Source organism: Nicotiana tabacum, chromosome 22, assembly GCF_000715075.1.
Source record: "Nicotiana tabacum cultivar K326 chromosome 22, ASM71507v2, whole genome shotgun sequence".
Taxonomy (NCBI): domain Eukaryota; kingdom Viridiplantae; phylum Streptophyta; class Magnoliopsida; order Solanales; family Solanaceae; genus Nicotiana; species Nicotiana tabacum.
Window position 1 is genome coordinate 45,530,355 of NC_134101.1, and position 576,716 is coordinate 46,107,070.

The following is a 576,716-nucleotide window of genomic DNA, read 5'->3' on the forward strand; positions in this document are numbered from 1 at the left end:
AATTCTGCCCTGATTCTCATGTTTGCGTGTGCTTTAGACCATCCCTTCTGAGTGGGCCCGGTCTCCCCGGATCTAGATCGCCTAAAATTTTCACGGTCCATCAAATATGACCTAAGGAACCATAGTCACCACCCCGCCATAACCGTTCCACATTGTTTTCCGTTTTACGGCCAAAAAGCTAGAAACCCGCCTAACTCCCATATTTTCGTGTGCTATAGCCCACTCCTTCCTTGTTGGCCCAGGCCGCCCGGACCTCGATCGCCTAAAACATTTTCGGGGCATGAAATACAACCTAAGAAACCATAGTTACCTCCCCACCATGACAGTTCCTTGTATATTTGCGTTTTACGGCCAAAAAACTAGAATTCCGCCCGATTCCCATATTTTCGTGTGCTATAGCCTACTCCTTCCATGCGGGCCCGGGCCGCCCAGACCCCGATCGCCTAAAACTTTTTTGGGCCATGAAATACGACCAAAGAAACCATAGTTACCTCCCTACCATGACAATTCCTCGATGTTTTGCGTTATACGGCGTTTTATGCATTTTACGGCCAAAACACTAGCATTCTGCCGGATTCCCTATTTTTGTATGCTATAGCCAATGCCATCCAAGTGGGCTAGGCCCCCCCGGACTCGGATTGCCTAAAACTTTTTTGGGCCATCAAATACGACCTAAGGAACCATAGTCACTGCCCCGCCATGACCTTTCCTCATCGTTTGCGTTATACGGCCAAATATCTAGAATTTCGCCCGATTCCCATATTTTCGTGACTACGCCTTCCGAGTGGGCTTGGTCCCCCCGGATCCGGATCGCCTAAAATTTTCCGGGACATCGAATACGACCAAAGGAACCATAGTCACCACCCCGCCATGACCTTTCCTCGTTTGTTTACATTTTAGGTTCGAAAATCTAGAATTCCGCATGTTTCCCATATTTTCGTATGCTAGAGCCCACGTCTTTCGGGTGGGCCCGGGCTCCCCGGACCCGGATAGCCAAAAATATTTTTGGGCCATCCATTACGACTTAAGGAACCATAGTCACCGCCCTGCCATGACCGTTCCTTTTTTTGTTTTGCGTTTTACAGCCAAAAAACTAGAATTTCTCCCGATTACCATATTTTCGTGTGCCGCCTTTTGAGTGGGCCTGCTACTCCAGACCCGGATCGCCTAAAAATTTTTCGGGCCATCAAATACGACCTAAGGAACCATAGTCACCACCATGCCATGACCTTTCCTCGTATATTTGCGTTTTACAGCGAAAAAACTAGAATTCAGCCCGATTCCCATATTTGCGTGTGTTATATCCCACGCCTTCCGAGTGGGCTGGGGCCTCCCGGACCCGTATCGCCTAAAATTTTTCAGGACATTGAATATGACCTAAGGAACCATAGTCACCACCTCGCCATGACCTTTCCTCGTTTGTTTGAGATTTAGGGCCAAAAAACTAGAATTTTGCATGATTCCCATATTTGCGTGAGATATAACCCACACCTTTCAAGTGGGCCCGGGTCCCCCGGACCAGTATAACCTAAAAATTTTCTGGGCCATCAATTACGACCTAAGGAACTATAATCACCGCCTTGCCTGACCGTTCCTCATTTGTTTTGCATTTTACGGCCATAAAACTAGAATTCCTCTCGATTACCATATTTTCGTGTGCCACCTTCCGAGTGGGCCAGACCCTCTAGACCCGGATCGCCTAAAAATTTTACGGCCTGTCAAATACGACCTAAGGAACCATAGTCATTGCCCCACCATGACCGTTCCTCGTATATTTGCGTTTTATGGCCAAAAAACTAGAATTCCGCCTGATTCCCATATTTTCGTGTGCTATAATAGCCCACGCCTTCCGCGTGGGCCAGGCTCCCCAAACCCGGATCGCCTAAAATTTCTTTGGGCCATCAAATACGACCTAAGTAACCATAGTCTCTTCTCTTCCATGACCGTTACTTGTATTTTTGCGTTTTACTTCCAAAACACTAGAATTCTGCCCTGATTCTCATGTTTGCGTGTGCTTTAGACCATGCCTTCTGAGTGGGCCCGGTCTCCCCGGATCTAGATCGCCTAAAATCTTTACGGTCCATCAAATATGAACTAAGGAACCATAGTCACCACCCCGTCATAACCGTTCCACATTGTTTTCCGTTTTACGGCCAAAAAGCTAGAAACCCGCCTAACTCCCATATTTTCGTGTGCTATAGCCCACTCCTTCCTTGTTGGCCCAGGCCGCCCAGACCTCGATCACCTAAAACATTTTCGGGGCATGAAATACAACCTAAGAAACCATAGTTACCTCCCCACCATGACAGTTCCTTCTATATTTGCGTTTTACGGCCAAAAAACTCGAATTCCGCCCGATTTTCATATTTTTGTGTGCTATAGCCCATCCTTCCGTGTGGGCCCGGGCCGCCCAGACCCCGATCGCCTAAAACACTTTTGGGCTATGAAATACGACCAAAGAAACCATAGTTACCTCCCTACCATGACAATTCCTCGATGTTTTGCGTTATACGGCGTTTTATGCATTTTACGGCCAAAACACTAGCATTCTGCCGGATTCCCTATTTTTGTATGCTATAGCCAATGCCATCCAAGTGGGCTAGGCCCCCCGGACTCGGATTGCCTAAAACTTTTTCGGGCCATCAAATACGACCTAAGGAACCATAGTCACTGCCCCGCCATGACCTTTCCTCGTCGTTTGCGTTATAAGGCCAAATATCTAGAATTTCGCCCGATTCCCATATTTTCGTGACTATAGACTACGCCTTCCGAGTGGGCTTGGTCCCCCTGGACCCGGATCGCCTAAAACTTTCTGAAACATCGAATACTACCAAAGGAATCATAGTCACCACCCCGCCATGACCTTTCCTCGTTTGTTTACATTTTAGGTCCGAAAATCTAGAATTCCGCATAATTCCCATTTTTCGTATGCTAGAGCCCACGTTTTTCGGGTGGGCTCGGTATCCCCGGACCCGGATAGCCAAAAATATTTCTGGGCCATCCATTACGACCTAAGGAACCATAGTCACCGCCCTGCCATGACCGTTCCTTTTTTTGTTTTGCGTTTTACAGCCAAAAACTACTAGAATTTCTCCCGATTACCATATTTTCGTGTGCCGCCTTTCGAGTGGGTCGGCTACTCCAGATCCGGATCGCCTAAAAATTTTTCGGGCCATCAAATACGACCTAAGGAACCATAGTCACCACCATGCCATGACCTTTCCTCGTATATTTGCATTTTACGGCGAAAACACTAGAATTCAGCTCGATTCCCATATTTTCGTGTGTTATATCCCACGCCTTCCGAGTGGGCTGGGGCCTCCCGGACCCGTATCGCCTAAAATTTTTCGGGACATTGAATATGACCTAAGGAACCATAGTCACCACCTCGCCATGACCTTTCCTCGTTTGTTTGAGATTTACGGCCAAAAAACTAGAATTCCGCATGATTCCCATATTTGCGTGTGATATAACCCACACCTTTCAAGTGGGCCCGGGTCCCCCGGACTAGTATAGCCTAAAAATTTTTTGGGCTATCAATTACGACCTAAGGAACCATAGTCACCGCCTTGCCTGACCGTTTCTCATTTGTTTTGCGTTTTACGGCCATAAAACTAGAATTTCTCTCGATTACCATATTTTCGTGTGCCACCTTCCGAGTGGGCCGGACCCTCTTAACCTGGATCGCCTAAAAATTTTACGGCCTATCAAATACGACCTAAGGAACCATAGTTACCTCCCCGCCATGACCGTTCCTCATTTTTTTGTCTTACAACCAAAGAGTTAGAATTCCGATTGATTCCCATATTTTCGTGTGCTATAGCCCACGCCTTCCGAGTGGACCCTGGCCCCCGGACCCCTATCGCCTAAAAACTTTTCGGGCCATCAAATACAACCAAAGGAATCCTAGTCATCGCCCCGCTATGATCGTTCCTCGTTTGTTTGTGGTTTACGGACAAAAAACTAGAATTCCGCCTGATTCCCATATTTTCTTGTGTTATAGCCCACGCCTTCCGAGAGGGCCCGAGCTCTCCGATTCGGATCTCCTAAAAAAAATTCGGGCCATCAAATACGACCTATGGAACCATAGTCACCACCCCGCCATGACCGTTCCACGCAGTTTTCGCAATTTACGGCCAAAAATCTATTCTCATATTTTCGTGTGTTATAGCCCACGCCTTCCAAGTAGGCCGGACACCAGACCCCGAACCCGGATCGCATAAAAAAAATTCGGGCCTTCAAATACGACCTAAGGAACCATAGTCACCTCCTCGCCATGACCGTTCCTCGTTTTTTTGTTTTACAACCAAAGAGTTAGAATTCCGATTGATTCCCATATTTACGTGTGCTATAGCCCACGCCTTCCGAGTGGACCCTGGCCCCCGGACCCCTATCGCCTAAAAACTTTTCGGGCCATCAAATACAACAAAAGGAATCCTAGTCATCGCCCACTATGATCGTTCCTCGTTTGTTTGTGGTTTACGGACAAAAAACTAGAATTCCTCCCAATTCCCATATTTTCTTGTGCTATAGCCCACGCCTTCCGAGAGGGCCCGAGCTCTCCGATTCGGATCGCCTAAAAAAATTTCGGGCCATCAAATACGACCTAAGGAACCATAGTCACCACCCCGCCATGACCGTTCCACGCAGTTTTCGCAATTTACGGCCAAAAAACTATTCTCATATTTTCGTGTGTTATAGCCCACGCCTTCCAAGTAGGCCGGACCCCGGACCCGGATTGCATAAAAAAAATTCGGGCCTTCAAATATGACCTAAGGAACCATAGTCACCGCCCCGCCATGACCGTTCCTCATTTTGTTTGTTTTACAACCAAAGAGTTAGAATTCCGATTGATTCTCATATTTTCGTGGGCTATAGCCCACGCCTTCCGAGTGGGCCCGGGGCCTCGGAATCCGGATCGCCTAAAATTTTTTTGGGCCATCAAATACGACCAAAGGAACCATAGTCACCTTCCGCCATGACCGTTCCTAGTTCTTTTGCATTTTATAGCCCAAAACCTAGAATTCCGCTCGATTCCCATATTTTAGTGTGCTATAGCCCAAGCCTTTCGAGTGGGACCGGACACCCGGACCCCGATCGCCTAATAATTTTCCGAGACATCAAATAAGATATAAGGAACCATAGTCACCTCCCCGCCATGACCATTCCTCGTTGTTTTGCGTTTTACTGCCAAAAAACTAGAATTCCGCCTTATTTCCATATTTTCGTGTTCTATAGCCCACGCCTTATCATTGGGCCCGAGCCCCCAGACTCAGATCGCCTAAAATTTTTCCAGGCCATCAAATACGACCTAAGGAACCATAGTCACCGCCCCTCCATGACCGTTCCTCATATATTTTGTGGTTTACGGACAAAAAAGTAAAATTCCGCTCGATTCCCATATTTTTGTGAGCTATAATAGCCCACGCATTCCGAGTGGGCCAGACCACCGAACCCGGATAGCCTAAAAAAATTTAGGGCCATCAAATATGACCTAAGGAACCATAGTCACCACCCCGCCATGACCGTTCCACGTTGTTTTTGCGTTTTACGGGCCAAAAAGCTAGAATTCCGCCCGATTCCCATATTTCCGTGTGTTATATCCCAAGCCTTCCGAGTGGGCCGGGCCCCCGGACCAAGATAGCATAAAAAATTTCAAGACAATCAAATATGACCTAAGGAACCATATTCACCGCCCCTCCATGACCGTTCCTCGTTTGTTTGCGTTTTACGGCCAAAAAACTAGAATTTTGCCTCATTCTCATATTTTTGTGTGTTATAGCCCACGCCTTCCGAGAGGGCCCGGACCCCCAGATCTGGATCGCCTAAATTTTTTCCGGGCCATCAAATACGACCTAAGGAACCATAGTCACCATCCCGCCATGACCATTCCACGTTGTTTTTGCGTTTTACTACCAAAAAGCTAAAATTCCGCCCGATTCCCATATTTTCTGGGCCATCAAATACGGCCTAAGGAACCATAGTCACTGCCCCGCCATGACCGTTCCTCATTTGTTGGCATTTTACGGCCAAAAAACTTGAATTACGCCCGATTCCCATATTTTCGTGTGATATAGCCCATGCCTTCCGATTCATCCGGGCCCCCCGGATCGTCTAAACATTTTCCGGGCCATCAAATATAACCTAACGAACCATAGTCACTATCCCTCCATGACCGTTCCTCATTTCTTTTGCGTTTTACGGCCAAAGACCTAGAATTCCGCTCGATTCCTTTCTTTTTCGTGTGTTATAGCCCACACCTTCCGAGTGGGGCCGCCCCCCCGGACCCTGATCGCCTACAATTTATCTGGTCCATCAAATACAATCTAGGGAACCATCGTTACTACCCCACCATGACCGTTCCTCATTGTTTTGCATTTTACGGCCAAAAAATTAGAATTCCTCCCGATTCCCATATTTTCGTGTGCTATCCCATGCCTTCCGAGTGGGTCGGGCCCCCGGATCTTCTAAAAAATTTCCGGGCCATCAAATACGACCTAAGGAACATAGTCACCACCGCTCCATGACCGTTCCTCATTTATTTTGTGTTTTCTGGCCAAAAAACAAGATATCCGCTCGATTCCTATATTTTCGGGTGCTATAGGCCATGCCTTCCGAGTGGGCCCGGGACCCCCCGAACCTCGATCGCCTAAACATTTTCCAGGCCATAAAATACGACCTAATGATAAATAGTCACCACCTCGCCATGACCATTCCTCGTATTTTTGCGTTTTATGGCCAAAAAACTAGAATTCCGCATGATTCCCATATTTTCGTGTGCTATAATAGCCCACACCTTCCGCGTGGGCCGGGCTCCCCAAACCCAGATCGCCTAAAATTTCTCTGCGCCATCAAATACGACCTAAGTAACCATAATCACTTCTATGCCATGACCGTTACTCGTATTTTTGCGTTTTACTATCAAAAAACTAGAATTCTACCGTGATTCTCATATTTGCGTGTGCCCTGGACCATGCCTTCTGAGTGGGCCCGGGCTCCCCAGATCTAGATTGCCTAAAAACTTTCCGGTCCATCAAATATGACCTAAGGAACCATAGTCACCGCCCCGCCATGACCGTTCCATATTTTTTTCCGTTTTACGGCCAAAAAGATAGAAACCCGCCTAACTCCCATATTTTCGTGTGCTATAGCCCACGCCTTCCGTTTGGGCCCGGGGCCCCACAGACCCGGATCGCCTAAAATATTTCTAGACCACCAAATACGACCAAAGAACCATAGTCACTTCCTCACCATCACCGTTCCTCATTTTTTTGCGTTTTACGGAAAACAAAAACTAGACTTTCACGTGATTCCCATATTTTTGTGTGCTACGCCTTCCGAGTGGGCCCGGGACCTCGGACCCCGATTGCCTAAAATTTTTCCAGGCAATCAAATACGACCTAAGGAACCATAGTTACAGCCCTGCCATGACCATTCCTCGTTGTTTTGCATTTTACGGCCAAAAAACTAGAATTTCGCTTGATTCCCATATTTTCATATGCTATAACCCACGCTTTCCGAGTGGGCCCGGGACCCCCGGACCTGGATAACCTAAATTTTTTCGGGCCATCAAATACGACCTAAGGATCAATAGTCAACACCTCACCATGACTATTCCTGCTTTTTTGCATTTTACGGCCAAAAAAATAGAATTCCGCCCGATTCCCATATTTTCGTGAGCTATCATAGCCCACGCCTTCCGAGTGGGCCCAAGATCTTGATTATTCATGATTAGGGAGGGTTTATTAAGCCTTATCCAAGATCTTGATTATTCACTAATTTATTATTTAATTAATTAATCTCCCATTAACCAATAATCCATCAATTACCCACATAATTAAGAATTATCTCAAAATACTTAAAATACTACTCACTTTTAACACACCTTATACACCTTACTATCATGGGCATGTGGTACCTGTATGGTACTAGTCCATAAATATTCGGTATTATATACAATCAATACATACACTATTATTTCATTAAATATCCATGTAAAAATATATATATATTTTTCAACTCCTAATTTTCATAATCTCATATAAAGAGTACAAATTTTCGTACGCTTACTTCTTAAAATGGTAAAAAGATAATCTTCTTTTCTAGTGAGAAAATAATTTCTATCTTTACAATAAAGAAAATCTCATAAACTTTCTCATATTATGTGTATAATTTAAAGCATATTCGAAAGTAGTAATATTAATAACTATATAAAATCATATTTTTCAAACCTTCTTTTACAAAAATATTGCACTCAAAATATCATATCAAATGTATATAATGGTATCAAGGTTGTTAAACTTACGGGGTCTTACAATAACATAATCACAAATCCTCTATAACCTCGTGAATGGTTTTAATCCCTTCAAGCTCATATGGATTACTACGACTCATCCTAGTATTAAAGCACATGATGTAACATCCTTCCCCCCTTTAGAAACATTCGTCCTCGAATGTTAACTCTTAGAGATTTATAAAACTTTCGCTAGGGTCTCCTCTGTAAACTAAACTAAAACTCATACTATATCTGAAGTCTCGACTATTCACAACCTTTTGTACTTGAGTATCTCGTATCTTCTTCACATTTACCTTACTTACCTTTCAATATCGCATCATATCTTCTGTCGCTTTCATAACCTCCCTTCCCCATAGGTAGAAATTATATCTACGCCTTAAAGCTCTATTGTGATAGCATCTCTGGTGCATACAAAATTTGGTGGAAGCTTTATACTGAATTCTTACGACTTAACTCTATGGCACGATCTGGAAGAAAAAGAAGGTTAACATTTCCTAAATTCCCTATAGCCTCTCAGTTATAAATGTGGCGCGCAACACACCCATAAGTGAGACTATACTAGGCACGGCTTTGTAGACTCCCTAGGACACGACCTGCTCTAATACCACTTTGTCACACCCCAAACCTGGGGAGGCGTAGCTGGCACCCGGTGCCGTACTGGCCCGAACGAACCACTCTGTAACTCATTTTTTTCCCTTTAAATATCATGGGACAACATGGCCACTACTTGTAACGATAACTATAAGTGGGCAAACGCTGTATCAATGAACCAACATTCTTAAAATATGAATACATATGGGCCGTCAAGGCCTCTGACATACTGTACAAAATGAACCTCTGTCTACAAAGCCTCTTAGATTATTTGACATCAAATGGGACGGGGTACCGGCCTACCCATAAGTCTGTAGCAAAACTCTAACATGATGACTTATAGACTCGGTTGTACTTCGAATGAGGTGGAGTCTTACCGATCCTGCACAGATTGCTGACATCGTCTACTATGAGGGCTTGTCAAACTGATTATCTATACCTGCAGGCATGAATGCAGTGTTCCCAACAAAAGGACGTCAGTACGAATAATGTACTGAGTATGTAACGCAGAACTGAAACATATCCATAAGTCAACATTAATTAAAGACATATAAGAATCAACCTGAATCTCTGAAGTGCCACCGTATATGCATACTTATTATACTTATATATATAATACTTCTCTTTGAGGCTATTATCTGTATCGTATGATGCATGACTGTCAAACTAATCAGTGGTAACTGGCCGACCGGCCGTAGCGCGGTGGTAAATGCATGACTGCTCGACCGGCCATAGCTCAATGGTAAATGTATAACTGCCCGACTGGCAGTAGATCGGTGGTAAATGCATGACTGCCCGACCGGCCGTAGCTCGATGATAAATGTGTAACTGCCCAACCGGCCGTAACTTGGTATTAAATGCATGACTGCCCGACCGGCCGTACCACGGTGGTAAATAAATATGCATGTCTGCCCAACCGGCTGTAGCACGATGGTAAATGAATATGCATGACTGCCCAACCGGTCATAGCACTGTGGTAAATGAATATGCATGACTGCCCAACCGGCCATAGTACGGTGGTAAATGCATGAAGATGCATGTATCACTATATTATAAACATTAACATCTTTACCAAATACCTCAATAGGGAACTAGATACATACTTAGACATGCTTGAATATAACTTTATCGTAATGAATAACATAGACATCCTTAACTGCTAAGAGTGGAACCATTTATGGAATAACATTACGTTTACGTATCGTTACTTGGATCATGCCAAACAGAAAGAAGGGATAGCCTTAACATACCTGAATCGATTTTCTTGACAATCCCTCTGACACTCGTTGATTGCGACAACATGTAACGACAGATCAAAGTAGGAAAAAATTCGTATGATATTCTTGAGAAAGATTGCACCGTATTCCTTAAAATTGCAAAATCACACACTATATTGTGTTATGAAATTTCCAATGAGCTCTGGAGCTCCATCCGTAGCATGGCCTTCATGCATAACGTTGGTGAGATTTTTCTTAGAAATGGTTAGCTTTTTTCCAACAATCATGTGATGAAATTTCTATAAATTGTTGGTCTTTATGTGGGCCCTACATGTTTCCCAAAGTGTACCACCTAGCAATGTGACTAAAGAGTCACTTAAATCAATATTCTTGGGCTACCACATTTGGGAGGGTTTATTAAGCTTTATCCAAGATCTTGATTATTCACTAATTCATCATTTAACTAATTAATCTCCAATTAACCAATAATCTACTAATTACCCACATAATTAAGAATTATCTCTAATTACTTAAAATACTACTTACTTTTAACACACCTTACTATCATGGCCATGTGGTACCTTGTATGATACTAGTCCATAAATACCGGGTATTATATAAAATCAATACATACACTATTATTTTATTAAAATATCCATGTAAATTTTTTTTTTCAACTCCTAATTTTCCTAATATCATATAAAGAGTACAAATTTTCTTACGCTTAATTCTAAAAATGGTAAAAAGATAACCTTCTTTTCTAGTGAGAAAATAATTTCTATCTTTACAATAAAGAAAATCTTATAAACTTTCTCATATATGTCTATAATTTAAAAAATATTCGAAAGTAGTAATATTAATAACTATATAAAATCATATTTTTCAAACCTTCTTTTACAAAAATGTTCCACTCAAAATATAATATCAAATGTATATAACGGTATCAAGGTTGTTAAACTTACGGGGTCTTACAATAACATAATCACAAATCCTCTATAACCTCGTGAATGGTCTTAATCTTTTCAAGCTCATATGGATTACTACGACTCATTCTAGTATTAAAGTACAGGATGTAACAGCCTAAAATGTTTTCGGGCCATCAAATACGACCTAAGGAACCATAGTCACCGCCCCACCATGACCGTTCCTCTTTTTTGCATTTTACGGCCAAAATATTAGAATTCTGCTTGATTCTCATATTTTCGTGTGCTATAGACCACACCTTCCGAGTGGGTCGTGAACTCATCAACAAGACATGCGAATCTAATATGTTCCACAAATAACCAACATGAAAGATTCCCTCAACACACCAATAACTCGAGCCAATACGTCAAGTCAAGACAGAAATCAAACACCCAATAGCCCTCTCTACACCTCAAGCATACTCTTCTCGTCACATTCAAACCGTATGAAACATCTCGTAGTCACATCATACTCATCATGTAGCCATCCCGCCACTCGTACAGTCACAAATTCCACTCATAGGGACGCTACCGGTCATATAAGCCCAAAAGCACGAGCTCACACAACCAAAATCCTCGTGCTCAAGCTAGAGTCAAAACCCGGCCTCAAGTCCTCCAGACTAGCCCATCATTAGCACACCAAAATCACATCTCGCACCTCATCCATGGAATTACAAGTCAGAGATGCACAGCTGATACCAAGCGCTCACATAAGCATAGGAATGCGTGGAAGGAATTCAAAGAATTATGCTTCAAGCTGAATCAATGCCGCACGATAAGGAAAGAAAGATGGGAAGTATATCCTAAATGTCTTGTAGCCTCTCGAAGATAGGTATGGACGTCATCATACCGATCCGCAAGACTCTACTAGACACTTTCTCATGACTTGTAGAACCTATGAACCTAGAGCTCTGATACCAACTTGTCACAACCCAAAATCTAACTAGCCGTGATGGCACCTAACCCAACCCACTAGGTAAACGAATTAACAATTAACCAATTCCAATAACAATTAATAAAGCCATTAAGTAAAGAAATATCTGAATCTGACACATTTCCCAAGGACTGGTAGTACAAATCATGAGCTTCTAAGAATAGAGTTTACAAAGATGGTACGAAGTAAATACACCATATGTCTGAAAAGTACATAAACAGAGTTTTATGAATCTAAAGCTATCATGAACAAGAGGTAGCTACAACCGAAACGCAGGTACATCTTCAAATCCAACTCCCACCGGACACAGCAACATCAACAGCCAATATCTGCACGCAAGGTGCAGAAGTGTAGTATGAGTACAACCGACCCCATTTACTCAATAAGTAACAAACCTAACCTTAGGTTGAAAGTAGTAACAAGCAGGAACATAGGTCGGGTCCAACACCAATAACCGACAACAATTCATAACAATGTAAAGCAAGTAATAAAAGAAGTAACTCGGAATTTAAAATGCTCAGCTTTTCATAATTCCCAAAAATAGTCCCGCTTTTCAAGTATATCAGTGAAAACCCAAATCCTTTACCGAAATCGTCGAAAAATATGAGATAGTTTGAAAACTGTAATTTTTTCAAAAATCCTTTCCACAATAAATAAGATGTTTTATTTTATTTTCCGATAGCAAGTGTGAAATACCTCTCTATGCCCACATATCAATATGTGTGAAAGTCATGAATGACGTGATACTGTACAACATGAGGAAAATGCATCTTTATGCATGTATGTCATGTGTGCATGCCAATGCCATCTATCTCAGAGATGAATCATCTACTCACACTCTCAGAGTACGCAATCTCACTGTCTCACACTTTCCGTTCATCATGCTCAACCACTACGTACTGTATATGGCCAATCCGGTCCAGGGAAGATCCATCCCATAATATATATATCAACTGACCAACAGTCACTCAGTACTGAGTAGGGGCAAATTTAGCCCGTGGAGAAGATCCATCTCCAAGTATATAATATTTCGGACAAGATCCATGTACAGGGAAAATCCATCCCTCACTATAATCAACCGTGCTCACTAGGGGTGTGTACAGACTCCAGAGAGGCTCTTTCAGTCCAAGCGCTATCATAAATTAGTATAACCGCTGCGGCGTGCAGCCGGATCCCATAACTATCACTCATAATCAGAAAGATGGCAGTAAGAAACGATCACTATGGGTCCTAAAAGCACCAACATAAAGCCTAAACATGATATCTAGCATGGATCACAGCTCAATAGCTCGAATACGTAGAAATTTCATGGTTATAGGTAAGATCAGGTAACTACACAGTACCACAGAAAAAACGGAGTCAAAAACCACACGGTGCACCTCCACACGCCTGTCACCTAGCATGTGCGTCACCTCAAAAGCAATCACATAACACGTAATTCGGGGTTTTATAGCCTCAACACTAAGTTTAGAAGTGTTACTTACCTCGAACAAGGCGAATCAATTCCGAGCAAGCTAAACAATGCTCAAGAAATTCCATTCCGCGCGTATCAATCTCCGAACACCTTCCTATCTCCTCAATCCCAACCAACGATCCGAAACTAGTTCAAACAGCGTGCAAACTAATCAAAATATACTCCAATTCTTATAATTTAACAATTTATGAAAATTCCCAACTCCGCTCAAAAAGTCGACAATGGGGCTCACATCTCGAAATCCGACGAAACTCACAAAATTCGACAATCCATTCAATTACGAGTCTAATCATAGTAATTTCATTCAAATCCGATGCCGAATCGGTATTCAAAACTCGAAATTTCGTTTTATGAAATTATTGAAATTTCCTTCAATTTCTCTTGAAAAATCGATAATCTAACGTCGAAAACGAAGATTAATTCATGAAATATAATCACAAGTAAGTCAAGAATACTAACCCCAAGTTTGCTCCGAACCTCGTCCGAAACTCAGCCGAGCCACTCGGGACGTCGTCCAAATATACCGATAAGTCCAATAACATAACACGAACCTACTCGAGGCCTCAAAATACATATAACAACATCAAAACGACAAATCACACCTCAATTTAAAATCAATAAACTTTGAAACTTCAAACTTACACAGCCGATGCCGAAACCTATCAATTCATGTCCGATTGACCTCAAATTTTGCACACAAGTCATATTTGAGATTACAGACCTACTCCCACTTTCGAAATCGAAATCTGACCCCGATATCAAAAAGTCCACTCCAGGTCAAACTTTCCAAAATTCCAACTTTCGCCATTTCATGCCTAATTCTACTACGAACCTCCAAATCAAAAATACGAACGCGCTCCTAAGTTCAAAGTCACCCAACGGAGCTAACATAACCATCAAAACTCCAATCCCATGTCAAATACTAAAAAGTCAAACTTGGTCAATTGTACCAATTTAAAGCTTCCTAAGTGAGAATCATTCTTCCAAATCAATTCCGAATAACCTGAAAATCAAAATTGACGATTAACATAAGTCATAATACATCATACAGAGCTACTCATGCTCGTAAACTACCGAGCGAAGTGCAAATGCTCAAAACGACCGGTCGGATCGTTACAGAGTGATAAGTGGTGAAAGAATGGCTACATTTTATCCAATTCTCTTATCTCTTAATATAAATTTACAATACTTCTTGTTCCGTTTTTTCCACTTTTTTTCCCTCAAAGATCTAGCAAATAAATACTTTAACGAAGTCAAAAGAAATTCTCCTTACAACAAGGTCAAGATAACAAACTTATCAAATTAACCTCCAAAATTTTGAAGTAAATGTCGATACTTTCAACTAAGACAAACACATTGTCTTTAGGAGAGTAACATTTCGCCAACATCAACCTAGTCATTTCTATAACCTATTTTGAAATCTCTGAGGTACAACTCCAAATCCAATTCATATTTTAATCATGTAGTCTTATACTTCACACATGATGTCTTTTCTCTCTCCACAGTTGCAGCAGTTCATCAATAAATAAATAAATAAATAAATATGATTTGCAGAGATAACGTTATAAGTTGTATTTCAAGTTTCAACATTTCAAAAGAAGAACGATTTAAAATCTGAACAGTGACATCAAATTGAGCCAATCTATAAGTTAAAAATATATTCGCATGTTTTTTTCTAGTATTGAAATCTTCAAAGTTCCTACTTGCCCTAAAGCTGTCACGACCCAAAATCCAATTGGTCGTGATGGCACCTAACTCAACCCGCTAGGTAAGCCAGTTATCAACTATTCAATTCCAATGAAATTTAACAAGACAATTAAGTAAAAGAAATTATATAAATCTTATACATTCCCAAATGACTGGTAGTATAAATCATGAGCGTCTAAGATTTAGAATTTACAAAAAAGCTGAAAAGAAATAAAGGACTTCATCTGTTTGAAATATACATGAACAAATCTATATATTCTAAGGCTACCATGAACAAGAGGCAGCTACCATCGGAACATAGGTACGTCTTCAATTCCAGCTCTCGTCAATCATAGTAACAACAACAGTCAACATTTGCACGCAAGGTGCAGATCAATGTAGTATGAGTACAACCGAACCTATGTACTCAATAAGTAACAAACTTAACCTTATGTTGAAAGTAGTGACGAGCTGGAACAAAGGTCGGGTCCAATACCAATAGCCAACAACAGTCCATAACAACGTAAAACAAGTAATAAAAGAAGTAACTCAGAGATAAAATGCTCAGCTTAATCATAATTTCTGAAAATAGTTCTGCCTTTCAAGTATATCAGTGAAAACCCAAGTCGTTTACCGAAGTTGCCAAAATAATATCAGTAAGTTTGAAAATAGTAATTTTCCCAAAAATCCTTTCAACAACAAATAAGATGTTTCATTTTCTTTCCAGATAGCCAGTGTAAAATGCATCACTATGCCCATATGCCGATACGTGTGAGAAGTCATGAATGACATGATATCGTACAACATGAGGAAAACTACATCTTTATGCTTGTATGTCATGCGTGCATGTCGAATTCAAGGTATCTCAGAAATGAACTCATGTACTCACACTCTTAGACTACTCAATTTCAATGTCTCATACTTTCCACTCGGCATGCTCAATCACTTGACACACTCAGTCACTCAGTACAGAACAGGGCAGATCCAGCCCAAACATAACAATCGCTAGCGACTGCGCTCACTGGGGTGTACAGACTCCGGAGGGGCTCATTCAGCCCAAGCGCTATAATTCGCACGGACAACTTACGTGATTTAGTATCAATATCTGAATTAGTACTAGGATCCGTATCCCCGAATCTTAGAATTTACATCTCAAAGGATCTGACCTCTAGATACGCACCCGTGTCGGATACCCACACCTATGTCCGAGCAACTTAAGTTTTGATTTCCATCAGAATCCTTCGATGTAAAGGTTATATTTTTTAGATTTTAGCTATTTACACGAACACTACACTGTAGTGAATTTTTTACACCAGGAACAATGAAATTTAACATGTTATAGCGGGTTATTTACCATTTACTCTAGGTTACTCTTTTGTCATTCTTTTCTTCTTGTTGTTTGCTTATTGCCTAATTGGTGTTAAAATTTATATCTTTTTAATAAGCTTACAAAAATTTATCTTATACTATGGAATTGCTCAAGTTTTGTTTATTTAAAATTTTGGTTCATTCGTACCCTTTGCGTTAATGTATGTTTCGTCCACTACTTTTGCCTTAATTAGGGTTAGATCCCTATTGGCATTGTGATTGAGAGCTCAAGTTTGCAGTGATATTGTAAATTGATGTTTTCTACTGTTGTGAATGTGACTTAATTTCGTTTGTTCAGTTACCTGTTTACCTATTATATTCATTGGGTTGATTTGCTTTAATTTTCCTTTACATTCGAATTATACAAAATCAAAGATAAAGAGTATATGAGTATCTGAAACATACAAACATAAGATCTTAATCGTTCATGCAAACTTAATTAATTACTTATTCCTAAGCAATTTTTGGATAAAGGTACACCCTCTGCTAACCTTCCTTCTTATTTGGCCTCCCCCTTCTTTTTTATAACTACTAAACTAGAAAATAAGAACATATTAAAACACACTGATAAAATACTGTAAAATGTGTGCATATAAGTTAAACTCCTATCTTGAAGTCTAAGTCTTCACAACTGTATGAATATTAGAGTAAAAGGTCATAAGCATTACTTTGAAATTGAAAAAGGAGGTTTAAATTAATATATAAAACAATAAAACGGGAAAAGAATTGAAATTAAACATGAACAAGAACATGAAGAGGCTAGGCCATAGAGGTCTAAGCTCTTTCTTAAGACTTCTGCCCGAGAAATGCTTATCGGAGGCTCAAACTTCTTATTATTTATGGATTACAATCACTTATTAGTAAAGTAGATGAATAACCATTTGTGAAACAATCTTAACCAAAATAAAAATTCTTTTTTTAAACATTGAGGGACAAATCAGAACGAATCGTGACAACAAAACATCTTAGTATTGATAAAGCGTAGGAGGCATGCGAAGTGTAATTAGCACCTCAACATCTGTCATCTTAGGTAAAGTTATACCCACGCCTTGTTTCATATCCAAAGGCTCGTTAGTCGTAGTTGCAAAATTAAAACCCTGGATCAAATGAGCAATTGAAAGGTGTTCCACGTGCAATGAGTAATTCATCGCGGGACAAGCTAACGAGATCAACTCATAGTGCTGCTCGTGATAGTCAATTGCAGCATGAGTCGTCAAGAATCTCTCTCGATCGAATGCATTAGGATCTAGCCATATTTGAGGATCTCGTTGTAGTTTCATAATATTTGTAAGTAGTGCAGTCCCCTTAGGAATATGGTATCCGTTGACAACAGAATCTTTTACAGATAGGTGTTGTACTGACAAAGGTGCAGGTGGATGTAATCGTAATACTTCTTTAACAATTGCTTGAAGATACACCAAATTCTTGATATCACTCTCTTCTACCCATCTATCTCTACCAACAATGGTGTCCATCTCTTCTTGTGCTTTCTTCATGACATTCTTATTGTTTATCATTAACGCCATTACCCACTTTATATGAAGTGCAAGTGTGTCTGTTGCATCCAAGACCAAAGTCTATACATATGGACAAAGAACAGTTAAAAAGATGACTTACAAAGAAGAAACTAAAGAGATGAAGATGCATGATTGTTCATATCCTAGTATGCATGAGTTGGTTAAGAAAAAAATGAAAATACTCCAGTCAAATTGAAGATATGTTATAAAGGTACAAAAGCCTCTTTTTTTCTTTAATTGAAATCCATTGCTACAATAGGTTAAAATATACCAAAAATATAAAAATTCATTACCTACGGTGATAGAGTTTATCAACTGAATCCATAAATTAAAGTTTTAATTACTTCGAAATACTGAAAGTTTAGAAGAATCTATACATTGCTAAGCCATTTAAAAAATAACAATATATATGTAACTGTCTATAAAAATTAAAGTGATATTATATACGAATATAGTAACCTAAAATATAAGATAAATTGACTCCTACAACATGTTAAAATAGAAGCAGAGATTAATTTACTTACGAATACGTTGCTTTGATGGTGGTGTCACGAGAGTAACCATCCCAAGATGTTCGTTGCTCTTCTTGGAAAGCACAACATCAATAAAATCTTGTTCATTTTCACCTCCAACATCCTTTGTTTCTTCTCTCTTCTTAATGTGCTCATCTAACCAACCTTGGATAATATTATCAATGTCTTTGAAAGTTTGTTTCATAGCCTTAATATTCCCTGTAAGATCCAACCACTTGAAAAATGGAATGTGAAAAACATCATAGAGCTCAATCTCCATAGCTTGAACCATGAACTTCTGAAAAGCTGCTTTGAGTATTTCTCCATGTCCATTATTATAGCTCTTCCCAACAACCATTTTCAAAATGATGTCGAATGTCAATTTATCTATCCAATCACTAAGGTTTATCTTCACCATTGGTGAATCACAATTATACAACTGTTTAATATTTTTCTGAACTATAGAAAATCTAACATGTTTGAATTTTTAGAGCCGACTAACGGAGAGAAGTTCTTGATTGACTAGCTTTCGATTTTTTTTCCAGTAAGGGCCATATTTGGCAACAGCAAGCATGGCATTGTTATAGCAAAGGCATTCTCGGTAAAGTAAAGCTGGCCGATCGGCGAAATGGATATCATTGGTAGAGAAGCATTCTTTCATAGCTTCATAACTACTCACAGCCAAGAAACGGCGAAACCCTAACCGGAATGTAAAGACGGGACCATATTTGTCAGCTAAATCTCCGAGTTTTTGAGAAAAATGGCGGTCATCATCGCCATTGTTATTGAAATAAAAGAGATGGCCGATTACTGGCCATCCACCTGGGATTTTTGGAGGCAGTGGGTTTAAGATTTTTGATTGTTTTTTTGTCCATAGGAAGTAGAGTAGAAATGCATAGGTTACAAGTCCTACAATGGCTTCTATGGGAGAAAGAAGTTGATACACTATTTGAAAATTTCAAGAGTATATGAAATTTAGGATTTTTCAAGAGTACGTACTATATATGTAGGCGACATCTTCTTTTACAGTGATATATATATTTACAAATATTGGTTTTGTTGCAAGTGTTAACCAATATAATTGCCAATGTTGACCACTTGACATCTCTACAAACATGCATGGTTGCAGCCACAACATTCTTGGATATATAGCAGCCCAACTGTTATTGTGCAATTTTGACTCTATACCTGCCAAATCCATCACGCCAACAAATTGTTGAAATTTGTCATTATATTACTAGAGCGGTCTGCCCATGCTTAAGCACGGGTCCAATATTGAGGTCTTTTCCGAACTTTCTTGTGCTGAATGGTAAATTCCATTATTAATCTTCTATGACGAAACTTTGATCTATACATAGTTCAAAATGCTAATAACTGGAGGAATAGGAAAACCAAAGTAAAAAGAAACTAAGTAGTGGAAGCAAAGCGCACTACACCCAACACAAATAACGCATTCCTACTTGGTAAAAGCACAAAGTCTATTTAAACTCTTTTAAATATTAAAATCAAAATTTCTCGAATCATCAATTACTTGTCACCAAAGGGAAATGTCTCTGCTGGTCATTATTTGAACTATACAAAAAAGTACCCAAAAAGAAAAGCTTTCTAAATAAAATCATATTTCGCGTTCTTTCATGTTTCGCGTTCTTTCTCCCAACAAATAAAGAACTTCGAGTTTGCCAATGGAAACTTAATATATTATAGCTATCAATATTTCAGATGGACCCCTCTGAATTCAGAAAAATGAAAAAGAACTATCAAGGTAGAACCAAGAATAATAGAGATAAAATAAAGAAGGATAAGTATTTTCTTCATTACGGTCTACTAAGAGAAGACTTTCACCGTCTCAGATAGACTCAGTAAAATCAGAATAGTGCAGATTTAGAGGTTTTCCTAATAGACATTTTATCGAACATTTTATGGGCATCACTAATCTTCCAAGCGGATTTAGAAAGAGAAATGTCAAAAAAATCACAAAAGTTAGAGCGTGCATCTGAAAATTAGGTACAAATATTAATTTATGATATGCATGCATAAAATCCAACAAGTAACTATCCAAAGAACACAAAAAGTAGCAGATATTTACCAAAGTCCCATTAGCAATAACTCGGCGCGTTAAACAAAGAAAAGAATGAAGAAAAACTTAACGAATTGATCCATTTTAAATCCACAATTTTGGTGTAGCCCTTGCCAGATGAATAAATGCGATGACCCGGTAGGTTATTTGTAGTTTTAACCCTTAATTCTGTATTTCGAAACCCCGAATAGCTCTGTTTAGCCTTCCTCGGTTTGCGTATGCAAGTATCTTTTTCCGAAAGGTTTTGAGGCGAAAAATTAATTAAAATATGAAATCGTGCTTTAGAATTCATTTGAGTTACGGTCAATATTTTGAGCAAACGGACCCGGATATGCATTTTGATGATCCTGGTGGGTCCGCATCGTAATTTGTGACTTGGGCGTGTGCCCGGAATCGAATTTGGAAGTCTCTAGCTTGATTTATCGTAATTTATTGAAAATTAGATGTTTAAAAGTTTAAAGAAATTTCAAGTTTGACCGAAGTTTGACTTTGTTGCTACCGGGTGCGGATCCTGGTTTCGGAACTTGTATAAGTTTATTACAGTATTTATGACTTGTCTGCAAAATTTGGTACAAAATGGAGTTGATTTGACGTGATTCAGATGTCCGGTTGAAAAGTTGCATGTTTTTAAGTTTCATTAAAAATTTCATTCGTTTTGGTGTCTGATTCGTAGTTCTTGGTATTATTTTGGTGTTTTGATAACGCGAGCGAGTTCGTATGATATTTTTGGACTTTTGTGCATATTTGGTTTGAAGCCCCGAGGGCTCGGGTGAGTTTTCGGATAGGTTTCGGAGTGGTTTTTGACTTAGAATCATAGCTGGTGCAAGTTTCATCTGGTGCTAGACTGCAAACTTCGCAAATGCGAGTCTCGCTTTTGCGAAGGATACTTCGCTTTTGTGATCATGGGCTGGGGCTGGGGTTCTCGTATTTGCGAGATATCTGTCGCATTTTGCAATAGTATCATGTTCGCAATTGCGAACAAGTTGTTCGCATTTGCAATGGCAACAGAGGTGTGAAACCTTCGTATTTGCGAAGACCTTTTCGCATTTACGAACCCCAGGTCGCAATTGCTACTACATCTCTGCCTTGTCAAAAACTGAGAAAGACGAGATTTTAGCTCATTCTTTTAAATTCTCAACCCTAAACACTTTAGAGGCGATTTTCCCAAGAGCTTTTCTTCCTAAATTCATTGGTAAGTGACTCTAATCTACTTTCTTTCAATTACCCATTACCTTCCATAAGATTTCTACCCTAAATTTAGAATTTTTATGGTAGAAACTAGGGATTTGGGTAGAATTAGAAAGTTTTGTAAAATTGGGATTTAGACCTCGAATTGAGGTCGGATTTCGAATTGAATTATATAACCGGACTCGGGGGTAAACGGGTAATTGGGTTTTGGTCCGAACCTCAGGTTTTGATCAAGCGGGCCCTGGATTGACTTTTGTTGACTTTTTCAATAATGATCTAAATTGAACCTCTTTCATTTGTGAGTAGTTTCTAAAGTTTATTTTGAATCGCTTGATCAATAATTTGTTAGATTTGGTTGGTTTGGAGGCTTGTTTGAAAGGCAAGGCTATGGTTGAACTTTGAATTGATTGCGGAGTGAGTTAAGTGTTGGGTCTAACCTTGATTTGAGGGAATATGAACCTTTGAGCTATGAGCTATGAGCTATGTGCTATGCGAATTTCATGTATAGCGGCGTATATGCAAGGTGACGAGTGTATATATACCGTCCATTACTTGTTTCTATGTCTACCCGTATTTCATCAATTATACTATTCCATGTCTTGATTGTTACATGCCTTAATGTTTTCCTATGACTTAACTTGCTACTTGTCATTTATTATTCTTGCGTTAAAAATGTTAATTCCTTCCATGCATCTATGCTTAATTGATATTTGCCTTAATTGTCTTACTTGTATCCTTTAACTGTCATATATTTGGCTTGCCTTATTACTCAGTATTAATTGTAGCTCTTCATAATTTGGTACGAAACTCCTTCTAAATTTGTAGCTTTCACATTCGTTAATCGTAAAGATTCTTGTGATTCGAGTTGTTAAATTGATTGCACTTATTGACTTATTTATATTGATATGGCTGGATCGGGTTACGTGCCGCAACATGTAAGAAGAATTATAAAGAAATTCACACTTTACAAGCTATACGTAAGTATTCCACAAAACTTCTCATAATTTAGAGATATTTTTATATTTTTGAATTATTTTTAGATTGATCCTCGCACCCGTATCCGTACTAGGATCCATATCCCCGAATCTTAGAATTTACAATTTGAACGATCCGACCTCTAGATACGCACCCGTATCGGACACCCGCACCCATGTCCGAGCAACTTAGGTTTTGATTTCCATCAGAATCCTTGGGTGTAAAGGTTATATTTTTGTAACGATCCGACCGGTTGTTTTGAGCAATTACACTTCCATTCAGATATTTGAAATGCTGAGTAGCTTTGTTATGTCATTTTATGACTTGTGTGCAAAATTTGAGGTTAATCGGACTTTATTTGATAGGTTTCAGCGTCGTTTCTTTTGGAATAAAGGGTACCATGCAGACACATTTTGAAAATGACCCTTGATTTGTGATTCGATTAAAATATCAGATCCGTACTGTAATTATGGAGCCATAGAAAAAAGAATCGTCGAATTCAGACATCGTATGAGAGAGTTATGCCCATTTTCATGCCGGTAAAGACTATTATTTTTCTGGGGCAGAGGCAAATCGCAGGTGTCAAATGCAATTTATAAGTCTTAGGTGTCAAATGCGATTTATAGGTCTCAGTTGTCAAATGCAATTTATAAGTCTCACGTGTCAAATGCGACTTACTTGGACAGATTCTAAAAACGGGGTTTTGGCCATTTTAACACATTTGGAGCTATGGAGCTCGGATTGTGGCGATTTTCACCATATGGATTGGTGTAAGTGATAACTAGGTTTTGGTTAAATTAAATGAATCTATTATTATTATTATTTTTATCAACAAATTAGTGTTATGGGTTGGAAATGGTAGAACATTTTATAGACCTTAATTGAGAATTTGAAGGCCGAGTTGTGGTCGAATTTGCGTAATTTTGGTGTGGTTGGACTCGTGGTAGAATGGGGGCTCGGATTTTAGAATTTTTGTCGGATTCCGATACATGGGCCCCACCCATTGACTTTTCGAGCAGAGTTGGAAATTTTTATAAATTGTAAGCATTGGAGTATATTTTGATTAATTTGCACGTTGTTTGACTAGTTTCAGATCGTTTGGCTTGGAATTGAGGAGATAGGAAGGCGTTCGGAGGTTGATACGCGTAGAATGAAATTTTTGGAGTATTATTTAGCTTGCTCGGCATTGGATTCGGCTTGTTCGAGGTAAGTAACACTTCTAAACTTGGAGCTGAGTGTATAAACCCTAAAAATACGTGTTATATGATTTTCTTGGAGGTGACGCACACGCTAGGTGACGACTGTGTGAGCGTGCACCATAGAAATTATGGATTAATTGATTCTGTTAGTGGCGAAACTAGGAATTTTCCCAAGGTTGTTCAAATTTAAAAGAAGTGAAAAATAATTTTGACAAAGGGTGTTCAATATGTGTTATATACCTCTAAAACATAATATTTTACATGTATGCACAGTACAATTTTTCGACGAAGGCAGGGGCGGCTCAACAACATCCAAGACCTAAAGCAAAGCCTTAATAAGAGGCCTTATATATTATTTAATGCGCATCATTTTTTGAAAAATTAGATAAGTGGGTATGTGAAATGAAAAAATGAGAATTTGATTTTATAAAGTATAAAAAATTGAATGAAATGTTGATTGCATCGCAACTAAAATGAGAAAACTCATAAAACATATTTCCTCCGTCCCAACTTATGTGACTCCTTTTTTTAGTCAGTCCCTTTCTATATTTGGTAATAATTCAACTTTAGATTTTCCTTTTTTTTTTACCCTTAATGAGATGATTTCGAATCACACAAGTTTCTATGATTTATTTTAGATCACAAGTTTCAAAAATCTTCCTTTATTTCTTAAACTTCATGTCTAGTCAAACACTTTCATATAAATTGGGACGGAGAGAGTATAATTTATGTGAGAAAAATAAATGATAAGTTAGATTATTAGACATAGTTTGGTGAGTAACTAATGAATAGAGATATATAATTCAGTTAAAACGTAAAATAAAATTGACAGAAAAATATTTTTGTTATATAATTAAAGGAAGAAATTGAGTTATTAAAAATTAATATGACAATAAAGAAATAAATTTATTAATAATAAGAAATAATTATATAAATAATATACTACTCCTATATATAAAGAAACAGTAATTTTGGGGCCTTTAAATTTTTGGAGCCTTCACTTGCTTTAGGGTCTGGCCGCCCCTGGACTACCCTTATTACCATGTGACTTCGCCACTGCTTATAGGAGAGGGACATTGTTCTGATAAGGAACTTCTCTATTCAAAAGATGTACAGGAAGATTAGAGGAGAGTTCCCAAGGTGTTCCCAAGGTGTTCTTGGAGAAGACTGATATGCAATAACTATGGCACTCCTAAATGGGTGTTCATATTGTACCTAAACTTATAAGGGAGACTGCAAATCAGAGATAGAATTGCCAAATGGAGTCCAATAGAAGATATGGCACATGCCCACTGTGTGCAAGTGAGCCTGAAACAGCTGACCACTTATTTTTTAAATGTGCAGTGGCATCACAAGTTTGGGAGATGATCTTGAAACGGCAGGGTATTATAAGGAGGGCTCAGGGATGGTCTGATGAGGTCCTATGGGCATTGGATCAAAAGGCCATTCAGCTGCGACAAATGTGTATAGTATGTGCATGTCTGCTAATGTTTATCACATATGGATGGAAAGAAATTTGAGGGTCTTCCAAGGAATGTCCAGGCCAATGGATAGCATTATATATACGAATGATAGCACAGGATCAGGTCCATAGTCGTGATAATATGAACAGAAAAATAGCTGGAAAACTACAAGACATGAACTGGTATCCTAGAGGATGTGTATATCCATACTTGTAATCCATTAAGAGTTTACTGGTAGTATAGGATGATGTTCTTTTTTGAATCAAGGACTTGGGGCATGATGTCCAAGTTCTTAGAAATAGTTACGCTGTAATGATTATGCTGAAATGATATATATATATATATATATATATATATATATATATATATATATATATATATATATATATATATATATTTTAAAAAATATGTCTTACATTGATATAATAAAACTTAATTTTACCAATGTCTTTTATACTCCCGGATCTCTTTTGACTATCAACCAATATGCACCAAAAGTATTACATTGATTTTGCAATATACACAGAAGAAATGAGTCTCATTCTATTTTACATAATTTTTACACTTATATGCAAACGTGTGCAGGCATCTATATAGCAATAATATTGTTGTTAGGAGAAAGGTTCGAATAAAATAAAGCACTACGAAGACTATAAGGGGTCTAGTTTGGCCCAAACCCAAATGACCCACCCAACCCGTCCAAGGTTGGGCTGGTTATTGACCCGCCCATTTATTGAAGAGGAATTTTCAGAAACCATTATTGTTTAGTGGCTATTAACTTCCTATAGTTATCATATACATAATTACTTTCTATAGCTACTATTCAGTTGTTACGGTAGTGTATTCACATGTATTCGCGCTACTGTATTCATGAATACAGCAGCAAAAAGCGCCTAAAATCAAGGCAGTCCAGCTGTACGCGCATGTATTCACACCATGTATTCATGAATACAACAGTAAAAAACGCCTAAAATCAGGGCAGTCCAGTTGTACGCACATGTATTCGCGATGCTGTATTCATGAATACAACAGTAAAAATGTCTAAAATCAGGGAAGTCCAGTTGTACGCGCATGTATTCACATGTATTCACGCCATGTATTGATGAATACAGCAGCAAAAAGCGCTTAAAATTAGGGCAGTCCAGCTATACGCGCATGTATTCACATGTATTCGTGCTGCTGTATTCATGAATACAGTTTTACGCGCATGTATTCACATGTATTCGCGCCATGTATTCATGAATACAGTAACAACAATCCCTTAAAAATAGGTTTGTCCAGCTGTCTAAGAGAGAGGAAAAATATAAATAGCGTATTTCATGCCTTATTTCATACTTCAATGGTAGTATATACCATATAATACTTATTTTTCTATAAAATATAAAATGTAGCTATAAAAAATAATATTTTAAAATGAGTTTGGTTTATAATAAATAGGGTGTATACCTTTGTTATAGGAGGTAAATTTTTCTTTATTGAACTTAGCCTATCTTGACCCAATCCATCTCAACCAATTTAAAGTTTGGCTAATTTTTAGCCCAAATTGATCCATGAGTAACTTTGTCAAAATATCTTAGAAATAATTTTATTTTTTGTTTAATATTTTATATATGACCATAACAAAAGAAAATAAAGCCTTATTTAGTAATTATACAATTTATAAGAAAACAACACATATTAATTAAAGCTTAATAAGAGTTGGGCGGGTTGGGTTATGACCCGAATTTTAACCCATCTTGACCCAACCTATCTTAGCCCAAGTAACTTTTGGGCGGGTCATTTGACTCAACCCATTTTGACCCGTCCAAAATTGACTCAACCCGCCCATTTGACACCCCTAATTATTAGTTATCCCGTGATTGTTATTTCACCTTTTTATAGGGATAAAAATAATAATACATCTTGGAATTAGTTACATTACAATTTTAAGACAATCAAACGTATGGTAAACTTCATCTTAAATTTAATTTTGGAATTAATTATCCCATATCTCTCGTACAAGAGGGTTAAAAGGAGAACACATTGGTACAAAATATCACGAGAAAAGAAAATGAAAAGGAAATAAGGATTGCTTGGCGGTCAAGCCAATAAATGTCCAATCGCAGAAACCAGAAAATTCCAATAATTGTATTGTAGTGGTCCAGCTGTCCAGCTTAATTTTTTTTGAATTTATCGTTTCTATGGATTTGATAATAAATATTGAGTGTGCTTAGTAGTTTCTTTAAATTCGTTTATAATTGTAATAACTATTCTATTCCGATTTAAGCAACTTCCAATAATTTGAAATTTTCTTTAAATATTTTCATAAACACATTAAAAATTCCTCTTTTTCAAATCTATAATCAAATAATGAATTAACTTCATTACTTATATAGTAATAAAATTTAAATTGCATCTAAAAAAATACCTGGCCGCAACGCTTTTAAAAAATAAATTACTAAGATTTTAAAAAGAAATACGTACTCGTCCAGCTGTCCAAAAGGACAAAACTTGAAACGGATATATAGTTGTTTACCCGAAAAATTCGATAGAGTTGAATTTGTATGTAGTTCTAAGGATACGTGATATAACTTGACACAAATCGTAAAGGGGAAATAGAAATATCCAATCTTGACTATGTAGAATGAAAGATAAACATAGTTGAAAGGAGAAAAATGAGTAGATGAACAAAATGGGATGAGATAATGGAGCTCAAGAGGTTAATCTTTCGATGTGAGAAAATAAAATTCTTGTTACAATGTGTGAAGGACTTGATGGCCTTTAGAAACAATAATCACCCCCTCTTAGAGTGGAAAGGTCCTACTTTAGATATAATAAAAAATATATAATGGGATCAGTGATAAATCACATTTTCCCTAATTCCCGCCAAGATTCTCTTCTCTAGTGCGGTTGCAACAGCTCTTGTCTAGGAGCTCGATATTGGCTCGAGCTCTCGATCTTGATTCGAGCTCGATTCTGACTCAGAGCCCGGTATTGGTTCGGGGTTGGTGCCGGTCGGTTTATGACTCTTTAAGCTCGATAATTTCGCTTCGCCTCATAGTTTGATTTGGATTCGAGCTCGATAATGATATCGAGCTTGACGTTGATCGGTCCTAGAACTCGAAGCTTGGTGACCTGACTTTGGATCTTAACCTGATATTATGAAGACGCTATTCGATCGATGTATTATCATACCGACCAGTCTGTACGACGGACTAATCGATTTTATCCGTATACAGATAGTCCCCTCGTTTCTCGGGAAGAATGTACGAGAAACGACATAACTTTTCCAACGGTACGATTAGATATACTGACGCTTGCATCGAGTCCGATCGTGACGTACGTGATAGGTGTCCCACCGGTTCAGTTTACCGAGGCATTTAATGTGTGCCAGACGATGGTCGGCCATTACCGATATTGAACCGCCACTGCTCAACCTATAAATATCCCCTTTTTCACCATTAATTACTTTTACATCTTCTAATCTCAAAATTTCCTACCCATTTTCTCATACCTTCTGAATTCGTCTGTAAGTGTGAAATTTTTCTTCTGTGGGTTTTACTGCAAAATCTTTTTTTCAAACACCATATCTTCTTTATTTCATTCTTCTAAATTCAAAAATGGTGAAAACATCAAAACCCGTCCCTCAAAAAGAAGAGGCTTCTTCTTCACAGCCCGCCACCAATAAAACACCAGTGGAGCCACGGCCTGAGGAGTTCATTCTCGGAACGTGTCTTCTCACCTATGATTTTAAGGTCGACAAAGGCTCATTGGTTCCCGGTCGGTGTGAGCTGGTATCGAGGTATTTATGCTCGATAACCCAAAAGCAACATGCACAGTTAAAGACAGATTTCAATCGGGATAAAAAGGAAGTGGTAATTCCGGCTCCCGACGAAGATATTACCACCCACATGGAAGGGTTCTTAAGTGTGTATACTTACCCTTTTACGTTAGGACCTTTAGACCCTGTTATCATCGATTTCTGTCATCGATACCAAATAACTCTAGGCCAGATTCATCCTTTCTTTTGGCGGATCGTTATTCTGATCCGTTTCTTTGCAATCAAGAATGGGGAGATGTCGTTCACCCTCGACCATCTTATTAGATTGTATAGTCCCCACCTCTTTCGAGGTGGATTAATAAAACTTCAACATAGGGCTACCAAGGTACTGTTATCGAGCATAGACGAGGACAGGGATCGAGGTTGGATGAGCAGGTTCATTCGAGTGAAAACCTCGGACCTAATCCCAGCCGAAAAAATGCCATTCCCCGAAGAATGGAATATGGAGCGTAAATGTAATTCTGTTGTTCTATTCCCTATCGTATTGTTTCTTTGTTTCTTTCTTGCTGATATCTCTTTTGTAATGCAGCGGTTCCTTGGATGCTCGGTGTCGTTCCCGAAAGTTCGTGGTATGATTTGGCAAAGGGCCGATGGGAGGCTAAAAATCATGGTAAGCATATTTCTCACATCTTTGAGAGTTCAAACGAAATATTTTCCACATACTCAATCGATTTTATTATGTGTAGGCCTGGGTAGAGATGCGGTTTTGAGGCCCCTGTCCGGCGAGGAAGAAGCCTCAGCCCCGATTTCTAAACCGGCGAAGGGTAATAAGAGAAAAAGGGCCTCTAGTTCCGAAAATCCAAAACCGAAGGCAAGGTCGACCCGTAAGTCGATGAAGAATACCATCCTTTTAACCTTAGAATCAGTTCAGAGGAAGAAGAAGACGACGGGTCCATACTAGTGGCCCGACTAAAGAAGACCACCGATGCTCCACAGGCAACTAGAACGGTGGTGGTTTATAAGGCTCTGCCTCGAACTGAGGATATATCAGAGAAATATTCGGATAGAGTCCCCGAGTCGTTGGAGATCAAGGATGCTTCCCATCGAATCCAACACATGGGGAATACATCTGAAGGGGTTGTCCCCGAATCTCTTCGAACCCGCGAGAATGCTTCAGGTGACTCACTTGGGGAAGTAGCAATCGAAGACTCGCCCATCTTCCCTACTTTTTCCGAAGGGGCAATTCGGGAAGCCCAAGATTTGGGGGCCCTCGAACTAGACATGCCTCATTGGGAGAGGACCTTTTTTGTGATATGTTTACCGGTGTCGAGGACGTTGCTGGCACTAGTGATGCATCAGATCTTTTTCACGGAGTGCAGCAGGCTTTGAATCAGGTAAGCCTTAAATTACTTTGTTGGTTTTATGTTTGTTTTTATTTTCTTGCTTCATTTCTTCTTTCTTCGTAGGCCGTGGGAGCTCATCGAGAAGCATGTTCTCAAAGCTGAGTTGCGTCGATACGAGGCCGACATCTAATGGGTCACGGAGGGGAGGGATGCCCTTAAATTTCTCTTAGGGAAAAGGGGATAGGACATCAAGGGCCTTCGAGCTGAGTTGGCCAAAGCTCACCAAGATCAGACTGATCTGACTGAGCAGGTAATGATACTATTAAAAGCCTATGGGCTCGATACTGGAACAATGGCTAATCTTTCAGTCTCACAGCTGCAGCAGATGATTGAGATGATCGGAAACTTCGTGAGGAGGTCGATGAGATAAAGGCGGAGTCTTTGAAGTGGAAAGAAGGTATGGACCGCTTTGCTGCACACAGAGAGGCTGCTCGAGCCCAATTATCATCTGCTGAAGGTCAGATTCAAAGTCTCAAGGAGAAAATCTTGGTTCAAGCAAGAAAAATAGAGGAGCTTGAAGCTCGGTTGACTTCTGAACTTGCCAAGGCCGATGCAGATGCATTTATGGTTGTTTAACGGGCCGATGCTGAAGCCGCTCAATTACATGCGAGAGAGGAAGCTGAGACCGCTCGAACTTGAGCACATTGGATTTCTGAACTTGCCAAATGCCAATCTCGAAGGGAAACCCTCGAGGAGATCCATGCTCGAGGATTCTATCTTACTGAAGAGATAACAAAGTCAAAAGAGCTTGAAGTCGATGCTGGGGCCTTGGCCTCTGATGACGATGATGATGATGACGGGAGCAAGAGCGGGTCTCAGAGTGAGGAGGAGCCTGATGGAAAAAAGACTGCCCCCGAAAATAGTTAGGGCTTTTCTTATTTTGATCTTTCGTGTAAGGTTCCTGATCGAACGTTTTGTAAACATTATCATATATATAAAGGTCTCTTTCTTTCTCAATTTATCTCTGTTTTCTTCCCTGTGAAGATTTTGTTTTACTCATGCCTTATGGAAATGTTCATAAGTTTGAGGCTTTAGGCAATTTTTTGATTGAATTCAGACTTTGTAGTCTTTATAGCTGAGCGAGTACTTGCTTGAACTCAAAGTACGAGTGGCCTTTAGGCTTTATGGTCGAGTGAGTGATTTGGTCGAACTCGAAGTAAGGTAGCCCGTAGGCTTTAAGTGAGTGACTTTCTCGAACTCGAAGTAAAGTAGCCCGTAGGCTTTATGATAGAGTGAGTGACTTGCTCGAACTCGAAGTAAAGTAGCCTGTAGGATTTATGGTCGAGTAAGTGACTTGCTCGAACTCGAAGTAAGGTAGCCCGTAGGCTTTATGGTCGAGTGAGTGATTTGCTCAAACTCGAAGTAAGATAGCCCTTAGGCTTTATGGTCAAGTGAATGACTTACTCGAACTCGAAGTAAGATAGCCCTTAGGATTTATGGTCGAGTGAGTGATTTGCTCGAACTCGAAGTAAGATCGCCCTTAGGCTTTATGGTCGAGTGAGTGACTTCTCGAACTCGAAGTAATATAGCCCTTAGTCTTAATAGTCGAGTGAGTGATTTATCGAACTCACTCAACTTAGTGTAGCCTATAGGCTTTATGGTCGAGTGAGTGACTTGCTCGAACTCGAAGTAAGGTAGCTCGTAGGCTTTATGGTCGAGTGAGTGACTTTCTCGAACTCGAAGTAAGGTAGCCCGTAGGCTTTATGGTCGAGTGAGTGATTTTATCGAACTCGATGTAAGATAGCCCTTCAGCTTTGTGATCGAGTTTTTCAAAACTCCTTCGATAGTGGTCGGCCCTTAAGCCTGTTTGAATCATGAAGTAGAAAGAAATTTTCAAAGTATGAGATATTGGTAAGTTTTCCTTTATAAGTTATTATACATGTGTTCGTATTTTGCACTAGGCCTCGAGCAAAACTATGCGGGCATGGTTCGTTTTGACCATTTGGCCCTTACACTTTTCTCTATCGAGACCCTGTCTGACATGAATTTGATATGAAATAACTTTCTTGTAAGGCTTGATTTATTCGATGGTAAAGCCCCCCGTATTCGAGGTTGACTATAAAGAATCCTTGGATACTATTGAATTGTCCTCAGGTAGCACATAGTTGTCGCCTCGTTAAAAACCCCTTGCCGAAAAAACCCGGTTGGGATAAAAGCCGATCTAAGGGAAAAATAGTGCAACGCGTGCTTTAAAACATGAGGTCTTCATGTCTTTGGTCGAACTCCTGCAATGAGTTAGCGTCAAAAATATATATATAGACGAAAGAAAGGAGAAAATCATACCTTAAGAATAATATCGTTTGAGAAGTGATATGTTCCAATTGTTCGGTAATGGTTCGCTATCCATCGTTCTGAGTTTATAAGACCCTTTTCCGACTATATCGACGACATTGGTTAACCATTCGAGATATTCTACTTCCCGAATCGACGCTATTTTGAGAAGTTTAGTTACCTCGTCCTTTACAAATGCGTGCTTTATCTCGGACTGAGGTCTTCTTTTTTTCTTCATCGGTTTGAACCTAGGGTCCAAGCTCAGTCGATGCGTTGTTATACGACGATGGGATCACTGCCATGTCTAAATAGGACCAAGCAAAACAATCTATGTTATCAATAAGAAATTTAATAAGTTTTTTTCCTGAGTTCAGGGGTCAATCCTGTTCCCATGTATACCTTTCTCTCGGGCAGATGTTCGATCAATATAACCTGTTCTAATTCTTCGATCGTTGATTTGGTGGCGTCAGAATCTTTGGGGATGATAAATGTTCGAGGGGTCAGAAAATCCTCCTCCTCTTCTTCTATTTCCTACTTCCCCAATTCAGTCGAGACTGGCGGTTGTGATTGCTATTTGACTTCTCATTTACCTTTAATGCTCGATCTTTCCGAGGTTGATAGTGTTGGTATCGGTGCTACCTCATCGACCACAAACATTTCCTTCGCAGCATGCTGCTCCCCCGATATTGTTTTCACGTCGTCCGACATCGGAAATTTCATTACTTGGTGGAGAGTCGAAAGTACTGCCCTCATATTGTGGATCCAAGGCCTTCTGAGTAGGGCATTGTACCTCATGTCGCCCTCGATTACGTGGAACTTGGTATTTTAGATGGTCCCAACCACGTTCACCGGTAGAATAATCTCCCATTTAGTCATATCACTGGCCATATTGAAGCCGTTTAAGACCCGAGCTGCTGGCACGACTTGATTCACAGACCGAGCTACTCCACGACCCTCGATAAGATGATATTCGTAGAGCTACCTGAATCCACTAAAACACGCTTTACTTGAACTTTATTTAATAGGATAGAAATTACCAGAGCGTCATTGTGGGGATGTGAAATGCCTTCTGCTTCTTCGTTGTCGAATGATAAAGTGCCTTCGGGCATATAATCTCGGGTTCATTTTTTCCCAGTGGTCGGTACCTTAGTGCGCTTGAGTACGGGTCCTTGTGGAGTGTCGACCCCACCGATAATCATATGAATGATATATTGAGGTTTTTCTTGTTCATTTTCTCTGTTGGCGTCCCTTTCTCTGAAGTGATTCTTGGCTCGATCGCTGAGGAACTCTCAAAGGTGGCCCTCATTGAATAGAAGGGATACCTCCTCCCTTAATTGTCTGCAATCCTCGATCTTGTGGCCATGCATGCCATGATATTTGCACATCGAATTTGGGTTTCTTTGGGAAGGATCAGTTTGTATGGGTCTGGGTCACCTAGTATCTTTGATTCTTCCGATTGCCGATACAATGATCGATGCTTAAGTTATATTTCGATAACTGAGGTGCCTCTATAGGATCATAATATTTGTCAAAACCACTCTTGCTCATAAGTTCCTGAGAATTTTGTCCTCGATCACTTCTTTGATTTCCGGGCGAAATTGCATCCCAGACCATTGTTCCTTCGATCTGCGATGTATGATTGATAACGGTCTCTGTTCGACCTTGGTTCTCTGTCAATGTCCCTTTGATTTTTAATAGCCGACCTGTTTGGATGTACTGATCCGGAAGGAGCTCCTAATTGATCGTCTTTGACCCTGATTTTTGATTGGTATCGATTGTGTACATTTGCCCAAGTTATTACTCGATACTCGATCAAATTTTGTTTTAACCATCGTGATGTTATCGAACTTCGCTCGTTCAACCCTTGGGTGAAAGCTTGAACGGCCCAATCGTCTGTGACCGATGGCAATTCCATGCGTTCCATTTGAAATCGGGACACGAACTCCCTCAGCATTTCTTTATCCCTTTGTTTTACTTTGAAATGGTCCAATTTTCTTGTTGCAACTTTTATGGCACCGGCGTGTGCCTTTATAAAAGAATCTGCTAACATGGCAAATGAGTCGATGTTCGGTGGCAGGTTGTAATATCAAATTATTACTCCCTTCGAGAGGGTCTCTCCGAATTTTTTTAACAACACAAATTCGATTTCATTGTCTTCTAAATCGTTACCATTGATGGCACACGTGTAATAGGTGACGTGTTCGTTGGGGTCGGTTGTTCCTTTATATTTGGGAATTTTGGACATACGAAAATTTTTAGAGATTGGTTTTGGGGCTGCACTAGAAGGAAAAGGCTTTTGTACGATTTTTTTGGAATCCAACCTTTTTATCATTGGTGGAGCCCCTGGGATCTGATCGACCTTGGAGTTATATGTTTCTACTTTTTTGTCGTTGGCTTCGATCCGCTTTGTAAGCTCCTCGAGTATTTTAGCAATTTCGGGAGTAGTCCCCGATTCTTGCTCATTTGACCTTACTATTGCTGGTTCCATTCAGTGGGCAATTTCACGAGGTGGACTAGGCTCCGGCCTCCTCGGTAGCTGGGTTTGGATCTGCAACTGAGCTATCGCTACCTGTTGGGCTTGCAACATTTCAAAAATCATACGCAAGCTGACACCATTTTCCTCAACGTTATGGGTGTCTCGAGCTGCAGATCGAGTACCACCATGAAAGCTATTTGCAGGTTCAGAACGTTGATTTGCCTCAAGGGCCACATGCGAATTAACGTCTAGAGTTGAATTTGTATGTAGTTCTAAGGATACGTGATATAACTTAACACAAATCGTAAAGAAAAAATAGAAATATCCAATCTTGACTACGTAGAATGAAAGATAAACACAGTTGAAAGGAGAAAAATGAATAGATGAACAAAATATGATTAGATAATGGAGCTCAAGAGGTTAATCTTTCGATGTGAGAAAATAAAATTCTTGTTACAATGTGTGAATGACTTGATGGCCTTTAGAAACAATAATCATCCCCTCTTATAGTGGAGAGGTGTTACTTTAGATATAATAAAAAATACATAGTGGGGAACCCATAATAAATTAGATTTCTCCTAATTCCCGTTAGAATTCTCTCCCCTAGTGTGGTTGCAACGACTCTTGTCTAGGAGCTCGATATTGGCTCGAGCTCGGTATCGACTCGAGCTCTCGATCTCGATTCTGACTCGGAGCCCGGTATCGGTTCGGGGTCGGTACCGGTCGGTCTATGACTCTTTAATCTCGATAATTTCGCTTCGCCTCATAGTTTAATTTGGATTCAAGCTCGATAATGATAACGAGCTTGACGTTGATCGGTCCTGGAACTCGAAGCTTGGTGACCTGACTTCGGACCTTAACATGATATTACGAAGACGCTCTTCGATCGATGTATTATCATACCGATCAGTCCGTACGACGGACTAATCGGTTTTATCCGTATACAATAGCTTCGGTATATCCAGTACGAAAATCATTTCTTTTCTACTACTAAGAACAAATTTAAAACCCTAGGTCCACACTCTACTCCCAGCTGCGGCGACTGAAAACGTTAGCTTTCTCATTTTCTACTCCATTTTTGTTTTCGAAATACGTACAATAGAAAAATGAGATTAGAGCAAAAGATATGGGCGATTTTCTCATTGCTTTTCTTTCTTCTGGCAATGGCTGCCATTGGCAGCTACGCGTTCTTGTTTGTTTCTACCATTGCAGCACCAGAACTGCTGCGCGGAGTTGTATTAGTCCTCCGCGGTTTGCATCCATTTTCGGCACTGATGATGTTTCCTCACTATATTTCTGCCTTCGATAATTTAGGACCTCTGCTCGCTTTCTTAATATTGAAGCTTTTCAACCTATTGAAGGAAGACATTAATATTCCTACAGTATCTCTGTTCCTATCTGTTTCTGCAACAGCTGTGGGTTTTTTGTGCTTGCTGATGTTGTTCAGGCCTGTTACTAATGATTTCGGGATACTGTCCGGATTCTGTATCCTTTCTTTTTGTCTGTGCGTACATGAGTTCGATTTTGGATGGCCTACTTGGCTAGCGCTCAGCCTTTCCTGTTTAATCGTACTTCTTCGAGTTTATTTGGAGACGCGGGCTGAGAATCATGCTATACGTGTTGCTGCTGCATGTGCTGCTGTTCATGCTGTTGATGCTGCACGTGATATTGATGATGCACATGCTGCTGATACTGCACGTGCTGCAGCTGCTGGACTTGATGATTAATAGTCAAGGGAAAATTCAAGCTTTTCTAATAGTAGTAGTTATAGACTTATTGTCAATGACCGATCTAGTCTTTTTGACGTTGGTTTAATTAAACTCATAATTTTTGATACGAAACATCAATTTATATATATAAATTTATTAAATTTATAAAAAATAATAGACATGAACTTATAATTTTAAAAATACAATGGGTTCAATGGTGAGAACCAATAATTATTTTATTTGTAGTTGTAACTTGTCACTTAATTAAATTTCTTGATTCGAATTGACGACAAAGTTAATCATATTATAAGGCTAGCTAGTAGCTGAAGTAAGAAATAAATAAAAAGATACTACAACAAGCTAAGTATTACAAAAATCATAAAAACCTATAGCAAGCTTAAAGTTTACTGGTTTTGGTTTGTTGATTAGATAAAGTAATAAAGTTGAACAGAAAAAAAATGAATGAAATAAGGTATTTTGAGTAATTGGACAGTGTTTGAACAATTAATTGTTTAACTATGAAGGGTTTGGGTCATAACCATTTATTGAGGCAGCTTTTTGCAGGTGCCAAATGAAGAAAAAGCAAACTGCCAGTTTATTTATTGCTAGTTTTGTAAAATGCAAAACTATACCATGTTTAAGTTTATCTGGTTTGGTAAATGAATAAGGAACTTATATATAACGTACAGTCAAATTTCTCTATAACAACCTCGTTTATTTTGATAATTTTTAAATGTTATAGTGAAGTGCTGTTATAAAGGAAATATATTATAACATAATATAAAAATCGGTTCCGATAAAACTTAATTTTTATAGTTAAGAACTATTATATAGAGATACTTTTATAGAGAATTCTGATAGTACATCTTCTGCTCCAAATAAAATGGTGTAAATTCATAAAAGACCTTATCATGAATTTCTCTCTTAATTGAGACCGTGGACCTTAAGCAACTAAGAGGTTCATTCTGGAAAGTTTGCTTTTCTTAAATTTCAAGGCCCAGGCCGTACGCGCTGGTCTGATTAATTCGAAATCGCGAGGTAAAACACTCGCTATCAAGATATTTTTTAATTCAAGGATAATATATTCCATAGTAGTAGCAATACTTGCTCTTAGTTAACTCGCTTTTGAATCTTATCACAACTTTAATCACATAGTAGTATCATTATAACTTATGTAGCTCGGATCCTTCAAAATATCGGGTGTGTATTAATATTGGATCCTCCAAATAGAATTTATATATTTTTGGAGGATCCGATATCGATGCAGTAATAATTTTGGAAGATTTAAGCAACATAGATAATAATTATCCTATTGGTAATAAGAGAGAAAAAAGTTTTTTTTTTAAAAAAGGACATTGTATTTGTAGGTGGATATACTCTTTGAAGTTCCATTGTTCCACTCTCTCCCCATTATTTGAAACATTTAAGGGTCGTTTGGCAGGATATATTAGAGAAAATAATGTATGTAGTAGTTTTGACATTATTAATCCTTTATTTAGTACACTTTTTCAACATATGTATAACTAATACAAGTATTAGTTATACACCTTATTTGGTATTATACTATGTAGGAGTGCCAATGGTTCGGTTCAGCCGGTTATTTTATAAAATTGGTACTATACCAATTTTATAATTATTCTATTATGTATAACCAAAATTAGACTTTTCGAAACCGTCCCAATCATGTCGGGTTCTCTTCGGTATCGGTGCGTTGTGGTTAATTTTCGGTATTTTTTTTAATATCATGTAAAATTCACCAGTAGAAGTAGAATGCAATAATATATGTTCTTTTATAGGACTTAGCAAAACTCTCTAGACATTTTTACTGTTTAAAGAGTGATGAATTAAAAAAAATGAAAGATGGCTAGAATATAGATCCATCAACTATTCTACAACAACGTAAAAGAAACCAAGCAAAGGCAAAGAAAATATAAATCACACGAGTGGAAAGATATTAACCAAGCCGGGACTCAAGAATAAAGTATATAGAAGATTAAATATTCAAAAAGATAAATCTAAATTATATGAAAGAAAACATATTCAATACATAGCAGTTTGCTACTAATTATCGCTAGAATACTTTGTGTCTTGCTAATAAAGATACTTGAAATAACTTAGTTTAAGTAGATGTAGCATAATATGTTTTAGGAATTAGTATTTTGAGTTTAATTACTTGTTGGCTTGTAATAGTTTGCATAATTTCAAGGCCCAAAGAAAACTTTAATGCATTATTTTTTTAAACTTACTAGATAAATATATTTTTTACATGTAAAATTTATTTGGTACGGTTCGATATTTTTTCGGTTTATTTTTCTAAAATAAAAAATTACCCTAATTATTGGTGTGGTTATAGATTTATATAAAAGCCTACGGTTTCTTTAAAAGAAACATAAAAATCGGTTCGGTGCGGTACAGTTCGATCGGTTTAGTCGGTTTTCGAATATCCATTGACACTCCTAATACTATGTATAACTATTACATAGCAAACCCATGGTATTAGCAATACCAATCCTATTAATATATGGATAAGCATGGTTATAGATAAAATTGTCCTTGAAGTTTCTCAAAGTTAAATAATGAGGAGTGTATTTTTGTAAACAAATATTTTCTATAGAAATTATACAATGCATGTCATTTTTAATACACCACACCAAACAGTCATAAGAAATAATCTTAGCTAACTTATACCAGCATATCTAATCTCTGCATTATTAATATTCGCATTACTAATACACCATATATATTCAGTACTATTATACATCCTACCAAACGACCCCTTAAGTTTACAAGTGAGTGCATATGTAATAGAAAAATTGAATTTCCATTTCCATAGTTGTATAAATTTATTCGAAACATAAAATTAGTTGGACTAAAAAATAAAATAAGACTAGACACAACAAAACTGAAGAAACTATGAAACTTCTATGTAAAGTACGTTATTGAAGTGAAATCAAAGACTCAAAAACTAGTTACATTCTTTTATGTGTCTTCAGATAATCTTTCCATTCCTTTTGCTCCATTTGTCCAATGTTTTCCATTTTGACTTCCTTCAACTTATTTCTCGATTCCATTTCTACAATTCTTCAACTTAAGCTTCCAAATACATTTCAAAACATGAGGTGCACAACAAGTTTTCTCATCTTCATAATATATAAACTTGAGAGTACTCTTTAAGTTTTGATATCGCGATCGGCCAAAAGATAGGGTGTCCAGTTGAGGATAAATTTAACGATAACTTTCAAGTAATTCGCCAACTAAGTAGATATAATCGTTTGGAATTTCAAATTCTTGAAGCTTTAATCAGTTTGAATGTTGGCAATCTAGAACAAGTATATGAGAACCTTGTTAAATTAGGAGTATCTAGCTTAACAACAATAAGATTAATGCACCCCGTTATTACAAGACACTCGAGCCTGTCACTTTGAAATCTTCAATTTTTTCAATTCTTTGCAACTTAGTGTCACGATCCCAAATTCTCTCCGTAGGATGTCGTGATGGCACCTAGTATTTAAGATTATGTAAGCGGAATAATAATAAATATCTGAAATAAATAAACTACAATTCAAACAATCTCAACTCCCAAAAACCCGGTAGAAATAAGTCACAAGCTTCTAAGAATTTATTCTCAATGTCTCTATATATCAAGGTCTACAGAAAAATAAGAAAAGCAACACAAAAATGATAGAAGGGGACTCCGGAGTCTGCGGACGCTGGCAGATATACCTCGAAGTCTCCGTGCGCAGGTATCTCACTAACGTCTAGGCTGGTAAGATGTACCTGGATCTGCACAAAAAGATGTGCAGAAGCGTAGTATGAGTACACTACAGCGGTACCCAGTAAGTGCCAAGCCTAACCTCGGTAGAGTAGTGACGAGGTCAGGTCAGGCCCTACTGGAGAATAAATAATGACATGGTAAAATGTTTAAACAATATAATGAGATAAAATGATAATGGAAATGAATCAAGTAGTATGTCACATTTAATTATACCAAATAATGGAAAATAAATACTTCGTGGAAACAAAACATAATTTCTTTTCAACTTTAAGAAAAATCGCAACAAAATCAAAGGCAATTGCGGCCATAAATCAATATCAATAAGGGCACTCCCGAGGTACCACCTCGTAGTCCCAAATCATAAATAAAATCACAATATCTCATTTCCTTATCTCACTGCGGGAGCCTTCACAATTTATTTTAAAGAAAATATTTTTCCCGAAATAACATCCCGCGTTTTAGCCATCCTTATCACACCGCATGACTTCTAGTAGTTCTCCCTACTAGCCGCGCGTATCAAGCCATACTTATCTCACCGCATGCGTTTCAATACCCAAACCTTATACCACCACATGCGTATCAATATCACAATATATCACAATTTGCACCTCAAGTGCTCAAATAATTTAACTTGCCAAAATAATTCAACAACATTATTTTTCCACAATAAAGAGCTCACGGCTCATGCCAAAATAAATCATCAATAATATTTTTCCACAATAAAGAGCTCACGGTTCCATCACAATGAGTACGAAAATCTAACAAAAATATTCAGGAATAAATAATTCAGGAAAAATAATATATCAAAATCTTTAATATGTTGCTTCAATATCGAATTTAAAAATGTAAAATACTTCATATTAATAATATTTAATTTAAAGAAAATTAACCTTCAAATAATGCACAGAATAAAAGAAACCAAGTTTTAACTAAACAGGTTAAACAATTAGTAAGAAAAGGTCAAGCAAATTTAAAATATAAACATTAAATCAATAATGAAGAATATAGTAAAATAAAATAATTCAATTAATGCGCAACAATGATCTACACAATTTAAAGCATAATCTTTCACATTTGGCCCGTGTACACACTCGTCACCTAGTGTACATAATTTTCCACACATTACAATTACCAATCCTAGGGGAATTTTCCCCCACACAAAGTTAGACAAGTCACTTACCTCGACTTGCTCTAATTTAATCACGTAGTATGTCTTTTTCTTGGTTTTCGACTCCAATCGACTCGAATAGATTCATAATTAATTCGATACACTCAACAAAAATTATAGAATCAATTCCATAAGAAAATACTATATTTTTCAATAAAAATCCAAAATTAACTCAAAGATTACCCGTGGGGCCCACGTCTCGAATCCGACGAAAGTTACAAAATATGAACGCCCAATCAACCATGAGTCTAACCATACCAATATGGCTAAATTCCGATAACAATTCGACTCTCAAATCCTCAAATTTATCCAAAAAGGTTTTCAAACTTTTCCAACTTAAATCACCAATTAATTGTTAAAAACGGTGATGGATTCGAGTAATCTAACCAAGATTGAGTTAAGAACACTTACCCCGATGGTTTCTCTGAAAATCTCCCAAAAATTGCCTCAATCCGAGCTCCAATTTGTTAAAGATAGATAATGGGACAAAGTCCCATTTTTAGAACTTAAACATTATGTCCAATGATATCTTCTATGCAATCGCGTCCAAAGGCACGCAATCGTGAAGAACAAAATAAGGTTGCCCAGAATTAAGCTTATGCGATCGCAAACAATGCCACGCGATCGCAATGTGAAAGATTCCAACTCTACGTGATCGCATCCCTCTTCACGCGATTGCATAGAGCAAACGCGTGGCCCAGCTTCCTCTCAGGTTTCCTCTTCGCGAACACGGTCTTAGCCACGCGTTCGCATAGCACAGAATTTCAGCTATCCAATTAACCCTACGCGATCGCATCCCTTGTCACGTGATCGCGTACAAGGAAACCAGAACTTCAGTTATCAAGCCAAGCCTAAAAATGATCCGTTAAGCATCCGAAACTCACCCGAGCCCCTCGGGACCTCAATCAAATATACCAACAAGTCCTAATACATCATACAGACTTAGTCGACTCTTCAAATCACATCCAACAACACTAAAAACACGAATCACACATAGATTCAAGCCTAATGAACTTTGAACTTTCAATTCTACAAACGACGCCGGAATTTATCAAATCAAGTCTGATTGACCTCAAATTTTGCACACAAGTCATAAATGACATAATGGAGCTGTGAAAATTTTTAGAACTGGATTCCGACCTCGATATCAAAAAGTCAACTCCCCGGTCAAACTTCCAAACTTTAAATTCCTATTTTAGCCATTTCAAGCCTAATTTCACTACGGACTTCCAAATAAAATTCCGATCATGCTCCTAAATCCAAAATTACCATACGGAGCTGTTAGAATCATCAAAATTCTATTCCGGGGTTGTTTGCACATAATTCGACATCTGATCACTATTTGAACTTAAATTTCTAATTTTTCATCAAAATTCCATAACTCGGGTTAGGGACCTCAGAATTTGATTCCGGCCATACGCCCAAGTCCCAAATCACGATACGGACCTATCGGAACTATCAGAATACTGATCCGAGTCCGTTTGCTCTAAATGTTGACCAAAGTCAACTCAGTTGAGATTTAAAGCTCTAATTCACATTTTAATCCATTTTTCACATAAAAACTTTCTAGAAAATTTACGGACTGCGCACGCAAGTCGAGGAATGATAAATAGTGCTTTCGAGGTCTTAGAACACAAAATTAATTATTAAATTTATAGATGATATTTTGGGTCATCACATTCTCCACCTCTAAAACAAACGTTCGTCCTCGAACGGGGTTAGAAAAAGTACTTGAGCTAGTGAATAAGTGTGGATAACAGCTGCGCATGTCAAGCTCTGTCTCCCAAGTTGACTCCTCGACCGGATGACCCCTCCACTGAACCTTCACGGAAGTAATGTTCTTTGACCTCAGCTTTCGAACCTGTCTATCTAAAATAGCCACTGGTTCCTCAACATAAGATAGATCATTGTCTAGCTGAACCGAACTGAAGTCCAACACATGAGACGGATCACCATGATATTTCTGAAGCATAGAAACATGGAATACCGAATGAACCGCAGAGAGGCTAGGTGGTAGTGAAAGTTTGTAAGCCACATCTCCAACTCTCTCAAGAATCTCTAAAGGCCCAATATGCCTAGGGCTCAACTTGCCCTTCTTCCCGAACCTCATCACGCCCTTCATAGGCAAAACCCGAAGAAATACCCTCTCACCAACCATGAATGCAACATCGCGAACCTTCTGATCCGAATAACTCTTCTGTCTAGATTGGGCTGTATGAAGTCGATCCTGAATCAACTTAATCTTTTCCAATGCATCCTGAACCAAGTCTGTACCCAATAGTCTAGCCTCGCCTGGTTCGAACCAACCCACTGGAGACCGACACTGCCTACTATACAAGGCCTCATACGGAGCCATCTGAATGCTTGACTGGTAACTGTTGTTGTAAGCAAACTCCGCAAGTGGTAAGAACTGATCCCAAGCACCCCTAAAATCTATCACACACACACGAAGCATATCCTCCAGTATCTGAATAGTGCGTTCGGACTGCCCATCCATCTGAGGGTGAAATGTTGTACTCAACTCTACCTGAGTACCAAACTCATGTTGTACTACCTTCCAGAACTGTGATGAAAACTGCGTACCCCGATCAGAGATGATAGATACTAGTACGCCATAGAGTCTGACAATCTCGCGAATATAAACTTGAGCCAGCTACTCCGAAGAGTAAGTAGTAACCACAAGAATGAAATGAGCTGACTTGGTCAATCTATCCACAATCACCCAAGCTGCATCAAACTTTCTCTAAGTCTGTGGGAGCCCAACAACGAAATCCATAGTGATCTGCTCCCATTTCCATTTTGGAATTTCCAACTTCTGAAGCAATCCACCCCGGTTGTTGATGCTCATACTTCACCTGCAGACAATTTAGGCACTGAGCTACATATTCCACTATGTATTTCTTCATCCGCCTCCACTAATAGTGCTTTCTCAAGTCCTAATACATCTTTGCAGCACCCAGATGAATGGAGTACCGCGAACTGTGAGCTTCCTGAAGAATCAATTCACGCAAACCATCTACATTAGGCACACATAGCCTGTCCTGCATCCGTAACACACCATCATCTCCAATTGCAACTTCCTTGGCATCAACGTGCTGAATTGTGTCCTTAAGGACAAGCAGATGGGAGTTATCATACTAACGTTCCCTGATATGATCATAAAGAGAAGACTGAGAAACCACACAAGCCAACACTCAGCTCGGCTCGAAAATATCCAATCTGACAAACTGGTTGGCTAAGGCCTGAACATCCAAGGCTAAAGGCCTCTCTACTACCGATAAATATGCTAAGCTGCCCAAACTCTCCGCCTTACGACTCAAGGCATCGGCCACTGCATTGGCCTTCCCAGGATGATAGAGAATGGTGATATCATAATCCTTAAGCAACTCCAACCACCTCCGTTGACACAAATTAAGATCCTTCTGTTTAAACAGATGTTGTAGACTCATGTGATCGGTGTAGACCTCATAATGGACACCGTACAAATAATGCCGCCAAATCCTTAAGGAATGAACAATAGCCGCTAACTTAAGGTCGTGTACATGATAATTCTTCTCATGCACCTTTAACTGTCTAGACGCATACGCAATCACCCTACCGTCTGGCATCAACACTGCGCCGAGACCAATACGCGATGCATCACAATACACAGTATATGACCCTGAACCTGTAGGTAATACCAATATTGTGGCTGTAGTCAAAGCTGTCTTGACCTTTTGGAAGCTCTCCTCCCATTATTTGGTCCACCTAAACGGAGCACCCTTCTGGGTCAATTTGGTCATAGATGCAACAATAGAAGAGAAACCCTTTACAAATCGGTGCTAAATACCCTGCCAAACCAAGGAAACTCCGGATTTCTGTAACTGAGGACGGTCTGGACCAACTCTGCACTGCTTCAATCTTCTTCGGATCTACCTTGATCCCCTCGCACGAAACTATATGACCCAAAAATCCCACTGAATCAAGCCAGAATTCACACGTAGAAAATTTTGCATATAACTTCTTTTCTTTCAAAGTCTGAAGCACAGTCCTTAGGTGTTGTTCATGATCTTCATGACTCCGAGAATACACTAGAATATCATCAATAAGCACAATGATGAAAGAATCAAGATAGGGCTGAAATACACTATTCATTAAGTGCATAAATGTTGCTGGGGCATTGGTCAGCCCAAAAGACATCACAAGAAACTCGTAATGACCGTACCGACTCCTGAAAGCATTCTTCAGGATATCTGGCTCCTGAATCTTCAACTGATGATAGCCTAAACATAAGTCGATCTTAGAGAAAACTCTGGCACCCTGAAGCTGATCAAATAGATCATCAATACGTGGCAATGGATAACTGTTCTTCAATGTAGCCTTGTTTAGCTGGCAGTAATCAATACACATCCGCATAGAACTATCCTTCTTTTTCACAAATAAGACAGGAGCACCCCAAGGTGATACACTGGGATGAATGAAACCCTTATCAAGCAACTCATGTAACTATTCTTTTAATTCTTTCAACTCTGCTGGGGCCATATGATATGGTGGAATAGAAATGGGCTGAGTGCCCGGTAACAAATCAATGCCAAAGTCAACATCCCTGTCGGGCGGTATACCCGGAAGATCCACTGGAAATACATCAGGAAAATCCATTACTACAGGAACTGACTCCACAGTAGGAGTATCAATACTAATATCTCTCATATAGGCCAGATACGCATTACACCCCTTCTCAACCATTCATTGAGCTTTAAGAAATGAAACAACCTTGCTAGGAATATGATCCAAGGTACCTCTCCACTCTAACAGCGGTAGACCTGGCATAGCCAATGTTACCATCTTGGCGTAACAAATAAGAATAGCATGATAGGGCGACAACAGTCCATGCCTAAATTAATATCAAAATCCACCATACTGAGCAATAATAAATCAGCTATGGTCTTAAAACCACTGATAACAATTAAACACGACTAATACATACAGTCCACAATAATAGATTCACCTACGGGTGTAGATACATTAACAGAAAAACTCAAGGAATCAGGTGATACCCCCATATACGGGGCAAAATAAGATGACACATAAGAATAAGTGGAGCCTGGATCAAATAAGACGGATGCACCCCTATGACAGACCGGAATAATACCTGTGATAACAGAATCAGATGCAACGGCATTTGTCCTAGCAGGAAAGGCATAATATCTGGCCTGGTCTCCCCCTTTAGGGCGACCTCTACCTGTCCGACCTCCACCTCTAGCTCGCTCTGCAGGTGGAGTGGCAACTGGTGATGTAATCATGGCCCGAGAAGCCTGAGGGCCCTGTGGAATAGGTGGGGCTTGAGAAATCTGTGGAGGTGCACCCCTCCTAAATCTAGGGTAATCTCTCATAATATGACGAGTGTCACCACACTCAAAATAAGCCCTCGAAGGACGTGGATACTGGGACTGGCTCGGGCCTAATCGACTAGACTGCCCGCTGAAAGCACCCCGTACAGGAGGTACATAAGACACTGGCGGTGCATAATATGGAACCTGAGGTCTGGGAGTAGCCGGAATACCACCAGAAGCTGGAAATGCTAAATGAATAGGACGAATCACATAACCTCTACCATGACGGGCTGCAACTGGGGCACGAGAATCATTATATGTGCTAGAATCTCGGGGTCGCTTAGCTTCCCTCTCTTCCCTCTCCCGGATCCGCATACTTTCCAATATCCTAACAATTGAAACTACCTGTTGATATGTGATGTCCATATCTAGCTCCCGGGCCATACTGTATTTGATATTTTGGTGGAGACCCTCAATAAATTTGTGAACCCGATCTCGAACAGTAGCAACTAAGGCTGGTGTATGCCTCGCCAAATCACTGAATCGGACCGCATACTCTGACACAATCATAGAACCCTGGCGCAGCTGCTCAAACTCTGCGCCCCATGAATCTCTAAGACTCTGAGGAACATACTCCCTTAAGAACATATCTGAAAAATGAGTCCAAGTGAGTGAAGCTGCCTCAGCCGGACTAGAATTCCGCCCAATTCCTATATTTTCGTGTGCTATTGTCCACGCCTTCCGAGTGGGCCCAGGTCCTCTCGACCCCGAGCGCCTAAAGTTTTTCCGGGATATAAAAAATGACCTAACGAACCATAATTATCTCCCCGCCATGACCGTTCCTCATGTTTTTGCGTATTACGGCCAATAAACTAGAATTCTACCCGATGCCCATATTTTCGTGTGTTTATAGCCCACGCATTCAGAGTGGGCCCAAGCCCCCGGACCTGGATCGTCTAAAATATTTTCGTGCCATAGACTACGACCCAAGGAACCATACTCACCAGCCCGCAATGACCGTTCCTTGTTTTTTTGCGTTTTACGGCCAAAAAACTAGAATTCCGCCCGATTCCCATATTATCGTGTTCTTTTGCCCACGCCTTCCGAGTAGGCCCGGAACCCCCAGACCCCGATCGCCTAAAAATATTTTAGGCCATGAAATACAACCTAAGGAACCATAGTTAGTGCTCTGCCATGACCGCTCCTAGTGTTTTTGCATTTTACAGCCAAAAAACTAGAATTCCTCCTAATTCCTATATTTTCGTGTGCTATAGAACACGCTTTCAAAGTGGGCCCAAGCCCCCGGACCCGGATCGTCTAAAAGTTTTTCGGGCCATAGAATACGACCCAAGGAACCATAGTCGCCACCCCGCAATGACCGTTCCTCGTGTTTTTGCGTTTTACGGCCAAAAACCTAGAATTCCGCCCAATTCCCATATTTTCGTGTGCTATTGTGTACGCCTTCCGAGTGGGCCCGGGTCCTCCGGACCCCGAGCGCCTAAAGTTTTTCCGGGATATGAAAAATGACCTAACGAACCATATTTACCTCCTCGCCATGACCGTTCTTCATGTTTTTGCGTATTACGGCCAATAAACTAGAATTCTGCCTAATTTCCATATTTTCGTGTGCTTATAGCCCATGCATTCAGAGTGGGCCCGAGCCCCCGGACCCAGATCGTATAAAATATTTTCGTGCCATAGAATACGACCCAAGGAACCATAGTCGCTAGTCTGCAATAACCTTTCCTCGTTTTTTTGCGTTTTACGGCCCAAAAACTAGAATTCCGCCCGATTCCCATATTATCGTATTCTTTAGCCCACGCCTTCTGAGTGGGCCCGGAACCCTCGGACCCCGATCGCCTAAAAACTTTTCGGGCCATGAAATACAACCTAAGGAACCATAGTTAGCGCTTAGCCATGACCGCTCCTCGTATTTTTGCGTTTTACGGCCAAAAAACTAGAATTTCTCCTAATTACCATATTTTCGTGTGCTATAGCCCACGCGTTCAAAGTGAGCCCAAGCCCCCGGACCCGGATCGTCTAAAAGTTTTTAGGGCCATAGAATACGACCCAAGGAACCATAGTCGCCACCCCGCATCACCGTTCCTCGTGTTTTTGCGTTTTACGGCCAAAAAACTAGAATTCCGCCTGATTCCCATATTTTCGTGTGCTATAGCACACGCGTTCAGAGTGGGCCCAAGCCCCCGGACCCAGATCATCTAAAAGTTTTTCGGGCCATAGAATACGACCTAAGGAACCATAGTCACCGCCCCACCATGAACATTCCTCATTTGTTTGCGTTTTATGGCAAAAAAACTAGAATTTCGCCCGATTCCCATATTTTCGTGTGTTATAGCCCACGTCTTCCGAATGGGCCCGAGCCTCCGAACCCGGATCGCCTAAAAAAATTTTGGGTCATGGAATACGACCTAGGAAACCATAGCCATCGCCCCGCCATGACCGTTCCTCGTGTTTTTACATTTTACGGCCAAAAAACTAGAATTCTGGTTGATTCCCATATTTTCGTGTGCTTATAGCCCACGCCTTTCGAGTGGGCCCGAGCCCCCGGACCCGGATCACATAAAAAGAATTTGGGCCATACATTACGACCCAAGGAACCATAGTCGCCGCCCCGCCATGACCTTTCCTCGTTTTCTTGCCTGTTAAGGCCAAAAACATAGAATTCTGCCTGATTCCCATATTTTCGTGTGCTATAGCCCACGCCTTCCGAGTGGGCCCGATCCCCCGAACCCCGAACGCCTAAAAATATTTCGGGTCATAGAATACGACCTAAGGAACCATAGTCGCCACCCCGCCATGACCGTTCCTCGCTTTTTTGTGTTTTACGGCCAAAAAACTAGAATTCCGCCCAATTCCCATATTTTCGTGTGCTATTGTCCACGCCTTCCGAATTGGCCCGGGCCCTCCGGACCCCGAGCGCCTAAAGTTTTTCCGGGATATGAAAAATGACCTAACGAACCATAGTTACCTCCCCGCCATGACCGTTCCTCATGTTTTTGCGTATTACGGCTAATAAACTAGAGTTGTGCCCGATTCCCATATTTTCGTGTGCTTATAGCCCACGCATTCAGAGTGGGCCCGAGCCCCCGGACCCGGATCGTCTAAAATATTTTCGTGCCATAAAATACGACCCAAGGAACCATAGTCGCTAGTCTGCAATGACCGTTCCTCATTTTTTTGCGTTTTACGACCAAAAAACTAGAATTCCGTCTGATTCCCATATTATCGTATTCTTTAGCCCACGCCTTCCGAGTGGGCCCGGAACCCCCGGACCTTGATAGCCTAAAACAATTTCGGGCCATGAAATACAACCTAAGAAACCTATGTTAGCACTCTGCCATGACCGCTCCTCGTGTTTTTGCGTTTTACGGCTAAAAAACTAGAATTCCTCCTAATTCCCATATTTTCGTGTGCTATACCCACCCCTTCAGGGTGGGCCCAAGCCCCCGGACCCGGATCGTCTAAAAGTTTTTAGGGCCATAGAATACAACCCAAGGAACCATAGTCGCCACCCCGCATCACCGTTCCTCGTGCTTTTGCATTTTACGGCCAAAAAACTAGAATTCCTCCTGATTCCCATATTTTCGTGTGCTATAGCACACGTGTTTAGAGTGGGCCCAAGCCCCCGGACCCGGATCATCTAAAAGTTTTTTGGGCCATAGAATACGACCTAAGGAACCATAGTCACCGCCCCACCGTGAACGTTCCTCATTTGTTTGTGTTTTACGGCCAAAAACTAGAATTTTGCCCGATTCCCATATTTTCGTGTGTTATAGCCCACGTCTTCCGAGTGGGCCCGAGACCCCGAACCCGGATCGCCTAAAAATATTTTGGGTCATAGAATACGACCTAGGGAACCATAGTCATCGCCCCTCCATGACCGTTCCTCGTGTTTTTATGTTTTATGGCCAAAAAACTAGAATTCCGCCAAATTCCCATATTTTCGTGTGCTATTGTCCACGCCTTCTGAGTGGGCCCGGGCCCTCCGGACCTCGAGCGCCTAAAGTTTTTCCGGGATATGAAAAATGACCTAACGAACCATAGTTACCTCCCCGCCATAACCGTTCCTCATGTTTTTGCATAGTACGGCCAATAAACTGGAGTTCTGCCCGATTCCCATATTTTCGTGTGCTTATAGCCCACGCATTCAGAGTGGGCCAGAGCCCCCGGACCCGGATCGTCTAAAATATTTTCGTGCCATATAATACGACCCAAGGAACCATAGTCGTCAGTCCGCAATGATCGTTCCTCATTTTTTTGCGTTTTACGGCCAAAAAACTAGAATTCCGTTTGATTCCCATATTATCGTGTAAAGCCCACGCCTTCCGAGTGGACCCGGAACCCCCGAACCCCGATCGCCTAAAAATATTTCGGGCCATGAAATACAACCTAAGGAACCTATGTTAGCGCTCTGCCATGACCGCTCCTCATGTTTTTGTATTTTACGGCCAGAAAACTAGAATTCCTCCTAATTCCCATATTTTCGTGTGCTATAGCCCACGCCTTCAGAGTGGGCCAAGCCCCCGGACCCGGATCGTCTAAAAGTTTTTAGGGCCATAGAATACGACCCAAGGAACCATAGTCGCCACCCCGCATCACCGTTCCTCGTGTTTTTGCGTTTTACGGCCAAAAAACTAGAATTCCGCCTGATTCCCATATTTTCGTGTGCTATAGCACACGCGTTCAGAGTGGGCCCAAGCCCAAGGACCCGGATCATCTAAAGTTTTTCGGTCCATAGAATACGACCTAAGTAACCATAGTCACCGCCCCACCGCGAACGTTCCTCATTTGTTTGCGTTTTATGGCCAAAAATGAGAATTTTGCCCGATTCCCATATTTTCGTGTGTTATAGCCCACGTCTTCCGACTGGGCCCGAGCCCCCGTACCCGGATCGCCTAAAAAAATTTTGGGTCATAGAATACGACCTAGGGAACATAGTCATCGCCCATCCATGACCATTCCTCGTGTTTTTATGTTTTACGGCCAAAAAACTAGAATTCCGCCCAATTCCCATATTTTCATGTGCTATTGTCCACGCCTTCTGAGTGGGCCCGGGCGCTCTGGACCCCGAGCGCCTAAAGTTTTCCCGGGATATGAAAAATGACCTAACGAACCATAGTTACCTCCCCGCCATGACCGTTCCTCATGTTTTTGCATAGTACGACCAATAAACTGGAGTTCTGCCCGATTCCCATATTTTCGTGTGCTTATAGCCCACGCATTCAGAGTGGGCCAGAGCCCCCGGACCCGGATCGTCTAAAATATTTTCGTGCCATATAATACGACCCAAGGAACCATAGTCGCCAGTCCGCAATGACCGTTCCTCGTTTTTTTGCGTTTTACGGCCAAAAAACTAGTATTCCGTCCGAGTCCCATATTATCGTGTTCTTTAGCCCACGCCTTCCGAGTGGGCCCGGAACCCCCGAATCCCGATCGCCTAAAAATATTTCGGGCCATGAAATACAACCTAAGGAAGCATAGTTAGCGCTCTACCATGACCGCTCCTCGTGTTTTTGCGTTTTACGGTCGAAAAACTAGAATTCCTCCTAATTCCCATATTTTCGTGTACTATAGCCCACGCCTTCAGAGTGGGCCCAAGCCCCCAGACCCGGATCGTCTAAAAGTTTTTAGGGCCATAGAATACGACCCAAGGAACCATAGTCGCCACCTGGCAATGACCGTTCCTCGTGTTTTTGCATTTTACGGCCAAAAAACTAGAATTCCGCCTGATTGCCATATTTTCGTGTGCTATAGCCCACGCCTTCAGAGTGGGACCAAGCCCCTGGACCTGGATCATCTAAAAGTTTTTCGGGCCATAGAATACGACCTAAGGAACCATAGTCACCGCCCCACCATGAACGTTCCTCATTTGTTTGCGTTTTACGGCCAAAAAATTAGAATTTCACCTAATTCCCATATTTTCGTGTGTTTTAGCCCACGTCTTACGAGTGGGCCCGAGCCCCCGAACCCGGATCGCCTAAAAAGAATTCGGGTCATAGAATATGACCTAGGGAACCATAGTCATCGCCCCGCCATGACCGTTCCCCGTGTTTTTACGTTTTACGGGCAAAAAACTAGAATTCCGGTTGATTCCCATATTTTCGTATGCTAAGCCCACCCCTTTCGAGTAAGCCCGAGCCCCCGGACCCGGATCACAGAAAAAGAAGTTGGGCCATAAATTACGACCCAAGGAACCATAATCGCCGGCCCGCTATGACCTTTCCTGGTTTCATGCCTATTACGGCCAAAAACATAGAATTCCGCCTGATTCCCATATTTTCGTGTGCTATAGCCCACGCCTTCCGAGTGGGCCCGATCCCCCGAACCCCGAGTGTCTAAAAATATTTTGGGTCATAGAATACGACCTAAGGTACCATAGTCCCCACCCTGCCATGACCGTTCCTCTTTTTTTTGCGTTTTACGGCCAAAAAACTAGAATTCCTCCCAATTTCCATATTTTCGTGTGCAATTGTCCACGCCTTCTGAGTGGGCCTGGGCCCTCCGGACCCCAAGCGCCTAAAGTTTTTCCGGGATATGAAAAACGACCTAACGAACCATAGTTACCTCCCCGCCATGACCGTTCCTCATGTTTTTGCGTATTACGGCCAATAAACTAGAGTTCTATCTGATTCCCATATTTTCGTGTGCTTATAGCCCATGCATTAAGAGTGGGCCCGAGCCCCCGGACCCGGATCGTCTAAAATATTTTCGTGCCATAGAATACGACCCAAGGAACCATAGTCGCCAGTCTTCAATGACCGTTCCTCATTGTTTTGCGTTTTACAGCCAAAAAACTAGAATTCCGCCCGATTCCCATATTATCGTGTTCTTTAGCCCACGCCTTCCGAGTGGGCCCGGAACCCCCGGACCCTGATCGCCTAAAACATTTTCGGGACATGAAAAACAACCTAATGAACCATAGATAGCGCTCTGCCATGACCGCTCCTCGTGTTTTTGTGTTTTACGGCCAAAAAACTAGAATTCCTCCTAATTCCCATAGTTTCGTGTGTTATAGCCCACGCCTTCAGAGTGGGCCCAAGCCCCCGGACCCGGATCATCTAAAAGTTTTTAGTGCCATAGAATACGACCCATGGAACCATAGTCGCCACCCCGCATCACCGTTCCTCATGTTTTTGCGTTTTACGGCCAAAAACTAGAATTTCGTCTAATTCCCATATTTTCGTGTGCTATAGCCCACGCCTTCAGAGTGGGCCTAAGCCCCTGGACCCGGATAATCCAAAAGTTTTTCGGGCCATAGAATACGACCGAAGGAACCATAGTCACCGCCCCACCATGAACGTTCCTCATTTGTTTGCGTTTTACGGCCAAAAAACTAGAATTTCGCCCGATTCCCATATTTCGTGTGTTATAGTCCATGTCTTCCGAGTGGGCCCGACCCCGGATCGCCTAAAAATATTTCGGGTCATAGAATACGACCTAGGGAACCATAGTCATCGCCCTGCCATGACCGTTCCTCGTGTTTTTACATTTTTCGGCCAAAAAACTAGAATTCCGGTTGATTCCCATATTTTCGTGTGCTTATAGCCCACACCTTTCGAGTGGGCCCGAGCCCCCGAGCCCCAAGTGTCTAAAAAAATTTCGGGTCATAGAATACAACCTAAGGAACCATAGTCGCCGCCCTGCCATGAGCGTTCCTCGCTTTTTTGCATTTTACGGCCAAAACACTTGAATTCCGCCCAATTCCCATATTTTCATGTGCAATTGTCCACGCCTTCCGAGTGGGCCGGGACCTCCGGACCCCGAGCGCCTAAAGTTTTTCCGGGATATGAAAAATAACCTAACGAACCATAGTTACCTCCCCGCCATGATCGTTCCTCATGTTTTTGCGTATTACGGCCAATAAACTAGAGTTCTATCTGATTCCCATATTTTCGTGTGCTTATAGCCCACGCATTCATAGTGGGCCCGAGCCCCCGGACCCGGATCGTCTAAAATATTTTCGTGCCATAGAATACGACCCAAGGAACCATAGTCGCCACCCCGCATCACCGTTCCTTGTGTTTTTGCGTTTTACGGCCAAAAAACTATAATTCTGCCTGATTCCCATATTTTTGTGTGCTATAGCCCATGCCTTCAGAGTGGGACCAAGCCCCCGCACCCGGATCATCTAAAAGTTTTTCGGGCCATAGAATACGACCTAAGGAACCATAGTCACCGCCCCACCATGAACGTTCCTCATTTGTTTGCGTTTTACGGCAAAAAAACTAGAATTTCGTTCGATTCCCATATTTTCGTGTGTTATAGCCCACGTCTTCCGAGTGGGCCCGAGCCCCCAAACCCGGATCGCCTAAAAGAATTTTGGGTCATAGAATATGACCTAGGGAACCATAGTCATCGCCCCGCCATGAACGTTCCTCGTGTTTTTACGTTTTACGGCCAAAAACTAGAATTCCGGTTGATTCCCATATTTTCGTGTACTTATAGCCCACGCCTTTCGAGTGGGCCCGAGCCCCCGAACCCCGAGTGTCTAAAAACATTTCCGGTCATAGAATACGACCTAAGGCACCATAGTCGCAGCCCTGCCATGACCGTTCCTCGCTTTTTTGCATTTTACTGCCAAAAAGCTAGAATTCAGCCCAATTCCCATATTTTCGTGTGCTATTATCCACGCCTTCCGAGTGGACCCGGGCCCTCCGGACCCCGAGCGACTAAAGTTTTTACGGGATATGAAAAATGACCTAACGAACCATAGTTACCTCCCCTCCATGACCGTTCCTCATGTTTTTGCGTATTACGGCCAATAAACTAGAGTTTTGCCCGATTCCGATATTTTCGTGTGCTTATAGCCCACGCATTCAGAGTGGGCCCGAGCTCCCGGACACTGATCGTCTAAAATATTCTCGTGCCATAGAATACGACCCAAGGAACCATAGTCGCCAGTCTGCAATGACCGTTCCTCATTTTTTTTGCGTTTTACGACCAAAAAACTAAAATTCCGCCTGATTCCCATATTATTGTGTTCTTTTGCCCACGCCTTCCGAGTGGGCCCGGAACCCCCGAACCCCGATCGCCTAAAAAATTTCGGGCCATGAAATACATGCTAAGGAACCATAGTTAGCGCTCTGCCATGACCGCTCCTCGTGTTTTTGCGTTATACGGCCAAAAAACTAAAATTCCTCCTAATTTCCTTATTTTCGTGTGCTATAGCCCACGCCTTCCAAGTGGTCCTACGACCCCCGGACCCGGATCTTCTAAAAGTTTTTTTTAGGGCCATAGAATACGACCCAAGGAACCATAAACGCCACCCCGCATCACCGTTCCTCGTATTTTTGCGTTTTACGACCAAAAAACTAGAATTCTGCCTGATTCCCATATTTTCGTGTGCTATAGCCCACACCTTCAGAGTGGGCCCAAGCCCCCGGACCAGGATCATCTAAAAATTTTTCGGGCCATAGAATACGACCTAAGGAACCATAGTCACCGCCCCACCATGAACGTTCCTCATTTGTTTGCGTTTTACGGCCAAAAAACAAGAATTTCGCTCGATTCCCATATTTTCGTGTGTTATAGCCCACGTCTTCCGAGTGGGTCCAAGACCTCGAACCCGGATCGCCTAAAAGAATTTTGGGTCATAGAATATGACCTAGGGAACCATAGTCATTGCCCCGCCATGACCGTTCCTTGTGTATTTACGTTTTACGGCCAAAAAACTAGAATTCTGGTTGATTCCGATATTTTCGTGTGCTTATAGCCCACGCCTTTCGAGTGGGACCGAGCCCCCGAACCTGGATCGCCTCAAAGAATTTCGGGCCATAGAATACGACCTAAAGAACCATAGTCACCGTCCCACCATGAACGTTCCTCATTTGTTTGCGTTTTACGTCCAAAAAACTAGAATTTCGCCCGATTCCCATATTTTCGTGTGTTATAGCCCACGTCTTCCGAGTGGGCCCGAGCCCCCGAACCCGGATCGCCTAAAATTTTTTTGGGTCATAGAATATGACGTAGGGAACCATAGTCATCGCCCCACCATGACCGTTCCTTGTGTTTTTATGTTTTACGGCCAAAAGACTAGAATTCCAGTTGATTCCCATATTTTCGTGTGCTTATAGCCCACACCTTTCGAGTGGGCCCGAGCCCCCGGATCCGGATCACATAAAAATATTTTGGGCCATAGATTACGACCCAAGGAACCATAGTCGTTGCCCCACCATGATCTTTACCCGTTTTCTTGCCTTTTACGGCCAAAAATATGAATTCCACCTGATTCCCATATTTTCGTATGCTATAGCACACGCCTTCCGGGTGGGCCCGATCCCCCGAACCCCGAGCGCCTAAAGTTTTTTCAGGATATGAAAAATGACCTAACGAACCATATTTACCTCCCCGCCATGACCGTTCCTCATGTTTTTGCATATTACGGCCAATAAACTAGAGTTCTGCCCGATTCCCATATTTTCGTGTGCTTATAGCCCACACATTTAGAGTGGGCTCGAGCCCCCGGACCCGGATCGTCTAAAATATTTTTGTGCCATACAATACGACCCAAGGAACCATAGTAGCCAGTCCGCAATGACCGTTCCTCATTTTTTTGCGTTTTACGGCCAAAAAACTAAAATTTCGCCCGATTCCCATATTATCGTGTTCTTTAGCCCACGCCTTCCGAGTGGGCCCGGAACCCCCGGACCCCGATCGCCTAAAAACATTTCGGGCCATGAAATACAACCTAAGGAACCATAGTTAGCTCTCTGCCATGATCGCTCCCCGTGTTTTTGCGTTTATGGCCAAAAAATAAGAATTCCTCCTAATTCCCATATTTTCGTGTGCTATAGACCACGCCTTCAGAGTGGACCCAAGCCCCCGGACTCGATTCGTCTAAAAGTTTTTCGGGCCATACAATACGACCCAAGGAACCATAGTCTCCACCCCGCATCACCGTTCCTCGTGTTTTTACGTTTTACGGCCAAAAAACTAGAATTCCGCCTGATTCCCATATTTTCGTGTGCTATAGCCTACGCCTTCAGAGTGGGCCCAAGCCCCCGGACCCGGATCATCTAAAAGCTTTTCGAGCCATAGAATACGACCTAAGGAACCATAGTCACCGCCCCACCATGAACGTTCCTCATTTGTTTGTGTTTTACGGCCAAAACACTAGAATTTTGCCCGATTCCCATATTTACGTGTGTTAATAGCCCACGTCTTCTGAGTGGGCCCGAGCCCCCAAACCCGGATCGCCTAAAAAGATTTCGGGTCATAGAATACGACCTAGGGAACCATAGTCATTGCCCCGCCATGACCGTTCCTCGTGTTTTTATGTTTTACGGCTACAAAACTAGAATTCCGGTTGATTCCCATATTTTCGTGTGCTTATAGCCCACACCTTTCGAGTGGGCCCGAGCCCCCGGACCCGTATAACATAAAAATAATTTGGGCCATAGATTACGACGCAAGGAACCATAGTCGCCGCCCCGCCATGACCTTTCCTCGTTTTCTTGCCTTTTACGGCCAAAAACATAGAATTCCGCCTGATTCTCATATATTCGTGTGCTATAGCCCACAACTTTCGAGTGGGCCCGATCCCCTAAACCCCGAGCGTCTAAAAAACTTCCGGGTCATAGAATACGACCTAAGGAACCATAGTCGCCGCCCTGCCATGACCGTTCCTCGTTTTTTGCGTTTTACGGCCAAAAAACTAAAATTCCGCCCAATTCTCATATTTTCGTGTGCTATTGTCCATGCCTTCCGAGTGGGCCCGAGCCCTCCGGACCCCGAGCGCCTAAAGTTTTTCCGGGATATGAAAAACGACCTAACGAACCATAGTTACCTCCCCGCCATGACCGTTCCTCATGTTTTGGCGTATTACGGCCAATAAACTAGAATTCTGCCCGATTCCCATATTTTCGTGTGCTTATATAGCCCACGCATTCAAAATGGGCCCGAGCCCCCGGACCCGGATAGTCTAAAATATTTTCGTGCCATAGAATACGACCCAAGGAACCATAGTAGCCAGTCCGCAATGACCGTTCCTCATTTTTTTGCGTTTTACGGCCAAAAAACTAAAATTTCGCCCGATTCCCATATTATCGTGTTCTTTAGCCCACGCCTTCCGAGTGGGCCCGAAACCCCCGGACCCCGATCGCCTAAAAACATTTCGGGCCATGAAATACAACCTAAGGAACCATAGTTAGCTCTCTGCCATGATCGCTCCCCGTGTTTTTGCGTTTATGGCCAAAAAATAAGAATTCCTCCTAATTCCCATATTTTCGTGTGCTATAGACCACGCCTTCAGAGTGGACCCAAGCCCCCGGACCCGGTTCGTCTAAAAGTTTTTCGGGCCATAAAATACGACCCAGGAACCATAGTCGCCACCCCGCATCACCGTTCCTCGTGTTTTTACGTTTTACGGCCAAAAAACTAGAATTCCGCCTGATTCCCATATTTTCGTGTGCTATAGCCAACGCATTCAGAGTGGGCCCAAACCCCCGGACCCGGATCATCTAAAAGTTTTTCGGGCCATAGAATACGACCTAAGGAACCATAGTCACCGCCCCACCATGAACGTTCCTCATTTGTTTGCGTTTTACAGTCAAAAAACTAGAATTTCGCGCGATTCCCATATTTTCGTGTGTTATAGCCCACGTCTTCTGAGTGGGCCCGAGCCCCCAAACCCGGATCGCCTAAAAAAATTTTGGGTCATAGAATACGACCTAGGGAACCATAGTCATTGCCTCGCCATGACCATTCCTCGTGTTTTTACGTTTTACGGCTAAAAAACTAGAATTCCGGTTGATTCCCATATTTTCGTGTGCTTATTATCCACACCTTTCGAGTGGGCGTGAGCCCCCGGACCCGGATCATATAAAAAAAAATTGGGCCATAGATTACGATGCAAGGAACCATAGTCGTCGCCCCGCCATGACCTTTCCTCGTTTTCTTGCCTTTTACGGCCAAAAACATAGAATTTTGCCTAATTCCCATATATTTGTGTGCTATAGCCCACAACTTCCGAGTGGACCCGATCCCCTGAACCCCGAGCGTCTAAACAACTTTCGGGTCACAGAATACGACCTAAGGAACCATAGTCTCCGCCCTGCCATGACCGTTCCTCGCTCTTTTGCGTTTTACGGCCAAAAAACTAAAATTCCGCCCAATTCTCATATTTTCGTGTGCTATTGTCCATGCCTTCCGAATGGGCCCGGGCCCTCCGGACCCCGAGCGCCTAAAGTTTTTCCGGGATATGAAAAACAACCTAACGAACCATAGTTACCTCCCCGCCATGACCGTTCCTCATGTTTTGGCGTATTATGGCCAATAAACTAGAATTCTGCCCGATTCCCATATTTTCGTGTGCTTATATAGCCCACGCATTCAGAGTGAGCCCGAGCCCCCGGACCCGGATCATCTAAAATATTTTCGTGCCATAGAATACGACCCAAGGAACCATAGTCGCCAGTCCGCAATGACCGTTCCTCATTTTTTTGCATTTTACGGCGAAAAAACTAGAATTCCGCCTGATTCCCATATTATTGTGTTTTTTGGCCCACGCCTTCCGAGTGGGCCCGGAAACCTTGGACCCTGATCGCCTAAAAAGTTTTCGGGCCATGAAATACAACCTAATGAACCATAGTTAGCGCTCTGCCATGACCGCTCCTCGTGTTTTTGTATTTTACGGCCAAAAAACTAGAATTCCTCCTAATTCCCATATTTTCGTGTGTTATAGCCCACTTTCAGAGTGGGCCAAAGCCCCCGGACCCGGATCGTCTAAAAGTTTTTCGGGCCATAGAATACGACCCAAGGAACCATAGTCGCCACCCCGCAATGACCGTTCCTCGTGGTTTTGTGTTTTACGGCCAAAAAACTAGAATTTCGCCTGATTCCCATATTTTCGTGTGCTATAGCCCACACCTTCAGAGTGGGCCAAAGCCCCCGGACACGGATCATCTAAAAGTTTTTCGGGCCATAGAATACGACCTAAGGAACCATAGTCACAGCCCCACCATGAACGTTCCTCATTTGTTTGCGTTTTACGGCAAAAAAACTAGAATTTCGCCCGATTCCCATATTCTCGTGTGTTATAGCCCACGTCTTCCGAGTGGGCCCGAGCCCCCGGACCCGGATCGCCTAAAATATTTTCGGGTCATAGAATACGACCTAGGGAACCATAGTCATCACCCCGCCATGACCGTTCCTCGTGTTTGTACGTTATACGGCCAAAAAACTAGAATTGCTGTTGATTCCCATATTTTCGTGTGCTTATAGCCCTCGCCTTTCGAGTGGGCCTGAGCCCCCGGACCCGGACACATTAAAAAAAATTGGGCCATAGATTATGACCCAAGGAACCATAGTCGCTGCCCCGCCATGACCTCTCCTCGTTTTCTTTCCATTTACGGCAAAAACCATAGAATTTCGCCTGATTCCCATATTTTCGTGTGCTATAGCCCATGCCTTCCGAGTGGGCCCGATCCCCCGAACCCCGAGCGCCTAAAGTTTTTCCAGGATATGAAAAATGACCTAACGAACCATAGTTACCTCCCCGCCATGACTGTTACTCATGTTTTTGCGTATTACAGCCAATAAACTAGAGTTCTGCCTGATTCCCATATTTTCGTGTGCATAAGCCCACGCATTCAGAGTGGGCCCGAGCCCCCGGACCTGGATCAGCTAAAATATTTTTGTGCCATAGAATACGACCCAAGGAACCATAGTCGCCAGTCCTCAATGACCGTTCCTCGTTTATTTGCATTTTATGGCCAAAAAACTAGAATTCCGCCCGATTCCCATATTATCATGTTCTTTAGCCCACGCCTTCCGTGTGGGCCCGGAACCCCCGGACCTCGATCGCCTAAAAAAACTAGAATTCCTCCTAATTCCCATATTTTCGTGTGCTATAGCCCACGCCTTCAGAGTGGGCCCAAGCCCCCGGACCCGGATCGTCTAAAAGTTTTTAGGGCCATAGAATACGACCTGAGGAACCATAGTCGACACCCCGCATCACCATTCCTCGTGTTTTTGCGTTGTACGGCCAAAAAACTAGAATTCCTCCTAATTCCCATATTTTCGTGTGCTATAGCCTACACCTTCAAAGTGGGCCCAAGCCCCCGTACCCGGATCGTCTAAAAGTTTTTCGGGCAATAGAATACGACCCAAGGAACCATAGTCGCCACCCCGCATCACCGTTCTTCGTGTTTTTGCGTTTTACGGACAAAAAACTAGAATTCTGCCTGATTCCTATATTTTCGTGTGCTATAGCCCACGCCTTCAGAGTGGGCCCAAGCCCCCGGACCCGGATCATCTAAAAGTTTTTCTGGCCATAGCATACGACCTAAGGAACCATTGTCACCGCCCCACTATGAACGTTCCTCATTTGTTTGCGTTTTACGGCAAAAAAACTAGAATTTCGCCCTATTCAAATATTTTCGTGTGTTATAGCCCGCGTCTTCCGAGTGGGCCCGAGCCCCCGAACCCGGATCGCCTAAAAAAAATTCGGGTCATAGAATACGACCTAGGGAACCATAGTCATCACCCCGCCATGATCGTTCCTCGTGTTTTTACGTTTTACGGCCAAAAAACTAGAATTCCGGTTGATTCCCATATTTTCGTGTGCTTATAGCCCGCACCTTTCGAGTGGGCCCGAGCCCCCGGACCCGGATCACATAAAAAGTATTATGGCCATAGATTACGACGCAAGGAACCATAGTCGCCGCCCCGCCATGACCTTTCCTCGTTTTCTTGCCTTTTACGGCCAAAAATAGAGAATTCCGCCTGATTCCCATATTTTCGTGTGCTATAGCCCACCCCTTCTGAGTGGGCCCGATCCCCCGAACCCCGAGCACCTAAAGTTTTTCCGGGATATGAAAATCGACCTAACTAACCATAGTTACCTCCCCCCCATGACCGTTCCTCATGTTTTTGCGTATTATGCCCAATAAACTAGAATTCTGCCCCATTCCCATATTTTTCGTGTGCTTATAGCCCAAGCAATCACAGTGGGCACGAGCCCCCGGACCCAGATCGTCTAAAATATTTTCGTGCCATAGAATACGACCCAAGGAACCATAATCGCCAGCCCGCAATGACCTTTTCTCATTTTTTTGCGTTTTACGGCCAAAAAACTAGAATTCCGCCTGATTCCCATATTTTCGTGTGCTATAGCCCACACCTTCAGAGTGGGCCCAAGCCCCCGAACCCAGATCATCTAAAAGTTTTTCGGGCAATATAATACGACCTAAGGAACCATAGCCACCGCCCCACCATGAACGTTCCTCATTTTTTTTGCGTTTTACGTCCATAAAACTAGAATTTTGTCTTATTCCCATATTTTTCATGTGTTATAGCCCACGTCTTCCGAGTGGGCCTGAGCCCCCGAACCCGGATCGCCTAAAAACTTTTCTGGTCATAGAATATGACCTAGGGATCCTTAGTCATCGCCCCGCCATGACCGTTCCTCGTGTTTTTAGGTTTTACGGCCAAAAAACTAGAATTCCGCTCGATTCTCATATTTTCATGTGCTATAGCATGCCTTTCGAGTGGGCCCGAGCCCCCGAACCCGGATCGCCTAAATTTTTTTCGGGCCATAGAATACGACATAAGGAACCATAGCTATCGCCCCGCCATGACCTTTCCTCATTTTCTTGCCTTTTACAGCCAAAAATATAGAATTGCGCCTGATTCCCAAATTTTTGTGTGCTATAGCCCACTCCTTCCGAGTGGGCCCGATCCCCCGAACCCCGAGCGCCTAAAATTTTTCCGGAATATGAAAAACGACCTAAGGAACCATAGTTACCGCCCCGCCATGACCGTTCCTCGTTTGTTTTGCGTTTTACGGCAAAAAAACTAGAATTCTGCCCGATTCCCATATTTTCGTGTGCTTATAGCCCACGCATTTAGATTGGGCCCGAGCCCCCGGACCCGGATCGTTTAAAATATTTTCGTGCCATAGAATATGACCCAAGGAACCATAGTCGCCAGTCCGCAATGACCATTCCTCGTTTTTTTGCGTTTTACGGCCAAAAAACTAGAATTCCGCCCGATTCCCATATTATCGTGTTCGCCCACGCCTTCCGAGTGGTCCCACGCCCCCTTAGACCCCGATCGCTTAAAATTTTTCCAGGCCATGAAATACAACCTAAGGAACCATTGTTACCGCCCCTCCATGACCATTCCTCATTTTTTTTGCATTTTACGGCAAAAAAACTAGAATTCTGCCCGATTCCCATATTTTCGTGTACTTATAGCACACACATTCAGAGTGGGCCCGAGCCCCCAGACCCGGATCGTCTAAAAAATTTTCTGGCCATAGAATACAACCCAAGGAACCATAGTCACCGCCCCGCAATGACCGTTCCTTATTTTTTTGCGTTTTCCGGCCAAAAAACTAGAATTCCGCCCGATTCCCATATTTTCGTGTGCTTATAGCCCACAAATTCAGAGTGGGCCCAAGCCCCTGGACCCGGATTGCCTAAAAATATTTCGGGCCATAGAATACGACCTAAGGAACCACAGTCACCGCCCCACCATGACCATTCCTCGTTATTTTGCGTTTTACAACCAAAAAACTAGAATTCCGCCCGATTCCCATATTTTCGTGTGCTTTAGCTCACGTCTTCCGAGTGGGCCCGATCCCCCAAACCCGTATCGCCTAAAACAATTTTGGGTCGTAGAATACGACCTAAGGAATCATAGTCTCCACCTCGCCATGACCATTCCTCGTTCTTCTTCCTTTTACGTCCAAAAAACTAGAATTCCGTCCGATTCCCATACTTTCGTGTGCTTATATCCCAAGCCTTCTGAGTGGGCCCGAGCCCCCGGACTCGAATAACCTAAAAATTATTCGGGCCATAGATTACGACCCAAGGAACCATAGTCGCCGCCCCGCCATGACCTTTCCTCATTTTTTTGCGTTTTACGGACAAAAACCTAGAATTTTGCCTGATTCCCATATTTTTGTGTGTTATAGCCCATGCCTTCCGAGTAGGCCTGAGCCCCAATACCCGGATGGCGTAAATTTGTTCGGATCATAGAATACGATCTATGGAACCATAGTCGCCGCCCCGCCATGACCTTTCCTCATTTATTTGCGTTTTACAGCCAAATAACTAGAATTCTGCCTAATTCTCATATTTTCGAGTGCTATAGCCCACGCCTTCCGAGTGGGCGCGTGCCCCCTGGACCCCGAGCGCCTAAAGATTTTCCGGGATATGAAATATGAACTAACGAACCATAGGTACCGCCCTTCCATGACCGTTCCTTGTGTTTTTGCGTTTTACGCAAAAAAACTAGAATTTCGCACGATTGCCATATTTTCGTGTGCTTATAGCCCACACATTAAGAGTGGGCCCGATCCCCCGGTCCCGGATCGTCTAAAAACTTTTCGGGCCATAGAATATGACCCAAGGAACCATAGTCGCCGCCCCGGAATGAACGTTCCTCATTTTTTTGTGTTTTACGGCCAAAAAACTAGAATTCTGCCCGATTCCCATATTTACGTGTGCTATAGTCCACGCCTCCGAGTGGGCCCAAGCCCCCGAACCCGGATCGCCAAAAAACTTTTAGGGTCATAGAATACAACCTAAAGAATCATAGTTACCACCCCTCCATGACCGTTCCTTGTGTTTTTACGTTTTACGGCCAAAACCCTAGAATCCGCCCGATTCCCATATTTTTGTGTGCTTATAGCCCACGCATTCAGAGTAGGCCAGAGCCGCGGACCCGGATCGTCTAAAAAATTTTCGAACATAGAATACGACCCAAGGGACCATAGTTGCCGCCCCTTCATGACCGTTCCTCGTTTGTTTTGCATTTTACGGCAAAACAACTAGAATTTCGACCGATTCCCATATTTTTGTGTGCTATAGCCCACGTCTTCCGAGTGGGCCCGAGCCCCCAAACCCGGATCGCATAAAAAGAATTTGGGTCATAGAATACGACCTATGGAACCATAGTTTCCACCTCACCATGACCATTCCTCGTGTTTTTGCGTTTTACGGCAGAAAAACTAGAATTGCGCCGGAATCCCATATTTTCGTGTGCTTATAGCCCACGCATTCAAAGTGGGCCCGAGCCCCTGGACCCGATTCGTGTAAAAATATTTCGGGCCATAAAATATGACACAGGGAACCATAGTCGCCGCCCCGCCATGACTGTTCCTCCTTCTTTTGTGTTTTACGGCAAAAAAACTAGAATTCTGCCTAATTCCCATATTTTCGTGTTCTATACCCCACGCATTCAGAGTGGGCCCGAGCCCCCAGACCCGGATCGTTTAAAATATTTTTGTGCCATAGAATACGATCCAAGGAACCATAGTCGTCAGTCCTCAATGACCGTTCCTCCTTTTTTGCGTTTTACGGCCAAAAAACTAGAATTCCGCCCGATTCCCATATTATCGTATTTTTTAGCCCACGCCTTCCGAGTGGGCCCGGAACCCCCGGACCCCGATCGCCTAAAAATATTTCGGGCCATAAAATACAACCTAAGGAACCATAGTTAGGGCTCTTCCATGACCGCTCCTCGTGTTTATTCTATTTACGGCCAAAAAACTAGAGTTCCTCCTAATTCCCATATTTTCGTGTGCTATATCCCACGCCTTCAGAGTGGTCCCAAGCCCGCGGACCCGAATCATCTAAAAGTTTTTCGAACCATAGAATACGACCTAAGGAACCATAGTCACCGCCCCACCATGAACGTTCTTCATTTGTTTGCGTTTTACGGCCAAAAAACTAGAATTTCGCCTGATTCCCATATTTTCGTGTGTTATAGCCCACGTCTTCCGAGTGGGCCCGAGCCCCCGAACCCGGATCACCTAAAAATATTTCGGGTCATAGAATACGACCTAGGGAACCATAGTCATCGCCCCGCCATGAACGTTCCTCGTGTTTTTACGTTTTACGGCCAAAAAACTAGAATCCCGGTTGATTCCCATATTTTTGTGTTCTTATAGCCCACGCCTTTTGAGTGGGACCTAGCCCCCGGTCCCAGATCACATAAAAAAATTGGGCCATAGATTATGACCCAAGGAACCATAGTCGCCGCCCCGCCATGACCTTTCCTCGATTTCTTGCCTTTTTCGGCCAAAAACATAAAATTTTGCCTGATTCCCATATTTTCGTGTGCTATAGCCCACGCCTTCCGAGTGGGCCCGATCCCCCGAACCTGGATCGCCTAAAAATATTTCGGGTCATAGAATACGACCTAAGGAACCATAGTCACCCCTCCCCCCCGCCATGACCATTCCTCGTTTGTTTTGCGTTTTACGGCAAAAAAACTAGAATTCTGCCTGATTCCCATATTTTCGTGTGCTTATAGCCCATGCATTTAGAGTGGGCCCGAGCCCCCGATCCCGGATCATCTAAAAGTTTTTTGGACCATAGAATACAACCCAAGGAACCATAGTCGCCGCCCCGCCATGATCGTTCCTCGTTTTTTACATTTTACGACCAAAAAATTAGAATTCCACCCGATTCCCATATTTTCATGTTCGCCCACGCCTTCCGAGTGGTCCCAGGACCCCGGACCCCGATCGCCTAAAAATTATCCAGGCCATGAAATACAACCTAAGGAACCATAGTTACCGCCCCTCTATGACCATTCCTCATTTTTTTGCGTTTTACGGCAAAAAACTAGAATTCTGCCCGATTCCCATATTTTCGTGTACTTATATCCCACGCATTCAGAGTGGGCCCGAGCCCCCGGACTCGGATCGTCTAAATTTTTTTCAGGCCATAGAATACAATCCAAGGAACCATAGTCACCGCCCCGCAATGACCGTTCCTAATATTTTTGCGTTTTACGGCCAAAAATCTAGAATTTCGCCCGATTACCATATTTTCGTGTTCTACAGCCCACGGCTTCCGAGTGGGCCCGGGCCCCCCGGACCCTAATCGCCTAAAAAACTTTCGGGACATAGATTACGACCCAAGGAACCATAGTCACTGCCCCGCCATGACCTTTCATCGGTCTTTTGCGTTTCACGGCCAAAAACCTAGAATGTCGCCGGATTCCCATATTTTCGTGTGCTATAGCCCACGCCTTCCGAGTGGGCGTGGGCCCCTCTGACCCCGAGCGCCCAAAGATTATCCGGGATATGAAATTCGACCTAACGAGCCATAGTTACCGCCCCGCCATGACCGTTCCTCGTGTTTTTGCGTATTACAGCCAAAACAACTAGAATTCTGCCCGATTCCCAGAACCCGGATCAACTAAAAAGTTTTCGGGTCAAAGTATACGACCTTAGGAACCATAGTTACCCCCCCGCCATGACCGTTCCTTTTTTTTTTTTTGCGTTTTACGACTAAAAAACTAGAATTCCGTCTGATTCCCATATTTTCGTGTGCTTATAGCCCACGCCTTCCGAGTGGGCTCGAGTCCCCGGACCCGAATCACCTAAAAGTTATTCGGGCCATAGATTACGACCCAAGGAATCATAGTCATCGCCCCGCCATGACCTTTCCTCGGTTCTTTGCGTTTCACGGCCAAAAACCTAGAGTGCCGCCCGATTCCCATATTTTCGTATGCTATAGCCCACGGCTTGTGAGTGGGTGCGGGCCCCCCGGACCCCGAGCGCCGAAAGATTATCCGGGATATGAAGTATGAAATAATGAACCATAGTTACCGCCCCGCCATGACCGTTCCTCGTGTTTTTGCGTTTTACGGCCAAAACAACTAAAATTTCGCCCGATTCCCATATTATTTTGTGCTTATAGCCCACGCATTCAGAGTGGGCCCGATTCCTCACACCCGGATCGTCTAAAAGTTTTTCGGGCCATAGAATACGACCCAAGGAACGATAGTCGCCACCCCGCAATGATCGTTCCTCATTTTTTTACGTTTTACGGCCAAAAACCTAGAATTCCACCCGATTCCCATATTTTCGTGTTCTATACCCCACGCTTTCTGAGTGGTCCCGTGTCCTAGAGACCCCGATCGCCTAAAATTTTTTAGGGCCCTGAAAGATGACCTAAGGAACCATAGTTACCTCCCCGCCATGACCGTTCCTCGTGTTTTTGCGTTTCACGGCCAAAAAACTAGAATCCGCCTGATTCCCATATTTTCGTGTGCTATATAGCCCACACCTTCAGAGTGGGCCCGAGCCCCCCGAACAAACATTTTCGAGCCATAGAATACGACCTAAGGAACCATAGTCGCCGCCCCACCATGACCGTTCCTCGTGTTTTTGCGTTTTACGGCCAAAAAACTAGAATTCCGCTTGATTCCCATATTTTCATGTTCTATAGCCCACGCCTTACGAGTGGGCCCGAGTCACCGGACCCGGATCACTAGAAAATTCTTTCGAGTCATAGAATATGACCTAAGGAACCATAGTCGCCGCCCCGCCATCACCGTTCCTCTTTTTTTTTGCGTTTTACGGCAAAAAAACTAGAATTCTGCCCGATTCCCATATTTTCGTGTGCTATAGCCCACGTCTACCGAGTGGGCCAGAGCCCTGGAGCCCGGATCGCCAAAAATATTTTCGGGCCATAGATTACGACCCCAGGAACCATAGTCACCGCCCCGCCATGACCTTTACTTGGTGTTTTGAGTTTCACGGCCAAAAACCTAAAATGCCACTCGATTCCCATATTTTCGTGTGCTATAGCCCACGCTTTCCGAGTGGGCGCCGGCCCCCCGGACTCGGAGCGCCTAAATATTATCCGGGATATGGAATATGACCTAACGAACCATAGTTACCGCCCCGCCATGACCGTTCCTCGTGTTTTTGCATTTTACGGCCAAAACAACTAGAATTCCGCCCGATTCTCATATTTTCGTGTGCCTTAGCCCACGCCTTCCAAGTGGTCCCGGGATTGTCGGACCCCGATCGCCTAAAAAATTTTCGGGCCATCAAATAAGACCTAAGGAACCATAGTCACCTCCCAGCCATGATCGTTCCTCAGTTTTTGCATTTTACGGCTAAAAAACTAGAATTCCGCCCGATTCCTATATTTTCATGTGCTTATAGCCCACGCCTTCCGAGCGGGCCTGAGTCCCCGGACCCGAATCACCTAAAAGTTTTTCGGGCCATAGAATACGACCCAAGGAACCATAGTCACCGCCCCTCCATGACCTTTCCTTGATTTTTTGCGTTTCACGGCCAAAAACCTAGAATGCCGCCCGATTCCCATATTTTCGTGTTATAGCCCACGCCTTGTGAGTGGGCACGGGCCCCCGGACCCCGAGCGCCTAAAGATTATCCGGAATATTAAATACGACCTAACAAACCATAGTTACCGCACCGCCATGACCGTTCCTTTTTTTTTTTTGCGTTTTACGGCAAAAAAAAAACTAGTATTCTGCCCGATTCTCATATTTTCGTGTGCTATACGCCTTCCAAGTGGGTCCGAGCCCCCAAACCCGGATCAACTAATAAATTTTTGGGTCATAGAATACGACCTAAGGAACCATAGTTACGCCCCCTCCATGACCGTTCTTCGTGTTTTTGTGTTTTACGGCCAAAAAACTAGAATCCACCTGATTCCCATATTTGTGTGCTATAGCCCACGCCTTCAGAGTGGCCCCGAGCCCCTGGACCCAGATTGCCTAAAAATATTTTGGGTCATAGAATACGACCTAACGAACCATAGTTGCCGCCCACCATGACCGTTCCTCGTGTTTTTGCGTTTAACGGCCAAAAAACTAGAATTTCGCATGATTCCCATATTTTCATGTTCTATAGCCCACGCCTTACGAGTGGGCCCGAGTCACCGAACCCGGATCACCAGAAAATTCTTTCGGGTCATAGAATACGACCAAAGGAACCATAGTCGCCGCCCCGCCATCACCGTTCCTTTTTTTTTTGCGTTTTACGGCAAAAAAAACTAGAATTCTGCCCGATTCCCATATTTTTGTGTGCTATAGCCCACGCCTTCTGAGTGGGCCCGAGCCCCCGAACCAGGATAGCCTAAAAAAATTTCGGGTCAAAAAATACGACCTTAGGAATCATAGTTACCGCCCCACCATGACCGTTCCTCATGTTTTTGCGTTTTACGGCCAAAAAATTAGAATCCGCCCAATTCCAATATTTTCGTGTGCTATTGCCCTCGCCTTCAGAGTGGGCCCGATCCCCTGGACCCGAATTGCCTAAAAACTTTTCGTGCCATAGAATATAACCTAATGAACCATAGTTGCCACTCCACCATGACCGTTCCTCGTTATTTTGCGTTTTACGGCCAAAAAACTAGAATTCCACCTGATTCCCATATTTTCGTGTGCTATAGCCCACGTCTACTGAGTGGGCCCGAGCCCTGGAGCCCAAATCGCCTGAAATATTTTCGGGCCATAGATTACGACCCAAGGAACCATAGTCACCACCCCGCCATGACCTTTCCTTGGTGTTTTGCGTTTCACAGCCAAAAACCTAGAATGCCACCCGATTCCCATATTTTCGTGTGCTATAGCCCACGCTTTCCGAGTGGGCACGGGCCCCCGGACCCGGAGCGCCTAAATATTATCCTGGATATGAAATATGACCTAACGAACCATAGTTACCGCCCCGCCATGACCGTTCCTCGTGTTTTGCATTTTACTGCCAAAACAAATAGAATTCCGCCCGATTCACATATTTTCGTGTGCAACGCCTTCTGAGTGGACCCGAGCCCCCGAACCCGGATCAACTAAAAAGATTTCGGGTCATAAAAACGCAAAAAAATGAGGAACGGTCATGGTGGGGCGGCGACTTTTGTTCGTTAGGTCATATTCTATGATCCAAAATATTTTTAGGCAATCTGGGTCCAGGGGCTCGGGGCCACTCTGAAGGCGTGGGCTATAGCCCACGAAAATATGGGAATCAGGTGGATTCTAGTTTTTTGGCCGTAAAACGCAAAAACACGAGGAACGGTCATAGAGGGGGCGTAACTATGGTTCCTTAGGTTGTATTCTATGATCCATAAATTTTTTAGTTGATCCGGGTTCGGGGGCTCGGGCCCACTCAGAAGGCGTAGCACACGGAAATATGGGAATCGTGCGAAATTCTAGTTGTTTTGGCCGTAAAACGCAAAAACACGAGGAACGATCATGGCGGGGCGGTAACTATGGTTCGTTAGGTCGTATTTCATATCCTGGATAATCTTTAGGCGCTCGGGGTCCGGGGGGGCCGTTCCCACTCACAAGGCGTGGGCTATAGCACACGAAAATATGGTAATCGGGGGGCATTATAGGTTTTTGGCGGTGAAACGCAAAAAACTGAGGAACAGTCATGGCGGGGCTGTAACTATGGTTCGTTAGGTCATATTTCATATCCCAGATAATATTTAGGCGCTCGTGATCTGGGTGGGCCGCGCCCACTCGGAAGGCATGGGCTATAGCACACGAAAATATGGGAATCGAGCGAAATACTAGGTTTGTGCCGTAAAACGCAAAAACAAAAGAGGAACGGTCACACGAGAAACGGTCATGACGGGGCAGCGACTATGGTTCTTTAGGTCGTATTCTATAACCCAAATTTTTTTTAGGCGATCCGGGTTCGGGGGCTCGGGCCGACTCGGAAAACATGGGCTATAGCACATGAAAATATGGGAATCGGGCAGAATTCTAGTATTTTGGCCGTAAAACGCAAATAATGAGGAACGGTCATGGTGGGGCGGCGACTATGGTTCCTTAGGTCGTATTCTCTGGCCCAAAAAGTTTTTAGGCGATCCGGGTCCTGGGGCTCGGGCCCACTTTGAAGGCGTGGGATATAGTACACGAAAATATGGGAATCGGGCGGATTCTAGTTTTTTGGCCGGAAAACGCAAAAACACGAAGAAACGGTCATGGCGGGGCGGTAACTATGGTTTATTAGAACGTATTTCATGGCCCGAATTATTTTTAGGCGATCGGGGTCCTGGGGCCCGGGCCCACTCGGAGGCGTGGGTAATAGAACACGAAAATATGGGAATTGGGCGGAATTCTAGTTTTTTTGCCGTAAAACGCAAACCAACGATTAACGGTCATTGCGGGGCGGCGACTATGGTTCCTTGGGTCGTATTCTATGGCCCGAAATTTTTTTACACGATCTGGGTCCGGGGGCTAGGGCCCACTCTGAATGCGTGGGCTATAAACACACGAAAATATGGGAATCGGGCGGAATTCTATTTTTTGGACGTAAAATGCAAAAACACGAGGAACAATCATGGAGGGGCGGTTACTATGGTTTGTTAGGTCGTATTTCATATCCCGGAACATCTTTAGGCGTTCGGGGTCTGGGGGCCCGGGCACACTCATAAGGTATGGGCGATAGCACACGAAAATATGGGAATCGGGCGAAATTCTAGTTTTTTGGCCGTAAAACGTCACATATTGAGGAAAGATCAAGCCAGGGCGGCAACTATGGTTCCTTGGGTCGTAATCTATGGCCCGAAATATTTTTAGGTGATCCGGGTCCAGGGGCTTGGGCCCACTCTGAAGGCGTGAGTTATAGCATACGAAAATATGGAATCGGGCGGATTCTTGTTTTTTGGCCGTAAAATGCATAAACAGAGGAACGGTTATGGTGGGGTGGTAACTATAGTTTCTTAGGTCGTATTTCTTGGCCCGGAAAATTTTTAGGCGATCGGGTTCCGGGAGGCACGGGCCCACTCAGAAGGCGTGGGCTATAGAACACGAAAATATGGGAATTGGGCGGAATTCTAGTTTTTTGGCAGTAAAACGGAAAGAACGAGGAACTGTCATGGCGGGACGGCGACTATGGTTCCATAGGTCGTATTTCTATATCCCAGAAAATGTTTAGGCGATCGGGGTTGAGGAGGGCCCGAGACCATTCTGAAGGTGTGGGCTATAGAACACAAAAATATGGGAATCGGGCAAAATTCTAGTTTTCGGCCGTAAAACGCAATACAACGAGGAACGGTCATGGCGGGGAGGCGACTATGGTTCCTTAGGTCATATTCCATGAAGCCAAAAAAAATTTAGGCGATCCGGGTTCGGGCCCACTCGGAAGGCGTGGGCTATTACACCATAAAATATGGGAATCGGGAGGAATTCTAGGTTTTTGGCCGTAAAATGGAAGAAAACGAGGAAAGGTCATGGATGGGCGGTGACTATGGTTCCTTGGGTCGTAATCTATGGCCTGAAAATTTTTTGGTGATCCGGGTCCGGGGGATCGGGCCCACTCGGAAGACGTGGGCTATAGCACACGTAAATATGGGAATCAGGCGCAATTCTAGTTTTTTGGCCGTAAAATGCAAACAAATGAGGAACGGTCATGGTGGGGTGGGGACTATGGTTCCTTAGGTCGTATTCTATGGCCCGAAAACATTTTAGGTAATCCGGGTCCAGGGGCTTAGGCCCACTCTGAAGGCGTAGGTTATAGCACGCGAAAATATGGGAATCGGGCGGATTCTAATTTTTTGGCCGTAAAATGCAAAAACACAAAGAACGATCATGGCGGAGCGGTAACTATGGTTCCTTACGTTATATTTCTTGCCCTGGAAAATTTTTAGGCGAACTGGGTCCGGGGGCCTGGGACCACTCGAAAGGCATGGGCTATAGAACAAGAAAATATGGGAATCGGGCGGAATTCAAATTCTTTGGTCGCAAAACACAAAAAACCGATGAACGATTTTGAAGGGGTTGTGACTATGGTTCCTTAGGTCGTATTCTATAACCCGAAAAATTTTCAGGCGATCCGGGTTCGGTGGCACGGACCCACTCGGAAGGCATGGGTATAGCACACGAAAATATGGGAATCATGCGGAATTCTAGTAATTTGGCCGTAAAACGCAAATAAACGAGGAACGGTCATGGTAGGGCGGCGACTATGGTTACTTAGGTTGTATTATACGGCCCGAACATTTTTTAGGCGATCAGGGTCCGGGAGCTCGGGCCCACTCTGAAGGCGTGGGATATAGCACACAAAAATAAAGGAATTGGGCGGAATTCTAATATTTTGGCCGTAAAATGCAAAATAATGAGGAACGGTCATGATGGGGTGGTGACTATCGTTCCTTAGGTCGTATTCTATGGCCCGAAAATATTTTAGGCGATTCGGGTCTCGGGGCTCGGGCCCACTCTGAAAGCGTGGGCTATAGCACACGAAAATATGGGAATCGGGCGGATTCTAGTTTTTTGGCCGTAAATGCAAAAACACGAGGAATGGTCATGGCGGGGTGGTGACTATGGTTCCTTGGGTCATAATATATGGCCCAAAATGTTTTTAGGTGATCCGGGTCCGGCGGCTCGGTCCCACTCGGAAGGCGTGGGCTATAAGCACACAAAAATATGGGAATCGAGCGGAATTCTAGTTTTTTCGCCGTAAAACGCAAAACAATGAGGAACGGTCATGGTGGGGCGGCGACTATGGTTCCATAGGTCGTATTCTATAGCCCGAAATTTTTTTTGGCAATCCAGGTCTAGGAGCTCGGGCCCACTCTGAAGGCATGGGCTATAGCACACCAAAATATGGGAATCGGGCAGAATTCTAGTTTTTTGCAGTAAAACGCAAAGAAATTGAGAAACAGTCATGGCGAGGCGGTGACTATGGTTCCTTAGGTCGTATTCTATGACCCGAAAATTTTTTAGACGATCCGAGTTCGGGGGCTCGGGACCACTCGGAAGGCGTGGGCTATAAGCACACGCAAATATGGGAATCAGGCGAAATTCTTGTTTTTTTGCCGTAAAATGCAAAAACAACAAGGAATGGCCATGGCAGGGCGGTAACTATGGTTCCTTAGGTCGTATTTCATGGCCCGGAAAATTTTTAGGCGATCCGGGTCAGGGGGCCCGGGACCACTCGGAAGGCGTGGGCTATAGAACACGAAAATATGGGAATCGGGAGGAATTATAATTCTTTGGTCGTAAAACACAAAAATAACGAGGAACGGACATGGCGGGGCGGCGACTATGGTTCCTTAGGTCATTTTCTATAACCCGAAAAACATTTAGGCGATCCGGGTTTGGGGGTTCAGGCCCACTCGGAAGGCGTGGGCTATAGCATACAAAAATATGGGAATGTGGAGGAATTCTAGGTTCTTGGCCGTAAAACGCAAGAAAATGAGGAAAGTTCATGGCGGGGTAGCGACTATGGTTCCTTGTGTCGTAATATATGGCCCAAAAATTTTTTAGGTGATCCGGGTCCGGGGGCTCGGGCCCACTCGGAAGGCATGGGCTATAAGCACACGAAAATATGGGAATCGGGCGAAATTCTAGTTTTTTGGCCATAAAATGCAAACACACGAGAAACGGTCATGGCGGGGCAGCGACTATGGTTCTTTAGGTCGTATTCTATAACCCAAATTGTTTTAGGCGATCCGGGTTCGGGGGCTCGGGCCGACTCGAAAAACATGGGCTATAGCACATGAAAATATGGGAATCGGGCAGAATTCTAGTATTTTGGCCGTAAAACGCAAATAATGAGGAACGGTCATGGTGGGGCGGCAACTATGGTTCCTTAGGTCGTATTCTCTGGCCCGAAAAGTTTTAAGGCGATCCGGGTCCTGGGGCTCGGGCCCACTTTGAAGGCGTGGGCTATAGTACACGAAAATATGGGAATCGGGCGGATTCTAGTTTTTTGGCCGGACAACGTAAAAACACGAAGAAACGGTCATGGCGGGGCGGTAACTATGGTTTCTTAGAACGTATTTCATGGCCCGAATTTTTTTTAGGCGATCGGGGTCCTGGGGCCGTGGCCCACTCGGAGGCGTGGGTAATAGAACACGAAAATATGGCAATTGGGCGGAATTCTAGTTTTTTGGCCGTAAAACGCAAACCAACGATTAACGGTCATTGCGGAGCGGCGACTATGGTTCCTTGGGTCGTATTTTATGGCCCGAATTATTTTTAGACGATCTGGGTCCGGGGCTAGGGCCCACTCTGAATGCGTGGGCTATAAACACACGAAAATATGGGAATCGGGGGGGAATTTTATTTTTTGGCCGTAAAATGCAAAAACACGAGGAACGATCATGGCGGGGCGGTTACTATGGTTTGTTAGGTCGTATTTCATATCCCGAAACATCTTTAGGCGTTCGGGGTCTGGGGGGCCCGGGCCCACTCATAAGGTATGGGCGATAGCACACAAAAATATGGGAATCGGGCGGAATTCTAGTTTTTTGGCCGTTAAACGCAAAATATTGAGGAAAGATCAAGCCATGGCGGCAACTATTGTTCCTTGGGTCGTAATCTATGGCCCGAAATATTTTTAGCTGATCCGGGTCTAGGGGATTGGGCCCACTCTGAAGGCGTGAGTTATAGCATACGAAAATATGGAATCGGGCGGATTCTAGTTTTTTGGCCATAAAATGCAAAAATAGAGGAACGGTCATGGCGGGGTGGTAACTATAGTTCCTTAGGTCGTATTTCATGGCCCGGAAAATTTTTAGGTGATCGGGGTCCGGGAGGCACAGGCCCACTTAGAAGGCGTGGGCTATAGAACACGAAAATATGGGAATTGGGCGGAATTCTAGTTTTTTGGCAGTAAAACGGAAAAAACGAGGAACTGTCATGGCGGGACGGCGACTATGGTTCCATAGGGCGTATTTCTATATCCCGGAAAATGTTTAGGCGATCGGGGTCGGGGAGGGCCCGAGACCATTCTGAAGGTGTGGGCTATAGAACACAAAAATATGGGAATCGGGCAAAATTCTAGTTTTTGGCCGTAAAACGCAATACAACGAGGAACGGTCATGGCGGGGAGGCGACTATGGTTCCTTAGGTCGTATTCCATGAAGCCAAAAAAATTTAGGCGATCCGGGTTCGGGCCCACTCGGAAGGCGTGGGCTATTACACCATAAAATATGGGAATCGGGAGGAATTCTAGGTTTTTGGCTGTAAAATGCAAGAAAACGAGGAAAGGTCATGGATGGGCGGTGACTATGGTTCCTTGGGTCGTAATCTATGGCCTGAAAATTTTTTGGTGATCCGGGTCCGGGGGATCGGGCCCACTCGGAAGACGTGGGCTATAGCACACGTAAATATGGGAATCGGGCGCAATTCTAGTTTTTTGGCCGTAAAATGCAAACAAATGAGGAACGGTCATGGTGGGGTGGGGACTATGGTTCCTTAGGTCATATTCTATGGCCCGAAAACATTTTAGGTAATCCGGGTCCAGGGGCTTATGCCCACTCTGAAGGCGTGGGTTATAGCATGCGAAAATATGGGAATCGGGCGGATTCTAATTTTTTGGCCGTAAAACGCAAAAACACAAAGAACGATCATGGCAGAGCGGTAACTATGGTTCCTTACGTTGTATTTCTTGGCCTGGAAAATTTTTAGGCGAACTGGGTCCGGGGGCCTGGGACCACTCGAAAGGCATGGGCTATAGAACAAGAAAATATGGGAATCGGACGGAATTCAAATTCTTTGGTCGCAAAACACAAAAAAACGATGAACGATTTTGGAGGGGTTGCGACTATGGTTCCTTAGGTCGTATTCTATAACCCGAAAATTTTTCAGGCGATCCGGGTTCGGTGGCACGGACCCACTCGGAGGCGTGGGTATAGCACACGAAAATATGGGAATCACGCGGAATTCTAGTAATTTGGCCGTAAAACGCAAATAAACGAGGAACGGTCATGGTAGGGCGGCGACTATGGTTACTTAGGTCGTATTCTACGGCCCGAAAATTTTTTAGGCGATCAGGGTCCGGGGGCTCGGGCCCACTCTGAAGGCGTGGGATATAGCACACAAAAATAAAGGAATTGGGCGGAATTCTAATATTTTGGCCGTAAAATGCAAAATAATGAGGAACGGTCATGATGGGGTGGTGACTATGGTTCCTTAGGTCGTATTCTATGGCTCGAAAATATTTTAGGCGATTCGGGTCTGGGGGCTCGGGCCCACTCTGAAAGCGTGGGCTATAGCACATGAAAATATGGGAATCGGGCGGATTCTAGTTTTTTGGCCGTAAATGCAAAAACACGAGGAATGGTCATGGCGGGGTGGTGACTATGGTTCCTTGGGTCGTAATATATGGCCCAAAATGTTTTTAGGTGATCCGGGTCCGGGGGCTAGGTCCCACTCGGAAGGCGTGGGCTATAAGCACACAAAAATATGGGAATCGAGCGGAATTCTAGTTTTTTGGCCGTAAAACGCAAAACAATGAGGAACGGTCATGGTGGGGCGGCGACTATGGTTCCTTAGGTCGTATTCTATGGCCCGAAATGTTTTTTGGCAATCCGGGTCTAGGGGATCGGGCCCACTCTGAAGGCGTGGGCTATTGCACACGAAAATATGGGAATCGGGCAGAATTCTAGTTTTTTGCAGTAAAACGCAAAAAAATTGAGAAACAGTCACGGCGAGGCGGTGACTATGGTTCCTTAGGTCGTATTCTATGACCCGAAAATTTTTTAGACGATCCGAGTTCGGGGGCTCGGGACCACTCGGAAGGCGTGGGCTATAAGCACATGCAAATATGGGAATCGGGCGAAATTCTTGTTTTTTTTGCCGTAAAATGCAAAAACAACAAGGAATGGCCATGGCAGGGCGGTAACTATGGTTCCTTAGGTCGTATTTCATGGCCCGGAAAATTTTTAGGCGATCCGGGTCAGGGGGCCCGGGACCACTCGGAAGGCGTGGGCTATAGAACACGAAAATATGGGAATCGAGAGGAATTATAATTCTTTGGTCGTAAAACACAAAAATAACGAGGAACGGACATGGCGGGGCGGCGACTATGGTTCCTTAGGTCATTTTCTATAACCCGAAAAACATTTAGGCGATCCGGGTTTGGGGGTTCAGGCCCACTCGGAAGGCGTGGGCTATAGCATACAAAAATATGTGAATTTGGAGGAATTCTAGGTTCTTGGCCGTAAAACGCAAGAAAATGAGGAAAGTTCATGGCGGGGTAGCGACTATGGTTCCTTGTGTCGTAATATATGGCCCGAAAATTTTTTAGGTGATCCGGGTCCGGGGGCTCGGGCCCACTCGGAAGGCATGGGCTATAAGCACACGAAAATATGGGAATCGGGCAAAATTCAAGTTTTTTGGCCATAAAATGCAAACACACGAGAAACGGTCATGGCGGGGCAGCGACTATGGTTCTTTAGGTCGTATTCTATAACCCAAATTATTTTAGGCGATCCGGGTTCGGGGGCTCGGGCCGACTCGGAAAACATGGGCTATAGCACATGAAAATATGGGAATCGGGTAGAATTCTAGTATTTTGGTCGTAAAACGCAAATAATGAGGAACGGTCATGGTGGGGCGGCAACTATGGTTCCTTAGGTCGTATTCTCTGGCCCGTAAAGTTTTAAGGCGATCCGGGTCCTGGGGCTCGAGCCCACTTTGAAGGCGTGGGCTATAGTACACGAAAATATGGGAATCGGGCGGATTCTAGTTTTTTGGCCGGACAACGTAAAAACACGAAGAAACGGTCATGGCGGGGCGGTAACTATGGTTTCTTAGAACGTATTTCATGGCCCGAATTTTTTTTAGGCGATCGGGGTCCTGGGGCCCTGGCCCACTCGGAGGCGTGGGTAATAGAACACGAAAATATGGGAATTGGGCGGAATTCTAGTTTTTTGGCCATAAAACGCAAACCAATGATTAACGGTCATTGCGGGGCGGCGACTATGGTTCCTTGGGTCGTATTTTATGGCCCGAAATTTTTTTAGACGATCTGGGTCCGGGGCTATTGCCCACTCTGAATGCGTGGGCTATAAATACACGAAAATATGGGAATCGGGCGAAATTCTATTTTTTTAGCCGTAAAACGCAAAAACACGAGGAACGGTCATGGCGGGGCGGTAACTATGGTTCGTTAGGTCCTATTTCATATCCCGGAAAATCTTTAAGCGCTCAGGGTCCGGGGGGCTGGGCCCACTTATAAGGTGTGGGTGATAGCACACAAAAATATGGGAATCGGGCGGAATTCTAGTTTTTTGGCCGTAAAACACAAAAACAAAGAACGGTCATGGCGTGGAGGCGACTATGGTTCCTTAGGTCGTAATCTACGATCCGAAATTTTTTTAGGCGATCTGTGTTCGGGGACTCGTGCTCCCTCGGAAGGCGTGGGCTATAGCACACGAAAATATGGGAATCGGGCGAAATTCTAGTTTTTTGGTCGTAAAATGCAAAAAACAAGGAACGGTCATGGTGGGGCGGGGACTATGGTTCCTTAGGTCGTATTCTCTGGCACGAAAATATCTTAGGCAACCCTGGTTTGGGGGATCGAGCTCACTCGGAAGGCGTGGGCTATAGCACACGAAAATATGGGAATCGTGTGGAATTCTATTTTTTTGGCCATAAAACGCAAAAACAAATGATGAACAGTCATGGCGGGGCGGTAACTATGGTTCAGTAGGTCCTATTTCATATCCCGGAAAATCTTTAGGTGCTCGAGGTCCGGGGGTCCCGGGCCCACTCGGAAGACATGGGCCATAGCACACGAAAATATGGGAATCGGGCGGAATTCTAGTATTTTGGCCGTAAAATGTAAAAAACAAGGAACGGTCATGGTGGGGCGGGGACTATGGTTCCTTAGGTCGTATTCTATGGCACGAAAACATCTTAGGCAACCCGGGTTTGGGGGATCGGGCCCACTCAGAAGGCGTGGGCTATAGCACACGAAAATATGGGAATCGGGAGAAATTCTAGTTTTTTGTTCGTAAAACAAAAAACAACGAGGAACGGTCATGGCGGGGCTGCGAATATGATTCCTTAGGTCGTATTCTATGACCCGATTCTTTTAGGCGATCTGGGTCCGTGGGCTCGGGCCCACTCGGAAGGCGTGTAGCACACGAAAATATGAGAATCGGGCGAAATTCTAGTTTTTTGGCCGTAAAATGCAAAAACACGAGGAACGGTCATGGCGGGGCAGTAACTATGGTTTCTTAGGTCGTATTGCATGAACCGAAAACCTTTTAGGCGATCGAGGTCCGGGGGGCCTGGGCACACTCAGAAGGCATGGGTTATAGAACACGAAAATATGGGAATCGAGTGGAATTCTTGTTTGTTGGCCGTAAAACGCAGAAAAACGAGGAACGGTCATTGTGGGGCGGTGACTATGGTTCCTTGGGTCGTATTCTATGTCCCGAAAAAATCTTAGGCGATCGGGGTCCGGGGGCTCGGGCCCACTTTGAAAGTGTGGGCTATAGCACATGAAAATATGAGAATCAGACGGATTCTAGTTTTTTGGCTGTAAAACGCAAAACCACGAGGAATGGTCATGGAGGGGCGGTAACTATGGTTCCTTAGGTCGTATTTGATGGCCCGAAATTTTTTTGGCGATCGGTGTCCGTGGTGCCCGGGCCCACTCGGAAGGCGTGGGCTATATAACATGAAAATATGGGAATCAGGCGGATTCTAGTTTTTTTGCCGTAAAACGCAAACCAACAAGGAACGGTCATTGTAGGGCGGTGACAATGGTTCCTTGGGTCGTATTCTATGGCTCGAAATATTTTTAGGCGATCCAGGTTCGGGGGCTCGGGCCCACTCTGAATGCGTGGGCTATAAGTACACGAAAATATGGGAATCGGGTGGAATTCAAATTTTTTGGCTGCAAAACGCAAAATAAAACAAGGAACAGTCATGGTGGGGCGACGAATACGGTTCTTTAGGTCGTATTCTTTGGCCCGAAATTTTTTTAGGCGATCCGGGTCCGGGGGCTCGGGCCCTCTCTGAAGGCGTGGGCTAACACGAAAATATGGGAATCGGGTGGATTCTAGTTTTTTGGCCGTAAAACGCAAAAACTCGAGGAACGGTCATGGCTGGGTCGTATTGCATGGCCCAAAAACCTTTTAGGCGATCGGGGTTCGGGGGCCAGGGCCCACTCGTAAGGCATGGGCTATAGAACACGAAAATAAGGGAATCAGATAGAATTCTATTTTTTAGCCGTAAAATGCAAAAGAACAAGGAACGGTCATTGTGGGGCGGTGACTATGGTTCCTTGGGTCGTATTTTATGGCCCGAAATTTTTTTAGACGATCCGGGTCCTGAGGCTCGGCCCCACTCTGAATGCATGGGCTATAAGCACACGAAAATATGGGAATCGGGCGGAAGTCTATTTATTTGGCCGTAAAACGCAAAAACACGAGGAACGGTCATGGTGGGGCGGTAACTATGGTTCGTTAGGTCCTATTTCATATCCTAGAAAATCGTTAGGCGCTCGGGGTCCGGGGGTACTGGGCCCACAGGGAAGGTGTGGACTACACGAAAATATGGGAATCATGCGGAATTCTATGTTTTTGACCGTAAAACGCAAGAAAACGAGGAAAGGTCATGGCGGGGCGGAGACTATGGTTCCTTGGGTCGAAATTTATGGCCCAAATTTTTTTTAGGTGATCCGGGTCCTGGGGCTCGGGCCCACTCGGAAGGCGTGGGCTATAAGCACATGAATATATGGGAATCGGGCAGAATTCTAGTTTTTTAGCCGTAAAACGCAAATATGCAAGGAACGATCATGGCGGGGCAGTGACTATGGTTCCTTAGGTCGTATTCTATGACCCGAAAACTTTTTAGGCGATCTGGGTTAGGGGGCTCGGGCCCACTCGGAAGACGTGGGCTATAGCACACGAAAATATGGGAATCGAGCGGAATTCTAGTTTTTTGGCCGTAAAATGAAAAAAAACAAGGTACTTTCATAGTGGGGCGGGGACTATGGTTCCTTAGGTTGTATTCTATGGCCCGAAAACATCTTAGGCAACCCGGGTTCGGGGGATCGGGCCCACTCAGAAGGCGTGGGCAATAGCACACGAAAATATGGGAATGAGGAGAAATTGTAGTTTTTTGGTCGTAAAACGCAAAAAACGAGGAACGGTCATGGCGGGGCGGCGACTATGGTTCCTTAGGTCATTTTCTATGACCCGAAATATTTTTAGGTGATCCGGGTTCGTGGGCTCGGGCCCACTCGGAAGGCGTGTAGCACACGAAAATATGGGAATCGGGCGGAATTTTAGTTGTTTGGCCGTAAAACGCAAAAACACAAGGAACGGTCATGGCGGGGCGGTAAATATGTTTTCTTAGAACTTATTTCATGGCCCGAAATATTTTTAGGCGATCGGGGTCCGGGAACCCGGGCCCTCTCAGAGGCGTGGCTAATAGAACACGAAAATATGGGAATCGGGCGGAATTCTAGTTTTTTGGCCATAAAACGCAAACCAACGGGGAACGGTCATTGCGGGGCAGCGACTATGGTTCCTTGGGTTGTATTCTATGGCCTGAAAATTTTTTAGACGATCCGGGTCCTGGGGCTCGCGCCCACTCTGAATGCGTGGGCTATAAATACACGAAAATATGGGAATCGGACGAAATTCTATTTTTTTAGCCGTAAAACACAAAAACACGATGAACGGTCATGGCGGGCGGTAAATATGGTTCGTTAAGTCCTATTTCATATCCCGGAACATCTTTAGGCGCTCAGGGTCCGGGGGGGCCGGGCCCACTCATAAGGTGTGGGCGATAGCACACAAAAATATGGGAATCGGGCGGAATTCTAGTTTTTTGGCCGTAAAACACAAAAAAAAGAACGGTCATGGCGTGGAGGAGACTATGGTTCCTTAGGTCGTAATCTACGATCCGAAATTTTTTTAGGCGATCCGTGTTCGGGGGCTCGGGCCCCCTCGGAAGGCGTAGGCTATAGCACACGAAAATATGGGAATCGGGCGAAATTCTAGTTTTTTGGCCGTAAAATGCATAAAACAAGGAACGGTCATGGTGGGGCGGGGACTATGGTTCCTTAGGTCGTATTCTCTGGCACAAAAATATCTTAGGCAACCCTGGTTTGGGGGATCGATCCCACTCGGAAGGCGTGGGCTATAGCACACGAAAATATGGGAATCGGGTGGAATTCTATTTTTTTGGCCGTAAAACGCAAAAACAAATGATGAACAGTCATGGCGGGGCGGTAACTATGGTTCAGTAGGTCCTATTTCATATCCCGGAAAATCTTTAGGTGCTCGAGGTCCGGGGGTCCCGGGCCCACTCGGAAGACATGGGCCATAGCACACGAAAATATGGGAATCGGGCGGAATTCTAGTATTTTGGCCGTAAAATGTAAAAAACAAGGAACGGTCATGGTGGGGCGGGGACTATGGTTCCTTAGGTCGTATTCTATGGCACGAAAACATCTTAGGCAACCCGGGTTTGGGGGATCGGGCCCACTCAGAAGGCGTGGGCTATAGCACACGAAAATATGGGAATCGGGAGAAATTCTAGTTTTTTGTTCGTAAAACAAAAAACAACGAGGAACGGTCATGGCGGGGCTGCGAATATGATTCCTTAGGTCGTATTCTATGACCCGATTCTTTTAGGCGATCTGGGTCCGTGGGCTCGGGCCCACTCGGAAGGCGTGTAGCACACGAAAATATGGGAATCGGGCGAAATTCTAGTTTTTTGGCCGTAAAACGCAAAAACACGAGGAACGGTCATGACGGGGCAGTAACTACGGTTCCTTAGGTCTTATTGCATGGACCGATAACGTTTTAGGCGATCGGGGTTCGGGGGGCCCGGGCCCACTCAGAAGGCATGGGTTATAGAACACGGAAATAAGGGAATCGGGTGGAATTCTTGTTTGTTGGCCGTAAAACGCAGAAAAACGAGGAACGGTCATTGTGGGGCGGTGACTATGGTTCCTTGGGTCGTATTCTATGTCCCGAAAAAATCTTAGGCGATCGGGGTCCGGGGGCTCGGGCCCACTTTGAAAGTGTGGGCTATAGCACATGAAAATATGAGAATCAGACGGATTCTAGTTTTTTGGCTGTAAAACGCAAAACCACGAGGAACGGTCATGGAGGGGCGGTAACTATGGTTCCTTAGGTCGTATTTCATGGCCCGAATTATTTTTCGGCGATCGGGGATCGGGGCGCCTGGGCCCACTCGGAAGGCGTGGGCTATATAACACGAAAATATGGGAATCGGGCGGATTCTAGTTTTTTGGCCGTAAAACGCAAACCAACAAGGAACGATCATTGTAGGGCGGCGACAATGGTTCCTTGGGTCGTATTCTATGGCTCGAAATTTTTTTAGACGATCCGGGATCGGGGGCTCGGGACCACTCTGAATGCGTGGGCTATAAGCACACGAAAATATGGGAATCGGATGGAATTCAAATTTTTGGGCTGTAAAACGCAAAAAAAAAACAAGGAACGATCATGGTGGGGCGACGAATATGGTTCTTTAGGTCGTATTCTTTGGCCCGAAAAGTGTTTAGGCGATCCGGGTCCGGGGGCTCGGACCCACTCTGAAGGCGTGGGTTAACACAAAAAATATGGGAATCGGGCGGATTCTAGATTTTTGGCCGTAAAACGCAAAAACACGAGGAACGGTCATGGCTGGGCAGTAACTATGGTTCCTTAGGTCGTATTGCATGGCCCGAAAACCTTTTAGGCGATCGGGGTTCGGGGGCCAGGGCCCACTCGTAAGGCATGGGCTATAGAACACGAAAATAAGGGAATCAGATAGAATTCTATTTTTTTAGCCGTAAAACGCAAAAGAACAAGGAACGGTCATTGTGGGGTGGTGACTATGGTTCCTTGGATCGTATTCTATGGCCCGAAATGTTTTTAGACGATCCGGGTCCTGAGGCTCGGGCCCACTCTAAATGCATGGGCTATAAGCACACGAAAATATGGGAATCAAACGGAAGTCTATTTATTTGGCCGTAAAACGCAAAAACACGAGGAACGGTCATGGCGGGGCGGTAACTATGGTTCGTTAGGTCCTATTTCATATCCTAGAAAATCGTTAGGCGCTCGGGGTCCGGGGGTCCCGGGCCCACAGGGAAGGTGTGTGCTACACGAAAATATGGGAATCAGGTGAAATTCTATGTTTTGACCGTAAAACGCAAGAAAACGAGGAAAGGTCATGGCGGGGCGGAGACTATGGTTCCTTGGGTCGTAATATATGGCCCGAAATTTTTTTAGGTGATCCGGGTCCTAGGGCTCGGGCCCCCTCGGAAGGCGTGGGCTATAAGCACATGAAAATATGAGAATCGGGCAGAATTCTAGTTTTTTAGCCGTAAAACGCAAAAATGCAAGGAACGATCATGGCGGGGCAGTGACTATGGTTCCTTAGGCCGTATTCTATGACCCAAAAACTTTTTAGGCGATCCGGGTTAGGGGGCTCGGGCCTACTCGGAAGACGTGGGCTATAACACACGAAAATATGGGAATCGAGCGGAATTCTAGTTTTTTGGCCGTAAAATGAAAAAAACAAGGTACTGTCATGGTGGGGCGGGGACTATGGTTCCTTAGGTAGTATTCTATGGCCCAAAAACATCTTAGGCAACCCGGGTTCGGGGGATCGGGCCCACTTAGAAGGCGTGGGCAATACGCAAAGAAACGAGGAATGGTCATGGTGGGGCGATGACTATGGTTCCTTAGGTCGTATTCTATGGCCCAAATTGTTTTTAGGCAATCCGGGTCCGGGGGCCCGGGACCACTCGGAAGGCGTGGGCTATAGAACACGAAAATATGTAAATTGGGCGGAATTCTAGTTTTTTTTCCGTAAAACACAAAACCGCAAGGAACAATCATGGTGGGGCGGTAACTATGGTTCCTTAGGTCGTAATTCATGGACCAAAAAATTTTTAGGCGATCCGGGTCCGGGGGCCCGGGACCACTCGGAAGGCGTGGGCTATAGAACACGAAAATATGTAAATTGGGCGGAATTCTAATGGTCTTATAACACAAAAAAACGAGGAACGGTCATGGCGGGGCAGCGACTATGGTTCCTTAGGTCGTATTCTATAACCTGAAAAAATTTTAGGCGATCCGGGTTCGGTGTCTCATGCCCACTTAGAAGGCATGGGCTATAGCACACGAAAATATGAGAATCGGGCGGAATTCTAGGTTTTTGGCCGTAAAACGCAAGAAAATGAGGAAAGGTCATGGCGGGGTAGTGACTATGGTTCCTTGGGTCGTAATCTATGGCCCTAAAAAATTTTAGGTGATCCGTGTCCGGGTGCTCGGGCCCACTCGGAAGGCGTGGGCTATAAACACACTAAAATATGGGAATCGGGCGAAATTCTAGTTTTTTAGCTGTAAAACGTAAAAACGCGAGGAACGATCATGCCGGAGCGGCGACTATGGTTCCTTAGGTCGTATTCTATAACCCGAAATGTTTTTAGGCGATCCGGGTTAGGGGGCTCGGGCCGACTCCGAAGACGTGGGCTATAGCACACGAAAATATGGGAATCCGGCGGAATTCTAGTTTTTTGGCCAAAAAACGCAAAGAAACGAGGAACGGTCATGGTGGAGCGATGACTATAGTTCCATAGGTCGTATTCTATGGCCCGAAATATTTTTAGGCAATCCGGGTCCAGGTGCTTGGGCCCACTCTGAAGGTGTGGGGTATAGCACATGAACATATGGGAATCAGGCAGATTCTAGTTTTTGGCGTAAAACACAAAGAAACAAGGAACGATCATGGTGGGGCGGAGACTATGGTTACTTAGGTCATATTCTATTGCCCAAAATATTTTTAGGCAATTCGGGTCAGGGGGCTCGGGCCCACTCTGAAGGTGTGGGCTATAACACACAAAAATATGGGAATCGGGCGGAATTCTAGGTTTTCGTCGTAAAATGCAAAAACAGGAGGAACGGTCATGGCGGGGTGGTAACTATGGTTTCTTAGGTCATATTTCATGGCCCAAAAACGTTTTAGGCGATCGGGGTCCGGGGGGTGGGTCCACTCGGAAGGCGTGGGTAATAGAACACGAAAATATGGGAATCAGGCGAAATTCTAGTATTTTGGCCGTAAAACGCAAACCAACGAGGAACGGTCATTGCGGGGTTGCGACTATGGTTCCTTGGGTCATATTCTATGGCCCGAAATATTTTTAGACGATCTGGGTCCGGGAGCTCGGTCCCACTCTAAATGTGTGGGCTATAAGCACACGAAAATAAGGGAATCAGGCGAATTCTAATTTTTTGGCAGTAAATCGCAAAAACATGAGGAACGGTCATTGAGAGGTGGTAACTATGGTTCGTTAGGTCCTATTTCATATCTCGGAAAATCTTTAGGCGCTCGGGGTCCGGGGGTCCCGGGCCCACTCGGAAGGCGTGGGCTATAGCACACGAAAATATGGCAAACGGGCGAAATTCTATTTTTTTTGCCGTAAAACGCAAACAAAAAAAGGAACGGTCATAGAGGGGAGGCGACAATGGTTCCTTAGGACGTATTCTATGGCCCGAAAATATTTTAGGCGATCCGGGTACGGGGGCTCGGGCCCACTCGGAAGGCGTAGGTAATAGAACACGAAAATATGAGAAACAGGCGGAATTCTAGTAGGGCGATGACTATGGTTCCTTAGGTCATATGCTATGGCCCGAAAAAGTTTTAGGCGATCCGGGTCTGGTGGATCGGGACCACTATGAAGGTATGGGCTATAGCACACGAAAATATAGGAATGTGGCGGATTCTAGTTTTTTGGCCGTAAAACGCAAAAACATGAGGAACGGTCATGGAGGTGCGGTAACTATGGTTCCTTAGGTCGGATTTCATGGCCTTAAAAATTTTTAGGCGATCAGGGTCCGTGGTGCCCGGGCCCACTCGGAAGGCGTGGGCTATAGAACACGAAAATATGGGAATCGGGGGGCATTCTAGTTTTTTAGCCGTAAAACGCAATAAAACGAGGAACGATGATTACGGAGCGACGACTATGGTTCCTTGGGTCGTCTTCTATGGCCTGGAAAACGTTTCGACGATCCGGGGCGGGCGGAATTCTAATAGTTTGGACGTAAAACACAAAAACACGAGGCACGGTCATGGCGGGGCAGTAACTATGGTTCGTTAGGTCATATTTCATTTCCTAGAAGATCTTTAGGCGCTCGGGGTCCGGGGGGTTCCCGCCCACTCGGAAGGCGAGGGCTATAGCACACGAAAATATGAGAATTGGGCGGAATTCTAGTTTTTTGGCCGTAAAATGCAAAAACAAATGAGGAACGGTCATGGCAGGGCGGCGACTATGGTTCCTTAGGTTGTGTTCTATGACAAAAATTTTTTTATGCGATCCGGGTTCGGGGGCTCGGGCCCACTCGGAAGGCATGGGCTATAGCACACGAAAATATGGGAATCGAGCCGAATTCTACGTTTTTGGCCGTAAAGCGCAAAAATTAAAAGAGGAAAGGTCATGTCGGGGCGGCGACTATGGTTCCTTGGGTCGTAATCTATGGCCCGAAATCTTTTTAGGTGATTCGGGTCTGGGGACTCGGGCCCACTCGGAGGCGTGGGCTATAAGCACACGAAAATATGGGAATGGGGCGGAGTTTTAATTTTTTGGCCGTAAAATGCAAAAACACGAGGGATGGTCATGGAGAGTTGGCGACTATGGTTCCTTAGGTCGTATTCTATGACCCAAAATATTTTTAGGCGATCTGGGCTCGGGGGCTCGGGCCAACTCGGAAAGGTCATGGCGGGGCGGTTACTATGGTTCCTTGGGTCGTAATCTATGGCCCGAAATTATTTTAGGTGATTCGGGTCCGGGGACTCGGGCCCACTCTCAAGGCGTGGGCTATCAGCACACGAAAATATGGGAATCAGGCGGAATTCTAGTTTTTTGGCCGTAAACTGCAAACACACGAGGAACGGTAATAGAGAGTTGGCGACTATGGTTCCTTAGATCATATTCTATGACCAGAAAAATTTATAGGCAATCCAGGATCGAGGGATCGGGCCCACTTGGTAGACGTGGGCTATAACACACGAAAATATGGGAATCGGGTGGAATTCTAGTTTTTTGACCGAAAAACGCAAACAATGAAGAACGCTCATGGTGGGGTGGCGACTAGGGTTCCATAGGTTGAATTCTATGGCCCGAATTTTTTTTAGGCAATCCAGGTCCAAGGGCTCGGGCCCACTCTGAAGGCGTGGGCACAGGAAAATATGGGAATTGGGCGAATTCTAGTTTTTTGGCCGTAAAATGCAAAAACACGAGGAACAGTCATGGCGGGGAGGTAACTATGGTTCCTTAGGTCGTATTCTTTGACCCGAATTCTTTTTAGGCGATCCAGGTTCGGGTGCTCGGGCACACTCGGAAGGCGTAGTACACGGAAATATGGGAATCGTGCGGAATTCTAGTTGTTTTGGCCGTAAAATGCAAAAACACGAGGAACGATCATGGCGGGGTGGTAACTATGGTTCGTTAGGTCATATTTCATATCCTGGATAATCTTTAGGTGCTCAGGGTCTGGGGACTCGGGCCCACTCAGAAGGCGTGGGCTATAAGCACACAAAAATATGGGAATCAGGCGGAATTCTAGTTTTTTGGCCGTAAAATGCAATAACACGAGGAACGGTCATGGCGAGGCGTCAACTATGATTCCTTAGGTCGTATTCAATGACTCGAAAATTTTTTAGGCGATCCGGGCTCGGAGGCTCGGGCCCACTCGTAAGACGTGGTCTATGGCACACAAAAATATGGGAATCAGGAGGAATTCTAGGTTTTTTGGCTGTAAAACGCAAAAACAAAAATGAGGAACAGTCATGGTGGGGCGACGACTATGGTTCGTTAGGTTGTATTCTATGACCCAAATTTGTTTTAGGCAATCTGGGTCCAGGGGCTCGGGACCACTCTGAAGGCTTGGGCGATAACACACGAAAATATGAGAATCGGGCGGATTCTAGTTTTTTGGTCGTAAAACGCATATACACGTGGAACGGTAATGGCGGGGCAGGGGGGGTAACTATGGTTCCTTAGGTCGTATTCTATGACCCAAAATTTTTTTAGTTGATCCGGGTTCGGGAGCTCGGGCCCACTCAGAAGGCGTAGCACACGAAAATATGTGAATAGGGCGGAATTCTAGTTGTTTTGGCCGTAAAATGCAAAAACACGAGGAACGGTCATGGCGGGGCGGTAACTGTGGTTCGTTAGGTCATATTTCATATCCCGGATAATCTTTAGGCGCTCGGGGTCCAGGGGGGCCGCACCCACTCGGTAGGCTTGGGCTATAACACACGAAAATATGGGAATCGGGCGGCAATCTAGGTTTTTGGCAGTGAAACGCAAAAAACCGAGGAAAGGTCATGGCGGGGTGGTGATTATGGTTCCTTGGGTCATAATCTATGGCCCAAAATCTTTTTAGGTGATTCGGGTCCGGGGACTCTGGCCCACTCGGAAGGCGTGGGCTATAAGCACACAAAAATATGGGAATCAGGCGGAATTCTAGTTTTTTGGCCATAAAATGCAATAACACGAGGAACGGTCATGGTGAGGTGGCGACTATGGTTCCTTAGGTCGTATTCTATGACCCGAAATATTTTTAGCGATCCGGGCTCTGGGGATCGGGCCCACTCGGAAGACGTGGGATATAGCACACAAAAATATGGAAATCGGGCGGAATTTTAGTTTTTTGGATGTAAAACGCAAAAAAACGAGGAACGGTCATGGTGGGGCGGCGACTTTGGTTTGTTTGGTCGTATTCTATGACCCGAAAAGTTATTAGGCAATCTGGGTCCAGAGGCTCGGGCCCACTCTAAAGGCGTGGGCTATAACACACGAAAATATGGGAATCAGGCGGATTCTAGTTTTTTGGCCGTAAAACGCAAAAACACGAGGAACGGTCATAGAGGGGGCGTAACTATGGTTCCTTAGGTTGTATTCTATGACTCGTAAAATTTTTAGTTGATCCGGGTTCGAGGGCTCGGGCCCACTCAGAAGGCATAGAATACGAAAATATAGGAATCGTGCGGAATTCTAGTTGTTTTGGCCGTAAAACGCAAAAACATGAGGAACGATCATGGCGGGGCGGTAACTATGGTTCGTTAGGGCGTATTTCATATCCTGGATAATCTTTAGGCGCTCGGGGTCCGGGGGGCTCGTGCCTACTCACAAGGCGTGGGCTATAGCACACGAAAATATGGGAATCGGGCGGCATTATAGGTTTTTGGCTGTGAAACTCAAAAAACCGAGGAACGGACATGGCGGGGCTGTAACTATGGTTCGTTAGGTCATATTTCATATCCCAGATAATATTTAGGCGCTTGGGGTCTGGGGGGCCGCACCCACTCGGAAGGCGTGGGCTATAGCACACGAAAATATGGAAATCGAGCGGAATTCTAGGTTTGTGCGGTAAAACGCAAAAAAAAGAAGAGGAAAGGTCATGACGGGGCGGCGATTATGGTTCCTTGGGTCGTAATCTATGGCCCGAATTTTTTTTAGGTGATCCGGGTCCGGGGACTCGGGCCCACTTGGAAGGCGTGGGCTAGCACACAAAAATATGGAAATCAGGCGGAATTCTAGTTTTTTTGCCATAAAATGCAATAACACGAGGAACGGTCATGGAGAGGCAGCGACTATTGTTCCTTAGGTCATATTCTATGACCCGAAAAAGTTTTAGGCGATCTGGGCTCGGGGGTTCAGTCCCACTCGGAAGACGTGGGCTATAGCACACAAAAATCTGGGAATCGGTCGGAATTCTAGTTTTTTGGCTGTAAAACGCAAAACAAAAAACGAGGAACAGTCATGATGAGGGGGCGACTATGGTTCGTTAGGTTTTGTTCTATGACCCAAAAAGTTTATAGGCAATCCAGGATCGAGTCCCGGGTCCACTTGGAAGGCGTGGGTTATAACACACGAAAATATGGGAATCGGGTGGAATTCTAGTTTTTTGGCCGAAAAACGCAAATAAATGAAGAACTATCATGGTGGGGTGGAAACTAGGGTTCCTTAGGTTGAATTCTATGACCCGAATAATTTTTAGGCAATCCGGGTCCAGGGGCTCGGGCCCACTCTGAAGGCGTGGGCACATGAAAATATGGGAATTGGGCGGATTCTAGTTTTTTTGCCGTAAAATGCAAAAACACGAGGAACGGTCATGGCGGGGAGGTAACTATGGTTCCTTAGGTCGTATTCTTTGACCTGAAATTTTTTTAGGCGATCCGGGTTCGGGGGCTTGGGCACACTCGGAAGGCGTAGCACACGGAAATATGGGAATCGTGCGGAATTCTAGTTGTTTTGGCCGTAAAACGCCAAAACACGAGGAATGATCATGGCGGGGCGGTAACTATGGTTCGTTAGGTCGTATTTCATATCCTAGATAATCTTTAGGCGCTCGGGGTCTGGGGACTCGGGCCCACTCAGAAGGCGTGGGCTATAAGCACACAAAAATATGGGAATCAGGCGGAATTCTAGTTTTTTGGCCGTAAAATGCAATAACACGAGGAACGGTCAGGGCAAGGCGGCGACTATGGTTCCTTAGGTCGTATTCTATGACCCGAAAAATTTTTAGGTGATCCGGGCTCGGGGGCTCGGGCCCACTCGCAAGACGTGGTCTATAGCACACAAAAATATGGGAATCGGGCGGAATTCTAATTTTTTGGGTGTAAAACGCAAAAAAAAACGAGGAACAGTCATGGTGGGGCGGCGACTATGGTTCGTTAGGTTGTATTCTATGGCCCGAAATATTTTTATGCGATCCGGGTTCGGGGGCTCGGGCCCACTCGGAAGGCGTGGGCTATAGCACACGAAACTATGAGAATCGGGCGGATTCTAGTTTTTTGGTCGTAAAACGCAATAACACGAAACTATGAGAATCGGGCGGATTCTAGTTCCTTAGGTCGTATTTCGTGGCCCGAAATATTTGACCCTAAATATTTTTAGTTGATCCGGGTTCGGGAGCTCGAGCCCACTCAGAAGGCGTAGCACACGAAAATATGGGAATCGGGCGGAATTCTAGTTGTTTTGGCCGTAAAACGCAAAAACACCAGGAACGGTCATGGGGGGGCGATAACTATGGTTCGTTTGGTCGTATTTCATATCCCGGATAATCTTTAGGCGCTCGGGGTCCGGGGGGCCCGCACCCACTCGGTAGGCTTGGGCTATAACACACGAAAATATTGGAATCGGGCTGCAATCTAGGTTTTTGGCAGTGAAACGCAAAAAACCGAGGAAAGGTCATGGCGGGTGGTGACTATGGTTCCTTGGGTCGTAATCTATGGCCCGAATTCTTTTTAGGTGATTCGGGTCCGGGGAATCTGGCCCACTCGGAAAGCATGGGCAATAAGCACAAGAAAATATGGGAATTAGTCGGAATTCTAGTTTTTTGGCCGTAAAATGCAATACCACGAGGAACGGTCATGGCTAGGCGGCGACTATGGTTCCTTAGGTCGTATTCTATTACCCGAAAAAAGTTTAGGCAATCCGGGCTCGGGGGATCGGGTCCACTCGGAAGAGGTGGGATATAGCACACAAATATATGGGAATCAGGCGGAATTTTAGTTTTTAGGCATGTTTGCATTTTATGGCCAAAAAACTAGAATTTTGCCCGATTCCCATATTTTCGTGTGCTTATAGCCCATGCCTTCCGAGAGGGCCCGAGCCCCCGGACCCGGATCACCTAAAAAATTTTCAGGCCATATATTACGACACAAGGAACCATAGTCGCTACCCCGCCATGAACTTTCCTCATTTTCTTGCGTTTTACGGCCAAGAACCTAGAATTCCTCCATATTCCCATATTTTTGTATGCTATAGCCCACGCCTTCCGAGTGGGCCTGAACCCCCAAACCCGGATCGCCTAAATGTTTTTCGGGTTATAGAAAATGACCTAAGGAACCATAGTCGCCGCCCCGCCATGTCCGTTCCTCGTTATTTTTGCGTTTTACGACCAAAGAATTATAATTCCTCCCGATTCCCATATTTTCGTGTTCTATAGCCCACGCCTTCCGAGTGGTCCCGGGCCCCCTGACCGGATCGCCTAAAAATTTTTCGGCCCATGAAATACGACCTAAGGAACCATAGTTACCGCCCTGCCATGGCCATTCCTTGTTGTTTTTGCATTTTACGGCAAAAAAACAAGAATTCCGCCCGATTCCCATATTTTCGTGTGCTTATAGCCCACGCCTTCCTTGTGGTCCCGAGCCCCCGAACCCGGATCGTCTAAAAACATTTCGGGTCATGAAATACGACCTAAGGAACCATAGTCACCGCCTCGCCATGACTGTTTCTCATTGTTTTTGCGTTTTACTGCAAAAAAACTAGAATTCTGCCCGATATCCATATTTTCGTGTGCTATAGCCCACGCCTTCAGAGTGGGCCCGAGCCCCTAGACCCGGATTGCCAAACAAAAATTTGGGCCATAGAATACGACCTAAGGAACCATAGTCGCCGCCCCACCATGACCGTTCCTCATTGTTTTGCGTTTTACGGCCAAAAAACTAGAATTCCGCTCGATTCCCATATTTTTATGTGCTTATAGCCCACGCCTTCCGAGTGGGACCGAGCCCACGGACCCGGATCACCTAAAAAAAATTTGGGCCATATATTACTACCCAAGGAACCATAGTCACCACCCCGCCATGACCATTCCTCGTGTTTTTGCATTTACGGCCATAAAACTAGAATCCGCTCGATTTCCATATTTTCTTGTTCTATAGCCCATGCCTTTCGAGTGGTCCCAGGCCCCCGGACCCAGTTCGCCTAAAAATTTTCCAGGCCAAGAAATACAACCTAAGGAACCATAGTTACCGCTCCGCCATGACCGTTCTTTGTGTTTTTACGTTTTACGACCAAAAAACTAGAATCCGCCCGATTCCCATATTTTCGTGTGCTATAACCCACACCTTCAGAGTGGGCCCAAACCCCTGCAGCCGGATTACCTAAAATGTTTTCGGGCCATAGAATACGACATAAGGAACCATAGTCCCCGCCCCACCATGACCGTTCCTCATTTGTTTGCATTTTACGGCCAAAAAACTAGAATTACGCCCGATTCCCATATTTACGTGTGCTATAGCCCACGTATTCCGAGTGGGCCCGATCCCCCGGACCCGGATCACCAAAAAAATTTTCAGGCCATAGATTACGACCCAAGGAACCATAGTCACCGCCCTGCCATGACCTTTCCTCGTTTTTTTGCATTTTACGGCCAAAAACCTAGAATTCCTCCCGATTCCCATATTTTATGGTGTAATAGCCCACGCCTTCCGAGTGGGCCTGAACCCGGATCGCCTAAATTTTTTTTGGCTTCATGGAATACGACCTAAGGAACCATAGTCGCCTCCCCGCTATGACCGTTCCTCGTTATATTGGGTTTTACGGCCAAAAACAAGAATTTTGCCCGATTCCCATATTTTTGTGTTCTATAGCCCACACCTTCAGAATGGTCTCGGGCCCTCCCCGACCCCGATAGCCTAAACATTTTCCGGGATATAGAAATACGACCTATGGAACCATAGTCGCCATTCCGCCATGACAGTTCCTCGTTTCTTTCCGTTTTACTGCCAAAAAACTAGAATTCCGCCCAATACCCTTATTTTCGTGTTCTATAGCCCATGCCTTCTGAGTGGGCCCGTGCCTCCTGGACCCCGATCGCCTAAAACTTTTCCGGGCCATGAAATACGACCTAAGGAACTATAGTTACCACCCCGCCATGACCGTTCCTCTGTTTTTGCATTTTACGGCGAAAAAACTAGAATCCGCCCGATTCCATATTTTCGTATGCTATAACTCACGCCTTCAGAGTGGGCCCAAGCCCCTGGACCCGGATCACCTAAAAATATTTCGGGCCATAGCTTACGACCCAAGGAACCATAATTGCCGTCCTAGCTTGATCTTTCCTTAATATTTTGCGTTTTACGGCCAAAAAACTAGAATTCCGCCCGATTCCCATATTTTCGTGTGATATGGCCCATACCTTACCAGACCCCGAACGCCTAAAGATGTTCCGGGATATGAAATACGACCTAACAAACCATAGTAACCGCCCTGCCATGATCGTTCCTCGTGGTTTTGCATTTTACGGCCAAAAAATAGAATTCCGCCCGATTCCCATATTTTCGTGTGTTTATAGCCCACGCATTCATAGTGGGCCCTAGCCCCCGAACCCAGATCGTCTAAAAAAATTTCGGGCCATAAAATACGACCCAAGGAACCATAGTCGCCGCCCCGCAATGACCGTTAATCGTTGGTTTGCGTTTTATGGCCAAAAAACTAGAATTCTGCCCAATTCCCATATTTTCGTGTTCTATATTACCCACGCCTCCAAGTGGGCCCGGGCCCCAGGACCCCGATCATCTAAAAACAATTCGGGCCATGAAATACGTTCTAAGAAATCATATTTACCGCCCCGCCATGACCGTTTCTTCGTGTTTTTGCGTTTTCCGGCCAAACAACTAGAATCCGCCTGATTCCCATATTTTCGTGTACTATAGCCCACGCTTTCAAAGTGGGCCCGAGCCCCAGGACCCGGATCGCCTAAAAACTTTTCGGGCCATAGAATACGACCTAAGGAACCATAGTCGCCGCCCCACCATGACCATTCCTCATTATTTGCGTTTTACGGCCAAAATACTAAAATTCTGCCAGATTCCCATATTTTCGTGTGCTTATGGCCCATGCATTCAGAGTGGGCCCGAGCCTCAGGACCCGGATCGTCTAAAAATATTTTGGGCCATAAAATACGACCCAAGGAACCATAGTCACTACCCCACAATGACCGTTCCTTGTTCTTTTGCGTTTTACGGATAAAAAACTAGAATTCTATCTAATTCCCTTATTTTCGTGTTCTATAGCCCATGCCTTACGAGTGGGCCCTGGCCCCCGAACCCCGATCGCCTAAAAGGTATTTGGGCCATGAAATACGACCTAAGGAACCATAGTTACCGCCCAGCCATGACCGTTCCTTGTTTTTTTACGTTTTACGGCCAAACAACTAGAATTCCGCATGATTCCTATATTTTTGTGTTCTATAGCCCACGCCTTCCGAGTGGGCCCGAGACCCCGAACCCGAATCGCCTAAAAATTTTCCGGTCATAGAATACGATCTAAGGAACCATAGTCGCTGCCCCGCCATGACCGTTCCTCGTGTTTTTGCGTTTTACGGCCAAAAAACTAGAATTCTGCCCGATTCCCATATTTTCGTGTGCTATAGCCCACGCCTTTTGAGTGTGCCCGATCCCCCAAACCCGGATGCCTAAAAAATTTTTGGGTCATAGAATACTACCTAAGGAACCATAGTCGCCGCCCCGCCATGACCGTTCCTCATTTCTTTCTATTTTACGGAAAAAAATTAGAATCTACCTGATTCCCATACTTTCGTGTGCTATTTCCCACGCCTTACGTGTGGGCCCAAGCCCCTAGAACCCTGATCGCCTAAAAACAATTCAGGTCATAGAATACGACCCAAGGAACCATAGTCGCCACCCCGCCATGACCTTTCCTCGTTTTCTTGCATTTTACGGCTAAAACCCTTGAATTCAGCTTGATTCCCATATTTTCGTGTGCAATAGCGCACGCCTTCCGGGTGGGCCTGAGCCCCCGAACCAAGATAACCTAAAATGTTTTCGGGCCATAGAAGTTGACCTAAGGAACCATAGTCCCCGCTCCACCGTGATCGTTCCTCGTTCTTTGCATTTTACGGCCAAAAAACTAGAATTCTGGCCGATTTTCATATTTTTCGTGTGCTATAGCCCACGACGTTTGAGTGGGCCCGAGCCCCCGGACCCGGATCACCTTAAAGTTTTTCGGGCCATAGATTATGACCCAAGGAACCATAGTCGCCACCCCGCCATGGCCTTTCCTCGTTTTCTTGCGTTTTACGGCAAAAAACCTAGAATTCCGCCCGATTCCCATATTTTCGTCTGCTATAGCCCACGCCTTTCAAGTGGGCCCCATCCCCCAAACCCAGATTGCCTAAAATGTTTTCGGGACGTAGAATACGACCTAAGGAACCGTAGTTGCCACACCACCATGTCCGTTCCTCATTTTTTTGTGTTTTACGGCCATAAAACTAGAATTCCGCACCATTCACAAGAAATACAACCTATAGAACCATATTTACCGCCTCGCCTTGACAGTTCCTCGTTGTTTTGCGTTTTGTGGCAAAAAAACAAGAATCCCACCCGATTTCCATATTTTCGTGTGCTATTGCCCACACCTTCCGAATGGGTCCGAGCCCCCGAATCCGGATCGCCAAAAAAAAATTCGGGTCATAGAATACGACCTAAGAAACCATAGTTACCACCCTGCCATGACCGTTCCTTGTTTTTTTGCGTTTTATGGCCAAAAAACTAGAATTCCTCCCGATTCCCATATTTTTCGTGTGCTATAGCCCACGTCGTTTGAGTGGGCCCGAGCCCCCGGACCCCGGATAACTTTAAAGTTTTTCGGGACATAGATTATGACCCAAGGAACCATAGTCACCACCCCTCCATGGCCTTTCTTCGTTTTCTTGCATTTTATGGCCAAAAACCTGGAATTCCGCCCGATTCCCATATTTATGTGTGCTATAGCCCGCGCCTCCAAGTGGGCACGAGCCCCCGAACCCGAATTGCCTAAAATATTTTTGGGACGTAGAATACGACCTAAGGAACCGTAGTCGCCACCTCACCAAAGCCGTACCTCATTTTGTTGTGTTTTACGACAAAAAAATAGAATTTCGTACCATTCCCAAGAAATACGACCTATGGAACCATATTTACCGCCTCGCCATGACAGTTCCTCGTTGTTTTGCGTTTTGCGGCAAAAAAACAAGAATTCCACCCGATTCCCATATTTTCGTGTGCTATTGCCCACGCCTTCCGAATGGGTCCGAGCCCCCGAATCCGGATCGCCAAAAAAAAATTCGGGTCATAGAATACGACCTAAGAAACCATAGTTACCCTCCTGCCATGACCGTTCCTCGCTTTTTTGCGTTTTATGGCCAAAAAAGTAGAATTCCTCCCGATTCCCATATTTTTCGTGTGCTATAGCCCACGTCGTTTGAGTGGGCCCGAGCCCCCGGACCCGGATAACCTTAAAGTTTTTCGGGCCATAGATTATGACCCAAGGAACCATAGTCGCCACCCCTCCATGGCCTTTCTTCGTTTTCTTGCGTTTTATGGCCAAAAACCTGGAATTCCGCCTGATTCCCATATTTATGTGTGCTATAGCCCACGCCTCCAAGTGGGACCGAGCCCCCGAACCCGAATTGCCTAAAATATTTTCGGGACGTAGAATACGACCTAAGGAACCGTAGTCGCCACCCCACCAAATCCGTTCCTCATTTTGTTGTGTTTTACGACCAAAAAACTAGAATTTCGTACCATTCCCAAGAAATACGACCTATGGAACCATATTTACCGCCTCGCCATGACAGTTCCTCGTTGTTTTGCGTTTTGCGGCAAAAAAACAAGAATTCCACCCGATTCCCATATTTTCGTGTGCTATTGCCCACGCCTTCCGAATGGGTCCGAGCCCCCGAATCCGGATCGCCAAAAAAAAATTCGGGTCATAGAATACGACCTAAGAAACCATAGTTACCACCCTGCCATGACCGTTCCTTGTTTTTTTGCGTTTTATGGCCAAAAAACTAGAATTCCTCCCGATTCCCATATTTTTCATGTGCTATAGCCCACGTCGTTTGAGTGGGCCCGAGCCCCCGGATCCGGATAACCTTAAAGTTTTTCGGGCCATAGATTATGACCCAAGGAACCATAGTCGCCACCCCTCCATGGCCTTTCTTCGTTTTCTTGCGTTTTATGGCCAAAAACCTGGAATTCCGCCCGATTCCAATATTTATGTGTGCTATAGCCCATGCCTCCAAGTGGGACCGAGCCCCCGAACCCGAATTGCCTAAAATGTTTTCGGGACGTAGAATACGACCTAAGGAACCGTAGTCGCCACCCCACCAAATCCGTTCCTCATTTTGTTGTGTTTTACGACCAAAAAACTAGAATTTCGTACCATTCCCAAGAAATACGACCTATGGACCCATATTTACCGCCTCGCCATGACAGTTCCTCGTTGTTTTGCGTTTTGCGGCAAAAAAATAAGAATTCCACCCGATTCCCATATTTTCGTGTGCTATTGCCCACGCCTTCCGAATGCGTCCGAGCCCCCGAATCCGGATCGCCAAAAAAAATTTCAGGTCATAGAATACGACCTAAGATACCATAGTTACCACCCTTCCATGACCGTTCCTCGTTATTTTGCGTTTTATGGCCAAAAAACTAGAATTCCTCCCGATTCCCTTATTTTTGTGTGCTGCCCACGCCTTCCAAGTGGGCCCGAGCCCCCGAACCCGGATTGCCTAAAATGTTTTCGAGACGTAGAATACGACCTAAGGAACCGTAGTCGCCACCCCACCAAGTCCGTTCCTCATTGTTTTGTGTTTTACGGCCAAAAACAAGAATTCCGCACCATTCACAAGAAATACGACCTATGGAACCATATTTATCGCCTCGCCTTGACAGTTCCTCGTTGTTTTGCATTTTGCGGCAAAAAAACAAGAATTCCGCCCGATTCCCATATTTTCGTGTGCTATTGCCCATGCCTTCCGAATGGGTTCGAGCACCCGAACCCGGATCGCCAAAAAAAATTTGGGTCATAGAATACGACCTAAGAAATCATAGTTACCACCCTGCCATGACCGTTCCTCGTTTTTTTGCGTTTTATGGCCAAAAAACTAGAATTCCTCCCGATTCCCTTATTTTCGTGTGCTATAGCCCATGCCTTCCGAGTGGGCCCGAGCCCCCAAACCCGGATCATCTAAAAAAATTTCGGGTCATAGAATACGACCTAAGGAACCATAGTCGCCGACCCGCCATGACTGTTCCTCATTTTTTTGGGTTTTACGGACAAAAAACTAGAATTCTATCTGATTCCCATATTTTCGGGCTCTATAGCCCACGCCTTACAAGTGGGCCCGAGCCCCCGAACCCGGATTGCCTAAAATGTTTTCAGGCCATAGAATACGACCTAAGGAACCATAGTCCCTGCCCCACCATGATTGTTCCACATTTATTTGTGTTTTACGGCCAAAAAACTAGAATTTCGCCTGATTCCCATATTTTCATGTGCTATAGCCCACGTCTTCCGAGTAGGCCAGAGCCCCCGAACTTGGATCGCCTAAAAGATTTTCGGGTCATAGAATACGACCTAAGGAACCAAAGTCGTCGACCCGCCATGATCGTTCCTCGCGTTTTTACATTTTACGGCTAAAAAACTAGAATTCCCCCCAATTCCCATATTTTCGTGTGCTATAGCCCACGCCTTCCGAGTGGGGCCGAGCCCCCAATCCCGGATGCCTAAAAAAATTTTGGGTCATAGAATACTACCTAAGGAACCATAGTCGCCGCCCCACCATGACCGTTCCTCATTTCTATCTATTTTACGGCAAAAAAACTAGAATCCGCCCGATTCCCATACTTTCGTGTGCTATAGCCCACACCTTACGTGTGGGCCTAATTCCCCCGAACCCGGATTGCCTAAAAAATTTTCGGGTCATAGAATACGACCCAAGGAACCATAGTCGCCGCCCCGCCATGACCTGTCCTCGTTTTCTTGCATTTTACGGCTAAAACCCTTGAATTCAGCTTGATTCCCATATTTTCGTATGCTATAGCCCACGCCATCCGAGTGGGCCTTAGCCCCCGAACCAGGATAACCTAAAATGTTTTCGGGCCATAGAATTGGACCTAAGGAACCATAGTCCCCGCTCCACCATGACCGTTCTTCCTTCTTTGCGTTTTACGGCCAAAAAACTATAATTCCGTCCGATTCCCATATTTTTCGTGTGCTATAGCCCACGTCGTTTGAGTGGGCCCGACCCCACGAACCCGGATCACCTTAAAGTTTTTCGGGCCATAGATTATGACCCAAGGAACCATAGTCGCCACCCCGCCATGGCCTTTCCTCGTTTTCTTGCGTTTTACAGCCAAAAACATGGAATTCCGCCCGATTCCCATATTTTCATGTGCTATAGCCCACGCCTTCCAATTGGGCCCTATCCCCCAAACCCGGATTGCCTAAAATGTTTTCGAGACGTAGAATACGACCTAAGGAACCGTAGTCGCCACCCCACCAAGTCCGTTCCTCATTTTTTTGCGTTTTACGGCCAAAAAACTTGAATTCCGTACCATTCCCAAGAAATACGACCTATGGAACCATATTTACCGCCTCGCCATGACTGTTCCTCGTTGTTTTGCATTTTGCGGCAAAAAAATAAGAATTCCACCCGATTCCCATACTTTCGTGTGCTATTGCTCACGCCTTCCGAATGGGTCCGAGCCCCCGAACCCGGATCGCCAAAAAAAAATTCGAGTCATAGAATACGACCTAAGAAACCATAGTTACCACCCTGCCATGACCGTTCCTCATTTTTTTGCATTTTACGGCCAAAAAACTAGAATTCCGCCCGATTTTCATATTTTTCGTGTGCTATAGCCCACGTCGTTTGAGTGGGCCCGATCCCCCGAACCCGGATCACCTAAAAAGTTTTTGGGTCTTAGAATATGACCTAAGGAACCCTAGTCGCCGCCCCGCCATGACTGTTCCTCGTTTTGTTGTATTTTACGGCCAAAAAACTAGAATTCTACCCGATTCCTATATTTTCGGGTGCTATAGCCCACGCCTTCCAAGTGGGCCCGAGCCCCCGAACCCAGATTGCCTAAAATGTTTTTGGGACGAAGAATACGACCTAAGGAACCATAGTCGCCACCCCACCAAGTCCGTTCCTCATTTTTTTGTCTTTTACGGCCAAAAAATTAGAATTCCGCACCATTCACAAGAAATTCGACCTATGGAACCATATTTACCGCCTCGCCTTGACAGTTCCTCGTTGTTTTGCATTTTGCGGCAATAAAAAAGTATTCCACCCGATTCCCATATTTTCGTGTGCTATTGCCCACGCCTTCCGAATGGGTCCGAGCCCCCGAACCTGGATCGCCAAAAAATAATTCGGGTCATAGAATACGACCTAAGAAACCATAGTTACCACCCTGCCATGACCGTTCCTCATTTTTTTGCGTTTTATGACCAAAAAACTAGAATTCCTCCCGATTCCATTATTTTTGTGTGCTATAGCCCACGCCTTCCGAGTGGGCCCGAGCCCTCGAACCCGGACCGCCTAAAAAATTTTCGGGTCATAGAATACGACCTAAGGAACCATAGTCGCTGCCCAGCCATGACTGTTCCTCATTGTTTTGTGTTTTACGGCCAAAAAACTAGAATTCTATCCGATTCCCATATTTTCGGGTGATATAGCCCACGCCTTCCGAGTGGGCCCGAGCCCCCGAACCCGGATTGCATAAAATGTTTTCGGGACGTAGAATACGACCTAAGGAACCGTAGTCGCCACCCCACCAAGTCCGTTCCTCATTTTTTTGCGTTTTACGGCCAAAAAACTAGAATTCCACCCGATTCCCATATTTTCATGTGCTATAGCCCGCGTCTTCCGAGTAGGCCAGAGCCCCCGAACTCAGATCGCCTAAAAACAACTCGGGTCATAGAATATGACCTAAGGAACCAAAGTCGTCGCCCCGCTATGATCGTTCCTCGCGTTTTTACATTTTACGGCTAAAAAACTAGAATTTCCCCCGATTCCCATATTTTTGTGTGCTATAGCCCACGCCTTCCGAGTGGGGCCGAGCCCCCAATCCCGGATGCCTAAAAAAATTTTGGGTCATAGAATACTACCTAAGGAACCATAGTCGCCGCCCCACCATGACCGTTCCTCATTTCTTTTTATTTTACGGCAAAAAAACTAGAATCCGCCCGATTCCCATACTTTCGTGTGCTATAGCCCACACCTTACGTGTGGGCCTAATTCCCCCGAACCCGGATCGCCTAAAATATTTTTGGGTCATAGAATATGACCCAAGGAACCATAGTTGCCGCCCCGCCATGACCTGTCCTCATTTTCTTGCATTTTACGGCTAAAACCCTTGAATTCAACTTGATTCCCATATTTTCGTATGCTATAGCCCACGCCATCCGAGTGGGCCTTAGCCCCCGAACCAGGATAACCTAAAATGTTTTCGGGCCATAGAATTTGACCTAAGGAACCATAGTCCCCGCTCCACCATGACCGTTCCTCCTTCTTTGCGTTTTATGGCCAAAAAACTATAATTCCGTCCGATTCCTATATTTTTCGTGTGCTATAGCCTACGTCGTTTGAGTGGGCCCGACCCCACGGACCCGGATCACCTTAAAGTTTTTCGGGCCATAGATTATGACCCAAGGAACCATAGTCGCCACCCCGCCATGGCCTTTCCTCGTTTTCTTGCGTTTTACAGCCAAAAACATGGAATTCCGCCCGATTCCCATATTTTCATGTGCTATAGCCCACGCCTTCCAATTGGGCCCTATCCCCCAAACCCGGATTGCCTAAAATATTTTCGGGACGTAGAATACGACCTAAGGAACCGTAGTCGCCACCCCACCAAGTCCGTTCCTCATTTTTTTGCGTTTTACGGCCAAAAAACTTGAATTCCGTACCATTCCCAAGAAATACGACCTATGGAACCATATTTACCGCCTCGCCATGACTGTTCCTCGTTGTTTTGCATTTTGCGGAAAAAAATAAGAATTCCACCAGATTCCCATACTTTCGTGTGCTATATCCCACGCCATCCGAATGGGTCCGAGCCCCCGAACCCGGATCGCCAAAAAAAAATTCGAGTCATAGAATACGACCTAAGAAACCATAGTTACCACCCTGCCATGACCGTTCCTCATTTTTTGCATTTTACGGCCAAAAACCTAGAATTCCGCCCGATTTTCATATTTTTCGTGTGCTATAGCCCACGTCGTTTGGGTGGGCCCGATCCCCCGAACCCGGATCACCTAAAAAGTTTTTGGGTCTTAGAATACGACCTAAAGAACCATAGTCGCCGCCCCGCCATGACTGTTCCTCATTTTTTTGTATTTTATGGCCAAAAAACTAGAATTTTACCCGATTCCCATATTTTCGGGTGCTATAGCCCACGCCTTCCAAGTGGGCCCGAGCCCCCAAACCCGGATTGCCTAAAATATTTTCGGGACGAAGAATACGACCTAAGGAACCGTAGTCGCCACCCCACCAAGTCCGTTCCTCATTGTTTTGTGTTTTACGGCCAAAAAATTAGAATTCCGCACCATTCACAAGAAATTCGACCTATGGAACCATATTTACCGCCTAGCCTTGACAGTTCCTCGTTGTTTTGCATTTTGGGGCATAAAAAAAGTATTCCACCCGATTCCCATATTTTCGTGTGCTACTGCCCACGCCTTCCGAATGGGTCCGAGCCCCCAAACCCGGATCGCCAATAAACAATTCGGGTCATAGAATACGACGTAAGAAACCATAGTTACCACCCTGCCATGACTGTTCCTCATTTTTTTGCATTTTATGACCAAAAAACTAGAATTCCTCCCGATTCCCTTATTTTCGTATGCTATAGCCGACGCCTTGCGAGTGGGCCCGAGCCCCCGAACCCGGACCGCCTAAAAATTTTTTGGGTCATAGAATACGACCTAAGGAACCATAGTCGCTGCCCCGCCATGACTGTTCCTCATTGTTTTGTGTTTTACGGCCAAAAAACTAGAATTCTACCCGATTCCCATATTTTTGGGTGCTATAGCCCACGCCTTCCGAGTGGGCCCGAGCCCCCGAACCCGGATTGCATAAAATGTTTTCGGGACGTAGAATACGACCTAAGGAACCGTAGTCGCCACCCCACCAAGTCCGTTCCTCATTTTTTTGCGTTTTACGGCCAAAAAACTAGAATTCCACCCGATTCCCATATTTTCATGTGCTATAGCCCGCGTCTTCCGAGTAGGCCAGAGCCCCCGAACTCAGATCGCCTAAAAACAACTCGGGTCATAGAATATGACCTAAGGAAGCATAGTCGTCGCCCCGCCATGATCGTTCCTCGCGTTTTTACGTTTTACGGCTAAAAAACTAGAATTCCGCCCGATTCCCATATTTTCGTGTGCTATAGCCCACGCCTTCCGAGTGGGGCCGAGCCCCCATACCCGGATGCCTAAAAAAATTTCGGGTCATAGAGTACTACCTAAGGAACCATAGTCGCCGCCCCGCCATGACCGTTCATCGATTTTTATTATTTTACGGCAAAAAAACTAGAATCCGCCTGATTCCCATACTTTCGTGTGCTATAGCCCACTCCTTACGTGTGGGCCCAATCCCCCCGAACCCGGATCGCCTAAAAACTTTTCGGGTCATAGAATACGACCCAAGGAACCATTGTCGTCGCCCCGCCATGACCTTTCCTCGTTTTCTTGCAATTTACAACTAAAACCCTTGAATTCAGCTTGATTCCCATATTTTCGTGTGCTATAGCCCACGCCTTCCCGGTGGGCCTGAGCCCCCAAACCAGGATAACCTAAAATGTTTTCGGGCCATAGAATTTGTCCTAAGGAACCATAAACCCCGCTCCACCATGACCGTTCCTCGTTCTTTGCATTTTACGGCCAAAAAACTATAATTCCTCCCGATTCCCATATTTTTCGTGTGCTATAGCCCACGTCGTTTGAGTGGGCTCGAGCCCCCGGACCCGGATCACCTTAAAGTTTTTCGGGCCATAGATTATGACCCAAGGAACCATAGTCGCCACCCCGCCATGGCCTTTCCTCGTTTTCTTGCGTTTTACGGCCAAAAACCTGGAATTCCGCCTGATTTCCATATTTTCGTGTGCTATAGCCCACGCCTTCCATGTGGGCCCTAGCCCCCAAACCCGGATTGCCTAAAATGTTTTCGGGACGTAGAATACGACCTAAGGAACCATAGTCGCCACCCCACCAAGTCCGTTCCTCATTTTTTTGTGTTTTACGGCAAACAAACTAGTATTTCGTACCATTCCCAAGAAATACGACCAATGGAACCATATTTACCGCCTCGCCATGACAGTTCCTCGTTGTTTTGCGTTTTGCGGTAAAAAAATAAGAATTCCACCCGATTCACATATTTTCGTGTGCTATTGCCCATGCCTTCTGAATGGGTCCGAGCCCCCGAACATGGATCGCCAAAAAAAAATTCGGGTCATAGAATACGACCTAAGAAACCATAGTTACCACCCTGCCATGACCGTTCCTTGTTTTTTTGCGTTTTATGGCCAAAAAACTAGAATTCCTCCTAATTCCCTTTATTTCGTGTGCTATAGCCCACGCCTTCCGAGTGGGCCCGAGCACCCGAACCCAGATCACCTAAAAATATTTTGGGTCATAGAATACGACCTAAGGAACCATAGTCGCCGACCCGCCATGACTGTTCCTCATTTTTTTGTGTTTTACGGACGAAAAACTAGAATTCTATCTGATTCCCATATTTTTGGGCTCTATAGCCCACGCCTTACAAGTGGGCCCGAGCCCCCGAACGCGGATTGCCTAAAATGTTTTCGGGACAAAGAATACGACCTAAGGAACCTTAGTCGCCACCCCACCAAAGTCGGTTCCTCATTTTTTTGTGTTTTACGGCCAAAAAACTAGAATTCCGCACCATTCACAAGAAATACGCGCTATGGAACTATGTTTACCGCCTCGCCTTGACAGTTCCTCGTTGTTTTGCATTTTGCGGCAAAAAAACAAGAATTCCACCCGATTCCCATATTTTCGTGTGCTATTGTCCACGCCTTCCGAATGGGTCCGAGCCCCCGAACCCAGATCGCCAAAAAAAAATTTGGGTCATAGAATACGACCTAAGGAACCATAGTCGCCGCCCCGCCATGACAGTTCCTCATTGTTTTGTGTTTTACGGCCAAAAAACTAGAATTCTACCCGATTCCCAAATTTTCGGGTGCTATAGCCCACGTCTTCCGAGTGGGCCCGATCCCCCGAACCCGTGTTGCCTAAAATGTTTTCGGGCAATAGAATACGACCTAAGGAACCATAGTCCACGCCCCACAATGATTGTTCCTCATTTATTTGCGTTTTACGGCCAAAAAACTAGAATTCCGCCCGATTCCCATATTTTTCGGGCCATAGATTATGACCCAAGGAACCATAGTCGCCACCCCGCCATGGCCTTTCCTCGTTTTCTTGCGTTTTACAGCCAAAAACTTGGAATTCCGCCCGATTCCCATATTTTCGTGTGCTATAGCCCACGCCTTCCAAGTGGGCCCTAGCCCCCGAACCCGGATTGCCTAAAATATTTTCGGGATGTAGAATACGACCTAAGGAACCGTAGTCTCCACCCCACCAAGTCTGTTCCTCATTTCTTTGCGTTTTACGGCAAAAAAATAGAATTTCATACCATTCCCAAGAAATACGACCTATGGAACCATATTTACCGCCTCGCCATGACAGTTCCTCGTTGTTTTGCGTTTTGCGGCAATAAAACAAGAATTCCACCCGATTCCCATATTTTCGTGTGCTATTGCCCATGCCTTCCAAATGGGTCCGAGCCCCCGAACCCGGATTGCCTAAAATATTTTCGGGATGAAGAATACGACCTAAGGAACCGTAGTCTCCACCCCACCAAGTCCGTTCCTCATTTCTTTGCGTTTTACGGAAAAAAAAAATTAGAATTTTGTACCATTCCCAAGAAATACGACCTATGGAACCATATTTACCGCCTCGCCATGACAGTTCCTCGTTGTTTTGCGTTTTGCGGCAATAAAATAAGAATTCCACCCGATTCCCATATTTTTGTGTGCTATTGCCCTTGCCTTCCGAATGGGTCCGAGCCCCTGAACCCGGATCGCCAAAAAAAATTCGGGTCATAGAATACGACCTAAGAAACCATAGTTACCACCCTGCCATGACCGTTCCTTATTTTTTTGCATTTTATGGCCAAAAAACTAGAATCCCTCCTAATTCCCTTTATTTCGTGTGCTATAGCCCACGCCTTCCGAGTGGTCCCGAGCCCCCGAACCCGGATCGCCTAAAAATATTTGGGTCACAGAATATGACCTAAGGAATCATAGTCGCCGACTCGCCATGACTGTTACTAAATTTTTTGTGTTTTATGGCCAAAAAACTAGAATTCTATCCGATTCCCATATTTTCGGGTTCTATAGCCCACGCCTTCCAAGTGGGCCCGAGCCCCCAAACCCGGATTGCCTAAAATGTTTTCGGGACGTAGAATACGACCTAAGGAACCGTAGTCGTCACCCCACCAAGTTCGTTCCTCATTTTGTTTGTGTTTTACGGCCAAAAAACTAGAATTTCATACCATTCCCATGAAATACGACCTATGGAACCATAGTCCACGCCCCACCATGATTGTTCCTCATTTATTTCCGTTTTACGGCCAAAATACTAGAATTCTGCCCGATTCCCATATTTTCATGTGCTATAGCCCACGTTTTCCGAGTAGGCTAGAGCCCCCGAACTCGGATCGCCTTAAAACTTTTCGGGTCATAGAATACGACCTAAGGAACCATAGTCGTCTCCCCGCCATGATCGTTCCTCGCGTTTATACATTTTACGGCTAAAAAACTAGAATTTCCCCCGATTCCCATATTTTCGTGTGCTATAGCCCACGCCTTCCGGGTGGGCCCGAGCCCCCAATCCCGGATTACTAAAAATATTTCGGGTCATAGAATACTACTTAAGGAACCATAGTCGCCGCCCCGCCATGACCGTTCCTCGTTGTTTTCTATTTTACGGCAAAAAAACTAGAATCCGCCCGATTCCCAGACTTTCATGTGCTATAGCCCACGCCTTACGTGTGGGCCCAATCCCCCGAACCCGGATCGCCTATAAAAAATTTTGGTCATAGAATACAACCCAAGGAACCATAGTCGCCGCCCCGCTATGACCTTTCCTCGTTTTCTTGCATTTTACGGCTAAAACCCTTGAATTTAGCCTGATTTTGTGTGGTATAGCCCACGTCTTCCGGGTGGGCCTAAGCCCCCGAACCAGGATAACCTAAAATGTTTTCGGGCCATAGAATTTGACCTAAGGAACCATAGTCCCCGCTCCACCATGACCGTTCCTCGTTCTTTGCATTTTACGGCCAAAAAACTATAATTCCGCATGATTCCCATATTTTTCTTGTACTATAGCCCACGTCGTTTGAGTGGGCCCGAGACCCCGGACCCGGATCACCTTAAAGTTTTTCGGGCCATAGATTATGACCCATGGAACCATAGTCGCCACCCCGCCATGGCCTTTCCTCGTTTTCTTGCATTTTACGGCCAAAAACCTGGAATTCCGCCCGATTCCCATATTTTCGTGTACTATAGCCCACTCCTCCAAGTGGGCCCGAGCCCCCAAACCCGGATTGCCTAAAATATTTTCGGGACGTAGAATATGACCTAAGGAAATGTAGTCGCCACCCAACGAAGTCCGTTCCTCATTTCTTTGCGTTTTACGGCCAAATAACTAGAATTTCTTACCATTCCCAAGAAATACGACCTATGGAACCATATTTACCGCCTCGCCATGAAAGTTCCTCGTTGTTTTGCGTTTTGCGGCAAAAAAACCAGAATTCCACCCGATTCCCATATTTTCGTGTGCTATTGCCCACGCCTTCCGAATGGGTCCGAGCCCCCGAACCCGGATCGCCAAAAATAAATTCGGGTCATAGAATACGACCTAAGAAACCATAGTTACCACCCTGCCATGACCGTTCCTCGTTTTTTTGCGTTTAATGGCCAAAAAACTAGAATTCCTCCTAATTCCCTTTATTTCGTGTGCTATAGCCTACGCCTTCCGAGTGGTCCCGAGCCCCCGAACCCGGATCGCCTAAAAAAATTTGGGTCACAGAATACGACCTAAGGAATCATAGTCGCCGACTCGCCATGACTGTTACTAAATTTTTTGTGTTTTATGGCCAAAAAACTAGAATTCTATCCGATTCCCATATTTTCGGGTTCTATAGCCCACGCCTTCCAAGTGGGCCCGAGCCCCCAAACCCGGATTGCCTAAAATGTTTTCGGGACGTAGAATACGACCTAAGGAACCGTAGTCGTCACCCCACCAAGTTCGTTCCTCATTTTGTTTGTGTTTTACGGCCAAAAAACTAGAATTTCATACCATTCCCATGAAATACGACCTATGGAACCATAGTCCACGCCCCACCATGATTGCTCCTCATTTATTTCCGTTTTACGGCCAAAATACTAGAATTCTGCCCGATTCCCATATTTTCATGTGCTATAGCCCACGTTTTCCGAGTAGGCTAGAGCCCCCGAACTCGGATCGCCTTAAAACTTTTCGGGTCATAGAATACGACCTAAGGAACCATAGTCGTCTCCCCGCCATGATCGTTCCTCGCGTTTATACATTTTACGGCTAAAAAACTAGAATTTCCCCCGATTCCCATATTTTCGTGTGCTATAGCCCACGCCTTCCGGGTGGGCCCGAGCCCCCAATCCCGGATTACTAAAAATATTTCGGGTCATAGAATACTACTTAAGGAACCATAGTCGCCGCCCCGCCATGACCGTTCCTCGTTGTTTTCTATTTTACGGCAAAAAAACTATAATCCGCCCGATTCCCAGACTTTCATGTGCTATAGCCCACGCCTTACGTGTGGGCCCAATCCCCCGAACCCGGATCGCCTATAAAAAATTTTGGTCATAGAATACAACCCAAGGAACCATAGTCGCCGCCCCGCTATGACCTTTCCTTGTTTTCTTGCATTTTACGGCTAAAACCCTTGAATTTAGCCTGATTCACATATTTTTGTGTGGTATAGCCCACGTCTTCCGGGTGGGCCTAAGCCCCCGAACCAGGATAACCTAAAATGTTTTCGGGCCATAGAATTTGACCTAAGGAACCATAGTCCCCGCTCCACCATGACCGTTCCTCGTTCTTTGCATTTTACGGCCAAAAAACTATAATTCCGCATGATTCCCATATTTTTCTTGTACTATAGCCCACGTCGTTTGAGTGGGCCCGAGACCCCGGACCCGGATCACCTTAAAGTTTTTCGGGCCATAGATTATGACCCATGGAACCATAGTCGCCACCCCGCCATGGCCTTTCCTCGTTTTCTTGCATTTTACGGCCAAAAACCTGGAATTCCGCCCGATTCCCATATTTTCGTGTACTATAGCCCACTCCTCCAAGTGGGCCCGAGCCCCCAAACCCGGATTGCCTAAAATATTTTCGGGACGTAGAATATGACCTAAGGAAATGTAGTCGCCACCCAACGAAGTCCGTTCCTCATTTCTTTGCGTTTTACGGCCAAATAACTAGAATTTCTTACCATTCCCAAGAAATACGACCTATGGAACCATATTTACCGCCTCGCCATGAAAGTTCCTCGTTGTTTTGCGTTTTGCGGCAAAAAAACCAGAATTCCACCCGATTCCCATATTTTCGTGTGCTACTGCCCACGCCTTCCGAATGGGTCCGAGCCCCCGAACCCGGATCGCCAAAAATAAATTCGGGTCATAGAATACGACCTAAGAAACCATAGTTACCACCCTGCCATGACCGTTCCTCGTTTTTTTGCGTTTAATGGCCAAAAAACTAGAATTCCTCCTAATTCCCTTTATTTCGTGTGCTATAGCCTACGCCTTCCGAGTGGTCCCGAGCCCCCGAACCCGGATCGCCTAAAAAAATTTGGGTCACAGAATACGACCTAAGGAATCATAGTCGCCGACTCGCCATGACTGTTACTAAATTTTTTGTGTTTTATGGCCAAAAAACTAGAATTCTATCCGATTCCCATATTTTCGGGTTCTATAGCCCACGCCTTCCAAGTGGGCCCGAGCCCCCAAACCCGGATTGCCTAAAATGTTTTCGGGACGTAGAATACGACCTAAGGAACCGTAGTCGCCACCCCACCAAGTTCGTTCCTCATTTGCTTTTGTGTTTTACGGCCAAAAAACTAGAATTTCATACCATTCCCAAGAAATACGACCTATGGAACCATACTCCACGCCCCACCATGATTGTTCCTCATTTATTTGCGTTTTACAGCCAAAATACTAGAATTTATCCCGATTCCCATATTTTCATGTGCTATAGCCCACGTTTTCCGAGTAGGCTAGAGCCCCCGAACTCGGATCGCCTTAAAACTTTTCGGGTCATAGAATACGACCTAAGGAACCATAGTCGTCTCCCCGCCATGATCGTTCCTCGCGTTTATACATTTTACGGCTAAAAAACTAGAATTTCCCCCGATTCCCATATTTTCGTGTGCTATAGCCCACGCCTTCCGGGTGGGCCCGAGCCCCCAAACCCGGATTACTAAAAATATTTTGGGTCATAGAATACGACCCAAGGAACCATTGTCGTCGCCCCGCCATGACCTTTCCTCGTTTTCTTGCAATTTACGACTAAAACCCTTGAATTCAGCTTGATTCCCATATTTTCGTGTGTTATAGCCCACGCCTTCCCGGTGGGCCTGAGCCCCCAAATCAGGATAACCTAAAATGTTTTCGGGCCATAGAATTTGTCCTAAGGAACCATAAACCCCGCTCCACCATGACCGTTCCTCGTTCTTTGCATTTTACGGCCAAAAAACTATAATTCCTCCCGATTCCCATATTTTTCGTGTGCTATAGCCCACGTCGTTTGAGTGGGCTCGAGCCCCCGGACCCGGATCACCTTAAAGTTTTTCGGGCCATAGATTATGACCCAAGGAACCATAGTCGCCACCCCGCCATGGCCTTTCCTCGTTTTCTTGCGTTTTACGGCCAAAAACCTGGAATTCCGCCTGATTTCCATATTTTCGTGTGCTATAGCCCACGCCTTCCATGTGGGCCCTAGCCCCCAAACCCGGATTGCCTAAAATGTTTTCGGGACGTAGAATACGACCTAAGGAACCATAGTCGCCACCCCACCAAGTCCGTTCCTCATTTTTTTGTGTTTTACGGCAAACAAACTAGTATTTCGTACCATTCCCAAGAAATACGACCAATGGAACCATATTTACCGCCTCGCCATGACAGTTCCTCGTTGTTTTGCGTTTTGCGGCAAAAAAACAAGAATTCCACCCGATTCCCATATTTTCGTGTGCTATTGCCCATGCCTTCCGAATGGGTCCGAGCCCCCGAACATGGATCGGAAAAAAAAAATTCGGGTCATAGAATATGACCTAAGAAACAATAGTTACCACCCTGCCATGACCGTTCCTTGTTTTTTTGCGTTTTATGGCCAAAAAACTAGAATTCCTCCTGATTTCCTTTATTTCGTGTGCTATAGCCCACGCCTTCCGAGTGGGCCCGAGCACCCGAACCCAGATCACCTAAAAATATTTTGGGTCATAGAATACGACCTAAGGAACCATAGTCGCCGACCCGCCATGACTGTTCCTCAATTTTTTTGTGTTTTACGAACGAAAAACTAGAATTCTATCTGATTCCCATATTTTTAGGCTCTATAGCCCACGCCTTACAAGTGGGCCCGAGCCCCCGAACCCGGATTGCCTAAAATGTTTTCGGGACGTAGAATACGACCCAAGGAACCTTAGTCGCCACCCCACCAAAGTCGGTTCCTTATTTCTTTTGTGTTTTACGGCCAAAAAACTAGAATTCCGCACCATTCACAAGAAATACGCCCTATGGAACCATGTTTACCGCCTCGCCTTGACAGTTCCTCGTTGTTTTGCATTTTGCGGCAAAAAAACAAGAATTCCACCCGATTCCCATATTTTCGTGTGCTATTGTCCACGCCTTCCGAATGGGTCCGAGCCCCCGAACCCAGATCGCCAAAAAAAAATTTGGGTCATAGAATACGACCTAAGGAACCATAGTCGCCACCCCGCCATGACTGTTCCTCATTGTTTTGTGTTTTACGACCAAAAAACTAGAATTCTACCCGATTCCCATATTTTCGGGTGCTATAGCCCACCTCTTCCGAGTGGGCCCGATCCCCCGAACCCGTGTTGCCTAAAATGTTTTCGGGCAATAGAATACGACCTAAGGAACCATAGTCCATGCCCCAAAATGATTGTTCCTCATTTAATTGCGTTTTACGGCCAAAAAACTAGAATTCCGCCCGATTCCCATATTTTTCGGGCCATAGATTATGACCCAAGGAACCATAGTCGCCACCCCGCCATGGCCTTTCCTCGTTTTCTTGCATTTTATAGCCAAAAACCTGGAATTCCGCCCGATTCCCATATTTTCGTATGCTATAGCCCACGCCTTCCAAGTGGGCCCTAGCCCCCGAACCCGGATTGCCTAAAATGTTTTCGGGATGTAGAATACGACCTAAGGAACCGTAGTCTCCACCCCACCAAGTCTGTTCCTCATTTCTTTGCGTTTTACGGCAAAAAAATTAGAATTTCATACCATTCCCAAGAAATACGACCTATGGAACCATATTTACCGCCTCGCCATGACAGTTCCTCGTTGTTTTGCGTTTTGCGGCAATAAAACAAGAATTCCACCCGATTCCCATATTTTCGTGTGATATTGCCCATGCCTTCCGAATGGGTCCGAGCCCCCGAACCCGGATTGCCTAAAATGTTTTCGGGATGTAGAATACGACCTAAGGAACCGTAGTCTCCACCCTACCAAGTTCGTTCCTCATTTCTTTGCGTTTTACGGCAAAAAAATTAGAATTTCGTATTTACCGCCTCACCATGACAGTTCCTCGTTGTTTTGCGTTTTGCGGCAATAAAACAAGAATACCACCCGATTCCCATATTTTCGTGTGCTATAGCCCACTCCTCCAAGTGGGCCCGAGCCCCCAAACCCGGATTGCCTAAAATGTTTTCGGGACGTAGAATATGACCTAAGGAAATGTAGTCGCCACCCAACGAAGTCCGTTCCTCATTTTTTTGCGTTTTACGGCCAAATAACTAGAATTTCTTACCATTCCCAAGAAACACGACCTATGGAACCATATTTACCGCCTCGCCATGAAAGTTCCTCGTTGTTTTGCATTTTGCGGCAAAAAAACCAGAATTCCACCCGATTCCCATATTTTCATGTGCTATTGCCCACGCCTTCCGAATGGGTCCGAGCCCCCGAACCCGGATCGCCAAAAATAAATTCGGGTCATAGAATACGACCTAAGAAACCATAGTTACCACCCTGCCATGACCGTTCCTCATTTTTTTGCGTTTAATGGCCAAAAAACTAGAATTCCTCCTAATTCCCTTTATTTCGTGTGCTATAGCCCACGCCTTCCGAGTGGTCCCGAGCCCCCGAACCCGGATCGCCTAAAAAAATTTGGGTCATAGAATACGACCTAAGGAATCATAGTCGCCGACTCGCCATGACTGTTACTAAATTTTTTGTGTTTTATGGCCAAAAAACTAGAATTCTATCCGATTCCCATATTTTCGGGTTCTATAGCCCACGCCTTCCAAGTGGGCCCGAGCCCCCAAACCCGGATTGCCTAAAATGTTTTCGGGATGTAGAATACGACCTAAGGAACCGTAGTCGCCACCCCACCAAGTTCGTTCCTCATTTTTTTTGTGTTTTACGGCCAAAAAACTAGAATTTCATACCATTCCCAAGAAATACGACCTATGGAACCATAGTCCACGCCCCACAATGATTGTTCCTCATTTATTTGCGTTTTACGGCCAAAATACTAGAATTCTGCCCGATTCCCATATTTTCATGTGCTATAGCCCACGTTTTCCGAGTAGGCTAGAGCCCCCGAACTCGGATCGCCTTAAAACTTTTCGGGTCATAGAATACGACCTAAGGAACCATAGTCGTCTCCCCGCCATGATCGTTCCTCGCGTTTATACATTTTACGGCTAAAAAACTAGAATTCCCCCCGATTCCCATATTTTCGTGTGCTATAGCCCACGCCTTCCGGGTGGGCCCGAGCCCCCAATCCCGGATTACTAAAAATATTTCGGGTCATAGAATACTACTTAAGGAACCATAGTCGCCGCCCCGCCATGACCGTTCCTCGTTGTTTTCTATTTTACGGCAAAAAAACTAGAATCCGCCCGATTCCCAGACTTTCATGTGCTATAGCCCACGCCTTACGTGTGGGCCCAATCCCCCGAACCCGGATCGCCTATAAAAAATTTTGGTCATAGAATACAACCCAAGGAACCATAGTCGCCGCCCCGCTATGACCTTTCCTCGTTTTCTTGCATTTTACGGCTAAAACCCTTGAATTTAGCCTGATTCACATATTTTTGTGTGGTATAGCCCACGTCTTCCGGGTGGGCCTAAGCCCCCGAACCAGGATAACCTAAAATGTTTTCGGGCCATAGAATTTGACCTAAGGAACCATAGTCTCCGCTCCACCATGACCGTTCCTCGTTCTTTGCATTTTACGGCCAAAAAACTATAATTCCGCATGATTCCCATATTTTTCTTGTACTATAGCCCACGTCGTTTGAGTGGGCCCGAGACCCCGGACCCGGATCACCTTAAAGTTTTTCGGGCCATAGATTATGACCCATGGAACCATAGTCGCCACCCCGCCATGGCCTTTCCTCGTTTTCTTGCATTTTACGGCCAAAAACCTGGAATTCTGCCCGATTCCCAAATTTTCGTGTACTATAGCCCACTCCTCCAAGTGGGCCCGAGCCCCCAAACCCGGATTTCCTAAAATTTTTTCGGGACGTAGAATATGACCTAAGGAAATGTAGTCGCCACCCAACGAAGTCCGTTCCTCATTTTTTTGCGTTTTACGGCCAAATAACTAGAATTTCTTACCATTCCCAAGAAATACGACCTATGGAACCATATTTACCGCCTTACCATGAAAGTTCCTCGTTGTTTTGCGTTTTGCGGCAAAAAAACCAGAATTCCACCCGATTCCCATATTTTCGTGTGCTATTGCCCACGCCTTCCGAATGGGTCCGAGCCCCCGAACCCGGATCGCCAAAAATAAATTCGGGTCATAGAATACGACCTAAGAAACCATAGTTACCACCCTGCCATGACCGTTCCTCATTTTTTTGCGTTTAATGGCCAAAAAACTAGAATTCCTCCTAATTCCCTTTATTTCGTGTGCTATAGCCCACGCCTTCCGAGTGGTCCCGAGCCCCCGAACCCGGATCGCCTAAAAAAATTTGGGTCACAGAATACGACCTAAGGAATCATAGTCGCCGACTCGCCATGACTGTTACTAAATGTTTTGTGTTTTATGGCCAAAAAACTAGAATTCTATCCGATTCCCATATTTTCGGGTTCTATAGCCCACGCCTTCCAAGTGGGCCCGAGCCCCCAAACCCGGATTGCCTAAAATGTTTTCGGGATGTAGAATACGACCTAAGGAACCGTAGTCACCACCCCACCAAGTTCGTTCCTCATTTTTTTTGTGTTTTACGGCCAAAAAACTAGAATTTCATACCATTCCCAAGAAATACGACCTATGGAACCATACTCCACGCCCCACCATGATTGTTCCTCATTTATTTGCGTTTTACAGCCAAAATACTAGAATTTATCCCGATTCCCATATTTTCATGTGCTATAGCCCACGTTTTCCGAGTAGGCTAGAGCCCCCGAACTCGGATCGCCTTAAAACTTTTCGGGTCATAGAATACGACCTAAGGAACCATAGTCGTCTCCCCGCCATGATCGTTCCTCGCGTTTATACATTTTACGGCTAAAAAACTAGAATTCCCCTCGATTCCCATATTTTCGTGTGCTATAGCCCACGCCTTCCGGGTGGGCCCGAGCCCCCAAACCCGGATTACTAAAAATATTTCGGGTCATAGAATACTACTTAAGGAACCATAGTCGCCGCCCCGCCATGACCGTTCCTCGTTGTTTTCTATTTTACGGCAAAAAAACTAGAATCCGCCCGATTCCCACACTTTCGTGTGCTATAGCCCACGCCTTACGTGTGGTCCCAATCCCCCCGAACCCGGATCGCCTAAAAATATTTTGGGTCATAGAATACAACCCAAGGAACCATAGTCGCTGCGCCGCTATGACCTTTCCTCGTTTTCTTGCATTTTACGGCTAAAACCCTTGAATTTACCCTGATTCACGTATTTTTGTGTGGTATAGCCCACGTCTTCCGGGTGGGCCTGAGCCACCGAACCAGGATAACCTAAAATGTTTTCGGGCCATAGAATTTGACCTAAGGAACCATAGTCCCCGCTCCACCATGACCGTTCCTCGTTCTTTGCGTTTTACGGCCAAAAAACTATAATTCCGCATGATTCCCATATTTTTCTTGTACTATAGCCCACGTCGTTTGAGTGGGCCCGAGCCCCCGGACCCGGATCACCATAACATTTTTCGGGCCATAGATTATGACCCATGGAACCATAGTCGCCACCCCGCCATGGCCTTTCCTCGTTTTCTTGCATTTTACGACCAAAAACCTGGAATTCCGCCCGATTCCCATATTTTCGTGTACTATAGCCCACTCCTCCAAGTGGGCCCGAGCCCCCAAACCCGGATTGCCTAAAATGTTTTCGGGACATAGAATATGACCTAAGGAAATGTAGTCGCCACCCAACGAAGTCCGTTCCTCATTTTTTTGCGTTTTACGGCCAAATAACTAGAATTTCTTACCATTCCCAAGAAATACGACCTATGGAACCATATTTACCGCCTCGCCATGAAAGTTCCTCGTTGTTTTGCGTTTTGCGGCAAAAAAACCAGAATTCCACCCGATTCCCATATTTTCGTGTGCTATTGCCCACGCCTTCCGAATGGGTCCGAGCCCCCGAACCCGGATCGCCAAAAATAAATTCGGGTCATAGAATACGACCTAAGAAACCATAGTTACCACCCTGCCATGACCGTTCCTCATTTTTTTGCGTTTAATGGCCAAAAAGCTAGAATTTCTCCCGATTCCCTTATTTTCGTGTGCTATAGCCCACGCCTTCCGAGCGGGCCCGAGCCCCCGATCCCGGATTGCATAAAAAAATTTCGGGTCATAGAATACGACCTAAGGAACAATAGTCGCTTCCCCGCCATGACTGTTCCTCATTGTTTTGTGTTTTACTGCCAAAAAACTAGAATTCTACCCGATTCCCATATTTTCGGGTGCTATAGCCCACGCCTTCCGAGTGGGCCCGATCCCCCGAACCCGGGTTGCCTAAAATGTTTTCGGGCCATAGAATACGACCTAAGGAACAATAGTCCCCACTCCACCATGATTGTTCCTCATTTATTTGCGTTTTACGGCCAAAAAACTAGAATTCCGCCCGATTCCCATATTTTCATGTGCTATAGCCCACGTTTTCCGAGTAGGCCAGAGCCCCAGAACTCGGATCGCCTAAAAAATTTTCGGGTCATAGAATACGACCTAAGGAACCATAGTCGTCGCCCCGCCATTATCGTTCCTCGCGTTTATACAATTTACGGCTAAAAAACTAGAATTCCCCCCGATTCCCATATTTTCGTGTGCTATAGCCCACACCTTCCGAGTGGGCCCGAGCCCCCAAACCCGGATTCCTAAAAAAAATTCGGGTCATAGAATACTACCTAAGGAACCATAGTCGCCGCCCCGCCATGACCGTTCCTCGTTGTTTTCTATTTTATGGCAAAAAAACTAGAATCCGCCCGATTCCCATACTTTCGTGTGCTATAGCACACGCCTTACGTGTGGGCCCAATCCCCCCGAACCCAGATCGCCTAAAAAAATATTGGGTCATAGAATACAACCCAAGGAACCATAGTCGCCTCCCCGCTATGACCTTTCCTCGTTTTCTTGCATTTTACGGCTAAAACCCTTGAATTTTGCCTGATTCACATATTTTTGTGTGGTATAGCCCACGTCTTCCGGGTGGGCCTGAGCCCCCGAACCAGGATAACCTAAAATGTTTTCGGGGCATAGAATTTGACCTAAGGAACCATAGTCCCTGCTCCACCATGAACGTTCCTCGTTCTTTGCTTTTTACGGCCAAAAAACTATAATTACGCATGATTCCCATATTTTTCTTGCACTATAGCCCACGTCGTTTGAGTGGGCCCGAGGCCCCGGACCCGGATCACCTTAAAGTTTTTCGGGCCATAGATTATGACCCTATGGAACCATATTTACCACCTCGCCATGAAAGTTCCTCGTTGTTTAGCGTTTTGCGGCAAAAAAACAAGAATTCCACCCGATTCCCATATTTTCGTATGCTATTGCCCACGCCTTCCGAATGGGCCCGAGCCCCCGAACCCGGATTGCCTAAAATGTTTTCGGGACGTAGAATATGACCTAAGGAACTGTAGTCGCCACCCCACGAAGTCCGTTCCTCATTTGTTTGCGTTTTACGGCCAAAAAACTAGAATTTCATACCATTCCCAAGAAATACGACCTATGGAACCATATTTACCGCCTCGCCATGAAAGTTCCTCGTTGTTTAGCTTTTTGCGGCAAAAAAATAAGAATTCCACCCGATTCCCATATTTTCGTATGCTATTGCCCACGCCTTCCGAATGGGTCCGAGCCCCCGAACCCGGATCGCCAAAAAAAAATTCGGGTCATAGAATACGACCTAAGAAACCATAGTTACCACTCTGCCATGACCGTTCCTCGTTTGTTTGCGTTTTATGGCCAAAAAACTAGAATTCCTCCCGATTCCCTTATTTTCGTGTGCTATAGCCCACGCCTTCCGAGTGGGACCGAGCCCCCGATCCCGGATCGCATAAAAAATTTTCGGGTCATAGAATACGACCTAAGGAACAATAGTCGCTTCCCCGCCATGACTGTTCCTCATTGTTTTGTGTTTTACTGCCAAAAAACTAGAATTCTACCCGATTCCCATATTTTCGGGTGCTATAGCCCACGCCTTCCGAGTGGGCCCGATCCCCCGAACCCGGGTTGCCTGAAATGTTTTCGAGCCATAGAATACGACCTAAGGAACCATAGTCCCCACCCCACCATGATTGTTCCTCATTTATTTGCGATTTACGGCCAAAAAACTGGAATTATGCCCGATTCCCATATTTTCATGTGCTATAGCCCACGTCTTCCGGGTAGGCTACAGCCCCGAACTCGGATTGCCTAAAAATATTTCGGGTCATAGAATACGACCTAAGGAACCATAGTCGTCGCCCCTCCATGATCGTTCCTCGCATTTTTACATTTTACGGCTAAAAAACTAGAATTCCCCCCGATTCCCATATTTTCGTGTGCCATAGCCCACGCCTTCCGAGTGGGCCCGAGCCCCCAAACCCGGATTCCTAAAAAACATTCGGGTAATAGAATACTATCTAAGGAACCATAGTCGCCGCCCCGCCATGACCGTTCCTCGTTGTTTTCTATTTTACGGCAAAAAAACTAGAATCCGCCCGATTCCCACACTTTCGTGTGCTATAGCCCACGCCTTACGTGTGGTCCCAATCCCCCCGAACCCGGATCGCCTAAAAATATTTTGGGTCATAGAATACAACCCAAGGAACCATAGTCGCTGCGCCGCTATGACCTTTCCTCGTTTTCTTGCATTTTACGGCTAAAACCCTTGAATTTACCCTGATTCACGTATTTTTGTGTGGTATAGCCCACGTCTTCCGGGTGGGCCTGAGCCACCGAACCAGGATAACCTAAAATGTTTTCGGGCCATAGAATTTGACCTAAGGAACCATAGTCCCCGCTCCACCATGACCGTTCCTCGTTCTTTGCGTTTTACGGCCAAAAAACTATAATTCCGCATGATTCCCATATTTTTCTTGTACTATAGCCCACGTCGTTTGAGTGGGCCCGAGCCCCCGGACCCGGATCACCATAACATTTTTCGGGCCATAGATTATGACCCATGGAACCATAGTCACCACCCCGCCATGGCCTTTCCTCTTTTTCTTGCATTTTACGGCCAAAAATCTGGAATTCCGCCCAATTCCCATATTTTCGTGTTCTATAGCCCACTCCTCCAAGTGGGCCCGAGCCCCCGAACCCGGATTGCCTAAAATGTTTTCGGGACGTAGAATATGACCTAAGGAACTGTAGTCGCCACCCAACGAAGTCCGTTCCTCATTTTTTTTTGCGTTTTACGGCCAAATAACTATAATTTCTTACCATTCCCAAGAAATACGACCTATGGAACCATATTTACCGCCTCGCCATGAAAGTTCCTCGTTGTTTTGCGTTTTGCGGCAAAAAAACCAGAATTCCACCCGATTCCTATATTTTCGTGTGCTATTGCCCACGCCTTCCGAATGGGTCCGAGCCCCCGAACCCGGATCGCCAAAAAAAAATTCGGGTCATAGAATACGACCTAAGAAACCATAGTTACCACCCTGCCATGACCGTTCCTCGTTTTTTTGCGTTTAATGGACAAAAAACTAGAATTTCTCCCGATTCCCTTATTTTCGTGTGCTATAGCCCACGCCTTCCGAGCGGGCCCGAGCCCCCGATCCCGGATTGCATAAAAAAATTTCGGGTCATAGAATACGACCTAAGGAACAATAGTCGCTTCCCCGCCATGACTGTTCCTCATTGTTTTGTGTTTTACTGCCAAAAAACTAGAATTCTACCCGATTCCCATATTTTCGGGTGCTATAGCCCACGCCTTCCCAGTGGGCCCGATCCCCCGAACCCGGGTTGCCTAAAATATTTTCGGGCCATAGAATACGACCTAAGGAACCATAGTCCCCACTCCACCATGATTGTTCCTCATTTATTTGCGTTTTACGGCCAAAAACTAGAATTCCGCCCGATTCCCATATTTTCATGTGCTATAGCCAACGTTTTCCAAGTAGGCCAGAGCCCCCGAACTCGGATCGCCTAAAAAATTTTCGGGTCATAGAATACGACCTAAGGAACCATAGTCGTCGCCCCGCCATGATCGTTCCTCGCGTTTATACATTTTACGGCTAAAAAACTAGAATTCCCCCCGATTCCCATATTTTCGTGTGCTATAGCCCACGCCTTCCGAGTGGGCCCGAGCCCCCAAACCCGGATTCCTAAAAAATATTCGGGTCATAGAATACTACCTAAGGAACCATAGTCGCCGCCCCGCCATTACCGTTCCTCGTTGTTTTCTATTTTACGGCAAAAAAACTAGAATCCGCCCGATTCGCATACTTTTGTGAGCTATAGCACACGCCTTACGTGTGGGCCCATCCCCCCGAACCCGGATCGCCTAAAAAAATATTGGGTCATAGAATACAACCCAAGGAACCATAGTCGCCGCCCCGCTATGACCTTTCCTCGTTTTCTTGCATTTTACGGCTAAAACCCTTGAATTTAGCCTGATTCACATATTTTTGTGTGGTATAGCCCACGTCTTCCGGATGGGCCTGAGCCCCCGAAGCAGGATAACCTAAAATGTTTTCGGGGCATAGAATTTGACCTAAGGAACCATAGTCCCCGCTCCACCATGAAAGTTCCTCGTTCTTTGCATTTTACGGCCAAAAAACTATAATTCCGCATGATTCCCATATTTTTCTTGTTCTAAAGCCCACGTCGTTTGAGTGGGCCCGAGCCCCCAGACCCAGATCACTTTAAAGTTTTTCGGGCCATAGATTATGACCCATGGAACCATAGTCACCACCCTGCCATGGCCTTTCCTCGTTTTCTTGCATTTTACGGCCAAAAACCTGGAATTCCGCCCGATTCCCATATTTTCGTGTACTATAGCCCACTGCTCCAAGTGGGCCCGAGCCCCCGAACCCGGATTGCCTAAAATGTTTTCGGGACGTAGAATATGACCTAAGGAACTGTAGTCGCCACCCTACGAAGTCCGTTCCTCATTTGTTTGCGTTTTACGGCCAAAAAACTAGAATTTCATACCATTCCCAAGAAATACGACCTATGGAACCATATTTACCACCTCGCCATGAAAGTTCCTCGTTGTTTAGCGTTTTGCGGCAAAAAAACAAGAATTCCACCCGATTCCCATATTTTCGTATGCTATTGCCCACGCCTTCCGAATGGGCCCGAGCCCCCGAACCCGGATTGCCTAAAATGTTTTCGGGACGTAGAATATGACCTAAGGAACTGTAGTCGCCACCCCACGAAGTCCGTTCCTCATTTGTTTGCGTTTTACGGCCAAAAAACTAGAATTTCATACCATTCCCAAGAAATACGACCTATGGAACCATATTTACCACCTCGCCATGAAAGTTCCTCGTTGTTTAGCGTTTTGCGGCAAAAAAACAAGAATTCCACCCGATTCCCATATTTTCGTATGCTATTGCCCACGCCTTCCGAATGGGCCCGAGCCCCCGAACCCGGATTGCCTAAAATGTTTTCGGGACGTAGAATATGACCTAAGGAACTGTAGTCGCCACCCCACGAAGTCCGTTCCTCATTTGTTTGCGTTTTACGGCCAAAAAACTAGAATTTCATACCATTCCCAAGAAATACGACCTATGGAACCATATTTACCGCCTCGCCATGAAAGTTCCTCGTTGTTTAGCATTTTGCGGCAAAAAAACAAGAATTCCACCCGATTCCCATATTTTCGTGTGCTATTGCCCACGCCTTCCGAATGGGTCCGAGTCCCCGAACCCGGATCGCCAAAAAAAAATTCGGGTCATAGAATACGACCTAAGAAACCATAGTTACCACCCTGCCATGACCGTTCCTCGTTTGTTTGCGTTTTATGGCCAAAAAACTAGAATTCCTCCCGATTCCCTTATTTTCGTGTGCTATAGCCCACGCCTTCCGAGTGGGACCGAGCCCCCGATCCCGGATCGCATAAAAAATTTTCGGGTCATAGAATACGACCTAAAGAACAATAGTCGCTTCCCCGCCATGACTGTTCCTCATTGTTTTGTGTTTTACTGCCAAAAAACTAGAATTCTACCCGATTCCCATATTTTCCGGTGCTATAGCCCACGCCTTCCGAGTGGGCCCGATCCCCAGAACCTGGGTTGCCTAAAATGTTTTCGGGCCATAGAATACGACCTAAGGAACCATAATCCCCACTCCACCATGATTGTTCCTCATTTATTTGCGTTTTACGGCCAAAAAACTAGAATTCCGCCCGATTCCCATATATTCATGTGCTATAGCCCACGTTTTCCGAGTAGGCCAGAGCCCCCGAACTCGGATCGCCTAAAAAATTTTCGGGTCATAGAATACGACCTAAGGAACCACAGTCGTCGCCCCGCCATGATCGTTCCTCGCGTTTATACAATTTACGGCTAAAAAACTAGAATTCCCCCCGATTCCCATATTTTCGTGTGCTATAGCCCACGCCTTCCGAGTGGGACCGAGCCCCCAAACCCAGATTCCTAAAAATATTTCGGGTCATAGAATACTACCTAAGGAACCATAGTCGCCGCCCCGCCATGACCGTTCCTCGTTGTTTTCTATTTTACGGCAAAAAAACTAGAATCCGCCTGATTCCCATTCTTTCGTGTGCTATAGCCCACGCCTTACGTGTGGGCCCAATCCCCCCGAACCCGGATCGCCTAGAAAAATATTGGGTCATAGAATACAACCCAAGGAACCATAGTCGCCGCCCCGCTATGACCTTTCCTCGTTTTCTTGCATTTTACGGCTAAAACCCTTGAATTTAGCCTGATTCACATATTTTTGTGTGGTATATCCCACGTCTTCCGGGTGGGCCTGAGCCCCCGAACCAGGATAACCTAAAATGTTTTTGGGCCATAGAATTTGACCTAAGGAACCATATTCCCCGCTCCACCATGAACGTTCCTTGTTCTTTGCGTTTTACGGCCAAAAAACTATAATTCCGCATGATTCCCATATTTTTCTTGTACTATAGCCCACGTCGTTTGAGTGGGCCCGAGCCCCCGGACCCGGATCACCTTAAAGTTTTTCAGGCCATAGATTAGGACCCATGGAACCATAGTCGCCACCCCTCCATGGCCTTTCCTCGTTTTCTTGCATTTTAAGGCCAAAAATCTGGAATTCCGCCCGATTCCCATATTTTCGTGTACTATAGCCCAATCCTCCAAGTGGGCCCGAGCCCCCGAACCCGGATTGCCTAAAATGTTTTCGGGACGTAGAATATGACCTAAGGAACTGTAGTCGCCACCCCACGAAGTCCGTTCCTCATTTTTTTGCATTTTACGGCCAAAAAACTAGAATTTCATACCATTCCCAAGAAATACAACCTATGGAACCATATTTACCGCCTCGCCATGAAAGTTCCTCGTTGTTTAGCGTTTTGCGGCAAAAAAACAAGAATTCCACCTGATTCCAATATTTTCGTGTGCTATTGCCCACGCCTTCCGAATGGGTCCGAGCCCTCGAACCCGGATCACCAAAAAAAAATTTGGGTCATAGAATACGACCTAAGAAACCTTAGTTACCACCCTGCCATGACCGTTCCTCGTTTGTTTGCGTTTTATGGCCAAAAAACTAGAATTCCTCCCGATTCCCTTATTTTCGTGTGCTATAGCCCACGCCTTCCGAGTGGGACCGAGCCCCCGATCCCGGATCGCATAAAAAATATTTGGGTCATAGAATACGACCTAAGGAACAATAGTCGCTTCCCCGCCGTGACTGTTCCTCATTGTTCTGTGTTTTACGGCCAAAAAACTAGAATTCTACCCGATTCCCATATTTTCGGGTGCTATAGCCCACGCCTTCCGAGTGGGCCCGATCCCCTGAACCTGGGTTGCCTAAAATGTTTTCGGGCCATAGAATACGACCTAAGGAACCATAATCCCCACTCCACCATGATTGTTCCTCATTTATTTGCGTTTTACGGCCAAAAAACTAGAATTCCGCCCGATTCCCATATATTCATGTGCTATAGCCCACGTTTTCCGAGTAGGCCAGAGCCCCCGAACTCGGATCGCCTAAAAAATTTTCGGGTCATAGAATACGACCTAAGGAACCACAGTCGTCGCCCCGCCATGATCGTTCCTCGCGTTTATACAATTTACGGCTAAAAAACTAGAATTCCCCCCGATTCCCATATTTTCGTGTGCTATAGCCCACGCCTTCCGAGTGGGACCGAGCCCCCAAACCCAGATTCCTAAAAATATTTCGGGTCATAGAATACTACCTAAGGAACCATAGTCGCCGCCCCGCCATGACCGTTCCTCGTTGTTTTCTATTTTACGGCAAAAAAACTAGAATCCGCCTGATTCCCATTCTTTCGTGTGCTATAGCCCACGCCTTACGTGTGGGCCCAATCCCCCCGAACCCGGATCGCCTAGAAAAATATTGGGTCATAGAATACAACCCAAGGAACCATAGTCGCCGCCCCGCTATGACCTTTCCTCGTTTTCTTGCATTTTACGGCTAAAACCCTTGAATTTAGCCTGATTCACATATTTTTGTGTGGTATATCCCACGTCTTCCGGGTGGGCCTGAGCCCCCGAACCAGGATAACCTAAAATGTTTTTGGGCCATAGAATTTGACCTAAGGAACCATATTCCCCGCTCCACCATGAACGTTCCTTGTTCTTTGCGTTTTACGGCCAAAAAACTATAATTCCGCATGATTCCCATATTTTTCTTGTACTATAGCCCACGTCGTTTGAGTGGGCCCGAGCCCCCGGACCCGGATCACCTTAAAGTTTTTCAGGCCATAGATTAGGACCCATGGAACCATAGTCGCCACCCCTCCATGGCCTTTCCTCGTTTTCTTGCATTTTAAGGCCAAAAATCTGGAATTCCGCCCGATTCCCATATTTTCGTGTACTATAGCCCAATCCTCCAAGTGGGCCCGAGCCCCCGAACCCGGATTGCCTAAAATGTTTTCGGGACGTAGAATATGACCTAAGGAACTGTAGTCGCCACCCCACGAAGTCCGTTCCTCATTTTTTTGCATTTTACGGCCAAAAAACTAGAATTTCATACCATTCCCAAGAAATACAACCTATGGAACCATATTTACCGCCTCGCCATGAAAGTTCCTCGTTGTTTAGCGTTTTGCGGCAAAAAAACAAGAATTCCACCTGATTCCTATATTTTCGTGTGCTATTGCCCACGCCTTCCGAATGGGTCCGAGCCCTCGAACCCGGATCGCCAAAAAAAAATTTGGGTCATAGAATACGACCTAAGAAACCTTAGTTACCACCCTGCCATGACCGTTCCTCGTTTGTTTGCGTTTTATGGCCAAAAAACTAGAATTCCTCCCGATTCCCTTATTTTCGTGTGCTATAGCCCACGCCTTCCGAGTGGGACCGAGCCCCCGATCCCGGATCGCATAAAAAATATTTGGGCCATAGAATACGACCTAAGGAACAATAGTCGCTTCCCCGCCGTGACTGTTCCTCATTGTTCTGTGTTTTACGGCCAAAAAACTAGAATTCTACCCGATTCCCATATTTTCGGGTGCTATAGCCCACGCCTTCCGAGTGGGCCCGATCCCCTGAACCTGGGTTGCCTAAAATGTTTTCGGGCCATAGAATACGACCTAAGGAACCATAATCCCCACTCCACCATGATTGTTCCTCATTTATTTGCGTTTTACGGCCAAAAAACTAGAATTCCGCCCGATTCCCATATATTCATGTGCTATAGCCCACGTTTTCCGAGTAGGCCAGAGCCCCCGAACTCGGATCGCCTAAAAAATTTTCGGGTCATAGAATACGACCTAAGGAACCACAGTCGTCGCCCCGCCATGATCGTTCCTCGCGTTTATACAATTTACGGCTAAAAAACTAGAATTCCCCCCGATTCCCATATTTTCGTGTGCTATAGCCCACGCCTTCCGAGTGGGACCGAGCCCCCAAACCCAGATTCCTAAAAATATTTCGGGTCATAGAATACTACCTAAGGAACCATAGTCGCCGCCCCGCCATGACCGTTCCTCGTTGTTTTCTATTTTACGGCAAAAAAACTAGAATCCGCCTGATTCCCATACTTTCGTGTGCTATAGCCCACGCCTTACGTGTGGGCCCAATCCCCCCGAACCCGGATCGCCTAAAAAAATATTGGGTCATAGAATCGTATTCTATGGCCCGAAAATATTTTAGGCAACCCGGGTTTGGGGGATCGGGCCCACTCGGAAGGCGTGGGCTATAGCACCCGAAAATATGGGAATCGGGTAGAATTCTAGTTTTTTGGCCGTAAAACACAAAAAAATGAGGAACAGTCATGGCGGGGCGGCGACTATGGTTCCTTAGGTCGTATTCTATGACCCAAATTGTTTTTAGGCGATCCGGGTTCGGGGGCTCGGGCCCACTCGAAAGGCGTGGGCTATAGCACACGAAAATAAGGGAATCGAGAGGAATTCTAGTTTTTTGGCCATAAAACGCAAAACAAACGAGGAACGGTCATGGAAGGGTGGTAACTATGGTTTCTTAGGTCGTATTCTATGACCCGAATTGCTTTTTGGCGATCCGGGTTCGGGGGCTAGGACCCATTCGGAAGGCGTGGGCAATGGCACACGAAAATATGATAATCGGGTGGAATTCTTGTTTTTTTGCCGCAAAATGCAAAACAACGAGGAACTGTCATGGCGAGGCTGTAAATATGGTTCCATAGGTCGTATTTCTTGGGAATGGTATGAAATTCTAATTTTTTGGCCGTAAAACGCAAAAAAATAAGGAACGGACTTGGTGGGGTGGCAACTACGGTTCCTTAGGTCGTATTCCACGTCCCAAAAACATTTTAGGCAATCCGGGTTCAGGGGCTCGTGCCCACTTGGAGGCGTGGGCTATAGTATACGAAAATATTGGAATCAGGCGAAATTCGAGGTTTTTAGCCGTAAACCGCAAGAAAACGAGGAATGGCCATGGCGGGGTGGAGACTATGGTTCCTTGTGTTATAATCTATGGCCCGAAAAACTTTTAGGTGATCCGGGTCCGGGGCTCGGGCCCACTCAAACGACGTGGGCTATAGCACAAGAAAAATATGGGAATCGGGCGGTAGTTTTTTGGCCGTAAAATGCAAAGAACGAAGAACGGTTATGGTGGAGCGGGGACTATGATTCCTTAGGTCAAGTTCTATGGCCCAAAAACATTTTAGGTTATCCTGGTTCGGGGGCTCAGGCCCACCCGGAAGGAGTGGGCTATACCACACTAAAATATGGGAATCAAGCTGAATTCAAGGGTTTTAGCCGTAAAATGCAAGAAAACGAGAAAAGGTCATGGCGACTATGGTTCCTTGGGTTGTATTCTATAACCCGAAAATATTTTAGGCGATTTACGGCCAAAAAACTAGAATTCTGCACCATTCACAAGAAATACGACCTATGGAACCATATTTACCGCCTCGCCTTGACAGTTCCTCGTTGATTTGCGTTATGCGTAAAAAAAAATAAGAATTCCACCCGATTCCCATATTTTCGTGTGCTATTGCCCACGCCTTCCGAATGGGTCCGAGCCCCCGAACACGGATCGCCAAAAAAAATTTCGGGTCATAGAATATGACCTAAGAAACCATAGTTACCACCCTGCCATGACCGTTCCTCGTTTTTTGCGTTTTATGGCCAAAAAACTAGAATTCCTCCTGATTCCCTTATTTTCGTGTGCTATAGCCCACGCCTTCCGAGTGGGCCCGAGCCCCCGAACCTGGATCGTATAAAAACATTTCGGGTCATAGAATACGACCTAAGGAACCATAGTCACTTTCCCTCCATGACTGTTCCTCATTTTTGTTGTGTTTTACGGCCAAAAAACTAGAATTCTACCCGATTCCCATATTTTCGGGTGCTATAGCCCACGCCTTCCGAGTGGGCCCGATCCCCCGAACCCGGGTTGCCTAAAATATTTTCAGGCCATAGAATACGACCTAAGGAACCATAGTCCCCACCCCACCATGATTGTTCCTCTTTTATTTGCGTTTTACGGCCAAAAAACTCGAATTTCGCCCGATTCCCATATTTTCATGTGCTATAGTCCACGTCTTCCGAGTAGGCCAGAGCCCCCGTACTCGGATCGCCTAATAAATTTTCGGGTCATAGAATATGACCTAAGGAACCATAGTCGTCGCCCCGCCATGATCGTTCCTCGCGTTTTTACATTTTACGGCTAAAAAACTAGAATTCCGTCCGATTCCCATATTTTCGTGTGCTATAGACCACCCCTTCCGAGTGGGCACAAGCCCCCAAACCCGGATTCCTAAAAAATATTCGGGTCATAGAATACTACCGAAGGAACCATAGTCGCCGCCCCGCCATGACCGTTCCTCGTTGTTTTTTATTTTACGGCAAAAAAACTAGAATTCGCATGATTCCCATACTTTCATGTGCCATAGCCCACGCCTTACGTGTGGGCGTAACCCCCCCGAACCCAGATCGCCTAAAATATTTTCGGGTTATAGAATACAACCCAAGGAACCATAGTCGCCGCCCCGCCATGGCCTTTTCTCGTTTTCTTGCATTTTACGGCTAAAACCCTTGAATTCAGCTTGATTCCCATATTTTAGTGTGGTATAGCCCACTCCATCCGGGTGGGCCTGAGCCCCCGAACAAGGATAACCTAAAATGTTTTCGGGCCATAGAACTTGACCTAAGGAACCATAGTCCCCGCTCCACCATGACCGTTCCTCGTTATTTGAATTTTACGGCCAAAAAACTATAATTCCGCCCGATTCCCATATTTTTCTTGTGCTATAGCCCACGTCGTTTGAGTGGGCCCGAGCCCCGGACCCAGATCACCTTAAAGTTTTTCGGGCCATAGATTATAACACAAGGAACCATAGTCTCCACCCCGCCATGGCCATTCCTCGTTTTCTTGCGGTTTACGGCCAAAAACCTGGAATTCCGCCTGATTCCAATATTTTCGTATGCTATAGCCCACGCCTCCAAGTGGGCACGAGCCCCCGAACCCGGATTGCCTAAAATGTTTTCGGGATGTAGAATACGACCTAAGGAACCGTAGTCGCCATCCCACCAAGTCCGTTCCTTATTTTTTTGCGTTTTACGGCCAAAAAACGAGAATTTCATACCATTCCCAAGAAATACGACCTATGGAACCATATTTACCGCCTCGCCATGACAGTTCCTCGTTGTTTTGCGTTTTACGGCAAAAAAACAAGAATTCCACCCGATTCTCATATTTCCGTGTGCCATTGCCCACGCCTTCCGAATGGGTCCTAGCCCCCGAACCCGGATCGCCAAAAAACAATTCGGGTCATAGAATACGACCTAAGAAACCATAGTTACCACCCTTCCATGACCGTTCCTCATTTGTTTTGCGTTTTATGGCCAAAAAACTAGAATTCCTCCCGATTCCCTTATTTTCGTATGCTATAGCCCACGCCTTCCGAGTGGGCCCGAGCCCCCGAACCCGGATAGCCTAAAAACAATTTGGGTCATAGAATACGACCTAAGGAACCATAGTCGTCGCCCCGCCATGACTGTTCCTCATGTTTTTGTGTTTTACGGCCAAAAAACTAGAATTCTACCCGATTCCCATATTTTCGGGTGCTATAGCCCACGCCTTCCGAGTGGGCCCGATCCCCCGAACCCGGGTTGCCTAAAATATTTTTGGGCCATAAAATACGACCTTAGGAACCGTAGTCCCCACCCCACCATGATTGTTCCTTATTTATTTGCGTTTTACGGCCAAAAAACTAGAATTCCGCACCATTCACAAAAAATACGACCTATGGAACCATATTTACCACTTCGCCTTGACAGTTCCTCGTTGTTTTGCGTTATGCGTCAAAAAAAATAAGAATTCCACCCGATTCCCATATTTTCGTGTGCTATTGCCCACGCCTTCCGAATGGGTCCGAGCCCATGAACCCGGATCGCCAAAAAAAAATTCGGGTCATAGAATACGACCTAAGAAACCATAGTTACCACCCTGCCATGACCGTTCCTCGTTTTTTTGCGTTTTATGGCCAAAAAACTAGAATTCCTCCCGATTCCCTTATTTTCGTGTGCTATAGCCCACGCCTTCCGAGTGGGCCCGAGCCCCCGAACCCGGATCGCATAAAAACATTTCCGGTCATAGAATACGACCTAAGGAACCATAGTCGCTTCCCCGCCATGACTGTTCCTCATTTTTGTTGTGTTTTACGGCCAAAAAACTCGAATTCTACCCGATTCCCATATTTTCGGGTGCTATAGCCCACGCCTTCCGAGTCGGCCCGATCCCCCGATCCCGGGTTGCCTAAAATATTTTCGGGCCATAGAATACGACCTAAGGAACCATAGTCCCCACCCCACCATGATTGTTCCTCTTTTATTTGTGTTTTACGGCCAAAAAACTAGAATTTCGCCCGATTCCCATATTTTCATGTGCTATAGCCCACGTCTTCCGAGTAGGCCAGAGTCCCCGAACTCGGATCGCCTAACAAATTTTCGGGTCATAGAATACGACCTAAGGAACCATAGTCGTCGCCCCGCCATGATCGTTCCTCGCATTTTTACATTTTACGGCTAAAAAACTAGAATTCCGCCCGATTCCCATATTTTCGTGTGCTATAGCCCACGCCTTCCGAGTGGGCCCAATCCCCCAAACTCGGATTCCTAAAAAATATTCGGGTCATAGAATACTACCGAAGGAACCATAGTCGCCGCCCCGCCATCACCGTTCCTCGTTGTTTTCTATTTTACGGCAAAAAAACTATAATTTGCATGATTCCCATACTTTCGTGTGCCATAGCCCACGCCTTACGTGTGGGCGTAATCCCCCCAAACCTAGATCGCCTAAAATATTTTCGGGTTATAGAATACAACCCAAGGAACCATAGTCGCCATGACCTTTTCTCGTTTTCTTGCATTTTACGGCTAAAACCCTTGAATTCAGCTTGATTCCCATATTTTAGTGTGGTATAGCCCACTCCTTCCGCGTGGGCCTGAGCCCCCGAACCAGGATAACCTAAATTGTTTCCGGGCCATAGAACTTGACCTAAGGAACCATAGTCCCCGCTCCACCATGACCGTTCCTCGTTCTTTGCATTTTACGGCCAAAAAACTATAATTCCGCCCTATTCCCTTATTTTTCTTGTGCTATAGCCCTCGTCGTTTGAGTGGGCCCGAGCCCCGGACCCGGATCACCTTAAAGTTTTTCGGGCCATACATTATAACACAAGGAACCATAGTGTCCACCCCGCCATGGCCATTCCTCGTTTTCTTGCGGTTTACGGCCAAAAACATGGAATTCCGTCTGATTCCAATATTTTCATATGCTATAGCCCACGCCTCCAAGTGGGCACGAGCCCCCAAACCCGGATTGCCTAAAATGTTTTTGTGGCGTAGAATACGACCTAAGGAACCGTAGTCGCCACCCCACCAAGTCCGTTCCTTATTTTTTTGCGTTTTACGGCCAAAAAACTAGAATTTCATACCATTCCCAAGAAATACGACCTATGGAACCATATTTACCGCCTCGCCATGATAGTTCCTCGTTGTTTTGCATTTTGTGGCAAAAAAACACGAATTCCACCCGATTCTCATATTTTCGTGTGCCATTACCCACGCCTTCCGAATGGGTCCAAGCCCCCGAACCCGGATCGCCAAAAAACAATTCAGGTCATAGAATACGACCTAAGAAACCATAGTTACCACCCTTCCATGACCGTTCCTCGTTTGTTTTGCGTTTTATGGCCAAAAAACTAGAATTCCTCCCGATTCCCTTATTTTCGTGTGCTATAGCCCACGCCTTCCGAGTGGGCCCGAGCCCCCGAACCCGGATCGCCTAAATAAAATTTAGGTCATAGAATACGATCTAAGGAACCATAGTCGCCGCCCCGCCATGACTGTTCCTCATTTTTTTGTGTTTTACGGCCAAAAAACTAGAATTCTACCCGATTCCCATATTTTCGGGTGCTATATCCCATGCCTTCCAAGTGGGCCCGAGCCCCCGAACCCGGATTGGCTAAAATATTTTCGGGACGTAGAATACGACCTAAGGAACCATAGTCGCCACCCCACCAAATCCGTTCCTAATATTTTTTTGTTTTACGTCCAAAAAACTAGAATTCCGCACCATTCACAAGAAATACGACCTATGGAACCATATTTACCGCCTCGCCTTGACAGTTCCTCGTTGTTTTGCGTTATGCGTCAAAAAAAAAAAGAATTCCACCCGATTCCAATATTTTCGTGTGCTATTGCCCATGCCTTCCGAATGGGTCCGAGCCCCCGAACCCGGATCGCCAAAAAAAAATCCTGGTCATAGAATACGACCTAAGAAACCATAGTTACCACCCTGCCATGACCGTTCCTCGTTTTTTTGCATTTTATGGCCAAAAAACTAGAATTCCTCCCGATTCCCTTATTTTCGTGTGCTATAGCCCACGCCTTCCGAGTGGGCCCGAGCCCCGAACCCGGATCGCATAAAAATATTTCGGGTCATAGAATACGACCTAAGGAACCATAGTCCCCACCCCACCATGATTGTTCCTCTTTTATTTGCGTTTTACGGCCAAAAAACTAGAATTTCACCCGATTCCCATATTTTCATGTGCTATAGCCCACGTCTTCCGAGTAGGCCAGAGCCCCCGAACTCGGATCGCCTAACAAATTTTCGGGTCATAGAATACGACCTAAGGAACCATAGTCGTCGCCCCGCCATGATCGTTCCTCGCATTTTTACATTTTACGGCTAAAAAACTAGAATTCCGCCCGATTCCCATATTTTCTTGTGCTATAGCCCACGCCTTCCGAGTGGGCCCAAGCCCCCAAACCCGGATTCCTAAAAAAAATTCGGGTCATAGAATACTACCGAAGGAACCATAGTCGCCGCCCCGCCATGACCGTTCCTCGTTGTTTTCTATTTTACGGCAAAAAAACTAGAATTCGCATGATTCCCATACTTTCGTGTGCCATAGCCCACGCCTTACGTGTGGGCGTAATCCCCCCAAACCCAGATCGCCAAAAATATTTTCGGGTTATAGAATACAACCCAAGGAACCATAGTCGCCGCCCCGCCATGACCTTTTCTCGTTTTCTTGCATTTTACGGCTAAAACCCTTGAATTCAGCTTGATTCCCATATTTTAGTGTGGTATAGCCCACTCCTTCCGGGTGGGCCTGAGCCCCCGAACCAGGTTAACCTAAAATGTTTTCGGGCCATTGAACTTGACCTAAGGAACCATAGTCCCCGCTCCACCATGACCGTTCCTCGTTCTTTGCATTTTACGGCCAAAATACTATAATTCCGCCCGATTCCCATATTTTTCTTGTGCTATAGCCCACGTCGTTTGAGTGGGCCCGAGCCCCGGACCCGGATCACCTTAAAGTTTTTCGGGCCATAGATTATAACACAAGGAACCATAGTGTCCACCCCGCCATGGCCATTCCTCATTTTCTTGTGGTTTAGGGCCAAAAACCTGGAATTCCGCCTGATTCCAATATTTTCGTATGCTATAGCCCACGCCTCCAAGTGGGCATGATCCCCCAAACCCGGATTGCCTAAAATGTTTTCGGGACGTAGAATACGACCTAAGGAACCGTAGTCGCCACCCCACCAAGTCCGTTCCTTATTTTTTTGAATTTTACGGCCAAAAAACTAGAATTTCATACCATTCCCAAGAAATACGACCTATGGAACCATATTTACCACCTCGCCATGACAGTTCCTTGTTGTTTTGCGTTTTGCGGCAAAAAAAATAAGAATTCCACCCGATTCCCATATTTTCGTGTGCCATTGCCCACGCCATCCGAATGGGTCCTAGCCCCCGAACCCGGATCGCCAAAAAATAATTCGGGTCATAGAATACGACCTAAGAAACCATAGTTACCACCCTGCCATGACCGTTCCTCGTTTTTTTGCGTTTTATGGCCTAAAAACTAGAATTCCTCCTGATTCCCTTATTTTCATGTGCTATAGCCCACGCCTTCCGAGTGGGAACGGGCCCCCCGTAACCCAGATCGCCTAAAAAAATTTTGGTCATAGAATACGACCTAAGGAACCATAGTCGCCGCCCCGCAATGACTGTTCCTCATTTTTTTGTGTGTTTACGGCCAAAAAACTAGAATTCTACCCGATTCCCATATTTTCGGGTGCTATAGCCCACGCCTTCCAAGTGGGCCCGAGCCCCCAAACCCGGATTGGCTAAAATATTTTTGGGACGTAGAATACGACCTAAGGAACCATAGTCGCCACCCCACCAAATCCGTTCCTAATATTCTTTTTTTGTTTTACGGCCAAAAAACTAGAATTCCGCACCATTCACAAGAAATACGACCTATGGAACCATATTTAATGCCTCATCTTGACAGTTCCTCGTTGTTTTGCGTTATGCGTCAAAAAAATAAGAATTCCACCCGATTCCCATATTTTCGTGTGCTATTGCCCACGCCTTCCGAATGGGTCCGAGCCCCCGAACCCGGATCGCCAAAAAAAAATTCGGGTCATAGAATACGACCTAAGAAACCATAGTTACCACCCTGCCATGACCGTTCCTCATTTTTTTGCGTTTTGTGGCCAAAAAACTAGAATTCCTCCCGATTCCCTTATTTTCATGTGCTATAGCCCACGCCTTCCGAGTGGGCCCGAGCACCTGAACCCGGATCGCATAAAAACATTTCGGGTCATAGAATACGACCTAAGGAACCATAGTCGCTTCCCCTCCATGACTGTTCCTCATTTTTTTGTGTTTTACGGCCAAAAAACTAGAATTCTACCCGATTCCCATATTTTCGGGTGCTATAGCCCACACCTTCCGAGTGGGCCCGATCCCCCAAACCCGGGTTGCCTAAAATATTTTCGGGCCATAGAATACAACCTAAGGAACCATAGTCCCCACCCCACCATGATTGTTCCTCTTTTATTTGCGTTTTACGGCCAAAAAACTAGAATTTCGCCCGATTCCCATATTTTCATGTGCTATAGCCCACGTCTTCCGAGTAGGCCAGAGCCCCCGAACTCGGATCGCCTAACGAATTTTCGGGTCATAGAATACGACCTAAGGAACCATAGTCGTCGCCCCGCCATGATCGTTCCTCGCGTTTTTACATTTTACGGCTAAAAAACTAGAATTCCGCCCGATTCCTATATTTTCGTGTGCTATAGCCCATGCCTTCCGAGTGGGCCCAAGCCCCCAAACCCGGATTCCTAAAAAAAATTCGAGTCATAGAATACTACCGAAGGAACCATAGTCGCCGCCCCGCCATGACCGTTCCTCGTTGTTTTCTATTTTACGGTAAAAAAACTAGAATTCGCATGATTCCCATACTTTCGTGTGCCATAGCCCACGCCTTACGTGTGGGCGTAATCCCCCCGAACCCAGATCGCCAAAAATATTTTTGGGTTATAGAATACAACCCAAGGAACCATAGTCGCCGCCCCGCCATGACCTTTTCTCGTTTTCTTGCATTTTACGGCTAAAACCCTTGAATTCAGCTTGATTCCCATATTTTAGTGTGGTATAGCCCACTCCTTCCGGGTGGGCCTGAGCCCCCAAACCAGGATTAAATTAAATGTTTTCGGGCCATAGAATTTGACCTAAGGAACCACAGTCCCCGCTCCCCCATGACCGTTCCTCGTTCTTTGCATTTTACGGCCAAAAAACTATAATTCCGCCCGATTCCCATATTTTTCTTGTGCTATAGCCCACGTCGTTTGAGTGGGCCCGAGCCCCAGACCCGGATCACCTTAAAGTTTTTCGGGCCATAGATTATAACACAAGGAAGCATAGTCTCCACCCCGCCATGGCCTTTCCTCGTTTTCTTGCGGTTTACGGCCAAAAACCTGGAATTCCGCCTGATTCCAATATTTTCGTATGCTATAGCCCACGCCTCCAAGTGGGCACGAGCCCCCGAACCCGGATTGCCTAAAATGTTTTCGGGACGTAGAATACGACCTAAGGAACCGTAGTCGCCACCCCACCAAGTCCGTTCCTAATTTTTTTTGTTTTACGGCCAAAAAACTAGAATTCCTCACCATTCACAAGAAATACGACCTATGGAACCATATTTACCGCCTCACCATGACAGTTCCTTGTTGTTTTGCGTTTTGCGGCAAAAAAACAAGAATTCCACCAGATTCTAATATTTTCGTGTGCCATTGCCCACGCCTTCCGAATGGGTCCTAGCCCCCGAACCCGAATCGCCAAAAAACAATTCGGGTCATAGAATACGACCTAAGAAACCATAGTTACCACCCTGCCAAGACCGTTCCTCGTTTTTTTGCGTTTTATGGCTAAAAAACTAGAATTCCTCCTGATTCCCTTATTTTCGTGTGCTATAGCCCACGCCTTCCGAGTGGGCCCGAGCCCCCGAACCCGGATCGCCTAAAAACAATTTGGGTCATAGAATACGACCTAAGGAACCATAGTCGCCGCCCCGCCATGACTGTTCCTCATTTTTTGTGTTTTACGGCCAAAAAACTAGAATTCTACCCGATTCCCATATTTTCGGGTGCTATAGCCCACGCCTTCCAAGTGGGCCCGAGCCCCCGAACCCGGATTGGCTAAAATATTTTCGGGGCGTAGAATACGACCTAAGGAACCGTAGTCGCCACCCCACCAAATCCGTTCCTAATTGTTTTTTGTTTTACGGCCAAAAAACTAGAATTCTGCACCATTCACAAGAAATTCGACCTATGGAACCATATTTATCGCCTCGCTTGACAGTTCCTCGTTGTCTTGCGTTTTGCGGCAAAAAAAATAAGAATTCCACCCGATTCCCATATTTTCGTGTGCTATTGCCCATGCCTTCCGAATGGATCCGAGCCTCTGAACCCGGATCGCCAAAAAACAATCCTAGTCATAGAATACGACCTAAGAAACCATAGTTACCACCCTGTCATGACCGTTCCTCATTGTTTTGCGTTTTATGGCCAAAAAACTAGAATTCCTCCCGATTCCCTGAATTTCGTGTGCTATAACCCACGCCTTTCCAGTGGGCCCGAGCCCCCGAACCCGGTTCGCCTAAAAATATATTGGGTCATAGAATACGACCTAAGGAACCATAGTCGCCGCCCCGCCATGACTGTTCCTCATTGTTTTGTGTTTTACGGCCAAAAAACTAGAATTCTACCCGATTCCCATATTTTCGGGTGCTATAGCCCACGCCTTCCAAGTGGAACCGAACCCCCGAACCTGGATTGGCTAAAATATTTTCGGGACGTAGAATACGACCTAAGGAACCGTAGTCGCCACCCCACCAAGTCTGTTCCTAATTCTTTTTTGTTTTACGGCCAAAAAACTAGAATTCCGCACCATTCACAAGAAATACAACCTATGGAACCATATTTACCACCTCGCCTTGACAGTTCCTCGTTGTTTTGCGTTTTGCGGCAAAAAAACAAGATTTCCACCCGATTCTCATATTTTCATGTGCTATTGCCCACGCCTTCCGAATGGGTCCGAGCCCCCGAACCCGGATCGCCAAAAAAAAATCCTGGTCATAGAATACAACCTAAGAAACCATAGTTACCACCCTGCCATGACCGTTCCTCGTTTTTTTGCATTTTATGGCCAAAAAACTAGAATTCTTCCCGATTCCCTTATTTTCGTGTGCTATAGCCCACGCCTTCCGAGTGGGCCCGAGCCCCGAACCCGGATCGCCTAAAAAGATTTTGGGTCATAGAATACGACCTAAGGAACCATAGTCGCTGCCCCGCCATGACTGTTCCTCATTTCTTTTTGTTTTACGGCCAAAAAACTAGAATTCTACCCGATTGCCATATTTTCGGGTGCTATGGCCCACGCCTTCCGAGTGGGCCCGATCCCCCGAACCCGGGTTGCCTAAAATGTTTTCGGGCCATAGAATACGACCTAAGAAACCATAGTTACCACCCTGTCATGACCGTTCCTCGTTGTTTTGCGTTTTATGGCCAAAAAACTAGAATTCCTCCCGATTCCCTGAATTTCGTGTGCTATAACCCACGCCTTTCCAGTGGGCCCGAGCCCCCGAACCCGGTTCGCCTAAAAATATATTGGGTCATAGAATACAACCTAAGGAACCATAGTCGCTGCCCCGCCATGACTGTTCCTCATTGTTTTGTGTTTTACGGCCAAAAAACTAGAATTCTACCCGATTCCCATATTTTCGGGTGCTATAGCCCACGCCTTCCAAGTTGGACCGAACCCCCAAACCTGGATTGGCTAAAATATTTTCGGGACGTAGAATACGACCTAAGGAACCGTAGTCGCCACCCCACCAAGTCTGTTCCTAATTCTTTTTTGTTTTACGGCCAAAAAACTAGAATTCCGCACCATTCACAAGAAATACAACCTATGGAACCATATTTACCACCTCGCCTTGACAGTTCCTCGTTGTTTTGCGTTTTGCGGCAAAAAAACAAGAATTCCACCCGATTCTCATATTTTCATGTGCTATTGCCCACGCCTTCCGAATGGGTCCGAGCCCCCGAACCCGGATCACCAAAAAAGAATTCGGGCCATAGAATACGACCTAAGAAACCATAGTTACCACCCTGCCATGACCGTTCCTCGTTTTTTTGCATTTTGTGGCCAAAAAACTAGAATTCCTCCCGATTCCCTTATTTTCGTGTGCTATAGCCCACGCCTTCCGAGTGGGCCCGAGCACTTGAACCCGGATCGCATAAAAAAATTTCGGGTCATAGAATACGACCTAAGGAACCATAGTCGCTTCCCCTCCATGACTGTTCCTCATTTTTTTGTGTTTTACGGCCAAAAAACTAGAATTCTACCCGATTCCCATATTTTCGGGTGCTATAGCCCACGCCTTCCGAGTGAGCCCGATCCCCCGAACCCGGGTTGCCTAAAATATTTTCAGGCCATAGAATACGACCTAAGGAACCATAGTCCCCACCCCACCATGATTGTTCCTCTTTTATTTGCGTTTTACGGCCAAAAAACTAGAATTTCGCCCGATTCCCATATTTTCATGTGCTATAGCCCACGTCTTCCGAGTAGGCCAGAGCCCCCGAACTCGGATCGCCTAACGAATTTTCGGGTCATAGAATACGACCTAAGGAACCATAGTCGTCGCCCCGCCATGATCGTTCCTCGCGTTTTTACATTTTACGGCTAAAAAACTAGAATTCCGCCCGATTCCTATATTTTCGTGTGCTATAGCCCACGCCTTCCGAGTGGGCCCAAGCCCCCAAACCCGGATTCCTAAAAAAGATTCGGGTCATAGAATACTACCGAAGGAACCATAGTCGCCGCCCCGCCATGACCGTTCCTCGTTGTTTTCTATTTTACGGTAAAAAAACTAGAATTCGCATGATTCCCATACTTTCGTGTGCCATAGCCCACGCCTTACGTGTGGGCGTAATCCCCCCAAACCCAGATCGCCAAAAATATTTTCGGGTTATAGAATACAACCCAAGGAACCATAGTCGCCGCCCCGCCATGACCTTTTCTCGTTTTCTTGCATTTTACGGCTAAAACCCTTGAATTCAGCTTGATTCCCATATTTTAGTGTGGTATAGCCCACTCCTTCCGGGTGGGCCTGAGCCCCCAAACCAGGATTAAATTAAATGTTTTCGGGCCATAGAATTTGACCTAAGGAACCACAGTCCCCGCTCCACCATGACCGTTCCTCGTTCTTTGCATTTTACGGCCAAAAAACTATAATTCCGCCCGATTCCCATATTTTTCTTGTGCTATAGCCCACGTCGTTTGAGTGGGCCCGAGCCCCAGACCCGGATCACCTTAAAGTTTTTCGGGCCATAGATTATAACACAAGGAAGCATAGTCTCCACCCCGCCATGGCCTTTCCTCGTTTTCTTGCGGTTTACGGCCAAAAACCTGGAATTCCGCCTGATTCCAATATTTTCGTATGCTATAGCCCACGCCTCCAAGTGGGCACGAGCCCCCGAACCCGGATTGCCTAAAATGTTTTCGGGACGTAGAATACGACCTAAGGAACCGTAGTCGCCACCCCACCAAGTCCGTTCCTAATTTTTTTTTGTTTTACGGCCAAAAAACTAGAATTCCGCACCATTCACAAGAAATACGACCTATGGAACCATATTTACCGCCTCGCTATGACAGTTCCTTGTTGTTTTGCGTTTTGCGGCAAAAAAACAAGAATTCCACCAGATTCTCATATTTTCGTGTGCCATTGCCCACGCCTTCCGAATGGGTCCTAGCCCCCGAACCCGAATCGCCAAAAAACAATTCGGGTCATAGAATACGACCTAAGAAACCATAGTTACCACCCTGCCAAGACCGTTCCTCGTTTTTTTGCGTTTTATGGCTAAAAAACTAGAATTCCTCCTGATTCCCTTATTTTCGTGTGCTATAGCCCACGCCTTCCGAGTGGGCCCGAGCCCCCGAACCCGGATCGCCTAAAAACAATTTGGGTCATAGAATACGACCTAAGGAACCATAGTCGCCGCCCCGCCATGACTGTTCCTCATTTTTTGTGTTTTACGGCCAAAAAACTAGAATTCTACCCGATTCCCATATTTTCGGGTGCTATAGCCCACGCCTTCCAAGTGGGCCCGAGCCCCCGAACCCGGATTGGCTAAAATATTTTCGGGGCGTAGAATACGACCTAAGGAACCGTAGTCGCCACCCCACCAAATCCGTTCCTAATTGTTTTTTGTTTTACGGCCAAAAAACTAGAATTCTGCACCATTCACAAGAAATTCGACCTATGGAACCATATTTATCGCCTCGCTTGACAGTTCCTCGTTGTCTTGCGTTTTGCGGCAAAAAAAATAAGAATTCCACCCGATTCCCATATTTTCGTGTGCTATTGCCCATGCCTTCCGAATGGATCCGAGCCTCTGAACCCGGATCGCCAAAAAACAATCCTAGTCATAGAATACGACCTAAGAAACCATAGTTACCACCCTGTCATGACCGTTCCTCATTGTTTTGCGTTTTATGGCCAAAAAACTAGAATTCCTCCCGATTCCCTGAATTTCGTGTGCTATAACCCACGCCTTTCCAGTGGGCCCGAGCCCCCGAACCCGGTTCGCCTAAAAATATATTGGGTCATAGAATACGACCTAAGGAACCATAGTCGCCGCCCCGCCATGACTGTTCCTCATTGTTTTGTGTTTTACGGCCAAAAAACTAGAATTCTACCCGATTCCCATATTTTCGGGTGCTATAGCCCACGCCTTCCAAGTGGAACCGAACCCCCGAACCTGGATTGGCTAAAATATTTTCGGGACGTAGAATACGACCTAAGGAACCGTAGTCGCCACCCCACCAAGTCTGTTCCTAATTCTTTTTTGTTTTACGGCCAAAAAACTAGAATTCCGCACCATTCACAAGAAATACAACCTATGGAACCATATTTACCACCTCGCCTTGACAGTTCCTCGTTGTTTTGCGTTTTGCGGCAAAAAAACAAGAATTCCACCCGATTCTCATATTTTCATGTGCTATTGCCCACGCCTTCCGAATGGGTCCGAGCCCCCGAACCCGGATCGCCAAAAAAAATCCTGGTCATAGAATACAACCTAAGAAACCATAGTTACCACCCTGCCATGACCGTTCCTCGTTTTTTTGCATTTTATGGCCAAAAAACTAGAATTCTTCCCGATTCCCTTATTTTCGTGTGCTATAGCCCACGCCTTCCGAGTGGGCCCGAGCCCCGAACCCGGATCGCCTAAAAAGATTTTGGGTCATAGAATACGACCTAAGGAACCATAGTCGCTGCCCCGCCATGACTGTTCCTCATTTCTTTTTGTTTTACGGCCAAAAAACTAGAATTCTACCCGATTGCCATATTTTCGGGTGCTATGGCCCACGCCTTCCGAGTGGGCCCGATCCCCCGAACCCGGGTTGCCTAAAATGTTTTCGGGCCATAGAATACGACCTAAGAAACCATAGTTACCACCCTGTCATGACCGTTCCTCGTTGTTTTGCGTTTTATGGCCAAAAAACTAGAATTCCTCCCGATTCCCTGAATTTCGTGTGCTATAACCCACGCCTTTCCAGTGGGCCCGAGCCCCCGAACCCGGTTCGCCTAAAAATATATTGGGTCATAGAATACAACCTAAGGAACCATAGTCGCTGCCCCGCCATGACTGTTCCTCATTGTTTTGTGTTTTACGGCCAAAAAACTAGAATTCTACCCGATTCCCATATTTTCGGGTGCTATAGCCCACGCCTTCCAAGTGGGACCGAACCCCCAAACCTGGATTGGCTAAAATATTTTCGGGACGTAGAATACGACCTAAGGAACCGTAGTCGCCACCCCACCAAGTCTGTTCCTAATTCTTTTTTGTTTTACGGCCAAAAAACTAGAATTCCGCACCATTCACAAGAAATACAACCTATGGAACCATATTTACCACCTCGCCTTGACAGTTCCTTGTTGTTTTGCGTTTTGCGGCAAAAAAACAAGAATTCCACCCGATTCTCATATTTTCATGTGCTATTGCCCACGCCTTCCGAATGGGTCCGAGCCCCCGAACCCGGATCACCAAAAAAGAATTCGGGCCATAGAATACGACCTAAGAAACCATAGTTACCACCCTGCCATGACCGTTCCTCGTTTTTTTGCATTTTGTGGCCAAAAAACTAGAATTCCTCCCGATTCCCTTATTTTCGTGTGCTATAGCCCACGCCTTCCGAGTGGGCCCGAGCACTTGAACCCGGATCGCATAAAAAAATTTCGGGTCATAGAATACGACCTAAGGAACCATAGTCGCTTCCCCTCCATGACTGTTCCTCATTTTTTTGTGTTTTACGGCCAAAAAACTAGAATTCTACCCGATTCCCATATTTTCGGGTGCTATAGCCCACGCCTTCCGAGTGAGCCCGATCCCCCGAACCCGGGTTGCCTAAAATATTTTCAGGCCATAGAATACGACCTAAGGAACCATAGTCCCCACCCCACCATGATTGTTCCTCTTTTATTTGCGTTTTACGGCCAAAAAACTAGAATTTCGCCCGATTCCCATATTTTCATGTGCTATAGCCCACGTCTTCCGAGTAGGCCAGAGCCCCCGAACTCGGATCGCCTAACGAATTTTCGGGTCATAGAATACGACCTAAGGAACCATAGTCGTCGCCCCGCCATGATCGTTCCTCGCGTTTTTACATTTTACGGCTAAAAAACTAGAATTCCGCCCGATTCCTATATTTTCGTGTGCTATAGCCCACGCCTTCCGAGTGGGCCCAAGCCCCCAAACCCGGATTCCTAAAAAAGATTCGGGTCATAGAATACTACCGAAGGAACCATAGTCGCCGCCCCGCCATGACCGTTCCTCGTTGTTTTCTATTTTACGGTAAAAAAACTAGAATTCGCATGATTCCCATACTTTCGTGTGCCATAGCCCACGCCTTACGTGTGGGCGTAATCCCCCCAAACCCAGATCGCCAAAAATATTTTCGGGTTATAGAATACAACCCAAGGAACCATAGTCGCCGCCCCGCCATGACCTTTTCTCGTTTTCTTGCATTTTACGGCTAAAACCCTTGAATTCAGCTTGATTCCCATATTTTAGTGTGGTATAGCCCACTCCTTCCGGGTGGGCCTGAGCCCCCAAACCAGGATTAAATTAAATGTTTTCGGGCCATAGAATTTGACCTAAGGAACCACAGTCCCCGCTCCACCATGACCGTTCCTCGTTCTTTGCATTTTACGGCCAAAAAACTATAATTCCGCCCGATTCCCATATTTTTCTTGTGCTATAGCCCACGTCGTTTGAGTGGGCCCGAGCCCCAGACCCGGATCACCTTAAAGTTTTTCGGGCCATAGATTATAACACAAGGAAGCATAGTCTCCACCCCGCCATGGCCTTTCCTCGTTTTCTTGCGGTTTACGGCCAAAAACCTGGAATTCCGCCTGATTCCAATATTTTCGTATGCTATAGCCCACGCCTCCAAGTGGGCACGAGCCCCCGAACCCGGATTGCCTAAAATGTTTTCGGGACGTAGAATACGACCTAAGGAACCGTAGTCGCCACCCCACCAAGTCCGTTCCTAATTTTTTTTGTTTTACGGCCAAAAAACTAGAATTCCGCACCATTCACAAGAAATACGACCTATGGAACCATATTTACCGCCTCGCTATGACAGTTCCTTGTTGTTTTGCGTTTTGCGGCAAAAAAACAAGAATTCCACCAGATTCTCATATTTTCGTGTGCCATTGCCCACGCCTTCCGAATGGGTCCTAGCCCCCGAACCCGAATCGCCAAAAAACAATTCGGGTCATAGAATACGACCTAAGAAACCATAGTTACCACCCTGCCAAGACCGTTCCTCGTTTTTTTGCGTTTTATGGCTAAAAAACTAGAATTCCTCCTGATTCCCTTATTTTCGTGTGCTATAGCCCACGCCTTCCGAGTGGGCCCGAGCCCCCGAACCCGGATCGCCTAAAAACAATTTGGGTCATAGAATACGACCTAAGGAACCATAGTCGCCGCCCCGCCATGACTGTTCCTCATTTTTTGTGTTTTACGGCCAAAAAACTAGAATTCTACCCGATTCCCATATTTTCGGGTGCTATAGCCCACGCCTTCCAAGTGGGCCCGAGCCCCCGAACCCGGATTGGCTAAAATATTTTCGGGGCGTAGAATACGACCTAAGGAACCGTAGTCGCCACCCCACCAAATCCGTTCCTAATTGTTTTTTGTTTTACGGCCAAAAAACTAGAATTCTGCACCATTCACAAGAAATTCGACCTATGGAACCATATTTATCGCCTCGCTTGACAGTTCCTCGTTGTCTTGCGTTTTGCGGCAAAAAAAATAAGAATTCCACCCGATTCCCATATTTTCGTGTGCTATTGCCCATGCCTTCCGAATGGATCCGAGCCTCTGAACCCGGATCGCCAAAAAACAATCCTAGTCATAGAATACGACCTAAGAAACCATAGTTACCACCCTGTCATGACCGTTCCTCGTTGTTTTGCGTTTTATGGCCAAAAAACTAGAATTCCTCCCGATTCCCTGAATTTCGTGTGCTATAACCCACGCCTTTCCAGTGGGCCCGAGCCCCCGAACCCGGTTCGCCTAAAAATATATTGGGTCATAGAATACGACCTAAGGAACCATAGTCGCCGCCCCGCCATGACTGTTCCTCATTGTTTTGTGTTTTACGGCCAAAAAACTAGAATTCTACCCGATTCCCATATTTTCGGGTGCTATAGCCCACGCCTTCCAAGTGGAACCGAACCCCCGAACCTGGATTGGCTAAAATATTTTCGGGACGTAGAATACGACCTAAGGAACCGTAGTCGCCACCCCACCAAGTCTGTTCCTAATTCTTTTTTGTTTTACGGCCAAAAAACTAGAATTCCGCACCATTCACAAGAAATACAACCTATGGAACCATATTTACCACCTCGCCTTGACAGTTCCTCGTTGTTTTGCGTTTTGCGGCAAAAAAACAAGAATTCCACCCGATTCTCATATTTTCATGTGCTATTGCCCACGCCTTCCGAATGGGTCCGAGCCCCCGAACCCGGATCGCCAAAAAAAATCCTGGTCATAGAATACGACCTAAGAAACCATAGTTACCACCCTGCCATGACCGTTCCTCGTTTTTTTGCATTTTATGGCCAAAAAACTAGAATTCCTCCCGATTCCCTTATTTTCGTGTGCTATAGCCCACGCCTTCCGAGTGGGCCCGAGCCCCGAACCCGGATCGCCTAAAAAGATTTTGGGTCATAGAATACGACCTAAGGAACCATAGTCGCTGCCCCGCCATGACTGTTCCTCATTTCTTTTTGTTTTACGGCCAAAAAACTAGAATTCTACCCGATTGCCATATTTTCGGGTGCTATGGCCCACGTCTTCCGAGTGGGCCCGATCCCCCGAACCCGGGTTGCCTAAAATGTTTTCGGGCCATAGAATACGACCTAAGGAACCATAGTCCCCGCCCCACCATGATTGTTCCTCATTTATTTGCGTTTTACGGCCAAAAAACTAGAATTCCGCCTGATTCCCATATTTTCATGTGTTATAGCCCACGTCTTCCGAGTAGGCAAGAGCCCCCGAACTCGGATCGCCTAAAAAGATTTTGGGTCATAGAATACGATCTAAGAAATCATAGTCGTCGCCCCGCCATGATCGTTCCTCGCGTTTTTACGTTTTACGGCTAAAAAACTAGAATTCCGCCCGATTCCCATATTTTCGTGTGCTATAGCCCACGCCTTCCGAGTGGGCCCGATCCCCCAAACCCGGATGCCTAAAAATTTTTTGGGTCATAGAATACTACCTAAGGAACCATAGTCTCCGCCCCGCCATGACCGTTCCTCGTTGTTTTCTATTTTACGGCAAAAAAACTAGAATCCGCCTGATTCCCATACTTTCGTATGCTATAGCCCACGCCTTACGTGTGGGCCCAATCCCCCCAAACCCGGATTGCCTAAAAACATTTTGGGTCATAGAATACAACCCAAGGAACCATAGTCGCCGCCCCGCCATGACCTTTCCTCGTTTTCTTGCATTTTACGGCTAAAACCCTTGAATTCAGGTTGATTCCCATATTTTCGTGTGGTATAGCCCACGCCTTCCGGGTGGGCTTGAGCCCCCAAACCAGGATAAAATAAAATGTTTTCGGGCCATAGAATTTGACCTAAGGAACCATAGACCCCGCTCCACCATGACCGTTCCTCGTTCTTTGCGTTTTACGGCCAAAAAACTATAATTCCGCCTAATTCCCATATTTTTCTTGTGCTATAGCCCACGTCATTTGAGTAGGCCCGAGCCCCCGGACCCGGATCACCTTAAAGTTTTTCGGGCCATAGATTATGACCCAAGGAACCATAGTCGCCACCCCACCATGGTCTTTTCTCGTTTTGTTGCGTTTTACTGCCAAAAACCTGGAATTCCGCCAGATTCCCATATTTTCTTGTGCTATAGCCCCCTCCTCCAAGTGGGCCAGAGCCCCCGAACCTGGATTGCCTAAAATGTTTTCGGGACGTAGAATACGACCTAAGGAACTGTAGTCGCCACCCCACCAAGTCCGTTCCTCATTGTTTTGCGTTTTACGGCCAAAAAACTAGAATTTCATACCATTCCCAAGAAATACGACCAATGGAACCATATTTACCACCTCGCCATGACAGTTCCTCGTTGTTTTGCGTTTTGCGGCAAAAAAACAAGAATTCCACCCGATTCCCATATTTTCGTGTGCTATTGCCCACGCCTTCCGAATGGGTCCGAGCCCCCGAACCCGGATTGCCAAAAAACAATTCGGGTCATAGAATACGACCTAAGAAACCATAGTTACCACCATGCCATGACCGTTCCTCGTTTTTTTGCGTTTTATGGCCAAAAAACTAGAATTCCTCCCGATTCCCTTATTTTCGTGTGCGCCCACGCCTTCCGAGTGGGTCCGAGCCCCCGAACCCGGATCGCCTAAAAATATTTTGGGTCATAGAATACGACCTAAGGAACCGTAGTCGCCGCCCCGCCATGACTGTTCCTCATTGTTTTGTGTTTTACGGCCAAAAAACTAGAATTCTACCCGATTCCCATATTTTCGGGTGCTATAGCCCACGCCTTCCAAGTGGGCCCGAGCCCCCGAACCTGGATTGGCTAAAATATTTTCGGGACATAGAATACGACCTAAGGAACCGTAGTCGCCACCCCACCAAGTCCGTTCCTAATTTTTTTTTGTTTTACGGCCAAATAACTAGAATTCCGCACCATTCACAAGAAATACGACATATGGAACCATATTTACCGCCTCGCCTTGACAGTTCCTCGTTGTTTTGCGTTTTGCGGCAAAAAAAACAAGAATTCCACCCGATTCCCATATTTTCGTGTGCTATTGCCCACGCCTTCCGAATGGGTCCGAGCCCCCGAACCCGGATCGCCAAAAAACAATTCGGGTCATTGAATACGACCTAAGAAACCATAGTTACCACCCTGCCATGACCGTTCCTCGTTTTTTTGCATTTTATTGCCAAAAAACTAGAATTCCTCCCGATTCCCTTATTTTCGTGTGCTATAGCCCACGCCTTCCGAGTGGGCCCGAGCCCCCGAACACGGATCGCCTAAAAATATTTTGGGTCATAGAATACGACCTAAGGAACCATAGTCCCCGCCCCGCCATGACCGTTCCTCGTTGTTTTCTATTTTACGGCAAAAAAACTAGAATCCGCCCGATTCCCATACTTTCGTATGCTATAGCCCACGCCTTACGTGTGGGCCCAATCCCCCCAAACCCGGATTGCCTAAAAACATTTTGGGTCATAGAATACAACCCAAGGAACCATAGTCACCGCCCCGCCATGACCTTTCCTCGTTTTCTTGCATTTTACGGCTAAAACCCTTGAATTCAGCTTGATTCCCATATTTTCGTGTGGTATAGCCCACGCCTTCCGGGTGGGCTTGAGCCCCCGAACCAGGATAAAATAAAATGTTTTCGGGCCAGAGAATTTGACCTAAGGAACCATAGTCCCCGCTCCACCATGACCGTTCCTCGTTCTTTGCGTTTTACGGCCAAAAAACTATAATTCCGCCTAATTCCCATATTTTTCTTGTGCTATAGCCCACGTCATTTGAGTAGGCCTGAGCCCCCGGACCCGGATCACCTTAAAGTTTTTCGGGCCATAGATTATGACCCAAGGAACCATAGTCGCCACCCCACCATGGCCTTTCCTCGTTTTGTTGCGTTTTACTGCCAAAAACCTGGAATTCTGCCAGATTCCCATATTTTCTTGTGCTATAGCCCACTCCTCCAAGTGGGCCCGAGCCCCCAAACCTAGATTGCCTAAAATGTTTTCGGGACGTAGAATACGACCTAAGGAACTGTAGTCGCCACCCCACCAAGTCCGTTCCTCATTGTTTTGCGTTTTACGGCCAAAAAACTAGAATTTCATACCATTCCCAAGAAATACGACCAATGGAACCATATTTACCACCTCGCCATGACAGTTCCTCGTTGTTTTGCATTTTGCGGCAAAAAAACAAGAATTCCACCCGATTCCCATATTTTCGTGTGCTATTGCCCACGCCTTCCGAATGGGTCCGAGCCCCCGAACCCGGATTGCCAAAAAACAATTCGGGTCATAGAATACGACCTAAGAAACCATAGTTACCACCGAGCCATGACCGTTCCTCGTTTTTTTGCGTTTTATGGCAAAAAAACTAGAATTCCTCCCGATTCCCTTATTTTCGTGTGCGCCCACGCCTTCCGAGTGGGTCCGAGCCCCCGAACCCGGATCGCCTAAAAATATTTTGGGTCATAGAATACGACCTAAGGAACCGTTGTCGCCGCCCCGCCATGACTGTTCCTCATTGTTTTGTGTTTTACGGCCAAAAAACTAGAATTCTACCCGATTCCCATATTTTCGGGTGCTATAGCCCACGCCTTCCAAGTGGGCCCGAGCCCCCGAACCTGGATTGGCTAAAATATTTTCGGGACGTAGAATACGACCTAAGGAACCGTAGTCGCCACCCCACCAAGTCCGTTCCTAATTTTTTTTTGTTTTACGGCCAAATAACTAGAATTCCGCACCATTCACAAGAAATACGACATATGGAACCATATTTACCGCCTCGCCTTGACAGTTCCTCGTTGTTTTGCGTTTTGCGGCAAAAAAAACAAGAATTCCACCCGATTCCCATATTTTCGTGTGCTATTGCCCACGCCTTCCGAATGGGTCCGAGCCCCCGAACCCGGATCGCCAAAAAACAATTCGGGTCATAGAATATGACCTAAGAAACCATAGTTACCACCATGCCATGACCGTTCCTCTTTTTTTTGCATTTTATTGCCAAAAAACTAGAATTCCTCCCGATTCCCTTATTTTCGTGTGCTATAGCCCACGCCTTCCGAGTGGGCCCGAGCCCCCGAACACGGGTCGCCTAAAAATATTTTGGGTCATAGAATACGACCTAAGGAACCATAGTCCCCGCCCCGCCATGACCGTTCCTCGTTGTTTTCTATTTTACGGCAAAAAAACTAGAATCCACCCGATTCCCATACTTTCGTATGCTATAGCCCACGCCTTACGTGTGGGCCCAATCCTCCCAAACCCGGATCGCCTAAAAACATTTTGGGTCATAGAATACAACCCAAGGAACCATAGTCGCCGCCCCGCCATGACCTTTCCTCGTTTTCTTGCATTTTACGGCTAAAACCCTTGAATTCAGCTTGATTCCCATATTTTCGTGTGGTGTAGCCCACGCCTTCCGGGTGGGCTTGAGCCCCCGAACCAGGATAAAATAAAATGTTTTCGGGCCATAGAATTTGACCTAAGGAACCATAGACCCCGCTCCACCATGACCGTTCCTCGTTCTTTGCGTTTTACGGCCAAAAAACTATAATTCCGCCTAATTCCCATATTTTTCTTGTGCTATAGCCCACGTCATTTGAGTAGGCCCGAGCCCCCGGACCCGGATCACCTTAAAGTTTTTCGGGCCATAGATTATGACCCAAGGAACCATAGTCGCCACCCCACCATGGCCTTTCCTCGTTTTGTTGCGTTTTACTGCCAAAAACCTGGAATTCCGCCAGATTCCCATATTTTCTGGTGCTATAGTCCACTGCTCCAAGTGGGCCCGAGCCCCCGAACCCGGATTGCCTAAAATGTTTTCGGGACGTAGAATACGACCTAAGGAACTGTAGTCGCCACCCCACCAAGTCCGTTCCTCATTGTTTTGCGTTTTACGGCCAAAAAACTAGAATTTCATACCATTCCCAAGAAATACGACCAATGGAACCATATTTACCACCTCGCCATGACAGTTCCTCGTTGTTTTGCGTTTTGCGGCAAAAAAACAAGAATTCCACCCGATTCCCATATTTTCGTGTGCTATTGCCCACGCCTTCCGAATGGGTCCGAGCCCCCGAACCCGGATTGCCAAAAAACAATTCGGGTCATAGAATACGACCTAAGAAACCATAGTTACCACCATGCCATGACCGTTCCTCGTTTTTTTGAGTTTTATGGCCAAAAAACTAGAATTCCTCCCGATTCCCTTATTTTTGTATGCGCCCACGCCTTCCGAGTGGGTCCTAGCCCCCGAACCCGGATCGCCTAAAAATATTTTGGGTCATAGAATAAAACCTAAGGAACCATAGTCGCCGCCCCACCATGACTGTTCCTCATTGTTTTGTGTTTTACGGCCAAAAAACTAGAATTCTACCCGATTCCCATATTTTCGGGTGCTATAGCCCACGCCTTCCAAGTGGGCCCGAGCCCCCGAACCTGGATTGGCTAAAATATTTTCGGGACATAGAATACGACCTAAGGAACAGTAGTCGCCACCCCACCAAGTCCGTTCCTAATTTTTTTTGTTTTACGGCCAAAAAACTAGAATTCCGCACCATTCACAAGAAATACGACTTATGGAACCATATTTACCGCCTCGCCTTGACAGTTCCTCATTGTTTTGCGTTTTGCGGCAAAAAAAACAAGAATTCCACCCGATTCCCATATTTTCGTGTGCTATTGCCCACGCCTTCCGAATGGGTCCGAGCCCCCGAACCCAATCCTGGTCATAGAATATGACCTAAGAAACCATGGTTACCACCCTGCCATGACCGTTCCTCGTTTTTTTGGCATTTTATGGCCAAAAAACTAGAATTCCTCCCGATTCCCTTATTTTCGTGTGCTATAACCCACCCCTTCCGAGTGGGCCCGAGCCCCCGTACCCGGATCGCCTAAAAAGATTTTTGGTCATAGAATATGACCTAAGGAACCATAGTCGCTGCCCCGCCATGACTGTACCTCATTTCTTTTTGTTTTACCGCCAAAAAACTAGAATTCTACCCGATTGCCATATTTTTGGGTGCTATGGCCCACGCCTTCCGAGTGGGCCCGATACCCCGAACCCGGGTTGCCTAAAATGTTTTCGGGCCATAGAATACGACCTAAGGAACTATAGTCACCGCCCCACCATGATTGTTCCTCATTTATTTGCGTTTTACGGCCAAAAAACTAGAATTCCGACCGATTCCCATATTTTCATGTGTTATAGCCCACATCTTGCGAGTAGGCGAGAGCCCCCGAACTCGGATCGCCTAAAAAAATTTTGGGTCATAGAATACGACCTAAGGAATCATAGTCGTCGCCCCGCCATGATCGTTCCTCGCGTTTTTATGTTTTACGGCTAAAAAACTAGAATTCCGCCCGATTCCCATATTTTCGTGTGGTAAAGCCCACGCCTTCCGAGTGGGCCCGATCCCCCAAACCCGGATGCCTAAAAATTTTTTGGGTCATAGAATACTACCTAAGGAACCATAGTCGCCGCCCCGCCATGACCGTTCCTCGCTGTTTTCTATTTTACGGCAAAAAAACTAGAATCCGCCTGATTCCCATACTTTCGTATGCTATAGCCCATGCCTTACGTGTGGGCCCAATCCCCCCGAACCCAGATCGCCTAAAAACATTTTGGGTCATAGAATACAACCCAAGGAACCATAGTCGCCGCCCCGCCATGACCTTTCCTCGTTTTCTTGCATTTTACGGCTAAAACCCTTGAATTCAGCTTGATTCCCATATTTTCGTGTGGTATAGCCCACGCCTTCAGGGTGGGCTTGAGCCCCCGAACCAGGATAAAATAAAATGTTTTCGGGCCATAGAATTTGACCTAAGGAACCATAGTCCCCGCTCCACCATGACCGTTCCTCGTTCTTTGCGTTTTACGGCCAAAAAACTATAATTCCGCCTAATTCCCATATTTTCCTTGTGCTATAGCCCACGTCGTGTGAGTAGGCTCGAGCCCCCGGACCCGGATCACCTTAAAGTTTTTCGGGCCATAGATTATGACCCAAGGAACCATAGTCGCCACCCCACCATGGCCTTTCCTCGTTTTGTTGCGTTTTACTGCCAAAAACCTGGAATTCCGCCAGATTCCCATATTTTCTTGTGCTATAGCCCACTCCTCCAAGTGGGCCCGAGCCCCCGAACCCGGATTGCCTAAAATGTTTTCGGGACGTAGAATACGACCTAAGGAACTGTAGTCGCCACCCCACCAAGTCCGTTCCTCATTGTTTTGCGTTTTACGGCCAAAAAACTAGAATTTCATACCATTCCCAAGAAATACGACCAATGGAACCATATTTACCACCTCGCCATGACAGTTCCTCATTGTTTTGCGTTTTGCGGCAAAAAAACAAGAATTCCACCAGATTCCCATATTTTCGTGTGCTATTGCCCACGCCTTCCGAATGGGTCCGAGCCCCCGAACCCGGATCGCCAAAAAACAATTTGGGTCATAGAATACGACCTAAGAAACCATATTTACCACCATGCCATGATCGTTCCTCGTTTTTTTGCGTTTTATGGCCAAAAAACTAGAATTCCTCCCGATTCCCTTATTTTCGTGTGCGCCCACGCCTTCCGAGTGGGCCCGAGCCACCGAACCCGGATCGCCTAAAAATATTTTGGGTCATAGAATACGACCTAAGGAACCATAGTCGCCGCCCCGTCATGACTGTTCCTCATTGTTTTGTGTTTTACGGCCAAAAAACTAGAATTCTACCCGATTCCCATATTTTCGGGTGCTATAGCCCACGCCTTCCAAGTGGGCCCGAGCCCCCGAACCTGGATTGGCTAAAATATTTTCGGGACGTAGAATACGACCTAAGGAACCGTAGTCGCCACCCCACCAAGTCCGTTCCTAATTTTTTTTTGTTTTACGGCCAAAAAACTAGAATTCCGCACCATTCACAAGAAATACGACTTATGGAACCATATTTACCGCCTCGCCTTGACAGTTCCTCATTGTTTTGCGTTTTGCGGCAAAAAAAACAAGAATTCCACCCGATTCCCATATTTTCGTGTGCTATTGCCCACGCCTTCCGAATGGGTCCGAGCCCCCGAACCCAATCCTGGTCATAGAATATGACCTAAGAAACCATAGTTACCACCCTGCCATGACCGTTCCTCGTTTTTTTGGCATTTTATGGCCAAAAAACTAGAATTCCTCCCGATTCCCTTATTTTCGTGTGCTATAACCCACCCCTTCCGAGTGGGCCCGAGCCCCCGTACCCGGATCGCCTAAAAAGATTTTTGGTCATAGAATACGACCCAAGGAACCATAGTCGCTGCCCCGCCATGACTGTACCTCATTTCTTTTTGTTTTACGGCCAAAAAACTAGAATTCTACCCGATTGCCATATTTTTTGGTGCTATGGCCCACGCCTTCCGAGTGGGCCCGATCCCCCGAACCCGGGTTGCCTAAAATGTTTTCGGGCCATAGAATACGACCTAAGGAACCATAGTCCCCGCCCCACCATGATTGTTCCTCATTTATTTGCGTTTTACGGCCAAAAAACTAGAATTCCGACCGATTCCCATATTTTCATGTGTTATAGCCCACATCTTGCGAGTAGGCCAGAGCCCCCGAACTCGGATCGCCTAAAAAAATTTTGGGTCATAGAATATGACCTAAGGAATCATAGTCGTCGCCCCGCCATGTTCGTTCCTCGCGATTTTACGTTTTACGGCTAAAAAACTAGAATTCCGCCCGATTCTCATATTTTCTTGTGGTATAGCCCACGCCTTCCGAGTGGGCCCGATCCCCCAAACCCGGATGCCTAAAAATTTTTTGGGTCATAGAATACTACCTAAGGAACCATAGTCGCCGCCCCGCCATGACCGTTCCTCGTTGTTTTCTATTGTACGGCAAAAAAAACTAGAATCTGCCCGATTCCCATACTTTCGTATGCTATAGCCCACGCCTTACGTGTGGGCCCAATCCCCCCGAACCCGGATCGCCTAAAAACATTTTGCGTCATAGAATACAACCCAAGGAACCATAGTCGCCGCCCCGCCATGACCTTTCCTCGTTTTCTTGCATTTTACGGCTAAAACCCTTGAATTCAGCTTGATTCCCATATTTTCGTGTGGTATAGCCCACGCCTTCCGGGTGGGCTTGAGCCCCCGAACCAGGATAAAATAAAATGTTTTCGGGCCATAGAATTTGACCTAAGGAACCATAGTCCCCGCTCCACCATGACCGTTCCTCGTTCTTTGCGTTTTACGGCCAAAAAACTATAATTCCGCCTAATTCCCATATTTTTCTTGTACTATAGCCCACGTCGTGTGAGTAGGCCCGAGCCCTCGGACCCGGATTACCTTAAAGTTTTTTGGGCCATAGATTATGACCCAAGGAACCATAGTCGCCACCCCACCATGGCCTTTCCTCATTTTGTTGCGTTTTACTGCCAAAAACCTGGAATTCCGCCAGATTCCCATATTTTCTTCTGCTATAGCCCACTCCTCCAAGTGGGCCCGAGCCCCCGAACCCGGATTGCCTAAAATATTTTCGGGACGTAGAATACAAACTAAGGAACTGTAGTCGCCACCCCACCAAGTCCGTTCCTCATTGTTTTGCATTTTACGGCCAAAAAACTAGAATTTCATACCATTCCCATGAAATACGACCTATGGAACCATATTTACTGCCTCGCCTTGATAGTTCCTCGTTGTTTTGCGTTTTGCGGCAAAAAAAACAAGAATTCCACCCGATTCCCATATTTTCGTGTGCTATTGCCCACGCCTTCCGAATGGGTCCGAGCCCCCGAACCCGGATCGCCAAAAAACAATTCGGGTCATAGAATATGACCTAAGAAACCATAGTTACCACCATGCCATGATCGTTCCTCTTTTTTTGCGTTTTATGGCCAAAAAAAACTAGAATTCCTCCCGATTCCCTTATTTTCGTGTGCGCCCACGCCTTCCGAGTGGGCCCGAGCCCCCGAACCCGGATCGCCTAAAAATATTTTGGGTCACAGAATACGACCTAAGGAACCATAGTCGTCGTCCCGCCATGACTGTTCCTCATTGTTTTGTGTTTTACGGCCAAAAAACTAGAATTCTACCCGATTCCCATATTTTCGGGTGCTATAGCCCACGCCTTCCAAGTGGGCCCGAGCCCCCGAACCTGGATTGGCTAAAATATTTTCGGGACGTAGAATACGACCTAAGGAACCGTAGTCGCCACCCCACCAAGTCCGTTCCTAATTTTTTTTTGTTTTACGGCCAAAAAACTAGAATTCCGCACCATTCACAAGAAATACGACCTATGGAACCATATTTACCGTCTCGCCTTGACAGTTCCTCGTTGTTTTGCGTTTTGCGGCAAAAAAAACAAGAATTCCACCCGATTCCCATATTTTCGTGTGTTATTGCCCACACCTTCCGAATGGGTCCGAACCCCCGAACCCGGATCGCCAAAAAAACTCCTGGTCATAGAATATGACCTAAGAAACCATAGTTACCACCCTGCCATGACCGTTCCTCGTTTTTTTGGCATTTTATGGCCAAAAAACTAGAATTCCTCCCGATTGCCATATTTTCGGGTGCTATGGCCCACGCCTTCCGAGTGGGCCCGATCCCCCGAACCCGGGTTGCCTAAAATGTTTTTGGGCCATAGAATACGACCTAAGGAACCATAGTCCCCGCCCCACCATGATTGTTCCTCATTTATTTGCGTTTTACGGCCAAAAAACTAGAATTCCGCCCGATTCCCATATTTTCATGTGTTATAGCCCACGTCTTCCGAGTAGGCCAGAGCCCCCGAACTCGGATCGCCTAAAAAAATTTTGGGTCATAGAATACGACCTAAGGAATCATAGTCGTCGCCCCGCCACGATCGTTCCTCGCGATTTAACGTTTTACGGCTAAAAAACTAGAATTCCGCCTGATTCTCATATTTTCTTGTGGTATAGCCCACGCCTTCCGAGTGGGCCCGATCCCCCAAATCGGGATGCCTAAAAATTTTTTGGGTCATAGAATACTACCTAAGGAACCATAGTCGCCGCCCCGCCATGACCGTTCCTCGTTGTTTTCTATTTTACGGCAAAAAAACTAGAATCCGCCTGATTCCCATACTTTCGTATGCTATAGCCCACGCCTTACGTGTGGGCCCAATCCCCCCGAACCCGGATCGCCTAAAAACATTTTGGGTCATAGAATACAACCCAAGGAACCATAGTCGCCGCCCCGCCATGACCTTTCCTCGTTTTCTTGCATTTTACTGCTAAAACCCTTGAATTCAGCTTGATTCCCATATTTTCGTGTGGTATAGCCCACGCCTTCCGGGTGGGCTTGAGCCCCCGAACCAGGATAAAATAAAATGTTTTTGGGCCATAGAATTTGACCTAAGGAACCATAGTCCCCGCTCCACCATGACCGTTCCTCGTTCTTTGCGTTTTACGGCCAAAAAACTATAATTCCGCCTGATTCCCATATTTTTCTTGTGGTATAGCCCACGTCGTTTGAGTAGGCCCGAGCCCCCGGACCCGGATCACCTTAAAGTTTTTCGGGCCATAGATTATGACCCAAGGAACCATAGTCGCCACCCCACCATGGCCTTTCCTCGTTTTGTTGCGTTTTACTGCCAAAAACCTGGAATTCCGCCAGATTCCCATATTTTCTTGTGCTATAGCCCACTCCTCCAAGTGGGCCCGAGCCCCCGAACCCGGATTGCCTAAAATGTTTTCGGGATGTAGAATACGACCTAAGGAACTGTAGTCGCCACCCCACCAAGTCCGTTCCTCATTGTTTTGCGTTTTACGGCCAAAAAATTAGAATTTCATACCATTCCCATGAAATACGACCTATGGAACCATATTTACTGCCTCGCCTTGATAGTTCCTCGTTGTTTTGCGTTTTGCGGCAAAAAAAACAAGAATTCCACCCGATTCCCATATTTTCGTGTGCTATTGCCCACGCCTTCCGAATGGGTCCGAGCCCCCGAACCCGGATCGCCAAAAAACAATTCGGGTCATAGAATATGACCTAAGAAACCATAGTTACCACCATGCCATGACCGTTCCTCTTTATTTGCGTTTTATGGCCAAAAAACTAGAATTTCTCCCTATTCCCTTATTTTCGGGTGCGCCCACGCCTTCCGAGTGGGCCCGAGCCCCCGAACCCAGATCGCCTAAAAATATTTTGGGTCATAGAATATGACCTAAGGAACCATAGTCGCCGCCCCGCCATGACTGTTCCTCATTGTTTTGTGTTTTACGGCCAAAAAACTAGAATTCTACCCGATTCCCATATTTTCGGGTGCTATAGCCCACGCCTTCCAAGTGGGCCCGAGACCCCGAACCTGGATTGGCTAAAATATTTTCGGGACGTAGAATACGACCTAAGGAACCATAGTCTCCACCCCACCAAGTCCGTTCCTAATATTTTTTTGTTTTACGGCCAAAAAACTAGAATTCCGCACCATTCACAAGAAATACGACCTATGGAACCATATTTACCGTCTCGCCTTGACAGTTCCTCGTTGTTTTGCGTTTTGCGGCAAAAAAAACAAGAATTCCACCCGATTCCCATATTTTCGTGTGTTATTGCCCACACCTTCCGAATGGGTCCGAACCCCCGAACCCGGATCGCCAAAAAAACTCCTGGTCATAGAATATGACCTAAGAAACCATAGTTACCACCCTGCCATGACCGTTCCTCGTTTTTTTGGCATTTTATGGCCAAAAAACTAGAATTCCTCCCGATTGCCATATTTTCGGGTGCTATGGCCCACGCCTTCCGAGTGGGCCCGATCCCCCGAACCCGGGTTGCCTAAAATGTTTTTGGGCCATAGAATACGACCTAAGGAACCATAGTCCCCGCCCCACCATGATTGTTCCTCATTTATTTGCGTTTTACGGCCAAAAAACTAGAATTCCGCCCGATTCCCATATTTTCATGTGTTATAGCCCACGTCTTCCGAGTAGGCCAGAGCCCCCGAACTCGGATCGCCTAAAAAAATTTTGGGTCATAGAATACGACCTAAGGAATCATAGTCGTCGCCCCGCCACGATCGTTCCTCGCGATTTAACGTTTTACGGCTAAAAAACTAGAATTCCGCCTGATTCTCATATTTTCTTGTGGTATAGCCCACGCCTTCCGAGTGGGCCCGATCCCCCAAATCGGGATGCCTAAAAATTTTTTGGGTCATAGAATACTACCTAAGGAACCATAGTCGCCGCCCCGCCATGACCGTTCCTCGTTGTTTTCTATTTTACGGCAAAAAAACTAGAATCCGCCTGATTCCCATACTTTCGTATGCTATAGCCCACGCCTTACGTGTGGGCCCAATCCCCCCGAACCCGGATCGCCTAAAAACATTTTGGGTCATAGAATACAACCCAAGGAACCATAGTCGCCGCCCCGCCATGACCTTTCCTCGTTTTCTTGCATTTTACTGCTAAAACCCTTGAATTCAGCTTGATTCCCATATTTTCGTGTGGTATAGCCCACGCCTTCCGGGTGGGCTTGAGCCCCCGAACCAGGATAAAATAAAATGTTTTTGGGCCATAGAATTTGACCTAAGGAACCATAGTCCCCGCTCCACCATGACCGTTCCTCGTTCTTTGCGTTTTACGGCCAAAAAACTATAATTCCGCCTGATTCCCATATTTTTCTTGTGGTATAGCCCACGTCGTTTGAGTAGGCCCGAGCCCCCGGACCCGGATCACCTTAAAGTTTTTCGGGCCATAGATTATGACCCAAGGAACCATAGTCGCCACCCCACCATGGCCTTTCCTCGTTTTGTTGCGTTTTACTGCCAAAAACCTGGAATTCCGCCAGATTCCCATATTTTCTTGTGCTATAGCCCACTCCTCCAAGTGGGCCCGAGCCCCCGAACCCGGATTGCCTAAAATGTTTTCGGGATGTAGAATACGACCTAAGGAACTGTAGTCGCCACCCCACCAAGTCCGTTCCTCATTGTTTTGCGTTTTACGGCCAAAAAATTAGAATTTCATACCATTCCCATGAAATACGACCTATGGAACCATATTTACTGCCTCGCCTTGATAGTTCCTCGTTGTTTTGCGTTTTGCGGCAAAAAAAACAAGAATTCCACCCGATTCCCATATTTTCGTGTGCTATTGCCCACGCCTTCCGAATGGGTCCGAGCCCCCGAACCCGGATCGCCAAAAAACAATTCGGGTCATAGAATATGACCTAAGAAACCATAGTTACCACCATGCCATGACCGTTCCTCTTTATTTGCGTTTTATGGCCAAAAAACTAGAATTTCTCCCTATTCCCTTATTTTCGGGTGCGCCCACGCCTTCCGAGTGGGCCCGAGCCCCCGAACCCAGATCGCCTAAAAATATTTTGGGTCATAGAATATGACCTAAGGAACCATAGTCGCCGCCCCGCCATGACTGTTCCTCATTGTTTTGTGTTTTACGGCCAAAAAACTAGAATTCTACCCGATTCCCATATTTTCGGGTGCTATAGCCCACGCCTTCCAAGTGGGCCCGAGACCCCGAACCTGGATTGGCTAAAATATTTTCGGGACGTAGAATACGACCTAAGGAACCATAGTCTCCACCCCACCAAGTCCGTTCCTAATATTTTTTTGTTTTACGGCCAAAAAACTAGAATTCCGCACCATTCACAAGAAATACGACCTATGGAACCATATTTACCGCCTCGCCTTGGCAGTTCCTCGTTGTTTTGCGTTTTGCAGCAAAAAAAACAAGAATTCCACCCGATTCCCATATTTTCGTGTGTTATTGCCCACGCCTTCCGAATGGGTCCGAGCCCCCGAACCCGGATCGCCAAAAAAAAATCCTGGTCATAGAATACGACCTAAGAAACCATAGTTACCACCCTGCCATGACCGTTCCTCGTTTTTTTGCATTTTATGGCCAAAAAACTAGAATTCCTCCCGATTCCCTTATTTTCGTGTGCCATAGCCCACGCCTTCTAAGTGGGCCCGAGCCCCCGAACCCGGATCGCCTAAAAAGATTTTGGGTCATAGAATACGACCTAAGGAACCATAGTCGCTGCCCCGCCATGACTGTTCCTCATTTCTTTTTGTTTTACGGCCAAAAAACTAGAATTCTACCCGATTGCCATATTTTCGGGTGCTATGGCCCACGCCTTCTGAGTGGGCCCGATCCCCCGAACCCGGGTTGCCTAAAATGCTTTCGGGCCATAGAATATGACCTAAGGAACCATAGTCCCCGCCCCACCATGATTGTTCCTCATTTATTTGCGTTTTACGGCCAAAAAACTAAAATTCTGCCCGATTCCCATATTTTCATGTGTTATAGCCCACGTCTTCCGAGTAGGCCAGAGCCCCCGAACTCGGATCGCCTAAAAAAATTTTGGGTCATAGAATACGACCTAAGGAATCATAGTCGTCGCCCCGCCATGATCGTTCCTCGCGTTTTTACGTTTTACGGCTAAAAAACTAGAATTCCGACCGATTCCCATATTTTCGTGTGCTATAGCCCACGCCTTCCGAGTGGGCCCGATCCCCCAAACCCGGATGCTTAAAAATTTTTTGGGTCATAGAATACTACCTAAGGAACCATAGTCGCCGCCCCGCCATGACCGTTCCTCGTTGTTTTCTATTTTACGGCAAAAAAACTAGAATCCGCCCGATTCCCATACTTTCGTATGCTATAGCCCACGCCTTACGTGTGGGCCCAATCCCCCGAACCCGGATCGCCTAAAAACATTTTGGGTCATAGAATACAACCCAAGGAACCATAGTCGCCGCCCCGCCATGACCTTTCCTCATTTTCTTGCATTTTACGGCTAAAACCCTTGAATTCAGCTTGATTCCCATATTTTTGTGTGGTATAGCCCACACCTTCCGGGTGGGCTTGAGCCCTCGAACCAGGATAAAATAAAATATTTCGGGCCATAGAATTTGACCTAAGGAACCATAGTCCCCGCTCCACCATGACCGTTCCTCGTTCTATGCATTTTACGGCCAAAAAACTATAATTCCGCCTAATTCCCATATTTTTCTTGTGCTATAGCCCACGTCGTTTGAGTAGGCCCGAGCCCCCGGACCCGGATCACCTTAAAGATTTTCGGGCCATAGATTATGACCCAAGGAACCATAGTCGCCACCCCACAATGGCCTTTCCTCGTTTTCTTGCGTTTTACTACCAAAAACCTGGAATTCCGCCAGATTCCCATATTTTCTTGTGCTATAGCCCACTCCTCCAAGTGGGCCCGAGCCCCCGAACCCGGATTGCCTAAAATGTTTTCGGGACGTAGAATACGACCTAAGGAACTGTAGTCGCCACCCCACCAAGTCCGTTCCTCATTTATTTGCGTTTTACGGCCAAAAAACTAGAATTTCATACCATTCCCAAGAAATACGACCTATGGAACCATATTTACCGCCTCGCCATGACAGTTCCTCGTTGTTTTGCGTTTTGCGGCAAAAAAACTAGAATTCCACCCGATTCCCTTATTTTCGTGTGCTATAGCCCACGCCTTCCGAGTGGGCCCGAGACCCCGAACCCGGATCGCCTAAAAATAATTTGGGTCATAGAATACGACCTAAGGAACCATAGTCGCCGCCCCGCCATGACTGTTCCTCATTGTTTTGTGGTTTATGGTTAAAAAACTAGAATTCTACCCGATTCCCATATTTTCGGGTGCTATAGCCCACGCCTTCCGAGTGGGCCCGAGCCCCCGAACCTGGATTGGCTAAAATATTTTCGGGACGTAGAATACGACCTAAGGAACCGTAGTCGCCACCCCACCAAGTCTGTTCCTAATTCTTTTTTGTTTTACGGCCAAAAAACTAGAATTCCGCACCATTCACAAGAAATACAACCTATGGAACCATATTTACCACCTCGCCTTGACAGTTCCTCGTTGTTTTGCGTTTTGCGGCAAAAAAACAAGAATTCCACCCGATTCTCATATTTTCATGTGCTATTGCCCACGCCTTCCGAATGGGTCCGAGCCCCCGAACCCGGATCGCCAAAAAAAATCCTGGTCATAGAATACGACCTAAGAAACCATAGTTACCACCCTGCCATGACCGTTCCTCGTTTTTTTGCATTTTATGGCCAAAAAACTAGAATTCCTCCCGATTCCCTTATTTTCGTGTGCTATAGCCCATGCCTTCCGAGTGGGCCCGAGCCCCCGAACCCGGAACGCCTAAAAAGATTTTGGGTCATAGAATACGACCTAAGGAACCATAGTCGCTGCCCCGCCATGACTGTTCCTCATTCCTTTTTCCTTTACGGCCAAAAAACTAGAATTCTACCCGATTGCCATATTTTCGGGTGCTATGGCCCACGCCTTCCGAGTGGGCCCGATCCCCCGAATCCGGGTTGCCTAAAATGTTTTCGGGCCATAGAATATAACCTAAGGAACCATAGTCCCCGCCCCACCATGATTGTTCCTCATTTATTTGCGTTTTACGGCCAAAAAACTAGAATTCCGCCCGATTCCCATATTTTCATGTGTTATAGCCCACGTCTTCCGAGTAGGCCAGAGCCCCCAAACTCGGATCGCCTAAAAATATTTTAGGCCATAGAATTCGACCCAAGGAACCATAGTCGCCGCCCTGCAATGACTGTTCCTCATGTTTTTGCGTTTTACAGCCCAAAAACTAGAATTCCGCTTTATTCCCATATTTTCGTGTTCTATAGCCCACACCTTTCGAGTGGGTTAGGGCCCCCCGGACCTCGATCGCCTAAAAAGTTTTCGGACCATGAAATACGACCAAAGGAACCATAGTTACCGCTCGTCCATGATCGTTCCTCGTGTTTTTGCATTTTACGGTAAAAAAACTAGAATCCGGTCGATTCCAATATTTTATTGGACTATAGCCCACGCCTTCCGCGTGGGCCCGAGCCCCTGAACCCAGATCGCCTAAAAATATTTCTTGTTATATAATAGGACCTAAGGAACCATAGTCGCTGGCCCACCAAGACCGTTCCTCTTTTTTTGCGTTTTACGGCATAAAACTATAATTCCGCCCCATTTCCATATTTTTGTGTGCTATAGCCCATGCTTCCGAGTGGGCCCGAGCCCCCGAACCCGGATCGCCTAGAAATATTTTGGGTCATAGAATACCACCTAAGGAACCATAGTCACCACCCCGCTATGACCGTTCCTCGTAATTTTCTATTTTACGACTAAAAAACTAGAATTCCACCTGATTCCCATATTTTCGTGTGCTTATAGCCCACACATTCAGAGTGAGCCTGAGCCCCCGGACCCGGATCGTCTAAAATATATTTGGGCCATAGAATACGATCCAAGGAACCATAGTCGTCGCCCCACAATAACCGTTCCTCGTCTTTTTACTTTTTACAGCCAAAAACTAGAATTCCGCCTGATTCCCATATTTTCGTGTTCTATAGCCCACGCCTTCCGTGTGGGCCCGAGCCCCCGAACCCGGATCGCCTAATAAGTTGTTCGTGTTCTATAGCCCACGCCTTTCGAGTGGGCTAGGGCCCCCAGGACCCCGATCGCCTAAAAAATTTTCGGGCCATGAAATACGACCTAAGGAACCATAGTTACTGCCCCGCCATGACCGTTCCTCATGTTTTTGCATTTTACGGCAAAAAAAACTAGAATCCGCCCGATTCCCATATTTTCATGGGCTATAGCCCATGCCTTCCGAGTGGGCCCGAGCCCCCGAACCCGGATCGCCTAAAAATAGTTTGGGTCATAGAATGCGACCGAAGGAACCATAGTCGCCGCCCCGCTATGACCGTTCCTCATTTTTTTGCATTTTACGGCCAAAAAACTAGAATTCTGCCCGCTTCCCATATTTTCGTGTGCTTATGGCCCACACATTCAGAGTGGTCCCGAGGCCCCAGACCCGGATCGTTTAAAATATTTTTGGGCCATAGAATACGACCCAACGAACCATAGTCTCCGCCCCACAATGACCGTTCCTCGTTGTTTTGCGTTTTATAGCCAAAAAACTAGAATTCCGCCCGATCCCTAATTTTCGTGTTCTATAGCCCACGCCTTCCGTGTGGGCCCCGCCCAAGAACCCGGATCGCCTAAAAATATTTTTTGTCATAGAATACGACCTAAGGAACCATAGTCGCCGCCCCATCATGACCGTTCCTCTTTTTTTGCGTTTTACGGCCAAAAAACTATAATTCCGCCCGATTCCCATATTTTCGTGTGCTTATAGCCCACATATTCAGAGTGGGCCCGTGTCCCCAGACCCGGATCGTCTAAAATATTTTTGGGCCATAGAATACGACCCAAGGAATCATAGTTACCGCCCCGCTATAACCGTTCCTCGTGTTTTTACATTTTACGGCAAAAAAACTAGAATCCGCCTGATTCCCATATTTTCGTGGGTTATAGCCCACGCCTTCCGAGTGGGCCCGAGCCCCCAAAACCGGATCGCCTAAAAAGAATTCGTGTTATATTATACGACCTAAGGAAACATAATCTCCGCCCCACCATGACCGTTCCTCTATTTTTGCATTTTACGGCTAAAAACTAGAATTCCACCTGATTCCCATATTTTCGTGTTCTATTGCCCACGCCTTCATAGTGGTCCCGGGCCCCCCGGACACCCATGTCCTAAAGAGTTTCCGAGATATAGAAATACGACCTAAGAAACCATAGTTACCGCCCCGCCATGATCGTTCCTCATTTTTTTCTGTTTACGACCAAAAAACTAGAATTCCTCCCAATTCCCATATTTTCGTGTTCTATAGCCCACGACTTCCGAGTGGGCCTGGGCTCCCCAAACCCGGATCGACTAAAAAATTTTCAGGCCAAGAAATACGACCTAAGGAACCATAGTTACTGCCCTGCCATGACCGTTCCTCGAGTTTTTGCGTTTTACGGCAAAAAAACTAGAATCCGCCCGATTCCCATATTTTCGTGTGCTATAGCCCATGCCTATTGTGTGGGCCGGAGCCCCCGGACCTAGATCGCCTAAAAAGTTTTCGGGTCATAGAATATGACCTAAGGAACCATAGTCGCCGCCCCGCCAAGACCGTTTCTCGTTTGTTTGCGTTTTACGGCCAAAAAACTAGAATTTTGCCCTATTCCCATATTTTCATGTTCTATAGCCCACGGCTTCCGAGTGGGCCAGGGTCCCCCAGACCCCGATCGCCTAAAAATTTTTGGGCCATGAAGTACCATCTAAGGAACCATAGTTACCGCCCTGCCATGACCGTTCCTCGTGTTTTTGCATTTTATGGCCAAAAAACTAGAATCCGCCCGATTCTCGGCGACTATGGTTCCTTAGGTCGTATTCTATGACCCAAAAAATTAATAGGCGATCCGGGTTCGGGGGCACACAGAAGGCGTGGGCTATAGAACACGAAACTATGGGAATCGGGCGGAATTCTAGTTTTTGGCCATAAAAAGGAAAAGGACGAGGAACGGTCATTGCGGGGCGGCGACTATGGTTCCTTGGGTCGTATTCTATGGCCCAAAAATATTTTAGATGATCTGGGTCCGGGGTCTCGGGCCCACTCTGAATGTGTGGGCTATAAACACACGAAAATATGTGAATCGGGCAGAATTCTAGTTTTTTCATCGTAAAATAGAAAATAACGAAGAACGGTCATAGCGGGGTTGCGACTATGGTTCCTTAGGTGGTATTCTATGACCTGAAAATTTTCTAGGCGATTCGGGTTCGGGGGCTCGGGCCCACTCGGAAGGCATGGGCTATAGCACACAAAAATATGAAAATCGGGCGGAATTATAGTTTTTTGGCCGTAAAACGCAAAAAAAGAGGAACGGTCATGGTGGGGCGACGACTATGGTTCCTTAGGTCCTATTATATAACTTGAAAAATTTTTAGACGATCCGGTTTCGGGGGCTCGGGCCCACTCGGAAGGCGTGGGCTATAGCCCACGAAAATATGGGAATCGGGTGAAAATCTAGTTTTTTTGCCGTAAAAAGCAAAAACATGAGGAACGGTCATTGCGGGGCGACGATTATGGTTCCTTGTGTCGTATTCAATGGCCCAAAAATATTTTAGATGATCCGAGTCCGGGGGCTCGGGCCCACTCTAAATGTGTGGGCTATAAGCACACGAAAATATTGGAATCGGGTGGAATTGTAGTTTTTTGGCCATCAAAACGCAAAAAAAGAGGAACAGTCATGGTGGGGCAGCGACTATGGTTCCTTAGGTCAAATTCTATGGCCCGAAATATTTTTATGCGATCCGAGTTCGGGGGCTCGGGCCCACTCGGAAGGCGTGGGCTATAGAACACGAAAATATGGGAATCGGGTGGAATTCTAGTTTTTTTGCCGTAAAAAGCAAAAACATGAGGAACGGTCATTGCGGGGCGACGATTATGGTTCCTTGTGTCATATTCAATGGCCCAAAAATAGTTTAGACGATCCGAGTCCGGGGGCTCGGGCCCACTCTAAATGTGTGGGCTATAAGCACACGAAAATATTGGAATCGTGCGGAATTGTAGTTTTTTGGCCATCAAAACACAAAAAAAGAGGAACAGTCATGGTGGGGCAGCGACTATGGTTCCTTAGGTCAAATTCTATGGCCCGAAATATTTTTATGCGATCCGGGTTCGGGGGCTCGGGCCCACTCGGAAGGCGTGGGCTATAGCACACGAAACTATGAGAATCGGGCGGATTCTAGTTTTTTGGTCGTAAAACGCAATAACACGAAACTATGAGAATCGGGCGGATTCTAGTTCCTTAGGTCGTATTTCGTGGCCCGAAATATTTTTAGGTGATCGGGGTCTGGAGGGCCCGGGCCCACTCGGAGGCGTGGGCTATTGTAACTGAAAATATGGGAATTGGGCAGAATTCTAGTTTTTTGGCCGTAAAACAGAAAAAAACGAGGAACGATCATGGCGGGGCGGCGACTATAGATCCTTAGGTAGTATTCTATGACCCGAAATATTTTTAGGCGATTCGGGTTTGGGGGCTCGGTCCCACTCGGAAGGCGTGGGCTATAGCACACGAAAATATGGGAATTAGGCAGATTCTAGTTTTTTAGCCATAAAATGTAAAAACACGAGGAACGGTTATGGCGGGGCTGTAACTATGGTTCCTTGGGCCGTATTCTATGGCCCAAAAATATTTTAGATGATCCGGGTCTGGGGGCTCGGGCCCACCCTGAATGTGTGGGCTATAAGAACACGAAAATATGGGAATCGAGAGGAATTCTTGTTTTTTGGCCGTAAAACGCAAAAAAAGCGGATCGGTCATGGTGGGGCGGCGACTATGGTTCCTTAGGTCGCATTCTATGACCCAAAATATTTTTAGGCGATCCGGGTTTGGGGGCTCAGACCCACACGGTAGGCATGGGCTATAGAACACGAAAATAAGGGAATCGGGCGGAATTCTAGTTCTTTGGCTGTAAAACGCAAAAAAACGAGGAACAGTCATTGTGGGGCGGCGACTATGGCTCGTTGGGTCGTATTCTATGGCCCAAAAATATTTTAGACGATCCGGGTCCGGGGCCTCGGGCCCACTCTGAATGTGTGGGCTATAAGCACACGAAAATATGGGAATCGGGCAGAATTCTAGTTTTTTGGCCGTAAAATGCAAAAAAACGAGGAACGGTCATGGCGGGACGGCGACAATGGTTCCTTAGGTCACATTCTATGACTCAAACTATTTTTAGGCGATCCGGGTTTGGGGGCTCGGACCCACTCGGAAGGCATGGGCTATAGCCCATCAACATATGGGAATCGGGCGGATTCTAGTTTTTGTGCCGTAAAATGCAAAAACATGAGGAACGGTCATGGCGGGGCGGTAACTATGGTTCCTTAGGTCGTATTTCAAGGCCCGAAAAGTTTTTAGGCGATCGGGGTCCTGGGGGCCCTAGCCCACTTGGAAGGCGTGGGCAATAGAACACCAAAAAATTATTAAGCGATACGGGTTCGGGGGCTCGGGCCCACACGAAAGGCATGGGCTATAGAACACGAAAATAAGGGAATCGGGCGGAATTCTAGTTCTTTGGCTGTAAAACGCAAAAAAACGAGGAACAGTCATTGTGGGGCGGCGACTATGGCTCGTTGGGTCGTATTCTATGGCCCAAAAATATTTTAGACGATCCGGGTCGGGGGCCTCGGGCCCACTCTGAATGTGTGGGCTATAAGCACACGAAAATATGGGAATCGGGCAGAATTCTAGTTTTTTGGCCGTAAAATGCAAAAAAACGAGGAACGGTCATGGCGGGACGGCGACAATGGTTCCTTAGGTCACATTCTATGACTCAAACTATTTTTAGGCGATCCGGGTTTGGGGGCTCGGGCCCACTCGGAAGGCATGGGCTATAGCCCATCAAAATATGGGAATCGGGAGGATTCTAGTTTTTGTGCCGTAAAATGCAAAAACATGAGGAACGGTCATGGCGGGGCGGTAACTATGGTTCCTTAGGTCGTATTTCAAGGCCCGAAAAGCTTTTAGGCGATCGGGGTCCTGGGGGCCCTAGCCCACTTGGAAGGCGTGGGCAATAGAACACCAAAAAATTATTAAGCGATACGGGTTCGGGGGCTCGGGCCCACACGAAAGGCGTGGGCTATAGAACACGAAAATATGGGAATCGGCCGGAATTCTAGTGTTTTGCTGTAAAAAGCAAAACGACGAGGAACGGTCATTGCGGGGCGGCGACTATGGTTCCTTGGGTCGTATTCTATGGCCCAAAAATATTTTAGACAATCCGGGTCCGGGGGTTCGGGCCCACTCTGAATGTGTGGGCTATAAGCACACGAAAATATGGGAATCGGGCAGAATTCTAGTTTTTTGGCCGTAAAATGCAAAACAACAAGGAACGGTCATGGCGGGGCGGCAACTATGGTTCCTTAGCTCACATTCTCAGACTTAAACTATTTTTAGGCGATCCGGGTTTGGGGGCTCGGGCCCACTCGGAAGGCATGGGCTATAGCCCATCAAAATATGGGAATCGGGCAGATTCTAGTTTTTTTGCCGTAAAATGCAAAAACACGAGGAACGGTCATGGAGGGGCGGTAACTATGGTTCCTTAGGTCGTATTTCAAGGCCCGAAAAGTTTTTAGGCGATCGAGGTCCTGGGGGCCCTAGCCCACTCGGAAAGCGTGGGCTATAGAACACGAAAAAATTATTAGGCGATCCGGGTTCGGTGTCTCGGGCCCATACGGAAGGCGTGGGCTATAGAACACGAAACTATGGGAATCGGGCGGAATTCTAGTGTTTGGCTGTAAAAAGCAAAAAGACGAGGAACGGTCATTACGGGGCAGTGACTATGGTTCCTTGGGTCGTATTCTATGGCCCAAAAATATTTTAGACGATCCGGGTCCGGGGGTTCGGGCCCACTCTGAATGTGTGGGCTATAAGCACACGAAAATATGGGAATCGGGCAGAATTCTAGTTTTTTGGCCGTAAAATTCAAAAAAACAAGGAACGGTCATGGCGGGGCGGCGACTATTGTTCCTTAGCTCGCATTCTATGACTTAAACTATTTTTAGGCGATCCGGGTTTGGGGGCTCGGGCCCACTCGGAAGGCATGGGCTATAGCCCATCAAAATATGGGAATCGGGCAGATTCTATTTTTTTGCCGTAAAATGCAAAAACACGAGGAACGGTCATGGCGGGGCGGTAACTATGGTTCCTTAGGTCGTATTTCAAGGTCCGAAAAGTTTTTAGGCGATCGAGGTCCTGGGGGCCCTAGCCCACTCGGAAAGCGTGGGCTATAGAACACGAAAAAATTATTAGGCGATCCGGGTTCGGTGGCTCGGGCCCATACGGAAGGCGTGGGCTATAGAACACGAAACTATGGGAATCGGGCGGAATTCTAGTGTTTGGCTGTAAAAAGCAAAAAGACGAGGAACGGTCATTACGGGGCAGTGACTATGGTTCCTTGGGTCGTATTCTATGGCCCAAAAATATTTTAGACGATCCGGGTCCGGGGGTTCGGGCCCACTCTGAATGTGTGGGCTATAAGCACACGAAAATATGGGAATCGGGCAGAATTCTAGTTTTTTGGCCGTAAAATTCAAAAAAACAAGGAACGGTCATGGCGGGGCGGCGACTATTGTTCCTTAGCTCGCATTCAATGACTTAAACTATTTTTAGGCGATCCGGGTTTGGGGGCTCGGGCCCACTCGGAAGGCATGGGCTATAGCCCATCAAAATATGGGAATCGGGCAGATTCTAGTTTTTTTGCCGTAAAATGCTAAAACACGAGGAACGGTCATGGCGGGGCGGTAACTATGGTTCTTTAGGTCGTATTTCATGGCCCGAAATTTTTTAGGCGATCGGTGTCCGGGGGACCTGTGCCCTCTCGTAAGGCATTGGCTATAGAACATGAAAATATGGTAATATGGCGGAATTCTAATTTTTAGGCCGTAAAACGCAAAAGACAAAATAGGAATGGTCATTGCGGGGCGACGACTATGGTTCCTTGGGTCGTATTCTATGGCCCGAAATAATTTAGGCTATTGGTGTCCGGGTGGCCCGGGACCACTCGGAAGGCGTGTGTTATAGAACACAAAAATATGGGAATCAGGCGATAATCTAGTTTTTTGGCCGTAAAATTCAAAGAAAATGAGAAACGGTCATGGCGGGGCAGCGACTATGGTTCCTTAGGTCGTATTTTATGACCCGAAATATTTTTAGGCGATCTGGGTTTGGGGGCTCGTGGCCACACGGAAGGGGTGGGCTATAGCACACGAAAATATGGGAATCAGGCGGATTCTAGTTTTTTGGTCGTAAACCGCAAAAGCACGAGGAACGGTCATGGTAGGGCGGTAACTATGGTTTCTTAGGTCGTATAAATATATAGCGGAAAATATTTTGGCCATCGGGGTCCAGGGGGTCCGGGACCACTCAAAAGGCTTGGGCAATAGAACACGAAAATATGGGAATCGGGTGGAATTCTAGTTTTTTGGCCGTAAAATGCAAAAAAAAGGAACGGTCATGGTGGGGCGGCGACTATAGTTTCTTAGGTCATATTATATGACACGAAAAGTTTTTAGGCGATCCGGGTTCGGGGTCTCAGTCCCACTCGGAAGGCGTGGCCAATAGCCCACGAAAATATGGGAATCTCGCGGATTCTAGTTTTTTGCCGTAAAATGTAAAAACACGAGGAACGGTTATGGCGGTGCGGTAACTATAGTTCCTTAAGTCATATTTCATGGCCCAAATTTTTTTTAGCCGATCGGGGTCCGGGGGGCCCTAGCCTACTCTGAAGGCGTGGGCTATAGAACACGAAAATATGGGAATCAGGTGGAATTCTAGTTTTTTGCCCGTAAAATACAAAAATATAAGGAACGGTCATGGCAGGGCAGCGACGATGCTTCCTTAGGTCGTATTCTATCTCCCGAAATATTTTTAGGCTATCCGAGTGGGGGGCCCTAGCCCACTCCGAAGGCGTGGGCTATAGCACACGAAAATATGGGAATCGGGAGTAATTCTAGTTTTTTACCGTAAAACGCAAAAAAATGAGGAACGGTCATGGCGGCGCGGTAAATATGGTTCCTTAGGTCGTATTTCTATGGCCTGCAAAATTTTTAGGCGATCGGGGTCCGGGGGACCCGGGATCACTCTGAAGGCGTGGGCTATAGACGAGGCGAAATAAACGAGGAACGATCATGGTGGGGAGGCGACTTTGGTTCCTTAGGTCGTATTCTATGATCCGAAATTTTTTTAGACGACCCAGGTTCGGGGGCTCGGGCCCACTCGGAAGGCATGGGCTATAGCCCACGAAAATATGAGCCCCACCATAACTGTTCCTCTTGTTTTGCGTTTTATGGCCAAAAAACTAGAATTCCGCCAGATTCCCATATTTTCGTGTTCTTATAGCCCACACATTCAGAGTGGGCCCAAGCCCCCGGACCTGGATCGTCTAAAATATTTTTGGGCTATAGAATATGACCCAATGAACCATAGTCGCCGCCCCACCATGACCGTTCCTCGTTGTTTTGCGTTTTACAGCCAAAAAACTAGAATTCTACCCGATTCCCATATTTTCGTGTTCTATAGCCCACACCTTCCGAGTAGGCTAGGGCCCCCAGACCCCGATCGCCTAAAAACATTTTGGGCCATAAAATACGACCCACGGAACCATAGTTACCGCCCCGCCATGACCGTTCCTCGTGTATTTGCATTTTACGGCAAAAAAACTAGAATCCGCCTGATTCCCATATTTTCGTGGGCTATAGCCCATGCCTTCCGAGTGGGCCCAAGCCCCCGAACTCGGATCGCCTAAAAATATTTTGGGTCATAGAATACCACCTAAGGAACCATAGTCGCTACCCCGCTATGACCGTTCCTCGTTTTTTTCTAGTTTACAGTCAAAAAACTAGAATTCCGCCCGATTCCCATATTTTCGTATGCTTATAGCCCAAACATTCGGAGTTGGCCCGAGCCCCCGGACCCGGATCGTCTAAAATATTTTTGGGCCATAGAATACTACCCAACGAACCATAGTCGTCGCCCCGCAATGACTGTTCCTCATTTCTTTGCATTTTACAGCCAAAAAACTAGAATTCCACCCGATTCCCATATTTTCGTGTTATATAGCCCACGCCTTCAGAGTGGGCTAGGGCCCCCGGACCCCGATCGCCTAAAAAAATTTCGGACCATGAAATACGACCTAAGGAATCATAGTTCCACCCGATTCCCATATTTTCGTGTTATATAGCCCACGCCATCAGAGTGGGCTAGGGCCCCCCGGACCCCGATCGCCTAAAAATATTTCGGACCATGAAATACGACCTAAGGAACCATAGTTACAGCCCCGCCATAACCGTTCCTTGTGGTTTTACATTTTACGGCAAAAAAACTAGAATCCGCCCGATTCCCATATTTTCGTGGGCTATAGCCCACGCCTTCCGAGTGGGCCCGAGCCCCCATACCCCCATGGCCTAAAATTTTTCTGAGATATAGAAATACGACCTAAGAATCCATAGTTACCGCTCCGCCATGACCGTTCCTCATGTTTTTCTATTTTATGACCAAAACACTAGAATTCCGCCCGATTCCCATATTTTCGTATTCTATAGCCCACACCTTCCGAGTGGGCCTGGGCCCCCCGAACCCGGATCGCTTAAATATTTTTTAGTCCAGGAAATACGACCTAAAGAACCATAATTACCGCCCTGTCATGACCGTTCGTTTTTGCATTATACGGCAAAAAAAAAACTAGAATTCGTCCGATTCCTATATTTTCGTGTGCTATTGCCCAAGCCTTCAGAGTGGGCCCAAGCCCCCAAACCCGGATCGCCTAAAAAAAATTTGGGTCATAGAATACTACCTAAGGAGCTATAGTCGCCGCCCCGCCATGACCGTTCCTCGTTGTTTTCCGTTTTACGGCCAAAAAACTAGAATTCTTCCCAATTCCCATATTTTTCTGTTCAATAGCCCACGCCTTCCGAGTGGGCCTGGGGCCCCCGGACCCCGATCGCCTAAAATTGTTTCGGGTCATGAAATACGACCTAAAGAACGATAGTTACCGCTCTTCCATGACCATTCCTCTTGTTTTTGCGTTTTATGACCAGAAAACTAGAATCCGCCGGATTCCCATATTTTCGTGTGCTATAGCCCATTCCTTCCGAGTGGGCCCGACCCCCCGAACGCGGATCGCCTAAAACTTTTTAGGGTCATAGAATACTACCTAAGGAACCATAGTCGCAGCACCGCCATGACCGTTCCTCGTTTGTTTTCGTTTTACGGCCAAAAAACTAGAATTCCACCCAATTCCCATATTTTCGTGTTCTATTGCCCACGCCTTCCGAGTGGGCCCGGGCCCCCCGGACCCCGATCAACTAAAATAATTTCGGGCCATGAAATACGACCTAAGGAACCATAGTTACCGCCCCGCTATGACCGTTCCTCGTTATTTTCTATTTTACGACCAAAAAATTAGAATTCCGCCCGATTCCCATATTTTCGTGTGCTTATAGCCCACACATTTAGAGTGTGCCCGAGCCCCGGACCCGGATTGTCTAAAATATTTTTGGGCTATAGAATACGACCCAAGGAACCATAGTCGCCGTCCCACCATGACCGTTACTCGTGTTTTTGCGTTTTACAGCCAAAAAACTAGAATTCCGCCCGATTCACATATTTTCGTGTTCTATAGCCCACGCCTTCTATGTTGGCCCGAGCCCCCGAACCCGGATCGCCTAATAATTTTTTGGGTCATAGAATACGACCTAAGGAACCATAGTCACCGCCCCACCATGACCGTTCCTCTTATTTTGCGTTTTACGGCCAAAAAACTAGAATTTCGCCCGATTCCCATATTTTCGTGTTCTTATAGCCCACACATTCAGAGTGGGCCCGAGCCCCCTGACCTGGATCGTCTAAAATATTTTTGGGCTATAGAATACGACCCAAGGAATGATAGTCGCCACCCCACCATAACCGTTCCTCATTGTTTTGCATTTTACAGGCAAAAAACTAGTATTCCGGCCGATTCCAATATTTTCGCGTGTAATAGCCCACGCCTTCGGAGTGGGCCCGAGCCCCCGAACCCGAATCACCTAAAACATTTTTGGATCATAGAATACGACCTAAGGAACCATAGTCGCCGCCCCGCCATGACTGTTCCTCGTTCTTTTGCGTTTTACGGCAAAAAAAGTAGAATTCGCCTCGATTCCCATATTTTCGTGGGCTATTGCCCACGCCTTCCGAGTGGGCATGAGCCCCCGAACCCAGATTGCCTAAAAAATTTCAGGTCATAAAATATGACCTAAGGAACCATAAGCGCTGCCCCGCAATGACCGTTCCTCATTTTTTTGCGTTTTATGGCCAAAAAACTAGAATTTTGCCCTACTTCCATATATTCATGTTCTATAGCCCACGCCTTTCGAGTGGGCCCGGGTGCCCCAGACCCTGATCGTCTAAAAAAATTTCGAGCCATGAAATATGACCTAAGGAACCATAGTTACCGCCCGGCCATGATCGTTCCTCCTGGTTTTGCATTTTACGGCCAAAAAACTAGAATACGCCTGATTCCCAAATTTTCGTGGGTAGCCCACGCCTTCCAGGTGGGCCCGAGACCTCGAACCTGGGTCGCCTAACAAAAATTAGGGTCAGAGAATACGACCTAAAGAATCATAGTCGCTGCCCCACCATGACCGTTCCTCATTTTTTTGCCTTTTACGGCCAAAAAACAAGAATTCCGCTCAATTCCTATATTTTCGTATTCTATAACCCACACCTTCAGAGTGGTCCAGGGGTCCCCGTACCCGGTCCCCTAAAAATTTTCTGTGCCATAGAAATACAACCTAAGGAACGATAGTTACTGTGCCGCCATGACCGTTCCTCATTTTTTTTGCGTATTACAGCAAAAAAACTAGAATTCCGCCCGATTCCAATATTTTTGTGTGTAATAGCCCACGCCTTCGGAGTGTGCCCGAGCCCCCAAACCCGAATCACCTAAAACATTTTCGGATCATAGAATACGACCTAAGGAACCATAGTCGCCGCCCCGCCATGACTGTTCCTCGTTCTTTTGCATTTTACGGCCAAAAAACTAGAATTCCACTCGATTCCCATATTTTCGTGTTCTATAGCCCACGCCTTTAGAGTGGGCTAGGGGCCCCCGGACCCCGATCGCCTAAAAATATTTCGGTTCATGAAATACGACCTAAGAAACCATAGTTACCGCACTGCCATAACCGTTCCTCATGTTTTTACATTTTACGGCAAAAAAAGGAGAATCCGCCTGATTCCCATATTTTCGTGTTCTATAGCCCACGCCTTCCAAGTTACCGCCCTGCCATGACCGTTCCTCGTGTTTTTGCATTTTATGGCCAAAAAACTAGAATCCGCCCGATTCACATATTTTCGTGGGCTATAGGCCACACCTTATGAGTGGGCCCGAGCCCCCGAACCTGGGTCGTCTAAAAAAAATTCGGATCATAGAATACATAAGGAACCAAATTCGTCGCCTCACCATGATCGTTCCTCGTTTATTTGCGTTTTACGGCCAAAGAACAAGAATTCCGCTCGATTCCCATATTTTCGTGTTCTATAGCCCACGTCTTCAGAGTGATCCCGGGCCCCCCGGACCCCGATCGCCTAAAAATTTTCCAGGCCATAGAAATACGACCTAAGGAACCATATTTACCGCGCTGCCATGACCGTTCCTCATTTTTTTTTATTTTACGGTAAAAAACTAGAATTACTCCCGATTCCCATATTTTCGTGTGCTATAGCCCACGCCTTCGGAGTGGGCTAGGGCCCCCCGGACCCCGATCACCTAAAAAAAATTCGGGCCATGAAATACGACTTAAGGAATTATAGTTACCGCACCGCTATAACCGTTCCTCGTGTTTTTTCATTTTACGGCAAAAAACTAGAATCCGCTAGGTTCCCATATTTTCATGGGCTTTTGCCCACGCCTTCCGAGTGGGACTGAGACCCCGAACCCGGATCGCCTAAAAGTTTTTCGGGCCATTGAATACGACATAAGGAACCATAGTCACCGCCCCACCTTGACCGTTCTTCGTTTTTGTTCGTTTTCCTCCCAAAATACTAGAATTCTGCCCGATTCACATATTTTCGTGTGCTATAGCCCACGCCTTCCGAGGGGGCCCGAGCAATTGAACCCGGATCCTTAAAAATATTTTGGGTCATAGAATACGACCTAAGGAACCATAGTCGTCGCCCCGCCATGACCGTTCCTCATTTTATTGCATTTTACGACCAAACAACTAGAATTTCGCCCGATTCTTATATTTTTGTGGGATATTGCCCACACGTTCTGAGTGGGCCTGGCCCCACCGGACCCCGAGCGCCTAAATAATTTCCGGCCCATGGAATACGACCTAACGAACCAAAGTTACCGCCCCGCCATAATCGTTCCTCGTGGTTTTGTGTTTTACGGCCAAAAAACTATAATTCCGCTTGATTCCCATATTTTCGTGTGCTATAGCCCACGCTTACAGAGTGGGCCCGAGCCCCGGACCCGGATCGCCTAAAAACTTTTCGGGCAATATAATACGACCCAAGGAAACATATTCGCCGCCCCGCCATGATCGTTCCTCATTTTTTTACGTTTTACGGCCAAAAAACTAGAATTCCGCCCGATTCTCATATTTTCGTGTTCTATAGCCCACGCCTTCCGAATCGGCCCGGGCCCCCTAACCCTAATCACCTAAAAATATTTCGGGACTTGAAATACGACCTAAGTAACAATAGTTACCGCTCTGCCATGACCGTTCTTAATATTTTTGCGTTTTACGGCCAAAAAACTAGAATTCTGCCTGATTCCAATCATTTCGTGTGCTATAGCCAACGCCTTCCTAGTAGGCCCGATCTCCCAATCCCGGATCGCCTAAGGAACTATAGCTATCACCCCGCCATGACTGTTTCCCGTTTGTTTGCGTTTTATGGCCAAAAAACTAGAATTCTACCTGATTCCCATATTTTCGTGTGCTATAGCCCATGCCTTGCGAGTGGGCCCGAGTCCATGAACCCGGATCACCTAAAAATTTCCCGGGCCATGTAATACGACTTAAGGAACCATAATCGCCACCCCGCCATGACAATTCCTCATTGTTTTGCATTTTACAACCAAAAAACTAGAATTCCGCCCGATTCCCATATTTTCGAGTGCTATAGCCCACGGGCCCGGGTGGTCCCGGGCCTCCCGGACCCCGAGCGCCTAACAATTTTCTGGGCCATGAAATACAACCTAACGAAACATAGTTACCGCCCCGCCATGATCGTTCCTCGTGGTTTTGCGTTTTACGGCCAAAACACTAGAATTCCGCGTGATTCCCATATTTTCGTGTGCTATAGCCCACGCCTTCAGAGTGGGCCCAAGCCCCAGTACCCGAATCGCCTAAAAATATTTTTGGCAATAGAATACGACCCAAGGAAATATAATCGCCGCCCCGCCAAGATCGTTCCTCATTTTTTTGCATTTTATGGCCGAAAAACTAGAATTCCGCCCGATTCTCATATTTTCTTGTTCTATAGCCCACGCCTTCCGAGTGGGCCCGGCCCCCCGGATCCTGATCGATTAAAAATATTCCAGGCCTAGAAATACGACCTAAGTAACTATAGTTACCGCTCTGCCATGACCGTTCCTCATTTTTTTTGCGTTTTACGACCAAAAAACCAAAATTCCGCTTGATTTCCATCTTTTCGTGTGCTATAGCCCCTGCGTTCCTAGTGGGCCCGAGCCCTCGATCCCGGATCGCCTAAAAAAAATTCGGGTTACAGAACACGACCTAAGGAACCATAGTCTCCGCCCCGCCATGACTTTTCCTCGATTATTTGCGTATTACAGCCAAAAAACTAAAATTCTGCCCGATTCCCATATTTTCGTGTTATATAGCCCACGCCTTCCGAGTGGTCCCGAGCCCCCGGACACCGATCGCCTAAAAAATATTTGGGCCATGAAATACGACCTAACGAACCATAGTTACTGCCCCGCCATGACCGTTCCTCATGTTTTTGCGTTTTACGGCCAAAAAACTAGAATTCCGCTCGATTCCCATATTTTCGTGTGCTATAGCCCATGCCTTCAGAGTAGGTCCGAGCACCCGATCCCAGATCGCCTAAAAAAAATTCGGGCTATAGAATACGACCCAAGGAAACATATTCGTCGCCCTGCCATGACCGTTCCTCGGTGTATTTCGTTTTACGGCAAAAAAACTAGAATTCCTCCCTATTCCCATATTTTCGTGTGTTTATAGCCCACGCCTTCCGAGTGGGCCTGAGCCCCCGAACCCGGAAAGCCTAAAAATTTTTTGGGTAGTAGAATACGACCCAAGGAAACATATTCGCCGCCCCGCCATGACCATTTCTCCTTTTTTGCGTTTTACGAGCAAAAAACTAGAATTCCGCCTGATTCCCATATTTTCGAGGGATGTAGCCCACACGTTCCGAGTGGGCTCGGCCCCACCGGAACCCGAGCGCCTAAATATTTTCCGGGCCATGAAATACGACTAAACAAACCATAGTAACTGCCCCGCCATGACCGTTCCTCATGTTTTTGCGTTTTACGGCCAAAAAACTAGAATACGCCCGATTCCCATATTTTTGTGTGCTATAGTCCACGCCTTCCGAGTGGGCCAGAGAACCTAGACCCGGATCGCTTAAAATTTTTTTGGGCCATCGAATACAACCTAAGGAACCATAGTCACTGCCCCGCCATGACCGTTCCTCCTTTTTTTGCATTTTACGGCCAAAAAAATAGAATTACGCCCGATTCCCATATTTTCGTGTGTTACAGCCCACGCCTTCAGAGTGGGCATGGGCCCCCCGGACCCCGAGCTCCTAAAAATTTTATCGGCTATGAAATACAACATAACAAACCATAGTTACCGCCCCCCCTATGACCGTTCCTCATTTTTTTGCGTTTTACGGCGAAAAAACTAGAATTCCGCCCGATTCCCATATTTTCGTGTGCTACAGCCTACGCCTTAAGAGTGGGCCCGAGCCCCAGACCCGGATCGCCTAAAAACTTTTCGGGCCATAGGATACGAACCAAGGAAACATATTCGCCGCCCCACCATGTTCGTTCCTCGATTTTTGCATTTTACGGCCAAAAAACTAGAATTCCGTTAGATTTCCATATTTTCGTGTTTTATAGCCCACCCCTTCAGAGTGGGCACGCCCCCCCGGACCCCGAGTGCCTAAAATTTTTCTAGGCCATAGAATACGACCTAAGGAACCATAGTTATCGCCCCACCATGACCGTTCCACGTTTGTTTGCATTTTACGGATAAAAAACTAGAATTCAGCCCGATTCACATATTTTCGTGTGCTATAGCCCGCGCCTTGCGAGTGGGCCCGAGTCCCCAAACCCGGATCGCCTAAAATTATTTCTAGGCCTTGAAATACAACCTAAGTAACCATAGTTGCCGCCCCACCATGACCGTTCCTTGTTTTTTGCGTTTTACGGCCAAAAAGAAAGAATTCCGCCCGATTCCCATATTTTTGTGTGGTATAGCCCACACCTTCCGAGTGGGCCCGATCGCCTAAAAAGTTTTCGGGACATAGAATATGACCTAAGGAACCATATTCGCCGCCACGCCATAACCGTTCCTCGTTTTATTGCATTTTAAGACCAAAAAATATAATTTCGCCTGATTCCCATATTTTCGTGGGCTATAGCCCACACGTTCCGAGTGGGACCGGCCCCACCGTACCCCGAGCGCCTAAATAATTTTCGGCCCATAAAATATGACCTAATGAACCATATTTACCTCCCCGCCAAGATCGTTCCTCATTTTTTTGCGTTTTACGGCCAAAAAACTAGAATTTTGCCTGATTCTCATATTTTCATGTTCTATAACCCACGCCTTCCGAGTGGGCCCGGGACCCCCAGATCCTGATCGCTTAAAAAAATTTAGGGCCTTGAAATATGACCTAAGTAACCATAGTTACCGCTCTGCCATGACCGTTCCTCATTGTTTTGCATTTTACGGCCAAAAAACAAGAATTCCGCCTGATTCCCATCTTTTTGTGTGTTATAGCCCACGCCTTCCTAGTGGGCCCGGGCCCCCTGACCCTGATCATCTAAAAATTTTCCGGGCCTGGAAATACGACCTAAGTAACAATAGTTACCGCTCTGCCATGACCGTTCCTCATTTTTGTGCGTTTTACAGCCAAAAAACTAGAATTCCGCCCGATTCACATATTTTCGTGTGCTATAGCCCACGCCTTGCGAGTGGGCTCGAGTCCCCGAACCCGCATCGCCTAAAAATTTTCTGGCCTTTAAATACAACCTAAAGAACCATAGTCGCCACCCCGCCATGACCGTTCCTCGTTTTATTGCATTTTACGACCAAACAACTAGAATTTCGCCCGATTCTTATATTTTTGTGGGATATTGCCCACACGTTCTGAGTGGGCCTGGCCCCACCGGACCCCGAGCGCCTAAATAATTTCCGGCCAATGGAATACGACCTAACGAACCAAAGTTGCCGCCCCGCCATGACCGTTCCTTGTGTTTTTTCGTTTTACGGCAAAAAAACTATAATTCAGCCTGATTCCCATATTTTCGTGTGCTATAGCCCACGCCTTCAGAGTGGGCCCTAGCCTCCGAACCTGGATTGCCTAAAAAAAATGGGCCATAGAATACGACCCAAGGAAACATATTTGTCGCCCCGCCATGACAGTTCCTCGTTTTTTTGCGTTTTACGGCCAAAAAACTAGAATTCTGCCAGATTCCCATATTTTCGTGTTTTATAGCCCACGCCTTCCGAGTGGGCCCGGGCTCCCCGGACCCCGAGCGCCTAAATATTTACTAGGCAATAGAATAAGACCTAAGGAACCATAGTTATCGCCCCGCCATGACCGTTCCTCGTTTGTTTGCGTTTTACGGCTAAAAAATAGAATTCCGCCCGATTCACATATTTTTGTGTGCTATAGCCCACGCCATGCGACTCGGCCCGAATCCCCGAACCCGGATCGCCTTAAAATATTCTGGGCCTTGAAATTTGACCTAAGTAACCATATTTACCGCCCCGCCATGACCGTTCCTCATTTTTTGCATTTTACGGCCAAAAAACTAGAATTCCGCCTGATTCCCATATTTTCGTGTGCATAGCCCACGCCTTCCGAGTAGGCCCGATCGCCAAAAAAAAATTCGGGACATAGAATACGACCTAAGGAACCATAGTCGTCGACCCTCCATGACCGTTCCTCATTTTTTTGCTTTTTACGGCCAAAATAGTAGAATTCTGCCGATTCCCATATTTTCATGTTTTATAGCCCACGCCTTCCGAGTGGTCCCGAGCCCCCCGGACCCCGATCGCCTAAAAATTTACCGGGCCATGAAATACAACCTAAGGAACCATAGTTACCACCCCACCATGAGCGTTCCTCTTCTTTTTTTTTCTGTTTTACCGCAAAAAACCTAGAATTCCGCCCGATTCCCATATTTTCGTGTGCTACACATTCGAGTGGGCCACCCGGACCCCGAGCGCCTAAAAATTTTCTTGGCCAAAGAATACGACATAAGGAACCATAGTCATCACCCCGCCATGACTGTTCCTCGTTTGTTTGCGTTTTACAGACAAAAAACAAGAATTTCGCCTGATTCACATATTTTCGTGTGCTATAGCTCACGCCTTGCGAGTGGGCCCGAGTCCCTGAACCCGGATCGCCTAAATGTTTTTCGGGTCATTGAATACGACCTAAGGAACCATAGTCGCCGCTCCGCCTTGACCGTTCCTCGTGTTTTTGCGTTTTACGGCCAAAAAAACTAGAATTACGCCCGATTCCTATATTTTCGTGTGCTATAGCCTACACCTTCCGAGTGGGCCCGAGCCCCCGAACCCGGATCGCCTAGAAACTTTTTGGGTCATAAAATACGACCTAAGGAACCATAGTCGCCGCCCCGCCGTGACCGTTCCTCTTTTTTTGCATTTTAAGACCAAAAAACTAGAATTCTGCCCGATTCCCATATTTTCGTAAGCTATATCCCACACGTTCCGAGTGGTACCGGCCCCACCGGACCCCGAGCGCCTAAAATTTTTTCGATCCATGAAATACGACCTAGCAAACCATTGTTACCGCCCCGCCATGACCGTTCCTCATGTTTTCGCATTTTACGGCCAAAAAACTAGAATTTCGCCTAATTCCCATATTTTCGTGTGCTATAGCCCACGCCTTCCTAGTGGGCCCGAACCACCAAACGCGGATCGCCTAAATTTTTTTTAGGTCATAGAATACAACCTAAGGAACCATAGTTGCCACCCCGCCATGACCGTTCCTCTCTTTTTGCGTTTTACGACCAAAAAACTAGAATTCTGCCCGATTCCCATATTTTCGTATGCAATAGCCCACACGTTCCGAGTGGTCCCGGCCCCACCGGACCCTGATCGCCTAAAAATTTTCCGGGCAATGAAATACGACTAACGAACCATAGTTACCACCCCGCTATGACCGTTCCTCGTGGTTTTACGTTTCACGGCAAAAAAACTAGAATTCTGCATGATTCCCATATTTTCATGTACTATAGCCCACACCTTCAGAGTGGGCCCGAGCCCCCGGACCCGGATCGCCTAAATATTTTTGGGCCATAGAATATGACCCAAGGAAACATATTCGGAGCCCCGCCATGACCGTTCCTCGTTTTTTTGCGTTTTACGGCCAAAATACTAGAATTCCGCTTGATTCCCATATTTTCGTGTTTTATAGCCCACGCCTTCCGAGTGGGCCCGGGCCCCACGGACCCTGATCGCCTAAAAATTTTCGGTCCTTGAAATACGACCTAAGTGACCATAGTTACCGCCCACCACAACCTTTCCTCATTTTTTTGTGTTTTACGGCCAAAAAACTACAATTACGCATGATTCCCATCTTTTCGTGTGCTATAAGCCCACGCCTTTCGAGTGGGCCCGAGCCCCCGAAACCGGATCGCCTAAAAAAAATTTGGGTCGTAGAATACGACCTAAGGAACCATAGTCGCCGCCGCACCATGACCGTTCCTCATTTTTTTTGTGTTACGGCCAAAAAAGTAGAATTCTGCCCGATTCCCATATTTTCGTGTTTTATAGCCCACACCTTCCGAGTGGTCCCGAGACCCCCGGACTTCGATCGCTTAATATTTTTTCGGGCCGTAGAATACGACCCAGGGAAACATATTCGCCTCCCCGCCATGATCGTTCCTCGTTTTTTTGTGTTTTACGGCCAAAAAACTAGAATTCCGCCAGAGTCCCATATTTTCGTGTTTTATTGCCCACGCCTTCCGCATGGGCCCGAGCTCCACGGACCCCGAGCGCCTAAAAAAATTTTGGGCAATAGAATACGACCTAAGCAACCATAATAATTGCCCTGCCATGACCGTTCATCGTTTGTTTGCGTTTTACGACTAAAAAACTAGAATTCCGCCATTTCACATATTTTCGTGTGCTATAGCCCACGCCTTGCGAATGTGCCCGAGTCCCCGAACCCGGATCGCCTAAAAACAATTTGGGCCTTGAAATACGACCTAAGTAACCATAGTTACCACCCCGCCATGACCGTTCATCATTTTTTCCATTTTACGGCCAAAAGACTAGAATTCCGCCTGATTCCCATATTTTCGTGTGCATGACCTACTCCTTTCAAGTGGGCCCGATCGCCTAAAAAATTCGGGTCATAGAATACGACCTAAGGAACCATAGTCGCCGCCCCGCCATGACCGTTCCTCGTTTTATTGCGTTTTACGGCCAAAAAACTAGAATTCCGCATGATTCCCATATTTTCGTGTTCTATAGCCCACGCCTTCCGAGTGGTCCCGAGCCCCCCGGACCCCTAGCGCCTAAAATTTTTCTTGGCCATAGAATACGATCTAAGGAACCATAGTTATCGCCCCCCCCCCCCCATGAGTGTTCCTCATTTGTTTTTGTATTTTACGGCAAAAAAACTAGAATTCCACCCGATTCCCATATTTTCGTGTGCTATAGCCCACGCATTCCGAATGGGCCCGGGCCCCCCGGACCCCTAGCGCCTAAAATTTTTCTTGGCCATAGAATACGATCTAAGGAACCATAGTTATCGCCCCGCCATGACTGTTCCACATTTATTTGCGTTTTACAACCAAAAAACTAGAATTTCACCTGATTCACATATTTTCGTGTGCCACGCCTTGCGAGTGGGCTCGAGTCCCCGAACCCGGATCACCTATCAAAATTTTGGGTCATAGAATACGACCTAAGGAACCATAGTCGCCGCCCCGCCATGACCGTTCCTCATGGTTTTGCGTTTTACGGCCAAAAAACTAGAATTCCGCATGATTCCCATATTTTCGTATGTTATAGCCCACGCCTTCAGAGTGGGCCCGAGCCCCCGGACCAGGATCGCCTAAAAAAATTTGGGCCTTAGAATACGACCCAAGGAAACATATTCGCCGCCCCACCACGACAGTTCCTCGTTTTTTGTGTTTTACGGCCAAAAAACTAGAATTCTGCTAGATTCCCATATTTTCGTGTTTTTATAGCCCACACCTTCCGAGTGGGCCCGGGCTCCCCAGACCCTAAGCGCCTAAAAATTTTCTGGGCAATAGAATGCAACCTAAGGAACCATATTTATCGCCCCCCCATGACCGTTCCTCGTTTGTTTGCGTTTTACGGCTAAAAAACTAGAATTCCGACCAATTCACATATTTTCGTGTGCTACGCATTGCGAGTGGGCCCGAGTCCCCAAATCCGGATCGCCAAAAAAAAATTTGGCCTTGCAATACGACCTATGAAACTATAGTTACCGCCCCGCCATGACCGTTCCTCGTTTTTTGCATTTTACGGCCAAAAAGTAGAATTTCGCCTGATTCCCATATTTTCGTGTGCAGCCCACGCCTTCCGAGTGGGCCCGATCGCCTAAAACTTTTTCGGGACATAGAATACGACCTAAGGAACCATAGTCACCGCCACGCCATGACCGTTCCGCGTTTTACAGCGTTTTACGGCCAAAAAACTAGAATTTCGCTCGATTCCCATATTTTCGTGTTCTATAGCCCACGCCTTCCGAGTGGTCCCGAGCCCCTCGGACCCCGATCGCCTAAAAATTTACCGGGCCATGAAATACAACCTATGGAACCATAGTTACCGCCACACCATGAGCGTTCCTCATTATTTTGTGTTTTACAGCAAAAAAACTAGAATTTTGCCCGATTCCCATATTTTCTTGAGCTATAGCCCACGCATTCCGAGTGGGCCCGGGGCCCCGGACCCCTAGCGCCTAAAACTTTTCTTTGCCAAAGAATACGACCTAAGGAACCATAGTTATCGCCCCGCCATGACTGTTCCTCGTTTGTTTGCGTTTTACAGCCAAAAAAACTAGAATTTCGCCCGATTCACATATTTTCGTGTGCTATTGCCCACGCCATGCGAGTGGGCCCGAGTCCCCAAACCCGGATCGCCTAAAAATATTTTGGGTCATAGAATACGACCTAAGGAACCATAGTCGTTGCCCCGCCGTGACCGTTCCTCATTCTTTTGGGTTTTACGACCAAAAAACTTGAATTCTGCACGATTCCCATATTTTCGTGTGCTATAGCCCACGCTTTCCGAGTGAGCCCGCCCCCCCGGAATCCGAGCGGCTAAAAATTTTCTGGGCCATGAAATACAACCTAACAAACCACAGTTACTACCCCGCCATGACCGTTCCTCATATTTTTGCATATTACGGCCAAAAAACTAGAATTCCGCCCGATTCTTATATTTTCGTGTTCTATAGCCCATGCCTTTCGAGTGGTCCCCGACCACCAGACCCCCGAACACCTAAAAATTTTCCGGGCCATGAAATACGACCTAAAGAACCATAATTACCGCTCTGCCTTGACCATTCCTCGTGTTTTTGCGTTTTACGGTCAAAAAACTAGAATTCCGCCAGATTCCCAAATTTTCGTGTGCTATAGCCCACGCCTTTCGAGTGGGCCCGAGCCCCCAAACCCGTATCACCTAAAAATAATTCAGGTCATAAAATACGACCTAAGGAACCATAGTCGCCGCCCCGCCATGACCGTTCCTCTTTGTTTGTGTTTTACGACCAAAAAACTAGAATTCCGCGAGATTCCCATATTTTCGTGTGCTATAGCCCACACGTTCCGAGTGGTACCGGCCCCACCGGACCCCAAGCGCCTAAAAAGTTTTCGAGCCGTGAAATACGACCTAACGAACCATAGTTACCACCCCGCCATGACCGTTACTCGTGTTTAGGCATTTTACGAACAAAAACTAGAATTCCGCCTTATTCCCATATTTTCGTGTGCTATAGCCCACGTTTTCAGAGTGGGCCCGAGCCCCCGGACCCGGATCACCTAAATATTTTTCGGGCCATAGAATACGACCCAAGGAAACATATTCCCTGCCCCGCCATGACTGTTCCTCATGTTTTTGCGTTTTACGGACAAAATTCTAGAATTTTGCCTAATTCCCATATTTTCGTGTTCTATAGCCCATGCCTTCCCAGTCGGTCCGGGCCCCACGGACCCTGATCGCCTAAAAATCTTCTGGTCCTTGAAATATGACCTAATTGACCATAGTTACCGCCCCGCCATAACCTTTCCTCGTTTGTTTTGCGATTTACGGCCAAAAACTAGAATTCTGCTCGATTCCCATATTTTCGTGTGCTATAGCCCACGCCTTTCGAGTGGGCCCGAGCCCCCGAACCCGAATCGCCTAAAAATACTTCGGTTCGTTGAACACGACCTAAGGAACCATAGTCGTCGCCCCGCCATGATCATTTCTCGTTATTTTTGCGTTTTACGGCCAACAAACTAGAATTCCTTCCGATTCCCATATTTTCGTGTTCTATAGCCCATGCCTTTCGAGTGGTCACGGGTCCCCGGACCACGATCGCCGAAAAATTTTCCGGGCCATTAGATACGACCTAAGGAACCATAGTTACTGCTCCGCCTTAACCGTTCCTCGTGTTTTTTCGTTTTACCACCAAAAAACTAGAATTCCGCCTGATTCCCATATTTTCGTGTGCTATAGCCCACTCCTTCCGAGTGGGCTCGAGCCCCCGAACCCGGATTGCCTAAAAAAAATTCGGTTCATAAAATACGACCTAACGAACCATAGTCGCCGCCCCGCCATGACCGTTCCTCTTTTTTTTGTGTTTTACGACTAAAAAACTAGAATTCCGCCCGATTCCCATATTTTCGTGTGCTATAGCCCACACGTTCCGAGTGGTACCGGCCCCACTGGACCCCGATCGACTAATAAATTTTCGGGCCATGAAATACAACCTAACGAACCATAGTTACCGCCCCGCCATGACCGTTCCTCGTGGTTTTGCATTTTACGGCCAAAAAACTAGAATTCCGCCTGATTCCCATATTTTCGTGTCCCACGCCTTCAGAGTGGGCCCGAGCCCCCGGACCCGGATAGCCTAAAAAATTTTTGGGCCATAGAATATAACCCAAGGAAACATATTCGCCTCCCCGCCATGACCGTTCCTTGTTTTTTGCATTTTACGCCCAAAAAACTAGAATTCCGCCCGATTCCCATCTTTTTGTGTGTTTATGGTCCATGCCTTCCGAGTGAGCCCGAGTCCCCGAACTCGGATCGCCTAAAATTTTTTTGGGTCATAGAACACGACCTAAGGAACCGTAGTCGCCACCCCGCCTTGCCTTTGTCACGCCCCGAACCTAGGAGCGAGACAAGCACCCCGTGCCTCACCAAACCTGGCGTACCAAATTGCGACTAAGGGACTCTGAACACATAATGTCATACTTTGGCCATGGGGCCACCTTGCAAGACAATTTGCGAAGGAAAATATAAAACTGAATGGAAACTAGCACTAACTAAATATCAATATAAAGCTAGGCCGACAAGGCCGTCATAGCTACTACAGCTGACAAACCACCAATTTATACAAACCCAACATACTGCACTAACCAACAGGATATGCCTACAAGCCTCTACTGATAGATGTACTGTGATCGGAACAGGGCCCCGACCTACCCATAACATTTATACAGATATACATAAGATGTACACAAAACTCTAGTCCTGGCAACTCCGAAAGACGTGGAGCTTACCGATCAGGCGGAACTCGGAAAACACCTACTGAGGAGGTCTACCCGTCTGTCTGTCTGAACCTGCACGCATGAAATGCAGCGCCCCCAAAAAAGGGACGTCAGTACGAAATAATGTACCGAGTATGTAAGGCAATAAAATAACTGAAATCTGAAACTGAACTGATAATATGATAACTGAAATTAACTGGGAGTCAAAGATGATCTGGAGATATACTTACCTGCTGATACTGACTCAACTCCTTCAATATAGTAAGTAAAATAATTGTACGGCCTTATAAGGCTCGATATATATAACTGCTCTGCCATAGTAGGCTCGCTTATAGGCGCTCGGCCATACTAGGCTATGTATCTCGACCATGCTGGGCTCGCTCATAGGCGCTCGGCCACAGTAGGCTCGGTATATAACTTTCCATCTGATCAGAGGTTGCCCAATAGGGGCCTGCCCATCGATTATAGCTCGATGGTAATGAAAATACTGTAATACTGTATATATAGGCTTGCTGCTCTCTTGACTGAAAGAAGACAATACTAAAATTGAATATAGAGTCTCGATAAGGAATAATATTGTAACTTATGAGACTAGAATAGTGTGAATAAATTCATGAATATGAACTTCTCTTTTTGTCTCATTACTAACACATGTAGCTACGAGATCATGCCAAAATGAAGGAAGGCTTAGCCTTAACATACCTTATCACAATCTTTTCAATCACCAAGTTGAACTTACCTCTTCGCACCTTAATCTACAAGAATGATAATAATACTATCGTTAAGTTACGAAAGGTACAACTATCGCACAACGAACGACAAACCTATTTTGTATTAAAACGGGCAGCATCTCCCCTATAATATGCCCTTCCTCCAACTTCAAGATAACACCAACAATACAAGGACAGAACAATAACAACATATATACATCATTTTCCAGCCCTATATACACCATCAAATACTACAAAACAGCCCAACACACCCCAATCTCTTCGTACACAAAACGACCACTGTAGTAGTGTCAAACGACCCGAAAATGTTATGACGAACGACCAGCCAACCACCCTACATTTATATGGTGTTTATAAACCCCCTTCCTCCTCCAAAACTCCACAAAATAGTAATAAAACACGCAGCCCAACTGCAACACAAAACAGTCCACAAAACAGTCCGCTACAAGTGAATAACTCGAACTCACGGCTTCCGATCACCATCCCGTGAGTTCTTACAAGTATAGAACGACTTACCATGAATTTACAGAAGAAAAAATGGATGAAAGAGAGTAGTAAACTCACCTTATTTGTTGGATAACTCAGCTCCTATCTTGGTTCTTCAAACTCTAAGTTTTACCTCCAATTGGAACTTGAAAGGGAGAGAAAATCAATTAGGGTTTGTGGGAAATTTTTGGGAGGATTCTTTGCAGAGCTTATGTCTGGTTATTATGCTCTATTTTGAGTCTAATATATGAAGAAAATAGGCCCTTAAAAGGCCTCTTTGGACGACCCGAAATGGCCCATTTTTGGGCTTTCATTTAAGCAAGTAGGTGACACACCTACTTGTCACCTAGCAGCTTGCGCAGTATCGCAAAAATGCACATATCTCTCTACTCCGATGTCGTATTGACAAATGGTTTAATGCGTTGGAAAATAGACTCATAGATCTTTAATTTGATGGGTGGAACACACCATAACTCTAAGTATATTGGGAGAAAATTGCAGTTACAGTTGACCCAAAGTTTCAGTAAAACTTATGAATGTAACTTGTGATGACTTTCATCGACTTTTGTTCCACAACTCGCTTGACTTAAAAATATAACACACGGATGTAATACGACTAATATAAATCATAACATAATCTCTTTATCATGTTAATCACCCTAGTCTCACCCCAAAGGTACATGTTATAACATTCCCAACTTGTTGACTTTCGATGAAACATTGTTTTATTTAATTGCTTTAGCTTCTGAACTGTCCAACCCTCTTTGTACTTGTTGTTCATGATCTTCAATATTTGTAACCTCAGAGGTAACATGATTAACTTACTTTATATACTTTTAAATATTATCTCATTTTTTTGTCCTACATTAGTTTGCTTACGACGCATTTTTACATACGAAAATATAGGGTGTAACATCACTCCCCCCTTGGGAACATTCGTCCTCGAATGTTTACTCTTGGAGACTTTGGAAACTTTTTCCAGAGTATCCTTCGTACACTAGGTTAAAACCAACCTGCACGTAGCCAGAAACATACTATGCATGCCACACATGGCCAATCTTTATAAATAGCAGCAATTTGCCTCACCGACCGTAAATCATAAATATTGAAAGTGAAAAATAAAAGCTTACCTGATGACCTGCTAGCCTACATAGAGCTATGTTGTAGCGTCCCATCTCGAACCATATCTTCATTTTGAAATAGGTGGGGGTATTTAGACTTCATTTCTTCCTCCGATTCCCACGTCATCTCTTCTACATTCTTGCTCCTCCATAAAACCTTTACGGAAGCTACCTCCTTATTTCGTAGATTGCGGATTTGTCGGTCTAGGATGGCAACTGGAATTTCCTCATATGACAAGTCCTCTGTAATCTGTACATCATCCGTGGGCACCACTCGGGTAGGATCGCCAATGCACTTCCGTAGCATAGATACGTGAAAAACCGGATGGACAGACTCCAATTCTGAGGGCAACTCTAACTCATAAGCTAGTTGGCCCACTCTCCGAATGATCCTATAAGGCCCAATATACCGTGGGCTAAGCTTTCCTTTCTTGCCAAACCTCATCACGCCCTTCATAGGTGATACCTTTAAGAATACCCAGTCATTAATCCTGAACTCTAAGTCTCGTCGCCGCACGTCAAAATATGACTTCTGACGACTCTGAGCTGTCAACAGTCGCTCCCGGATAACCTTTACTTTCTCTACGGCCTGCTGAACCAGGTCTGGCCCATGTAACCCAGATTCTCCAACATCAAACCACCCTATAGGAGATCTGCACTTACGCCCATACAAAGCCTCGTACGGAGCCATCTGGATACTGGAGTGGTAACTGTTATTATATGCAAACTCGATAAGAGGTAGATGTTCATCCCAACTTCTTTTAAAATCCAACACACATACTCGTAACATATCCTCGAGCGTCTGAATTGTGTGCTCGGCTTGTCCATCAGTCTGTGGATGAAAAGCTGTGCTGAGATTCACCTGAGTCCCTAGACCTCTCTGAAATGACCTCCAAAAATGTGCTGTAAACTGAGCCCCACGGTCAGATATAATAGAAACTGGTACTCCGTGTAGCCGCACTATCTCCTTAATATATAACTTTGCATAATCTTCTGCTGTATATGTAGATCTGACCGGTAGGAAGTGAGCTGATTTCGTGAGCCTATCGACTATCACCCATATGGAATCGAACTTACGATTAGAACGAGGTAAACCCATGATAAAGTCCATGTTTATCGCCTCCCATTTCCATGTCGGGATCTCTATAGTCTGCATTAGCCCTCCGGGCTTCTGGTGTTCTACCTTCACTTGCTGGCAACTAGTACATTGGGCGACAAACTCAGCAATGTTCTTCTTCATATCATTCCACCAGTACATATCCTTAATGTCATGATACATCTTCGTCGATCCAGGGTGGATGGAATACCATGAATAATGTGCCTCTGACATAATCCTGTCTCGTAGCCCTGCTACATCTGGAACACACAAACGACCCTTGTATCTGAGAACCCCATCTCCCTTGAGCTCTAACAATGGCTTCTTCTGCTGCGGAACTCGCTCTCTCAACTCGACCAACTCTGGGTCCTCGTACTGCCTTTCCTTGACTTCAGCTATGAGGGATGATTTTGCAGTGTTTTGGATTACAACTCCACCATCCTCAGAATCTACTAACCGAACCCCCAACGAAGCCAATTGATGAATATCTCTAGCTAATTGTCTTTTCTCGGGCTCTACATGTGCTAAGCTACCCATAGATCGGCGACTTAAGGCATCTGCTACAACATTAGCTTTCCCTGGATGGTAGAGAATGTTAACATCGTAATCTTTCAATAACTCAAGCCATCGCCTCTGTCGCAAATTCAACTCTTTCTGCTTGAAAATATATTGTAGGCTTTTATGATCAGTAAATATATCAACATGAACACCATATAAATAATGCCGCCATATCTTAAGTGCATGGACAACCGCAGCTAACTCGAGGTCGTGGGTCGGATAATTCCTCTCGTGCTTCCTCAACTGCCTTGAAGCATATGCAATTACCTTCCCATGTTGCATCAGGACACATCCTAACCCGACACCTGATGCATCACAATACACGGCATAACCCTCTAGACCCTCTGGAAGTGTTAGAACTGGAGCTGAGGTCAACTTGTTCTTAAGCTCTTGGAAACTCCGCTCACAAGCCTCTGTCCATTGAAACTTAGTTTCTTTCTGTGTCAACTTCGTCAATGGTGCCGAAAGGGAAGAAAAACCCTCTACGAACCTCCGATAGTATCCTGCTAAGCCTAGAAAGCTACGAACCTCTGTCAGAGTGGTAGGTCTAGGCCAAGATTTCACGGCCTCAATCTTCTGAGTGTCCACCTTTATCCCTTCATCTGATACAATATGCCCCAAGAATGCTACAGACTTCAACCAGAACTCACATTTAGAAAACTTAGCATACAACTTACGATCACGGAGGGTTTGGAGTACCGCTCGCAGGTGGTCCGCATGCTCATCCTCTGAACGGGAATAAACCAGAATATCATCAATAAATACTATCACGAACAGATCTAAAAATGGCCGAAATAGGCTATTCATCAAGTCCATAAATACAGCGGGTGCATTAGTCAACCCGAAGGACATGACAAGGAACTCGAAGTGGCCATATCGGGTCCTGAAGGCTGTCTTCGGAATATCTTTTTCCCGAACTCTGACCTGGTGGTACCCCGACCTCAAATCAATCTTGGAAAAGCATCTAGCTCCCTGCAACTGATCAAACAAGTCATCGATCCTTGGAAGTGGATACTTATTCTTAATAGTTACCTTGTTCAACTGCCTATAATCGATACACATCCTCAGCGAGCCGTCTTTCTTCCGCACAAATAGTACAGGTGCACCCCAAGGTGAGGTACTGGGCCTAATGTAACCTTTCTCCAGCAAATCTTTTAACTGCTCCTTCAACTCCTTCAATTCGGCAGGTGCCATTCTATACGGAGGGACGGATATTGGTTGAGTTCCTGGAAGCAAATCGATGCTAAAATCAATCTCTCGCTCTGGAGGAATACCTGGAAGCTCATCTGGAAACACATCTGCATACTCTTTGACTATGGGAATAGACTGAAGTGTAGGTATCTCAGCATCTGCATCTCTAACTCGCACAATATGATAAATGCACCCTTTTGCGATCATTTTCCTCGCCTTCAGATAGGAAATAAACCTACCTCTGGGTGTTGGTGTATTACCTACCCATTCAAGGACTGGCTCACCCGGAAAATGAAATTTGGCTACCTTTGCTCGGCAATCAACTGTGGCATAGCAAGCTGCCAACCAGTCCATGCCCATGATAGCATCAAAGTCCATCATCTCTAGCTCAACTAGGTCAGCTGAGGTCTGACGACTACAAATTGTCACCGTACAACCTCGGTAAACCCGTCTAGCAATAATCGATTCTCCAACCGGTGTAGATACCGCAAAAGGATCACTTAGTATTTCAGGCACTATACCAAACTTCCTCGCGACAAATGGGGTAATATACGATAAAGTAGATCCTGGGTCTATCAAAGCATAAGCATCGTGAGAGAAAATGGTTAATATACCTGTCACAACGTCTGGTGAAGACTCCTGGTCCTGTCGACCCGCTAAAGCATAGATACGGTTCTGATTACCACTTGAACTGGAACCTCTACCTCTGCCTCGACCTCTACCAGCCGAAGACTGAGACTCACGCCTTGAAGGATGCACAGACATAGACGATCCTGTTGCTGAACTCGCTGGTTGTGCCATTCCCCCAGAATCTCTATTTGGGCAATCTCGCATCATATGCCCCGGACGCCCACATGTATAACAAGCATCAGAACCTGCTCGGCATTGACCCAAGTGTCCTCTACCACAGATGTCACACCGCGGAGGAAATGACCATGTCTGCGCAGAACCTCGTTGTCGCTGCAAACCCGACGCCCGTGAGCTCTCACCTGGTCCTGACTGAGTATAGCGGTCATACCCGTAACCCTGTAACTGAGGTGGCGGAGGCCTAGGTGGCCGTCCGAAGTACTGGGTCCTATAACTACCCTGAGATTGCTCCTGAGACCTGGGAAATCTCATCCTCTTACGTTGCCCTTGCTCAGCCCTCTCTGTACCCTGCTGCCGACGCCTACCCCTTTCTATATTCTGGGCGAATGCCTGAATCCGGGAGATATCCATACTATCCTGCAATGCAGCGGTGGCACATGCCTCGGTTAACTCTGGGGCTAACCCTGCTATAAACCTGTGAATCCTGTCCCGCATAGTAGAAACTATGGATGGTGCATATCTGGCCAATGAGTCAAAACGGAGACTATACTCTCGAACACTCATATTACCCTGCTTGAGGGCTAGAAACTGATCGACTCGAGCCTGTCGGATCTCCCGCGGTAAGTACTGGTCAAGGAAAGCATCTGAAAAATTCTCCCAAATAGCTGGAGGTGTATCACGTCCCCTGGACCTCTCCCATCCCTCATACCAAAGGATGGCTATATCTCGGAGTCGAAAAGCTGCTAGCTCAACTGCCTCTTTCTCCGTGGCATGCATAACACGAAAGATCCTGTGAAGCTGATCTATGAAATCCTGCGGGTCCTCCCTCTGATCTGTCCCCGTGAACTCTGGGGGACTCAAAGCAATAAACTCTCGGACCCTTGAACTCCCAGACCCCTCAGAAGTTCCTGCACTAGCTGATGCCCTAGCATGTTGCTGGGTAGCTACCAACTGTGTCAACAAATGCACCGCACTCCTTAAGTCCTGATCTGATGGAAGTGGAGGGGGAACTGGATGTGCGGTTTCCCTAGGAATCTCCGTAGTTGGTGGAGGAGCCGGTAATGGCTGAGTAGGGGTCTCCCCTTGAGCCTCAGACTGGGCCCCATCTACTGGGGGTACCCTGTTGGTCCCCTCACCTACTACTGTATCTCTCCTCTGGCTAGCCGTAGTCTTCCTAGTCACCGTCATCTGTGCATGCAAACACCAACACATAAGTTTAATTCAAATTTCCTATAACTCAGTTCTATAGCACGATTTAGATTTCAAAGAAGTGTAACCAACTCCTAAATGCCCTGTAGTTCCTTGCTTATATAATGTGGTGCACAACACATCTATAAACAAGACCCTACTAGACACGGCTTGTAGACTCCCTAGGACAGAACTGCTCTGATACCAAGTTTGTCACGCCCCGAACCTAGGAGCGAGACAAGCACCCCGTGCCTCACCTAACCTGGCGTACCAAATTGCGACTAAGGGACTCTGAACACATAATGTCATACTTTGGCCATGGGGCCACCTTGCAAGACAATTTGCGAAGGAAAATATAAAACTGAATGGAAACTAGCACTAACTAAATATCAATATAAAGCTAGGCCGACAAGGCCGTCATAGCTACTACAGCTGACAAACCACCAATTTATACAAACCCAACATACTGCACTAACCAACAGGATATGCCTACAAGCCTCTACTGATAGATGTACTGTGATCGGAACAGGGCCCCGACCTACCCATAACATTTATACAGATATACATAAGATGTACACAAAACTCTAGTCCTGGCAACTCCGAAAGACGTGGAGCTTACCGATCAGGCGGAACTCGGAAAACACCTACTGAGGAGGTCTACCCGTCTGTCTGTCTGAACCTGCACGCATGAAATGCAGCGCCCCCAAAAAAGGGACGTCAGTACGAAATAATGTACCGAGTATGTAAGGCAATAAAATAACTGAAATCTGAAACTGAACTGATAATATGATAACTGAAATTAACTGGGAGTCAAAGATGATCTGGAGATATACTTACCTGCTGATACTGACTCAACTCCTTCAATATAGTAAGTAAAATAATTGTACGGCCTTATAAGGCTCGATATATATAACTGCTCTGCCATAGTAGGCTCGCTTATAGGCGCTCGGCCATACTAGGCTATGTATCTCGACCATGCTGGGCTCGCTCATAGGCGCTCGGCCACAGTAGGCTCGGTATATAACTTTCCATCTGATCAGAGGTTGCCCAATAGGGGCCTGCCCATAGATTATAGCTCGATGGTAATGAAAATACTGTAATACTGTATATATAGGCTTGCTGCTCTCTTGACTGAAAGAAGACAATACTAAAATTGAATATAGAGTCTCGATAAGGAATAATATTGTAACTTATGAGACTAGAATAGTGTGAATAAATTCATGAATATGAACTTCTCTTTTTGTCTCATTACTAACACATGTAGCTACGAGATCATGCCAAAATGAAGGAAGGCTTAGCCTTAACATACCTTATCACAATATTTTCAATCACCAAGTTGAAATCACCTCTTCGCACCTTAATCTACAAGAATGATAATAATACTATCGTTAAGTTATGAAAGGTACAACTATCGCACAACGAACGACAAACCTATTTTGTATTAAAACGGGCAGCATCTCCCCTATAATATGCCCTTCCTCCAACTTCAAGATAACACCAACAATACAAGGACAGAACAATAACAACATATATACATCATTTTCCAGCCCTATATACACCATCAAATACTACAAAACAGCCCAACACACCCCAATCTCTTCGTACACAAAACGACCACTGTAGTAGTGTCAAACGACCCGAAAATGTTATGACGAACGACCAGCCAACCAACCTACATTTATATGGTGTTTATAAACCCCCTTCCTCCTCCAAAACTCCACAAAATAGTAATAAAACACGCAGCCCAACAGCAACACAAAACAGTCCACAAAACAGTCCGCTACAAGTGAATAACTCGAACTCACGGCTTCCGATCACCATCCCGTGAGTTCTTACAAGTATAGAACGACTTACCATGAATTTACAGAAGAAAAAATGGATGAAAGAGAGCAGTAAACTCACCTTATTTGTTGGATAACTCAGCTCCTATCTTGGTTCTTCAAACTCTAAGTTTTACCTCCAATTGGAACTTGAAAGGGAGAGAAAATCAATTAGGGTTTGTGGGAAATTTTTGGGAGGATTCTTTGCAGAGCTTATGTCTGGTTATTATTATGCTCTATTTTGAGTCTAATATATGAAGAAAATAGGCCCTTAAAAGGCCTCTTTGGACGACCCGAAATGGCCCATTTTTGGGCTTTCATTTAAGCAAGTAGGTGACACACCTACTTGTCACCTAGCAGCTTGCGCAGTATCGCGAAAATGCACATATCTCTCTACTCCGATGTCGTATTGACAAATGGTTTAATGCGTTGGAAAATAGACTCATAGATCTTTAATTTGATGGGTGGAACACACCATAACTCTAAGTATATTGGGAGAAAATTGCAGTTACAGTTGACCCAAAGTTTCAGTAAAACTTATGAATGTAACTTGTGATGACTTTCATCGACTTTTGTTCCACAACTCGCTTGACTTAAAAACATAACACACGGATGTAATACGACTAATATAAATCATAACATAATCTCTTTATCATGTTAATCACCCTAGTCTCACCCCAAAGGTACATGTTATAACATTCCCAACTTGTCGACTATCGATGAAACATTGTTTTATTTAATTGCTTTAGCTTCTGAACTGTCCAACCCTCTTTGTACTTGTTGTTCATGATCTTCAATATTTGTAACCTCAGAGGTAACATGATTAACTTACTTTATATACTTTTAAATATTATCTCATTTTTTTGTCCTACATTAGTTTGCTTACGACGCATTTTTACATACGAAAATATAGGGTGTAACAGCCTGTTCCTCGGTTTTTGCGTTTATGGCCAAAAAAGTCAAATTCCGCCCGATTCCCATATTTTCATGTTCTATAGCCCACGCCTTCCGAGTGGCCCCGAGCCCCCCGGACCCCGATTGCCTAAAAATTTTCCGGTCCATGAAATATGACCTAAGGAACCATAGTTACTGCCCCCATGACTGTTCCTCATGTTTTTGCGTTTTACAGCCAAAAAACTAGAATTCCGCCTCATTCACATATTTTCGTGTGTTATAGCCCACGCCTTCAGAGTGGGCCCGATCCCCCGATCCCGGATTGCCGAAAAAAAATTAGGGCCATAGAATACGACCCAAGGAAACATATTCGCCGCCCTACCATGACTGTTCCTCGTGTTTTTACGTTTTACGGGGTAAAAACTAGAATTCCGCTCTATTCCCAAATTTTCGTGTGCTTATAGCCCACGCCTTTCGAGTGGGCCCGAGCCCCCGAACCCGGAATGCCTAAATTTTTTTCGAGCCATAGAATACGACCCAAGGAAACATTTTCGCCGCCTCACCATGACCGTTTCTCTTTTTTTGCGTTTTACGACCAAAACACTAGAATTCTGCCCGATTCTAATATTTTCGTGGGTTATAGCCCACACGTTCTGAGTGGTCCCGGCCCCACCGGACCCCGAGCGCCTAAATATTTTCTGGGCCATGAAATACGACCTATCGAACCATAGTTACTGCCCCGCCATGATCGTTCCTCGTGGTTTTGTGTTTTACGGCCAAAAAAACTAGAATTCCGCCCGATTCCCATATTTTCGTGTGCTATAGCCCACGCCTTCAGAGTGGGCCGAGCCCCCGAACCCGGATCGCCTAAAAATAATTTGGTTCATAAAATACGACCTAACGAACCATAGTCGCCGCCCCGCCATGACTGTTCCTTTTTTTTTTGTGTTTTACGACTAAAAAACTAGAATTCCGCCCGATTCCCATATTTTCGTGTGCTATAGCCCACACGTTCCGAGTGGTACCGGCCCCACTGGACCCCGATCGACTAATAAATTTTCGGGCCATGAAATACAACCTAACGAACCATAGTTACCGCCCCACCATGACCGTTCCTCGTGGTTTTGCATTTTACGGCCAAAAAACTAGAATTCCGCCTGATTCCCACATTTTCGTGTCCCACGCCTTCAGAGTAGGCCCGAGCCCCCGGACCCGAATAGCCTAAAAAATTTTCGGGCCATAGAATATTACCCAAGGAAACATATTCGCCTCCCCCCCATGACCGTTCCTTGTTTTTTGCATTTTACGCCCAAAAAACTAGAATTCCGCCCGATTCCCATCTTTTCGTATGTTTATGGTCCATGCCTTCTGAGTGATCCCGAGTCCCCGAACTCGGATCGCCTAAAATTTTTTTGGGTCATAGAACACGACCTAAGGAACCGTAGTCGCCACCCCGCCTTGCCTGTTCCTCAGTTTTTGTGTTTATGGCCAAAAAAGTCAAATTCCACCCGATTCCCATATTTTCATGTTCTATAGCCCACGCCTTGCGAGTGGCCCCGAGCCCCCCGGACCCCGATTGCCTAAAAATTTTTCGGTCCATGAAATATTACAGAAGGAACCATAGTTACTGCCCCCATGACTGTTCCTCGTATTTTTGCGGTTTACAGCCAAAAAACTAGAATTCCGCCTCATTCCCATAATTTCGTGTGATAGCCCACGCCTTCAGAGTGGGCCCGATCCCCCGATCCCGGATTGCCGAAAAAAAATTCGGGCCATAGAATACGACCCAAGGAAACATATTTGCCGCCCTGCCATGACTGTTCCTCGTTTTTTTACGTTTTACGGGGTAAAAACTAGAATTCCGCCCTATTCCCATATTTTCGTGTGTTTATAGCCCACGCCTTTCGAGTGGGCCCGAGCCCCCGAACCCGGAATGCCTAAAAATTTTTCGAGCCATAGAATACGACCCAAGGAAACATTTTCGCCGCCTCACCATGACCGTTTCTCTTTTTTTGCGTTTTACGATCAAAACACCAGAATTCCGCCCGATTCTAATATTTTCGTGGGTTATAGCCCACACGTTCTGAGTGGTCCCGGCCCCACCGGACCCCGAGCGCCTAAATATTTTTTGGGCCATGAAATACGACCTAACGAACCATAGTTACTGCCCCGCCATGATCGTTCCTCGTGGTTTTGCGTTTTACGGCCAAAAAAACTAGAATTCCGCCCGATTCCCATATTTTCGTGTGCTATAGCCCACGCCTTCAAAGTGGGCCCGAGCCCCCGGACCCGGATCACCTAAAAATATTTTGGGCGATAGAATACGACCCAAGGAAACATATTCGCCACCCCTCCATGATCGTTCCTCATTTTTTTGCATTTTACGGCCAGAAAACTAGAATTCCTCCTGATTCCCATATTTTCGTGTTCTATAGCCCACGCCTTCCGAGTGGGCCCGAGCCACCGAACCCGGATCGCCTAAAAGTTTTTTGAGCCATAGAATACGACCTAAGGAACTATTGTCGCCGCCCCGCCATGACCGTTCCTCGGTTTTTTGCGTTTTACGACCCAAAAACTAGAATTTCGCCCGATTCTCAAATTTTCGTGCTGTTAGCCCACGCCTTTCAAGTGGTCCCCGGCCTCCGGACCCCGATAGCCTAAAAATTTTCTGGTCCATGAAATACGACCTAAGGAACCATAGTTACCGCTCCGTCATGACCGTTCCTTGTGTTTTTGCGTTTTACGGCCAAAAAACTAGAATTCCGCTCGATTCCCATATTTTCATGTGCTATAGCACGCCTTTCGAGTGGGCCCGAGCCCCCGAACCCGGATCGCCTAAATTTTTTTCGGGCCATAGAATACGACCCAAGGAAACATTTTCGCCGCCCCGCCATGACCGTTTCTCTTTTTTTGCGTTTTACGACCAAAACACTAGAATTCCGCCCGATTCTAATATTTTCGTGGGTTATAGCCCACACGTTCTGAGTGGTCCCGGCCCCACCGGACCCCGAGCGCCTAAATATTTTCTGGGCCATGAAATACGACCTAACGAACCATAGTTACTGCCCCGCCATGATCGTTCCTCGTGGTTTTGCGTTTTACGGCCAAAAAAACTAGAATTCCGCCCGATTCCCATAGTTTCGTGTGCTATAGCCCACGCCTTCAGAGTGGGCCCGAGCCCTCGGACCCGGATCACCTAAAAAAAATTTGGGCCATAGAATACGACCCAAGGAAACATATTCGCCACCCCTCCATGATCGTTCCTCAGTGTTTTGCATTTTACGGCCAGAAATCTAGAATTCCTCTTGATTCCCATATTTTCGTGTTCTATAGCCCACGCCTTCCGAGTGGGCCCGAGCCCCCAAACCCGGATCGTCTAAAAATAATTCGGTTCATTAAATATGACCTAACGAACCATAGTCGCCGCCCCGCCATGACCATTCCTCTTTTTTGTGTTTTACGACTAAAAAATTAGAATTTCGCTCAATTCCCATATTTTCATGTGCTATAGCCCACACGTTCCGAGTGGTACCGGCCCCACTGGACCGCGATCGACTAATAAATTTTCGGGCCATGAAATACGACCTAACGAACCATAGTTACCGCCCCGCCATGACCGTTCCTCGTGGTTTTGCATTTTACGGCCAAAAAACTAGAATTCCGCCTGATTCCCATATTTTCGTGTCCCACGCCTTCAGAGTGGGTCCCGAGCCCCCGGACCCGGATAGCCTAAAAATTTTTCGGGCCATAGAATATGACCCAAGGAAACATATTCGCCTCCCCGCCATGACCGTTCCTTGTTTTTTGCATTTTACGCCCAAAAAACTAGAATTCCGCCAGATTCCCATCTTTTCGTGTGTTTATGGTCCATGCCATTCGAGTGAGCCCGAGTCCCCGAACTCGGATCGCCTAAAATTTTTTTGGGTCATAGAACACGACCTAAGGAACCGTAGTCGCCACCCCGCCTTGACCGTTCCTCGGTTTTCACGTTTATGGCCAAAAAAGTCAAATTCCGCCGGATTCCCATATTTTCATGTTCTATAGCCCACGCCTTCCGAGTGGCCCCGAGCCCCCCGGACCCCGATTGCCTAAAAATTTTCCGGTCCATGAAATATGACCTAAGGAACCATAGTTACTGCCCCCATGACTGTTCCTCATGTTTTTGCGTTTTACAACCAAAAAACTAGAATTCCGCCTCATTCCCATATTTTCGTGTGCTATAGACCACGCCTTCAGAGTGGGCCCAAGCCCCCGATCTCGGATTGCCGGAAAAAAATTCGGGCCATAGAATACGACCCAAGGAAACATATTCGCCGCCCTGCCATGACTGTTCCACATTTTTTTACGTTTTACGGCAAAAAAACTAGAATTCCGCCCTATTCCCATATTTTTGTGTGTTTATAGCCCACGCCTTTCGAGTGGGCCCGAGCCCCCGAGCCCGGAATGCCTAATTTTTTTTCGGGCCATAGAATACGACCCAAGGAAACATTTTCGCCGCCCCGCCATGACCGTTTCTCTTTTTTGCGTTTTACGACCAAAACACTAGAATTCCGCCCGATTCTAATATTTTCGTGGGTTATAGCCCACACGTTCTGAGTGGTCCCGGCCCCACCGGACCCCGAGTGCCTAAATATTTTCTGGGCCATGAAATACGACCTAACGAACCATAGTTACTGCCCCGCCATTTTCGTTCTTCGTGGTTTTGCATTTTACGGCCAAAAAAACTAGAATTCCGCCCGATTCCCATATTTTCGTGTGCTATAGCCCACGCCTTCAGAGTGGGCCCGAGCCCCCAGACCCGCATCACCTAAAAACATTTTGGGCCATATAATACGACCCAAGGAAACATATTCGCCATCCCTCCATGATCGTTCCTCATTTTTTTGCATTTTACGGCCAAAAAACTAGAATTCCTCCTGATTCCCATATTTTCGTGTTCTATAGCCCACGCCTTCCGAGTGGGCCCGGGCCACCCGTACCCTGATCGCCTAAAAGTTTTTTGAGCCATAGAATATGACCTAAGGAACTATTGTCGCCGCCTCGCCATGACCGTTCCTCGGTTTTTTGCGTTTTACGACCCAAAAACTAGAATTCCGCCCGATTCTCAAATTTTCGTGTTGTTAGCCCACGCCTTTCAAGTGGTCCCCGGCCTCCGGACCCCGATCGCGTAAAAATTTTCTGGTTCATGAAATACGACATAAGGAACCATAGTTACCGCTCCGTCATGACCGTTCCTTGTGTTTTTGGGTTTTACGGCCAAAAAACTAGAATTCCGCTCGATTCTCATATTTTCATGTGCTATAGCATGCCTTTCGAGTGGGCCCGAGCCCCCGAACCCGGATCGCCTAAATTTTTTTCGGGCCATAGAATACGACATAAGGAACCATAGCTATCGCCCTGCCATGACCGTTCCTCGTTTGTTCTCATTTTACGGCCAAAAAACTAGAATTACTCCTGATTCCCATATTATCGTTTGCTATAGCCCATGCCTTGCGAGTGGGCCCGAGTTCCCGAACCCGGATCACCTAAAAAAAATTCTGGTCATAGATTATGACCTAAGGGACCATAGTCGCTGCCCTGCCGTGACTGTTCCTCCTTTTTTTTGCGTTTTACGACAAAAAAACTAGAATTCCGTCCGATTCCCATATTTTCATGTGCTATAGCCCACACGTTCCGAGTGGGCCTGGCCCCCGAGCGCCTAAAAATTTTCGGGCCATGTAACACGACCTAACGAACCATAGTTACCACTCTGCCATGACCGTTCCTCATTTTTTTGCATTTTACGGCCAAATAACTTGAATTCCGCCTGATTCCCATATTTTCGTGTGTCATAACCCACACGTTCCGAGTGGGCCCGACCCCACCGGACCTCGAGCGCCAAAAAATTTTCCGGGCCATGATATACGACTTAGCGAACCTTAGTTACCGCCCCGCCATGACCGTTCCTCATATTTTTGCATTTTACGACCAAAAAACTAGAATTCCGCTCTATTCCCATATTTTCGTGTGCTATAGCCCACGCCTTCCGAGTGAGCCCGCCCCCCGGACCCCGATCGCCTAAAAATTTTCCGGGCTATCAACTACGACCTAAGGTACCATAGTTACCACCTCGCCATGACCGTTCCTCAATTTTTTGCATTTTCCGGCCAAAAAAATAGAATATTCCCATATTTTCGTGTTCTATATCCCACGCCCTTCGAGTGGTCCCCAGCCCCCGAACCCCGGATCGCCTAATAAATTTCCAGGTCATAGAATACGACCTAAGGAACCATAGTCGCCACCCCACCTTAATTGTTCCTCTTTTGTTTTTGCGTTTTACGACCAAAAAACTAGAATTCCGCCCGATTCCCATATTTTCGTATGCTATAGCCCAGACGTTCCGAGTGGCCCCGGCCCCACCGGACCCGAGCGCCTAAAAAACTTTTGGGCCATGAAATATGACCTAACGAACCATAATTACCGCCCCGCCATGACCGTTCCTCGTTTGTTAGCGTTTTACGGCCAAAAAACTAGAATTCCGCCTGATTCCCATATTATTGTTTGCTATAGCCAATGCCTTGCGAGTGGGCCCGAGTCCCCGAACCCGGATCACCTAAAAATAATTCGGGTCATAGAATACGACCTAAAGAACCATAGTCGCCGCCCTGCCGTGACTGTTCCTCGTTTTTTTGCATTTTACGGCCAAAAAACTAGAATTCCGCCCAATTCCCATATTTTCGTGTACTATATAGCCCACACGTTCCGAGTGGGCCCGGCTCCACCGGACCTCGAGTGCCTAAAAATTTTTGGGGCCATCAAATACGACCTAAGGAACCATAGTCATCGCCCCGCCATGGCCGTTCCTCGTTGTTTTGCGTTTTACGGCCAAAAAACTAGAATTCAGCCCGATTCCCATATTTTCGTGTGCTATAGCCCACGTTCCGAGTGAGCCCCGCCCCTTGGACCCCGAGCGCCTAAAATTTTTCTGGGCCATGAAATACAACCTAACGAACCATAGTTATCGCCCCGCCATGATCGTTCTTCATTTGTTTGCATTTTACGGCCAAAAAATAGAGTTCCGCCCGATTCCCATATTTTTGCGGGCCTTGAAATATGACCTAAGGAACCATAATTTCCGCTCCGCCTTGACCGTTCCTCGTGTTTTTGCGTTTTATGGCCAAAACATTAGAATTCCGCCCGATTCCTATATTTTCGTGTGCTATAGCCCACGCCTTCCGAGTGGGCCCGAGCCCCCGAACCCGGATCGCCTAATAAATTTTTGGGTCATAGAATACGACCTAAGGAACCATAGTCGCCGCCCCGCCATAACTGTTCCTCTTTTTTGCATTTTACGACCAAATAATTAGAATTCCACCCGATTCCCATATTTTTGTATGCAAAAGCCCAGACGTTCCGAGTGGGCCCGGCCCCACAGGACCCCGAGTGCCTAAAAAATTTTCGGGCCATAAAATATGACCTAACGAACCATAATTACCACCCCGCCATGATCGTTCCTCGTGGTTTTGCATTTCACGACCAAAAAACTAGATTTTTGCCCGATTCCCATATTTTCATTTGCTATAGCCCACACGTTCCGAGTGGTACCGTCCCCACCGGACCCCGAGCGCCTAAAAAGTTCCCCACCGTTACCGCCCAGCCATGACCGTTCCTCATGTTTTTGCATTTTACGGCCAAAAAATTAGAATTCCGCCAGATTCCCATATTTTTCGTGTTTTATAGCCCACGCCTCCGAGTGGGCCCGGAGTCCCGGGACCCCGAGCGGCTAAAAATTTTCTGGGCACTAGAATACGACCTAAGGAACCATAGTTATCACCCCGCCATGACCGTTCCTTGTTTGTTTGCATTTTACGGCTAAAAAACTAGAATTCCGCCCGATTCACATATTTTCGTGTTCTATAGCCCACACCTTTCGAGTGGTCCCCAGCCCCCGGACCTCGATCGCCTAAAAATTTTCCGGGCCATGAAATACGACCTAAGGAACGATAGTTACTGCTCCGCCTTGACCGTTCCTCATGTTTTTGCGTTCTACGGCCAAAAAAATAGAATTCCGCCTGATTCCCATATTTTCGTATTCTATAGCCCACGCCTTCCGAGTGGGCCCGAGCCCCCGAACCCGGATCGCCTAAAATATTTTCGGGACATAGAATACGACCTAAGGAACCATAGTCGTCGCCCCGCCATGACCGTTCCTCTTTTTTGCGTTTTACAACCAAAAAAGTAGAATTCTGCTCGATTCCCATATTTTCGTGTGCTATAACCCACACATTCCGAATGGTACCGGCCCCACCGGACCCCGAACGCCTAAAAAAATTTTGAGCCATGAAATACGACCTAACGAACCATAGTTACCGCCCCTCCATGACCGTTCCTCATGTTTTTGCATTTTACTGCCAAAAAACTAGAATTCCGCTTGATTTCCATATTTTCGTGTGCTATACTATAGCCCACGCCTTCCGAGTGGGCCCGAGCCCCCGAACCTGGATCGCCTAAAAAAATTTTGGGTCATAGAATAGTACATAAGGAACCATAGTCGCCGCCCCGCCATGACCGTTCCTCTTTTTTTGCGTTTTACAACAAAAAAACTAGAATTCTGCCTGATTCCCATATTTTCGTATGCAATAGCCCACACGTTCCGAGTGGGCCCGGCCCCACCGGACCCTGAGCGCCTAAAAATTTTTCGGGCCATGAAATACGACCAAACGAATCATAGTTACCGCCCCGCCATGACCGTTCCTCGTGGATTTGCATTTTACAGCCAAAAAACTAGAATTTCGCCCGATTCCCATATTTTCGTGTGTTATAGCCCACCCCTTCAGAGTGGGCCCGATCCCCCGGACCCGGATCGCCTACATATTTTTCGGGCCATAGAATACGACCCAAGGAAACATATTCGCCACCTCGCCATGACCGTTCCTCGTTATTTTGCATTTTACGGCCAAAACACTAGAATTCCGCCCGATTACCATATTTTCGTGTTCTATATCCCACGCCGTCCGAGTGGGCCCGGGCCCCACGGACCCTGATCGCCTTAAAATTTTCCGGTCCTTGAAAACTAGAATTTCGCGTGATTCTCATCTTTTCGTGTGCTATAGCCCACGCCTTTCGAGTGGGCCCGAGCACCCGAACATGGATCGCCTACAAAATTTTCGGGTCATAGAACACGAACTAAGGAACCATAGTCGTCTCCACGCCATGACCGTTCCTCGTTTTTTTGCGTTTTACGGCCAAAAAAGAAGAATTCCGCCCGATTCCCATATTTTTGTGTTCTATAGCCCACACCTTCCGAGTGGTCCCGAGCCCCCCGAACCTCGATCGCCTAAAAAATTTCCGGGCCATGAAATGCGACCTAAGGAACCATAGTTACCTCCCCGCTATGACCGTTCCTCGTGTTTTTGCGTTTTACGGCCAAAAAACTAGAATTCCGCCCGATTCCCATATTTTCGTGTGCTATAGCCCACGCCTTCAGAGTGGCCCCGATCCCCCGGACCCGGATCGCCTAAAAAGATTTTGGCCATAGAATACGACCCAAGGAAACATATTCGCCGCCCCGCCATAACCGTTCCTCTTTTTTTGCATTTTACGACCAAAAAACTAGAATTTTGCCCGATTCCCATATTTTCGTTTGCTATAGCCCACACGTTCCGAGTGGGCCCGATCGTCTAAAAAAAATTTGGGACATAGAATACGACCTAAGGAACCATAGTCACCGCCCCGCCATGACTGTTCCTCGTTTTATTGCGTTTTACGGCCAAAAACTAAAATTCCGCTAGATTCCCATATTTTCGTGTTCTATAGCCCACACCTTCCGAGTGGTCCCGAGTCTCCCGGACCCCGATCGCCTAAAAATTTACCGGGCCATGAAATACAACCTAAGGAACCATAGTTACCGCCCCACCATGAGCGTTTCGCATTTTTTTGTGTTTTACGGGAAAAAAAACTAGAATTTCGCCCAATTCACATATTTTCGTGTGCTATGGCCCACGCCTTGCGAGTGGGCCCGAGTCCCCGAACCTGGATCGTCTAAAAATTTTCGGGTCATAGAATACGACCTAAGGAACCATAGTCGTCGCCTTATTCGCATATTTTCGTGTTCTATAGCCCACACCTTTCGAGTGGTTCTCGGCCCCGGACCCCGATCGCCTAAAATTTTTACTGGCCATGAAATACGACCTAAGGAACCATAGTTACCACTCCGCCTTGACCGTTCCTCATGTTTTTGGGTTTTACGGCTAAAAAATAGAATTCCGCCCCGATTCCCATATTTTCGTATGTTATAGCACACGCCTTCCGAGTGGGCCCTAGCCCCCGAACCCGGATCGCCTAATAACATTTCAGGCCATAGTATACGACCCAAGGAAACATATTCGCCGCCCCGCCATGACCGTTCCTCGGTTTTTTGCATTTTACGGCCAAAAAACTAGAATTCCATCCGATTCGCATATTTTCATGTTCTATAGCCCACGCCTTTCGAGTGGTCCCCGACCCCCGGACCCCGATCGCCTAAAAAGTTTTCGGGCCATGAAATACGACCTAAGGAACCATAGTTACTACTCCGCCTTGACCGTTCCTCATGTTTTTGCGTTTTACGGCCACAAAAATAGAATTCCGCCCGATTCCCATATTTTCGAATGCTATAGCCCACGCCTTCCGAGTGGGACCGATCCCCCAAACCCGGATCGCCTAAAAATATTTGGGTCATAGAATACGACCTAAGGAACCATAGTCGCTGCCTCGCCATGACCATTCCTCTTTTTTTGCGTTTTACAACCAAAAAACTAGAATTCCGCCTGATTCCCATATGTTCGTGTGCTATAGCCCACACGTTCCTAGTGGTACTGGACCCACCGGACCCCGAGCGCCTAAAAATTTTCCGAGCCATGAAATACTACCTAACGAACCATAGCTACCGCCCCTCTATGACTGTTCCTCATGTTTTTGCATTTTATGACCAAAAAACTAAAATTTTGCCTATTTCCCATATTTTCGTGTGTTATAGCCCACGCCTTCGGAGTGCGCCCGAGCCCCCGACCCGCATCGCCTAATATATTTTTGGGTCATAGAATACTTCCTCTTTTTTTGTGTTTTACGACAAAAAAACTAGAATTCTGCCCGATTCCCATATTTTCGTTTGCAATAGCCCACACGTTCCGAGTGGACCCGGACCAACCGGACCCTTAGCGCCTAAAAATTTTCTGGGCCATGAAATACGACCTAACGAACTATAATTACCGCCCCTCCATGACCGTTACTCGTGGTTTTGCGTTTTACGACCAAAAAACTAGAATTTCGCCCGATTCCCATATTTTCGTGTGCTATAGCCCACGCCTTCAGAGTGGGCCCGAGCCTCCGGACCCGGATCGCCTAAATATTTTTCGAGCCATAGAATACGACTCAAGGAAACATATTCGCCGCCCCGCCATGACCGTTCCTCGTTATTTTGCATTTTACGGCCAAATTACTAGAATTTCGCCAGATTACCATATTTTCGTGTTCTATATCCCACGCCTTCCGAGTGAGCGCGGGCCCCACAGACCCTGATCGCCTAAATTCTAGTGATTTGGCCGTATTCCTTGGGTCGTATTCCATAGCACACGAAAATATGGGAATTGGGCGGAATTCTAGTGTTTTGGCCGTAAAACGCAAAACAAACGAGGAACGGTCATGGCGGGGCGGCGACTATGGTTCCTTAGGTCGTATTCTATGACCCGAAATTTTTTTAGGTGATCCGGGTCCTGGGGCTCAGGCCCACTCTAAAGGCGTGGGCTATTGCAGACGAAAATATGGGAATTAGACGAAATTGTAGTTTTATAGTCGTAATATGCAAAAGAAGAGGAACAGTCATGGCAGGGCGGCGACTGTAGTTCCTTAGGTCGTATTCTATGACCCGAAATGTTTTTAGGCGATCGGGGTCTCGGGGGCCCGGACCCACTCGGAAGGCGTTGGCTATACCACACGAAAATATGGAAATCGGGCGGAATTCTAATTTTTTGGCCGTAAAAGGCAAAACAATGAGGAACGGTCATGGCGGGGAGCTAACTATGGTTCCTTAGGTCATATTTAGTGGTCCAAATTTTTTTTAGGCGATCGGGTTCCGGGGGGTCCTGGTGCACTCGGAAGGAGTGGGCTATACAACACGAAAATATGGGAATGAGGTAGAATTCTAGTTTTTTGGCCGTAAAATGCAAAAAAACAAGAAACGGTCATTGTGGGGCGGCGACTATGGTTCTTTATGTCATATTATATGGCACAAAATTTGTTTAGGTGATCCGGGTCCTGGAGCTCGGGGCTACTCTGAAGGCGTGGGCCTATAGCACAAGAAAATATGGGAATCTGGCGGAATTCTAGTTTTATAGTCGCAAAACGCAACAAAACGAGGAACGGTCATAGCGGGACAGTAACTATTGTTCCTTAGGTCATATTTCATGGCCCGAATATTTTTTAGGCGATCCACCCGGGCCCACTTGGAAGGCATGGGCTATAGAACACAAAAATATGGGAATCGGGCGGAATTATAGTTTTTTGGCTGTAAAACACAAAACTATGAGGAACGCTCATGGAGGGCTGGTGACTATGGTTCCTTAGGTCGTATTCTATGACCTGAAAAGATTTTAGGTGATCGAGGTCCGGGGGCTCGGGATCTCTTTGAAGGCGTGGGCTATAAGAACACAAAAATATGGGAATTGGGCGGAATTCTAGTGTTTTGGCCATAAAACACAAAACAAATGAGGAACGGTCATGGCGGGGCGGCGACTATGGTTCCTTGGGTCGTATTCTATGTCCCGAATTTTTTTTAGGTGATCCAGGTCCTGGGGCTCGGGCCCACTCTGAAGGCGTGGGCTATAGCACACGAAAATATGGGAATCGAGCAGAATTATAATTTTATGGTCGTAAAACGCAAAAAAAAATAGGAACAGACATGGTGGGGCGGCGACTGAAGTTCCTTAGGTCATATTCTATGACCCGAAAATATTTTAGGCGATCGGGGTCCGGGGGGCCCGGGCCCATTCGGAAGGCATGGGCTATAACACACGAAAATATGGGAATCGGGCAAAATTCTAGTTTTTCTGCCGTAAAATGCACAAAAATGAGGAACGGTCATGGCGGGGTGGTAACTATGGTTCCTTAGGTCATATTTAATGGCCGGGAAAATATTTAGGCGATCAGGGTCCGGGGGGCCCTGGACCACTCAAAAGGCGTGGGTTATAGAACACGAAAATATGGGAATCGGGCGAAATTCTAGTTTTTTGGCCTTAAAGCGCAAAACAACAAGAAACGGTCATGGCGGGGCGACTACTATGGTTCCTTAGGTCGTATTCTAAGGCACAATTCTTTTTAGGCGATCCGGGTCCTTGGGCTCGGGCCCTCTCTGAAGGCGTGGGATAGCACACGAAAATATGGAATCGGGCGAAATTCTAGTTTTTACCCATAAAATGCAAAACAACGTGGAACGGTCATGGAGGGGTGGTAAAAATGATTCCTTAGGTCATATTTAATGGCCCGGAAAATTTTTAGGCGATCGGGGTCCGGGGGCGCCCACTCGGAAGGCGTGGGCTATAGAAGATGAAAATATGGGAATCAGACGGAATTCTAGGTTTATGTTCGTAAAACACAAAAAACGTGGAACAATAATGGCGGGGCGGTGATTGTGGTTCATTAGGTCGTATTCTATGACCTGAAATTTTTTTAGGCGAGCCAGGTTCGGGGGAATGGGCCCACTCAGAAGGCATGGGCTATAGCACGCGAAAATATGGGAATCGTGCGAAATTCTAGTTTTTTGGCCATAAATCACAAAATAACGAGGATAGGTCATGGAGGGGCGGCGACTATGGTTCCTTGGGTCGTATTCTATGTCCCAAAATATTTTTAGGCGATCCGGGTTCGGGGGCTCGGGCCCACTCTGAAGGCGTGGGCTATAGCACACGAAAATATGGGAATCGAGCGAAATTCTAGTTTTTTGGCCGTAAAACGCTAAACAACGAGGAACGGTCATGGCGGGGCAGTAACTGTGGCTCCTTAGGTCGTATTTCATGGCCCGAATTTTTTTTACTCGATCGGGGTCCGAGGGGCCCGGGCCTACTCGGAAGGCGTGGGCAATAGAACACGAAAATATGGGAATAGGGCGGAATTATAGTTTTTTGGCTGTAAAACGCAAAACAATGAGGAACGGTCATGGAGGAGTGGCGACTATGGTTCCTTAGGTCGTATTCTATGACCCGAAAAGATTTTAGGCGATCCGGGTCTGGGGGTTTGGGCCCACTTTGAAGGTGTGGGTATAGCACATGAAAATATGGGAATCGGGCGAATTCTAGTATTTTGGCCGTAAAACGCAAAACAAACGAGGAACGGTCATGGAGGGGCAGCGACTATGGTTCCTTAGGTCATATTCTATGACCCGAAAATTTTTTAGGCGATCGGGGTCTGGGCCCACTCGGAAGGCGTGGGCGATAGCACACGAAAATATGGGAATCGGATGAAATTCTAATTTTTTGGCCATAAAATGCAAAAAAAAATGAGGAACGGCCATGGCGTGGCGGCGACTGTAGTTCCTTAGGTTGTATTCTATGACTCGAAAATTTTTTAGGCGATCGGGATCCGGGGGCCCGGGCCCACTCGAAAGGCTTGGGCTATAGCACACGAAAATATGGGAATCAGGCAGAATTCTTATATTTTGGCCGTAAATTGCAAAACAACGAGGAATGATCATGGCGGGGCGGTAACTATGGTTCCTTAGGTCATATTTAATGGCCCGAAATTTTTTTAGGCGATCGGGGTCCGGGGGGTCCTGGACCACTCGGAAGGAGTGGGCTATAGAACACGAAAATATGAGAATGAGGCGGAATTCTAGTTTTTTGGCCGTAAAATGCAAAAAAAACAACAAACAGTCATGGTGGGGAAGCGACTATGGTTCCTTAGGTCGTATTCTATGGCACAAAATATTTTTAGGCGATCTGGGCCCTGAAACTCGGGGCCACTCTGAAGGCGTGGGCTTATGGCACACCAAAAAATGGCAATCGGGCGGAATTCTAGTTTTTTAGCCGTAAAACGCAACAAAACGAGGAACGGTCATAGCGGGGCAGTAGCTATTGTTCCTTAGGTCGTATTTCATGGCCCGAAATATTTTTAGGCGATCCCCCCGGGCCCACTCGGAAGGCGTGGGCTATAGCACATGAAAATATGGGAATCGGGGGAAATTCTAGTTTTTTGGCCGTAAAACGCAAAAACAACGAGGAACGGCCATGGCGGGGCGGCAACTATGGTTCCTTGGGTCGTATTCTATGTCCCGAATTTTTTTTAGGCGATCCGGGTTCGGGAGCTCGGGCCCACTCTGAAGGCGTGGGCTATAGCACACGAAAATATGGGAATCGCGGGGGAATTCTGGTTTTTTGGCCATAAAACGCTAAACAACGAGGAACGGTCATGGCGTGGAAGTAACTGTGGCTCCTTAGGTCGTATTTCATGGCCCGAAAATTTTTTTACTCTATCGGGGTCCGGGGGGCCTGGGCCCACTCGGAAGGCGTGGGCTATAGAATACGAAAATATGGGAATTGGGCAAAATTATAGTTTTTGGCTGTAAAACGCAAAACAATGAGGAAAGGTCATGGCGGAGCGGCGACTATGGTTCCTTAGGTCGTATTCTATGACCCGAAAAGATTTTAGGCGATCCGGGTCTGGGGGTTCGGGCCCACTTTGAAGGTGTGGGCTATAGCACACCAAAATATGGGAATCGGCGGAATTCTAGTGTTTTGACCGTAAAACGCAAAACAAACGAGGAATGGTCATGGTAGGGCGACCACTATGGTTCCTTAGGTCATATTCTATATCCTAAATTTTTTTTAGGTGATCCGGGTCCTGGGGCTCGGGCCACTCGGAAGGCGTGGGCTATAACACATGAAAATATGAGAATGGGACGAAATTCTAGGTTTATGGTTGTAATACGCAAAAAATGAGGAACAGTCATGGCGGGGCGGTGACTATAGTTCCTTAGGTTGTATTCTATGACCCGAAATGTTTTTAGGCGATTGGGGTCCGGGGGCCCGGGCCCACTCGGAAGGCGTGGGCTATAGCATACGAAAATATGGGAATCGGGCGGAATTCTAGTTTTTTGGCCGTAAAATGCAAAACAACGAGGAATGGTCATGGCGGGGTGGTAATTATGGTTCCTTAGGTCATATTTAATGGCCTGAAATGTTTTTAGGCGATCGGGGTCCGGGATGTCCTGGAGCACTCGGAAAGAGTGGGCTATAGCACACGAAAATATGGGAATGAGGCGGAATTCTAGTTTTTTGGCCGTAAAATGCAAAAAAAAGAAGAAACGGTCATTGTGGGGCGGCGACTATGGTTCCTCAGGTCGTATTCTATGGCACGAAAGTTTTTTAGGCGATCCGGGCCCTGGAGCTCGGGGCCACTTTGAAGGCGTGGGCTTATAGCACACAAAAATACGGGAATCGGGCGGAATTCTAATTTTTTAGCAGTAAAATGCAACAAAATAAGGAACGGTCATAGCGGGGCAGTAACTATTGTTCCTTAGGTCGTATTTCATGGCCCGAAAACTTTTTAGGCGATCCCCCCGGGCCCACTCGGAAGGCGTGGGCTATAGAACACAAAAATATGGGAATCGGGCGAAATTATAGTTTTTTGGCTGTAAAACGCAAAACAATGTGGAACGATCATGGCGGGGTGACGACTATGGTTCCTTAGGTCGTATTCGATGACCTGAAAAGATTTTAGGTGATTCGGGTCCAGGGGCTCGGGCCCACTTTGAAGGCGTGGGCTATAAGAACACAAAAATATGGGAATCGTGAGGAATTCTAGTATTTTGGCCGAAAAACACAAAGATAATGAGGAGCGGTCTTGGAGGGGCGACGACTATGGTTCCTTGGGTCCGGGGGCGGGCCCACTCGGAAGGCGTGGGCTATAGCACATGAAAATATGGGAATCAAATGGAATTATAGGTTTATGGTCGTAAAATTCAAAAAACGAGGAACATCCATGGCGGGGCGGCGATTTTGATTCCTTAGGTCGTATTCTATGACCCGAAATTCTTTTAGGCGATCCGGGTTCGGTGGCAAGGGCCCAATTAGAAGGCGTGGGCTATAGCACACGAAAATATGGGAATCAGGCGAAATTCTAGTTTTTTGGCCGTAAAACACAAAATAATGAGGAACGGTCATGGAGGGGCCGCGACTATGGTTCCTTAGGTCATATTCTATGTCCCAACAAAATTTTAGGCGATCCGGGTTTGGGAGCTCGGGCCCACTCTGAAGGCGTGGGCTATAGCACACGAAAATATGGGAATCTAGCGAAATTCTAGTTTTTTGGCCGTAAAATGCAAAACAACTAGGAACGGTCATGGAGGGGCAGTAACTGTGGCTCCTTAGGTCGTATTTCATGGCCCGAATTTTTTTTACGCGATCGGGATCCGAGGGGCCTGGGCCTACTCGGAAGGCGTGGGCTATAGAATACGAAAATATGGGAATCGGGCGGAATTATTGTTTTTTGGTTGTAAAACGTAAAACAATGAGGAAAGGTCATGGAGTAGAGGCGACTATGGTTCCTTAGTTCGTATTCTATGACCCGAAAAGATTTTAGGCGATCCGGGTCTGGAAGTTCGGACCCACTTTGAAGGTATGGGCTATAGCACACGAAAATATGGGAATCGGGCGGAATTCTAGTGTTTTGGCAGTAAAACGCAAAACAAACGAGGAACGGTCATGGCGGGGCGGCGACTATGGTTCCTTAGGTCTTATTCTATGTCTCGAAAGTTTTTTAGGTGATCCGGGTCCTGGTGCTCGGGCCCACTCTGAAGGCGTGGCCTATTGCAGACGAAAATATGGGAATCAGACGGAATTGTAGTTTTATGATTGTAAAATGCAAAAGAAGAAGAACAATCATGGCGGGGCGGCGATTGTAGTTCCTTAGGACGTATTCTATGACCCGAAAAAATATTAGGCGATCGGGGTCCGGGGGGCCCTGGCCCACTCGGAAGGCATGGGCTATAGCACACGAAAATATGGGAATCGGGCGGAATTTTAGTTTTTTGGCCGTAAAACGCAAAACAACGAGGAACGGTCATGGCGGGGCGGTAACTATGGTTCCTTAGGTCATATTTAATGGCCCAAAAATTTTTAGGCGATCGGGGTCCGGGGTGTCCTGGACCACTCGGAAGGAGTGGGCTATAGAACACAAAAATATGGGAATGAGTCGGATTTCTAGTTTTTTGGCCGGAAAATGCAAAAAAAGAAGAAACGGTCATGGTGGGGCGGCGACTATGGTTCCTTAGGTCGTATTCTATGGCACAATTTTTTTTAGGCGATCCATGTCCTGGAGCTCAGGGCCACTCTGAAGGCGTGGGCTTATAGCACACGAAAATATGGGAATCGGGCGGAATTCTAGTTTTTTAGCCGTAAAACGCAACAAAACGAGGAACTGCATAGCGGGGCAGTAACTATTGTTCCTTAGGTCGTATTTCATGGCCGGAAAATTTTTAGACGATCCCCCCGGACCTACTAGGAAGGCGTGGGCTATAGAACACGAAAATATGGGAATCGGGCGGAATTATAGTTTTTTGGCTATAAAATGCAAAATAATGAGGAACGCTCATGGCGGGGTGACAACTATGGTTCCTTAGGTCGTATTCGATGACCCGAAAAGATTTTAGTTGATCCAGGTCCGGGGGCTCGGGCCCACTTTGAAGGCGTGGGCTATAAGAACACGAAAATATGGGAATCGGGCGGAATTCTAGTGTTTTAGCCGAAAACCGCAAAGAAAACAAGGAACGGTCATGGTGGGGCGGCGACTATGGTTCCTTGGGTCATATTCTAAGTCTCGACAATTTTTTAGGTGATCCGGGTTCTGGGGCTCGGGCCCACTCTGAAGGCGTGGGCTATGGCACACGAAAATATAGGAATCGGGCGTAATTGCAGTTTTATGGTCGTAAAATGCAAAAATGAGGAACAGTCATGGCGGGGCGGCGACTGTAGTTCCTTAGGTCATATTCTATGACCCAAATTCTTTTTACGCAATCAGTGTCTGGGGGCACGGGCCCACTTAGAAGGCGTGGGCTATAGCACACGAAAATATGTGAATCGGGCAAAATTCTTGTTTTTTTGCCATAAAATGCAAAACAATGAGGAACGGTCATGGCGGGGTGGTAAATTTTCAGGCGATCGGTGTCTGGGGGGCCCTGGACCACTCGGAAGGCATGGCTATTAAACACGAAAATATGGGAATCACGCGAAATTCTAGTTTTTTGGCCGTAAAACACAAAAAATCAAGAAACGATCATGGCGGGCCGGCGATTATGGTTCCTTAGGTAGTATTCTATGGCACAAAATTTTTTTAGGCGATCTGGGTCCTGGGCCTCGGGCCCTCTGTGAAGGCGTGGGATAGCACACGAAAATATCGAATCGGGCGGAATTCTAGTTTTTAGCCATAAAATGCAAAACAACGAGGAACGGTCATGGAGGGGTTGTAACAATGGTTCCTTAGGTCATATTTAATGTCCCGGAAGAGTTTTAGGCGATCGGGGTCCCGAGGGCGAGCCCACTCAGAAGGCGTGGGCTATAACTCATGAAAATATGGGAATGGGACGGAATTCTAGGTTTATGGTCGTAAAACGCAAAAATTGAGGAACAGTCATGGCGAGGCTGCGATTGTGGTTCCTTAGGTCTTATTCTATGACCCAAAAATTTTTTAGGCGATCCGGGGTTGGGGGCACGGGCCCACTCAGAAGGCATGGGCTATAGCACACGAAAATATGGAAATCGGGCGAAATTCTAGTTTTTTGCCCGTAAAACACAAAATAACGAGGAACGGTCATGTAGGGGCGGCGACTATGGTTCCTTGGGTCGTATTCTATGTCCCGAAATTTTTTTATGCGATCCGGGTTCGGGGGCTCGGGCCCACTCTGAAGGCGTGGGCAATAGCACACGAAAATATGGGAATCGAGCGGAATTCTAGTTTTTTGGCCGTAAAACACTAAAAACCGAAGAACGGTCATGGCGAGGCAGTAACTGTGGCCCCATAGGTCGTATGTCATGCCCCAAATTTGTTTTTACGCGATCGGGGTCCGGGGGGCCCGGGCCCACTCATAAGGCGCGGACTATAGAACACGAAAATATGGGAATCGGGCGGAATTATAGTTTTTTGGCTGTAAAACGCAAAACGATGAGGAACGGTCATGGCGGAGCGGAGACTATGGTTCCTTAGGTCGTATTCTATGACCCGAAATGATTTAGGCGATCCGGATCTGGGGGTTCGGGCCCACTTTGAAGGTGTGGGCTATAGCATACGAAAATATGGGAATTGGGTGGAATTCTAGTGTTATGGCCGTAAATCGCAAAACCAACGAGGAACGGTCATGGCGAGGTGGCGACTATGGTTCCTTAGGTCGTATTCTATGACCCAAATTTTTTTTAGGTGATCCGGGTCCTGGGACTCAGGCCTACTCTAAAGGCGTGGGCTTTTGCAGACGAAAATATGGGAATCAGACGGAATCGTAGTTTTATGGTCGTAATATGCAAAAGAAAAGGAACAGTCATGGCGGGGCGGCGACTGTAGTTCCTTAGGTCGTATTCTATGACCCGAAATTTTTTTAGGCGATCGGGGTCTCGGGGGCCCGGACCCACTCGGAAGGCGTTGGCTATACCACACGAAAATATGGGAATCGGGCGGAATTCTAGTTTTTTGGCCGTAAAAGGCAAAACAACGAGGAACGGTCATGGCGGGGTGGTACCTATGGTTCCTTAGGTCATATTTAATGTCCCGACAATATTTTAGGAGATCGGGGTCCGGGGGGTCTTGGTGCACTCGGAAGGAGTGGGCTATACAACACGAAAATATGGGAATGAGGCACAATTCTAGTTTTTTGGCCGTAAAATACAAACAAAATAAGAAACGGTCATTGTGGGGCGGTGACTATGGTTCCTTAGGTCGTATTCTATGGCACGAAATTTTTATAGGCGATCCGGGTCCTGGAGCTCGGGGCCACTCTGAAGGCGTGGGCTTATAGCACACGAAAATATGGGAATCGGGTGGAATTATAGTTTTATAGCCGCAAAACGCAACAAAATGAGGAACGGTCATAGCGGGACAGTAACTATTGTAACTTAGGTCGTATTTCATGGCCCGAAATTTTTTTAGGCGATCCACCCGGGCCCACTCGGAAGGCGTGGGCTATAGAACACGAAAATATGGGAATCGGGCGGAATTATAGTTTTTTGGCTGTAAAACACAAAACAATGAGGAACGCTCATGGAGGGCTAGTGACTATGGTTCCTTAGGTCGTATTCTATGACCTGAAAAGATTTTAGGTGATCCAGCTCCGGGGGCTCGGGCCCACTTTGAAGGCGTGGGCTATAAGAACACGAATATATGGGAATTGGGCGGAATTCTAGTATTTTGGCCATAAAACACAAAACAAAAGAGGAACGGTCATGGTAGGGTGGCGACTATGGTTCCTTGGGTCATATTCTATGTCCCGAATTTCTTTTAGGTGATCCGGGTCCTGGGGCTCGGTCCCACTCTGAAGGCGTGGGCTATAGCACACGAAAATATGGGAATCGAGCAGAATTGTAGTTTTATGGTTGCAAAACGCAAAAAAAAAGAGGAACACGACTGTAGGTCCTGGACCACTCGGAAGGAGTGGGCTATAGAACACGAAAATATGAGAATGAGGCGGAATTCTAGTTTTTTGGCCGTAAAATGCAAAAAAACAACAAACAGTCATGGTGGGGCAGCGACTATGGTTCCTTAGGTCGTATTCTATGGAATAAATTTTTTTTAGGCGATCTGGGCCCTGAAGCTCGGGGCCACTCTGAAGGCGTGGGCTTATGGCACACGAAAATATGGCAATCGGGCGGAATTCTAGTTTTTTAGCCGTAAAACGCAACAAAACGAGGAACGGTCATAGCGGGGCAGTAACTATTGTTCCTTAGGTCGTATTTCATGGCCCAAAATATTTTTAGGTGATCCCCCCGGGACCACTCGGAAGGCGTGGGCTATAGAACACGAAAATATGGGAATCAGGCGGAATTATAGTGTTTTGGCCGTAAAACGCAAAACAAACGAGGAACGGTCATGGCGGGGCGGCGTTTATGGTTCCTTCGGTCGTATTCTATGACCCGAAATATTTTTAGGTGATCCGGGTATTGGGGCTCAGGCCCACTCTAAAGGCGTGGGCTATTGCAGGCGAAAATATGGGAATCAGACGGAATTGTAGTTTTATGGTCGTAATATGCAAAAGAAGAGGAACAGTCATGGCGGGGTGGTGACTGTAGTTCCTTAGGTCGTATTCTATGACCCGAAAATTTTTTAGGCGATCGGGGTCCGGGGGGCCCGGACCCACTCGGAAGGCGTTGGCTATACCACACGAAAATATGGGAATCGGGCGGTATTCTAGTTTTTTGGCCGAAAAAGGCAAAACAACGAGGAACGATCATGGAGGGGCGGTAACTATGGTTCCTTAGGTCATATTTAATGGCCCAAATTCTTTTTAGGCGATCGGGTTCCGGGGGGTCCTGGTGCACTCGGAAGGAGTGGGCTATACAACACGAAAATATGGGAATGAGGTAGAATTCTAGTTTTTTGGCCGTAAAATGCAAAACAACAAGAAACGGTCATTGTGGGGCGGCGACTATGGTTCTTTAGGTCGTATTCTATGGCACGAAATTTGTTTAGGCGATCCGGGTCCTGGAGCTCGGGGCCACTCTGAAGGCGTGGGCTTATAGCACACGAAAATATGGGAATCTGGCGGAATTCTAGTTTTATAGTCGCAAAACGCAACAAAACGAGGAACGGTCATAGTGGGACAGTAACTATTGTTCCTTAGGTCCTATTTCATGGCCCGAAAATTTTTTAGGCGATCCACCCGGGCCCACTCGGAAGGCGTGGGCTATAGAACACGAATATATGGGAATCGGGCGGAATTATAGTTTTTTGGCTGTAAAACACAAAACTATGAGGAACGCTCATGGCGGGCTGGTGACTATGGTTCCTTAGGTCGTATTCTAAGACCTGAAAAGATTTTAAGTGATCCAGGTCCGGGGGCTCGGGACCACTTTGAAGGCGAGGGCTATAAGAACACGAAAATATGGGAATTGGGCGGAATTCTAGTGTTTTGGCCATAAAACACAAAACAAACGAGGATTGGTCATAGCGGGGCGGAGACTATGGTTCCTTGGGTCGTATTCTATGTCCCGAATTTTTTTTAGGTGATCCAGGTCCTGGGGCTCGGGCCCACTCTGAAGGCGTGGGCTATAGCACACGAAAATATGGGAATCGAGCAGAATTGTAATTTTATGGTCGTAAAACGCAAAAAAAAGAGGAACAGACATGGTGGGGCGGCGACTGTAGTTCCTTAGGTCATATTCTATTACCCGAAAATATTTTAGGCGATCGGGGTCCGGGGGACCCGGGCCCATTCGGAAGGCATGGGCTATAACACACGAAAAAATGGGAATCGGGCAAAATTCTAGTTTTTTTGCCGTAAAATGCACAAATATGAGGAACGGTCATGGCGGGGTGGTAACTATGGTTCCTTAGGTCATATTTAATGGCCGGGAAAATATTTAGGCGATCAGGGTCCGGGGAGCCCGGGACCACTCAAAAGGCGTGGGCTATAGAACACGAAAATATGGGAATCGGGCGAAATTCTAGTTTTTTGGCCTTAAAGCGCAAAACAACAAGAAACAGTCATGGCGGGGCGACGACTATGGTTCCTTAGGTCGTATTCTAAGGCACAAATTGTTTTCGGCGATCCGGGTCCTTGGGCTCGGGCCCTCTCTGAAGGCGTGGGATAGCACACAAAAATATGGAATCGGGCGAAATTCTAGTTTTTAGCCATAAAATGCAAAACAACGAGGAAGGGTCATGGAGGGGCGGTAACAATGGTTTCTTAGGTCATAAACAACGAGGAATTCTAGTATTTTAATCGTAAAATGCAAAAACATGATGAACGGTCATGGCGATGCGGTAACTATGGTTCGTTAGGTCGTATTTCATGGCGCGAAAAATTTTTAGGCGCTCGGGGTCTGAGGGCAAGGGCCCACTCGAAAGGCGTGGGCTATAGCACATGAAAATATGGGAATCAGGCGGAATTCTATGTTTTTGGCAGTAAAACACAAAAAACAATGAGGAACGATCATGGCGGGGCGGCGACTATGGTTCCTTAGGTCGTATTCTATGTCCTGAAATTTTTTTAGGCGATCTGGGTTCGGGGGCTCGGGCCCACTCTGAAGGCGTGGGCTATAGCACACGAAAATATGGGAATCGAGCGAAATTCTAGTTTTTTGGCCGTAAAACGCTAAACAACGAGGAACGGTCATGGCAGTGCAGTAACTGTGGCTCCTTAGGTCGTATTTCATGGCCCGAATTTTTTTTTTACGCGATCGGAGTCCAAGGGGCCCGGACCTACTCGGAAGGCGTGGGCAATTGAAAACGAAAATATGGGAATCAGGCGGAATTATAGTTTTTGGCTATAAAACGCAAAACAATGAGGAACGATCATGACAGAGTGGCGACTATGGTTCCTTAGGTCATATTCTATGACCCGAAAAGATTTTAGGCGATCCGGGTCTGGGGGTCGGGCCCACTTTGAAGTTGTGGGCTATAGCACACGAAAATATGGGAATCGGACGAATTCTAGTGTTTTAGCCGTAAAACACAAAACAAACGAGGAACGGTCATGGCGGGGCAGCGACTATGGTTCCTTAGGTCGTATTCTATGACCCGAAAATTTTTTAGGCGTCGGGGTCGGGGGGCCCGGGCCCACTCGGAAGGTATGGGCGATAGCACACGAAAATATGGGAATCGGGCAAAATTCTAATTTTTTGGCCATAAAATGCAAAAACACGAGGAACGGCCATGGCGGGGCGGCGACTGTAGTTCCTTAGGTTGTATTCTATGACCCGAAAAAATTTTAGGCGATTGGGGTCCGGGGGCCCGGGCCCACTCGGATGGCGAGGGCTATAGCACACGAAAATATGAGAATCGGGCAGAATTCTAATTTTTTGGCCGTAAAAGGCAAAACAATGAGGAACGGTCATGGCGGGGCGGTAACTATGGTTCCTTAGGTCATATTTAATAGCCTAAAATATTTTTAGGCGATCGGGGTCCGGGGGGTCCTGGAGCACTCGGAAGGCGTGGGCTGTACACGAAAATATGAAAATCGGGCGAAATTCTAGTTTTTTAGCCGTAAAACGCAACAAAACGAGTAACGGTCATAGCGGGGCAGTAACTATTGTTACTTAGGTCGTATTTCATGGCCCGTATTTTTTTAGGCGATCCCCCGGGCCCACTCGGAAGGTGTGGGCTATAGAACACGAAAATATGGGAATCAGACGGAATTATAGTGTTTTGGCTGTAAAACGCAAAACAATGAGGAACGCTCATGGCGGGGTGACGACTATTGTTCCTTAGGTCGTATTCGATGACCCGAAAATATTTTAGGCGATCCGGGTCCGGGGGCTCGGGCCCACTTTGAAGGCATGGGCTATAAGAACAAGAAAATATGGGAATCGGGCAGAATTCTAGTGTTTTGGTTGTAAAACGCAAAAACAATGAGGAACGATCATGGAGGGGCGGCAACTATGGTTCCTTGGGTCGTATTCTATGTCCCAAAATTTTTTTAGGTGATCCAGGTCCTGGGGCTCGGGCCCACTCTGAAGGCGTGGGCTATAGCACACGAAAATATGGGAATCGAGCGGAATTGTAGTTTTATGGTCGTAAAATGCAAAACAGGAGGAACAGTCATGGCGGGGCAGCGACTATAGTTCCTTAGGTCGTATTCTATGACCCGAAAATGTTTTAGGCGATCGGGGTCCGGGGGGCCCGGGCCCACTCAGAAGGCGTGGTATAGTACACGAAAATTTGGAATCGGGCGGAATTCTAGTTTTTAGCCATAAAATGCAAAACAACGAGGAACGGTCATGGAGGGGCGGTAACAATGGTTCCTTTGGTCATATTTAATGGCCAGAAAATTTTTTAGGCGATCGAGCTCCGGGGGGCCCTGGACAACTCGGAAGGCGTGGGCTATAGAACACGAAAATATGGGAATCAGGTGGATTTCTAGTTTTTTGGCCATAAAACGCAACAAAAACAAGAAACTGTCATGGCGGGGCGGCGACTATGGTTCCTTAGGTCGTATTTTATGGCACAAAAACTCTTTAGGCGATCCGGGTCCTAGGGCTCGGGGCCACTCTGAAGGCGTGGGCTATAGCACAGGAAAATATGGGTATCGGGTGGAATTGTTGTTTTATGGTCGTAAAAATTCAAAAAAGAGTAACAGTCATGGTGGGGCGGCGACTGTAGTTCCTTAAGTCGTATTCTATGACCCAAAATATTTTTAGGCGATCGGTGTCCGGGGCCCGGGCCCACTCAGAAGGCGTGGGCTAGCACACGAAAATATGTTAATTGGGCGGAATTCTAGTTTTTTGGCCGTAAAACGCAAAAGACCAAGAAACGATCATGGCGGGGCGACGACTATAGTTCCTTAGGTCGTATTCTATGGCACGAAAAAAATTTAGGCGATCCGAGTCCTGGGGCTTGAGGCCACTCTGAAGGCATGGGCTTATAGCACACGAAAATATGGTAATCGGGCGAAATTCTAGTTTTTTAGCCGTAAAACGCAAAAACAGGATGAATGGTCATGGCGAGGCGGCGACTATGGTTCCTTGGGTCGTATTCTATGTCCAGAATTTTTTTTAGGTGATCCGGGTCCTGGGGCTAGGGCCCACTCTGAAGGTGTGGGCTATATATAGCACACGAAAATATGGGAATCAGGCGGAATTGTAGTTTTATGGTCGTAAAACACAAAAAAAGAGGAACAGTCATGGCGGGGCAGCGACTGTAGTTCCATCGGTCATATTCTATGACCCGAAAAAATTTTAGGCGATCGGGGTCCGGGGGTCCTGGGCCCACTCGGAACTCGTGGGCGATAGCACACAAAAATATGGTAATCGGGCGAAATTCTAGTTTTTTGGGTGTAAAATAAAAAAACACGAGGAAAGGTCATGGCGGGGTGGTAACAATGGTTCCTTAGGTCATATTTAATGGCCCGGAAAATTTTTAGGTGATCGAGGTCCAGGGGGCCCTGGACCACTCGGAAGGCGTGTAGAACACGAAAATATGGGAATCAGGCGAAATGCTAGGTTTTTGGCTGTAAAATGCAAAACAACGAGAAACGGTCATGACAGGGCGGTAACTATGGTTCGTTAGGTCGTATTTAATGGCCTGGAAAATTTTTAGGCGTTCGGGGTCCGGGGGGCCGGGCCCACTCGCAAGGCATGGGCTATAGCACACGAAAATATGGGAATCTAGCAGAATTTTAGTTTTATGGTCGTAAAATGCAAAACAATGAGGAACGGTCATGGCGGGGCGGTAACTATGGTTCGTTAGGTTATATTTAATTGCCCGAAATCTTTTTAGGCGTTCAGGGTCCAGGGGGCCAGGCCCACTCGGAAGGCGTGGGCTATAGCACACGAAAATATGGGAATCAGGTGGATTTCTAGTTTTTTGGCCGTAAAACACAACAAAAACAAGAAACTGTCATGGCGGGGCAGCGACTATGGTTCCTTAGGTCGTATTTTATGGCACAAAAACTTTTTAGGCGATCCGGGTCCTGGGGCTCGGGGCCACTCTGAAGGCGTGGGATTATACCACTCGAAAATATGGGAATCGGGCGGAATTCTAGTTTTTTAGCCGTAAAATGCAAAAAATTGAGGAACGGTCATGGAGGGGTAGTAACTATGGTTCCTTAGGTCGTATTTCATGGCCCGAAAAAGTTTTAGGTGGCCCGGGCCCACTCGGAAAGCGTGGGCTATAGAACACGAAAATATGGGAATCGGGCGAAATTATAGTTTTTTGGTTGTAAAACGAAAAACAATGAGGAACGCTCATGGCGGGGTGGTGACTATGGTTCCTTAGGTCGTATTCTATGACCCGAATTTTTTTTTAGGTGATCTGGGTCTTGGGGATCGGGCCCACTCTGAGGGCGTGGGCTATAGCACACGAAAATATGGGTATCGGGCGGAATTGTTGTTTTATGGTCGTAAAAATTCAAAAAAGAGTATGGCGGGGCGGCGACTGTAGTTCCTTAAGTCGTATTCTATGATCCAAAAAATTTTTAGGCGATCGGTGTCCGGGGCTTGGGCCCACTTAGAAGGCGTGGGTTATAGCACACGAAAATATGTTAATTGGGCGGAATTCTAGTTTTTTGGCCGTAAAACGCAAAAGACCAAGAAACGATCATGGCGGGGTGGCGACAATGGTTCCTTAGGTCGTATTCTATGGCACGAAAAAACTTTAGGCGATCCAGGTCCTGGGGCTTGAGGCCACTCTGAAGGCATGGGCTTATAGCACACGAAAATAAGGTAATCGGGCGGAATTCTAGTTTTTTAGCCGTAAAACGCAAAAACAGGATGAATGGTCATGGCGAGGTGGCGACTATGGTTCCTTGGGTCATATTCTATGTCCAGAATTTTTTTTAGGTGATCCGGGTCCTGGGGCTAGGGCCCACTCTGAAGGTGTGGGCTATATATAGCACACGAAAATATGGGAATCAGGCGGAATTGTAGTTTTATGGTCGTAAAACACAAAAAAAGAGGAACAGTCATGGCGGGGCAGCGACTGTAGTTCCATCGGCCATATTCTATGACCCGAAAAAATTTTAGGCAATCGGGTTCTGGGGGTCCTGGGCCCACTCGGAACTCGTGGGCTATAGCACACAAAAATATGGTAATCGGGCGAAATTCTAGTTTTTTAGGTGTAAAATGAAAAAACACGAGGAAAGGTCATGGAGGGGTGGTAACTATGGTTCCTTAGGTCATATTTAATGGCCCGGAAAATTTTTAGGTGATCGAGGTCCAGGGGGACCACTCGGAAGGCGTGTAGAACACGAAAATATGGGAATCAGGCGAAATTCTAGTTTTTTGGCTGTAAAATGCAAAACAACGAGGAACGGTCATGACAGGGCGGTAACTATGGTTCGTTAGGTCGTATTTAATGGCCTGGAAAATTTTGAGGCGTTCGGGGTCCGGGGGGCCGGACCCACTCGCAAGGCGTGGGCTATAGCACACGAAAATATGGGAATCTAGCAGAATTTTAGTTTTATGGTCGTAAAATGCAAAACAATGAGGAATGGTCATGGCGGGGCGGTAACTATGGTTCGTTAGGTCATATTTCATTGCCCGAAAACTTTTTAGGCGTTCAGGGTCCGGGGGGCCAGGCCCAATCGGAAGGCGTGGGCTATATAGCACACGAAAATATGGGAATCTGGCGGAATTTTAGTTTTATGGTCGTAAAACGCACAAAAATGAGGAACAATCATGGCTGGATGATGACTATGGTTCCTTAGGTCAAATTCTATGACCCAAAAAGATTTTAGGCGATCTGGATCCGGGGGCTCGAGCCCACTTTGAAGGCGTGGAGCTCACGAAAATATGGAAATCGGGCAGAATTCTAGTTTTATGGCCGTAAAACGCAAAAGAATGAGGAACGGTCATGGCGGTGTGGCGACTATGGTTTATTGGGTGGTATTCTATGTCCCAAAAGTTTTTTAGGCGATCCGGGTTTGGGGGCTTGGGCCCACTCTGAAGCCATTAGCTATATGCACACGAAATATGGGAATCAGGAGGAATTCTAGGTTTTTAGTTGTAGAACGCAAAAACATGATGAACGGTCATTGCGAGGCGGTAACTATGGTTCGTTTGGTCGTATTTCAGGGCGCGAAAATTTTTTTGGCGCTCGGGGTCCGGGGGGCACGGGCCCACACGGAAGGTGTGGGCTATAGCAAACGAAAATATGGGAATCAGGCGGAATTCTAGTTTTATGATTCCTTATGTTGTATTCTATGGCTCGAAATTTTTTTAGGCGATCCGGGTCAGGGGGCTCGGCCCACTCTGAAGGAGTGGGCTACAACACATGAAAATATGGGAATCACGCGAGATTCTAGGTTTTTGGCCGTAAAACGCAAAAAAAGAAGAACGGTCATGGGGGGTGGCGGCTTTGGTTCCTTGGGTCGTATTCTATGTCCCAAAAAAGTTTTAGGCGATCCGGGTCCGGGGGCTGGGCCCACTCGGAAAGCATAGCACACGAATATATGGGAATCGGGCGGAATTATAGTTTTATGGTCGTAAAATGCAAAGAAAAAGGAACAGTCATAGCGGGGCGGCGACTGTAGTTCCTTAGGTCGTATTCTATGACCCGAAAATTATTTTAGGTGATCGGGGTCCGGGGGGACCAGGCCCACTCGGAAGGCGTAATAGCACACAAAAATATGGGAATCGGGTGGAATTCTAGTTTTTTGGCCGTAAAATGCAAAAAAACAAGGAATGGCCAAGGCGGGTCGGTAACTATAGTTTCTTAGGTCTTATTTAATGGCCCAAACTTTTTTTAGGCAATCGGGGTCCGGGCGGCCCTGGACCACTCAGAAGGCGTGGGCTATAGAACACGATAATATGGGAACCGGGTAGAATTATAGTTTTTTGGCTATAAAACACAAAAAAACAATAAAAGGTCATGGTTGGGCGACGACTATGGTTCCTTAGGTAGTATTCTAAGGCACGAAAACTTTTTAGGTGTGGGCTTAGAGCACACAAAAATATGAAAATCGGGCGGAATTTTAGTTTTTTGGCCGTAAAACGTAAAAATAATGAGGAACGTTCATGGCGGGGCAGTAACTATGGTTCCTTAGGTCGTATTTCAAGGCCCAAATTTTTTTAGGCGATCGGGGTCCGGGGGCCGGGCCCACTCGGAAGGCGTGGGCTATAGAACATGAAAATATGGTAATCGGGAGGAATTCTAATTTTTTGGCCGTAAAATGCAAATAAACGAGGAACTGTCATGGTGGGGAGGCGACTATGGTTCCTTGGGTCGTCTTTTATGGCCCGAAAAGATTTTAGGTTATCCCGGTCCGGGGGCTCGGACCCTCTTTGGAGGCGTGGGCTATAAGAACACGAAAATATGGGAATCTGGCGGAATTCTCGTTCTTTTGCCGTAAAACGCAAAACAATGAGGAACAGTCATGGCGGGGCGGCGACTATGGTTCCTTGGGTCATATTCTATGTCCCAAAAAATTTTTAGGCAATCCGAATTCGGGGGCTAGGGACCACTTTGAAGGCGTGGGCTAGCACACGAAAATATGAGAATCGAGCGAAATTCTAGTTTTTTGGCCGTAAAATGCAAACAAATGAGGAACGGTCATGGCGGGGCAGTAACTATGGTTCCTTAGGTCGTATGTCATGGCCTGAATAATTTTTAGGCGATCGAGGTCCGGGGGGCCTGGGCCCACTCGGAAGGCGTGGTCTATAGAACACGAAAATATGGGAATGGGGCAAAATTAAAGTTTTTTGGCTGTAAAACACAAAACAATGAGGAACGGTCATGGAAGGGCGGCGACTATGGTTCCTTGGCTCGTATTCTATGTCCCGAAAAACTTTTGGCGATTCGGATCCGGGGGCTCGGGCCCACTCTGAAGCCGTTAGCTATATGCACACGAAAATATGAAAATGGTGCGGAATTCTAGTTTTTTAGCCGTAAAATGCAAAAACATGAGGAACGGTCATGGCGATGCAGTAACTATGGTTTGTTAGGTCTTATTTCATGGCGCAAAATTTTTTTAGGCGCTCCGGGTCCTGGGGCTCGAGCCCACTCTGATGGCTTGGGCTTATAGCACACGAAAATATGGGAATCGGGCGGAATTCAAGTTTTTAGCTGTAAAAGACAAAAAACATGATGAATGGTCATGGTGATGTGGTAACTATGGTTCGTTAGGTAGTATTTCATGGCCTAGAAAATTTTTAGGCGCTCGGGGTCCGGGGGCCACGGGCCGACACCGAAGGCATGGTCTATAGCACACGAAAATTTGGGAATCGGGCGTAATTCTAGTTTTTTGGCCGTAAAATACAAATAAAAGAGGAACGGTCATGGCGGGGAATCGACTATGCTTCCTTGGGTCGTATCCTACGGCCCGAAAATGTTTTAGGCGATCCGGTCCGGGGGCTCGGGCCCACTCTGAATGCGTGGGCTATAGCATACGAAAATATGGGATTCAGGCAGAATTCTAGTTTTTTAGCCGTAAAATACTAAAACACGAGGAACCATCATGGCGGGGTGGCGACTATGGTTCCTTGGGTCATAATATATGGCCCGGACAATTTTTAGGCGATCCGTGTCCGGGGGCTTGGGCCCACTCTGAAGGCGTGGGCTATAGCACACGAAAATATGGGAATCATGCGGAATTTTAGTTTTATGGTCGTAAAACGCAAAGAAATGAGGAACAGTCATGGCGGGGCGGCGACTATGGTTCCTTAGGTCATATTCTATGACCCGAAAAGATTTTAGGCGATCTGGGTCCGAGGGCTCGGGCCCACTTTGAAGGCGTGGGCTATAGCACACGAAAATATGGGAATCGGGCTGAATTCTAATTTTTTGGCCGTAAAACGCAAAAAAATTGAGGAACGATCATGGAGGGGTGGAGTCTATGGTTCCTTGGGTCGTATTCTATGTCCTGAAAATTTTTAAGGCGATCCGGGTCTGGGGGCTTGGGCCCACTCTGAAGCCGTTAGCTATACGCACACGAAAATATGGGAATCGGGTAGAATTCTAGTATTTTAATCGTAAAATGCAATAACATGATGAACGGTCATGGCGATGCGGTAACTATGGTTCGTTAGGTCGTATTTCATGGCGCGGAAAATTTTTAGGCGCTCGGGGTCTGGAGGCAAGGGCCCACTCGAAAGGCGTGGGCTATAGCACATGAAAATATAGGAATCGGGCGGAATTCTATGTTTTTGGCAGTAAAACACAAAAATAAAATGAGGAACGATCATGGCGGGGCGGCGACTATGGTTCCTTGGGTCATATTCTATGTCCCAAAAAAATATTAGGCGATTGGGTTCCGGGGGGCCCAGGCCTAGTCGGAAGGCGTAGGCTATAGCACACGAAAATATGGGAATCGGGCAGAATTCTAGTTTTTTGGCCGTAAAATGCAAAAAACCGAGAAATGGCCATGGCGGGTCGGTAACTATACTTCCTTAGGTCATATTTAATGGCCCGGAAAAGTTTTAGGCGATCGGGGTCCGGGCGGCCCTAGACCACTCGGAAGGCGTGGGCTATAGAACACGATAATATGGGAATTGGGCGGAATTCTAGTTTTTTGGCCGTAAAATACAAAAAACAATAAACGGTCATGGCTGGACGGCAACTATGGTTCCTTCGGTCGTATTCAATGGCACGAAATTTTTTTAGGCGATCCGGGTCTTGTGGCTCGGGCCCACTCTGAAGGCGTGGGCTTATAGCACACGAAAATATGGGAATCGGGCAGAATTCTAGTTTTTTGGCCGTAAAATGCAAAAAACGAGGAACGTTCATGGCGGGGCAGTAACTATGGTTCCTTAGGTCATATTTCATATCCCGAAAAAAATTTAGGCGATCGGGGTCCGGGGACCCGGCCCCACTCGGAAGGCGTGGGCTATAGAACATGAAAATATGGTAATCGGGCGGAATTCTTATTTTTTGGCCGTAAAACGCAAATAAACGAGGAACGGTCATGGTGGGGTGGCGACTATGGTTCCTTGGATCGTATTCTATGGCCCGTAAAGATATTAGGTTATCCCGGTCCGGGGGCTAGGGCCCACTCTGAAGGCGTGGGATATAGCACACGAAAATATGGGAATCGGGCAGAATTCTAGTTTTTTGGCCGTAAGATGCAAAATAATGAGGAACGGTCATGGCGGGGCAGCGAATATGGTTTCTTGAGTCGTATTCTATGCCCCGAAAAAATTTTAGGCGATCCGAGTCCGTGGGGCCGGGCCCACTCGGAAGGCGTGGGCTATAGCACACGAAAATTTGGGAATGGGGCAGAATTGTAGTTTTATGGCCGTAAAACGCAAAAAAAAAGAGGAACAGTCATAGCGGGGCGGCGACTGTAGTTCCTTAGGTCGTATTCTATGACACGAAAAAATTGTAGGCGATCGGGGTCCGGGGGGCCCAGGCCCATTCGGAAGGCGTAGGCTATAGCACACGAAAATATGGGAATCGGGCAAAATTGTAGTTTTTTGGCCGTAAAATGCAAAACAAATGAGGAATGGCCATAGCGGGTCAGTCACTATAGTTCCTTAGGTCATATTTAATGGCCCGGAAAATTTTTAGGCGATCGGGGTCTGGCCGGCCCTAGACCACTCGGAAGGCGTGGGCTATAAAACACGATAATATGGGAATCGGGTGGAATTCTAGTTTTTTGGCCGTAAAATGCAAAAAAACAATAAATGGTCATGGCTGGGCGGCGACTACGGTTCCTTCGGTCGTATTCTACAGCACGAATTATTTTTAGGCGATCCGGGACTTGGGGCTCGGGCCCACTCTGAAGGTGTTGGCTTACAGCACACGAAAATATGGGAATCAAGCGGAATTCTAGTTTTTTTACCGTAAAACGCAAAAAAGAAAAGAAACGTTCATGGCGGGGCAGTAACTATGGTTCCATAGGTCGTGTTTCATATCCCAAAATATTTTAAGGCGATCAGGGTTCGGGGGCCCGGGCACACTCGGAAGGCGTGGGCTATAGAACATGAAAATATGGTAATCGGGCGGAATTCTTATTTTTTGGCCGTAAAACGCAAATAAACGAGGAACGTTCATGGTGGGACAACGACTATGGTTCCTTGGATCGTATTCTATGGCCCGAAAAGATTTTAGGTTAACTCGGTCCGGGGGCTCGGGCCCACTTTGAAGGCGTGGGCTATAAGAACACGAAAATTTGGGAATCTCGCGGAATTCTAGTTTTTTTGCCGTAAAACGCAAAAAAATAAGGAACGGTCAAGGTGGGGCAGCGACTATGGTTCCTTGGGTCGTATTATATGTCCCGAAATGTTTTTAGGCAATCCGGGTTCGGGAGCTATGGCCCACTTTGAAGTCGTGGGCTATAGCACACGAAAATATGGGAAGCGGGCAGAATTCTAGTTTTTTTGTCGTAAAATGCAAAAAAAATGAGGAACGGTCGTGGTAGGGCAGTAACTATGGTTCCTTAGGTCGTATGTCATGGCATGAAAATATTTTAGGCGATCGGGGTCCGGGGGTGGGCCCACTCGGAAGGCGTGGGCTATAGAACACGAAAATATAGGAATCAGGCGGAATTATAGTTTTTTGGCTGTAAAAAGCAAAAAATGAGGAACGATCATGGTGGGGAAGCGACAATGGTTCCTTGGGTCGTATTCTATGTCCCTAAATGTTTTTGGCTAATCGGATCCGGGGGCTCGGGCCCACTCTGAAGCCGTTGGCTATATGCACATGAAAATATGGGAATGGGGCGGAATTCTAGTTTTTTAGTTGTAAAACGAACAAACATGAGGAATGGTCATGGCGAGGCGGTAACTATGGTTCGTTAGGTCTTATTTCATTGTGCAGAAAATTTTTAGGCGCTCCGGGTCCTGGGGCTCAGGCCCACTCTGAAGGCTTGGGCTTATAACACACAAAAATATGGGAAACAGGCGGAATTCAAGTGTTTTAGCCGTAAAACGCAAAAACACGATGAATGGTCATGGCGAGGCAGTAACTATGGTTCCTTAGGTCGTATTTCATGGCCTAGAAAATTTTTAGGCGCTCGGGGTCCGGGGGGCCCGGGCCTACAAGGAAGGCGTGGTCTATAGCACACGAAAATTGGGAATCAGGCATAATTCTAGTTTTTTGGCCGTAAAACGCAAATAAACGAGGAACGGTAATGGCGGGGCGTCGATTATGGTTCCTTAGGTTGTATTCTATGACCTAAAAAAGTTTTAGGCGATTCGGGTTCGGGGGATCGGGCCCACACGGAAGGCGTGGGCTATAGCACACGAAAATATGGGAATCGGGCGGAATTCTAGTTTTTTGGCGGAAAATGCAGAACAAATGAGGAACGGTCATGGTGCGGCGGTAACTATGGTTCCTTAGGTCGTATTTCATGGCATGGAAAATTTTGAGGCGATTCGGGTCTGGGGGCTCGGGCCCACTCTAAAGGCCTGGGCTATAGCACACGAAAATATGGGAATCGGGCGGAATTCTAGTTTTATGGTCGTAAAACGCAAAAAAAAACAAGGAACAGTCATGGCGTGGCGGCCACTATGGTTCCTTAGGTTGAATTCTATGGAGCAAAAAAAATTTTGGCAATCCGAGTCAGTGGGCTCGAACCCACTCTAAAGCCGTGGGCTATAGCACATGAAAATATGGGAAACGGGCGGAATTCTAGGTTTTTGGCCGTAAAAGGCAAAATAACGAGAAACGGTCATGGCGGGGCAACGTCTATGGTTCCTTGTGTCGTATTCTATGTCCCGAAAATATTTTAGGCGATCCGGGTCCGTGGACCCGGGCCAACTCGGAAGGCGTGAGCTATAGCACAAGAAAATATGGGAATCGGGCAGAATTGTAGTTTTATGGCCGTAAAACGCAATAAAAGAGAAACAGTCATAGCGGGGCGGCACTGTAGTTCCTTAGGTCGTATTCTATGACCCAAAACAATTTTAGGCAATCGGGGTCCGGGGGGCCCAGGCCCACGAAAATATGGGAATCGGGCGGAATTCTAGTTTTTTGGACGTAAAATGCAAAAAAATGAGGAATGGCCATGGCGGGTTGGTAATTATAGTTCCTTAGGTCATATGTAATGGCCCGGAAAATTTTTAGGCGATCGGGGTCTGGGCGGTCCTAGACCACTCGGAAGGCGTGGGCTATATAACACGATAATATGGGAAACAAGCGGAATTCTAGTTTTTTGGCCGTAAAACGCAAAAAAACAAGAAACGGTCATGGCGGGGCGGCGAATATGGTTTCTTAGGTCGTATTTTATGGCACGAAAATTTTTTAGGCGATCCGGGTACTGGGGCTCGGGGCCACTCTGAAGGCGTGGGCTTATAGCACCCAAAAATATGGAAATCGAGCGGAATTCTAGTGTTTTAATCGTAAAACGCAAAAAAATGAGGAACGGACATAGCGGGGCAGTAACTATGGTTCCTTAGGTCGTATTTTATGGTCCGAAATATATTTCGGGCCCACTCGAAAGGCGTGGGCTATAGAACATGAAAATATGGTAATCGGGCAGAATTATAGTTTTTTGGCTGTAAAAAGCAAAAATATGAGGAACGGTCATGGCGGGGCAGCGGCAATGGTTCCTTGGGTCGTATTCTATGTCCCGAAAAACTTTTTGGCTATCCGGATCTGGGGGCTCGGGCCCACTCTTAAGTCGTTGGCTATATGCACACGAAAATATGGGAATGGGGCGAAATTCTAGTTTTTTAGCCGTAAAACGAACAAACACGAGGAACGGTCATGGAGAGGCGGTAACTATGTTTCGTTAGGTCGTATTTCATGCTGCATAAAATTTTTAGTCGCTTCGGGTCCTGGGGCGCAGGCCCACTTTGAAGGCTTGGGCTTATAGCACACGAAAATATGGGAATCATGCGAAATTCAAGTTTTTTAGCCGTAAAACGCAAAAACACGATGAATGGTCATGGCGAGGCAGTAACTATGGTTCGTTAGGTCCTATTTCTTGGCCTAGAAAATTTTTAGGCGCTTGGGGTCCGGGGGGGCCGGGCCGACACGGAAGGCGTGGTCTATAGCACACGAAAAATTGGGAATCGGGAATAATTCTAGTTTTTTGGCCGTAAAACGCAAAGAAATGAGGAACGGTCATGGTGGTGCGTCGATTATGCTTCCTTAGGTCGTATTCTATGACCAATAAAAGTTTTAGGTGATCCGGGTTCGGGGGCTCGCGCCCACTCGGAAGGCGTGGGCTATAGCACACGAAAATATGAAAATCGGGCGGAATTCTAGTTTTATGGCCGTAAAACACAAAAAAATGAGGAACGGTCATGGCGGGGCGGCGACTATGGTTCCTTAAGTCGTATTTTATGGCACAAAAACGTTTTAGGCGATCTGGGTCCTGGGCCTCGGGGCCACTCTGAAGGCGTGGGCTTATAGCACCCGGAAATATGGAAATCGAGCGGAATTCTAGTGTTATAGTCGTAAAACGCAAAAAAACGAGGAACGGACATAGCGGGGGCAGTAACTATGGTTCCTTAGGTCGTATTTCATGGACCGAAAAATATTTAGGCGATGGGGGTCCGTGGGGCCCGTGCCCACTCGGAAGGCGTGGGCTATAGAACATGAAAATATGGTAATCGGGCGGAATTATAGTTTTTTGGCTGTAAAAAGCAAAAATATGAGGAACGGTCATGGCGTGGCAGCGACAATGGTTCCTTGGGTCGTATTCTATGTCCCGAAAAACTTTTTGGCTATCCGGATCCGGGGGCTCGGGCCCACTCTGAAGCCGTTGGCTATATGCACACGAAAATATGGGAATGGGGCGGAATTCTAGTTTCTTAGCCGTAAAACGAACAAACACGAGGAACGGTCATGGCGAGGCGGTAACTATGTTTCGTTAGGTCGTATTTCATGGCGCATAAAATTTTTAGTCGCTCCGGGTCCTGGGGCTCAGGCCCACTCTGAAGGCTTGGGCTTATAGCACACGGAAATATGGGAATCGGGCGGAATTCAAGTTTTTTAGCCGTAAAACACAAAAACACGATGAATGGTCATTGCGAGGCAGTAACTATGGTTCGTTAGGTCGTATTTCCATGCCTAGAAAATTTTTAGGCGCTTGGGGTCCAGGGGGGCGGGCCGACACGGAAGGCGTGGTCTATAGCACACGAAAAATTGGGAATCGGGAATAATTCTAGTTTTTTGGCCGTAAAACGCAAAGAAATGAGGAACGGTCATGGCGGTGCGTCGATTATGCTTCCTTAGGTCATATTCTATGACCAATAAAAGTTTTAGGCGATCCGGGTTTGGGGGCTGGCGCCCACTCGGAAGGCGTGGGCTATATAGCACACGAAAATATGAAAATCGGGCGGAATTCTGGTTTTATGGCCGTAAAACACAAAAAAACGAGGAACGGTCATGGCGGGGCGGCGACTATGGTTCCTTAGGTCGTATTTTATGGCATGAAATTTTTTTAGGCGATCCGGTTCCATGGGCTCGGGGCCACTCTGAAGGCGTGGGCTTATAGCACCCGACAATGTCGGAATCGAGCGGAATTCTAGTTTTTTAGTCGTAACACGCAAAAAAACGAGGAACGGACATAGCGGGGCAGTAACTATGGTTCCTTAGGTTGTATTTCATGGCCCGAAAAATATTTAGGCAATCGGGGTCCGTGGGGCCCGGGCCCACTCGGAAGGCGTGGGCTACATAACATGAAAATATGGTAATTAGGCGGAATTATAGTTTTTTAGCTGTAAAAACCAAATAAATGAGGAACGGTCATGGTGGGGCAGCGACAATGGTTCCTTGGGTCGTATTCCATGTCCCAAAAGACTTTTTAGGTGATCCAGATCCGGGGGCTCGGGCCCACTCCGAAGCCGTTGGCTATATGCACACGAAAATATGGGAATGGGGCAGAATTCTAGTTACTTAGCCATAAAACGAAAAAACACGAGGAATGGTCATGGCGAGGCGGTAAATATGTTTCGTTAGGTCGTATTTCATGGCGCATAAAATTTTTAGTCGCTCCAGGTCCTGGGGCTCAGGCAAAACGCTTAGGTCGTAAAACGCAAAGAAATGAGGAACGGTCATGGCGGTGCGTCGATTATGCTTCCTTAGGTCGTATTCTATGACCAATAAAAGTTTTAGGCGATCCGGGTTCGGGGGCTCGCGCCCACTCGGAAGGCGTGGGCTATAGCACACGAAAATATGAAAATCGGGCGGAATTCTAGTTTTATGGCCGTAAAACACAAAATAACGAGGAACGGTCATGGCGGGGTGGCGACTATGGTTCCTTAGGTCGTATTTTATGGCACGAAATATTTTTAGGCGATCCGGGTCCTGGGGCTCGGGGCCACTCTAAAGGCGTGGGCTTATAGCACCCGACAATGTGGGAATCGAGCGGAATTCTAGTTTTTTAGTCTTAAAATGAAAAAGAACGAGGAACGGACATAGCGGGGCAGTAACTATGGTTCCTTAGGTCGTATTGCATGGCCTAAAAAATATTTAGGCAATCGGGGTCCGTGGGGCCCGGGCCCACTCGGAAGGCGTGGGCTACATAACATGAAAATATGGTAATCGGGCGGAATTATAGTTTTTTGGCTGTAAAAACCAAATAAATGAGGAACGGTCATGGCGGGGAAGCGACAATGGTTCCTTGGGTCGTATTCTATGTCCCAAAATACTTTTTGGCTATCCGGATCCGGGGGCTCGGGCCCACTCTGAAGCCGTTGGCTATATGCACACGAAAATATGGGAATGGGGCGGAATTCTAGTTACTTAGCCGTAAAACAAACAAACACGAGGAACGGTCATGGAGAGGCGGTAACTATGTTTCGTTAGGTCGTATTTCATGGCGCATAACATTTTTAGTCGCTCCGGGGCCTGGGGCTCAGGCCCACTCTGAAGGCTTGGGCTTATAGCACACGAAAATATGGGAACCGGGAGGAATTCAAGTTTTTTAGCCATAAAATGAAAAAACACGATGAATGGTCATGGCGAGGCAGTAACTATGGTTCGTTAGGTCGTATTTCATGGCCTAGAAAATTTTTAGGCGCTCGGGGTCCGGGGGGGCTCGGTCCGACACGGAAGGCATGGACTATAGAACACGAAAATTTGGGAATCGGGCATAATTCTAGTTTTTTTTGCCATAAAACGCAAAGAAATCAGGAACGGTCATGGCGGGGCATCGATTTTGGTTCCTTAGGTCGTATTCTATGACCCAAAAAAGTTTTAGGCGATCCGGGTTCGGGGGCTCGGGCCCACTCGAAGGCGTGGGCTATAGCACACGCAAATATGGGAATCGGGCGGAATTATAGTTTTTTGGCCGTAAAATGCAAAACAATGAGTAACGGTCATGGCGGGGCGGTAACTATGGTTCCTTAGGTCGTATTTCATGGCATGGAAAAATTTTAGGCGATCCGGGTCCGGGCGCTTAGGCCCACTCTGAAGGCGTGGGCTATAGCACACGAAAATATGGGAATCGGGCGGAATTCTAGTTTTATGGTCGTAAAACGCAAAAAAACAAGGAACCGTCATGGCGGGGCAGCGACTATGGTTACTTAGGTTGAATTCTATGGACCAAAATATTTTTAGTCTATCCGAGTCAGGAGTCTCGGACCCACTCTGAAGGCGTGGGCTATAGCACATGAAAAAATGGGAATCGGTCGGAATTCAAGGTTTTTGGCCGTAAAAGACAAAATAACGAGGAACGGGCATGGCGGGGTGACGAATATGGTTCCTTGGGTCGTATTCTATGTCCCAAAAAAAATTTAGGCTATCCGGGTCCGTGGGCCTGGGCCAACTCGGAAGGCGTGGGCTATAGCACATGACAATATGGTAATCGGGCGGAAGTCTAATTTTATGGCCGTAAAACGCAAATAAACGAGGAACGGTCATGGTGGGACGACGATTATGGTTCCTTGGATCGTATTCTATGGCCCGAAAAGATTTTAGGTTAACCCGGTCCGGGGGATCAGGCCCACTTTGAAGGCATGGGCTAGAACACAAAAATATGGGAATCTGGCGGAATTCTAGTGTTTTGGCAGAAAAACGCAAAGCAAACGAGGAACGGTCATGGCGGGGCGGCGACTATGGTTCTTTGGGTCGTATTCTATGTCCCAATTTTTTTTTAGGTGATCCGTGTCCTGGGGCTCGGGCCCACTCAGAAAGCGTGGGCTATAACATACGAAAATATGGGAATCAGGCGGTATTGTTGTTTTATGGTCGTAAAACGCAAAAAAGAGGAACAATCATGGTGGGGTAGAGATTGTAGTTCCTTAGGTCGTATTCTATTACCCGAAAAAAATTTAGGCGATCGGTGTCGGGGGGACCCGGGCCCACTAAGAAGGCGTGGGCTATAGCACACGAAAATATGTGAATCGGGCGGAATTTGTGTTTTTTTTTTTAGAAAATGCAAAAAAATGAGGAACAGTCATGGCGGGACGGTAACTATGGTTCCTTAGATCATATTTAATGGCCCGGAAATTTTTTTGGAGATCAGTGTCCGGGGGGGCCCTGGGCCACTCGTAAGGCGTGGGCTATAGAACATGAAAATATGGGAATCAGGCGGAATTCTAGTTTTTTGGCCGTAAAACGCAAAAAACCAAGAAACGATCATGGCGGGGCGGCGACTATGGTTCCTTAGGTCGTATTCTATGGCACAAAAATTTTTTAGGCGATCTGGTCGTGGGGCTCGGGGCCAATCTGAAGGCGTGGATAAGCACACGAATATATGGGAATCGGGCGGAATTGTAGGTTTTTAGCCGTAAACCACAAAAACACAATGAACGGTCATGGCGAGGTAGAGACTATGGGTACTTGGGTCGTATTCTATGTCCATAAATATTTTTAGGTGATCCGGGTCCTGGGGCCTAGACCACTCGGAAGGCGTGGGCTATAGAACACGAAAATATGGGAATCGGGCAGAATTCTAGTTTTTTGGCCGTAAAACGCAAACAAACAAGAAACGGTCATGGCAGGGCGGCGACTATGGTTCCTTAGGTCGTATTCTATGGCACGAAAATTTTTTCGGCGATCCGGGTCCTGGGGCTCGGGCCCACTCGGAAGGTGTGGGCTTATAGCACAGGAAAATATGCGAATCGTGTGGAATTCTAGTTTTTAGCAGTATAACGCAAAAACATGATGAACGGTCATGGCGAGGCGGTAACGATGGTTTGTTAGGTCGTATTTCATGGCCTGGAAAAATTTTAGGGGTTCGGGGTCCGGGGGACCGGGCCCACTCGGAAGGCATGGGCTATAGCACACGAAACTATGGGAATCTGGCGGAATTTTAGTTTTATGGTCGTAAAACTCAAAAATATGAGGAACAGTCAAGGCTGCACGGCGAATATGGTTCCTTAGGTCGTATTCTATGACCCGAAAAGATTTTAGGCGATCTAGGTCCGGGGGCTCGGGCCTACTTTGAAGGCGTGGGCTATAGCACACGAAAATATGGAAATCGGGCGGAATTCTAGTTTTTTTGGCCGTAAAACGCAAAAGAATGAGGAACGGTCATGGCGGGGTGGTGACTATGGTTCATTAGGTCATATTCTATGTCCCGAAAGCTTTTTAGGCGATCCGGGTTTGGGGTCTTGGGCCCACTCTGAAGTCGTTAGCTATATGCACATGAAAATATGGGAATCGGGCGGAATTCTAGTTTTTTAATCGTAAAATGCGAAAACATGATGAACGGTCATGGCGAGGTGGTAACTATGGTTCGTTAGGTCGTATTTCATGGCGCAGAATTTTTTTTTGCGCTCGGGGTCCGGGGGGCACGGGACCACACGGAAGGCGTGGGCTATAGCAAACGAAAATATGGGAATAGGGAGGAATTCTAGTTTTATGGTCGTAAAACGCAAAACAACGAGGAACAGTCATAGCAGGGCGGCGACTATGGTTCCTTAGGTTGTATTCTATGGACCGAAAAAAATTTAGGCAATCCGAGTCAGGGGGCTCGGCCCACTTTGAAGGAGTGGGCTATATAGCACATGAAAATATGGCAATCAGGCGGAATTCTAGGTTTTTGGCCGTAAAACCCAAAAACACGAGGAACGGTCATGGCGGGGCAGCGACTATGGTTCCTTGGGTCGTATTCTATGACCCGAAAAATTTTAGGCGATCGGGGTACCCCAGGCCCACCCGAAAGGCGTAATAGCACAAGAAAATATGGGAATCGGGCTGAATTCTAGTTTTTTGGCCGTAAAACGCAAAAAAAACGAGGAATGGCCAAGGCGGGTCGGTAACTATAGTTCCTTAGGTCTTATTTAATAGTCCGAAAAAATTTTAGGCGATTGGCGTCCGAGCGGCCCTGGACCACTCGGAAGGCGTGGTCTATAGAACACGATAATATGGGAATTGGGCGGAATTCTAGTTTTTTGGCCATAAAACATAAAAACACAATAAACGGTCATGGCTAGGCGACGACTATGGATCCTTAGGTCGTATTCTAAGGCATAAAAACTCTTTACACGATCCAGATCTTTGGGCTCGGGCCCACTCTGAAGGCGTGGGCTTATAGCACATGAAAATATGGAAATCGGGCGGAATTCTAGTTTTTTGGCCGTAAAATGTAAAACAAATGAGGAACATTCATGGCAGGGCAGTAACTATGGTTCCTTAGGTCGTATTTCATGGCCCAAAAACTTTTTAGGCGATCGGGGTCTGGGGGACCCCAGCCCACTCGGAAGGCGTGAGCTATAGAACATGAAAATATGGTAATCGGGCGGAATTCTAATTTTTTGGTCATAAAATGCAAATAAACGAGGAACTGTCATGGTGGGGTGGGGACTATGGTTCCTTGGTTCATATTTTACGGCCCGAAAAGATATTAGGTTATCGATTTCCGGGGGCTCGGGCCCATTATTAAGACGTGGGCTAAAAGAACACGAAAATATGGGAATCTGGCGGAATTCTAGTTCTTTTGTCGTAAAACGCAAAAAAAAATGAGGAACGGTCATGGCAGGGGGGGGGGGACTATGGTTCCTTGGGTCGTATTCAATGTCCCAAATTTTTTTTAGGCAATCCGGATTCGGGGGCTAGGGCCCACTCTGAAGGCGTGGGCTAGCACACGAAAATATGGGAATTGAGCGGAATTCTAGTTGTTTGGCCGTAAAATGCAAAAAAATGAGGAACGGTTATGGCGGGGCAGTAACTATGGTTCCTTAAGTTGCATGTCATGGCCTGAATAATTTTTAGGCGATCGGGGTCCGGGGGGCCTGGTCCCACTCGGAAGGTGTGGGCTATAGAACACGAAAATATGAGAATCGGGCGAAATTATAGTTTTTTGGCTGTAAAATACAAAACAATGAGGAACGGTCATGGAGGGGCGGCGACTATTGTTCCTTGGGTCGTATTCTATGTCCCAATAAACTTTTTAGCGATCCGGGGGCTCGGGCCCACTCTGAAGCCGTTGGCTATATGCACAAAAAAAATGGGAATGGTGCGGAATTCTAGTTTTTTAGCCGTAAAATGCAAAAAAATGAGGAACGGTCATGGCGAGGCGGTAACTATGGTTCGTTAGGTCGTATTTCATGGCCTAGAAAATTTTTAGGCGCTTGGGGTCCGGGGGCCAAGGGCCGACACGGAAGGCGTGGTCTATCGCACACGAAAGTTTGGGAATCGGGCGTAATTTTAGTGTTTTGGCCGTAAAACGCAAAAAACGAGGAACGGTCATGGCGGGGCATCGACTATGGTTCCTTGGGTCGTATTCTACGGCTCGAAAATTTTTTAGGCGATCCGGGGGCTCGGGCCCACTCTGAAGGCGTGGGCTATAGCACACGAAAATATGGGATTCGGGTGGAATTCTAGTTTTATTGTCGTAAAACGCAAAACAATGAGGAACAGTCATGGAGGGGCGGCGAATATGGTTCCTTAGGTCGTATTCTATGACCCTAAAAGATTTTAGGCGATCTGGGTCCGGGGGCTCGGGCCCACTTTGAAGGCGTGGGCGCACACGAAAATATGGGAATCGGGCTAAATTCTAGCGTTTTGGCCGTAAAACGCAAAAGAATGAGGAACGATCATGGAGGGGTGGCGACTATGGTTCCTTGGGTCATATTCTATGTCCTGAAAAATTTTAAGGCGATCCGGTTCTGGGGGCTTGGGCCCACTCTGAAGCCGTTAGCTATATGCACATGAAAATATGGGAATCGGGCAGAATTCTAGTTTTTTAGTCGTAAAATGCAAAAACATGATGAACGGTTATGGCGATGTGGTAAGTATGGTTCGTTAGGTCGTATTGCATGGTGCGGAAAATTTTTAAGCGCTCGGAGTCTGGGGGGCACGGGCCCACACGGAAGGCGTGGGCTATAGCACATGAAAATATGGGAATCGGGCGGAATTCTAGGTTTTTGTCCGTAAAACACAAAAAAACTAGGAACGGTCATGGAGGGGCTGTGACTATAGTTCCTTGGATCGTATTCTATCTCCCGAAAATATTTTAGGCGATCGGGATCCGGGGGCCGGGCCCACTCGAAAGGCGTGGCTATAGCACACGAAAATATGGGAATCAGGCGGAATTGTAGTTTTATGGTCGTAAAACGCAAAAAAAGAGGAACAGTCATAGGGGGCGGCAACTGTAGTTCCTTAGGTTGTATTCTATGGCCCAAAATAATTTTAGGCTATCAGGGTCCGGGGGGCCTAGGCCCACTCGGATGGCGTAGGCTATAGCACACGAAAATATGGGAATCGGGCGGAATTCTAGATTTTTGGCCGTGAAACGCAAAAAACAATAAACGGTCTTGGCTGGGTGGCGATTATGGTTCCTTCGGTCGTATTCAATGGCACGGAAATTTTTTAGGTGATCCGGGTCTTGGGGCACGGGCCCACTCTGAAGGAGTGGGCTTATAGCACACAAAAATATGGGAATCGGGCGGAATTCTAGTTTTGTGCCCGTAAAACTCAAAAAACGACGAGGAACGTTCATGGCGGGGCTGTAACTATGGTTCCTTAGGTCGTATTTCATATCCCGAAAAAATTTTAGGCGATCGGGGTCCGGGGGCCCAGTCCCACTCGGAAGGCGTGGGCTATAAGAACACGAAAATATAGGAATCTGGCGGAATTCTAGTTTTTTCGCCGTAAAATGCAAAACAACGAGGAACGGTCATGGCGGGGTGACGACTATGGTTCCTTGGGTCGTATTCTATGTCCCGAAAACTTTTTAGGCATTCCGGGTTCGTGGGCTAGGGCCCACTCTGAAGGCGTGGGATATAGCACACAAAAATATGTGAATCGGGCAGAATTCTAGTTTTTTTGCCGTAAAATGCAAAAAAATGAGGAATGGTCAGGCGGGGCATTAACTATTGTTTCTTAGGTCATATGTCATGGCATGAAAAAATTTTAGTCGATCGGGGTCCGGGGGGCTAGGCCCACTCGGAAGGCGTGGGCTATAGAACACAAAAATATGGGAATCAGGCGGAATTATAGTTTTTTGGCTGTAAAAAGCAAAATAATGAGGAACGGTCATGGCGGGGCAGCGACTATGGTTCCTTGGGTCATATTATATGTCCCGAAAAACCTTTTGATGATCCGGATCCTGGGGCTCGGGCCCACTCTGATGTCGTTGGCTATATGCACACAAAAATAAGTGAATCAGGCGGAATTCTAGTTTTATGGTTGTAAAACGAAAAACAATGAGGAACAGTCATGGCGGGGCGGCATCTATTGTTCCTTAGATCGTATTCTATGACCCGAAAAGAATTTAGGCGATCCAGGTCCGGGGCCTCGAGCCCACTTTGAAGGCGTGGGCTATAGCACACGAAAATATAGAAATCGCGCGGAATTCTAGTTTTTTGGCCGTAAAACGCAAAAGAATGAGGAACGGTCATGGCGGGGTGGCGACTATGGTTCATTGGGTCATATTCTATGTCCCGAAATATTTTTAGGCGATCCGGGTTTGGGGGCTTGGGCCCACTCTGAAGTCGTTAGCTATATGCACACGAAAATATGTGAATCGGGAGGAATTCTAATATTTTAGTCGTAAAACGCAAAAACATGATATACAGTCATAGCGAGGCGATAACTATGGTTCGTTAGGTCGTATTTCATGGCGCGGAAAATTTTTTGGCACTCGAGGTCCGGGGAGGCACGGGACCACACGGAAGAACCAGAGATAAAAGAACTGTATGTAAGACATACATATATATAGTTTAAATATCACATAATGAAAATTAATTTTTTTAGCCCTATAAGCCCCTAGACTGTATTTTCAAAAGTATGAATCAAAACCAACATGTTTTGAATAGTGTTAATTTATCTTCTGGAGCAACTAGGATTGCTAAATTAGAAACTGATTAACAAAATTGGAATATCCCTAATGAACCTTTTAAAAAGATTTATGAATTAGGAAATTTTAGTTTCGTTAAGAAGCATAACATTAAGACATGTGAGTCCACTTTTGCCATTAATAATTCTTTAGAAATTATTAAGTTACTTTCTGAGCATGATTTGAATAGATACAAAAATCGATTTAATTACTTGCATATTGGTTTAATTCAAATTGTTGTCAAACCTCTCTTCAGGAAAGGTTTAGACGTATCCATCTGCGTCCTTCTAAGAGATGCTCGTCTCCTAAACTTCGACGACTCTCTCTTAGGAGTTCTTCCAAGTAACCTAGCCAATGGCCCGGTATACTTTAATTGCTAAAACAATTTAGGCGATCCGAGTCAGGGGCCTCGGCCCACTTTGAAGGAGTGGGCTATAGCACATGAAAATATGGGAATCAGGGAGAATTCTAGGTTTTTGGCCGTAAAACCCAAAAACACGAAGAATGGTCATGGCGGGGCGACGACTATGGTTCCTTGGGTCATATTCTATGTCCCAAATTTTTTTTAGGCGATCCGGGTCCGGGGGACCGGGCCCACTCGGAAGGCGTGGGCTATAGCACACGAAAATATGGGAATCGAGCGGAATTGTAGTTTTATGGTCGTAAAACGCAAATAAAGAGGAACAGTCATAGCGGGGCGGCGACTGTAGTTCCTTAGGTCATATTATATGACTCGAAAATATTTAGGCGATCGGGGTCCGGGGGCCCAGACCCACCCGGAAGGCGTAATAGCACACGAAAATATGGGAATCGGGCGGCATTCTAGTTTTTTTGCCGTAAAATGCAAACAAAAGAGGAATGGCCAAGGCGAGTCAGTAACTATAGTTCCTTACGTCTTATTTAATGGCCCAGAAAAGTTTTAGGTGATCGGGGTCCGGGCGGCCCTGGACCACACGGAAGGCGTGGGCTATAGAACACAATAATATGGGAATCGGGCGGATAAAACACAAAAACACAATAAACAGTCATGGCTGGGCGGCGACTATGGTTCCTTAGGTCGTATTCTAAGGCACAAAAACTTTTTACACGATCCGGGTCTTGGGGCTCGGGCCCACTCTGAAGGCGTGGGCTTATAGCACACGAAAATATGGAAATCGGGCAGAATTCTAGTTTTTTGGCCGTAAAATGTAAAAACAAATGAGGAAAATTCATGGCAGGGCAGTAACTATGTTTCCTTAGGTCGTATTTCATGGCCCAAAAAATTTTAAGGCGATCGAGGTCCGGGGGCCCGGGACCACTCGGAAGGCGTGAGCTATAGAACATGAAAATATGATAATCGGGCGGAATTCTAATTTTTTGGCCGTAAAATGCAAATAAACGAGGAACTGTCATGGTGGGGCGGCGACTATCGTTCCTTGGGTCGTATCTTATGACCCGAAAAGATATTAGGTTTATTCGAGTCAGGGGGCTCGGGCCCACTTTGAAGGCATGGGCTATAAGAACACGAAAATATGGAAATCTGGCGGAATTCTAGTTCTTTTGCCGTAAAACGCAAAAAAAATGAGGAACGGTCATGGCGGAGCGGTGACTATGGTTCCTTGGGTCATATTCTATTTCCCGAAAAACTTTTTGGCAATCCGGATCCGGGGGCTCGTGCCCACTCTGAAGGCATGGGCTAGCACACGAAAATATGGGAATCGAGCGAAATTATAGTTTTTTGGCCGTAAAATGCAAAAAAATGAGAAACGGTCATGGCGGGGCATTAACTATGGTTCCTTAGGTTGTATGTCGTGGCCTGAATAATTTTTAGGCGATCGGGGTCCGGGGGCCTGGGCCCACTCGGAAGGCGTGGGCTATCGGGCGGAATTATAGTTTTTTGGCTATAAAATGCAAAACAATGAGGAACGGTCATGGCGTGGCGGAGACTATGGTTCCTTGGGTCGTATTCTATGTCCCGAAAAACTTTTTGGCAATCTGGATCCGGGGGCTCGGGCCCACTCTGAAGCCGTTGGCTATATGCACATGAAAAATATGGGAATGGTGCGGAATTCTAGTTTTTTAGCCGTAAAATGCAAAAACATGAGGAACGGTCATGGAGATATGGTAACTATGGTTCGTTAGGTCTTATTTCATGGTGCAGAAAATATTTTGGCGCTCTAGGTCCTGGGGCTCGGGCGCACTCTGAAGGCTTGGGCTTATAGCACACGAAAATATGGGAATCAGGCGGAATTCAAGTTTTTTAGCCGTAAAAGACAAAAATACGATGAATGGTCATGGCGAGGTTGTAACTATGGTTCGTTAGGTCATATTTCATGGCCTAGAAAATTTTTAGGCGCTCGGGCTCCGGGGGCCACGGGCCGACACGGAAGGCGTGGTCTATCGCACACGAAAATTTGGGAATCGGGCGTAATTCTAGTTTTTTCACTGTAAAACGCAAAAAAACGAGGAACGGTCATGGCGGGGCGTTGACTATGGTTCCTTGGGTCGTATTATACGGCCCGAAAAAGTTTTAGGCGATCCGGGTCTTGGGGCTCGGGCCATTCTGAAGGCGTGGGCTTATAGCACACGATAATATGGGAATCGGGCGGAATTTTAGTTTTTTGACCGTAAAACGCAAAAAAAGAGGAACGATCATGGCGAGGCAGTAACTATGGTTCCTTAGGTCGTATTTCATATCCCGAAATATTTTTAGGCGATCGGGGTCCGGGGACCATGGCTCACTCGGAAGGCGTGGGCTATAGAACATGAAAATATGGTAATCGAGCGGAATTCTAATTCTTTTTCCGTAAAACCCGAATAAACGAGGAACGGTCATGGTGGGATGACGACTATGGTTCCTTGGATCGTATTCTACAGCCCGAAAATATTTTAGGTTATCCCGGTCCGTGGTTCGGGCCCAATTTGAAGGCGTGGGCTATAAGAACACGGAAATATGGGAATCTCCCGGAATTCTAGTTTTTTTACCGTAAAATGCAAAAAAATGAGGAACGGTCATGGCGGAGTAGTAACTATGGTTCCTTAGGTCGTATGTCATGGCATGAAAATTTTTTAGGCGATCGGGGTCCGGGGGGGTGGGCCCACTCGGAAGGTGTGGGCTATAGAACACGAAATTATGGGAATCAAGCGGAATTATAGTTTTTTGGCTGTAAAAAGCAAAAAATGAGGAACGGTTATGGAGGGGCAGCGACTATGGTTCCTTGGGTCGTATTCTATGTCCCGAAAAACTTTTTGGCTATCCGGAACCGGGGGCTCGGGCCCACTCTGAAGCCGTTGGCTATATGCACACGATAATATGGGAATGGGGCGGAATTCTAGTTTTTTAGCCGTAAAACGAACAAACACGAGGAACGGTCATGGCGAGGCGGTAACTATGGTTCGTTAGGTCGTATTCTATGTCTCAAAAATATTTTAGGCGATCCGGATTCGGAGGCCGGGCCTACTCGAAAAGTGTGGTAAGTACACGAAAATATGGGAATCGGGCATAATTGTATTTTTACGGTAGAAAAATGCAAAAAAATGAGGAATGGCGATGGTGGGTCGGTAACTATAGTTCCTTAGGTCATATTGAATGGCCCGGAAAATTATTAGGCGATCGGGGTCCGGGCGACTCTAGACCACTCGGAAGGCGTGAGTTATAGAACACGCTAATATGGAAATCGGGCGGAATTCTAGTTTTTTGGCCGTAAAACGCAAAAAACAGTAAAAGGTCATGGCTGGGCGGCGACTATGGTTCCTTCGGTCGTATTCAACAGCACGAGAATTTTTTGGGCGATCCGGGTCTTGGGGTACGGGCCCATTCAGAAGGAGTGGGCTTATAGCACACTAAAATATGGGAATCGGGCGGAATTCTAGTTTTTTGCCGTAAAACGCAAAAAAACGAGGAACGTTCATGGCGGGGCAGTAACTATGGTTCCTTAGGTCATATTTCATATCCCGAAAATGTTTTATGCGATCAGGGTCCGGGGGCCCGGGCCCACTCAGAAAGCGTGGGCTATAGAACATGAAAAAATGAGGAACAGTCATGGCGGACGGCGACTATGGTTCCATAGGTTGAATTCTATGGACCAAAAAAATTTTAGGCAATCCGGGTTCAGGGGCTCGGGCCCACTCTGAAGGCGTGGGCTATAGCACATGAAAATATGGGAATCGGGCGGAATTCTAGGTTTTTGGCAGTAAAACGCAAAACAAACGAGGAACGGTCATGGCGGGGCGGCGACTACGGTTCCTTGGGTCGTATTCTATATCCCTATAAAATGTTAGGCGATCCTGGTCTGTGGGGCCGGGCCCACTCGGAAGGCGTGGGCTATAGCACATGAAAATATGGGAATCGGGCAGAATTGTAGTTTTATGGCCGTAAAACACAAAAAAAGAGGAACAATCATAGCGGGGCGGCGACTGTAGTTCCGTAGGTCGTATTCTATGACCCAAAAAATATTTAGGCGATCAGGGTCCGGGGGGTCCAGGCCCACTCGGAAGGCGTAGGCTATAGCATACGAACATATGGGAATCAGGCGGAATTGTAATTGTTTGGCCGTAAAATGCAAAACAATGAGGAATGGCCATGGAGGGTCGGTAACTATAGTTCCTTAGGTCATATTTAATGGCCCGGAAAATTTTTAGGCGATCAGGGTCCGGGCAGCCCTAGACCACTCGGAAGGCGTGGGCTATAGAACACGATAATATGGGAATCGGGCGGAATTATAGTTTTTGGCCGTAAAACGCAAAAAAAAAACGGTCATGGCTGGGCTGCGACTATGGTTCCTTCGGTGGTATTCTACAGCACGAATTTTTTTTAGGTGATTCGGGTCTTGGGGCTCGGGCCCACTCTGAAGGCGTGGGCTTATAGCATACGAAAATATGGGAATCAGGCGGAATTCTAGTTTTTTGACCATAAAACGCAAAAAAAGAGAGGAACGTTCATGGCGGGGCAGTAACTATGGTTCCTTAGGTCATATTTCATATCCCGAAAAACCTTTTAGGCGATCGGGGTCCGGTGGCCCGGGCTCACTCGGAAGGCGTGGGCTATAAATTATGAAAATATGGTAATTGGGCGAAATTCTAACTTTTTGGCCGTAAAACCCAAATAAACGAGGAACGGTAATGGTGGGATGGCGACTATGGTTCCTTGGATCGTATTCTATAGCCTGAAAAGATTTTAGGTTATCCCGGTCCGGGGGCTCGGGCACACTTTGAAGGCGTGGGCTATAAGAACACGAAAATATGGGAATCTGGCAGAATTCTAGTTTTTTTGCCGTAAAATGCAAAAGCACGAGGAACGGGCGGGGTGGCGACTATGGTTCCTTGGGTCATATTCAATGTCCCGAAAATTTTTAGGCAATCCGGGTTCGGGAGCTAGGGCCCACTCTGAAGGCGTGGGCTCGGGTGGAATTCTATTTTTTAGGCCGTAAAATGCAAAAAATGAGGAACGGTCATGGCGGGGTAGTAACTATGGTTCCTTAGGTAATATGTCATGGCATGAAAAAATTTTAGGCGATCGGGGTCCGGGGGGCTAGGCCCACTCGGAAGGCGTGGGTTATAGAACGCGACAATATGGGAATCATGCGGAATTATAGTTTTTTGGCTGTAAAAAGCAAAATAATGAGGAACGGTCATGGCGGGGCGGCGACTATGGTTCCTTGGGTCGTATTCTATGTCTCGAAAAGATTTTTGGCGATCCGGATCCGGCAGCTCGGGCCCACTCTGAAGCCGTTGGCTATATGCACATGAAAATATGGGAATGGGGGCGGAATTCTAGTTTTTAGCCATAAAATGAACAAACACGAGGAACGGTTATGGCGAGGCTGTAACTATGGTTTGTTAGGTCGTATATTATGGCGCAGAAAATTTTTAGGCCCTCCGGGTCCTGGGGCTCGGGACCACTCTGAAGGCTTGGGCTTATAGCACACGAAAATATGAAAATCGGGCAGAATTTAAGTTTTTTAGCTGTTAAACGCAAAACTACGATGAATGGTCATGGCGAGGCGGTAACTATGGTTCGTTAGGTCATATTTCATGCCCTAGAAAATTTTTAGGTGATCGGTGTCCGGGGGCCCAGGCCCACTCGGACGGCGTAGGCTATATATAGCACACGAAAATATGGGAATCACGCGGAATTCTAGTTTTTTGGCCGTAAAATGAAAAAAAAAACGAGGAATGGCCATGGCGGGTCGGTAACTATAGTTCCTTAGGACATATTTAATGGCCCTAAAAAAAATTTGGCGATCGGGGTCCGGATGGCCCTAGACCACTTGGAAGGCGTGGGCTATTGAACACGATTATATGGAAATCGGGCGGAATTCTAGTTTTTTTGCCGTAAAACGCAAAAAAAATAAACGGCCATGGCTGGGCGACGACTATGGTTCCTTCGGTCGTATTCTATGGCACCAAAACTTTTTAGGCGATCCAAGTCAGGGGGCTCAGGCCCACTCTTAAGGCGTGGGCTTATAGCACACAAAAATATGGGAATCGGGAGGAATTCTAGTTTTTTGGGCGTAAAACGCAAAAAAATGAGGAACGTTCATGGAAGGGCAGTAACTATGGTTCCTTAGGTCGTATTTCATATCCCAAAATTTATTTAGGCGATTCGAGTCCGGGGGCCGGGCCCACTTGGAAGGCGTGGGCTATAGCACATGAAAATATGGGAATCGGGCAGAATTCTAGGTTTTTGGCCATAAAATGCAACAAACGAGGAAAGGTCATGGCGGGGCGGCGACTATGGTTCCTTGGGTCGTATTCGATGTCTTGAAAAAACTTTTTGGCGATCCGGATCCGGGGGATCGGGCCCTCTCTGAAGCCGTTGGCTATATGTACACAAAAATATAGGAATGGGGCGGAATTCTAGTTTTTTAGCCGTTAAATGCAAAAATACGAGGAACGGTCATGGCGAGGCGGTAACTATAGTTCGTTAGGTCGTATTTCATGGCGCAGAAAATTTTTAGGCGCTCCGAGTCCTGGGGCTCAGGCCCACTCTGAAGGCTTGGCCTTATAGCACACGAAAATATGGGAATCAGGCGGAATTCTAGTTTTTTAGCCGTAACACGCAAACACATGATGAATGGTCATGGCGAGGCGGTAACTATGGTTCGTTAGGTTTTCATGGCCTAAAAAACCTTTAATCGCTCGAGGTCCGGGGGCCCGGGCCGACACGGAAGGCGTGGGCTATAGCACACGAAAATATGGGAATCGAGCGAAATTCTAGTTTTTTGGCCGTAAAATGCAAAACAACGAGGAATGGTCATGGAGGGGCGGCGATTATGGTTCCTTAGGTCATATTCTATGACCCGAAAAAACTTTGGGTTATCCGGGTTCGGGGGCTCGGGCCAACTCTGAAGACGTGGGCTATAGCACACGAAAATATGCAAATCGGGTGGAATTCTAGGTTTTTTGCCGTAAAACGCAAAATCACGAGGAACGATCATGGAGGGGCAGCGACTATGGTTCTATAGGTCGTATTCTATGGCCTGAAATTTTTTTAGGCTATCCAGATCCGAGGGCTCAGTCCCACTTAGAAGGTGTGGGCTATAGCACACGAAAATATGGGAATCAGGCGGAATTCTAGTTTTTTGGCCGTAAAACGCAAAAAAACGAGGAACGGTCATGGCGGGGCAGTAACCGTGGTTCCTTAGGTCGTATTTCATAGCCCATAAAAGTTTTAGGCGATTCGGGTCCGTGGTGCCCAGTCCCACTCGGATGGCGTGGGATATAGAACACAAAAATATGGGAATCTGGCGATATTCTAGTTTTTTGGCCATAAAATGCAAACAAATGAGGAACGCTCATGGCAGGGCGGTAAATATGGTTCCTTAGGTCGTATTTTGTGGCCCGTAAAATTTTTAGGTGATCCAGGTCTGGGGGGCCCGAGCCCACTCGGATGGCATGGGTTATAGAACACGAAAATATGGGAAGCGGGCGAAATTCTAGTTTTTTGCCATAAAATGCAAAAAAATGAGGAACGGTCATGGCGGGGTGGTAACTATGGTTCCTTAGGTCGTATTGCATGGCCCAAAAAAATTTTAGGCGATCGGGGTACGGTGGACTGGGCCCACACGGAAGGCGTGGGCTACAGAACACGAAAATATGGGAATTGGGCGGAATTGTAGATTTTTGTGTGTAAAACGCAAAAAAAACGAGGAACAGTCATGGAGGGGCGGCGACTATGGTTCCTTAGGTCATATTCTATGACCCGAAAAAACTTTGGGCGATCCAGGTTCGGGGGCTCGGCCCAACTCTGAAGACGTGGGCTATAGCACTCGGAAGGCATGGGCTATAGCACACGAAAATATGGGAATCGAGCGAAATTATAGTTTTTTGGCCATAAAACGCAAAACAACGAGGAACAGTCATGGAGAGGCCACGACTATGGTTCCTTAGGTCATATTCTATGACCCAAAAAATCTTTGGGTGATCCGGGTTTGGGGGCTCGGGCCAACTCTGAAGACGTGGGCTATAGCACACGAAAATATGGAAATCGGGCAGAATTCTAGGATTTTTGCCGTAAAACGCAAAATCACGAGGAACGATCATGAAGGGGCAGGGACTATGGTTCTATAGGTCGTATTCTATGGCCCGAAATTTTTTAGGCGATCCAGATCTGGGGGCTCAGTCCCACTTAGAAGGCGTGGGTATAGAACACACAAATATGGGAATCGGGCGGAATTATAGGTTTTTGGCCGTAAAACGCAAAATAAACGAGGAACGGTCATGGCGGGGCGGCGACTATGGTTCCTTGGGTCGTATTTCATGGCCCGAAAACTTTTTAGGTGATCGAGGTCCGCGAGCCCGGGCCCACTCGGAAGGCGTGGGCTATAGAACATGAAAATATGGGAATCATGCGAAATTCTAGTGTTATTGCCATAAAACGCAAAACAAAATGAGGAACGGTCATGGCAGGGCGGAGACTATGGTTCGTTGGATAATATTCTATTTTCGTGGGCTATAAGCACTTGAAATTATGGGAATCCGGCGGAATTCTAGTTTTTTGGCTGTAAAATGCAAAAACACGAGGAACGTTCATTGCAGAGCGGTAACTATGGCTCGTTAGGTTGTATTTCATTACTTGGACAATTTTTAGGCGTTCGGGGTCCGGGGGGCCCAGGCCCACTCGGAAGGCGTGGGCTATAACACACGAAAATATGGGAATCGGGCGAAATTCTAGTTTTTTGGCCGTAAAACGCAAAACAACGAGGAACGGTGATGGAGGGGCGGCGACTATGGTTCCTTAGGTTATATTCTATGACCCGAAAACACTTTGGGAGATCTGGGTTCGGGGGCTCGGGCCAACTCTGAAGACGTGGGCTATAGCACACGAAAATAAGGAAATCGGGTGGAATTCTAGGTTTTTTGCCGTAAAACGCAAAATCATGAGGAACGATCATGGAGGGGCAGTGACTATGGTTCTATAGGTCGTATTCTATGGCCTGAAATTTTTTTAGGCGATCCTGATCCGAGGGCTCAGTCCCACTTAGAAGGCATGGGCTATAGCACACGAAAATATGGGAATCGGGCGGAATTCGAGTTTTTTGGCCGTAAAACGAATAAAATGAGGAACAGTCATGGCGGGGCAGTAACTATGGTTCCTTAGGTCGTATTCCATGGCCCATAAAAGTTTTAGGCTATTCGGGTCCGTGGGGCCCGGGCTCACTCGGATGGAATGGGCTATAAAACACAAAAATATGGGAATCGGGCGATATTCTAGTTGTTTGGCCATAAAATGCAAACAAACGAGGAACGGTCATGGCAGGGCGGTAACTATGGTTCCTTAGGTCGTATTTCATGGCCCGTAAAATTTTTAGGAGATCCGGGTCCGGGGGGCCGAGCCCACTCGGATGGCGTGGGCTATAGAACACGAAAATATGGGAATCAGGCGAAATTCAAGTTTTTTTGCCATAAAATGCAAAAAATTGAGGAACGTTTATTGCGGGGAAGTAACTATGGTTCCTTAGGTCGTATTTCATGGCCTGGGCTGTAGCACTCGGATGGCATGGGCTATAACACACGAAAATATGGGAATCGGGCAAAATTCTAGTTGTTTGGCTGTAAAACGCAAAACAACGAGGAACGGTCATGGAGGGGTGGCGACTATGGTTCCTTAGGTCATATTCTATGACCCGAAAAAACTTTGGGCGATCCGGGTTCGGGGGCTCGGGCCAACTCTGAAGGCGTGGGCTATAGCACATGAAAATATGGAAATCGGGCGGAATTCTAGGTTTTTGCCGTAAAATGCAAAATCACGAGGAAAGATCATGGAGGGGCAGCAACTATGGTTCTATAGGTCGTATTTTATGGCCTGAAAAATTTTTAGGCGATCCAGATCCGGTGGCTTAGTCCCACTTAGAAGGCACACGAAAATATGGGAATCGGGCGGAATTCTAGTTTTTTGGCCGTAAAATGCAAATAAATGAGGAACGGTCCTGGCGGGGTGGTAACTATGGTTCCTAAGGTCGTATTTCATGGCCCAGAAAAGTTTTAGGCGATTCGGGTCCGTGGGGCCCGGGCCCACTCGGATGGCGTGGGCTATACAACACGAAAATATGGGAATCGGGCGAAATTCAGGTTTTTTGGCCATAATATGCAAACAAACGAGGAACGGTCATGGCGGGGTGGTAACTATGATTCCTTAGGTCAAATTTAATGGCTCCATGGCCCGGAAATGTCTTAGGCGATCGGGGTCCTGGGCCCACTCGGAAAAGCGTGGGCTATAGAACATGAAAATATGGAATCGGGCAAAATTCTAGTTTTTTGGCCGTAAAACGCAAAAAATGAGGAACTGTCATAGCGGGCGGCGAATATGGTTCCTTGGGTCGTATTCTATGGCCCGAAAATTTTTAGGCGTACCGCTCCGGGGCTCGGGCCCACTCTGAAGGCGTGGACGCACACGAAAATATGAGAATTAGGCGGAATTCTAGTTTTTTGGCGGTTACACGAGGAACGATCATGGCGGGGTGGAAACTACGGTTTGATAGGTCTTATTTCGGGGTCCGGCAGGGCCGGGCCCACTCGGAAGGCGTGGGCTATAGCACACGAAAATATGGAAATCGGGCGAAATTCTAGTTTTTTGGCCGTAAAACACAAAAAACAAAAAACGATCATGGAGGGCGGTGACTATGGTTCCTTAGGGCGTATTTGATGGCCCAAAATATTTTTAGGCGATCGGGGTTCGGGGGGGCCTGGACCACTCTGAAGGCGTGGGCTATAGAACACGAAAATATGGGAATCGGGCGGAATTGTATTATTTTGGCCGTAAAACCCAAAACAATGAGGAACGGTCATGGCGGGGCGGTAACTTTGGTTCCTTATGTCGTATTTCATGGCCTGAAATTTTTTTAGGCGATCGCGGTTCGAGAGGCCTGGGCCTACTCGGATGACATGGGCTATAAATCACGAATATATGGGAATTGGATGGAATTGTAGTTTTTTAGCCGTAAAACGCAAACAAATGAGGAACGGTCATGGCGGGGTGTCGACTATGGTTCCTTAGGTCGTATTCTATGACCAGAAAATATTTTAGGTGATCCGGGTCTGGCGGCTCGGCCCCACTCGGAAGGCGTGGGCTATAGCACACGAAAATATGGGAATCGGGCGGCATTCTAGTTTGTTGGTCGTAAAATGCAAAACACCGAGGAAGGGTTATGGCGGGGGGACGACTATGTTACGTAGGTCGTATTCTAAGACCAGAATAATTTTTAGGCGATACGGGTTCGGGGGCTCGGGCCCACACGGAAGGCGTGGGCTATAGCACACGAAAATATGGGAATCGGGTGGAATTCTAGATTTTTGGCCGTAAAACGCAAAATAATGAGGAATGGTCATGGTGGGGCGCCGACTATGGTTCCTTAGTTCGTATTCTATGGCCCGAGAAATTTTTAGGCGATCCGGGTCCGGGGGTCCCGGGACCACTTTGAAGGCGTGGGCTATATAGCACACGAAAATATGGGAATCGCGTAGAATTCTAATTTTTTGGCCGTAAAACGCAAAAAAACGAGGAACGGTCATTGCGGGGCGGTAACTATGGTTCCTTAGTTCGTATTTCATGGCCCAAATTTTTTTTAGGTGATCGGGGTCCGGGGGCTCGGGCCCACTCGGAAGGCGTGGGCTATAGGACACGAAAATATGGGAATTGGGCGGAATTCTAGTTTTTTGGCCGTAAAACACAAAATAATGAGGAACGGTCATGGTGGGGTGCCGATTATGGTTCCTTAGGTAGTATTCTATAGCCCGAAAAAAATTTAGGCGATGCGGGTCCGGGGGCTCGGTCCCTCTCTGAAGGCGTGGGCTATAGCACATGAAAATATGGGAATCGGGTAAAATTCTAGTTTTTTGGCCGTAAAACGCAAAAAAAACGAGGAACGGTCATGGCAGGGCGGTAACTATGGTTCCTTAGTTCATATTTCATGGCCCGAAATTTTTTTAGGCGATCGTGGTCCGGGGGCCCGAAATTCTAGGTTTTTGCCGTAAAATGCAAAATCACGAGGAACGATCATGGAGGGGCAGCAACTATGGTTCTATAGGTCGTATTCTATGGCCTGAAAAAATTTTAGGCGATCCAGATCCGGTGGCTTAGTCCCACTTAGAAGGCACACGAAAATATGGGAATCGGGCAGAATTCTAGTTTTTTGGCCGTAAAATGCAAATAAATAAGGAACGGTCTTGGTGGGGGGCAAATATGGTTCCTTGGATCATATTCTATGGTCCGAAACCTTGTTAGGCAATTCGAGACCAGGGGCTCGGGCCCACTCTGAAGGCATGGGCTATAGCACAAGAAAATATGGGAATCAGGCGGAATTCTAGTTTTTTGGCCGTAAAATGCAAAAGAATGAGGAACGGTCATGATGGAGCTGTGACTATGGTTCATTAGGTCGTATTCTATTACCCAAAATATTTTTAGACAATTCGGGTCCCGGGCCTCAGGTCCACTCTGAAGGCGTGTAGCGCACGAAAATATGGAAAACATGCATAATTCTAGTTTTTTAGCCGTGAAACATATAAACACGAGGAACGGTCATGTCGGGGTCGGGGGGGACCTGTCCATTGGGAAGTAGCATATGAAAATATGGGAATCAGGCGGAATTCTAGTTTAATGGCCGTAAAACGCAAAAATATGAGGATTGGTCATGGCGAGACGACGACTATGGTTCCTTGGGTGGTATTCTATGGGCAAAAATTTTTTTAGGCAATCCAGGTCCGAGGGCTCGAGCCCACTCTGAAGGCGTGGGCTATAAGCACACGAAAATATGGCAATCGGGCAGAATTCTAGTTTTTTGGCCGTATAACGCAAAACAAAATGAGGAACAGTCATGGCGGGGCGGCGACTATGGTTCCTTGGGTCGTATTCTATAGCTCAAATTTGTTTAGGCGATCCGGGTCCAGGTGATCGGTCCCACTCTGAAGGCGTGGACTAAGCACACGAAAATATAGCAATCGGGCGGAATTCTAGTTTTTTGGCCGTAATACGCAAAAACATGAGGAACGATCATGGAGAGGCAGTAACTATGGTTCCTTAGGTCGTGTTTCATGGCCCGAAATTTTTTTAGACGATCCGGGTGCGGGGGCTCGAGCCCGCTCGGAAGGCGTGGGATATAGCACACGAAAATATGGGAATCGGGCGGAATTCTAGTTGTTTGGCCGTAAAAGGCAAAAAAATGAGGAACGTTCATTGCGGAGCGGTAACTATGGTTCGTTAGGTCGTATTTCATGGCCAGAAAAATTTTAGTCTATCCGGGTCCGGGGGTCGGGGCCCATTCGGAAGGCGTGGGCTATAGAACACGAAAATATGGGAATCGGGCGGAATTCTAGTTTTTTGGCCGTAAAACCTAAAAACATGAGGAACGGTCATGGCGAGGCGGCGACTATGGTTCCTTAGGTAGTATTCTACAGGCCGAAATTTTTTTATGCAATCCGGGTCCGAGGGCTCGGGCCCACTCTGAAGGCGTGGGCTATAAGCACACGAAAATATGGGAAACGGGCGGAATTCTAGTTTTTTGGCCGTAAAATACAAAACAACAAGGAACGGTCATGGTGAGGCGGCGAAAATGGTTCCTTAGAACGTATTCTATGGCCCAAAAAAGTTTTAGGCGATCCGGGTCCTGGGGCTCGTGCCCACTCTGAAGGAGTGGGCTATAGCACATAAAAATATGGGAATCAGGCGTAATTCTAGTTTTTGGCTTTAAAATGCTAAAACAATAGAGGAACGGTCATAACGGGGCGACGATTATGGTTCCTTGGGTCGTATTCTATGGCCCGAAAATTGTTTAGGCGATCCTGGTCCGGGGGTCGGGCCCACTCTGAAGGCGTGGGCTATAAGCACACGAATATATAGGAATCAGGCAGAATTCTAGTTTTTAGGCCGTAAAATGCAAAAACACGAGGAATTGGTTCCTTAGGTCGTATTTCATGGCCAGGGAATTTTTTAGGCTATCGGGGCCCGGGGAGCTCGGGCCCACTGGAAAGGCGTGGGCTATAGAACACGAAAATATGGGAATCATGCGGAATTCTAGTTTTTTGGCCGTAAAACGTAAAAACAAGAGGAACGGTCATGGCGGGGCGGCGACAATGGTTCCTTAGGTCGTATTCTATGGCCAAAAAAAGTTTTAGGCTATCCGAGTCCTGGGGCTCGTGCCCACTTTGAAGGCGTGGGCTATAGCATATGAAAATATGGGAATTGAGCGTAATTCTAGTTTTTTGGTCGTAAAAGGCAAAAAATAAAAGAGGAACGGGGATGGCGAGGCGGCGACTATGGTTCCTTGGGTCGTATTCTATGGCCCGAAATTTTTTTAGACGATCCGGTTCCGGGGGGCTCGGGCCCACCCTGAAGGAATGGGCTATAAGCACATGAAAATATAGGAATAAGGCGGAATTCTAGTTTTTAGGCCGTAAAACGCAAAAACACGAGGAAATGTCATGGAAAGGAAGTAATTATGGTTCCTTAGGTCGTATTTCATTGCTAGAAAGTTTTTTAGGCGATCGGGGTCCGGGGATCCCGGGCCCACTCGGAAGGCGTGGGCTATAGAACACGAAAATATGAGAATCAGGCGGAATTCTAGTTTTTTGGCCGTAAAACATAAAAAATGAGGAACGGTCATGGCGGTGCGACGACTACGGTTCCTTAGGTCGTATTCTATAGGCCAAAATAGTTTTAGTCGATCCGGGTCCGAGGGCTCGAGCCCATTCTAAAGGCATATTCTATAAGCACATGAAAATATGGGAATCGGGCGGAATTCTAGTTTTTTGGCCGTAAAACGCAAAAAAATGAGGAACTTTCATGGCAGGGCAACGACTAGGGTTCCTAGGGTCGTATTCTATGGCCCGAAAAGTTTTTAGGCGATCCGGGTCCAGGGGCTCGGGCCCACACTGAAGGTGTGGGCTATATGCACACGAAAATATGGGAATCGAGCGGAATTCTAGTTTTTTGGCAGTAAAATGCAAAAACACGAGGAACGTTCATTGCGGAGCGGTAACTATGGTTTGTTAGGTCGTATTTCATGGCCCGGAAAATTTTTAAGCGCTTGGGGTCCGGGGGGCCCAGGCCCACTCGGAAGGCGTGGGCTATAGAACACGAAAATATGGGAATCGCGCGGATTTCTAGTTGTTTGGCTGTAAAATGCAAAAGAATGAGGAACGGTCATGGTGGGGCGGCGACTATGGTTCCTTAGGTCGTATTCTATGGCCCAAAAAAGTTGTGGTGATCCGGGTCCTAGGGCTCGTGCCCACTCTGTATGCGTGCGGCATAGCACATGAAAATATGGGAATCGGGCAGAATTCTAGTTTTTTGGCCGTAAAACGCAAAAAAGAGGAACGGTCATGGGGGGGCGACGACTATGGTTCCTTGGGTCGTATTCTACGGGTCTAAAATATTTTATGCAATCCGGGTCTGAGGACTCGGACCCACTCTGAAGGCGTGGGCTATAAGCACACGAAAATATGGGAATCAGGCGAAATTCTAGCTTTTTGGCCGTAAAATGCAAAACAACGAGGAACGGTCATGGTGGGGCGGCGACAATGGTTCCTTAGTTCGTATTCTATAGCCCAAAATCATTTTAGGCGATCCGGGTGCTGGGGCTCGTGCCCACTCTGAAGGTGTGAGCTATAGCACATGAAAATCTGGGAATCGGGCGGAATTCTAGTTTTTTGGCCGTAAAACGCAGACAAATGTGGAACGGTCATGGTGGGGCAGTGACTATGGTTCCTTAGGTCATATTTGATGGCCCGGAAAAGTTTTAGGTGAAATGGGTCTGTGGGGCCCGGGCCCACTCGGAAGGCGTGGACGAAAATATGGGAATCAAGCAGAATTCTAGATCTTTTACCATATATTGCAAAACAATGAGGAAAGGTCATGGAAGGGGAGTGAATGTGGTTCCTTAGGTCGTATTTGATGGCCCGGAAAGTTTTTAGCCAATCCGGGTCCACTCGGAAGGTGTGGGCTATAGCACATGAAAATATGGGAATCGTGCGAAATTCTAGTTTCTTGGTCGTAAAACTCAAAAAAACAAGGAGCGGTCATGGAGGGGCGGTGACTATGGTTCTTTAGGTTGTATTTGATGGCCTGGAAAATTTTTAGGCGATCCGGGTCCGAGGGGCCCGGGACCACTCGGAACGCATGGGCTATAGAACACAAAAATATGGGAATCAGGCGGAATTTTAGTTTTTTTGCCATAAAATGCAAACAAACGAGGAACGGACATTGCAGGGCGGTGACTATGGTTCCTTAGGTCGTATTCTATGGCCCAAAAAATATGAATCGGGCGGAATTCTAGTTTTGTGGCCGTAAAACGCAAAAAAAAAAACGAGGAACGGTCATGGCGGAGCGGTAACAATGGTTCCTTAGGTCGTATTTGATGGCCTGGAAATGCTTTTGGCGATTTGGGTCTGGGGGGTCGGGGCCACTCGGGAGGCGTGGGCTATACCACACGAAACAATAGGAATCGAGCTAAATTCTAGTTTATTGGCCGTAAAACGCAAAAAATGAGGAACGGTCATTACGGGGCGGTGATTATGGTTCCTTAAGTTGTATTTGATGGCCTGAAAAAAATTTAGGCGATCCGGGTCCGGGGGCCCAGGCCCACTCGCAAGGCGTGGGCTATAGCACACGAAAATATGGGAATCAGGCAAAATTCTAGTTTTTTGGCCGTAAAACGCACAACAACGAGGAACGGTTATGGCGGGCCGGTAACTATGGTTTATTAGGACGTATTTCATGGCCCGAAAAAGTTTTAGGCAATCGGGATCCGGACGGCCCGGGCCCACTCGGAAGACGTGGGATATAGCACACGAAAATATGAGAATCAGGTGGAATTCTAGTTTTTTGGCCATATAAAGCAAAACAACGAGGAAAGGTCATGGCTGGTCAGTGACTTTGGTTCCTTAGGTCGTATTTGATGGCCCGAAAAACTTTTAGGCAATCCGGGTCCGGGGGGACCGGGTCCACTCGGAAAATGTGTGTTATAGCACACGAAAATATGGGAATCGTGCAAAATTCTAATTTCTTAGCCGTAAAATGGAAAAAAAAGAGGAGCGGTCATGGCGGGGTATTGACTTTGGTTCCGTAGGTCGTATTTTATCGCCTAGAAAAAATTTTGGCGATCTAGGTCCAGGGGGGCCGGGGACCACTCTGAAGGCGATAGCACATGAAAAATGGGAAACGGGCAGAATTCTAGTTGTAACCGTAAAACGTAAAAAAAAATGAGGAACGGTTATTACGGGGCAGTGACTATGGTTCCTTAGATCGTATTGGATGGCCCAGAAAAAATTTAGGCGATCCGGGTCCACTCGGAAGGTGTGGGCTATAGCACACGAAAATATGGGAATCGTGCGAAATTCTAGTTTCTTGGCCGTAAAACTCAAAAAAACAAGGAGCGGTCATGGAGGGGCGGTGACTATGGTTCTTTAGGTTGTATTTGATGGCCTGGAAAATTTTTAGGCGATCCGGGTCCGAGGGGCCCGGGACCACTCGGAACGCATGGGCTATAGAACACAAAAATATGGGAATCAGGCGGAATTTTAGTTTTTTTGCCATAAAATGCAAACAAACGAGGAACGGACATTGCAGGGCGGTGACTATGGTTCCTTAGGTCGTATTCTATGGCCCAAAAAATATGAATCGGGCGGAATTCTAGTTTTGTGGCCGTAAAACGCAAAAAAAAAAACGAGGAACGGTCATGGCGGAGCGGTAACAATGGTTCCTTAGGTCGTATTTGATGTCCTGGAAATGCTTTTGGCGATTTGGGTCTGGGGGTCGGGGCCACTCGGGAGGCGTGGGCTATACCACACGAAACAATAGGAATCGAGCTAAATTCTAGTTTATTGGCCGTAAAATGCAAAAAATGAGGAACGGTCATTACGGGGCGGTGATTATGGTTCCTTAAGTCGTATTTGATGGCCTGAAAAAAATTTAGGCGATCCGGGTCCGGGGGCCCAGGCCCACTCGCAAGGCGTGGGCTATAGCACACGAAAATATGGGAATCAGGCAAAATTTTAGTTTTTTGGCCGTAAAACGTACAACAACGAGGAACGGTTATGGCGGGCCGGTAACTATGGTTTATTAGGACGTATTTCATGGCCCGGAAAAGTTTTAGGCAATCGGGATCCGGACGCCCCGGGCCCACTCGGAAGACGTGGGATATAGCACACGAAAATATGGGAATCAGGTGAAATTCTAGTTTTTTGGCCATATAAAGCAAAACAACGAGGAAAGGTCATGGCTGGTCAGTGACTATGGTTCCTTAGGTCGTATTTGATGGCCCGAAAAACTTTTAGGCAATCCGGGTCCGGGGGGACCGGGTCCACTCAGAAAGTGTGCGTTATAGCACACGAAAATATGGGAATCGTGCAAAATTCTAATTTCTTAGCCGTAAAATGGAAAAAAAGAGGAGCGGTCATGGCGGGGCATTGACTTTGGTTCCGTAGGTCGTATTTTATCGCCTGGAAAATTTTTTGGCGATCTAGGTCCAGGGGGCCGGGGACCACTCTGAAGGCGATAGCACACGAAAAATGGGAAACGGGCAGAATTCTAGTTGTAACCGTAAAACGTAAAAAAAATGAGGAACGGTCATTACGGGGTAGTGACTATGGTTCCTTAGATCGTATTGGATGGCCCAGAAAAAATTTAGGCGATCCGGGTCCACTCGGAAGGTGTGGGCTATAGCACACGGAACTATGGGAATCGTGCGAAATTCTAGTTTCTTGGCCGTAAAACTCAAAAAAACAAGGAACGGTCATGGAGGTGCGGTGACTATGGTTCTTTAGGTTGTATTTTATGGCCTGGAAAATTTTTTATGCGATCCGGGTCCGAGGGGCCCGGGACCACTCGGAAGGCATGGGCTATAGAACACAAAAATTTGGGAATTAGGCGGAATTTTAGTTTTTTTGCCGTAAAATGCAAACAAACGAGGAACGGACATGGCAGGGCGGTGACTATGGTTCCTTAGGTCGTATTCTATGGCCCGAAAAATATGAATCGGGCGGAATTCTAGTTTTGTGGCCGTAAAACGCAAAAACAAAATGAGGAACGGTCATGGCGGAGCGGTAACAATGGTTCCTTAGGTCGTATTTGATGGCCTGGAAATGCTTTTGGCGATTTGGGTCTGGGGGGTCGGGGCCACTCGGGAGGCGTGGGCTATACCACACGAAATAATAGGAATCGAGCTAAATTCTAGTTTATTGGCCGTAAAACGCAAAAAATGAGGAACGGTCATTACGGGGCGTGATTATGGTTCCTTAAGTCGTATTTGATGGCCTGAAAAAAATTTAGGCGATCCAGGTCCGGGGGCCCAGGCCCACTCGCAAGGCGTGGGCTATAGCACACGAAAATATGGGAATCAAGCAAAATTCTAGTTTTTTGGCCGTAAAACGCACAACAACGAGGAACGGTTATGGCGGGACGGTAACTATGGTTTATTAGGACGTATTTCATGGCCCGGAAAAGTTTTAGGCAATCGGGATCCGGACGGCCCGGGCCCACTCGGAAGACGTGGGATATAGCACACGAAAATATGGGAATCAGGTAGAATTCTAGTTTTTTGGCCATATAAAGCAAAACAACGAGGAAAGGTCATGGCTGGTCAGTGACTTTGGTTCCTTAGGTCGTATTTGATGGCCCGAAAAACTTTTAGGCAATCCGGGTCCGGGGGGACCGGGTCCACTCGGAAAATGTGTGTTATAGCACACGAAAATATGGGAATCGTGCGAAATTCTAATTTCTTAGCCGTAAAATGCAAAAAGAGAGGAGCGGTCATGGCGGGGCATTGACTTTGGTTCCGTAGGTCGTATTTTATCGCCTGGAAAAAATTTTGGCGATCTGGGTCCAGGGGGGCCGGGGACCACTCTGAAGGCGATAGCACACGAAAAATGGGAATCGGGCAGAATTCTAGTTGTCACCGTAAAACGTAAAAAAAATGAGGAACGGTCATTACGGGACAGTGACTATGGTTCCTTAGATCGTATTGGATGGCCCAAAAAAATTTAGGTGATCCGGGTCCGGGGACCTGGGCCCACTCACAAGGAGCACACGAAAATATGGGAATCAGGCGGAATTCTAGCTTTTTTACTGTAAAACGCAAAATAACGTGGAACGGTCAAGGTGGGGCGGCGACTATGGTTCCTTAGGTCATATTTGATGGCCCGAAAAAGTTTTAGGCGATCTGGGTTCGGAGGGCCCGGGCCCACTCGCAAGGCGTGGACGAAAATATAGGAATCGGGCGGAATTCTAGTTTTTTGACAATATAACGCAAAACAATGAGGAAAGGTCATGGCGGGGCAGTGACTATGGTTCCTTTGGTCGTATTTCATGGCCCGGAAAACTTTTAGGCAATCTGAGTCCACTCGGAAGGCGTGGGCTATAACACATGAAAATATGGGAATCGTGCGAAATTCTAGTTTCTTGGCCGTAAAGCGCGAAAACACCAGGAGTTGTCATGGAGGGGCAGTGACTATGGCTCCTAAGGTCGTATTTGATGGCCTAGAAAAGTTTTAGGCGATCTGGGGCAAGGGTGCCCTTGACCCTCGGATGGCGTGGGCTATTGCACACGAAAAATATGAATCGGGTGAAATTCTAGTTTTGATGGCCAGGAAAATTTTTAGGCTATCCAGGTCTGGGGACCCGAGCCCACTTGCAAGGCGTGGGCTATAGCACACGAAAATATGGGAATCAGGCGGAATTCTAGTTTTTTTGCCGTAAAACGCAAAACATCGAGGAACGGTCATGGCAGGTGGTAACTATGGTTTCATAGGTCGTATTTCATGGCCCGGAAAACTTTTAGGCGATCGGGGTCCATGGGGTTCGAGTCCACTCGGAAAGCGTGGGTTATAAGCACACTAAAATATAGGAATCGGCCCGAATTGGCATTTTTTGGCCGTAAAACGCAAATATATGAGGAACGGTCATCGCGGGGCGGTGACTATGGTTCCTTAGGTAGTATTTGATGGCCCGAAAAAATTTTAGGCGATCCGAGTCTAGAGGGACCGGCCCACTCGGAAGGGGGCACACAAAAATATTGTAATCGGGAGGAATTCTAGTTTTTTGTCCGTCAAACGCAAAAAACGAGGAACGTTCATGGCAGGCCGATGACTATGGTTCCTTAGGCCGTAATTGATGGCCCGGAAAAATTTTAGGCTATCCGGGTCCGGGGGGCCCGGGACCACTCGAAAGGCGTGGGCTATATTAGCACACGAAAATATGCGAATCAGGTGGAATTCTAGTTTTTCGGCCGTAAAACGCAAACAAACGAGGAAAGGTCATGGCAGGGTGGTGACTATAGTTCCTTAGGTTGTATTCGATGGCCCGTAAAAGTTTTAGGCGATCGGGGTCCGGGCAGCCCGGGTCCACACGGAAGGAGTGTATAGCACACGAAACTATGGAAATCGGGCGGAATTCTAGTTTTTTGGCCGTAAAACGCAAATATACAAGTAACTGTCATGGAGGGGAGGTATCTATGGTTTCTTAGGTCATATTTCATGGCCCAAAAAAGTTTTAGGCGATCGGGGTTCGGGCAGCCCGGGCCAACACAGAAGGAGTGGGCTATATAAGCACACGAAAATATGGGAATCGAGCGGAATTCTAGTTTTTTGGCCGTAAAAAGCAAAACACGAAGAACGGTCATGGCAGGACGGTGACTATGGTTTCTCAGGTAATAATGGATGGCCGATAAAATATTTAGGCTATCCGGGTCCGGGGTCCCGGGCCCACTCAAAAGGCGGGGGCTATAGCACACGAAAATATGGGAATCAGGCGGATTTCTAGTTTTTCGACCGTAAAACGCAAAAAATGAGGAAAGGTCATGGCAGGGTGGTGACTATGGTTCCTTAGGTCATATTCTATGGCCCATAAAATTTTAGGCAATCCGGATCCGGAGGGCCCAAGCCTACTCGGAAAGCGTGGGCTATAGCACACGAAAACATGGGAATCGGGTGAAATTCTAGGTTTTTGGCCATATAACGTAAACAACGAGGAAAGGTCATAGCGGGGCAGTAACTATGGTTCATTATGTTGTATTTGATTCCCCGAAAAAAATTTAGGCAATCCGAGTCAGAGGGACCTGGCCCACTCAGAAGGCGTGAGTTATAGCACACGAAAATATGGGAATCGGGCGAAATTCTAGTTTTTTGGCCGTATAATGGAAAAAATGAGGAAAGTTCATGGCAGGGCATTGACTATGGTTCCTTAGGTCGTATTTGATGGTCCGGAAAAATTTTGGCGATCCGAGTCCAGGGGGCGTGGCCCACTCGGAAGGCATGGGCTATAGCTCACGAAAATATGGGAATCAGGCGGAATGCTAGTTTTTGGTGGTAAAATGCATAAAACGAGGAACGATCATGGAGGGATGGTGAAAATGGTTCCTTAAGTCGTATGTGATGGCATGGAAAAGTTTTAGGCGATCATTGTCTGGGGGGTCGGGCCCATTTGGAAGGCGGAATCAAGCGGAATTCAAGTTTTTTGGCTATAAAACACAAAACAAAACGTTGAACGGTCATGGCGGGTCGGTGACTATGGTTCCTTAGGTAAAATTTGATGGCTTGGAAAATTTTTAGGCGATCTGGGTCTGGGGGTCCCGGGCCCGCTCGGAAGGCGTGGACGAAAATATGGGAATCAGGCGGAATTCTAGTTTTTTGGCTATATAATGCAACATAATGAGGAAAGGTCATAGTGGGGGCAGTGACTATGCTTCCTTAGGTCGTATTTGATGGTTTGGAAAAATTTTAGGCTATCCGGGTCTGGGGGAACTGGGTCCACTCGGAAGGCGTGGGCTAACAAAACAATTTGAGAATCGTGCAAAATTCTAGTTTCTTGGCCGTTAAATGCAAGACAACGAGGAGCGGTCATGGCGGGGTAGTGACTATGGTTCCATAGGTCGTATTTGATGGCCCGAAAAATTTTTAGGCGATCCGGGTCCAGGAGGCCCGGGACCATTCGGAAGGCGTGGGCTATAGCACACGAAAAATATGAATCGGGCGGAATTCTAGTTTTTGGCCGTAAAACTCAAAAGAATGAGGAACAGTCATTACGGGGTAGTGACTATGGTTCCTTAGGTCGTATTTGATGGCTCGGAAAATTTTTATGCGATCCGGGTCCGAGGACATGGGCCCACTCGCAAGGCGTGGGCTATAGCACACGAAAATATGGAAATCGGGCGGAATACTAGTTTTTTGGCCGTAAAATGCAAAGCATCGAGGAACGGTCGTGGCAGGGCGTTAACTATGGTTTCTTAAGGCGTGGGTTATAGCACACGAAATTATGAGAATCGGGCGAAATTCTAGTTTTTGGGCCGAAAAACGTAAATATACGAGAAATGGTCATGGCGGGGAGGTGGCGATAGTTCCTCAGGTCGTATTTGATTACCCGGAAAAACTTTCAGGCGATCCGAGTCTGGAGAGGCCGGCCCACTCGGAAGGCGGCATACGAAAATAGGGTAATCAGGTGGAATTCTTGTTTTTTGGCCGTAAAACGCAAAAAAATAGGAACGGTCGTGGCAGGGTGGTGACTATGGTTCCTTAGGTTGACATTTCTGGCCCGGAAAAGTTTTAGGCTATCCGGGTCCGGGGGGCAGGCCCGCTCGGAAGGCGGCACACGAAATTATGGTAATCGAGAGAAATTTTAGTTTTTTGGCCGTAAAATTCAAAAGAAATGAGGACCGTCATGGAAAGGCGGTGACTATGGTTCCTTAGGTCGTAATTGATGGCCCAAAAAATATTTTGGCTATCCGAGTCTGGGGGCCCCGGGCCCACTCGAAAGGCATGGGCTATAGCACACGAAAATATGGGAATCATGCGGAATTCTAGTTTTTCGGCCCTAAAATGCAAACAAACGAGGAAAGGTCATGGCGGGGTGGTGACTATGGTTCCTTAGGTCGTATTCGATGTCCCGAAAATTTTTAGGCGATACACGAAAATATGGGAATCAGGCGGAATTCTAGTTTTTTGGTCGTAAAACGCAAATACACGAGGAACGGTCATGGCAAGGAGGTGACTTTGGTTCCTTAGGTCGTATTTGATGGCCCAGAAAATGTTTACGCAATCCGGATATGGAGGGGCCGGCCCACTCGGAAGGCAGCGCACGAAAATATGGTAATCGGGAGGAATTCTTGTTTTTTGGCCGTAAAACGCAAAACAAATGAGGAACGGTCATGGAAAGGCGGTGACTATGGTTTCTTAGGCCGTAATTGATGGCCGAAAAAAATTTAGGCTATCCGGGTCCGGGGGGCCCGGGCCCACTCGAAAGGCATGGGCTAGAGTACACGAAAATATGGGAATCATGCGGAATTCTAGTTTTTCGGCCCTAAAACGCAAACAAACGAGGAAAGGACATGGCGTAGTGGTGACTATGGTTCCTTAGGTCGTATTCGATATCCCGGAAATTTTTAGGCGATACACGAAAATATGGGAATTAGACGGAATTCTAGTTTTTTGGTCGTAAAACGCATATTTATGAGGAACGGTCATGGCGGGGAGCTGACTTTGGTTCCTTAGGTCGTATTTGATGGTTGGGAAAAATTTTAGGCAATCCGGATCTGGAGGGGCCGGCCCACTCGGAAGGCGGCACACTAAAATATGGTAATCGGGAGAAATTCTAGTTTATTTGCCGTAAAATGCAAAAAAATGAGGAACGGTCATGGAAAGGCGGTGACTATGGTTCCGTAGGTCATAATTAATGGCCTTGATAATTTTTGTCTATCCTGGTCCAGGGGCCCGGGCCCACTCGAAAGGCGTGGGCTATAGCACACGAAAATATGGGAATCATGCAGAATTCTAGTTTTTTGGACCCTAAAATGCAAACAAACAAGGAAAGGTCAAGGCGGGGTTGTGACTATGGTTCCTTAGGTAGTATTTGACATCCCGAAAAAATTTTAGGCGATCCGGGTTTTGAAGGGTCGGCCCACTCGGAAGGCGGCACATGAAAATATGTTAATCGGGCGGAATTCTAGGTTTTTGGCCGTAAAAAGTAAATAAAGAGGAATTGTCATGGCAGGACGGTGAGTATGGTTCTTAGGTCATAATTGATGGCCCGGAAAAATTTTAGGTTATCCGGGTCCTAGAGGCCCGGGCCCACTCGAAAGGCGTGGGCTATAACACACGAAAATATGGGAATTAGGCGAAATTCTAGTATTTCGGCCGTAAAATGCAAAAAATGAGGAAAGGTCATGGAGGGGTGGTGACTATGGTTCCTTAGTTCGAATTCGATGGCCTGTAAAATTTGAGGCGATCTGAGTCCGAGGGGCCTAAGCCCACTCGGAAGGCGTGGGCTATAGCACACGAAAATATGGGAATCGGGTGGAATTCTAGTTTTTTGGCCGTACATCGCAAATGAGGAAAGGTCATGGCGGGGCAGTGACTATGGTTCCTTATGTCGTATTTGATGGCCCGAAATTTTTTTACGCGATCCGGGTCAGGGGGCCGTGGCCCACTCGGAAGGCGTGGGCTATAGCACACGAAAATATGGGAATCAGGAGAAATGCTAGTTTTTGGGCCGTAAAATGCATAAAACGAGGAACGATCATGGAGGGGTGGTGACAATGGTTCCTTAGGTCGTATTTGATGGCCTGGAAAAGTTTTAGGCGATCCGGGTCTGAGGGTCCGGCCCACTTGGAAGGCATGGGCTATAGCACACGAAAATATGGGAATCATGCGAAATTCTAGCTTTTTGGCTGTAAAACACCAAAAAACGTGGAACGGTCATGGTGTGGTGGTGATTATGGTTCCTTAGGTCATATATGATGGCCCGGAAAATTTTTTGGCGATCTGGGTCCGGGGGGTTCGGGCCCACCCGGAAGGCGTGGACCAAAATATAGGAATCAGGCAGAATTCTAGTTTTTTGGCCATATAACGCAAAACAATGAGGAAAGGTCATGGCACTACAGTGACTATGGTTCCTTTGGTGGTATTTGATGGCCCGGAAAACTTTTAGGCAATCCGGGTCCACTCAGAAGGTGTGGGCTATAACACACAAAAATATGGGAATCGTGTGAAATTCTAGTTTCTTGGCCATAAAACTTAAAAACATGAGGAGAGGTCATGGCGGGGCGGTGAATATGGTTCCTTAGGTCATATTTGATGGCTTGAAATTTTTTTAGGCGATCCGGGTCCGGGGGCTCGGGACCACTCGGAAGGCGTGGGCTATAGCACACGAAAAATATGAATCGGGTGAAATTTTAGTTTTGTGGCCGAAAAATGCAAAAAATAGGAGGAACGGTCATTACGGGGTGGTGACTATGGTTCTTTAGGTTGTATTTGATGGCCAGGAAAACTTTTAAGCGATCCGGGTCTGGGGACCCGGGCCCACTAGCAAGGAATGGGCTATAACACTTTAAAATATGGGAATCAGGCGGAATTCTAGTTTTTTGGCCGTAAAACGCAAAACAACGAGGAACGGTTATGGCGGGGCGGTAAATAAGGTTACTTATGTCGTATTCGATGGCCCGAAAATTTTTTAGGTGATCCGGGTCTGAAGGAGCCGGCCCACTCGGAAGGGGGCACACAAAAAAATGGTAATCGGGCGGAATTCTAGTTTTTTTTCGGTAAAATGCAAAAAACGAGGAACGGTCATGGCAGGCCGGTGAATTTGGTTCCATAGGTCGTAATTGATGGCCCGAAAAAATTTTAGGCTATCCGGGCTCATGGGGCCCGGGCCCAATCGAAAGGCGTGGGCTATATTAGCACACGCAAATATGGGAATCAGGCGAGATTCTTGTTTTTCGGCCGTAAAACGCAAACAAAGGAGGAAAGGTCATGGCGGGGTGGTGACTATGGTTCCTTAGGTCGTATTCGATGTCCCAGAAAATTTTAGGTGATCCGGTTCCGGAGGGCCCAAGCCCACTCGGAAGGCGTGGGCTATATCTCATAAAAATATGGGAATCAGGTGGAATGCTACTTTTTTGGCCGTAAAATGCATAAAATGAGGAACGATCATGGCGGGGTGGGGACAATAGTTCTTTAGGCTGTATTTTATGGCCTGGAAAAGTTTTAGGCGATTCGGGTCTGGGGGGTCAGGCCCACTTGGAAGGCCTGGGCTATAGCACACGAAAATATGGGAATCATGCGGAATTCTAGCCTTTTGGCTATAAAATGTAAAGAAACGTGGAACGGTCATGGAGGGGCGGTGACTATGGTTCCTTAGGTCATATTTGATAGCCCAAAAAAGTTTTAGGCGATCTGGGTCCGGGTGGCCCGGGTCCACTCGGAAGGTGTGTGCTATAGCACACGAAAATATGGGAATCGTGCAAAATTCTAATTTCTTGGCCGTAAAATGCAAAACAAAGTGGAGTGGTCATGGCGGGGCAGTGACTTTGGTTCCATAGGTCTTATTTTATGTCCCGAAAAATTTTTAGGCGATCCCGGTCTGAGGGGTCGTGAACCACTCGGAAGGCGTTGGCTATAGCACACGAAAAATGGAAATCGGGCGAAATTCTAGTGTTGTGGTCGTAAAACGCAAAAAAATGACGAACGGTCATTACACCGCAGTGACTATGGTTCCTTAGTTCATATTGGATGACCAAACAAATTTTAGGCGATCCGGGTCCGGGGACCCGGGCCTACTCGCAAGGCGTGGGCTATATAGCACACGAAAATATGAGAATCGGGCGGATTTCTAGTTTTTTGGCCGTAAAATGCAAAACATCGAGGAACGGTCATGGAGAGGCGGTAACTATGGTTTCTTAGGTCGTATTGCTTGGCCCGGGAAATTATTAGGCGATCGGGGTCCGGTGGGCCTAGGCCCACTCAGAATGCGTGGGCTATAGTATACGATAATATGGGAATCGGGCGGAATTCTATTTTTTGGCCATAAAATGCAAATATATGAGGAACGGTCATGAAGGGGCGGTGAATATGGTTCCTTAGGTCGTATTGGATGGCTCGGAAAAATTTTAGGCGATCCGGGTGTGGAGGGGCCGGCCCACTCGGAAGGCGGCACACGAAAATATGGGAATCGTGCGGAATTCTAGTTTTTTGGCCGTAAAATGCAAAAAAACGAGGAAAGGTCATGGAGGTGTGGTGACTATGGTTCTTAGGTCGTATTCGTTGGCCAGAAAAGTTTTAGTCGATCCGGGTCCGGGGGGCCCAACCCCAATCGGAAGGTGTAGGCTATAGCACTCGAAAATATGGGAATCGGGCAGAATTATAGTTTTTTGGTCGTATAACGCAAACAATGAGGAAAGGTCATGGAGGGGCAGTGACTATGGTTCCTTAGGTCGTATTTGATGGCGAAAAAAGTGAATTTCATCAAAATTTGGCATTTTAGGAATAAAATACGGCCTGAGCTAAAATACCCGATATTTATGGACTAGTACCAAACAAGGTATCACAAGACCATGATATACGAGGAACGATCATGGCGGGATGGTGACAATGGTTACTTAGGTCGTATTTGGTGGCATGGAAAATTTTTAGCGATCTGTGTCTCGGGCTCCGGGGGGACCGGGTCCACTCGGAAGGCGTGGGCTAACATGAAAATATGGGAATCGTGTAAAATTCTAGTTTCTTGGCCGTAAAATGCAAAACAATGAGGAGCGGTCATGGCAGGGAGGTGACTATGGTTCCTTAGGTCATATTTGATGGCCCGAAAAAATTTTAGGCGATCCGAGTCTGGGGGGCCCGGGACCATTCGGAAGGCGTGAGCTATGAATCGGGCGGAATTCTAGTTTTATGGCCGTAAAACTCAAAAAAATGAGGAACGGTCATTACGGGACGGTGACTATGGTTCTTTAGGTCGTATTGGATGGCCCGGAAAATATTAGGCGATCCGGGTCCGAGGACATGGGCCCACTCGCAAGGCGTGGCTGTAGCACACGAAAATATGATAATCGGGCGGAATTCTAGTTTTTTGGCCGTAAAATGCAAAACATCGAGGAACGGTCATGGACGGGCAGTAACTATGGTTTCTTAAGGCGTGGGCTATACCACACGAAAATATGAGAATCAGGCGAAATTCTAGTTTTGGGCCGTAAAACGCAAATATACGAGGAATGGTCATGGCGGGGTGGTGACGGTGGTTCCTTAGGTCGTATTTTATGGTCCGGAATATTTTTTAGGCGATCCAGGTCTGGAGGGGCCAGCCCACTCGGAAGGCGGCACACAAAAATATGGTAATCGAGCGGAATTCTAGTTTTTTGGCCGTAAATCGCAAAACAAAGAGGAACGGTCATGGCAGGGCGGTGACTATGGTTCCTTAATTCATAATTGATGGCCCAAAAAAGTTTTAGGCTATCCGGGTGTGGGGGGCCCGGGACCACTTGGAAGGTATGGGCTATAGCACACGAAATTATGGGAATCAGGCGGAATTCTAGCTTTTTCAGCTGTAAAATGCCAAAATCGTGGAACGGTCATGGAGGGGCGGTGGCAATGGTTCCTTAGGTCATATTTGGTGTCCCGTAAAAGTTTTAGGCGATCTGGGTCCGGGGGGCCCGTGCCCACTCGGAAGGCGTTGATGAAAATATGGGAATTTGGTAGAATTCTAGGTTTTTTGCCATATAACGCAAAACAACGAGGAAAGGTCATGGCGGGGAAGTGACTATGGTTCCTTAGGTCATATTTGATGTCCGGGAAAACTTTTAGGCAATTTGTGTCTGGGGGGACCGGGTCCGCTCGAAAGGCATGGGCTATAACACACGAAAATATGGGAATCGTGTGAAATTCTAGTTTCTTGGCCGTGAAACGCAAATCAACGAGGAGCGGTCATGGCGGGGCAGTGACTATGGTTCCTTAGGTTGTATTTGATGGCCTGAAAAACTTGTATGCAATCTGCTATAGCAAACACAAATAGGGAATCGTGCGAAATTCTAGTTTCTTGGCCGTAAAACGCAGAAAAACGAGGAGTGGTCATGGAGGGGCAGTGAATTTGGTTCCTTAGGTCGTATTTGATGACCCAGAAAAATTTTAGTCGATCCGGGTTCGGGGGGCTGGGGACCACTCGGAAGGTGTGGGCTATGTATTATATGTATTATAGCCCACGCCTTCCGAGTGGGCCCGAGGTCCCGAACCTGGATCGCCTAAAAATATTTCGGGTCATAGAACACGACCTAAGGAACAATAGTTGCCGCCCTACCATAACAGTTCCTCATTTTTTTCGTTTTACGACCAAAAAGCTAGTATTCTGCCCGATTCCCATATTTTCGTGTGCTATAGCCCACGCCTTCCGAGTGGGCCCAGCCCCATCGGACTCCGAGCGCCTAAAATTTTTTCGGACCATGAAATACGACCTAACAAACCATAGTTACCACCCCTCCATGACCGTTCCTCGTGTTTTTGCCTTTTACGGCCAAAAAACTAGAATTCCGCCCGATTCCCATATTTTCATGTGCATAGCCCACGCCTTCAGAGTGGGCCCTAGCACCTGTACACGGATCGCCTAAAAATATTTCGGGCCATAGAATACGACCCAAGGAAACATATTCGCCGCCCCGCCATGACCGTTCCGCATATTTTACGTTTTACGGCCAAAATACTAGAATTTTGCCCGATTCCTATATTTTTGTGTTTTATAGCCCACGCCTTCCGAGTGGGTCCGGGCCCCCGGACCCCGATCGCCTAAAAACTTTTGGGCCTTTAAATACGACCAAAGTAACCATAGTTACCACCCCGCCATGACCGTTCCTTGTTTTTTTTTGCATTTTACGTCCAAAGTACTAAAATTCCGCCCAATTCCCAAATTTTCGTGTGCTATAGCCCACGCCTTCGAAGTGGTCCCGAGACCCCGGACCCGGATCGCCTAAAATTTATTAGGGCCATAGGAACGACCTAAGGAACCATAGTCTCCGCCTCGCCATGACCGTTCCTTGTTTTTCTGCGTTTTACGGCCAAAAAACTAGAATTCCGCCCGATTCCCATAATTTCGTGTGCTATAGCCCACGCCTTGAGAGTGGGCCCGAGCCCCCGGACCCGGATCACCTACAATTTTTTCGGGCCATAGAATACGACCTCAGGAACCATAGTCGCTGCCCCGCCTTGACCGTTCCTAGTGTTTTTGCATTTTACGGCAAAAAAACTAGAATTCCGCCCGATTCCCATATTTTCATGTTCTGTAGCCCACGCTTTCCGTGTGGTCCCAGGCCCCCCGGACCCGGATTGCCTAAAATTTATTAGGGCCATAGGAACAACCTAAGGAACCATAGTCTCCGCCTCGCCATGACCGTTCCTTGTTTTTCTGCGTTTTACGGCCAAAAAACTAGAATTCCGCCAGATTCTCATAATTTCGTGTGCTATAGCCCACGCCTTGAGAGTGGGCCCGAGCCCCCGGACCCGGATCACCTACAATTTTTTCAGGCCATAGAATACGACCTCAGGAACCATAGTCGCTGCCCTGCCATGACCGTTCCTAGTGTTTTTGCGTTTTACGGCAAAAAAACTAGAATTCCGCCCGATTCCCATATTTTCATGTTCTATAGCCCACGCTTTCCGTGACCCGGATTGCCTAAAAATTTTCTGGACCATGAAATACGACCTAAGGTACCATAGTTACTGCCCCGCCATGACCGTTCCTCGTTTTTTTGCGTTTTACGGCCGAAAAACTAGAATTTTGCCTGATTCCCATATTTTCGTCTGCTATAGCCCACGCATTCAGAGTGGGCCCGAGCCACCAGACCCGGATAGCCTAAAAATTTTTCAGGCCATAGAATACGACCTAAGGAATCATAGTCTCCACCCCGCCATGACCGTTATTCGTTTTTCTGCGTTTTACGGCCAAAAAACTAGAATTTCGCCCTATTTCCATATTTTCGTGTGTTATAACTCGCGCCTTCAGAGTGGGCCCAAGCCCCCCTGACCCCGATCGCCGACAACTTTTTTGGGCCATAGAATAAGGCCTAAGGAACCATAGTCGCCGCCCCGCCATGACCGTTCCCAGTGTTTTTACGTTTCACGACCAAAAACCTAGAATTCCACCCGATTCCCATATTTTTGTTTTCTATAGCCACGCCTTCCGTGTGGTCCCGGGCCCCCCGGACCCCGATCGTCAAAAAATTTTCTGGACCATAAAATACGACCTAAGGTACCATAGTTATCGCCCCGCCATGACCGTTCCTCATTTTTTTTGCGTTTTACGGCCATAAAACTAAAAGTCCGCCCGATTCCCATATTTTCGTGTGTTATAGCCCACGCCTTTCGAGTGGACCCGAGACCCCGAACCCGGATCGCCTAAAAATTTTTTAGTTAATAGAATACGACCTAAGGAACCATAGTCGCCGCCTCGCCATGACTGTTCCTTATGTTTTTGCGTTTTATAACCAAAAAACTAGAATTCCGCCCGATTCCCATATTTTCGTGTTCGCCCACGCCTTCCGAGTGGGCCTAAAAATTTTCTAGGCTATGAAACACGACCTAAGGAACCATAGTCGCCGCCCCACCATGACCGTTCCTAGTGTATTTGTGTTTTACGGCCAAACAACTAGAATTCCGCCCGATTCCCATATTTTCATGTTCTATAACCCACGCCTTCTGTGTGGTCCCAGGCCCCCCGGACCCGATCGCCTAAAAAATTTTCGGCCCATGAAATACGACCTAAGGTACCATAGTTACCGCGCTGCCATGACCGTTCCTCGGAGTTTTGTGTTTTACGGCCAAAAAACTAGAATTTTGCCCGATTCCCATATTTTCGTGTGCTATAGCCCACGCCTTCCGAATTGGCCCGAGACCCCGAACTCGGATCGCCTAAAAATATTTTGGGTCATATAATACCACCTAAGGAAACAAAGTTGCTTCCCCTCCATGACCGGTCCTCATTGTTTTGCGTTTTACGAACAAAAAACTAGAATTCCACTCGATTCCCATATTTTCGTGTGCTATAGCTCATGCCTTCCGAGTGGGTTCGGCTCCCCCTCACCCGTAACACTTAAAAAAAAATTGGGCCATGAAATACAACCTAACAAACAATAGTTACCGCCTCGCCATAACCGTTCCTCGTGTTTTTGCGTTTTATGGACAAAAAAGTAGAATTCCGCCCGATTCCCATATTTTCGTGTGCTAATTCCACGCTTTCAGAGTGGGCCCGAGCCCCCGGACCCGGATCTTCTAAAAAGTTTTGGGGCCATAGAATACGACCTAAAGAACCATAGTCACCGCCAAGCCATGACCGTTCCTTGTTTTTCTGCGTTTTAAGGCCAAAAAACTAGAATTCTGCCTAATTCCCATATTTTCGTATGCTATAGCCCACGCCTTTAGAGTGGGCCCGATCACCCGGACCCAGATAGCCTAAAAACATTTCGGGCCATAGAATACGACCTAAGGAACCATATTCTCTACCCCGCCATGACCATTCCACATTTTTCTGCGGTATACGGCCAAAAAACTATAATTCCGCCCGATTCCCATATTTTCATGTGCTATAGACACGCCTTCAGAGTGGGCCGAGCCCCCGGACCCGGATCGCGTACAATTTTTTCGGGCCATAGAATACAACCTAAGGAACCATAGTCGCCTCCCCGCCATGACCGTTACTAGTGTTTTTGCGTTTTACGGCCAAAAAACTAGAATTTTGCCCGATTTTCATATTTTCGTGTTCTATAACCCACGCCTTCCGTGTGGACCGATCGCCTAAAAATTTTATGGGCCATGAAATACGACCTAAGGTTCCATAGTTACCGCCCCGCCATGACCGTTCCTCATTGTTTTGCGTTTTACCGCCAAAAAACTAGAATTCTTCCCGATTCCCATATTTTCGTGTGCTATAACCCACGCCTTCTGAGTGGGCCCGTGACCCTGAAGCCAGATCGCCTAAAATTTTTCGGGTCATAGAATACGACCTAATGAACCATAGTCACTGCACTGCCATGACCGTTCCTCATTGTTTTGCGTTTTACGAAAAAAACTAAAATTCCGCTCGATTCCCGTATTTTTGTGTGCTATTACCCAAGCCTTCCGAGTGCCCCCCTCCCCCCCGAGCGCCTAAAATTTTTTTGGGCCATGAAATACAACCTAATAAACAATAGTTACCGCTCCGCCATGACCGTTTCTCGTGTTTTTGCGTTTTACGGCCAAAAAACTATAATTCCGCCCGATTCCCATATTTTCATGTTCCATAGCCCACGCCGTCCGAGTGGTCCCGGGTGCCCCGGACTCTAATCACCAAAAAATTTTCCAGGCCATGAAATACGACTTAAGGAACCATAGTTACTGCCCCACCATGATCGTTCCTCGTTTTTGTGCGTTTTACGGATAAAAAACTAGAATTCCGCACGATTCCCATATTTTCATGTGCTATAGCCCACGATTCCCATATTTTCGGGGCATAGAATACGACCTAAGGAACCATAGTCTCCGCCCAGCCATGACCGTTCCTCGTTTTTCTGCGTTTTACGGCCAAAAAACTAGAATTCCGCCTAATTCCCATATTTTCATGTGCTATAGCCCACGCCTTTAGAGTGGGCCCGAGCCACCGGACCCGGATCGCTTAAAAATTTTTTGGGCCATAAAATACGACCTAAGGAACCATAGTCGCCGCCCCGCCATTACCGTTCCCAGTGTGTTTGCGTTTTACGGCCAAAAAACTATAATTCCCCCAGATTCCCATATTTTCGTGTACTATAGACCACGCCTTCCGTGTTGTCCCGTGCCCCCAGACCCCGATCGCCTAAAAATATTTTGGACCATGAAATACGACCTAAGGAATGGGCCTGAGACCCCGAATTCGGATCACCTAAAAAATTTTCGGGTCATAGAATACGACCTAAGGAACCATAGTCGTCGCCCCGCCATGACTGTTCCTCGTGTTTTTGCGTTTTACGACCAAAAAACTGGAATTCCTCTCGATTCCCATATTTTCCTATGCTATAGCCCACGCCTTCCAAGTGGGCCCGACCCCCATACCCCGAGTGCCTAAAATTTTCAGGACCATGAAATATGACCTAACGAACAATAGTTACTGCTCTTCCATGAATGTTCCTCGTGTTTTTGCGTTTTACGGCCAAAAAACTAGAATTTCGCCCGATTCCCATATTTTCATGTGCTATTTCCCACGCCTTCATAGTGGGCCCGAGCCCCAGGATCCGGATCGCCTAAAAAGAATTTGGGCCATAGAATACGACCGAAGGAACCATAGTCATCGCCCCGCCATGACCGTTCCTAGGTTTTTTGTGTTTTATGGCCAAAAAACTAGAATTCTACCCGATTCCCATATTTTCGTGTTCTATACCCACGCCTTCCGAGTGGTCCCGGGACCCCGGACCCCGATCGCCTAAAACTTTTCTTGGCCATGAAACACGACCTAAGGAACCATAGTTACCGCCCCATATTGACCGTTCCTCATGTTTTTGCGTTTTACGGCCAAAAAACTAGAATTCCGCCCGATTCCCATATTTTCATGTGCTATTGCCCACGCCTTCAGAGTGGGCCCAAGCCCCCGGACCCGGATTGGCTAAAAAAATTTGGGCCATAAAATACGACCTAAGGAACCATAGTCTCCACCCCTCCATGACCGTTTCTCATTTTTCTACATTTTACGGCCAAAAAACAAGAATTCCGCCCGATTCCCATATTTTCGTGTTCTATAACCCACGCCTTCCGTGTGGTCCCGGGCCCCCCCAGACCCCGATCGCCTAAAAGTTTTTTGGGCCAAGAAATACGACCTAAGGTACCATAGTTACTGCCTCGCCATGACCGTTCCTCATTTTATGCGTTTTACGGCCAAATAATTAGAATTCCTCCTCATTCCCATTTTTCGTGTGCTATAGCCCACGCCTTCCGAGTGGGCCCGAGACCCCGAACCCGGATCGCTTAATTTTTTTTTGGATCATAGAATACGACCTAAGGAAACATAGTCGCTTCCTCTCCATGACCGTTCCTCATGTTTTTGCGTTTTACGACCAAAAAACTAGAATTCCGCTCGATTCATATATTTTCGTGTGCTATAAGCCCACGCCTTCCGAGTGGGCCCGGCCCCGCCACACCCCAAGCACCTAAGATTTTCTGGGCCATGAAATACAACCTAAGGAACCATAGTTATTGCTCCTCCATGCCTATTCCTCATAGTTTTGCATTTTACGGCCAAAAAACTAGAATTCCGCCCGATTCCCATATTTTCGTGTGCTATAGCCCACGCCTTCCGAGTGGGCCCGAAACCCCGAACCCGGATCGCCTAAAAATTATTCGGGCCATAGAATATGACCTAAGGAACCATAGTCTCCGCCCCGCTATGACCGTTCCCAATGAGTTTGTGTTTTACGGCCAAAAAACTAGAATTCCACCCGATTCCCATATTTTCGTGTTCTATACCCACGCCTTCAGTGTGTTCCCAGGCTTCCCAGTCCCCGATCGCCTAAAAATTTTCTGGACCATGAAATACGACATAAGGTACCATAGTTATTTCCCCACCATGACCATTCCTCATGTATTTGCATTTTACGGCCAAAAAACTAGAATTCCGCCCGATTCCCATATTTTTGTGTGCTATAGCCCACGCCTTCCGAGTGGGCCCGAGACCCCGAACCCGGATTGCCTAAAAACCTTTTTTCGGGTCATAGAATACGACCTAGGGAACCATAGTCGCCGCCCCGCCATGATGGTTCCTCATGTTTTGCGTTTTACGACCAAAAAACTAGAATTCCGCTCGATTCCCATATTTTCGTGTGCTATAGCCCAGGCCTTCCGCGTGGGCCCGGCCCCCACACCCCGAGCGCGTAAAAATTGTCTGGGCCATGAAACACGACCTAAGGAACCATAGTTACCGCCCCGCATTGACCGTTCCTCATGTTTTTGCGTTTTACGGGCAAAAAACTAGAATTCCGCCCGATTCCCATATTTTCGTGTGCTATAGCCGCCTTCAGATTGGGCCCAAGCCCCCGGACCCGGATCGCCTAAAAACACATTTGGCCATAGAATACGACAAAAGGAACCATAGTCTCCGCCCCTCCATGAACGTTCCTTGTTTTTCAGCGTTTTACGGCCAAAACACTCTATTCCGCCAGATTCCTATATTTTTGTGTGCTATAGCACACTCATTCAGAGTGGGCCCGAGCCCCCGGACCCGAATCGCCTACAATATTTTTGGGCCATAGAATAGGACCTAAGGAACCATAGTCGCCGCCCCTCCATGACCGTTCCTAGTTTTTTTGCGTTTTACGATAAAAAAACTAGAATTCCGCCTGATTCTCATATTTTCGTGTTCTATAACCCACGCCTTCCGTGTGATGCCGGGCCCCCGGACTCCGATCACCTAAAACATTTCTGGGCCATGCAATACAACCTAAGGTACCATAGTTACCACCCCACTATGACCGTTCCTCGTTTTTTTGCGTTTTACGGCCAAAACACTAGAATTATGCCAGATTCCTATATTTTCGTGTGCTAGCACACTCATTCAGAGTGGGCGCGAGCCCCCGGACCCAAATCGCCTACAATTTTTTCGGGCCATAGAATACAACCTAAGGAACCATAGTCACTGCCCCTCCATGACCGTTCCTAGTGTTTTAGCGTTTTACGACCAAAATCTAGAATTCCGCCCGATTCCCATATTTTCGTGTTCTATAACACATGCCTTCCGTGTGATCCCGGGCCCCCCGGACTCCGATCGCCTAAAATATTTTCGGGCCATGAAATACGACCTAAGGTACCATAGTAACCACCCCACCATGACCGTTCCTCGTGTTTTTGCAGTTTACGGCCAAAAAACTAGAATTCTGCCAGATTCCCATATTTTCATGTGCTATAGCCCACGCCTTCCGAGTGGCTCCAAGGCCCGAACCCGAATCGCCTAAAAAAATTTCGTGTCATAGATTACGACCTAAGGAACCATAGTCGCTGCCCTGCCGTGACCGTTCCTCATTTTTTTGCAATTTACGACCAAAAAACTAGAATTTCGCTCGATTCCCATATTTTCGTGTGCTATATAGCCCACGCCTTCCGAGTGCGCCATGCCCCCCGAACCCCGCACCCCGAGCGACTAAAAATATTTTAGGGCATGAAATATAACCTAGAAAACAATAGTTACCGTTCCGCCATGACCATTTCTCGTGTTTTTGTGTTTTACGGCCAAAAAACTAGAATTTCGCCTGATTCCCATATTTTCGTGTGATATAGCCCACGTCTTTAGAGTGGGCCCGAGCCCCAGCACCCGGATCGCCTAAAAATATTTTGGGCCATAGAATACGACCTAAGGAACCATAGTCGCCGCCCCGCCATGACCGTTCCTAGTTTTTTTGCGTTTACGGCCAAAAAATTTGAATTCCCCCCGATTCCCATATTTTCGTGTTCTATAATAGGCCACGCCTTCCGAGTGATCCCGGGCGCCCGGGACCCTCATCGCCTAAAACTTTTCCGGGTCGTGATACACGACCTAAGGAACCATAGTTACCGCCCCGCCATGATCGTTCCTCATTTTTTTGCGTTTTGCAGCCAAAAAACTATAATTCCGCCCGATTCCCATATTTTCGTGTGCTATAGCCCACGCCTTCCGAGTGGCTCCAAGGCCCGAACCCGAATCACCAAAAACAATTTCGTGTCATAGAATACGACCTAAGGAACCATAGTCGCTGCCCTGCCGTGACCGTTCCTCATTGTTTTGCAATTTACGACCAAAAAACTAGAATTCCGCCCGATTCCCATATTTTCGTGTGCTATATAGCCCACGCCTTCCGAGTGCGCCATGCCCCCCGAACCCGGATCGCCCCCCGAGCGACTAAAAATATTTTAGGGCATGAAATATAACCTAGAAAACAATAGTTACCATTCCGCCATGACCATTTCTCGTGTTTTTGTGTTTTACGGCCAAAAAACTAGAATTTCGCCTGATTCCCATATTTTCGTGTGATATAGCCCACGTCTTTAGAGTGGGCCCGAGCCCCAGCACCCGGATCGCCTAAAAATATTTTGGGCCATAGAATACGACCTAAGGAACCATAGTCGCCGTCCCGCCATGACCGTTCCTTGTTTTTTTGCGTTTTGCAGCCAAAAAACTATAATTCAGCCCGATTCCCATATTTTCGTGTGCTATATCCCACGCCTTCCGAGTGGGTCCGAGACCCCAAACCCGGATCGCCAAAAACCTTTTTTCGGGTCATAGAATACGACCTAGGGAACCATAGTCGCCGCCCCGCCATGATGGTTCCTCATGTTTTGCGTTTTACGACCAAAAAACTAGAATTCCGCTCGATTCCCATATTTTCGTGTGCTATAGCCCAGGCCTTCCGCGTGGGCCCGGCCCCCCACACCCCGAGCGTGTAAAAATTTTCTGGGCCATGAAACACGACCTAAGGAACCATAGTTACCGCCCCGCATTGACCGTTCCTCATGTTTTTGCGTTTTACGGGCAAAAAACTAGAAATCCGCCCAATTCCCATATTTTCGTGTGCTATAGCCGCCTTCAGAGTGGGCCCAAACCCCGGACCCGGATCGCCTAAAAACACATTTGGCCACAGAATACGACAAAAGGAACCATAGTCTCCGCCCCTCCATGAACGTTCCTTGTTTTTCAGCGTTTTACGGCCAAAACACTCTATTCCGCCAGATTCCTATATTTTTGTGTGCTATAGCACACTCATTCAGAGTGGGCCCGAGCCCCCGGACCCGAATCGCCTACAATATTTTTGGGCCATAGAATAGGACCTAAGGAACCATAGTCGCCGCCCCTCCATGACCGTTCCTAGTTTTTTTGCGTTTTACGACAAAAAAACTAGAATTCCGCCTGATTCTCATATTTTCGTGTTCTATAACCCACGCCTTCCGTGTGATCCCGGGCCCCCGGACTCCGATCACCTAAAACATTTCTGGGCCATGCAATACAACCTAAGGTACCATAGTTACCACCCCACTATGACCGTTCCTCGTTTTTTTGCGTTTTACGGCCAAAACACTAGAATTATGCCAGATTCCTATATTTTCGTGTGCTAGCACACTCATTCAGAGTGGGCGCGAGCCCCCGGACCCAAATCGCCTACAATTTTTTCGGGCCATAGAATACAACCTAAGGAACCATAGTCACTGCCCCTCCATGACCGTTCCTAGTGTTTTAGCGTTTTACGACCAAAATCTAGAATTCCGCCCGATTCCCATATTTTCGTGTTCTATAACCCATGCCTTCCGTGTGATCCCGGGCCCCCCGGACTCCGATCGCCTAAAATATTTCCGGGCCATGCAATACGACCTAAGGTACCATAGTAACCACCCCACCATGACCGTTCCTCGTGTTTTTGCAGTTTACGGCCAAAAAACTAGAATTCTGCCAGATTTCCATCTTTTCGTGTGCTATAGCCCACGCCTTCCGAGTGGCTCCAAGGCCCGAACCCGAATCGCCTAAAAAAATTTTGTGTCATAGAATACGACCTAAGGAACCATAGTCGCTGCCCTGCCGTGACCGTTCCTCATTGTTTTGCAATTTATGACCAAAAAACTAGAATTCCGCTCGATTCCCATATTTTCGTGTGCTATATAGCCCACGCCTTCCGAGTGCGCCATGCCCCCCGAACCCGGACCCCGAGTGACTAAAACTATTTTAGGGCATGAAATATAACCTAGAAAACAATAGTTACCGTTCCGCTATGACCATTTCTCGTGTTTTTGTGTTTTACGGCCAAAAAACTAGAATTTCGCCTGATTCCCATATTTTCGTGTGATATAGCCCACGTCTTTAGAGTGGGCCCGAGCCCCAGCACCCGGATCACCTAAAAATATTTTGGGCCATAGAATACGACCTAAGGAACCATAGTCGCTGCCCCGCCATGACCGTTCCTAGTTTTTTTGCGTTTACGGCCAAAAAATTTGAATTCCCCCCGATTCCCATATTTTTGTGTTCTATAATAGGCCACGCCTTCCGAGTGATCCCGGGCGCCCGGGACCCTGATCGCCTAAAAATTTTTCGGGTCGTGATACACGACCTAAGGAACCATAGTTACCGCCCCGCCATGATCGTTCCTCATTTTTTTGCGTTTTGCAGCCAAAAAACTATAATTCCGCCCGATTCCCATATTTTCGTGTGCTATAGCCCACGCCTTCCGAGTGGCTCCAAGGCCCGAACCCGAATCGCCTAAAAAAATTTTGTGTCATAGAATACGACCTAAGGAACCATAGTCGCTGCCCTGCCGTGACCGTTCCTCATATTTTTGCAATTTATGACCAAAAAACTAGAATTCCGCTCGATTCCTATATTTTCGTGTGCTATATAGCCCACGCCTTCCGAGTGGGCCTGAGCACTCGAACCTGGATCGCCTAAAACTATTTTAGGGCATGAAATATAACCTAGAAAATAATAGTTACCATTCCGCCATGACCATTTCTCGTGTTTTTGTGTTTTACGGCCAAAAAACTAGAATTTCGCCTGATTCCCATATTTTCGTGTGATATAGCCCACGTCTTTAGAGTGGGCCCGAGCCCCAGCACCCGGATCGCCTAAAAATATTTTGGGCCATAGAATACGACCTAAGGAACCATAGTCGCCGCCCCGCCATGACCGTTCCTAGTTTTTTTGCATTTTGCAGCCAAAAAACCATAATTCGGCCCGATTCCCATATTTTCGTGTGCTATATCCCACGCCTTCCGAGTGGGTCAGAGATCCCAAACCCGGATCGCCAAAATTTTTTTTGGGTCATAGAAGAGGACCTAAGGAACCATAATCGCCGCCCCGCGATGATCGTTCCTCATTGTTTTGCGTTTTACGACCAAAAAACTATAATTCCGCTCGATTCCCATATTTTCGTGTGTTATAGCCCACGCCTTTCGAGTGGGCCCGGCCCCCCCGCACCTCGAGCGCCTACAATTTTTCTGGGCCATGAAATACAACCTAACAAACAATAGTTACCGCTCTGCCATGACCGTTTCTCATGTTTTTGTGTTTTACGGCAAAAAAACTAGAATTTCGCTCGATTGCCATTTTTTCATGTGCTATAGCCCACACCTTCAGATTGGCCCAAGCCTCAGGACCCGGATTGGCTAAAAATATTTTGGGCCATAGAATACGACCTAAGGAACCATAATCGCCAACCAGCCATGAATCTTCCTCACTTTTCTGCGTTTTACGGCCAAAAAACTAGAATACCGCCTCATTCAGAGTGGGCCCGAGCCCCCGGACCAGAATCACCTACAATTTTTTTGGGCCATAAAATACAACCTAAGGAACCATAGTCGCCGCCCCACCATGATCGTTCCTAGTGTTTTTGCATTTTACGACCAAAAAACAAGAATTTCACCCGATTCCCATATTTTCGTGTTCTATAACCCACGCCTTCCGTGTGATCCCGGGCACCCCGGATCCCGATCGCCTAAAACTTTTTCGGGCCATGAAATTCGACCTAAGTTACCATAGTTACCGCCCCGCCATGACTGTTCCTCGTTGTTTTGCGTTTTACGGCCAAAAAACTAGAATTCCGCCCGATTCCTATATTTTCGTGTGCTATTGCCCACGCCTTCCAATTGGGCCCGAGACCCCGACCCGGATCGCCTAAAAATATTTTGGGTCATAGAATACGACCTAAGGAACCATAGTCGCTGCCCCGCCATGACCGTTCCTCATTGTTTTGCATTTTACGACCAAAAAACTAAAATTTCGCTCGATTCCCATACTTTCGTGTGCTATAGCCCACGCCTTCCGAGTGGGTCCCCCCCCCCCCCCCCCCCCCCCCCCGCACACCGAGATTCTGAGAATATTCTGGGGCATGAAATACAACCTAACAAACAATAGTTACCATTCCGCCATGACCATTTCTCGTGTTTTTGTGTTTTACGGCCAAAAAACTAGAATTTCGCCTGATTCCCATATTTTCGTGTGATATGGCCAGAAAACTAGAATTCTGTCTGATTCCCATACCCGGATCACTTAAAAAAATTTTGGGCCATAAAATACGACCTAAGGAACCATAGTCACCGCCTCGCCATGACCGTTCCTCGTTATTTTGTGTTTTACGGCCAAAAAATTAGAATTCTGCCCGATTCCCTTATTTTCATGTTCTATAGCCCACGCCTTCCGAGTGGTCCCGGCCTTCCCGGACCCTGACCTAAGGAACCATAGTTACCGCCCGCCATGACCGTTCCTCATTGTTTTTGCGTTTTACGGCCAAAAAACTATAATTTCGCCTGATTCCCATATTTTCGTGTGTTATATAGCCCACGTCTTCTGAGTGGGCCCGAGACCCCAAACCCGGATCGCCTAAAACAATTTTGGGCCATATAATACGACCTAAGGAAACATCGTCTCCGCCCCGCCATGACTGTTTCTCGTTTTTTTTGCTTTTTACGGCCAAAAAACTAGAATTCTACCCAATTCTCATATTTTCATGTGCTATAGCCCACGCCTTCAGAGTGGGCCCCCCCGGACCCCGAGCGCCTAAAAATTTTCAGGGACATGAAATACACCCTAACAAACAATAGTTACCGCTCCTCCATGACCGTTTCTCGTATTTTTGTGTTTTACGGCCAAAAAACTAGAATTCCGCTCGATTCCCATATTTTCGTGTGCTATAGCCCACACCTTTAGAGTGGGCCCGAGCCCCAGGACCTGGATCACCTAAAATTTTATTGGGCCATAGAATATGACCTAAGGAACCATTGTCGCCGCCTCGCCATGACCGTTCCTAGTTTGTTTTTGCGTTTTACGGCCAAAAAATTAGAATTCCGCCCGATTCCCATATTTTCGTGTTCTATTGCCCACGCCTTCCGAGTGGTCCCGGGCGCCCCGAACCCAGATCGCCTAAAAATTTTTCAGGCCATGAAACACGACCTAAGGAACAAAAGTTACCACCCCGCCATGACCGTTTCTCGTTTGTTTGCATTTTACGGACAAAAAATTAGAATTCTGCCCGGATCGCATAAAAATATTTCGGGCCATATAATACGACCTAAGGAACCATAATCTCCGCCCCGCCATGACTGTTCCTCAGTTTTTTTCTTTTTACGGCCAAAAAACTAGAATTCCACCCAATTCTCATATTTTCATGTGCTATAGCCCACGCCTTCAGAGTGGGCCCGAGCCCCCGGACACGGATAGCCTACAATTTATTTGGGCCATAGAATACGATATAAGGAACCATAGTCACCGCCCCACCATGACCGTTCCCAGTGTTTTTGTGTTTGACGGCTAAAAAACTAGAATTCCACCCGATTCCCATATTTTCGTGTTCTATAGGCCATGCCTTCCGTGTGGTCCCGGGCCCCCGGACCCCGATCGCCTAAAAATTTTCCGGACCATGAAATACGACCTAAGGTACCATATTTACCTCCCCTCCATGACCATTCCTCGTTGGTTTGCGTTTTACGGCCAAAAAACTAGAATTCCGCCCGATTCCCATATTTTCGTGTGCTATACCCACGCCTTCCGAGTGGGCCCGAGACCCGGATCGCCTAAAAAGTTTTCGGGTCATAGAATACGACCAAAGTAACCATATTTGCCGCCCCGCCATGATTGTTCCTCATGTTTTTGCATTTTACGACCAAAAAACTAGAATTCCGCTCGATTCCCATATTTTCGTGTCCTATAGCCCACGCCTTCCGAGTGGGTCCTGACCCCCTGACCAAAATCACCTAAATCATTTTCGGGAAATCAAATACGACCTAAGGAACCATAGTACCTGCTCCGCCATGACCGTTCGTCATGTTTTTGCGTTTTACGGCCAAAAAACTAGAATTCCACCCGATTTCCATATTTTCGGGTGCTATGGCCCACCCCTTCAGAGTGGGCCCGAGTCCCAGGACCCGGATCGCCTAACATTTTTTGGGCCATAGAATACGACCTAAGGAACCATAGTCGCTGCCCCGCTATGACCGTTTCTAGGTTGTTTGCGTTTTACGGCTAAAAAACTAGAATTCCGCTAGATTCTCATATTTTCGTGTTCTATAGCCCACGCCTTCCGAGTGGTCCCGGGACCCCGGACCCCGGACCCCGATCGCCAAAAAAAAATTTCCGGGCCATGAAACACGACCTAAGGAACCATAGTTACCGCCCCGCCATGAGCGCTCCTAGTGTTTTTATGTTTTATGGCTAAAAAACTAGAATTCCTCCCGATTCCCATATTTTCGTGTTCTATAACCCACGCCTTCCATGTGGTGCAGGGCCCCGCGGACCCCGATCGCCTGAAAAATTTTCGGGCCATGAAATACGACCTAAGGTACCATAGTTACTACCTCTCCATGACCGTTCCTCGTGTTTTTACATTTTACGGCCAAAAAACTCAAATTCCGCCCGATTCCTATATTTTCGTGTGCTATAGCCCACGCTTTCTGAGTGGGCCCTAGCCCCCGCAACCGGATCGGCTAGAAATAATTCGGGCCATAGAATACGACCCAAGGAAATATATTCGCAGCACCGCCATGACCGTTCCTCATTTTTTTTTTACGTTTAACGGCCTAAAAACCAGAATTCCGCCCGATTCCTACATTTTCGTGTTTTATAGCCCACGCCTTCCGAGTGGGCCCGGGCCCCCCAGACCCCGATCGCCTAAAAATTTCCGGGCCTTGAAATACAACCAAAGTAACCATAGTTACCGCCCTGCCCTGACCATTCCTCATTTTTTGCGTTTTACGGCAAAAAAACTGGAATTCCGCCCGATTCCCATATTTTCGTGTGCTATAGCCCACACCTTCAAAGTGGGTCCGAGGCCCCAGACCCGGATAGCCTACAATTTAGTTGGGCCATAGAATAAGACTTAAGGAACCATAGTCATCGCCTTACCATGACCGTTCCTCGTTTATTTGCGGTTTACGGCAAAAAACTAGAATTCCGCCCAATTCCCATATTTTCGTTTTCTATAGCCCACGACTTCCGAGTGGTCCCGGGCCCCCCGGACCCCGATCGCTTAAAACGTTTTTGGGCTATGAAATACGACCTAAGGAACGATAGTTACAGCTCCACCATGACCGTTCTTCATTTTTTTGTGTTTTACGGCCAAAAAACTAGAATTCTGCTCGATTCCCATATTTTCGTCTGCTATAGCCCACGCCTTCTGAGTGGGCCCGAGCCCCCAGAACCGCATCGCCTAAATTTTTTTGGGCCGTAGAATATGACCAAAGGAACCATAGTCGTCGCCCCGCCACGACTGTTCCTCATTTATTGCGTCTTATAGCAAAAACAAAACTAGAATTCCGCCCGATTCCCATATTTTCGTGTGCTATAGCCCACGCCTTCCGAGTGGGCCCGAGAAACCGAACCTGGATCACCTAAAAAAAATTCGAGTCATAGAATATGACCTAAGGAACCATAATCGCCGCCCCACCATGACCGTTCCTCGTTATTTTGCGTTTTACGGCCAAAAAATGAGAATTCCACCCGATTCCCATATTTTCTTGTTCTATAGCCCACGCCTTCCGAGTGGGCCTGGCCCCCCCGCACCCTGATCGCCTAAACATTTTCCGAGTCATGAAATATGGCTTAAGGAACCATAGTTACCGCCCCACCATGATCGTTCCTTAGTTTTTTGCGTTTTGCAGCCCTAAAACTTGAATTTCGCCCGTTTTCCATATTTTCGTGTGCAATAGCCCATGCCTTCAGAGTGGGCCCGAGCCCCGGACCCGGATCGCCTAAAAAAAAATTCGGGCCATAGAATACGACCTAAGGAACCATAGTCGCCGCCCCACCATGACCGTTCCTCGTTGTCTTTCATTTTACGGCAAAAAAACTAGAATTCCTCCTGATTCCCATATTTTTGTGTGCTATAGCCCACGCCTTCCGAGTGGGCCTGAGACCTCGAACCCGGATCGCCTATAAGTTTTTCGGGTCATAGAATATGACCTAAGGAACCATAGTCGCCGCCCCGCCATGACAGTTCCTCGTTGTTTTGCGTTTTACGACCAAAAAATTAGAATTCCGCTCGAGCCCACAATTACTTAATCATAACACATACTATCACCTGGCTAACTTCGGCCATGACTTCACAGTCCACAACCATGAAACAATCTTCTCTTGAGAACTCCCAATCTCCAAATTCATAGAACACACGAATCACCATATCTGATCTCAACTCCACCATCAGAATATCTAACACATCTCTCATACACGATCATCCCACGAGTAATACTTCTAAAATTCTTCCGTGCCACATAGCAAAATTTGAATATAGTAGTCGATCAACCAAGAGAGTGTCACAGTACCAGTGAAGTATCTATAAATCAAAACACATTGCCTCTTATGAAATGTACACTCTCATCAAGCTATACCAAATAGTAATATCATTTACTTAGTCATTTGAAACAGTCCATCTTTTATAACCTTCCCTTCAAAACTGAACTGTGATCTCGCACATGTAAATCTCAATCCCACACAACACACCGCATATACCATGCCATCATATGAAAAATACAAGAACTTCATAGTCTACTCTAAGTCACACGAAACTACATACTAAAGCCCACGCCTTCCGAATGGGCCCGCCTCCCCCGGACCCCGAGCTCCAAAATATTTTCCGAGCCATGAAATACGACACCGCCCCGCCATGACCGTTCCTCGTGTTTTTGTGTTTTACGGCCAAAAAACTAGAATTCCACCCCACCATGACCTAGATCGCCTAAAATTATTTCGGGCTATAGAATACGACCCAAGGAACCTTAGTCGCCGCCCCACCATGACCATTCCTCATTTTTTTGTGTTTAACGGCCAAAAAACTAGTATTCCGCCCGATTCTCATATTTTCGTGTTCTATAGCCCACGCCTTCTAAGTGGGCCCGGGCCTCCCGGACCCCGATCGCCTAAAAATATTTCGGGCCATGAAATACGACCTAAGGAGCCATAGTTACTGCCCCTCCATGACCGTTCCTCGTTATTTTGCGATTTACGGCCAAAAAACTAGAATTCCGCCCGATTCCTACATTTTCGTGTGCTACAGCCCACTCCTTCAGAGTGGGCCCGAGCCCCAAGACCCAGATCGCCTAAAACTTTTTTGGTCCATAGAATAAAACCTAAGGAACCATAGTCTCCGCCCCACCATGACCGTTCCTTGTTTTCTGCGTGTTACGGCCAAAAAACTAGAATTCTCCCCGATTCCCATATTTTCATGTGCTATAGCCCATGCCTTCAGAGTGGGCCCGGATCACCTACTATTTTTTCGGGCCATAGAATACGACCTAAGGAACCATAGTCTCCACCCTGCCATGACCGTTCCTAGTGTTTTTGCGTTTTACGTCAAAAAACTAAAATTTCGCCTGATTCCCATAGTTTCGTGTTCTATAACCCACGCCTTCCGTGTGGTCCCGGGCCCCCGAACCCCGATCGCCTAAAACTTTTCCGAGCCATGAAATACGACCTAAGGTACCATAGTTACCTCCCCGCCATGACCGTTCCTCGTTTTTATATGTTTTGCGGCCAAAAAATTAGAATTTCTCCTGATTCCCATATTTTCGTGTACTATACCCACGCCTTCCGAGTGGGCCCGAGACCCCGAACCCGGATTGCCTAAAAACTTTTCGAGTCATAAAATACGACCTAAGGAACCATAGTCGCCGCCACACCTTGACTGTTCCTCATTGTTTTGCGTTTTGCGAACAAAAATTTTGCCCTATGACTCGGATCGCCTAAAAAATTTTTGGGCCATAGAATACGACCTAAGAATCAATAGTCGCCGCACTGCCATGACCGTTCCTAGTGTTTTTGCGTTTTACGTCAAAAAACTAAAATTTCGCCTGATTCCCATAGTTTCGTGTTCTATAACCCACGCCTTCCGTGTGGTCCCGGGCCCCCCGAACCCCGATCGCCTAAAACTTTTCCGAGCCATGAAATACGACCTAAGGAACCATAGTTATAGCCCCGCCATGACTGTTCCTTTTTTTGTTTGTGTTTTACGGACAAAAAACTAGAATTCCGCCCGATTCCCATATTTTCGTGTGCTATAAACACGCCTTCAGAGAAAGCCCGAGCCCCCGGACCCGGATCGCCTAACAATTTTCGGGCAATAGAATACAACCTATGAAACCATAGTCTCTGCCCCTCCATGACCGTTCCTCGTTTTTCTGCGTTTTACAGCCAAAATACTAGAATTCCGCCCGATTCCCATATTTTCGTGTGTTATAGCCCACGCCTTTAGAGTGGGCCCGAGCCCCCGAAGCCGGATCGCCTACAATTTTTCAGGCCATAGAATAGGACCTAAGGAACCATAGTCGTCGCCCCGCCATGACCGTTCCTAGTGTTTTTGCATTTTACAGCCAAAAAACTAGAATTCCGCCCGATTCCCATATTTGCGTGTGCTACAGCCCACGCCTTCAGAGTGGGCCCGAGTACCCAGGCCCGGATCATCTAATAGTTTTTCGGGACATAGAATACGACATAAGGAACCATAGTCTTCTCTCCGCCATGACCGTTCCTCGTTTTTCTGTGTTTTACGGCCAAAAAACTAGAATTCTCCCCGATTCCAATATTTTCATGTGCTATAGCCCTCGCCTTCAGAGTGGGCCCAGATCACCTACTATTTTTCCGGGCCATAGAATACGACCTAAGGAACCATAGTCACCGCCCTTCCATGACCGTTCCTAGTGTTTTTGCGTTTTACGTCAAAAAACTAAAATTTCGCCCGATTCCCATAGTTTCGTGTTCTATAACCCACGCCTTCCGTGTGGTCCCGGGCCCTCCGAACCCCGATCGCCTAAAATTTTTTCGAGCCATGAAATACGACCTAAGGAACCATAGTTACCTCCCCGCCATGACCGTTCCTCGTTTTTATGTGTTTTGCGGTTAAAAAAATTAGAATTTCTCCTGATTCCCATATTTTCGTGTGCTATAGCCCACGCCTTCCAAGTGGGCCCGAGACCCCGAACCCGGATTGCCTAAAAACTTTTCGAGTCATAAAATACGACCTAAGGAACCATACTCGCCGCCACACCTTGACCGTTCCTCATTGTTTTGCGTTTTGCGAACAAAAATTTTGCCCTAGGACTCGGATCGCCTAAATATTTTTTGGGCCATAGAATACGACCTAAGAATTAATAGTCGCCGCACTGCCATGACAGTTCCTACTTTTTTTGCGTTTTACGGCCAAAAAACTAGAATTCCTCCCAATTCCTATATTTTCGTGTTCTATAACCCACTCCTTCCGAGTGGTCCCAGGCCCCCGACCCCGATTGCCTAAACATTTTCCGTGCCATGAAATACGACCTAAGGAACCATAGTTATAGCCCCGCCATGACTGTTCCTTTTTTTGTTTGTGTTTTACGGACAAAAAAATAGAATTCCGCCCGATTCTCATATTTTCATGTACTATAGACACGCCTTCAGAGAGAGCCCGAGCCCCCGGACCTGGATCGCCTAAAAATTTTCGGGCAATAGAATACAACCTAAGAAACCATAGTCTCTACCCCTCCATGACCGTTCCTCGTTTTTCTGCGTTTTACAGCCAAAATACTAAAATTCCGCCCGATTCCCATATTTTTGTGTGTTATAGCCCACGCCTTTAGAGTGGGCCCGAGTCCCCGAACCCGGATCGCCTACAATTTTTCAGGCCATAGAATAGGACGTAAGGAACCATAGTCGTCGCCCCGCCATGACCGTTCCTAGTGGTTTTGCATTTTACAGCCAAAAAACTAGAATTCCGCCCGATTCCCATATTTGCGTGTGCTACAGCCCACGCCTTCAGAGTGGGCCCGAGTACCCAAGACCGGATCGTCTAATAGTTTTTTGGGCCATAGAATACGACATAAGGAACCATATTCTTCTCTCCGCCATGACCGTTCCTCATTTTTCTGTGTTTTACAGCCAAAAAACTAGAATTCTCCCCGATTCCAATATTTTCATGTGCTATAGCCCTCGCCTTCAGAGTGGGCCCAGATCACCTACTATTTTTCCGGGCCATAGAATACGACCTAAGGAACCATAGTCACCGCCCTGCCATGACCGTTCCTAGTGTTTTTGCGTTTTACGCCCAAAAAACTAATATTTCGCCCGATTCCCATAGTTTCGTGTTCTATAACCCACGCCTTCCGGGTGGTCCCGGGCCCCCCGGGACCCTGATCGCCTAAAAATTTTCCGGGCCATGAAATACGACCTAAGGTACCATAGTTACCGTCCCGCCATGACCGTTCCTCGTTTTTATGTGTTTTGCGGCCAAAAATTAGAATTCCTCATGATTCCCATATTTTCGTGTGCTATAGCCCACGCCTTCCGAGTGGGCCCGAGACCCCGAACCCAAATTGCCTAAAGACTTTTCGAGTCATAAAATACGACCTAAGGAACCATACTCGCCGCCACGCCTTGACCGTTCCTCATTGTTTTGCGTTTTGCGAACAAAAATTTTGCCCTAGGACTCGGATCGCCTAAAAATTTTTTGGGCTATAGAATACGACCTAAGAATCAATAGTCGCCGCACTGCCATGACCGTTCCTTCTTTTTTTGCGTTTTACGGCCAAAAAACTCGAATTCCTCCCAATTCCCATATTTTCGTGTTCTATATAACCCACTCCTTCCGAGTGGTCCCGGGCCCCCGACCCCGATTACCTAAACATTTTTCGGGCCATGAAATACGACCTAAGGAACCATAGTTATAGCCCCGCCATGACTGTTCCTTTTTTTGGGTGTGTTTTACGGACAAAAAACTAGAATTCCGCCTGATTCCCATATTTCCGTGTGCTATAGACACGCCTTCAGAGTGGGCCCGAACCCCCGGACCCGGATCGCCTAAAAATTTTCGGGCCATAGAATACAACCTATTAAACCATAGTCTCTACCCCTCCATGACCGTTCCTCATTTTTCTGTGTTTTACAGCCAAAAAACTAGAATTCCGCCCGATTCCCATATTTTCGTGTGTTATAGCCCACGCCTTCAGAGTGGGCCCGAGCCCCCGAACCCGGATCGCCTACAATTTTTCAGTACATAGAATATGACCTAAGGAACCATAGTCGTCGCCCCGCCATGACCGTTCCTAGTGTTTTTGCATTTTACGGTCAAAAAACTAGAATTCCGCTCGATTCCCATATATTCGTGTGCTACAGCCCACGTCTTCAGAGTGGGCCCGAGTCCCCAGACCCGGATCGCCTAATAGTTTTTCGGGCGATAGAATACGACCTAAGCAATCAAAATCTTCTCCCCGCCATGACCGTTCCTCGTTTTCCTGCGTTTTACGGCCAAAAAACTAGAATTCTCCCCGATTTCCATAATTTCATGTGCTATTGCCCACGCCTTCAGAGTGGGCCTGGATCACCTACTATTTTTTCGGACCATAGAATACGACCTAAGGAACCATAGTCGCCGCCCTACCATGATCGTTCTAGTGTTTTTGCGTTTTACGCCCAAAATACTAAAATTTCGCCCGATTCCCATATTTTCGTGTTCTATAACCCAAGCTTTCTGTGTGGTCCCGGGCCCCCCGGACCCCGATCGCCTAAAAATTTTCCGGGCCATAAAATACGACCTAAGGAACCATAGTTACCGCCCCGCCATGACCGTTCCTCATTTTTATGCGTTTTACGGCCTAATAATTAGAATTCCTCCTCATTCCCATTTTTCGTGTGCTATAGCCCACGCCTTCCGTGTGGGCCCGAGACCCCGAACTCGGATTGCCTAAAAAATCTTCTGGTCATAAAATACGACCTAAGGAACCATACTCGCCGCCCCGCCTTGACCGTTCCTCATTGTTTTGCGTTTTGCGAACAAATATTTTGCCCTAGGACTCGTATCGCCTAAAAATATTTTGGCCATAGAATACAACCTAAGAATGAATAGTCGCCGCACTGCCATGACCGTTCATACTTTTTTTGCGTTTTACGGTCAAAAAACTAGAATTCCTCCCAATTCCTATATTTTTGTGTTCTATAACCCACTCCTTCCGAGTGGTCCTGGGCCCCCGACCCCGATTACCTAAACATTTTCCGGGCCATGAAATATGACCTAAGGAACCATAGTTATAGCCCCTCCATGACTGTTCCTTTTTTTTGTGTGTGTTTTACGGACAAAAAACCAGAATTCCGCCCGATTCCCATATTTTGGTGTGCTATAGACACGCCTTCAGAGAGGGCCCGAGCCCCCGGATCGGCTAAAACTTTTCGGGCCATAGAATACAAGCTAAGAAACCATTGTCTCTGCCCCTCCATGACCGTTCCTCATTTTTCTGCGTTTTACAGCCAAAAAACTAGAATTCCGCCTGATTCCCATATTTTCGTGTGTTATAGCCCACGCCTTCAGAGTGGGCCCGAGCCCCCAAACCCGGATCGCCTTTAATTTTTCAGGCCATAGGATATGACCTAAGGAACCATAGTCATCGCCCAGCCATGACCGTTCCTAGTGTTTTTGCGTTTTACGGCCAAAAACCTAGAATTTCGCCCGATTCCCATATTTTCATGTTCTATAACCTACGCCTTCCGTGTGGTCCCAGGCCCCCCGAACCCCGATCGCCTAAAAATTTTCCGGGCCATGAAATACTACCTAAGGTACCATAGTTACAGCCCCTCCATGACCGTTCCTCGTTTTTTTGCATTTTACGGCCAAAAAACTAGAATTTTGCCTGATTCCAATATTTTCGTGTGATATAACCCACGCCTTCCGATTGGGCCCGATACCCCGAACCCGGATCGCCTAAAAACAATTTGGGTCATAGAAAACAACCTAAGGAACCATAGTCGTCGCCCCGTCATGACCGTTCCTCATTGTTTTGCTTTTTACGTCCTAAAAACTAGAATTCCGCTCGATTCCCATATTTTCGTGTGCTATAGCACACGTCTTCCGAGTGGGCCCGGCCCCCCGCACCCCGGTGCCTAAAAATTTTCTGGACCATGAAATACGACCTACCGAACAATAGTTACCGCTCTGCCATGATCGTTCCTCGTGTGTTTGCGTTTTACGGCCAAAAAGTAGAATTTCACTCGATTCCCATATTTTCGTGTGCCCACACCTTCAGAGTGGGCCCGAGCCCCAGGACCCGGATCGCCTACAATTTTTTGAGGCCATAGAACAGAACCTTAGGAACCATAGTCGCCACCTCTCCATGATCGTTCCTCCCTTTTTTGCATTTTACGGCGCAAAAACTAGAACTCCACCCAATTTCCATATTTTTGTGTTCTATAGCCCACTCCTTCCGAGTGGTCCCACGCCCCCCGGACCCCGATCACCTAAACATTTTACGGGCCATGTAATGCGACCTAAGGTACCATAGTTACCGCCCCGCCATGACCGCTCCTCGTTTTATGCGTTTTACGTCAAAAAAACTAGAAATTCGCTAGATTACCTTATTTTCTTGTGCTATAACCCACGCCTTCCTAGTGGGCCCGAAACCTCGAACCCGGAATGCCTAAAAACTTTTCGGGTCATAGAGTACAACCTAAGGAACCATACTCGCCGCCCCGCCATGACCGTTCCTCATTGTTCTGCGTTTTGCGACCAAACATTTTCCCCAGGACCCGTATCGCCTAAAATATTTTTGGGCAAGAGAATACGACCTAAGAAACAATAGTCGCCACCCTGCCATGACCGTTGCTATTTTATTTGCGTTTTACGGCCAAAAAACTAGAATTCCGCCCGATTCCCATATTTTCGTGTTCTATAGCTCCTTCCAAGTGGTCTTGGGCCCCCCGGACCCCGATCACCTAAACATTTTCTGGGCCATGTAATATGACCTAAGAAACAATACTTACTACCCCGCCATGACCGTTCCTCTCTTTTTTTTGCATTTTACGGACAAAAAACTAGAATTCCGCCCGATTCGCATATTTTCATGTGCTATACCCACGCCTTCAGAGTAGGCCTGAGCCCCCTGACCCGGATCGCCTAAAAAAATTTTAGGCCATAGAATACGACCTAAGGAACCATAGTCACCGCCCCGCCATGACCGTTCCTCGTTTGTTTAGCGTTTTACAACCAAAAAACTAGAATTCCTCTCGATTCCCATATTTTCGTGTGCTATAGCCCACACCTTACGAGTGCTCCCCTGCAGCCCGAGCGCCTAAAAGTTTATTGGGCCATAGAATACGACCTAAGGAACCATAGTCACAGGACCTCTATAACCGTTCCTAGTTGTTTTGCCTTTTACGGCAAAAAAACTAGAATTTCGCCCGATTCCCTTATTTTCTTGTTCTATAACCCACGCCTTTCGAGGGGTCCCGGGCCCCCCGGACCCTGATCGCCTAAAATAATTCCCGGCCATGAAATACAACCTAAGGAACCATAGTTACCGCCCCGCCATGACCATTCCTCGTTGTTTTGTGTGTTACGGACAAAAAACTAGAATTCCGTCCGATTTCAATATTTTCGTGTGCATAGCCCACGCCTTCAGAGTGGGCCTGCACCCCCAGACCCGGATTGCCTAAAAAGTTTTTGGGACATTGAATACCACCGAAGGAACCATAGTCTCCGCCCCTCCATGACCGTTCCTCATTTTTTTGCGTTTTACGGCCAAAAACTAGAATTTCGCCCAATTCCCGTATTTTCGTGTGCTACAGCCCACACCTTCAGAGTGGGCCTGAGTCCCCAGACCCGGATCGCCTAATAGTTTTTCGGGCCATAGAATACGACCTAAGGAACCATAGTCTTCTCCCCGCCATGACCGTTCCTCGTTTTACTGCATTTTACGGACAAAAAACTAGAATTCTCCCTGATTCCCATATTTTCATGTGCTAGCCCACGCCTTCAGAGTGGGCCCGGATCACCTACTATTTTTCGGGCCATAGAATATGACCTATGGAACCATAGTCGCCGCACTGTCATGACCGTTCCTAGTGTTTTTGCGTTTTACGCCCAAAAAACTAAAATTTCGCCCGATTCCCATATTTTCGTGTTCTATAACCCACGCCTTCCGTGTGGTCTCGGGCCCCATGGACCCCGATCGCCTAAAAATTTTCCGGGCCATGAAATACGACCTAAGGTACCATAGTTACCGCCCCGCCATGACCGTTCCTCGTTTTATGCGTTTTACGGCCAAAAAATTAGAATTCTTCCCGATTCTCATATTTTCGTGTGCTATAGCCCACGCCTTCCGAGTGGGCCTGAGACCCCGAACCCAGATTGCCTAAAAAAATTTCGGGTCATAAAATAAGACCTAAGGAACCATACTCGCCGCCCCGCCTTGACCGTTCCTCATTGTTTTGCGTTTTGCGAACAAAAATTTTGTCCCAAGACTCGGATCGCCTAAAAACAATTGGGCCATAGAATATGACCTAAGAATCAATAGTCGCCGCACTGCCATGGCCGTTCCTACTTTTTCTGCGTTTTATGTCCAAAAAACTAGAATTCCTCCCAATTCCCATATTTTTGTGTTCTATAACCCACTCCTTCCGAGTGGTCCCGGGCCCCCGACCTCGATTACCTAAACATTTTCCGGGCCATGAAATATGACCTAAGGAACCATAGTTATAGCCCCGCCATGACTGTTCCTTTTTTTTGTGTTTTACTGATAAAAAACTAGAATTTCGCCCGATTCCCATATTTTCGTGTGCTATAGACACGCCTACAGAGTGGCCCGAGCCCCCGGACCCGGATCGCCTAAAACTTTTCGGGCCATAGAATACAACCTAAGAAACCATAGTCTCTGCCCCTCCATGTTCGTTCCTCGTTTTTCTGCGTTTTACAGACAAAAAACTAGAATTCCGCCCGATTCCCATATTTTCGTGTGTTATAGCCTACGCCTTCAGAGTGGGCCCGATCCCCCGAACCCGGATCGCCTACAATTTTTCAGGCCATAGAATATGACCTAAGGAACCATAGTCGTCGCCCCGCCATGACCGTTCCTAGTGTTTTTGCATTTTACAGCTAAAAAACTAGAATTCCGCTCGATTCCCATATTTTCATGTTCTATATAACCCACGCCTTCCGTGTGGTCCCAGGCCCCCCGAACCCCGATCACCTAAAAATTTTCCGGGCCATGAAATACTACCTAAGGTACCATAGTTACCGCCCCGCCAAGACCGTTCCTCGTGTTTTTGCGTTTTACGGCCAATAAACTAGAATTTTGCCTGATTCCAATATTTTCGTGTGCTATAGCCCACGCCTTCCGAGTGGGCCCGATACCCCGAACCCGGATCGCCTAAAAAAAATTTGGATCATAGAAAACAACCTAAGGAACCATAGTCGTCTCCCCGTCATGACCGTTCCTCATTGTTTTGCTTTTTACGTCGTAAAAACTAAAATTCCGCTCGATTCCTATATTTTCGTGTGCTATAGCCCACGTCTTCCGAGTAGGCCCAGCCCCCCCACACCCCAGGCGCCTAAAAATTTTTTGGACCATGAAATACGACCTATTGAACAATAGTTACCGCTCCGCCATGACCGTTCCTCGTGTTTTTGCGTTTTACGGCCAAAAAGTAGAATTCCACCCGATTCCCATATTTTCGTGTGCCACAGCCCACACATTCAGAGTGGGCCCGAGCCCAGGACCCGGATTGCATACAATTTTTTCAGGCCATAGAATACAACCTAAGGAACCATAGTCGCCGCCCCTCCATGATAGTTCCTCCCTTTTTTGCGTTTTATGGCAAAAAACTAGAACTCCACTCAATTGCCATATTTTCGTGTTTTATAGCCCACTTCTTCCGAGTGGTCCTGCGCCCCCCGGACCCCGATCGCCTAAACATTTTACGGGCCATGAAATGTGACCTAAGGTACCATAGTTACCGCCCCGCCATGACCGCTCCTCGTTTTATGCGTTTTATGTCCAAAAAACTAGAAATTCGCTAGATTACCATATTTTCTTGTGCTATAGCCCACGCCTTCCGAGTGGGCCCGAAACCTCGAACCCGGAATGCCTAAAAACTTTTCGGGTCATAGAGTACAACCTAAGAAACCATACTCGCCGCCCCGCCATGACCGTTCCTCATTGTTCTGCGTTTTGCGACCAAACATTTTCCCCAGGACCCGTATCGCCTAAAATATTTTTGGGCAAGAGAATACGACCTAAGAAAAAATAGTCGCCACCCTGCCATGACCGTTGCTACTTTTTTTGCGTTTTACGGCCAAAAAACTAGAATTCCGCCCGATTCCCATATTTTCGTGTTCTATAGCTCCTTCCGAGTGGTCTTGGGCCCCCCGGATCCCGATCACCTAAACATTTTCTGGGCCATGTAATATGACCTAAGAAACAATACTTACTACCCCGCCATGACCGTTCCTCTCTTTTTTTTGCAGTTTACGGACAAAAAACTAGAATTCCGCCCGATTCGCATATTTTCATGTGCTATACCCACGCCTTCAGAGTGGGCCCGAGGCCCCTGACCCGGATCGCCTAAAAAACTTTCAGGCCATAGAATACGACCTAAGGAACCATAGTCACCGCCCCGCCATGACCGTTCCTCGTTTGTTTTGCGTTTTAGGACCAAAAAACTAGAATTCCTCTCGATTCCCATATTTTCGTGTGCTATAGCCCACGCCTTACGAGTGCTCCCCTGCAGCCCGAGCGCCTAAAAGTTTTTTGGGCCATAGAATACAACCTAAGGAACCATAGTCACAGCCCCGCCATAACCGTTCCTAGTTGTTTTGCCTTTTACGGCAAAAAAACTAGAATTCCGCCCGATTCCCTTATTTTCGTGTTCTATAACCCATGCCTTTCGAGGGGTCCCGGGCCCCCCGGACCCTGATCGCCTAAAATAATTCCCGGCCATGAAATACAACCTAAGGAACCATAGTTACCGCCCCGCCATGACCGTTCCTCGTTGTTTTGTGTGTTACGGACAAAAAACTAGAATTCCGCCCGATTTCAATATTTTCGTGTGCATAGCCCACGCCTTCAGAGTGGGCCTGCACCCCCGGACCCGGATTGCCTAAAAAGTTTTTGGGACATTGAATACCACCGAAGGAACCATAGTCTCCGCCCCTCCATGACCGTTCCTCGTTTTTTTGCGTTTTACGGCCAAAACCTAGAATTCCGCCCGATTCCCGTATTTTCGTGTGCTACAGCCCACACCTTCAGAGTGGGCCCGAGTCCCCAGACCCGGATCGCCTAATAGTTTTTCGGGCCATAGAATACGACCTAAGGAACCATAGTCTTCTCCCCGCCATGACCGTTCCTCGTTTTACTGCATTTTACGACCAAAAAACTAGAATTCTCCCTGATTCCCATATTTTCATGTGCTAGCCCACGCCTTCAGAGTGGGCCCGGATCACCTACTATTTTTTCGGGCCATAGAATATGACCTATGGAACCATAGTCGCCGCACTGCCATGACAGTTCCTAGTGTTTTTGCGTTTTATGCCCAAAAAACTAAAATTTTGCCCGATTCCCATATTTTCGTGTTCTATAACACACGCCTTCCGTGTGGTCTCGGGCCCCACGGACCCCGATCGCCTAAAAATTTTCCGGGCCATGAAATACGACCTAAGGTACCATAATTACCGCCCCGCCATGACCGTTCCTCGTTTTTATGCGTTTTACGGCCAAAAAATTAGAATTCTTCCCGATTCTCATATTTTCGTGTGCTATAGCCCACGCCTTCCGAGTGGGCCCGAGACCCCGAAACCAGATTGCCTAAAAACATTTCGGGTCATAAAATAAGACCTAAGGAACCATACTCGCCACCCCGCCTTGACCGTTCCTCATTGTTTTGCGTTTTGCGAACAAAAATTTTGTCCCAAGACTCGGATCGCCTAAAAACAATTGGGCCATAGAATACGACCTAAGAATCAATAGTCGCCGCACTGCCATGGCCGTTCCTACTTTTTCTGCGTTTTATGTCCAAAAAACTAGAATTCCTCCCAATTCCCATATTTTTGTGTTCTACAACCCACTCCTTCCGAGTGGTCCCGGGCCCCCGACCTCGATTACCTAAACATTTTCCGGGCCATGAAATACGACCTAAGGAACCATAGTTATAGCCCCGCCATGACTGTTCCTTTTTTTTGTGTTTTACTGATAAAAAATTAGAATTTCGCCCGATTCCCATATTTTCGTGTGCTATAGACACGCCTACAGAGTGGCCCGAGCCCCCGGACCCGGATCGCCTAAAAATTTTCGGGCCATAGAATACAACCTAATAAACCATAGTCTCTGCCCCTCCATGTCCGTCCCTCGTTTTTCTGCGTTTTACAGACAAAAAACTAGAATTCCGCCCGATTCCCATATTTTCGTGTGTTATAGCCTACGCCTTCAGAGTGGGCCCGATCCCCCGAACCCGGATCAACTACAATTTTTTAGGCCATAGAATATGACCTAAGGAACCATAGTCGTCGCCCCGCCATGACCGTTCCTAGTGTTTTTGCGTTTTACAGCTAAAAAACTAGAATTCCGCTCGATTCCCATATTTTCATGTTCTATATAACCCACGCCTTCCGTGTGGTCCCAGGCCCCCCGAACCCCGATCGCCTAAAAATTTTTCGGGCCATGAAATACTACCTAAGGTACCATAGTTACCGCCCCACCAAGATCGTTCCTCGTTTTTTGCGTTTTACGGCCAATAAACTAGAATTTTGCCTGATTCCAATATTTTCGTGTGCTATAGCCCACGCCTTCCGAGTGGGCCCGATACCCCGAACCCGGATCGCCTAAAAAATTTTCGGATCATAGAAAACAACCTAAGGAACAATAGTCGTCTCCCCGTCATGACCGTTCCTCATTGTTTTGCTTTTTACGTCGTAAAAACTAGAATTCCGCTCGATTCCCATATTTTCGTGTGCTATAGCCCACGTCTTCCGAGTAGGCCCGGCCCCCCCACACCCCAGGCGCCTAAAAATATTTTGGACCATGAAATACGACCTACCGAACAATAGTTACCGCTCCGCCATGACCGTACTCATGTTTTTGCATTTTACAGCCAAAAAGTAGAATTCCACCCGATTCCCATATTTTCGTGTGCCACAGCCAACACATTCAGAGTGGGCCCGAGCCCAGGACCCGGATCGCATACAATTTTTTCAGGCCATAGAATACAACCTAAAGAACCATAGTCGCCGCCCCTCCATGATCGTTCCTCCCTTTTACCGTTTTATGGCAAAAAAACTAGAACTCAACTCAATTGCCATATTTTCGTGTTTTATAGCCCACTTCTTCCGAGTGGTCCTGCGCCCCCCGGACCCCGATCGCCTAAACATTTTACGGGCCATGAAATGTGACCTAAGGTACCATAGTTACCGCCCCGCCATGACCGCTCTCGTTTTATGCGTTTTACGTCCAAAAAACTAGAAATTCGCTAGATTCCCACATTTTCGTGTGCTATAGCCCACGCCTTCCGAGTGGGTCCGAAATCCCGAACCCGGATTGCCTAAAAACTTTTCGGGTCATAGAGTACGACCTAAGGAACCATACTCGCCGCCCCACCATGACCGTTCCTCATTGTTCTGCGTTTTGCGACCAAAACCTTTCCCCAGGACCCGGATCGCCTAAAATATCTTTGGGCAAGAGAATACGACCTAAGAAACAATAGTCGCCACCCTGACATGACCGTTGCTACTTATTTTGCATTTTACGGCCAAAAAAATAGAATTCCGCCTGATTCCTATATTTTCGTGTTCTATAGCTCCTTCCGAGTGGTCTTGGGCCCCCCGGACCCCGATCACCTAAACATTTTCCGGGCCATGAAATATGACCTAAGGAACCATAGTTACTGCCTCGCCATGACCGTTACTCTTTTTTTTTTGCATTTTACGGACAAAAAACTAGAATTCCGCCCGATTCGCATATTTTCGTGTGTTATAGCCCACGCCATCAGAGTGGGCCCGAGCCCCCTGACCCGGATCGCCTAAAAAATTTTCAGGCCATAGAATACGACCTAAGGAACCATAGTCTCTACCCCACCCTAACCGTTCCTCATTTTTCTGCATTTTACGGCTAAAAAACTAGAATTCCACCCGATTGCCATATTTTCGTATGCTATAGCCCACGCCTTCAGAGTGGGGCCGAGACCCCGGACCCGGATCGCCTACAATTTTTTCAGGCCATAGAATACAACCTAAGGAACCATAGTCGCCGCCCTGCCATGACTGTTCCTAGTGTTTTTGCGTTTTATAGCCAAAAAACTAGAATTCCGCCCGATTCCCATATTTTCGTGTTCTATAACCCACGCCTTTCGTGTGGTCCCGGGTCCCCCGAACCCCGATCGCCTAAAAATTTTCCGGGCCATGAAATACAACCTAAGGTACCATAGTTATCGCCCCTCGATGATCGTTCCTCATTTTTTTGCGTTTTACGGCCAAACAACTAGAATTTTGCCCGATTCCCATATTTTCGTGTTCTATAGGCCACGCCTTCCGAGTAGGCCAGAAACCCCTAACCCGGATTGCCTAAATAATTTTCGGTTCATAGAGTACGACCCATGGAACCATACTCGCCACCCCGCCATGACCGTTCCCATATTTTCGTGTGCATATAGCCAACGCCTTCAGAGTGGGCCAGAGCTCCCGGAAACGGATCACATAAAAAAATTTCGGGATATAGAATACGACCCAAGGAACCATAGTCGCTGCCCCGCCATGACCGTTCCTATTTTTTTGCGTTTTACGGACAAAAAACTAGAATTCCGCTCGATTCCCATATTTTCGTATGCTACTTCCCAATGGGCAGGGCCCCCGGACCCCGACCGCCTAAAAATTTTTTTGCCATAGAATACGGCCTAAAGAACCATAGTCGTCGCCCCGCCATGACCGTTCCTCATATTTTTATGTTTTACAACCAAAAAACTAGAATTCCGCCTGATTCCCATATTTTCGTGTTCTATAGCCCATGCCTTCCGAGTGGGCCCGGGCCCCCGGACCCCGATCGCTTAAAAAAATTTCGGGCCCTGAAATACGACCTAAGGAACCATAGTTACTTCCCTGCCATGACAATTCCTCGTGTTTTTGTGTTTTACGGCCAAAAAACTAGAATTCCGCCTGATTCCTATATTTTCGTGTGCTTATAGCCCACGCCTTCAGAGTGGGCCCGAGCCCCCGGACCCGGATCGCCTAAAAAAAATTCGGGTTGTAGCATACGACCCAAGGACCAATAGTCGCCGCCCCGTCATGACCGTTCCTCATTGTTTTGCATTTTACGGCCAAAAAACTAGAATTCCGCCCGATTCCCATATTTTCGTGTGCTATAGCCCACGCCTTCCGTGTGGGCCCGGGCCCCCGGACTCCGAGCGCCTAAAAGTTTTTCGGTCCATGAAATACGACCTAACGAACCATAGTTACCGCACTGCCATGAGCGTTCCTCATGTTTTTGTATTTTACGTCTAAAAAATTAGAATTCCGCCTAATTCCCATATTTTCGTGTGCATATAGCCAACGCCTTCAGAGAGGGCCAGAGCTCCCGGACACGGATCGCATAAAAACTTTTCGGGATATAGAATACGACCCAAGGAACCATAGTCGCCGCCCCGCCATGACCGTTCCTCATTATTTTGCGTTTTAAGGCCAAAAAACTAGAATTCCGCCCGATTCCCTTATTTTTGTGTTCTATAGCCCATGCCTTCCGAGAGGGCCCGGGCCCCCCGGACCCTGATCACCTAAAAAATTTTTGGGCCATGAAATACGACCTAAGGAACCATAGTAACTTCCCTGCCATGACAATTCCTCGTGTTTTTGCGTTTTACGGCCAACAAACTAAAATTTCGCCCGATTCCTATATTCTTGTGTGCTTATAGCCCACGCCTTTAGAGTGGGCCCGAGCCCCCAGACCCGGATCACCTAAAAAATTTCGGGCCATAAAATACTACCTAAGGAACAATAGTCGTCGCCCCGCCATGACCGTTCCTCATTGTTTTTACGTTTTACGGCCAAAAAATATAATTCCGCCCGATTCCCATATTTTTGTGTGCAATAGCCCACGCCTTCCGTGTGGGTCTGGGCCCCATACCCCGAGCGCCTAAAAAATTTTCGGGCCATGAAACATGACCTAACGAACCAAAGTTACTGCCCGCCATGACCGCTTCTCATGTTTTTGCATTTTACGGCTAAAAAATTAGAATTCTACCTAATTCCCATATTTTCGTGTGCATATAGCCAACGCCTTTAGAGTGGGCCAGAGCCCTCGGACACGGATCGCATAAAAACATTTCGGGCCATAGAATACGACCCAAGGAACAATAGTCGCCGTCCCTCCATGACCGTTCCTCATTTTTTTGCGTTTTACGGCCAAAAAACTAGATTTTCGCCCGATTCCCATATTTTTGTGTGGCCCACGCCTTACGTGTGGGCCTGGGCCCCCGAATCCCAAGCGTCTAAAAAATTTTCGGGCCATGAAATACGACCTAATGAACCATAGTTACCGCCCAGCCATGACCGCTTCTCATGTTTTTGCATTTTACGGCTAAAAAATTAGAATTCTACCTAATTCCCATATTTTCGTGTGCATATAGCCAACGCCTTTAGAGTGGGCCAGAGCCCTCGGACACGGATCGCATAAAAACAATTTGGGCCATAGAATACGACCCAAGGAACAATAGTCGCCGCCCCGCCATGACCGTTCCTCATTTTTTTGCGTTTTACGGCCAAAAAACTAGAATTTTGCCCGATTCCCATATTTTTGTGTGCAATAGCACACGCCTTACGTGTGGGCCTGGGCCCCCGAATCCCAAGCGTCTAAAAAATTTTCGGGCCATGAAATACGACCTAATGAACCATAGTTACCGCCCCGCCATGACCGTTCCTCATGTTTTTGCATTTTACGGCTAAAAAATTAGAATTCCGCCTCATTCCCATATTTTCATGTGCATATAGCCAACGCCTTCAGAGTGGGCCAGAGCCCTAGGACAGGAATCGCATAAAAAAATTGGGACATAGAATATGACCCAAGGAACCATAGTCGCCGCCCCGCCATGACCGTTCCACATTTTTTTGTGTTTTACGGACAAAAAACTAGAATTCCGCCCGATTCCCATATTTTCGTATGCTACTTCCCAATGGGCAGGGCCCCCGGACGCCGATCGCCTTAAAAATTTTTGGCCATAGAATACGGCCTAAAGATCCATTGTCACCGCCCCGCCATGACTGTTCCTCGTGTTTTTATGTTTTACAGCCAAAAAATTAGAATTCTGCCCGATTCTCATATTTTCGTGTTCTATAGCCCATGCCTTCCGAGTGGGCCTGGGGGGATCGCCTAAAAACATTTCGGGCCATGAAATACGATCTAAGGAACCATAGTTACTTCCCTCCCATGACAATTCCTCATGCTTTTGCATTTTACGGAAAAAAAACTAGAATTCCGCCTAATTCCTATATTTTCATGTGCTTATAGCCCACGCCTTCAGAGTGGGCCCGAGCCCCCGGACCCGGATCGCCTAAAAAGAATTTGGGCCATAGAATACGACCCAAGGAACAATAGTCGCCTCCCCGCCATGACCGTTCCTTATTTATTTGCGTTTTACGCCCAAAAAACTAGAATTCCGCCCGATTCCCATATTTTCGTGTGATATAGCCCACGCTTTCCGTGTGGGCCCGGGCTCCCCGGACCCCGAGCGCCTAAACATTTTGCGGTCCATGAAATACGACCTAACGAACCATAATTACCACACCGCCATGAGCGTTCCTCATGTTTTTGCATTTTACGGCTAAAAAATTAGAATTCCGCCTAATTCCCATATTTTCGTGTGCATATAGCCAACGCCTTCAGAGTGGGCCAGAGTCCGGACACAGATCGCATAAAAAAATTTCGAGATATAGAATACGACCCAAGGAACTATAGTCGCTGCCCCGCCATGACCGTTCCTCATTATTTTGCGTTTTAAGGCCAAAAAACTAGAATTTAGCCCGATTCCCATATTTTCGTGCTCTAACTCACGCCTTCCGAGTGGGCCCAGGCCCAAGGCCCCGATCGCCTAAAAATATTTTGTGCCATGAAATACGACCTAAGGAACCATCGTTACTTCCCCGCCATGACAGTTCCTCGTTCTTTGCATTTGACGGCCAAAAAACTAGAATTTCGCCCGTTTCCCATATTTTCGTGTGCTTATAGCCCACGCCTTCAGAGTGGGCCTGAGCCCCCGGACCCGGAACGCATAAATTTTTTTTGGGCCATAGAATACGACCTAAGGAACCATAGTTGCCGCCCCTCCATTACCATTCCTCGTTTTATTGCGTTTTACGGCCAAAAAACTAGAATTCCACCCGATTGCCATATTTTCGTGTGCTATGCCCAGGCCTTCAGAGTGGGCCCGAACCCCCTAACCCGGATCACCTAAAAATAATTCGGGCCATAGAATACAACCTAAGGAACCATAGTCGCCAACCCGCCATGACCGTTCCTCATTTATTTGCGTTTTACGGCCAAAAAACTAGAATTCCGCACGATTCCCATATTTTCGTTTTCTATTGCCCAAGCCTTCCTAGTGGTCCTAGGATCCTGGACCCCGATCGCCTAAAAATTTATCGGGCCATGAAATACGATCTAAGGAACCATAGGTACCGCCCTGCCATGACCGTTCCTCGTTTGTTTGCGTTTTACGGCAAAAAACATAAATTCCGCCCAATTCCGATATTTTCGTGTGCTATAGCCCACGCTTTCAGAGTGGGCCCGAGCCCCCGGACCCGGATCGCCTAAAAACTTTTCGGGCCATAGAATACGACCCAAGGAACCATAGTCGCCGCTTTGCCATGACTGTTCTTCATTTTTTTGCGCTTTACGGCCATAAAACTAATATTTCGCCTGATTCCCATATTTTCGTGTGCTATAGCCCACGCTTTCAGAGTGGGCCCGAGCCCCCGGACTCGGATTGCCTACAAATATTTTGGGCCATAGAATACAACCTAAGGAACCATAGTCACCACCCCGCCATGATCGTTCCTTGTTGTTTTGTGTTTTACGGCCAAAAAATTATAATTCCGCATGATTCCCATATTTTCATGTGTTATAGCCCACGCCTTCCGAGTGGGCCCGAGACCCCGGACCCGGATCGCCTACAATTTTTTCGGGCCATAGAATACGACCTAAGGAACCATAGTCGCCACCCCGCCATGATAGTTCCTCGTTGTTTTACGTTTTACGGCCAAAAAACTAGAATTTCGCCCGATTCCTATATTTTTGTGTGCTATTGCCCACGCCTTCCGAGTGTGCCCGAGCCCCCGAAACCGGATCGCCTATAATTTTTGGGTCATAGAATACGACCTAAGTAGCCATAGTTGTCGCCCTGCCATGATAGTTCCTCATTTTTTTGTTTTTACGGCCAAAAAAAGAGAAATCCGCTCGATTCCCATATTTTCGTGTTCTATAGCCCACGCTTTCCGAGTGGGCCCGACACCCCCGGACCCGGATCGCCTAAAATATTTTGGGCCATGAAATACGACCTAACGAACTATAGTTACCACTCTGCAATTAACGTTCCTCGTGTTTTTGCGTTTTACGGCCAAAAAACTAGAATTTTGCTCGATTCCCATATTTTTGTGTGTTATAGCTCACGCCTTCCGAGTGGGCCCGAGCCCCCAATCATGGATCGCCTAAAAATATTTTGGGCCGTAGAATATGACCTAACACCCCTCCATGATTGTTCCTCGTTTATTTGCAATTTACGGCCAAAAAACTAGAATTTCTCCCGATTTCCGAATTTTCATGTTCTATAGCCCACTCCTTCCGAGTGGTCCCGAGCCCCTGAACCCCTTTCGCCTAAAAAATTTTCCGGCCATGAAATACAACCTAAGGAATCATAGTTACTGCCCTGCCATGACCGTTCCTCGTATTTTTGCGATTTTCGGCCAAAAAACTAGAATTCCGCCCGATTGGTATATTTTCGTGTGCTTACAGCCCACGCCTTCAGAGTGGGCCCGATCCCCTGGACCCGGATCGCCTAAAAAATTGTTAAGCTGTAGAATAAGACCCAAGGAACCATAGTCGCCTCCCCTCCATGATCGTTCCCCGTTGTTTTCCGTTTTACGGCCAAAAAACTACAATTCCGCCCAATTCCCATATTTTCGTGTGCTTATAGCCCAAACATTCAGAGTGGGCCCCAACCCTCGAACCTGGATCGCCTAAAAACTTTTGGCCCATAGGATACGACCCAAGGAACCATAGTCGCCGCCCCGCCATGACCATTCCTCATATTTTTGCGTTTTACGGCCAAAATATTAGAATTCCGCCCGATTCCCATATTTTCGTGTGCTATAGCCCACGCCTTCCGAGTGGGCTCGAGACCCCGAACCCGGATCATCTAAAAAAATTTCAGGTCATAGAATACGACTTAAGGAACCATAGTCGCCGCCCCGCCATGACCGTTCCTCATTGTTTTGCGTTTTACGACCCAAAATCTAGAATTCCGCTCGATTCCCATATTTTCGTGTTCTATAGCCCACGCCTTCCGTGTGGTCTCAGGGCCCCGCGGACCCCGATCGCCTAAAAAAAATTTGGACCATGAAATAAAACCTTAAGGTACCATAATTACCGCCCCGCCATGACCATTCCTCGTGTTTTTGCGTTTTACGGCCAAAAAACTAAAATTCCGCCCGATTCCCATATTTTCGTGTGCTATAGCCCACGCCTTCAGAGTGAGCCCGAGTCCCCGGACCCGGATCGCCTACAATTTTTTCGGTCCATAGAATACGACCTAAGGAACCATTGTCATCACCCCGCCATGATAATTCCTTGTTGTTTTACGATTTACGGCCAAAAAATTAGAATTCCGCTCGATTCCAATATTTTCGTGTGCTATTGCCCATGCCTTCCGAGTGTGCCCGAGCCCCCGAAACCGGATCGCCTATAATTTTTGGGTCATAGAATACAACCTAAGGAACCATAGTTGTCGCCCCGCCATGACAGTTCCTCATTTTTTTGTTTTTACGGCCAAAAAATGAGAAATTCGCCCGATTCCTATATTTTCGTGTTCTATAACCCACGCCTTCCGAGTGGGCCCGGACCCCCTGGACCCGGATCGCCTAAAAAATTTTGGTCCATGAAATACGACCTAACGAACCATATTTACCGCTCTGCAATTAACGTTCCTCGTGTTTTTGCGTTTTACGGCCAAAAAACTAGAATTTTGCTCGATTCCCATATTTTCGTGTGCTATAGCCCACGCCTTCCGAGTGGGCCCGAGCCCCAAAACCCGGATCTCCTAAAAATATTTTGGGCCATAGAATATGACCTAAGGAACCATAGTCGCCACACCGCCATGATCATTCCTCGTTTATTTGTGATTTATGGCCAAAAAACTAGAATTTCTCCCGATTCCCATATTTTCGTGTTCTATAGCTCATGCCTTTCGAGTGGTCCCGGGGCCCTGAACCCCGATCGCCTAAACAAATTTCCGGCCATGAAATACAACCTAAGGAACCATAGTTACTGCCCTGCCATGACCGTTCCTCGTGTTTTTGCGATTTACGGCCAAAAAACTAGAATTCCGCCCGATTGCTATATTTTCGTGTGCTTATACCCCACGCCTTCAGAGTGGGCCCGAGTCCCTGGACCCGGATCGCGTAAAAAATTGTTAAGCTATAGAATAAGACCCAAGGAACCATAGTCGCCTCCCCGCCATGATCGTTCCCCGTTGTTTTGCATTTTACGGCCAAAAAACAAGAATTCCGCCCAATTCCCATATTTTCGTGTGCTTATAGCCCACGCCTTCAGAGTGGGCCCCAGCCCTCGAACCCGGAATGCCTAAAAAATTTTTGCCTGTAGAATACGACCCAAGGAACCATAGTCGCCTCCCCGCCATGACCATTCCTCATATTTTTTGCGTTTTACGGCCAAAAAAACTAGAATTCCGCCCGATTCCCATATTTTCGTATGCTACTTCTCAATGAGCAGGGCCCCCGGACCCCGATCGCCTAAATATATTTTGGCCATAGAATACGGCCTAAGGAATGATAGTCTTCGCCCCTCCATGACCATTCCTCGTGTTTTTATATTATGAGGCCATAAAACTAGAATTCCGCCCAATTCCCATGTTTTCGTGTTATATAGCCCATGCCTTCTGAGTGGGCCCGGGGATGGCCTAAAAATTTTCGTGCCATGAAATACGACCTAAGAAACCATAGTTACTTCCCTTCCATGAAAATTCCTCGTGATTTTGCGTTTTACGGACAAAAAAATTAGAATTCCGCCAGATTCCTATATTTTCGTGTGCTTATAGCCCACGACTTCAGAGTGGGCCCGAGCCCCCGGACCCGGATCGCCTAAAAACTTTTTGGGCCGTAGAATACGACCCAAGGAACAATAGTCGCCGCCCCGCCATGACCATTCCTCATTCTTTTTGCGTTTTATGGCCAAAAAACTAGAATTCCGCCCGATTCCCATATTTTTGTGTGCAATAGCCTACACCTTCCATGTGGGCATGGGCCCCCGAACCCCAAGCACCTAAAAAAATTTCGAGCCATGAAATACGACTTAACGAACCAAAGTTACCGCACCGCCATGACCGCTCCTCATGTATTAGGATTTTACGGCTAAAACATTTGAATTCCGCGTAATTCCCATATTTTCGTGTGCATATAGCCAACGCATTCAGAGTGGGCCAGAGCCCTCGGACGTGGATCGCATAAAAAAAATTTGGTACATAGAATACGACCCAAGGAACCATAGTCGCCGCCCCGCCATGACCGTTCCTCATTTGTTTTACGTTTTACGGACAAAAAACTAGAATTCCGCCCGATTCCTATATTTTCGTATGCTACTTCCCAATGGGCAGGGCCCCTGGACCTCGATCGCCTAAAAATATTTTGGCCATAGAATACGGCCTAAAGAACCATAGTCGTCGCCCCGCCATGACCGTTCCTCGTGTTTTTGCGTTTTACGGCCAAAAAACTAAAATTCCGCCCGATTCTCATATTTTTGTGTGCTATAGCCCACGCCTTCAGAGTGAGCCCGAGCCCCCGGACCCCGATCGCCTAAAATATTTTTGGGCCATGAAATACGATCTAAGGAACCATAGTTACTTCCCTGCCATGACAATTCCTCGCGTTTTTGCGTTTTACGGCCAAAAAACTAGAATTCCGCCTGATTCCTATATTTTTGTGTGCTTATAGCCCACGCCTTCAGAGTGGGCCCGAGCCCCCGGACCCGGATCGCCTAAAAATATTTCGGGTTGTAGCATATGACCCAAGGACCAATAGTCGCCGCCCCGCCATGACCGTTCCTCATTGTTTTGCGTTTTATGACCAAAACACTAGAATTCCACTCGATTCCCATATTTTCGTGTTCTATAGCCCACGCCTTCCATGTGGTCCTAGGGCCCCCGGACCCCTATCGCCTGAAAAAATTTCCGACCATGAAATACTACCTAAGGTACCATAGTTACTGCCCCGCCATGACATTTCCTCGTATTTTTGCGTTTTACGGCCAAAAAACTAGAATTCCGCCCGATTCCCTTATTTTCGTGAGCTATAGCCCACGCCTTCAGAATGAGACCGAGCCCCCGGACCCGGATCGCCTACAATTTTTTCGGGCCATAGAATACGGCCTAAGGAACCATAGTTGTCGCCCCGCCATAACAGTTCCTCATTTGTTATTTTTTTACGGCCAAAAAATGATAAATCCGCCCGATTCCCATATTTTCGTGTTCTATAGCCCACGCCTTCTGAGTGGGCCTGGGCCGCCCGGATTCAGATCGCCTAATAATTTTTGGGCCATGAAATACGACCTAACGAACCATAGTTACCGCTCTGCAATTAACGTTCCTCTTGTTTTTGTATTTTACGGCCAAAAAACTAGAATTTTGTTCAATTCCCATATTTTCATGTGCTATAGCCCACGCCTTCCGAGTGGGCCCGAGCCCCCAAACCCGGATCGCCTAAACAATTTTCGGGCCATAGAATATGACCTAAGGAACCATAGTCGCCACCCCGCCATGATCATTCCTCGTTTATTTGCGATTTGTGGTAAAAATACTAGAATTTCTCCCGATTCCCATATTTTTGTGTTCTATAGCCCATGCCTTCCGAGTGGTCCCGGGCCCCTGGAACCCGATCGCCTAAAAATATTTCCTGCCATGAAATACGACTTAAGGAACCGTAGTTACTGCCCTACCATGGTCCAAAACAATTTCGGGCCATAGAATATGACCTAAGGACCAATAGTCGCCGCCCCGCCATGACCGTTCCTCATTTTTTTGCGTTTAACGGCCAAAAAACTAGAATTCCGCCCGATTCCCATATTTTCGTGTGCTATAGCCCACGCCTTCCAAGTGGGCCCGAGCCCCCAAACCCGGATCGCCTAAAAAAATTTCGGGCCATAGAATATGACCTAAGTAACCATAATTGCCACACCGCCATGATCATTCCTCGTTTATTTGCGATTTATGGCCAAAAAACTAGAATTTCTCCCGATTCGCATATTTTCGTGTTCTATAGCCCATGCCTTCCGACTGATCCCGGGCCCCTGGACCCCGATCGCCTAAAAAACTTTCCGGCCATGAAATACAACCTAAGGAACCATAGTTACTGCCCTGCCATGACCGTTCCTCGTGTTTTTGCGATTTACGGCCAAAAAACTAGAATTCCGCTCGATTGCTATAATTTCGTCTGCTTATAGCCCACGCCTTCAGAGTGGGCCCGAGCCCCTGGACCCGGATCGCCTAAAAAATTGTTAAGCTGTAGAATAAGACACAAGGAACCATAGTCTCCTCCCTGCCATGACCGTTCCCCGTTGTTTTGCGTTTTACGGCCAAAAAACTAGAATTCCGCCCAATTCCCATATTTTCGTGTGCTTATAGCCCACGCCTTCAGAGTGGGCCCCAGCCCTCGAACCCGGATTGCCTAAAATTTTTTGGCCTGAAGAATACGACCCAAGGAACCATAGTCGCCGCCCCGCCATGACCATTCCTCATATTTTTGTGTTTTACGGCCAAAAAACTAGAATTCCGCCCGATTCCCATATTTTCGTATGCTACTTCTCAATGGGTAGGGCCCCCGGACCCCGATCGCCTAAATATATTTTGGCCATAGAATACGGCCTAAGGAATGATAGTCTTCGCCCCTTCATGACCATTCCTCGTGTTTTTATATTATGAGGCCATAAAACTAGAATTCCGCCCAATTCCCATATTTTCATGTTCTATAGCCCATGCCTTCGAGTGGGCCCGGGGATGGCTTAAAATTTTTCGGGCCATGAAATATGACCTAAGGAACCATAGTTACTTCCCTGCCATGACAATTCCTCGTGTTTTTGCGTTTTACGGCCAAAAAACTAGAATTCCGCCCGATTCCTATATTTTGGTGTGCTTTTTATAGCCCACGCCTTCAGAGTGGGCCCGAACCCCCGGACCCGGATCGCCTAAAAAATTTTTGGGCCGTAGAATACGACCCAAGGAACAATAGTCGCCGCCCCGCCATGACCGTTCCTCATTCTTTTTGCGTTTTAAGGCCAAAAAACTAGAATTTCGCCCGATTCCCATATTTTTGGGTGCAATAGCCTACACCTTCCATGTGGGCATGGGCCCCCGAACCCCAAGCGCCTAAAAACTTTTCGGGCCTTGAAATACGACTTAACGAACCAAAGTTACCTCTCCGCCATGACCGCTCCTCATGTATTAGCATTTTACGGCTAAAACAATTTGAATTCCGCCTGATTCCCATATTTTCGTGTGCATATAGCCAACGCCTTCAGAGTGGGCCAGAGCCCTCGGACATGGATCGTATAAAAAAAAATTTGGGCCGTAGAATACGACCCAAGGAACAATAGTCGCTGCCCCGCCATGACCGTTCCTCATTGTTTTTGCGTTTTACGGCCAAAAAACTAGAATTCCGCCCGATTCCCATATTTTTGTGTGCAATAGCCCACGCCTTCCGTGTGGGCCAGGGCCCCCGAGCGCCTAAAAAAATTTCAGGCCATGAAATACGACCTAACAAACCATATTTACCGCCCCACCATGACATTTCCTCATGTTTTTGCATTTTACGTCTAAAAAATTAGAATTCTGCCTGATTCCCATATTTTCGTGTGCATATAGTCAACGCCTTCAGAGTGGGCCATAGCCCTCGGACACGGATCGCATAAAAAAAATTTGGTACATAGAATACGACCCAAGGAACTAGAGTCGCCGCCCCGCCATGACCGTTCCTCATTTTTTTACGTTTTACGGACAATAAACTAGAATTCCGCCCGATTCCCATATTTTCGTATGCTACTTCCCAATGGGCAGGGCCCCCAGACCCCGATCGCCTAAAAAACTTTTGGCCATAGAATACGGCCTAAAGAACCATAGTCGTCGCCCCGCCATGACCGTTCCTCGTGTTTTTATGTTTTACAGCGAAAAAACTAGAATTCCGCCTGATTCCTATATTTTCGTGTTCTATAGCCCATGCCTTCCGAGTGGGCCCGGGCCCCCCAGACCCCGATCGCCTAAAAAATTTTTGGGTCATGAAATACGATCTAAGGAACCATAGTTACTTCCCTGCCAAGACAATTCCTCGTGTTGTTGCGTTTTACGGCCAAAAAACTAAAATTCCGCCTAATTCCTATATTTTCGTATGCTTATAGCCCACGCCTTCAGAGTAGGCCCGAGCCCCCGAACCCGGATTGCCTAAAAACATTTCGGGTTGTAGCATACGACCCAAGGACAAAAAGTCGCCGCCCCGCCATGACCGTTCCTCATTTTTTTTGCGTTTTACGGCCAAAAACTAGAATTCCGCCCAATTCCCATATTTTCGTGTCCTATAGCCCACACCTTCCGTGTGGGGCCCGGCCCCCGGAACTCGAGCGCCTAAAAAATATTCGACGACCTAACGAACCATAGTTAACGCACTGCCATGACCGTTCCTCATGTTTTTGCATTTTACGGCTAAAAAATTAGAATTCCGCCTAATTCCAATATTTTCGTGTGCATATAGCCAACGCCTTCAGAGTGGGCCAGAGCCCCCAGACACGGATCGCATAAAAACTTTTCGGGACATAGAATACAACCCAAGGAACCATAGTCGCCGCCCCGCCATGACCGTTTCTCGTTTTTTGCGTTTTAAGGCCAAAAATCTAAAATTCCTCCCGATTCCCATATTTTCATGTTCTATAGCCCACGCCTTCCGAGTGGGCCCGGGTCCCAGGACCCCGATCGCCTAAATAATTTTTGGGCCATTAAATACGACCTAAGGAACCATAGTTACTTCCCCGCCATGACAGTTCCTCATTCTTTGCATTTGACGGCCGAAACACTAGAATTCCGCCCGATGCCCATATTTTCGTGTGCTTATAGCCCACACCTTCAGAGTGGGCCCGAGCCCCCAGATCCGAATCACATAAAAATATTTTGGGCCATAAAATACAACCTAAGGAACCATAGTCGCCGCCCAGCCATGACCGTTCCTGGTTTATTTGCGTTTTACGGCCACAAAACTAGAATTCCACCCGATTCCCATATTTTCGTTTTCTATTGCCCACACCTTCCGAGTGGTCCTAGGACCCTGGACCCCGATTGCCTAAAAGTTTTCCGGGCCATGAAATTTGACCAAAGGAAAAATATATACCGCCCCGCCATGACCGTTCCTTGTTTGTTTGCGTTTTACGGCAAAAAACATAGAATTTCGCTCGATTCCCATATTTTCGTGTGCTATAGCCCACGCTTTCAGAGTGGGCCCGAGCCTCCGGACCCGGATCGCCTAAAAAATTTTTGGGCCATAGAATACGACCCAAGGAACCATAGTCGCAGCCCCATCATGACCGTTCCTCGTTTTTTTGCGCTTTACGGCCAAAAAACTAGAATTTCGCACGATTCCCATATTATCGTGTACTATATCCCACGCCTTCAGAGTTAGCCCGAGCCCCCAGACCCGGATCGCCTACAATTGTTTTGGGACATAGAATACGACCTAAGGAACCTTAGTCGCCGCCCCGCCATGACCGTTCCTAGTGTTTTTGCGTTTTACGTCCAAAAAACTAGAATTCCGCCTAATTCCCATATTTTCGTGTTCTATAACCCACACCTTCCGTGTGGTCCCGGGCCCCCCGGACCCGATCGCCTAAAAGTTATCGGGCCATGAAATACGACTTAAGGTAGCATAGTTACCGCCCTGCCATGACCGTTCCTCATTTCTTTGCGTTTTACGGCCAAAAACAATCCGCCCGATTCCCATATTTTCGTGTGCTATAGCCCACGCCTTCAGAGTGGGCCCGAGGCCCAGGAACCCGGATCGCCTAAAAAATTTTTAGGCCATAGAATACGACCTAAAAACCATAGTCGCCACCCCGCCATGATCGTTCCTTGTTGTTTTGGGTTTTACGGCCAAAAAACTAGAATTCCGTCTGATTCCTATATTTTCGTGTGCTATAGCCCACGCCTTTCGAGTGGGCCCGAGCCCCCGAACCCAGATCGCCTAAAAATATTTCGGGTCATAGAATATGACCTAAGGAACCATAGTTGTCGCCCCTCCATGGCCGTTCCTTTTACTTTATTTTTTACGGCCAAAAAACTAGAAATCCGCGCGATTACCATATTTTCGTGTTCTATAGCACATGCCTTCCGAGTGGGCCTGGGCCCCCCGGACCCCGAGCGCCTAAAAATTTACTGGGCCTTGAAATACGACCTAACAAATGATAGTTACCGCTCCGCAATGAACGTTCCTTGTGTTTTTGAGTTTTACTGCCAGAAAATTAGAATTCCGCTCGATTCCCATATTTTCGTGTGCATATAGCCCACGCCTTCAAAGTGGGGCCTAGCCCCCGAACCTGGATCGCCTAAAAAAAATTTGGGCCATAGAATATGACCCAAGGAACCATATTTGCCGCCCCGCCATGACTGTTCCGCATTGTTTTGCGTTTTACAGCCAAAATATTAGAATTCCGCCCGATTCCCATATTTTCATGTGCTATAGCCCACGCCTTCTGAGTGGTCCCGGGCCCCTGGATCCCGATAACCTAAAAAACTTTCCGGCCATGAAATATGACCTAAGGAACCATAGTTACTGTCTTGCCATGACCGTTCCTCGTGTTTTTGCGTTTTACGGCGAAAAAAGTAGAATTCCGCCCGATTACTCTATTTTCGTGTTCTTTTAGCCCACGCCTTCAGAGTGGGCCCGAGCCCCTGGACCCAGATCGCCTAAAAATAATTCGGGCCCTAGAATACGACCCTAGGAGCCATAGTCACCGCCCCGCCATGACCGTTCCTTGTTTTCTTTTGTCTTTTACGGCCAAAAAAATAGAATTCCGCCCGATTCCCATATTTTCGTGTGCTTATAGCCTACGCCTTCAGTGTGGGCCCAAGCCCTCGGACCCGGATCGCCTAAAAATATTTCAGCCCATAGAATACAACCTAAGGAACCATAGTCGCCACCCTGCCATGAACGTTCCTCTTTTTTTTTGCATTTCACGGCAAAAAAACTAGAATTTCGCCCGATTCCCATATTTTCGTGTTCTATAACCCACGCCTTTAGAGTGGTCCCGGGCCCCGTGGACCCCGATCGCCTAAAACTTTTTTGGGCCATAGAAATACGACCTAAGAAACCATAGTTACCGCCCTGCCATGACCGTTCCTAATTGTTTTGTGTTTTACGGTAAAAAAACTAGAATTTCGCCCGATTCTCATATTTTCGTATGCTATAGCCCACGCCTTCCAAGTGAGCCCGAGCTCCCAAATCCGGATCACCTAAAAAAAATTGGTTCATAGAATACAACCTAAGGAACCATAGTCGCCGCTCCGCCATGATCGTACCTCAATGTTTTGCGTTTTACGGCCAAAAAACTAGAATTCCGCCTGATTCCCATTTTTTCATGTTCTATATAGCCCTCACCTTCCGAATAGGCCCGGGCTCCCCGGAGCCCGATTGCCTATAAATTTTTCGGGCCATGAAATACGACCTAAGTAACCATAGTTACCTCCCCGCCATGAACGTTCCATATTTTTTTGCGTTTTAGGGCCATAAAACTAGAATTCCGCCCGATTTCCATATTTTCGTGTGCTATAGCCCACGCCTTCTGAGTGGGCCCGAGCCTCCGGACCCTGATCGCCTAAAATTTTTTCGGGAAATAAAATAGGACCTAAGGAACCATAGTCACCACCCTGCCATGACCGTTCCTCATTTTCTTGCATTTTACGGCCAAAAAACTAGAATTCCGCCCGATTCCCATATTTTCGTGTGCTATAACACACGCCTTCCGAGAGTGGGCCCTCGGCCCTCGACCCTCGGCCCGGATCGTCTAATAATTTTTCGGGCCATAGAATACGACCTAGAGAACCATAGTCTCTACCTTACCATGACCGTTCCTCCTTTTTTTGCGCTTTACGGCCAAAAAAATAGAATTCCGCTCGATTCCCATATTTTTGTGTTCTATAGCCCACACCTTCCGAGTGGTCCCGGCCCCGAGCGCCTAAAAATATTTTCCGGGCCATGAAATATGACTTAAGGATCCATATTTACCGCCCCAGCCATGACCGTTCCTCGTTTCTTTATGTTTTAAGGCCGAAAAAAACTAAAATTCTTCCTCATTCCCATATATTCATGTGCTATAGCCCACGCCTTCCGAGTGGGCCCGAGCCCCCAAACTCAATTCGCCTAAAAACAATTTAGGTCATAGAATATGACAGAAGGAACCATAGTCACCGCCCCGCCATGACCGTTCCACGTTGTTTTGCGTTTTACGGCCAAAAAATTAGAATTGCGCCTAATTCCCATATTTTCGTGTGTTATAGCCCACGCCTTCCGAGTAGGCCCGAACCCCAGAAACCGGTTCTCCTAAAATAGTTTCGGGCGATGAAATACGACCTAAGGAACCATAGTCGCCGCCCCGCCATGACCGTTCCTCATTTATTTGCGTTTTACGGCCAAAATGCTAGAATTCCGCATGATTCTCATATTTTCGTGTGCTATAGCCCACGCCTTCCGATTGGACCCGAGCCCCCGAACCCGGATCTCCTAAAAACTTTTTGGGTCATAGAACACGACCCAAGGAACCATAGTCGCTGCCCCGCCCTGGCCGTTCGAGTTTTACGCATTTTACGGCAAAAAAACAAGAATTCCGCCCGATTCCCATATTTTCGTGTGCCATAGCCCACGCCTTTCGATTGGGCCCGAACCCACGAACCCGGATCGCCTAAAAACTTTTTGGTCACAGAACACGACCTAAGGAACCATAGTCGCTGCCCCTCCATGACCGTTGCTCATTTTTTTGCATTTTATGGCCAGAAAACTAGAATTCCGTCCGATTCCCATATTTTCGAGTTCTAGCCCACGCCTTCAGAGTGGTCCCGGGCCCCACGGAACCTGATCGCCTAAAAATATTTCGGGCCATAGAAATACGACTAAAGGAACCATAGTTACCAGCCCGCCATGACCGTTCCTCATTGTTTTGCGTTTTACGGCAAAAAAACTAGAATTCCGCCCGATTCCCATATTTTCATGTGCTATAGCCAATGCCTTCCGAGTGGGCCCGAGTCCCCGAATCGGATCGTCTAAAATATTTTCGGGTCATAGAATACGGCCTAAGGAACCATAGTCGCCGCCCCACCATGACAGTTCCTCGTGTTTTTGCGTTTTACGGCTAAAATACTAGAATTCCGCCAGATTCCCATATTTTCGTGTTCTATAGCCCACGCCTTCCGAGTGGTCCCGGTCCCCCGGACCCCGATCCCCTATAATTTTGTGGGCCATGAAATACGACCTAAGGAACCATATTTACTGTCCTGCCATGACCGTTCCTCGTTGTTTTGCGTTTATCTGCAAAAAACTAGAATTTCGCCTCATTCACATATCTTCATGTGCTTATAGCCCACGCATTCTGAGTGGGCCCGAGCCCCCGGATCGTCTAAAAATTTTTTGGACCATAGAATATGACCCAAGGAACCATAGTCTCAGCGCCGCAATGACCGTTCCTCATTTCTTTGCATTTTACGGCCAAAAAACTAGAATTACACCTGATTCCCTTATTTTCGTGTTCTATAGCCCACGCCTTCCGAGTGGGGCCTAGGCCCCGGATCCGGATTGCCTAAAAAATTTTCGGGCCATAGAATACGACCTAAGGAACCATAGTCTCCGCCCCACCATGACCGTTCTTCATTTATTTGCGTTTTACGGCCGAAATACTAGAATTTCGCCCGATTCCAATATTTTCATGTGCTATAGCCCACGTCTTCTGAGTAGGCCCGATCCGCCGAACCTGGATCGTCTAAAATTATTTCGGGTCATAGGATACGACCTAAGGAACCACAGTTGCCGATCCGCTATGACCGTTTCTCATTTTTTTGCATTTTACGGCCAAAATATTAGAATTCCGCCTGATTCCCATATTTTCATGTGCTATAGCCCACGCCTTCCGATTGGGCCCGAGAACCCAAACCCGGATCGCCTAAAAATAATTCTGGTCTTAGAACAAGACCTAAGGAACCCTTGTCGCCGCCCCTCCATGACCGTTCATCGTTGTTCTACGGTTTACGGCCAAAAAACTAGAATTTTGACCGTTTCCCATATTTTCGTGTGCTATAGCCCACGCCTTCCGAATGGGCCCGAACCCTAGAACCCAGATCTCCTAAAATTGTTTCGGGTCATAGGATACGACCTAAGGAACCATAGTCGTCGCCCCGCCATGACCGTTCCTCATTTATTTGCGTTTTACGGCCAAAATACTAGAATTCCGCGTGATTCCCATATTTTCGTGTGCTATAGCCCACTCCTTCTGAATGGGCCCGATCCCCCGAACCCGGATCTCCTAAAAACTGTTCGGTCATAGAACATGACCTAAGGAACCATAGTCGTCGCCCCGCCCTGGCCGTTTCTCATGTTTCGCATTTTACGGCCAAAAAATAAGAATTCTGCCTAATTCCCAAATATAGCCCACGCCTTCCGATTAGGCCCGAACCCACGAACCCGGATCACCTAAAAAATTTTGGGTCACAGAACACGACCTAAGGAACCATAGACGCCACCCCTCCATGACCGTTTCTAGTTTTTTTGCATTTTACGGCCAAAATACTAGAATTCCGCCTGATTCCCATATTTTCATGTTCTATAGCCCACGCCTTCAGAGTGGTCCCAGGCCCCACGGAGCCCGATCGCCTAAAATATTTTTGGGCCATAGAAATATGACCTAAGGAACCATAGTTACCGCCCCGCCATAACCGTTCCTCATTCTTTTGCGTTTTACGGCAAAAAAACTAAAATTCCGCCTGATTCCCATATTTTCGTGTGCTATAGCCCTCGCCTTTCGAATGGGCCCGAAAACTCGAGTCCCCTAACCGGATCGTCTAAAAAAATTTCGGGTCATAGAATACGACCTAAGGAACCATAGTCACTACCCCACCATGACCGTTCCTCATTGTTTTGCATTTTACGGCCAAAAAACTAGAATTCTGCCCGATTCCCATATTTTCGTGTTCTATATAACCCTCACCTTCCGAATGGGCCCGGGCCCCCCGGAGCCCGATTGCCTAAAAATTTTTGGGGCCATAGAATACGACCTAAAGAACCATAGTCTCTGTCTCGCCATGACCGTTTTCTCCTTTTTTTTGCGTTTTACGGCCATAAAACTAGAATTCCGCCAGGTTCCCATATTTTCGTGTGCTATAGCCCACACCTTTCGAGTGGGCCCGAAAACCCGGACCCGAATTGCCTTAAATTATTTCGGGCCATAGAATACGACCTAAGGAACCATAGTCGCTGCCCCGCCATGACCGTTCATCATTTTCTTGCATTTTACAGCCAAAAACTAGAATTCCGCCCGATTCCCATATTTTCGTGTGCTATAACCCACGCCTTCAGAGTGGGCCCGATCCCCCTGACCCGGATCGCCTAATACTCTTTCGGGCCATAGAATACGACCTAAAGAACCATAGTCTCTTCCTCACCATGACTGTTCCTCCTTTTTCTGCGTTTTACGGCCAAAAAACTTGAATTCCGCCTGATTCCCATATTTTCATGCTCTATAGCCCACGCCTTCGGAGTGGGTCCGTGCCCCTCGGATCCCGATCGCTTAAAAGTTTTCCGAGCCATGAAATATGACCTATGAAACCATAGTTACCGCCCCGCTATGACCGTTCCTCATTTTTTTGCATTTTACAGACAAAAACTAGAATTCCTCCCGATTCCCATATTTTCGTGTGCTATAGGCCATGCCTTTATAGTGGGTCCGAGCCCCCGGACCCGGATCACCTAAAAATATTTCGGGCCATAAAATACGACCTAAGAACCATAGTCGCTGCCCCGCCATTACCGTTCCTCATTTTTTTTGCGTTTTACGGCCAAAAAATAAGAATTCCGCCTGATTACCATATTTTTGTGTTCTATAGCCCACGCCTTCCGAGTGGTTCCGGGCCCCCTAGAGCTCGATCCCCTAAAAATTTTCCAGCACATGAAATATGACCTAAGGAACCATAATTACCATTCCGCCATGACTGCTCCTCATTGTTTTGTGTTTTACGGCCAAAAGACTAGAATTCCGCCCGATTCCCATATTTTCATGTGCTATAGCCCACGCTTTCCGAGTGGGCCCGGCCACCCGGACCCCGAGCGCCTAAAAATTTTCCGGCCCATGAAATACGACCTAAGGAACCATAGTTACCGCCTCGCCATGACCGTTCCTCATTTTTTTGCGCTTTTCGGCCAAGCAACTAGAATTCCGCCCGATTCCTATATTTTCGTGTGTTATAGCCCAAGCCTTCCGAGTGGGCTCGCTCCCCAGACCCCGATCACCTAAAAATTTTCTGGGCCATGAAATACGACCTAGGGAACCATAGATACTGCCCCGCCATGACCGTTCCTTGTTGTTTTGCGTTTTACGGACAAAAAAACTAGAATTCCGCCCGATTCCCATATTTTCGTGTGCTATAGCCCACGCCTTCCGAGTGGTCCCGGGCCCCTATCGCCTAAAAATTATTCGGGCCTTGAAATATGACCAAACGAACCATAATTACCTCGCCTCCATGACCGTTCCTCGTTGTTTTCGTTTTACGACCAAAAAACTAGAATTCCGCCCGATTCCCATATTTTCGTGTTCTATAGCCCACGCCTTCCGAGTGGGCCCGGGCCCCCCGAACCCCAAGAACCTAAACATTTTCTGGGCCATGAGATACGACCTAACGAACCATAGTTACCGTCCCTCCATGACCGTTCCTCGTGTTTTTGCGTTGTACGACCAAAAAACTAGAATTTAGCCTCATTCCTATATTTTCGTGTGCTATAGCCCGCGCCTTCAGAGTGGACCCGAGCTACCGAACCCAAATCGACTAAAATATTTTCGGGCCATAGAATATGACCCAAGGAACTATATTCGCCGCCCCTCCATGACCGTTCCTCGTTTGTTTGCGTTTTACGGCCAAAAAATTAGAATTCCGCCCGATTCCCATATTTTCGTGTGCAATAGCCCATGCCTTTCGAGTGATCCCGGGGCCCCGGACCTTGTTGCCTAAAAATATTTTGGGCCATGAAATACGACCTAACGAACCATAATTACCTCCCCGCCATGACCGTTCCACGTTGTTTTGCGTTTTACTGCCAAAAACTAGATTTTTGCCCGATTCCCATATTTTCGTGTGCTATAGCACACGCCTTCAGAATGGGTTCGAGCCCCCGGACCCGGATCGCCTAAACTTTTTTTGGGCCATAGAACACGACCTAAGGAACAATAGTCGCCGCCCCGCCATGACTGTTCCTCATTTTACGCGTTTTACGGCCAAAAAACTAGAATTTCGCCCAATTCCCATATTTTCATGTGCTATAGCCCACGCCTTCCGAGTGGGCCCGAACCCCAAAAACCGGATCTCCTAAAATTGTTTCGGGCGATGAAATACGACCTAAGGAACCATAGTCGCCGCCCCGCCATGACCGTTCCTCATTTATTTGCGTTTTACGGCCAAAATACTAGAATTCCGCCTGATTCTCATATTTTCGTGTGCTATAGCCCACACCTTCCGATTGGACCCGAGCCCCCAAACTCGGATCTCCTAAAAACTTTTCGGGTCATAGAACACGACCCAAGGAACCATAGTCGCTGCCCCGCCCTGGCCGTTCGAGTTTTTCGCATTTTACGGCAAAAAAATAAGAATTCGGCCCGATTCCCATATTTTCGTGTGCTATAGCCCACGCCTTCCGATTGGGCCCGAACCCACGAACCCGGATCGCCTAAAAAATTTTGGGTCACAGAACACGACCTAAGGAACCATAGTCGCTGCCCCTCCATGACCGTTGCTCATGTTTTTGCATTTTATGGCCAAAAAACTAGAATTCCGCCCCATTCCCATATTTTCGAGTTCTATAGCCCACGCCTTCAGAGTGGTCCCGGGCCCCACGGACCCTGATCGCCTAAAAATATTTCGGGCCATAGAAATACGACTAAAGGAACCATAGTTACCGGCCCGCCATGACCGTTCCTCATTGTTTTGCGTTTTACGGCAAAAAAACTAGAATTCCGCCCGATACCCATATTTTCATGTGCTATAGCCAATGCCTTCCGAGTGGGCCCGAGTCCCCGAATCGGATCGTCTAAAATATTTTCGGGTCATAGAATACGGCCAAAGGAACCATAGTCGCCGCCCCACCATGACAGTTCCTCGTGTTTTTGCGTTTTACGGCTAAAATACTAGAATTCCGCCAGATTCCCATATTTTCGTGTTCTATCGCCCACGCCTTCCGAGTGGTCCCGGTCCCCCGGACCCCGATCCCCTATAATTTTGCGGGCCATGAAATACGACCTAAGGAACCATAGTTACTGTCCTGCCATGACCGTTCCTCGTTGTTTTATGTTTATCGGCAAAAAACTAGAATTTCGCCTCATTCCCATATCTTTATGTGCTTATAGCCCACGCATTCAGAGTGGGCTCGAGCCCCCGGATCGTCTAACAATTTTTTGGACCATAGAATATGACCCAAGGAACCATAGTCGCAACCCCGCAATGACCGTTCCTCATTTCTTTGCATTTTACGGCCAAAAAACTAGAATTACACCTGATTCCCTTATTTTCGTGTTCTATAGCCCACGCCTTCCGAGTGGGTCCTAGGCCCCGGATCCGGATCGCCTAAAAAATTTTCGGGCCATAGAATACGACCTAAGGAAACATAGTCTCCGCCCCACCATGACCGTTCTTCATTTATTTGCGTTTTACGGCCGAAATACTAGAATTTCGCCCGATTCCAATATTTTCATGTGCTATAGCCCACGCCTTCTGAGTGGGCCCGATCCGCCGAACCTGAATCGTCTAAAATTATTTCGGGTCATAGGATACGACCTAAGGAACCATAGTTGCCGATCCGCTATGACCGTTTCTCATTTTTTTGAATTTTATGGCCAAAATATTAGAATTCCGCCTGATTCTCATATTTTCATGTGCTATAGCCCACGCCTTCCGATTGGGCCCGAGAACCCAAACCCGGATCGCCTAAAAAAAATTTGGGTCATAGAACAAGACCTAAGGAACCCTAGTCGCCGCCCCGCCATGACCGTTCATCGTTGTTCTACGGTTTACGGCCAAAAAGCTAGAATTTTGACCGTTTCCCATATTTTCATGTGCTATAGCCCACGCCTTCCGAGTGGGCCCAAACCCTAGAACCCAGATCTCCTAAAATTGTTTCGGGTCATAGGATACGACCTAAGGAACCATAGTCGTCGCCCCGCCATGACCGTTCCTCATTTATTTGCGTTTTACAGCCAAAATACTAGAATTCCGTGTAATTCCCATATTTTCGTGTGCTATAGCCCACTCCTTCTGATTGGGCCCGAGCCCCCAAATCCGGATCTCCTAAAAACTTTTCGGTCATAGAACATGACCTAAGGAACCATAGTCGCCGCCCCGGCCTGGCCGTTTCTCATGTTTCGCATTTTACGGCCAAAAAACAAGAATTCCGCCTGATTCCCAAATATAGCCCACGCCTTTCGATTAGGCCCGAACCCACGAACCCGGATCACCTAAAATTTTTGGATCACAGAACACGACCTAAGGAACCATAGCCGCCACCCCTCCATGACCGTTTCTAGTTTTTTTTGCATTTTACGGCCAAAATACTAGAATTCCGGCTGATTCCCATATTTTCATGTTCTATAGCCCACGCCTTCAGAGTGGTCCCGGGCCCCACAGAGCCCGATCGCCTAAAATATTTTCGGGCCATAGAAATACGACCTAAGGAACCATAGTTACCGCCCCGCCATAACCGTTCCTCATTCTTTTGCGTTTTACGGCAAAAAAACTAAAATTCCGCCTGATTCCCATATTTTCATGTGCTATAGCCCTCGCCTTTCGAGTGGGCCCGAAAACTCGAGTCCCCTAACCGGATCGTCTAAAACAATTTCGGGTCATAGAATACGACCTAAGGAACCATAGTCACCACCCCACCATGACCGTTCCTCATTGTTTTGCATTTTACGGCCAAAAAACTAGAATTCTGCCCGATTCCCATATTTTCGTGTTCTATATAGCCCTCACCTTCCGAATGGGCCCGGGCCCCCCGGAGCCTGATTGCCTAAAAATTTTTGGGGCCATAGAATACGACCTAAAGAACCATAGTCTCTGTCTCGCCATGACCGTTCCTCCTTTTTTTTGCGTTTTACGGCCATAAAACTAGAATTCCGCCAGATTCCCATATTTTCGTGTGCTATAGCCCACACCTTTCGAGTGGGCCCGAAAACCCGGACCTGAATCGCCTAAAATTATTTTGGGCCATAGAATACGACCTAAGGAACCATAGTCGCTGCCCCGCCATGACCGTTTCTCATTTTCTTGCATTTTACAGCCAAAAAACTAGAATTCCGCCCGATTCCCATATTTTCGTGTGCTATAACCCATGCCTTCAGAGTGGGCCCGATCCCCCTGACCCGGATCGCCTAATACTCTTTCGGGCCATAGAATACGAACTAAAGAACCATAGTCTCTTCCTCACCATGACTCTTCCTCCTTTTTCTGCGTTTTACGGTCAAAAAACTTGAATTCCGCCTGATTCCCATATTTTCATGCTCTATAGCCCACGCCTTCGGAGTGGGCCCGTGTCCCTCGGATCCCGATCGCCTAAAAGTTTTTCGGGCCATGAAATATGACCTATGAAACCATAGTTACCGCCCCGCCATGACCGTTCCTCATTTTTTTGCGTTTTACAGACAAAAACTAGAATTCCGCCCGATTCCCATATTTTCGTGTGCTATAGGCCATGCCTTCATAGTAAGTCCGAGCCCCCGGACCCGGATCGCCTAAAAAGATTTCGGGCCATAAAATACAACCTAAGGAACCATAGTCGCTGCCCCGCCATTACCGTTCCTCATTTGTTTTGCGTTTTACGGCCAAAAAACAAGAATTCCGCCTGATTACTATATTTTTGTGTTCTATAGCCCACGCCTTCCGAGTGGTTCCGGGCCCCCTAGAGCTCGATCCCCTAAAAATTTTCCAGCCCATGAAATATGACCTAAGGAACCATAATTACTGTTCCGCCATGACTGCTCCTCATTGTTTTGTGTTTTACGGCCAAAAGACTAGAATTCCGCCCGATTCCCATATTTTCATGTGCTATAGCCCACGCTTTCCGAGTGGGCCCGGCCACCCGGACCCCGAGCGCCTAAAAATTTTCCGGCCCATAAAATACGACCTAAGGAACCATAGTTACTGCCTCGCTATGACCATTCCTCATTTTTTTGCGCTTTCCGGCCAAACAACTAGAATTCCGCCTGATTCCTATATTTTCGTGTGTTATAGCCCAAGCCTTCCGAGTGGGCTCGCTCCCCCAGACCCCGATCACCTAAAAATTTTCTGGGCCATGAAATACGACCTAGGGAACCATAGATACTACCCCGCCATGACCGTTCCTTGTTGTTTTGCGTTTTACGGACAAAAAAACTAGAATTCCGCCCGATTCCCATATTTTCGTGTGCTATAGCCCACGCCTTCCGAGTGGTCCCGGGCCCCTATCGCCTAAAAATTATTCGGGCCTTGAAATATGACCAAACGAACCATAATTACCTCGCCTCCATGACCGTTCCTCGTTGTTTTCGTTTTACGACCAAAAAACTAGAATTCCGCCCGATTCCCATATTTTCGTGTTCTATAGCCCACGCCTTCCGAGTGGGCCCGGGCCCCCCGAACCCCAAGAACCTAAACATTTTCTGGGCCATGAGATACGACCTAACGAACCATAGTTACCGTCCCTCCATGACCGTTCCTCGTGTTTTTGCGTTGTACGACCAAAAAACTAGAATTTCGCCTCATTCCTATATTTTCGTGTGCTATAGCCCGCGCCTTCAGAGTGGACCCGAGCTACCGAACCCAAATCGACTAAAATATTTTCGGGCCATAGAATATGACCCAAGGAACTATATTCGCCGCCCCTCCATGACCGTTCCTCGTTTGTTTGCGTTTTACGGCCAAAAAATTAGAATTCCGCCCGATTCCCATATTTTCGTGTGCAATAGCCCATGCCTTTCGAGTGATCCCGGGGCCCCGGACCTTGTTGCCTAAAAATATTTTGGGCCATGAAATACGACCTAACGAACCATAATTACCTCCCCGCCATGACCGTTCCACGTTGTTTTGCGTTTTACTGCCAAAAACTAGATTTTTGCCCGATTCCCATATTTTCGTGTGCTATAGCACACGCCTTCAGAATGGGTTCGAGCCCCCGGACCCGGATCGCCTAAACTTTTTTTGGGCCATAGAACACGACCTAAGGAACCATAGTCGTCGCCCCACCATGACTGTTCCTCATTTTACGCATTTTACGGCCAAAAAACTAGAATTTCGCCCAATTCCCATATTTTCATGTGCTATAGCCCACACCTTCCGAGTGGGCCCGGGCCCCTCAGATCCCGATCACCTAAAAATATTTTGGGCCATGAAATACGACTAAGGAACCATAGTTACCCTGCCATGACAGTTCTTCTTTTTTTGCATTTTACGGCAAAAAATCTAGAATTCCGCATGATTCCCATATTTTCGTGTGCTATAGCCCACGCATTTTAAGTGGGCCCGAGCCCCCGGACCCGGATAGCCTAAAAACATTTTGGGCCATAAAATATGACCTAAGGAACCATAGCCGCTGCCCCGCCATGACCTTTCCTCGTTTTTTTGCGTTTTACGGCCAAAAAACAAGAATTCCGCCTGATTACCATATTTTCGTGTTCTATAGCCCACGCCTTCCGAGTGGTTCCGGGCCCCTAGAGCTCGATCTCCTAAAAATTTTCCAGCCCATGAAATACTACCTAAGGAACCATAGTTACCGCATCGCCATGACCGTTCCTCATTTTTTTGCATTTTACGGCCAAACAACTAGAATTCCGCCCGATTCCTATATTTTCGTGTGCTATAGCCCACGCCTTCCGAGTGGGCCCGGCCCCACAGACCCATAGCTCCTAAAAATTTTCTGGGCCATGAAATACGACCTAAGGAACCATAGTTACCGCCTCTCCATGACTGTTCCTCATTTTGTTGCGTTTTACGGCCAAAAAACTAGAATTCCGGCTGATTCCCATATTTTCGTGTGCTATAGCCCACGCCTTCAAAGTGGGCCCGAGCCCTCAAACCCGGATGGCCTAAAAATTTTTCGGGTCATAGAAAATGACCTAGGGAACCACAGTGACCGCCCCGCCATGACCTTTCCTCGTGTTTTAGCGTTTTACGACCAAAAAAACTAGAACTCCGCCCGATTCCCATATTCTCGTGCGATATAGCCCACCTCTTCCGAGTGGGCCTGGCACCCCCGGACCCCGAGCTCCAAAAAACTTTACGGGCCATGAAATACGACCTAACGAACCATGGTTACCAAAAAACCTCGTTGTCTTGCGTTTTACGGTCAAAAAATAAAATTCCGCCTGATTCCCATATTTTTGTGTGCTATAGACCACTCCTTCCGAGTGGGCCCGGGACCAACGGACCCCGAGCGCCTAAACATTTTCCGGGACATGAAATACGACCTAATGAACCATAGTTAACTCCCTGCCATGATCGTTCCTTGTGTTTTTGCATTTTACGGCCAAACAACTAGAATTCTGCCCGATTTCCATATTTTCGTGTGCTATAACCCATGCCTTCAGAGCGGGCCCGAGCCCCCGGACCTGGATAGCCTAAAACTTTTTCGGGCCATAGAATAGGACCTAAGGAACCATAGTCTCCACCTCGCCATGACAGTTCCTCATTTTGTTGCGTTTTACGGCAAAACAACTAGAATTCTACCCGATTCCCATATTTTCGTGTTCTATATCCCACGCCTTCCGAGTGGGCCTGGGCCCCCTAGACCTCGATCGCCTAAAAAGTTTTCAGGCCATGGAATATGATCTGTGGAACCATAGTTACCGCCCCGCCATGACCGTTCCTCATTTTTTTTCGTTTTATGGCCAAAAAACTAAAATTCCGCCTGATTCCCATATTTTTGTGTATTATTGTCCAGGCTTTCAGAGTGGGCCCGAACCCCGATCGCCTACAAATTCTTTGGTCCATGAAATACGACCTAATGAACCATAGTTACCGCCCCGCCATGGTTGTTCCTCGTGTTTTTGCGTTTTACGACCACAAAACTAGAATTCCTCCCGATTCCCTTATTTCCGTGTGCTTATACCCCACGCCTTCAGAGTAGGCCCGAGCCCCCGGACCCGGATCACCTAAAAACAATTTTGGACATAGAAAACGACCTAAGGAACCATAGTCGCTGCCCCGCCATGACCGTTCCTCGTTCTTTTGCATTTTACTACCAAAAAACTAGAATTCTGCCCAATTCCCATATTTTCGTGATCTATAGCCAACTCCTTCCGAGTGGTCCCATGCCCCCTGGACCCCGATCGCCTAAAAGTTTTCCGAACCATGAATTACGACCTAAGGAACCATAGTTACCTCACCGCGATGACCGTTCCTCGTTTCTTTGCATTTTACAGCCAAAAAACTAGAATTCCCCCCGATTCCCATATTTTCGTGATCTATAGCCAACTCCTTCCGAGTAGTCCCAGGCCCCCTGGACCCGGATCGCCTAAAAATTTTTCGGGCCATGAAATACGACCTAAGGAACAATAGTTACCGCACCGCCATGACCGTTCCTCATGTATTGCGTTTTACAGCCAAAAAACTAGAATTTCGCATGATTCCCATATTTTCGTGTGCTATAGCCCATGCCTTCCGAGTGGGCCCCAGCCCTCGAACCCGGATCGCCTAAAAAAAAATCGGGTCATAGAATACGACCTAAGGAACCATAGTCGCCGCCCCGCCATGACCGTTCCTCGTTCTTTTGCATTTTATGGCAAAAAAAATAGAATTCCGCCCGATTCCCATATTTTCGTACGCTATAGCCCACGCCTTTTGAGTGGGCCCGGGCCTCCGGACCCCGAGCGCCTAAAATGTTTCTGGGCCATGCAATACGACCTAACGAACAATATTTACAACACTACCATGACCGCTCCTCGTGTTTTTGCATTTACGGCCAAACAACTAGAATTCTTCCTGATTCCCTTATTTTCATGTCCTTATAGCCCACGCCTTCAGAGTGGGCCCGAGCCCACAGACCCGGATCGTCTAAAAAATTTTCGGGCCATAGAATTAGACCCAAGGAACCATTGTCGCCACCCCGCCATGACCGTTCCTCGTTTTTTTTGTTTTACGGCCAAAAAACTAGAATTCTACCTGATTCCCATATTTTCATGTTCTATAGCCCACGCCTTCCGAGTGGGCCCGGGGCCTACAGACCACAATCGCCTAAAAATGTTTAGGGCCATGCAATACGACCTAAGGAACCATAGTTACCACCCCACCATGATCGTTCCTCGTATTTTTGCATTTTACGGCCAAAAAATAGAATTCCGCCCTATTCCCATATTTTCGTGTGCTATAGGCCACGCCTTCCGAGTGGCCCCGGGCCCCCGAACCCCGAGCGCCTAAAATTTTTCCGGGCCATGAAATACGACCTAATGACCATAGTTACCGCCGCTCCATTACCGTTCCTCATGTTTTTGCGTTTTACGGCCAAAAAACTAGAACTCCGCCCGATTCCCATATTTTCGTGTGCTATAGCCCAAGCCTTCCGAGTGGGCCCGAGCCCCCGGACCCCGAGCTCCTAAATTTTTTTGTGCAATAGAATACAACCTAAGGAACCATAATCACCACCCCACTATGACCGTTCCTCATTTTTTTTGCTTTTTCGGCAAAAAAATAGAATTCCGCCCGATTCCCATATTTTCGTGTGCTATATAGCCCATGCCTTCCGAGTGGGCCCGAGCCCCCGAATCCAGATCGCCTAATATTTTTTCGGGTCAAATAATACGACCTAAGAAACCATTGTTACAGCCCCGCCTTGACCGTTCCTCGTTTCTTTTTGCGTGTTACAGCCAAAAAATAGTATTTCGCCTGATTCCCATATTTTTGTGTGCTATAGTCCACGCCTTCCGAGTGGGCCCGTGCCCAACGGACCCCGAGCTCCTAAAAATTTTTCGGGCCATGAAATACGACCTAATGAACCATATTTAATGCACCGCCATGATCGTTCCATGTGTTTTTGCATTTTACGGCCAAACAACTAGAATTTCGCCCTATTCCCATATTTGCGTGTGCTATAGCCCACGCCTTCAGAGTGGGCCCGAGCCCCCGGACCCGGATCGCCTAAAATATTTTCGGGCCATAGAATACAACCTAAGGAACCATAGTCACCGCCCCGCCATAACCGTTCCTCATTGTTTTGCATTTTACGGCCAAAAAACTAGAATTCCGCCCGATTCCCATATTTTTGTAATCTATATCCCACACCTTCCGAGTGGGCCCAGGCCTCCCAGACCCTGATCGCGTAAAAACTTTCTGGGCCATGAAATACGTCCTAAGGAAGCATAGTTACCGCCTTTCCATGATTGTTCCTCATTTTTTTTCATTTTACGGCCAAAAATCTAGAATTCCTCCCAATTCCCATATTTTTGTGTGCTATAGCCCACGCCTTCAGAGTGGGCCCGAGCCACCGGACCCCGAGCTCCTAAAAATATTCCAGGCCATGAAATACGACCTAACGAACCATAATTACCGCCCCGCCATGACCGTTTCTCGTGTTTTTGCATTTTACGGCCCAAAAACGAGAATTCCTCCTGATTCCCATATTTCGTATGCTATAGCCCACGCCTTCCGAGGGGGCCCGAGCCCCCGAACCCGAATCGCCTAAAAAAATTTCGGGCCATGAAATACGACCTAAGGAACCATAGTTACCGCCCGCCATGACCGTTCCTCGTATTTTTGCGTTTTACGGCCAAAAAAGTAGAATTCCGCCTGATTCCCATTTTTTCGTGTGCTATACGCCCTTCGAGTGGTCCCGGACCCCCGGACCCCGATCGCCTAAAAAATTTTCGGGCCATGAAATACGACCTAATGAACCATAGTTACCGGGGTCTTGACCGTTCCTCATGTTTTTTTATTTTACGGCCAAAAAACTAAAATTCCACTTGATTCCCATATTTTCATGTGCTATAGCCCACGCCTTCAGAGTGGGACCGAGCCCCCAAACCCAGATCGCCTAAAAGATTACGGGCCATAGAATACAACCTAAGGAACCATAGTGCCGCCCGCCATGTCCATTCCTCGTTTTTGTTTTTTTTACGGCCAAAAAATATAATTTCGCCCGATTCCCCTATTTTCGTGTGCTATAAACCATGCCTTCCGAGTGGGCCCAGGTCACCTGGACCCCGCGCGACTAAAAACTTTTCGGGCCATAAAATACGACCTAAAGAACCATAATCGCCGCACCCCCATGACCGTTCCTCGTTCTTTTGCGTTTTACGGCCAAAAAACTAGAATTCCGCCCGATTGCCACATTTTCGTATGCTATAGCCCACGCCTTCCGAGTGGGCCCGACCCCTCGAACCCGGATAGCCTAAAAATATTTCGGGCCATAGAATATGACCTAAGGAAACATAGTCGCCGCCCCTCCATGACCATTCCTCGTTTCTTTGCATTTTACGGCCAAAAAACTAGAATTCCGTTTGATTCCCATATTTTCATGTTCAATAGCCAACTCCTTCCGAGTGGTCCCAGGCCCCCTGACCCCGTTCGCCTAAAAGTTTTCCGGGCCATGAAACCCGACCTTACAAATCATAGTTACCGCCCTGCCATGACCGTTCTTCATTTTGTTTCATTTTACGGCCAAAAAACTAGAATTCCGCCCGATTCCCATATTTTCGTGTTCTATAGCCCACGCCTTCCGAGTGGGCCCGAGCCCTCGGACCCCGAGCTCCTAAATTTTTTTCGGGCAATAGAATACGACCTAAGGAACCATAGTTACTGCCTCGCCATGACCGTTCCTCATTGTTTTGCATTTTACGGCCAAAAAACTAGAATTTCGCCTGATTCCCATATTTTCGTGTGCTATAGCCCACGCCTTCAGAGTGGGCTCGAGCCCCCGGACCCGGATGGCCTAAAATTTTTTCGGGTCATAGAAAATGACCTAAGGAACCATAGTCACCGCCATGACCGTTCCACGTGTTTTTGCATTTTACGACCAAAGAACTAGAACTCCGCCCGATTCCCATATTTTCGTGTGCTATAGCCGCCTTCCGAGTGAGCACAACACCCCCGGACCCTGAGCTCCTATAAATTTCTGGGCCATGAAATGCGACCAAACGAACCATAGTTACCGCCCCGCCATGACCGTTCCTCGTGTTTTTTGCGTTTTACCGCAAAAAAACTAGAATTTCGACCGATTCCCATATTTTCGTGTGCAATAACCCACGCCTTCTGAGTGGGCCCAAGCCCCCGAACCTGGATAACCTAAAAAATATTCGGGTCATAGAATAGGACCTAAGGAACCATAGTCGCCGCCCCGCATTGACCGTTCCTCATTTTTTGCGTTTTACAGCAAAAAAACTAGAATTCCGCCTGATTCCCATATTTTCGTATGCTATAGCCCACGCCTTCCGAGTGGGCCCGAGCCACCGAACCCGAATCACCTAATAAATTTTCGGGTCATAGAATGCGACCTAAGGAACCATAGTCGATGCCCCGCCATGACTGTTCCTTGTTTTTTTGCGTTTTACGGCAAAAAAATAGAATTCCACCCGATTCTCATATTTTTGTGTGCTATACCACACCTTCCGAGTGGGCCCGGGCCCCCAGACCCCGAGTGCCTAATAATTTTTCGATCCATGAAATACGACCTAATAAACCATAGTTACCGCCACGCCATTATCGTTCCTCGTATTTTTGCGTTTTACGGCCAAAAAACCAGAACTCCGCCCGATTCCCATATTTTCGTATGCTTATAGCCTACGCCTTCAGAGTGGGCCTGCGCCCTCGATCCCGAATCGCCTATAAATTTTTCGGGCCATATAATAAGACCCAAGGAACCATAGTCGCCACCCCGCCATGACCGTTCCTCATTTTTTTTGTTTTATTGCCAAAAAACTAAAATTCCGCCCGATACCTATATTTTAGTGTGCTATAGCCCATGCCTTCCAATTGGGCCCGGGCCCCTCAGACCCTGAGTGCCTAAAAAAATTTCGGGCCAGGAAATATTACATAACGAACCATAGTTACCACCCCGCCATGACCGTTCCTCGTGTTTTTGCGTTTTACGGCCAAAAAACTATAATTCTACCCGATTCCCCAATTTTCGTGTGCTTATATCCCACGCCTTCAAAGTGGGCTCGAGCCCTCGAACCCATAGTATAAGAACCAAGGAACCATAGTCGCCACCCCGCCATGACCTTTCCTCATTTTGTTTCGTTTTACGGCCAAAAAAACTAGAATTCCGCCCGATTCCCATTTATTCGTGTTCTATCCCACGCCTTCCGAGTGGGCCCGGGACCTCCGGACCCCGATCGCCTAAAAATGTTTCGGGCCATGAAATACAACCTAAGGAACTATACTTCCACCCCGCCATGACCATTCCTCGTGTTTTTGCGTTTTACGGAAAAAAAAAACTAGAATTCTGCCTGATTCCCATATTTTCGTGTGCTATATACGCCTTCTGAGTAGTCCCGGGCCCCTGGACCCCGATCGCCTAGAAATTTTCCGGGCCATGAAATATTACCTAAGGAACCATAGTTACCACCCCGCCATGACCGTTCCTCGTGTTTTTGCATTTTACGGCCAAAAAACTAGAATTCCGCCCGATTCCCCTATTTTCGTGTGCTTAGAGCCCACGCCTTCAGAGTGAACCCGAGCCCTCGAACCCGGATCACCTAAAAAATATGGGGTGATAGAATACGACCAATGGAACCATAGTCGTCGCCCCGCCATGACTGTTCCTCGTTGTTTTGCATTTTACGGCCAAAGAACTAGAATTTCGCTTGATTGCTATATTTTCGTGTGCTATAGCCCACGCTTTTCGAGTGGGCCCGGGTCCCCTGGACTCCGAGCGCCTAATAATTTTCCGAGCAATGAAATATGACCTAAAGAACCATAGTTACTGCCCCGTCATGACCGTTCCTCATTGTTTTTGTTTTACGGCCAAAAAACTAGAATTCTACCCGATTCCCATATTTTCGTGTGCCACCTTCCGAGTGGTCCCGGGACCCCGGGCCCCGATCGCCTAAAATTTTTTCGAGGTATGAAATATGACCTAAGGAACCATAGTTACCGCCCCGCCATGACCGTTCCTCGTACTTTTGCGTTTTACGACCAAAAAGGTAGAATTCCGCCTGATTTCCATTTTTTCGTGTGCTGTAGCCCACGCCTCCCGAGTGAGCCCGAGCCCCCGAAATTGAGTCACCTAAAAAAATTTTGGGCTATAGAATAAGACCCAAGGAACCATAGTCGCCGCCCCGCCATGACCGTTCCTTGTTTTTTTGCGTTTTAAGACCAAAAAACTGGAATTCCGCCCGATTCTCATATTTTCGTGTTCTATCTCCCACGCCTTCCGAATGGGCCCGGACCCCCCAGACCCCGATCGCCTAAAAGTTTTTTGGGCCATGAAATATGACCTAAGGAACTATAGTTACTGCCCCGCCATGACCGTTTATCATGTTTTTGCATTTTACGGCCACACAACTAGAGTTCCGCCCGATTCCCATATTTATGTGTGATTATAGACCACGCCTTCAGAGTAGGCCCGAGCCCTAGGACCCGGATCGCCTAATAAATTTTCGGGCCATAGAATACTACCTAAGGAACCATAGTCGCTGCCTCGCCATGACCGTTCCTCGTTATTTTATATTTTACGGCCAAAAAACTAGAATTCCGCCCGATTCCCATATTTTCTTGTTCTATAGCCAATTCCTTCTGAGTGGTCCTAGGCCCTCCGGACCCTGATCGCCTAAAACATTTTCGGGCCATGAAATACGACCTAAGGAACCATAGTTACTGCACCGCTATGACCGTTCCTCGTTTTTTGCGTTTTACGGCCAAAACACTAGAATTCTTCCCGATTCCCATATTTTCGTGTGCTATAGCCCACGCCTTCAGAGTGGGCCCGAGCCCTCGAACCCGGATCGCCTAAAAAATATTCGGTCCATAGAATAAAACCCAAGGAACCATAGTCCCCACACCGCCATTACCGTTCCTCATTGTTTTTCGTTTTACGGCCAAAAAACTAGAATTCCGCCTGATTCCCATATTTTCGTATTCTATAGCCCACGGCTTCCAAGTGGGCCAGGGACCTCCGGAACCCGATCACCTAAAAAATTTTCGGGCCATGAAATACGACCTAAGGAACCATAGTTACCGCCCCGCCATGGCCGTTCCTCGTAGTTTTGCGTTTTACGGCGAAAAAATTAGAATTCTGCCTGATTCCCATTTTTTCGTGTGCTATACGCCTTCCGAGTGGTCCCGGACACCCGGACCCCGATCGCCTAAAATATTTTCGGGCCATGAAATATGACCTAAGGAACCATAGTTACCGCCCCGCCATGACTGTTCCTCATGTTTTCGCGTTTTACGGCCAAAAAACTAGAATTCCGCCTGATTCCCATATTTTCGTGTGCTATAGCCCACGCCTTCCTAGTAGGCCCCGGGCCATGAAATACGACATAACAAACCATAGTTACCATCCTGCCATGACCATTCCTTGTGTTTTTGTGTTTTATAGAAACAAAACTAGAATTCTACCCGATTCCCCTATTTTCATGTGCTTATAGCCCACGCCTTCCGAGTGGGCCCGAACCCCCGAACCCGGATCGTCTAAAAAAATTTTGGGCCATAGAATAAGACCCAAGGAACAATAGTCGTCGTCCAGCCATGACCGTTCCTCGTATTGAATCGCTTTACGGCCAAAAAATCAAATTCTGCCCCAATCCCATATTTTCATGTGCTATAGACAACGCCTTCAAAGTGGGCCCGGCACCCCCGGACCCCGAGCTCTAAAAATTTTCCGGGCCATGAAATACGACCTAATGAACCATAGTTATCACCCCTCCATGACCGTTCCTGTGTTTTTGCATTTTACGGCAAAAATACTAGAATTTCGCCCGATTCCCATATTTTCGTGTGCTATAGCCCACGCCTTCCGAGTGGGCCCGAGCCCCCGAACCCAGATCGTCTAAAAAAATTTTGGGCCATAGAATAAGACCCAAGAAACCATAGTCGCCGCCCAGCCATGACCGTTCCTCATTTTTTTTGTTTTACGGCCAAAAAATCAAATTCTGCCCGATTCCCATATTTTCGTGTGCTATAGACCAGACCTTTCGAGTGGGCCCAGCACCCCAGGACCCCGAGCTCCTAATAATTTTCCGGGCCATGAAATATGACCTAACGAACCATAGTTACCACCTCGCCATGACTGTTCCTGTGTTTTTGCGTTTTACGGTAATAAAACTAGAATTCCGCCCGATTCCCATATTTTCGTGTGCTATAGCCCACGCCTTCCGTGTGGGCTCGAGCCCCCAAACCCGAATCACCTAAAAACTTTTAGGTTCATAGAATACGACCTACGGAACCATAGTCGCCGCCCCTTTATGACCGTTCCTTGTTGTTTTGCATTATACGGCCAAAAATAGAATTTCACCCGAATCCCATATTTTCGTGTGCTATAGACCACGCCTTCCGAGTGGGACCGGACCCCCGCACCCCAAGCGCCTAAAACGTTTCTAGGCCATGCAATACGACCTAATAAACCATAGTTACCGCCCCGCCATGACCGTTCCTCGTGCTTTTCCATTTTACGGCCACAAAACTAGAATTCCGCCCGATTCCCCTATTTCCGTGTGCTTATAGCCCACGCCTTCAGAGTAAGCCCGAGCCCCCGGACCCGGATCACCTAAAAATTATTCGGGACATAGAATACGACCTAAGGAACCATAGTCGCTTCCCCGCCATGACAGTTCCTCGTTCTTTTGAATTTTATAGCCAAAAAACTAGAATTCCGCCTGATTCCCATATTTTCGTGTTCTATAGCCAACTCCTTCCGAGTGGGCCCGGGCCCCCCAAGCCCTGATCGCCTAAAAATTTTCCGGGCCATGAAATACGACCTAAGGAACCATAGTTACCGCCCCGCTATGACCGTTCCTCATTTTATTGCATTTTCTGGCAAAAAAACTAGAATTCCGCATGATTCCCATACTTTTGTGTGCTATAAACCATGCCTTCCGAGAGGGCACGGGCCCCCCGGACCCCTAGCGCCTAAAAATTTTTCGGGACATGAAATACGACCTAATGAACCATAGTTACTTCCCAACTATGACAGTTCCTCGTGTTTTTGCGTTTTTTGACCAAAAAACTAGAATTCCGCCTGATTCCCATATTTTCGTGTTCTATAGCCCACGCCTTCCGAGTGGGCCAGGGCCCCCGGGACCCGGATCGCCTAAAAACAATTCGGGCCATAGAATACAACCTAAGGAACCATAATCGCTGCCCCGCCATGATCGTTCCTCATTTTTTTGCTTTTTACGGCCAAAAAATAGAATTCTACTTGATTCCCATATTTTCATATGCTATAGACCACGCCTTCCGAATGGACCCGGGCCTCCGGACCCCGAGGGCCTAAAAATTTTCCGGGCCATGAAATACAACCTAATGAACCATAGTTACCGCCCCGCCATGGCTTTTCCTCGTGTTTTTGCATTTTACGGCCACAAAACTATAATTCCTCCCGATTCCCTTATTTCCGTGTGCTTATTACCCAAACCTTCAGAGTAGGCTCGAGCCCCCGGACCCGAATCGCCTAAAAATATTTTGGAACATAGAAAATGACCTAAGGAACCATAGTCGCTTCCCCGCCATGACCGTTCCTCGTTCCTTTGCATTTTACAGCAAAAAAACTAGAATTCCCCTCGATTCCCATATTTTCGTGATCTATAGCCAACTCCTTCCGAGTGGTCCCAGGCCCCCTGGACCCCGATCGCCTAAAAGTTTTCTGGGCCGTGAAATACGACCTAAGGAACCATAGTTACCTCACCGCCATGACTGTTCCTCGTTCCTTTGCATTTTACAGCCAAAAAACTAGAATTCCCCCCGATTCCCATATTTTCGTGATCTATAGCCAACTCCTTCCGAGTGGTCCCAGGCCCCTTGGACCCCGATCGCCTAAAATTTTTCGGGCCATGAAATAAGACCTAAGGAACCATAGTTACCTCACCGCCATGACTGTTCCTTGTTTTTTTTTTGTATTTTACGGCCAAAAACCTAGAATTCCGCCTAATTCCCATATTTTCGTGAGCTATAGCCCAAGCCTTCAGAGTGGGCCTGAGCCCTCGAACCAGGTTCACCTAAAAATAATTCGAGTCATAGAATACGACCTAAGGAACCATAGTCTCCGCCCCGCCATGACCGTTCCTTTTTTTTTTTCGTTTTACGGCCAAAAAACTAGAATTCCAACCGATTCCGATATTTTCGTGTTCTATAGCCCACGCCTCCCAGTGGGCCCGGGGCCTCTAGACCCCGATCGCCTAAAAAAATTTCGGGCCATGAAATACGACCTAGGGAACCATAGTTACCGCCTTGCCATGACCGTTCCTCGTGTTTTTGCATTTTTCGGCGAAAAAACTAGAATTCTGCATGATTCCCATATTTTCATGTGCTATACGCCTTCTGAGTGGTCCCGGGGCCCCGACCCCGAATGCCTAAAAATTTTTCGGGCCATGAAATACGACCTAAGGAACCATAGTTACGGCCTCGCCGTTACCATTCCTCGTTCTTTTGTGTTTTACGGCAAAAACACTAGAATTCCGCCCGATTCCCATATTTTCGTATGTTATAGCCTACGCCTTCCGAGTGGGGCCGGGTCCCCGGACCCCGAGCGCCTAAAAATTTTTCGGGCCATGAAATACGACCTAACAAACCATAGTTACCGCCCTGCCATGACCGTTCCTCGTGTTTTTGCATTTTATGGCCAAAAAACTAGAATTCTGCCTAATTCCCCTATTTTCGTGTGCTTATAGCCCACGCCTTCAGAGTGGGCCCGAGCCCCCGGACCCGGATCGTCTAAAAACTTTTTGGGTCATAGAATATAACCTAAGGAACCATAGTCGCCGCTCCGCCTTGACCGTTCCTCGTTTTAGGTCGTATTCTATGGCCCAAAAATTTTTTAGGCGATCCGACTCTGGAGGCTCGGGCCCACTCTGAAGGCGTGGGCTATATCACACGAAAATATGGGAATCGGGCGGAATTGTAGTTTTTTGGTTGTAAAACAAAAAAACACGAGGAACGATCATGGCAGGGCGATAACTATGGTTCGTTAGGTCGTATTTCATGTCCCGAAATATTTTTAGGCGATCGGGGTCCGGGGGCCCGGGCCCACTTGGAGGCGTGGGCTATTGCACATAAAAATATGAGAATCGAGTGGAATTATAGTATTTTGGCCGTAAAACGAAAAAAAACGAGGAATGGTCATGGTGGGGAGGTAACTATGGTTCTTTCGGTCATATTTCACGGCCCAAAATTTTTTAGACAATCCGTGTCCGGGGACTCGGGCCCACTCTGAAGGTGTGGGCTATAGCACACGAAAATATGGGAATCGGGCGGAATTTTAGTTTTTTGGCCTTAAAACGCAAAAACAAACAAAGAACGGTCATGGCGGAGATGTAACCATAGTTTCTTAGGTCGTATTTAATGGCCCAGAAAACTTTTAGGCGATCGGGGTCAGGGGTCCCGGGCCCACTCGGATGGCGTGGATAGAACACAAAAATATGGGAATCGGGCGGAATTCTAGCTTTTTGGCCGTAAAATGCAAAATATCGAGGAACGGTCATGGCGGAGCAGCGACTATGGTTACTTAGGTCGTATTCTATGACCCAAATTTTTTTTTGGCGATCCGGATTCAGGAGCTCAGGCCCACTCTGAAGGCGTGGGCTATAGCACACGAAAAATTGCATTCACGCAGAATTCTAGTTTTTTGGCCGTAAAACGCAAAATATCGAGGAACGGTCATGGCGGGGCGGTAACTACAGATCCTTAGGTCGTATTTCATGGCCCGGAAATTTTTTTAGGCGATTGGGGTCCAAGGAGCCCGGGCCCACTCTGAAGGCGTGGGCGATAGAACACGAAAATATGGGAATCGGGAGGAATTCTAATTTTCTGGAGGTAAAACGCAGAAAAACGTGGAACGGTAATGGCGGGGCGGCGACTATGGTTCCTTAGGTTGTATTTCATGGTTGGGAAAAAATTTAGGCGATCGGAGTCCACTGGGCCCGGGCCCACTTTGAAGGCGTGGGCTATAGAACACGAAAATATGGGAATCGTGCGGAATTCTAGTATTTTGGCCGTAAAACGCAAAAAAGCGTGGAACGGTCATGGCGGGGTGGCGAATATGGTTCCTTGGGTCGTATTCTATGGCCCAAAATTTTTTTAGGCGATCAGGGTCCGGGGGGCCCTGGGACCGCTTAGAAGATGTGGGCTATAAAACAAGAAAATATGGGAATCACACGGAATTCTAGTTTTTTGGCCGTAAAATGCAAAAGAAGAGGAACGGTCATGGCAGGGAGGTAACTATGATTCTTTAGGTCATATTTTATGGCCCGGAATAATTTTAGGCGATCATGGTCCGAGGGGCCCGGGCCCACTCTGAAGGTGTGGGCTATAGAACACGAAAATATGGGAATCGTGCGGAGGTCTAGTTTTTTGGACGTAAAACGAAAAAAAAACAAGGAATGGTCATAGCAGGGCTGAAAATATGGTTCCTTAGGTCGTATTCTTTGGCCCGAAAAGTTTTTAGTCGATCCGGGTCAGGGGGCTCGGGCCCACTCTAAAGGTGTGGGTATTAGCACACGAAAATATGGGAATCGGGTGGAATTCTAGTTTTTTGGCCTTAAAACGCAAAAACACCAAACAACGGTCATGAAGGGGCGGTAACTATGGTTCCTTGGGACGTATTTAGTGGCCCAGAAAATTATTAGGCGATCGGGGTCAGGGGGGCCGGCCCCACTCGGATGGCGTGGGCAATAGAACACGAAAATATGGGAATCGGACGGAATTCAAGCTTTTTGGCCGTAAAACGCAAAAAATCGAGGAACGATCATGGCGGGGCGGTAACTACGGTTCCTTAGGTCGTATTTCATGGCCTGAAAAATTGTTTTAGGCGATCGGGGTCCAAGGAGCCCGGGCCCACTCTGAAGGCGTGGGCTATAGAACACAAAAATATGGGAATCGGGAGGAATTCTAATCTTTTGGACGTAAAATGCAAAAAAACGTGGAACGGTAATGGCGGGGAGGCGACTATGGTTCCTTAGGTCGTATTTCATGGCTGGGAAAAACATTAGGCGATCGGGATCCGCTAGGCCCGGGCCCACTCTGAAGGCGTGGGCTATAGAACACGAAAATATGGGAATCGGGCGGAATTCTAGTATTTTGGCCATAAAACGCAAAAAAGTGTGGAACGGTCATGGCGGGGTGGTGAATATGGTTCCTTGGTTCATATTCTATGGCCCGAAATTTGTTTAGGCGATAAGGGTCCGGGGGGCCCTGGGACCGCTCGTAAGGCGTGGGCTATAAAACACGAAAATATGGGAATCAGGTGAAATTCTAGTTTTTTGGCCGTAAAATGCAAAAAAAAGAGGAAACGTCATGGCGGGGAAGTAACTATGGTTCTTTAGGTCGTATTTTATGGCTCGAAAAATGTTTAGGTGATCGTGGTCCGGGGGGGCCGGGCCCACTCTGAAGGCGTGGGCTATAGAACGCGAAAATATGGGAATCGTGCGAAATTCTAGTATTTTGTCCGTAAAATGCAAAAAAAGCGTGGAACGGTCATGGCGGGGTGCGAATATGGTTCCTTGGGTCATATTCTATGGCCCGAAAGGTTTTTAGGCAATCTGGGTCCGGGGGCTTGGGCACACTCAAAAGGCGTGGGCTATAGCACACGAAAATATGGGAATCGGGCGGAATTCTAGTTTTATGGTCGTAAAATGCAAAACAACTAGGAACAGGCATGGCGGGGCGACGACTATGGTTCCTTAGGTCATATTCTATTACCCAAATTTTGTTTACTCGATCCAAGTTCGGGTGCTCGGGCCCACTCGGAAGGCGTGGGCTATAGCACACGAAAATATAGGAATCGGGCAAAATTCTAGTTTTTTGGCCGTAAAATGCAATAAACCAGTAACGGTCATGGCGGGGTGGTAACTATGGTTCCTTAGGTCGTATTTCACGGCCTGGAAAATTTTTAGGCAATCGGGGTCCGGGGGCCTGGGCTATAGAACACGAAAATTTGGGAATCGGGCGGAATTCTAGTGTTTTGGCCGTAAAACGCAAAAAACGAACGGTCATGGCGGGTGGCGAATATGGTTCCTTGGGTCATATTCTATGGCCCGAAATATTTTTAGGCGATCCGGGTCTGGGGGCTCGGGCCCACTCTGAAGGCGTGGGCTATAGCACACGAAAATATAGGAATGGGGCGGTAACTATGGTTCCTTAGGTCGTATTCTATGGCCCCAAAAAAATTTACACGATCCGAGTTTGGGGACTCGGGCCCACTCTGAAATTGTAGGCTATAGCACACGAAAAATGGGAATCGGGAGGAATTTTAGTTTTTTTGGCCTTAAAACGCAAAAACAATGAAGAACGGTCATGGCAGGGCGGTAACTATAGTTCCTTAGGTCGTATTTAATGGCCCGGATAATTTTTAGGTGATCGGGGTCTGGGGGGCCGGGCCCACTCGGATGGGGTGGGCAATAGAATACAAAACTATGGGAAACGGGCGGAATTCTAGCTTTTTAGCCGTAAAACGCAAAAAATCGATGAACGGTCATGGTGGAGCGGCGACTATGGTTCCATAGGTTGTATTCTATGACCCAAATTTTTTTATGCAGTCCGCGTTCGGTGGCTCAGGCCCACTCTGAAGACATGGGCTATAGCACATGAAAATATGGGAATTGGGCGGAATTCTAGTTTTTTGGCCATAAAATGCAAAAAACTTGGAACGATCATCGCCAAGCGGAGACTATGGTTACTTAGGTCGTATTCTATGACCCAAACTTTTTTTAGGCGATCTGGGTTCGGGGGCTCGATCCCACTCTGAAAGTGTGGGCTATAGCACACGAAAATATGGGAATCAGGCAGAATTCTAGTTTTTTGGCCGTAATACGCAACAAAATGAGGATCGATCATGGCGGGGCGGCGACTATGGTTCCTTAGGTCGTATTCTATGGCCTAAAATTTTTTTAGGCGATCCGGGTCTGGGGGCTCGAAACCACTCGGAAGGCGTGGGCTATAGAACACGAAAATATGGGAATCGGGAGGAATTCTAGTTTTTTGAACGTAAAACGCAATAAAAAGTGGAACGGTCATGGCGTGGCGGTGAATATGGTTCCTTAGGTCAAATTCTATGTCCCTAAAAAATTATAGATGATCCGGGTTAAGTGGCTCCGGTCCACTCGGAAGGCGTGGGCTATAGCACACGAAAATATGGGAATCGGGCAGAATTCTAGTTTTTTGGCCTTAAAACGCAAAAAAACGAGGAACGGTTATGGCGGGACGGTAACTATGGTTCCTTAGGTCATATTTCATGGTGCGAAAAACTTTTAGGCAATCGGGGTCCGGGGGGACCGGGCCCACTCGGAATGCGTGGGCTATGGAACACAAAAATATGGGAATTAGGCAGAATTCTAGTTTTTTGGCTGTAAAACGCAAAAGAAACGTGGAACGATCATGGCGGGGTGGCGAATATTGTTCCTTGGGTCGTATTCTATGGCCCGAAAATTGTTTAGGCGATCCGGGTCCGGGGGCTCAGGCCCACTCTGAAGGCGTGGTCTATAACACACGAAAATATGAGAATCGGGTGAAATTCTAGTTTTTTGGTCGTAAAATGCAAAAACACGAGGAACGATCATGGCAGGGAAGTAACTATTGTTCGTTAGGTCGTATATCATGGCCCGGAAAATTTTTAGGCGCTCGGGGTCCAGGGGGCTAGGTCCACTCAGAAAGCGTGGGCTAGCACACGAAAATATAGAAATCGGGCGGAATTCTAGTTTTATGGTCGTAAAACGCAAAACAACAAGGAACAATCATGGTGGGGCAGCGATTATGTTTCCTTAGGTCGTATTCTATTACCCAAAAAAATTGTTGGCGATACAGGTTCGGGTGCTAGGGCCCACTCGGAAGGCGTGGGCTATAGAACACGAAAATATTGGAATAGGGAGGAATTCTATCTTTTTGGCTGTAAAATGCAAAATATCGAGGAACGGTCATGGCAGAGCGACGACTATAGTTCCTTAGGTCGTATTCTATGACCCGGAAAGATTTTACGCGATCCAGGTTCGGGGGCTCGGGCCCACTCTGAAGGCGTGGGCTATAGCACACGAAAATATGGGAATCGGGCGGAATTCTAGTTTTTTGGCAGTAAAACGCAAAAAACCAGGAACGGTCATGGCGAGGCGTTAACTATGGTTCCTTAGGTCATATTTCATGTCCCGGAAAATTCTTAGGCGATCGGGGTCCGGAGTGCCCGGGCCCACTTGGAAGGCGAGAACACTAAAATATGGGAATCGGGCGGAATTCTAGTTTTTTGGCCGTAAAATACAAAACAACATGGAACGGTCATGAAGGGGCAGCGACTATGGTTCATTAGGTCATATTCTATGACCCTAATGTTTTTTAGGAGATCCGAGATCAGGGGCTCGGGACCACTCGGAAGGCGTGGGCTATAGCACACGAAAATATGGGAATCGGGCAGAATTATAGTTTTTTGGCCGTAAAACGCAAAACAAAATGAGAAACGGTCAAGGCGGGGCGGTAACTATGGTTCCTTAGGTCATATTTCACAGCCCGGAAAATTTTTAGGTGAGTAGGGTCCGAGGGGGCCCGGGACCGCTCAGAAGGCATGGGCTATAAATTACGAAAATATGGGAATCGAGCGGAATTCTAGTTTTATGGCCATAAAATGCAAAAACATGAGGAACGGTCATGGCGGGGTAGTAACTATGGTTCCTTAGGTTGTATTTCATGGCCCGGAAATGTTTTATGCAATCGGGGTCCGGGGGGCCCGGGCCCACTCATAAGGCGTTGGCTATAGCACACGAAAATATGGGAATCGGGCGAAATTCTAGTTTTTTGGCCGTAAAACGCAAAAAAATGTGGAACGGTCATGGCGGGGTGGCGAATATGGTTCCTTGGGTCGTATTCTATGGCACGAAAACTTTTTAGGCGATCCGGGTCTGGGAGCTCGTGCCCACTCTGAAGGCGTGGGCAATTGCACACGAAAATATGGCAATCGAGCGGAATTATAGTTTTTTGGACGTAAAACGCAAAAACACAAGGAACGGTCATGGAAGGGCGGTAACTATGGTTCGTTAGGGCATATTTCATGGCCCAAAAAATTTTTAGTCGCTCAGGGTCCGGGCCCACTCGGAAGGCGTGGGCTATAGCACACGAAAATATGGGAATCGGGCGGAATTCTAGTTTTGTGGTCGTAAAACGCAAAAAACCAGGAACGGTCATGGCGGGGCAGTAACTATGGTTCCATTTGTCATATTTAAGGGACCGGAAAATTTTTAGGCGATCGTGAGTCCGGGGGGCCCGAGCCAAATCGGAAGGCATTGGCTATAGAACACGAAAATATGGGGATCAGGCGAAATTCTAGTTTTTTGGCCGTAAAACGCAAAATAACGTGGAACGGTCATGGCGTAGCGGTGAATATGGTTCCATAGGTCATATTCTATGATCCTATAAAATTTTAGGTGTTCCGGGTTCAGGGGCTCGAGCCCACTCGGAAGGCGTGGGCTATAGCACACGAAAATATGGGAATCGGGGCTATTTCTAGTTTGTTGGCCATAAAACGCAAAATATTGAGGAACGGTCATGGCGGGGCGATAACTATGGTTCCTTAGGTTGTATTTCATGTCCCGGAAAATTTTTAAGCGATCGGGGTCCGGAGGGGTCCGGGCCCACTCAGAAGGCGTTGGCTATAGAACACGAAAATATGGGAATCGGGCGAAATTCTAGTTTTTTTGCCGTAAAACGCAAAACAAACATGGAACGGTCATGGTGTGGCGGTGAATATGGTTCTTTAGGTCATATTCTATGACCCTAAAAATTTTTAGACGATCCGAGTTCAGTGGCTCAGGCCCACTCGGAAAGTGTGGGCTATAGCACACGAAAATATGGGAATCGGGCAGAATTCTAGTTTTTTGGCCGTAAAACGCAAAAAAATGTGGAACGGTCATGGCGGGGTGGCGAATATGGTTCCTTGGGTCGTATTCTATGGCATGAAAACTTTTTAGGCGATCCGGGTGTGGGAGCTCGTGCCCACTCTGAAGGCGTGGGCTATTGCACACGAAAATATGGCAATCGGGCGGAATTATAGTTTTTTGGACGTAAAACGCAAAAACACAAGGAACGGTTATGGAAGGGCGGTAACTATGGTTCGTTAGGGCATATTTCATGGCCCAAAAAAATTTTAGTCGCTCAGGGTCCGGGCCCACTCAGAAGGCGTGGGCTATAGCACACGAAAATATGGGAATCGGGCGGAATTCTAGTTTTGTGGTCGTAAAACACAAAAAACCAGGAACGGTCATGGCGGGGCAGTAACTATGGTTCCTTTTGTCATATTTCAGGGACCGGAAAATTTTTAGGCGATCGGAGTCCGGGGGGCCCGAGCCAAATCGGAAGGCATTGGCTATAGAACACGAAAATATGGGGATCAGGCGAAATTCTAGTTTTTTGGCCGTAAAACGCAAAACAACGTGGAACGGTCATGGCGTAGCGGTGAATATGGTTCCATAGGTCATATTCTACGATCCTATAAAATTTTAGGTGTTCCGGGTTCAGGGGCTCGGGCCCACTCGGAAGGCGTGGGCTATAGCACACGAAAATATGGGAATCGGGGGTATTTCTAGTTTGTTGGCCATAAAACGCAAAATATTGAGGAACGGTCATGGCGGGGCAATAACTATGGTTCCTTAGATTGTATTTCATGTCCCGGAATATTTTTAAGCGATCGGAGTCCGGGGGGTCCGGGCCCACTCAGAAGGCGTTTGCTATAGAACACGAAAATATGGGAATCAGGCGAAATTCTAGTTTTTTTGCCGTAAAACACAAAACAAACATGGAACGGTCATGGTGTGGCGGTGAATATGGTTCTTTAGGTCATATTCTATGACCCTAAAAATTTTTAGACGATCCGAGTTCAGTGGCTCAGGCCCACTCGGAAAGTGTGGGCTATAGCACACGAAAATATGGGAATCGGGCAGAATTCTAGTTTTTTGGCCGTAAAACGCAAAAAAATGTGGAACGGTCATGGCGGGGTGGCGAATATGGTTCCTTGGGTCGTATTCTATGGCACGAAAACTTTTTAGGCGATCCGAGTCTGGGAGCTCGTGCCCACTCTGAAGGCGTGGGCTATTGCACACGAAAATATGGCAATCAGGCGAAATAATAGTTTTTTGGACGTAAAACGCAAAACAAAACGTGGAACGGTCATATCGTAGCGGTGAATATGGTTCCATAGGTCATATTCTATGACCCTATAAAATTTTAGGTGATCCGGGTTCAGGGGCTCGGGCCCACTCGGAAGGCATGGGCTATAGCACACGAAAATATGGGAATCGGGGGTATTTCTAGTTTGTTGGCCATAAAACGCAAAATATTGAGGAACGGTCATGGCGGGGCGATAACTATGGTTCCTTAGGTTGTATTTCATGTCCCGGAAAATTTTTAAGCGATCGGGGTCCGGGGGGCCCGGGGCCACTCAGAAGGCGTTGGCTATAGAACACGAAAATATGGGAATCGGGCGAAATTCTAGTTTTTTTGCCGTAAAACGCAAAACAAACATGGAACGGTCATGGTGTGGCGGTGAATATGGTTCTTTAGGTCATATTCTATGACCCTAAAAATTTTTAGACGATCCGAGTTCAGTGGCTCAGGCCCACTCGGAAAGTGTGGGCTATAGCAAACGAAAATATGGGAATCGGGCAGAATTCTAGTTTTTTGGCCATAAAACGCAAAAGAAATGAGGAACGGTCATGGCGGTGCGGTAAATATGGTTCCTTAGGTCATATTTCACGGGCCGGAAAAGTTTTAGGCAATCAGGGTCCGGGGGGCCCGGAACCGCTCGGAAGGCGTGGGCTATAGAACACGAAAATATGGGAATCGGGCGAAATTCTAGTTTTTTGGCCGTAAAACGAAAAACATGTGGAACGGTCATGGCAGGGTGGCGAATATGGTTCCTTGGGTCGTATTCTATGGCCCGAAAATGTTTTAGGCGATCCGGGTCCGGGGGCTGAGGCCCACTCTGAAGGCGTGGTCTATAGCATACGAAAATATGGGAATCCAGCGGAATTCTAGGTTTTTAGCCGTAAAACACAAAATTTTGTTGACCAGTGTGACGAATATGGTTCCTTGGGTCATATTCTATGGCCCGAAAATGTTTTAGGCGATCCGGGTCCGGGGGCTGAGGCCCACTCTGAAGGCGTGGTCTATAGCACACGAAAATATGAGAATCCGGTGGAATTCTAGGTTTTTGGCCGTAAAACACAAAACATTGTTGAACGGTGTGACAAATATGGTTCCTTAGGTCATATTTCACAGCCCGGAAAATTTTTAGGCGAGTAGGGTCCGAGGGGGCCCGGGACCGCTCAGAAGGCATGGGCTATAAATTACGAAAATATGGGAATCGAGCGGAATTCTAGTTTTATGGCCATAAAATTCAAAAACATGAGGAACAGTCATGGCGGGGTAGTAACTATGGTTCCTTAGGTTGTATTTCTTGGCCCGGAAATGTTTTGTGCAATCGGAGTCCGGGGGGCCCGGGCCCACTCGTAAGGCGTTGGCTATAGCACACGAAAATATGGGAATCGGGCGAAATTCTAGTTTTTTGGCCGTAAAACGCAAAATAATGTGGAACGGTCATGGAGGGGTGGCGAATATGGTTCCTTGGGTCGTATTCTATGGCACAAAAACTTTTTAGGCGATCCGGGTCTGGGAGCTCGTGCCCACTCTGAAGGCGTGGGCTATTGCACACGAAAATATGGCAATCGGGCGGAATTATAGTTTTTTGGACGTAAAACGCAAAAACACAAGGAACGGTCATGGAAGGGCGGTAACGATGGTTCGTTAGGGCATATTTCATGGCCCAAAAAATTTTTAGTCGCTCAGGGTCCGGGCCCACTCGGAAGGCGTGGGCTATAGCACAGGAAAATATGGAAATCGGGCGGAATTCTAGTTTTGTGGTCGTAAAACGCAAAAACCAGGAACGGTCATGGCGGGGCAGTAACTATGGTTCCATTTGTCATATTTCAGGGACCGGAAAATTTTTAGGCGATCGTGGTCCGGGGGGCCCGAGCCACTCGGAAGGCATTGGCTATAGAACACGAAAATATGGGGATCAGGCGAAATTCTAGTTTTTTGGCCGTAAAATGCAAAACAACGTGGAACGGTCATGGCGTAGCGGTGAATATGGTTCCATAGGTCATATTCTATGATCCTATAAAATTTTAGGTGTTCCGGGTTCAGGGGCTCGGGCCCACTCGGAAGGCGTGGGCTATAGCACACGAAAATATGGGAATCGGGGGTATTTCTAGTTTGTTGGCCATAAAACGCAAAATATTGAGGAACGGTCATGGCGGGGCGATAACTATGGTTCCTTAGGTTGTATTTCATGTCCCGGAAAATTTTTAAGCGATCGGAGTCCGGGGGGTCCGGGCCCACTCAGAAGGCGTTGGCTATAGAACACGAAAATATGGGAATCGGGCGAAATTCTAGTTTTTTTGCCGTAAAACGATAATTAAACATGGAACGGTCATGGTGTGGCAGTGAATATGGTTCTTTAGGTCATATTCTATGACCCTAAAAATTTTTAGACGATCCGAGTTCAGTGGCTCAGGCCCACTCGGAAAGTGTGGGCTATAGCACACGAAAATATGGGAATCGGGCAGAATTCTAGTTTTTTGGCCGTAAAACGCAAAAAAATGTGGAACGGTCATGGCGGGGTGGCGAATATGGTTCCTTGGGTCGTATTCTATGGCACGAAAACTTTTTAGGCGATCCGGGTCTGGGAGCTCGTGCCCACTCTGAAGGCGTGGGCTATTGCACACGAAAATATGGCAATCGGGCTAAATTATAGTTTTTTGGACGTAAAACGCAAAACAAAACGTGGAACGGTCATATCGTAGCGGTGAATATGGTTCCATAGGTCATATTCTATGACCCTATAAAATTTTAGGTGATCCGGGTTCAGGGGCTCGGGCCCACTCGGAAGGCATGGGCTATAGCACACGAAAATATGGGAATCGGGGGTATTTTTAGTTTGTTGGCCATAAAACGCAAAATTTTGAGGAACGGTCATGGCGGGGCGATAACTATGGTTCCTTAGGTTGTATTTCATGTCCCGGAAAATTTTTAAGCGATCGGGGTCCGGGGGGCCCGGGGCCACTCAGAAGGCGTTGGCTATAGAACACGAAAATATGGGAATCGGGCGAAATTTTAGTTTTTTTGCCGTAAAACGCAAAACAAACATGGAACGGTCATGGTGTGGCGGTGAATATGGTTATTTAGGTCATATTTTATGACCCTAAAAATTTTTAGACGATCCGAGTTCAGTGGCTCAGGCCCACTCGGAAAGTGTAGGCTATAGCACACGAAAATATGGGAATCGGGCAGAATTCTAGTTTTTTGGCCATTAAACGCAAAAAAAATGAGGAACAGTCATGGCGGTGCGGTAAATATGTTCCTTAGGTCATATTTCACGGGCCGGAAAAGTTTTAGGCAATCAGGGTCCGGGGGGCCCGGAACCGCTCGGAAGGCGTGGGCTATAGAACACGAAAATATGGGAATCGGGCGGAATTCTAGTTTTTTGGCCGTAAAACGAAAAACATGTTGAACGGTCTTGGCAGGGTGGCGAATATGGTTCCTTGGGTCGTATTCTATGGCCCGAAAATGTTTTAGGCGATCCGGGTCCGGGGGCTGAGGCCCACTCTGAAGGCGTGGTCTATAGCATACGAAAATATGGGAATCCAGCGGAATTCTAGGTTTTTAGCCGTAAAACACAAAACTTTGTTGAACGGTGTGACGAATATGGTTCCTTGGGTCATATTCTGTGGCCCGAAAATGTTTTAGGCGATCCGGGTCCGGGGGCTGAGGCCCACTCTGAAGGCGTGGTCTATAGCACACGAAAATATGGGAATCCGGTGGAATTCTAGGTTTTTGGCCGTAAAACACAAAACATTGTTGAACGGTGTGACAAATATGGTTCCTTAGGTCATATTTCATAGCCCGGAAAATTTTTAGGCGAGTAGGGTCCGAGGGGGCCCGGGACCGCTCAGAAAGCATGGGCTATAAATTACGAAAATATGGGAATCGAGCGGAATTCTAGTTTTATGGCCATAAAATGCAAAAAAATGAGGAACAGTCATGGCGGGGTAGTAACTATGGTTCCTTAGGTTGTATTTCATGGCCCGGAAATGTTTTGTGCAATCGGGGTCCGGGGGGCCCGGGCCCACTCGTAAGGCGTTGGCTATAGCACAAGAAAATATGGAAATCAGACGAAATTCTAATTTTTTGGCCGTAAAACGCAAAATAATATGGAACGGTCATGGCGGGGTGGCGAATATGGTTCCTTGGGTCGTATTCTATGGCACGAAAACTTTTTAGGCGATCCGGGTCTGGGAGCTCGTGCCCACTCTGAAGGCGTGGGCTATTGCACACGAAAATATGGCAATCGGGCGGAATTATAGTTTTTTGGACGTAAAACGCAAAAACACAAGGAACGGTCATGGAAGGGCGGTAACTATGGTTCGTTAGGGCATATTTCATGGCCCGAAAAATTTTTAGTCGCTCAGGGTCCGGGCCCACTCGGAAGGCGTGGGCTATAGCACACGAAAATATGGGAATCGGGCGGAATTCTAGTTTTGTGGTCGTAAAACGCAAAAAACCAGGAACGGTCATGGCGGGGCAGTAACTATGGTTCCATTTGTCATATTTAAGGGACCGGAAAATTTTTAGGCGATCGTGGTCCGGGGGGCCCGAGCCAACTCGGAAGGCATTGGCTATAGAACATGAAAATATGGGGATCAGGCGAAATTCTAATTTTTTGGCCGTAAAACGCAAAACAACGTGGAACGGTCATGGCGTAGCGGTGAATATGGTTCCATAGGTCATATTATATGATCCTATAAAATTTTAGGTGTTCCGGGTTCAGGGGCTCGGGCCCACTCAGAAGGCGTGGGCTATAGCACACGAAAATATGGGAATCGGGGGTATTTCTAGTTTGTTGCCCATAAAACGCAAAATATTGAGGAACGGTCATGGCGGGGCGATAACTATGGTTCCTTAGGTTGTATTTCATGTCCCGAAAAATTTTTAAGCGATCGGAGTCCGGGGGTCCGGGCCCACTCAGAAGGCGTTGGCTATAGAACACGAAAATATGGGAATCGGGCGAAATTCTAGTTTTTTTGCCGTAAAATGCAAAACAAACATGGAACGGTCATGGTGTGGTGGTGAATATGGTTCTTTAGGTCATATTCTATGACCCTAAAAATTTTTAGACGATCCGAGTTCAGTGGCTCAGGCCCACTCGGAAAGTGTGGGCTATAGCATACGAAAATATGGGAATCGGGCAGAATTCTAGTTTTTTGGCCGTAAAACGCAAATAAATGTGGAACGGTCATGGCGGGGTGGCGAATATGGTTCCTTGGGTCGTATTCTATGGCACGAAAACTGTTTAGGCGATCCGGGTCTGGGAGCTCGTGCCCACTCTGAAGGCGTGGGCTATTGCACACGAAAATATGGCAATCGAGCGAAATTATAGTTTTTTGGACGTAAAACGCAAAACAAAACGTGGAACGGTCATATCGTAGCGGTGAATATGGTTCCATAGGTCATATTCTATGACCCTATAAAATTTTAGGTGATCCGGGTTCAGGGGCTCGGGCCCACTCGGAAGGCATGGGCTATAGCACACGAAAATATGGGAATCGGGGGTATTTCTAGTTTGTTGGCCATAAAACGCAAAATATTGAGAAACGGTCATGGAGGGGCGATACCTATGGTTCCTTAGGTTGTATTTCATGTCCCGGAAAATTTTTAAGCGATCGGGGTCCGGGGGGCCCGATGCCACTCAGAAGGCGTTGGCTATAGAACACGAAAATATGGGAATCGGGCGAAATTCTAGTTTTTTGCCGTAAAACGCAAAACAAACATGGAACGGTCATGGTGTGGCGGTGAATATGGTTCTTTAGGTCATATTCTATGACCCTAAAAATTTTTAGACGATCCGAGTTCAGTGGCTCAGGCCCACTCAGAAAGTGTGGGCTATAGCACACGAATATATGGGAATCGGGCAGAATTCTAGTTTTTTGGCCATAAAACGCAAATAAAATGAGGAACGGTCATGGCGGTGCGGTAAATATGGTTCCTTAGGTCATATTTCACGGGCCGGAAAAGTTTTAGGCAATCAGGGTCCGGGGGGCCCGGAACCGTTCGGAAGGCGTGGGCTATAGAACACGAAAAAATGGGAATCGGGCGGAATTCTAGTTTTTTGGCCGTAAAACGAAAAACATGTGAAACGGTCATGGCAGGGTGGCGAATATGGTTCCTTGGGTCGTATTCTATGGCCCAAAAATGTTTTAGGCGATCCGGGTCCGGGGGCTGAGGCCCACTCTGAAGGCGTGGTCTATAGCATACGAAAATATGGGAATCCAGCGGAATTCTAGGTTTTTAGCCGTAAAACACAAAAATTTGTTGAACGGTGTGACGAATATAGTTCCTTGGGTCATATTCTATGGCCCGAAAATGTTTTAGGCGATCCGGGTCCGGGGGCTGAGGCCCACTCTGAAGGAGTGGTCTATAGCACACGAAAATATGGGAATCCGGCGGAATTCTAGGTTTTTGGCCGTAAAACACAAAACATTGTTGAACGGTGTGACAAATATGGTTCCTTGGGTCGTATTCTATGGCCCGAATTTTTTTTAGGCGATCCGGTTCTGGGAGCTCTGGCCCACTCTGAAGGCGTGGGCTATTGCACACGAAAATATGGGAATTAGGTGGAATTCTAGTTTTTTGGCGTAAAACGCAAAATCACGAGGAACGGTCATGGCTGGGCGGTGACTATGGTTCGTTAGGTCGTATTTCATGGCCCGGAAAATTTTTAGGCGCTCGGGGTCCGGGGGGCCGGGCCCACTTGGAAGGCGTGGGCTATAGCACACGAAAATATGGGAATGAGGTGGAATTCTAGTTTTTTGCCTTAAAACGCAAAACAACGAAGAACGGTCATGGCAGGGTGGTAAATATGGTTCCTTATGTCGTATTTAATGGCCCAAAATTTTTTTAGGCAATCGGGGTCAGGCGGCCCGGTCCCACTCTGAAGTTGTGGGCTATATCACATGAAAATATGGGAATCGGGCAGAATTCTAGTTTTTTGGCCTTAAAACGCAAAAAAACGAATAACGATCATGGCGATGTGGTAACTATGGTTCGTTAGGTCGTATTTAATGGCCCAAAAACTTTAAGGCAAGCGGGGTCAAGGGGCCCGGGCCCACTCAGATGGCGTGGGCTTTAAAATACCAAAATATGGGAATCAGGCGGAATTCTAGCTTTTTGGCTGTCAAACGTAAAAAATCAAGGAACGGTCATGGCAGAGCGATGACTCTCGTTCCTTAGGTCGCATTCAATAACCCAATTTTTTTTAGGCGATCCAAGTTCGGGGGCTTGGGCCCACTCTTAAGGCGTGGTCTTAGCACATGAAATTCAAGTTTTTTGGCGGTAATAAGCATAAAAACGAAGAACGAACAAGGCGGGGCGGCGACTATGGTTACTTAGGTCGTATTCTATTGCCCACAAATGTTTTAGGCGATCCGGGTCTGGGTCTCGGGCCCACTCCGAAGGCGTGGGCTATAGAACACGAAAATATAGGAATCGGGCGGAATTCTAGTTTTTTGGCCGTAAAACACAAAAAACATGGAATGGTCATGGTGGGTGGTGAATATGGTTCCTTAAGTCATATTCTATGACCCTATAAAATTTTAGGCGATCCGGGTTCAGGGGCTCGGGCCCACTCGGAAGGCGTGGGTTATAGCACATGAAAATACGGGAATCAGGCAGAATTCTAGTTTTTTAGCTGTAAAACACAAAAAATATGGAACGGTCATGGCGGGGTGGCGAATATGGTTCCTTGGGTCGTATTCTATGGCACGAAAACTTTTTAGACGATCCGGGTCTGGGAGCTCGTGCCCACTCTGAAGGCGTGGGCTATTGCACACGAAAATATGGCAATCGGGCGGAATTATAGTTTTTTGGACGTAAAACGCAAAAACACAAGGAACGGTCATGGAAGGGCGGTAACTATGGTTCGTTAGGGCATATTTCATGGCCCGAAAAATTTTTAGTCGCTCAGGGTCCGGGCCCACTCGGAAGGCGTGGGCTATAGCACACGAAAATATGGGAATCGGGCGGAATTCTAGTTTTGTGGTCGTAAAACGCAAAAAACCAGGAACGGTCATGGCGGGGCAGTAACTATGGTTCCATTTGTCATATTTAAGGGACCGGAAAATTTTTAGGCGATCGTGGTCCGGGGGGCCCGAGCCAACTCGGAAGGCATTGGCTATAGAACACGGAAATATGGGGATCAGGCGAAATTCTAGTTTTTTGGCCGTAAAACACAAAACAACGTGGAACGGTCATGGCGTAGCGGTGAATATGGTTCCATAGGTCATATTCTATGATCCTATAAAATTTTAGGTGTTCCGGGTTCAGGGGCTCGGGCCCACTCGGAAGGCGTGGGCTATAGCACACGAAAATATGGGAATCGGGGGTATTTCTAGTCTGTTGCCCATAAAACGCAAAATATTGAGGAACGGTCATGGCGGGGCGATAACTATGGTTCCTTAGCTTGTATTTCATGTCCCGAAAATTTTTTAAGCGATCGGAGTCCGGGGGTCCGGGCCCACTCAGAAGGCGTTGGCTATAGAACACGAAAATATGGGAATCGGGCGAAATTCTAGTTTTTTTGCCGTAAAACACAAAACAAACATGGAACGGTCATGGTGTGGCGGTGAATATGGTTCTTTAGGTCATATTCTATGACCCTAAAAATTTTTAGACGATCCGAGTTCAGTGGCTCAGGCCCACTCGGAAAGTGTGGGCTATAGCATACGAAAATATGGGAATCGGGCAGAATTCTAGTTTTTTGGCCGTAAAACGCAAATAAATGTGGAACGGTCATGGCGGGGTGGCGAATATGGTTCCTTGGGTCGTATTCTATGGCACGAAAAATTTTTAGGCGATCCGGGTCTGGGAGCTCGTGCCCACTCTGAAGGCGTGGGCCATTGCACACGAAAATATGGCAATCGAGCGAAATTATAGTTTTTTGGACGTAAAACGCAAAACAAAACGTGGAACGGTCATATCGTAGCGGTGAATATGGTTCCATAGGTCATATTCTATGACCCTATAAAATTTTAGGTGATCCGAGTTCAGGGGCTCGGGCCCACTCGGAAGGCATGGGCTATAGCACACGAAAATATGGGAATCGGGGGTATTTCTAGTTTGTTGGCCATAAAACGCAAAATATTGAGAAACGGTCATGGAGGGGCGATAACTATGGTTCCTTAGGTTGTATTTCATGTCCCGGAAAATTTTTAAGCGATCGGGGTCCGGGGGGCTTGATGCCACTCAGAAGGCGTTGGCTATAGAACACGAAAATATGGGAATCGGGCGAAATTCTAGTTTTTTTGCCGTAAAACGCAAAACAAACATGGAACGGTCATGGTGTGGCGGTGAATATGGTTCTTTAGGTCATATTCTATGACCCTAAAAATTTTTAGACGATCCGAGTTCAGTGGCTCAGGCCCACTCGGAAAGTGTGGGCTATAGCACACGAAAATATGGGAATCGGGCAGAATTCTAGTTTTTTGGCCGTAAAACGCAAAAAAATGTGGAACGGTCATGGCGGTGCGGTAAATATGGTTCCTTAGGTCATATTTCACGGGCCGAAAAAGTTTTAGGCAATCAGGGTCCGGGGGGCCCGGAACCGCTCGGAAGGCGTGGGCTATAGAACACGAAAAAATGGGAATCGGGCAGAATTCTAGTTTTTTGGCCGTAAAACGAAAAACATGTGGAACGGTCATGGCAGGGTGGCAAATATGGTTCCTTGGGTCGTATTCTATGGCCCAAAAATGTTTTAGGCGATCCGGGTCCGGGGGCTGAGGCCCACTCTGAAGGCGTGGTCTATAGCATACGAAAATATGGGAATCCAGCGGAATTCTAGGTTTTTAGCCGTAAAACACAAAAATTTGTTGAACGGTGTGACGAATATAGTTCCTTGGGTCATATTCTATGGCCCGAAAATGTTTTAGGCGATCCGGGTCCGGGGGCTGAGGCCCACTCTGAAGGAGTGGTCTATAGCACACGAAAATATGGGAATCCGGCGGAATTCTAGGTTTTTGGCCGTAAAACACAAAACATTGTTGAACGGTGTGACAAATATGGTTCCTTGGGTCGTATTCTATGGCCCGAATTTTTTTTAGGCGATCCGGTTCTGGGAGCTCTGGCCCACTCTGAAGGCGTGGGCTATTGCACACGAAAATATGGGAATTAGGTGGAATTCTAGTTTTTTGGCGTAAAACGCAAAATCACGAGGAACGGTCATGGCTGGGCGGTGACTATGGTTCGTTAGGTCGTATTTCATGGCCCGGAAAATTTTTAGGCGCTCGGGGTCCGGGGGGCCGGGCCCACTTGGAAGGCGTGGGCTATAGCACACGAAAATATGGGAATGAGGCGGAATTCTAGTTTTTTGCCTTAAAACGCAAAACAACGAAGAACGGTCATGGCAGGGTGGTAAATATGGTTCCTTATGTCGTATTTAATGGCCCAAAAGTTTTTTAGGCAATCGGGGTCAGGCGGCCCGATCCCACTCTGAAGTTGTGGGCTATATCACATGAAAATATGGGAATCGGGCAGAATTCTAGTTTTTTGGCCTTAAAACGCAAAAAAACGAATAACGGTCATGGCGATGTGGTAACTATGGTTCGTTAGGTCGTATTTAATGGCCCAAAAACTTTAAGGCAAGCGGGGTCAAGGGGCCCGGGCCCACTCAGATGGCGTGGGCTTTAAAATACCAAAATATGGGAATCAGGCGGAATTCTAGCTTTTTGGCTGTCAAACGTAAAAAATCAAGGAACGGTCATGGCAGAGCGATGACTCTCGTTCCTTAGGTCGCATTCAATAACCCAATTTTTTTTTAGGCGATCCAGGTTCGGGGGCTTGGGCCCACTCTTAAGGCGTGGTCTTAGCACATGAAATTCAAGTTTTTTGGCGGTAATAAGCATAAAAACGAAGAACGAACAAGGCGGGGCGGCGACTATGGTTACTTAGGTCGTATTCTATTGCCCACAAATGTTTTAGGCGATCCGGGTCTGGGTCTCGGGCCCACTCTGAAGGCGTGGGCTATAGAACACGAAAATATAGGAATCGGGCGGAATTCTAGTTTTTTGGCCGTAAAACACAAAAAACATGGAATGGTCATGGTGGGTGGTGAATATGGTTCCTTAAGTCATATTCTATGACCCTATAAAATTTTAGGCGATCCGGGTTCAGGGGCTCGGGCCCACTCGGAAGGCGTGGGCTATAGCACATGAAAATACGGGAATCAGGCAGAATTCTAGTTTTTTGGCTATAAAACACAAAAAACATGGAATGGTCATGGCGGGTGGCGAATATGGTTCCTTGGGTCGTATTCTATGGCCCAAAATATTTTTAGACGATCCATGTCCGGGGCTCGGGCCCACTCTGAAGGCGTGGGCTATAGCACACGAAAATATGGGAATCAGGCGGAATTTAAATTTTTTGGTCGTAAAATGCAAGAACACGAGGAACCGTAATGGAGGGGCGGTAACTATGGTTCATTAGGTCGTATTTCATTGCTCAAAAAAATTTTATGCGCTCGGGAGTCCAGGGGGCCGGGCCCACTCGGAAGGCGTGGGCTATAGAACACGAAAATATGGGAATCGGGCAGAATTCTAGTTTTTTGGCCGTAAAATGCAAAAAAACGAGGAACGGTCATGGTGGGGAAGTAACTATGGTTCCTTAGGTCGTATTTCATGGCCGAGAAAAATTTTAGGCAATCAGGGTCCGGGGGGCCCGGGCCCACTCGGAAGGCGAGGGCTATAGAATACAAAAATATGGGAATCGGGCAGAATTCTAGTTTTTGGCCGTAAAATGCAAAACAATGTGGAACAGTCATGGCAGGGTGGCGATTATGGTTCCTTGGGTCGAATTCTATGACCCGAAAACTTTTTAGGCGATCCGGGTCAGGTGGCTCAGGTCCACTCTGAAGGCGTGGGCTATTGCACACGAAAATATGGGAATCGGGCGAAATTCTAGTTTTTTGGTCGTAAAACGCAAAAACATGAGGAACGGTCATGGCGGGGTGGTAACTATGGTTTGTTAGGTCGTATTTTATGGCCCGGAAATCTTTTAAGCGCTCTTCTAGTTTGTTGGCCTTAAAACGCAAAAAAAAATGAAAAATAGTCATGGCGGGGTGGTAACTATGGTTCGTTAGGTTGGATTTAATGGCCCGAAAGTTTTTTAGGCGATCGAGGTCAGGAGGCTCGGGCCCACTCAGATGGCGTGGGCTATAAAACACGAAAATATGATAATCGGGCGAAATTCTAGCTTTTTGGCAGTAAAACGTAAATAATCGAGGAACGGTCATGGCGGAGCGGCGACTTTGGCTCCTTAGGTCGTATTCTATGACTCAAATTTTTTTTTAGGCGATCCGGGTCTGGGGGCTCGGGCCCACTCTGAAGGCGTGGGCTATATCACACGAAAATTTGGGAAATAGGTGGAATTCTAGTTTTTTTGCCGTAATACGCAAAACAACAAGGATAGGTCATGGCGGGGCAGCGACTATAGTTCCTTGGGTCGTATTCTATGGTCCCAAAATTTTTTTAGGCGATCCGGGTCCGGGGGCTCGGGCCCAGTCTAAAGGCTATAGTACACGAAAATATGGGAATTGGGCGAAATTCTAGTTTTTTGGCCGTAAAATGCTAAAACACGAGGAACGGTCATGGAGGGCAGTAACTATGGTTCGTTAGGTTGTATTTCATGGCCCGGAAATTTTTAGGCGCTCGGGGTCCGGGGGCCCAGGCCCACTCGGAAGGCGTGGGCTATAGCACACGAAAATATGGGAATCAGGAGAAATTCTAGTTTTATGGTCGTAAAATGCAAAACAACTAGGAACAGGCATAGTGGGGCGGTGACTATGGTTCCGAGTGGGCCCAAGCACCCGAACCCGGATTGCCACGAAAATATGAGAATTAGGTGGAATTCTAGTTTTTTGGCCGTAAAACACAAAAAATGTGGAACTGTCATGGTAGGGTGACGAATATGGTTCCTTGGGTCGTATTCTATGGCCCGAAAATTTTTTAGGCAATCCGGGTCCGGGGCTAGGGCCCACTCTGAAGGCGTGGGCTATAGCACACGAAAATATGAGAATCGGGCGAAATTCTAGTGTTTTGGCCATAAAACGCAAAAACACGAGGAACAGTCATGGCGGGGCGGTAACTATGGTTCGTTAGGTTGTATTTCATGGCAAGGAAAATTTTTTGGCGCTCGGGGTCCGGGGGCCGGGCCCACTAGGAAGACGTGGGCTATAGCACACAAAAATATGGGAATCGGGTGGAATTCTAGTTTTATGGTCGTAAAACGCAAAACAACTAGGAACAGTCATGGTAGGGCGGCGACTATGGTTCCTTAGGTCGTATTCTATTACCCAAAAAATTTTTAGGCAATCCGGGTTCGGGTGCTCGAGCCCACTCAAAAGGCGTGGGCTATAGAATACGAAAATATGGGAATCATGCGGAATTCTAGCTTTTTGGCCGTAAAACGCAAAAATCCAGGAACGGTCATGGCGGGGCGGTAACTATGGTTCCTTAGGTCGTATTTCATGGCCCGAATTTCTTTTAGGCGAACATGGTCCGGGGTGCCCGTGCCCACTTGTAAGGCGTAGGTTATAGAACACGAAAATATGGAAATCGGGCGGAATACTCATTGCTTGGCCGTAAAACGCAAAGAAATGTGGAACAGTCATGGCGGGGTGGCGAATATGGTTCTTAGGTCGTATTCTATGGCCCGAAATTTTTTTAGGCGATCCGGGTCTGGGGACTCGGGCCCACTCTGAAGGACCCAGCTATTGCACAAGAAAATATGGGAATCGGGCAGAATTCTAGTTTTTTGGTCGTATAACACAAAAACACGAGGAACGGTCATGGCGGAGCGGTAACTATTGTTCGTTTGGTCGTATTTCATGGCCTAGAAAATGTTTAGGTGCTCGGGGTCTGGGGGGTCGGGCCCACTCGGAAGGAGTGGGCTATAACACACGAAAATATAGGAATCAGGCGGAATTCTAGTCTTTTTGGCCTTAAAACGCAAAAACACGAAGAACGGTCTTGGCAGGGCGATAAATATGGTTCCTTATGTCGTATTTAATGTCCCGAAAATTTTTTAGGCGATCGAGGTCACGGGGCCCAGGCCCACTCAGATGGCGTGGGCTATAAAACACGAAAATATGGGAATCAACCGAAATTCTAGCTTTTTGGTCATAAAACGTAAAAAATCGAGGAACGGTCATGGCAAAGTGGTGACAATCGTTCCTTAGGTCGTATTCTATGACCCAATTTTTTTTTATGCGATCCGGGTTTCAGGGGATCGGGCCCACTCTTAAGGCGTGTGCTTAGCACATGAAAATATGGGAATCAAGCGGAATTCTAATTTTTTGGCAGTAATTCACATAATACGAGGAACGGACATGGCGAGGAGGTAACTATGGTTTCTTAGGTCGTATTTCATGGCGGGGAAAATTTTTAGGCGATCGGGGTCTGCGGGGCCTGGGCCCACTCGGAAGGCGTGGGTTATAGAATACGAAAATATGGGAATCCGGGGGCCTGGGCCCAAACGCAAAAACACGAGGAACGATCATGGTGGGGCGGTAACTATGGCTCGTTAGGTTGTATTTCATGGCCCGAAAATATTTTAGGCAATCCGGGGGGCCCGGGAGCACTCGGAAGGCATGGGCTATAGAACAGGAAAATATGGGAATCAGGTGCAATTCAAATTTTTTGGCAGTAAATCGCAAAAAACGTGGAACGGTCATGGCGGGTGGTGAATATGGTTCCTTGGGTCGTACTCTATGGCCCGAAATTTTTTTAAGCGATCCGGGTCCGGGGGCTCGAGCCCACTCTGAAGGCATGGGATATAACACACGAAAATAATATGACCCGAAATTTTTTTAGGCGATCCGAGTTCGGGGGCTCGGCCCCACTCGGAAGACGTGGGCTATAGCACCTGAAAATATAAGAATCGGGCGGAATTCTAGTTTTTTGGCCGTAAAACACAAAAAAACGAGGAACGGTCATGGCGGGGCTACGATTATGGTACCTTAGGTTATATTCTATGCCCCGAAACAAATTTAGGCGATCCGGGTCCGAGGGCTCGGGCACACTCTGAAAGCGTGGGCTATAGCACACGAAAATATGGGAATCGGGCTGAATTCTATTTTTTAGCCGTAAAATGCAAAAATACGAGGAACGGTCATGGTGGGGCGACGACTATGGTTACCTAGGTCGTATTCTATGGCCCGAAATACATTTAGGCGATCCGGGTCCGGGGCATCGAGCCCACTCTGAAAGCATGGGCTATAGCACACGAAAATATGGGAATCGGGCGGAATTCTATTTTTTTTGCCGTAAAATGCAAAAAAACGAGGAATGGTCATGGAGAGGCGGCGACTATGGTTCCTTGGGTCGTATTCTATGGTCCGAAAAAATTTGAGGCTATCCGGGTCCGGAATCTCGGGCCCACTCTAAAGGCGTGGGCTATAAGCACACGAAAATATGGGAATCGGACGGAATTCTAGTTTTTTGGCCATAAAACGCAAAAAAAGAGGATTAGTCATGGCAAGGCGGCGACTATGGTTCCTTGGATCGTATTCTATGGCCCAAAAATATTTTAGGCTATTCGGGTCCGGAGGCTCGGGCCCACTCTGAAGGCGTGGGCTATAAGCTCACGAAAATATGGGAATCAGGCGAAATTCTAGTTTTTTAGCTGTAAAACGCAAAAACACTAGGAGCGTTCATTGCAGAGCGATAACTATAGTTCGTTAGGTCGTATTTCAGGTCCCGAAAAATTTTTAGGCGCTCGGGATCCGCCGGGCCCGGGACTACACGAAAGGCGTAGGCTATAGCACACGAAAATATGGAAATCGGCGGAATTCTAGTCTTTTGCCTAAAACAAATAAAACTAAGGAACGGTCATGGAGGGGCGGCGACTATGGTTCCTTGGGTCATATTCTACGGCCCGAAAATTCTTTAGGCGATCAGGGTCGGAGGGCTCGGTCCCACTCTGAAGGCGTGGGCTATAGAACACGAAAATATGGGAATCGGGCAGAATTCTAGTTTTTTGGTCGTAAAACGTAAAAACACAAGGAACAGTCATGGCGGAGTGGCGACTATGGTTCCTTAGGCCGTATTCTATGGCCCGAAAATATTTTAGGCTATCGAGGTCCGGGGGCCCTGCCCATTGGGAAGTAGCATATGAAAATATGGGAATCGGGCCAAATTCTAGTTTTAGGCCGTAAAATGAAAAAAACCATGCAACGGTCATGGCGGGGCGACTATTATGGTTCCTTGGGTCGTATTATATGGCCCAAAATTTTTTTAGGAGATCCGGGTCCAAGGGCTTGGGCCCACTCTGAAGGCTTGGTCTATAAGCACACAAAAATATGGGAATCGGGCGGAATTCTATTTTTTTTCGTAAAACGCAACAAAATGAGGAACGGTCATGGCGGAGCGACGACTATGGTTCCCTGGGTCATATTCTACGGCTCGAATTTATTTTAGGTGATCCGGGTCTAGGGGCTTGGGCCCACTCTGAAGGCATGGGCTATAAGCTCACGAAAATATAGGAATCTGGCGGAATTCTAGTTTTTTGGCCGTAAAACGCAAAAACACGAGGAATGGTCATGGAAGGGCAGTAACTACGGTTCCTTAGGTCATATTTCTTGGCCCAAAAAATTCTTAGGAGATCGGGACCACTCGGAAGGCATGGGCTATAGAACAAAAAAATATGGGAATAGGGAGAAATTCTAGTTTTTTATCCGTAAACCACAAAATAATGAGGAACGGTCATTGCAGGGCAGAAAATATGGTTCCTTGGGTCGTATTCTATGGCCCAAAAAATTTTAGGCGATCCGGGTCCGGGGGCTCGGGCACACTCTGAAGGCGTGGGCTATAAGCACACAAAAATATGGGAATCTAGCGGAATTCTAGTTTTTTGGCCGTAAAATGCAAAAACATGAGGAACGTTCATTGTGGAGCGCTAACTATGGTTCTTTAGGTCGTATTTCATAGCCCGAAAAATTTGTAGGCGCTCGGGGCCCTAGCCCACTCGGAAAGCGCGGGCTATAGCACACGAAAATATGGGAATTGGAATTCTAGTTTTTTTGACCGTAAAACACTAAACAACGAGGAACGGTCATGGCGGGGCGATGACTATGGTTCCTTAGGTTGTATTCTATGACCCGAATAATTTTTAGGCGATTCGAGTCCGGGGACTCGGGCCCACTCTGAATGCGTGGGCTATAGCACACGAAAATATGGGAATCAGGTGAAATTCTATTTTTTAGCTGAAAAACGCAAAAATATGAGGACGGTCATGGCGGGGCGATGACTATGGTTCCTTAGGTCGTATTCTATGACTCAAATAATTTTTAGGCAATCTAGTTCCGGGGGCTCGGGCCCACTCTGAAAGCGTGGGCTATAGCACACGAAAATATGAGAATCAGGTGGAATTTTATTTTTTTAGCCGTAAAACGCAAAACTATGAGGAACGGTCATGGTGGGGCGGCGACTAAGGTTCCTTAGGTCGTATTCTATGGCCCAAAAATTGTTTAGGCGATCCGGCTCCGGGGTCTTGGGCCCACTCTGAAGGCGTGGGCTATAAGCACACGAAAATATAGGAATCGGGCAAAATTCTAGTTGTTTGGCCGTAAAATGAAAAAACATGAGGAACGGTCATGGCGGGGCTATAAATATGGTTCCTTGGGTTGTATTCTATGGCCGGAAAATGTTTTAGGCTATCCGGGTCCGGAAGCTCGGGTCCACTCTGAAGGCGTGGGCTATGCACACGAAAATATGGGAATCGGGCGGAATTCTAGTGTTTTGGCCATAAAACGCAAAAATACGAGGAACGGTCATGGTGGGGTAGCGACTATGGTTCCTTAGGTCGTATTCTATTACCCAAAAAATTTATAGGCGATCCGGGTCCGGGGGCTCGGGCCCACTCTTAAAGCGTGGGCTATAGCACACGAAAATATGGGAATCGGGAGGAATTCTATTTGTTTAGTCGTAAAACGCAAAAATACGATGAACGGTTATGGTGGGGCGGCGACTATGGTTCCTTAGGTCGTATTCTATGGCCCGAAAATATTTTAGCCGATCCGGGGATCGGGCCCACTCTGAAAGTGTGGGCTAGCACATGAAAATATGGGATTCGGGCGGAATTCTAGTTTTTTATCTGTAAATCGCAAAATAATGAGGAACGGTCATTGCAGGGTAGAAAATATGGTTCCTTGGGTCGTATTCTATGGCCCGAAAAACATTTAGGCGATCTGGGTCCAGGGGCTCGGGCCCACTCTGAAGGCGTGGGCTATGCACACGAAAATATGGGAATCGGGCGGAATTCTAGTGTTTTGGCCGTAAAACGCAAAAACACAAGGAACGTTTATGGCGGGGTGGAGACTATGGTTCCTTAGGTCGTATTCTATTGCCTGAATAAAATTTAGGCGATCTGGGTCCGGGGGCTCGGGCCCACTCTGAAAGCGTGGGCTATAGCACACCAAAATATGGGAATCGGGTGGAATTCTATTTTTTTAGCCGTAAAACGCAAAAAATGAGGAACGGTCATGGCGGGGCGGCGACTATGGTTCCTTAGGTAGTATTCCATGGCCCGAAAAATTTTTAGGCGATCCGGGTCCGGGTTCTTGGCCCCACTCTGAAGGCGTGGGCTATAAGCACACGAAAATATAAGAATCGGGCAAAATTCTAGTTTTTTGGCCGTAAAATGCAAAAACATGAGGAACAGTCATGGCGGGGCTATTAATATGGTTCCTTGGGTCGTATTCTATGGCCAGAAAATGTTTTAGGCTATCCGGGTCCGGAAGCTCGGGCCCATTCTGAAGGCGTGGGCTATGCACATGAAAATATGGGAATCGGGCAGAATTCTAGTGATTTGGCCGTAAAATGCAAAAATACGAGGAACGGTCATGGTGGGGCGGCGACTATGGTTCCTTAGGTCGTATTCTATTACCCAAAAAATTTATAGGAGATCTGGGTCTGGGGGCTCGGTCCCACTCTGAAAGCATGGTCTATAGCACAAGAAAATATGGGAATTGGGCGGAATTCTATTTTTTTAGCCGTAAAACGCAAAAGTACGAGGAACGGTTATGGTGGGGCAGCGACTATGGTTCCTTAAGTCGTATTCTATGGCCCAAAATATTTTTTGGCTATCCGGGTCTGGGGGATCGGGCCCACTCTGAAAGTGTGGGCTAGCACATGAAAATATGGGAATCGGGCGGAATTCTAGTTTTTAATCCGTAAACCGCAAAATAATGAAGAACGGTCATTGCATGGCAGAAAATATGGTTCCTTGGGTCGTATTCTATGGCCCGAAAACATTTTAGGCGATACGGGTCCGGGGGCTCGGGCCCACTCTGAAGGCGTGGGCTATAAGCACACGAAAATATGGGAATTGAGCGAAATTCAAGTTTTTTGGCAGTAAAATGCAAAAACATGAGGAACGTTCATTGTGGAGCGGTAACTTTGGTTCTTTAGGTCGTATTTCATAGCCTAGAAAATTTTTAGGCGCTCGGGGTCCGGGGGACCCGGGCCCACTCTGAAGGCGTGGGTTATAAGCATACGAAAATATGGGAATCGAGCGAAATTCTAGTTTTTGTCCGTAAAACGCAAAAACACGAGGAATGTTCATGGCGGGGCGGAGACTATGGTTCCTTAGGTCGCATTCTATTGCCCGAAAAACTTTTAGGAGATCCGGGTCCGGGGGCTCGGGCCCAATCTAAAAGCGTGGGCTATAGCACACCAAAATATGAGAATCGGGTGGAATTCTATTTTTTTTAGCCGTAAAACGCAAAAATGAGGAACGGGCATGGCGGGGCGGCGACTATGGTTCCTTAGTTAGTATTCTATGGCCCGAAAAAGGTTTAAGCGATCCGGGTCCGGGGGCTTGGGCCCACTCTGAAGGCGTGGGCTATAAGCACACAAAAATATAGGAATGAGGCGAAATTCTAGTTTTTTGGCCGTAAAATGCAAAAACATGAGGAACGGTCATGGCGGGGCTATAAATATGGTTCCTTTGGTCGTATTCTATGGCCCAAAAACTTTTAGGCAATCCCGATCAGGGGGTTCGGGCCCACTCTGAAGGCGTGGGCAATGCACACGAAATTTTGGGAATCAGGCGAAATTCTAGTTTTTTGGCCGTAAAATGCAAAAATACGAGGAACGGTCATGGTGGGGCGGCGACTATGGTTTCTTAGGTCGTATTCTATTACCCAAAAAATTTATAGGCGATCCGGGTCCGGGGGCTCGGGCCCACTCTGAAAGCGTGGGTTGTAGCACACAAAAATACGGGAATCAGGCGGAATTCTATTTTTTTAGCCGTAAAACACAAAAATACGAGGATTGGTTATGCTGGGGTGGCGACTATGGTTCCTTAGGTCGTATTCTATGGCCCAAAAAGTTTTTAGGCGATCATGGTCCGGGGGATCGGGCCCACTCTGAAAGCGTGGGCTATAGCACACGAAAATATGGGAATCAGACGGAATTCTATTTTTTTTGCCGTAAAACGCAAACAAACGAGGAACGGTCATGGAGAGGCGGCGACTATGGTTCCTTGGGTCGTATTCTATGGCCGGAAAATGTTTTAGGCTATCCGGGTCCGGAAGCTCGGGCCCATTCTGAAGGCGTGGGCGATGCACATGAAAATATAGGAATCGGGCAGAATTCTAGTGATTTGGCTGTAAAATGCAAAAATACGAGGAACGGTCATGGTGGGGCGGCGACTATGGTTCCTTAGGTCGTATTCTATTACCCAAAGAATTTATAGGAGATCCGGGTCCGGGGGCTCGGTCCCACTCTGAAAGCGTGGTCTATAGCACACGAAAATATGGGAATTGGGCGGAATTCTATTTTTTTAGCCGTAAAACGCAAAAATACGAGGAACGGTTCTGGTGGGGCAGCGACTATGGTTCCTTAAGTCGTATTCTATGGCCCAAAATATTTTTCGGCTATCCGGGTCCGGGGGATCGGGCCCACTCTGAAAGCGTGGGCTAGCACATGAAAATATGGGAATCGGGCGAAATTCTAGTTTTTAATCTGTAAACCGCAAAATAATGAAGAACGGTCATTGCATGGCAGAAAATATGGTTCCTTGGGTCGTATTCTATGGCCCGAAAACATTTTAGGCGATCCGGGTCCGGGGGCTCGGGCCCACTCTGAAGGCGTGGGCTATAAGCACACGAAAATATGGGAATTGAGCGAAATTCTAGTTTTTTGGCAGTAAAATGCAAAAACATGAGGAACGTTCATTGTGGAGCGGTAACTTTGGTTCTTTAGGTCGTATTTCATAGCCTAGAAAAGTTTTAGCCGCTCGGGGTCCGGGGGCCCGGGCCCACTCTGAAGGCGTGGGTTATAAGCATACGAAAATATGGGAATCGAGCGAAATTCTAGTTTTTGTCCGTAAAATGCAAAAACACGAGGAATGTTCATGGCGGGGCGGAGACTATGGTTCCTTAGGTCGCATTCTATTGCCCGAAAAACTTTTAGGCGATCCGGGTCCGGGGGCTCGGGCCCAATCTAAAAGCGTGGGCTATAGCACACCAAAATATGAGAATCGGGTGGAATTCTATTTTTTTTAGCCGTAAAACGCAAAAATGAGGAACGGGCATGGCGAGGCGGCGACTATGGTTCCTTAGTTAGTATTCTATGGCCCGAAAAAGGTTTAAGCGATCCGGGTCCGGGGGCTTGGGCCCACTCTTAAGGCGTGGGCTATAAGCACACAAAAATATAGGAATGAGGCGAAATTCTAGTTTTTTGGCCGTAAAATGCAAAAACATGAGGAACGGTCATGGCGGGGCTATAAATATGGTTCCTTGGGTCGTATTCTATGGCCCAAAAACTTTTAGGTAATCCCGGTCAGGGGGTTCGGGCCCACTCTGAAGGCGTGGGCAATGCACACAAAAATATGAGAATCGGGCGAAATTCTAGTTTTTTGGCCGTAAAACGCAAAAATACGAGGAACGGTCATGGTGGGGCGGCGACTATGGTTTCTTAGGTCGTATTCTATTACCCAAAAAATTTATAGGCGATCCGGGTCCGGGGGCTCGGGCTTACTCTGAAAGCGTGGGTTGTAGCACACAAAAATATGGGAATCGGGCGGAATTCTATTTTTTTAGCCGTAAAACGCAAAAATACGAGGATTGGTTATGGTGGGGTGGCGACTATGGTTCCTTAGGTCGTATTCTATGGCCCAAAAAGTTTTTAGGCGATCATGGTCTGGGGGATCGGGCCCACTCTGAAAGCGTGGGCTATAGCACACGAAAATATGGGAATCAGACGGAATTCTATTTTTTTGCCGTAAAACGCAAACAAACGAGGAACGGTCATGGAGAGGCGGCGACTATGGTTCCTTGGGTCGTATTCTATGGCCGGAAAATGTTTTAGGCTATCCGGGTCCGGAAGCTCGGGCCCACTCTGAAGGCGTGGGCGATAAGCACACGAAAATATGGGAATCACACGGAATTCTAGTTTTTTGGCCGCAAAACGCAGAAAAATTAGGAACAGTCATGGCAATGCAGCGACTATGATGCCTTGGGTCATATTCTATGGCCCGAAATGTTTTTAGGCTATCCGGGTCCGGAGGCTCGGGCCCACTATGAAGGCGTGGGCTATAAGCAGACGAAAATATAGGAATCGGGCGGAATTCTAGTGTTTTGGCCGTAAAACGCAAAAAACAATGAGGAACAATCATAGCGGGGAGACGACTACGGTTCCTTAAGTCGTATTCTATGACCCAAAAATTTTTTAGGCGATCCGGGTTCGGGGGCTCGGACCCACTCGGAAGGCGTGGGCTATAGCACAGGAAAATATGGGAATCTAACGGAATTCTAGTTGTTTGGCTGTAAAACGCAATACAATGAGGAACGATCATGGTAGGGCTGCGACTATGGTTCATTGGGTCGTATTCTATGGCCCAAAAAACTTTTAGACTATCCGGGTCCGGGGGCTCAGGCCCACTCTGAAAGTGTGGCCTATATCACACGAAAATATGGGAATCGGGCGGATTTTTTTTTTTTTGCCGTAAAACGCAAAAACAATGAGGAACGGTCATGGCGAGGTGGAGACTATGGTTCCTTGGGTCGTATTCTATGGCCTGAAATATTTTTAGGCTATCCGGGTCCGGAGGCTCGGGCCCACTCTGAAGGCATGGGCTATTAGCACACAAAAATATGGGAATCGGACGGAATTCTAAATTTTTGGCCGTAAAACGCAAACAAACGAGGAACAGTCATGGCAAGGTGGTGACTATGGTTCCTTTGGCCGTATTTTATGGCACGAAAAGGTTTTAGGCTATCGAGGTCCGAGGGCCCTTCCCATCGGGAAGTAGCACACGAAAATATAGGAATCGAGCAAAATTCTAGTTTTTTGGCCGTAAAATGAAAAAAACATGAGGAACGGTCATGGCGGGGCTATAAATATGGTTCCTTGGGTCGTATTCTATGGCCGGAAAATGTTTTAGGCTATCCGGGTCCGGAAGCTCGGGCCTAGTGTGAAGGCGTGGGCTATGCACACGAAAATATGGCAATCGGGCGGAATTCTAGTGTTTTGGCCGTAAAACGCAAAAATACGAGGAACGGTCATGGTGGGGCAGCGACTATGGTTCCTTAGGTCGTATTCTACTACCCAAAATATTTATAGGCGATCCGAGTCCGGGGGCTCGGGCCCACTCTGTAAGCGACACGAAAATATGGGAATCGGGAGGAATTCTATTTTTTTAGCAGTAAAACGCAAAAATACGAGGAACTGTTATGGTGGGGCGGCGACTATGGTTCCTTAGGTCGTATTCTATGGCCCGAAAATATTTTAGCCGATCCGGGTCCCGGGGATCGGGCCCACTCTGAAAGCGTGGGCTAGCACATGAAAATATGGGATTCGGGCGGAATTCTAGTTTTTTATCCGTAAACCGCAAAATAATGAGGAACGGTCATTGCATGGCAGAAAATATGGTTCCTTAGGTCGTATTTTATTGCCCAAAAAATTTATAGGCGATCCGGGTCCGGGGGCTCGGGCCCACTCTGAAAGCGTGGTCTATAGCACACGAAAATATGGGAATCGGGCGAAATTCTATTTTTTAGCCGTAAAACGCAAAAATACGAGGAACGGTTATAGCGGGGCGATGACTATGGTTCCTTAGGTCGTATTCTATGGCTCGAAAAAATTTTAGGCGATCCGGGTCCGGGGGCTCGGGCCCACTCTGAAAGCGTGGGCTATAGCACATGAATATATGGGAATCAGGTGAAATTCTATTTTTTTAGCCGTAAAACGCAAAAACACGACACACGTTCATGGCGCGGCAGAGACTATGGTTCCTTAGGTCGTATTCTATTGCCCAAAATTTTTTTAGGCGATCTGGGGGCTTGGGCCCACTCAGAAGGCGTGGGCTATAAGCACACGAAAATATAGGAATCGGGCAAAAATCTAGTTTTTTGGCCGTAAAATGCAAAAACATGAGGAACGTCCATGGCGGGGCAGAAAATATGGTTCCTTGGGTTGTATTCTATAGCCCAAATATTTTTTAGGCGATCCGGGTCAGGGGGATCGGGCCCACTCTGAAGGCGTAGATTATAAGCACACGAAAATATGGGAATCGAGTGAAATTTTAGTTTTTTGGCCGTAAAATGCAAAAACACGAGGAACGTTCATGGCGGAGCAGAGACTATGGTTCCTTAGGTCGTATTCTATTGCCCGAAAACTTTTTAGGCGATCCGGGTCCGGGGGCTTGGGCCCTCTCTGAAAGTGTGGGCCTCGCACACCAAAATATGGGAATCAGGTAGAATTCTATTTTTTTAGCCGTAAAACGCAAAAAATGAGGAACGGTCATGGCGGGGCGGCGACTATGGTTCCTTAGGTAGTATTCTACGGCCCGAAAAAAGTTTAGGCGATCCGGGTCCGGGGTCTTGGGCCCACTCTTTAGGCGTGGGCTATAAGCACACGAAAATATAGGAATCGGGCAAAATTCTAGTTTTTTGGCCGTAAAATGCAAAAACATGAGGAACGGTCATGGCGGGGCTATAAATATGGTTCCTTGGGTCGTATTCTATGGCCGAAAAATGTTTTAGGCTATCCGGGTCCGGAAGCTCGGGCCCAGTCTGAAGGCGTGGGCTATGCACACGAAAATATGGGAATCGGGAGGAATTCTAGTGTTTTGGCCGTAAAACGCAAAAATACGAGGAACGGTCATGGTGGGGCAGCGACTATGGTTCCTTAGGTCGTATTCTACTACCCAAAATATTTATAGGCGATCCGGGTCCGGGGGCTCGGGCCCACTCTGTAAGCGACACGAAAATATGGGAATCGGGAGGAATTCTATTTTTTTGGGGGGTAAAACGCAAAAATACGAGGAACGGTTATGGTGGGGCGGCGACTATGGTTCCTTAGGTCGTATTCTATGGCCCAAAAATATTTTAGCCGATCCGGGTCCCGGGGATCGGGCCCACTCTGAAAGCGTGGGCTAGCACATAAAAATATGGGATTCGGGCGGAATTCTAGTTTTTTATCCGTAAACCGCAAAATAATGAGGAACGGTCATTGCATGGCAGAAAATATGGTTCCTTAGGTCGTATTTTATTGCCCAAAAAATTTATAGGCGATCCGGGTCTGGGGGCTCGGGCCCACTCTGAAAGCGTGGTCTATAGCACACGAAAATATGGGAATCGGGCGAAATTCTATTTTTTTTAGCCGTAAAACGCAAAAATACGAGGAACGGTTATAGCGGGGCGATGACTATGGTTCCTTAGGTCGTATTCTATGGCTCGAAAAAATTTTAGGCGATCCGGGTCCGGGGGCTCGGGCCCACTCTGAAAGCGTGGGCTATAGCACACGAAAATATGGGAATCGGGTGAAATTCTATTTTTTTAGCCGTAAAACGCAAAAACACGACGCACGTTCATGGCGCGGCAGAGACTATGGTTCCTTAGGTCGTATTCTATTGCCCAAAAATTTTTTAGGCGATCCGGGGGCTTGGGCCCACTCAGAAGGCGTGGGCTATAAGCACACGAAAATATAGGAATCGGGCAAAAATCTAGTTTTTTGGCCGTAAAATGCAAAAACATGAGGAACGTCCATGGCGGGGCAGAAAATATGGTTCCTTGGGTTGTATTCTATGGCCCAAATGTTTTTTAGGCGATCCGGGTCAGGGGGATCGGGCCCACTCTGAAGGCGTAGATTATAAGCACACGAAAATATGGGAATCGAGTGAAATTCTAGTTTTTTGGCCGTAAAACGCAAAAACACGAGGAACGTTCATGGCGGAGCAGAGACTATGGTTCCTTAGGTCGTATTCTATTGCCCGAAAACTTTTTAGGCGATCCGGGCCCGGGGGCTTGGGCCCTCTCTGAAAGTGTGGGACTCGCACACTAAAATATGGGAATCGGGTGGAATTCTATTTTTTTAGCCTTAAAACGCAAAAAATGAGGAACGGTCATGGCGGGGCGGCGACTATGGTTCCTTAGGTAGTATTCTATGGCCCGAAAAAAGTTTAGGCGATCCGGGTCCGGGGTCTTGGGCCCACTCTTTAGGCGTGGGCTATAAGCACACGAAAATATAGGAATCGGGCAAAATTCTAGTTTTTTGGCCGTAAAATGCAAAAACATGAGGAACGGTCATGGCGGGGCTATAAATATGGTTACTTGGGTCGTATTCTATGGCCGGAAAATGTTTTAGGCTATCCGGGTCCGGAAGCTCGGGCCCAGTCTGATGGCGTGGGCTATGCACACGAAAATATGGGAATCGGGAGGAATTCTAGTGTTTTGGCCGTAAAACGCAAAAATACGAGGAACGGTCATGGTGGGGCAGCGACTATGGTTCCTTAGGTCGTATTCTACTACCCAAAATATTTATAGGCGATCCACGTCCGGGGGCTCGGGCCCACTCTGTAAGCGACACGAAAATATGGGAATCGGGAGGAATTCTATTTTTTTTGGGGGTAAAACGCAAAAATATGAGGAACGGTTATGGTGGGGCGGCGACTATGGTTCCTTAGGTCGTATTCTATGGCCCGAAAATATTTTAGCTGATCCGGGTCCGGGGGATCGGGCCCACTCTGAAAGCGTGGGCTAGCACATGAAAATATGGGATTCGGGCAGAATTCTAGTTTTTTATCCGTAAACCAAAAAATAATGAGGAACGGTCATTGCAGGGCAGAAAATATGGTTCCTTAGGTCGTATTCTATTGTCCAAAAAATTTATAGGCGATCCGGGTCCGGGGGCTCGGGCCCACTCTGAAAGCGTGGTCTATAGCACACGAAAATATGGGAATTGGGCGAAATTCTATTTTTTTAGCCGTAAAACGCAAAAATACGAGGAACGGTTATAGCGGAGCGATGACTATAGTTCCTTAGGTCGTATTCTATGGCTCGAAAAAATTTTAGGCGATCCGGGTCCGGGGGCTCGGGCCCACTCTGAAAGCGTGGGCTATAGCACACGAAAATATGGGAATCGGACGGAATTCTATTTTTTTAGCCGTAAAACGCAAAAATATGAGGAACGGTCATTGCGGCGTGGCGACTATGGTTCCTTAGGTAGTATTCTATAGCCCAAAATTGTTTTAGGCGATCCGGGTCCGGGGGCTTGGGCCCACTCTGAAAGCGTGGGCTAGCACATGAACACACGAAAATATAGGAATCGGGCGAAAATCTAGTTTTTTGGCCGTAAAATGCAAAAACATGAGGAACGTCCATGGCGGGGCAGAAAATATGGTTCCTTGGGTCGTATTCTATGGCCCAAATGTTTTTTAGGCGATCCGGGTCAGGGGGATCGGGCCCACTCTGAAGGCGTAGGTTATAAGCACACGAAAATATGGGAATCGAGTGAAATTCTAGCTTTTTGGCCGTAAAACGCAAAAATACGAGGAACGTTCATGGCGGGGCAGAGACTATGGTTCCTTCGGTCGTATTCTATTGCCCGAAAATTTTTTAGGCGATTCGGGTCCGGGGGCTCGGGCCCTCTCTGAAAGTGTGGGCCTCGCACACCAAAATATGGGAATCGGGTGGAATTCTATTTTTTTAGCCGTAAAACGCAAAAAATGAGGAACGGTCATGGCGGGGCGGCGACTATGGTTCCTTAGGTAGTATTCTATGGCCCGAAAAAAGTTTAGGCGATCCGGGTCCGGGGTCTTGGGCCCACTCTGAAGGCGTGGGCTATAAGCACACGAAAATATAGGAATCGGGCAAAATTCTAGTTTTTTGGCCGTAAAATGCAAAAACATGAGGAACGGTCATGGCGAGGATATAAATATGGTTCCTTGGGTCGTATTCTATGGCCGGAAAATGTTTTAGGTTATCCGGGTCCGGAAGCTCGGGCCCACTCTGAAGGCGTGGGCTATGCACACGAAAATATGGGAATCGGGCAGAATTCTAGTGTTTTGGCCGTAAAATGCAAAAATACGAGGAACGGTCATGGTGGGCGGCGACTATGGTTCCTAAGGTTGTATTCTATTACCCAAAGAATTTATAGGCGTCGGGTCCGGGGGTTCGGGCCCACTCTGAAAGCGTGGTCTATAGCACACGAAAATATGGGAATCGGGCGGAATTCTATTTTTTTAGCCGTAAAACGCAATACGAAGAACGGTTATGGTGGGGCGGCGACTATGGTTCCTTAGGTCGTATTCTATGGCCCAAAATATTTTTAGGCGATCCGGGTTCGGGGGATCGGGCCCACTCTGAAAGCGTGGGCTAGCACACGAAAATATGGGAATCAGGCGAAATTCTAGTTTTTTATCCGTAAACCGCAAAATAATGAGGAACGGTCATTGCATGGCAGAAAATATGGTTCCTTGGGTCGTATTCTATGGCCCGAAAAATTTTTAGGCGATCCGGGTCCGGGGGCTCGGGCCCACTCTGAAAGCGTGGGCTGTAGCGCACGAAAATATGGGAATCGGGTGAAATTCTATTTTTTTAGCTGTAAAACGCAAAATATGAGGAACGGTCATGGCGGCGCGGCGACTATGGTTCCTTAGGTAGTATTCTATGGCCCGAAAAATTTTTAGGCGATCCGGGTCCGGGGGCTTGGGCCCACTCAGAAGGCGTGGGCTATTTATTAGCACACGAAAATATAGGAATCGGGCGAAATTCTAGTTTTTTGGCCGTAAAATGCAAAAACATGAGGAACGTCCATGGCGGGGCAGAAAATATGCTTCCTTGGGTCGTATTCTATGGCCCAATTTTTTTTAGGCGATCCGGGTCAAGGGGATCAGGCCCACTCTGAAGGCGTGGGTTATAAGCATACGAAAATATGGGAATCGAGCGGAATTCTAGTTTTTTGTCTGTAAAACGCGAAAACACGAGGAATGTTCATGGCGGGGCGGAGACTATGGTTCCTTAGGTCGCATTCTATTGCCCAAAAAACTTTTAGGCAATCCGGGTCCGGGGGCTCGGGCCCAATCTGAAAGCGTGGGCTATAGCACACCAAAATATGGGAATCAGGTGGAATTCTATTTTTTTAGCCATAAAACGCAAAAAATGAGGAACGGTCATGGCGGGGCGGCGACTATGGTTCCTTAGGTAGTATTCTATGGCCCGAAAAAAGTTTAAGCGATACGGGTCCGGGGGCTTGGGCCCACTCTGAAGGCGTGGGCTATAAGCACACAAAAATATAGGAATGTGGCGAAATTCTAGTTTTTTGGCCGTAAAATGCAAAAACATGAGGAAAGGTCAAGGCGGGGCTATAAATATGGTTCCTTGGGTCGTATTCTATGGCCCAAAAACTTTTAGGTGATCCGGGTCAGGGGGTTCGGGCCCACTCTGAAGGCGTGGGCTATGCACACGAAAATATGGTAATCTGGCGAAATTCTAGTTTTTTGGCCGTAAAACGCAAAAATACGAGGAACGTTCATGGTGCGGCGGCGACTATGGTTCCTTAGGTCATATTCTATTACCCAAAAAATTTATAGGCGATCCGGGTTCGGGGGCTCGGGCCCACTCTGAAAGCGTGGGCTGTAGCACACGAAAATACGGGAATCGGGCGGAATTCTATTTTTTTAGCCGTAAAACGCAAAAAAACGAGGATTGGTCATGGTGGGGCGGCGACTATGGTTCCTTAGGTCGTATGTGAATCGGACGAAATTCTATTTTTTTGCCGTAAAACGCAAAAAAAAAGGAGGAACGGTCATGGTGGGGTGGAGACTATGGTTCCTTATGTCGTATTCTATTGCCCGAAAAACATTTAGGCGATCTGGGTCCGGGGGCTCGGGCCCACTCTGAAAGCGTGGGCTATAGCACACCAAAATATGGGAATCGGGTGGAATTCTATTTTTTTAGCCGTAAAACGCTAAAAATGAGGAACGGTCATGGCGGGGCGGCGACTATGGTTCCTTAGGTAGTATTCTATGGCCCAAAAAAAGTTTAGGCGATCCGGGTCCGTGGTCTTGGGCCCACTCTGAAGGCGTGGGCTATAAGCACACGAAGATATAGGAATCAGGCAAAATTCTAGTTTTTTGGCCGTAAAATGCAAAAACATGAGGAACGGTCATGGCGGGGCTATAAATATGGTTCCTTGGGACGTATTCTATGGCCGGAAAATGTATTAGGCTATCCGGGTTCGGAAGCTCGGGCCCACTCTGAAGGCGTGGGCTATGCACACGAAAATATGGGAATCGGGCAGAATTCTAGTGTTTTGGCCGTAAAATGCAAAAATACGAGTAACGGTCATGGTGGGCGGCGACTATGGTTCCTTAGGTCGTATTCTATTACCCAAAATATTCATAGGCGATCCGGGTCTGGGGGCTCGGGCCCACTCTGAAAGCGTGGTCTATAGCACATGAAAATATGGGAATCGGACGGAATTCTATTTTTTTAGCCGTAAAACGCAAAAATATGAGGAACGGTCATTGCGGCGTGGCGACTATGGTTCCTTAGGTAGTATTCTATAGCCCAAAATTGTTTTAGGCGATCCGGGTCCGGGGGCTTGGGCCCACTCTGAAAGCGTGGGCTAGCACATGAAAATATGGGAATCGTGCGGAATTCTAGTTTTTTATCCGTAAACCGCAAAATAATGAGGAACGGTCATTGCATGGCAGAAAATATGGTTCCTTGGGTCGTATTCTATGGCCCGAAAAAATTTTAGGTGATCCGGGTCCGGGGGCTCGGGCCCACTCTGAAGGCGTGGGCTATAAGCACACGAAAATATGGGAATCGAGCGAAATTCTAGTTTTTTGGCAGTAAAATGCAAAAACATGAGGAACGTTCATTGTGGAACGGTAACTTTGGTTCTTTAGGTCGTATTTCATAGCCTAGAAAATTTTTAGGCGCTCGGGGTTCGGGGGGCCCGGGCCCACTCGGAAGGTGTGGGCTATAGCACACGAAAATATGGGAATCGGCGAAATTCTAGTTTTTTTGACCGTAAAACACAAAACAACGAGGAACGGTCATGGCGAGGCGATAATTATGGTTCCTTAGGTCGTATTTTATGTCCCGAATAATTTTTAGGCGATCCGGGTACGGGGGCTCGGGCCCACTCTGAAAGCGTGGGCTGTAGCACACGAAAATATGGGAATCGGGTGAAATTCTATTTTTTTAGCCGTAAAACGCAAAATATGAGGAACGGTCATGGCGGCGCGGCGACTATGGTTCCTTAGGTAGTATTCTATGGCCCGAAAAATTTTTAGGCGATCCGGGTCCGGGGGCTTGGGCCCACTCAGAAGGCGTGGGCTATTTATTAGCACACGAAAATATAGGAATCGGGCGAAATTCTAGTTTTTTGGCCGTAAAATGCAAAAACATGAGGAACGTCCATGGAGGGGCAGAAAATATGGTTCCTTGGGTCGTATTCTATGGCCCAATTTTTTTTTAGGCGATCCGGGTCAGGGGGATCAGGCCCACTCTGAAGGCGTGGGTTATAAGCATACGAAAATATGGGAATCCAGCGGAATTCTAGTTTTTTGTCCGTAAAACGCGAAAACACGAGGAATGTTCATGGCGGGGCGGAGACTATGGTTCCTTAGGTCGCATTCTATTGCCCAAAAAACTTTTAGGCAATCCGGGTCCGGGGGCTCGGGCCCAATCTGAAAGCGTGGGCTATAGCACAACAAAATATGGGAATCGGGTGGAATTCTATTTTTTTAGCCATAAAACGCAAAAATGAGAAACGGTCATGGCGGGGCAGCGACTATGGTTCCTTAGGTAGTATTCTATGGCCCGAAAAAAGTTTAAGCGATACGGGTCCGGGGGCTTGCGCCCACTCTGAAGGCGTGGGCTATAAGCACACAAAAATATAGGAATGTGGCGAAATTCTAGTTTTTTGGCCGTAAAATGCAAAAACATGAGGAAAGGTCAAGGCGGGGCTAAAAATATGGTTCCTTGGGTCGTATTCTATGGCCCAAAAACTTTTAGGTGATCCGGGTCAGGGGGTTCAGGCCCACTCTGAAGGCGTGGGCTATGCACACGAAAATATGGTAATCTGGCGAAATTCTAGTTTTTTGGCCATAAAACGCAAAAATACGAGGAACGTTCATGGTGCGGCGGCGACTATGGTTCCTTAGGTCATATTCTATTACCCAAAAAATTTATAGGCGATCCGGGTTCGGGGGCTCGGGCCCACTCTGAAAGCGTGGGCTGTAGCACACGAAAATATGGGAATCGGGTGGAATTCTATTTTTTAGCCGTAAAACGCAAAAAAACGAGGATTGGTCATGGTGGGGCGGCGACTATGGTTCCTTAGGTCGTATGTGAATCGGACGAAATTCTATTTTTTTTGCCGTAAAACGCAAAAAAAAAGGAGGAACGTTCATGGCGGGGTGGAGACTATGGTTCCTTATGTCGTATTCTATTGCCCGAAAAACATTTAGGCGATCTGGGTCCGGGGGCTCGGGCCCACTCTGAAAGCGTGGGCTATAGCACACCAAAATATGGGAATCGGGTGGAATTCTATTTTTTTAGCCGTAAAACGCTAAAAATGAGGAACGGTCATGGCGGGGCGGCGACTATGGTTCCTTAGGTAGTATTCTATGGCCCAAAAAAAGTTTAGGCGATCCGGGTCCGTGGTCTTGGGCCCACTCTGAAGGCGTGGGCTATAAGCACACGAAGATATAGGAATCAGGCAAAATTCTAGTTTTTTGGCCGTAAAATGCAAAAACATGAGGAACGGTCATGGCGGGGCTATAAATATGGTTCCTTGGGACGTATTCTATGGCCGGAAAATGTATTAGGCTATCCGGGTTCGGAAGCTCGGGCCCACTCTGAAGGCGTGGGCTATGCACACGAAAATATGGGAATCGGGCAGAATTCTAGTGTTTTGGCCGTAAAATGCAAAAATACGAGTAACGGTCATGGTGGGCGGCGACTATGGTTCCTTAGGTCGTATTCTATTACCCAAAATATTCATAGGCGATCCGGGTCCGGGGCTCGGGCCCACTCTGAAAGCGTGGTCTATAGCACACGAAAATATGGGAATCGGACGGAATTCTATTTTTTTAGCCGTAAAACGCAAAAATACGAGGAACGATTATGGTGGGGCAGCAACTATGGTTCCTTAGGTCGTATTCTATGGCCCAAAATTTTTTTAAGCGATCCGGGTCCGGCGGATCGGGCCCACTCTGAAAGCGTGGGCTAGCACACGAAAATATGGGAATCGGGCGGAATTCTAGTTTTTTATCCGTAAACCGCAAAATAATGAGGAACGGTCATTGCATGGCAGAAAATATGGTTCCTTAGGTCGTATTCTATGGCCCAAAATTTTTTTAAGCGATCCGGGTCCGGGGGATCGGGCCCGCTCTGAAAGCGAGGGCTATGAACACGAAAATACGGGAATAGGGCAGAATTCTAGTGTTTTGGCCGTAAAATGCAAAAATACGAGTAACGGTCATGGTGGGCGGCGACTATGGTTCCTTAGGTCGTATTCTATTACCCAAAATATTCATAGGCGATTCGGGTCCGGGGGCTCGGGCCCACTCTGAAGGCGTGGGCTATAAGCACACGAAAATATAGGAATCGGGCAAAATTTTAGTTTTTTGGCCGTAAAATGCAAAAAATGAGGAACGGTCATGGCGGGGCTATAAATATGGTTCCTTGGGTTGTATTCTATGGCCGGAAAATGTTTTAGGCTATCCGGGTCCGGATGCTCGGTCCCACTCTGAAGGCGTGGCCTATGCACGCGAAAATATGGAAATCGGGCGGAATTCTAGTGTTTTGGCCGTAAAATGCAAAAATACGAGGAACGGTCATGGTGGGCGGCGACTATGGTTCCTTAGGTCGTATTCTATTACCCAAAAAATTTATAGGCGATCCGGGTCCGGGGGCTCGGGCCCACTCTGAAAGCGTTGTTTATAGCACACGAAAATATGGGAATCGGGCGGAATTCTATTTTTTTAGCCGTAAAACATAAAAATACAAGGAACGGTTATGGTGGGGCGGCGACTATGGTTCCTTAGGTCGTATTCTATGGCCCAAAATATTTTTAGGCGATCCGGGTCCGGGGGATCAGGCCCACTCTGAAAGCGTGGGCTAGCACACAAAAATATGGGAATCGGGCGAATTCTAGTTTTTTATCCGTAAACCGCAAAATAATGAGGAACGGTCATTGCATGGCAGAAAATATGGTTCCTTGGGTCGTATTCTATGGCCCGAAAAGTTTTTAGGCGATCCGGGTTCGGGGGCTCGGGCCTACTCTGAAGGCGTGGGCTATAGCACACGAAAATATGGGAATCGGGCGAAATTCTAGTTTTTTTGACCGTAAAACACAAAACAACGAGGAACGGTCATGGCGGGGCGATGACTATGGTTCCTTAGGTCGTATTCTATGTCCCGAATAATTTTTAGGCGATCCGGGTCCGGGGGCTCGGGCCCACTCTGAAAGCGTGGGCTATAGCACACGAAAATATGGGAATCAGGTGAAATTTTATTTTTTTAGCCGTAAAATGCAAAATATGAGGAACGATCATGGCGGCGCGGCGACTATGGTTCCTTAAGTAGTATTCTATGGCCCGAAATATTTTTAGGCGATCCGGGTCCGGGGGCTTGGGCCCACTTAGAAGGCGTGGGTTATAAGCACACGAAAATATAGGAATCAGGCGAAATTCTAGTTTTTTGGCCGTAAAATGCTAAAACATGAGGAACGTCTATGGCGGGGCAGAAAATATGGTTCCTTTGGTCGTATTCTATGGCCCAAATTTTTTTTAGGCGATCCGGGTCAGGGGGATCGGGCCCACTCTGAAGGCGTGGGTTATAAGCATACGAAAATATGGGAATCGAGCGGAATTCTAGTTTTTTGTTCATAAAACGCAAAAACAGGAGGAATGTTCATGGTGGGGCGGAGACTATGGTTCCATAGGTCGCATTCTATTGCCCGAAAAATGTTTAGGCGATCCGGGTCTGGGGGCTCGGGCCCAATCTGAGAGCGTGGGCTATAGCACACCAAAATATGGGAATCGGGTGGAATTCTATTTTTTTTACCCGTAAAACGCACAAAATGAGGAACGGTCATGGCAGGGCGGCGACTATGGTTCCTTAGGTAGTATTCTATGGCCCGAAAAAAGTTTAAGCGATCCGGGTTCGGGGGCTTGGGCCCACTCTGAAGGCGTGGGCTATAAGCACACAAAAATATAGGAATGAGGCGAAATTCTAGTTTTTTTGCCGTAAAATGCAAACACATGAGGAACAGTCATGGCGGGGCTATAAATTTGGTTCCTTGGGTCGTATTCTATGGCCCAAAAACTTTTAGGTGATCCGGGTCAGGGGGTTCGGGCCCACTCTGAATGCGTGGGCTATGTACACTAAAATATGAGAATCGGGCGAAATTCTAGTTTTTTGGCCGTAAAACGCAAAAATACGAGGAACGGTCATGGTGGGGCGGCGACTATGGTTCCTTAGGTCGTATTATATTACCCAAAAAATTTATAGGCGATCCGGGTCCGGGGGCTCGGGCCCACTATGAAGGCGTGGGCTATAAGCAGACGAAAATATAGGAATCGGGCGGAATTCTAGTGTTTTGGCCGTAAAACGCAAAACAATGAGGAACGATCATAGCGGGGGGACGACTATGGTTCCTTAAGTCGTATTCTATGACCCAAATTTTTTTTAGGCGATCCGGGTTCGGTGGCTCGGGCCCACTCGGAAGGCGTGGGCTATAGCACAGGAAAATATGGGAATCGAACGGAATTCTAATTGTTTGGCTGTAATACGCAATACAATGAGGAACGATCATGGCGGGGCTGCGACTATGGTTCATTGGGTCGTATTCTATGGCCCAAAAAAGAATTAGGCTATCTGGGTCCGGGGGCTTTGGCCCACTCTGAAAGCGTGGGCTATATCACACGAAAGTATGGGAATCGGGCGGAATTCTATTTTTTTTGCCGTAAAACGCAAAAAAATGAGGTACGGTCATAGCGAGGCGGCGACTATGGTTCCTTGGGTCGTATTCTATGGCCCGAAATCTTTTTAGGCTATCCGGGTCCGGAGGCTCGGGCCCACTCTGAAGGCGTGGGCTATAAGTACACAAAAATATGGGAATCAGACGGAATTCTAGTTTTTTGGCCGTAAAACGCAAACAAACGAGGAACAGTCATGGCAAGGCGGCGACTATGGTTCTTTAGGTCGTATTTCATGGCCCGGAAAAATTTTAGACACTCGGGGTCCGGCGGCCCCGGGCCTACACGGAAGGCGTGGGCTATATAATATAGCACATGAAAATATGGGAATCGGCAGAATTCTAGTATTATTGCCGTAAAACGCAAAAAACTGAGGAACAGTCATGGAGGGGCGGCGACTATGGTTCCTTGGGTTGTATTCTACGGCCCGAAATTATTTTAGGCGATCAGGGTCCGAGGGTTCGGTCCCACTCTGAAGGCGTGGGCTATAGAACACGAAAATATGGCCGTAAAATGTAAAAACACGAGGAAGGGTCATGTCAGAGCGGTGACTATGGTTCCTTAGGCCAAATTCGATGGCCCGAAAAGTTTTTAGGCTATCGAGGTCCGGGGGCCCTGCCCATTGGGAAGTTGTAAATGAAAAAATGGGAATCGAGCGAAATTCTAGTTTTTTGGCCGTTAAACACAAAAAAGGAGGAACTGTCATAGAGGGGAGGCGACTATGGTTCCTTGGGTCGTATTATGCGGGCCAAAAATTTTTTTAGGTGATCCGGGTCCGAGAGCTTGGGCCCACTCTGACGGCGTGGGCTATAAGGACACGAAAATATGGGAATCGGGTGGAATTCTATTTGTTTGGCCGTAAAACGCAAAACAACAAGGAACGGTCATGGCGGGGCGGCGACTATGGTTCCTTGGGTCATATTCTATGGCTCGAATTTTTTTTAGGTGATCCGGGTCTAGGGGCTCGGGCCCACTCTGAAGGCGTGGGCTATAAGCACACGAAAATTAGGAATCTGGCGGAATTCTAGATTTTTGGCCGTAAAACGCTAAAACACAAGGAACGGTCATGGCAGGGCAGTAACTATGGTTCCTTTGTTCGTATTTTAGGGCCCGAAAACTATTTGGGCGATGGGGATCCGTAGGCCCGGGACCACTCGGAAGGCGTGGGCTATAGAACAAGAAAATATGGGAATCGGGCGGAATTCTAGTTTTTTGGCCGTAAAATGCAAAAAATGAGGAACGGTCATTGAGGGGCAGAAAATATGGTTCATTGGGTCGTATTCTATGGCCTAAAAATTATTTAGGCGATTCGGGTCAGGGGGCTCGGGCTCACTTTGAAGGCGTGGGCTATAAGCACAAGAAAATATGGGAATCGAGGGGAATTCTAGTTGTTTGGCCATAAAATGCAAAACAATGAGGAACGATCATGGCGGGGCAGCGACTATGGTTCTTTAGGTCATATTCTATTGCCCGAAAAAATTTTAGACGATCCGGGTCCGGGGGCTCGGGCCCACTCTGAAAGCGTGGGCTATAGAACACGAAAATATGAGGATCGGGCGGAATTCTATATTTTTTGCCATAAAACGCAAAAAACGTGGAACGGTCATGACGAGGCGGCGACTATGGTTCCTTGGGTCGTATTCTATGGCCCAAAATTTTTTTAGGCTATCCGGGTCCGTAGGCTTGGGCCCACTCTGAAGGCGTGGGCTATAAGCACACGAAAATATGGGAATCGGGCGGAATTCTAGTTTTTTGGCCATAAAATGCAAAAACACGAGGAACGTTCATTGCGGAGTGGTAACTATGGTTCGCTAGGTCGTATTTCATGGCCCGGAAAATTTTTAGGCGCTCGGGGTCCGGTGGGCCCGGGCCTACATGGAAGGCGTGGGCTATAGTACACGAATATAAGGGAATCGACGGAATTCTAGTCTTTTTAACGTAAAACGCAAAAAACCAAGGAACGGTCATGGCAGGGCGGTGACTATGGTTCCTTGGGTGGTATTCTACAGCCCGAATTTATTTTAGGCGTTCAGGGTCCTAGGGCTCGGGCCCACTCTGAAGGCGTGGGCTATAGAACAGAAAAATATGGGAATCGGGCGGAATTCTAGTTTTTTGGCCGTAAAACGTAAAAACACGAGGAATGATCATGGCGGAGCAGCGACTATGGTTCCTTAGGCCGTATTTTATGGCACGAAAAGGTTTTAGGCTATCGAGGTCCGAGGGCCCTGCCCATCGGGAAGTAGCATACGAAAATATGGGAATCGGGCGAAATTCTAGTTTTTTTGCCGTAAAACGCAAAAAAATGAGAAACGGTCATGGCGGGGCGACAACTATGGTTCCTTGGGTCGTATTATATGGCTTGAAATTTTTTTAGGCGATCCGGGTCTAGGGGCTCGGGCCAACTCTGAAGGCGTGGGCTATAAGCACACGAAAATATAGGAATCTGGTGGAATTCTAGTTTTTGGCCGTAAAATGCAAAAACACGAGAAATGGTCATGGCAGGGCAGTAACTATGGTTCCTTAGGTCATATTTCAGGGCCCGATAATTTTTTAGGCGATGGGGATCTTGGGGCCCGGGACCACTCGGAAGGCGTGGGCTATAGAACAAGAAAATATAGGAATCGGGCGGAATTCTAATTTTTTGGCCGTAAAATGCAAAAAATGAGGAACGGTCATTGCGGGGCAGAAAATATGGTTCCTTGGGTCGTATTCTATCGCCCAAAAGTTTTTAGGCGATCCGGGTCGGGGGCTTGGGCTCACTTTGAAGGTGTGGGCTAGATATAAGCACACGAAAATATGGGAATCGAGCAGAATTCTAGTTTTTTGGCCGTAAAATGCAAAACCACGAGGAGCGTTCATTTTGGAGCGGTAACTATGGTTCTTTAGGTTGTATCTCATGGCCCGGAAGAACTTTAGGTGCTAGGGGACCCGAGCCCACTCTGAAGGCGTAGGCTATAGCACACGAAATATGGGAATTGGGCGGAATTCTAGTTTTTTGGCCGTAAAACGTAAAAACATGAGGAACGGTCATGGCGGAGCAGCGACTATGGTTCCTTAGGCCGTATTTTATGGCACGAAAAGATTTTAGGCTATCGAGGTCCGAGGTCTAGGGGCTCGGGACAACTCTGAAAGCGTGGGCTATAGCACACGAAAATATGGGAATCGGGCGGAATTCTAATGTTTTGGCCGTAAAATGCAAAAACATTAGGAACGGTCATGGCGGGGTGGTAACTAGGTTGCATTTCATGGCCCGAAAAATTTTTAGGCGCTCGCGGTCCGGGGGGTCTGGGCCCACTCGAAAGGCGTGGGCTGTAGGACACGAAAATATGGGAATCAGGCGGAATTCTAGTTTTTTTGTCGTAAAACGTAAAACAATGAGGAATGGTCATGGCGGGGAGGATACTATGGTTCCTTAGGTCATATTCTTTGACACGAAAACTTTTTAGGCGATCTGGAATCGATGTTTCGGGCCTACTCAGAAGGCGTGGGCTATAGCACACGAAAATATGGGAATCAGGCGGAATTCTAGTTTTTTGGCAGTAAAACGCAAACAAATGAGGAACTTTGAAGGCAGGTTGGCGACTATGGTTCCTTAGGCGTATTCTATGGCCCGAAATTGTTTTAGGCGATCGGGGTCCGGGGGGCCCGGGCCCGCTGGAAGGCGTGGGTTGTAGCACACGAAAATATGGGAATCGGGCGGAATTCTATTTTTTTTGTCGTACAACGCAAAACCACGAGGAATGGTCATGGCGAGGCGGAGACTATGGTTCCTTAGGTCGTATTCTATGACCCAATTTTTTTTTAGGCGATATGGAATCTTTGTTTCGGGCCCACTCGGAAGGCGTGGGCTATAACACATAAAAATACGGGAATCGGGCGGAATTCTAGTTTTTTGGATGTAAAAAGCAAAAAATTGAGGAACGGTCATGGCCGGGAAGCGAATATGGTTCCTTGGGTAGTATTCTATGGCCCAAAATATTTTTAGGCGATCCGGGTCCGGGGGCTCGGGCCCACTCTGAAGGCGTGGGCTATAAACACACGAAAATATGGGAATCAGGCGGAATTCTAGGTTTTTGGCCATAAAATGCAAAAACACGAGGAACGTTCATGGCTGGGCAGTAACTATGGTTTGTTTGGTCGTATTTCATGGCCCAGAAAATTTTTAGGCTCTCGGGGTCTGGGGCCCCCAGTCCTACTCGGAAGGCGTGGGCTATAGAACACAAAAATATGGGAATCAGGCGAAATTCTAGTCTTTTTGCCATAAAACGCAAAAACAATGTGGAACGGTCATGGCGGGGAGGCAACTATGGTTCCTTGGGTCGTATTCTATGACCCAAAAAATATTTAGACGATCCGGCTCCGGGGGATCGGTCCCACTCTGAAGGCGTGGGCTATAGCACACAAAAATATGGGAATCAAGCGGAATTCTAGTTTTTTTGGCCGTAAAACGCAAAACCACGAGGAACGGTCATGGCAGGGCAGTAACTATGGTTCGTTAGGTCGTATTTCATTCCCCAAAAAATTTTTAGGCGCTCGGGGTCCAGGGGCCTGGGCCCATTCGGAAGGCGTGGGTTATAGAACAAAAAATATGGGAATCAGGCGGAATTCTAGTTTTTTACCCGTAAAACACAAAAAAATGAGGAGCAGTCATGGCGAGGTGGTAACTATGGTTCCTTAGGTTGTATTGCATGGCCCAGAAACATTTTAGGCGATCGGGGTCCGGGGAGCCCGGGACCACTCGGAAGGCGTGCGCTATAGAACACAAAAATATGAGAATCGGGCAAAATTCTAGTTTTTGGCCGTAAAAGGCAAAACAACGAGGAACGGTCATGTCGGGGTGGCGAATATTGATCCTTGGGTCATATTCTATGGCCCAAAAATTTATTAGGTGATCCGGGTCCAAGGGCTCGGGCCCACTCTGAAGGCGTAGGCTATAGAACACGAAAATATGGGAATCATGCGGAATTCTAGTTTTTTGCCATAAAACGTAAAAACACTAGGAACGGTCATTGCGGGCCGGCGACTATGGTTCCTTAGGCGGTATTCTATGGCCCGAAAATTGTTTAGGCGATCGGGGTCCGCGGACCCTGCCCATTGGGAAATAGCATACGAAAATATGGAAATTGGGCGAAATTCTAGTTTTTTGGCCGTAAAACGCAAATAAATGAGGAACGGTCATGGCGGGGCGGCAACTATGGTTTCTAAGGTCGTATTTTACGGCCCTAAAAATTTTTGGGAGATCCGGGTCCGATGGCTCGGGCCCACTCTGAAGGCGTGGGCTATAAACACACAAAAATATCGGAATAGGGCGGAATTCTAGTTTTTTGGCCGTAAAACGCTAAATAACGAGGAACGGTCTTGGAGGGGCGGCGACTATGGTTCCTTGGGTCGTATTCTATGGCTCAAAAATTATTTAGGCGATTCGGGTTCAGGGGCTCGGGCCCACTATGAAGGCGTGGGCTATAAGCACACGGAAATATAGGAATCATGCGTAATTCTAGTTTTTTGGTAGTAAAACGCAAAACAATGAGGAACGTTCATTGCGGAGCAGTAACTATGGTTTGTTAGGACGTATTTCGTAGCCCAAAATATTTTTAGGCGATCGGGGTCCGGGGGCTCGGGCCCACTCTAAAGGCGTGGGCCATAAGCACACGAAAATATAGGAATCAGGAGGAATTCTAGTTTTTTGGCCGTCAAACGCAAAAACACGAGGAATGGTCATGGAAGGGCAGTAACTATGGTTCCTTAGGTTGTATTTCATGGCCCGAAATTGTTTCAGGAGATCGGGTTCCGGGGGACTTGGGCCCACTCTAAAGGCGTGGGCTATAGCAGATGTAAGTATGGGAATCGGGCGAAATTTTAGTTTTTTGGCCTTAAAACGCAAAAAAATGATGAACGGTCATGGTGGGGCAGTAACTATGGTTCCTTTGGTAGTATTTCATGGCCCGGAAAATTTTTAGGCGATCGGTGTCCGGGGGCCCGGGACCACTCGGAAGGCGTGGGCTATAGAACACGAAAATATGAGAATCGGGCGGAATTCTAGTCTTATGGTCATAAAACACAAAAAGACGTGGAACAGTCATGGCGGGGCGGCGACTATGGTTCCTTAGGTCGTATTCTATGACCCGAAAAAATCTTTCGCGATCCGTATTCGGGGGCTCGGGCCCACTCGGAAGGCGTGGGCTATTGCACATAAAAATATGGGAATCAGGCAGAATTCTAGTTTTTTGGCCGTAAAATGCAAATAAATGAGGAACGTTCATGGCGAGGCGGTAACTATGGTTCCTTAGGTCGTATTTCATGGCTCGAAAAATATTTAGGCACCCGTGGTGCCGGGGGCCCGAGCCCACTTAGAAGGCGTGTGCTATAGCACATGAAAATATGGGAATCAAGCGGAATTCTAGTTTTTTGGCCGTAAAAAACAAAAAATGTAGAACAGTCATGGCGGGGCGACAAATATGGTTCCTTAGGTTGTATTCTATGACCCGAAATATTTTTAAGCGATCCGGCTTCGGGGCCTCAGGCCTACTCGGAAGACATGGGCTATAGCACACAAAAATATGGGAATCAGGTATAATTCTAGTTTTTTGGCCATAAAACGCAAACATGCGAGGAACGGTCATGACGGGGTGGCGACTATGGTTCCTTAGGTCGTATTTTATGACCGGAAAAATTTTAGGCTATCCGGGTTCGGGGGCTCGGGCCCACTCTGAAGGCGTGGGCTATAGCACAAGAAAATATGGGAATCGGGCGGAATTCTAGTTTTTTGGCCGTAAAACAAAAAATAACAAGGAACGGTCATGGCGGGGCGGCGACTATGGTTCCTTAGGTCGTATTCTATGGCACGAAATATTTTTAGACAATCCGGGTCCGGGGCTTCAGGCTCACTCAGAAGGCGTGGTCTATAGCACACGAAAATATGGGAATCGGGCGGAATTCTAGTTTTTTGGCCGTAAAACGCAAAAGAAGGAGGAACAGTCATGGAAAGGCGGTCACTATCGTTCCTTAGGTCATATTTTATGACCCGAACTTTTTTAGGTGATTCGGGTTCGGGGGCTCGGGCCCACACAGAAGGCATGGGCTATAGCACTCGAAAATATGGGAATCGGGCGAACTCCAGTGTTTTGGCCGAAAAACGTTAAATAACGAGGAACGGTCATGGAGGGGTGGCGACTATGGTTCCTTAGTTTGTATTTTATGAGCAAAAGAATTTTTAGGCGATCCGGGACAGGGGCCTCGGGCCCACTCGGAAGGCGTGGGCTATAACACACGAAAATATGAGAATCGGGCGGAATTCAAGTTTTTTAGCCATAAAACGCAAAACAATGAGGAACGCTCATGGCGGGGCTGAGACTATGGTTCCTTAGGTCGTATTTCATGGCCCAAAAAATTTTTAGGCATTCGGGGTCCGGAGGGCCCGGGCCCACTCAGAAGGCGAGGGCTATAGAACACGAAAATATGGAAATCGGGCGGAATTCTAGGTTTTTTGTCGTAAAATGCAAATAAACGAGGAACGGTCATGGCAGGGCGGTGACTATGGTTCCTTAGGTCGTATTTGATGGCTCGGAAAAATTTTAGGCGCTCGTGGTCCCGGGGGATTGGGCCCACACGGAAGGCGTGGGCTATAGCACACAAAAATATGGGAATCGGGAGGAATTCTATTTATATTACTGTAAAACGTATAAACACGAGGAACGGTCATGGTGGGGCGGCGACTATGGTTCCATAGACCGTATTCTATGGCCCGAAAAAAATTTAGGCGATCGGGGTCCGGGGGCCCTACCCATTGGGAAGTAGCATACGAAAATATGGGAATCGGGCAAAATTCTAGTTTTTTGGCCGTAAAACGCAAAACAACGAGGAACAGTCATGGCGGGGCGATGACTATGGTTCCTTAGGTCATATTCTATGACTCGAATTTTTTTTAGGCGATCCGGGTTCGGGGGGGCCGGTCCCACTCGGAAGGCATGGGCTATAGCACATGAAAATATGGGAATCAGGCGGAATTCTAGTTTTTTGGCCGTAAAACACAAAATAAATGAGGAACGGTCATGGTGGGGCCGTAACTATGGTTCCTTAGGTCGTCTTTCATGGCCCGAAAACTTTTTAGGCGATCGGGGTCTTGGGGACCCGGGACCACTCGGAAGGCGTGGGCTATAGAACACGAAAATATGGGAATCCGGCGAAATTCTAGTTTTTTGGGAGTAAAATGCAATAAAACGAGGGACAGTGACTATGGTTCCTTAGGTCTTATTTCATAGCCCGAAAAAGTTTTAGGCGATCGGGGTCCGGGGGGCCGGGCCTACTCGGAAGGCGTGGGCTATAGAACTCGAAAATATGGGAATCGGCGGAATTCTAGTCTTTTTGCCGTAAAATGCAAAACAACGAGGAACGGTCATGGAAGGGTGGCAACTATGGTTCCTTAGGTCGTATTGTATGTTTCGAAATTTTTTTAGGCGATCCTGGTCCGGGGGCTCGGGCCCACTCTGAAGGTGTGGGCTCTAGCACACGAAAATAAGGGAATTAAGGCCGAATTCTAGTTTTTTGGCCGTAAAACGCATAAAATGAGGAACGGTCATGGCGGGGCGGAGACTATGGTTCCTTGGGTCGTATTGCATAGCTCGGAAATTTTTTAGGTGTTCGGGATCCGGGGGCTCGGGCCCACTCTGAAGGAGTGGGCTATAAGCACACGAAAATATAAGAATCAGGCGAAATTCTAGTTTTTTTGTCGTAAAACGCAAAAACATGAGGAACGGTCATGGAAGGGTAGTAATTATGGTTCCTTAGGTTGTATTTCATGGCCTAAAACCTTTTTAGGCGATCGATGTACGGGAGGCCTAGGCCCACTCGAAAGGCGTGGGCTACAGAACACTAAAATATGGGAATCGGGCGGAATTCTAGTTTTTTGGCCATAAAATGTAAAAACACGAGGAACGGTCATGGCGGGGCAGTGACTATGGTTCCTTAGGCCGTATTCTGTGGCCCGAAAAAAATTTAGGCGATCGGGGTCCGGGGGTCCTGCCCATTGGGAAGTAGCATACGAAAATATGGTAATCAGGCAAAATTCTAGTTTTTTTGCCATAAAATGCAAATAAACGAGGAACGGTCATGGCGGGGCTGCGACTATGGTTCCTAGGATCATATTCTACGGCCCAAAAAATGTTTGGGTGATTCGGGTCTGAGGGCGCGGACCCACTCTGAAGGCGTGGGCTATAAGCACACGAAAATATAGGAATCGGGCGGAATTCTAGTTTTTTGGCCGTAAAACGCTAAACAATGAGGAACGGTCATGGCGGGGCAGCGACTATGGTTCCTTGGGTTGTATTCTAGGGCTCAAATTTTTTTTAGGTGATCCGGGTCCAGGGGCTCAGGCCCACTCTGAAGGCGTGGGCTATAAGCACACGAAAATATAGGAAGCGGGCAGAATTCTAGTTTCTTGGCCGTAAAACGTAAAAACACGGGGAATGGTCATGGCAGGGCGGTAACTATGGTTCCTTAGGTCGTATTCTTTGGCCCGAAAATTTTTAGGCGATCGGGGTTCGGGTGCCTCAGACAACTCGAACGGTGTGGGCTATAGAACACGAAAATATGAGAATCGGGCGGAATTTTAGTTTTTTGGTCGTAGCAAGCAAAAGAATGAGGAACAGTCATCGCGGGGCAGAAAATATGGTTCCTTGGGGCATATGCTATGGAGCAAAAAGTTTTTAGGCGATCCGGGTCCGAGGGCTCGGGCCCACTCTGAAGGCGTGTGCTATAAGCACACGAAAATATGAGAATCAAGTGGAATTCTAGATTTTTGGCCGTAAAACGCAAAAACACGAGGAACGTACATTGCAGAGTGGTAACTATGGTTCGTTAGGTCGTATTTCATGGCCCAAAAATTTTTTTGGTGCTCGGGGTCCGGAGGATCCGGGCCCACTCGGAAGGCGTGGGATATAGCACACTAAAATATGGGAATCAGGCGAAATTCTAGTTTTTTGGCCGTAAAACACAAAACAACGAGGAACGGTCATGGCGGGGCAATGACTATGGTTCCTTGGGTTGTATTCAATGACCCAAAATGTTTTTAGGCGATTCGGGTCCGGGGGCTAGGGCCCACTCTGAAGGCGTGGGCTATAGCACACGTAAATATGGCAATCAGGCGGAATTCTAGTTGTTTTGCCGTAAAACGCAAACAAATGAGGAACGCTCATGGCGGGGCGGGGACTATGGTTCCTTGGGTTTTATTCTATGGCCCCAAAATTTTTTAGGTGATCCGAGTCCGGGGGCTTGGGCCCACTCTGAAGGCGTGGCTATAACCACAGGAAAATATGGAAATCGGGCGGAATTCTAGTTTTTTGGCCATAAAATGCAAAACAATGAGGAATGTTCATTGCGGAGCGGTAACTATGGTTCGTTAGGTTGTATTTCATGGCCCAAAAAATTTTTAGGGGATCGGGGTCCGGGGGCTCGGGCCCACTTTGAAGGCGTGGGCATAGCACACGAAAAATATATGAATCAGGCGGAATTCTAGTTTTTTGGCGGTAAAATGCAAAAACACGAGGAACGGTCATGGCAGGGGAGTAACTATGGTTCCTTAAGTCATATTTCATGGCCCGAAATATTTTTAGGCGATCGGGTTCCGGGGGGCCCAGGCCCACTCTGAAGGCGTTGGCTATAGAACACGAAAGTATGGGAATCGGGCGGATTTCTAGTTTTTTGGCCATAAAACATAAAAACACGAGGAACATTCATGGCGGGGAGGCGACTATGGTTCCTTAGGCCGTATTCTATGGCCCAAAATGTTTTTAGGCGATCGGGGTCTGGGGGCCATCCCCATTGAGAGGAGCATACGAAAATATGGGAATCGGGCGAAATTCTAGTTTTTTGGGCATAAAACTCAAAAAAATGAGGAACGATCATGGAGAGGCGGCGACTATGGTTCCTTGTGTCATATGCTACGACCTGAAATGTTTTTAGGTGATCAGGGTCTGAGGGCTCGGGTCCAATCTGAAGGCGTGGGCTATAGAACACAAAATATGGGAATTGGGCGGAATTCTAGTTTTTTGGCAGTAAAACGTAAAAACACAAGGAACAGTCATGGCGGTGCAGAGACTATGGTTCCTTAGGCCATATTCTATGGTACGAAAAACTTTTAGGCTATCGAGGTCTGGAATCCTGCCCATTGGGAAGTAGTATATGAAAATATGGGAATCGGGCGAAATTCTTGTTTTTTGGCAGTAAAACGCAAATAAACGAGGAACGGTCATGGCGGGGTGGCGACTATGGTTTCTTGGATCGTATTATAAGGCCCGAAAACTTTTTAGGCGATCCGGGTTCGAGGGCTCGGGCCCACTCTGAAGGCGTGGCCTATAGCACACGAAAATACGGGAATCGTGCGGAATTCTATTTGATTGGACGTAAAATGAAAAAATATGAGGAACGGTCATGGAGGGTTGGCGATTATAGTTCCTTGGGTCATATTCTACGGCTCAAATTTTTTTTAAGGTGATCCGGGTCTAGGGGCTCGGGCCCACTCTGAAGGAGTAGGCAATAAGAACACGAAAATATGGGAATCGGGCAAAATTCTAGATTTTTGGCCGTAAAACACAAAAACACGAGGAACGTTCATTGTGGAGCGGTAACTATGGTCCGCTAGGTCGTATTTCATGGCCCGGAAAATTTTTAGGCATTCGGAGTCTGGGGGCTCGGGCCTACTCTGAAGGAGTGCTCGCACACGAAAATATAGGAATCAGGCAGAATTCTAGTTTTTTGGCCGTAAAACGCAAAAACACGAGGAACGGTCATGGCAGGGCAGTAACTATGGTTCCTTAGGTCATATTTAATGGCCTGAACATTTTTAGGCGATCAAGGTCCGGGGGGCTGGGCCCACTCGAAAGGCGTGGGCTATAGAACACGAAAATATGGGAATCGGGCGGAATTCTAGTTTTTTGGCCATAAAATGTAAAAACACAAGGAACGGTCATGGCTGTGTGACGACTATGGTTACTTAGGCCATATTCTATGGCCCGAATTGTTTTAGGCTATCGGGGTCTGGGGGCCCTGCCCATTGGGAAGTAGCATATGAAAATATGGGAATCGGGCGAAATTCTAGTTTTTTGGCCGTAAAACGCAAATAAACAAGGAACGTTCATGGAGGGGTGGCGACTATGGTTCCTTGGGTCGTATTATATGGCTCGAAAATTTTTTAGGCGATCCGGGTTCGAGGGCTCGGGCCCACTCTGAAGGCGTGGGCTTTAAGCACACGAAAATACGGGAATCGTGCGGAATTCTATTTGATTGGACGTAAAATGAAAAAAAACGAGGAAAGGTCATGGAGGGTTGGCGATTATAGTTCCTTGGGTCATATTCTACGGCTCAAATTTTTTTTAAGGTGATCCGGGTCTAGGGGCTCGGGCCCACTCTGAAGGAGTAGGCAATAAGAACACGAAAATATGGGAATCGGGCAAAATTCTAGATTTTTGGCCGTAAAACACAAAAACACGAGGAACGTTCATTGTGGAGCGGTAACTATGGTCCGCTAGGTCGTATTTCATGGCCCGGAAAATTTTTAGGCATTCGGAGTCTGGGGGCTCGGGCCTACTCTGAAGGAGTGCTCGCACACGAAAATATAGGAATCAGGCAGAATTCTAGTTTTTTGGCCGTAAAACGCAAAAACACGAGGAACGGTCATGGCAGGGCAGTAACTATGGTTCCTTAGGTCATATTTCATGGCCTGAACATTTTTAGGCGATCAAGGTCCGGGGGGCTGGGCCCACTCGAAAGGCGTGGGCTATAGAACACGAAAATATGGGAATCGGGCGGAATTCTAGTTTTTTGGCCATAAAATGTAAAAACACAAGGAACGGTCATGGCTGTGTGACGACTATGGTTACTTAGGCCATATTCTATGGCCCGAATTGTTTTAGGCTATCGGGGTCTGGGGGCCCAGCCCATTGGGAAGTAGCATATGAAAATATGGGAATCGGGCGAAATTCTAGTTTTTTGGCCGTAAAACGCAAATAAACAAGGAACGTTCATGGAGGGGTGGCGACTATGGTTCCTTGGGTCGTATTATATGGCTCGAAAATTTTTTAGGCGATCCGGGTTCGAGGGCTCGGGCCCACTCTGAAGGCGTGGGCTTTAAGCACACGAAAATACGGGAATCGTGCGGAATTCTATTTGATTGGACGTAAAATGAAAAAAAACGAGGAAAGGTCATGGAGGGTTGGCGATTATAGTTCCTTGGGTCATATTCTACGGCTCAAATTTTTTTTAAGGTGATCCGGGTCTAGGGGCTCGGGCCCACTCTGAAGGAGTAGGCAATAAGAACACGAAAATATGGGAATCGGACAAAATTCTAGATTTTTGGCCGTAAAACACAAAAACACGAGGAACGTTCATTGTGCAGCGGTAACTATGGTCCGCTAGGTCGTATTTCATGGCCCGGAAAATTTTTAGGCATTCGGAGTCCGGGGGCTCGGGCCTACTCTGAAGGAGTGCTCGCACACGAAAATATAGGAATCAGGCAGAATTCTAGTTTTTTGGCCGTAAAACGCAAAAACACGAGGAACGGTCATGGCAGGGCAGTAACTATGGTTCCTTAGGTCATATTTCATGGCCTGAACATTTTTAGGCGATCAAGGTCCGGGGGGCTGGGCCCACTCGAAAGGCGTGGGCTATAGAACACGAAAATATGGGAATCGGGCGGAATTCTAGTTTTTTGGCCATAAAATGTAAAAACACAAGGAACGGTCATGGCTGTGTGACGACTATGGTTACTTAGGCCATATTCTATGGCCCGAATTGTTTTAGGCTATCGGGGTCTGGGGGCCCAGCCCATTGGGAAGTAGCATATGAAAATATGGGAATCGGGCGAAATTCTAGTTTTTTGGCCGTAAAACGCAAATAAACAAGGAACGTTCATGGAGGGGTGGCGACTATGGTTCCTTGGGTCGTATTATATGGCTCGAAAATTTTTTAGGCGATCCGGGTTCGAGGGCTCGGGCCCACTCTGAAGGCGTGGGCTTTAAGCACACGAAAATACGGGAATCGTGCGGAATTCTATTTGATTGGATGTAAAATGAAAAAAAATGAGGAACGGTCATGGAGGGTTGGCGATTATAGTTCCTTGGGTCATATTCTACGGCTCAAATTTTTTTTAAGGTGATCCGGGTCTAGGGGCTCGGGCCCACTCTGAAGGAGTAGGCAATAAGAACACGAAAATATGGGAATCGGGCAAAATTCTAGATTTTTGGCCGTAAAACACAAAAACACGAGGAACGTTCATTGTGGAGCGGTAACTATGGTCCGCTAGGTCGTATTTCATGGCCCAGAAAATTTTTAGGCATTCGAGTCCGGGGGCTCGGGCCTACTCTGAAGGAGTGCTCGCACACGAAAATATAGGAATCAGGCAGAATTCTAGTTTTTTGGCCGTAAAACGCAAAAACACGAGGAACGGTCATGGCAGGGCAGTAACTATGGTTCCTTAGGTCATATTTCATGGCCTGAACATTTTTAGGCGATCGGGGGGGCTGGGCCCACTCGAAAGGCGTGGCCTATAGAACACGAAAATATGGAAATCGGGCGGAATTCTAGTTTTTTGGCCATTAAACGTAAAAACACAAGGAACGGTCATGGCGGTGTGACGACAATGATTCCTTAGGCCATATTCTATGGCCCGAAAAGTTTTTAGGCTATCGGGGTCTGGGGGCCCTGCCCATTGGGAAGTAGCATATGAAAATTTGGGAATCGGGCGAAATTCTAGTTTTTTGGCCGTAAAACGCAAATAAACAAGGAACGGTCATGGCGGGGTGGCGACTATGGTTCCTTAGGTCGTATTATTTGGCCCGAAATTTTTTTAGGCGATCCGTGTCCGAGGGCTCGGCCCCACTCTTAAGGCGTGGGCTATAAGCACACGAAAATATGGGAATCGTGCGGAATTCTATTCGTTGGACGTAAAATGAAAAAAATGAGGAACGGTCATGGAGGGTTGGCGACTATGGTTCCTTGGGTCATATTCTACGGCTCAAAATATTTTTTAGGTGATCCGGGTCTAGGGCCTCTGGCCCATTCTGAAGGAGTAGGAAATAATAACACGAAAATATGGGAATCTGGAAAAATTCTAGTTTTTTGGCCGTAAAACACAAAAACATGAGGAACGTTCATTGTGGAGCGGTAACTATGGTTCGTTAGGTCGTATTTCATGGCCCGGAAAATTTTTAGGCATTCGGAGTCCGGGGGCTTGGGCCCACTCTGAAGGAGTGGTCGCACACGAAAATATAGGAATCAGGTAGAATTCTAGTGTTTTGGCCGTAAAACGCAAAAACACGAGGAACGGTCATGGAAGGGCAGTAACTATGGTTCTTTAGGTCATATTTCATGGCCTGAACATTTTTAGGCGATCGGGGTCTGGGGGGCTGGGCCCACTAGAAAGGCGTGGGCTATAGAACACGAAAATATGGGAATCAGGCGGAATTCTAGTTTTTTTGGCCATAAAACGTAAAAACACGAGGAACGGTCATGGCGGGGCGACGACTATGGTTCCTTAGGTCATATTCTATGGCCCAAAAATTTTATGGGCGATTCGGGTACGAGGGTGCGGGCCCAATCTGAAGGCGTCGGCTATAGCACACGAAAATATGGGAATCAGGCGGAATTCTAGTTTTTTGGCCGTAAAACACAAAACAATGAGGAACGGCCATGGCGGGGTGGCGACTATGGTTCCTTTGGTCGTATTCTATGGCTCAATTTTTTTTTAGGCATTCCGGGTCCAGGGGCTCGGGCCCAATCTGAAGGCGTGGGCTATAAAGCACACGAAAATATAGGAATCAGGCGGAAATTTAGGCTATTGGGCTGTAAAACGCAAATAAATGAGGAACGGTCATGGTGGGGCGGCGACTATGGTTCCTTGAGTTGTATTCTACGGTCCCAAAATTTTTTGGGCGATCCGGGTCCGAGGGCGCGGGCCCACTCTGAAGGCGTGGGCTATAAGCACACGAAAATATGGGAATCGGGCGGAATTCTAGTTTTTTGGCCGTAAATAACAAAGCAACGAGGAACGGTAATGGCGGGGCATCGACTATGGTTCCTTTGGTTGTATTATACCCCTCGACAATTTGTTAGGCGATCCGGGTCCAGGGGCACGGGCCCACTCTGAAGGCGTGGGCTATAAGCACACGAAAATATAGGAATCAGGCGGAATTCTAGTTTTTTGGCCGTAAAACATTAAAACACGGGGAATGGTCATGGCAGGGCAGTAACTATAGTTCCTTAGGTCATAATTTATGGACCGGAAATTTTTTAGGCTATCGGGGTCCGGGTGCCTCAGACCACTCGAACGGTGTGGGCAATAGAACACGAAAATATGGGAATCGGACAGAATTATAGTTTTTTGGTCGTAGCACGCAAAAAAATGAGGAACGGTCATCGCGGGGCAGAAAATATGGTTCCTTGGGTCGTATTCTGTGGCCCAAAATTTTTTTAGAAGATCCGGTTTCGGGGGCTCGGGCCCACTCTGAAGGCGTGGGCTATAAGCACACGAAAATATGCGAATCGAGCGGAATTCTCATTTTTTGACCGTAAAACGCAAAACCACGAGGAACAGTCATAGCGGGGAGACGACTATGGTTCCTTAGGTCATATTCTATGACCTGAAATTTTTTTAGGCAATCCAGGTCTGGGGGCTCGGGCCCACTCGGAAGGCATGGGCTATATAGCACATGCAAATATGGGAATCAGACGGAATTCTAGTTTTTTAGCCGTAAAACACAAAACAACGAGGAACGGTCATGGCGAGGCGGCGACTATGGTTCCTTTGGTCGTATTCTATGGCTCAAAATATTTTTAGGTGATCCGGGTCCAGGGGCTCGGGCCCACTCTGAAGGCGTGGGCTATAAGCACATGAAAATATAGGAATCGGGCGGAATTCTAGTTTTTGGGCTGTAAAACGCAAATAAACGAGGAACGGTCTTGGCGGGGCGACAACTATGGTTCCTTGAGTTGTATTCTACGGTCCCAAAATTTTTTGGGAGATCCCGGTCCGAGGGCGCGGGCCCACTCTCAAGGCGTGGGCTATAAGCACACGAAAATATGGGAATCAGGCGGAAATCTAGTTTTTTGGCCGTAAAAAACAAAGCAACGAGGAACGGTCATGGCGGAGCAGCGACTATGGTTCCTTTGGTCGTATTATACACCTCAACAATTTTTTAGGCGATCCGGATCCAGGGGCTCGGGCCCACTCTGAAGGCGTGGGCTATAAGCACACGAAAATATAGGAATCAGGCGGAATTCTAGTTTTTTGGCCGTAAAACATTAAAACACGGGGAATGATCATGGCAGGGGAGTAACTATGGTTCCTTATGTCATATTTTATGGCTCGAAAATGTTTTAGGCGATCGGGGTCCGGGTGCCCCGGACCACTCGGACGGTGTGGGCTAAGAATACGAAAATATGGGAATTGGGGGGAATTCTAGTTTTTTGGCCGTAAAACGCAAAAAAATGAAGAACGGTCATCGCGGGGTGGAAAATAAGGTTCCTTGGGTCGTAATCTGTGGCCCGAAAATTTTTTAGGAGATCTGGGTCAGGGGGCTCGGGCCCACTCTGAAGGCGTGGGCTATAAGCACACGAAAATATGGGAATCGAGCGGAATTCTCGTTTTTTGGCCGTAAAACGCAAAAACACGAGGAACAGTCATAGCGGGGAGACGACTATGGTTCCTTAGGTCATATTCTATGACCTGAAATTTTTTTAGGCAATCCAGGTCCGGGGGCTCGGGCCCACTCGGAAGGCATGGGCTATATAGCACATGCAAATATGGGAATCAAACGAAATTCTAGTTTTTTGGTCGTAAAACGCAAAACAATGAGGATGGTCATGGCGGGACGGCGACTGTGGTTCGGTAAGTCGTATTCTATGGCCAAAAATTTTTTTAGGTGATCCGGGTCCGGGGGCTCGGGCCCACTCTGAAGATGTGGGCTATAGCGTACAAAAATATGGGAATCAAGCGGAATTCTAGTTTTTTTGCCTTAAAACGCAAAAAAATGCGGAACGGACATGGTGGGGCGGCGACTATGGTTCCTTAGGTCGTATTCTATGGCTTGAAATCTTATTAGACAATCAGGATCCGGGGGCTCGGGCCCACTCTGAAAGCATGGGCTATCGCACACAAAAATATGGAAATCGGGCGGAATTCTATTTTTTTTCGTAAAATGCAAAAAAACGAGGAACGGTCATGGCGGGGCGATAACTATGGTTCCTTGGGTTTTATTTTTTGGCTCGAAAATATTTTAGGCGATCCGAGTCCGGGGGTTTGGGCCCACTCTAAAGGCGTGGGCTATAAGCACAAGAAAAGATGGGAATCGAGCAGAATTCTAGTTTTTTGGTCGTAAAACACAAAACAATGAGGAACGTTCATTGCGGAGCGATAACTATGGTTCGTTAGGTCGTATTTCATGGCCCGGAAAATTTTTAGGCTATCGGGCTCTGGGGCCTCGGGCCCACTCTGAAGGCGGAATTCTAGTTCTTTAGGTGATCGGCTTCCGGGTGGCCCGGGACCACTCTAAAGGCATGTGCTATAGAACATGAAAGTATGGGAATCGGGCGGAATTCTAGTTTTGTGGCCATAAATAGTAAAAACACGAGGAACGATCATGGCAGGGAGGCGACTATGGTTCCTTAGGCCGTATTCTATGGCCCGAAAAGTTTTTAGGCGATCGAGGTCCGGGGGCCCTGCCCATTGGGAAGTAGCATACGAAAATATGGGAATCGGGCGAAATTCTAGTTTTTTGGCTGTAAAACGCAAAACAAAGAGGAACAGTCATGGCAGGGCTACAACTATGGTTCCTTTGGTCGTATTCTACCCCTCGAAAGCTTTGTAGGCGATTCGGGTCCAGGGGATCGGGCCCACTCTGAAGGCGTGGGCTATAAGCACACGAAAATATAGGAATCGGGCGGAATACTAGTTTTTTGGCCGTAAAACGTAAAAAAACAGGGAATGGTCATGGCAGGGCAGTAACTATGGTTTCTTAGGTCATATTTTATGGCCCGAAATTTTTTTAGGAGATCGGGGTGGGGTGCCCCGAACCACTCGGACGGTGTGGGCTATAAAACACGAAAATATGGGAATTGGGCGGAATTCTAGTTTTTTGGCCGTAAAATGCAAAAAATGAAGAACGGTCATCGCGGGGTGGAAAATATGGTTCCTTGGGTCATATTCTATGGCCCAAATTTTTTTTAGGAGATCCTGGTCTGGGGGCTCGGACCCACTCTGAAGGCGTGGGCTATAAGCACACGAAAATATGGGAATCGAGCGGAATTCTAGTCTTTTGGCTGTAAAACGCAAAAACACGAGGAACGGTCATAGCAGGGAGACGACTATGGTTCCTTAGGTCGTATTCTATGATCTGAATTTTTTTTAGGCAATCCAGGTCCGGGAGCTCGGGCCCACTCGGAAGGCGTGGGCTATAGCACATGCAAATATGGGAATCAAACGAAATTCTAGTTTTTTGGCTGTAAAACACAAAACAACAAGGAACGGTCATGGCGGGACGACGAATGTGGTTCGGTAAGTCGTATGCTATGGCCCAAAAAAAATTTAGGAGATCCGGGTCTGGGGGCTCGGGCCCACTCTGAAGGCGTGGGCTATAGTGTACGAAAATTCGGGAATCAGACGGAATTCTAGTTTTTTTGCCTTAAAACGCAAACAAAATGCGGAACGGACATGGTGGGGCGGCGACTATAGTTCCTTAGGTCGTATTTTATGGCCTGAAATCTTTTTAGGCGATCCGGGTCCTGGGGCTCGGGCCCACTCTGAAAGTATGGGCTATCGCACACAAAAATATGGGAATCGGGCGGAATTCTATTGTTTTTTCCGCAAAATGTAAAAAAAATGAGGAACGGTCATGGCGGGGTGGTGACTATGGTTCCTTTTGTTTTATTCTATGGCCCGAAAAAATTTAGGCGATCCGAGTCCGGGGGCTCGGGCCCACTCTGAAGGCGTGGGTTATAAGCACTGGAAGATATGGGAATCGGGAGGAATTCTAGTTTTTTGGCCGTAAAACGGAAAAGAATGAGCAACGTTCATTGCGGAGCGGTAACTATGGTTCGTAAGGTCGTATTTCATGCCCCAAAATTTTTTTAGGGGACCGGGGTCCGGGGGCTCGGGCCCACTCTGAAGGCGTGGGCTATAAGCACACGAAAATATAGGAATCGGGCAGAATTCTAGTTTTTTTGCCGTAAAATACAAAAACACGAGGAACAGTCATGGCAGGGGAGTAACTATGGTTCCTTATGTCATATTTCATGGCCCGAAATATTTTTAGGCGATCGGGTTCCGGGTGGCCTGGGACCACTCTAAAGGCGTGGGCTATAGAACACGAAAGTTTGGGAATCGGGCAGAATTCTAGTTTTTTGGCCATAAAAAGTAAAAACACGAGGAACGGTCATGGCGGGGAGGCTACTATGGTTCCTTAGGCCATATTCTATGGCTCGAAAATTTATTAGGCGATCGGGGTCCGGGGGCCTTGCCCATTGGGAAGTAGCATACTAAAATATGCGAATCTGGCAAAATTCTAGTTTTTTGGCCGGAAAACTCAAAAACATGAGGAACGGTCATGGCGGGGCGGCGACTATGGTTCCTTATGTATTATTCTATGGCCCGAAAAGTTTTTAGGTGATTAGGGTCCGAGGGCTCTGGCCCACTCTGAAGGCGTGGGCTATAGAATACGAAAATTTGGGAATCAGGCGAAATTCTTACTTTTCGACCATAAAACGTAAAAATACGAGGAACGGTCATGGCGGGGCGGCGACTATGGTTCCTTAGGCCGTATTCTATGGCCCGAAAAAATTTTAGGCTATCGGGGTCCGGGGGCCCTGCTCATTGGGAAGTAGCATACGAAAATATGGGAATCAGGCGAAATTATAGTTTTTTGGCCGTAAAATGCAAAACAACGAGGAATGGTCATGGCGGGGCGATGACTATAGTTCCTTGGGTCATATTCTTCGGCTTGAAATTTTTTTAAGCGATCTGGGTCTGGGGGCTCGGGCCCACTCTGAAGGCGTGGGCTATAAGCAGAGGAAAATATGGGAATTAGGAGGAATTCTAGTTTTTTGGCCGTAAAACGGAAAAGAATGAGGAACGTTCATTGCGGAGCGGTTACTATGGTTCTTTAGGTCGTATTTCATGGCTTAGAAAATTTTTAGGCGATCGGGGTCTGGGGGCTCGGGCCCACTCTGAAGGCGTTGGCTATAAGCACACAAAAAGATAGTAATCGGGCAGAATTCTAGTTTTTTGGCCGTAAAACGCAAAAGAAATGGGAACGATCATGACGGGGTGGCGACTATGGTTCCATAAGTCGTATTCTATGGCCCAAACAATTTTTAGGCGATCCGGGTCCGGGCGCTCGGGCCCACTCTGAAGGCGTGGGCTATAGCACACGAAAATTTGGGAATCATGCGGAATTCTAGTTGTTTTGCCGTAAAACGCAAAAAAATGAGGAACGGTCATTGCGGGGCGGCGTCTATGGTTCCTTGGGTTTTATTCTGTGGCCCGAAAATTTTTTAGGCGATCCGAGTCCGGGAGCTCATGCCCACTCTGAAGGCGTGCGCTCTAAGCACAGGAAAATATGGGAAACTAGTAGAATTCTAGTTTTTTGGCCGTAAAACGCAAAACAATGAGGAACGTTCATTGCGGAGCGGTAACTATGGTTCGTTAGGTTGTATTTCATGGCCCGCAAAATTTTTAGGCAACCGGATGTACGGGGGCTCGGGCCCACTCTGAAGGCGTGGGCTATAAACACACGAAAATATAGGAATCGAGCAGAATTCTAGTTTTTGGCCGTAAAATGCAAAATCAAGAGGAACGGTCATGGAAGGGGAGTAACTATGGTTCCTTATGTCGTATTTCATGGCCCAAAAATTTTTTAGGCGATCAGGTTCCGGGGGGCCCGAGGCCACTCTGAAGGCGTGGGCTATAGAATACGAAAGTATGGGAATCGGGCGGAATTCTAGTTTTTTTGGTTCTAAAACGTAAAAATACGAGGAACGGTCATGGCGGGGAGGTGACTATGGTTCCTTAGGCTGTATTCTATGGCCAGAATATTTTTTAGGCGATCGGGGTCCGGGGCCCCTGCCCATTGGGAAGTAGCATACGAAAATATGGGAATCAGGCGAAATTCTAGTTTCTTGGCCGTAAAATGCAAAACAACGAGGAACAGTCATGGCAGGGCGACGATTATGGTTCCTTTGGTCGTATTATACCCCTCGAAATTTTTAAGGCGATCTGGGTCTAGGGGCTCGGGCCCACTCTGAAGGCGTGGGCTATAAGCACACGAAAATATAGGAATCAGGCGGAATACTAATTCTTTGGCAGTAAAACGTAAAAACACGGGGAATGGTCATGGCAGGGCAGTAACTATGGTTCCTTAGGTCATATTTTAAGGCCCGAAATTATTTTAGGCGATCGGGGTCCGGGTGCCCCGAACCACTCGGACGGTGTGGGCTACAAAACACGAAAATATGGGAATTGGGCGGAATTCTAGTTTTTTGGCCGTAAAACGCAAAAAATTAAGAACGGTCATCGCGGGGGTGGAAAATATGGTTCCTTGGGTCGTATTCTATGGCCCAAATTGTTTTTAGGAGATCCGGGTCCGGGGGCTCGGACCCACTCTGAAGGCGTGGGCTATAACCACACGAAAATATGGGAATCGAGCAAAATTCTAGTCTTTTGGCCGTAAAACGCAAAAACATGAGGAACGGTCATTGCAGGGAGACGACTATTGTTCCTTAGGTCGTATTCTATGATCTGAATTTTTTTTAGGCAATCTAGGTCCGGGGGCTCGGGCCCACTCAGAAGGCGTGGGCTATAGCACATGCAAATATGGGAATCAGACGGAATTCTAGTTTTTTGGCTGTAAAACGCAAAACAACAAGGAACGGTCATGGCGGGACGACGAATGTGGTTCGGTAAGTCGTATGCTATGGCCCAAAAAACATTTAGGCGATCCGGGTCTGGGGGATCGGGCCCACTCTGAAGGCGTGGGCTATAGCGTACGAAAATTCGGGAATCAGACGGAATTCTAGTTTTTTTGCCTTAAAACGCAAACAAAACGCGGAACGGACATGTTGGGGCGGCGACTATAGTTCCTTAGGTCGTATTCTATGGCCTGAAATCTTTTTAGGCGATACGGGTCAGGGGGCTCGGGTCCACACTGAAAGTATGGGCTATCGCACACAAAAATATGGGAATCGGGCGGAATTCTATTGTTTTTTCCGCAAAATATAAAAAAAATGAGGAGCGGTCAAGGCGGGGTGGAGACTATAGTTCCTTTTGTTTTATTCTATGGCCCGAAAAAATTTAGGCGATCCGAGTCCGGGGGCTCGGGCCCACTCTGAAGGCGTGGGCTATAAGCACAGGAAATATGGGAATCGGGAGGAATTCTAGTTTTTTGGCCGTAAAACGGAAAAGAATGAGGAACGTTCATTGCGGGGCGGTTACTATGGTTCGTTAGGCCGTATTTCATGGCTTAGAAAATTTTTAGGCGATCGGGATCCGGGGGCTCGGGCCCACTCTGAAGGTGTGGGCTATAAGCACACAAAAAGATAGTAATCGGGCAGAATTCTAACTATGGCCCAAAAAATTTTTAGGCGATCCGGGGGCTCGGGCCCACTCTGAAGGCGTGGGCTATAGCACACGAAAATTTGGGAATCATGCGGAATTCTAGTTTTTTTGCCATAAAACGCAAAACAATGAGGAACGGTCGTGGCGGGGCGGCGTCTATGGTTCCTTGGGTTTAATTCTATGGCCCTAAAAATTTTTAGGCGATCCGAGTTCAGGGGCTCATGCCCACTCTGAAGGCGTGCTCTATAGGCACAGGAAAATATGGGAAACTGGTAGAATTCTAGTTTTTTGGCCGTAAAACGCAAAACAATGAGGAACGTTCATTGCGGAGCGGTAACTATGGTTCGTTAGGTTGTATTTCATGGCCCGCAAAATTTTTAGGCAACCGGATGTACGGGGGCTCGGGCCCACTCTGAAGGCGTGGGCTATAAACACACGAAAATATAGGAATCGAGCAGAATTCTAGGTTTTGGCCGTAAAATACAAAATCAAGAGGAACAGCCATGGAAGGGGAGTAACTATGGTTCCTTATGTCGTATTTCATGGCCCGAAATATTTTTAGGCAATCGGGTTCCGGGGGGCCCATGGCCACTCTGAAGGCGTGGGCTATAGAACACGAAAGTATGGGAATCAGGCGAAATTCTAGTTTTTTTTGTCCTAAAACGTAAAAACACGAGGAACGGTCATGGCAGGGAGGCAACTATGGTTCCTTAGGCTGTATTCTATGGCCAAAAATATTTTTAGGCGATCGGGGTCCGGGGCCCCTGCCCATTGGGAAGTAGCATACGAAAATATGGGAATCGGGCGAAATTCTAATTTTTTGGCCGTAAAATGCAAAACAACGAGGAACAGTCATGGCAGGGCGACGACTATGGTTCCTTTGGTGGTATTATACCCCTCAAAATTTTTTTAGGCGAACCGGGTCCAGGGGCTCGGGCTCACTCTGAAGGCGTGGGCTCTAAGCACACGAAAATATAGGAATCAGGCGGAATACTAGTTTTTTGGCTGTAAAACGTAAAAACACGGGGAATGGTCATGGTAGGGCAGTAACTATGGTTCCTTAGGTCATATTTTATGGACCGAAATATTTTTAGGCGATCGGGGTCCGGGTGCCCCGAACCACTCGGACGGTGTGGGCTATAAAACACGAAAATATGGGAATTGGGCGGAATTCTAGTTTTTTCGTCGTAAAACGCAAAAAATAAAGAACGGTCATCGCGGGGTGGAAAATATGGTTCCTTGGGTCATATTCTATGGCATGAAAAATTTTTAGGAGATCCGGGTCTGGGGGCTCGGACCTACTCTGAAGGCGTGGGCTATAAGCACACGAAAATATGGGAATCGAACAGAATTCTAGTCTTTTGGCCGTAAAACGCAAAAACACGAGGAACGGTCATTGCAGGGAGACGACTATGGTTCTTTAGGTCGTATTCTATGATCTGAATTTTTTTTAGGCAATCCAGGTCTGGGGACTCGGGCCCACTCGGAAGGCTTGGGCTATAGCACATGCAAATATGGGAATCAGACGGAATTCTAGTTTTTTGGCTGTAAAATGCAAAACAACGAGGAACGGTCATGGCGGGACGGCGAATGTGGTTCGGTAAGTCGTATGCTATGGCCAAAAAAAAATTTAGGCGATCCGGGTCTGGGGGCTCGGGCCCACTCTGAAGGCGTGGGCTATAGCGTATGAAAATTCGGGAATCAGACGGAATTCTAGTTTTTTTGCCTTAAAACGCAAACAAAACGTGGAACGGACATGGTGGGGCGGAGACTATAGTTCCTTAGGTCGTATTCTATGGGCTGAAATCCTTTTAGGCGATACGGGTCCGGGGGCTCGGGCCCACTCTGAAAGTATGGGCTATCGCACACAAAAATATGGGAATGAGGAACGGTTATGGCGGGGCGGCGACTATGGTTCCTTAGGCCGTATTCTATGGCCCGAAAAAATGTTAGGCGATCGGGGTCCGGGGGCCTGGGCCCACTCGGAAGGCGTGGTCTATAGAACACGAAAATATGGGAATCGGGCGGAATTCTAGTTGTTTGGCCGTAAAACGCAGAAAAACTAGGAATGGTCATGGCGGGGCGGGGACTATGGTTCCTTAGGTCGTATTCTATGGCCCAGAAATTTTTTTGGCGATCCGGGTCCGGGGGCTCGGTCCCACTCTGAAGGCGTGGGATAGCACACAAAAATATGGGAATCACGCGGAATTCTAGTTTTTTGGCCGTAAAACGCAAAAACACGAGGAACGGTCAAGGTAGAGCAGTAACTATGGTAAATTAGGTTGTATTACATGGTCCGAAAACTTTTTAGGCGCTCGGGGTCCGGGGTCCTAGGCCCACTCGGAAGGCGTGGGCTATAGAACACAAAAATATGGGAATCAAGCGGAATTCTAGTCTTTTTGCCGTAAAATGCAAAAAAATGAGGAACGGTCATGGCGAGGCGGAGACTATTGTTCCTTGGGTCGTATTCTATCACCTGAATTTTTTTTAAGCGATTTGGGTTCGGGGGCTCGAGCCCACTCGGAAGGCGTGGGCTATAGCACACAAAAATATGGAAGTCGGGCGAAATTCTAGTTGTTTGGCCGTAAAACGCAAAAAAAACGAGGAACACTCATGGCGGGGCAATAACTATGGTTCCTTAGGTCGTATTTCATGGCCCGAAATTTTTTTATGCGATCAGGGTCAGGGGAGCCCGGGACCACTCGGAAGGCGTGGGCTATAGAACACGAAAATATGGTAATCGGGCAGAATTCTAGTTTTTTGGCCGTCGAATGCAAAAAAAATGAGGAACTGTCATGGCAGGGCGGCGACTATTATTTCTTGGGTCGTATTCTAGGGCCCGTAAAGGGTTTAGGCTATCCGGGTCCGGGGGCTCGGGCCCACTCTGAAGGCGTGGGCTACACCACACAAATATATGGGAAATGGGCGGAATTCTAGATTTTTGGACGTAAAACGCAAAAACACGAGGAACGGTCATGGCAGGGCGACGACTATGGTTCCTTAGGGCGTATTCTATGGCCCGAAAAACTTTTAGGCGATCCGGGTCCGGGGGCTCGGGCCCACTCTGAAGGCGTGGGCTATAGCACAAGAAATTATGAGAATCAGGCGGAATTCTAGTTTTTTTCCCGTAAAATGCAAAACAACGAGGAACGATCATGGTGGGGCGGTAACTATGATTCCTTAGGTCATATTTCATGTCCCGGAAATTTTTAGGTGATTGGGGTCCGAAAGGCCCGGGCCCACTCGGAAGGCGTGGGCTATAGAACACAAAAATATGGGAATCAGGTAGAATTCTAGTCTTTTTGCTATAAAATGCAAAAAAACGAGGAACGGTCATGGCGGGGTGGTAACTATGGTTCCTTAGGTCGTATTTCATGGCCAGAAAAATATTTAGGCGATCGGGGTTCGGGTGGCCCGGTCCCACTCAGAAGGCTTGGGTTATTAGAACACGAAAATATGGGAATCGGGAGAAATTCTAGTTTTATGGCAGTAAAACGCAAAACAAACGAGGAATGTTCATGGAGGGGTGGCGACTATGGTTCCCTAGGTCGTATTCTATGGCCCGGAAAATTTTTAAGCGATCTGGGTTCGGGGGCTCGGTCCCAATCTGAAGGCGTGGGATATAGCACACAAAAATATGGGAATCGGGCGAAATTCTAGTTTTTTGGCCGTAAAATGCAAATAAACGAAGAACGGTCAAGGCAAGGCAGTAACTATGGTTCGTTAGGTCGTATTACATGTCCCAAATAAATTTTAGGCGCTTGGGGTCCAGGCGCCCGGGCCCACTCGGAAGGCGTGGGCTATAGAACACAAAAATATGGGAATTAGGCGGAATTCTAGTCTTTTTGCCATAAAATGCAAAAAAAATGAGGAACGTTCATGGCGGGGCGGAGACTATGGTTCCTTGGGTCATTTTCAATGACCCGAATTTTTTTAGGCGATCTGGGTCCGGGGGCTTGATCCCACTCGAAAGGCGTGGGCTATAGCACACGCAAATATGGGAATTGGGAGAAATTCTAGTTGTTTCGCCGTAAAATGCAAGAAAACGAGGAACAGTCATGGCAGGGTGGTAACTATGGTTCCTTAGGTCATATTTCTTGGCTCGAAAAGTTTGAGGCGATCGAGGTCCGGAGATCCCGGGACCACTCGGAAGGTGTGGGCTATAGAACACGAAAATATGGGAATCGAGCGGAAGTCTTGTTTTTGGGCGTAAAATGCAAAACAACGAGAAATGGTCATTGCGGGGCGGCGACTATGGTTCCTTAGGTCGTATTCAATTACCCAAAATATTTTTAGGCGATCTGGGTTCTGGATCTCGGGCTCACTCGGAAGGCGCTGGCTATAGCATACGAAAATATGGAAATCGGGCAGAATTCTAGTTTTTTGGCTGTAAAAAGCAAAAAAAATGAGGAACGGTCATGGAGGGGCGGCGACTATGGTTCCTTAGGCCGTATTCTATGGCCCGAAAAAATTTAAGGCGATCGGTGTCCGGGGGGTCGGTCCCACTCTGAAGACGTGGGCTATATCACACAAAAATATGGGAATCAAACAGAATTCTAGTTTATTGGCCGTATAATGCAAAAACACAAGGAACGGTCAAGACAGCATAGTAACTATGGTTCGTTACGTCGTATTTCATGTCCCGGAAAATTTTTACGCGCTCAGGGTCCGGGGGGTCGGGCCCACTCGGAAGGCGTGGGCTATAGAACACAAAAATATGGGAATCACGCGGAATTCAAGTCTTTTTGCCGCACAATGCAAAAAAATGAGGAACGGTCATGGAAGGGCGGAGACTATGGTTCCTTGGGTCGTATTCTATGACCCAAAATTTTTCTAGGCGATCTAGGTTCGGGGGCTCGGGCCCACTCGGAAGGCGTGGGATAGCACACGAAAATATGGGAGTCGGGCGAAATTCTAGTTTGTTGGCCGTAAAACGCAAAACAAATGAGGAACAGTCATGGCGGGGCGGTAACTATGGTTCCTTAAGTCGTATTTCATGGCCCGGAAAGTTTTTCGGCGATCTGGGTCCGGGGAGTCCGGGACCACTCAGAAGGCGTGGGCTATAGAACACGAAAATATGGGAATCGGGCGGAATTCTATTTTTTTGGCCGTAAAATGCAAAAAAAGAGGAACGGTCAAGGCGGTGTGGAGACTATGGTTCCTTTTGTTTTATTCTATGGCCCGAAAAAATTTAGGCGATCCGAGTCCGGGGGCTCGGGCCCACTCTGAAGGCGTGGGCTATAAGCACAGGAAATATGGGAATCGGGAGGAATTCTAGTTTTTTGGCCGTAAAACGGAAAAGAATGAGGAACGTTCATTGCGGAGCGGTTACTATGGTTCGTTAGGCCGTATTTCATGGCTTAGAAAATTTTTAGGCGATCGGGGTCCGGGGGCTCGGGCCCACTCTGAAGGTGTGGGCTATAAGCACACAAAAAGATAGTAATCGGGCAGAATTTTAGTTTTTTGGCCGAAAAACGCAAAAGAAAGGGGAACGATCATGACGGGGCGGCGACTATGGTTCCATAAGTCGTATTCTATGGCCCAAAAAATTTTTAGGCGATCCGAGGGCTCGGGCCCACTCAGAAGGCGTGGGCTATAGCACACGAAAATTTGGGAATCATGCGAAATTCTAGTTTTTTTGCCATAAAACGCAAAACAATGAGGAACGGTCGTGGCGGGGCGGCGTCTATGGTTCCTTGGGTTTAATTCTATGGCCCTAAAATTTTTTAGGCGATCCGAGTTCAGGGGCTCATGCCCACTCTGAAGGCGTGCGCTATAAGCACAGGAAAATATGGGAAACTGGTAGAATTCTAGTTTTTTGGCCGTAAAACGCAAAACAATGAGGAACGTTCATTGCAGAGCGGTAACTATGGTTCGTTAGGTTGTATTTCATGGCCCGAAAAATTTTTAGGCGACCGGGTGTACGGGGGCTCGGGCCCACTCTGAAGGCGTGGGCTATAAACACACAAAAATATAGGAATCGAGCAGAATTCTAGATTTTGGCCGTAAAATGCAAAATCAAGAGGAACGGCCATGGAAGGGGAGTAACTATGGTTCCTTATGTCGTATTTCATGGCCCAAAATTTTTTTAGGCAATCGGGTTCCGGGGGGCCCATGGCCACTCTGAAGGCGTGGGCTATAGAATACGAAAGTATGGGAATCAGGCGGAATTCTAGTTTTTTTTGTCCTAAAACGTAAAAACACGAGGAACGGTCATGGCGGGGAGGCAACTATGGTTCCTTAGGATGTATTCTATGGCCAAAAATATTTTTAGGCGATCGAGGTCCGGGGCCCCTGCCCATTGGGAAGTAGCATACGAAAATATGGGAATCGGGCGAAATTCTAGTTTTTTGGCCGTAAAATGCAAAACAACGAGGAACAGTCATGGCAGGGCGACGACTATGGTTCCTTTGGTGGTATTATACCCCTCAAAATTTTTTTAGGCGAACCGGGTCCAGGGGCTCGGGCCCACTCTGAAGGCGTGGGCTCTAAGCACACGAAAATATAGGAATCAGGCGGAATACTAGTTTTTTGGCCGTAAAACGTAAAAACACGGGGAATGGTCATGGTAGGGCAGTAACTATGGTTCCTTAGGTCATATTTTATGGCCCGAAATATTTTTAGGCGATCGGGGTCCGGGTGCCCCGAACCACTCGGACGGTGTGGGCTATAAAACACGAAAATATGGGAATTGGGCAGAATTCTAGTTTTTTCGCCGTAAAACGCAAAAAATGAAGAACGGTCATCGCGGGGTGGAAAATATGGTTCCTTGGGTCGTATTCTATGGACCGAAATTTTTTTAGGAGATCCGGGTCCGGGGGCTCGGACCCACTCTGAAGGCGTGGGCTATAAGCACACAAAAATATGGGAATCGAACAGAATTCTAGTCTTTTGGCCGTAAAACGCAAAAACACGAGGAACAGTCATTGCAGGGAGACGACTATAGTTCCTTAGGTCGTATTCTATGATCTGAATTTTTTTTAGGCAATCCAGCTCTGGGGACTCGGGCCCACTCGGAAGGCTTGGGCTATAGCACATGCAAATATGGAAATCAGACGGAATTCTAGTTTTTTGGCTGTAAAATGCAAAACAACGAGGAACGGTCATGGCGGGACGGCGAATGTGGTTCGGTAAGTCGTATGCTATGGCCAAAAAAAAATTTAGGCGATCCGGGTCTGGGGGCTCGGGCCCACTCTGAAGGCGTGGGCTATAGCGTATGAAAATTCGGGAATCAGACGGAATTCTAGTTTTTTTGCCTTAAAACGCAAACAAAACGTGGAACGGACATGGTGGGGCGGAGACTATAGTTCCTTAGGTCGTATTCTATGGGCTGAAATCCTTTTAGGCGATATGGGTCCGGGGGCTCGGGCCCACTCTGAAAGTATGGGCTATCGCACACAAAAATATGGGAATGAGGAACGGTTATGGCGGGGCGGCGACTATGGTTCCTTAGGCCGTATTCTATGGCCCGAAAAAATATTAGGCGATCGGGGTCCGGGGGCCTGGGCCCACTCGGAAGGCGTGGTCTATAGAACACGAAAATATGGGAATCGGGCGGAATTCTAGTTGTTTGGCCGTAAAACGCAGAAAAACTAGGAATGGTCATGGCGGGGCGGCGACTGTGGTTCCTTAGGTCGTATTCTATGGCCCAGAAATATTTTGGCGATCCGGGTCCGGGGGCTCGGTCCCACTCTGAAGGCGTGGGATAGCACACAAAAATATGGAAATCACGCGAAATTCTAGTTTTTTGGCCGTAAAACGCAAAAACACGAGGAACGGTCAAGGTAGAGCAGTAACTAAGGTTCATTAGGTTGTATTACATGGTCCGAAAACTTTTTAGGCGCTCGGGGTCCGGGGTCCTGGGCCCACTCGGAAGGCGTGGGCTATAGAACACAAAAATATGGGAATCAAGCGAAATTCTAGTCTTTTTGCCGTAAAATACAAAAAAACGAGGAACGGTCATGGCGAGGCGGAGACTATTGTTCCTTGGGTCATATTCTATCACCTGAATTTTTTTTAAGCGATTTGGGTTCGGGGGCTCGAGCCCACTCGGAAGGCGTGGGCTATAGCACACAAAAATATGGAAGTCGGGCGAAATTCTAGTTGTTTGGCCGTAAAACGCAAAAAAATGAGGAACAGTCATGGCGGGGCGATAACTATGGTTCCTTAGGTCGTATTTCATGGCCCGAAATTTTTTTATGCGATCAGGGTCAGGGGAGCCAGGGACCACTCGGAAGGCGTGGGCTATAGAACACGAAAATATGGTAATCGGGCAGAATTCTAGTTTTTTGGCCGTCGAATGCAAAAAAATGAGGAACTGTCATGGCAGGGTGGCGACTATTATTTCTTGGGTCGTATTCTAGGGCCCGAAAAGGGTTTAGGCTATCCGGGTCCGGGGGCTCGGGCCCACTCTGAAGGCGTGGGCTATACCACACAAATATATGGGAAATGGGCGAAATTCTAGGTTTTTGGACGTAAAACGCAAAAACACGAGGAACGGTCATGGCAGGGCGACGACTATGGTTCCTTAGGGCGTATTCTATGGCCCGAAAAACTTTTAGGCGATCCGGGTCCGGGGGCTCGGGCCCACTCTGAAGGCGTGGGCTATAGCACAAGAAATTATGAGAATCAGGCGGAATTCTAATTTTTTTCCCGTAAAATGCAAAACAACGAGGAACGATCATGGTGGGGCGGTAACTATGATTCCTTAGGTCATATTTCATGTCCCGGAAATTTTTAGGTGATTGGGGTCCGAAAGGCCCGGGCCCACTCGGAAGGCGTGGGCTATAGAACACAAAAATATGGGAATCAGGTAGAATTCTAGTCTTTTTGCTATAAAATGCAAAAAAACGAGGAACGGTCATGGCGGGGTGGTAACTATGGTTCCTTAGGTCGTATTTCATGGCCAGAAAAATATTTAGGCGATCGGGGTTCGGGTGGCCCGGTCCCACTCAGAAGGCTTGGGTTATTAGAACACGAAAATATGGGAATCGGGAGGAATTCTAGTTTTATGGCAGTAAAACGCAAAACAAACGAGGAATGTTCATGGAGGGGTGGCGACTATGGTTCCCTAGGTCGTATTCTATGGCCCGGAAAATTTTTAAGCGATCTGGGTTCGGGGGCTCGGTCCCAATCTGAAGGCGTGGGATATAGCACACAAAAATATGGGAATCGGGCGAAATTCTAGTTTTTTGGCCGCAAAATGCAAATAAACGAAGAACGGTCAAGGCAAGGCAGTAACTATGGTTCGTTAGGTCGTATTACATGCCCAAATAAATTTTAGGCGCTTGGGGTCCAGGCGCCCGGGCCCACTCGGAAGGCGTGGGCTATAGAACACAAAAATATGGGAATTAGGCGGAATTCTAGTCTTTTTGCCATAAAATGCAAAAAAATGAGGAACGTTCATGGCGGGGCGGAGACTATGGTTCCTTGGGTCATTTTCAATGACCCGAATTTTTTTAGGCGATCTGGGTCCGGGGGCTTGATCCCACTCGGAAGGCGTGGGCTATAGCACACGCAAATATGGGAATTGGGCGAAATTCTAGTTGTTTTGCAGTAAAACGCAAGAAAACGAGGAACAGTCATGGCAGGGTGGTAACTATGGTTCCTTAGGTCATATTTCTTGGCTCGAAAAGTTTTAGGCGATCGAGGTCCGGAGATCCCGGGACCACTCGGAAGGTGTGGGCTATAGAACACGAAAATATGGGAATCGAGTGGAAGTCTTGTTTTTGGGCGTAAAATGCAAAACAACGAGAAATGGTCATTGCGGGGCGGCGACTATGGTTCCTTAGGTCGTATTCAATGACCCAAAATATTTTTAGGCGATCTGGGTTCTGGATCTCGGGCTCACTCGGAAGGCGCTGGCTATAGCATACGAAAATATGGAAATCGGGCAGAATTCTAGTTTTTTGGCTGTAAAAAGCAAAAAAAATGAGGAACGGTCATGGAGGGGCGGCGACTATGGTTCCTTAGGCCGTATTCTATGGCCCGAAAAAATTTAAGGCGATCGGTGTCCGGGGGGTCGGTCCCACTCTGAAGATGTGGGCTATATCACACAAAAATATGGGAATCAAACGGAATTCTAGCTTATTGGTCGTATAATGCAAAAACACAAGGAACGGTCAAGACAGCATAGTAACTATGGTTCGTTACGTCGTATTTCATGTCCCGGAAAATTTTTACGCGCTCAGGGTCCGGGGGGTCGGGCCCACTCGGAAGGCGTGGGCTATAGAACACAAAAATATGGGAATCACGCGGAATTCAAGTCTTTTTGCCGCACAATGCAAAAAAATGAGGAACGGTCATGGAAGGGCGGAGACTATGGTTCCTTGGGTCGTATTCTATGACCCAAAATTTTTCTAGGCGATCTAGGTTCGGGGGCTCGGGCCCACTCGGAAGGCGTGGGATAGCACACGAAAATATGGGAGTCGGGCGAAATTCTAGTTTGTTGGCCGTAAAACGCAAAACAAATGAGGAACAGTCATGGCGGGGCGGTAACTATGGTTCCTTAAGTCGTATTTCATGGCCCGGAAAGTTTTTCGGCGATCTGGGTCCGGGGAGTCCGGGACCACTCAGAAGGCGTGGGCTATAGAACACGAAAATATGGGAATCGGGCGGAATTCTATTGTTTTGGCCGTAAAATGCAAAAAAAGAGGAACGGTCATGGTAGGGAGGCAACTATGGTTTCTTGGGTAGTTTTCTATGGCCTGAAAAATTTTTAGGCTATCCGAGTCCGGGGGCTCGGGCCCATTTTAAAGGCGTGGGCTATAGCACACGAAAATATGGGAATCGGGTGGAATTCTAGTTTTTTGGACGTAAAATGCAAAAACACGAGGAATGGTCATGGTGGGGCGGTGAGTATGGTTCCTTAAGGCATATTCTATGGCCCGAAAAACTTTTAGGCATTCCGGGTCCGGGGCTCGGTCCCACTCTGAAGGCGTGGGCTATAGCACACGAAAATATAAAAATCGGGCGGAATTCTAGTCTTTTGGCCGTAAAATGCAAAAACACGTAGAACAGTCATGGCAGGGCAGTAACTATGGTTCGTTTGTACATATTTAATGGCCTGGAAAATTTTTAGGTGCTCGGGGTCTGGTGGGCCGGGCCTAATCGGAAGGCGTGGGCTATAGCACATGAAAATATGGCAATCGGGCGGAATTCTTTATTTTTGGGCGTAAAACGCAAAACAACGAGGAATGGTCATGGAGGGGCGGCGACTATGGTGTCTTAGGTCGTATTCTATGACCCAAAAAGTTTTTAGACGATCTGGGTTCTGGGTCTCGGGCCCACTCGGAAGGTGTTGGCTATAGCACACGAAAATTTGGGAATCTAGCGGAATTCTAGTTTTTTGGCCGTAAAATGCAAAACCTAAGGAGCGGTCATGGAGGGGCACTAACTATGGTTCCTTAGGTCGTATTTCATGACCCGGAAAATTTTAAGGCGATCGGGGTTCGGGGGGCCCGGGACCACTCGGAAGGTGTGGGTAATAGAACACGAAAATATAAGAATCGGGCGTAATTCTAGTTTTTTGGTAGTAAAACGCAAAACAATGTAGGAATGGTTATGGAGGGGCGGCGACTATGGTTCCTTAGGTCGTATACTATGGCCCGAAAATTTTTTAAGCGATCCAGGTTCGGGGGCTTGGTCCCACTCTGAAGGCGTGGGATATATATAGCACACAAAAATATGGGAATCGGGCAGAATTCTAGTCTTTTGGCCGTAAAACGCAAAAACACGAGGAACGGTCATGGCGGGGAAGTAAATATCGTTCTTTAGGTTATATTTAATGGCCCAAAAAATTTTAAGGTGCTCGGGGTCTGGTGGGCCGGGCCCAATCGGAAGGCGTGGGCTATAGCACACGAAAATATGGGAATCGGGCGGAATTCTTGTTTTTTGGGTGTAAAAGGCAAATTAACGAGGAATAGTCATGGCGGGGCGGCGACTATGGTTCCTTCGGTCATATTCTATGACCCAAATTGTTTTTAGGCGATCTGGGTTCTGGGTCTCGGGCCCACTCGGAAGGCATTGTCTATAGTACACGAAAATATGGGAATCGGGCGGGAGTCTAGTTTTTTGTCCGTAAAACGAAAAAAAATGAGGAATGGTCATGGCGGGGCAACGACTATGGTTCCTTAGGCTGTATTCTATGGCCCGGAAAATTTTTAGGCGATCGGGGTCCGGGGGGCCCGGGCCCACTCGGAAGTGTGGGCTATAGAACACGAAAATATGGGAATCGGGCGGAATTCTAGTTGTTTGGCCGTAAAACGCAAAAAAAACTACGAATGGTCATGGCGGGGCAGCGACTACGGTTCCTTAGGTCGTATTCTATGGCCCAGAAAGTTTTTAGGCAATCTGGGTCCAAGGGCTCGGTCCCACTCAGAAGGCGTGGGCTATAGCACACAAAAATATGGGAATTAGGTGGAATTCTAGTTTTTTGGTCGTAAAACGCAAAAACACGAGGAACGGCAAAGGCAGGGCAGTAACTATGGTTCCTTAGGTCATATTTTATGGCCCGGAAAAATTTTAAGCGCTCGGGGTCTGGGGTCCGGGCCCACTCGGAAGGCGTGGGCTATAGAACACAAAAATATGGGAATCACGCGAAATTTTAGTCTTTTTGCTGTAAAACGCAAAAACACGAGGAACGGTCATGGCGGGGAAGTAAATATCGTTCTTTAGGTTATATTTAATGGCCCGGAAAATTTTAAGGTGCTCGGGGTCTGGTGGGCCGGGCCCAATCGGAAGGCGTGGGCTATAGCACACGAAAATATAGGAATCGGGCGGAATTCTTGTTTTTTTGGGTGTAAAAGGCAAGTTAATGAGGAATAGTCATGGCGGGGCGGCGACTATGGTTCCTTAGGTCATATTCTATGACCCAAATTCTTTTTAGGCGATTTGGGTTCTGGGTCTCGGGCCCACTCGGAAGGCGTTGTCTATAGCACACGAAAATATGGGAATCGGGCGGAAGTCTAGTTTTTTGGCCGTAAAACAAAAAGAAATGAGGAACGGTCATGGCGGGGGGACGACTATGGTTCCTTAGGCTGTATTCTATGGCCCGAAAAATTTTTAGGCGATCGGGGTCTGGGGGGCCCGAGCCCACTCGGAAGTGTGGGCTATAGAACATGAAAATATGGGAATCGGGCGGAATTCTAGTTGTTTGGCCGTAAAACGCAAAAAAACTAGGAATGGTCATGGCGGGGCAGTGACTACGGTTCCTTAGGTCGTATTCTATGGCCCAGAAAATTTTTAGGCAATCTGGGTCCAAGGGCTCGGTCCCACTCAGAAGGCGTGGGCTATAGCACACAAAAATATGGGAATCAGGTGGAATTCTAGTTTTTTGGTCGTAAAACGCAAAAACACGAGGAACGGCAAAGGCAGGGCAGTAACTATGGTTCGTTAGGTCATATTTTATGGCCCGGAAAAATTTTAAGCGCTCGGGGTCTGGGGCCCGGGCCCACTCGGAAGGCGTGGGCTATAGAACACAAAAATATGGGAATCACGCGGAATTCTAGTCTTTTTGCCGTAAAATGAAAAAACATGAGGAACGGTCATGGCTGGGAGAAGACTATGGTTTATTGGGTTGTATTCTATGACCCGAACTATTTTTAGGCGATATGGGTCCGGGGGCTCGGGCCCACTCGGAAGGCGTGGGCTATAGCACACGTAAATATGGGAGTCGGGCGGAATTCTTGTTTTTTGGGCGTAAAAGGCAAATTAACGAGGAATAGTCATGGCGGGGCGGCGACTATGGTTCCTTAGGTCATATTCTATGACCCAAATTATTTTTAGGCAATCTGGGTTCTGGGTCTCGGGCCCACTCGGAAGGCGTTGTCTATAGCACACGAAAATATGGGAATCGGGCGGAAGTCTAGTTTTTTGGCCGTAAAACGAAAAAAAATGAGGAACGGTCATGGCGGGGCGACGACTATGGTTCCTTAGGCTGTATTATATGGCCCAAAAAATTTTTAGGCGATCGGGGTCCGGGGGGCCCGGGCCCACTCGGAAGTGTGGGCTATAGAACACGAAAATATGGGAATCGAGCGGAATTCTAGTTGTTTGGCCGTAAAACGCAAAAAAACTAGGAATGGTCATGGCGGGGCAGCGACTACGGTTCCTTAGGTCGTATTCTATGGCCCAGAAAATTTTTAGGCAATCTGGGTCCAAGGGCTCGGTCCCACTCAGAAGGCGTGGGCTATAGCACACAAAAATATGGGAATCAGATGGAATTCTAGTTTTTTGGTCGTAAAACGCAAAAACACGAGGAACGGCAAAGGCAGGGCAGTAACTATGGTTCGTTAGGTCATATTTTATGGCCCGAAAAAATTTTAAGCGCTCGGGGTCTGGGGCCCGGGCCCACTCGGAAGGCGTGGGCTATAGAACACAAAAATATAGGAATCACGCGGAATTCTAGTCTTTTTGCCGTAAAATGCAAAAAAACATGAGGAACGGTCATGGCTGGGAGAAGACTATGGTTTATTGGGTTGTATTCCATGACCCGAACTATTTTTAGGTAATCTGGGTCCGGGGGCTCGGGCCCACTCGGAAGGCGTGGGCTATAGCACACGAAAATATGGGAGTCGGGCGAAATTCTAGTGGTTTGGCCGTAAAATGCAAAACAACTAGGAACAGTCATGGCGAGGCGGTAACTATGGTTCCTTAGGTCATATTTCATGGCCCGGAAATTTTTTCGCCGATCGGGGTCCGGGGAGCCCGGGACCATTCGGAAGGCGTGGGCTATAGAACACGAAAATATTGGAATCGGGCGGAATTCTAGTTTCTTGGACGGAAAACGCAAAAACCAGAGGAACGGTCATGACGAGGCGGCGACTATGGTTCCTTACGGCGTATTCTATGACTCAAAAAGTATTTGGCCGTAAAATGCAAACGAATGAGGAACGGTTATGGCGGGGCGGCGACTATGGTTCCTTAGGCCGTATTCTATGGCCCGAAAAAATGTTAGGCGATCGGGGTCCGGGGGCCTGGGCCCACTCGGAAGGCGTGGGATATAGAACACAAAAATATGGGAATCGGGCGGAATTCTAGTTGTTTGGCCGTAAAACGCAGAAAAACTAGGAATGGTCATGGCGGGGTGGCGACTATGGTTCCTTAGGTCGTATTCTATAGCCCAGAAATTTTTTTGGTGATCCGGGTCCGGGGGCTCGGTCCCACTCTGAAGGCGTGGGATAGCACACAAAAATATGGGAATCACGCGGAATTCTAGTTTTTTGGCCGTAAAACGCAAAAACACGAGGAACAGTCAAGGTAGAGCAGTAACTATGGTTCATTAGGTTGTATTACATGGTCCGAAAACTTTTTAGGCGCTCGGGGTCCGGGGTCCTGGGCCCACTCGGAAGGCGTGGGCTATAGAACACAAAAATATGGGAATCAAGCGGAATTCTAGTCTTTTTGCCGTAAAATGCAAAAAAATGAGGAACGGTCATGGCGAGGCGGAGACTATGGTTCCTTGGGTCGTATTCTATCACCTGAATTTTTTTTAGGCGATTTGGGTTCGGGGGCTCGAGCCCACTCGGAAGGCGTGGGCTATAGCACACGAAAATATGGGAGTCGGGCGAAATTCTAGTGGTTTGGCCGTAAAATGCAAAAAAACGAGGAACAATCATGGCGGGGCGATAACTATGGTTCCTTAGGTCGTATTTCATGGCCCGAAAAACTTTTAGGCGATCCAGATCCGGGAGGCCCGAGCCCACGCTGAAAGCGTGGGCTATATCACACAAAAATATGGGAATCGGGCGGAATTCTACTTTTTTGGCCGTGAATGCAAAAAAACAAGGAACGGTCATGGCGTGGCGGTGACTATTGTTTCTTGGGTCGTATTCTATGGCCCGAAAAAGGTTTAGGCTATCCGGGTCCGGGGGCTCGGGCCCACTCTTAAGGCGTGGGCTATAGCACACGAAAATATGAGAATCGGGCAGAATTCTAGTTTTTTGACTATAAAACGCAAAAACATGAGGAACGGTCATGGCGGGGCGACGACTATGGTTCCTTAGGGAGTATTCTATGGCCTGAAAAACTTTTAGGCGATCCGGGTCCGGGGGCTCGGGCCCACTCTGAAGGCGTGGGCTATAGCACAAGAAATTATGAGAATCAGGCGAAATTCTAGTTTTTTTGCCGTAAAATGCAAAACAACGAGGAACGATCATGGTGGGGCGGTAACTATGGTTCCTTAGGTCATATTTCATGTCCCGGAAATTTTTAGGTGATTGGGGTCCGAAAGGCCTGGGCCCACTCGGAAGGCATGGGCTATAGAACACAAAAATATGGGAATTAGGTAGAATTCTAGTCTTTCTGCCATAAAATGCAAAAAATCGAGGAACGGTCATGGCGGGGTGGTAACTATGGTTCCTTAGGTCGTATTTCATGGCCAGAAAAATATTTAGGCGATCGGGGTTCGGGGGGCCCGGTCCCACTCAGAAGGCGTGGGTTATTAGAACACGAAAATATGGGAATCGGGAGGAATTCTAGTTTTATGGCAGTAAAACGCAAAACAAACGAGGAATGGTCATGGCGGGGCGGCTACTATGGTTCCCTAGGTCGTATTCTATGGTCCGGAAAATTTTTAAGCGATCCGAGTTCGGGGGCTCGGTCCCACTCTGAAGGCGTGGGCTATAGCACACAAAAATATGGGAATCGGGCGAAATTCTAGTTTTTTGGCCGTAAAATGCAAGAAAACGAAGAACGGTCAAGGCAAGGCAGTAACTATGGTTCGTTAGGTCGTATTACATGTCCCAAATAAATTTTAGGCGCTTGGGGTCCAGACGCCCGGGCCCACTCGGAAGGTGTGGGCTATAGAACACAAAAATATGGGAATCAGGCGGAATTCTAGTCTTTTTGCCATAAAATGCAAAAAAATGAGGAACGTTCATGGCGGGGTGGAGACTATGGTTCCTTGGGTCATTTTCAATGACCCGATTTTTTTTAGGCGATCTGGGTCCGGGGGCTTGATCCCACTCGGAAGGCTTGGGCTATAGCACACGCAAATATGGGAATTGGGCGATATTCTAGTTTTTTCGCCGTAAAACGCAAGAAAACGAGGAACAGTCATGGCAGGGCGGTAACTATGGTTCCTTAGGTCGTATTTCTTGGCTCGAAAAGTTTTAGGCGATCGAGGTCCGGAGAGCCCGGGACCACTCGGAAGGTGTGGGCTATAGAACACGAAAATATGGGAATCGGGCGGAATTCTTATTTTTTGGGCATAAAATGCAAAACAACGAGAAATGGTCATTGCGGGGCGGCGACTATGGTTCCTTAGGTCGTATTCAATGACCCAAAATATTTTTAGGCGATCTGGGTTCTGGATCTCGGGCTCACTCGGAAGGCGCTGGCTATAGCATACGAAAATATGGAAATCGGGCAGAATTCTAGTTTTTTGGCTGTAAAAAGCAAAAAAAATGAGGAACGGTCATGGAGGGGCTGGGGCCCACTCGGAAGGCGTGGGCTATAGCACACAAAAATATGGGAATCGGGCGGAATTCTAGTTTTTTGGCAGTAAAACATTAAAACACGAGGAGAAGTCATGATGGGAAGGTGACTATGGTTCCTTAGGTCGTATTCGATGGCCCAGAAATATTTTTAGTGATCCGGGACTGGGGGCCCGGGCCCACTCGGAATGAGTGGGCTATAGCACACAAAAATATGGGAATCGGGTAAAATTCTAGTTTTTTGGCCGTAAAACGCAAACAAACGAGGAACGGTCATGGCAGGGCGGTCACTATTGTTCCTTAGGAAGTATTGAATGGCCCGAAAAACTTTTAGGCGATACGGGTCCGGGGGCTCGGGCCCACTCTGAAGGCGTGGGCTATAGCACACGAAAATATTTGAATCGGGCGAAATTCTAGTTTTTTGGCCTTAAAAAGCAAACACACGAGGAATGGTCATGGCGGGGTGGTAACTATGGTTTGTTAGGTGATATTTTATGGCCCAAAAACTTTTTAAGCGCTCGGGGTCTGGGGGCGGGCCCACTCAGGAGGCGTGGGCTATAGCACACGAAAATATGGGAAATCGGGTGGAATTCTAGTTTTTTGGCTGCAAAACGCAATAAAAAGGAGGAACGGTCATGGCAGGGTAGTAACTATGGTCCTCTAGGTCGTATTTAATCGCCCGGAAAATTTTTAGGCGCTCGGGGTCCAGGGGGCCTGGGCCCACTCAGAAGACCACACAAAAATATGGGAATCGGGCGGAATTCTAGTTTTTTGGCCGTAAAACGCAAAAAAAACAAGGAACGGTCATGGTGGGATGGCGACTATGGTTCCATAAGTCGTATTCTATGACCCAAAAAATATTTAGGCGATATGGGTTCGGGGGCACAGGCCCACTCGGGAGGCGTGGCCTATAGCACACGAAAATATGGGAATCGGGCGGAATTCTAGTTATTGGGCCGTAAAACGCAAACAAATAATGAACGGTCATCGAGGGGTGGTCACTATTGTTCCTTAGGTCGTATTTCATGGCCCGAATAATGTTTAGGCGATCCAGGTCCGGGAGGCCCAGGCTCACTCTGAAAGTGTGGGCTATATCACACAAAAATATGGGAATCGGGCGGAATTCTACTTTTTTGGCCGTAAAATGCAAAAAAACAAGGAACGGTCATGGCGTGGCGGTGTCTATGGTTCCTTAGACGATCCAGGTCCGGGGCCTCGGGCCCACTTAGAAGGGGTGGGCTATAGCATACGAAAATATGGGAATCGGGCAGAATTCTAATTTTTTGACTGTAAAACGCAAAAAAAAAAAAGAGGAACGGTCATAGGAGGGCGGTAATTATGTTTCGTTAGGTCGTATTTCATGGCACGGAAAATTTTTAGGCTCTCGGGGTCAGGGGGGCCTAGGCCCACTGGGAAGACGTGGGCTATAACACACGAAAATATGGGAATCGGTAGGAATTCTAGTTTATTGGCCGTAAAACGCAAAAATAAATGAGGAACGGTCATGGCAGGGCGGCGATTATTATTCCTCAGGTCATATTCTATGACCCAAAAATATTTTAGGCGATATGGGTTCAGGGGCTCAAGCCCACTCGGAAGGCGTGGGCTATAGCACACGAAAATATGGGAATCGGGCAGAATTCTAGTTTTTTGGCCGTAAAACGCAAAAACACGAGGAACGGTCATGGCGGGGTAGTAACTATGCATAGTTAGGTCATAGTTTATGGCCCGTAAACTTTTTAGGCGCTCGTGGTCCGGGACCACTCGGAAGGCGTGGGTCATAGAACACTAAAATATGGGAATCATGCGGAATTTTAGTTTTTTGGCCGTAATACGCAAAAGAACTAAGAACGGTCATGACGGGGCCACGACTATGGTTCCTTAGGTCGTATTTCATGGCCCGAAATATTTTTAGGCGATCATGGTCTGGGGACTCGGGCCCACTCTGAAGGCGTGGGCTATTATAGCACACAAAAATTTGGGGATCGGGCAGAATTCTAGTTTTTTGACAGTAAAATGCCAAAAAATGAGGAACGGTCATGGAGGGGCGGTCACTATTATTCTTTAGGTCGTATTTCATTTCCCTGAAATATTTAGGCGTTCGGGGTCCGGGGGGCCCGGGCCTACTCGGAAGTCGTGGGCTATAGAACACGAAAATATGGAAATCGGGCAAAATTCTAGTTTTTTGGCAGTAAAACACAAAACAAACGAGGAACAGTCATGGTAGGGCGGCGATTATGATTCCTTGGGTCGTATTCTATGGCCCGAAAGTTTTTTAGGCGATCCGGGTTCAGGGGCGGTAACTATGGTTATAGGAGGGCGGTAACTATGGTTCGTTAGGTCGTATTTCATGGCACGGAAAATTTTTAGGCGCTCGGGGTCTGGGGGCCTAGGCCCACTCGGAAGACGTGGGCTATAGCACACGAAAATATGGGAATCGGTAGGAATTCTAGTTTTTTGGCCGTAAAACGCAAAAACAAATGAGGAACGGTTATGGCAGGGCGGCGACTATGATTCCTCAGGTCGTATTCTATGACCCAAAAGTATTTTAGGCGATATGGGTTTAGGGGCTCAAGCCCACTCGGAAGGCGTGGGCTATAGCACACGAAAATATGGGAATCAGGCGGAATTCTAGTTTTTTGGCCGTAAAACGCTATAACACGAGGAACGGTCATGGCGGGGTGGTAACTATGGATCGTTAGGTCGTATTTTATGCCCTGGAAACTTTTTAGGCGCTCGTAGTCCGGGGGGTACGGGACCACTCGGAAGGCGTGGGTCATAGAACACAAAAATATGGGAATCATGCGGAATTTTAGTTTTTTGGCCATAATACGCAAAAGAACTAAGAACGGTCATGACGGGGCCACGACTATGGTTCCTTAGGTCGTATTTCATGGCCCGAAATTTTTTTAGGTGATCCGAGTCCGGGGGCTCGGGCTTACTCTGAAGGCGTGGGCTATAAGCACACGAAAATATGGAAATCGGGCTGAATTCTAGGTTTTTGGCCGTAAAAGGCAAAAACACGAGGAACGGTTATGGCGGGATGGTAACTATGGTTCGTTAGGTCATATTTCATGGCCAGGAAAATTTTTAGGCGCTCGGGGTCCGGGCCCAATCGGAAGATGTGTGCTATAGCACAAGAAAATATGGGAATCAGGCGGAATTCTAGTTTTTTGGCCGTAAAACGCAAAAAAAATGAGGAACGGTCATGGAGGGGGGGCGACTATGGTTCCTTAGGTTGTATTATATGACCCAAAAGATTTGTAGGCGATTAGGGTTCGGCGGCTCGGGCCCACTCGGAAGGCGTGGGACGTAGCACACGAAAATATGGGAATCGGGAGGAATTCTAGTTTTTTGGCCGTAAAACGCAAAAAAAGAGGAACGGTCATGGCAGGGCAGTAACACTGGTTCCTTAAGTCGTATTTCATGGCCCAAAATTTTTTTAGGCAATCGAGGTCCGTGGGGATCTGGCCTACTTGGAAGGCGTGGGCTATGCACACGAAAATATGAGCATTTGACGAAAATCTAGTTTTTATTCCATCAAACGCAAAATAATGAGGAACAGTCATGGCGAGGGCGACTATGGTTCCTTAGGTCGTATTCTATGGCCCGACAAAATTTTAGGCGATCCGGGTCTGGGGGCTGAACCCACTTCGAAGGCATGGTATAGGACACGAAAATATGGGAATCGGGCAGAATTCTAGTTTTTTGGCCGTAAAACGCAAAAACACGAGGAACGGTCATGGCGGGGTAGTAACTATGCATAGTTAGGTCATAGTTTATGGCCCGTAAACATTTTAGGCGCTCGTGGTCCGGGGGGTCCGGGACCACTCGGAAGGCGTGGGTCATAGAACACTAAAATATGGGAATCATGCGGAATTTTAGTTTTTTGGCCGTAATACGCAAAAGAACAAAGAACGGTCATGGCGGGGCCATGAATATGGTTCCTTAGGTCGTATTTCATGGCCCAAAATTTTTTTAGGAGATCATGGTCTGGGGACTCGGGCCCACTCTGAAGGCGTGGGCTATTATAGCACACAAAAATTTGGGGATCGGGCAGAATTCTAGTTTTTTGACAGTAAAATGCCAAAAAATGAGGAACGGTCATGGAGGGGCGGTCACTATTATTCCTTAGGTCGTATTTCATTTCCCTTAAATATTTAGGCGTTCGGTGTCCGGGGGGCCCGGGCCTACTCGGAAGTCGTGGGCTATAGAACACGAAAATATGGAAATCGGGCAAAATTCTAGTTTTTTGGCAGTAAAACACAAAACAAACGAGGAACAGTCATGGCGGGGCGGCGATTATGATTCCTTGGGTCGTATTCTATGGCCCGAAAGTTTTTTAGGCAATCCGGGTTCAGGGGCGATAACTATGGTTATAGGAGGGCGGTAACTATGGTTCGTTAGGTCGTATTTCATGGCACGGAAAATTTTTAGGCGCTCGGGGTCTGGGGGCCTAGGCCCACTCGGAAAACGTGGGCTATAGCACACGAAAATATGAGAATCGGTAGGAATTCTAGTTTTTTGGTTGTAAAACGCAAAAACAAATGAGGAACGGTTATGGCAGGGCGGCAACTATGATTCCTCAGGTCGTATTCTATGACCCAAAAGTATTTTAGGCGATATGGGTTCAGGGGCTCAAGCCCACTCGGAAGGCGTGGGCTATAGCACACGAAAATATGGGAATCATGCGGAATTTTAGTTTTTTGGCCGTAATACGCAAAAGAACTAAGAACGGTCATGACGGGGCCACGACTATGGTTCCTTAGGTCGTATTTCATGGCCCGAAATATTTTTAGGCGATCAGGGTCTGGGGACTCGGGCCCACTCTGAAGGCGTGGGCTATAGCACACAAAAATTTGGGAATCGGGCGGAATTCTAGTTTTTTGACCGTAAAATGCCAAAAAACGAGGAACGGTCATGGCGGGGCGGTCACTATTGTTCCTTAGGTTGTATTTCATTTCCCTAAAAACTCTTAGGCATTCGGAGTCCGGGGGTCCCACTCGGAAGGTGTTGATTATAGCACACGAAAATATGGGAATCGAACGGAATTCTGGTTTTTTGGCCGTAAAATGCAAAACAAATGAGGGACGGTCATGGAGGGCCGGAGACTATGGTTCCTTAGGTCGTATTCTATGACCCAAACATTTTTAGGCGATCTGGGTTCGGGGGTTCGGGCCTACTCGGAAGGAGTGGGCTATAGCACACGAAAATATGGGAATCAAGCGGAATTCTAGTTTTTTTGGCCATAAAACGCAAAAAAAGAGGAACGGTCATGGCGGGGCGGTAACACTGGTTCCTTAGGTCGTATTTCATGGCCCGGAAAATTTTTAGGTGATCGGGGTCCGGTTATGGGAATTTGGCGGAATTCTAGCTTTTATTCCATCAAACGCAAAATAATGAGGAACGATCATGGCGGGGAGGCTACTATGGTTCCTTAGGTCATATTCTATGGCCCGACAAAATTTTAGGTGATCCGGGTCTGGGGGCTTTGGCCCACTAGGAAGGTTTTGGCTATAGCACACGAAAATATGGAAATCGGGCGGAATTTTAGCTTTTTGGTCGTAAAGGGCAAGAACAAAAGGAGGAACAGTCATGGCGAGGCGGTGACTATGGTTCCTTAGGTCGTATTTATTGACCCGAATTTTTTTTAGGCGATCCGGGTTGAGGGGCTCGGGCCCATTCGGAAGGCATGGGCTATAAGCACATTAAAATTTGGGAATCGGGCGGAATTCTAATTTTTTGGCCGTAAAACAAAAAAAGACGTGGAACAGTCATGGCGGGGTGGTAACTATGGTTCGTTAGGTCGTATTTTATGGCCCGGAAACTTTTTAGGCGCTCAGGGTCCGGGGGGTCGGGCCGACTAGGAAGGTTTTGGCTATAGCACACGAAAATATGGAAATCGAGCGGAATTTTAGCTTTTTGGTCGTAAAAGGCAAGAACAAAAGGAGGAACGGTCATGGCGAGGCGGCGACTATGGTTCCTTAGGTCGTATTCTATGACCCGAAATTCTTTTAGGCGATCCGGGTTCAGGGACTCGGGCCCATTCGGAAGGCATAGGCTCGGGTCTGGGGGTTCGGGCTCGGGCACACGAAAATATGGGAATAGGGCGGAATTCTAGTTTTTTGGCCGTAAAACGAAAAAACACGTGGAACAGTCATGGCGGGGTGGTAACTATGGTTCGTTAGGTCGTATTTTATTGCCCGGAAACTTTTTAGGCGCTCAGGGTCCGGGGGGTCGGGCCCACTAGGAAGATTTTGGCTATAGCACACGAAAATATGGAAATCGGGCGGAATTTTAGCTTTTTAGTCATAAAAGGCAAGAACAAACGGAGGAACGGTCATGGCGAGGCGACGACTATGGTTCCTTAGGTCGTATTCTATGACCCGAAATTTTTTTAGGCGATTCGGGTTCAGGGGCTCGGGCCCATTCGGAAGGCGTGGGCTATAAGCACACTAAAATTTGGGAATCGGGCGGAATTCTAATTTTTTGGCCGTAAAACGCAAAAACACGAGGAACGGTCATGGCGGGGTGGTAACTATGGTTCGTTATGTCGTATTTTAAGCCCCGGGTACTTTTTAGGCGCTCGAGGTCCTGGGGACGGGCCCACTCACAAGGTGTTGGTATAGCATACGAAAATATGGGAATCAGGCAGAATTCTAGTTTTTTGGCCGCAAAACGCAAAAAATGATGAACGGTCATGGCGGGGCGGTCACTATTGTTCCTTTGATCGTATTGCATGGCCCGGAAAACATATAGGCAATCCGGGTCTGGGGGATCGGACCCTCTCTGAAAGCGTGGGCGCACACAAAAATATGGGAATCGGGCGGAATTCTAATTTTTTGGCCGTAAAACGCAAAAACATGAGGAACAGTCATGGCCGGACGATAACTATGGTTCCTTAGGTCATATTTGATGGCCCGAAATTTTTTTAGGCAATCGAGGTCCGGGGGGCTCGTGCCCACTCAGAAGGCGTGGGCTATAGAACACGAAAATATGGGAATCAGTCGGAATTCTAGTTTTTTGACCGTAAAATGCAAAACAACGAGGAACGGTCATGGCGGGGCGACGACTATGATTTAAAATTTTTTAGGCGATACGGGTCCGGGGGCTCGGGCCCACTCTGAAGGTGTGGGCTATAAGCACACGAAAATATGGGAATCAGGCGGAATTCTAGTTTTTTGGCCGCAAAACGCAAAAACAGGAGGAACGGTCATGGCGGGATGGTAAACATGGTTCGTTAGGTCATATTTCATGGCCCGAAATATTTTTAGGCGCTCAGGGTCCGGGGGTCCGAGCCCAATCGGATGACGTGGGCTATAACACACGAAAATATGGGAATCAGGTGGAATTCTAGTTTTTTGGCCGTAAAATGCAAAACAAAAGAGGAACGGTCATGGCGGGGCGGTGACACTGGTTCCTTAGGTCGTATTTCATGGCCCGGAAAACCTTTAGGCGATCGGGGTCCGGGGGGACCGGGCCCACTCGAAAGGCGTAGGCTATAGCACACGCAAATTTGGAAATTTGGCGGAATTCTAGTTTTATTCCATCAAATGCAAAATAATGAGGAACGATCATGGTGGGGAGGAGACTCGGGTTCCTTAGGGTCTTATTCTATGGCCCGAATTTGTTATAGGGGATCCGGGTCTGGGAGCTCGGGCCCACTCTGAAGGCGTGGGCTATAGCACATGAAAATATGGGAATCGGGTGGATTCTTGTTTTTTGGCCGTAAAACGCAAAAACAAGAGGAACGGTCATGGTGGGGTGGTAACTATGGCTCGATAGGTCGTATTCTATTTCCCAAAAACTTTTTAGGCGCTCGGGGTACGGAGGGACGGGCCCACTAGGAAGGTGTTGGCTATAGCACACGAAAATATGGGAATCGGGCGGAATTTTAGTTTTTTGGTCATAAAAGGCAAGAACAAAAGGAGGAACGGTCATGGAGAGGCAGCGAATATGGTTCCTTAGGTCGTATTCTATGACCCGAAAATCTTTTAGGCGATCCGGGTTGAGGGGCTCTAGCCCGCTCGAAAGGCGTGGGCCATAAGCACATGAAAATATGGGAATCAGGCGGAATTCTAGTTTTTTGGCCGTAAAATGTAAAAACACGAGGAACGTTCATGGAGGGGTGGTAAATACGGTTCGTTAGGTCATATTTTATGGCCTGGAAACTTTTTAGGTGCTCGAGGTCCGGGCCCACTCGGAAGGTGTTGGCTATAGCACACGAAAATATGGGAATCGGGCGGAATTCTAGTTTTTTTGCCGTAAAACGCAAAAATACGAGGGACGGTCATGGCGGGCCGGCGACTATGGTTCCTTAGGTCCTATTCTATGACCCAAATTTTTTTTAGGTGATCTGGGTTCGGGGACTCGGGCCCACTCCGAAGGCGTGGGATATAGCACACGAAAATATGGGAATCGGGCGGAATTCTAGTTTTTTGGCCGTAGAACGAAACAAAAGAGGAACGATCATGGCAGGGCTGTAACACTAGTTCCTTAAGTCGTATTTCATGGCCCGAAATTTTTTTAGGCGATAGAGGTCCGGGGGGATCGGGCCCACTCGGAAGGCGTGGGCTATAGCATATGAAAATATGGGCATTTGGCGGAATTCTAATTTTTATTCCATCAAACGCAAATAATGAGGAACGGTCATGGCGGGGGCGGCTATGGTTCCTTAGGTCGTATTCTATGGCCCGAAAATATGTGAATCAGGCAGAATTTTAGTGTTTTGGCCGTAAAGCACAAAAACACGAAGAACGATCATGGCGGGGTGGTAATTATGGTTCATTAGGCCCACTAGGAAGGTGTTGGCTATAGCACACCGAAATATGGGGATCGGGCGGAATTTTAGTTTTTTGGTCGTAAAAGGAAAAAACAAAACGAGGAACGGTCATGGCGAGGCGGCGACTATGGTTACTTAGGTCGTATTCTATGACCCAAAATTTTATTAGGCGATCCGGGTTCGAGGACTCGGACCCACTCGGAAGGCGTGGGCTATAAGCACACAAAAATATGGGAATCGAGGATAATTCTAGTGTTTTAGCCGTAAAATGCAGAAACACGAGGAACGGTCATGGAGGGGTGGTAACTATGGTTCGTTAGGCCGGATTTTAAGGCCCAGGAAATTTTTAGGCGCTCGGGGTCCGGGAAGCCCCGGACGAGTAGGAAGGCGTGGGCCATAGAACTCGAAAATATGGGGAATCGGGTAGAATTTTAGTTTTTTTGCCGTAAAACGCAAAAAAACGAGGAACGGTCTTGGCGGCGCTGCGACTATGGTTCTTTAGTTCGTATTTCATTGCCCGAAAATTTTTTAGCCTTACTCGGAAGGCGTGGGCTATAGCACACGAAAATAGGGGAATTGGGCGGAATTCTAGTTTTTTGGCCGTAAAATGCAAAATATCGAGGAACGGTCATGGCGAGGCGGCGACTATGGTTCCATAGGACGTATTCTATGACCCAAAATATTTTTAGGAGATCTGGGTTAGGGGGATCGGGCCCACTCGGAAGGCATGGGCTATAGAACACGAAAATATGGGAATCAAGCGAAATTATAATTTTTTAGCCGTAAAACGCAAAAATGAGGAACGGTCATGGCGGGGAGGTAACACTGGTTCCTTAGGTCATATTTCATGACTCGGAAAATTTTTAGGCGATCGGGGTCCGGGGGACCGGGCCCACTCGGAAGGCGTGGGCTATATAGGACACGAAAATATGGGAATTTAGCGAAATTCTAGTTTTTATTCCATCAAACGCAAAATAATGAGGAACGGTCATGGCGGGGAGGCGACTATGGTTCCTTAGGTCGTATTCTATGGCCCGACAAAATTTTAGGCGATCCGGGTCTGGGGGGTCGGGCCCACTCCAAAGGCGTGGGCTATATTACACGAAAATATAGGAATCGAGCTAAATTCTAGATTTTTGGCCGTAAAACGCAAAAACACGTGGAATAGTCATGGCGGGGTGGTAACTATGGTTCATTAGGTCGTATTTTATGGCCCAGAAACTTTTTAGGCGCTCAGGGTCCGTGGGCCGGGCCCACTAGGAAGGTGTTGGCTATAGCACACGAAAATATGGGAATCGGGCGGAATTTTAGTTTTTTGGTTATAAAAGGAAAAAACAAAACGAGGAACGGTCATAGCGAGGCTGCGACTATGGTTACTTAGGTCGTATTCTATGACTTGAAAATCTGTTAGGCAATACGGGTTCAGGGGCTCAGGCCCACTCGGAAGGCGTGGGCCATAAGCACATGAAAATATGGGAATCAGGCGGAATTCTAGTTTTTTGGCCGTAAAACGCAAAAACACGAGGAACGGTCATGGCGGGGTGGTAAATACGGTTCATTAGGTCGTATTTTATGGCCTGGGAACTTTTTAGGTGCTCGGGGTCCGGGGGCCGGGCCCACTCGGAAGGTGTTGGCTATAGCATACGAAAATATGGGAATCATGCGGAATTCTAATTTTTTGGCCGTAAAACGCAAAAACTCGAGGAACAGTCATGGCGGTGTGATAACTTTGGTTCCTTAGGTCGTATTCTATGACCCAAAACTTTTTTAGGCAATCAAGGTCTGGGGCCCCCGGGCCCACTCGGAAGGCGTGGGCTATAGAACACGAAAAATATGGGAATCTGGCGGAATTCTAGTTTTTTGGCCGTAAAATGCAAAAACACGAGGAACGGTCATGGCGGGGCGACGACTATGGTCGAAATATTTTTAGGCGATCCGAGTCCGGGGGCTCGGGCTTACTCTGAAGGCATGGGCTATAAGCACACGAAAATATGGAAATCGGGCGGAATTCTAGGTTTTTGGCCGTAAAAGGTAAAAACACGAGGAACGGTTATGGCGGGATGGTAACTATGGTTCGTTAGGTCATATTTCATGGCCAGGAAAATTTTTAGGCGCTCGGGGTCCGGGCCCAATCGGAAGATGTGTGCTATAGCACAAGAAAATATGGGAATCGGGCGGAATTCTAGTTTTTTAGCCGTAAAACGCAAAAACAAATGAGGAACGGTCATGGCGGGGGGGCGACTATGGTTCCTTAGGTTGTATTATATGACCCAAAATATTTGTAGGCGATTAGGGTTCGGCGGCTCTGGCCCACTCGGAAGGCGTGGGACATAGCACACGAAAATATGGGAATCGGGAGGAATTCTAGTTTTTTGGCCGTAAAACGCAAAAGAAGAGGAACGGTCATGGCAGGGCGGTAACACTGGTTCCTTAAGTCGTATTTCCTGGCCCAAAATTTTTTTAGGCGATCGAGGTCCGTGGGGATCTGGCCTACTCGGAAGGCGTGGGCTATAGCATACGAAAATATGGGCATTTGACGAAAATCTATTTTTTATTCCATCAATCGCAAAATAATGAGGAACAGTCATGGCGGGGGCGACTATGGTTCCTTAGGTCGTATTCTATGGCCCGACAAAATTTTAGGCGATCCGGGTCTGGGGGCTGAGCCCACTCCGAAGGCGTGGTATAGCACACGAAAATATGGGAATCAGGCAGAATTCTAGTTTTTTGGCCGTAAAACGCAAAAACACGAGGAACGGTCATGGCGGGGTGGTAATTATGGTTCGTTAGGTCCTATTTTATGTCCCGGAAACTTTTTAGGTCCTCGGGTTCCGTGGGGCGGGGCCCACTAGGAAGGTGTTGGCTATAGCTCACGGATATATGGGAATCGGGCGGAATTTTAGTTTTTGGGTCGTAAAGGATAAAACAAAACGAGGAACGGTCATGGCGAGACGGCGACTATTGTTACTTAGGTCGTATTCTATGACCCGAAAATATTGTAGGCGATCCGGGTTCGAGGGCTCAGGCCCACTCGAACGCGTGGGCTATAACCACACAAAAATATGGGAATCTGGCAGAATTTTAGTTTTTTGGCCGTAAAACAAAAAAACACGAGGAATGGTCATGGATGGGAGGTAACAATGGTTCGTTAGGTCGTATTTTATGGCCCGAAAACTTTTTAGGCGCTCGGGGTCCGAGGGGGCCCGAGACCAGTCGGAAGGTGTGGGCCATAGAACACGAAAATATGGGAATCGGGTAGAATTTTAGTTTTTTGGCCGTAAAACGCAAAAAAACAAAGAACAGTCATGGCGGGGCAGCGACTATAGTTCCTTAGTTCGTGTTTCATGGCCTGAATATTTTTTATGCGATCCGGTTCAGGGGACTCGGGCCCACTCAGAAGGCGTGGGCTATAGCACACGAAAATATGGGAATCGGGCGGAATTCTAATTTTTTGGCCGTCAAACGCAAAATAATGAGGAACGGTCATGGCGGGGAGGCGACTATGGCTCCTTAGGTCGTATTGTATGGCCCGACAAAATTTTAGGCGATCCGGGTCTGGGGGCTCGGGCCCACTCCAAAGGCGTGGGATATAGCACACGAAAATATGGGAATCGAGCGGAATTCTAGTTTTTTGGCCGTAAAACGCAAAAATACGTGGAACAGTCATGGCAAGATGGTAACTATGGTTTATTAGGTCGTATTTTATGGCCCAAAAACTTTTTAGGTGCTCAGGGTCTGGGGGGAGGGGCCCACTAGGAAGGTGTTGGCTATAGCACAAGAAAATATGGGAATCGGGCGGAATTTTAGTTTTTTGGTCGTAAAAGGCTAGAACAAATAGAGGAACGGTCATGGCGAGGCGGTGACTATATTTCCTTAGGTCGTATTCTATGACCCGAAAATCTTTTAGGCGATACGTGTTCAGGGGCTCGGGCCCACTCGGAAGGCGTGGGCCATAAGCACACGAAAATATGGGAATCAGGCGGAATTCTAGTTTTTTGCCGTAAAACGAAAAATCACGAGGAACGGTCATGGTGGGGTAGTAACTATGGTTTGTTAGGTCGTATTTTATGGCCCGGGTACTTGTTAGGCGCTCATGGTCCAGGGGGCCGGGCCCACTCGGAAGGTGTTGGCTATAGCACCGAAAAAATATGGGAATCGGGAGGAATTCTAGTTTTTTAGTTGTAAAACGCCAAATACAAGGAACGGTCATGGCGGGTCGGTCACTATTGTTCCTTAGGTCGTATTGCATGGCCCGGAAAACTTTTAGGCGATCCAGGCCTGGGGGCTCGGGCCCACTCTTAAAGCGTGGGATATAGCACACAAAAATATGAGAATCAGACGGAATTCTAGTTTTTTGGCCGTAAAACGCAAAAACACAAGGAACAGTCATGGTGGGGCGATAACTATGGTTCATTAGGTCATATTTGATGGCCCGAAAAAAAAAATTATGCAATCGAGGTCCGGGGGACCCGGGCCCACTCGGAAGGAGTGGGCTATAGAACACGAAAATATGGGAATCTGGCAGAATTCTAGTTTTTTGGTCGTAAAATGCAAAAAGCAAGGAACGGTCATGGAGGGGCGACGAAGGGACTCTGAACATATGATATCATACTTTGGCCATGGGCCACATTGCAAGACAACTGCGAATGCTGAATAAATATCAATATAAAACTAGGCCGACAAGGTCGTCATAATTACTACAGCTGACAAACCAACCAAATATACATACAAGGCCTACAAGCCCAACATGTTGCACTAACTAAAAGGATATGTCTACAAGCCTCTACTGGTGGATATACTGTGATCGGAACAACTTTCCGACCTACTCATAACATCTATACATTTATACACAATATGTACATAAAGCTCTAGACCCGGCAACTCCGAAAGGCATGGAGCTTACCGATCAAGCTGAACTCGGGCAACACTTAATGAGGAGGTATACCCGTCTGTCTGTCTGAACCTGCACGCATGAAATGCAGCGCCCCCAGAAAAGGGACGTCAGTACGAAATAATGTACCGAGTATGTAAGGCACTATACTGAAAGCTGAAACTGAACTGATAATATAAAAACTGAAAGCAACTGGAAGTCAATGATAATCTGAAGATATGCTTACCTGCTGATACTGACTCAACTCTCTCAATATAGTAAGTAAAATAGTTGTCCGGCCTTATAAGACTTGGTATATATGTAACTGCTCTGCCGTAGTAGGCTCGCTCATAGGCGCTCGGCCATACTAGGCTCTATATCTCAACTAACTGGGCTCGCTCATAGGCGCTCGGCCACAGTAGGCTCGGTATATAACTTACCATCTGATCATAGGTTTCCCAATAGGGGCCTGTCCATCGATTATAACTCGATGGTAATAAAAATACTGTAATACTGTATATATAGGCTCTCTGCTCTCTTGACAGGAAGAAGACAGTACTCAATTAAATATGAAGTCCCGATAAGGAGAATACTGTAATTTATGAGACTAAGATAATGTATATAAATTCAGAAGTAGGAACTTCTCTTTATGCCTCGTTATCAAATACATGTAATTACGAGATCATGCCAAAATAAAATAAGGGCTTAGCCTTAACATACCTGAGCCGATTCTCTTGACAATTCCTCTAACACACGTTAATTGCGATAAAATATGAAACAAGTCGTATGAAAAGCTCAACGCAATCACGTTGCCCAAAGAAGATCTTGACCGAACCTTTCCATCCCCAAAATGACGTTTCTTATATGATTTGGATAAGAAACTCTTGGATAACGTTTCCATCCAAGAAAATCTTGGCCGAAAGTGATTTGGACAATGTTTCTTATGTGCTTGGTTGAAATTCTTTTGTGATTTTGGATAGTAACGTTTCTAAGAGATTAGAATTAGAAAGTGAATCTTGGACTAGGAATAGTATATTAAATTTTTAGGTGGCCCCACTTTGAAGGCTTTGCCACCAAAATTCATACAATTTGGCCACCTTGCATTATGATTTAAGAGTCACCAATTTGCATTGATGTGCTGACCGTTTTTATATGTAATTGTTATCCAAATATTTGGATTAATTAACCACTAGTCACTTGATTAACTAGTTAATTTCCCCATTATCCAATAATTTACATAATAAATGATTATGTCAAATTACTTAAAATACTACTCACTTTTAACACACTTCATACACCTTACTACCATGGTCATATGGTACCTTGTATGGTACTAGTCCATAAATACCAGGTATTTTAGCTCGGGCCGTATTTTATCCCAACATTACAAACTTCGACGAAAATTTATTTTTATTATTATTATTATTATTATTTTCAATTTGCTTACCTTCTCACCTTCACGAATTTGCTCATCACTTGTTTGAAATAGCATAAGGCTTATAATCTCATTCCCGAACTTACGTCGATTAACTTACGACGAAACTTTAACGTACCAAAATATGGGGTGTAACAGACGACTATGGTCGAAATATTTTTAGGTGATCCGGGTTCGGGGGCTCGGGCCCACTCTGAAGGCTTGGGCTACAAACACACGAAAATATTGGAATCGGGCGGAATTCTAGTATTTTGGCCGTAAAACGCAAAAAAATGAGGAATGGTCTTGGCGGGGCGGCAACTATGGTTCCTTAGGTCGTATTCTATGACCCAAAAACTTTTTAGGCGATTTGGGTTCGGGGGCTCTGGCCCACTCGGAAGGCGTGGGATATAGCACACGAAAATATGGGAATCGGGCGGAATTCTAGTTATTTGGCCGTAAAACGCAAAAACAAAGAGGAATGGTCATAGTGGGGCGGTAACACTGGTTCCTTAAGTCGTATTTCATGGCCCGAAAATTTTTTAGGCGATCAGGGTCCGGGGGGACCGGGCCCACTTGGAATGCGTGGGCTATAGCACATGAAAATATGGGCATTTGGCGGAATTCTAGTTTTTATTCCATCAAACACAAAATAATGAGGAACGGTCATGGCGGGGAGGCCACTATGGTTCCTTAGGACGTATTCTATGGCCCCATAAAATTTTAGTCGATCTGGGTCTGGGGGCTCGGGCCCACTCTGAAGGCGTGGTATAGCACACGAAAATATGGGAATCGGGCGGAATTCTAGTTTTTTGGCCGTAAAATGCAAAAACACAAGGAACGGTCATGGAGGGGTGGTAATTATAGTTTGTTAGGTCGTATTTTATGGCCCGAAAACTTTTTAGGCGCTCGGGTTCCGGGGGGTCGGGCCCACTAGGAAGGTGTTGGCTATAGAACACAAAAATATGGGAATCGGACGGAATTTTAGTTTTTTGGTTATAAAAGGAAAAAACAAAACGAGGAACGGTCATAGCGAGGCTGCGACTATGGTTACTTAGGTCGTATTCTATGACCCAAAATTTTTTTAGGTGATCCGGGTTCGAGGGCTCGGGACCACTCGGAAGGCGTGGGCTATAAGCATACGAAAATATGGGAATCAGGAAGAATTCTAGTTTTTTGGCCGTAAAACGCAAAAACACGAGGAACGGTCATGGCGGGGTGGTAACTATGGTTCGTTTGGCCATATTTTATGCCCCGGAAACTTTTTAGGAGCTCGGGGTCCAGGGGGGCCTGGGACCTCTCGAAAGGCGTGGGCCATAGAACACGAAAATATGGGAATCAGGCGGAATTCTAGTTTTTTGGTCGTAAAATGCAAAACATTGAGGAACGGTCATGGCGGGACCGAGACTATGGTTCCTTAGGTTGTATTTCATGGCCTAATAAAATTTTAGGCGATCCGGGTCAGGGGACTCGGGCCCACTCGGAAGGCGTGGGCTATAGCACACGAAAATATGGGAATCGGGCGGAATTCTAGTTCTTTGGTCGTAAATGCAAAAAAAGAGAAACGGTCATGGAGGGGCGGAGACTATGGTTCCTTAGGTCGTATTCTATGACCCAAAATGTTTTAGGCGATCTGGGTGCGGGGGCTCGGGACCACTCGGAAGGCGTGGGATATAGCACACAAAAATATGGGAATCGGGCGGAATTCTAGTTTTTATTCCATCAAACATAAAATAATGAGGAACGATCATGGCAGGGAGGCGACTATGGTTCCTTAAGGTCGTATTCCATGGCCCGAAAATATTTTAGGCGATCCGGGTCTGGGGGCTCGAGCCCACTCCGATGGCGTGGGCTATAGTACACGAAAATATGGGTATCGGGCAGAATTCTAGTTTTTTGGCCGTAAAATGCAAAAAAACGAGGAACGGTCATGACGGAGCGGTAACTATGGTTCCTTAGGTTGTATTCTATGACCCAAATGTTTTTTATGCAATCTAGGTTCGGGGGCTCTGGCCCACTCGGAAGGCGTGGGATATAGCATACGAAAATATGAGAATCGGGAGGAAATCTAGTTATTTGGCCGTAAAACGCAAAAAACAAAAAGAGGAACGGTCATGGTGGGGCGTAACACTGGTTCCTTAAGTAGTATTTGATGGCCCGAAAATTTTTAGGCGATCGGGGTCCAGGGGGACCGGGCCCACTCGGAAGGCGTGGGCTATAGCACACGAAAATATGGGCATTTGGCGGAATTCTAGTTTTTATTCCATCAAACACAAAATAATGAGGAACGGTCATGGAGGGGAGGCGACTATGGTTCCTTAGGACGTATTCTATGGCCCCATAAAAATTTAGTCGATCCGGGTCTGGGGCCCGGGCCCACTTCGAAGGCGTGGTATAGCACACGGAAATATGGGAATCGAAATTCTAGTTTTTTGGCCGTAAAACGCAAAAACACGAGGAACGGTCATGGCGGGGTGGTAACTATGGTTCGTTAGGTCATATTTTATGGCCCGAAAACTTTTTAGGAGCTCAAGGTCCAGAGGGGCCTGGGACCACTCAAAAGGCGTGGGCCATAGAACACGAAAATATGGGAATATGGCGTAATTATAGTTATTTGGCCGTAAAATGCAAAACAAATGAGGAACGGTCATGGCGGGGCCGCGACTATGGTTCCTGAGGTTGTATTTCATGGTCCAAAATTTTTTTAGGCGATCCAGGTCAGGGGACTCGGGCCCACTCGGAAGGCGTGGGCTTTAGAATATGAAAATATGGGAATCGGGCGGAATTCAAGTTTTTTGGTCATAAAACGCAAAAAACGAGGAACGGTCATGGCGGGGTGGCGACTATGGTTCCTTAGGTCGTATTCTATGACCAAAATTTTTTTAGGCGATCTGGGTTTGGGGGCTCGGGACCACTCGGAAGGCGTGGGATATAGCACACAAAAATATGGGAATCGGGCGGAATTCTAGTTTTTTGGCCGTAAAAAGCAAAAAAAAAAAAGGAACGGTCATGGCAGGGCGGTGACACTGGTTCCTTAGGTCGTATTTCATTGCCCGAAAAATTTTTAGGCGATAGGGGTCCGGGGGGACCGGACCCACTCGGAAGGCATGGGCTATAACACAAGAAAATATGGGAATTTGGCGGAATTCTAGTTTTTATTCCATCAAACGTAAAATAATGAGGAACGAACATGGCGGGGAGGCAACTATGGTTCCTTAGGGTCTTATTCTATGGCCCGAAAATATTTTAGGCGATCCAGGTCTGGGGGCTCGGGCCCACTCCGATGGCGTGGGCTATAGTACACGAAAATATGGGCATCGGGCGGAATTCTAGTTTTTGGCCGTAAAATAAAAAAACACGAGGAACGGTCATGGTGGGGCGGCGACTATGGTTCCTTAGGTGGTATTCTATGACCCAAAAAAATTATAGGCGATATGGGTTCTAGGGCTCGGGCCCACTCGGAAGGCGTGGGATATAGCACACGAAAATATAAGAATCGGGCGTAATTCTAGTTTTTTGGCCGTAAAATGCAAAAAAAAGAGGAACGGTCATGGTGGTGCGGTAACACTAGTTCCTTAAGTCGTATTTCATGGCCCGAAAATTTTTTAGGCGATCGGGGTCCGGGGGACCGGGCCCACTCGGAAGGCGTGGGCTATAGCACACGAAAATATGGGCATTTGGCAGAATTCTAGTTTTTATTCCATCAAACGCAAAATAATGAGGAACGGTCATGGGGGGGAGGTGACTATGGTTCCTTAGGACGTATTATATGGCCCCACAAAATTTTAGGCGATCCGGGTCTGGGGACTTGGGCCTACTCCGAAGGCGTGGTATAGCACACGAAAATATGAGAATCGGGCGGAATTCTAGTTTTTTGCCCGTAAAATGCAAAAACACGAGGAACGTTAATGGTAAGGTGGTAATTATTGTTCGTTAGGTCATATTTTATGGCCCGGAAACTTTTTAGGTGCTCAAGGTCCAGGGGGCCGGGCCCACTCGGAAGTTGTTGGCTATAGTACACGAAAATATGGGAATTGGGCGGAATTTTAGTTTTTTTATCATAAAAGGAAAAAACAAATGAGGAACGGTCATGGCGAGGCGGAGATTATGGTTACTTAGGTCTTATTCTATGAGCCGAAAATTTTTAAGGCGATCCGGGTTCGAGGGCTCGGGACCACTCGGAAGGCGTGGGCTATAAGCACACAAAAATTTGGGAATCTACAGAATTCTAGTTTTTTGGTAGTAAAACGCAAAAACACAAGGAACAGTCATGGCGGGGTGGTAACTATGGGTCCTTAGCTTCTATGACCCAAAATTATTTAGGCGATCCGTGTTCGAGGGCTCGGGCCCACTCGGAAGGCGTGGGCTATAAGCACACAAAAATATGAAAATCAGGCAAAATTCTAGTTTTTTGGCTGTAAAATGCAAAAACACGAGGAACGGTCATGGCAAGGTGGTAACTACGGTTCGTTAGGTCATATTTTATGCCCCAGAAACTTTTTAGGTGCTCGGGGTGCGGGGGGCGGGCCCACTCGGAAGGTGTTTGCTATAGCACACAAAAATATGAGAATCGGGCGAAATTCTAGTTTTTTGGCCGTAAAACGCAAAAACACGAGGAATAGTCATGGCGGGGCGATAACTATGGTTCCTTAGGTCATATTTGATGGCCCAAAAACATTTTAGGCAATCGAGGTCCGGGGGGCCCGGGCCCACTCGGAAGGCGTGGGCTATAGAACACAAAAATATGGGAATCACGCGGAATTCTAGTTTTTCGGCCAGAAAACGCAAAAAATCGAGGAACAGTCATGGCAGGGCGGCGACTATGGTCGAAATTTTTTTAGGCGATCTGGGTCCTGGGGATCGGTGTTACTCTGAAAGCGTGGCCTATAAGCACACGAAAATATGGAAATCGGGCGGAATTCTAGGTTTTTGGCCGTAAAACGCAAAAATACGAGGAACGGTTATGACGGGATGGTAACTATGGTTCGTTAGGTCATATTTCATGGCCCGGAAAATTTTTAGGCGCTCGGGGTCCGGGCCCAATCGGAAGACGTGGGCTATAGCACACGAAAATATGGGAATCGGGCGGAATTTTGGTTTTTTTGCCGTAAAACGCAAACAAAACGAGGAACAGTCATGGCGGGGCGGCGACTATGGTTCCTTAGGTCGTATGCTATGACCCAAAATATTTTGAGGCGATCAGGGTTCGGGGGCTCGGGCCCACTCGGAAGGCGTGGGATATAGCACACGAAAATATGGGAATCGGGAGGAATTCTAGTTTTTTGGCCGTAAAACGCAAAATAAATGAGGAATGGTCATGGCGGGGGGAGGGGGGGGGGCGACTAAGGTTCCTTAGGTCGTATTCTATGACCCAAAATATTTTTAGGCTATCAGGGTTCGGGGGCTCGGACCCACTCGGAAGGCGTGGGACATAGCACACGAAAATATGGGAATTGGGAGGAATTCTAATTTTTTGGCCGTAAAACGCAAAAAAAGAGGAACGGTCATGGCAGGGCAGTAACACTGGTTCCTTAAGTCGTATTACATGACCCAAAATTTTTTTAGGCGATCGATGTCCGGGGATCTGGCCCACTCCGAAGGCGTGGGCTATGGCACACGAAAATATGGGCATTTGGCGGAAATCTAGCATTTATTCCATCAAACGCAAAATAATGAGGAACGGTTATGTCAGGGGCGACTATGGTTCCTTACGTCGTATTCTATGGCCCGACAAAATTTTAGGCGATCCGGGTCTAGGGGCTCGGGCCCACTCCGAAGGCGTGGTGTAGCACACGAAAATATGGGAATCAGGCAAAATTCTTGTTTTTTGGCCATAAAACACAAAAACACGAGGAACGGTCATGGAGGGGTGGTAATTATGGTTTGTTAGGTCCTATTTTATGGCTCGGAAACTTTTTAGGTGCTCGGGTTCCGGGGGGCTGCGCCCACTAGGAAGGTGTTGGCTATAGCACACGGATATATGGGAATCGGGCAGAATTTTAGTTTTTTGGTCGTAAAAGGAAAAAACAAAACGAGGAACGGTCATGGCGAGGCGGCGACTATGGTTACTTAGGTCATATTCTATGAGCCGAAATTTTTTTAGGCGATCCGGGTTCGAGGGCTCGGGCCCACTCGAACGCGTGGGCTATAAGCACACGAAAATATGGGAATCGGGTAGAATTTTAGTTTTTTGGCCGTAAAACAAAAAAACATGAGGAACGGTCATGGCGTGGAGGTAACTATGGTTCGTTAGGTTGTATTTTATGGCCCGAAAACTTTTTAGGCGCTCGGGGTCCGAGGGGGCCTAGGACGAGTCGGCAGGGGTGGGCCATTGAACACGAAAATATGGGAATCAGGCGGAATTTTAGTTTTTTGGCTGTAAAACACAAAAAAATGAGGAACAGTCATCGCGGGGCCGCGACTATAGTTTCTTAGTTCGTATTTCATGGCCCGAAATTTTTTTAGGCTATCCGGTTCAGGGGACTCTGGCCCACTCAGAAGGCGTGGGCTATAGCATACAAAAATATGGGAATCAGGCGGAATTCTATTTTTTTGGCCTTAAAACGCAAAAAAAGAGGAACGGTCATGGAGGGGCGGTAACAATGGTTCCTTAGGTCGTATTTCATGGCTCAAAAAATTTTAGGCGCTCGAGGTCCGGGGGGACCGGGCCCACTCGGAAGGCGTGGGCTATATATAGCACACGAAAATATGGGAATGTGGCGGAATTCTAGTTTTTATTCCATCAAACGCAAAATAATGAGGAACGGTCATGGCGGGGAGGCGACTATGGTTCCGTAGGTCGTATTCTATGGCCCGACACAATTTTAGGCGATCTGGGTCTGGGGGCTCGGGCCCACTCCCAAGGCGTGGGCTATACCACACGAAAATATGGGAATCGATCGGAATTCTAGTTTTTTGGTCGTAAAACGCAACAATACGTGGAACAATCATGGCGGGGTGTTAACTATGGTTCATTAGGTCGTATTTTATGGCCCGGAAACCTTTTAGGCGCTCAGGGTCCGGGGGCAGGGCCCACTAGGAAGGTGTTGGCTATAGCACAAGAAAATATGGGAATCGAGCGGAATTTTAGTTTTTTGTCGTAAAAGGCAAGAACAAAAGGAGGAACGGTCATGGAGAGGCGATAACTATGGTTCCTTAGGTCGTATTCTATGACCCGAAAATCCTTTAGGCGATACGGATTCAGGGGCTCGAGCCCACTCGGAAGGCGTGGGCCATAAAGCACACGAAAATATGGGAATCGGGCGGAATTCTAGGTTTTTGGCTGTAAAACGCAAAAACACAAGGAACGATCATGGTGGGGTAGTAACTATGGTTTGTTAGGTTATATTTTATGGCCCGGGAACTTGTTAGGCGCTCGTGGTCCAGGGGGCCGGGCCCACTCGGAAGGTGTTGGCTATAGCACCGAAAAAATATAGGAATCAGGCGGAATTCTAGTTTTTTGGTCGTAAAATGCAAAAAACGAGGAACGGTCATGGCGGGTCGGTCACTATTGTTCCTTAGGTCATATTGCATGGCCCAGAAAACTTTTAGGCGATCCGGGTCCGGGGGCTCGGGCCCACTCTTAAAGCGTGGGATATAGCACACAAAAAATGAGAATCGGGCGGAATTCTAGTTTTTTTGCCGTAAAACACAAAAACAGAAGGAAAAGTCATGGTGGGGCGATAACTATGGTTCATTAGGTCATATTTGATGGCCCGAAATTTTTTTACGCAATCGAGGTCCGGGGGCATTAAGCCCACTCGGAAGGCGTGGGCTATAGAACACGAAAATATGGGAATCAGGCGGAATTCTAGTTTTTTGGTCGTAAAACGCAAAAAAAAAGGAACGGTCATGGGCGGGGCAACGACTATGGTCGAATTTTTTTTTTGGCTGATCCGGGTCTGGGGGCTCGGACCCACTCTGAAGGCTTGGGCTATAAGCACACGAAAATATGGGAATCGGGCGGATTTCTAGTTTTTTGGCCGTAAAACGCAAAAACACGAGGAACGATTATGGCGGAATGGTAACTATGGTTTGTTAGGTCATATTTCATGACCCGGAAAATTTTTAGGTGCTCGGTGTCCAGGGGGTCCGGGCCCAATCGGAAGACGTGGGCTATAGCACACGAAAATATGGGAATCATGCGAAATTCTAGTTTTTTAGCCGTAAAACGCAAAAAAACGAGGAACGGTCATGGCGGAGCGGTAACTATGGTTCCTTAGGTCGTATTCTATGACCCAAATGTTTTTTATGCAATCTAGATTCGGGGGCTCTGGCCCACTCGGAAGGTGTGGGATATAGCACACGAAAATATGGGAATCGGGAGGAAATCTAGTTATTTGGCCGTAAAACGCAAAAAAAAAGAGGAACGGTCATGGTGGGGCATAACACTGGTTCCTTAAGTAGTATTTCATGGCCCGAAAATTTTTAGGTGATCAGGGTCCAGGGGGACCGGGCCCACTCGGAAGGCGTGGGCTATAGCACACGAAAATATGGGCATTTGGCGGAATTCTAGTTTTTATTCCATCAAACGCAAAATAATGAGGAACGGTCATGGAGGGGAGGCGACTATGGTTCCTTAGGACGTATTCTATGGCCCCATAAAATTTTAGTCGATCCGGGTCTGGGGGCTCGGGCCCACTCCGAAGGTGTGGTATAGCACACGAAAATATGGAAATCGGGCGGAATTCTAGTTTTTTGGCCGTAAAATGCAAAAACACGAGGAACGGTCATGGCGGGGTGGTAATTATGGTTCGTTAGGTCATATTTTATGGCCCGGAAACTTTTTAGGCGCTCGGGTTCCGGGAGGCCGGGCCCACTCGGAAGGTGTTGGCTATAGCACAAAAAAATATGGGAATTGGGCGGAATTTTAGTTTTTTGGTCATAAAAGGAAAAAACAAAACGAGGAACGGTCATGGCGAGGCGGCGACTATGGTTACTTAGGTCGTATTCTATGACCCGAAAAAAGTTTAGGCTATCCGGGTTCGAGGGCTCGGGACCACTCGGAAGGCGTGGGCAATAAGCACACGAAAATATGGGAATCAGGCAGAATTCTAGTTTTTTGGCCGTAAAATGCAATAACACGAGTAACGGTCATGGCGGGGTGGTAACTATGGTTCGTTAGGTCATATTTTATGCCCCGGAAACTTTTTAGGAGCTCGGGATCCAGGGGACCTGGGACCTTTCGAAAGGCGTGGGCCATAGAACACGAAAATATAGCACACGAAAATATGGGAATCAGGCGGAATTCTAGTTTCTTGGCCGTAAAACGCAAAACAAAATGGGGAACGGTCATAGCGATGTCTAGGCGATCCGAGTCCGAGGGCCCGGCCCACTCGGAAGGCATGGGCTATAGCACACGAAAATATGGAAATCGGGCGGAATTCTAGTTTTTTGGCCGTAAAACGCAAAAAATGAGGAACGGTCATGGCAGGGTGGTGACACTGGTTCCTTAGGTCGTATTTCATCGCCCGAAAAATTTTTAGGCGATAGGAGTCCGGGGGGCCGGGCCCACTCGGAAGGCATGGGCTATATAGCACACGAAAATATGGGAATTTGGCGAAATTCTAGTTTTTATTCCATCAAACGTAAAATAATAAGGAACGACCATGGCGGGGAGGCGACTATGGTTCCTTAGGGTCGTATTCTATGGCCCGAAAATATTTTAGGCGATCCGGGTCTGGTGGCTCGGGCCCACTCCGAAGGCGTGGGCTATAGCATAAGAAAATATGGGCATCACGCGGAATTCTAGTTTTTGGCCGTAAAATGCAAAAACACGAGGAACGATCATGGCGGGGTGGTAACTATGGTTCGTTAGGTCGTATTTTATTTCCCGGAAACTTTTTAGGCGCTCGGGGTCCGGTGGGGGCCGGGCCCACTAGGAAGGTGTTGGCTATAGCACACGAAAATATGGGAATCGGGCGTAATTATATTTTTTTGGTCGTAAAAGGCAAAACCAAAATGAGGAACGGTCATGGCGAGGCGGAGACTATGGTTACTTAGGTCGTATTCTATGACCTGAAATATTTTTAGGCGATCCGGGTTCGAGGGCTCGGGCATAATCTGAAGGCGTGGGCTATAAGCACACGAAAATATGGGAATCACGCAGAATTCTAGTTTTTTGGCCGTAAAATGCAATACCACGAGGAACGATCATGGCATGGTGGTAACTACGGTTCGTTAGGTCATATTTTATGGCCCGGAAACTTTTTAGGCGCTCGGGGTTCGGGGGGCGGGCTCACTCGGAAGGTGTTGGCTATAGCATACAAAAATATGAGAATCGGGCGGATTCTAGTTTTTTGGCCGTAAAATGAAAAAACATGACGAACAGTCATGGCGGGGTGATAACTATGGTTTCTTAGGTCATATTTGATGGCCCGAAAACATTTTAGGCAATCGAAGTCCCGGGGGCCCGGGTCCACTCGGAAGGCGTGGGCTATAGAACACGAAAATATGTGAATCAGGCAGAATTCTAGTTTTTTGGCCCTAAAACTCAAAAAAATGAGGAACGGTCATGGCGGGGCAGCGACTATTTGCGAAAAGTTTTTAAGCAATCCGGGTCCGGGGGCTCAGGCCCACTCTGAAGGCTTGGGCTATAAGCTCACGAAAATATGGGAATCGAGCGGAATTCTATTTTTTGGCCGTAAAACGCAAAAACACGAGGAACGGTTATCGCGGGACGGTAACTATGGTTCGTTAGGTCATATTTCATGGCCTGAAAAATTTTTAGGCGCTCAGGGTCCGGGGTGTCCGGGCCCAATCGGAAGACGTGGGCTATAGCACACGAAAATATGGGAATCATGCGGAATTCTAGTTTTTTGGCCGTAAAACGCAAAAAAACGAGGAACGGTCATGGCGGAGCGGTAACTATGGTTCCTTAGGTCGTATTCTATGACCCAAAAAAATTATAGGCGATCTGGGTTCTGGGGCTCGGGTCCACTCGGAAGGCGTGGGATATAGCACACGAAAATATGGGAATCAGGCGGAATTCTAGTTTTTTGGCCCTAAAACTCAAAAAAATGAGGAACGGTCATGGCGGGGCAGCGACTATTTGCGAAATATTTTTAAGCAATCCGGGTCCGGGGGCTCGGGCCCACTCTGAAGGCTTGGGGTATAAGCTCACGAAAATATGGGAATCGAGCGGAATTCTATTTTTTGGCCGTAAAACGCAAAAACACGAGGAACGGTTATCGCGGGATGGTAACTATGGTTCGTTAGGTCATATTTCATGGCCTGAAAAATTTTTAGGCGCTCAGGGTCCGGGGTGTCCGGGCCCAATCGGAAGACGTGGGCTATAGCACACGAAAATATGGGAATCATGCGGAATTCTAGTTTTTTGGCCGTAAAGCGCAAAACAACGAGGAACGGTCATGGCGGAGTGGTAACTATGGTTCCTTAGGTCGTATTCTATGACCCAAAAAAATTATAGGCGATCTGGGTTCTGGGGCTCGGGTCCACTCGGAAGGCGTGGGATATAGCACACGAAAATATGGGAATCGGGTGTAATTCTAGTTTTTTGGCTGTAAAACGCAAAAAAAGAGGAACGGTCATGGTGGGGCGGTAACACTAGTTCCTTAAGTCGTATTACATGGCCCGAAATTTTTTAGGCGATCAGGGACCGGGGGGACCGGGCCCACTCGGAAGGCGTGGGCTATAGCATAGGAAAATATGGGCATTTGGAAGAATTCTAGTTTTTATTCCATCAAACGCAAAATAATGAGGAATGGTCATGGCGGGGAGGCGACTATGGTTCCTTAGGGCGTATTCTTTGGCCCCACAAAATTTTAGGCGATCCGGGTCTGGGGGCTCGGGCCCACTCCGAAGGCGTGGTATAGCACCCGAAAATATGGGAATCGGGCGGAATTCTAGTTTTATGGCCGTAAAACGCAAAAACACGAGGAACGTTAGTGGCGAGGTGGTAATTATTGTTTGTTAGGTCATATTTTATGGCCCGGAAAATTTTTAGGCGCTCAAGGTCCCGAGGGCCGGGCCCACTCGGAAGGTGTTGGCTATAGCACACAAAAATATGGGAATCGGGCGGAATTTTAGTTTTTTGGTCATAAAAGGAAGAAACAAAACGAGGAACGGTCATGGCGAGGCGGCGATTATGGTTACTTAGGTCGTATTCTATGACCCGAAAAAAGTTTAGGCTATCCGGGTTCGAGGGCTCGGGACCACTCGGAAGGCGTGGGCAATAAGCACACAAAAATTTGGGAATCAGGCAAAATTCTAGTTTTTTGGTAGTAAAACGCAAAAACACGAGGAACGGTCATGGCGGGGTGGTAACTATGGTTCCTTAGCTCGTATTCTATGACCCAAAAATTTTTAGGCTATCCGGGTTCTAGGGCTCGGGCCCACTCGGAAGGCGTGGGCTATAAGCACACAAAAATATGGGAATCTGGAAGAATTCTAGTTTTGTAGCCGTAAAACGCAAAAACACGAGGAACGGTCATGGCAGGGTGGTAACTATGGTTCGCTAGGTTGTATTTTATGGCCCGGAAAGTTTTTATGAGCTCAGGGAACGGGGGGGCCTGGGACCACTCGAAAGGCGGGGCCCATAGAACACGAAAATATGGGAATCGGGCGGAATTATAGTTATTTGTCCGTAAAATGCAAAAAATTGAGGAACGGTCATGGCGGGGCCGCGACTATGGTTCCTTAGGTCGTATTCTATGACCCAAATTTTTTTAGGTGATCTGGGTTCGGGGGCTCAGGCCCACTCGGAAGGCGTGGGATATAGCACACGAAAATATGATAATGAGGCGGAATTATAGTTTTTTGGCCGTAAATCGCAAAAAAAGAGGAACGGTCATGGAAGGGCGGTGACACTAGTTCCTTAGGTCGTATTGCATTGCCCGGAAAAGTTTTAGGCGATAGGGGTCCGGGGGACCAGGTCCACTCGGAAGGCATGGGCTATAACACACGAAAATATGGGAATTTGGCAGAATTCTAGTTTTTATTCCATCAAACGTAAAATAATGAGGAACGATCATGGTGGGGAGGCGACTATGGTTCCTTAGGGTCGTATTCTATGGCCCGAAAATATTTTAGGCGATCCGGGTCTGGGGGTTGGGCCCACTCCGAAGGCGTGGGCTACAGTACACGAAAATATGGGCATCGGGCGGAATTCTAGTTTTTGGCCGTAAAATGCAAAAACACAAGGAACGGTCATGACAGGGTGGTAACTATGGTTCATTAGGTCGTATTTTATTTCTCGGAAACTTTTTAGGTGCTCGGGGTCCGGGGGGCGAGCCCACTAGGAAGGTGTTGGCCATAGCACACGAAAATATGGGAATCGGGCGAAATTTTAGTTTTTTTGGTCGTAAAAGGCAAGACCAAAACGAGAAACAGTCATGGCAAGGCGGAGACTATGGTTACTTAGGTCGTATTCTATGACCCGAATTTTTTTTAGGCGATCCGGGTTCGAGGGCTCGGGCCCACTCTGAAGGTGTGGGATATAGCACACCAAAATATGGGAATCGGGCGTAATTCTAGTTTTTTGGCCGTAAAATGCAGAAAAAGAGGAACGGTCATGGTGGGGCGGTAACACTAGTTCCTTAAGTCGTATTTCATGGCCCGAAAAAATTTTAGCAGATCGGGGTCCGGGGGGATCGGGCCCACTCGTAAGGCGTGGGCTATAGCACACGAAAATATGGGCATTTGACAGAATTCTAGTTTTTATTCCATCAAACGCAAAATAATGAGGAACGGTCATGACGGGGAGGTGACTATGGTTCCTTAGGACGTATTCTATGGCCCCACAAAATTTTAGGAGATCTGGGTCTGGGGGCTCGGGCGCACTCCGTAGGCGTGGTATAACACACGAAAATATGGGAATCGGGAGGAATTCTAGTTTTTTACCGTAAAACGCAAAAACACGAGGAACGTTAATGGCGGGGTGGTAATTATTGTTCTTCAGGTCGTATTTTATGGCCCGGAAACTTTTTAGGCGCTCAAGGTCCCGGGGGCCGGGCCCACTCGGAAGGTGTTGGCTATAGCACACGAAAATATGGGAATTGGGCGATATTTTAGTTTTTTGGTCATAAAAGGAAAAAACAAAACGAGGAATGGTCATGGCGAGGCGGCGACTATGGTTACTTAGGTCGTATCCTCTGACCCGAATTTATTTTAGGCCATCTGGGTTCGAGGGCTCAGGACCACTCGGAAGGCGTGGGCTATAAGCACACGAAAATTTGGGAATCGGGCAGAATTCGAGTCTTTTGGTAGTAAAACGCAAAAACACGAGGAATGGTCATGGCGGGGTGGTAACTATGGTTCCTTAGCTCGTATTCTATGACCCAAAAATATTTAGGCGATCCAGGTTCGAGGTCTCAGGCCCACTCGGAAGGCGTGGGCTATAAGCACATGAAAATATGGGAATCAGGCAAAATTCTAGTTTTTTTGCCATAAAATGCAAAAACACGAGGAACGGTCATGGAGTGGTGGTAACTACGGTTCGTTAGGTTATATTTTAAGGCCCGGAAACTTTTTAGGCACTCGGGGTTTGGGGTGAGGGCCCACTCGGAAGGTGTTGGCTATAGCACACGAAAATACGGGAATCGGGCGGAATTGTAGTTTTTTGGCCGTAAAATGTAAAAACACGAGGAACAGTCATGGCGGGGCAATAACTATGGTTCCTTAGGTCATATTTGATGGCCCGAAAACAATTTAGGCAATCGAGGTCCGGGGGGCCCGGGCCCACTCGGAAGGCGTGGGCTATAGAACACGAAAATATGGGAATCAGGCGGAATTCTAGTTTTTTGGCCATAAAATGCAAAAAAAGAGGAACAGTCATGGCGGGGCGGCGACTATGGTCGAAAAGTTTTTAGGCGATCCGGGTCCAGGGGCTCGGGCCCACTCTGAAGGCTTGGGCTATAAGCACACGAAAATATGGGATTCGGGCGGAATTCTATTTTTTGGCCGTAAAACGCAAAAACACGAGGAACGGTTATCGTGGGACGGTAACTATGGTTTGTTAGGTCATATTTCATATCGTGAAAAACTTTTAGGCGCTCGGGGTTCGGGGTGTCCGGGCCCAATCGGAAGACGTGGGCTATAGCACACGAAAATATGGGAATCGGGCGGAATTCTAGTTTTTTGGTCGTAAAACGCTAAAAATGAGGAACGGTCATGGCGGGGTGGCGACTATGGTTCCTTAGGTCGTATTCTATGACCCAAAAAATATATAGGCGATCTGGGTTCTGGGGCTCGGGCGCACTCGGAAGGCGTGGGATATAGCACACGAAAATATGGGAATCGGGCGTAATTCTAGTTTTTTGGCCGTAAAATGCAAAAAAAGAGGAACGGTCATGGTAGGGCGGTAACACAAGTTCCATAAGTCGTATTTCATGGCCCGAAATATTTTTAGGCGATCGGGGTCCGGGGGAACCGGGCCCACTCGGAAGGCGTGGGCTATAGCACACGAAAATATGGGCATTTGGCGAATTCTAGTTTTTATTCCATCAAACGCAACATAATGAGGAATGGTCATGGTGGGGAGGCGATTATGGTTCCTTAGGACGTATTCTATGGCCCTACAAAATTTAAGGCTATCCGGGTCTGGGGGCTCGGACCCACTCCGTAGGCGTGGTATAACACACGAAAATATGGGAATCGGGCCGAATTCTAGTTTTTTACCGTAAAACGCAAAAACACGAGGAACGTTAATGGCGGGGTGGTAATTATTGTTCGTTAGGTCGTATTTTATGGCCCGGAAAATTTTTAAACGCTCGGGGTTCGCGGGGCCGGGCCCACTCGGAAGGTGTTGGCTATAGCACAAAAAAATATGGGAATTGGGCGGAATTTTAGTTTTTTGGTCATAAAAGGAAAAAACAAAACGAGGAACGGTCATGGCGAGGCGGCGACTATGGTTACTTAGGTCGTATTCTATGACCCGAAATATTTTTAGGCGATCCGGGTTCGATGGCGCGGGACCACTTGGAAGGCGTGGGCTATAAGCGCACGAAAATTTGGGAATCAGGCAGAATTCTAGTTTTTTGGTAGTAAAATGCAAAAACACGAGGAACGGTCATGGCAGGGTGGTAACTATGGTTCGTTAGGTCGTATATTATGGCCCGAAAGCTTTTTAGGCGCTCGGGGTCCGGGGGGCCTGGGACCACTCGGAAGGCGTGGGACATAGAACACGAAAATATGGGAATCGGGCAGAATTTTAGTTTTTTAGCCATAAAACGCAAAAAAACGAGGAACGGTTATGGCGGGGCCACGACTATGGTTCCTTAGGTCGTATTTCATGGGCCAAAAATTTTTTAGGCGATTCGGGTCAGGGGACTCGGGCCCACTCGGAAGGTGTGGGCTATAGCACACGAAAATATAGGAATCGGGCGAAATTCTAGTTTTTTGGCCGTAAAATGCAAAAACATGAGGAACGGTCATTGCGGAACGGCGACTATGGTTCCTTAGGTCGTATTTCATGGCCCGAAAAATTTTTAGGCGCTCGGAGTCCGGGGTTCATTGACCACTCCGAAGACGTGGGCAATAGCACACGAAAATATGGGAATGAGGCGGAATTCTAGTTTTTTGGCCGTAAAACACAAAACCACGAGGAACGGTCATGGAGGGGTGGAAACTATGGTTTGTTAGGTCGTATTTTCTGGCCCAGAAACTTTTTAGGCGCTCGAGGTCCGGGGGGACCGGGCCCACTCGGAAGGCGTGGGCTATATATAGCACACGAAAATATGGGATTTTGGCGGAATTCTAGTTTTTATTCCATCAAACGCAAAATAATGAGGAACGGTCATGGCGGTGAGGCGACTATGGTTCCTTAGGTCGTATTCTATGGCCCGAAATTTTTTTAGGCGATCCGGGTCTGGGGGCTGGGGCCCACTCCAAAGGCGTGGGCTATAGCACACGAAAATATGGGAATCAGGCGAAATTTAAGTTTTTTGGCCGTAAAACACAAAAACACGTGGAACAGTCATGGAGGGGTGGAAACTATGGTTCGTTAGGTTGTATTTTATGGCCCGAAAACTTTTTAGGCGCCCAGGATCCGGGGGGCTGGGCCCTTTAGGAAGGTATTGGCTATAGCACATGAATATATGAGAATCAGGCAGAATTGTAGTTTTTTGGTCGTAAAAGGCAAGAACAAAAGGAGGAACGGTCATGGCGAGGCGGAGACTATGGTTCCTTGGGTCGTATTCTATAGCTCGAAAGTTTTTTAGGTGACTCGGGTCCGGGGCTCGGGCCCACTCTGAAGGCGTGGGCTATAGTACACGAAAATATGAGAATCCGACGGAATTCTAGTCTTTTGGCTGTAAAACGCAATAACACGAGGAACGGTCATGGAGGGGTGGTAACTATGGTTTGTTAGGTCGTATTTTATGGCCCGGGAACCTTTTATGCGCTCGGGGTCCGGGGAGGCCGGTCCCACTCGGAAGATGTTGGCTATAGCACACGAAAATATTGGAATCGGGCGGAATTCTAGTTTTTTTGTCGTAAAACACAAAAAATAAAAAACGGTCATGGCGGGGGGGCGAATATGGTTCCTTAGGTCGTATTCTATGACCTAAAATATTTTTAGGCGATCTGGTTTCGGGGCTCGGTCCCACTCTAGTAACGTAGGCGATAGCAAACAAAAATATGTGATTCAGGCGGAATTCTAGTGTTTGGCCGTAAAATGCAAAACAATGAGGAACGGTCATGGAAGAGCGGCGACTATGGTTCCCTGGGTCGTATTCTATGGCCCAAATTTTTTTTAGGCGATCCGAGTCCGTGTGCTCGGACCCACTCTGAAGGCGTGGGCTATACGCACACGAAAATATGGGAATCGAGCGGAATTCTAGTTTTTTGGCCGTAAAATGCAAAAACACGAGGAACGTTCATGGCGGGGTAGTAACTATGATTCGTTAGGTCATATTTCATGGCCCGGAAAGTTTTTAGGCGCTCGGGGCCATGGGGCCCGGGCCCACTCAGAAGACTTGGGCTGTAGCACACGAAAATCTGGGAATCGGGCGAAATTTAAGTTTTTATTCCATCAAACGCAAAATAATGAGGAACGGTCATGGCAGGGAGGCGATTATGGTTTCTTAGGTCGTATTCTATGACCCGAAAAAAGTTTAGGCGATCCGGGTTTGGGGGTCGGGCCCACTCGGTAGGCGTGGGCTATAGCACACGAAAATATGGGAATCAGGAGGATTTCTAGGTTATTGGCCGTAAATCACAAAATAACTATGAACGGTCATGGAAGGGCGGTCACTATGGTTCCTTAGGTGGAAGGGCGCGGAAAACTTTTAGGCGATCGGGGTCAGGGCCCACTCGGAAGGCGTGGGATATAGAACATGAAAATATAGGAATCGGGGCAGAATTCTAGTTTGTTTGCCGTAAAACGCAAAACAACGACGAACGGTCATGGCGGGGCAGTAACTATGGTTCCTTAAGTCGTATTTCATGGCAAAAAAATTTTTTGTGCGATGGGGGTCCGGGGGTCCCGGGCCCAATCGGAAGGTGTGGGTTATAGAACACGAAAATATGGGAATCGGGAGGAATTCTAGTTTTTTGGCTGTAAAATGCAAAACAAACGAGGAACGGTCATGGAAGGACAGCGATTTTGGTTCCTTGGGTCATATTCTATGGCCAGAAAATATTTTAGGCGATCCGGTTCTGGGGGCTCGGGCCCACTCTAAAGCCGTGGGCTATAGCACATGAAAAAATGGAAATCCGGCGGAATTCTAGTTTTTTGGCCGTAACACCCAAAAACACGAGGAACGGTCATGGCGGGGCTGTAACTATAGTTCCTTAGGTCGTAATTCATGGCCCAAAATATTTTTAGGCGATCGGGGTCCGGGGTGTCCGGGCCCACTCGGAAGGCGTGGGCTATAGAACACTAAAATATGGGAATCGGGAGAAATTCAAGTTTATTTGCTGTCAAAGGCAAGAAAATGAGGAACGGTCATGGCGGGGCGGCGACTATGGTTCCTTAGGTCGTGTTCTATGACCCAATTTTTTTTTGGCGATCCGAGTTCGTGGGATCGGGCCCACTCGGAAGGCATGGGTTATAGCACACAACAATATGGGAATCACGCGAATTTCTAGTTTTTTAGCCGTAAAACGCAAAAAAATGAGGAACGTTCATCGCGAGGAGGTAACTATGGTTCCTTAGGTCATATTTTATGGCCTCAAAAATTGTTATGCGATCGGGGTCCGGGGGGCTCGAGACCACTCGTAAGGCGTGGGCTATAGAACAACAAAATATGGGATTCGGACAGAATTCTAGTTTTTTGGCTGTAAAACGCAAAACAAACGAGGAACGTTCATGGCGGCGCGGCGAGAAAAGTTCCTTGGGTTGTATTCTATGGCCCGAACAAATTTTAGGTGATCCGTGTCCGGGGCCTCGGGCCCACTCTGAAGGCTTGGGCTATAGCACACGTAAATATGGCAATCCGACGGAATTCTAGTTTTTTGGCTGTAAAATGCAAAAACACGAGGAACAGTCATGGCGGGGCGGTAACTATTATTCCTTAGGTTGTATTTTATGGCCGGAAAAACTTTTAGGCGATCCGGGTCTGGGGGCTCGAGCCCACTCTGAAAGCGTGGGCTATAGCACACAAAAATATGGGAATCGGGCGAAATTCTAAGTTTTTGGCCATAAAACACAAAAACACGAGGAACAGTCATGGTAGGGAGAAAAATATGGTTCCTAAGGTTATATTTCATGGCCCGAAATATTTTTAGGCAATCGAGGACCGGGGGGCCCGGGTCCACTCGGAAGGCGTGGGCTATAGAACACAAAAATATGGGAATCATGCGGAATTCTAGTTCTTTGGCCGTAAAACGCAAAAAAACGAGGGATGGTCATGGCGGGGCGGCGACTATGGCTCCTTGGGTCATATTCTATGTCCCGAAAACTTTTTAGGCGATCCGGGTCTGAGGGCTTGGGCCCACTCTGATGGCGTGGTCTGTAAGCCCACGAAAATATGGGAATCAAGCGAAATTCTAGTTTTTTGGCCGTAAAACGCAAAAAAACGAGGAATGGTCATGGCGGGGCGGCGACTATGGTTCCTTGGGTCGTATTCTATGGCCCGATTTCTTTTTAGGCGATCCGAGTCTGAGAGCTTGGGCCCACTCTAATGGCGTGGGCTATAAGCCCACGAAAATATGGGAATCAAGCGAAATTCTAGTTTTTTGGCCGTAAAACGCAAAACAAACGAGGAACGGTCATGGCGGGGCGACGAGTATGGTTCCTTGGGTTGTATTGTATGGCCCGAACAAATTTTAGGTGATCCATCTCCGGGGCTCGGGCCCACTCTGAAAGCATGGTCTATATAGTACACGAAAATATGGGAATCCGGCGGAATTCTAGTTTTTTGGACGTAAAACACAAAAACACGAGGAACGGTCATGGCGGGGTGGTAACTATTGTTCCTTAGGTCGAATCTCATGGCCGGGAAAACTTTTATATGATCCGGGTCCGGGGGCTCGGGCCCAATCTGAAAGTGTAGGAAATAGTACACAAAAATATGGGAATCGGGCGGAATTCTTGTTTTTTGGCCGTAAAACGCAAAAACACGAGGAACAGTCATGGCGGGGAGATAACTATGGTTCCTTAGGTCATATTTCATGGCCCGAAATAATTTAAGGCAATCGAGGTCCGGGGGCCCCGGGTCCACTCGGAAGGTGTGGGCTGTAGAACACGAAAATATGGGAATTAGGCGGAATTCTAGTTTTTTGGACGTAAAACGCAAATAAATGAGGAACGGTCATGGCGGGGCGGCGACTATGGTTCCTTGGATCGTATTTTATGGCCCGAAATATTTTTAGGTGATCCGGGTCCGGTGTGTCTCGGGCCCACTCTGAAGGCGTGGGATATAAGCAAACGAAAATATGGGACTCGGGCGGAATTCTAGTTTTTTGGCCGTAAAATGCAAAAACACGAGGAACGGTATGGCGGGGCGGTAACTATGGTTTGTTAGGTTATATTTCATGGCCCGAAAATTTTTAGGCGCTAGGGGTCCGGAGGGCCCTAGCCCACTCGGAAGACGTGGGCTATAGCACACGAAAATATTGGAATCGGGCGGAATTCTAGGTTTTTGGCCGTAAAACGCAAAAAAAGAGGAACGGTCATTGTGGGGCGGCGACTATGGTTCCTTAGGTCGTATTCTATGACCCAAATTTTTTTAGGCGATCTGGGTTCAAGGGTTCGGGCCCATTCGAATGGCATAGGCAATAGCACATGAAAATATGCGAATCGGACGGAATTCTAGTTTTTTAGCCGTAAAATGCAAAAATGAGGAACGGTCATGGCGGGGCGGTAACTATGGTTCCTTAGGTCGTATTTCATAGTATGGAAAATTTTTAGGCCATCGAGGTCCTGGCCCACTCGGAGGGCGTGGGCTATAGCACACAAATATATGAGAATTTTGCGGAATTCTAGTTTTTATTCCATCAAATGCAAAATAATGAGGAACGGTCATGGTGGGGCGGCTACTATGGTTTCTTAGATCGTTTTCTATTGCCCGAAATATTTTTAGGCGATCCGGGTATGGGGGCTCGGGTCCACTCCGAAGGCGTGGGCGATAACACACGAAAATATAGGAATCTGGCGGAATTCTAGTTTTTTGGCCGTAAAACGTAAAAACATGAGGAACGGTCATGGCGGGGTGGTAACTATGGTTCGTTAAGTCGTATATTAAGGCCTGGAAACTTTTTAGGCACTCTGGGTCCGGGGCCGGGCCCAATAGGAATATGTTGGGTATAACACACGAAAATATGGGAATCGAACGGAAATTCAGTTTTTTGGTCGTAAAAGCAAATATACGAAGAACGGTCATGGAGAGGAGGCGACTATGGTTCCATAGGTCGCATTCTACGACCCAAAATTTTTTAGGCGATCCGGGTTTGGTGGCTCGGGGGCTCGGGCCCACTTGGAAGGCGTGGGCTATAAGCACACGAAAATATGAGAATCGGGCGGAATTCTTGTTTTTTGGCCGTAAAACGCAAAAACACGAGGAATGGTCATGGCGGGCCGGTCACTATGGTTCGTAAGGTCATATTTCATGGCCCGAAAAACTTTTAGGCGATCGGGGTACAGGGGCCCGGGCCCACTCGGAAGGCGTGGGCCATAGATCACGAAAATATGGGAATCGAGCGGAATTCTAATTTTTTGGCCGTAAAACGCAAAAACACGAGGAACGGTCATGGCGGGGCGGTAACTATGGTTTGTTATGTTATATTTCATGGCCCAAAAAATTTTAGGCGCTCGGGGTCCAGAGGGCCCTGGCCCACTCGGAAGACGTGGGCTATAGCACACGAAAAATATGGGAATCGGGCGGAATTCTAGGTTTTTGGACGTAAAACGCAAAATAACGAGGAACGGTCATTGAGGGGCGACGACTATGGTTCCTTAGGTCGTATTCTATGACCCCAAATTTTTTTTAGGCGATCTGGGTTCAGGGGCTCGGGCCCATTCAGAAGGCGTGGGCAATAACATGAAAATATTGGAATCAAGCAGAATTCTAGTTTTTTAGCCGTAAAATGCAAAAAATGAGGAACGGTCATGGCGGGGCGGTAACTATGGTTCCTTAGGTCGTATTTCATGGTCCGAAAATTTTTTAGGCCATCGGGATCCTGGCCCACTCGGAAGGCATGGGCTATAGCACACGAAAATATGAGAATTTTGTGGAATTCTAGTTTTTATTCCATCAAACGCAAAATAATGAGGAACGGTCATGGTGGGGAGGCGACTATGGTTCCTTAGATCGTATTCTATGGCCCGAAATATTTTTAGGCAATCCGGGTCTGGGGGCTCAGGTCCACTCCGAAGGCGTGGGCGATAACACACGAAAATATAGGAATCGGGCGGAATTCTAGTTTTTTGGCCGTAAAACGTAAAAACATGAGGAACGGTCATGGCGGGGTGGTAACTATGGTTCATTAGGTCGTATATTAAGGCCCGAAAACTTTTTAGGCGCTCTGGGTACGGGGGGCTGGCCCCACTAGGAATGTGTTGGGTATAGCACAAGAAAATATGGGAATCGAACGTAAAAGCAAAAAAACGAGGAACGGTCATGGAGAGGCGGAAATTATGGTTTCTTAGGTCGTATTCTATGACCCAAAATATTTTTAGGCGATCCGGGTTTGGTGGCTCGTGGGCTCGGGCCCACTCAGAAGGCGTGGGCTATAAGCACACAAAAATATGGGAATCAGGCGGAATTCTTGTTTTTTGGCCGTAAAACGCAAAAACACGAGGAATGGTCATGGCGGGCCGGTCACTATGGTTCCTAAGGTCATATTTCATGGCCCGAAAAACTTTTAGGCGATCGGGGTACAGGGACCCGGGCCCACTCGGAAGGCGTGGGCTATAGAACACGAAAATATGGGAATCGAGCGGAATTCTAATTTTTTGGCCGTAAAACGCAAAAGCACGAGGAACGGTCATGGCGGGGCGGTAACTATGGTTTGTTAGGTCATATTTCATGGCCCGGAAAATTTTTTTAGGTACTCCGAGTCTGGTGGGCCTGGCCCACTCGGAAGGCGTGGGCTATAGCACACGAAAATATGGGAATCGAGCGGAATTCTAGGTTTTTGGCTGAAAAACCCAAAAGTGAGGAACGGTCATTGCGGGGCGGCGACTATGGTTCCTTAGGTCGTATTCTATGACCCCAAAATTGTTTTAGTCGATCTGGGTTCAGGGGCTGGGGCCCATTCAGAAGGCGTGGGCAATAACACACGAAAATATGGGAATCGTGCAAATTCTAGTTTTTTAGCCGTAAAACACAAAAAATGAGGAACGGTCATTGCGGGGTGGTAACTATGGTTCCTTAGGTCGTATTTCATGGTCTGGAAATTTTTTAGGCCATCGGGGTCCTAGCCCACTCCGAAGGACTGGGCTATAGCACACGAAAATATGAGAATTTTGCGGAATTCTAGTTTTTATTCCATCAAACGCAAAATAATGAGGAACGGTCATGGCGGGGAGGCGACCTTGGTTCCTTAGATCATATTCTATGTCCCGAAAAAACTTTAGGTGATCCGGGTCTGGGGGCTCGGTCCACTACGAAGGCGTGGGCTATGGCACACGAAAATATAGGAATTAGGCGGAATTCTAGTTTTTTGGCCATAAAACGTAAAAACATGAGGAACGGTTATGGCGGGGTGGTAAGTAGGTTCCTTAGTTTGTATATTAAGGCCCGGAAACTTTTTAGGTGCTCTGGGTCCGGGGGGCCGAGCCCAATAGGAATATGTTGGCTATAGTACACGAAAGTATGGGAATCGAGCGGAAATTTAGTTTTTTGGTCGTAAAAAAAGCAAAAAAACGAGGAACGGTCAGGGAGCGGCGGCGACTATGGTTCCTTAGGTCGTATTCTATGACCCAAAATATTTTTAGGCGATCTAGGTCCGAGGGATCGGGACCACTCGGAAGGCGTGGGCTATAAGCACACGAAAATATGGGAATCGAGCGGAATTCTAGTTTTTTGGCCGTAAAACACAAAACCACGAGGAACGGTCATGGCGGGGTAGTAACTATGATTCATTAGGTCGTATTTTCTGGCCTGGAAACTTTTTAGGCGCTCGGGGTCCGGGGGACCGGGCCCACTCGGAAGCCGTGGGCTACAGCACACGAAAATATGGGATTTTGGCGGAATTCTAGTTTTTATTCCATCAAACGCAAAATAATGAGGAACAGTCATGGCGGGGAGGCGACTATGGTTCCTTATGTCGTATTCTATGGCCCGAAATATTTTTAGGCGATCCGGGTCTGGGGCCCACTCCAAAGGCGTGGGCTATATCACACGAAAATATGGGAATCGGGCGGAATTCAAGTTTTTTGGCCGTAAAATGCAAAAACATGTGGAACAGTCATGGCGGGGTGGTAACTATGGTTCGTTAGGTCGTATTTTATGGCCCGGAAACTTTTTAGGCGCCCAGGATCTGGGGGGCCGGGCCCTTTAGGAAGGTATTGGCTATAGCACATGAATATGTGAGAATCAGGCGGAATTTTAGTTTTTTGGTCGTAAAAGGCAAGAACAAAAGGAGGAACGGTCATGGCGAGGCGGCGACTATGGTTCCTTGGGTCGTATTCTATGGCCCAAAATTTTTTTAGGTGACCCGGGTCCGGGGCTCGGGCCCACTCTGAAGGCGTGGGCTATAGTATACGAAAATATGGGAATCCAGCGGAATTCTAGTCTTTTGGCTGTAAAACGCAATAACACGAGGAATGGTCATGGCAGGGTGGTAACTATGGTTCGTTAGGTCGTATTTTATGGCCCGGGAACCTTTTAGGCGATCAGGGTCCGGGGCGGCCGGTCCCACTCGGAAGGTGTTGGCTATAGCACACGAAAATATGGGAATCGGGCGGAATTCTAGTTTTTTATCGTAAAACACAAAAAACGAAGAACGGTCATGGCGGGGGGGCGACTATGGTTCCTTAGGTCGTATTCTATGACCTAATTTTTTTTTAGGCGATCTGGGTTCGGGGGCTCGGGCCCACTCTAAAAGCGTAGGCGATAGCAAACAAAAATATGGGATTCAGGCGGAATTCTAGTTTTTTTACCGTAAATTGCAAACAAACGAGGAACAGTAATGGCGGGGCGATAACTATGGTTCCTTTGGTCATATTTCATGGCCCGAAAATATTTTAGGCAATCAAGGTTCGGGGGGCCCGGTCCCACTCGGAAGGCGTGGGCTATAGAACACCAAAATATGGGAATCATGCGGAATTCATGTGTTTGGCCGTAAAACGCAATAAAATGAGAAACGGACATGGCAGGGCGGTGACTATGGTTCCCTGTGTCGTATTCTATGGCCCAAAATGTTTTTAGGCAATCCGGGTCCGGGTGCTCGGGCCCACTCTGAAGGCGTGGGCTATACACACATGAAAATATGGGAATCGAGCGGAATTCTAGTTTTTTGGCCGTAAAATGCAAAAACACGAAGAACGTTCATGGCGGGGCAGTAACTATGATTTGTTAGGTCATATTTCATGGCCCGGAAAGTTTTTAGACGCTCGGGGCCATGGGGCCCGGGCCCACTCGGAAGACTTGGGCTGTAGCACACGAAAATGTGGGAATCGGGCAGAATTCTAGTTTTTTGGCCACAAAATGAAAAACAGGAGGAACGGTCATTGCGCAGCGGCGACTATGGTTCCTTAGATCGTATTTCATGTCCCGTAAAATTTTTAGGCGCTCGGGGTCAGGGGGTTTGGGCCCACTCGAAATACGTGGTCTATAGCACACGAAAATATGGAAATCGGGCGGAATTCTAGTTTTTTGGTCGTAAAATGCAAAACAATGTGGAACGGGCATGGCGGAGTAGCCACTATTGTTCCTTAGGAAGTATTTCATGGCCCGAAAAACTTTTAGGCAATCAAAGTCCGGGGGGCCCAGGCCCACTCTGAAAGCGTGGGCTATAGCACAAAAAAATATGGGAATCAGGCGGAATTCTAGTTTTTTGGCCGTAAAACGCAAAAACACGAGGAACAATCATGGAGGGGCGGTAACTATGGGTTTTTAGGTCATATTTCATGGCCCGGAAAATTTTTAGGTGCTCGGGGTCCGCGGGACCTTGGCCCACTCGGAAGACGTGAGCTATAGCACACGAAAATATGAGAATCGGGAGGAATTCTAGTTTTTCGGCCATAATAAGCAAAAAACGAGGAACGGTCATTACGGGGCGGCGAGTATGTTTCCTTAGGTCGTATTCTACGACCCAATATTTTTTTAGGCGATATGGGTTCGAGTACTCAGGCCCTCTCAGAAGGCGTGGGCTATAGAACATGAAAATATGGAAATCAGGAGGAATTTTACTTTTTTGGCCGTAAAACGCAAAAAAACACGGAACGGTCATTGCGGGGCGGCGACTATATTTCCTTAGGTCATATTCTAAGACCCAAATTTTTTTAAGGCGATCTGGGTTAGGGGGCTCGGGCCCACTCGAAAGGCGTGGGCTGCACAAGAAAATATTTAGGCGATCTAGGTCCGAGGGGACCGGGACCACTCGGAAGGCGTGGGCTATAGAACACGAAAATATGGGAATCAGGCGAAATTTAAGTTTTTATTCCATCAAACGCAAAATAATGAGGAACGGTCATGGCGGGAAGGCGATTATGGTTTCTTAGGTCGTATTGTATGACCCAAAAAAAGTTTAGGCAATCCGGGTTCGGGGGCTCGGGCCCACTCGGAAGGCGTGGGTTATAAACACAAGAAAATATGGGAATCGGGCGAAATTCTTATTTTTTGGCCGTAAAACGCAAAAAACATAAGGAACGGTCATGGCGGGGAGGTCACTATGGTTCCTTAGGTCGTATTTCATCGCCCGGAAAATTTTTAGGCGATGGGGGTCCGGGGTGGACCGGGCCTACTCGGAAGGCGCCGGCTATAACACAAGAAAATAAGGGAATTTGGTGGAATTCTAGTTTTATTCCATCAAACGCAAAATAATGAGGAACAATCATGGCGGGGAGGAGATTATGGTTCCTTAGGTCGCATTTTATGGCCCGGAATATTTTTATGCAATCGGGATTCGGCGGGCCCGAGCCCACTCGGAAGGCGTGGGCTATAGAACACGAAAATATGGGAATCGGGCGAAATTCTAGTTTTTTGGCCGTAAAATGCAAAAACACGAGGAACGGTCGTGGCGGGGCGGTAACTATGGTTCCTTAGGTCATATTTCAAGGCCCGGAAAATTTTTATGCGATCGGGGCCCGAGCCCAATCGGAAGGCGTGGGCTATAGAACACGAAAATATGAAAATCAGGCGGAATTCTAGTTTTTAGGCCGTAAAACGCAAAACAAATGAGGAACGGTCATGGAGGGGCAGCGACTATGGTTCCTTGGGTCGTATTCTATGGCCCAAAATTTTTTAGGTGATCCGGGTCCGGGGGCTCGGGCCCACTCTGAAGGCGTGGGCTATAGTACACGAAAATATGATAATCCAGAGGAATTCTAGTCTTTTGGCTGTAAAACGCAATAACACGAGGAACGGTCATGGAGGGGTGGTAACTATGGTTCGTTAGGTCGTATTTTTTGGCCCGGAAACGTTTTAGGCGCTCGGGGTCCGGGGGGCCGGGCCCACTCGGAAGGTGTTGGCTATAGCACTCAAAAATATGGGAATCGGGCGAAATTCTAGTGTTTATGTCGTAAAAGGCAAAACAACGAGGAATGGTCATGGCGAGGCAGCGACTATGGTTCCTTAGGTCGTATTCTATGACCCGAAAAAATATTAGGCGATCCGGGTTCGGGAGCTCAGGCCCACTCAGAAGGCGTGGGCTATAAGCACACGTAAATATGGGAATCACGCGGAATTCTTGTTTTTTGGACGTAAAACGCAAAAACACAAGGAACGCTCATGGCGGGGCGGTAACTATGGTTCGTTAAAGTCGTATTTCATGGCCCGGAATATTTTTAGGTGCTCGGGGACTGGGAGGCCCGGGCTCACTCGGAAGACGTGGGCTATAACACACGAAAATATGGGAATCAGGCGGAATTCTAGTTTTTTGGCCGTAAAGTGCATAAAACTGAGTAACAGTCACGGCGGGGCGATGACTATGGTTCCTTAGGTCGTATTCTATGACCCAAAATATTTTTAGGTGATCTGGGTTCGGGGGCTCGGTCCCACTCGGAAGGCGTGGGCTATAGCACACGAAAATATGAGAATCGGACGGAATATTAGTTTTTTGGCCGTAAAATGCAAAAAAAGGAGGAGAGGTCATGGCGGGTCGGTAACTATAGTTCCTTAGGTCGTATTTCATAGCCCGAAAATTTTTTAAATGATCGGGGTCGGGGGGCCCAGGACCACTCAGAAGGCGTGGGCTATAGAACACGAAAATATGGGAATCAGGTGAAATTTAAGTTTTTATTCCATCAAATGCAAAATAATGAGGAACGGTCATGGCGGGGAGGCGATTATGGTTTCTTAGGTCGTATTCTATGACCCGAAAATTGTTTAGGCGATCCGGGTTCGGGGGTCGGGCCCACTCGAAAGGCGTGGGCTATAGCACACAAAAATATGGGAATCGGGAGGATTTCTAGTTTATTGGCCGTAAATCACAAAATAACTAGGAACGGTCATGGAAGGGCGGTCACTATGGTTCCTTAGGTGGTATTTCAAGGCACGGAAAACTTTTAGGCGATCGGGGTCAGGGGGCCAAGGCCCACTCGGAAGGCGTGGGATATAGAACACGAAAATATAGGAATCGGGCAGAATTCTAGTTTGTTTCCGTAAAATGCAAAACAACGAGGAACGATCATGGCGGGGCGGTAACTATGGTTCCTTAGGTCGTATTTCATGGCAAGGAAAAATTTTGTGCGATGGGGGTCCAGGGGTCCCGGGCCCAATCGGAAGGTGAGGGCTATAGAACACGAAAATATTGGAATCGAGAGGAATTCTAGTTTTTTGGTTGTAAAATGCAAAACAAACGAGGAACGGTCAAGGCAGGGCAGCGATTTTGGTTCCTTGGGTCATATTCTATGGCCAAAAAACATTTTAGGCGATCCAGTTTTGGGGGCTCGGGCCCACTCTGAAGCCGTGGGCTATAGCACATGAAAATATGGGATTCGGGCGGAATTCTAGTTTTTTGGCCGTAACACCCAAAACCACGAGGAACGGTCATGGCGGGGCTGTAACTATGGTTCCTTAGGTCGTAATTCATGGCCCAAAATATTTTTAGGCAATCAGGGTCCGAGGTGTCCGGGCCCACTCGGAAGGCGTGGGCTATAGAACACGAAAATATGGGAATCGGGAGAAATTCAAGTTTATTGGCCGTCAAAGGCAAAAAAATTAGGAACGGGCATGGCGGGGCGGCGACTATGGTTCCTTAGGTCGTGTTCTATGACCCAAATTTTTTTTGGCGATCCGAGTTCATGGGATCGGGCCCACTCGGAAGGCGTGGGCTATAGCACACAACAATATGGGAATCACGCGAATTTCTTATTTTTTAGCCGTAAAACGCAAAAAACGAGGAACGTTCATGGCGGGGAGGTAACTATGGTTCCTTAGGTAGTATTTTATGGCCTCAAAAATTGTTATGCGATCGGGGTCCGGGGGGCTCGAGACCACTCGTAAGGCGTGGGCTATAGAACAACAAAGTATGGGATTCGGACAGAATTCTAGTTTTTTGGCCGTAAAACGCAAAACAAACGAGGAACGTTCATGGTGGCGCGGCGAGTAAAGTTCCTTGGGTTGTATTCTATGGCCCGAACAAATTTTAGGTGATCCGTGTCCAGGGCCTTGGGCCCACTCTGAAGGCTTGGGCTATAACACACGTAAATATGGCAATCCGGCGGAATTCTAGTTTTTTGGCCGTAAAATGCAAAAACACGAGGAACAGTCATGGCGGGGCGGTAACTATTATTCCTTAGGTTGTATTTCATGGACGGGAAAACTTTTAGGTGATCCGGGTCTGGAGGCTCGGGCCCACTCTGAAAGCGTGGGCTATAGCACACAAAAATATGGGAATCAGGCGGAATTCTAAGTTTTTGGCCGTAAAACACAAAAACATGAGGAACAGTCATGGCGGGGAGATAACTATGGTTACTTAGGTTATATTTAATGGCCAGAAATCCTTTTAGGCAATCGAGGTCTGGGGGGCCTGGGTCCTCTCGGAAGGCGTGGGCGTATAGAACACAAATATATGGGAATCATGCGAAATTCTAGTTCTTTGGCCGTAAAATGCAAAAAAATGAAGAATGGTCATGGCGGGGCGGAGACTATGGTTCCTTGGGTCGTATTCTATGGCCCAAATTTTTTTTAGGCGATCCGGGTCTGAGGGCTTGGGCCCACTCTGATGGCGTGGGCTATAAGCCCACGAAAATATGGGAATCAAGTGGAATTCTAGTTTTTTGGCCGTAAAATGCAAAACAAATGAGGAACGGTCATGGCGGGGCGGCGATTATGGTTCCTTGGGTTGTATTCTATGGCCCGAACAAATTTTAGGTGATCCGGCTCCAGGGCTAGGGCCCACTCTGAAAGGATGGGCTATAGCACACGAAAATATGGGAATCCGGCGGAATTCTAGTTTTTTGGACGTAAAACAGAAAAACACGAGGAACGGTCATGGCGGGGAGGTAACTATTGTTCCTTAGGTAGAATTCCATGGCCGGGAAAACTTTTATATGATCCGGGTCCGGGGGCTCGGGCCCAATCTGAATTCTTATTTTTTGGCCGTAAAATGCAAAAACACGAGGAACAGTCATGGAGGGGAGATAACTATGGTTCCTTAGGTCATATTTCATGGCCCGAAATATTTTTAGGCAATCGAGGTCCGGGGGGGCCGGGTCCACTCGAAAGGTGTGGGCTATAAGAACACGAAAATAAGGGAATTAGGCGGCATTCTAGTTTTTTGGACGTAAAACGCAAATAAATGTGGAACGGTCATGGCGGGGCGGCGACTATGGTTCCTTGGATCGTATTTTATGGCCCAAAAAGTTTTTAGGTGATCCGGGTCCGGGGTGTCTCGGGCCCACTCGGAAGGCGTGGGATATAAGCACACGAAAATATGGGAATCGGGCGGAATTCTAGTTTTTTGGCCGTAAAATGCAAAAACACGAGGAACGGTCATGGCGGGGTGGTAACTATGGTTTGTTAGGTTATATTTCATGGCCCGAAAATTTTTAGGCGCTCGGGGTCCGGAGGGCCCTAGCCCACTCGGAAGACGTGGGCTATAGCACACGAAAATATTGGAATCGGGTGGAATTCTAGGTTTTTGGTCGTAAAACGCAAAAAAAAAAAGAGGAACGGTCATTGTGGGGCGGCGACTATGGTTCCTTAGGTCGTATTCTATGACCCAAATTTTTTTTAGGCGATCTGGATTCAAGGGCTCGGGCCCATTCGGATGGCATAGGCAATAACATACTAAAATATGAGAATCGGGCGGAATTCTAGTTTTTTAGCCGTAAAATGCAAAAATGAGGAACGGTCATGGCGGGGCGGTAACTATGGTTCCTTAGGTCGTATTTCATGATCTGAAAAATTTTTAGGCCATCGGGGTCCTGGCCCACTCGGAAGGCGTAGGTTATAGCACACGAAAATATGAGAATTTTGCGGAATTCTAGTTTTTATTCCATCAAACGCAAAATAATGAGGAACGGTCATGGTGGGGAGGCGACTATGGTTCCATAGATCGTATTCTATGGCCCGAAATATTTTTTGGCGATTCGGGTCTGGGGGCTCGGGTCCACTCCGAAGGCGTGGGCGATAACACACGAAAATATAGGAATCGGGCGGAATTTTAGTTTTTTGGCCGTAAAACGTAAAAACATGAGGAACGGTCATGGCAGGGTGGTAACTATGGTTCGTTAGGTCATATATTAAGGCCCGGAAACTTTTTAGGCGCTCTGGGTCCGGGGAGCCGGGCCCACTAGGAATGTGTTGGGTATAGCACACAAAAATATGGGAATCGAACGGAAAATTAGTTTTTTGTTCGTAAAAGCAAAATAACGAGGAACGGTCATGGAGAGGCGGTGACTATGGTTCCTTAGGTCGTATTCTATGACCCGAAAATTTTTTAGGCGATCCGGGTTTGGTGGCTCGGGGCCTCGGGCCCACTCGGAAGGCGTGGGCTATAAGCACACGAAAATATGGGAATCAGGCGGAATTCTTGTTTTTTGGCCGAAAAATGCAAAAACACGAGGAATGGTCATGGCGGGCTAGTCACTATGGTTCCTAAGGTCATATTTCATGGCCCGAAAAACTTTAAGGCGATCGGGGTACAGGGGCCCTGGCCCACTCGGAAGGCGTGGGCTATAGAACACGAAAATATGGGAATCGAACGGAATTCTAATTTTTTGGCCGTAAAATGCAAAAACATGAGGAACGGTCATGGCGGGGCGGTAAATATGGTTTGTTAGGTCATATTTCATGGCCGGAAAACTTTTAGGTGCTCGGGGTCCGGAGGGCCCTGGCCCACTCGGAAGATGTGGGCTATAGCACACGAAAATATGGGAATCGGGCGGAATTCTATGTTTTTGGTCGTAAAACGCAAAACAATGAGGAACGGTCATTGCGGGGCGGCGACTATGGTTCCTTAGGTCGTATTCTATGACCCCAAATTTTTTTTAGTCGATCTGGGTTCAGGGGCTTTGGCCGATTCGGAAGGCATGGGAAATAACACACGAAAATATGGGAATCAGGCGGAATTCTAGTTTTTTAGCAGTACAACGCAAAAGATGAGGAAAGGTCATGGCGGGCGGTAACTATGGTTCCTTAGGTCGTATTTCATGGTCCGGAAAATTTTTAGGCCATCGGGGTCTTGGCCCACTCGGAAGGCGTGGGCTATAGCACACGCAAATATGAGAATTTTGCGGAATTCTAGTTTTTATTCCATCAAACGCAAAATAATGAGGAACGGTCATGGTGGGGAGGAGACTATGGTTCCTTAGATTGTATTCTGTGGCCCGAAATATTTTTAGGCGATCCGGGTCTGGGGGCTCGGGTCCACTCCGAAGGCGTGGGCGATAACACATGAAAATATAGGAATCGGGCGGAATTCTAGTTTTTTGGCCGTAAAACGTAAAAACATGAGGAACGGTCATGGCGGGGTGGTAACTATGGTTCGTTAGGTCATATATTAAGGCCCGAAAACTTTTTAGGCGCTCTGGGTCCGGGGGGCCGGGCCCACTAGGAATGTGTTGGGTATAGCACACGAAAATATGGGAATCGAACGGAAATTTAGTTTTTTGGTCGTAAAAACAAAAAAATGAGGAACGGTCATGAAGAGGTGGCGACTATGGTTCCTTAGGTCGTATTCTATGACCCAAAATTTTTTATGCGATCCGGGTTTGGTGGCTCGGGGTCTCGGGTCCACTCGGAAGGCGTGGGCTATAAGCACACGAAAATATGGGAATCGGGGGGAATTCTAATTTTTTGGCCGTAAAACGCAAAACCACGAGGAACGGTCATGGCAGGTTGGTAACTATGGTTCGTTAGGTCATATTTTATGGCTCGGAAACTTTATAGGAGCTCGGGGTCTGGGGGCCGGGCCCACTCGGAAGGTGTTGGCGATAGCACACGAAAATATGAGAATCGTGCAGAATTCTAGTTTTTGTCGTAAAAGGCAAATAAAATGAGGAATGGTCATAGGGAGGCGGCGACTACGGTTCCTTAGTTCGTATTCTATGACCCAATAATTTTTTTGGCGATCCGGGTTCGGGGGCTCGGGCCCACTCGGAAGGCGTCACCTATAAGCATACGAAAATATGGGAATCAGGCGGAATTCTTATTTTTTGGACGTAAAACGCAAAAACACAAGGAACGCTCATGGCGGGGCGGTAACTATGGTTCGTTAGGTCGTATTTCATGGCCTAATAAATTTTTAGCCGCTCGGGGTCCGGCGAGCCCGAGCCCAGTCGGAAGGCGTGGGCTATAGAACACAAAAATATGGGAATCAGACGAAATTCTAGTTTTTTGGACGTAAAACGCAAATACACGAGGAACGGTCATGAAGGGGCGGTAACTATGGTTCGTTAGGTCATATTTCATGGCCCGAAAAATTTTTAGGCGCTCGGGGTTCGGGGGACTAGGGCCCACTAAGAAGACGTGGGCAATAGCACCCGAAAATATCTGAATCGGGAGGAATTCTAGTTGTTTAGCCGTAAAAAGCAAAAAAACGAGGAACGGTCATTGCGGGGCGGCGACTATATTTCTTTAGGTCGTATTCTATGACCCAAATTGTTTTTAGGCGATCTGGGTTCGGGTGCTCGGGGCGGTAACTATGGTTCATTAGGTCGTATTTCATGGCAAGGATATTCTCTGTGCGATCGGGGTCCGGGAGCCCGGGCCCAATCGGAAGGTGTGGGCTATAGAACACGAAAATATGGGAATCGGAAGGAATTCTAGTTTTTTGGCTGTAAAATGCAAAACAAATGAGGAACGGTCATGGAAGGGCTGTGATTTTGGTTCCTTGGGTCATATTCTATGGCCAGAAAACATTTTAGGCGATCCGGTTCCGGGGGCTCGGGCCCACTCTGAAGGCGTGGGCTATATAGCATATGAAAATACGGGAATCGAGCGGAATTCTAGTTTTGTGGCCGCAAAACGCAAAAACACGAGAAACGGTCATGGCGGGGCTGTAACCTTGGTTCCTTAAGTCATATTCTATGACCCAAAATATTTTTAGGCGGTCTGGGTTCGGGTGCTCGGGCCCTCTCAGAAGGCGTGGGCTATAGAACACGAAAATATGGGAATGAGGCGAAATTCTAGTATTTTAGCCGTAAAACACAAAAAACACGAGGAACGGTCATCGCGGGGTGGTAACTATGGTTCGTTAGGTCATATTTCATGGCTCGGAAAATTTTTAGGTCCTCTGGGTCTGGTGGACCCGGGCCCACTCGGAACACGTGGCTATAGCACACGAAAATATGGGAATCGGGAGGAATCCTAGTTTTTTTGCCGTAAAACACAAAATAATAGGGAACGGTCATTACGGGGCGGCGACTATGTTTCCTTAGGTCGTATTATCTGACCCAAAAATTTTTTAGGCGATCTGGGTTCGGGTGCTAGGGCCCTCTCAGAAGGCGTGGGCTATAGAACACGAAAATATGGGAATCAGGCGGAATTCTAGTATTTTGGCCGTAAAACGCAAAGAAACGAGAAACGGTCATGGCGGGACGGCAACTATGGTTCCTTGGGTCGTATCCTATGGCCCGAAAAATTATTGGCGATCTGGGGCCGGAGGATCGGGCCCAATCTGAAGGCGTGGGCTATAAGCACACGAAAATATGGGAATCGGGCGAAATTCTAGTATTTTGGCCGTAAAACACAAAAACGCGAGGAACAGTCATGGCGGGGTGGTAACTATGGTTCGTTAGGTCATATTTTATGGCTCGGAAAAGTTTTAGGCGCTCGGGGTCCGATGGACCCGGGCCCACTCGGAAGACGTGGGCTATAGCACACGAAAATATGGGAATCGGGAGGAATTCTAGTTTTTTGGCCGTCAAACGCAAAAAAATAGGAAACGGTCATTGCGAGGCGGCGACTATGTTTCCTTAGGTCATATTCTATGACGCAAATTCTCTTTACGCGATCTGGGTTCGGGGGCTCGAGCCCACTCAGAAGGCGTGGGCTGCACACGAAAATATAGGAATCGGGCGGAGTTCTAGTCTTTTGGTCGTAAAATACAAAAAAAGAGGAACGGTCATGGCGGGGCGCAAACTATGGTTCCTTAGGTCGTATTTCAGGGCCCGAAAAATTTTTAAGCGATCGGGGTCCGGGGGGACGGGGCCCACTCGGAAGGCGTGGGCTATAGCATACAAAAATATGGGAATTTGGCGGAATTCTAGTTTTTATTCCATCAAACGCAAAATAATGAGGAATGGTCATGGCGGGGCGGCGACTATGTTTCCTTAGGTCATATTGTATGACCCAATTTGTTTTTAGACAATCTGGGTTCGGGTGCTCGGGCCCTCTCAGAAGGCGTGGGCTATAGAACACGAAAATATGGGAATCAGGCGAAATTTTAGTATTTTGGTCGTAAAATGAAAAGAAACGAGAAACGGTCATGGCGGGGCGGAGACTATGGTTCCTTGGGTCGTATGCTATGGCCCGAAAAATTATTGGCGATCCAGGGCCAGGGGATCGGGCCCAATCTGAAGGCGTGGGCTATAAGAACACGAAAATATGGGAATCAGGCGAAATTCTAGTATTTTGGCCGTAAAACACAAAAACGCAAGGAACGGTCATGGCGACGTGGTAACTATGGTTCGTTAGGTCATATTTCATGGTTCGGAAAATTTTTAGGCGCTCGGGGTCCAGTGGACCCGGGTCCACTCGGAAGACGTGGGCTATAGCACACAAAAATATGGGAATCGGGAGGAATTCTAGTTTTATGGCCGTAAAACGCAAAAAAACAGTCAACGGTCATTGCGGGGCGGCGACTATGTTTCCTTAGGTCATATTCTATGACCCAAATGTTTTTTACGCGATCTGGGTTGGGGGCTCGGGCCCACTCGGAAGGTGTGAGCTGCACATGAAAATATTGGAATCGGGCGGAATTTTAGTTTTTTGGCCGTAAAATGCAAAAAAGAGGAACGGTCATGGCGGGGCGGAAGCTATGGTTCCTTAGGTCATATTTCATGGCCTGGAAAAATTTTAGGCAATCGGGGTCGGCGGGGACCGGGAACACTCGGAAGACGCTACAAAAATATGGGAATTTGGCAGAATTCTAGTTTTTATTCCATCAAACGCAAAATAATGAGGAACGGTCATGGCGGGGAGGCGATTATGGTTTCTTAGGTCGTATTCTATGACCTGAATCTTTTTTAGGCGATCCGGGTTTGGGGGCTCGGGCCCACTCGGAAGGCATGAGCTATAAACACAAGAAAATATGGGAATCGGGCGGAATTCTTGTTTTTTGGCCGTAAAACGCAAAAACACGAGGAACGGTCATGTCGGGGTGGTCACAATGGTTCCTTAGGTCGTATTTCATCGCCCGGAAAATTTTTTGGCGATCGGGGTTCGGGGTGGAACGGGCCTACTCGGAAGACGTGGGCTATAGAACACAAAAATATGGGAATCACGCGAAATTTAAGTTTTTTGGCCGAAAAACGCAAAACAACGAGGAACGGTCATGGCGGGGCGATGACTATGGTTCCTTAGGTCGTATTATAGGGCCAGAAAAGTTTTTAGGCGATCTTGGTCTGGGGGCTCGGGTCCACTCTGAAGGCGTGGGCATTTAAGCAGTTTAAATTAACAAGTAGGATGCAAGCATTATAATTATAACATGATCTGGGTCCTAGACTACCCGTACAGCACACGAAAATATGGGAATCGGGAGGAATTCTAGTTTATTGGCCGTAAATCACAAAATAACGAGGAACGGTCATGGCAGGGCAGTCACTATGGTTCCATAGGTGGAATTTCAAGGCACGGAAATTTTTTAGGTGATCGGGGTCAGGTGGCCAGGGCCCACTCGGAAGGCATGGGCTATAAAACCCGAAAATATAGGAATCGGGCAGAATTCTAGTTTGTTTGGCGTAAAACGCAAAACAACGAGGAACGGTCATGGCGGGGCGGTAACTATGGTTCCTTAGGTCGTATTTCATGGCAAGGATATTTTTTGTGCGATCGGGGTCCGGGGAGCCCGGGCCCAATCGGAAGGTGTGGGCAATAGAACACGAAAATATGGGAATCAGGCTGAATTCTAGTATTTTGGCAGTAAAATGCAAAGAAACGAGAAACGGTCATGGCGGGGCGACGACTATGGTTCCTTGGGTCGTATGCTATGGCCCAAAATTTTGTTTTGCGATCCGGGGCCGGGGGATTGAGCCCAATCTGAAGGCGTGGGCTATAAGCACACGAGAATATGGGAATCGGGCGAAATTCTAGTATTTTGGCAGTAAAACACAAAAACACGAGGAACGGTCATGGAGGGGTGATAACTATGGTTCGTTAGGTCATATTTCATGGCTCGGAAAATTTTTTGGCGCTCGGGGTCCGGTGGACCCAGGCCCACTCGGAAGATGTGGGCTATAGCACACGAAAATATGGGAATCGGGAGGAATCCTAGTTTTTTGGCCGTAAAACGCAAACAAATAGGGAACGGTCATTGCGGGGCGGCGACTATGTTTCCTTTGGTCATATTCTATGACCTAAAATGTTTTTACGCGATCTGGGTTCGGGGGCTCGGGTCCACTCGGAAAGCGTGGGCTGCACACGAAAATATAGGAATCGGGCGGAATTCTAGTTTTTTGGCCGTAAAACGCAAAAGAAGAGGAACGGTCATGGCGGGGGGAAACTATGGTTCGTTAGGTCGTATTTCATGGCCCGGAAAATTTTTAGGCAATCGGGGTCCGGGGGGACCGAGCCCGCTCGGAAGGCGTGGGCTATAGCACACAAAAATATGGGAATTTGGCGGAATTCTAGTTTTTATCCCATCAAACGTAAAATAATGAGGAATGGTCATGGCGGGGAGGCGATTATGGTTTCTTAGGTCGTATTCTATGACCCGAATTTTTTTAGGCGATCCGGGTTCGGGGGCTCGGGCCCACTGGGAAGGCGTGGGCTATAAACACAAAAAAATATGGGAATCATGCGGAATTCTTATTTTTTGGATGTAAAACGCAAAAACATGAGGAACGGTCATGGCGGGGCGGTCACTATGGTTCCTTAGGTCGTATTTCATCGCCCGGAAAATTTTTAGGCGATCGGGGTCCGGGTTGGACTGGGCCTACTCGAAAGGCGCCGGCTATAGCACAAGAAAATATGGGAATTTGGCGGAATTCTAGTTTTTATTCCATCAAACGCAAAATAATGAGGAACGGTCATGGCGGGGAGGCGATTATGGTTCCTTAGGTCGTAGTTTATGGCCAGGAAAATTTTTATGCGATCGGGGTCCTGCGGGCCCGAGCCCACTTGGAAGGCGTGGGCTATAGAACACCAAAATATGGGAATCGGGCAGAATTCTAGTTTTTTGGCCGTAAAACGCAAAAACACGAGGAACGGTCGTGGCGGGGCGGTAACTATGGTTCCTTAAAATCGTATTTCATGGCCCGAATTTTTTTATGCGATCGGTGCCTAGGCCCAATCGGAAGGCATAGGCTATAGAACACGAAAATATGGGAATCAGGCAGAATTCTAGTTTTTTGGCCGTCAAACGCTAAACAAATGAGGAACGGTCAGGGCGGGGCGGCGACTATGGTTCCTTTGGGCGTATTCTATGGACCGAAAAGTTTTTAGGTGATCCGGGTCCGGGGACTCGGGCCCACTCTGAAGGCGTGGGCTATAGTACACAAAAATATAGGAATCCGGCGGAATTCTAGTCTTTTGGCTCTAAAACGCAATAACACGAGGAACGGTCATGGAGGGGTGGTAACTATGGTTCGTTAGGTCGTATTTTATGGCCCAGAAATGTTTTAGGCACTCGGGGTCTGGGGGCCGGGCCCACTCGGAAGGTGTTGGCTATAGCACACAAAAATATAGGAATCAGGCGAAATTCTAGTTTTTATGTCGTAAAAGGCAAAACAACGAGGAATGGTCATGGCGAGGCAGCGACTATGGTTCCTTAGGTCGTATTCTATGACCCGAATTTTTTTTAGGCGATCCAGGTTCGGGGGCTTGGCCCACTCGGAAGGCGTGGGCTACAAGCACACTAAAATATGGGAATCAAGCGGAATTCTTGTTTTTTTGACGTAAAACGCAAAAACACAAGGAACGCTCATGGCGGGGCGGTAACTATGGTTCGTTAGGTCGTATTTCATGGGCCGGAATATTTTTAGGCGCTCGAGGACCGGGTGGCCCGGGCTCACTCGGAAGACGTGGGCTATAGCACACGAAAATATGGGAATCAGGCGGAATTCTAGTTTTTTTGTCGTAAAATGCAAAAAAAATGAGTAACAGTCACGACGGGGCTACGACTATGGTTCCTTAGGTCGTATTCTATGACCCAAAATTTTTTAGGCGATCTGGTTTCGGGGGCTCGGTCCCACTCGGAAGGCGTGGGCTATAGCACACGAAAATTTGAGAATCGGGCGGAATTTTAGTTTTTTGGCCGTAAAATGCAAACAAAGAGGAGAGGTCATGGCGGGGCAGTGACTATGGTTCCTTAAGTCGTATTTGATAGCCTGAAAAACTATTAGGCTATCCGGGTCCGGGGGGACCGGGTCCACTCGGATGGCGTGGGCTATACCACACGAAAATATGAGAATCGTGCGAAATTCTAGTTTATTTGCCGTAAAACGCAAAAAAAACTGTGGAGCGCTCATGGCAGGGTAGTAACTTTGGTTCCTTAGGTCGTATTTGATGGCCTGAAAAACTTTTAAGCAATCCAGGTCCGGGGGAACGGGGTCCACTCGGAAGGCGTGGGCTATAGCACAAGAAAATATAGGAATCAGGCGGAATTCTAGTTTTTTGTCCGTAAAAAGCAAATATACGAGAAACAGTCATGGCGGGGTGGTGACTATGGTTCCTTAGGTCGTATTTGATGGCCCAAAATTTTTTTAGGCAATCCAGGTCTGTAGGGGCCAGCCCAATCGGAAGGCGGCGACACACAAAAAAATCGTAATCGAGCTGAATACTAGTATTTTGGCCGTAAACCACAAAACTATGAGGAACGGTCATGGAGAGGCAGTGACTATGATTACTTAGGTCGTATTTGATGGCTCGGAAAAATTTTAGGCGATCCGGGTCCGGGGGCTCGGGACCACTCGGAAGGTGTGGGCTATAGCACACAAAAAAATGGGAATCGGGCGAATTTCTAGTTTTGTGGCTGTAAAACGCAAAAAATCGAGGAACGGTCATGGCGGACAGTGACTATGGTTCCTTAGGTCATACTTGATGGCCCGGAAAATTTTTAGGCAATCGTGGTCCGGGGGGGATCGGGTCCACTCGGAAGGCGTGGGATATAGCACACGAAAGTATGGGAATCGGGTGGAATTTTAGTTATTTGGCCATATAACGAAAAACAACAATGAAAGGTCATGGTGGTGCAGTGACTATGGTTCCTTAAGTCGTATTTGATGGCCTGAAAAACTTTTAGGCTATCCGGGTCCACTCGGAAGGCATGGGCTATACCACACGAAAATATGAGAATCATGCAAAATTCTAGTTTATTTGCCGTAAAACACAAAAAACCGAGGAGCGGTCATGGCAGAGTAGTAACTTTGGTTCCTAAGCACACAAATTATGGGAAATGGGCGGAATTCTAGTTTTGTGGCCGTAAAACGCAAAAACAACGAGAAACGGTCATTACGGGGCGGTTAAAATGGTTCCTTAGGTCGTATTTGATGGACAGAAAAAATTTCAGGTGATCCGGGTCTGGGGTCCCGGGCCTACTCGAAAGGCGTGGGACATAGCCCACAAAAATATGGGAATCGGGCGGAATTCTAATTTTTTAGCCATATTACGCAAAACAACATTGAAAGGTCATGGCAGGATAATGACTAGGGTTCCTTAGGTCGTATTTGATAGCCTAAAAAACTTTTACACAATCCGGGTCTGGGGGGACCAGGTTCACTTGGAAGGCATGGGCTATAGCACACGAAAATATGGGAATCGTGCGAAATTCTAGTTTATTGGCCGTAAAACGCAACAAACTAGGAGCGCTCATGGCGGGGCGGTGTCTTTGGTTCCTTAGGTTGTATTTGATGGCCCAGAAAAAATTTTGGCGATCCGGGTCCGGAGGGCTGGGGACCACTCGGAAGGCGCACACGAAAAATGGGAAATGGGCAGAATTCTAGTTTTGTGGCCGTCAAACGCAAAAACAATGAGAAAATGTCATTACGGGGCGGTGACTAAGGTTCCTTAGGTCGTATTTGGTGGATCGGAAAAATTTCAGGCGAGTCGGGTCCGGGGTCCGAGGCCTACTTGAAAGGCGTGGGATATAGCACACGAAAATTTGGGAATCGGGCGGAATTCTAGTTTTTTGGCCATAAAATGGAAAACAACAATGAAAGGTCATGGCGGGATAGTGACTAGGGTTCCTTAGGTCGTATTTGATGGCCTGAAAAACCTTTTTGCTAGGCGATCGGGGTCCGGGTCAGAAGGCGTGGGCTGCACACGAATATATGGGAATTGGGGGGAATTCTAGTTTTTTTGCCGTAAAATGCAAAAAATGAGGAACGGTCATGGAGGGGCGGTGACTATGGTTCCTTAGGTCGTATTTGATAGCCCGTAAATATTTTAGGCGATCGGGGTCCGGGGGGCCCAGAACCAACTAGGAAGGCATGGGCTATATAGCACACGAATATATGGGAATCGGGCAGAATTCTAGTTCTTTGGCCATAAAACGCAAAACAACGAGGAACGGCCATTGCGGGGTGGAGACTATGTTTCCTTAGATCAAATTTGATAGCCTGGAAAAATGTTAGGTATTCGGGGTCCGGGGATTCGGAGCCACTCAGAAGGCATGGGCTATAGCACAAGAAAATATGGGAATCACGCAAAATTCTAGTTTTTTGGTCGTAAAAAGCAAAATAACGAGGAACGGTCATGGCAGGGCGGTGACTAGGGTTCCTTAGGTCGTATTTGATGGCCTAAAAAACTTTTACGCAATCCGGGTCCGGGGTAACCGGGTCCACTCGGAAGGTGTGGTCTATAGCACACAAAAATATGGGAATAGTGCAAAATTCTAATTTATTGGCTGTAAAACGCAACAAAATGAGGCGTGGTCATTGCGGGGCGGTATCTTTGGTTCCTTAGGTCGTATTTGATGGCCCGGAAATTTTTTGGCGATCCGGGTCCGGAGGGCTAGGACCACTCGGAAAGCGTAGGCTATAGCACACGAAAAATGAGAAATGAGCGAAATTCTAGTTTTGTGGCCGTAAAACGCAAAAACAACGAGAAACGGTCATTACGGGGCGGTGACTATGGTTCATTAGGTCGTATTTGATGAACCGGAAAAATTTCAGGCAATTCGGGTCCGGGGTCCCAAGCCTACTCGAAAGGCGTGGGATATAGCACACGAAAATATGGGAATCGGGCGGAATTATAGTTTTTTGGCCATATAATGCAAAACAACAATGAAAGGTCATGGCGGGATAGTGACTAGGGTTCCTTAGGTAGTATTTGATGGCCTGAAAAACTTTTACGCAATCCGGGTCCGGGGGGACCGGGTCCACTCGGAAGGCGTGGGCTATAGCACACGAAATATGGGAATTGTGCGAAATTCTATTTTCTTCGTCGTAAAATGCAACAAAACGAGGAGCGGTCATGGAGGGGGTGACTTTGGTTCTTTAGGTCTTATATGATGGCCCAGAAAAATATTTTGGCGATCCGTGTCCGGGGGGCCGGGGACCACTCGGAAGGCGTGGGCTATAGCATACGAAAAATGGGAATTGGGCGGAATTCTAGTTTTGTGGCCGAATAACGCAAAAAAACGAGAAAAGGTCATTAAGAAGCAGTGACTATGGTTCCTTAGATCATATTTGATGGCCCGAAAGTTTTTTAGGCGATTCGGGTCCGGGGGCCCGGCCCACTCGCAAGGCTTGGGCTATAGCACACGAAAATATAGGAACAAGGCGGAATTCTAGTTTTTTGGTCGTAAAACGCAAAACATCAAGGAACGGTCATGGCGGGGGGGGGGGGGGGTAACTATGGTTTCTTAGGTCTTATTTCATGGCCCGGAAAATTTTTAGGAGATCAGGGTCCGGGTTGCCCGGGCCTACTCGGAAGGGGTGGGCTATAGCACACGAAAACATGGGAATCGGGTGTATTTCTAGTTTTTTGGCCATAATATGCAAATATACGATGAACGGTCATGACGGGGCGGTGTCTATGGTTCCTTAGGACCTATTTGATGGTACGAAAAAATTTTAGGGGATCAGGCTCTAGAGGGGCTAGCCCACTCGGAAGGCGGCACACGAAAATATGGTAATCGTGCGGAATTCTCATTTTTTGGCCGTAAAACGCAAAAAAACGAGGAACAATCATGGAAGGGTGGTGACTATGGTTCCTTAGGTCATTATTGATGGCCCAGAAAAATTTTAGGCTATCCGGGTCCGGGGGCCCGGGCCCACTCGAAAGGCGTGGGCTATAACACACGAAAATATGGGAATAGGGCAGAATTCTAGTTTTTTGGCCGTAAAACGCAACAAAACGAGGAAAGGTCAGGCGGGGTGTTGTCTATTGTTCCTTAGGTCGTATTCGATGACCCGGAAAATTTTAGGCGATACGGTTCCGGGGGGCCCAAGTCCACTCGGAAAGCGTGGGCATATCACACGAAAATAAGGGAAACGGGTGGAATTCTAGTGATTTGGCCGTATAATGCAAACAACGAGGAAAGGTCATGGCGGGGTAGTGACTATGGTTCATTAGGTCGTATTTGATGGTCCGAAAAACATTTAGGCGATCCGAGTCCAGGGGGTCTGGCCCACTCGGAAGGAGGGGGCTATAACATACGAATATATGTGAATCAGGCGGAATACTGGTTTTTTTGCCTTAAAATGCATAAAATGAAGAACGATCATGGCGGGTTTGGGGGGCCAGGCCCACTTGGAAGGTATGGGCATAACATACGAAAATATTATAATCGGGCGGAATTCTAGCTTTTTGGCTGTAAAACGTAAAACAATGTGGAACGGTCATGGAGGGGCGGTGACTATGGTTCCTTAGGTCATATTTGATGGCCCGGAAAAGTTTTAGGTGATATGGGTCCGAGGGCCCGGACCCACTCGTAAGGCGTGGACGTAAATATGGGAATTAGGCGGAATTCTAGTTATTTTCCCATATAACGCAAAACAACGAGGAAAGGTTATTGTGGGGCAGTGACTATGGTTCCTTAGGTCTTATTTGATGGCCCGGAAGACTATTAGGCAATCCGGGTCCACTCGGAAGGCGTGGGCTATAGCTCACGAAAATATGGGAATCGTGCGAAATTCTAGTTTATTTGCCGTAAAACGCAACAAACCGAGGAGGGGTCATGGCGGGGCAGTAACTTTGGTTCCTTAGGTCATATATTTTGGCCAGGAAAATTTTTAGGCGATCCAGGTCTAGAGGGCCGGCCCAATCGGAAGGCGGCACACGAAAATATGGTAATCGGGCAGAATTCAAGAGTTTTGGCCGTAAAACGCAAAAACAATGAGGAATGGTCATAGCGGGGTGGTGACTATGATTCCTTAGGTTGTATTTGATGGTCTGGAAATTTTTTAGGCGATCCAGGTCTGGAGGGCCTGGGACCATTCGGAAGGCGTTGGCTATAGCACACGAAAAAATGGGAACCAGGCGAAATTCTAGTTTTGTGGCCGTAAAACGCAAATAAACGAGGACGATCAATCTAGGGCGATGACTATGGTTCCTTAGGTCGTATTTGATGGCGCCGGGGTTCGGGGGGCCTGGGACCACTCGGAAGGCGTTGGCTATAGCACACGAAAAAATGGGAACCACGCGGAATTCTAGTTTTGTGGCCGTAAAACGGAATAAAATCAGGAACGATCATTACGGGGCGATGACTATGGTTCATTAGGTCGTATTTTATGGCAAAGAAAATTTTTAGGCAATCAGGGTACGGGGGCCCGGGCCCACTCGGAAGGCTTGGGATATAGCACACGCAAATATGGGAATCGGGCGAAATTCTTCTTTTCTGCCATATAACGCAAAACAAAGAGGAAAGGTCATGGCAGGGCAGTGACTATGGTTTATTAGGTCGTATTTGATGACTCGAAAAACTTTTAGGCAATCCGGGTCTGGGGGGGACCGGGTCCACTCGGAAGGCGTGTGCTATTGCACACAAAAATATGGGAATCGTGCGAAATTCTAGTTTCATGGGCTTAAAATGCAAAAAACGAGGAGCGGTCATGGATGGGTGGTGAATTTGATTCCATAGATCGTATTTGATGGCCCTAAAAAAATTTAGGCCATCCAGGTCCGGGGACCACTCGGAAGGCGTGGGCTATATCACAAGAAAAATGGGAATCGGGCTGAAATCTAGTTTTGTGGCCGTAAAACGCAAAAGAATAAGGAACGGTCATTACGGGGCGGTGACTATGGTTCATTAGGTAGTATGTGATAGCCCAGAAAAATTTAAGGCGATCCGGGTCCGGGGACCTGGGACCACTCGCAAGGCGTGGGCTATAGCACACGAAAATTTGGGAATCAGGTGGAATTCTAGTATTTTGGCCGTCAAACGCAAAACATCAAGTAACAATCATGGCTGGGCAGTAACTATGGTTTCTTAGGTCATATTTCATGGCCCGGAAAATATTTAGGCAATCGGGGTCCGGGGGTCCCGGGCCCACTCGGAAGGCGTGGGTTGTAGCACAAGAAAAAATGGGAATCGGGCGGAATTCTAGTTTTGTGGCCGTAAAATGCAAAAAATAAGGAACGGTCATTACAGGGCGATGGCTATGGTTCCTTAAATTGTAGTTGAAGGCCCGAAAAAATTTTAGGCGATCCGGGTCCTGGGGCCCGGGCCCACTCGCAAGGCGTGGGCTATAGCACACGAAAATATGGGAATCAGGCGAAATTCTAGTTTTTTGGCAGTAAAATGCAAATATACGAGGAACGGTCATGGCTGGGCGGTGACTATGGTTCCTTAGGTCATATTTGAAGGCCCAGAAAAATTTTAGGCGATCCGGGGCCGGAGGGCTGGTCGGAAGGCGTGGGCTGTAGCACACTAAAAAATGGGAATCGGGCGGAATTCTAGTTTTGTGGCCGTAAAACGCAAAAAACCGAGGAACAGTCATTTAGGCAATCCAGGTCCGGGGGGACCGGGTCCCTTCGGAATGCGTGTGCTATAGCACATGAAAATATGGGAATCGTGCCAAATTCTATTTTCTTGGATGTAAAACGCAAAAGAACGAGGTGCGGTCATGGCGGGGCCGTGAATTTGGTTTCGTAGGTCGTATTTGATGGCCCGGAAAAATTTTAGGCAATCCGAGTCCGGGGGGGTGGGCACCACTCGGAAGGTGTGGGCTATAGCACACGAAAAATGGGAATCGAGGCGATCTGGGTCCGGGGACTAGGACCCACTCGCAAGGCGTGGGATATAACACACGACAATATGAGAATCAGGCGGAATTTAAGTTTTTTGGCCGTAAAATGCAAAACATTGAGGAACGGTCATGGAGGGGTGGTAAATATGGTTTCTTAGGTCTTATTTCATGGCCCAAAAATTTTTTAGGCGATCGGGGTCTGGGGGACCCGGGCCCACTCGGAAGGCGTGGGCTATAGCACACGAGAATATGGGAATCAGGCGAAATTCTAGTTTTTTGGCCATAAAACGCATATATAAGAGGAATGGTCAAGACGGGGCAGTGACTATGGTTCCTTAGGACGTATTTAATGGTCTGAAAAAATTTTGGCGATTCAGGTCTGGAGGGGTCGGCCCAGTCGGAAGGCGGCACACGTAAATATAGGAATCAGACTGAATTCTAGTGTTTTGTATGTAAAATGCAAAACAACGAAGAATGGTCATGGCAGGGCGGTGACTAAGGTTCCTTAGGTCATAATTGATGGCCCGGAAATATGTAATTCAGGCGAAATTCTAGTTTTTCGGCCGCAAAACGCAAACAATGAGGAAAGGTCATGGCGGGGTGGTGACTATGGTTCCTTAGATCATATTCTAAGGCCCAAAAATTTTTAGGCGATCCGGGTACGGGGGGGCCAAGCCCACTCGGAAAGTGTGGGCTATAGCACACGAAAATATGGGAATCGAGCGGAATTCTAGTTTTGTGTCCGTAAAATGCAAAATATGAGGAAAGGTCATGGAGGGGTGGTGACTATGGTTCCTTAGGTCATATTCGATGGCCCGTAAAACTTTAGGCGATCTAGGTTCGGGGGGCCCTAGCCCACTCGGAAGGCGTGGGCTATAGCACACGAAAATGTGGGAATCAGGCGGAATGCTATTTTTTTGGCCGCAAAATGCATAAAACGAGGAACGATCAAGGCGGGGTGGTGACAATGGTTCCTTAGGTAGTATTTGATGGCCTGGAAAATTTTTAGGCGATACGAGTCTAAGGGGCTGGGCCCACTTGGATGGCGTGGGCTATAGCACACGAAAATATGGGAATCAGACGACATTCTAGCTTTTTGGCTGTAAAACAAAAACAAACGTGGAACGGTCATGGAAGGTGGTGAATATGTTTCCTTAGGTCATTTTTGATTGCCTGAAAAGGTTTTAGGCGATCTGGGTCTGGGGGCCCCGGGCCAACTCGGAAGGCGTGGACGAAAATATGGGAATTGGGCGGAATTCTAGTTTTTTGGCCATATAACGCAAAACAACGAGGAAAGGTCATGGCGGGGAAGTGACTATGGTTCCTTAGGTCGTATTTGATTGCCCGAAAAAATTTTAGGCGATCCAAGTCCGGGGGCCCTGTCCCACTCGGAAGGAGTGGGCTATAGCACACGAAAATGCAGGAATCAGGCGGAATGCTAGTTATTTGGCCGCAAAATGCCTAAAACGAAGAACGATCAAGGCGGGGTTGTGACAATGGTTCCTTAGGTAGTATTTGATGACTTGGGAAAGTTTTAGGCGATTCGGGTTTAGGGGGTTGGGCCCACTTGGAAGGCCATAGCACACGAAAATATGGGAATTGGACGGAATTTTAGTTTTTTGGCTGTAAAATGAAAACAAATGTGGAACGGTCATGGAGGGTGGTGACTATGGTTCCTTAGGTCATATTTGATTGCCCGAAAAAGTTTTAGGCGATCTAGGTTCGGGGTCCCGAGCCCACTCGGAAGGCGTGGACGAAAATATGGGAATCGGGAGGAATTCTAGTTTTTTGGCCATATAACGCAAAAGAACGAGGAAAGGTCATGGAGGGGAAGTGACTATGTTTCCTTAGGACGTATTTGATATCCCGAAAAACATTTTGGCAATGCGGTATCGGGTCCACTCGGAAGGCATGGGCTATAGCACACGAAAATAGGAATTGGGGGAATTCTAGTTTTGTTGTCGTAAAACGCAAAAAAACAACAAGGAATGGTCATTATGGGGTGGTGAATATGGTTCTTTAGGTCGTATTTGATGGCCTGGAAAACTTTTAGGCGATCCGGGTCAGGGGGCTGGAGACCACTCGGAAGGCGTGGGCCATAGTACACGGAAAAAATGGGAATCGAGCGGAATTCTAGTTTTGTGACCGTAAAACGTAAAAAACGAGGAACGCTCATTACGGGGCGGTGAATATGGTTCCTTAGGTTGTATTTGATGGACGGGAAAAATATAGGCCATCCGGGTCTGGGGGCCCGTGACCACTCGCAAGGCGTGGGCTATAGCACACGAAAATATGGGAATCAGAAAAAGTTCTAGTTTCTTGGCCGTAAAACGCAAAACAATGAGGAACGGTCATGGCAGGGCAGTAACTATGGTTTCTTAGGTTGTATTTCATGGCCCGAAAATTTTTTAGGCAATCAAGGTCCGGAGGGTCTGTGCCCACTCGGAAGGCGTGGGATATAGCACACGAAATATGAGAATCCAGCATAATTCTAGATTTTTGCCATATAACGCAAAACAACGAGGAACGGTCATGGTGGGATAGTGACTATGGTTCCTTAGGTCGTATTTGATGGCCCTAAAATCTTTTAGGAAATCCGGGTCCTGGGGGATCGGGTCCCTTCGGAAGGCGTGTGCTACCACACGAAAATATGGGAATCGTGCCAAATTCTAGTTTCTTGGCCGTAAAACACAAAAGAATGAGGAGCGGTTATGGCGGGGCCGTGACTTTGGTTCAGTAGGTCGTATTTGATGGCCCGGAAAAATTTCAGGTGATGCGAGTCCGGGGAGCCGGGGACCACTCGGAAGGCGTGGGATATAGCACACGAAAAATGGGAATCGGGCGAAATTCTAGTTTTGTGTCCGTAAAATGCAAAAAAATGAGGAACGGTCATTACAGGGCATTGACTATTGTTCTACAGGTAGTATTTGATAGCTTGGAAAAATTTTAGGTGATTCGGGTCCGGGGACCCGGGCCCACTCGCAAAGGCACGGTCATAGTAGGGCAGTGAGTATAGTTCCTTAGGTCGTAATTGATTGCCCGGAAACATTTTAGGTTATCCGGGTCCTGGAGGCCCGGGCCCACTCGAAATGCGTGGGCTATAACACACGAAAATATGGGAATCAGGCGGAATTCTAGTTTTTTGGCTGTAACATGCAAAAAACGAGGAAAGTTCATGGCGGGGTGGTAACTATGGTTCCTTATGTCATATTTGATGGCCCGTAAAATTTTAGGCGATCTGGGTTCGAGGGCCCCTAAACCACTCGGAAGGCGTGGGCTATATCACACGAAAATGTGGGAATCAGGCGGAATGCTTGTTTTTTGGCCGCAAAATGCATAAAACAAGGAACGATCAAGGTGGGGTGGTGACAATTGTTCCTTAGGTAGTATTTGATGTCCTGGAAAAGTTTTAGGCGATACGGGTCTAGGGGCTGGGCCCACTTGGAAGGCGTGGGCTATAGTAGACGAAAATATGGGAATCAGAAGGAATTCTAGCTTTTTGGTTGTATAACAAAAACAAATGCGGGACGGTCATGGAGGGTGGTGACTATGGTTCCTTAGGTCAGATTTGATTGCCTGAAAAGGTTTTAGGCGATCTGGATCCGGGGGGCCCGGGCCCACTCGGAAGGCGTGGACGAAAATATGAGAATTGGGCGGAATTCTAGTTTTTTGGCCATATAACGCAAAACAACGAGGAAAGGTCATGGCGGGGAAGTGACTATGGTTCCTTAGGTTGTATTTGATAGCCTGAAAGTTTTTTAGGCGATCCGAGTCCGGGGGCCCTGGCCCACTCGGAAGGAGTGGGCTATAAAATAAGAAAATGTGGGAATCAGGCGGAATGCTAGTTATTTGGCCGCAAAATGCATAAAACGAGGAACGATCAAGGCGGGGTGGTGATAATGGTTCCTTAGGTAGTATTTGATGGCTTAGAAAAGTTTTATGCGATCCGAGTTTAGGGGGATGGGCCCACTTGGAAGGCGTGGGCTATAGCACACAAAAATATGGGAATCAGATGGAATTCTAGCTTTTTGGCTGTAAAACGAAAACAAATGTGGAACGGTCTTGCAGGGTGGTGACTGTGGTTTCTTAGGTCATATTTGATTGCCCGAAAAAGTTTTAGGCGATCTGGGTTCGGGGGGTCCGGACCCACTCTGATGGTGTGGACAAAATTATGGGAATCGGGCGGAATTCTAGTTTTTTTGCCATATAACGCAAAACAATTAGGAAAGGTCATGGAGGGGAAGTGACTATGGTTCCTTAGGTCGTATTTGATATCCCGAAAAACATTTAGGCAACCCGGGTCCGGGGGGACTGGGTCCATTCGGAAGGCATGGGCTATAGCACACGAAAATATGGGAATCGTGCGAAATTCTAGTTTCTTAGACGTAAAACGCATAAAAAGAGGAGCAATCATGGCAGGGCCATGACTTTGGTTCAGTAGGTCGTATTTGATGGCCCGGAAAAATTTTAGGCGATCCGAGTCCAGGGGGCCGTGGACCACTCGGAAGGCGTGGGCTATAGCACACGAAAAATGGAAATCGGGCGGAATTCTAGTTTTGTGGCCGTAAAATGCAAAAAAACGAGGAACGATCATTATGGGGCAGTGACTATTGTTCCATAGGTAGTATTTGATGGCCCAGAAAAATTTTAGGTGATCCGGGTCCAGGAGGGGGGGGGACCACATGGAAGGTGTGGGCTATAGCACACGAAAAAAATGGGAAGCGGGCGGAATTCTAGTTTTGTGGCCGTAAAACACAAAAAAAAATGAGGAACGCTCATTACGGGGCAGTGAATATGGTTCCTTAGGTCGTATTTGATGGACCGAACAAAATATAGGCTATCCGGGTCAGGAGGCCTGTGCCCACTCGCAAGGCGTGGGCTATAGCACACGAAAATATGGGAATCAGGAGTAATTCTTGTTTCTTGGCTGTAAAATGCAAAACAATGAGGAATGGTCATGGAGGGGCGGTAACAATGGCTTCTTAGGTCATATTTCATGGCCCAAAATAGTTTTAGGCAATCAGGGTTCGGGGGGCCCGTGCCCACTCGCAAGGCGTGGGATATAGCACACGAAATATGGGAATCAGGCGGAATTCTAGTGTTTTGCCATATAACGCAAAACAACGAGGAAAGGTCATGGCGGGGCAGTGTCTATGGTTCCTTAGGTCATATTTGATGGCTCGAAAAACTTTTAGGCATTCCGGGTCCTGGGGGACCGGGTCCCTTCGTAAGGCGTGTGCTACAGCACACGAAAATATGGGAATTGTGCCAAATTCTAGTTTCTTGGCCGTAAAATGCAAAAGAACGAGGAGCGGTCATGGCGGGGCCGTGACTTTGGTTCAGTAGGTCGTATTTGATGTCCCGGAAAAATTTTCGGCGATCCGAGTCCGGTGGGCCGGGGACCACTCGGAAGGCGTGGGCTATAGCACGAAAAATGGGAATCGGGCGGAATTCTAGTTTTGTAGCCGTAAAATGCCAAAAAATGAGGAACGGTCATTACGGAGCGGTGAATATTGTTCCATAAGTAGTATTTGATGGCCTGGAAAAATTTTAGGCGATCCGGATTCGGGGACCCGGGCCCACTCGCAAGGCGTGGGCTATAACACACGAAAATATGGAAATCAGGCAGAATTCAAATGTTTTGTCCGTAAAATGCATTTATAAGAGGAACGGTCAAGGTAGGGCAGTGACTATGGTTCCTTAGGTTGTATTTGATGGTCCGGAAATATTTTAGGCGATTCAGGTCTGGAGGGGTCGGCCCACTCGGAAGACTGCACACGAAAATATGGGAATCGGACTGAATTCTAGTTTTTTGTCTGCAAAGCACAAAACAACGAGGAATTGGCATGGCAGGGTGGTGACTAAGGTTCCTTAGGTCATAATTGATGGCCCGGAAAATTTTTAGGCTATCCGGGTTCGGGGGGCCCAGGCCCACTCGAAAGGCGTGGGCTATAGCACACGAAAATATGTGAATCACGCGAACTTCTAGTTTTTCGGCCGCAAACCGCAAAAAAACGAGGAAAGGTCATAGTGGGGTGGTGACTATGGTTCCTTAGGTCATATTCTATGGCCCCGAAAATTTTAGGCGATCCGAGTACGGGGGCCCAAGCCCACTGGGAAGATGTGGTCTATAGCACACGAGAATAAGAGAATCGGGCGGAATTCTAGTTTTTTGGCCGTAAAACGCATATATAAGAGGAACAGTCAAGGTGGGACAGTGACTATGGTTCCTTAGGTCGTATTTGATGGTACGGAAAAATTTTAGGCGATTCAGGTCTGGAGGGGCCGGCCCACTCGGAAGGCGGCACACGAAAATATGGAAATCTGACTGAATTTTAGTTTTTTGTCCGCAAAATGCAAAACAACGAGGAATTGTCATGGCAGGGCGGTGACTAAGGTTCCTTAGGTCGTAATTGATGGCCTGGAAAAATTTTAGGCTATCCGGGTTCGGGGGGCCCGGGCCCACTCGAAATGCGTGGGCTATAGCACACGAAAATATGTGAATCACGCGAACTTCTAGTTTTTCGGCCGCAAAACGCAAAAAAACGAGGAAAGGTCATAGTGGGGTGGTGACTATGGTTCCTTAGGTTGTATTCTATGGCCCCGAAAATTTTAGGCGATCCGGGTATGGGGGGCCCAAGCCCACTGGGAAGATGTTGTCTATAGCACACGAAAATATGGGAATCGGGCGGAATTCTAGATTTTTGGCCGTTTAACGCAAACAACAAGGAATGGTCATGGAGGGGAAGCGACTATGGTTCCTTAGGTCGTATTTGATGGCCCAAAAGTTTTTTAGGTGATCCGAGTCCGGGGGGCCTGGCCCACTCGGAAGGCGTGGGCTATAACACATGAAAATATGGGAATCAGGCGGAATGCTAGTTGTTTGGCCGCAAAATGCATAAAACGAGGAACGATCATGGCAGAGGGGTGATAATGGTTCCTTAGGTAGTATTGGATGGCCTGGAAAAGTTTAAGGCGATCCAGGTCTAGGTGGTTGGGCCCACTTGGAAGGCGTGGGCTATAGCACAAGAAAATATGGGAATCAGACAGAACTCTAGCTTTTTGGCTGTAAAACAAGAACAAACGTGGAAAGGTCATGGAGGGTGGTGACTATGGTTCCTTAGGTCATATTTGATGGCCCGAAAAAGTTTTAGGCGATCTGGGTCCGAGGGGCCCGGGCCCACTCGGAAGGAGTGGAAGAAAATAAGGGAATTAGGCGAAATTCAAGTTTATTGGCCATATAACGCAAAACAACGAGGAAAGGTCATGGCAGGGAAGTGAAAATGGTTCCTTAGGTCGTATTTGATGGCCTGAAAAAAATTTAGGCGATCCGGGTCCGGGGGGCGGGACCACACCGAAGGCGTGGGCTATAGGACATGAAAAATGGGAATCGGGGGAATTCTAGTTTTGTGGCCGTAAAACGCAAAACAATGAGGAACGGACATTACGGGGCGGTGACTAGGGTTCTTTAGGTCGCATTTGATGGCCCGAAAAAATTTTAGGCGATCCGGGTCCGGGTACTCGGGCCCACTCGCAAGGCGTGGGCTATAGCACACGAAAATATGGGAATCAGGCGGAATTCTAGTTTTTTAACCGTAAAACGCAAAACATCGATGAACGGTCATGGAGGGGAGGTAACTATGGTTTCTTAGGACGTATTTCATGGCCTGGAAAAGTTTTAGGCGATCGGGGTCCGGGGACCCGGGCCCACTCGAAAGGCGTTGGCTATAACACACGAAAATATGGGAATAAGGCAAAATTTCTAGTTTTTCGGCCGTAAAATGAAAAAATCGAGGAAAGGTCATAGCGGTGTGGTGACTATGGTTCCTTAGGTCTTATTTGATGGACCGTAAAATTTTAGGCGATCCGGGTCCGGGGGCCCCAAGCCCACTCGGAAGGCGTGGGCTATAGCACACGAAAATTTGAGAATCAGGCGGAATGCTAGTGTTTTGGTCGCAAAATGCATAAAACGAGGAACGATCAAGGCGGGGTGGCGAAAATGGTTAATTAGGTAGTATTTGATGGCCTGGAAAAGTTTTAGGCAACACGGGTCTAGGGGGTTGGGCCCACTTGGAAGGCATGGGCTATAGCACACGAAAATATGGGAATCAGACGAAATTCTAGCCTTTTGGCTGTAAAACGAAAACAAACGTGGAACGGTCATGGAGGGTGGTGACTATAGTTCCGTAGGTCATATTTGATTGCCTGAAAAAGTTTTAGGCGATGGGTCCGGGGGCCCCAGGCCCACTCGGAAGGCGTGGACGAAAATATGCGAAACAGGCGGAATTCTAGTGTTTTGGCCATATAACGCAAAACAACGAGGAAAGGTCATGGCGGGGAAGTGACTATGGTTCCTTAGGTTGTATTTGATAGCCCAAAAATTTTTAGGCGATCCGAGTCCGGGGGCCACTCGGAAGGAGTGGGCTATAGCACACGAAAATGTGGGAATCGGGCGGAATGCTAGTTTTTTTGCCGCAAAATGCATAAACTGTGGAGAGACCAAGGCGGGGTGGTGACAATGGTTCCTTAGGAAGTATTTGATGGCTTGGAAAAGTTTTAGGCGATCCGGGTCTAGGGTGTTGGGTCCACTTGGAAGGCGTGGGCGATATCACCCGAAAATATGGGAATCAGACGGAATTCTAGCTTTTCGGCTGTAAAACGAAAACAAACGTGGAACGGTCATTGAGGGTGGTGACTATGGTTCCTTAGGTCATTTTTGATTTCCCGAAAACGTTTTAGGCAATCTGAGATCCGGGGGGCCCGGGCCCACTCGGAAGGCGTGGACGAAAATATGGGAATCAGGCACAATTCTAGTTTTTTGGCCGTAAAACGCAAATATACGAGGAACGGTCATGGCGAGATGGTGACTATGGTTCCTTAGGTCATATTTGATGGCCCGAAAAAAAATTTAGTCGATCCAGGTCTGGAAGGGCCGGCCCGAAAATAATGTAATCGGGCAGAATTCTTGTTTTTTGGCTGTAAAAAGCAAAAAATGAGGAACGGTCATGGTAGGGTGGTGTGTATGGTTCCTTAGGTCATAATTGATGGCCCGGAAAAATTTTAGGCTATCCGGGTCCTAGAGGTCTGGGCCCACTCGAAAGGCGTGGGCTAGCACACGAAAATATGGGAATCGGGCGGAATTCTAGGTTTTTAGCCGTTAAACGCAAAACATCGAAGACGGTTATGGCGGGGTGGTAACTATGGTTTCTTAGGACCTATTTCATGACCCGAATTTTTTTTAGGCGATCAGGGTATGGGGACCTGGGCCTACTTGGGAGGCGTGGGCTATAGCACACGAAAATATGGGAATCGGGCGAAATTCTAGTTTTTTGGCCGTAAAACGCAAATATACGAGGAACGATCATGGCGGGGTGGTGACTATGGTTCTTTAGATCGTATTGGATGGCCCGGAAAAATTTTAAGCGATCCAGGTCTGGAAGGGCCGGCCCACTCGGAAGGCGGCACACGAAAATATGGTAATCGGGCGGAATTCTAGTTTTTTGGCCGTAAAAAGCAAAACACAAGGAACGGTCATGGTAGGGCGGTGAGTATGGTTCCTTAGGTCGTAATTGACGGCTCGGAAAAATTTTAGGCTATCCGGGTCCTAGAGGCCCGGGCCCACTCGAAAGGCGTGGGCTATAACACACGAAAAATGGGAATCAGGCGGAATTCTAGTTTTTTGGCCGTAAAATGCAAAAAATGAGAAACAGTCATGGCGGGGTGGTGACTATGGTTCCTTAGGTCATATTCGACGGCCCGTAAAATTTTAGGCGATCCAGGTCCGAGGGCTCAAGCCCACTCGGAAGGCGTGGGCTAAAGCACACGAAGATATGGGAATCGGATAAAATTCTAGTTTTTTGGCCGTAGAACGAAAACAATGAGGAAAGGTCATGGCGGGGCAGTGACTATGGTTCCATATGTCGTATTTGATTTTCCAAAAAAAATTTGGGCGATCCGAGTCCGTTGGCCCTGGCCCACTCGGAAGGCGTGGGCTATTGCACACGAAAATATGAGAATCTGGCGGAATGCTAGTTTTTTCGCCTCAAAATGCATAAAACGAGGAACGATCAAGAAGGGGTGGTGACAATGGTTACTTAGGTAGTATTTGATGGCCAGGAAAAGTTTTCGGCGATCCGGATCTAGGGGGCTGGGGCCTTTTGGATGGCGTGGGCTATAGCACACGAAAATATGGGAATCGTACGGAATTCTAGCTTTTTGGCTGTAAAACAAAAAAAAATGTAGAACGGTCATGGAGGGTGCTGAATATGGTTCCTTAGGTCATATTTGATTTCCCGAAAAAGTTTTAGGCGATCTGGGTTAGGGGGGCCCGGGCCCACTCGGAAGGCATGGACGAAAATATGAGAATCAGGCAGAATTCTAGTTTTTTGGCCATATAATGCAAAACAACGAGGAAAGGTCATGGCGGGGAAGTGACTATGGTTCCTTAGGTCGTATTTGATAGCTCGAAAAACATTTAGGCAATCCGGGTCCAAGGGGACCGGGTCCACTCGGAAGGCATGGGCTATAGCACACGAAAATATGGGAATCGTGCGAAATGCTAGTTTCTTGACCGTAAAACGCAAAAACAAAAGAGGAGCGGTCATGGCGGGGTGGTGACTTTGGTTCCTTAAGTCATATTTGATGGCCTAGAAAAATTTTAGGCGATACGGGTTCGGGGGCTGGGGACCACTCGGAAGGCGTGGGCTATAGCACACGAAAAATGGGAATCGGGGGAATTCTAGTTTTGTGGCCGTAAAACGCAAAAAAACGAGGAACGTTCATTACGGGGCGGTGACTATGGTTCTTTTGGTCATATTTGATGGCCCGGAAAATTTATAGACGATCTGAGTCCGGGGACCCGGGCCCACTCGCAACGCGTGGGCTATAGCACAGGAAAATATGGGAATCGGGCGGAATTCTAGTTTTTTAGCTGTAAAGTGCAAAACATAGAGGAATTGTCATGGCGGGATGGTAACTATGGTTTCTTAGGAAGTATTTCATGGCCAAAATTGTTTTTAGGCGATCGGGGTCCGGGGACCCGAGCCCACTCGGAAGGCGTGGGCTATGCACACGAAAATATGGGAATAGGGTGGAATTCTAGTTTTTCGGCCGTAAAATGAAAAAAAGGAGGAAAGGCCATGGCGGGGTAGTGACTATGGTTCCTTAGGTCATATTTGATAGCCCGTAAAATTTTAGGCGATCCGGGTCCGAGTGCTCAAGCCCACTCGGATGGCGTGGGATATAGCACACGAAAATATGGGAATCGGGCGGAATTCTAGTTTTTTGGCCGTACAATGCAAACAACGGGGAAAGGTCATGACGGGGCACTGACTATGGTTCCTTATGTCGTATTTGATGGCCCGAAAAACTTTTAGGCGATCCGAGTCGGTTGGCCCTGGCCCACTCGGAAGGCGTGGGCTATAGCACACGAAAATGTGGGAATCAGGCGGAATGCTAGATTTTTTACCGCAAAATGCATAAAATGAGGAACGATCAAGGCGGGGTGGTGAAAATGGTTCCTTAGGTAGTATTTGATGGCCTTGAAAAGCTTTAGGCGATCCGAATCTAGGGGCTGGGCCTACTTGGAAGGCGTGGGCTATAGCACACGAAAATATAGGAATCAAACGGAATTCTAGCTTTTTGGTTGTAAAATGAAAACAAATGTAGAACGGTCATGGAGGGTGGTGACTATGGTTCCTTAGGTCATATTAGATTGCCCAAAAAAGGTTTAGTCGATCTGGGTTCGGGGGCTCACTCGGAAGGCGTGGACGAAAATATAAGAAGCGGGCAGAATTCTAGTTTTTTGGCCATATAACGCAAATCAATGAGGAAAGGTCATGAAAGGGAAGTGACTATGGTTCCTTAGGTCATATTGGATAGCCGAAAAAACATTTAGGCAATCTGGGTGCGGGGGGAACCGGGTCCACTCGGAAGGGATGGGCTATAACACAAGAAAATATGGGAATCGTGCGACATTCTAGTTTCTTGACCATAAAACGCAAACAAAGAGGAGCGGTCATGACGGGGAAGTGACTTTGGTTCCTTAGGTAGTATTTGATGGCCTGGAAAATTATTAGGCGATCCGGGTCCGGGGGGCCGGGGACCACTCGCAAGGCGTGGGCTATATCACACGAAAAATGGGAATCGGGGGAATTCTAGTTTTATGGCCGTAAAACGCAAATAAACGAGGAACGGTCATTTTGGGGCGGTGACTATGGTTGTTTAGGTCGTATTTGATGGCCCAGAAAATTTTTAGGCGATCCGAGTCTGGAATGGCCGGCCCACTCGGAAGGCGACACACGAAAATATGGTAATCGGGCTGAATTCTAGTTTTTTCGTCGTAAAAAGCAAAAAATGAGGAACGGTCATGGCAGGACGGTGAGTATGGTTCCTTAGGTCGTAATTGATGGCCCGTAAAATTTTAGGCGATCCGGATCCGGGGGCCCAAGCCCACTAGGAGGGGTGGGCTATAGCACGCGAAAATGTGGAAATCGGGCAGAATTCTAGTTTTTTGGCCGCACAATTCAAACAACGAGGAAAGATCATAGCGGGGCAGTGACTATGGTTCCTTAGTTTGTATTTGATGGCCCAAAAAAATTTTAGGCGATCCGAGTCTGGGGGCCCTAGCCCGCTCGGAAGGCGTGGGCTAGCACACGAAAATGTGGGAATCAGGCGGAATGCTAGTTTTTGGCCGCAAAATGCATAAAACGAGGAACGTTCAAGGTGGTGTGGTGACAATGGTTCCTTAGGTAGTATTTGATGGTCTGGAAAAGTTTTAGGCGATCCGGGTCTAGGGGCTGGGCCCACTTGGAAGGCGTGGGCTATTGCACACGAAAATATGAGAATTGGGCGGAATTCTAGCTTTCTGGCTGTAAAATGCAAAAAAACATGGAACGGTCATGGTGGGGAAGTGACTATGGTTCATTAGTTCATGTTTGATTGCCCGAAAAAAATTTAGGCGATCTAGGTCTAGGGGACCCGGGCCCACTCGGAAGGCGTGGACGAAAATATGGGAATCAGGCGGAATTCTAGTTTTTTGGCCGTATAACGCAAAACAACGAGGAAAAGTCATGGCGGGGCTGTGACTATGGTTTCTTAGGTCATATTTGTTGGCCCGAAAGTTTTTTAGGCGATCCAAGTCCAGATGGCCTGGCATACTCGGAAGGCGTGGGCATAGCTCACAAATATATGGGAATCAAGCAGAATGCTAGTTTTTTGGCCTTAAAATGCATAAAACAAGTAACGATCATGGCAGGGTGGTGATAATGGTTCCTTAGGTTGTATTTGATGGCCTGAAAATTTTTTAGGCGATTCGGGTCTGGGGGGCGGGTCCACTTGGAAGGCGTGAGCTATAGCACACGAAAATATGGGAATCAGGCTTAATTCTATCTTTTTGTGTATAAAACGCAAAAAATGTGGAACGGTCATGGCGAGGCGGTAACTATGGTTACTTAGGTCATATTTGATGGACCGGAAAAGTTTTAGGCGATCTGGGTCCGGGGGCTTGGGCCCACTCGAAAGGTGTGGACGAAAATATGGGAATCATACAGAATTCTAGTTTTTTGACCATATAACACAAAACAACGAGGAAAGGTCATGGTTGGGCAGTGACTATGGTTCTTAGGTCGTATTTGATGGCCAGGAAAACTATTAGGCAATCCAGGTCCGTGGGGACCGGGTCCACTCGGAAGGCGTGGGATATATAGCACAAAACAATATGGGAATAATGCGAAATTCTAGTTTTTTGATCATAAAATGCAAAAAAAATGAGGAACGGTCATGGCGGGGTGGTGACTATGGTTCCTTAGGTTGTATTTAAAATTTTTAGGCGATCCGGGTCCGGGGGGCCAGGGACCACACGGAAGGCGTGGGCTATAGCACACAAAAAATGGGATTCAGGCGGAATTTTAGTTTTGTGGACGTAAAACTCAAATAAACGAGGAACGGTCATGGCGGAGTGGTGACAATGGTTCCTTAGGTTGTATTTGATAGCCTGGAAAGGTTTTAGGCAATCTGGGTCTGGTGGGTCGGGCCCACTCGGAAGGCGTGGGCTATAGCACACGAAAAAATGGGAATCGGGCGGAATTCTAGTTTATTGGCCGTAAAACACAAAATATGAGGAACGGTCATTACGGGGCGGTGATTATGGTTCCGTAGGTCGTATTTGATGGCCCGGAAAACATTTAGACGATCCGGGTCCGGGGGCCCAGGCCCACTCGCAAGGTGTTGGTTATAGCACACGAAAATATGGGAATCAGGCGAAATTCTAGTTTTTTGGCCGTAAAACGCACAACAACGAGGAACGGTCATGTCGGGACGGTAACTAGGGTTTCTGAGGTCGTATTTATATGGCACGAAAATTTTTTAGGCAATCGGGATCCGGACGGCCTGGGCCCACTCGGAAGGCATGGACGAAAATATGAGAATTGGGCAGAATTCTAGTTTTTTGGCCATATAACGTAAAACAACGAGGAAAGGTCATGGCAGGGTAGTGTCTTTGGTTCCTTAGGTCATATTTGATGGCCCGAAATACTTTTAGGCAATCCGGGTCTGGGGGGACCGGGTCCACTCGGAAGGTGTGTGCTATAGCACACGAAAATATGGGATCGTGCGAAATTCTAATTTCTTGGCTGTAAAACGCAAAACAAAAAAGAGGAGCGGTCATGGAGGGGTGGTGACTTTGGTGCCTTAAGTTGTATTTTATGGCCCGGAAAATTTTTAGGCGATCCGGGTCCGGGGGCTTGGGCCCACTCGCAAGGGGTGGGCTATAGCACACGAAAATATGGGAATCTGGCGGAATTCTAGTTTTTTTACTGTAAAATGCAAATATATGAGGAACGGTCATGGAGGGGCAGTAACTATGGTTCCATAGGTCGTATTGGATGGCTCGGAAAATTTTTAGGCAATTCGGATATGGAGGGGCCGGCCCACTCGGAAGGCGGTACACGAAAAATAAGGGAACGAGGCGAAATTCTAGTTTTTTTGCCGTAAAACGCAAAGAAATGAGGAAAGGTCATGGAAGTTTGGTGACTATGGTTCCTTAGGTCATATTCTATGGCCTGGAAAATTTTAGGCGATCCGGCTTCGGGGGGCCCAAGCCCACGCGGAAGGTATGGGCTATAGCACACGAAAATATGGGAATCGAGCGGAATCCTAGTTTTTTGGCCGTATAAGGCAAACAAGGAGAAAAGGTCATGGCGGAGCAGTTACTATGGTTCCTTAGGTTGTATTTGATGGCCCAAAACAAATTTAGGCGATCCGAGTCCGGGGAACCCGGCCCACTCGGAAGGCGTGGGCTAGCACACGAAAATATGGGAATCATGTGGAGTGCTAGTTTTTTGGCCGTAAATGCATAAAACGAGGAACGAACATGGAGGGGTTGTGACAATGGTTCTTTAGGTCATATTTGATGGCCTGGAAAAGTTTTAGGTGATCCGGGTCTGGGGGTCGGGACCACTTGGAAGCCGTGGGCTATAGCACACGAAAATATGAGAATTAGGCGGAATTCTAGCTTTTTGGTTGTAAAATGAAAACAAATGTGGAACAGTCATGGAGGGGCAGTGACTATGGTTCCTTGGGTCATATTTGATGGCCCGGAAAAGTTTTAGGCGATCTGGGTCCGGGGGCCCCGGGCCTACTCAGAAGGTGTGGACGAAAGTATAGGAATCGAGCGGAATTCTAGCTTTTTGGCAATATAAAGCAAAACAACGAGGGAAGGTCATGGCAAGGCAGTGACTATGGTTCCTTAGGTCGTATTTGATGGCCCGAAAATTTTTAGGCGATCCGGGTCTAGAGGGTCCGGCCCACTCGGAAGGCGGCACACGAAAATATGGTAATCAGGAGGAATTCTAGTTTTTTGGCCGTAAAACGCAAAACAAATGAGGAACGGTCAGGAAAGGTGGTGACTATAGTTCCTTAGGTCGTAATTGAGGAACGGTCAGAAAATATTTTGGCCGTTTAACGCAAACAACAAGGAATGGTCATGGCGGGGAAGCGACTATGGTTCCTTAGGTCGTATTTGATGGCCCGAAAATATTTTAGGTGATCCGAGTCCGGGGGGCCTGGTCCACTCAGAAGGCGTGGGCTATAGCACATGAAAATATGGGAATCAGGCGGAATGCTAGTTGTTTGGCCGCAAAATGCATAAAATGAGGAACAATCATGGCAGAGTGGTGATAATGGTTCCTTAGGTAGTATTGGATGGCCTGAAAAAGTTTTAGGCGATCCAGGTCTAGGTGGTTGGGCCCACTTGGAAGGCGTGGGCTATAGCACAAGAAAATATGGGAATCAGACAAAACTCTAGCTTTTTGGCTGTAAAACGAGAACAAACGTGGAGAGGTCATGGAGGGTGGTGACTATGGTTCCTTAGGTCATATTTGATGGCCCGAAAAAGTTTTAGGCGATCTGGGTCCGGGGGGCCCGGGCCCACTCGAAAGGAGTGGAAGAAAATAAGGAAATTAGGCGAAATTCATGTTTATTGGCCATATAACGCAAAACAACGAGGAAAGGTCATGGCAGGGAAGTAACAATGGTTCCTTAGGTCGTATTTGATGGCCTGGAAAAATTTTAGGCGATCCGGGTCCGGGGAGCGGGGACCACACGGAAGGTGTGGGCTATAGCACATGAAAAATGGGAATCGGGGGAATTCTAGTTTTGTGGCCGTAAAACACAAAACATGAGGAACGGTCATTACGGGGAGGTGACTATGGTTCTTTAGGTCGCATTTGATGGCCCGGAAAAATTTAAGGCTGTCCCGGTCCGGGGACCCGGGCTCACTCGCAAGGCGTGGGTTATAGCGCACGAAAATTTGGGAATCAGGCGGAATGCTAGTGTTTTGGTCGCAAAATGCATAAAACGAGGAACGATCAAGTCGGGGTGGCGAAAATGGTTACTTAGGTAGTATTTGATGGCCTAGAAAAGTTTTAGGCGATACGGGTCTAGGGAGCTGGGCCCACTTGGAAAGCGTGGGCTATAGCACACGAAAATATGGGAATCGGACGAAATTCTAGCTTTTTGGCTGTAAAACGAAAACAAACGTGGAACGGTCATGAAGGGTAGTGACTATGGTTCCGTAGGTCATATTTGATTGCCTGAAAAAAATTTAGGAGGTTTGGGTCCGGGGGGCCCGGGCCCACTCGGAAGGCGTGGACGAAAATATGCGAATCAGGCGGAATTCTAGTGTTTTGGCCATATAACGCACAACAACGAGGAAAGGTCATGGCGGGGAAGTGACTATGGTTCATTAGGTCGTATTTGAAAGCCTGAAAATTTTTAGGCGATCCGAGTCCGGGGGCCCTGGCTCACTCGGAAGGAGTTGGCTATTATAGCACACGAAAATGTGGGAATCGGGAGGAATGCTAGTTTTTTGGCCGCAAAATGCATAAACCGTGGAACGATCAAGCCGGGGTGGTGACAATGGTTCCTTAGGTAGTATTTGATGGCTTGGAAAAGTTTTAGGCGATCCGGGTCTAGGGTATTGGTTCCACTTGGAAGGCGTGGGCTATAGCACCCGAAAATATGGGAATCAGACGGAATTCTAGCTTTTCGGCTGTAAAACTGAAACAAACGTGGAATGGTCATGGAGGGTGGTGACTATGGTTCCTTAGGTCATATTTGATTGCCCAAAAATATTTTAGGCGATCTGGGGCCGGGGGGCCCGGGCCCACTCGGAAGGCGTGGACGAAAATATGGGAATCGGGCAGAATTCTAGTTTTCTGGCCGTAAAATGCAAATATACGAGGAACGGTCATGGCGAGGTGGTGACTATGGTTCCTTAGGTCGTATTTGATGGCCCAAAAAAAAATTTAGGCGATCCAGGTCTGGAAGGGCCGGCCCACTCGGAAGGCGGCGCACGATAATAATGTAATCGGGCGGAATTCTTGTTTTTTGGCTGTAAAAAGAAAAAAATGAGGGACGGTCATGGTAGGGCGGTGAGTATGGTTCCTTAGGTCGTAATTGATGGCCCGGAAAAATTTTAGGCTATCCGGGTCCTAGATGTCTGGGCCCACTCGAAAGGCGTGGGCTATAGCACACGAAAATATGGGAATCGGGCAGAATTCTAGGTTTTTAGCCGTTAAACGCAAAACATCGAGGACGGTTATGGCGGGGTGGTAACTATGGTTTCTTAGGACCTATTTCATGACCCAAATTTTTTTTAGGCGATCGGGGCATGGGGACCCGGGCCTACTCGGGAGGCGTGGGCTATAACACACGAAAATATGGAAATCGGGCTGAATTCTAATTTTTTAGCCGTAAAACGCAAATATACGAGGAAATATCATGGCGGGGTGGTGACTATGGTTCTTTAGGTCGTATTGGATGGCCCGGAAAATTTTTAAGCGATCCAGGTCTGGAAGGGCCTGCCCACTAGGAAGGCGGCACACGAAAATATGGTAATCGGGCGGAATTCTAGTTTTTTGGCCGTAAAAAGCAAAAAACAAGGAACGGTCATGGTAGGGCGGTGAGTATGGTTCCTTAGGTCATAACTGATGGCTCGGAAAAATTTTAGGCTATCCGGGTCCTGGAGGCCCGGGCCCATTCGAAAGGTGTGGGCTATAACACACGAAAAATGGGAATCAGGCGGAATTCTAGTTTTTCTGCCGTAAAATGCAAAAAACGAGGAAAGGTCATGGCGGGGTGGTGACTATGGTTCCTTAGGTCATATTCGATGGCCCGTAGAATTTTAGGCGATCCAGGTCGGGGGGCTCTAGTCCACTCGGAAGGCGTGGGCAAAAGCACACAAAAATATGGAAATCGGGCAAAATTCTAGTTTTTTGGCCGTACAACGAAAACAATGAGGAAAGGTCATGGCAGGGCAGTGACTATGGTTCCTTATGTCGTATTTGATGTCCCAAAAAAAATTTAGGCGATCTGAGTCCGTTGGCCCTGGTCCACTCGGAAGGCGTGGGTTATTGCACACGAAAATGTGAGAATCAGGCGGAATGCTAGTTTTTTTGCCTAAAAATGCATAAAACGAGGAACGATCAAGAAGGGGTGGTGAAAATGGTTCCTTAGGTAGTATTTGATGGCCTGGAAAAGTTTTCGGTGATCAGGATCTAGGGGGCTGGGCCCTTTTGGAAGGCGTGGGCTATAGCACACGAAAATATGAGAATCGTACGAAATTCTAGCTTTTTGTTTGTAAAACGAAAACAAACGTAGAACGGTCATGGAGGGTGCTGACTATGGTTCCTTAGGTCATATTTGATTCCCTGAAAAGGTTTTAGGCGATCAAGGTTCGGGGGGCCCGGGCCCACTCGGAAGGCATGGACGAAAATATGAGAATCGGGCGAAATTCTAGTTTTTTGGCCATATAACGCAAAACAACGAGGAAAGGTCATGGAAGGGAAGTGACTATGGTTCCTTAGGTCGTATTTGATAGCCCGAAAAACATTTAGGCAATCCGGGTCCAAGGGGACCGGGTCCACTCGGAAGGCATGGGCACACGAAAATATGGGAATCGTGCGAAATGCTAATTTCTTGACCGTAAAATGCAAAAAAAGAGGAGCGGTCACGGTGGTGCGGTGACTTTGGTTCCTTAAGTCATATTTGATGGCCCAAAAAAATTTTAGGCGATACGGGTCCGGTGGGGCGGGGACCACTCGGAAGGCGTGGGCTATAGCACACGAAAAATGGGAATCGGGGAAATTCTAGTTTTTTGGCCGTAAAATGCAAAAAAACGAGGAACGTTCATTACGGGGCGGTGACTATGGTTCTTTTGGTCATATTTGATGGCCCGGAAATATTTTAGATGATCCGAGTCCGGGGACCCGGGCCCACTCGCCACGCGTGGGCTATAGCACAGGAAAATATGGGAATCGGGCGGAATTCTAGTTTTTTAGCCGTAAAATGCAAAACATAGATGAATTGTCATGGCGGGACGGTAACTATGGTTTCTTAGGACGTATTTCATGGCCAAAATTGTTTTTAGGCGATCGGGGTCCGGGGACCCGAGACCACTCGAAAGGCGTGGGCACACGAAAATATGGGAATCAAGCGGAATTCTAGTTTCTTGACCGTAAAACGCAAAAAAAGAGGAGCGATCATGACGGGGCGGTGACTTTGGTTTCTTAGGTCGTATTTGATGGCCCGGAAAATTATTAGGCGATCCGGGTCCGGGGGGCCGGGGACCACTCGCAAGGCGTGGGCTATAGCACACGAAAAATGGGAATCGGGGAATTCTAGTTTTATGGCCGTAAAATGCAAATAAACGAGGAACGGTCATTTTGGGGCGTTGACTATGGTTGTATAGGTCGTATTTGATGGCCCAGAAAATTTTTAGGCGATCCGGGTCTGGAATGGCCGGCCCACTCGGAAGGCGGCACACAAAAATATGGTAATCGGGCGGAATTCTAGTTTTTTCTTCGAAAAAAGCAAAACATGAGGAACGGTCATGGCAGGACGGTGAGTATGGTTCCTTAGGTCGTAATTGATGGCCCGTAAGATTTTAGGCGATCCGGGTCCGGGGGCCCAAGCCAACTAGGAGGGGTGGGCTATAGCACACGAAAATATGGGAATCGGGCGGAATTCTAGTTTTTTGGCAGCACAATTCAAACAACGAGGAAAGGTCATGGCGGGGCAGTGAATATGGTTCCTTAGTTTGATGGCCCAAAATATTTTTAGGCGATCCGAGTCCGGGGGCCCTAGCCCGCTCGGAAAGCGAGGGCTATAGCACACGAAAATGTGGGAATCAGGCGGAATGCTAGTTTTTGGCCGCAAAATGCATAAAACGAGGAACGATCAAGGCGGTGTGGTGAAAATGGTTCCTTAGGTAGTATTTGATGGACTGGAAAAGTTTTAGGCGATCCGGGTCTAGGGGCTGGGCCCACTTGGAAGGTGTAGGCTATTGCACACGAAAATATGGGAATTAGGCGGAATTCTAGCTTTCTGGCTGTAAAACGCAAAAAAACGTGGAACGGTCATGGTGGGGCGATGACTATGGTTCCTTAGTTCATATTTGATTGCCCGAAATTTTTTTCGGCGATCTAGGTTCGGGGGGCCCGGGCCCACTCGGAAGGCGTGGACGAAAATATGGGAATCGGGTGGAATTCTAGTTTTTTGGCCATATAACGCAAACCAACGAGGAAAGCTCATGGCGGGGCAGTGACTATGGTTCAGTTGGTCGTATTTGATGGTCTGGAATACTTTTGGACAATCCGGGTCCACTCGAAAGGCGTGGGCTGCACACAAAAATATGGGAATCGTGCGAAATTTTAGTTTCTTAGCCGAAAAAAGCAAAAAAATGAGGAGCGGTCATGGAGGGTATGTGACTATGGTTCCTTAGGTCGTATTTGATGGCCTGGAATAATTTTAAGCGATCCGGGTGCGGGGGGGCCAGGACCACTCGGAAGGCGTGGGCTATAGCACACAAAAAATATGAATCTGGAGGAATTCTAGTTTTGTGGCCGTAAAATGCAAAACAGAGGAGGAACGGTCATTACGAGGTGGTGACTATAGTTCCTTAGGTCGTATTTGATGTCCAGGAAAAATTTTAGGCGATCTGGGTCCGGCACCCGGGCCCACTCATAAGGCATGGGCTATAGCACACGAAAATATGGAAATCGGACGGAATTCTAGTTTTTTTGCCGTAAAATGCAAAACATCGACGAGCAGTCATGGCGGGGCGGTAACTATGGTTTCTTAGGTCATATTTCATTGCCCAAAATATTTTTAGGCGATCGGGGTCCAGGGAGTCCGGGCCCACTCGGAAGGCGTGGGCTGTAGCACACGAAAATATGGGAATCAGGCGGAATTCTCATTTGTTTGCCGTAAAACACAAATATACGAGGAACGGTCATCGTGGGGAGGTGACTATGGTTCCTTAGGTCGTATTTGATGGCTTGAAAAAATTTTAGGCGATCCGGGTCCAGGGGGCCTAAGCCCACTCAGAAGGCGTGGGCTATAGCACACGAAAATATGGGAATCGGGCGGAATTCTAGTTTTTTGGCCGTATAACGCAAATAACGAGGAAAGGTCATGGCGGGGCTGTGGCTATGGTTTCTTAGGTCGTATTTGTTGGCCCGAAATTTTTTTAAGCGATCCAAGTCCAGGGGGCCTGGCCTACTCGGAAGGCGTGGGCATAGCTCACGAATATATGGGAATTAGGCGGAATGCTAGTTTTTTGGCCTTAAAATGCATAAAACAAGTAACGATCATGGCAGGGTGGTGACAATGGTTCCTTAGGTTGTATTTGATGGCCTGAAATTTTTTTAGGCGATCCGGGTGTGGGGGGTCGAGCCCACTTGGAAGATGTGGGCTATAGCACACGAAAATATGGGAATTTGGCGGAATTCTATCTTTTTGTCTATAAAACGCAAAAAAATGTGGAACGGTCATGGCGAGACGGTGACTATGGTTACTTAGGTCATATTTGATGGACCGGAAAAGTTTTAGGCGATCTGGGTCCGGGGGCTTGGGCCCACTCGAAAGGTGTGGACGAAAATATGGGAATCATACAGAATTCTAGTTTTTTGACCATATAACACAAAACAACGAGGAAAGGTCATGGTTGGGCAGTGACTATGGTTCTTAGGTCGTATTTGATGGCCAGGAAAACTATTAGGCAATCCAGGTCCGTGGGGACCGGGTCCACTAGGAAAGCGTGGGCTATATAGCACAAAATAATATGGGAATAATGCGAAATTCTAGTTTTTTGTCCGTAAAATGAAAAAAAACGAGGAACGGTCATGGCGGGGTGGTGACTATGGTTCCTTAGGTCGTATTTAATGGCCCAGAAAAATTTTAGGCGATCCGGGTCCGGGGGCCAGGGACCACACGGAAGGCGTGGGTATAGCACACGAAAAATGGGAATCAGGCGGACTTTTAGTTTTGTGGACGTAAAACGCAAATAAACGAGGAACGATCATGGCGGAGTGGTGACAATGGTTCCTTAGGTTGTATTTGATGGCCTGGAAAGGTTTTAGGCAATCTGGGTCTGGGGGGTCGGGCCCACTCGGAAGGCGTGGGCTATAGCACACCAAAAAATGGGAATCGGGCGGAATTCTAGTTTATTGGCCGTAAAACACAAAGAATGAGGAACGGTCATTACGGGGCGGTGATTATGGTTTCGTAGGTCGTATTTGATGGCCCGAAAAATATTTAGGCGATCCGGGTCCGGGGGCCCATGCCCACTCACAAGGTGTTGGCTATAGCACACGAAAATATGGGAATCGGGCAAAATTCTAGTTTTTTTGCCGTAAAACGCACAACAACGAGGAACGGTCATGTCGGGACGGTAACTATGGTTTATGAGGTCGTATTTCATGGCACGGAAATATTTTAGGCAATCGGGATCTGGACGGCCCGGGCCCACTCGGAAGGCGTGGGATATACACACGCAAATATGGGAATCGGGCGGAATTCTAGTTTTTTGGCCATATAACGCAAAACAACGAGGAAAGGTCATGGTAGGGTAGTGTCTTTGGTTCCTTAGGTCATATTTGATGGCCCGAAATACTTTTAGGCAATCCGGGTCCGGGGGGACTGGGTCCACTCGGAAGGTGTGTGCTATAGCACACGAAAATATGGGAATCGTGCGAAATTCTAATTTCTTGGCCGTAAAACGCAAAAGAAAGAGGAGCGGTCATGGAGGGGTGGTGACTTTGGTTCCTTATGTTGTATTTTATGGCCCGGAAAATTTTTAGGCAATCCGGGTCCAAGGTCTTGGGCCAACTCGCAAAGCGTGGGCTATAGCACACGAAAATATGGGAATCGGGCGGAATTCTACTTTTTTGGCTGTAAAATGCAAATATATGAGGAACGGTCATGGCGGGGCGGTAACTATGGTTCCTTAGGTCGTATTGGATGGCTCGGAAAATTTTTAGGCGATTCGGGTAAGGAGGGGCCGGCCCACTCGGAAAGCGGTACACGAAAATATGGGAACGGGGCGGAATTCTAGTTTTTTGGCCGTAAAACGCAAAACAACGAGGAAAGGTCATGGTAGTTTGGTGACTATGGTTGCTTAGGTCATATTCTATTGCCCGGAAAATTTTAGGCGATCCGGGTCCGGGGGGCCCAAGCTCACGCGGAAGGTGTGGGCTATAGCACACGAAAATATGGGAATCGAGCAGAATTTTAGTTTTTTGGCCGTATAACGCAAACAACGAGAAAAGGTCATGGCGGAGCAGTAACTATGGTTCCTTAGGTCATATTTGATGGCCCAAAAAAAAATTTAGGCGATCCGAGTCCGGGGAAACTGGCCCACTCGAAAGGCGTGGGCAAGCACACGAAAATATGGGAATCGGGTGGAATGCTAGTTTTTTGGCCGTAAATGCATAAAACGAGGAACGAACATGGAGGGGTTGTGAAAATGGTTCTTTAGGTCATATTTGATGGCCTGTAAAAGTTTTAGGTGATCCGGGTCTGGGGTCGGGACCACTTGGAAGGCGTGGGCTATAGTACACGAAAATATGAGAATTAGGCGGAATTCTAGCTTTTTGGTTGTAAAACGAAAACAAATGTGGAACAGTCATGGAGGGGCAGTGACTATGGTTCCTTAGGTCATATTTGATGGCCTGGAAAATTTATAGGCAATCTGGGTCCGGGGGCCCCGGGCCCACTAGGAAGGCGTGGACGAAAGTATAGGAATCGAGCGGAATTCTAGTTTTTGGCAATATAACGCAAAGAAACGAGGGAAGGTCATGGCAGGGCAGTGACTATGGTTCCTTAGGTCATATTTGATGGCCCAGAAATTTTTAGGCGATCCGGGTCTAGAGGGTCCGGCCCACTCGAAAGGTGGTACACGAAAATATGGTAATCAGGAGGAATTCTAGTTTTTTGGCCGTAAAACGCAAAACAAATGAGGAACGGTCAAGAAAGGTGGTGACTATAGTTCTTTAGGTCGTAATTGATGGCCCGAAAAATTTTTAGGCTATACTGGTCTGGGGGGGCTCGGGCCCACTCGACAGGCATGGGCTATTGAACACGAAAATATGGGAATCATGCGGAATTCTAGTTTTTCGGCCCTAAATCTCAAACAAACGAGGAAAGGTCATGGCGGGGTGGTGGCTGTGGTTCCTTAGGTCATATTCTATGTCCCAGAAAATTTTAGGCGATACGGGTCCGGAGGCCCCCAGCCCACTCGGAAGGCGTGGGCTATAACACACGAAAATATGGGAATCGGGTTGAATTCTAGTTTTTTGGCCGTAAAACGCAAATATACAAGGAACGGTCATGGCAGGGCGGTGCCTATGGTTCCTTAGGTTGTATTTGATGGCCCATAAAAAATTTAGGCGATCCGGGTCTAGAGGGGTCGGCCCACTCGAAAGGCGGCACACGAAAATATGGTAATCGGGACAAATTCTAGTTTTTTGGCCGTAAAACGCAAAACAAAAAAAGGAATGTTCATGGAAGGGTGGTGACTATGGTTCCTTAGGTCGTAATGGATGGCCCAGAATTCTTTTTGGCTATCGGGGTCCGGGGGGCCCGGGCCCACCCGAAAGGCGTGGGCTCTAGCACATGAAAATATGGGAATCATGCGGAATTCTAGTTTTTAGCCCTAAAATGCAAACAAATGAGTAAAGGTCATGGCGGGGTGGTGACTATGGTTCCTTTGGTCGTATTCGATGTCCCGGAAAATTTTAGGCGATCCGCGTCCGTGGGACCAAGCCCACTCGGAAGGTGTGGGCTATAGCACACGAAAATATGGGAATCGGGCGGAATTCTAGATTTTTAGCCGTATAACGCAAACGACGTGGAAAGGTCATGGAGAGGCAGTGACTATGGTTCCTTTGGTCGTATTTGATGGCCGAAAAAGTTTTTTTCAATCCGAGTCGGGGGGGCCTAGCCCACTCGGAAGGCGTGGGCTATAGCACACAAAAATATTGGAATCAGGCAGAATGCTAGTTTTTTGGCCGTAAAATGCATAAAACGATGAACGATCATGAAGGGGTGGTGAAAATGGTTCCTTAGGTATTATCTGATGGCCTGGAAAAGTTTTAGGTGATTCGGGTCTAAGGGTCGGGCCTACTTGGATGGCGTGGGCTAGCACGCGAAAATATGGGAATTAGGCGGAATTCTAGCTTTTACAGCTTTTAAACGCAAAAAAATGGAACGGTCATGGTGGGGCGGTGACTATGGTTCCTTAAGTCATATTTGATGGCCCGTAAAAGTTTTAGGCGATCTAGGTCCGGGGGTCCCGGGCCCACTCGGAAGGCGTTGACGAAAATATGGGAATCTGGCAGAATTCTAGATTTTTGGCCATATAACGCAAAACAGCGAAGAAAGGTCATGGAAGGGCAATGACTATGGTTCCTTAGGTCGTATTTGATGGCCGGGAATACTTTTAGGCAAACCGGGTCTGGGGGGACCGGGTCCACTCGGAAGGCGTGGGCTAGCACACGAAAGTATGGGAATCGTGCAAAATTCTAGTTTCTTGGCCGTAAAACGCAAACAAACAAGGAGCGGTCATGGTGGGGCGGTGACTTTGGTTCCTTATGTCGTATTTGATGGCCCAGAAAAATTTTAGGCGATCCGGGTTCGGGGGGCTAGGGCCCACTCGGAAGGTGTGGGCTATGGCACATGCAAATATGGGAATCGGGCGGAATTCTAGTTTTTTGGCCGTAAACCGCAAAAAAATGAGGAACGGTCATGGGAGGGCGGTGACTGTAGTTGATTAGGTCGTAATTGATGGCCCAGAAAATTTTTATGTTATTCGGGTCGGGGGGCCGGGCATACTCGAAATGCATGGGCTATAACACACGAAAATATGGGAATCACGTGGAATGCTAGTTTTTGGCTATAAAATGCATAAAACGAGGAACGATCATGGCGGGGTGTTGACAATGGTTACTTTGGTTGTATTTGATGGCCTGGAAAAGTTTTAGGCAATCCGGGTCTGGTGGGCGAGCCTACATCGTAGGCGTTGGTGATAGCACAGGAAAACATGGGAATCAGGCGGAATTCTAGCTTTTTAGCTGTAAAACACAAACAAACGAGGAGCGGTCATGGCAGGGAAGTGACCATCATTCCTTAAGTCATATTTGATAGCCCAGAAAAGTTTTAGGAGATCTGGGTCCGGCACCCGGGCCCACTCGTAAGGCGTGGGCTATAGCACATGAAAATATGGAAATCGAACGGAATTCTAGTTTTTTAGCCGTAAAATGCAAAACATCGACAAGCAGTCATGGCGGGGCGGTAACTATGGTTTCTTAGGTCATATTTCATGGCCCAAAATATTTTTAGGCTATCCGGGTCCAGGGAGTCCGGGCCCACTCGGAAGGCGTGGGCTATAGCACACGAAAATATGGGAATCAGGCGGAATTCTCATTTTTTTGCCGTAAAACACAAATATACGAGGAAAGGTCATGGCGGGGCTGTGACTATGGTTTCTTAGGTCGTATTTGTTGGCCCGAAAATTTTTTAAGCGATCCAAGTTCAGGGGACCTGGCCTACTCGGAAGGCGTGGGCATAACTCACGAATATATGGGAATCAGGCGGAATGCTAGTAGTTTGGCCTTAAAATGCATAAAAAAGTAACGATCATGGCAGGGTGGTGAAAATGGTTCCTTAGGTAGTATTTAATGGCCTAGAAAAGTTTTAGGCGATCCGGGTCTGGGGGCCGGACCTACTTGGATGGCGTGGGCTATAGCACACGAAAATATGGGAATCAGGCGGAATTTTTGCTTTTACAACTGTTAAATGCAAAAAAGTCGAACGGTCATGGCGGGGTGGTGACTATGGTTCCTTAAGTCATATTTGATGGCCCGTAAAAGTTTTAGGCGATCTAGGTTCGGGGGGGCCGAGCCCACTCGGAAGGCGTTGATGAAAATATAGGAATCTAGCAGAATTCTAGGTTTTTGGCCATATAACGCAAAACAACGAAGAAAGGTCATGGAAGGGCAGTGACTATGGTTCCTTAGGTCGTATTTTATGGCCGGGAACACTTTTAGGCAATCTAGGTCCGGGGGGACTAGGTCCACTCAGAAGGTGTGGGCTAGCACACGAAAATATGGGAATCGTGCAAAATTCTAGTTTCTTGGCCGTAAAACGCAAACAAATGAGAAGCGGTCATGGTGGGGTGGTGACTTTGGTTCCTTATGTCGTATTTGATGGCCCGGAAAATTTTTAGGCGATCCGGGTCCGGGGGGCCGGGGACCGCTCAGAAGGAATTGTAGTTTTGTGGCCGTAAAACGCAAAAAAATGAGGAGCGGTCATGGTGTGGCGGTAACTATGGTTTCTTAGGTCGTATTTCATGTCTTGGAAAATTTTTAGGCGATCGGGGTCCGTGGGGCTCGGGCCCACTCGGAAGATGTGGGCTATAACACACGTAAATATGGGAATCGGGAGGAATTCTAGTTTTTTGGCCGTAAACTGCAAAAAAACGAGGAACGGTCCTGGGAGGGCAGTGAATGTGGTTGATTAGGTCGTAATTGATGGCCCAGAAAACTTTTATGCTATTCAGGTCCGGGGGGCCCGGGCCTAATCGAAAGGCATGGCTATAGCACACGAAAATATGGGAATCAGGCGTATGCTAGTTTTTGGCCGTAAAATGCATAAAACGAGGAAGGATCATGGAGGGGTGGTGACAATGGTTCCTTTGGTTGTATTTGATGGCCTGAAAAAGTTTTAGGCGATCTGGGTCTAGGGGGCAGGCCTACATCGTAGGCGTGGGTGATAGCACACGAAAACATGGGAATCAGGCAGAATTCTTGCTTTTTGGCTGTAAAACACAAACAAACGAGGAGCGGTCATGGAAGGGCAGTTACTATGGTTCCTTAAGTAATATGTGATAGCCCGAAAAAGTTTTAGGCGATTTGGGCCCGGCGGACCCGAGCCCACTCGGAAGGCATGGATGAAAATATGAGAATCGGGCAGAATTTTAGTTTTTTGGTTGTAAAACACAAAAAGATGAGGAACGGCCATGGCAGGGTGGTGACTATGGTTCATTAGGTCGTATTTGATGGCCCGAAAAAATTTTAAGCGATCCGGTTCCAGGGGTACCGGTTCCACTTGGAAGGCGTGGGCTATAGCACACGAAAATATGGGAATCGTGCAAAATTCTAGTTTCTTGGCCATAAAACGCAAAACAACGAGGAGCGATCATGGCGGGGAGGTGACTATGGTTCCTTTGGACGTATTTTATGGCCCGAAAAATTTTTAGGCGATCCTGGTCCGGGTACCCGGGCCCACTCGCAAGGCATGGGCAATAGCACACGAAAAATATAGGAATAAGGTGAAATTCTAGTTTTTTTGCCGTAAAACGCAAAACATCGAGGAACTGTCATGGAGAGGCGGGAACTATGGTTTCTTAGGTCGTATTTCATGGCCCGAAAAAATTTTAGGCGATCAGGGTTCGGGGGGCCCGGGCCCACTCGGAAGGCGTTGGCTATAGCACACGAAAACATGGGAATCGGGCAGAATTCTAGTTTTACTTCCGTAAAACGCAAATATACGAGGAACGGTCATGGAGGAGCGGTAACAATGGTTCCTTAGTCCGTATTTTATGGCCCAAATTTTTTTTAGGCGATCCGGGTCTGGAGGGGTCGGCCCACTCGGAAGGCGGCACACAAAATTATAATAATCGGGCGGAATTCTAGTGTTTTTGGCCGTAAACCGCAAAAAAAGAGGAACGGTCATGGCAGGGCGGTGACTGTGGTTGATTAGGTCGTAATTGATGGCCCAGAAAAATTTTAGGCTATCCAGGTCCGGGGGGCCCAAGTCCACTCGGAAGGCATGGGCTATACACACGAAAATATGGGAATCGGGGGGAATTCTAGTGTTTTGGTCGTATAACGGAAACAATGAGGAAAGGTCATGGCGGGGTAGTGACTATGGTTCCTTAGGTCATATTTGATGGTCCAAAAAAAAAATTAGGCGATCCGAGTCCGGGGGGCCTGGCCCACTAGGAAGGCGTGGGCTATAGCACACGAAAATATGGGAATCAGGCGGAATTCTAGCATTTTGGCTGTAAAACGCAAAACAATGTGGAACGGTCATGGAGGGGCGGTGACTATGGTTCCTTAGGTCATATTTGATGGCCCGGAAATGTTTAAGGCAATATTGGTCTAGGGGGCCCGAACCCACTTGGAAGTCGTGGACGAAAATATGGGAATCGGGCGGAATTCTCGTTCTTTTGCCATATAATGCAAAACAACAAGGAAAGGTCATGGCGGGGTAGTGACTATGGTTCCTTAGGTCGTATTTGATGGCCTGTAAAACTTTTAGGCAATTCGAGTCAGGGGGACCGGGTCCACTCGGAAGGCATAGGCTATAGCACACGAAAATATGGGAATCAGGCGGAATTCTAGTTTTTTTGCCGTAAAACGCAAATATACGAGGAACGGTCATGGTGGGGCAGTGACTATGGTCCTTAGGTCGTATTTGATGGCCCGGAAAATTTTTAGGCGATCCGGATCTGGAGGGGCCGGCCCAATCGGAAGGCGACACATGAAAATATGGTAATTGGGCGGAATTCTATTGTTTTGGCCATAAAACGCAAAAACATGAGGAACGGTCATGGCGGGACGGTGACTATAGTTCCTTAGGTTGTATTTGAGTGCCCAAAATTTTTTAGGTGATCCGGGTCTATAGGGGCCGGCCCAATCGGAAGACGACACACGAAAATATGGTAAACGGGCGGAATACTAGTTTTTTGGCTGTAAAACGCAAAACAACGCGGAACGGTCATGGCGGGGTGGTGACTATGGTTGCTTAGGTCGTATTTGATGCCTAAGAAACATTTTAGGCGATCCGGGTCTGGGGTCAGGCCCACATCATAAGCGTGGGCGATATCACACGAAAAAATAGGAATCGAGCGGAATTCTAACTTTTTGGCTGTAAAACGCAAACAAATGAGGAGCGGTCATGGTGGGGCAGTGACTATGGTTCCTTAGGTCATATTTGATGGCCTGGAAAAGTTTTAGGCGATTGTGGTCCAGGGGGGCCGGGCCCACTCGGAAGGCGTGGAATATTGCACACGAAAATATGGGAATGGGGCAGAATTCTAGTTTTTTAGCCATATAACGCAAAACAACAATGAAAGGTCATCGCGGGGCGGTGACTATGGTTCCTTAGGTCGTATTTGATCGCCTGAAAAACTTTTAGGAAATTCGGGTCCTGGGGGACCGGGTCCACTCGGAAGGCGTGGGCTATAGCACACGAAAATATGGGAATCTTGCGAAATTCTAGTTTCTTGGTCGTAAAACACAACAAAACGAGGAGCGGTCATGGCAGGGTAGTGAATTTGGTTCCTTAGGTTGTATTTATTGGCCCGAAAAAAATTTTGGAGATCCGAGGACCACTCGGAAAGCGTGGGCTATAGCACATGAAAAAGGAGAAATGGGCAGAATTCTAGTTTTGTGGCCGTAAAACGCAAATATACGAGGAAAGGTCATGGCGGGGAAGTGGCTATGGTTCCCAGGCCGTATTTGATGGCCCAGAAAAATTTTAGGCGATCCGGGCCTGGGGGGGCCGGTCCACTCGGAAGGCGACACACGAAAATATGGTAATCGGGAGGAAATCTAGTTTTTTGGCCGTAAAACGGAAAGAAATAAGGAACGGTCATGGTAGGGCGGTGATTATGGTTCCATAGATCGTAATTAAAGGCCTGAAAAATTTTAGGCGATCCGGCTCCGGGGGGCCCAAGTCCACTCGGAAGGCATGGGTTATAGCACACAAAAATGGGAATCGGGCGGAATTCTAGTTTTTATGGCCGTAAAACACAAAACAACGAGGAACGGTCATTACAGGGAGGTGACTATGGTTCATTAGGTCGTATTTGATGGCCCGAAAAATTTTTAGGCGATCCGGGTCTGGGGACACGGGCCAACTCGCAAGGCATGGGCTATAGCACACGAAAATAAGGGAATCGAGCGGAATTCTAGTTTTTTGGCCGTAAAACACAAATATACGAGGAACGATCATGGAGGGGTAGTGACTATGTTCCTTAGTTCGTATGTGATGGCCCGGAAAAAATTTAGGCGATCTGGTTCCAAGGGACCGGCCCACTCGCAAGGCGTGGGCTATAGCACTCGAAATTATGGGAATCGGGCTGAATTCTAGTTTTTTGGCCATAAAACGCAAAACAACGAGGAACGGTCATGCAGGGGTGGTAAATTTTGCATCTTAGGTCGTATTTCATGGCACAAAATGTTTTTACGCAATCGGGGATCGGGGGCGGCGGGCCAACTCGGAAGGCGTGGGATATAGCACAAGAAAATATGGGAATCCTGCGGAATTCTAGTTTTTCGGCCGTAAAATGGAAACAACGAGGAATGGTCATGGCAGGGCGGTGACTATGGTTTCTTAGGTCGTATTTCATGGCATAGAAAAATTTTAGGCAATCGGGGTCCGGTGGGCCCGGGCCAACTCGGAAGGCACGGGCTATAGCACATGAAAAAGGGGAATCGGGCGGAATTCTAGTTTTATGGCCGTAAAACGCAAAACAACGAGGAACAGTCATTATGGGGAGGTGACTATGGTTCCTTAGGTCGTATTTGATGGCCGAGAAATATTTTTGGCGATCCGGGTCTGGAGGTGTCGGCTCAATCGGAAGGCGGCACACGAAAATATGGTAATCGGGCGGAATTCTAGTTTTTTGGCCGTAAAACTGAAAACATCGAGGAACGGTCATCGCGGGGCGGTAGCTATGGTTTTTTAGGTCGAATTTCATGGCCCGAAAAGTTTTTAGGCAGTCAGGGCCCAGGCCCACTCGGAAGGCGTGGGCTATAGAACACGAAAATATGGGAATCGGGCTGAATTCTTGTTTTTTGGCCGTAAAATGCAAAACATCGAGGAACGGTCATGGCGGGGCGGTAACTATGGTTTCTTAGGTCGTATTTCATGGCCCGAAAATTTTTAGGCGATCGGGGTTCGGAGGCCCGGGCCCACTCGGAAGGCGTCGGCTATAGCACACGAAAATATGGGAATCGGGCAAAATTTTAGTTTTTTGGCCGTAAAACACGAATATACGAGAAACAATCATGGTGGGGCGGTGACTATGGTTCCTTTGACCGTATTTGATGGCCCGAAAAACTTTTAGGCGATCTGGGTTTGGAGGGGCCGGCCTACTCGAAAGGCGGCACACCAAAATATGGTAATCGGGAGGAATTCTAGTTTTTTGGCCGTAAAATGCAACAAAAAAAAAGAGGAACGGTCATGGAAGGGCGGTGACTATGCTTCCTTGGTTCATAATTGATAGCCCGGAAAAATTTTAGGCTATCCGGGTCCAGGGGGCCCGGGCCCACTCGAAAGGCGTGGGCTATAGAACAGAAAAATATGGGAATTAGGCGGAATTATAGTTTTTCGGCCGTAAAACGCAAAAAAATGAGGAAAGGTCATGGAGGGGTGGTGACTATAGTTCCCTAGGTCGTATTCGATGGCCCAAAATTTTTTAGGCGAACCGGTTCCGGTTGGCCCAAGTCCACTCGAAAGGCGTGGGCTATTGCACACAAAAATATGGGAATCGGGCGAAATTCTAGTGTTTTGGCCGTATAACGCAAACATCGAGGAAAGGTCATGGCAGGGCAGTGAATTTGGTTCCTTAAGTCGTATTTGATGGTCCGAAAATTTTTTAGGCGATCCGAGTTCGGGGGACTTGGACCCACTCTGAAGGCGTGGACGAAAATTTGGGAATCGGGCGGAATTCTAGTTCTTTTTCCATATAATGCAAAACAATGAGGAAAGGTCGTGGCGGGGAAGTGACTATGGTTCCTTAGGTCGTATTTTATGGTCCAAAAATATTTTAGGCGATCTGGGTCTGGAGGGGTCGGCCCAATCAGAAGGCGGCACACGAAAATATGGTAATCGAGCGGAATTCTAGTGTTTTGGCTGTAAAACGCAAAAAATAAGGAACGGTCATGGCAGGGCGGTGACTATGGTTCCTTAGGTCGTAATTGATAGCTCGGAAAAATTTTAGGCTATCCGGGTCCGAGGGTCCCGGGCCCACTCGAAAGGCGTGTGCTATAGCACACGAAAATATGGGAATTAGTTGGAATTCTAGTTTTGTGGCCGTAAAATGCAAAAAATAAGGAACGGTCATTACAGGGCGATGGCTATGGTTCCTTAAATTGTAGTTGAAGGCCCGAAAAAATTTTAGGCGATCCGGGTCCTGGGGCCCGGGCCCACTCGCAAGACGTGGGCTATAGCACACGAAAATATTAGAATCAGGCGGAATTTTAGTTTTTTGGCCGTAAAACGGAAACAAATGAGGAACGGTCATGGTGGGGCGGTGACTATGGTTCCTTAGGTCGTATTTGATGGCCCGGAAAAATTTTAGGCGATCCGGGTCCGGTGAGCCTGGGACCACTCGGAAGGCGTGGGCTATATAGCACACGAAAAATGAGAATCGGGCGGAATTTTAATTTTATGGCCGTAAAACGCAAACCAACGAGGAACGGTCATTACGGGGAGGTGACTTTGGTTCCTTAGGTCGTATTTGATGGACCGAAAAAAAATTTGGCGATCCGGGTCCAGGGGCCTGGCCCACTCGCAAGGCGTGGGCTATAGCACTCGAAAATATGGGAATCGGGTGGAATTCTAGTTTTTTGGCCGTAAAATGCAAAACAACGAGGAACAGTCATGGCGGGGCGGTAAATATTGTTTCTTAGGTCATATTTCGTGGCACAGAAAAGTTTTAGGCTATCGGGGTCCGGGGGGCCGTGCCAACTCGGAACGCGTGGGATATAGCACACGAAAATACGGGAATCGGGCGGAATTCTAGTGTTTTGGCCGTATAACGTAAACAATGAGGAAAGGTCATGGCGGGGCAGTGACTATGGTTCCTTAGGTCATATTTGATGGTCCAAAAAAAAAATTAGGCGATCCGAGTCCGGGGGGCCTGGCCCACTAGGAAGGCGTGGGCTATAGCACACGAAAATATGGGAATCAGGCGGAATTCTAGCATTTTGGCTGTAAAACGCAAAACAATGTGGAACGGCCATGGACGGGCGGTGACTATGGTTCCTTAGGTCATATTTGATGCCCCGAAAAAGTTTAAGGCGATATTGGTCTTGGGGACCCGAACCCACTTGGAAGTCGTGGACGAAAATATGGAAATCGGGCGGAATTCTCGTTCTTTTGCCATATAATGCAAAACAACAAGGAAAGGTCATGGCGGGGTAGTGACTATGGTTCCTTAGGTCGTATTTAATGGCCTATAAAACTTTTAGGCAATTCGGGTCAGGGGGACCGGGTCCACTCGGAAGGCATAGGCTATAGCACACGAAAATATGGGAATCAGGCGGAATTCTAGTTGTTTTGCTGTAAAACGCAAATATACGAGGAACGGTCATGGTGGGGCAGTGACTATGGTTCCTTAGGTCGTATTTGATGGCCCGAAAATTTTTTAGGCGATCCGGGTCTGGAGGGGCCGGCCCAATCGGAAGGCGGCACACGAAAATAGGGTAATCGGGCGTAATTCTAGTGTTTTGGCCGTAAAACGCAAAACAATGAGGAACGGTAATAGCAGGGAGGTGACTATGGTTCCTTAGGTCGTATTTGATGCTTGGAAATATTTTAGGCGATCCGGGTCCGGGGGGCCTGGGACCACTCAGAAGGCGTGGGCTATAGCACACGAAACAATAGGAACAAGTAGGAATTCTAGTTTTGTGGCCGTAAAATGCAAACAAATGAGGAACGGTCATTACAGGGCAATGACTATGGTTCCTTAGTTCGTATTTGATGGCCCAGAAAAAATTTAGGTGATCCGGGTCCAGGGCCTCGCAAGGCGTGGGCTATCGCACTCGAAAATATGGGAATCGGGCGGCATTATAGTTTTTTGGCCGTAAAATAGAAAACAACGAGGAAAGGTCATGGCGGGGCAGTGACTACGGTTTCTTAGGTCATATTTCATGGCATAGAAAGCTTTTAGGCAATCGCGGCCCGGGCGGCCCAGGCCAACTCGGAAGGTGTGGGCTATAACACACGAAAAATGGGAATCGGGCGGAATTCTAGTTTTATGGCCGTAAAACGCAAAACAACGAGGAACGGTCATTACGGGGAGGTGACTATGGTTCCTTAGGCCGTATTTGATGGCTCGAAAAAATGTTAGGTGATCCGGGTCTGGGGACACGGGCCCACTCGCAAGGCATGGGCTATAGCACACGAAAATATAGGAATCGGGCGGAATTCTAGTTTTTTGGCCGTAAAACGCAAAACAACGAGGAACGGTCATGCAGGGGCGGTAAATTTTGTATCTTAGGTCATATTTCATGGCACAAAATTTTTTTACGCAATCGGGGACCGAGGGCCCCGGGCCAACTCGGAAGGCGTGGGATATAGCACAAGAAAATATGGGAATCCTGCGGAATTCTAGTTTTTCGGCCGTAAAATGGAAACAACGAGGAATGGTCATGGCGGGGCGGTGACTATGGTTTCTTAGGTCGTATTTCATGGCACAGAAAATTTTTAGGCGATCGGGATTCGGGGGCCCGGGCCCACTCGGAAGGCGTCGGCTATAGCACACGAAAACATGGGAATCGGGCGAAATTCTAGTTTTTTGGCCGTAAAACACGAATATACGAGGAAAAATCATGGTGGGGCAGTGACTATGGTTCCTTTGACAGTATTTGATGGCCCAGAATTTTTTTAGGCGATCTGGGTTTGGAGAGGCCGGCCCACTCGAAAGGCGGCACACGAAAATATGGTAATCGGGCGGAATTCTAGTTTTTTGGACGTAAAATGCAAAAAAAAAGAGGAACGGTCATGGCAGGGCGGTGACTATGCTTCCTTGGGTCATAATTGATAGCCCGGAAAAATTTTAGGCTATCCGGGTCTAGGGGGCCCTGGCCCACTCGAAAGGCGTGGGCTATAGAACACGAAAATATGGGAATTAGACGGAATTATAGTTTTTCGGCCGTAAAACGCAAAAAAACGAGGAAAGGTCATGGAGGGGTGGTGACTATAGTTCCCTAGGTCGTATTCGATGGCCCAAAAAATTTTAGGCGATCCGGTTCCGGTGGGCCCAAGTCCACTTGAAAGGCGTGGGCTATTGCACACAAAAATATGGGAATCGGGCGGAATTCTAGTGTTTTGGCCGCATAACGCAAACATCGAGGAAAGGTCATGGCAGGGCAGTGACTTTGGTTCCTTAAGTCGAATTTGATGGTCAAACAATTTTAGGCGATCCGAGTTCGGGGGGCTTGGACCCACTCTGAAGGCGTGGACGAAAATTTGGGAATTGGGCGGAATTCTAGTTCTTTTTCCATACAATGCAAAATAATGAGGAAAGGTCGGGTCGGGTAAGTGACTATGGTTCCTTAGGTCGTATTTTATGGTCCGGAAAAATTTTAGGCAATCTGGGTCTGGAGGGGTCGGCCCAATCAGAAGGCGGCACACGAAAATATGGTAATCGAGCGGAATTCTAGTGTTTTGGCTGTAAAACGCAAAAAAATGAGGAACGGTCATGGCAGGGCGGTGACTATGGTTCCTTAGGTCGTAATTGATGGCTCGAAAAAATTTTAGGCTATCCAGGTCTGGGGGGCCCGGGCCCACTCGAAAGGCGTGTGCTATAGCACACGAAAATATGGGAATCAGGCGAAATTCTAGTTTTGTGGCCGTAAAATGCAAAAAATAAGGAACGGTCATTATAGGGCGATGACTATGGTTCCTTAAATCGTAGTTGAAGGCCCAAAAAAAATTAGGCGATGGCCCACTCGGAAGGCATTGGCTATAGCACACGAAAACATGGGAATCGGGCGAAATTCTAGTTTTTTGGCCGTAAAACACGAATATACGAGGAACAATCATGGTGGGGAGGTGACTATGGTTCCTTTGACCGTATTTGATGGCCCGGAATTTTTTTAGGCGATCTGGGTTTGGAGGGGCCGGCCCACTCGAAAGGCGGCACACGAAAATATGTCGGGCGAAATTCTAGTTTTTTGGCCGTAAAATGCAAAAACAAAAGAGGAACAGTCATGGCAGGGCGGTGACTATGCTTCCTTGGATCATAATTGATAGCCCGGAGAAATTTTAGGCTATCCGGGTCTAGGGGGCCCTGGACCACTCGAAAGGCGTGGGCTATAGAACACGAAAATATGGGAATTAGGCGGAATTATAGTTTTTCGGCCGTAAAACGCAAAAAAACAAGGAAAGGTCATGGAGGGGTAGTGACTATAGTTCCCTAGGTCCTATTCGATGGCCCGAAAAATTTTAGGCGATCCGGTTCCGATGGGCCCAAGTCCACTCGAAAGGCGTGGGCTATTGCACACAAAAGTATGGGAATCGGGCGGAATTCTAGTGTTTTGGCCGCATAATGCAAAAAACGAGGAAATGTCATGGCAGGGCAGTGACTTTGGTTCCTTAAGTCGTATTTGATGGTCAAAAAATTTTAGGCGATCCGAGTTCTGGGGGCTTGGACCCACTCTGAAGGCGTGGACGAAAATTTGGGAATCGGGCAGAATTCTAGTTCTTTTTCCATACAATGCAAAATAATGAGGAAAGGTCGTGGCGGGGAAGTGACTATGGTTCCTTAGGTCATATTTTATGGTCCGAAAAAATTTTAGGCGATCTGGGTCTGGAGGGGTCGGCCCAATCAGAAGGCGGCACACGAAAATATGGTAATCGAGCGGAATTCTAGTGTTTTGGCTGTAAAACGCAAACAAATGAGGAACGGTCATGGCAGGGAGGTGACAATGGTTCCTTAGGTCGTAATTGATGGCTCGGAAAAATTTTAGGCTATCCAGGTCTGGGGGGCCCGGGCCCACTCGAAAGGCGTGTGCTATAGCACACGAAAATATGGGAATCAGGCGGAATTCTAGTTTTGTGGTCGTAAAATGCAAAAAATAAGGAACGGTCATTACAGGGCGATGACTATGGTTCCTTAAATCGTAGTTGAAGGCCCGAAAAAATTTAGGCGATGGCCCACTCGGAAGGCGTTGGCTATAGCACACGAAAACATGGGAATCGGGCGAAATTCTAGTTTTTTTGCCGTAAAACACGAATATACGAGGAACAATCATGGTGGGGAGGTGACTATGGTTCCTTTGACCGTATTTGATGGCCCGGAATTATTTTAGGCGATCTGGGTTTGGAGGGGCCGGCCCACTCGAAATGCGGCACCCGAAAATATTATAATCGGGGGGAATTCTAGTTTTTTGGCCGTAAAATGCAAAAACAAAAGAGGAACAGTCATGGCAGGGCGGTGACTATGCTTCCTTGGATCATAATTGATAGCCCGGAAAAAATTTTGGCTATCCGGGTCTAGGGGGCCCTGGCCCACTCGAAAGGCGTGGGCTATAGAACACGAAAATATGGGAATTAGGCGGAATTATAGTTTTTCGGCCGTAAAACGCAAAAAAACAAGGAAAGGTCATGGAGGGGTAGTGACTATAGTTCCCTAGGTCATATTCGATGGCCCGAAAAATTTTAGGCGATCCGATTCTGGTGGGCCCAAGTCCACTCGAAAGGCGTGGGCTATTGCACACAAAAGTATGGGAATCGGGCGGAATTCTAGTGTTTTGGCCGCATAATGCAAACAACGAGGAAATTTCATGGCAGGGCAGTGACTTTGGTTCCTTAAGTCGTATTTGATGGTCAAAAAATTTTAGGCGATCCGAGTTCGGGGGGCTTGGACCCACTCTGAAGGCGTGGACGAAAATTTGGGAATCGGGCGGAATTCTAGTTCTTTTTCCATACAATGCAAAATAATGAGGAAAGGTCGTGGCGGGGAAGTGACTATGGTTCCTTAGGTCGTATTTTATGGTCCGGAAAAATTTTAGGCGACATGGGTCTGGAGGGGTCGGCCCAATCAGAAGGCGGCACACGAAAATATGGTAATCGAGCGGAATTCTAGTGTTTTGGCTGTAAAACGCAAAAACATGAGGAACGGTCATGGCAGGGCGGTGACTATGGTTCCTTAGGTCATAATTGATGGCTCGGAAAAATTTTAGGCTATCCAGTTCTGGGGGGCCCGGGCCCACTCGAAAGGCGTGTGCTATAGCACACGAAAATATGGGAATCAGGCGGAATTCTAGTTTTGTGGCCATAAAATGCAAAAAATAAAGAACGGTCATTACAGGGCGATGACTATGGTTCCTTAAATCGTAGTTGAAGGCCCGAAAAAATTTAGGCGATGGCCCACTCGGAAGGCGTTGGCTATAGCACACGAAAACATGGGAATCGGGCGAAATTCTAGTTTTTTTGCCGTAAAACACGAATATACGAGGAACAATCATGGTGGGGAGGTGACTATGGTTCCTTTGACCGTATTTGAAGGCTCGGAATTATTTTAGGCGATCTGGGTTTGGAGGGGCCGGCCCACTCGAAAGGCGGCACACGAAAATATGATAATCGGGCGGAATTCTAGTTTTTTGGCCGTAAAATGCAAAAACAAAAAGAGGAACAGTCATGGCAGGGCGGTGACTATGCTTCCTTGGATCATAATTGATAGCCTGGAAAAATTATAGGCTATCCGGGTCTAGGGGGCCCTGGCCCACTCGAAAGGCGTGGGCTATAGAACACAAAAATATGGGAATTAGGCGGAATTATAGTTTTTCGGCCGTAAAACGCAAATAAACGAGGAAAGGTCATGGAGGGGTGGTGACTATAGTTCCCTAGGTCGTATTCGATGGCCCGAAAAATTTTAGGCGATCCAGTTCCGGTGGGCCCAAGTCCACTCGAAAGGCGTGGGCTATTGCACACAAAAGTATGGGAATCGGGCGAAATTCTAGTGTTTTGGCCGCATAATGCAAACAACGAGGAAATGTCATGGCAGGGCAGTGACTTTGGTTCCTTAAGTCGTATTTGATGGTCAAAAAATTTTAGGCGATCCGAGTTCGGGGGGCTTGGACACACTCTGAAGGCGTGGACGAAAATTTGGGAATCGGGCGGAATTCTAGTTCTTTTTCCATACAATGCAAAATAATGAGGAAAGGTCGTGGCGGGGAAGTGACTATGGTTCCTTAGGCCGTATTTTATGGTCCGGAAAATGTTTTTTGCAATCTGGGTCTGGAGGGGTCGGCCCAATCAGAAGGCGGCACACGAAAATATGGTAATCGAGCGGAATTCTAGTGTTTTGGCTGTAAAACGCAAAAAAAATGAGGAACGGTCATGGCAGGGCGGTGACTATGGTTCCTTAGGTCATAATTGATGGCTCGGAAAAATTTTAGGCTATCCAGGTCTGGGGGGGCCCGGGCCCACTCGCAAGGCGTGGGCTATAGCACACGAAAATATGGGAATCAGGCGGAATTTTAGTTTTTTGGCCGTAAAACAGAAAAACAATACGAGGAACGGTCATGACGGGGCGGTGACTATGGTTCCTTAGGTCGTATTTGATGGCCCGGAAAATTTTTAGGCGATCTGGGTCCGGTGGGCCTGGGACCACTCGGAAGGCGTGGGCTATATAGCACATGAAAAATGGGAATCAAGCGAAATTTTAATTTTGTGGCCGTAAAACGCAAAAGAACGAGGAACGGTCATTACGGGGAGGTGACTTTGGTTCCTTAGGTCGTATTTGATGGCCCGAAAAAAAATTGGCGATCCGGGCCCAGGGGCCTGGCCCACTCGCAAGGCGTGGGCTATAGCACTCGAAAATATAGGAATCAGGTGGAATTCTAGTTTTTTGGTCGTAAAACGCAAAACAACGAGGAACAGTCATGGCGGGGCGGTAACTATTGTTTCTTAGGTCGTATTTCGTGGCACAGAAAAGTTTTAGGCAATCGGGGTCCGGGGGCCCGGGCCAACTCGGAACGCGTGGGATATAGAACACGAAAATATGGGAATCGGGCAGAATTCTAGTTTTTTTGCCGTAAAACACGAATATACGAGGAACAATCATGGTGGGGAGGTGACTATGGTTCCTTTGACCGTATTTGATGGCCCGGAATTATTTTAGGCGATCTGGGTTTGGAGGGGCCGGCCCACCCAAAAGGCGGCACACGAAAATATGATAATCGGGCGGAATTCTAGTTTTTTGGCCGTAAAATGCAAAAAAAAAAAAACGGTCATGGCAGGGCAGTGACTATGCTTCCTTGGATCATAATTGATAGCCCAAAAACATTTTAGGCTATCCGGGTCTAGGGGGCCCTGGCCCACTCGAAAGGCGTGGGCTATAGAACATGAAAATATGGGAATTAGGCGGAATTATAGTTTTTCGGCCGTAAAACGCAAAAAAACAAGGAAAGGTCATGGAGGGGTAGTGACTATAGTTCCCTAGGTTGTATTCGATGGCCCGAAAAATTTTAGGCGATCCGGTTCCGGTGGGCCCAAGTCCACTCGAAAGGCGTGGGCTATTGCACACAAAAGTATGGGAATCGGGCGGAATTCTAGTGTTTTGGCCGCATAATGCAAACAACGAGGAAATGTCATGGCAGGGCAGTGACTTTGGTTCCTTAAGTCGTATTTGATGGTCAAAAAATTTTAGGCGATCCGAGTTCGGGGGACTTGGACCCACTCTGAAGGCGTGGACGAAAATTTGGGAATTGGGCGGAATTCTAGTTCTTTTTCCATACAATGCAAAATAATGAGGAAAGGTCGGGGCGGGTAAGTGACTATGGTTCCTTATGTCGTATTTTATGGTCCGGAAAAATTTTAGGTAATCTGGGTCTGGAGGGGTCGGCCCAATCAGAAGGCGGCACACGAAAATATGGTAATCGAGCGGAATTCTAGTGTTTTGGCTGTAAAACGCAAAAAAATGAGGAACGGTCATGGCAGGGCGGTGACTATGGTTCCTTAGGTCATAATTGATGGCTCGGAAAAATTTTAGGTTATTCAGGTCTGGGGGGCCCGGGCCCACTCGCAAGGCGTGGGCTATAGCACACGAAAATATGGGAATCAGGCGGAATTTTAGTTTTTTGGCCGTAAAACAGAAAAACAATACGAGGAACGGTCATGGCGGGGCGGTGACTATGGTTCCTTAGGTCGTATTTGATGGCCCAGAAAATTTTTAGGCGATCTGGGTCCGGTGGGCCTGGGACCACTCGGAAGGCGTGGGCTATATAGCACACGAAAAATGGGAATCAAGCGGAATTTTAATTTTGTAGCCGTAAAATGCAAAAGAACGAGGAACGGTCATTACGGGGAGGTGACTTTGGTTCCTTAGGTCGTATTTGATGGCCCGAAAAAAAAATTGGCGATCCGGGCCCAGGGGCCTGGCCCACTCGCAAGGCGTGTGCTATAGCACTCGAAAATATAGGAATCAGGTGGAATTCTAGTTTTTTGGTCGTAAAACGCAAAACAACGAGGAACAGTCATGGCGGGGCGGTAACTATCGTTTCTTAGGTCGTATTTCGTGGCACAGAAAAGTTTTAGGCAATCAGGGTCCGGGGGCCCGGGCCAACTCGGAACGCGTGGGATATAGAACACGAAAATATGGCAATCGGGCAGAATTCTAGTTTTTTTGCCGTAAAACACGAATATACGAGGAACAATCATGGTGGGGAGGTGACTATGGTTCCTTTGACCGTATTTGATGGCCCGGAATTATTTTAGGTGATCTGGGTTTGGAGGGGCCGGCCCACTCGAAAGGCGGCACCCGAAAATATGATAATCGGGAGGAATTCTGGTTTTTTGGCCGTAAAATGCAAAAAAAAAAAGGAACAGTCATGGCAGGGCGGTGACTATGCTTCCTTGGATCATAATTGATAGCCCGGAAAAATTTTAGCCTATCCGGGTCTAGGGGGCCCTGGCCCACTCGAAAGGCGTGGGCTATAGAACACGAAAATATGGGAATTAGGCGGAATTATAGTTTTTCGGCCGTAAAACGCAAAAAAAACAAGGAAAGGTCATGGAGGGGTAGTGGCTATAGTTCCCTAGGTCGTATTCGATGGCCCGAAAAATTTTAGGCGATCCGGTTCCGGTGGGCCCAAGTCCACTCGAAAGGCATGGGCTATTGCACACAAAAGTATGGGAATCGGGCGGAATTCTAGTGTTTTGGCCGCATAATGCAAACAACGAGGAAATGTCATGGCAGGGCAGTGACTTTGGTTCCTTAAGTCGTATTTGATGGTCAAAAAATTTTAGGCGATCCGAGTTCGGGGGGCTTGGACCCACTATGAAGGCGTGGACGAAAATTTGGGAATCGGGCGGAATTCTAGTTCTTTTTCCATACAATGCAAAATAATGAGGAAAGGTCGTGGTGGGGAAGTGACTATGGTTCCTTAGGTCGTATTTTATGGTCCGGAAAAATTTTAGGCGATCTGGGTCCGGAGGGGTCGGCCCCATCAGAAGGCGGCACACAAAAATATGGTAATCGAGCGGAATTCTAGTGTTTTGGCTGTAAAACGCAAAAAAATGAGGAACGGTCATGGCAGGGCGGTGACTATGGTTCCTTAGGTCATAATTGATGGCTCGGAAAAATTTTAGGTTATTCAGGTCTGGGGGGCCCGGGCCCACTCGCAAGGCGTGGGCTATAGCACACGAAAATATGGGAATCAGGCGGAATTTTAGTTTTTTGGCCATAAAATAGAAAAACAATACGAGGAACGGTCATGGCGGGGCGGTGACTATGGTTCCTTAGGTCGTATTTGATGGCCCGAAAAATTTTTAGGCGATCTGGATCCGGTGGGCCTGGGACCACTCGGAAGGCGTGGGCTATATAGCACACGAAAAATGGGAATCAAGCGGAATTTTAATTTTGTGGCCGTAAAACGCAAAAGAACGAGGAACGGTCATTACGGGTAGGTGACTTTGGTTCCTTAGGTCGTATTTGATGGCCCGAAAAAAAAATTGGCGATCCGGGCCCAGGGGCCTGGCCCACTCGCAAGGCGTGGGCTATAGCACTCGAAAATATAGGAATCAGGTAGAATTCTAGTTTTTTGGTCGTAAAACGCAAAACAACGAGGAACAGTCATGGCGGGGCGGTAACTATTGTTTCTTAGGTCGTATTTCGTGGCACAGAAAAGTTTTAGGCAATCGGGGTCCGGGGGCCCGGGCCAACTCGGAACGCGTGGGATATAGAACACGAAAATATGGGAATCGGGCAGAATTCTAGTTTTTTTGCCGTAAAATACGAATATACGAGGAACAATCATGGTGGGGAGGTGACTATGGTTCCTTTGACCGTATTTGATGGCCCGGAATTATTTTAGGCGATCTGGGTTTTGAGGGGCCGGTCCACTCGAAAGGCGGCACACGAAAATATGATAATCGGGCGGAATTCTAGTTTTTTGGCCGTAAAATGCAAAAAAAAAAAAAGAGGAACAGTCATGGCAGGGCGGTGACTATGCTTCCTTGGATCATAATTGATAGCCCGGAAAAATTTTAGGCTATCCGGGTCTAGGGGGGCCTGGCCCACTCGAAAGGCGTGGGCTATAGAACACAAAAATATGGGATTTAGGCGGAATTATAGTTTTTTGGCCGTAAAACGCAAATAAACGAGGAAAGGTCATGGAGGGGTGGTGACTATAGTTCCCTAGGTCGTATTCGATGGCCCGAAAAATTTTAGGCGATCCGGTTCCGGTGGGCCCAAGTCCACTCGAAAGGCGTGGGCTATTGCACACAAAAGTATGGGAATCGGGCGGAATTCTAGTGTTTTGGCCGCATAATGCAAACAACGAGGAAAGGTCATGGCAGGGCAGTGACTTTGGTTCCTTAAGTCGTATTTGATGGTCAAAAAATTTTAGGCGATCCGAGTTCGGGGGGCTTGGACCCACTCTGAAGGCGTGGACGAAAATTTGGGAATCGGGCGGAATTCTAGTTCTTTTTCCATACAATGCAAAATAATGAGGAAAGGTCGTGGCGGGGAAGTGACTATGGTTCCTTAGGTCATATTTTATGGTCCGAAAAATTTTTAGGCGATCTGGGTCTGGAGGGGTCGGCCCAATCAGAAGGCGGCACACGAAAATATGGTAATCGAGCGGAATTCTAGTGTTTTGGCTGTAAAACGCAAACAAAATGCGGAACGGTCATGGCAGGGCGGTGACTATGGTTCCTTAGGTCGTAATTGATGGCTCGGAAAAATTTTAGGCTATCCAGGTCTGGGGGGCCCGGGCCCACTCGCAAGGCGTGGGCTATAGCACACGAAAATATGGGAATCAGGCGGAATTTTAGTTTTTTGGCCGCAAAACAGAAAAACAATACGAGGAACGGTCATGGCGGGGCGGTGACTATGGTTCTTTAGGTCGTATTTGGTGGCCCGGAAAATTTTTAGGCGATCTGGGTCCGGTGGGCCTGGGACCACTCGGAAGGCGTTGGCTATATAGCACACGAAAAATGGGAATCAAGCGGAATTTTAATTTTGTGGCCGTAAAACGCAAAAGAACGAGGAACGGTCATTACGGGGAGGTGACTTTGGTTCCTTAGGTCGTATTTGATGGCCCGAAAAAAAAACTTGGCGATACGGGCCCAGGGGCCTGGCCCACTCGCATGGCGTGGGCTATAGCACTCGAAAATATAGGAATCAGGTGGAATTCTAGTTTTTTGGTCGTAAAACGCAAAACAACGAGGAACAGTCATGGCGGGGCGGTAACTATTGTTTCTTAGGTCGTATTTCGTGGCACAGAAAAGTTTTAGGCAATCGGGGTCCGGGGGCCCGGGCCAACTCAGAACGCGTGGGATATAGAACACGAAAATATGGGAATCGGGCAGAATTCTAGTTTTTCGGCCGTAAAACGGAAAACAACGAGGAACGGTCTTTGCGGGGCGGTGACTATGGTTTCTTAGGTCGTATTTCATCGCACAGAAAATTTTTAGGCAATCGGGGTCTGGGGGACGCTGGCCAACTCGAAAAGCGGGGGCTAGCACATGAAAAATGGGAATCGGACGAAATTCTAGTTTTATGGATGTAAAACACAAAACAACGAGGAACAGTCATTACGGGGAGGTCACTATGGTTCCTTAGGTCGTATTCGATGGCCCAAAAAATTTTAGGCGATCCGATTCCGGTGGGCCCAAGTCAACTCGGAAGGCGTGGGCTATAGCACACGAAAATATGGGAATCGGTCGGAACTCTAGTGTTTTGGCCTTAAAACGCAAATATACAAGGAACGGTCATGGCGAGGAAGTGACTATGGTTCCTTAGGTCGTATTTTATGGCTCGGAAAATTTTTAGGCGATCTGTGTCTGGAGGTGTCGGCCCAATTGGAAGGCGGCACACGAAAATATGGTAATCAGGCGGAATTCTAGTGTTTTGGCTGTAAAACGCAAAAAAATGAGGAACGGTCATGGCAGGGCGGTGACTATGGTTTTTTAGGTCGTAATTGATGCCCCAGAAAATTTTTAAGCTATTCGGGTCTGGGTGGCACGGGCCCACACGAAAGGCGTGGGCTATAACACACAAAAATATGGGAATGAGGCGGAATTCTAGTTTTGTGGCCGTAAAACGCAAAAAATGAGGAACGGTCATTACAGGGCTATGACTATGGTTCCTTAGGACATATTTGATGGCCCAAAAAATCTTTAGGTGATCCGGGTCATGGCGGGGTGGTAACTATTATTTTCATCGCATAGACAATATTTAGGCAATTAGGGTTCGGGGGGGCCGGGCCAACTCAGAAGGCGTGGGATATAGCACACGAAAAAAGGGAATTGGGCGGAATTCTAGTTTTTTGGCCGTAAATCGGAAAACAACGAGGAAAGGTCATGGCGGGGCGGTGACTATGGTTTCTTAGGTTGTATTTCATGGCACAGAAAATTTTTAGGCAATCGGGGTGCGGGGGGGTCCGGTCCAACTCGGAAGGCATGCGCTATAGCACATGAAAAATGGGATACGGGCAGAATTCTAAATTTGTGGCCGTAAAACGCAAAACAACGAGGAACGGTCATTACGGGGAGGTGATTATGGTTCCTTAGGTCGTATTTGATGGCCCAAAAAAATTTTAGGCGATCCGGGTCCGGGGACCCGGGCCCACTCGCAAGGCATGGACAATAGCACACGAAAATATGGGAATTGGGCAGAATTCTAGTTTCTTGGCCGTATAACTTAAACCGTCGATCAACGGTCATCGCGAGGCGGTGACTATGGTTTTTTAGATCGAATTTCATGGCTCGAAAATGTTTTAGGCAGTCGGGGTCCGGGGGCCCGAAAACAATTTAAGCGTTATGAGTCTAGGGGCCCGGCCTAATCGCATGGCGTGGGCTATAACACTCGAAAATATGGGAATAAGGGGGAATTCTAGTTTTTTGGCCGTAAAATGCAAAACAACGAGGAACGGTCATGGCGGGGTGGTAACTATTGTTTCTTAGGTCGTATTTCATGGCACAGACAATTTTTAGGCAATCAGGGTCCGGGCCAACTCGGAAGGCGTGGGATATAGCATACGAAAAAATGGAAATTGGGCGTAATTCTAGTTTTTTGGCCGTAAATCGGAAAACAACGAGGAAAGGTCATGGCGGGGCGGTGACTATGGTTTCTTAGGTCGTATTTCATGGCACAAAAAATTTTTAGGCAATCTTGGTGCGGGGCGGACCGGTCCAACTCGGAAGGCGTGGGCTATAGCACACGAAAAATGGGATACGGGCAGAATTCTAAATTTGTGGCCGTAAAACGCAAAACAACGAGGAACAGTCATTACGGGGAGGTGATTATGGTTCCTTAGGTCGTATTTGATGGCCCGGAAAAATTTTAGGCGATCCGGGTCCGGGGACCCGGGCCCACTCGCAAGGCATGGGCTATAGCACACGAAAATATGGGAATCGGGCAAAATTCTTGTTTCTTGGCCGTAAAACATAAAACATCGATCAACGGTCATCGCGGGGCGGTGACCTATGGTTCCTTAGGTCCTATTTGATGGCCCCGAAAAACTTTTAGGCGATCCAGGGTCCGGAGGGCCCGGGCCCACTCGGAAGGCGTGGGCTATAGCACTCGAAAATATGGGAATCGGGCAGAATTCTAGTTTTTTGGCCGGAAAATGCAAAAGAACGAGGAACGGTCATGGTGAGGGCAGTGACTATGGTTCCTTAGGTCGTATTTGATGGCCTGGCGTGGGCTATACCACTCGGAAGGCGTGGGCTATAGCACACAAAAAATGGGAATCAGGCAGAATTTTAGTTTAGTGGCCGTAAAACGCAAAATAATGAGGAACGGTCATTACAGGGAGGTGAATATGGTTCCTTAGGTCATATTTTATGGCTCGGAAAAAAATTAGGCGAACCGGGTCTGGGGGGCCGGCCCACTCGTAGGGCGTGGGCTATAGCAATCGAAAATATGGGAATCGGGCGGAATTTTAGTTTTTTGGCAGTAAAACGTAAATATACGAGGAACGGTCATGGAGGCAGTGACTATGGTTCCTTAGTTCATATTTTATGGCCCAAAATTTTTTTAGGAGATCTGGGTCTGGAAGGGCCTGCCCAATCGGAAGGCGGCACACGAAAATATGGTAATCGGGCAGAATTCTAGTGTTTTGGCAGTAAAACTTAAAACATCAATGAACGGTCATGGCGGGGCGGTAAGTATGGTTTCTTAGGTCGTATTTCATAGCCAGGAATATTTTTAGGCGATCAGGGTTCAGGGGGCCCGGGGCCACTCCGAAGGTGTCGGCAATAGTACACGAAAATATGGGAATCGGGGGAAATTCTAGCTTTTTGGCCATAAAATAAAAATATACGAGGAACGGTCATGGCGAGGCGGTGACTATGGTTCCTTAGGCCATGGCCCGTAAAATCTTTAGGCGATATGGGTCTGGAGGGGCCGGCCCACTCGGAAGGCGACACAGGAAAATATAGTAATCGGGAGGAATTCAAGTGTTTTAGCCATAAAACACAAAAAAGAGGAATGGTCATGGCAGGGCGGTTACTATGGTTCCTTGGGTCGTAATTGATAGCCCAGAAAAATTTTAGGCTATCCGGGTCCAGGGGGCCCGGGCCCATTCGAAAGGCGTGGGCTATAGCACACAAAAATATGGGAATCAGGCGAAATTCTAGTTTTTCGGCCGTAAAACGCAAAAAAACGGGGAAAGGTCATGGAAGGGTGGTGACTATGGTTCCTTAGGTCGTATACGATGACCTAGAAAATTTTAGGCGATCCGGTTCCGGGAGGCCCCAGTCCACTCGGAAGGCGTGGGCTATAGCATACGAAAAAATGAGAATCGTGCGGAATTCTAGTGTTTTGGCCGTATAACACAAACAACGAGGAAAGGTCATGGCGGGGAAGTGACTATGGTTCCTTAGGTCGTATTTGATGGTCCGGAAAAAGTTTATGCGATCCGAGTCCAGGGGGACTGGCATACGAAAATATGGGAATGAGGTGGAATGCTAGTTTTTTGCCTTAAAATGCATAAAACGAGGAACGATCATGGCGTGGTGGTGACAATGGTTCATTAAGTCGTATTGGATGGCCTGGAAAAGTTTCAGGCGATCCGGGTCTTGGGGGCCAGGCCTACTTGGAAGGTGTGGGCATAGCACACGAAAATATGGGAATCAGGAGGAATTCTAGCTTTTTGGCTGTAAAACGCAAACAAAATGTGGAATGGCCATGGAGGGGCGGTGACTATGATTCCCTAGGACATATTTGATGGCCCGGAAAAGGTTTAGGCGATATGGGTCCGGGGGGCCCGGATCCACTCGGAAGGTGTGGACAAAAATATTTGAATCAGGCGGAATTATAATTCTTTTGCCATATAATTGTCACGCCCCGAACCTAGGAGCGAGACAAGCACCCCGTGCGTCACCTAACCTGGCGTACCAAATTGCGACTAAGGGACTCTGAACACATAATGTCATACTTTGGCCATGGGGCCACCTTGCAAGACAATTTGCGAAGCAAAATATAAAACTGAATGGAAACTAGCACTAACTAAATATCAATATAAAGCTAGGCCGACAAGGCCGTCATAGCTACTACAGCTGACAAACCACCAATTTATACAAACCCAACATACTGCACTAACCAACAGGATATGCCTACAAGCCTCTACTGATAGATGTACTGTGATCGGAACAGGGCCCCGACCTACCCATAACATATATACAGATATACATAAGATGTACACAAAACTCTAGTCCTGGCAACTCCGAAAGACGTGGAGCTTACCGATCAGGCGGAACTCGGAAAACACCTACTGAGGAGGTCTACCCGTCTGTCTGTCTGAACCTGCACGCATGAAATGCAGCGCCCCCAAAAAAGGGACGTCAGTACGAAATAATGTACCGAGTATGTAAGGCAATAAAATAACTGAAATCTGAAACTGAACTGATAATATGATAACTGAAATTAACTGGGAGTCAAAGATGATTTGGAGATATACTTACCTGCTGATACTGACTCAACTCCTTCAATATAGTAAGTAAAATAATTGTACGGCCTTATAAGGCTCGGTATATATAACTGCTCTGCCATAGTAGGCTCGCTTATAGGCGCTCGGCCATACTAGGCTATGTATCTCGACCATGCTGGGCTCGCTCATAGGCGCTCGGCCACAGTAGGCTCGGTATATAACTTTCCATCTGATCAGAAGTTGCCCAATAGGGGCCTGCCCATCGATTATAGCTCGATGGTAATGAAAATACTGTAATACTGTATATATAGGCTTGCTGCTCTCTTGACTGGAAGAAGACAATACTATATTGAATATAGAATCTCGATAAGGAATAATATTGTAACTTATGAGACTAGAATAGTGTGAATAAATTCATGAATATGAACTTCTCTTTTGTCTCATTACTAACACATGTAGCTACGAGATCATGCCAAAATGAAGGAAGGCTTAGCCTTAACATACCTTATCACAATCTTTTCAATCACCAAGTTGAACTCACCTCTTCGCACCTTAATCTACAAGAATGATAATAATACTATCGTTAAGTTACGAAAGGTACAACTATCGCACAACGAACGACAAACCTATTTTGTATTAAAACGGGCAGCATCTCCCCTATAATATGCCCTTCCTCCAACTTCAAGATAACACCAACAATACAAGGACAGAACAATAACAACATATATACATCATTTTCCAGCCCTATATACACCATCAAATACTACAAAACAGCCCAACACACCCCAATCTCTTCGTACACAAAACGACCACCGTAGTAGTGTCAAACGACCCGAAAATGTTATGACGAACGACCAGCCAACCACCCTACATTTATATGGTGTTTATAAACCCCCTTCCTCCTCCAAAACTCCACAAAATAGTAATAAAACACGCAGCCCAACAGCAACACAAAACAGTCCACAAAACAGTCCGCTACAAGTGAATAACTCGAACTCACGGCTTCCGATCACCATCCCGTGAGTTCTTACAAGTATAGAACGACTTACCATGAATTTACAGAAGAAAAAATGGATGAAAGAGAGCAGTAAACTCACCTTATTTGTTGGATAACTCAGCTCCTATCTTGGTTCTTCAAACTCTAAGTTTTACCTCCAATTGGAACTTGAAAGGGAGAGAAAATCAATTAGGGTTTGTGGGAAATTTTTGGGAGGATTCTTTGCAGAGCTTATGTCTGGTTATTATGCTCTATTTTAAGTCTAATATATGAAGAAAATAGGCCCTTAAAAGGCCTCTTTGGACGACCCGAAATGGCCCATTTTTGGGCTTTCATTTAAGCAAGTAGGTGACACACCTACTTGTCACCTAGCAGCTTGCGCAGTATCGCAAAAATGCCCATATCTCATTACTCTGATGTCATATTGACAAACGGTTTAATGCATTGGAAAATAGACTCATAGATCTTTAATTTGATGGGTGGAACACCCCATAACTCTAAGTATATTGGGAGAAAATCGCAGTTATATTTGACCCAAAGTTTCAGTAAAACTTATGAATGTAACTTGTGATGACTTTCATCGACTTTTGTTCCACAACTCTCTTGACTTCAAAACATAACACACGGATGTCATACGACTAATATAAATCATAACATAATCTCCTTATCATGTTAAGCACCCAAGTCTCACCCCAAAGGTATATGTTATAACATTCCCAACTTGTCGACTTTCGACGAAACATTATTTTCTTCAATTGCTTTAGCTTCTGAACTGTCCAACCCTCTTTGTACTTGTTGTTCATGATCTTCAATGTTTGTAACCTCAGAGGTAACATGATTAACTTACTTTATATACTTTTAAATATTATCTCTTTTTTGGTCCTACATTAGTCTGCTTACGACGCATTTTTACATACGAAAATATAGGGTGTAACATCACTCCCCCCTTGGGAACATTCGTCCTCGAATGTTTACTCTTAGAGACTTTGGAAAATTTTGCCAAAGTATCCTTCGTACACTAGGTTAAAACCAACCTGCACGTAGCCAGAAACATACTATGCATGCCACACATGGCCAATCTTTATAAATAGCAGCAATTTGCCTCTGACATAATCCTGTCTCGTAGCCCTGCTACATCTGGAACACACAAACGACCCTTGTATCTAAGAACCCCATCTCCCTTGAGCTCTAACAATGGCTTCTTCTGCTGCGGAACTCGCTCTCTCAACTCGACCAACTCTGGGTCCTCGTACTGCCTTTCCTTGACTTCAGCTATGAGGGATGATTTTGCAGTGTTTTGGATTACAACTCCACCATCCTCAGAATCTACTAACCGAACCCCCAACGAAGCCAATTGATGAATATCTCTAGCTAATTGTCTTTTCTCGGGCTCTACATGTGCTAAGCTACCCATAGATCGGCGACTTAAGGCATCTGCTACAACATTAGCTTTCCCTGGATGGTAGAGAATGTTAACATCGTAATCTTTCAATAACTCAAGCCATCGCCTCTGTCGCAAATTCAACTCTTTCTGCTTGAAAATATATTGTAGGCTTTTATGATCAGTAAATATATCAACATGAACACCATATAAATAATGCCGCCATATCTTAAGTGCATGGACAACCGCAGCTAACTCGAGGTCGTGGGTCGGATAATTCCTCTCGTGCTTCCTCAACTGCCTTGAAGCATATGCAATTACCTTCCCATGTTGCATCAGGACACATCCTAACCCGACACCTGATGCATCACACTACACGGCATAACCCTCTAGACCCTATGGAAGTGTTAGAACTGGAGCTGAGGTCAACTTGTTCTTAAGCTCTTGGAAACTCCGCTCACAAGCCTCTGTCCATTGAAACTTAGTTTCTTTCTGTGTCAACTTCGTCAATGGTGCCGAAAGGGAAGAAAAACCCTCTACGAACCTCCGATAGTATCCTGCTAAGCCTAGAAAGCTACGAACCTCTGTCGGAGTGGTAGGTCTAGGCCAAGATTTCACGGCCTCAATCTTCTGAGTGTCCACCTTTATCCCTTCATCTGATACAATATGCCCCAAGAATGCTACAGACTTCAACCAGAACTCACATTTAGAAAACTTAGCATACAACTTACGATCACGGAGGGTTTGGAGTACCGCTCGCAGGTGGTCCGCATGCTCATCCTCTGAACGGGAATAAACCAGAATATCATCAATAAATACTATCACGAACAGATCTAAAAATGGCCGGAATAGGCTATTCATCAAGTCCATAAATACAGCGGGTGCATTAGTCAACCCGAAGGACATGACAAGGAACTCGAAGTGGCCATATCGGGTCCTGAAGGCTGTCTTCGGAATATCTTTTTCCCGAACTCTGACCTGGTGGTACCCCGACCTCAAATCAATCTTGGAAAAGCATCTAGCTCCCTGCAACTGATCAAACAAGTCATCGATCCTTGGAAGTGGATACTTATTCTTAATAGTTACCTTGTTCAACTGCCTATAATCGATACACATCCTCAGCGAGCCGTCTTTCTTCCGCACAAATAGTACCGGTGCACCCCAAGGTGAGGTACTGGGCCTAATGTAACCTTTCTCCAGCAAATCTTTTAACTGCTCCTTCAACTCCTTCAATTCGGTAGGTGCCATTCTATACGGAGGGACGGATATTGGTTGAGTTCCTGGAAGCAAATCGATGCTAAAATCAATCTCTCGCTCTGGAGGAATACCTGGAAGCTCATCTGGAAACACATCTGCATACTCTTTGACTATGGGAATAGACTGACGTGTAGGTATCTCAGCATTTGCATCTCTAACTCGCACAATATGATAAATGCACCCTTTTGCGATCATTTTCCTCGCCTTCAGATAGGAAATAAACCTACCTCTGGGTGTTGGTGTATTACCTACCCATTCAAGGACTGGCTCACCCGGAAAATGAAATTTGGCTACCTTTGCTCGGCAATCAACTGTGGCATAGCAAGCTGCCAACCAGTCCATGCCCATGATAGCATCAAAGTCCATCATCTCTAGCTCAACTAGGTCAGCTGAGGTCTGACGACTACAAATTGTCATCGTACAACCTCGGTAAACCCGTCTAGCAATAATCGATTCTCCGACCGGTGTAGATACCGCAAAAGGATCACTTAGTATTTCAGGCACTATACCAAACTTCCTCGCGACAAATGGGGTAATATACGATAAAGTAGATCCTGGGTCTATCAAAGCATAAGCATCGTGAGAGAAAATGGTTAATATACCTGTCACAACGTCTGGTGAAGACTCCTGGTCCTGTCGACCCGCTAAAGCATAGATACGGTTCTGATTACCACTTGAACTGGAACCTCTACCTCTGCCTCGACCTCTACCAGCCGAAGACTGAGACTCACGCCTTGAAGGATGCACGGACATAGACGATCCTGTTGCTGAACTCGCTGGTTGTGCCATTCCCCCAGAATCTCTATTTGGGCAATCTCGCGTCATATGCCCCGGACGCCCACATGTATAACAAGCATCAGAACCTGCTCGGCATTGACCCAAGTGTCCTCTACCACAGATGTCACACCGCGGAGGAAATGACCATGTCTGCGCAGAACCTCGTTGTCGCTGCAAACCCGACGCCCGTGAGCTCTCACCTGGTCCTGACTGAGTATAGCGGTCATACCCGTAACCCTGTAACTGAGGTGGCGGAGGCCTAGGTGGCCGTCCGAAGTACTGGGTCCTATAACTACCCTGAGATTGCTCCTGAGACCTGGGAAATCTCATCCTCTTACGTTGCCCTTGCTCAGCCCTCTCTGTACCCTGCTGCCGACGCCTACCCCTTTCTATATTCTGGGCGAATGCCTGAATCCGGGAGATATCCATACTATCCTGCAATGCAGCGGTGGCACATGCCTCGGTTAACTCTGGGGCTAACCCTGCTATAAACCTGTGAATCCTGTCCCGCATAGTAGAAACTATGGATGGTGCATATCTGGCCAATGAGTCAAAACGGAGACTATACTCTCGAACACTCATATTACCCTGCTTGAGGGCTAGAAACTGATCGACTCGAGCCTGTCGGATCTCCCGCGGTAAGTACTGGTCAAGGAAAGCATCTGAAAAATTCTCCCAAATAGCTGGAGGTGTATCACGTCCCCTGGACCTCTCCCATCCCTCATACCAAAGGATGGCTATATCTCGGAGTCGAAAAGCTGCTAGCTCAACTGCCTCTTTCTCCGTGGCATGCATAACACGAAAGATCCTGTGAAGCTGATCTATGAAATCCTGCGGGTCCTCCCTCTGATCTGTCCCCGTGAACTCTGGGGGACTCAAAGCAATAAACTCTCGGACCCTTGAACTCCCAGACCCCTCAGAAGTTCCTGCACTAGCTGATGCCCTAGCATGTTGCTGGGTAGCTACCAACTGTGTCAACAAATGCACCGCACTCCTTAAGTCCTGATCTGATGGAAGTGGAGGGGGAACTGGATGTGCGGTTTCCCTAGGAATCTCCGTAGTTGGTGGAGGAGCCGGTAATGGCTGAGTAGGGGTCTCCCCTTGAGCCTCAGACTGGGCCCCATCTACTGGGGGTACCCTGTTGGTCCCCTCACCTACTACTGTATCTCTCCTCTGGCTAGCCGTAGTCTTCCTAGTCACCGTCATCTGTGCATGCAAACACCAACACATAAGTTTAATTCAAATTTCCTATAACTCAGTTCTATAGCACGATTTAGATTTCAAAGAAGTGTAACCAACTCCTAAATGCCCTGTAGTTCCTTGCTTATATAATGTGGTGCACAACACATCTATAAACAAGACCCTACTAGACATGGCTTGTAGACTCCCTAGGACAGAACTGCTCTGATACCAAGTTTGTCACGCCCCGAACCTAGGAGCGAGACAAGCACCCCGTGCGTCACCTAACCTGGCGTACCAAATTGCGACTAAGGGACTCTGAACACATAATGTCATACTTTGGCCATGGGGCCACCTTGCAAGACAATTTGCGAAGCAAAATATAAAACTGAATGGAAACTAGCACTAACTAAATATCAATATAAAGCTAGGCCGACAAGGCCGTCATAGCTACTACAGCTGACAAACCACCAATTTATACAAACCCAACATACTGCACTAACCAACAGGATATGCCTACAAGCCTCTACTGATAGATGTACTGTGATCGGAACAGGGCCCCGACCTACCCATAACATATATACAGATATACATAAGATGTACACAAAACTCTAGTCCTGGCAACTCCGAAAGACGTGGAGCTTACCGATCAGGCGGAACTCGGAAAACACCTACTGAGGAGGTCTACCCGTCTGTCTGTCTGAACCTGCACGCATGAAATGCAGCGCCCCCAAAAAAGGGACGTCAGTACGAAATAATGTACCGAGTATGTAAGGCAATAAAATAACTGAAATCTGAAACTGAACTGATAATATGATAACTGAAATTAACTGGGAGTCAAAGATGATCTGGAGATATACTTACCTGCTGATACTGACTCAACTCCTTCAATATAGTAAGTAAAATAATTGTACGGCCTTATAAGGCTCGGTATATATAACTGCTCTGCCATAGTAGGCTCGCTTATAGGCGCTCGGCCATACTAGGCTATGTATCTCGACCATGCTGGGCTCGCTCATAGGCGCTCGGCCACAGTAGGCTCGGTATATAACTTTCCATCTGATCAGAAGTTGCCCAATAGGGGCCTGCCCATCGATTATAGCTCGATGGTAATGAAAATACTGTAATACTGTATATATAGGCTTGCTGCTCTCTTGACTGGAAGAAGACAATACTATATTGAATATAGAATCTCGATAAGGAATAATATTGTAACTTATGAGACTAGAATAGTGTGAATAAATTCATGAATATGAACTTCTCTTTTTGTCTCATTACTAACACATGTAGCTACGAGATCATGCCAAAATGAAGGAAGGCTTAGCCTTAACATACCTTATCACAATCTTTTCAATCACCAAGTTGAACTCACCTCTTCGCACCTTAATCTACAAGAATGATAATAATACTATCGTTAAGTTACGAAAGGTACAACTATCGCACAACGAACGACAAACCTATTTTGTATTAAAACGGGCAGCATCTCCTCTATAATATGCCCTTCCTCCAACTTCAAGATAACACCAACAATACAAGGACAGAACAATAACAACATATATACATCATTTTCCAGCCCTATATACACCATCAAATACTACAAAACAGCCCAACACACCCCAATCTCTTCGTACACAAAACGACCACCGTAGTAGTGTCAAACGACCCGAAAATGTTATGACGAACGACCAGCCAACAACCCTACATTTATATGGTGTTTATAAACCCCCTTCCTCCTCCAAAACTCCACAAAATAGTAATAAAACACGCAGCCCAACAGCAACACAAAACAGTCCACAAAACAGTCCGCTACAAGTGAATAACTCGAACTCACGGCTTCCGATCACCATCCCGTGAGTTCTTACAAGTATAGAACGACTTACCATGAATTTAAAGAAGAAAAAATGGATGAAAGAGAGCAGTAAACTCACCTTATTTGTTGGATAACTCAGCTCCTATCTTGGTTCTTCAAACTCTAAGTTTTACCTCCAATTGGAACTTGAAAGGGAGAGAAAATCAATTAGGGTTTGTGGGAAATTTTTGGGAGGATTCTTTGCAGAGCTTATGTCTGGTTATTATGCTCTATTTTAAGTCTAATATATGAAGAAAATAGGCCCTTAAAAGGCCTCTTTGGACGACCCGAAATGGCCCATTTTTGGGCTTTCATTTAAGCAAGTAGGTGACACACCTACTTGTCACCTAGCAGCTTGCGCAGTATCGCAAAAATGCCCATATCTCATTACTCTGATGTCATATTGACAAACGGTTTAATGCATTGGAAAATAGACTCATAGATCTTTAATTTGATGGGTGGAACACCCCATAACTCTATGTATATTGGGAGAAAATCGCAGTTACATTTGACCCAAAGTTTCAGTAAAACTTATGAATGTAACTTGTGATGACTTTCATCGACTTTTGTTCCACAACTCTCTTGACTTCAAAACATAACACACGGATGTCATACGACTAATATATATCATAACATAATCTCCTTATCATGTTAAGCACCCAAGTCTCACCCCAAAGGTATATGTTATAACATTCCCAACTTGTCGACTTTCGACGAAACATTATTTTCTTCAATTGCTTTAGCTTCTGAACTGTCCAACCCTCTTTGTACTTGTTGTTCATGATCTTCAATGTTTGTAACCTCAGAGGTAACATGATTAACTTACTTTATATACTTTTAAATATTATCTCTTTTTTGGTCCTACATTAGTCTGCTTACGACGCATTTTTACATACGAAAATATAGGGTGTAACAATAATGCAAAACAACGAGGAAAGGTCATGGCGGGGTAGTGACTATGGTTCCTTAGGTTGTATTTGATGACCCGGAAAACTTTTAGGCAATCCGGGTCCGGGGGACCGGGTCCACTCGGAAGGCGTGGGCTATAGCACACGAAAATATGGGAATCGGGCGGAATTCTAGTTTTTTGGCTGTAAAACGCAAATATACGAGGAACGGTCATGGCGGGCAGTGACTATGGTTCCTTAGTTCGTATTTTATGGCCAAAATATTTTTAGGAGATCCGGGTTTGGAAGGGTTGGCCCAATCGTAAGGCGCCACACGAAAATATGGTAATCGGGCAGTATTCTAGTGTTTTGGCTGTAAAACGGAAAGAAATGAGGAACGGTCATGGAGGGGCGGTGACAATGGTTCCATAGGTCGTATTTGATGGCCTAAAAAGTTTTTAGGCGATTCGGGTCCGTGGGACCTGGGACCACTCGGAAGGCGTGGGCTATAGCACATGAAAAATGGAAACTATGCGGAATTCTAGTTTTGTGGCCGTAAAATGCAAAAACTGTGGAACGGTCATTACGGGGTGATGACTATGGTTCCTTAGGTCGTATTTGATGGCGAAAATTTTTTAGGCCATCCGAGTCCGGGGGCCCGGGCCCACTCGGAAGGCGTGGGCTATATAGCACACGAAAATATGGGAATCGGGCGGAATTCTAGTTTATTGGCAGTAAAACGCAAAACAACGAGGAACAGTCATGGCGGGGCAGTGACTATGGTTCCTTAGGTCATATTTGATGGCCTGGAAAAATATTAGGTGATCCGGGTCCGGGGGGCCTGGGACCACTCGGAAGGCGTGGGCTATAGCACACGAAAAATGGGAATTGGGCAGAATTTTAGTTTTGTGGCCGTAAAACGCAAAAGAACGAGGAACGGTCATTACAGGGAGGTGAATATGGTTCCTTAGGTCATATTTTATGTTTCGGAAAAAAATTAGGCGAACCGGGTCTGGGGGCCGGCCCACTGGCAAGGTGTGGGCTATAGCAATCGAAAATATGGGAATCGGGCGGAATTTTAGTTTTTTGGCAGTAAAACGTAAATATACGAGGAACGGTCATGGAGGGCAGTGACTATGGTTCCTTAGTTCATATTTTATGGCCCAATTTTTTTTTCTGAGATCTGGGTCTGGAAGGGCTGGCCCAATCGGAAGGCGGCACACGAAAATATGGTAATCGGGCAGAATTCTAGTGTTTTGGCAGTAAAACTTAAAACATCGATGAACGTTCATCGCGGGGCGGTAACTGTGGTTTTTTAGGTCGAATTTTATAGCCCGAAAAGTTTTTAGGCAGTCGTGGTCCGGGGGGGCCAAGCCAACTCGGAAGGCATGGGCTATAGCACACGAAAATATGGGAATCGGGCGAAATTCTAGTTTTTTGGACGTCAAACGCAAAATATCGAGGAACGGTCATGGAGGGGCGGTAACTATGGTTTCTTAGGTCATATTTCATGTCCCGGAAAAATTTTAGGCGATTGGAGTCCGGAGGGACCGAGACCACTCGGAAGGCGTTAGCTATAGCACACGAAAACTTGGGAATTAGGCGGAATTCTAGTTTTTCGGCTGTAAAACGCAAAAAAACGAGGAAAGGTCATGGCGGGGTGGTGACTATAGTTCCTTAGGTCGTATTCGATGGCCCGGAATATTTTAGGCGATCCGGTTCCGGGGAGCCCAAGTCCACTCGGAAGGCATGGGCGATAATAGCACATGAAAATATGAGAATCGGGCGGAATTCTAGTGTGTTGGCCGTATAACGCAAACAAAGAGGAAAGGACATGGCGGAGCAGTGACTATGGTTCCTTAAATTGTATTTGATGGTCCGAAAAAATTTTATGTGTTTTGAGTGCGGGGGGGGTTGGGGGGGCTGGCCCACTCGGAAGGCGTGGGCTATATAGCACACGAAAATATGGGAATCAGGTGGAATGCTAGTTTTTTTGCCTTAAAATGCATAAAACAAGGAACGATCATGGCGGGATGGTGACAATGGTTCCTTGGGTCGTATTTGATTGCCTGGAAAAGTTTTAGGTGATCCGGGTCTGGGGGTCGGGCCCACTTAGATGGTGTGGGCATTGCACACGAAAATATGAGAATGAGGCAGAATTCTAGCTTTTTGGCGGTAAAACGCAAAAGAATGTGGAACGGTCATGGCGGGGAGGTGACTATGGTTCCTTAGATCGTATTTGATGGCCCGGAAAAGTTTTAGGTGATCCGGGTCCGGGGACCCAGGCCCACTCGCAAGGCATGGGCTATAGCACACGGAAATATGGGAATCGAGCGGCATTCTAGTTTTTTGACCTTAAAACGCAAAACATCGGGGAACGGTCATCGCGGGCGGTAACAATGGTTTTTTAGGTCGAATTTCATGGCCCAAAATACTTTTAGGCAATCATGGTCTGGGGGGCCCGGGCCCACTCGGAAGGCGTGGGCTATAGCACACGAAAATATGGGAATCGGGCGGAATTCTAGTTTTTTGGCCGTAAAATGCCAAAAAATGAGGAACTGTCAGGGCGAGGTGGTGACTATGGTTCCTTATGTCGTGTTTGATGGTCCAAAAAATTTTAGGTGATCCGGGTCTGGAGGGGCCGACCCACTCGGATGGCGACACATGAAAATATGGGAATCAGGCGGAATTCTAGTTTTTTGTCCGTAAAACGCAAAACAACGAGGAACAGTCATGGCAGGGCGGTGACTAAGGTTCCTTAGGTCGTAATTGATGGTCCGAAAAATTTTTAGGCTATCCGGGTCCGAGGGGCCCAGTCCCACTCGTAAGGCGTGGGCTATAGCACACGAAAATATGTGAATCAGGTAAAGATTATATTCACTTTGGGCTCATGTACTGTATTGTAAGTACATGTCTCGTGATTCGATAACTTCCTTCCTTTTTTGTGTAGCAGGCTAAACGCCTCGGCAGTATAATAGATGTATCTATGGTTTATGTCGCTCAACCATCGACAATGTACATATTATTTTGGATCGGGCCAAACGACCTCAGCATAATCGTACATTATATCGCTGGTAGTTCGAACATTCACGAGATTACCTTTCCACCGATGCTCGATATTTATATGGTATTCCTTATTTATTTGATATTGGCACTTGACATTTTCTGAGCTATTAAGGTAGAATTCAAGATTGAGAAATTCATACTTTAAAAGAAATATTTGGAAGATTATGTAACCTACATATTTACCCCATTTTAGTTGTGTGCTTCATATCTACTTATAATTTATTATATTGCTTGTTACACCTCTAGTAAGTGTCGATGTCGACCCCTCGTCACTACTTCACCGGGGTTAGGCTAGATACTTACTGGGTACGCATTGATTTATGTACTCATGCTGCACTTCTGCACTAAATGTGCAGGATCCGATAGGTTTATTTGGTGATCCTCTTGGCGCGTAGGCGTACCTGTTGAAGGGACTTTATGTGAGCTGCATTCCATGCTACGCATCACAGTCCGCCGAGTCTCATCATACTATTTATTTTATCCTGTCTTATTTATATTATGGACATATGTTGTATTATTATTGTACTCCTTAGAAAATGCTCATGCACCTGTGACACCGGGTTTTGGGGTTATACTAGTTGATGCTTACAATTTCGTATATTATTATCGCCTTTCATTTCTTTTATAAACTACAAATGTTGTATGTTCCCATGGATTTAGAAGTGTAAATTCCCTTCCTTATTAAAATCTATGATTTTGAAAATTAATAAAATGAGTAATTAAATTAATAAATCACTGTTGGCTTGCCTGACGGCAGCGTTAGGTGCTATCACGACCTATAGTGGATTTCTTTGGGTCGTGACAGCTTGGTATCAGAGCTCTAGGTTCATTTGGGTCTCACGAGTCATGGGCAAGTCTAGTAGAGTCTTACGGATAGGTACAAAGACGTCTGTACTTATCTTCGAGAGGCTACAGGGTTGTTAGGAGCACTTCCCTTCTTGATTCCTCATCGTGTGATTTGATTCCTTTGAGGCTTATGCCTTTATTTCCTTCCTACTCAACTTTATGTGACATGGAGCGCTTGTTATCAATTAGGCATTGAGGAGTTGTGGTGGTACTGCAGATGTGGTGAAGGATGTTTTCCCTGCGTACTCGAGCGAGTTATTATCGTCATCTTATGGAAGGGAGTTATGTTGTTTCATGCCCTATATTGGTATTTTCTATGGTTTTGAGGCTACACACATATTGCTATGATGTTCATACATTGTTATCGTGCAGTGTTGGTGTAATGGTAGGGTGCTTATCTACGTGTCGAGGCAGTGAATGACTCGAAAGGAGGATTTCTCAGTGCATAATTTAGGGCTTCGACATTTGATTCCAGCGGGGGAAAGACAATCGGACTGTGGATGTTCAGGTTTTGGTTGATGGAGTAATGAGACTTGATATTTTTTAGCGTGGTGGAATTTTCATTTGTGATGTCGTGTTGTCGTCCTTGTTGAGCGCATTAAGGTTCGCCAGTGTTATGGTCTTCTTCAATTTGCATTCGGGGCAGGGTGTTGTAAAATGGTGCATGAGATGCGGTTGTCAGAGATGGCGATGTGTAGCAGTTTAGGAAATCGAATTGGTGTTTCTAGTGTTGATAGCTCGGGAAAGATGATTCTTCGAGGAGGCTTAGAGTTGGTAGGAATTTATTGGTTCAGGTGCTACAGGTATGGATTTTAACTTGAGGCAGCAATTGGGAAGCGAAGGATGAGGAATGACATGTGGGAGGTATCTTGTGGTGGTTGCAATACTAGCAGGTCAAAGTATGAAGAGAAGAAGTCAAGGAGTTGCTTAAAGGAGGTGGTTTAACCGAAGTGGGAAAGACAGAGTAGCATAAGGATTTTGTGGCATGAAAGTCACTTGCCTTGAGAAAGTTTAGGGCAATTTGGGGAATCGTAATAAAATGTGATTTGGTCTATGGATTTTATTTGGAATAGTGGCTACTATACCAGGGGAGATGGAATATGGCAAAGATGAGTTTGCTTGAAATGAAGAGGGGTGTGAAGACTTGATTACCATTTTTGGATGCAACGTGACTCCGAGTTTGGAATGCATTGTCAGATTTTCAGTTAATGTCGATGGGGGGTGAACAGATTTCTACAGCTGGTGGATGAGCATAGCTCAGGAGGGTTTACTGGATTCGTGGTAGTTGTACCCAATGCAGCGTCATTAGAAGATGTCGGTATGGAATTTCCACATGTGGGTTATCTCTTGTGAATAGGTTGGCGATTGTGTGATGTTGATGAACTTTCTACGAAGAATTTTACTTACTACCTGGCAGGAGGTCGAGTACGTGATTGTGGCTGATAATTCGGGATGCTTTAAAAAGAGTCTAACAAAAGATTTCGAGAAATTTGACAGGTTAAAGGTGCGAGTTCATGGTGATGGAGAAAGAGGAATATTTGTGGGTTCTAGATTTATGTGATTGTAGCTTAAATTTAAGTGGGAGAGCCCACTGTCTACGATTGGATAGCGTGGTTGTCTGCTTGTACGGTTTTTGGTTATCGATGCATTGGTAGATTATTTACGACTAAGAAAAAAAACATCTGGGTAATTCGAGCGAAAGGTTTTGATGAATGTGTTCTATATTTTGCCTTATCGATTCACGCGCAAATTTTGGGGAGACTCAGAGTTTATGCTTCTTGTAGATGTGATGTACAAGGAAAATAATTCATCTGATTGCTTCTTTGGGATTGTTTATGTGCTGACAGCGCACTAGAGTTTGGCATATATTCGGGAGCAAGTAAGAGTGGGTGATTCTCAACAGTGGTTCTAATGGGTTCATTACGCGTCTAGAGATCGGGATTTTTCAGTAAAGTGTGAAGAATACTTGGGAAATTTTCTACGTTATCATCGGGTCTGCGGGGCAGTATTGGAAGGTCTTTCAGAATGGGTGTACCAGTTGAAGATGTTATTGTGCGCATGAGGAAGGTATGAGATGGTTCATGGGTATTGAGACGATGTGGTCTCGTGGAGTGGGTCACTCGGGAGGAGTGTTGTTGAGTTTCGTTATGATTATTTCTAAGGCAAGTCAAGAGTGAATTGGAAGAAGTTAGTTTGGTTAGTGATGGTTAAATCAACATGATTGTGGCAATGATCAGTTCTTTCGGCGTGTGAAGTTATACATGGGGTTTGTGGTTGTATGTGCGGGCTCGACAACCCCCATAACTTGATTGATTTGGGAGATATTTGATTCAAATGGCCTTGTGGTGTAAATGGATTCCGGAAGGGTCATGGCGGTTTAGATCATGATTTGAGGTTGGTATTTTTTGCGGTTTGGGAATTCAGTTGCGTGTTGCATTTGTTCTTATGAAATGAGATAAGTGAAAGGTTTCTAGCCAATGAAGTGTTTATTCTACTGGTAGTTCAGGGGTATGATGAATTCTTGTATTCTCGCATAGCGGCATGATAGGTGTAGTAAGTGACATGGGAATTTGAAAGTTGAGGATCAAGGTTGTGGTTCGGGGTTGACAAGAATGTCATGAGCTCGGATAAGCAGGGGAGAATTAAGATGTTCAAAGTAAGCTGGCATTTTCTTTAGTGTCACTTGAGAACGACATTCTGTGTAAGAGGCTTTGTGTATTGATTTGCGGATTCTTGATTGCTTTACCGAATTAGTACGGTTGGTGGTATGGAGGTGCAGACTTTGCTACCTGGTGCGGAAGGTTGTGGGAGATTTGTATAAGTGTGACATGTTAGTCACTTGAGTGTTAATGATTGAAACCAAGTATGGAGATATTTGGTAATATCGCCAATGTGAGAGTTTATGCTTGGAAGGCGCTCTATCCCTTTGGTTGTGAACTGTGGGAGTTTGGTCCGGAGTGGATGACTGCTCATGTATGTAATGAATGCGGGCCATTATGGATCCTTGGAAGGTTATTGGCCCAGTATGGTATGATCAGAATCGGTTTGAGGTCCGTTGATGGGTCTAATGTGTATGTGTTCTCTACATCAGGCCGGATATATTCATTCAGCATAGTGTTGCTTATGGAGGAGGAGTCGAGCATTGGATAATATTCCTGTCGTCAGTTATTCCATGTAATCTCTATTGTGCTATGTGTGTTGTGAGACGGCTTGATTATTCGTGCATGTGTAGAGGTCCCGTGTAACTTGTGGTGTTATATGAGCAGGATGGCTCTCGAGATGCAGATCATTTATCGCAACTTAGTTGTGCTTGGGTTTCATAGCGTATGGCGCTATCCGTCTTCCCAAGATTTATATTATGCACTTAGCATGCTTGTGGCCGATATTCGGGCATTTCGTAAGTATAAGCATTACGGCTTGTAGAGTTAATATTAACTTGTCTGCTAGGCTGCTTGTATTGGGTTAGACGAGGTTTTTGGGACCTGGAATTTGCATTATCATAATGGAATAAGGAATGTTTGGAAGAATAACAACATATTTTCGCTCAAAATTTGGTAATGGTCCTTGTCAGACGAGAGAGCTCCTCGACATGTTGCTTTCATAGGTGATTATGAGTTTTTGCATGTTTCTTTTACCATTAGCAGCGTTGGGAAGGTCCAGAACGAGCTTTCATTTGATATGAAGTATATTACCGTTAATGGGTTTGGCAAAGGGCAGTTGTTGTAGTCGAAAGTTATTGCTCTGAGTACATGAGTTATGTGGCACATAGTGTGATTTCACCTTGGCAGTGTATTGACGGCTTGATGCAGCTTGTTGAGATTGATATAATGTATATATATATATGGATCAGATCTTATAAGGAATTTCGAATGTTGGAATCTGGTTCCACGTACTATGAGGCTAAGGTCGAAGGAAGAATCTTCAATCGAGGTTGTGTTCATGGACTTATATGGACTGAGGCGGCATGAGATTACTCCTCAGTATGGGTATGATGAGTTCATTCGCCTAATTGACGGCTTTGGAACGACTCTTGGCACGTTCGAGGATGAAAGCATGTTTAAGTAGGGGAGAATATAACGAACTGACATGTCATTTTGAGTACTAGCTTTCATTTCTGTGTTCCGGGACTTTTGATAGCTCTATTTGATAATTTAAGACTTGTGTGCGTGGTCCGTGTTGATTTTTTTAAAAAAAGTGAGTTTTTAAAGAAAATGTGATTTTTGACTTTAAAAATGACTAGAGTTGACCACGGTCAATATTTTGGTAAATGACCTCGGATCGATGTTTGGACGATTCCTGTAGATTCGTATAATATTTTTGGACTTGTAAGCATGTTAAGTTGAGTTCCTAGGTGACCCGAGGGGATTTCGACGCATTATGTGAAAAATTGAAAAGTGAGTTTCAGAGTTGAAATCTTGAATTTTGATGATCGATTCCTGATATTTGATGTTATTTTGATGATTTGAGATAGCGAGCGAGTTTGTATGATATTATTACGCGTTGATGTTCAGATTAGATCCCGATGAGCTTAGCGAGCGATCCTCTCATTTGGGATGTTAGGATCGTATTTGAGATATTGGGCATGGCTGGGAGACTTCGCAATTGCGAAGTCAATGTTGCATTTGCGAGCCAGAGGATTGCATTTGCGATGAAAGTGCCGCATTTGCGACATTGACCGGGGGCAAGACAGCTTCGAAAATACAAAGCTTAGTGAGCATTTGGGATGAAAGGGCCTTTGCAAATGCGAGGGAACAGTCGCATTTGCAACATTGAGGCAATGAGACGCTAGTCGTATACAGTGATTAGTGGCTCGTATTTGCAAGCATCCCAATTATGGCAAGATTTCGCAATTTGTGGTATTTGAAGTTGGGTAATATGGGGATTTTTGGACTTGGCTCATTTTACACCATTTTTCAACTCTAAACTCCATTGAGGCAATTTTTGAAGGTATTTTCTTCAAAAATTTATTGGTAAGCAACTTTAACTTATTTTAATTACTTTTTCATGAGATTTATCATCAAATTATGATTTTCAAGTAGAAATTATGGGAATTTCGATAGAATTTAGGGATTTTGTAAAAATTGAGATTTAAACCGGGTTGACTTTTTATTGACTTTTTCAATTATGATTAAAGTGGACCCTTTTTCATTTGTGTGTAGTTTCTAAAACTTGTTGATTGTGTTTGGGAAAGAGGTAAGTGTTGCATAGCTTTGTTGAGATAATTTTTCCTACTAAATGATTTAAACTAGCCAATAATTCAAGGTGATAAGGCTCGGTCTATTATACATATATTTACTTCTAAATCAATTTCAATTATAAGTTCAAGTAATTGAGCCAACATAATGAGTTCAAATAAATCAAATATTACATGATAAGGTCCTAAGTCTACCCAGACATAAACATGCTTTAGCTACATACAGACTCCTGTCACCTCGTGAGTACATAGCACCCACAACTAATATCACATAGCAATTACATCACTTAGGGGTAGTTTTCCCCTCACAAAGTTAGACATGATACTTACCTCGCTCCGAAGTTCCATTACCGGCTCCAACGCTACTCAAACACCTAAAAATGATGCTCGTCTCTCCAAAATTAGTCAACCAATATGCAAATCCATAAATATATATTCTATTACCCATAATTAATCAATTTATAATAATTCTCAACTCCGCTAAAAAAGTCAACAAAGTCAACCCTCGGCCCCACATGCCTAGATGCCAAAAAAGTTTGAAGATAAACTCTACCCATAGCATTACGAACTCAATTATATAATCTATTCCTAATTCCATTTTCAAAATCGTGGTCAAAATCCAAAATTATCAATTCCAGGTCTTCCTCTTAAAATCCCAAACTTTTCCATAAATTTTCATGTAAAAATCCGTATGTAATCCAAGTATTTCACTAAAATTGTGTGGGGATTACTTACCTTGCAATGTTTCATGAAAATCTCCATTTGAAACTCTCCAAAAATCGCCCAAACCAAGAGAGAATGAAAGAAAATGGGCCAAATCCCGTATAAAAATCCAATTCTGCCCAGCGCTTCCTCGCACCTCCGGAATAGCAGTCGCTTTTGCGGCTTCGCACCTGCGGAAAATCAATCACAGGTGTGGCTCCAGCACAAACCAATAGCCCTCGCTTCTGCGCCCCCAGTAGCGCATCTATGCTTCCGCTTCTGCGCTCGCGCACCTGCGTTTCCATGTCTGCTTCTGCACTCCAATGGTCGCATTTGTGATCACGCAGGTGTGAGAATTCCTTCGCACCTGTGGCCTCTACCCAGTTCACTTCCATCCGCTTCTATGGTTCACTGCCTCGCTTCTACGAGGCCATTTCTGCGATGAATTCCACAGAAGCGGTTGCACAAGCAACTAGAATTCTCCATCTTTTCCTTAAGCCCAAAATCCAATCCTGTAACCATCTGGAATCCATCCGAGGCCTCTGGGACCTTGACCAAACATACCAACGTGTCCCAAAACACATTACGAACTTAGTTGAGGCCTCAAATCATGCCAAACAACATCGAAACTACGAATCGGCGATCGAAATCCTTCTTTAAACTCTCAAACTTTCAAACTTCGACGAACACGCCCGAACCATACCAAAATATTTCATAATGGTGCCAAGCTTTGTGTACACGTCATAAATCACGATAGAAACCTATTCCAAGGCTCTAAACCTCAAAGAGACATCGATAACACCAAAGTCCACTTCAAATCAAACTTAAGAAATTCTTAAACTTTCAAAATGTTAAATTTCCATAATAAGCGTTGAAATGCTCACGGACCACCTGATACTCAACCCGAACATACGCCCAAGTCTAAAATAATCATACGAACCTACTGGAACCTTCAAATTCCAATTCCGTGGCCATTTACTCAAAAGTCAAACCTTAGTCAATTCTTCAACTTAAAGCTTCTGAATTTAGAATTTTCTTTTCAAATCAGCTCCGAACTTCCCGAATTCTAATCCCGACCACACGTACAAGTCATAGAACATTAAGTGAAGCTACTCAAGGATTCAAACCGCAGAAAAATGTGCTAGAGCTCAAAACGATCAGTAAGGTCGTTACATGGTCAATATTGTTAGACGACTAGAGCAGGTCCATAGTCAGGAGAGTGAGGAGAGGGAGGCCAGAAGGCTTCATGATTTGGGAATTTTCAGCGGTGGTTCTTCCGGAGGGTAGTTCCACCACAACTGGGGTCGTTCTGATAGGCCCGCTCAGATGGTTCATCTGGTTCCTCATGGTGCATCATCTAGCCATGGTTCATACAGTGTGTGTCCGGGTCAATCATCTCTCAGTGCCCTCCCAGCTCAGAATTTATCTCGTTCTCCATCAGTTCAGGGTTCATCTACACCAGGTTCTTCTAGTAGTTATTCTAGTTCTCTAGGTTCGCTTCAGTACCTGCCACCATTGTCGGAGCGGGGTTGCTTTGAGTATGGGGAAATTGGTCACGTGAAGAGGTATTGTCCCCGTATTTTGGGAGGTCCAATTCAGCAGAAGAGTCAAGCTGCGACTTTCGCACCAGTTACTTTATCACCCGCTCATCCAGGTCGAGGTAGGGCTCAGGGAGTTAGAGGTCACCCAAGAGGGGGAGGCGGATTAGGTGGTGGTCATGCACGATTCTATGCTATTCCTACCAGGACAGAGGTCGTTGCTTTAGATACAATGATCACATGTATTGTTTCAGTGGATGCTTCCACATTATTTGACCATGGCTCGACATATTCATATGTATCATCCTATTTTATTCGTTATTTGGATATGCCCTGTGAGTCCTTAATTTTTCCTGTTCATGTATCTACGTCGGTGAGCGATACTATCATTATGGACCATGTGTATCGGTCGTGTGTGGTGACCATTGGGAGATTAAAGACTATAGTTGATCTCTTATTACTTAGTATGGTGGATTTTGACGTGATTTTGGGCATGGATTGGTTGTCCCCATATCATGCTATTCTAGATTGTCATACTAAGATCATGACGTTGGCGATGCCGGGGTTACCTAGGATCGAGTGGAGAGGTTCTCTGGATTATGTTCCCAGTAGGGTGATTTTATATATGAAGGCCCAATGGATGGTTCGAAAAGGGTGTTTGTCATATTTGGCTTTTGTGAGGGTTGTTGGTGCTGGTACTCCTATCATTGATTCTATTCTGGTAGTGCGAGACTTTTCGGATGTGTTTCCTGCAGACCTGTCGGGCATTCCACCCGACAGGGATATTGATTTGGTATTGACTTGGTGCCGGACACTCAACCCATTTCTATTCCTCTGTACCGTATGACACCAGCAGAGTTGAAATAATTGAAAGAGTTGCTTCAAGAGCTTCTTGATAAGGGGTTCATTAGCCTAGTGTATCTACTTGGGCATACCGGTTCTGTTTGTGAAGAAGATGATGGTACTATGCGGATGTGCATCGATTATAGGTAGTTGAAATAAGTTACAATAAAGTACAAGTATCCTTTATTGTGCATTGATGACTTATTTGATCAGCATGAGGGAGCTAGGGTGTTCTCTAAGATTGATTTAAGGTCTGGTATCACCAGTTGAAGATTCAGGACTCGGATATTCTGAAGACGGCATTCAGTACCCACTATGGTCACTATAAGTTCGTTGTGATGTCTTTTGGGCTGACTAATGCCCCAGCAACATTCATACATCTGATGAACAGTGTATTCTAGCCATATCGTGATTCGTTTGTCATAGTATTTATTGATGATATCCTGGCGTACTCACGTAGCCGGGAGGAGCATACACAACATGTGAGGATTGTACTACAGAGGTTAAGGGAAGAGAATCTTTATGCCAAGTTCTCCAAGTATGAGTTTTGGCTCAGTTCGGTGGAATTCTTGGAGCACATGGTGTCTAGTGAGGGGATTAAAGTAGATCCAAAGAAGATAGAGGCGGTTTAGAGTTGGCCTAGACCATCTCCAGCTACTGAGAGTTGAAGCCTCATGAGAAGAACTACCATGTTCATAATTTGGAGTTGGCAGCCATCGTTCATGCATTGAAGATTTGGAGGCATTATCTGTATGGTGTGTCTTGTGAGGTATTTACGGATCATCAGAGTCTTCAACACTTGTTCAAACAAAAGGATCTACATTTGAGGCAGTGGAGATGGTTGGAGATACTAAAGGACTATGATATTACCATTTTGTATCATCCCGGAAAGGCTAATGTGGTGGCCAATGCCTTGAGTAGGAAGGCGGTGAGTATGCGTAGCCTTGCATTTATTCCTATTGGTGAGAGACCGCTTGCATCAGATATTCAGGCCTTGGCCAATTAGTTCATGAAGTTAGATATTTTGGAGCCTAATTGGGTTATATCTTGTGTGGTATCTTAGTCTTCCTTATATGATCGCATCAGAGAGCGTCAGTATGACGATCTCCATATTCATATCCTTAGGGAAACGGTTCCGCACGGTAATGCCAAGGAGGTTGTGGTTACGTGACATGTCGGGAGGATTTATTTTTGGTTTCAGAGAGAAATGGGCCACGTAGTCCCTAAATTTGAAGTTTAAGTTCTAGGAAGGGACTGTAGTTTGAATTATGTGAAGACGATTCTAGAATGGAGTTTCGACGGTTCCAATAGCTCTGTAGGGTGATTTTGGTCTTAGATCGTGTTGGGATGTTGAATTTGAGGTCCGTAGGTAATTTTAGCGCCAATTGGCAAAAGTTGGAAAATTGGATGATTTTTGGAAAGTTTGACCAGGAGTGGACATTTTGATATCGGGGTCGGATTCTGATTACGGAAGTTGGAGTAGGTCCGTAATGTCAATTATGACTTGTGTGCAAAATTTGAGGTCAATCGGACTTGATTTGATAGGTTTCGGTGTCAAATGTAGAAGTTTGAAGTTTTAAAGTTCATTAGGCTTGAATCGATGCGCAATTTGTATTTTTAGCGTTGTTTGATGTGATTTAAAGGCCCAACTAAGTCCGTATGAAATTTTGGGACTTGTTGGTATATTCGGGTGGGGTCCCGGAGGCCCCGGGTGTGACTCAGATCGAATTCGGAACAAATTTGGACTTGTGAGAATGGTTGAAGTGAACCAGTTCTGATGCAATCGCACCTGCACAAGATTGACCGCAGGTGCGAGCTCGCAGAAGCGAGCAATTGGGCACAGATGCGGGGATGAAGGAAGTGGCATGTGGTCGCAGGTGAGACGTGAAGGCCGCAGAAGCGGAGTCGCTTCTACGGAAGAATGAGCACATAAGCGAAAAGGCCAAGGAGGCCTGTTAATCGCAGATGCGGACGAGGTCCATAGGAGCGCATGCACAGAAGCGCTGCTTGGCCGCAGGAGTGGAAGCGCAGAGGCGCATTTGGGTCCGCAGAAGCGGACATGCCTGGACTAAGTAAGAACCACACATGCGATGGAAATTCAGCAGGTGCAGAGCCGCAGATGCGGTTGTGGGTTTGCAGGTGCGACTTCGCTGGGCAGAAAAGGGTAAATTCTGAGGGCTTAATTTCATTCTCCATTTCTGAACCTAGAGAGCTCGGATTGAGGCAAAATTTCGAGTGTTTTTGAGAGAAAATATTTGGATAAGGATTCTTGACTTGTTTTTGATTTATTTCCACTAAGATATCATTTATTCTTCATTTAATTAAGGAATTGGGTTGAGAAATTTGTGAAAAAGGTGGAAAAGTACGTAGGCCAAATTTTGAGGTTTTGATCGAGAATTTTGTATCGGATTTGAGTAATTTTGGTATGGGTGAACTCGATATCAAATTGGCGTATTTTGTGACTTTTACCCGATTCCGAGACGTGGGCCCGGGTCAATGTTTTTGGGATGATTTTTTAATTCTTTGCTAAAGTCGTTGATTTATTATTTAAATTAGTTTCTTGTAGTTGTATTTATAGTATGTAATTGCTTTTTGCTAGATTTGGGACGTTCGGAGTCGGAAAGTTGAGGGAAAGTCATTTTTATTGACTGATTGAGCAGGATTTGCGGTAAATGACTTGTTTAACTGTGTGTGGGGATATGTGAGTGTCGTGTATGCGAGGTGACGAGTGTGTACACGGGCTAAATGTGGAAAATCTTATTCCTATTGAGTAGTCTTCTTTTAATTCCTTAACTTAGTTGCCTAGCATGTCTAGTTATCATGTTTAGCCTAATATCGCATGTCTACGCGTCTTAACTCTTACCTGAAATTTGTGCAACATGCTTAATTGAATTACATGCTTCCTTGATTTTGTATTCAATCTTTAATTGTAGGATTTCCTTGCGGTAAATTCGTTGTTCCAGAAGTTATGAGTTGTGTATTTATTTTTGGGACTACGAGGCGGTACCTCGGGATCTCTCCATTGCATATTTAATTTTGGGACTATGAGGCGGTACCTTGGGAGTTCCTCTATTATGTATTTACTTTTGGAACTATGAGGCGGTACCTCGGGAGCTCCCCTGTCGCGTATTTACATTTGGGACTACGAGGCAGTACCTCGGAAGTGCCCCCTATTGTATACCTCTATTTGCTATGTTGTTACCTTTCTGTAATTCCTCATTGTTAAATTCTCACTCGTTTCAGTATATTATTATATCCTCTGCCTTATTTTCTTTTTATTCCAGTAGGTCCGCGACCTGACCTCGTCACTACTCTACCGAGGTTAGGCTTGGCACTTACTGGGTACCGTTGTGGTGTACTCATGCTACTCTTTTGCACATCCTTTTTTGCAGATCCAAGTTCTTCCTATCAGGCCAGATACCAGTGAGATAGCCTGTACATGGAGATTTCAAGGTACATCTGCCAGCGTCCGCAGACCTCGGAGTCCCCTTCTATCCTTATTATGTTGTTTTTCCTTATTCTCTTTAGACTCTGATGTATAGAGACACTTAGTATTTTCTCATAGAATCTTGTGACTTATTTCTATCGGGTTTTGGGAGTTGTAATTATTTGAATCACAGTTCTCATTTATATTTCAAGTGTTGAGGTTTGAGTTCAGTTTATATTAAGTTATTCAGCAAATGTTAGGCATACCTAGTCATAGAGACTAGGTGCCGTCACGATATCCTACGGAAGGAAATTTGGGTCATGACAAGTTGGTATCAGAGCTCTAGGTTCATAGGTGTTATGAGTCACAAACAGGTTTAGTAGAGTCTCACGGATCGGTACAGAGACGTCTGTACTTATCTTCGGGAGGCTATAAAACTGTTAGGAAAAGATTC

The 576,716-nt window shown here is 46.7% G+C and overlaps 1 pseudogene; it reads right to left on the minus strand.

The window, feature by feature from the left end:
• Positions 1-17,493: 17,493 nt before the first annotated feature.
• On the minus strand, positions 17,494-19,678 carry LOC107832461 (nicotine N-demethylase CYP82E3-like; annotated as a pseudogene).
• Positions 19,679-576,716: the final 557,038 nt, after the last annotated feature.